Source organism: Bombina bombina, chromosome 3 (genome assembly GCF_027579735.1).
Source record: "Bombina bombina isolate aBomBom1 chromosome 3, aBomBom1.pri, whole genome shotgun sequence".
Lineage (NCBI taxonomy): Eukaryota > Metazoa > Chordata > Amphibia > Anura > Bombinatoridae > Bombina > Bombina bombina.
Genome location: NC_069501.1, coordinates 1,041,626,530 through 1,042,203,245, shown reverse-complemented (window position 1 = coordinate 1,042,203,245; position 576,716 = coordinate 1,041,626,530). Strand labels below are relative to the sequence as shown.

The 576,716-nt window shown below is 38.1% G+C and overlaps 2 protein-coding genes across 2 annotated transcripts; both read right to left on the bottom strand.

Moving 5' to 3' along the window:
* Positions 1-72,062: 72,062 nt before the first annotated feature.
* LOC128652054 (baculoviral IAP repeat-containing protein 5.1-like) lies at positions 72,063-80,333 on the bottom strand. Its single transcript, XM_053705004.1, has 4 exons — positions 80,196-80,333; positions 77,422-77,531; positions 76,744-76,861; positions 72,063-72,179 (listed from the first exon to the last, which is right to left on the bottom strand). The coding sequence occupies exons 1-4, from the start codon at positions 80,331-80,333 to the stop codon at positions 72,063-72,065; spliced, it is 483 nt and encodes a 160-aa protein (XP_053560979.1).
* Positions 80,334-126,449: 46,116 nt separating this feature from the next.
* Positions 126,450-505,920, bottom strand: RAPGEF3 (Rap guanine nucleotide exchange factor 3). Its single transcript, XM_053708263.1, has 27 exons — positions 504,694-505,920; positions 337,967-338,020; positions 275,512-275,618; positions 262,072-262,193; positions 260,551-260,728; positions 250,921-251,005; positions 249,563-249,623; positions 240,936-241,012; positions 236,642-236,788; positions 236,074-236,189; positions 234,732-234,820; positions 234,110-234,188; positions 228,485-228,635; positions 221,638-221,720; positions 189,643-189,682; positions 187,887-187,968; positions 182,809-182,955; positions 181,057-181,154; positions 179,974-180,099; positions 176,424-176,605; positions 173,104-173,194; positions 161,823-161,873; positions 154,911-154,998; positions 153,933-153,997; positions 153,275-153,329; positions 151,985-152,056; positions 126,450-127,459 (listed from the first exon to the last, which is right to left on the bottom strand). The coding sequence occupies exons 1-27, from the start codon at positions 504,865-504,867 to the stop codon at positions 127,338-127,340; spliced, it is 2,742 nt and encodes a 913-aa protein (XP_053564238.1). The 5' UTR covers positions 504,868-505,920; the 3' UTR covers positions 126,450-127,337.
* Between the last annotated feature and the right edge of the window lie 70,796 nt (positions 505,921-576,716).

The window sequence follows — 576,716 nt, the reverse complement described above, 5'->3', positions numbered from 1 at the left end:
CCTCACATATACAGTGAAGTTTGGTAAATACTTTGTGACCTCACATATACAGTGAAGTTTGGTAAATACTATGTGCCTCACATATACAGTGACGTTTGGTAAATACTATGTGCCTCACATATACAGTGACGTTTGGTAAATACTATCTGATCTCACATATACAGTGAAGTTTGGTAAATACTATGTTACCTCACATATAAAGTGAAGTTTGGTAAATACTATGTGCCTCACATATACAGTGAAGTTTAGTAAATACTATGTGCCTCACATATACAGTGAAGTTTGGTAAATACTATGTGCCTCACATATACAGTGAAGTTTGGTAAATACTATGTTACCTCACATATAAAGTGAAGTTTGGTAAATACTATGTGCCTCACATATACAGTGACGTTTGGTAAATACTATGTGCCTCACATATACAGTGACGTTTGGTAAATACTATCTGATCTCACATATACAGTGAAGTTTGGTAAATACTATGTTACCTCACATATAAAGTGAAGTTTGGTAAATACTATGTGCCTCACATATACAGTGAAGTTTAGTAAATACTATGTGCCTCACATATACAGTGAAGTTTGGTAAATACTATGTGCCTCACATATACAGTGAAGTTTGGTAAATACTATGTTACCTCACATATAAAGTGAAGTTTGGTAAATACTATGTGCCTCACATATACAGTGAAGTTTGGTAAATACTATCTGATCTCACATATACAGTGAAGTTTGGTAAATACTATGTGACCTCACATATACAGTGAAGTTTAGTAAATACTATATGCCTCACATATACAGTGACGTTTGGTAAATGCTATGTGACCTCACATATACAGTGAAGTTTATTAAATACTATGTGCCTCACATATACAGTGACGTTTGGTAAATACTATGTGCCTCACATATACAGTGAAGTTTAGTAAATACTATATGCCTCACATATACAGTGACGTTTGGTAAATGCTATGTGACCTCACATATACAGTGAAGTTTATTAAATACTATGTGCCTCACATATACAGTGAAGTTTGGTAAATACTATATGCCTCACATATACAGTGACGTTTGGTAAATGCTATGTGACCTCACATATACAGTGAAGTTTATTAAATACTATGTGCCTCACATATACAGTGAAGTTTAGTAAATACTATATGCCTCACATATACAGTGACGTTTGGTAAATGCTATGTGCCTCACATATACAGTGACGTTTGGTAAATACTATCTGATCTCACATATACAGTGAAGTTTGGTAAATACTATGTTACCTCACATATAAAGTGAAGTTTGGTAAATACTATGTGCCTCACATATACAGTGAAGTTTAGTAAATACTATGTGCCTCACATATACAGTGAAGTTTGGTAAATACTATGTGCCTCACATATACAGTGAAGTTTGGTAAATACTATGTTACCTCACATATAAAGTGAAGTTTGGTAAATACTATGTGCCTCACATATACAGTGAAGTTTGGTAAATACTATCTGATCTCACATATACAGTGAAGTTTGGTAAATACTATGTGACCTCACATATACAGTGAAGTTTAGTAAATACTATATGCCTCACATATACAGTGACGTTTGGTAAATGCTATGTGACCTCACATATACAGTGAAGTTTATTAAATACTATGTGCCTCACATATACAGTGACGTTTGGTAAATACTATGTGCCTCACATATACAGTGAAGTTTAGTAAATACTATATGCCTCACATATACAGTGACGTTTGGTAAATGCTATGTGACCTCACATATACAGTGAAGTTTATTAAATACTATGTGCCTCACATATACAGTGAAGTTTGGTAAATACTATGTGCCTCACATATACAGTGAAGTTTAGTAAATACTATATGCCTCACATATACAGTGACGTTTGGTAAATGCTATGTGACCTCACATATACAGTGAAGTTTATTAAATACTATGTGCCTCACATACACAGTGAAGAGTGGTCGTGCACTACAGCTGGGTTTTATACATAATTACAAAAGGAAAAAATAAAAGCTCCCAGCTGTTATTATGGCACAGATCCTAAATCATTGCTGGGAAGATAAAGTAGGGACCCTGTTCTTTTTTCTCATGGGGGTGACCAACGGTGCTCAGGTGTGGTCTGCATTGGGACATTTCCTGTGAGGTCTAAAGCGCTCTCCTCTAGTGCAGGCAGCAATAGGTCTGGAGTTCTCCAAAGGTTTTCAAACATTAGACAGATGGCAGAGAATAAGCTTGGTCCCACCTGACCCCTCCCTTTGCTCTTTTCCCCTATCCTGCACATTTTCACTCAAACAGACACACACATTTCTCAATTCCACATAGGCCTTGTTTTAGGTTACATTTTAATTTTGTTAACCCTTATACATTAATGTCTCACTTTTTGTTGTTATAGAATGTTAAATAAATATTGCAATTAATTAAACAGAATAATAAGAAAATGTTTCATCTCATAATCATTTAAATATATATATATATATATATATATATATATATATATATATATATATATATATATATATATATATATATATATATATATATATATATAAATCCCTGCAGTCATTTCAATATTGTAAACCCAAGATGACTTGTAGTGCACTGTAGAAGAGAGCTTTGAAAATTCATCAAGATCATTTATAACAGGTAGACTATAATTTAAAGGGACATAAAATCCAATTTTTATAATTCAGATAGAACATACAATTTTAAACAACTTTTCAATTTACTTCTATTATCACATTCTCTTTGTTTTGTTTTTTTAACCTTTGTTAAAAAGCAAGAAGGTAAGTTCAGGAGCGTGCACGTGTCTGCAACACTATATGGCAGCAGTTTTGCAACAATGTTTTACATTAGCAAGAGCACTATATGGCAGCTCTATTTCCTGTCATGTAGTGCCCCAGATATGTGAAAGCTTCATATCTAGATATCTCTTCAATCAAAAATAACATGAGAATGAAGCAAATTTGATAACAGAAAAAAATTGGAAACATTTTGAAAATTGTATTCTCTATCTAAATCATACAGTCTTTCACAAACAGAGGTTAGCGTAACAGTGTAATATGGCTAATAGTTAACAAATATGCAATCAAGTTAGCTTTGCAAAGCATATTGCGCACTTTTAATACAACCACTTAATAATCATTAGAAAGCGGGACTTTGTTTTTATTCTAAAATAATAGTGAAGCTTTTGGGAAAGAATTTCCTGTGAGTATCTTCCTTTTTTATGTACTCCTTGGGGTAAATTTATCATGGTATGGACAGACATGATCCGCTATAGCGAATCATGTTCACCGCACATCGATAAATGCCGACAGCATACGCTGTCGGCATTTATCATTGCACCAGCAGTTCTTCGCGGCCAATAGCAGGGGGTGTTAATCAACCTGATCGTATTCGAATGGGCTGATTGCTGTCTGCCACCTCAGAGGTGGCGGACGAGTTAAGGAGCAACGGTCTTAGGACTGCTGCTTCTTAAATTCCGCGTCAGGCGGAACTGAAGCGGAGTGGGTCAGAAGCAGCATCCGCTGCTTTATAAATCGTCCCCCTTGTCTGTTCATTCTGCGCCATTTTGGATTATTATTTGCAGCATTCAGGAAAATGGAAGAAGATAGCTGGACATCCCCGAGACCTGCGCTGCCATTTGTTTCAAATATCCATCTGTATCATGAAAGAAATTTTTCATGTCCCTTTAATAGGGATCTTTTTATTAAGATTTGCAGCTGGTAATATATATTATAATTGATATGAAATTTAGAGGGCTAAAATAGTAAAACAAATTCATTACAGCAAGTAATTGTAAGGCTATTGACCCTGCACTACTGTATGTTCAACCCCTGCAAAGGGTTAAACATGCATTATAAGTAATGTTTGGTATCCGCAGAGCACTGCAGCTGATACAATCTGCAGCGATGGTTACACAGCTGAGTCGTGCGAGTAGCACTACTGAGTGGATCAGCAGCAGTTTCTGCTAAAGACTTGTAGTGCTTTGAAGGATCCTGAATGGTACTTCTGTTGTGTGCGTAACCCCCTTTTCAGGGAGAGTTAAACACACAAATTAGAGCATGTAATTTGTTGACTATTATGGCCCTTTAAAAGGGAACAATTTTATCTGGCCCTTCACTTCCCCATTAATTACTATTTCTTTAAATGTTCACTTTTGCAGAAATCCAGCACACTTATATTCGTGAACATGCTTGTCAATAATAATTTACTGTATGTTTCTGAGTCATTGGGTCAATTTATCATTCTCCGTACGGAGTTTTATGCCCTGTGTTCCCAGCAAGCCTTCAGACTCACCGGAAACAGAAGTTATGAAGCAGAGGTCTAAAGACCGCTGCTCCATAACTAGAGTGACCATATTGCCGCTTTAAAAAGGGACACATGAAAAATACATATGTCAGGGTTGTTTTAAGAAATGTTTTGTATAAGAACCCTGACATATATATTTTTCATATGTGTCCCTTTTTAAAGCGGCAATATGGTCAGCCTATCCATAACCTGTCCATCTGCTCTGAGGCCGCGGAAAAAAATCAACCCGATCGAATACGATCGGGTTGATTGACTCCCCCTGCTAGCGGCCGATTGGGTGCGAATCTGCAGGGGCGGTATTGCACCAGCAGTTCACAAGAACTGCTGGTGCAATGATAAATGCTGACAGCGTATGCTGTCGTCATTTATCGATGTGCAGCGGGCACGATACGCTACATCTTATCATGTCCGCTCGCACTATAATAAATTGACCCCATTGTGTAAATGTAGATTTGTCGAACTTGTTTTACTTTAAAAAAAATAATAATAAAATAGAAGTTGAAGCATCACCAATTTAACTGAAAATTAAACAGGAGAGACGCTAAATTCCAATCTGAAAGCCAAATATGCTACGAATAGGGAGAAAAGATACTAATAAGCTGGAAAGAACTAGAGAGGCCAATGACATTTCACCAGAGTCCCATATCATGTTGGAGCAATCCATCTAGACTTACAGGGGCCATAAACAACTAGATCACCATGGCTTTTTGTATTCAAGACACAAAGCAATTTTAAGGGGTAATGAGGCCGCTCTTTAACGACAGCCTGTTGTTTCCTTTTGTTCTTCTCTTCAAGGTAAGTGGGAACTATAGGATTCCTCAGGGAAATAAAACTAAAGTCTAAAGAGTAAAGCGTCTCTGAACAAAGAAAGGCCCAAATGTTACTGAATTCCCTTGAACATCATTGTGACCTAGCTCTAAGTATATTGTACCTGTTAAATAAAGATTCTCTACTGATGGACATGTTATAAATAAAGGTAACATTGCACATACTGAAAATAAGACAGGATCTTGTACAGAATCACCGCACCAAAGACAAAAGACAGATATAATAAGCAATGCAAAAGACAAGTATTCATGTTGAATCAAGGCACCATTTTTTATACTGTGGCTGGATTGAAAGTACTGATCTAGTTTGATGAGAACGATAAATTACCTCTTGATTTATATATTATGTGATTGACATAGTAACAATAACAACAGCAGTGGTAGCTTTTCAGGATGATTTTAGTTAATCTTGTGAGAGAGATAATATGGTGGGCTATACTACCCTTAGCAATCATGGATCACAAAAAAACACAAGATGAAACAGGAAGATTATTGTTGGATACTAAAACACACTTTTTTTTTTATAAATTGGCATGAAAAGATACACATTAGAGGAAGTGTATGATGTCATTTTCTTATTCTTGAACCTAAATAGTATGACACACCTGTAGATGAAGACATTTCTTCACATAGTTCACCAGCTACTGAACAAAATGCATAGTGGCTCCAACCTATAACCATGAGATGGGTAGAGAAATCAGATGCCAGATCAGTGGAGCGATAGAGTGGCTCATCAAACTGAAGCTGAAAGCCAATAGAACAGGAGCTATGGTCATTGTACTACTTTTATTTAAGTTCTGTTTTTTATTCTTGTAAGAGCATCTTTATCTCCTTAAAGGGACATGAAACCCAAAATGTTTCTTTAATGATTCAGATAGATCATACAATTTTAAAGAACGATTCAATTTACTTCTTTTATCTAATTTGATTAATTCTCTTGGTATCCTTTGATAAATGAGCAGTAATACACTACTGGGTGGTAGCTGAAAGCCAATCACAAGCGGCATATATGTGCAGCCACCAATCAGCAGCTTTTGAGCCTACCTATGTATTCTTTTCAGCAAATGATACAAAAGAGAATTAAACAAATTAGATAATAGAAATAAACCGGAAAGGTATTTAAAATCTAAACCATGAAAGAAAAAAATGGGGGTTTATGTACCTTAAAGATAATTTTGGTGTTTACTTTTTAGTCTTAACCACTGGTTTTCAAACCTGTCCTCAGGCCTCCCTAACAGGTCAGATTTTGAGGATATCTGAACTGGAGCACAGGTGAAATAATTATCTAATTAGTAAACATGGCTATTAAAACCTTCCCTTAACCAAGGTAATCTTGAAAATCTGGCCTGTTAGGGAGGTTTGAGGATAGGTTTGAAATCCAGTGTTCTAAACCCAAGAAGGTTACACATTTTAGTCCAATTGTAAAATATTGATGGGTGTGGATATCTATTTATTGATAGGCCTCCTTACTTTGCATGACATATTAAAGAATGACTTGCTGCAATAAGCAAACAAGGTTTGGCAAGGAAGTTTTCACAGCATAGTCTGTCACGTCAGACTTTCAATAGTATGGATTATACCCACCACAAACTCTTCTGTGCATGTTTAGACACTCACTAGTGTCCTTATGCTCCTAAAACAAGATACAGAGCTACTTAAAGAACTGTTGAGTGTGTTTTTGATGTTTAACCTTTCAGTCTCATTTGAGTGGTCCCTGTTCTTGCCCCTCCTGTGTTTTTTATAGCTTCAGCCTGTATCCTGGTTCTCAGCAGCAAGCCAATCTTTTGGCTTTCCACACCAAGCTGGTGCCTCCTGGTTTTTGGCAACAAGCTTTTATATATTGGCCTCTGTGCAACAAGATGGTGTCTCTTGGCATTTTCCTCAGGAAGCCTGTGCTTTAAGGCCTCTCAGTAACTAACCAGTGATAGCTGGCTTCCTCACAACATAGCTGTGTCATCTGGCCTCTCAGCAGCAACTGCTGTCTTCTGGCCTGTCACCAGTAGGTTTGTGTCTCCTGGCCTCTGTGCAGTGAGCAGGTGTTTCCTGAGCTCTCAGCAGTAAGTCTACTGCTTCTCAACAGACCTGCCCTTTTGTCCACTCAACTGTAGCCCTGTCTACTGACAACTTATCTGTAAGCTGGTCTATTAGCCTCTCATCTATATGACTGTTTATTGGCAACTCATCCAAATGTCTGTTCTCTTGCAATCAATTGCATATTAAATTAAAGGGACAGTCTACTTGAACATTTTTATTGTTTAAAAAGATAGATATTCCCTTTATCACACATACCACCATTTTAAATAACCTTGTATCTAAGCCTCTGCAGACTGCCCCCTTATCTCAGTGCTATTTACAGACTTACATTTTAGTCAATCAGTGCTGACTAAAAAACTCCACTGGAGTGAGCACAATGTTATCTATATGACAAACATGAGCTAGAAGTGAAGTGTGAAAAACTGTCAAAATGATAAGATAAGAGGCGGCCTTTAAGGTCTTAGAAATTAGCATATGCTCCTACCTAGGTTTAGCTTTCAACAAAGAATACCTAGAGAACATAGCACATTTGATGATAAAAGTAAACCGGAAAGTTGTTAAAAATTGCATGGCCTATCTGAATCATGAAAGTCTAATTTTGACTTGAACGTCCCTTTGAAGAGACCTTGAAGAGATTCCTTGAAAACACTACATCTTTTACCCTTTGAACTTCATTTTGCTTCTATTTTAATAAATAATAAATGTTGCAGATTTGCTTTGCTTTTAATAGTTGTAATTGTATTTAAAGGGAATATTGTTTTAATATTCCTTAAAACCAATGTCTGTATGATAAAGTTGTCACAGTGATATAATTTATTAACAAAATGGCACAACTTTATTTAAAAATAAATATTTTAAACCAATTGTTAGTAAGTGTATTTAAGTAAAAAATGAAAATTAGTGTGCATATAAATTGTATGCATTAAATATGCTGCCTAAATTAATAAATGATTTAGCAATGTATGTGAAAAAGACTGGAAATTTAGTAAAACCTTTTATACTTCATATTAATTAAAGGCTGGACCCAGATAGCTGTTTTGGCAAAGAACTGGTAAACATTAGGGGCGAGATTACATATGCGGCGTAGGTTTCAGCGCAACTGCTGAAACCCACGTCGCCCGTAAGTTCACCTTGCACATCGGGTAAATCACATATACGGCACCGGCAGATCATGAAATGCCGTAAGTGACTTACGGCAGTTTATGATCTGGAGGCTCCTAAGTAAAAAAATAAATCACAAGTAAAATTCTAACCTGTCGGAAAAAAAGTATCCCGACACATCAAACCCCTATAGCACCATCCCTTCATATCGCAACTACTAACAAAAGTATTAACCCCTAAACCGCCAACCTCCCACATCGCAATCTACCTAATACAATTATTAACCACTAAACCGCCATCCACTCACATCGCAATATACCAAATTAACCTATTAACCCCTAAACCGCCAACCCCCCACAACGCAAACTACCTAATAAACATCTAAATTACAAGTTTTGCGGTACAGCTATAGCGCTGAAAAATTGTCCTTTGCGCGTGGAATGGCAGGTCACCCGTATTACAATTCACTGCGATACAGCTATACCGCAAGTGTTTTAGCCTGTACCGCAACTCTCCATTCCACACTCAAAAAATGGCTCGAGTGTGGAATTTTCAGGTCTCCCGTATTATAAGTTGTTCATTCAGGCTATTATGCTAGCGTTATAGCTTATACCGCAATGATCCATTCCATGATCAAAAATGTTACAAAGTACAACACCCATAAACTACCTATTAACCCCTAAACCGCTACCCCCCCCCCGCATCGCAAATACTATATAAAACCTATTAAGCCCTATTTTTTTTAAAGTAAAAGAGCTGTAAAACTTAAGGACTATTGGTAGTTTAGTGTTAGATTAGTGGGTGTTTTTATTTTGGGGTGGCTTTATTGTTTTTATATGGGTATTGCATTAGGTTTAATTTTTTAATTTTGGAAAAATTTTTGTAATCTTATGGCTAGATTTAGAGTTCTGTGGCCAAAGGGGTGCGTTAGCTACGCATGCTTTTTTTTCCCTGCACCTTTTAAATACCGCTGGTATTTAGAGTTCACAGAAGGGCTGCGTTAGGCTCCAAAAAGGGAGCGTAGAGCATAATTTACCGCCACTGCAACTCTAAATACCAGCGGTGCTTACGGACGCGGCCAGCTTCAAAAACGTGCTCGTGCACGATTTCCCCATAGGAAACAATGGGGCAGTTTGAGCTGAAAAAAAACCTAACACCTGCAAAAAAGCAGCGTTCAGCTCCGAACGCAGCCCCATTGTTTCCTATGGAGAAACACTTCCTAAGTCTGCACCTAACACCCTAACATGTACCATGAGTCTAAACACCCCTAACCTTACACTTATTAACCCCTAATCTGCCGCCCCCGCTATCGCTGACCCCTGCATATTATTATTAACCCCTAATCTGCCGCTCCATACACCGCCGCAACCTACATTATCCCTATGTACCCTAATCTGTTGCCCCTAACACCGCCGACCCCTATATTATATTTATTAACCCCTAATCTGCCCCCCCCCCACGTCGCTGCTACCTACCTACAATTATTAACCCCTAATCTGCCGACCGGACCTCACCGCTACTATAATAAAGTTATTAACCCCTAATCCGCCTCACTCCCGCCTCAATAACCCTATAATAAATAGTATTAACCCCTAATCTGCCCTCCCTAACATTACTGACACCTAACTTCAAGTATTAACCCCTAATCTGCTGACCGTACCTCGCCGCTACTCTATTAAAATTTATTAACCCCTAAAGCTAAATCTAACCCTAACACCCCCCTAAGTTAAATATAATTTTTAACTAACGAAATAAATTAACTCTTATTAAATAAATGAATCCTATTTAAAGCTAAATACTTACCTGTAAAATAAACCCTAATATAGCTACAATATAACGAATAATTATATTGTAGCTATTTTAGGATTAATATTTATTTTACAGGCAACTTTGTAATTATTTTAACCAGGTACAATAGCTATTAAATAGTTAATAACTATTTAATAGCTACCTAGTTAAAATAATTACAAAATTACCTGTAAAATAAATCCTAACCTAAGTTACAATTAAACCTAACACTACACTATCAATAAATTAATTACATACAAATACCTCCAATTATCTACAATTAAATAAACTAACTAAAGTACAAAAAATAAAAAAAGAACTAAGTTACAAAAAATAAAAAAATTATTTACAAACATTAGAAAAATATTACAACAATTTTAAGCTAATTACACCTACTCTAAGCCCCCTAATAAAATAACAAAGCCCCCCAAAATAAAAAAATGCCCTACCCTATTCTAAAATTAAAATAGAAAAGTTATTTTACCTTACCAGCCCTTAAAAGGGCCTTTTGCGGGGCATGCCCCAAAGAAAACAGCTCTTTTGCCTGTAAAAAAAAACATACAATACCCCCCCCCAACATTACAACCCACATACCCCTAATCTAACCCAAACCCCCCTTAAATAAACCTAACACTAAGCCCCTGAAGATCTCCCTACCTTATCTTCACCACGCCGGGTATCACCGATCGGTCCAGGCTCCGAAGTCTTCATCCAAGCCCAAGCGGGGGCTGAAGATGTCCATGATCCGGCTGAAGTCTTGGCCCAAGCGGGGGCTGAAGATGTCCATGATCCGGCTGAAGTCTTGGCCCAAGCGAGAGCTGAAGATGTCCATGATCTGGCTGAAGTCTTGGCCCAAGCGGGAGCTGAAGATGTCCATGATCCGGCTGAAGTCTTGATCCAAGCGGGAGCTGAAGAGGTCCATGATCCGGCTGAAGTCTTCTATCAAGCGGCATCTTCAATCATCTTTCTTCCGGATCCATCTTCATCCCGCCGACGCGGAACATCCATCCTGGCCGACGACTTCCAATCGGAATTAAGGTAGGAAAATTCTGATTGGCTGATTGAATCAGCCAATCAGAATTTTCCTACCTTAATTCCGATTGGCTGATAGAATCCTATCAGCCAATCGGAATTCGAGGGACGCCATCTTGGATGACGTCCCATAAAGGAACCGTCATTCGTCTGGAAGTTGTCGGCCAGGATGGATGTTCCGCGTCGGCGGGATGAAGATGGATCCGGAAGAAAGAAGATTGAACATGCCGCTTGATAGAAGACTTCAGCCGGATCATGGACCTCTTCAGCTCCCGCTTGGATCAAGACTTCAGCCGGATCATGGACATCTTCAGCTCCCGCTTGGATCAAGACTTCAGCCGGATCAAGGACATCTTCAGCTCCCGCTTGGGCCAAGACTTCAGCCAGATCATGGACATCTTCAGCCCCCGCTTGGGCTTGGATGAAGACTTCGGAGCCTGGACCGATCAGTGATACCCGGCGTGGTGAAGATAAGGTAGGGAGATCTTCAGGGGCTTAGTGTTAGGTTTATTTAAGGGGGGTTTGGGTTAGATTAGGGGTATGTGGGGGGTGGGTTGTAATGTTGGGGGGGTATTGTATGGTTTTTTTTACAGGCAAAAGAGCTGTTTTCTTTGGGGCATGCCCCGCAAAAGGCCCTTTTAAGGGCTGGTAAGGTAAAAGAGCTTTTCTATTTTAATTTTAGAATAGGGTAGGGCATTTTTTTATTTTGGGGGGCTTTATTATTTTATTAGGAGGCTTAGAGTAGGTGTAATTAGCTTAAAATTGTTGTAATATTTTTCTAATGTTTGTAAATTATTTTTTTATTTTTTGTAACTTAGTTCTTTTTTTATTTTTTGTACTTTAGTTAGTTTATTTAATTGTAGATAATTGTAGGTATCTGTATGTAATTAATTTATTGATAGTGTAGTGTTAGGTTTAATTGTAACTTAGGTTAATACATTTATTAGAGTAGCAGTGAGGTCCGGTCGGCAGATTAGGGGTTAATAATTGAAGTTAGGTGTCAGCGATGTTAGGGAGGACAGATTAGGGGTTAATACTATTTATGATAGGGTTATTGAGGCGGCAGTGAGGCGGATTAGGGGTTAATACATTTATTATAGTAGCGGTGAGGTCCGGTCGGCAGATTAGGGGTTAATAATTGTAGGTAGGTGGTGGCGACGTTGGGGGCAGCAGATTAGGGGTTAATAAATATAATATAGGGGTCGACGGTGTTAGGGGCAGCAGATTAGGGGTACATAAGTATAACGTAGGTGGCGGCGGTGTGCGGTCGGCAGATTAGGGGTTAAAAAAATGTAATGGCGGCGATGTGGGGGGACCTCGGTTTAGGGGTACATAGGTAGTTTATGGGTGTTAGTGTACTGTAGAGCACAGTAGTTAAGAGCTTTATGAACCGGCGTTAGCCCAGAAAGCTCTTAACTCCTGGCTTTTCTCTGCGGCTGGAGTCTTGTCGTTAGATTTCTAACGCTCACGTCAGCCAAGACTCTAAATACCGGCGTTAGAAAGATCCCATTTAAAAGATAGGATACGCAAATGGTGTAGGGGGATCTGCGGTATGGAAAAGTCGCGGCTGGAAAGTGAGCGTTAGACCCTTACCTACACGACTCTAAATACCAGCGGTAGCCCAAAACCAGCGTTAGGAGCCTCTAACGCTGGTTTTGACGGCTAACGCAGAACTCTAAATCTAGGCGTTAGTTTTTTTATTTTTTGTAATATTAGAATTTCTTTTTTTGTAATCTTAGGTTTCGTTTTTTAATTTTTACTGTAATGTTATTTTTTTTTATTTTAATAGGAAGTTAGGATTTTTTTATTTTGGTAATTATTTTTTTTAGGGAGATATTTTTATTTTTATTTTCGGTAATGGTAGTTTATTTGAGGTTAAGTTAGGGGGTGTTAGATTAGGGGGCTTAGTAATTAGATTGACACTTTGCATTGTGTGGGGTTGGCGGTTAAGGGGTTAATAGAGGAATTAGGTAGTTGGCATTGTGGGGGGTTGGCGGATTAGGGGTTAATACTTTAATTAGGTTATTTGTGTTGTGGGTGAATGGCAGATTAGGGGTTAATCACTTTATTAGTTAGATTGTGTTGTGGGTGAATGGCAGATTAGGGGTTAATCACTTTATTAGTTAGATTGCAATGTGGGTGAATGGCAGATTAGGGTTTAATACCTTTATTTAGTTATTGCGGTGGGGGGATGGCGGTTGAGAGGTACATATTGTGCATTTGTTAGGTGTTTGTTTAGGGCTTCCAGGGAGTTACGATGCACACATACTCAGCACAAGGCTTGCTGCGCCTGCCTATGTGTGGCAAGGTGAAAATGGAGTAACATTTCTCCATTCTGCGCGCGTAAGTCATTGCGCTGAATATGTGATACTGACTTGCGACGCCGGTTCTATTTTAGTTTATGTAACAAGAGATAGTAGTCGCACCACCAAGTTCAATGAATAGTTTTCTTTATTGAGCCAAGATCAAAAAATCAGCAACGTTTCGGACACAAGATTAAGGACTTGTGTCCGAAACGTTGCTGATTTTTTGATCTTGGCTCAATAAAGAAAACTATTCATTGAACTTGGTGGTGCGACTACTATCTCTTGTTACATTTACTGGGGGTATTGTGCAGTGCCCCTGTGTTTGCACACCTTGGATCCCAGGTGCTGGACTTTGAGAACTTTTCTCTATTTTAGTTTATGGAAGTAAAACTGTGGCTGACGGGTAAAATATATGCGGCACCATATATGTAATTGCTTCATTTGCGAAAAAATTGGCGACGCCGGCTTTTGCAGGTGACACCACATATGTAATCTTGCCCTAGGTTTTTCATTGCAGCAAAAACACTTCAGTCTCAGCTACCATACGTTCAACAACAAAAAAAGGCCTAATATTTGAAAGGAAATTGTCTCATCAAATAATATTGCCCTTGGGATTATAAAGTAAAAAAAAAAATGTATATATATATATATATATATATATATATATACATACACAGTATATATATATATATATATATATATATACATACATACATACACACAGTATATATATATATATATATATATATATATATATATATATATATATACATACACACAGTATATATATAATATATATATATATATATATGTGTGTGTGTGTGTGTGTGTGTGTGTGTGTGTGTGTGTGTGTGTGTGTGTGTGTGTGGTTTTTTTACAAATATATGTTACCTCAGCAGTTTGCAAATTACAAGTACAATTCCCTGGTTGTCATTTTTATAAATTTGAGCCGCAGGTGGCAATTTATTAAGTAGTGGGCAGTAGCAATTGCACTCAATTTGTAATTTCTGCGCAATTCAAAGTGATCGTGGAAACCCTTGCGCAAACATTTGCTCTCCACTTGTAATCTAGCCCACAGTGTTAATTGCTGATCTACGTTCATACATAATAAAACACTGTATATTGTAAAGTGTAATTAGGAATAGGTTTGTCCATCCTAAGGCACAGGAACCACAGTGCAGCATTTATTGAAAATGTATAGTTGTGCCTTCAACTCAGAAATATTTGAGAGCCCTTGTACATAGAGTACCTGCTGTAACCATGCATTACTTATATTCCTGCTGTCTTGTTCCTATCCTTTCTGTTAGCATCCAATGTATATTATCATGGCTGGAAATTTCCACTTGAAACTTAATAGTTACGTAGACATAAATTGGAGGGAATGAGAAAAAAAATAGGATTTAATGGTGAATTTTGTGAAAACACAATAAACTGATAAGTAACTTTTTTCATACACATGTACAGGGAGATTTTCTGCCTCTGTACCTTTTCCGGCATGTGTGCACATAAGTAGTTTGTGATACTTCTATAAGCATTACCTTTATTTTTCTTGTTATCTGTGCATATAGCAGGAAATACAGAGGATATTTCAGGTATGGACAAACGTATTTAAAATGTAGTAGCCAGACAGAATAGAGGAGTTAGCCATATATATATATTTTAACAGACTGTACAACGTTTTTCATACGTAGCTCTTGGAATCTGCTAATCCCTGAGATATTGTTTCTATATAGTTCAGGAAAAAAGTAAAGTAATCTCATGAAATCAGCTATGTATTTTATGTTGTGTTAGTGATTGTGTGTTAATTATATTGGTTTATTGCAAGCTCATGGTGCACCTTTATATTTATGGGCATAAAATTCATGATATATATATATATTTTTTTAAATAATATAATTTCAGGCTACGGGGGCTAAGCTAAATATTAGCTTCTGCACCTTATGCATCCCCCCCCCCCTCTTTTAGAAATGACATAGCCCGGCAGGCCTAACGGGACACACAGAACAGATGGCCTGACTGCAACAGTTTGAGGAGGGGGTGGGCTTTCTGCCATCTGTCAGGGAAGAGACACAGGTGACTGGGGGCTAGGTTCAGGGCAGAGGAAAGTTTTTGCTGAAATGCCAGAAGTTGATTTTATTTATAGAGGAGGCATGTTTAACATCTACACAACCTTTTATAACAATCTGTTCCAATTGCTTAATTTGGCCCAACTAAAAGAATGTTACAGGACCCATGTTTTTTAAAGAGTTGTATTTGTTTAAATGACACCTCATGAATTAGAAGTGAACATGACACAATATAACATTTACAGGAGTGTTCTAATAGCTGATGCCAACACAGACAGTAAAACGTACCCAAAAGAGCTTACTATCTTATATTTAAAGGGAGATTAAACGCCATTTGTATTAAAACTGTGCTTGTACCACTCCCCTTAGAGAGGCCAAAAAGCAAATTATGTTTTCAAAATGGTTCAGATTGCCTCCGCAAGTTATTTATTTTCAGCATTTTGAAGAAAACCTAGATTACTGAATTCGCTTGTAGATTTTGCTAGGTAGCACAGAAGATGCATTGGGGCCTATCTATCAATCTCCGAATGGAGCTTGATGTCTCGTGTTTCTGGCGAGCCTGCAGGCTCACCAGAAACAGCAGTTATGAAGCAGCGGTCACAAAGACCGCTGCTCCATAACCTGTCCGCCTGCTCTGAGCAGGCAGACAGACATCGCCGGAAATCAACCCGATCGAGTACGATCGGGTTGATTGACACCCCCCTGCTCGCGGCCCATTGGCCGTGAGTCTGCAGGGGGCGGCGTTGCACCAGCAGCTCTTGTGAGCTGCTGGTGCAATGCTGAATATGGCGAGCGTATTGCTCGCCGTATTCAGCGAGGTCTGGCGGACCTGATGCGCACTGTCGGATCGGGTCCGCCAGACTTTCTTAAATAGGGGCCATTGTTTTTACATAAAATCATACTGCTGAAAAAAACATTCCATTTGACATGAACTATATATTTAAACAAAAGGAATATATATATATATATATATATATATATATACACACACATAAATATACTGGTTTACATGCAATACTGATTGTTTGCAAATAAAAGGCATACATTAAAGGGACAGTATACACCCATTTTCATATAACTGCATGTAATAGACAATACTATAAAGCAAACTATGCACAGATACTGATATAAAAATCCAGTATAAGACCTTTTAAAAACTTACTTAGAATCTCAAAATGTAGAACTGTTAAGGAGGTTAGGCTGGGGAAACCACTGAAATGGGCTGAGAAAGCAGGAAAAGCAGACCCCCTCCCCTTTCTTCCCTGTATATGAAAAGACCCATTACACAAACAGGAGCAAGCTGGAGTAGGTATACATTAATATACATCTAAAACTTTGGGGCTTGGTTAGGAGTCTGAAAATCTGAAAATAAGCAAAACTATACATTGTAACAAAAACACCCCCATATGGGCTAGATAAATGGATCATCTACAAAACATGTATGCAAAGAAAAATCTACTGTACAATGTCCCTTTAATATGTAGCCAGTTCCAAAATTAATAGTTGTTACTGTCGGCCAAACAAAATTTAAAATTTGATGAAATAAAAATGTGGTTAAAAAAATGTAATTCCTTAAATTGAGTAGAATATACATTGATGGGAAGTTCTAGAGCTTGTATTATAGGGGTTGAGTTAACAGCGTACAAAAGTATTGATAGATTAAAAAAATAGCTATATAGATAAGGGATGATCACAGTGTTTATGGCAACTATTTCTGAACTTAAAGGGACAGTCAACACCAGAATTTTTGTTGTTTAAAAGAAAGATAATCCCTTTATTACCCATTCCCCAGTTTTGCATATCCAACACAGTTATAATAATACACGTTTTACCTCTGTAATTATCTTGTATCTAAGCTTCTGCTGACTGCCCCCTTATTTCAGTTCATTTGACAGACATGCAGTTTAGCCAATCAGTGCTCACTCGTAGGTCACTTTACGTGCATGAGCTCAATGTTATCTATATGAAACATGTGAACTAATGCCCTCTAGTGGTTAAAATGTATTCAGATTAGAGGCAGTTTTCAAGGTCTAAGAAATTAGCATATGAACCTCCTAGGTTTAGCTTTCAACTAAGAATACCAAGAGAACAAAGCAAAATTGGTGATAAAAGTAAATTGGGAAGTTGTTTAAAATTGCATGCCCTATTTAAATCATGAAAGTTTTTTTTTGGACTTGACTGTCCCTTTAAAGTATTGTCATTGTGTTTTTCCAGAAATCACAATACAAAAATGCTTCTACCATTACCCTTAATTTTTCTTTTCTAATTCAGATAGAGCATAACATTTTAGACAAATTTGTAATTTACTTCTATAACCAATTTATGTTCTTTTGGTGTCCTTTGTTGAAAAGCAGGATGGTAAGCTTAGGAGTGTGTACACGTTTGCAGCACTAAATGGCAGCAGTTTTTCAAGAAAGTTAAACTATGTAGTACTCGAGACAAGTGCACACTACCTACCTAGTTATCTCTTCAACAAAGAATACCATAAAAACAAAGCAAATTTGATAATTGTAGTAAATTGGAAATTTTGTTTTGAAACTGTAGGCTTTGTCTGAATCACAAAATAAAGAAATTGGTATTTCATGTTCCTTTAACATCCATGAAGCTTGAAATTTTTATTTCCCCCAAACAATACAAAATCCTATTGTTTATTGATTGATCCATTTATATAGTGTGTAGTGGTGCTAATAGGTGATGTGTGTAATTAACTTGTATTCCAAACCATACAGAGGTGAACCTTTTAAGGATATTGAACAGGGGCATTATAAGTATAGTGGGCATGTGGGGTTGTTGGGTTATTGGTTTTGTTCATTTTTATTAGTGTAAAAGTTCTCATTTATTTTTAAACTTGATCAACCAGATACTTGTCTGATTCCTAATGTGATCCAATATGGTGGTGAGTAATATCAGTGTGTTATGCACATGTGCAATGTTACATTTAAAAACCTTATGGGTAATAAGTCAAAAAGGTTTGTTCAGTATCGAGAACTTGGATTGTGCTCAGAAAAACAGGACTGGCAACAAAAAGAGAATGAAAAAAGTAACATAGTAACATAACATAGTAACATAGTAGATGAGGTTGAAAAAAGACCAAAGTCCATCAAGTTCAACCTATACAAATCTAAAATATATACAAAATGCTCCAGTTAAGCTTAAATAATCCCACTAAAAGGTGACCCATTTAATACTAGCAATCATATCCATGAAATGTGTCCAAATAATTTTTAAATGTATCTAGGGTATTGGCATTCACTACCTCCTTTGGTAATGAGTTCCACAATTTTATTGCTCTTACAGTGAAATTAAATCTCCTTTCCTCCAACCTTAAATTGTGACCTCTGGTCACAAACAATTTTCTTGGAATAAACAGAGCTTCTGCCATCTCTGTATATGAGCCTTGAATATATTTATATAAAGTAATCATGTCACCTCTTAAGCACCTTTTTTTCTAAAGAAAACAGACCCAGTTTGGCTAGCCTCTCCTCCTAGGTTAAATTCTCCAATCCCCTTATTAGCTTTGTGGCCCTTCTCTTTTTCTAGTTCTGCAATATCTTTTTTTGCAATTGGTCCCCAGAACTGCACTCCATACTCAAGGTGAGGTCTTACCAGGGCATTATATAGTGACAGAATTATGCTTTCCTCCCTTGAGTCAATGGGCTCCATGTACGAAGCAGCGAAAGCTGCTCCGGAGCCTTTGCGGGGCAGGTGCGCATATGCGAGCCTGCTTCCCGCAATGTAAGAAGAAGCGGTCATTAGACCGCTGCTTCCTACACCCTACACCACCTCTTAGGTGGAGAAGCAAAATCACAGAGAGCACGCTCGCTCTCGGTGATTGACAGCCCCTTCAGTTGCGTGATTGAAGGGGCGGGCATTACACACTCTGATGAGTGTGTAATGATACAAACGGGCAAGCGGATCAATAGATCCGCTCCCCGTGTGTAGCGAAGGCGGGCGGACAGTTTTGCGAGTTAAGAAGCTGTCCGCCCGCCATTTAGTACATGGCGCCCAATGCCTCTTTTAATACATGCTAGTATCGTATTAGCCTTTGAAGCTGCTACCCTGCATTGTGCACCCATCTTTAGCTTGTTATCTATTACTACCCCCAAATCCCTTTCCTCCTGTGTTTGGCTAAGTCTTGTTCCATTTAAATAATATGTTGTCTGCTTATTTTTACTTCCAAAATGTAGAACCTTGCATTTTCCCGTATTAAATCTCATTTTCCATTTACCTGCCCATACTTCAAATTTTTGCAGGTCCCTTTGTAACGAAAGTTCATCCTGCTCTGACCTAATGACCTTACTTAACTTAGCATCATCTGCAAAAATAGAGATGTCGCTATTTAATCCTAGCTCCAAGTAATTTATAAAAATATTAAAAGAATAGGGCCCAGCACTGATCCCTAGGGTACTCCACTGATTACCTTTGTCCAATCTGAGTATGATCCATTCACTACTACTCGTTGCTCCCTATCTTTTATCCAGTTATTTATCCACAAACTAACATTTTCAGCTATTCCCAGTCCCTTAATTTTGTGCATTAATCTCTCATGTGGCACTGTATCAAACGCCTTTGCAAAATCTAAGTATATCACATCAACTGATTCCCCTTTATCTATATTTTTACTTACTTCCTCATAGAATCTAATTAGTACAGCTGATAAACAGTGAAAATGGCTGGTTGTCATCATGCTGCCATCAAAAACTCATCACCAGCAGCTACATGCTAGTAATTATCAAACTACTGATTGTGGTCAACCCAATAGATAGATGATAGATAGATAGATGGATAAATAGATGAATAGACAGATAGAAAGTTGCTTAAAATTGCATCTTCTATCTGAATCATGAAAGAAAAAAAATGTGGGTTTCATATCCCCTTAAAGGGACATTAAACACTTTCAGGTGGTTTTATAAAATGATAAATCATATAAATAAAAACAGTTTGCAATGTATATTCATTATTTATTTTTTCCCCTTTTCCTGAAATTCCTTTCTGAAATTGTGAGCTTTTCAGTTCCTGTTAGAAATGGAAGTGCAGAACACGGTTATATTCCACACAGTCATTGGCTGCACACTCTAGTGACCTATTTATAACTGTTCCTAATTGGCCAAAGAAGAGAATGTAAACTAAGTTACAACATGGCAGCTCCCATTGTTTTGTAGACACTAAAACTTTACACTTATTTTGTCAATATTTAAACACTTAAAGTGAAAGTAAAGTATTCCTCATTGCAATATATCCTAATACTCTATATGTTCAATATATCATTTTTGCCGGGGTTTTTTTGCCTTTACTTGGATCTAATCATTTATATTTACCTTATTTATTTCCCTACCGTTATTGGCTTTACTCCTCCCACCCTCCTCTTCCTGGATTTTGTAGTCATTACGTATAGAGCGGTCCCACCCGCTCTACACGTAGTCTTCAAAGCTCGTTCACGATATTGGTAACTATTGCGCATGCGCTAATCGGCGAATGGCGTCCAAATGCGCGACGCTGAAAATCTTGGCAGCAAATAATCGTCTGGAATACGCATGCGGGAATTGTGAACGCGCGACTGACATCAATTTGCTTTTATTGGACTCCGCGCATGCGCATTCGATGCAAGCAGGCTGTGACGTAGCTTTCTGGCCGCCGATCGGCCAGAAAGTCAATTGGTAAATACAAACAACGTGACCAGGAAATAAAGTGACTCAGCAGAGACGGGCTGAATTGAAGAGGACAAAAATATGCGGTTACATGCGGCGAAAAGGGTATTTATGTGCACAATTTAAAAATATCATGAATGAAACTGCTAATGTTTTTTAATCATTTATGTAAATCTGCAGAGCTGAAGAGATAAGTTTACTTTCACTTTAATATAATTTTTAAAAATAGTTACATCTACATGTTATTCTCAGACTAATCTTATCTTTGAATGTATCATTTTATCTAGCATTTGTTTAATGTCCCTTTATGTTTCCCTCCCTTTTAATATATGCTGCGACATAAAACCAACAAAGTTTTTGAAAAAAAAAAAAACAACAAAAATTAATAACAAGGTATGAATTGATTTCACATGAAGATTTATTGACAGATAAGAATAAGGATAAGAGTCCAGTTAATGGAAGTTGAATCAGAAATGTGAGAAGACTAAGACAAGCTAATGATTTCTTCCTGTTTCCAATAGTCTTCCTTCTGCTTCAGTGAAGATCAGTGTAGATGGGAAGCAGCCTGTAAATTCAAGTATGAATGTCTTGGTTGAGGGGACGCCCCATGTAACTTCAAATATTTTATGAACTAATGCTCTAGAGTTAAGAACAACAGGAATGGTATTACTATGGGAAACATTCTTGCAAAACTGCATAGAAACGTCTCCATGATTAGAGCGATGGAGCAAGCTTAAGGACCTTCAGGAACAGCTAGAAGTTATACCAGGGTTTAGCTCACATTTTGTTATTCTATTTCATATGCCCTTAATGGTAGATACTTGGGCAAGTTAAAGTCTGCTTCATATCCTTAGGAATAGTGAAAGAATTATCATTGAAGGATGTTGCTTATGGGAGAATGAAATAACTCTTTCAATTTAAGGGACAGAAGATGTTAAGCTCTTTGCTCTGACAAGATTATCCAAGAAAATGTGTCGGTCCTGAACTCCTGAAAGCCCCCTTAAAAAAGAATTTTGGAAAGGCAAAGTTTAGCTTGAGATCATTTGTTCTTTAGCTTTACAGGGTTCTGTGTGTGAAGGATATGAATGGGAGACATATTATAAAGCTAAAAAAAATCCAAAAGATTTTGTTCATCAGGCACTAAGTCTATAAAGGACCTTAAAGGGCCACTGTAAGTAAATATTTTCTATGCCTGTTACTAACTAACTACCCCAAATACGCAATTTATCAATAGCATTTCATTAACATATCTCTACCGTATATCAGAAATCTTGTCTGCAAATTTAATTGTTTTCCAAACCCACTCTGTGGGTATCCTTTGCTCTGTACCAATCCGTTTACAATACCTAGGTTTCAAAATGGCGCTTTAAACACAAAGTTATTGGTTTAAGTATTTTGAACATGCAGTGCTGAAAATAGTGGGCAGGATAACGTGACATCATCGGCGAATAAAAGATATAACTTTTAGAACGTTATGAAACTTTGTTTTGGAGAAAATATAGGTCAGTAGGTTTTAATTCATGTTTATTAACTTTAATATGTTAGTTGTTTAGCTTAAAAATTATAACAGAAAGTAATCCTTTAAAGAGATATGAAACCCAAACATTTTCCTTTCATGATTCAAAAAAAAAAAAAAAGCAATTTTAAACAACTTTCTAATTTATTTCTCTTATCAATTTTTCTTTGTTCTCTTGGAATATTTTGTTGAAAAGCAGGGACCTATTCTTAGTTGCCAGACCATTTCTGAAGCACTATAAGGCAGCAGATTTGTAAGAGCACTATATGGCAGCACTATTCCCTGCAATGTAGGGCTCCAGATGCCTACCTAGGTATCGCTTAAACACAGAATAGCATGGGAAATAAGCAAACTAAGTAAAATTGTATGCTCTGTTTGAATCACAAAATAACAATCTCCCTTTAAAGTGAATGTCAATTTTGATGCTAAAGTGCCCGGTTTTTAAAAATTTGATTAAAAACAGGGGCACTTTAATTCATAAAAATTTACATTTCACTCCTGTTGAGAAAACCCCCCAAAAAACTTACCTTTTAATCTTCATAGCAGTTCCAGCTTCCTCCACCCGTCGCAAAGCCTCTTCCTGGGTCTAAAATGAGGAATCCGGCTTCCTCCAATCATGGCGTTGAATCAGACACGGATTTCCCCCAGTGGGGGAAGCCGTGATTGGAGGAAGACCTATCCATCATTTCTGACATCAGAAATGACTTGCAACTATCTGAGGAAGCTTGAGCTGCTGTCAAGAGTAAAAGTTTTTTTCTCAACAGGAGTGAAATGTATATTTTGATGAATTAAAGTGCCCCTGTTTTTAATCAAATTTTTAAAAACCGGGCACTTTTGCATCAAAATTGACATTCACTTTAAGCTTTTGGTGAAGATTGCCGCTCTGAATGAGGCTGCACAGATACAAAATTGCACACGATATGGTTTGATTGACACATTCTTTAACATTGATGTACATTTTAGTTGAATGTATTATCACTTCTATTTTTGTATGTACTTTACATAATTCTCCTCCCACCGTTTAAACAAAAAACAGAGAATATCAATATAAAGCTATACACAATTTAGAGAATAATATACCTTTTTTTTCTCGTTTTCAATATACTAAGACTGCCATGTAATTCTAAAAGTGAATTCTCGATAAAATAAATAATAATACACAAGGGAACAAGAATAAATCAGTCAGTGTACACATAACCTATGTAAATTTGTAAAATTCCATGGCTACATTAAAGACAAATAAGTAACCAACTTGCTTTTTAATTAATGAATCATTTTGTTTTCCAAAGAACAAAAAACTCAAGTCTTTTAGAAAAGCTCTATGAATGTTTTTTTGCAGTGTACTTCCCTGTTTTTAAGTTTGAAGCTGTTTTAGTCCCATAAAAAAAAAATTGTTTACAGACTTTCATCACAAGTAATATATCAGCCAGATCTGGCCTCTTACTTTACTATAGTTGACCTAAAAATTAAATTTAAAGTCATGGTAAACTTTAACTAATCAAATGCCAAATATGTAATCTTTGCCATTAATAACAGTATATGTGTACCTTTTTGTTTTTAAAACATCTGTGAAAGGGTTAAATTAGTTCATATAGTAATACTTCTATTGCAGTGTTATGCCGGTCCACATGGATGAACTTTTTTTTTTTTTAATGAAAATTCTAGTAAACATCCAATCAACATGTGTGTCATATGACAATCTTAAAGCCCTTATAAAGTCTATGTAGAGAGCGGGAGGAACTGCTCTATACATCATAACCAAGTCAAAAGAGGAAATGAAGAGGGGCAGAGGAACAGACAATACCAATTAAAATTAAAATATATATATATATATATATATATATATATATATATATATATATATATATATATATATATATTATACATACACATACACAAATACACTTTTAAAAATAAAAATATTATGTAGTTTTACTTACTAATATATTTTTCATTGCAACATTCTTAGTTTGAAATTTACCATCAATTTAAGTTTTGCTATAGAAAGTAATGGTATCTATGTGTTCAAGACTAGCATCATATATGGAGGTGGTGGCACACAGGTCAAAGTACAGTGGGCACTAATAGTTGCAAGCACTAAAGACCTATACTCCAGAGTCTAAAAATAACTAAGTCGGATGATCACAGCTGGGACTACACAGGAGGGGCAAGTTTCGGCTGGAGTCATCCGAACCACCCCACACGACTGTGGTGTTTAACCCCCAAAAAGAGGTTAAAGTGACATTATAGTGTAAACATTACTTTCCCTATTTTTTTTTTTTTTAGAGCATTTCATTTTAATACTAGGGGACCCTGCAATCATATGGGTTAATCTGTGTAAAGGGATTAAATACATAGTTAAAGAGACCATAAAAGTAAAAATAAAAAAAAGTTTCATGATTCAGATAGAACATTGAATTATAAACAACTTTCCAATTTATTGAAATCAGAAGCTATAGTCACATAGCTGGATTGTGCTCTGCAGCTCCTAAGTTAAAGGGACATGAAACCAAATAAGTTTTATTTGTTATACAGCTCCCAAAAGTTAATTGCTGCACGTTCAACAAAAGGATACCAAGAAAATTTGATAAATGTAAATTGAAAAGTTGCTTAACCCCTTCACACCATTAGGATGTTCCATGCCGTCCTAAGAGCCCCGGGCTTCGGAACATGGTATGGAACATCCTACCATATATGGTGTCCTGCAGCTTCTCTCTTTGACGAGGGCAAGGATTGCCTGGTTGGTGGGCCTAGGAGCATAGGCAGTCCCCATGATCTGATCCAGGCCTTGAAATTGCATTATTTCAATTTCACTAATATTGTACCGCCATGAAGGGGTTAAAATGGTATGTTCTATCTGAATAATAAAACCAAAATATTGGCTTTTATGTCCCTTTAAAAACACCACTCAGGAGCTGCAGAGCACAATCCAACTGTGCGACTACAGCTGCCGTTTGGATGGCAAGCAATTTGTTCTCAGGACCAACAGTACTCTACCTTTGTGTTTAACCCTTTTGAACAGATTAAACATACCATTGCAGGTTCACTAGTGTTAAAATTAAGTTGGCTAAACACATGCGGCTAGATTACGAGTTTTGCAGTAAGAGGGGTGCGGTGTTAACTTGCACATTATTGTCACCACTCACTTCTCTACAGCGCTGGAATTACAGGTTTTCATAAACCCGGCGTTATTAGGCAAGAAGTGAGCGTAAAGCAAAACTGTACCCCATACCACACTCTAATACTAGCACTGCTCAAAGCTGTGGTGAGCTGGTTTTACGTGCTCATGCACAATTTCCCCATAGACATCAATGGGAAGAGCCGGCTGGAAAAAAGACTAACACCTGCAAAAAAGCAGTGTAAAGCTCCATAATGCAGCCCCATTGATTCCTATGATTCTTCTTCCCGAATGAAGGTTCCTTTAAATGACGTAATCCAAGATGGCGTCCTTTTAATTCCGATTGGCTGATAGTATTCTATCAGCCAATCGGAATTCAAGGGACGCCATCTTGGATGACATCCTTTAAAGGAACCTTCATTCTGGAAGAAGACTTTGATAGAAGAGGATGCTCTGCGCCGGATATCTTGAAGATGGAGCTGCTCCTCATGGATGAAGATAGAAGACTTCTGCCCATCTGGAGGACCACTTCTGCTGGCTTGGATGATGACTTCTCATGGCTTTGTTGAGGATGGATGTCCGGTATTCAAAACTGTAAGTGGATCTTCGGGGGTTAGTGTTAGGTTTTTTTAAGGGTTTATTGGGTGGGTTTTATTTTTAGATTAGGGGTTTGGGCAGTTGAAAAAGAGCTAAATGCCCTTTTAAGGACAATGCCCATCCAAATGCCCTTTTCAGGGCAATAGGGAGCTTAGGTTTTTTTAGTTAGGATTTTATTTGGGGGGTTGGTTGTGTGGGTGGGGGGTTTTACTGTTGGGGGGTTGTTTGTATTTTTTTTAATTGAGTCCCTGCATCAAATCCTGCTAATTCCCCTGCTTTTGTGTCATTTGTACTCCAAGTCTCTCTTTCTGGTATGTGTATATGTATATTGAGCACATGAATTTAGGTTGTTAAAATTAAGTCCTGCATTCATTGTAATGTTGTTCCCAATGTCTTACTTCTAATGTTTAGCTAATTGCCATGTGATGTTCAATCCTTATCAATACTTGCTATTATTATAAAATTTATAGCTGTCTTATGCCATAGTTTTAACCTCCTCCAAATTTTATTGTCTTAACTCATCTCACCCTGATCAGACCAAAATCTAACATTCCAATTGGCCTCTCCAATTGTCTTTGATTAGCAATCAATTAAATTTAGTGGATTCAGCTGACTGCCCTGCCTGTATATATTTCACACTAGTTTGGGAGGTGCATTGCACAGGGGGGGGTGCATTGCCTGGGCAGTGTACAATTTAACAATAGCATATGTTTTTACACAAGTATTGGGCAAAGGGCAAGACACAAGGCAAATACTCTAGTAATACTCACCTAGATTACGAGTTTTACGGTAACAGGGGTGTGATACTAACGAGCAGTTTTCCCTCACCGCTCACCTACAGACAACGCTGGTATTACGGGTATTTAGAAACCCGGCGTTAGCCGCAGAAAAGTGAGCGGAGAGCAAAATTTTGCTCCACATCTCACCTCAATACCAGCGCTGCTTATGATAGTGGTGAGCTGGCAAAACGTGCTCATGCACGATTTCCCCATAGGAATCAATGGGGAGAGCCGGCTGAAAAAAAACCTAACACCTGCAAAAACGCAGCCCCATTGATTCCTATGGGGAAATACATTTTATGTCTACACCTAACACCCTAACATGAACCCCGAGTCTAAACACCCCTAATCTTACACTTATTAACCCCTAATCTGCCACCCCCGACATCGCAGACACCTGCATTATATTATTAACCCCTAATCTGCCGCTCTGGACACCGCCACCACCTACATTATACTTTCTAACCCCTAATCTGCTGCCCCCAACATCACCGACACCTACATTATATTTATTAACCCCTAATCTGCCGCCCCCAATGTTGCCGCCACTATAATAAAGTTATTAACCCCTAAACCTAAGTCTAACCCTAACACCCCCTAACTTAAATATAATTTAAATAAATCTAAATAAAATAACTACAATTAACTAAATTATACCTATTTAAAACTAAATACTTACCTATAAAATAAACCCTAAGATAGCTACAATATAACTAATAGTTACATTGTAGCTTGCTTAAGATTCATTTTTATTTTACAGATAACTTTGTATTTATTTTAACTAGGTAGAATAGTTATTAAATAGTTATTAACGATTTAGTAGCTACCTAGTTAAAATAAAGAGAAATTTACCTGTAAAATAAAACCTAACCTAAGTTACAATTACACCTAACACTACACTATAATTAAATTAATTCCCTAAACTAAATACAATTAAATAAAATTATCTAGGGGGGCGTGTCCGTGCTGTGCTCGAGAGAGGACGCATTTTCTGAGGGCTCCAAAGGAATTTTTGATAATCCGCTGATTATCTTCACTTAACAGCAAAGACAAGAATTTAATAACTGTATGCTCCAAGATCTAGCATCTGGGACTCTAAATCACCTTACTCTGCTGTTTTTATGATATTGGGGACCCAGATCGGAGAAAGGCCTAAGGCGGCGGCCTGTTATTAGGTATCCACCCTCCCCCCAGAAGAGCCGGGTTACCAGTGCGGCCAGAGTGATTTGGTTTACTGGACCTCTTCAACCCAAAAAGCAAAGTTAAGGAGTAATAGCACACTCCACAACGGAGACGTGGGCAGAAAATTTCTATATCATGTGCGACCCAATACTCATCCGTCTGGAAGCAATATTCAAACATTTAATTGATAAGGCTCTTTCGGTGCTGGAACTACAACGGCTAATGAGAAAAATACCCCAAACACCTTTGAATGCTCCGGCATCTCTAGAGCTCATAAACGCATGCAATAACCTGTCATCATGCTACAAGCAGCCAAACCGAGATCTTCATTGGCCGCCCAACAGTGCGTTGTTTCACTTTCTGCGGCCTACACAGAACGATCATGCCAAGCACCCACAGACAACACCTAATTTATTGGGAACGGAAAAGCTGATACATCACCCCACCGCTTTCCATATGTCGGCATCGGGACCGAAGCTGCATGAAAATACACTGGAAACACCAGATGCCGGTGTAACTCAAGGTACGAGAGCAGTAGCAGACATATGTGGGGGCATGGATATACTGAAAAGAGCAAACACTGATAAAACTGGGCAAAAGAGAATTCAACGAGTCAGTCCCATAACCGGCAGGTCGGTTAAGCCAAATTTACATGTAGAGGCACCCACAGAGCTGGGTGTTATCATCACAAAGGCTTCTACCAACGTTGCTATGTACCCATACCTAAAGGACCACAGCTTGAAATACACCGCAACCCACGAGGACATCGGTCCGGCATATGGGCCTACTCAGGTGGATCCGAATCTTCAGATGATCACAACCAGGAAGGATCTGGGAGAGTGCTCCTGGACAGGCGACGCCATTAAAAGTTCAGGCTTCCTACCGACCAACTGTATTTTGAGTGACACCTGCACAGAGCTGGTCTTACTCACTGGACATGACATTGATGAACACGTTCCACCACAGGTATTGGGATTAATAGGAGATCAAATTTTTAATAAACATTCGGAGCCTACATTGCAAGGGCCCATTATCCTTGAATCCATGCAAGGAGCTTGTACTGCGCTTAATGGGAAGGACATATGCTGGCAATCACAATCCGGAGGATAGAGACATAATGACATACCTGTACAGTAACTATTCCGTTATAAAAGGTTACTCATATAGTTTATGATATCTGCCAATGTTTTATGTAATGGCGGGGATTGCAGCACTATGTATTTCTTATGTTGTGCGCTGTTGCGCTAGGTTTGAAATGTTAACATGTTAGTCAAACGTTACTTTATACTGTTTTAACTACTAATCTGTTATATATGTGGTAGACAGATATGTTAGGTGGAGGATGGTTTCCCCGACACCGCACCATAGTTTAAATTTACACATTGCGGGAGATGACTCCGAACCCGTTTACTAATAACTCTATGAACTCTGATACAGTATTTTATATACCATTTGGGAAATCTACATCACCATCTTGAATAGACTTCCCAGCTTAGGGTACCCCTGCTGGGTAGATGGGGGTGACCTGGGGGTTTAACCTTCTCAGCAAAAGTATTAAATGGCGCCCATTATTTAGAAATATAGTACCCACATGTTAGATCATTTAGTTGCAAGAGTCTCGCTCACGGCCGAGGCCGTGGGGGGGACAAAAGTAAACGCAACAGGCTGGGCCGGAGATCAGACACACAGCTACTATACAAAAGCATTGTGTCTGCCTCATTAAAGAATAATATAATTAAAACTACCCTGATGGCATGCCGTGTTACACACCACCGCTTCCTTCCCTGCATTTAATACATGAAGGGGATCATCGGTAGGGACCTAAAATGTTTATCGATTCTTTATAGGTCTAAGGCAGGACTAGTCTACATACCCTATTAACTCCATAAATGTTCTCTTACATATAGGGTCGCCATAGTTGCACTGAGTTTAAAATAGCCCTTCCTTCTCCTTGACTTAGGATTTAAAATACCCCAATATCACAATTGTTATGCACTATCATTGGACCATTGAGTTTTCAATTTAGCATGTTTTAGAGATAAAAATGAGGATGCTGTTTATTTTTTCATACCAGTTGAGATGGCAAGGCATGGAATTTTGAAATTTATAAACTCATGGACTACATGTATATTTATCTCTGCTTTGCCTCTATGTTGATGTTCAATATGCTAAAGTGTGTATTTATAGACACTACATACTGGTATTATGTTTGTAAACTCTTATTTCTTTTCCTCAAAAATATTAAAATAAAAAAAAAATTATCTAAAGTACGAAAAAAACCCCCACTAAATTACAGAAAATAATAAAATAATTACAAGTTTTTAAAACTAATTACAACTAATCTAATCAACCTAATAAAATAAAAAAGCCCCCCAAAATAATAAAATTCCCTACCCTATACTAAATTACAAATAGCCCTTAAAAGGGCCTTTCGCGGGGCATTGCCCCAAAGTAATCAGCTCTTTTACATGTAAAAAAAAAAAGTACAATACCCCACCCAACATTAAAACCCATCACCCACACGCCCAACCCTACTCTAAAACCCACCCAATCCCCCCTTAATAAAACCTAACACTAACCCCTTGAAGATCACCCTACCTTAAGAAGTCTTCAACCAACCGGGCCGAAGTCATCAATGAAGCTGGGCAAAGTGATCCTCCAGACGGGCAGAAGTCTTCATCCAAGCCGGGCAGAAGAGGTCCTCCAGATGGGCAGAAGTCTTCATCCAGGCGGCATCTTCTATCTTCATCCATCCGGTGCAAGACATCCGACACGGAGCATCCTCCTCAAACGACGTCCAACTGAAGAATGAAGGTTCCTTTAAATTACGTCATCCAATATGGCGTCCCTTCAATTCTGATTGGCTGATAGAATTCTATCAGCCAATCGTAAATAAGAGGGAAAAAATCCTATTGGCTGATGCAATCAGCTAATAGGATTGAGCTCACATTCTATAGGCTGATCCAATCAGCCAATAGAATGCCAGCTCAATCCTATTGGCTGATTGGATCAGCCAATATGATTGAACTTCAATCCTATTGGCTGATTGTATCAGCCAATAGGATTTTTTCTACCTTAATTCCGATTGGCTGATAGAATTCTATCAGCCAATCAGAATTGAAGGGATGCCATATTGGATGACGTCATTTAAAGAAACCTTCATTCTTCAGTTGGACGTCGTTTGAAGAGGATGCTCCGCGTCGGATGTCTTGAAGATAGAGCCGCTCCACACCGGATGGATGAAGATAGAAGATGCCACCTATATGAAGACTTCTGCCTATCTGGAGGACCTCTTCTGCCCAGCTTGGATGACCACTTCACCCGGCTTCGTTGATGACTTCTGCCCAGTTGGGTGAAGACTTCTCAAGGTAGGGTGATCTTCAAGGGGTTAGTGTTAGGTTTTATTTGGGGGGGATTGGGTGGGTTTAAGAGTAGGGTTGGGTGTGTGGGTGGTGGGTTTTAATGTTGGGGGGGTATTGTACTTTTTTTACAGGTAAAAGAGCTGATTACTTTGGGGCAATGCCCCGCAAAAGGCCTTTTAAGGGCTATTTGTAATTTAGTATACGGTAGGGCTTTTTTTATTTTGGGGGGCTTTTTATTTTATTAGGGGGATTAGATTAGGTGTAATTAGTTTAAAAATCTTGTAATTATTTTTATTTTTTTCTGTAATTTAGAGGGGTTTTTTCATACTTTAGATAATTGTAGTTAATTTTATTTAGTTTAGGGAATTTATTTAATTGTAGTGTAGTGTTAGGTGTAATTGTAACTTAGGTTAGGTTTTATTTTACAGGTAAATTTGACATTATTTTAACTAGGTAGCTATTAAATAGTTAATAACTATTTAATAACTATTCTACCTAGTTAAAATAAATACAAAGTTGCCTGTAAAATAAAAATAAATCCTAAGCTAGCTACAATGTAACTATTAGTTATATTGTAGCTATCTTAGGGTTTATTTTATAGGTAAGTATTTAGTTTTAAAAAGGAATAATTTAGTTAATTGTAGTAATTTTATTTAAATTTATTTAAAATATATTTAAGTTAGGGGGGTTAGACGTAGATTTAGGGGTTAATACATTTAATATAGTTGTGGCGACATTGGCGGTGGCAGATAAGGGGTTAATAAATGTAGTTAGGTGGCGGCGATGTTAGGGATGGCAGACTAGGGGTTAATAAAATTAAACTAGTGTTTGTGATGCGGGAGTGCGGCAGTTTAGAGGTTAATATTTTTTTTATAGTGGTGGCAATGTCTGGTTCGGCAGATTAGGGGTTAAAAATTTTATTTTAGTGTTTGCAATGTGGGGGGGCCTCGGTTTAGGGGTTAATAGGTAGTTTCTGGGTGTTAATGTACTTTTTAACACTTTAGTTAAGAGTTTTATGCTACGGCGTAGTGTAAAACTCTTAACTACTGACTTTTAAATGCGGTACCAGGCTTGACAGGAGAGGCTGTACCGCTCACTTTTGGTCAGACTCGTAATACCGGGTCTATGCAAGTCCCATTGAAAATATAGGATAGGCAATTGACGTAAGTAGATTTGCGGTATTTCCGAGTCTGGCCAAAAAAGTGAGCGGTACACCTGACATTTCAAGACTCGTAATACCAGCGGGCGCTATAAAGCAGCGTTGGAACCTCTCAACGCTGCTTTTTAACCCTAACGCACAACTCGTAATCTAGCCGACTGTGTTTTATGTATCTCATTGTATCCTTTTGCAAATGCTGCTGTAACACTGTGTCTTATGTGTTTACTTGGTTCCCACTTTCATAATAATGCTCAATATCTTCATACTCCTTTTTGCTACCTCTTGTCTCTATAACAAACTACATTATTCATTTACTCCTTCTCCCTCTCCACCTGCACTGTTCATTAGCCCATTTCTCTTATACTCACCTTACTTTTGTACTCATGAACTTTACCTATTCCTAAACACTCTCTCTCTCTCTCTCTCCCCCCTGCACTTCAGCCCAAAAACAGTCTCACTACTGCAAATCTGCTTCAAATCTCATGTCACTCTCCCTCTTGCTCATACTAGCTGCTGGCGACATCTCCCCTAATCCTGGTCCCTCACAACCTCCTAGCCTTTCACATCCCTGTGTGCCTTTCAATAGACTTCATAAACAAAACTCTGGTAACCTTAACCGCATTCCTCTTACATCTAAAACCACCTCACCCTTCACCTGTGCACTCTGGAAATCTCACTCTGTTTGCAACAAGCTCACTTCTATCCATGATCTCTTTATCTCCCACTCTCTTAACCTCTGGCTCTTACAGAAACCTGGCTCTCTGCTTTAGACACAGCATCCACTGCTGCACATGGTGGGTCTCCATTTCAACCACACTCCTAGGTCTGGCAATAGACAAGGAGGTGGTGGTGGTACTTTACTTTCCTCTTGTTGCACCTTTCAACAAATACACCCCTTCTCTTCACTCACACTTTTTTCATTTGAAGCACACATGATTCGGTTATTCTCTCCCCTCTCTATACATGTTGCAGTCATATACCGCCCCCCTGGCTCCCCAACTCAATTTTTAGATCACTTTGCTGCCTGGCTTCCTTATTTCCTTTCCTCAGACACCCCTGCCCTCATTCTTGGCGACTTCAACATCCCTCTTGACAATCCCACTGCCTCCTCTGCAAAACAACTTCATCTCACTTCCTCTTTCGGCCTGTCACAATGGACTGACTCTCCCACTCACAAAGATGGTCATTCCCTTGATCCGATTTTCACCTATCGATGCACTCTCTCAAATTTAACAAATTCCCCTTTTCCTCTCTCTGACCATCATCTCTGAACTTGCAACATCACTTCCCTACCTACAACCCCCCCTCCATCTACCCCTCACACCAAACTTCACAGAAGCACTAAGTCATTAGATGTGCAACAGCTCGCTAGCTCTCTCAAACCTCTCCTCTCATCCATCACCTCCTTTTCCTGCCCTGACAAATCTATCTGCCAGTATAACTCCACCCTTACATTGGTCATTGACAATCTGGCCCCTCCAACCATAGCTCTGAAACCACACTCTCAACCTCAGCCCTGGCATACTCCTATGACACGGTACCTACGCAGATGTTCCTGTACTGCTGAGCGACACTGGAGGAAATCTCGGAGTTCAGCTGACTTTCTTCACTACAAGTTCATCCTGAACTCCTACTATTCTGCCCTTAATCTCTATAAGCAACAATACTTCTCTAATCTCATCTCTACTCTTTCCTCTAACCCAAACATTCAATACTCTTCTCCGCTCACCCCCACCTCCTAATACAACCTCTCTTTCAGCTCAAGATTTTGCCAGCCACTGCAAAATTTACTCCATCAGAAGTGAAATCAGCTCTCAACATACTACCAATCTCCCACCCCCTCAAAAGCTCACAATCATCCAAAACCCAAATATCCAAAAATGCAGCTCTTTTGCCCCTGTTAACGAGGATGAAGTTTCTGCCCTTATACTGTCCTCCCGCCTCACTACCTGTCCCTTCGACCCCATCCCCTCACAGCTACTCCCCTCCCTCTCTTCTACCCTCACCCCCATACTCACACACATTTTCAACCTCTCCCTCAGCACTGGTATATTTCCCTCATCTCTAAAATATGCACTGGTCACACCTATCCTCGATCCAACCTCCCCATCCAACTACCGCCCTATTTCCCTACTCCCTCTTGCCTCAAAGCTCCTCGAAAAGCTAGTATACGCATGTCTATCCCATTTCCTTACACTAAACTCTCTTCTTGCCCCACTGCAACCTGGATTTCGTCCCTATCACTCTACAGAGACTGCAATTGTCAAGGTTACCAACTACCTACTTACAGCAAAATCCAAAGGCCACTTCTCTCTGCTTATCCTCCTTGACCTGTCTGCAGTCTTTGACACTGTTGACCACCCTCTTCTGCTCCAAACCCTTTAATCCTTCGGCATCTGCAACACAGCTCTCTCGTGGTTCTCTTCGTATCTGACTATCCGTACATTTAGTTTAGCCTTCTCCGGAGCATCCTCTGCCCCGTTACCACTTTTTGTTGGGGTACCTCAAGGCTCTGTCCTCGGTCCCCTTCTCTTTTCAATCTACACGTCATTATTAGGTTCCTTAGTAAAGTCCCATGTGTTTCAATATCATTTGTATGTCGAAGACACCCAAATCTACCTCTCTGCACCAGGCCTACCTCCTTCCTTACTAACCCGTGTCACTAACTGTCTTTCTCATATCTCATCTTGGATGTCCTCTCACTACCTTAAGCTAAATCTCTCCAAAACTGAACTCCTTATTTTTCCCCCATTCTTCCAATGTCTCCACCCCCAAAATTTCTATAACTGTTGATAATTACATCATTACTCCTACCCCGCATGCCCGATGTCTTGGGGTCACACTTGGGGTCACACTTTCCTTCACTCCTCACATTCAGTCCTTGGCTAAAGCCTGTCACTTCCACCTTAAAAACATCTCTAAAATTAGACATTTCCTTACACAAGATACAACTAAGATTTTAATCCACTCTCTCATCCTTTCCTGCCTCGACTACTGCAACTCTCTGGTCTACTTAGCTGCCGCATAGCTCCTTTACAATCCATTATGAATGTCTCTGCCATGCTCACCTTCCTTACTCGTAGCTCTTCATCTGCTGCACCTCTCTGCCAATACCTTCACTGGCTTCCTCTTGCCTCTAGGATTAAACACAAAATCCTCACTCTGAAATACAAAGCTCTCAACTGCACTGCTCCCCCCTATATTTCAGAACTTGTCTCCAGATACTCTCCCTCCCGTCCCCTTCGATCAGCTCAGGATCTCCTCCTCTATTGCTACTTCCTCACATTCCCGTTTACAGGACTTCTCCAGACTGGCCCCCATCTTGTGGAATTCCCTGCCTCGCTCCACAAGACTCTCCCCTAAATTTTAACAGCTTCAAGCGCTCCCTAAAAACTTTACTATTCAGGGATGCTTACAACCAACACTAACCTTTCCTAACTCCATTGCTTTCCCCTTGAACCCCTTAGAACGTAAGCCTATGAGCCCATTTGTTTGCAGATCGCCTTCATAAGAGCCGACTACAACAGTGAAACTCTCGGCACAGCCCTCTACCCACTTGATCCCTACAAAAGCTATCCTGTATATCGACTATGTTTAAAACGCTGCGGTATCTGTTGGCGCTCTATAAATACCTGATCATAATAAAAGAGCCGATTGCTTTGGGGCAATGCCTTGCAAAAGTCCCTTTTTAAGGGCTATTGGTAGTTTAGGTTTTTTTTGTTTTTTTTTTGGGGGGGGGGCTTTTTTATTTTGATAGGGCTATTAGATTATGTGTAATAAGTTTAAATATCTTATAATTTATTTTGCGTAATTTAGTGGGGGGTTTTGTTGTAATTTAGGTAATTGTATTTCATTTATGTAATTGATTTAATTGCAGTGTAATGTTAGGTGTTAGTGTAAGACAGGTTAGGTTTTATTTTACAGGTAAATGTGTATTTATTTTAGCTTGGTAGTTAGTAAATAGTTAATAACAATTTACTAATTATTCTACCTAGTTAAAATAAATACAAACTTGCCTGTAAAATAAAAATAAACCCTAAGCTAGCTACAATGTAACTATTAGTTATATTGTAGCTAGCTTAGGGTTTATTTTACAGGCAAGTATTTAGTTTTAGTTATTAATAGTAGGTTTTATTTCGATTTATTTTAATTATATAAAAGTTAGGGTTAGACTTGGGTTTAGGGGTTAATAAATTTAGTATAGTGGGGGTGACAGATTAGGGGTTAATAAATGTAGGTAGGTGGCGACGATGTTAGGGACAGCAGATTAGGGGCTGATGTTATTTTAGTGTTTGCGATGTGGGAGGGTCTCGGTTTAGGGGTTAATAGGTAGTTTATGGTTGTTAGTGTACTTTTTAGCACTTAGGTATGAGTTTTACACTACAATGCCGTAACATAAAACTCAACTACTGACTTTAAATTGCATTACGAATCTTGCGGGATAGGCTGTACCGTGCACTTTTTGGCCTCCTGAAAAAAGCTTGTAATATCGGCGCTATGGAAGTCCCATTGAAAAAAAGACTTTACGCAAATTGCGTAAGTTAATTTGTGGTACGGCCAAAAAAGTGTGCGGTACAGCTTTTTTGACAAGACTCGTAATAGCAGCGGTAGTGAAAAAGCAGCATTATAACCCATAACGTTGCTTTTTTACTCATAATGCAAAACTTGTAATCTAGCCGATGGTAACCTAGGCTTGCTAATGCAAAAAGTATATGCGCGCAGAAGTGCACTGTGTTTACTGGCTATCTACAGAATCTGCTATACTTAACACCCCTCACCTTGCCAGACTTTTTTGATGTGCTAGATTGCCTAGTTTGTTGACCTGACTTCCAAAAACATAAGAGTATGCATCTTTTACCCTGGGCATAACTAACCATCTTATAATAAAAGGCCAAGTATGTTTGTCCAAAGCTGTCATGCGCAGTAGAGACTGTGTGAGGATAAACATACCTGGCCTTTACCCGAGGAAGAGGAGATCATTGAGGTTGGAGGGTTAGGGAATTCTACACTGCAGAAAAAGGAGAAATAGGGATAAATGGATAGGAGTTAGATACATTTCTTGCCTTAACCATTTTGTCCCATGTACACGGGCTTTATCCCTAGTATATCTAGATATCTCCATAAAATAGATCATAAATTAAAGTTTAAGGGGGCGGAGCTAACCACCTTGCTGAACAGAAGCAAGTCTGCAGAGCTCCGGGCTATAAACTATATAAAAGTGCCTTAAACCAACCAATTACATCTACAGGGAGGCTTACAGTTTACCTATTGTCCACAGATTCATCTAAGAAGTTTGAGCAACGCTACAAGGCAAGGTACCTGACTTTTATCGGCTCCTCCATCTGAACTCTCTGAGCCAGATTGCCACAAGAGCGTGAGCATCCACACTACAGAGGTAAAGTCCTCCAGGCTCCGGAGGGTCGGGGATCCACTCCGGAGCTGAAGAATAGGCCTGCCTGTGCAGCTACTCCACTCCCGGCAGGAGAGAGGCTGAGTGTGAGAATGGTGAGTCTGTGGAGACCTTTTTCCATCCTGGGGGACTGCTCCGATGCTGGCCCTTGTAGGAGATAGAGGGGACCACATTTCGCAACAAGAAGCCCTGAAGGAACAGCTGCTGACTTTGGGGGTTACCTTGGGAGCACAGGGAGTACTGCCTGTCGGAGGGAGCCATTGTGCTAGTTACCAGCTACTTTGGCATGAACCGCTGCCATTTTGAGGCCTCTCGTGGAGGCAAGAGACTTACCCAGGTGACGATTGGGTGTTTACGTGAGGGCAGAGAATCCTCCATCCTTCCACTTACCTAACTGTGTCCTGTCTGGAGCCGCCCAAGGAGGTGTCGGGTGGGAGGCTTGGGCACTTAGAGGCACCTACTACTGCTGCTTGAACGGAGCTTGTGCGGTCTGCACTGGCTATACCTACAAGAAAATCTGCTGTGCTGAGGAGGCTGAATAAGGAGTACTACTGGGTGAGACGAACCTCTTCCTTCATAAGCTAATTCTCATAATCACTCTGCATTACATTTACCAGGCATAAACTCACGTTTGCACGCCCTTATCACATCTAATTTTCCCCCCCCCCCACTGGCTTACCTCTACCCCACAGGGACTTAACCCTTCTTCCCCAGCTACATATTTTACACTGAGACCCCCAACCTAAACCGCCTGCAGGGGGGCGCTCCTAGGGGTTTATAACTTTCCTGGAGACCATTCTTGGACAACCACCTATCCTTCCCACTTAGCCACCCTTACAGCCTGTGATCCTTGCAGGCCCTCCCATAGAGTTGGGGGTCTCGACTTTCACCTGTATCTCAATATAAAAAGAGCCACAAATAAAATCAGTTCTGTCATAGCGGCCCACCCTACTCTACCTTTTGAGACTTCACCTCTACTTACCCTAAACTAACTAGCAACACACATTAAACAGGCTGGTAGCTATTGTGCCTGACTTTATACACTGCAGGGATTTGGCTCCCCCTGGATCTTTTGGAGGTGACTTGTGAAGCTGCAGGCCTCACTAAATTCTAGGTCACCCTTAAAAATACATTTGGTGATTGCTAGTCAGTGGGATCAGTGTTTCCCGGTCCTGCACCAATTCATCTTCCATTGGGTGTCCCAACAAAAACTTTCTTGCTTACATTTGAGAAGTCCTGTAGACATAAGCATAGCCTCCATTTCGACTCACCCCTTCATCACTTGGGGCATGGGTTATGGCCCTACACCCAGTTGCCTTCACCCTTATGCCTATGAGGGTGATAATTGGAGCTATTACCCACTGATAGCCTGCAGTATCCCTACAAGCCAATAAAGCTCAATAGCTGCTGTGCCAGCTTTACTGTCTCTGGGATCCCACCCAAAGTGAAGGGATATATGCCTACATTTTCTTCTATGTTTACTGTAAAGTGTATTGCTCTGTTGCATCTGTTTATTCTACTGGGACTTATAAGTACAGATTGTGAGCACCTTGTTAACATCCAATAAGGACATCTGGAACTCTCCACAATACAACAAAGCTGCTGTGTCAGCTCTGGTGTCCCTGAACTTTGCATTCAGGTTGTAGTGTCATTATCCTAACTTGTACTTTTCTCTACAGGGACCTTGCCCCTTGTGCTTTGCAAGTAATCTACCAGACTCAAAGCCCTTCTCAAGCTAATACCTGTCCCCCACCTACATTCCTAGTAATTTTCTATATTTACAGCAAGGTTTGGATAGGCAATACTAAAGGTGCACTACCTGTTTGACCACCCCTCACCTTCCCGCTCCCACCCAGCTTGTCTGGGTGGGTCACTTCCCATTCCTTCTCCCTTCCCTCGGGTCGTATCCCCACATTCCCTAAGGTGAGGGTCTGGTCTTAGGACGTCAGTACAGCCGTAATTAACCTGCTTATCTTTTCATACGCTTTACCCCAGGCATAGTGCTGTCCTTGTCTCCTCTGTCCTGCACTGACCTGCTACCACATCAGCACTCTAGTCTAATTGGCCTTTCTCTAAATTTTTTACGTCATTGCATGAGGGGGATCTTCTCCTCCCTGGTGTGGTGAGCAGGAAGGCTAGTATGGCTGGGGCGGTTGACCTATTTTAACAGTACATGTACGTAGGAGCTCGACTCATGCTCTATTTAATGTCTTAGTCTGTACCTTAAGGATTAACTGTATATTTCAAAGGTTACTAGGAGCTCTTATCTGCCTCTTCTGTATGCATTTTTTTTTTTTTTTTTTGTTTAGAGGTATCTGTATTATTAAGCCTAAAAATGCCGCACACGGCCAGGAGGCAATCTAAACCTCAAAAAATTCAAGGATGTTCAACTGCTCCAGGACCTATCTCAACACACCCTTCAACAAAGGAGATTGCTCCCCCCAATAACAGGGGTCCTAAGACGTGAAAACATAAAATACAGATGGGGCTTTCCAACTAAGATTCTCATCACAAGGAACAATCAATCACATACTGCGACCAACCTTAATCAAGGTTTTACGCTTCTCGAGTCCTGGGGCCTGTGCCCACCTGTAAGTAACCTTCAATCATCTTCCCAGTCAAGGCTCAGAGCCTCGGCTCCTGAGTGGCAAGTTAAGGAGCAGAGATCCAAAAGGCAAAAACATCTGACTCCCCCACAGGAGAATGTCCCCTGAGTGGCCATGCAGCTAGACTCTGCTACCTCAGGTACAAGAAGTTTACATAATTTATTTTATTCATGTCAATATAGTAACCAGTGTTCCCTCTAAGGCCAGTTTTGTGTGCAGCCCAGCAGTGAAACAGTTAATTAGGTAGCCACACCCTGCAATGAGCAAACACTGCACAATGCAGATGGCAAGGTATGTGTCTCTTGTTAACTGTTTTACTGCTGGGCTTAACACAAAACTGTCCTTAGATGGAACACTGATAGTAACTGTTAGCTCTGGTTGTTCAGATAATGTTCCTTCAATACTTCACAAGCTAACAAGAGTTAATTTCCTTTTTTATTATGTTTGTTATTAAGAGCCTTAAGCCCTGAGTGGCAAGCAAAAGAGCAAAGACATAATAAGCAAAAGGCCCCTGCTCCTCCACAAGAAAAACCACTAAGAGCAGCCATGCATACAAACCTTGCTACTCTCGTTGCTTAAATTCTAGAGTCTTGACGAGAGCTTCTTCCACTCAACGTTTGGTATTATTGTTTTTGTTGTCTCTGGTTCTTCAGATGGAGCACTGTATGACTATCACAAGGTTCAGAAGTAAGGTCCTTTATCATTCTGTGTAAGGTTTACATACTGTTAATTTTATTTGTTAAAGTATCAAGATTGTTCTTTATATTTATGGTTAAACCACCCCAGTCTCTCAGTGAGACGTTAGTAATCTCCCCCCCAAATGGCCCATAAGTTGGATCTACCTTAGTGGACTATTTCCACCACCACAATTTTAAATGTATTATCTAAAATGTATACACCATTTCTTATGTATCTAATCTCTTCTTCTTCCCCCCTTCCTATCTTCTTCTTTAGACTCTTCTTTCATCATTTCATATTATACCACCCCAATGGCTAATACAGACACCATAAAGTTTATCACACATAATGTGAGAGGCTTGAATTCGCCTGGTAAGAGACGTGTGTTTCTTAGATCACTTAAACATTTAAACCCTGATGTCGTCCTCTTAAAGGAGACACAATGAAAGACAGGTGATGTACTTACACTCTTCTCTAAAAATTACACTACTATAGTCTCAGCTCCGTACACCTCTAAAGCAAGAGGCATCGCTATCCTCATACATAAGCGCCTTGCTTGCAAAATAACTTTTCAGGAAATAGACCCCCAAGCTAGATACAGCCTTCTAAAATGTAAGCTCAACCAATGCATGTACACACTTGTCTCAGTGTACCTCCCTAATACAGGGCAATGCAAATGCCTACGTAAAATACTAAAGATAGTTGATAAATATAAGCAAGGCAGAGTCATAATAGGTGGTGACTTTAACCTTGTCTGGGATCCCCTTATAGACAGAAAATCTGATAAACCAATCTCTAAAGACCATCGGTTAGATACTTTATCATGTAAATTTCATTCCCTTATGCTTACATACGGATTCTACAATATGTGGAGTGCTTTTCACACCCGCGATAGAGATTATACTAATTTCTCTCCTCCGCATCTGACCTACACTAGATTAGACTACATCTTTAGTCAATCTCAGACCTTAGATCAGGTTAAGGACACTAATATTCACTCATGACCAAGTGTCACTTTCAATACATAACTCTTATCTCACCACACCCGCCAACATGGACTATGCCACATACCATTCTGTCTGATATTCCTTTCCAGGAGGAGCTAGGGAAAGACTTAAGGGAATTAATTGCAATTAACGACAATAAGGCAGTTACTGACGACACTTTATGGGGAGCTGTCAAAGCCTCAATCAGAGGCCTAGTCATACGAAAACAAGCCATCCTTAGGAAGGCTTGTGGGTTGCCCCTTTCACAAGCTTTTAGTAAGCTCAACGACCTAGAGAAACTAAATTGAATTGCCCCTTCTCTGATACATTCTACTGACATAAAGAACCTAAAGGCCCACATCTGTGCTTTGGAATTGAAAAGAAAACAACAACTACTAAAATTTAGACAGCTATTTTATTATAAAGGGAACAAGGCAGACACTTTGCTAGCAGATAAACAGACATAGAGAAAGTATTTCCCGTATACAAACCCTGAAACATAAAGGTGAATCCTCCGCTTTACCCAGCCAAAGAGGAGCTATGTTTGCTTCATATTACAAAGCATTATATAATATCCAGACCTCAGAATCCCCTACTGTTACTTCATTGCCCAATATACAGCAAGCCCTTAATAAACTTAATCTCCCCACCTTAACAGAGGAGCAAAAGGACTCTCTCAAAGCACCAATATCCTTACTTGAAATCAAACGGGTAATTTCCTCCCTTAACCCACTTAAGGGCCCCGGTCCTGATGGTTTTCCTGCATTATTTTACAAAACTTATAGAAAAGAGCTTATTCCAATACTCCACTGCTTTTTTCACTATTCTGGAACTCAGGGCTCCTTTAAGAAGGAGTTCCTTGAAGCCACTATTATCACCATTCCAAAACCCGGTAAAGACCACTCCCTATGCCCTAGTTACCGACCTATCTCTCTCATAAATACCTTGTTACCTTGTTACCTCATTTGACGAAGACCAAGTGGGTTTTATCCATAATCGCGAAGGCCCCGATAACACCAGACGTCTACTTAACATAGTTATGGAAGCCAACCGACTAGGGAAACCCTTCTCTGTGATCTCGTTAGATGCTGAGAAGGCATTTGATCCGATTCGCTGGGAATATCTATGGGAGGTTTTAGAAGTCTTTAAATTCCCCATAGAAACCCAATCCTACATACAGGCCCGGTATTCGTACCCAACGGCTAGGGTTAGAGGCATGGGTTTCTGTTCTGACGACTCCTCTCTGTCCAACGGTACACGACAGGGATGTCCCTTATCGCCCTTACTTTTCGCTCTTGCCATAGAACCACTAGCTGAGCTCACGCATCAAAACCCTCTAATATCAGGGATCACACTACATGGAACTACTCATAAAACAGCTCTTTTCGCTGATGACATCACAATATTCACACCTGCCCCTAAAACCACTATCCCTGCCCCTCTGACTTTACTGAAATCCTTCGGTGACATGTCCTTTTACAAACTTAACCCCTTAAAGACTGAATATTACTCTAGAGTATTTTTGACAGAATACACCCGTGCTCTAATGCAGACCTATAACTATAACTGGGACCAGGACAACATTAAACACTTGGGTATCTTTATATCACCTGACAAAGCACAATTAATACGGGATAACTATATCCCCCTCCTATCGGAACTACGATCTCTAATGTCTAAATGGGACTATAAGTCCATCTCTTGGATGGGCAGGGTCACAGCCCTTAAGATGTCGTTTTTGCAAAAACTAACCTACTTATTCAGGTGTCTGCCTATTGGGCTTCCGAGATGCTTGCTACTACAGTTTCAGAATGGATTCTCTAAATATATTTGGTGGGGCAAACCAGCCAGGGTTGCACATGAAACGTTACAATATCCAAAATCTTTCGGGGGCATAGCCTCCCCATCGGTCACCCGCTACTATGACGCAGCTATGCTCACACACACACACATATCTCACACTGGGGGAATAAGGAACTAACAAGTAAATGGAGCTCCCTTGAACAGGCATCCCTACCCAACCATATCTTCCTACGTGATTTAATATGGATCCTCCCACGCTGTAGACGCAATCTTAATATCAGGAACTGCATAAGGGAATGCTTACACTCCTGGGATAAACAGACACTATTCGGGGGTTGCCCCTCATCCCTCGCCCATTCACTCCCTTGCTGGCCTTCTTCATGGTCTCCCTGATTCACAACCCAATGCTTGGTCTAATTTGGGCCTCTCCCAGGTCTCTGATCTAATGACCCCTCAACCTCCAGGCGCCTTTTTACCCTTAACTCAAATTACTGGCACGCAGTTTGACTCCCCCAAATTATGTTTTGACTACACCCGGATTAAAAGCATGCTAAGATCTTGGGGTTTCACCCCATCACCTCCCCGCCCCTTGACTGTCTGGGAAACCCTTTGGAAAAAAGGCAGTAAAATCTGCAGGCCTTTATCCCATTTCTACTTGCTGGTTGAGGGGGCAACCCCTAATGACAAGGCTTCACATATTAAAAAATGGGAAGACATCCTACACTTATGTTTCCCTCAGCTCCTCTGGTCTAGGGCCTTTGACCTCACTGCAAAAGCCATTCACTGCACGACCCTTTTTGAATCATACTACAAACTACTCTCACATTGGTATTTCACACCTATGAGACTTTTTAAGCTTTACCTACTCCCCACCCCTCACTGTTGGAGGCTATGTGGAAGGTCAGACGACTCCCTCCACATTTGGTGGGACTGCCCCAAACTCAAACCGCTGTTGAACATGGTGTTCTCCTCAGCCAGATTAAATGTTCATATCCTGAAGTCCCCATAAACAGCTATTTTACATGTAGGTTTACACTCTCTTCCCAAGCACCAGAGCTACAAATGTATATACCTCTTTTCAGCCACTAGACTTGCGATCACTAGAGCTTAGAAGCAACAGAGCTCTCCCAGCTGGGCTTCTGTCCTAGACATTATGGCCTATATCAACTCCATGGAAAGAAACGTGTTCTTTATCCTGGATGTGATAGACCTCTTTGAGGCGATATGGGAAGACTGGACCAACCTATTTTGACCTAACTGGTATCCCAGGACACTTAAGTTTACCCTCCCAAGCCCACCTTCTCACTCTCTGTCCCCCTTAATCCCTTTCTCTCTCCTCCTTTTCTTCTCCCCCCCTTCTACTGTTCTTTTATCTTATCTCCTCTGAGTTTTCCATTGGCAGGACTAACACTCTCTCTGTGCCTAATGCATCTGAGACCTTTCACTTTGTCATCTTGTTCTTATAACATGCCATGAGAAACAATTGTGTTTTTATGTATTATGACTCTTCTTTGATTTGTTATTCACTTCCCACTGCGTTTGGGAAATTTAAATTACGGATAGTATTGTTTAAGAAATTATTCTAAAACACTGGAGTCATAGTATAGTAGCAGCTCAGGGGCAGAGCCACAAGTTTGCCATCCCTGGTCTGCATTGTACAGAAAACAAACATTAAAGCTTATAACACTTTGTTGACATCCCACTTAATACTGCTAACAGCTCTGTTAACAATTTTGACATTCATTTGTGCTCACACAGATTTACAAATGTCTGTCATGGTCTACCCATATGATTACCTGATGCATTCAGCTAGCTCCCAGTAGTGCATCACCGCTCCATTAACAAAGGATACCAAGAGAATTAAGCACAGTTTGAAGTAAATTTGTAATGAAGAAAAAAAAAAAAATAGAGAATGCTATATTTGAATTATGAAAGATAAAATGTTGGGTTTCATGTCACTTTAAAAACACAAATGTTTCAAATTAGGAATTAGATTTAGAGTAATGCAATGTAATTGAGCATGATGACATTTCTACAGTCAATGGGCTCCATGTACTAAAGCGTCAATTTTCTCGCCGACAACGTGTCTCCTTGACTCGTTTGAACTCACAGCTAGAGAGATGTTGCCCGCCCGCCATATGTACTAAAAACTATCCCAAAAAATGGCGCGTCTAATCCGCATCGAGCACTGGCGAATGATTCATACATATGACGCCTCACTATTTGCGAATGTACTATTAATCGCTTACAACTTGTCAGTCATGTTTGTCCCACCTGACTGTAAGGTGTCAGAAACGTCAGATTTGTCGCGGGAACATATTGCAGCACTATATAAAGTAGAATTTATAAATTTTGTCAGACTGCATAGTTCCCAAACTTGAAGCTTTACTGACTGTTATTCTCATCGATAAATTAAGTATGGCTACTTCTCGATCTGATCAATTTTTATTGGCGACAATTTTGATTATGTAAAATCTAGGCCTATTACTGCTAGATTTTTGTATAGCTTACCAAATAACGTATGTTATGTAATCGTCTGGATCACAGATGATTGTGATAGCGACCTAAGAGGTAAAACATTAATCTAATTACTATTATTTAATTTGAATGATGATCATATTGTAATTATCCAGTAGAGTCGGTTTATCAAAATATTTATTATTTAAAGATATTTTGGCAAATCAATTTTGATTGGCGACAATTTTGATTATGCAAAATCTAGGCCTATTACTGCTTTATTTTTGTATAGCTTTAAAAATAACAATTGTTATCTAATTTACTTCATTCTCTTGATATCCTTTGCTGTAAAGCATATCTAGAAATGCTTACTAGCTAATTGAAAATAGACGCCTGTAATGGAAGTATATTTGAATGTATTTTAAAATCGTATTTTTTTTTTCTGACTCCTGAACAAATATTTTGTGGTTTAATGTCCCTATTCATCAAATCAAAAGCAGCTCCAAACAATGGTATTGCTATGTGAGCTCTGTATTAAATGAACGTTTGCAGATACAGTGCTATATTTTTGTAGCCTAATTTTGGTTTTAATAATATATTATTTAAAATGATAATAAAAATGCATATACACCTGCATAGTATAAACTTACAAATGCAGAAGCACAAATTGTGACCCTATTGTTTATTATGGTGCTCGCCACCTATTAACTGGCGAGGGATTTTTAACGAGGTAGGTGCGGAGAAATTCACGAGCGTATAAATAGATAGTTTAGTAATTACTGTTTTGTGCGAGATTTATGTTGAGTATTTTCGGGCTACAAAAAAGACCAGAATTCAAGAGTTGCAGACAAGTTCGCTCAACATATGTTATTGTAAGGTTTTCAATGGATTTGTGGCATAGTACATACGGTTATTGATCCGCACGCAGAAATTTAGACGGAAATAGTCACGAAGACCTCGCAGACAGCTTAGTACATGGAGCCCAATGAGGTAAAATGCCCCCAAATGCCCTCATTTTTGATCTACCTACATATTGTAATGCAGCACAGAAATGCTGTCAGCAGCAAGTTAATGATTAAAGACAATTAGGCACACCCCTTCTATATGGGAATAAGGTTAAAATTGTTTCATTCTGCCTTTCAGCCATTACAAAACTCTAAGTTCATAATTAGACACATGCTCTACTAAAATGAAATCCCATAATATCACACTGTATTAAAAATCTCCCAGTTTGTTGAAAAACAATATAGAAAGTTATCCTATGGTTGCACTGCTTCCATATCTTACGTGTTAGAGCCACCTAGTGTGCAAACTGAGGAAGAGCAATGTCTGATTTACCCCATAAGGAATGCACACACAGCAAACCATCGGCTAGATTTAGAGTTCGGCGGTAGATGGGCTGTTAACGCCACGCGTGTTTATGTCTAACGCACGTCATTGTTTGACTCCGGTATTTAGAGTTAATATAAGACCATCTAACGATGCTCCTAACGCGTGTATGTCACACGCGTAATCCTGCCCGCGTTAGACAGTCTCCCATAGAGATCAATGGGAAAGCAAATAAATTGCCTTTTTTAACCTAACACTCGATCTCGCGAGAATACGCACAGCTCGGTCATATGACGCATACCACATCATGCACAACAATAACACGCCGCAAATGTCACAACAACAATCAATCAACAAAGCACACAAGCATTACACATTCACAAGCGGGGGAAGTTTTAATACTATTTATACGGGGAATACGCATATACTTTAAGATGCGGAAAATCGCACAATAACAACAAGGATTAAAAAATATATACATACACTAGAAACAAAATCGCATTCAATATCATTATATATTATGAAAAACATACATATACAACACTTCACGAAGAACACACCATCGCAAATTCACATTTAAAAAGAATACTTTTGGACAATGAAAGCGAAAACGAACACTATGACATCATCGCATTCTACACATTCCACAAATACCAACTCTAAATGAGCATGCGCAAATTAACACACCTAATACACATTGCAATAATATTAATTGCTAATAAAGCACACCTGAACACTAATTACAATGGAAATTGGGACATCATTAAACATTTACACAGGGTATATAAGCACCACACAAGCATGGCTTCTTTGACTGTGTTGCTGGTGGGTCTTTGGAGATTTAAGAATAGAGAGTTTGAGAATTTTTGAGAGTGAGTTAGTGTTAGCGTGAGAGAGTCAGTTGGTAGTGTTAGCGTGAGAGAGTCAGTTGGTAGTGTTAGCGTGAGATAGTCAGTTGGTAGTGTTAGCGTGAGAGAGTGAGTGAGTTAGTGGGAGTTAGTGGGAGTGGGAGAGAGTCTGTTAGTGGGAGCGTGAGTGAGTTAGTGGGAGTTATTAGTGATAGTTGTTAGTGTGAGCGTCAGTTAGTGGTAGTTAGTGAGCGTTAGTGGGAGTGTTTGTTATTGAGAATTAGAAGTAGTGTTAGTTAGCGAGCGAGTGATTTATCTGTACACTTAACACATTTACACGCAAACACATTCAATACATACATACACTTATCAATAACACTACATACACTCCATACCCCCTACCCCCTCATACTACACTCCATACCCCATTCCTTGTAGTCCCATTCCCTTTCATCCCATTTACTCTTATCCCATACCCCATACCCATCCCATACCCATCCCCTAGTTACATTTAGTTTACATATCCTCCTTTTAGTCTTATTCTTTTAGTTTATTTAAATACTCCTTACCCTCTTTGTTTTTTTTACATCCCTCACACTTTAAGCACCTTTTTTGTCTTTTTAGTTCTTTATTTTGACCCCCTTTCATTTCATCACACTCACTTTTTGTTTGATTATTTGGGGTTTAGTTTAGGGAGGAGATGGAGGCCAGGCAGGGGACAGGTAGAGGGGGGAGTAGAGGGAGGGGGAGAGGAACAGGGCAGGAAGGGGGGCAGGAAGGGGGGCAGGAAGCGGGGGTGGAAGCGGTGGGTGGACCCAGCCACTTGGTTCAAGATGACCAAGTGGCTGGGCCCAGTGGCGGTCAGAGTAGGGCTTCACAGTCCGGGAAACAGAGGGCATCGTCACAGGGGAAGGCCAAGGCGACTAGGGAGGCGAGGTTTACGATGGAGGAGAAGGAGGCCCTCGTAGAGGCCTATATGGCCAGGCATAGGATGCTGCAGCACCAGAAGACCACCCCGACTGACAGGAGGAGGCTCTGGAACGAGATTAGGAATGCAGTCAATGCAGTGGGTGGCCGGAACCGGGATATGGATTCTATCAAACATCGGTACCGGGACTGTAAACTTGAACTTAAAAAAAAGTTAAGCCTGGAGGCCCGACATGCCGCAGGGACCGGTGGCGGCCCTGCCCTTGAAATGGAGTACTGCAGATGGGAGGAAATGTTGCGGCCCAGCATCTCCGAGGTGGAAGTAGTCGGTATCGGAGGAATCGATACCGGGAACCTGCCACTCTCATCTGACGGTAAGCTCATTGAACAATAATTTCACATACGAATGTATTTCAATGGACACTATACGCAAACATTTACTTTCATGATTGAGGTAGCGAATACAATTTGACAAAACATTCAAATGTACTTATATTACCTAATTTGATTCATTCTTGAGATATATTTTAATGAAGAAATAGCCATGCACACGGTGAAACAATCACAGGAGGCAGCTATATTCAGCTAACAATCAGCATCTTATAAGCATATTTAGATATGCTTTTCATCAAAGAATATCCAGAGAATGAAGCTAATTAGATAAGAAAAGTACATTCGAAAGTTGATACTAAATGTATGCTTCTAAATCATGAAAGATAAAACATTGGGTTTCATGTGTTAAGGATCAGATTAATGCTATTACGCTGTTTACACGCATTCTATTACTTTGCGGTTACATCAGTATCTAGGCTATAGGTTAGGTGTGCATTTAAACAGACTGAAAACAAACGCAAAAACATTCACATTGACCAGATTTCACAAACACGGTTTAGAAAAAGCGGAAATCGTATTGATTGTTTGTTAGATTTCAAAGTGGATTAATGATTCTGCATTTGTAATTGTATCGTAAGCTAAGTCATTTAAACCTTGATTTGCAAATATGCTAATATATATATATATTTTTTTTTTCTTTATTTATATACAGAGTCTGGGGACGAGGCAGCACAGCCTCCTGCATCTCCCCGGGATGAGAGTGGTGGTGAGGAATTCCCACTTCGGAGGGAAGAGGCCCCCCGTGACGAACAGCGCACGGGAGATGATGAAGAGGCCCCGGAAGCACAGGAGGATCCCGCTGAACCCGCGGAACCCGAGGTCCCTCAAAGACCCGCACTCCGCCGTGCACGGGCACCCCGCCGTGCACGGGTTCAACAGGCACAACAAGAAGAAATAGCGGAGGTGCGGGTTCTACTGGAGTACATAGACCAGATGCGTACCTCCCGGATAGAAAACATAGAAGGACGACGCAGAATACTTGATGGGCAGAATCAAATAATTCAAGGCCAAAATGAAATAATCAGTATACTGAATAGAATACAAGAAGGACAAACAAGAATGTTTAATCTTCATCAGGAAATGTTCACATTTTTCCGGGAGGCGCATGCTGGTCTACCTCCTGTTGCTGGGCCTCTTGTTGCTGGGCCTCTTGCTGCTGGGCCATCTCCTCCTGCCGGCCCATCTCATCCTCCTCCTCAGCCATCTACTCCTCCTCCTCCTCAGCCATCTACTCCTCCTCCTCCTCAGCCATCTTCGCCTCCTCATCCATCTTCTCCTCCTCCTCAGCCATCTACTCCTCACCTTGGTCGTCCCAGTACTCTTCCTTCCACTCCTCCCACAACAGCTCCAAGGAGGACTCTTCGGAGTCGGCAGTTGCCTCTCCCAGAGCCTCAGCCCCGTGGGAAGAGGGGAAGGAAGAGGAAGTAAGTATTTTTTTCCATCTTCAAATTTTTTTTGTGTGTAATGGATAGGTATGTGATGATGTGGTTTTCATACACTTGTGGACCACACTCTGTATATAATCGACTTCTATGGGACCGGGTCCATGGAGGAAGATTCTTTGCAGAGTGTGGGTTATAAGTGTGTGAAAACCACATCATCACATACCTATCCTTGTTCATGATATTGATTGGTTTCTGTGATGTGATGTCCAAACTGTTTCCCGAATCGCTAACTAAATTACCATAACAATTATCCATGATGGCATATTACTGTTTGAATGCCAATAACACAGCTTAAAGGGACAGTCAGAAAATTGATTACAAAGAAAACACTGTATTACGCATTATAAAGTTTGAAACAACAAAACATGGAGAAATACATGTGTGACTTATGTGCTTACCCTTGTATCTATGACTATGAAAAATGACCACTTATTTGTTGTTCTGACATAACAACATTTTAGATATCAATGATCAATACATGGTCAATAATATGCTGTATGAGCACAAGGTTTTACATATACAAATGCTATCCAAATGCCCTCTAGTGCTCAAATTGTATAACGATTACAAGCACTCTTCAAGATTTAAGAAATGAGCACACCAACCTCATAGGTTTAGATAGCAAATTTAAATAAACCCAGACAAATGTTCAATTGTTGAGAAACATTTGATATCCTTGTTATTACAGAATTGACTTTTCGAATAATGTAAAAAAAATTTTTTTTCTAAACTGTCCCTTTAACAACATTACATATGCTAACACATATTTTAAGCTTGTTGGTATATCTACATGTACTTTGTCAAAAAATAATTTTTAAAATCACATTTATATTGACGTGTTAAATAAAGTCTATTTTCTTTAAGAGACATTATTGTGTTAATATTTTATTGTAAATATTTTTATTTTAACAATGAATATGGTTTAAAGTCCTTTTAGGAGTGGGGGGGGGGGGAAATATGCTAACAAAAATATATTTGAAGATTAAACTATGTGGATCTCATACATGATACAAAAAACAACATTTGCATTCAAGGGACAGTATCCTATATTTTTTACATAACTGTATGTAATAGACACTACTACAAACAACAAGATTAACATATACTGATATCAATATTAAAAAGCTTCAAACACTTGCAAATAAAATAGGGTTAGCTATATTGAAAATATAGATGAACCACCATTACAACCGTAAAACAACACAATACCCCATCATTAACATATGAAAAGACCCTTTACACAAACTGGACAAAGCTGGAGATGGTACTCACATGAAACTCATTGGCTTTGCGAGGAGTAAGAAAATTACTTAAATTTTCTTACAACACAAGACAAAATAAACCTATTGGTTAAACAATGGACTATCTAACTAGAGACAAAATCAAATATTTTTATTTATAATGTGAGTGTCTAATGAACCTTTCATAAAATATACAACGAAATTACATTTAGAAGAAGTCGGCATCATATATTTAGCATATGATAAATGCATATTGATTACTTTATTCAAACACAATAGCGCATATTTATTAATTAGATATGTTCAACATTAAACACAACAGTAATTTTTCAGAAAAAGGAACATTGTTGACAAACATATTAAACATGGACTGTAGAGATTTGCACTTGCCTATAAATATCCTATGCATGAAAACATTTTGCTTTCGTTCGTTGATTCAACCAGACATCCAGCAAAAGAGAATGTGTTGGTCTTTATCAGCTACGGGTCAACAATATAACATGATGCAAATAATACATATTCGCAAGCTTTTTAAAATTGCATGCAGTCACAAACGTTTTTAACGTGCACAAATATTGCGGGACTACGCAATCCAATCACACGTTTTTTTACCTTTACATGTGCCGTCTTAACATGGCGCTTCCTTGATCACGTAAGAACGCCATCCAATGAAAGGCACATTATTGATCACGTAAGAACGCCCAAAAAAAAAAGGCGCATCCTTGATCGCGTCAAAACGCAATCCAATAAAAGGCATATTCCTGATCACGTAAGAACGTCAGTCAATACAAGGAATCATTGGACAGCCTGGCAGGTGACGTCTTAAGCAACATGGCGCATCCGAGATCGCTGAAAAACCGCAGACAATACAAGGACTCAGTGACATCTTGGCATATCACTAAGAAACGTATTTATATTTTAGGAACTAGTATGTGTGTAGATTGCTATCTAGGAATGTCACCAAATCATGAATCATCTTTTCGGACTTGACTGTCCCTTGAACTATAGCTATGGTGTATATCTTTAACATTTAAAAGATACACATGAGAAATACATATGCCATTGATGTTTTAAGATATGTTTGGATTGTTGTTGAATAACAATAGTTATACATGGATTGATTAAACGTGTCATTTATTCAAGTTTAATTATTGTCAGCCTACCTATAGCCATATATGGGAGGAGATGTATTTTGTTAACATATTAGTTAACTAATATTCATCATCTACATTATTTGCATTACACACAGAGATTGATTTGGTTACACTTTGACAATAATATAGATTGGAAAATGAAATACAGGTGCTGTCAACATTACAATAAGATTGTTTATTAATAAAACTATATGTCCTTGTTCTTGTAAAAAGGACAAAAACGCTTTACAAATGGAAATACATTCATTTACAATAGTGATCAACATCACTTAAAGGGACATTATTTTGTTTTTAAAAAGAGCATACACATAGTCAATACTATTTAAATAAAATGAACACTTTACAGGGATTATATCATTGTATCAATACTCAGATCATTTGGTAAAGGTGCATCAATTCATGCAGAGTTTATAAATACACACATGGATCTGAACATTTAAATATACATATATACACAAATACAAAAATATATATACATATATAAAGAAATTACTCTGCTAATCATAATCAGGCAATGATAGAGCTAAGAGAAAATAATATAAACACAAATAATAAGATTACATTGGAGATGTTAATCTTAAAGTCATTTACTATTGTCTTACATATATGATTTCATTATAACAAATATATTTGTTAGGTCCCTTTAAGGATAAACAACATAAACTAGAGCTTGCAAAAAATAACAGGAAGAATGAGGACAAAGATTTGTGAAATAAAATGTATTTTATTAGTATGTAAGAAAACATACACAACGTTTATAAATAATCTTGTAAAAATAAGGAATATATGAGCCATATGACAAGGTAACACAGTGCATCACAGTCCATGAAGAGAGTTGCCAAGGGCCAGCATAGCCCCATTGGAGACACATGGCAAGGTAACACAGTGCATCACAGTCCATGAAGAGAGTTGCCAAGGGCCAGCATAGCCCCATTGGAGACACATGGCAAGGTAACACAGTGCATCACAGTCCATGAAGAGAGTTGCCAAGGGCCAGCATAGCCCCATTGGAGACACATGGCAAGGTAACACAGTGCATCACAGTCCATGAAGAGAGTTGCCAAGGGCCAGCATAGCCCCATTGGAGACACATGGCAAGGTAACACAGTGCATCACAGTCCATGAAGAGAGTTGCCAAGGGCCAGCATAGCCCCATTGGAGACACATGGCAAGGTAACACAGTGCATCACAGTCCATGAAGAGAGTTGACAAGGGCCAGCATAGCCCCATTGGAGACACATGACAAGGTAACACAGTGCATCACAGTCCATGAAGAGAGTTGCCAAGGGCCAACATAGCCCCATTGGAGACACATGGCAAGGTAACACAGTGCATCACAGTCCATGAAGAGAGTTGCCAAGGGCCAGCATAGCCCCATTGGAGACACATGACAAGGTAACACAGTGCATCACAGTCCATGAAGAGAGTTGCCAAGGGCCAGCATAGCCCCATTGGAGACACATGGCAAGGTAACACAGTGCATCACAGTCCATGAAGAGAGTTGCCAAGGGCCAGCATAGCCCCATTGGAGACACATGGCAAGGTAACACAGTGCATCACAGTCCATGAAGAGAGTTGCCAAGGGCCAGCATAGCCCCATTGGAGACACATGGCAAGGTAACACAGTGCATCACAGTCCATGAAGAGAGTTGCCAAGGGCCAGCATAGCCCCATTGGAGACACATGGCAAGGTAACACAGTGCATCACAGTCCATGAAGAGAGTTGCCAAGGGCCAGCATAGCCTCATTGGAGACACATGACAAGGTAAAAGAGTGCAACAGGCACAACAAAAAACTGATAAAAAGGCCAAATGGCAACAATATAAATACAAATTCAACATGTGGACGGAGGATTATTATCTGCCACCATGGAGCATATCCAGATCCTCCACTTACTGGTCATCCTCTTCATTGTCCTGTGCATGTCCAGCTCCAGATTCAGGCCTTGAACGTAATTGCATAATTTCACGCAGAGTCAAGTCCTGAATCCGGAGCTGGGCCTGCATGGTGTCGTTCATCCCTCTCAAGACAGCTGCGTTCCTCAACACGGCCTGCTCTACTCTTGCTATCCCTTCTAGCATGAGCCATGCTGAGTCACAGCCTAAAATAAAATAAAATTAAATATTAAGGATAATTACACAACAGAATAAAAGATTTTAATACATACATTGTCATCATAAAGACAAATAATTATTTACATCAATTATTTTTCATATATTCTTTACACATGAATTAGGTTATTCAGACAGACAGAAATCATTAAAGGCTCATGTTACTCAAGCATGTTGTCCCCTTTAATTGGTTTTAGATGATCCACTTATACAGCTTGAGTGTATCAAATCTTGTTAAAGGATTTACATTGTACTTACATCAGCAATTTAAAAATTCAATTTAGACTGTGGTAGGCACACCTATCCTTAAACATTTTGGCATTGAGGACAAGCTGTGTAAACATAGCAACCAGAAGAAATTACATTCCCACTGGGTTAGACAAGAGATAATGTATCCACATTTGGACATAAAATTTTGGATCCAAGTAGTGGTGTTTGGTATATGTAGTGATATCCAATTAAAGGGACACTGAACCTAAATATTTAATGGACTGATTCAGATAGAGCATGACATGACAAATCTTTAGAAATTACACATATTCATTATATGTTTTAATTGTCAAGCTATATTTTGAATGCAAGAATGTTGGTTTTTATGTAAGCCAATATTTGTTGATGAACTTTGTTTGTGCATGCTGGTTGATGGATACATTCATCCAACAATAAAGAAATGATGGCCACATTTATTTTATTGTTTAAACTAATTATAGGAATAAGTTGTTTTCCATAAATATATAAAGAGAATGACGAATAATTCATAAGAGTATTCTATTATACATTGGCTTAACATTGCATGCTGGATTTGAATCACAATTTAACCAATTTAACTTCACTGTACCTTTAAGTATCTTATAAAGTGTATTTAGAATGATACTTACAGCTGTGCCTGGGAAGGACAATCTGACACCCAGGACAATGAAGGTTTAAACAGGGGGGAGGGATGGGATTGGCTTGGGGAGGGATGGGATTGGCTTGGGGAGGGATGGGAATGGCTTGGGGAGTGGTGAGCTGCTGCTCCAGGGTAGGCCGTACAGCTGGGGAGTGGGGAGTTTGGGTCTGGGCAGCTGTACGGGCCAGAATACGGGGAGAGCGGCGAAGGGGGGTGTCTGGGCGTTTTTTGGGAGGGACAGGATATGAAATATGGGAAGGGCTGGCAGTGGTCGGGGCATGGTCATGAGTTTGGTGATGGGAAGGGCTCTGGGTGTGTGCAGAGGTGTGGCCATGGTCAGGGGTGTGTGCACGGGGAGGGGTCTGTGACTGGGCAGGGGCGGAATCCAGATGACCAGAAGTGGTGGATCCATCTGAAAATGTAAAAGAAATATATTAACATCTCATACATCCTGACATCAAATCAACGCATTTCAAATTGATTATGTTTTCAATATACTTCGAAGTGTGTTTGAATCTGTAAACTATTCTGAAATGAGGATATGGTATCTATATAGGCACTCAGATGAATCTCAATGACTGTCTGTACAATGTGAAACTTATTATTGTGTTTTGGCATGGAATATGCATGTGACATAATGATGGCATGAATTATATATTCTTAAAAAAATATATACAAGCAGATTTTCATGCTGCCTGATATAGAAAGGGGGCAGTAGTGTATTTGAACAGACAAATAATATTCCTTTTTAAAGGGAAAAAGCTGTAGACTTTGAATGTCTTCAATAAAATGATTTCAAAAAAAGAAACATGTTGGAAACATGATAGATATATTTCACATACCATCAGACTCCAAGGCAGCCTCTTCCTCCTCCATCCCACATGTGACATCAATCTCTGTAAAACATAACATGTTGTGTACACCTTAAGATCAGATATTATAACATATGTTACTGTTGCTCAAATACGCACATCAATGTTGCATTAAAGATATACACACACAAAGTTATGATTTACATCATTTTGATGGAGCATACAAATGACAATAGATTTGTTATTGTCAATAAATCAGATATTAATGTATTGTTTGTCTTAATGTTAAATTCATAAAAGCATAGTACATAGAACATTTAAGATTTCTCATGTGTGTATCACTTGATGACTGTTGTCAAAAAAACAAATTGAAAAAAACATATGTTAGACATCTTATGAATAACAAATGTGTAGAATAATAAAGTAGAAATTATTAATCGCTCAATATAAAAAATAAATATATAATCAGAAGATAAATTCTATGATTTTTTATAATGTTATGCTTCATCGGAATCATGATCATAATATTGATTAGCAATACACCTTCAATTACATATAAATGAGTCAATGGACTTACCAGGAGACCGCAAAGGCGGCTCTATGTCACTGCTGGATTCCTGTGGGCTTCCCACACCAACTCTCTCTATGAATGATATAGATATATATTATTAAACACATTTTGGATATCACTAAATCACATCTGTCTAGAATTTTAACATTAATCAACTTTAAAATGTGAAGAATAGAGCAGTCATTACACCAGAAAATGCTTGATTGAATCAAGTGGATTCTGTAAACATATCTGTATTGAACATATGTTTAATGTCAGACTACATTAGACATCAAATTCATCTCAGATGCTGCTATTGCATATCTAAATATACCCAATGATCAATGTTCTTAACCCTTTAAGGACACGGCTTTCACTTTGCTCAATTGTTTTATGACGGAATAATTCCGTCATATGTCCTTAAGAAGTTACAAGAATACACACAAACCACATATTGAGGAGCATCTGTTGACAAATCTAAACAAACATGTGTCACATCGACCCATTTTTTCAATGTACAGTAATCTTGTTTAGGACACAACACATATTTATCACAATACATAACAAACTTGATTATTACAAATATGTAATCATGGTGCTGTTAGAGTATGCAGATATCTATAAAGTAACTCCAACAGATAATTAGATTTATATATCAATAGTTTTTAATAAAAATAATGTAAAGATGAATGAATCTATTTTGTCTTAAAGGGACACTGACATGATTAATTTAAATAATTGATTTCTATGTTCAAACTGTAAAAAATGATTTAACATTGACTCCTATTATAATTAGAATGTTGTTCGATATTAATCTTAAAGGCAGATAAGGAATATTGGATTCAATAAATATTGTTTGTTGAAGGTATCCACCAATCATCAATATAAACCCAGGTTGGTCAACAAATATTTAGATGCACATAAACGTACTTTCTTTATTTTAAACTACATTTAGCAATAGAATATGTCACATATGATGATAGTATTATATGTTATGTTTATTAATATTGCATACTGTATGTGAAAGACAATATTAATAATTGTAGCTCAGTATCCCTTTAATCTAAAATTAAATAGATTCCACAATGTTGTTGTTTGTTAATGAATTATCTACTCCATATGTTGATGTAATGAATGGTATTGAGCATGCAATTAAAATCAAATATGTTATTTAAGGATATCCGAATAATTATATAATTTTCATCTATTAAATAGACATTACATATAAATATTGAACAATGTGTATTTAGTATGTAATGTTCATTCCATGTTTCTAAGACAAATGTCAATTAAAATGAGACATACCATACTGTGACAAGCCCTGGCTTGAGGATCCAGCAGCCACATCCATATCTGTAATATATTAAATGCGGATTGCATATCATTAATACTAATCATGCCATGTTTAAAATATTTACATTAATAACAAATCAATAGAAAAATATTAATCCTTTGGTAGTCCCATGAGTTAATAGTTTCCGCAATTAAATCAATGATAAATATATCCTGGACTCTTATTTTCAATCAGTTGTGTTGTTTACTGTATCTTTAAGAATATCTGCTTGTTATTACATAATCATCAATTGATGGCCATATGTTATAATTTATTAGTATTATTCGTTTTTTATTAGATATAATATTTAAAATAAGAATACTGTATTCTTCACTAATCTAAGAATTTCCATTTAATTTTTAACAACATGTATAAAGCAATGGCCACTTTCCGCAAACCCATGTTAACGTGGATGAGAAATGCCATTTTCGCGATCATTGCGCAATGATTCCAAGCGGAATTACGCATCCGTCATTTGAACAACATGTATAAAGCAATGCCACTTTCCGCAAACCCATGTTAACGTGGATGCGAAATTACATTTCCGCTCTGTGACGCATATTCTGTAGAGCGCAAGAAACATCATTCCTATTTCATGTGTCAATAATCTAAAATCAGATATCTAAACATCATATGTAGTGTATGTTGTGAGATCTGTATAGGTTTAGTATCTGACTAAATACACATTTTTGATTTTTAACATTATAAATATTATATGAAGTTGGATAATTACCTGGTTCAGATTCTCTATCGGCTCCTCCCAGGCCACCGGACGGAGAAGCATCTGCCCTGTCCCCCGCGTCAGGACTTTCAGATCCCGCAGCTGGGAGGGAAGAAGAGGAGGCCGAGGATGGCGAGGATCTAAATCTTTTGGGGACCCGGAGATTGAGGAGCTCGCATAAAGTCACCTCATAAGGGAGTAGGTACAGTTTCCGCGGGGCCTTTCTTTGGCCCCCTCTTTTACGGGCTTGTACCCAGTCCCTTATGAGGTTGACTTTTTTCGATAAACGCAACCTCATATCTCCGAATCTCCTCATGATCTGATCCTGGGTCCTCTGGACGTCACACACCAATCTAACCGCATTGGTGATAGACTCCCAGAGGGCCTTCTTAACAGGCGCATCTGTCGAGCTCCTCTTGTTCCCAAACAGCTGGGGATAAAAGTCCTTGACGGCGTGGACCAGTGCAGCGCTCTCCTCCTTGGTGAACCTGGGAACTGACATGCCTGCTGGGTTGTCCAATAAATATATTATAATAATATAAACTGCCTGCAGGCATTAGAGAACTGACAAAGATGGCAACGTGTAATGGACTTTTATATGGTGAAGTAAACATGAGATGCACCATGGGACAATTTATCTGTACATCTGATTGGATAAAAGTTTGAAATATTGTTATAATGTCTGTGAGACCATCCTGACTCAAGTTGTGTTTGTGTGATGAACTCTGATTGGCCGTTCCTTAATGTTTCATATCTTAGTAACTTCCTTACACATACCGCTTGGTGGTGCTGTAACTTCATTTTTCATGTAGACTTATTTGTAACTCATGGGCCTGTCATGCGGATATGTGTGACGCAGATTTAATATCCGGGATCCGTGAAATATTAATGATTAAATACTCTTTAAAATCTAATCCTGTCACATTATTAATGTTGTAGACATTTCTCGGTTTAATAACGGTCTGTTTCTTTAATACAAATACACATTTAATATTGTATGTCTTTATTGTTCTTTAAATAAATTGATTGTGAAGTATTGACATTGCTCTATTAAATGTATTTATAATGCACATTGATTGTGTGCTATTGCGTGACATTACACTAATGTTTAAATATGCTAATCTGGTGTTTGAAGATGCGTTTCCCACGCAATATTTATTAATGTTAAAATTCCGGTTAGAATGTCAGTAACTTGGATAATCTGTTTATAAATGTTAAACTACAGCTTTGTTATTCGCAAATAAACCTCGAGCTTGTATTTCTCTGAAGTGCTCATATATGTTATTGTGCAATGGCGTCTTTAGTTTTAAAGAGACATTACAAACAAACAATTGTATCAAATGATCTGTAGAGATAGAAGATTGTTTAGACTTTAAACTGTAAATCATTTTCTCTTAGTATTTATATATCCTCAACAGAAGAAATTTAAATGCACATGGTTGAGACAATCACATAAGGCATCTCTGTGCATCCACCAATCTTCATCTACTGAGCCTATCTCGATATGCTTTTCAAGCAAAGTATGTCAAGATAGCAAGATAAGTAAATACACTCTTTAAATCTCTTAAAGGGACACTGTCCAAACAAATTTACCATTGGTGATTGAGCATGAAATGTTAATCAACTTTATTATTTAATACGATTATCAAATGTTAAGTTATCTTGTTATGTTTCTTTGCAAATCAATAATGATATTTTATATTACGGACAATTGTTTAATAAAAACCTGGGTTGTCCTTGACGATTGTTGCATCAATTATTCCAAACAATCAAGTTCTGTCCAGAGTACTGAAGCAAATAAATTAGCTATTTACTGCCTTATTTCTAAAGTAATGATAGCAACATCACAATGAGCATTCATAATATGAGACAAGTTTTAAAGTTGATTCCAATAGAATACTCATTCAGAATGTATAAATCATTGTTTTTTTAAATGGCTACCTTTAAGTATATTTTGAGTTCATGTCCCTTTAAATAAACATTTCACAATAATGCTTAATATATCATAAACCTAGGCACCTTCCTTTTGCTAAATGAGTCTAACATATGAGTAAAGCAAATTTAGATTAACTTCTAGATTGTTTTACACACTGACTGAAATATATTTATTAAATGAGGTCTTTTTTAGCCTTCAGCGTAGAGGGACATTAAGCTATATGTTATGTATGCATTTTGTATCATAATCTTATATTTGACCAACTTAATATGTTTTGTTATTCAATCATTATATTGTAATTATATATATTCGTGGATTAAATACATCTCTACATAGGCTATTTTGATGCTGATTGTTGTTTGCATATAGATGCCTTATATCATTGACTAAGATATGTGCATTTATTTTTATTTTAACAAGTATATTTAAAGACTGAATGTAATTCTATAGTACATTCTAAATATGTTTAAATTCTTGTATGATATTTGTAACAATGTATACAAAATATACATTTTGAATGACCCCTTTAAGGACCCAAACATATTGTATTTTGATTTAACATTGACAAAATAAACTAAAGGGGAAATTACATTCTATATAGATATTTGATGTCTAACCCAAGAGGTAAGATTGTAATAAATACATAATATTACTAAGTATAGTTAAATGACTCCACTAGAAAATTACATAGATTAACCTGGCATCCAATAACTAATTTTTTAAAAATATCAAGTTAAATGACCTACCATTTATAAATGTAATAATTGTAAAATATTTTCTAATAATGTTTTGAGATACCTAAGGAAGATACATGATCTTATACAATTCTTTTTACATTCAACAACACTGTCACTTTCATGTAATTGAACCACTTCACCTTATTAAATGTTAAAACAATCATAATATTAATACAGATCCTAAATATTTTTAATATATACTTTTTCAATATAAAAGCATTGAAGAATATGACTCCCCAATTAATGTTAAAAGATATATTTTAATATTCTCTGAAGATTTTTATTTTCTACTATTAATGCATTATTTTCTCTTATGCATGTGCTTGTCAAATAGCCAACTACCAGTCATGGGAGTCCAAGTTTTATTTATTTACAGATTATATTGATATATATTAGAATCTGTTAAAAATAAACATATATTTAATAGAAAATAATTAAATATTCCAGGAAGTCATCAGATGCCAATCTGAAATGACAAATAATAAAAATGGAACAAAGTTAATACACACGTTGTAAAATATTCATAAAATACATTTAAAATCATATGGTGTCTATGCTCTAACTTTGATCAACATTTTTTAAAGATAATCATTACATTGATTTTAAATTAATGAAATACATACACCATTATATTGTTGATTAAAAATTATATTTAAATATCAGAAATTAAAATTATACATAATAATGTATATCACATGTAAACAATATATGTATGCTGAACATAAATGTAATATTTCATGTCCATTCAAATACCTCTATATCAACTATAATATGTATTCCTTTTTCTGATTGTGATCCCTAAATATCTAATTAAGAACTAAATATGACTAATGTATGTAAGCTACTAATATTCTACAGTCTTCACTAGCATGCATTGGTACACCAACCTGGACAATGCATGGTCTTTGAAAGTCAATTCAGGGGTAAACAGTTGATCTTCAATAGGTGTCTTATTCATCAGTTCATTAAATAGAGGACTGGGAAATACCATCTAAAAAAGTAAAATCATCTAAGTGTCTGATTGTGATCCCTAAATATCTAATTAAGAACTAAATATGACTAATGTATGTAAGCTACTAATATTCTACAGTCTTCACTAGCATGCATTGGTACACCAACCTGGACAATGCATGGTCTTTGAAAGTCAATTCAGGGGTAAACAGTTGATCTTCAATAGGTGTCTTATTCAACAGTTCATTAAATAGAGGACTGGGAAATACCATCTAAAAAAGTAAAATCATCTAAGTGTCTGATTGTGATCCCTAAATATCTAATTAAGAACTAAATATGACTAATGGATGTAAGCTACTAATATTCTACAGTCTTCACTAGCATGCATTGGTACACCAACCTGGACAATGCATGGTCTTTGAAAGTCAATTCAGGGGTAAACAGTTGATCTTCAATAGGTGTCTTATTCATCAGTTCATTAAATAGAGGACTGGGAAATACCATCTAAAAAAGTAAAATCATCTAAGTGTCTGATTGTGATCCCTAAATATCTAATTAAGAACTAAATATGACTAATGTATGTAAGCTACTAATATTCTACAGTCTTCACTAGCATGCATTGGTACACCAACCTGGACAATGCATGGTCTTTGAAAGTCAATTCAGGGGTAAACAGTTGATCTTCAATAGGTGTATTATTCATCAGTTCATTAAATAGAGGACTGGGAAATACCATCTACAAAATAGAAAATCATCTAAGTGTCTCCAATAGGATGTCTCCACAGCCTTATTCTATCAAATAGTTTGCACTTACCATGTGAACATGTATTTGTATGGTTTTCAAGGTCAGCAGAATTGAAATATAATGCCAGACATGATCCCATTGGTATACTTCAATTTCAATCTTGGCTTTTTCCCCACTGTCAGTCTTGGAAATCTTCACTGTCAGGCTTCAAATTGTTCCCTTTCAGTCTTTAGATTAAGTCATCTCCCTAATGTAAGAAATTATATATAAAGATTTCATACAAGTGTGTGAATCAGTTCTGTACCCCTCTCCCACCCCCCATTTCATAATAAATATCTATCACTAGCTTACTAAGCCTGTGTATGAACCTGTGTTATTTTCTATCAAGTGTGAAGATGAGTCATATTGAGCAGAACAAACCTCTGTGTGACATTGAACCATAGTCATTCTAGAGTATCCCTTTCTGATTATGTACATTTTAAGTAATGTGTAAACAAAGTTATATTTTTAAAAATGTATGCCATATGATGTATTTGTGTACAAATCATGCCAGCAACAGTCCATACATTTCTACTTACCATCTGATGTCCTCTTTAAAAACCAGGTGGCAAAGACTCGCTATAGGACCCAATGCCCAGAGCATCACCTATATTATGAGAAATAAAGATTATTCTAACATTTGATCAATACTAACATGTTTGCACAATTCTCTACTTGTCATTTCCCTAGAGTTCACATCTATTGAAAATACTCCAGTGTAACTTCTATTATTTACCGTCTAAAGTGGCGGTTGATGACGTCTGCTCTGACATCAAGTCCCTCGTCCTGGAATTCCCCCTCTAGAACAGGATCATCCTCCTCATCTCTGAGGAGGTCTCTGTCCACCGGGACGGCCTGCAGCATCCCAGCCCGCTGTGCAATATTATGCAGGACGCTACAGGCTACAACGATCTTAGCCACCTTCTTTGGGTTGTACTGGAGTGCTCCTCCAGAACGGTCCAGGCACCTGAATCTCATCTTCAGGAGCCCGAACATCCTTTCAACCACCGCCCTGGTTCTCTTATGAGCCCTATTGTAGCGCTCCTCAGACACATCAGTTGGGCTACGCAAGGGGGTAATGAGCCAAGGCCGGCTCATGTACCCAGAATCACCTATAAATTTAGAACAGAACATAATTCAAACAGAATTCTTAAACTAGTATATTGTTGTATAAATATATTTTTTAACAACCATAATCCATATTAAAAGTTGTCAGAAACATAAAAAAAAAAAAAAAAATTTTATATATAAATCTGTATCTTGCCATTTCATCTAAGACATGCTACATATGCGTATTTCTCCTAAACCAAACCTTGTGTAAAATGCTAACTACATGGTTACATTGCATTCTCTATCTGAACACTTAAGGTAAGACATGCTACATATCTGCATTTCAATAAAACTAGACATTAGCAGAAAAATACAATGACAGGGTTAAATTGCATGAGATAATATCTTGCCTTTTCATCTAAGACATGCTACATATGCGTATTTCTCCTAAACCAAACCTTGTGTAAAATGCTAACTACATGTTTACATTGCATTCTCTATCTGAACACTTAAGGTAAGACATGCTACATATCTGCATTTCAATAAAACTAGACATTAGCAGAAAAAGACAATGACAGGGTTAAATTGCATGAGATAATATCTTGCCATTTCATCTAAGACATGCTACATATGCGTATTTCTCCTAAACCAAACCTTGTGTAAAATGCTAACTACATGTTTACATTGCATTCTCTATCTGAACACTTAAGGTAAGACATGCTACATATCTGCATTTCAATAAAACTAGACATTAGCAGAAAAAGACAATGACAGGGTTAAATTGCATGAGATAATATCTTGCCATTTCATCTAAGACATGCTACATATGCGTATTTCTCCTAAACCAAACCTTGTGTAAAATGCTAACTACATGGTTACATTGCATTCTCTATCTGAACACTTAAGGTAAGACATGCTACATATCTGCATTTCTATAAAACTAGACATTAGCGGAAAAAGACAATGACAGGGTTAAATTGCATGAGATAATATCTTGCCATTTCATCTAAGACATGCTACATATGCGTATTTCTACTAAACCAAACCTTGTGTAAAATGCTAACTACATGGTTACATTGCATTCTCTATATGAACACTTAAGGTAAGACATGCTACATATCTGCTTTTCAATAAAACTAGACATTAGCGTCGGTAAATAACAAATGGTTAAATTTAATCCTATAGCTGAACATGACGCTAACAGTTAAAAAATACAGGGGCAATTGTCAAAATAATTAACCATGTTGTGCACAAATACTCACCAACGAGATAACCAGGGGGCATTTGTCTTTCCTCAAACTGTCTCCACAGGGACGACAGAGAGAGGATGCGGGCATCATGACAAGCCCCTCCAAAATTCGCATACACATGCATAATCCTCATCCGTGCGTCACAAACATACTGCACGTTGAGGCTATGAAAATGTTTGCGATTTCTGAAGGGCAAGTCATCAATTGGAGCACGCAGCGCAATGTGGGTACAATCAATGGCTCCCAAGACATTGGGCAATTGAGCAATATCAAAGAATTCCCGCTTCAGGCGCCTCCAATCACCATCATTCTGTGGGAATCCTATGTATTGCTTACTGATACGTACCATGGCGTTCAGAAAGTTATCAAACACCCCAGAGAATGTACCTTGAGCCAGGCCATGCATGTACAGTTCTCCGGATTGAAAACTCCCTGAGGCCAGGACGTATAGACAGCTTAGCATCTTACTCATGGGGGGAACAGCAGTCCTTATTTGTATACGTGGCTCCAAATGAGGTTTAAGAAGCTCGTAAAGGCCAATGAGCTGTTCGCGATCGAGCCGATACTTATCAAAAACCTCAAAGTCACTCATGTTTTCCAAGGTGGGTCTCACCCTGTAGACACGAGGACCTCGAACCAGACGACCCCTTCGTCTCGGTCTGAGCCGCCGAGGCTACCTGATTCGACCAACAGCTAGTTCGCCAATAGCACCACCAGCAGCGTCTACCATGTCATCGTCATCCATCTTTCAAAACAGCGTAACAAGGTAAGCACTTGATCTGATGTGGATCACAAGTGATGCATTGGCCATGTTGTTTGGGGGATTTATAGTACAATTAGTCCAATGGTAGTGAGTTTGTAATGATTGCTAATTGTATTCACTTGTTTGTATGTGAGCGGCGCGAATGCTTTCACAGTGGGCGTTTATTTGTTGTTTGCTGAAATGTTAGTTTCAAACAATGATTCTCAATGTGAAAGTGTCAAATATCACACATACAGTGCATGTTTGTAATGTTTGTTCATATGCGTAATCAATATTTCTTAAACGCGATCTTATAGTAACAAGCACACGTCCAGGCTAACATGAATGAAAGTGCATAGTTGTGTATAATGTGCATCGAATGTGATCGATCAATGTTGCTGCAATATTGTTTTTAAACGATAAAGTAACAGCTGCCATCTGTAGTATTGTATATATAAGTGATTGCCGAGATGTCAATATTGTACGCGTCCCTTTAAAATCGCAATAATAATTCCGAACTTTCCGTCTGCCATCTGTAGTATTGTATATATAAGTGATTGCCGAGCTGTAAATATTGTATGCGTCCCATTCAAATCTCAATAATACTGAATAACTTCCGGCTGTCATCTGTAGTATTGTATATATAAGTGATTGCCGAGCTGTCAATATTGTATGCGTCCCATTCAAATGGCACTAATACTGAAGAACTTCCCGTCTGCCATCTGTAGTATTGTATATATAAGTGATTGCAGAGCTGTCAATATTGTATGCGTCCATTTCAAATGGAACTAATGCTGAATAACTTCCGGCTGTCATCTGTAGTATTATATATATAAGTGATTGCCGAGCTGTCAATATTGTATGCGTCCCATTAAAATGGCACTAATACTGAATAACTTCCGGCTGCCATCTGTAGTATTGGATATATAAGTGATTGCCGAGATGTCAATATTGTATGCGTCCCTTTCAAATCGCAATAATAATTCCGAACTTCCCGTCTGCCAGCTGTAGTATTGTATATATAAGTGATTGCCGAGCTGTCAATATTGTATGCGTCCCTTTCAAATGGCACTAATACTGAAGAACTTCCGGCTGTCATCTGTAGTATTGTATATATAAGTGATTGCCGAGCAGTCAATATTGTATGCGTCCCTTTAAAATCGCAATAATAATTCCGAACTTCCCGTCTGCCATCTGTAGTATTGTATATATAAGTGATTGCCGAGCTGTCAATATTGTATGCGTCCCATTCAAATCGCACTAATACTGAAGCACTTCCGGCTGTCATCTGTAGTATTGTATATATAAGTGATTGCCGAGATGTCAATATTGTATGCGTCCCATTAAAATGGCACTAATACTGAATAACTTCCGGCTGTCATCTGTAGTATTGTGTATATAAGTGATTGCCGAGATGTCAATATTGTATGCGTCCCTTTCAAATCGCACTAATACTGAAGAACTTCCGGCTGTCATTTGTAGTATTGTATATATAAGTGATTGCCGAGATGTCAATATTGTATGCGTCCAATTCAAATCGCACTAATACTGAATAACTTCCCGTCTGCCATCTGTAGTATTGTATATATAAGTGATTGCCGAGCTGTCAATATTGTATGCGTCCCATTCAAATCGCACTAATACTGAAGCACTTCCGGCTGTCATCTGTAGTATTGTATATATAAGTGATTGCCGAGATGTCAATATTGTACGCGTCCCTTTAAAAATCGCAATAATAATTGCGAACTTCCCGTCCGCCATCTGTAGTATTATATATATAAGTGATTGCCGAGCTGTCAATATTGTATGCGTCCCATTAAAATGGCACTAATACTGAATAACTTCCGGCTGTCATCTGTAGTATTGTATATATAAGTGATTGCCGAGCTGTCAATATTGTATGCGTCCCTTCCAAATGGCAATAATAATTCAGAACTTCCCGTCTGCCATCTGTAGTATTGTATATATAAGTGATTTTATATCTGACAATATTGTATGCGTCCCATAAAAATTGCACGAATACTGAATAACTTCCGGCTGCCATCTGTAGTATTGTATATATAATTGATTTGCGATCTGACAATATTTCTTAATTGTCCCATTGAAATCTCCATAATAATGCTGTTCAAAAGTGTGGTTTACGTATATGTTGTATTGTAGTATTGAGTGTTAAAGTTCCTAAAGGGGCGGTACAGTGGTGAATCTGTGATGTGTATGGTTGAATCTTGTAATGACGTCATGATATTATTAACCTGCCTATGTAGTTGTGAAATCCTCATTGTGTTGTTGTATTGTGCTACATTGTTATTGTGTGCTGAATAAAATCTAAATGTGTGCTTTGTGGTTGCGTGATGGGTGATGCGTGTTATGTACATGTACGTATATATTGTGATTGTGTCCCACATATGCTGACTTCTATATAGCGGTCTGGCATTGTTGTTCCTTCCCATAAAGTGACATCTGTAATCTGGTGTAATGATGTTCGTGTTGTACGTAATTCCTAATGGTTTCTGGTGATGGAATCATGATGTTAAAAGTACAGTAAAATCCATATGTTGTGTTTTGTGATTCCTAGAGAGAATGTAATGTGTTTTTCCCCCATCATTTGAATGCACATGTATGAGTGAATGTTAAACGTAATGTATGTGCATCCATGACTGATCATGTGTTAAGCATATGTAGATATGCTGTTGCTGCAAGCATATGAGTTGAATAACTGAAATGCAATAATAAAGGTAAATGAGAGATGTTTCCCATTGTGTAGTGTTTGTGAATCCACAAATGTGTATTGAATTTTATTTTAATTGTAAATGTAATTTTATTGAAATAATAATGTGTTACTAGTGATGGGGATTTGTAGTTGATGTAATCTAAAAGTGTTAAAAAGATTTATGGTGTGGTGAATATTTAATATTAAAAAACATAAGTCCACCATAGGGAAATAGTCATTTCTTGATCTATTTATCATAGCTGGGTCTAACGCATGAAATCATGTATTTTCTAGCGCTGGTATTTGGAGTTTTTCAGTCTACGCTATTTGCGTGCGTTAGGGAAATGAGGGTTTCGCGTGCACGAGCACGTCTTCCCAATAGAAGTCAATGGAGGCTCCAAAGATTTCTATTTTTTTTTTCTAAGACTGGTTTTCCTCGTAAAGTGAGTGACGTCATGATCTTGTGTGAAAAAGTAAATAAATCGTGTTCTTTTTGTAATAAATAAATATTTTGTGTATGTCATGTAGTGTATATTGTTTGTATGCATCGATGAGTGTATGTTTGTGATAATGTTATTCGTTAGATGTAGGTATATGAGGGTCTTTTCCCGTATGTCCATGTAAGTCAATGGGAAAATGGATTTGTGTGGATTTTTTTCAAACACCAGAGATCTCGCAACTTTAATCCTTTGTATTTTAACGAAAAAATAAAAAATAAAGATAGTGTTGTGTTTGTATGAGTGTAAGTGTACTTTGTGTAATATTTGTTTTGTGATTCGTGGATGTTTTTTTTTGCGGTATATGTTTACTACTGGGTCTGAGGTGGCGGTAGAAAGGTGAGCGTTAGGTGTATTTTGAGTGGCGGTAAATAAACTCTAAATACCGGAGTGCGTAAGAAACCCGCGTTAGGAGCCTCTAACGCTGGTTTTTACGGATAACGCCGAACTCTAAATCTAGGCCCAAGTAATTTAACATGCAACCTACTTACATAACACTGGCACAGACGGACACCATACTACAAAAACGGTTTATTTCTATAGAATTACATAGCTATGTATAAAAACAGACCATCATGGTTTAACAGACTTATAAATGCCAGCTATTTCATTGAACTCACAGTTTCAATAATTTGAATTTTTATATATTATTCCTGTGAAGTATTGAGGTATCCATTTACATGATAGCAGGAATTAAGTTGTCATTTTAGTGAATCTGTCTTTGTCTAGTTAGAGATGTCTATTTACTTATATTTATTTATTAACTAAGACAAGCAAAGGCATTAAGCACATAGTCACTTTGTCAGAAGTGCTTGGCTATCATTCCTAAATTTTATTATTTCAGTCCAGAGCAAAAAAACAAAAAACAAAAAAAAGTGCTTTCTAAAGATCCAGGTCAATAGAACAATTATGTTGACTTGAAAAGTAGTCCAACAAACTTTTCGTGACAGCAGCCATTTCATCTTCGACATAGCGCAGAACGTCATTTGAAAACTTACGCTAAGGGGAAAATAAAAATAAATGAAAATGTAAAAATACTACAGTTTAAGCAAATTACTTATTTACACCAACATTCAATTTTTTTAATTTTAAATTAAAGAGAGAGTCAGAAGGAATACAATTCTACTTCTTGGATCATCATTGATTGATTCATTTGTTTTTGGGTGGGGGTTCTACACAAACAATTTTAAGAGGTATTTTTGTCACATTTCCCCACTATATGCAAAAATAGTTTGGTATTCAATTTCAGAGCACATTAAATGCAAGAGATGGAATACTTCCCTGTCATAGTTGCCAACATACGGAAATAAAAAAATCTAGACACACTCATTTAGGTTTTAAAATAGCTCTGCCTACTCTAACCCACCGCAAAACAAGCACATACAATTCTAGTAGTAAATTAACCCATACTGAGTGCAAATCACACAACTAACTAAACTTATATTATCATATTTACTTTGTTATCTTTGTATTCTTTACGGGGGGGGGGGGAAGAGAAATGTACATATATCTTAATCAGCAGAAATGCACTACTGGGATCTAGCTGGTGATTGGTGGCTACAATCATGCCTATTGTCACTGGCTCACTACCAGTAGTTCACTGCTGCTCTAGAGCCAAAATTAACCTGCAGTGTAACCTAGGTTCCAAAATGATGGCACCCATAATTCGAGGGAAGTGCATGAAAATGTATTTGTTTAATCCCTTTGCAAGGGTTAAAACAGTGTTAAGCAATAATAAAGTGTGCCAGTGTAGTGCTCTTTACACTATCAGCTTAAATCATCAAGCTCCATTGTTAACCTTTCAGCATCTGTATAGCAGGACACCACAATGCACCAGAGCGCATATAACTTTTTTTTATGGAGTTACTAAACCACTACTGAAAGTTTTACAAGTAGGTAACATTTTGATCTTTGCTGCTGCAGTGATAGACAAATACAAAGGCTGGTTGCTGGCAGTAGGTTGTTAGTATTATCCCAGTAAGTCTGGATCGTTTGTATAGTCTATGCATTCCAGTCCCAGCAGATGAAGTCTGATGTCAACCCTGCTATGAAAAGCCACAGTATATACATAGGGGTAATAATGTTCTAAACTGTGCATAATGTCTTGCTCCCTCACCCTTTGGTATGATATATCACATCTTATGGCTAGGGTTGCCAGGTGTCTGCCGCAAAAATACCAGACAGATAAACAGGAGAGAGGAGGCAAGAAAATGGGTTAATATATATACACTCTTGCTATGTAAGTGCAACTTTGCACAGTTTACCTCATGGTGGAGGGTTAACCTGACTGGCTCCTACAATCTGGCAGGCTGTAAATCTCACTCCCAGTCCCTTGCATGTTTCCGAGGCAGAGAGCCCCCGTGCTCAACTACAGCATTACATGACTGACATCTAATGTCATCCAGCAGGGTCAGAAAGTGGCTGTGCTCAGCTACTCCAGACATATGAATGTCCGATATTTTTCTAAATATAATACCGGACAGCAAATGAAAATACCGGACACCTGGCAACCCTACTTATGGCCCCCTTACCTGAAACTTGTCTACACACAAATTCAGTGTAACAGTAAACTACAGATACCTGCCATCACTAATACAGCAATAATAAACAAACCCAGCAACCTTCTGGGGTTGGAGTACGGCACTACACACATTAATAAACTACAAATACAGACGGACTAAACATGGGACAGGAAGCCCAGAATATGGCCAAGTTGGATATTATGGCTCTCAGGTCGCATCTGCCCTTGTTAGTACATAAAAAGAAAATAAATGAGTATTTATACCAAACCTTTTAAGTATGAGGAGTAGTAGAAACAGGTATAAGTTATTACAATTTTATTTTAAAGTGGTAACTTTAACATCAGTAACTGGCACTACTGCTAAAAAAAAAAAAAAAAAATATGTATCGGAGTGCCTCCGATTTAAAAAAGGGACAGTAAACACCTTGAGATTTTTAAATAAAATATGTTTATTTATGCAAAATAAAACTACTTTGCAATATACTTTCAGTATATATTTTGCCCTTGTCATGCAAGCTAACTCTGAAATGTGTGGATCTTTATGAGTGCTGAATAGGCAACCTGCAGACTTCTACTAATCTGTCCTTAACTGGTTTATGGAGAGAACGGTTAAAAAAAATTGCACTTTAGACAACAAGGCTAACCACCATCATAATGTTTGTATAAACACTCAAGCCTGGATTGGTTCTCCCAAACAAAGTAAATTGTGGGCAGTGTTCGAATATTGAAAATCAATTGCAGCAAATATGTTAATTTCTTTTAAAAATGCTTAAGCATGTCTGATGATATGTAGCAAAACAACCAATGTCTTGTATTTAAAATATGTTTTCTGTCTCTATAATTCCTTAGTGACAGATGTGGTTTATTAATGAGAATCCAGAGTAAACAACCATATTTTATTTCCACATTCTAATTTTATAACAGCAGTAGTATTTTCCCCCATGTTAAATTTCTGTACATTTTCTCTGATAAAGTGTGCCCTTTTTGCGTTAAAGGGATAGTCTAGTCAAAAATATAACTGATGATTCAGATAGAAGGTTGTTTAAAAATGCATGCTCTAATTTACTCCTATCAAATTTTCTTTATTCTCTTGGCATGTTTGAGAAAGCAAGAATATAAGCTTAGGAGCCTGCCAATTTTTGGTTCAGTAGCTGGGTAGCGCTTGCCGATTGGTGGCTACACATTTTATACGAAAAGAATAAAAACAATACCATACTTTTTTTAAAAATTTTTGCTAAAACACTATTGAAAGATTCACAAGTAGGTGATATTTTAGGGAGGTAGTGATTATTGATCTTGGCTGCTGTAGTGATTGTGGGCAGTGGGTTAAAAGACTCAGAAATACCTTAGGAAATCATGCTTTTCTTGTTCTGGGATTTGAATTCACAGAACATGCCAAAAAATAGTAAATCCAGATTTACTAAGCCCCAGCCAAGCAAGGTTGTGCTACACTATTGAAAGGCCTTGCTTCTTCACCCCTTGCCTATTACCCTTCCTGGTATTATATATCACATTTCATAGCTTTACCCAACACCTGTCTTCACACTGCTAAACTTCATTGCAACAGAAGATCACAGATAAAGAAAAATACAGAAAACATACTGTAAGCATAGAGAATGGTAAAGACAATAGAATAAAACCATAAGCCACAGTGACCTGTGTGGGGAGTACTGCACACAATCCTAATAAACTAAATACAGATTAAAATTAACATGGGGCAGACTTAAAGGGCCATGATGCCCAAATGTTGAAACACTTGAAAGTGATGCAGCATAGCAGACATCCCAACTCTTCCTGAAGTTCAGGGAGTCTCCCCGATGCCAGCAAATGGAATGCAATCTCCCTGAAACTCCAAGTACCATGATCCAATGTGGCCCAAATCCGGAAAAGTGTTTCTTTAAGGAATGCCTTTAGTTGCTGGGACGTTATAGAACCCTCAAAGCATGCATCAGTAATCAAAAAGCCCCCACTGATTTTAATAAAATAAAACACAAATACTACCTTATTTACTGCACGTAATTAAACTTTATATTCTAAAATATTTAAGCATTCAACAAGCGTACAACAATCACTGGAAAATAGGGTTTATTGTACGTGGTTGTGCTACTTTTTATTTTAATGTGACTTTAGTGGGAAGCTATTTTATCGATAAGTCTATCTTATATAGGGTTTCAAGGTGTCCAATATATCTGGGAAAGGGGGGTGGCAGTGCAGTAGCGGGTGAAGCCACCTCCCTGAAATTAGTTTTTGCAGGTTGGGATGTCTGGCATAACACCTGAACATCTCTATGTAAAAAAGAGATATTTTACCTAAAAAATTCCTCAGTAGCCACATCCCATTGTAAAGGACTTCTAAGCAGCAAATCAGTATGTCTGTCCCAGGACAGCTAAGGGAGTGAGCTTACGTGCACACTCATCTTATTTCCCAATTCAGTTTGACGTTTACTATGAAATCTCATGAGATCACAGTAAAAGAGTTCATGACCTCAGCACTGCTGATTGGCTGCTGTTCATTTCTTCATTTTTTTATTTTTTTTGTTACCTACAGTTGGGCAGCAGCTGAATTATAACTTTTTACACAGAACTTACTCTGCTGAGCTGAGGACATTGTGAGGTAAAATATCTTCCTTTTTACATAGAGATGCTCAGGTGATATTTTCCGGTCAGCTTTTTACAGTTATACTGCATCAGTTTCAAGTGATTTAGCATATGAGTATTATGTATTATGACTTAATAAAACAAAACACAGGACTGTCCCAGGAAAATATGGGGCAATTGGCAACTAGGCGTATTCACCATTACATTATTTTGGTTGGGTGAAAAGGTTTGTTAACCGTCTAGATACCCACCTGCAATGCATGAATTGGCACATTGTCTTTAGGAAGAGATTGAAAGCTCCCAATATGTCTTACTGCAAGATGTATTTACAGAACATAGGAAAAAGTGTGAATGGCATAGAAGCCGCATTTATTCATAATAAAAAAAATATAAATTAAAAAAAAACAAAAAAACAAAACAAAACAAAAAACACACAGCAACTTACATAGAAACATTTGACTCTGTCCAGTTCGAGACGCAGGCATTCTTCCATTGTTAAATCATCAAAACTCTTTGAGAGGGAGAGGAAGCCACAGTTTGCAGAACGTTTGAAATGCTCGGTCCTACAATGGTTTAAAAAAGGAGAAAGAAATGGATAGATGACAGAAATGTATTCTTGTGTTTACAGCAACGCACAAGAATCAGGATTTGCACAGATTTTAGTGAGTTGCTATTGCACAAGAATAAATGCAGCAACGAAAAATACCCGAGTGGCACAAAGCCACCTTCCGCCGCATTTGAAGGTGAACAAAACATCCAAATGCACAGATCTATTTTTAACAGTTATACACTGTAGAAGCATTGCTGCCACACAGGGCTCAAAAGCATAGTTGCAAATCTAGTGCAACACAGCTCTCCAGAAATGTGCAACACTCATATACATTCAGTATAACTCATCAGAATTTAAATGGATTCAAACTCCAATTTTGTATTGTGCAATTCAGAAAGAACATATCATTTTAATCAACTTTCCAATTCACTTGTATTATCCAATTGTCTTTGTTCTATTGGTATCCTTTGTGGAAAATCATACCTAGAGCCTTAGGAGCAGCTAAGCACCATTGGGAGCTAGCTGCAGATATATAGATCTAGATACACAAACTGCTTTTTCAGTTGTACTCACCAAGGGTCATCATCTGGTTCCCAGCCCTCTAACTCTTTTAAGCAGAAGAAACAGCAAGCTATGTCTGGCTCATTCTCAGAAGGACAGTGCACAAAACCAGCTTTAGCCATCTAAAAAAGTGCATCAAACCAGTGTTAGAAAAGCAATTACCACTAGTTATCTCAACTAATATTTAAAGAGATATAAAACCAAAACAATTTACATTTATGATTCAGATAGAGCAGAGGGGTTTTTAAAACTTGTCTTCAGGCCTCCCTAACAGGCCAGATTTTCAGGATAATTGGACTGGAGCCAGGGCCAGCTCAAGAAATTGTGCTGCCTGGATCCGAGAACGCAATGACTCCCCCTCCAGTAGTAACATTATTGATTAGTATATCAACCTACTAGCCTGGTCACTGTCCTTACCAAGGCTGCCTACCTGCATGCCACCAATACTTATGCACAATTGTGCAATAAGTGGGAAGGAAGTTGCACTTTTCCCACCTTTAATGTCACCCTTGACCGATTTTGTGTCTTTGTACATAATGGTCTGAGTCTGACAGTGGCTAAGTAACTGAAGTGCTGCCCCTTGTCAAGTGCTGCCTGGGTCCCTTGGACCCACTTGGTCCCATGGTTGAGCCGGCCCTGACTGGAGCACAATTGAAATAATCACTTGATTACTAAACAAGGATGTTAAACTGTTCTCACCCAAAGTAATCTTGAAAACCTGTTATGTTTTGGAGGCATGAGGACTGGTTTGAAAAACCTTGAGGTAGAGTATGCAATTTTAAATAAAAAAAAAAAAAAAAAAAAAAAAAAAACTTTCCCCAATTTACTTCTATTGACAAGTTTCCTTTGTTCTCTTGGTACCATTTATTGAAAAGTATACCTAGGTAGCCTAAGAAGCTGGAAGCTAGCTGCTGATTGGTGGCTGAACATACATACCTTGTCATTAGCTTATGGATGTGTTTAGCTAGCTCCCAGGAGTACATTGTTGCTCCTTCAAGAAAGGATGCCAAAAAAATAAAGCAAAATGTATAGAAGTAGTAAATTGTAAAGTTGTTTAAAAATCTATGCTCTGTCTGAATCATGAAAGAAATTTGGGGTGTTAGGTTCGTTTTTTTTACTTTCATTACTTATTTTTGTGCCCTTTTTCTTTAAATTAAATAGTTATAGTTTTTTTAAACTCCATTGAGTTTCTATAAAGTAATGGGTGCTGCCATGTCAAAACTTAGAGACAGTAAAGTCCAATTTAAAGGGGTAGTAAACCTAGAACCTATATAAAATTATATTAGTGCTAGCTTTATGTAACATGATATTGTCGCTGGAATTTTTATTTTAAAAAAAAAAAAAAAAAAAGAGGTTTTCAGACCCGCCCTCTGTGCTCTACTGAGCGGGTCTGGTTTTAAATGAGCGCATCAGGGCAGCTGTCTAGTCAAAGCCCGATCGCTCCATTACAATCAGTGTGGCTCACTCCCTCTGTCAGACAGAGCGGGAGCGAGCTACATTGAGTGTAATGGCACATTCAGGCCGGGCTGTGACTAGACAGCTGCCCAGTAGAGCACAGAGGGCGGGTCTGAAAAACCCTCTTTAATAAAAAATTCCAGCGGCATTATTATGTTACATAAAGCTAGTACTAATATAATGTTATATAATTCTGCACTATGTGCAGAATTATTTAACGTTTCCTAGGTTTACTGCCCCTTTAAACATTAATGATTCAGAAAAAGGATGCAATGTTAAACAGCTTTCTAACTTACTTTTATTATTAATTTTGCTTAATTCTCATGGTATCCTGTTTTAAAGAGTAATCCTAGAGTAAAGGGACATAAAACAAGTTGGGATAGAGACAAAATATAATATGTACTTTAATAACTTTTTCTGCAAATTTATACTGCAGTGCCTCGCCATTAACCCTTTTTTTAAGTTTCAGAATTGTACAGCTCTAACTCCCCCCACACAATTCCTTCTATGGCTGTATCTATATCCACCTTAGCTTTGGTAGAATGCACGACTTTAACACTCTGCTGGGGCATGCCTAGAAGCAAATAAGTTGCTGTGAACTCAGTTGAAGTACAATACCTGTGTTTCTAATGGTAAACACTGATAAGGGGGGGGGGAATAAATAAATATATATATATATATATATATATATATATACATATATATATACACACACACATATACACACACACACAGCTATACAGCTGACAAGAAAGAAACAAAGGGGGGGGGGGGGGAATATTAGTATCTTTATCAACCAAGGCTCCTAGATGTAAAGGTTTTCAAAATAAATCATTTAGATCACACACCAAGTGAACAATTAAAACGTATTGGCAATGGGATAATGTAGGAGCTATTTTAAAACTATAAATTTATAGCACTGAGCCAGTGTTCCCTCTAAGGCCAGTTTTGTATGCGGCACAGCAGTAAAACAGTTACTAAGAGAACTTTACCATACAGTCTGCATTGTTTAGTGTTTGCTAATTGCAGGGTGCAGTTCCCTAATTAACTGTTTCACTGCTGGGCCGTACACAAAACTGGCCTTAGAGGGAATGCAGGCACTGACCCATACAGTCTTTCGCACTATTTTTTTTTCAGACTATTTTTTTTAAATTCTCTTACATAACATTGTTATGTTCAGATGTCATATATATTTACTTTTCTGCAAATTCATAAACGCACAGCTTGTTAACCTGAAAATGTCACCTTGTCTCAGGTTAGTGCACGTTTCACTACAAAAATTGTACATTAGAACAGAAAGCTGCAAATAAACATAAGTCATAAATACTTACATTTTCAGGGGTACACTTGCAGTTTTCAGTGAATGGCCAATCTGAAAATGTTTTTAGCCGGTTGTTATAATCATACATATGGACATATTTTTGTATATGTTGGCATGCCAATGAAAACCTATCCTTAACAGACTGCATGAAGGCACAAAAAAAAGAAAGACAAAACACTTTCCCTACTATATCAAATAAAACAAAATCACTTTCCTTACAAAGCACAGACCTTTTCACCCTACAATCTGATATATAAATCTTATAGAGTGAAGCAATCAATCAAACACAGCTGACTCTACTGCTACCAATAAGGAAAGAATATTGGCCCTTCCTCTTATAAACGCTGCACCCACAGACCACTGGGAAATTGTACTCCCCCCCCTTGTCTCTCTTGATAGTAACTTTTCTTCTCTGATTAGTTAACTACAGTAATATTTCCAAACCCTCTGTGTATATTTTATATATGTATACCTATATATATCTATATATATCTAATCTATATCTTTATCTATCAATCTATAGTATATAATACAATTATCATAATCTTTTTTTGTTTTATTTATTTATGGGTTTATATTTCTGTAGAAAGCACAAATCCATATTAACCCCTTGACTGGCACACACATATAATACTAACTAAACTGATTTACAGTTTTGCACTGAATTAAATTTAATACAACCAAGTAAAAGTAATTCTCTTGTGACCCATCTAGAAATAATGCAAAAAAGAAATCAGCAGATTTAATAATTCTATTTTCTAACTGGGAAAAAGTCTATTGTTTTTAAAACACTTACACACACAATATGACTTTAAAAACTCTATCTAGGGGAGTCAAAAAGGCATAGTCTTAAAGGGACATAAAACCCAAATGTTTTTTTATAAACAACTTTCCAATTTACTTCTATCAAACTTGCTTCATTTTCATGGTGTCTTTGTTGAAGGAGCAGCAATGCACTACTGGAAGTTAGCTGAACACAGGTGAGTCAATGATAAGAGACATATATGTGCAGCTACCAATTAGCAGCTAGCTCTCAGTAGTGCATTGCTGCTCCTAAGCCTACCTAGGTATGCATTTAAACAGAGGATATCAAAAGAACAAAGTGAATCCAATGATAGGCATAAATTGGAAAGTTGTTTAAAATTGTATGCAGTATCTGAATCATGAAAGAAAAAAAAATTGGGTTTTATGTCCCTTTAAGCTCTTTTGGATATATTAAAGGGATAGAAAGGTAAAAAATGAAATAGAAATGGAAGCATTGTTGCAATATACTTCCATTAGTAAAAATGCTCCTAGCAAACATTATTACTGCTTTTCAGTAAAATACGCACGTATGCTTTGAGGGCCCGTGCACCAGTAGTCAAACGCATCCCCCTCTCAGAGAGTCAGCAATACACACCACCGCCAGCTCTCTGAACTTGAATGCTGATGCACAGGTCCTCACAGCATATGCGCATATGCAACTGGAGAACGGTAATAACCTTTATAGAAGCATTTTGGCCAAGGGAAGTACATTGCAAAAATGCTTTTACTAAAAAATGAACTGCACCCACATATATATATATTAATTGTAACCTTTCTATTATTTTAATTATAATGATGGTATAAACGTATATAAGATCTCAGCTCCATGAACAGGATTCATAAAATAACACAGAAACGTAAAGGAACAATAAACTGTTGGGCACAACTACAATTGTATAATTACTACTGTTTTTTCTCCTTTGTCTGAGGCTCTCTTCAGAACTGTTCTCTTATTTTAACCCCTTACAGTTGCTGGTTGTTCCAGATCTACTACTTCATACTGGGCACAGCCATCTTGGAGCTTAGATATTCTTTCATGGTGTGAGTGTGACAGAAGTGATGCCCATTCACAGATCAGTGTCGTTACACCGGCATTGCATACCTCCCATTTGTGCCTAGGCATTAAGGAATCAGGAGGTTCATTGAAATTTAGTGGAAGGGGTTGTGTCAGAAGGGGTGGAGTCAAAAGTGGATACTGGTTGGTATCATGGGTTTGTATAGTCAGTTGTTGGGTGTGTCTTGGTGGTTTGTGGGCTTTTCTGGCCTTCTATGGGCGGGGCTGAGGGAAATTCTGGCTCTCTCAGAGGGACAACAGGACAGAGCTCAGAATAAGGGACTGTCCTTCTTAAATAGGGACAGTTGGGAGATCTCAGGTTTGTATGCATGATACAGAGTGGAAGCTTTACATGTGGGCATTGGCTGCATTACTCATGTGGCCTTAAAGGGACATTCCAGTCAAAATTGAAATCCACATGGTTGCATTTCAGTTTTGAATAGAAACATTTTTCTAATATACATGTATATTGCAAATATGTTTCTAGTCAAAGATGTAATTCATCTATGTGCATTTATATTTTGACCAAAATGTCCCTTTAATATATAACTTTAAATCTATGTATAAAAAGTGGAAACATGTTAACATATCTCTCAGTTTTGTGTTTGGTAGCCCAAAGTATATGATACAATGGTGGAAAAGCCAGCAACATCACTGATCTGTGAATATTCACCACTTCTGTTAAAGGATGTAAGAATACAGGATCTCAAAGATGGCAGTGCTAAGTGTGAAAATGCAGAGCTTCACCAGCTGACACCTGCAAAGGATTCCAATAAGAGAATCGCTCTGAAGAGAGCTGAAGGCACAGGAGGAAAAACAGTAGCATGGTGAATGTTAATGTTGTTTAATGCCCCTTTAAGAGGATTCTCTCTGAGAAGGAAGCAATACACTTACTGAGCATTGTGGATGTTAGAATGTCTTGACCTTTAAAGTCGTCAATCCCCGGCCTAACCTTCTAACATTTATCAAATAACTTAAATATTAGATAATAAAACATTTTCAAACATTTAAACAGAACATACCTGATGTTCATAAATAACATTCCACATCAAAACATCCTGTCAATTCCCCACAGCGGTGCTAGTTCCCAAACCCACAAAAAACAAGATGGCCGTTATTCAAAAACTGGACTCAACTATATCCACGTTGAGTCCGTACCAAGCACACCTCCACTTTAATAGGGAACCCCTTGTCCCTATAAAACCAGTTGCCCGCTCACCCCATGGAGAGGCAACTACTTAAAAATCCTCCAAATCACTTGGCCATATTGCTTAAAATATTTTTCTGGGAACTAGCACCCCTGCCACCGACTGGACTGCACACCCACCAACCTTCTTACAAAAGAGCTAATTATTTTATTAACTTTTTTACGGCTCTTTTCAAGCTTATCATAATCCCACGCTGATCTCCAAACCAGGCGAGGAGTAATCTGTGACCAGATTATTTTAATTCCAGGGTAAAGATCTTTAATATTGCCCAAATCTTTTTTTATTCTTCTTACTAATTCCTTCTGAGGAATAATACCCAAATCATTCCCCCCCAAATGCAACACCAAGACATCAGGGTGATGAAAAACCTTGCTGTACTCGACAAATACTGTAAACAGAAGTTCCCAGCACAAACCCCTAATCCCAAACCATTTGACCTCCCATTGACCAACTGGACACCCGAGCTGCAGGCCGCCCATTTTCTTACTGGCCTCAGCATTGGCCCAATATATAAATGAATGCCCCATCACCCATAAGATCCTCACACCTGAAATACAAGAAATAAAAGAAAAACATTCAGGTTGTTGTTTGCTCAAGCATTCCCTCACATTCACCCCATTCTATTTTTTTTTTTTTTATATACCCTCAAATCAGGCCTAACATAAGATTTATAACGACTTGAACCCCATCTACCAATCTTTTTAACTATATCTTCCTTGAGACCTAGTATAGAAGCTTCAGTAGCAGCTCCTATACGGAATGAGTGGGACCCAAACTCTAATGGATTAAAACCCAATAAAACAATTGATCCCTTCAAAATGGCTCTAAATTGATACTGCGACAAAAAGGAACCATCTGAGTGAACCAACAATGGGCCATCCTGCAAAGGCCGTATAAACCATAATGCATCATTACCTGACAAGGACATATCGCTGACCCACTAGGGAACAGCACTATATTCTTGCCTTTTCCGTAAATGTCAGTTTTACTACTCCTCAGTAAAATTTCAACCCTGCTCTCATCCCATATTACATCTTCTTTTTGTAAACCCCCAGAAACTCTCCTACTAGGGCTTACCAATTCAGATAGCCTAAAAGCCCCCAAAAAGGCCAAGACAAAGGCCGTTCTAAACAATGTTACTTCAAATGCTGATGAACAAATGTCAGCCAATACTACCCAAATTTTTTCCAGCAAAGTAAATGTAATAGGCCTTCTCTTGTCTATACTCTTCACCTTCTTCTTTAAACCTTTAAGGATCTGACGTACCCAAAAAACCTTTGCAATGTCAAACAAATCTAATAAACGGAATCTAAAAGCTAAGGCAGACAATCTTTTTTCCAATAAGCAACCTGTGACATCATCAGACCCCTTCTTGAGTTCAGCCTGACCTAACCACATTTCCCATTCTCTCCAGACTGATACATAAGAAGACCAAGTACCTGGAGCCAAAGATTTCTTAATTAACTCAGCCAATCCTCCTCCCCAAGCTTCCATAATTGATCCGGGAACTTTGCTCCGACTACATCCGCCTGAGGAGCCAGCTCCCGAAAACGACTCCACTGTGAACGAGATAAAGCATCTGTAATCAAATTAAACTTACCAGGGATATGTTTTGCCCTGACAAAAACATTCATGCTCAAACATTTCAAAACCAGTACTCTCAATAAACGCAAAACTGGCAATGAGGACGCAGATAATGAATTGATAGCAGAAACAACACCCATATTATGTGGAATAATATAGATTTATTAACCAAATCATCCTCCCACACGTACCAGAATCGGAAATAATTAAAGAAAGACTAGATTTCGAGTTAAACCCAACCCCACCCAGTCTTGGGGCCACACCTCCGCACACCAATGACCCTGAAAATAAGCCCCGAAACCAACACCACCAGCTGCTTCTGTTATCAAATCCAAATCAACATTAGAGATCCTAGCTTCCATAAAGATTGCAGCTCCATTAAAATTTTTAAGGAACTCTAACCAAACCTTCAAATTATCTTTGTGACATTTTTTAACCCTTACAAAATGATGAGGCTTACTAACACCAGATGTAGCCAATGACATTCTTCTAGAAAAAACTCTACCAATGGGAATGATTCTGCAAGCAAAATTCAATTTTCCCAACAGAGATTGCATTTCACGCAAAGTCCCCTTACGGACACCCAGAAAGCGCTGAATCATTTCAGACAAATCCACAATCTTTTCCAAAGGCAACCTACATTCCATTTTTTCCGAATCAATTGTAATACCCAAAAAATTAAGGGCCGTAATTAGACCCTCAGACTTTTCCATCCTGACTTAAATTTAACTACCCATTCCAAAAAGGAACTAAAACACTCAAACAATGAACAAGAAATAGAACAACCCATCGGAAGGCAAAGGTCAATGTAGAAAAAACCATCAAAACAGCAACCCAAGAGATAGTGGGAAGAAGGATGAACCGGAAGCAATCGAAAGGCTGCCTCAATATCAACCTTAGCCAGTAAAGCAAATTGACCTGCCTCCCTAACCAACTTAACCACCATGTCAAACGATGTATAAGACACTGACGATAATTCTTCCGGAATGTCATCATTCACTGACCCACCCTTTGGAAAAGACAAGTGGTGAATAAGCCGAAATTTACCCGGTTCTTTCTTAGGGACCACACCCAAGGGAGAAATACTCAAATGGGGGATAGGAGAAACTTTAAAGGCCCTGCCATTCGGCCCAACGAAACCTCCTTCTCAAGTTTACTCCTAACAACATCTGGCCATTCCCTAGCTGACTTAAGATTACCTCTGTAATGAACAACTCCCCCTGAAGATGGGATTTTAAAACCGTACTCAAAACCATGGAACAATAACAAAGCTTTTTCTCTAAAGCCCTTCTGTTTAGCGTAGAGTACGAGCCACAGCTCCATCCCGCTTAACCTCACCGGAGTTAATCCCTTTTTCAGACAACTCCTGGGTTCCACCCAATTTGTTCTTTTTGAAACACTTGGAGAAAGAGTGGGAACCCCTACACCCTGAACACTCATGTCTAAATTTACAAGCTGATCCCCATTTGCAAATCTTTTCATTAAAAGCAAAACAGAAACCTTTTTTGACTGTTGCCGACGACCCACTCTGAAGTGACCCGCCGGCTCCCCCACAAAAAGGCTGCGAAGACCTTAACGGGGTCATTATTTTTAGCCAAAGGCCCATATCATCCCACTTCATCTCAGGCTTAACCGACAAACGTTGTCTAAATTGTTCATCATAAACCCACCAAGCCATACCCCCATATGTTCTCTGAGCAGCAGCTACTTCATCTAAATAACAAAAGAGAGCCGCACCTTGTTCAGGGCCCCCAGACCCTTTATTATCAACATTAGCCACTTTTGACTGGGGCAATCCAACAGCTTGAGACTGAATTGCTGACCCTACATCTTTTGCTCCCTCACCAGAACTCACTACTGACACATTATGCGGTGCAGATCCAGGAGGAACCCACAAATTGGCGACTCCCCCTGGAACTTTAACACCTTCTAACTTGGCTAACAAGTCCCTTAAACCCGCTACAACAGTTACTGATAAAGGATCAACATTCACACCAACTTTTTCAACCCCCACATTCACTTCCATGGCCCCAAATCCCTCATTACCTGACCCAAGATCCTGAGCCGCAGCAGACTGATCCACTTGAGAGTCAGCCATGACCTTCTCCCTACTCTGGAACCCAGGAGTCCTAGGTTCCATATTAGCCATCACTTGTTGACTTCTTTCAGCCTGCAAAATAGAAACATGTGACAAACCCCCCCGAAGGTGCCCAAACACCAATGCCCCTACTAGCCGTAGACATACCCAACCTACTATTAACTAAAACCCTTCTACTCCTCTTAGCAGCCGTAACCTCTAACACTTCCCCCCTTAAGTCCCCATACCTCTTGCGTTGTCTACCTCTACCTTGTATTCTCCCATTCCGAGACCTGTTTGGATGTTGAACAGAATTAACCGAACTATTAAATGTATTGTTATGACTCCGTCCCAAAATCCCCTGATGACCAAAATTAAAATTGTTGGCCGTACTCACCCCTGCTTCTTTTCCCCTTGAATTAGAACGTCCCGCCACCGGAACGCCGTCCTCTATATCAAGCCTGATATTATCCGTCCAGGATTCCTGAAGGCCATAAGCTTCCCCACTCAGGCCGTCATTTCCCACCACCAAGAAACCTGGAGAATTCACAGGCCGTGACCCAATCTCATTCCCTTTTAAAAGAAAAACATTTATTAGAAACAGGTACATTTTCAACCACTTCCACATTCCTACCCCTCAAATTTCTTATCTCACCCCTTAAAATTAAATCACTCGATGCCCTAACTGACGGTCTAAACTGGCGAAGCGGATCAACTGAACTGGGAGAAGGAGGAATAAAATCCTCCTCAGAAGAATCTAAATATAGGGCTAATTCCCCATCGCCAGTACCAACCTCCATATTATGCTGATTCTCACTTACTTCAACCCCCTTAACTCTCTCATCTAATACCCGATAAGACTGCTCCTCAAAACTGCTACTAGGCCTCAAAACCTGGGCCGTCTTTGGAACATTATGTACCTGCGCCTCAACCGCCTGCGATAAAACGGCCGAACCTGAAACCCCTGCCTCCCTATCATCCTCACCCCTCTTTCTCTCTAAAACACCTACTGACCTAACACTAATCACTTGCTCATTACCCGCTAAACTAGGCCTCAACGGACCGTCACCTTTACTAACTTTCCTCTTTCCTTTAACAGCCTCTTTCTGGCCTAAATTGGCCATCTTACCCTTAGGCAAAGAATCGCCCTTCTTTACAGAAACTTTCACTTGCTCCAGTAGAGAACCACTGCTCCTGGATAGCATAGCAGGATCCCCAATCTCAGCTCCGACCTGCCGACTCCCAGAACCGGAACCTGTTTTCTTCTTCACGGACGCCTTTAACCCCGGACTGGGGCTGGATCTCCTCCGTCCGCCGTTACTGCCTTCCGAATCTGGATCCAAACAGACCGGAGGCCTAGAACGCCTCACCGGTCTAGAAGCAGCATCCTCTTTATCGTCCCTCACTCCGATATCCGAAACGAACAGAGGACGTAACTTATCTTCGAGTCAGGTAGGGCCCATTTTAGCGGCTTCCAACTTAAGTTGATCGAAAATAGCATCAAACTGCGCCATCACAAATATCTCTAACAACGAGCACTTTCCACAGAAGTTTTCTTAACAATCTGATGACAGATTCTCCCGCTCTTTTCATTAAATGCGTAGTAGCAAGTGCTAAGCCCGCCCCCAACACATTCCTAACCAATCAAAACCCACTAGGCCTATTCCTCCAACGGTCAAGGCCCCTTCCCGTTACTTCGAACTCCCAGGGGCTCCCTTACAAGTGCACTGTCGTTTTTAAAGAACATTCAATGTCAATAGTATAATATGTATGACAAATCGTTTAATTCATTAGATATTGCTATGTGAAAATGTCACATTTGTCTCAGGTGGCTTTTCAGTCTTTTAGAGGCACAGCCTTTTACATTAGTTAAATTGATATAATTAGGCATTAATTCAATACTTTGTTGCATTAGATTATTTTGTTATTGCAGAAATAGTTTTCTGTAACTACCTGTTTCCCCCCTAGCAAAGAGGTTAAAGACACAGGGACAGATAGTCAAAAACATGCTCAAAATCGTTGGTGGCTTTTTTGAGCATTTTATTGTAATGTAGGTCTCTCTGCTTCACATCCAAAACTCTGCATAGTGAGATAAACAGCTAATAATAAACAGCTAATTCAAGACGTCTCACCAAAGCAGAGAGCTTTAGATCATTGGGCCCACAGAGTGCAAGTCCTCAAGAGGACACTGCTAGTGACTTGAGGCTTAGTGATGTCGCGAACAGTTCTGCCGCGAATAGTTCGCAGCGAACATAGCATGTTCGCGTTCGCAGCAGACGGCGAACATATGCGATGTTCGATCCGCCCCCTATTCGTCATCATTGAGTAAACTTTGACCCTGTACCTCACAGTCACAAGACACATTCCAGCCAATCAGCAGCAGAAACTCCCTCCCAGACCCTCCCACCTCCTGGACAGCATCCATTTTAGATTCATTCGGAGCCTGCATTCTTAGTGAGAGGAGGGACAGTGTAGCTGCTGCTGATTTAATAGGGAAATCGATAGCTAGGCTAGTGTATTCAGTGTCCACTACAGTCCTGAAGGACTCATCTGATCTCTGCTGTAAGGACAGCACCCCAATAAGTCCTTTTTAGGGCTAGAACATCAGTCTGCTTTTTTTTTTTTCCCTGTGTAATCTAATTGCAGTTGCCTGCCTGCCAGCTCAGACTCACAGCGTATACTGTGCCCACTTGCCCAGTGCCACCACTCATATCTGGTGTAACAGTAGTGTACATTTAAAAAAAAAAAAAAAAAAAATTAATTCGAAATAATAGCAGTCATTTTCCTTCACACGTGTGCGTTTGAGGTCCTGCCAGGCCACAGTGTGACACCAGTGCAAGTCATATCTGCTAAAAAAAAGTAGTGTACATTTAAAATAAAAAAAAACAACTTTTTTTAATTTGAAATAATAGCAGTCATTTTCCTTCACACGTGTGCGTTTCAGGTCCTGCCAGGGCACAGTGTGACACCAGTGCAAGTCATATCGGCTAAAACAGTAGTGTACATTTAAAAAAAAACAAAAAAACTTTTTTTAATTTGAAATAATAGCAGTCAGTTTCCTTCACACGTGTGCGTTTCAGGTCCTGCCAGGGCACAGTGTGACACCAGTGCAAGTCATATCTGCTAAAACAGTAGTGTACATTTAAAAAAAAACAAAAAACTTTTTTTACTGTGAAATAATAGCAGTCAGTTTCCTTCACACGTGTGCGTTCCAGGTCCTGCCAGGGAACAGTGTCACACCAGTCCAAGTCATATCTGTTAAAACAGTAGTGTACATACATTTAAAAAAAAAAAACTTTTTTATTGTGAAATAATAGCAGTCAGTTTCCCTCACACGCGTGCGCTCCAGGTCCTGCCAGGGCACAGTGTCACACCAGTTCAAGTCATATCTACTAAAACAGTAGTGTACATACATTTAAAAAAAAACAAAAACTTTTTTTACTGTGAAATAATAGCAGTCAGTTTCCCTCACACGTGTGCGTTCCAGGTCCTGCCAGGGCACAGTGTCACACCAGTGCAAGTCATATCTGCTAAAACAGTAGTGTACATACATTTAAAAAAAAACAAAACCTTTTTTTACTGTGAAATAATAGCAGTCAGTTTCCCTCACACGTGTGCGTTTCAGGTCCTGCCAGGGCACAGTGTCACACCAGTGCAAGTCATATCTGCTAAAACAGTAGTGTACATACATTTAAAAAAAAACAACCTTTTTTATTGTGAAATAATAGCAGTCAGTTTCCCTCACACGTGTGCTCTCCAGGTCCTGCCAGGGCACAGTGTCACGCCAGTGCAAGTCATTTCTACTAAAACAGTAGTGTACATACATTTAAAAAAAAACACCTTTTTTTACTGTGAAATAATAGCAGTCAGTTTCCCTCACACGTGTGCGTTCCAGGTCCTGCCAGGGCACAGTGTCACACCAGTGCAAGTCATATCTGCTAAAACAGTAATGTACATTTAAAAAAAAAAAAAACTTACACTACCTGAACGATACAACATCATACCTGATGTTTTAAAGCACGTTATTCCTAACAATTTAGGAATGTTAGGTGATTTATGCCCTTTATGGATTAAAACCAGACTCTGCATCAACTATGTAATTTTCCATGGGAGTTTGCCATGGATCCCCCTCCGGCATGCCACAGTCCAGGTGTTAGTCCCCTTGAAACAACTTTTCCATCACTTTTGTGGCCAGAAAGAGTCCCTGTGGGTTTTAAAATTTGCCTGCCTATTGAAGTCTATGGAGGTTCGCCTGGTTCGCCGGTTCGCAAAATTTTGTGGAAGTTCGTGTTCGCCAACGCAAAATTTTAGGTTCGCAACATCGCTATTGAGGCTATGGGATTGATTTATCAATGCGTCAACCTGACTACATTCGCTGTGTTAAATACGCTCCCTTTACATCGCTAATGCGAATCTCCATTCAGTGACCTTCTTGATAAAAAAAACTGTCAAACTCACGCATGTCAAGTAGACGCAAAGAGCATCGCACTGTTGATAAATATGAAGCCTTTCACCGTTTTTACTCTGTACGCCATTTTACTTACAAAATGTCTTTCTTGTCCATGAATTAGAACAGTTCATTAATGTAATATTTAGTTGGTTAACTTGTGTCCTATTATTATACAAGTACTCACAATAAATCTTACATAAATTTACTTTTGCATATATACTGTATATTTGTTTGCTTGAACGAGTATTGCAAATGTAAAGACATTAATCATGTTCATTGTTAATGACTGTATGAGAGGATAAACAGCATATAACTAAATGTTTCTGTGTTGGAAGACATGCCCTATTATAGTCTAGTAACACCCCTTTGATTTCTATGGCATTCTCATGCTCAAAAGTGGCGAATTGAGAATCAGGTTCACTGCGTCAATCGAGTCGCGAGCGTACCAGTTGAATGTTTCAAACATTTTTATTTTGTCAAATAAAGTCGTATGCAAATTCGAATTGCTAGTAGTATGCTCAAATAATGTGAGCATGGATTTGAAATGAACTAATCTCGCCCGTGCATTTGTTACAGCAAACTGGCCTACATTTTACTATGTTGACGCATTGTGTGGAGCATGGTGCAAAGGCCACTGAAGACAATACTGTAAGTTTATGAATGGATTGGAATGGGTTTGAATTTGAAAAATGTTATAAGAGTCATGAAAAGCAATTTGCAATTGAAATTAGACTTATTTGTGGACAGGGACAATTTCTATATGCCTCTAAACACATTCATACAATCATAATTTAGTGTCGTGCACTGTCAATGTGTTTGTAACCTCAAAAACAAATACTATATTTTTGTTTGTTTGTGGACACCTCTACTAATTATTGAGTGCAGGTGTTTCAGCCACTCTCTTGCCTAAAGGGTAAATCAAATCCTGCACACAGCCATGAAACTTCCATAGACAAACACTGGCAGCACAATGGATTGTATGGAATGGCTCAGTGAAATTAAAAGTGGCATTGTCATAGGACACCGCTTTTGCAATGAGTCACTTTGTGAATTTCTGCCCTACTAGATCTGCCCCAGTCAAATGTAAGTGATTTTATTGTAAAGTGGAAGTGTCTAGGGGCAAAAACAGTCCAGCCGCAAAGTGGTATTCCATGTAATCTCACAAAGTGGTAGAACACACAAACTCACAAAGTGGTAGACCACATAAACTTACAAAGTGGTATACCACACAAACTCACAAAGTGGTATACTACACAAACTCACAAAGTGGTAGAACACGCAAACTCACAAAGTGGTATACCACACAAACTCACAAAGTGGTAGACCATGCAAACTCACAAAGTGGTAGACCATGCAAACTCACAAAGTGGTAGAACACGCAAACTCACAAAGTGGTAGACCATGCAAACTCACAAAGTGGTAGACCACACAATCTCACAAAGTGGTAGACCATGCAAACTCACAAAGTGGTAGAACACGCAAACTCACAAAGTGGTAGACCATGCAAACTCACAAAGTGGTAGACCACACAAACTCACAAAGTTGTATACCACACAAACTCACAAAGTGGTAGACCATGCAAACTCACAAAGTGGTAGACCATGCAAACTCACAAAGTGGTAGAACACGCAAACTCACAAAGTGGTAGACCATGCAAACTCACAAAGTGGTAGACCACACAAACTCACAAAGTGGTAGACCATGCAAACTCACAAAGTGGTAGAACACACAAACTCACAAAGTGGTAGACCACACAAACTCACAAAGTGGTAGATCACACAAACTCACAAAGTGGTAGACCATGCAAACTCACAAAGTGGTAGATCACGCTAACTCACAAAGTGGTAGACCACGCAAACTCACAAAGTGGTAGACCACGCAAACTCACAAAGTGGTAGACCACGCAAACTCACAAAGTGGTAGACCATGCAAACTCACAAAGTGGTAGACCACACAAACTCACAAAGTGATAGACCATGCAAACTCACAAAGTGGTAGAACACGCAAACTCACAAAGTGGTAGACTACACAAACTCACAAAGTGGTAGACCACACAAACTCACAAAATGGTAGACCATGCAAACTCACAAAGTGGTAGACCATGCAAACTCACAAAGTGGAGCTGCTTAATGCTTAAGAGCATAGCATGTAAAAATCTCAAATCATCTGTTGCATCACTCATGACAGAGTTCCAAAATGCATCTGTAAGCAACATCAATACTAGGACTCTGCATCAGTAACTTCATGAAAAGGGTTTCTATGGCCTAGGAACGGAATACAAGCCTCACGTCAACATGCGCAATGCCAAGCATCAGCTAAAGTGGTGTAAAGCAGTCTGGGTGTGGATGATGCAGGAGAATGCTATGTTTTGGAATCCATAGTTCCTGCTGTAAAGTTTGGTGTAGGAGAAATAATGGTTTGTGGCTGTTTTCAGGGTTTAGGCTAGGCCATTTAGTTCTAGTGAAGTTTCATCTTAATGCTACATGATACAAATACATTTTACACATTTGGGTGCTTCCAACTTTGTGACAACAGGTGGGGGAAGGCCCTTTCTTGTTTCAGTAGAACATGATTTGACGAGTTTGGTGTGGAGGATCCTGAGTGGTCTGCAAAGAGACCCAATCTCAACCCCACAAAATACCTTTGGGATGAATTTGAAAAGCTGTTTCCGAGCCAGACCCTCTCTTCTGACATCACACACTCCAAAACCTTGTGGAAAGCCTTCCAAAAATAGCAGCAGCTGTTATTGCTTCAAAGGGAGACAACCTCATATTAATGCACATGGTTATGGAATGGGGTGTCCAACAAGCTCTTATAGGTGTTATGGTCAGGTGTCCACATACTTTTGGGCATATAGTAAAGTTTTTCCAACTGTATCCAAACAAAATATTTGGTAAAAATGTCCAGTTCCTAATATGTTAGTCTGTACAGTATGTTCACTAACATGTACCCTAATTTCTCAGAAAAGGGACATTCTACAGAAAAGTGTGTTCCCCTTTAATGTGTTTCTAATGATCAATTTTACGTGTTGGAGTGTAATAAATTGTTTAACAATAGTCCCTTTTATTTTGTCATTTTAAATAGTTGCTTTTGCCAGTTGTATCACTACATATACTGAACATTTCAGTACTGCAGTAATATCTATAGAAAAGCTATGTAAACATGAAGGTTATGAAGAAACCACAATCCCATCACTACATACACATTTATGTCTGGTAGGGTTTAAAGCCCTGTCATTATCTAAATAATTTATAAATATTTAATTATATTAAATGACAATTGAATTATATTAAATAAACACATAGATTGAAAGATAAATATACAAGTTAACATACAGACAAATAAAGAAAATGCTTAGCTTAACTAATGATTTAGTGGCTTTGATAATAAAAAAACAAAATCTACCAGTAGACCTTGAATTTCTGTCTTTAACTCTTTCACAACAGGGTTAAAGTGTCTACATTGGAACAACTGTTCCGATGTAGACAAATTGAAACCACGTGATCATGCACACGAACGCAAGATTTCAATTATTGGATCGTGTCTGGGGGGCATCCCTACAACCCTAGGAATGCCCTCCAATCCTGGAAGCACAGAAGACTTCAGGACAGCCGTTAGCTATGACGTTCTATTCCGTCATAACGGCTTTAAAGCCCAGTGTAATTATGAAGGAATAGAACGGCATAACGCCATTTAAAGGTTAAAACATGCATGTGCAGTAACAATAACATAGGCCATTTTTAACCATGGAAATGATTCAGAGTTTATAGATGTTACTGAGCACAATCTCATAATCTCTAAGAATAAGCTGTGAAAGTATCTAAATAGCAGCCCAAAATTTCAAGCTCACTCTGTAAATTCTGGAATATTAACCCTACTTCCTACAAGAGGAGCTCATACAATCATTTAGACTCAAACATAATTTCTGGTAATATTCAACATTTTAATTTTACCCCTGACACCCTCATATGTCTGTAAGTCTCCTCTACTCCTAAGTAAAGTGTAAGCTTTTAGAAAAAAGAAACTCGTTATATACTTTTTCTTTACCGGTCTATCCATGTTAAAGGGACATTAAACCCAAGTTTTTTCTTTCATTATTCAGATAGAGAAAACAATTTAAAAAAAAAAGTTTTCAGTTGAATTCTATTATCAAATTTGCTTTGTTCTCTTGTTATTCTTTGTTGAAGAGCTAGACATGCCTGAAGAACTACATAACAGGAAAATAGTGCTGCCATCTAGTGCTGTTGTTAATGTATTATATTGTTACAAAACTGCTGCCATATAGTACTGCAGGCACGTGCGCACTCTTGAACTTACCTTCCAGCTTTTCAACAAAGGACAACGAGAAAACAAAGAAAATTGAATTATAGAAGTAAATTGGACGGTTGTTTAAAATTGAATGTTCTATCTGAATCATGAAACAAATTGGGTTTATGTCCCTTTAAAGTACACTTTTACTGTTTATATTTGGATTTTAAAACTGTTAAAGTGATGGTAAACTCTCCCCTTTATAAAATCAGATCTGGAATGTAAGCGCTATTTTAGATGGGGTTTTATTCATCATGCGCAATGAAGATGCACTATAACTTAGTTATTAATATAAATATGAAATTCAAATACCCCACGTTACACCACCCACTTCAAAAGTCAATTCTCCTGTCAGCTAAATGATTGAATTACTCTCCAATCAATGCTCTAGCTACAACAAAAGTGCCATATGGGGAGAGCGCTGATTGGACAACAATTCAATCTGTTAGCTCACAGAAAAGTTTACTTTTGAAGTGGGCGGAGGAGCATGCAGTATTTGAATTTCATATCTATAATAAAAAGCATGTTATACTGCATCTTCATTACAGCAAATTAATTAAACTCCATCTAAAATAGTGCTTACATTCCAGATCTGATTTTATAAACGGGAGAGTTTACCATCACTTTAAGTGTTGTTAACATTTGGAGAACTATGCAAATAAAGATACAGACATATGGCATATAAGTGACAAATTGTATATTGCCTGAGCATCTATCTCTACCCATATAGACAGCATACATCTGGTACTATGTGGTTAAGACCTCAATAAGCTTTTGCTGTGTTGCTGAAGAGTGTAATAGAGTAACCTGACCTTAAAAGTGGCCATCTGGGCAAAAGAAAGCCCTGAGGGCTAATGACTATTTCTCCTTCCTATGCTGCCCAAAGAGCTCACATTTACTGTAATTTGAAGTGCTATACAAATAGTGAAGAATTAAATTGCTTTTAAGAGTCTTTGGACCATATGCTACCAAGACCATCAGTAAAGAGGAATAAGCAGTGATTTTACTGTAAGTCAACTAAATAGCTTGTTTTTTCTTTTCTTTAGACACCTTTATAAGAGCTGTTTACAGGCTACACACAATAGGCAGCTATAATCTGTTATTACTAGTATTGCTAGCTGACATAGTGATATGTTATTATAAGGAACAAATACAAGTCCATGAATGATATCCACCCTTGAAGCTGTAGTTGCAGAAGGGTTGTTTTGTTAGAGATTTAATGGATAAATAGACAGCTGGATTGTTGTGGTTTGTTTTGTAAAGAAGGTTAGCTGTGGCTGAAGAAAGATGCAGTTAAGAGGTAAGTGCAAGAGGAGATGAAATGTTTGAATGAGTGTAACTTTATTTATCTGAATGGGAGCAAATGAAAAAAAAATGATATATGTGAGGTGTGTGATCAGGACTGTAGAGCTGGCAATCATATCTGTAGTATTTATAGTATTCACTATATTTCTTTTGTTTACATGAATAAAAACTATGTTGCATTAGAAACATGTAAATATAATATTTTAAGGCAAATAGAATGTGTTAAGAGAAGAAGTTTGTTTTTTAATTTACTTGGGTAACATATTGTTGTGTTCTTTACACATTAACTAAAACAGGGGAGACTAAAATGTGCAAATGACAAGTCACAGTGGAATTTCTGTTTCACTTTGAGGGTTAGAGAACATATTTTATAAATACCTTTAATTAAAAAAGTGTACAATGCTATATAAACACAGACCTACAAGCATAAGCTAATCTAGGCACAGACACAATATGTGCCACTACCATTTTTCCCCACACAAAACAGTGATAGCTTTTACTAGAAGCTCCTATTCTAATACAAATGTAATTCCAAACTGAAATGTAGTCCTCTGCATTCCAATTGTGTCCTTTTCTGTGTATAGGAGCAGCTCATACAGTCAATATACACCATTTGTAATGGGTTACTAACTGAACCAGCTAAACATATTCACAAGTGTTTTCCCTGTAATATTCTGTATTTGCAAAACCCTGCACAACAAAAATGACACTATATTTAAATCATAGGTAGCTCTTCTACAATTCAGTATCTAACTGCTGATATACACTGCATTTACTTTTAAATGTCTTTAATTCATAAATAAATAACTGTGTTTTAGGCAGTGAATTATGTAGCAAGGTATAATATTTTTCCTCTTTATTAACCAAAAACTGTATATTCCAGTGTTACCTCCATACGGTAAGCAAGGGAAGTAGCTTTCAGAATAGCCCCTTACAGTTATATATATAGAAATCTGATAAAAACACAACACAACATGTTTCAGGCTCAGTCTCTATTATTAATTATTTTTGCCTGGCCATTAGCCCTTAAAATTGTTTTCTATACGAATAACTCAATCCGGATATTTACAAAGATCTCAAATTTCAATTTGTGCTCCCCAAAACTATGACATAGAGAGGCTGTTTACAGTACCCACTCACGTCTGAAGGTAGCCAATAAATAATAAGAATTATGTTGAAAACCCCATAGTTTTTCTTTCATGATTCAGGTGGAACATACTGTACACTTTTAAACAACTTTCCAGTTCACTTCTATTTCAAATTTGCTTCATGCTCTTGGTATGCTTTGTTGAAGGAGCAGCAATGCACTACTGGTTGCAAACTGAACACATGGGGTGAGCCAATGACAATAGGCATATATATGCAGCCACCAATCAGCAACTAGCAGTGAGGTGCTTTGCTGCTCCTGAGCTTACACAGATAAACCCAAATTAAATAATAGAAGTAAATTGGAAAGTTGTTTAAAATTGAATGATCTGTCTCAATCATGAATGTCTAATTAATACGTTACTGTCCCTTTAAATATATTAAATGCTGATAAAGCAATAATTCATAATTGTATCAATTTATTTTTAATGTAACTATTTTCATGCAAAAATATTTGGTCACGTTTAAATAGTGCCCTTCCATATCTTTGATATAAATAATTAATGTAAAAAAATAAGTATTACTTTGTAATTTAAAATTTCAAATATTTTTTTAAAAGTTAATTTGCTTCAACAACATGATTGAATAGCTGAATCATTTTCACGCTGGTTTACATTGGTAACATGGTTATTTCCATTAGAAGATTTTCAAAATTTAAAGTTAAAGCGTTAAAGAGACTTTGTAAATCTGCTAAATATATATTCATACATGAAAAAGTCATGTAACTGTGTACGTAAAAGCCATTTCAATTTAAGCTAAGTCTACAGCTGACACCTCTTTTAGCAATAAAGAAGCACAAGTTGGACAAGAAAAGGTTGGTAACAAATTTGAAATGCACTTTATAGGAGCATTTTTGTAAATTTGAGCATGCTGGAAAAAAAAGACTATATGTAAATTTAAATGTTCACACTTTAATCTGTCCCTTTAATCTACCAATCATCCAGATTTTTTCCTTTCAACTTCTAAGAGAATTATATAATATATATAAGATTTTAAGGAATATAATGTTTATGTTAAAGAGATAAGAAATTACATTTTTTCAGAATAGGATGCCACATTTAATTAAGGACCCTAATCCTTTTAATATTCACACACATAAAGGCTTGTTCTTGTCTACCAATAAAAATAAAGCTGTGGGAATTGTAATTGCATGCAGACACTGCAACAGCATTGTGAGTAATTTTATAATTTTAATTCACATCAACATAGTTTTCTCCATATTAACACATTTTCAACTTTTCTTTTATATACAGGCAGGCTGGGAGCTCAGCATTTGTTTTTGGACACTAATAATTTGCTATTCTAAATTTTAAAACAGTGGTTAAAAAACATAAAGGCAACATAGGCGATTAAATCTCATTTTGTCTCTATCTAGAAAGCAATTGCTTATAAAGCTGACAGAAAATCATACTGTGTCTTAACAGTTAAAAACACCTAGATAAATAAAAATAATTATTTATAGTAATTATATATTGATTAAGCAGTCAGAAAAAGGACAGTGATGCTACATAATCTCTTCTGTAGTATATATGTATCTAGATGAGCAGTTTAAATCTCACCCTGACTTTCTAAAGAAGCAAAGTTTGATTGGCTAATTATCTTCCACATGAGCTCATAAAGGGACGTGCACAGAGCCTCCTTCTGGTTTCTCAATTACAAAATCTGCTGGCAGAGGTAACAAAAGCAAAACTGATGAAATGGGGCAGGAAAAATGATTTTTTAACAAAACAGCATGAAATACAGAGTGGGGAGCTAATCAACCAATGTGTCTTAATATTGATGTCACAATGGGAAATCCCTCATAATATACAAATTGGTTGGCTATCACTTTTCTATCTGACTTTTAGTCAGTGTTTAATCTAGGGTTGTGCTATGTACCCAGCTTATTAACGTAGCGAACCAAAGGAACCAGAAACCTTGAGCTTTCAAGCCTAAAGTGTGCTGAATTAGAGAGGTAAAGTGGGCCAAATTTTGATGGGGGGAGTGATAATTAGAATCTCATATAAACTTGATAAATAGTTTGTGAACGAGGATTTGACAAATTATAAAACAGACACTATTCCTAAAATTGTACTCCTAGTTTCTACGTTTTTCTGTTGTTCTGCATGTGTTTTTAAAGGGACACTGAACCCAAATTTTATTCTTTTGTGATTCAGATAGAGAATTACATTTTAAGCAACTTTCAAATTTACTCCTATTAAATTTTCTTCATTCTCTTGGTGTCTTTATTTGAAATGCAAGAATGTAAGTTAAGATGCCGGCCCATTTTTTGGTGAACAACCTGGGTTGTCCTTGCTGATTGGTGGATAAATTCATCCTTCAAAAAAAAGTTCTGTCCAGAGGTCTGAAACAAAAAGCTTAGATGCCTTCTTTTTTCAAATAAAGATAGCAAGAGAACGAAGAAAAATTGATAATTGGAGTAAATTAGAAAGTTGCTTAAAGTTGCATGCTCTATCTGAATCACGAAAGAAAAACATTTGGGTTCAGTGTTCCTTTAAGCAAACCCCTTTGTCAGCCCCTGTCCTAACGCATGAAATGTGAGAGGAGCCCATAGTTCTATGAAAGAAAATTGCTACAAGAAATTTCAAAATTAGGTTTTGTTTTTTTTCAAATGTACATGTTTTGAATAAACCAACTTTTTTGCTAGTTATCTTTATCAGCCAGAGAGCAATATATACCAAGGTATCATTTGTACACTAAGTACAGTCCTGTTAGTTTCCCTTTAAGTTTAAACCATTTTTGTGTTAACATTTTATGCAAAAAATATATTTAACATGTTTAACTGATGCTCTTTCATATACACACAAAAACATGTGTGAACTATATCCCTTTAATTTTATATATCAGGAAAAAGTAAAATAAGAGATTAACCAAAAAACAATTTTTTTTGTAATGTGTAGTATGTGGTAAGCAGAAAAACCTACTCTTGTTTCTGGACTCATTTTTTATTTACCTTTCATATTTTTGTTGTGCAAATTACAATTTAACATTACTAAGTTTAGAGTGCTTAAAATAATCTTGATTACACCTTCATGTATTATCTTTCCCAAATTTTCTATACTTTGGCTCACAGGGATGTTGCTGAGGGGTTACGGCTGTAGCCCTGAGTCTGGGGCAGAAAATCCCCCAATGTGCTATAGGGCTTTGTCTTATATCATTTTTTACAAATATTGGCAGCCATGTTTCCAAGATAGGCACCACTATGTATAAGTGTCTTTAGGTTGCTCCTGTGAGATACCACTGTCTAATGGCAGCTGCCATCTTTGAATGGTCACCACCATATTTGCAAAGGATACAGCAACTTATTTTTTTCCAAAATGTCTTCCACCACTGAAAAATGTTCTTTCCTGCACTGCATTGTATCACTGCTTTATAGTAACCCTCTTGGAAAGATCTCCACCACTTTTTAATGGACTTTTAGAGTTCAGAGACTAGTGAGGGGGGTAAATTCTCTTACTTACAGAAAAAGCTTTGTTTTCACAAGAGGATGTACCAGTGCTATGTTACTGTTGGCAGTTCCAATGTAAAATTGTTACATTTGCTTATAAAGCAGATGTATTTTCATGAGGGCTGCTAATGTGTGTTTAGCCTTGTTTACTGCTGCATAATATGAACTAATATTAATTAATGGAAAAAATAAATTAGCAGTGTGTTTTAAGTTTCATGGAGTAATCATTTTTGCCCATGAACATTTATATAACATTTACATATATCATTTATATATACCCCAATGTCTGCAAACACAAAAAACTGTAAAACCAGAGATTCCAATATCCAACACTTTATATTTTACTCAACATAAAAAAACATAGATAATAAATATTACTATTTATAGCTGCTTCTCTGTGGTGGATATTTAATTACACAAGTTGTCTAGGTGTGTTGTCTCTCAGGGGCATTTTCTTGGCTTTGTTATACACTCCCATTTCTATTACACTCTACATTGTGTCCTGCTCAGCCAATTGGCAACTGTACCGGGTTGTGTGTGTGTGTATATATATGTATATATATATATATATATATATATATATATATATATATATATATATATATATATATATATATATATATATATATATATATATATATATATATATAGCTATATAGCTATATAGCGCACGGCCTCCATTGAGAGGTTCCGGTGAGAGCCGAAACGTTTGGCTAAGGCTTTTTGCTCGTCTATTAAAGGCTTGTTTGGATACAAATCCCTATTTATTTTGCCTCCTTTGGGAATCTCAATATGCAGTAGCCGTGCGTGGGGTTCCTGGGGACTTGCTGCATACATCACTTAGCAGTGTACCAGGGTGGTTACTGGATGGTGTGTGCCGTTTCTCCCTACGCCTGTGTATGTATGTGTGTATATATATATATATATATATATATATATATATATATATATATATATATATATATATATATATATATATATATATATATATTCATTGATTTAAAGCCAGTGCATGTTTAACCTGTGCCTAGTGTATAAATATAACCCTGGTGTTCAGGTGTATATAACTCTTTATTTTATCCTATATAACAGATGTATTCTAATCTGAATGTCTTGATGTCTTTTAATCATTTTCTTTTTGGCACCATGTAAATGTATATACTAAAGCAATTGTTTAATCTACAAAAAGGCCACCCATGGTTTATGGTGCATAATCTCTGGCCCTCAAATTATTTCCTTATTCGCAGATTTAAATTCACCTGTTGCTGACATAATGGATCCTGGTCACCATACAGCTTTCCTACTGGCCATTCTCATCTGCATTCTCTTGTTACTGCTTGCTGTATCTGCCGTGGCACTGTGCTTCTGGAGGTAATTTTTATTAGTAGTATTTATTTTTGAATAACTAACATTTACCCTGCACTATGACATTAGGCATAAAATTGCAATAATTGAAACATTTTACATGAATCAAAAGGGCAGAGGCCTATGGAGGACTTGGAGACATAGCAGAAATTTTCATATATCCCTTATGCAAATGTTCTAAACATCAATTTGAATGTATTAAATACAATACATGATCCTTTAATTTAATGTAACACAGAATATCTAATCCTTGTAGTTCCTTATCTGCCTTTAACTATCCCACAGCAAAGTACACGTGCAACGGTTTTCCATGATGCGGGTCATACCCATGTATGCTCCAGTGCTGATAGTAAAGGGACACAAGGATTATAAAGAGAGCAAGTAGACTTGATTTATTTTGTCCCCAAGTTCATGAATTACTTCAGTGTTATTCTTGTATTTTCTCAGAATTATCATGTTCAAGATTATCATGTTTGAAAGAAAGTCCAGAGTGTGTGTGTGTATATATATATATATATATGTGTATATATATATACACTGCATCACTACAAAGTGATAAAATGTGATTAAACGGTGGTGTGCATTTGTTGTAAAAAAAACAACTTTAATTTTGTAATTATACATGCCTAGATGAGTATAATTTGTAAGTTTGCATGCCTAGATAAGTGTAGCCACAGGGGATAAAGACCCACTCAAGGGCTGCAAACCTTTCAGCTCCTCAATAAGACACAGCTGGTCAGCAAATCAAAAGTGGCAGCAGGACTTTACCTATGTGTTTACCTATGTGTTAAAATAATAATGCCAAAATTACATGCTCTAGCAAATTATAACAAATAGAATGCCCCTTTAAAGGGAGAGTAAATTCCTTGGAACTGTAATATAAAATGTTTGGTTATGCATAGTAAAATAATTTGGCGGTATACTTTCAATATTTTGCCTCCTTTTATGTAATTTAGCTCTGAAAATCATCCTTCAGACTTATCAAGGTCAACCCTGCTACATACATTTTCCTAATATTTATCTAAATGGCTAGCATTGTCTGCAGACTCAAGCTCAGATTGGCTCATCCAAATAAGTCAGAGGGTGGAGTTTGGCTATTAAAAAAAACAAATGCTAACAACTTTCAAGATGTTAATGTGTTTTAAAAAATGTTTAGACTTGGCTAATATTTTATTCTATTGCAACACAACATACAAGTTTGTAATTGCAATGTGTTTACTGTTAATTTAAGTATGGTTAAAATAAAATTACTTTTAAAACATTCCACAAAAGGATTGCTTAGTTCAAAGCACAACCTCATTTATACCTGTCCCTTATTAGGGGCAACACAATGATTGCATATATATTCATAAGCCCATTTACATCATTGACCCTAACACATAGGGCTTTTCAATCAGTGTATCCCTGAAATGCTCTTGCTTTGCAATTTTATAATATTTACTGATATCTGAATATACAAAATATGGCTTTAATTTTCCATTATCATAAACTTATCACATTGTGGAAGCCATCGATATTCTCAAAAAAAGCTTCTCTAGTGGAGGTAGCTGAAGGCTTTAGCTGAGAAATTCATAAATCCACACTTAACATGGACATGAGTCCTGGCAAATAAGTATTATTAAAAGGTAATTGAACAACAGTCCTTATGTTTTATGTTGTCAACATCCAAGTCCTCATTGTATATGTAACATGTACAGTATATATGAGCTCAGGCTGTGAGTAACAGTAAAAGGTTAATGAATAGTTGTCTTTCCCCTCCCCCTAGGAACAAATGCTTCAATGTAAAAACTCAATCTTCCATGAGGCTCAAAAGACAGAGAAAAGATCAAGCTACATCCATGTCCAATATCCTCTTGAATGCAATTGAACTAAAGCCTCTCAATAATGGCTTCAGGTCTTCCACAGCAGTTATTTCTATGCCTGTAATGGTGGACCAGGCCTGCCAAAAAAGCAACCTGGATTATTCTTGTTTATCTTTAGAAAGTAATTTTTTAGGTTTGAGTGATGAAGTCTGCTCACAGACAGGACATACATCTCCAGATCTGAGTGGGTCGGAAAGGAAAAATGCATCAACCAAAAAAATGTCAACACTTGACTATATCTTATCTGGAGCCTCTGTTCTTGGTAATGTGCTGGATAAGAGTTCAAAGTTAAGCATAAAGTCAAAGAGACGAAGCTCTTCAATGAAAAGTGGATTGGATCCAGATGTCTTGCTGGCCCCTATAGAATCACCAGTAGCAGCTTCCAGTATTGGACAGTATCGAACAGCCAGTTTACCCAGGGAGCTGAGTCGGGGTATTCTTATGTATGAGAACTCAAATGATCAACAGTTTACTTGGAACACTGCAGAGTTATCAGGTCTCAACAATCATGTTGGACAGACGGAATCTTTGTCTGTTCCTGCTACCCTTGAAAGAAAGTCCCATCTTTCAGCATATGATCCTGTCAGTCAGAATGTAGTTCAGCTAAAGAAACCTGCAACATCTCCACAACTAAAAGCCTGGTTTGTATCTGTTGGGAATAGGCCACAGACTCTTGGTGCTCAGGTTGGGGAAAGAGAATTTAATAACGTAACTAGCTTGGATTCTGGGGTAGATATCATAGAGGTACCTGCAAGACAGGGATGTGATGGTTTAAAAAATGATGGCAAAAAGCAAACTTTTCAAAGCTTGACTGGAGGCTGCCACATGTTGGATAGTCCAGATGAACAAGACACGGCTGATGCAGAGTGCTTCATTCATGTAGTAGACCAACCAGCCCAAGAAGTACAGATCTCTCATCAAGAAGCTGCTAGGAAGCTAAATGGGGAGCATTATAGTAGAAGTCTTTGGCAGAAATGGGAAGATAGACCATTAATTGGAGTCAATTAAATTTGGCCAAATGTCTTTTGTTGGCCTAATAGAGAGAAAATGCTTTGCCCAATGTTCAAAATAGCCATCAATAAGACAGGTCAGGTGTATATGCATAAAACAATGTCTAAGTAGCTTTGAATGGAGAGTCTGTAAATACAGTACAAAACCTACATCTAAACATTTTGAGCATATTGTTTCATAGGACTTATGTAGCAATTGCTGGTCCAGCTACACACTTCTCCAAAGTTGTAGCGATTAGCCTTAAAATGGAGCTACTTCGAATTCTCAGATCTTATCTCCCTTACATGGATACACTATTCTGGAATTGTTTTAGTGCCTTATGAGTGCAATGGTCATAGACATAGGATGGAAAAAAACTTCTTTGATTAGTTTAAACCATTTTAATGAAGCAGAATCGAACAATTGTCCTTCAATGGATAACAAAGCCAATGGCCTATAATATTGTTAAAAATGAGAATCTACTATGAAAGATCATAAAAGGCCATACAACAAGACTCCAACCAGGCTGGCACTGGTGAAACAATATCCTATAGGCAGAAAATGTAAACAAATGTTTAAGGGAAGAGTCTAAACATAATCTTTCCACGTATATTTGTAATCAATCAGCCTTTTTAATCATGATTTATAGACCTTTTGGACTTTTCAATTTGCCAAAAGTACCTCTTGGACTAATGCAGCAGTCGTCCTGTTGGTACGAAGCTCCTTTATGAATTTCAGACTTTATCATTTTGACTTTTTATGCATAATCTATTTCCAGTTATAAAATTAATATACATTTTCTACTTTTTTACCTCTGTCTTCAGAGATGAGTGAAAGGCGTTTTACTATCCTGTCCGCTTCAGTTTCTTTGACCCACTTGAAAAACCTAATGATTTAATTTCATTTGTTAAAAGGTCTGTGTGTTTTTAATTATATCTACCTCAGCGCAGATTGTTTTATATAAATGTGTAAATGTTTGTAAAGTATTTGTCTAAATGTTTTTTTCTTACAAAGACCTCTTTGGTTTGCTATGTGTGTTTTGTTTTTTTACTTTGCAAATAAATTTATAGTTTTGCACAATCTCTTGTCTTTTTTCAGGAATAATTGCTTTCTGTTGCCTACACTCAAACTTGAAATACTAAGGGGACAGGAAATATTTATTTGGGAGTGTGTGTATGTATTTGTATGTGTGTGTATGTATTTGTATGTGTGTGTATGTATTTGTATGTGTGTGTATGTATTTGTATGTGTGTGTATGTATTTGTATGTGTGTGTATGTATTTGTATGTATGTGTATGTATTTGTATGTGTGTGTATGTATTTGTATGTGTGTGTATGTATTTGTATGTGTGTGTATGTATTTGTATGTGTGTGTATGTATTTGTGTGTGTGTGTATGTATTTGTGTGTGTGTATGTTTGTGTGTGTGTGTGTGTGTGTGTGTGTATGTATATATGTATGTATATATGTATGTATATATGTATGTATTTGTATGTATATATGTATGTATTTGTATGTATATATGTATGTATTTGTATGTGTGTGTGTGGGCGGTGTGTATACATTTAACCAATCCTGCTCTCCTGTAGAAAAGTCTGACACCTCAGAGCCAATGACAAGAATTATATGTATGTAGGTCTCAATAGTGCTTTGTTGCTCCTGAGCACTCCCTAAGTATGCTTTCAATTAAGGATTCTATGGGAGCAAAGTAAATTTGATAAAGTAAATGTAAAAGTCTCTTAATTGAATGCTATCTTGTGATAGGGATGTGCATTCAGATACTTTGTGGGGATCTGAGTGCAAAAATAAGCAGCAGCAGCTTGTGCCCTTCAGATTGATTCCTTTAAAATATCCCCACACTAAGGGGTCAATTTAACAAACCCTTTCGGCAGGCAAAGCCTGCCTACGACTGCAGGTTATCACAAGAGAACATCAGAGTGCTGCTTTCCTAACCGTTCGCCACCTCAAAATAATGCTTGTGTGCAATGCTGAATCCCGGCAGCGGAATTCAGTCTGCCAGAGGCGAACTGTGGCGGACAGGGGTGCATTCTTTTTACAAGAATCAATACAGCTACAAAAATATCCGAAGGGCAAAAGCTGCTTCTTCTGCATTCAGATCCCTGTTATGTCACATAATGAAAATGCAATATTTACTTTCATGTCCCTTTCATGTACTTTCATGTCCCTTTATATGTGCATTGTCATCTTATAAAAACACACTTTGACCTAAGAACCATTTGGACAATATAAGCAAAACACTTTCAAGCTTTATAAGGTGTATGATCATAGAAAACACAATGAGCAGATTGGGCTATTTTTACCTCTAGCACTAACTCTGCTTTGGGAGCGTGGGTTGCTTTTGACCCCTTTCTTTACAGTGGCAACCACAAACTTCTAACGTACCAGTTGCACTAATGCTCAACCACCTGCCTGGTGTGCAGCACAGAGCATGAAAGGTTATAATGGAAAAAGAGGGAGACAAACAGGTTATAGATACAGGCAAATTAAAGTTATCCTCCAGCATTCCCTTGCTCCCTATATCTTGCCTATATATAGTTTGTTTTTTTTGGGGGGCAACTGTTTCTACCCTCTTTATGGCTTAAGGCCACGCCTAGTGTGCTGGCTCTATTGATTTGTATTCACAAATGGACTGTTCTATACTTAAATGATTTGATGCCCAATAGCAATTTGAGAATCTTATTTCAGAATACCTACTGCTATAAATATAACCATAGAAAATAGAAAACAAATTAAACCTCTGGTTCATGTGCCTGAGGCTCCAGTTTCAGCAATACGTTTTGTTTTTTTTTTCCCCTGGGTTTTTAAATCAAGATGAAAAGTTCTATTATCAGTACATTAAGAATCAAATTCAGTAGAAGTGTATACTATGTATTGTACTTTAATGTCAGTTAACATTGTGCTCACTCCTGTGGATTTACCTAGGAGTCAGCACTGATTGGCTAAAATGAATGCTCATCTGTCAAAAGAACTGAAATAAGAAGCCAGTCTGCTGAGGCTTATGCAAAACTAGGGAATATATTTTTAAACAATAAAAATTATGGAGTAGACTGTCCCTTCAAGCCTTAAACTCCCAAGACCCATTACAAAATTTAAATATGTAAAAACACACTTTTTCTAATGAAAAACTTTTAATAGCCCATCAAAAAGGCCTAGAGCCCCCAAGCCCATTAGTCCCTCTTAAAGCCCATATAACTTTATAGTCAAATGATCAATGTGGTAAAAGGCCCTTATTTATCTGGGGAATGGCATAATCCCCTTTTTTTCTACAATAGAATATAGAAACCCACACTGGTTTACAAACGTGTTTATTAAAGTTTTAATGAAATACACATTTTCACAATGTTTTATATTTCTCACATTATATATACATAAAATAATGGTACATTTTGAATCTGCTGGGTCAGCTGAAAAAAAATAAAATATAAATATATATTCGCTATAATGTATGTGGGTTTCTCTCTAAAAAAATACTTACAGTAGGAATTAAATGTTATCACTTAAAGGGCCATAATAGTAAAAAAAGGCAAACTCTAATCCATTATGATTACGTGATATGAGCTGCACAGTAGGATATTTGAGTGAGTCCTAGTGGGTCATGGATATTGAAGTGTCCAAATTACCAGGGATGGATGGGCTGGCAATACAAAGCAGCCGCGGAAAAATTAAGACCAGCCCTATTTTCTGATGATTCTGTAGAATGCACAGGCACCATTTTTCTCAAGGGATTACTGGTATATTCCGTTCCCCAATATTATTTTTTCAGCTTTCAATTATATTAGTTTGTAACAAAAAATGCCAAATTGTTATACAAGCACCCTACACAGTGATTTCATCCATGACTTACTGAAATATCCATAGTGTGATCTGGAGAAGACACTTAAAGAGAAATGAAACATTTTTTTTTCTTTCAGGATTCAGATAGAACATACAATGTTTAACAACTTTTCAATTTACTAATGTTATCAAATCTGCTCCACTTCCTTGATATCCTTTGTTGAAGGAGCGGCAATGCACTACTGAGAGCTAACACATTTAGTGAGCCAATCACAAGACAAATGTGTGCAGGCACCAATCACCAGTGTAGGATATGTACCTATTCTTTTTCAACAATGGATACCAAGAGAATAAAGTATATTTCAATAGAAATGAAAGTAAGTGTCTTAAAATAACATTCTCTATCTAAATCGTGCAAGTTTAATTTTTACTTTCCAATGTGTCACTCTCACAGTGTGACTTGGACATTAGAAGGAAGGCTACTGGTACGTGGTCTAGGAAGTAAAACTTACAAAGAAACAGTTTGTGACCTTACCAAGTATAGCGAAAAGGAGAGGTGATACAGCAGCATCACTTCATCGGTACCGCCCCCTTAAATTGTATCTTGCCAGCCCCCTGGTGTCCTGGTAGGCTATTACAGCTAGTTAGAGATGAAATAAACAACTGTACAAATAAAATACTAATATACTGAAATTCTATCCTTGTAGATAAATATCATAAAAATGTTATAAGATGCAAATAGCGTCAGTCTAAGAAAATTAAGAGCATAAAGATGCGATACAGAAATCGGAAAAAACGAAGACACAAGATGGTAGCATATTTTGAGAACAAGACATGGAGACCGTGGTACTTCCAGTATGTAAATAATTTACATACATTTACATGAAGCCCACATTTGTTTCAGTTACGAGTGTAAAATACAAATATACTTTGTTCTCTTGGTATTCCTTGTTGAAAAGCAGGTAGGCTCAGGCAGATGCATGTGTCTAGATCACTATATGGCAGCAATTTTGAAGAATGCTTTGCATCATTGGTTTTCAAACCTGTCCTCAGGCCTCCCCAACAAACGGTCAAACTGCGGCCATATAGTTCATACAAGTCCACACTTCCAACCTAGCTATACTTTACAACAATGAATACCATGAAAACAGTAATTTTGGCACAAGTAAATTGAAATTGGTTTTAAAATTCTATCCTCTATCTCAGTGGTTCATAAACCTGTCCTAAGGCCTCACTAACAGGTAAGGTTGCCACCTCAGCCATGTTTTCCCGGACACGTATGAGTTACACATGCTGCAGGGTGTGCAGGGAGGAACATGTATCATGTTTCTGGACAGCACTATTCATATTCCTCCCTGCACACCCTGCAGCATGTGTAACTTATAAGTGTTCTGTAACAGGTCAGATTTTCAGGATTACCTTGGGTGAGAGCGGGTTATTAAAGGGACACTGAACCCAAATTTTTTCTTTTGCGATTCAGATAGAGCATGAAATTTTAAGCAACTTTCTAATTTACTCCTATTATCAAATTTCCTTCATTCTCTTGGTATCTTTATTTGAAATGCAAGAATGTAAGTTTAGATGCCGGCCCATTTTTGGTGAACAACCTGGGTTGTCCTTGCTGATTGGTGGATATATTCATCCACCAATAAAAAAGTGCTGTCCAGAGTTCTGAATTTAAAAAAAAAAGCTTAGATGCCTTCTTTTTTCAAATAAAGATAGAAAGAGAACGAAGAAAAATTGATAATTGGAGTAAATTAGAAAGTTGTTTAAAATTGCATGCTCTATCTGAATCGCAAAAGAAAAAATTTGGGTTCAGTGTCCCTTTAACCATGTTTACTAATCAGCTGATTATTTCACCTGTGCTCCAGTACAGATATCCTGAAAATCTGAAGGGAGCTCAACAGAGTTTTCTCCATTTTATCTTGCTTGTTTTCAGCCTTAAAGGGACAGTCTACTCCAGAATTTTTATAGTTTAAAAAGATACATAATCCCTTTATTACCCATACCCCAGTTTTGCATAACCAACAGTTATAGTAATACACTTTTTACCTCTGTGATTACCTTGTTTAAATTTTTTACCTCTGTGATTACCTTGTTTAAATAATTTTGACAGACTTGCATTTTACCCACTAAGTGACCTCTCATAAGTAACTCAACGGGTGTGTGCACAATGTTATCTATGGCACACATGAACTAACACACTAAGAGGCAGCGCCGCAGCCTTCAAGGAAAAAGCAAATTTGATGAGTAAAGTATATTGGAAAGTTGTTTAAAATTGCATGCCCTATCTGAATCATGAAAGTTTAATTTTGACTACATTTTCCCTTTAAAAGTATTTTTCACGCATGAGAACTCCCGTGTGTGAATAGTGAAGGGGAACTCGGAAGATAGAAAGCTAAGCAAAAGGCTTATGGGACTTCTGAAATTAACGCCCAAACACACAAAACACAGTGAATGAGACGGTCAAGCTCAACCACCATCCTGAGACCACACGCTAAGCACTAAAATAAACCGAACAACAGGTTATATTATTTACTGACAGCCTAAACAAAAACCAAAACAGCGAATTACACAAGAACTTTACAGTCAGTAATACAATATATTTTAGTTGCTGCGCTCACACAGGAGCTTATTTTTTTACTGGACCCATTCCTGCAAAGTTTAACACTCCACTACAGGGCTACATAAACGAATCACGCTATTAACCCTGAAACACACTCCTGAAATAGGGATACAGAACTACTGCAGCAATAGATGTAGTTATCATAAGCATACCCTGATAGAAGGCACGACTCATAGATACATCTCAGGGCTCTAGGTATAAAACCATAAAAGACAGCCGACCCCCCAAAAGAATAACACCTGAACATTTAGGAAAATAGTTGCTTGGCCTGCCAATTGACATGTGAATAATCCTTCAAATCATATTGGGGATGAAGATACTTCAGCTAACATACCACTACAGCACCTCGTGACTGCTTTTGCCATGAATATGCAATAAATTGCCTGCCCACTTGTCTCTTTTCTTAAATTATCTACTCTCATATCTACATTACAGAATATACTGGGTCCCGTTAAATACCACGAGTGTCTCCAAGAAACACTTCTTGCAAACTAGCCGATACTTTCTCTTAACTACACTCATTCATCTTCTAGATGACGTCTAAGAGAACCACAAAAGGTGAGAAAACAGTAAAATCATCAACAGTATCAACATTTTTTAAACCCTCCCAGACAAACAAACAGCATGTGGACACAGAAATTGAAGACGAATCTGACACCGAAACACATCAACTTGCACAAGATGAAAGTCCACTAACAAAAGCTGATCTCAACAATTTAGTGTCCAAAAAAGACATTGCTGACAATTTTGAAAAACTATGGGAGAAAATCGACTCCATCCATTCATCAGTGACCAATAGCTTAACTGAAATCAAATCCGATCTTTGTGAAATGGGCAACAGAATGGAGACACTAGAAGATCAAAAAGATGCTATGGTGGAACAAATGGATGAAATGGCGCAAACCATGTCCACACAACAACAATCATTCAAAGAACTCCAAGATAAAATAGAAGATTTGGAGAATAGGAGCAGGAGGAACAATATCCGCCTAAAAGGAGTTCCAGAAGAAATACTCCCCACGGATATACCAACATACCTCACCCAACTCTTCACTCATATCACAAACTCTCCTGCTGATTATGTCTTTCATGTAGAAAGAGCTCATAGGGCTCTAAAACCCAAGCCTAAACCAGGTTTGCCCCCAAGAGATATCATAGTCAAACTAACATTCTTTCCTGACAAAGACAAAATACTTCAAGTGGCAAGAAAACATCCAACTTTCAAATACCAAGGCAACATTATTCAATTTTATCAAGATCTTAGTGTGCGAACACTACAGAGAAGAGGCACCTTACGCCCCCTTACCACCTTACTCAGGAAACACCAGATACAATATAGATGGGGGTTCCCGTTTGCTTTATACATCATAAAAGACTCCAAGACGATCACACTTAAAGACCCGGAAGATATCCCTGAGATCTGTAAGATTTTGGCTCTGGAGTCTCCTAATATTCCAATTCCCACATCAAACTCAACAAGAGACAAGGACCCAGGCAGGCAACCGGATCTATTTAAATGGCAGAAGATGAATCACAAAAAACAAAAGACCAAGGAGACAGGAGGGAAGATCTCCTAGAAGGCTTGACGAAAGACCAGAACTGCAATTATACACAATCATTGTTCTTCATAAGAAAGAAGACAAAGAAGAACAACTGAAAGAACTAATGACTGAAACGTCTTTAGTCTGTATTGAGAGTATATGAAAATATAACCATCTATGATTTGGCCTTCCAATGGCACTATAAGAGTGTACCCTACTTCCAAAGAGTTTTTTTCTTTTTTTTCATTTTCTCTTCTCTTCCTCCAGGTTCTAGTTAAAAAAGGTTACATGCTGTGGTGAAGAGAAAGCTTCCCCCCAGTATGTCAGTTTCTCATTTATTTATCTCTCCAATGTTTTTTTGGTTATTCACAAAGGGTCCTAATGTTGAGGACTCTAGACTGTTATGTATTAAATGTTTGTTAATGTTTTCTCTTTTCAACTCCCCCCCCTTCTCCAGTGACGACACAACAAAGACCAATAACGACACAGCAGAACTTACTATATGCAAATCTGATCTCCTGACCACAACTCAGCTAGATGTTCAACCCAGTGATCTCAAGGTAAAACACTTCCTTTTACAACACCCACACATAGACACAACACTATGAACCCTAAAATAAAGATACTATCCCATAATGTGAGGGGGTTGAACACTAACGTTAAAAGAAGAATAGCAATGACACAATACAAATCCCTACAAGCTAACATACTGTTCCTTCAGGAAACACACTTGCTAAAAGACAACATTCCAAAATATTGGGCAAAACACTTTGACACTCATTATCACTCCACAGCTAAGTCCAAAAAAAGTGGCACATCCATTTTGATACATTCATCTCTCAATTTCACTACAGAAGCCATAATAACGGACAACGAAGGGAGATACCTGATTGTCAGAGGTAGGATACTAGACTCAGAAATCACATTATGCAATATATACGCACCAAATGAGAACCAACATAAATTTTTTCATCATATTTCACATCTCCTCACACAGTGGTCACACACTAAAATATTTTTAGCCGGTGATTTTAATATTACTATGCTACCTATTAACCCTACCCCCACCAAACTTCTGACCAATAAACAGACCAGACACAACCGGTTAGTCAAGTCAATTCGTGACACCCTACTACCCCATTCTCTGATAGAGACATGGAGTACCATGTATGGCCAGACAGATGACACAACATTCTACTCGGCAGCACACAAAACCTATGTCAGACTTGATTACATATATGTTAGTCAGATTCTACAACCTCTATTGAATTGCTCACAGATACACACCTGTGTGTGGTCTGACCACTCCATAATCACCCTACAGATTAACGGCATTAGGGATCCAGACAGACACAGAATTTGGACTTTTGACCCATCTTACGTCAAAACTCCCCAAATACATGACAAAATATTGCAACAATTAACTGAATACTGGCACATAAACACAGACAGCACAACTAACCCAGGGATTACAAAGCAGTCCTCAGAGGGATATTAATTAAAGAAAAAGCAACACAGATTCAAAAGTATAGACAGCAGCTACAACAACTCCATACAGAGATTGAGGATTTAGAAAAGCGTCACAAACACACTAAAAGTAAAGCTAACTTACAACTTCTCCAAACTAAAAGATCTGCTTTAGCTTCACTACTTCACGCGCAAGCTTCTAGAGCCATTCATAAAATTCAGGCACAATACTTTATTTTCGCGAACAAGCCCGACAAATATATGGCACACAAAATTAGAGAAAGATGTAAGGCCTCTGCGACTCCACAAATTGAGACATTTAACAACGCCACAACCTCACATCCACAAGAAATCGTAGACACCTTTGCACGGTACTATGGAGAACTATATAATGGGGAAAAAGTTACACATAACCAAGAAACAAAGACAATGTCCTCAAAATTCTTTTCCCAAACTCAATTACCGAATATAAGTATAGAACAGAGGGAAGCAATTAACGCCCCCATCTCCACATTAGAAATATTAGGAGCCATCAAAGATCTTAAAACAGGAAAAGCGGCAGGACCAGATGGCTTTCCAGCCGAATATTACAAACTATTTAAAAACTCACTAGCCCCACATCTAGTGAAATTTTGTAATCACATTATGGAAGGAGGAGATATACCCCCAGATTTATTAGCTGCTAAGATAGTGGTAATCCCAAAACCAGATAGAGACCATAAAAAATGCCAGAACTACCGCCCAATATCCCTCATAAATCAAGATATCAAGATCTTTACGAAGGTAATCGCAAACAGACTAAAACACATCATCCCCCACTTGGTCCATCCAGACCAAGTGGGATTTATCAAGGACAGGGAAGCTCCAGACAACATCCGAAAAGTTACCAACTTAATACACTTCTTGGGAGAGACACGAACGCCTTCTCTGCTCCTATCTTTGGATGCGGAGAAGGCGTTTGATAGAATAGATTGGGACTATATGTTCTTAACACTACACCATATGGGTTTTGAGGGGGCATTCATAAAAGCTTTACAAGTTATATACTCTCGTCCAGAAGCCCAGGTCTCATCAACAGGATATAAATCGAAATCCTTCCCAATCCGCAATGGTACCAGACAGGGGTGTCCCCTGTCTCCATTGCTCTTTGCACTATGTATAGAGCCACTGGCAATCACGATCCGCACAAACTCAGACATATCAGGGGTTAAGATAAATACATCAGAATACAAACTATCTCTCTTTGCTGATGATATCTTACTGACCTTGACGAATCCAATAATATCTTTACCAAACCTTTATCAAACAATAAAGAAATTCTCAACCATCTCGGGATTTAAAATCAACCCAGACAAATGTGAGGCTTTGCCCATTGCGATACCCCAACAGACTAAAACAATATTAGAAACACAATTTAATTTTAAATGGATGAAACACACACTAAAATACTTGGGCATTCAGATCCCAACCTGCCCCACTCAACTATATAAAGTAAACTACATCCCACTGTTTAGACAAATAAAAAAAGACATAACAAAATGGAAAAATTTTCACTTTTCATGGTTGGGTAGAATAGCGGCGGTAAAAATGAATGCCATGCCACGCATACTATATCTTTTCAGAACCCTTCCTATAAAAATAATAAAACCAGATTTAGAAACAATGCAGAGAGAGATATCAATATTCATTAGAGGAGATAAAACTAATAGGATAGCAAAATCCATCTTAACTAGACACAAGTCACTTGGGGGTATTGGAGCACCAAATTTAATAGATTACTACAATGCAGCCAGACTAGCTTAAGACTCACTACTCCTAAAAAGGTCGAAGGGAATTATATGGCCCAAGGTTGAAGCGAAAATGGGGGGCTGGGATGCGACAGATTCAATTATTTGGGACCCAGGGAGGGTACAGAAAGGCGGACAGGCACCTAGACCTTATACCACAAGCCTATCCATAAAGATCTGGAGGATAGCAAGGACGAAATATAAACTCTTACAGCAGTATTCCCTATCAATACCAATCAGATATATCATGCCAGAAGACCTTTGGACTCAGCTTACAAAATGGGAAAACAAAGGACTGTACAGAGTAGCAGACTACTTATTAGGAAGAAACATACTGACGTTTAACCAATTACAGACAAAGATTGACCCGCTGAAACTTCACTGGTATATGTACCTACAGATACACTCAGTTTTACAAACATACCTAAAACACCCTAGAGAAGAGTCCACCACACCAATAGAAGTCCTCTGTAAAACAGAAGAACGCAGCAAACACACTATATCTTTACTGTATGTGTCGATACAAGCCAACCAAAGCACCTCCAAAACCTCGACTATGCTGGCCTGGGAACAGGACCTTCTTATTTGTAAAGACATAAAGGAATGGGAATCAATATTTCAGAACCCAGAGAAAGGGCTAATCAGTGTAGATCTTAAAGAAAACGTTACTAAAACCATCCACCGGTGGTACTTAACCCCCACACGAACGGCCCATATGCACCCACAAGGTAGCAGATTATGTTTTAGAGGTTGTGGAGAAGTGGGGACCTACAGGCACATGTGGTGGGAATGCAGGGAAATTAAGAGGACATGGAACAGACTATCTACCTTCTTAGGGCAGATACTGGACGAAAACATCAATCTTACGATCCAACAGGCCTTACTACATGAACATATCAGTAAATACCACAAACATATCAGTAAATACCACAAACATATCAATACATTTATCAAGATCCTATGCACAATCACAAGGATATGCATAGCTAAATATTGGAAAACTGGAGCTCCAACTTGGACAGAGATACACAACAAAATCCAAAACACATACACCATGTATGAAATAGCGTCAGACACATTAGATAACAAGACAACAACCCAAGCAGTATGGTATTACTGGATAAATAATGGTTCCTAAATCCCGTGAGATCGCTGGTGATCAGAGACCTAAACGACAACTAAAATACAACCACACTAAACATATTGATATCCATATATTATATAACCAAGAAACAAGGTGTCGTCACTCCCCCCTACTCCCTCTATTCCTATAACCCCGTTTTCAATTGTTGACTCTTAAGGTAATGACTTTAAGTTACCCAACCCTATGTTTACTAGATTATGAATTTTAAGATATGGGAAATCTCTGAATACAACAGATTACTCTTAGCCACGTAAGTTTCAACTAGATACATTTATGTAAAGTTATTCAGCTATAAATAGTAAACCAAACCAAAGGCTTGAAAGCGGCAGATTATTGACAAATGTCATACACAGTTTGTATGTTGATGAACTATGGTTAGATTTATGATAGCACTACTCATGGGTAGTCGGCAACATATTGGTAAAATGTTAAAGTGACCATGCAACAATACAAAGTGTTTACACCTATACAAACTATCTGTAACCTGTATGTCATAATATGCATGCAATATTTCCCAAGTCAGAGAACTATTGAAGAAAGGATAATTCATGTTTATTTTATTTATGTACTCTTGTTCTTCGAAAACTATAAAACAATAAAAATTATTTAAACATAAAAGTATTTTTCAGTGTCAACCTTATAGTGGTATAGTAAAGTACAAAATTAAGATATGGTAGGAATAATTTAGCTCTCAGATTGAAGGAGTTTAGTATTTAGTTCAGGTGCAATTATTATATATTGTAATCCTTTAGGGAAGCAAACGTTATGGTAAATGGTGCACTGAAATATTGGTAATAATAACTTGTAACCATTTATATGTAGAAACTACCACGCTTATTTAGTTGCAAATAGCAGGCTGATACAATGGGGCCGACTTATTATGCAGCAGATGCGGCTTATTCTGAGCGAGATTTCTGGCTCACCGGAAACGAGAATTAAAAAGCAGCAGCCTCAAGACCGCTGCTCCTTAACTCGTCCGCCACCTCTGAGTTGGCGGACTGCAATCATTCCGATCAGATACAATCTGGATGATTGACACCCCCTGCTAGTGGTCGATTGGTCACGAATGTGCAGGGGGAAGCATTGCACAAGCATTTCACCAGAAATGCTTGTGCAATGATAAATGCCAACAGCGGTTGCTGTTGGCATTTATCGATGCCGGGTGGACATAATTTGCTACAGTGAATTATATCCTTCCGGCATTTGATACATTGTCCCCAATGTGTTTTTAAAAATGGTTTGAATGAACATGAGTGTGTTTATGAATGGTGCAATATAATTGCATATTTTCCTAAAATTATATTAATAAGTTAAAAGGACATAACACCTAAAAATAATTTCCCCAGGTTTACAATTTAAAACATTAGGATGTTTAATTCAATGTAATTAACTATTTATAGTTATATTGCTAAAAAATTCCTTTTTTTTTTATTATTTGCACTCCCTCCATTTGGCTCATTATGCAAAGCCAACTACATATAGCTCTACATATAGCCCTCGGGAGCGTGCGCCACTATGTCTACTTTCATGATTCTGCACTCATCTTCTAGTCATGTGACTATGCAGTTTTGAACGGGAGCGTTGGCAGAAGGAAGGAAAGATCTGTGCGAGTTAAGTAAATAGACATGCGTGGACTGTATAGCCCTATTGTGCATGCGAACGTGTACCCACTTTGACTAATAAAATTATTAATAGGAAGATTGCAACAATGCTTTTGAACACTTAATGGAAGCAGTGTTTGCCCAGTTTCTAACACTGTTAAAAGCATTCTTGCAAAACTGCTGCCATAAAGTGCTCCAAACTTGTGCATGCTTCTAACCATACCTACATGTTTTACATTGGAAAGTTGTTTTTGTAATGTAACATTCTAATAACAATTTTGGGTTTCATTTCACTATAAGATTGACTATATAGCTTAAATCTCTGCCAAGATTAGCCATCACTGCTCTATTCTCTGTATATTCATTTCTGGAAACTAACTTCACAAACCATACCGCCATTTGTTGTCCACCAGAGGCCACTCTGGGCAGTTTGTATTGTTTTCTTCCAACTAACTATTTGGTATGTATAAGATTGTGCTCTACATCATGCCTCCCTACGTTTGTGATTAGGTCCTAAGGAAGTTAGGGAGGGGTTGTCATTTTGTGGGTGGGGCCATGATGAGATTGAGTGGGGTCAATGTGGATAGTGGTGGGAAAATGGGCATTATTGGCATGCCTGTGTGGCCTATCAGAGGGACTAAGGGAAATGATGTGGACATGGCAAACTCAGAGGTACAGAGCTTAGAATTAGGGACTGTCCCTCTCAAATAAGGACAAATGGTAGGTTTATCATGTACCTGCATAAGTTTCCCTTTTATCTGATGCACTATAGTCTGCACACAGCTCCATGCATTGATTTGCCGTCCTTCCTCAATGCTTTAAAGCATGGATGTCCACAGGTGGGGCATTAGGGTGAATTCACCCCCTGTCTTAGGCACAAAAATGTACTCTAATTCAGGGCACTGGTGCAAGAATCCATGAAGGCCCCTTCGTGGCTTAGTTAGTTCATTAAAATGGATACACTGTGGGGGGCTGTGGGCAAGAAGTGGCCATACCTCTTAACCGGTGATAGTTCTGCAGGAAGTGGGACATTTGGGAGGTATGGTAATGCAATACAATTCTCTTCCCTGTCCTGAAAAGTCTCTGGGAAATGTTGAAAGGTATGTTGTTTATTTTTTGTCATGCCCTAGGCACTGGGTTATCTGCTGCCCTCCCTCTCCAAACCCCACCGCCCACAACAATTTTAGCTCATATTTGTATTCGTCACAACCTATGGAGCATTGAGTGGTCACACATACCTATTAGACAAAGAGGAACCAATTGTTATATAATTAATGCTAAAAGTATTTGGAGAGCCATGAGACTTTGGGACTACCCTTTAAAATCATGCTGCCCTAGGCACAGGGCTAGTTAGTCTTAAATGGATATATGGCTTGCAACGTTTCACTATTTTGATAAGTCAAGTATTGTATTAATTTATTTTTCCACTTTGTTCCACACTATTTTGTTAAATAATTTGCCCTAATCACTTGCATATATCTATATATCTCTTTTGCCTTTAGAATGTAGTTTAATGGTTGGATTTAGACTGCAATGGAAAGTGAGCTAGGGGTGGGGCACCTCGGACCCAGGCAGGAGATTAATCAGTGCAATTCATTGAGCTGGCCCTCTAGGGGCCTCTAGACAGATGCCTATATCATCTTATTATTAATCTGTCTCTGTGTAAAAATCTTTTTTTACAAAGTGATACTCAAACAAGATTTACCACAAATACAGTTTATGTAGTCACAAAATGTTCTGGCCAGGTTACTAACTAAACCAGAACCAACTTGTGTCACATGATTTAAATCTCTCATTCTCGGCATGTTTCAGGAAAAGCATTATTACATTTCTAGCTATTGAATAAGTCTTCAAATTGACAGATCCATTACTACTAAATGTCCCTATATTTCAATTCACTATAATTTGAATGGCAAGTCCTGTTTAGCATTTGATGTCATGGACATAAAGGAAATAAGGTATTCTATTGGTACCTGTAGCCCACTCAGCAACCAATGTCATGGAATCATTTATGTACCTTTCTCTGACCTTGGTAAAAGGGCTTGTTAGATGTTTATCCAACATCCTATTTGTAAGTGTATTAAAAGGGTAAGTATGTTTGCATATTGCTCTAGTTCTTTATAGTTATAGGAATAGGTATTAAATCATCCATACAACATACACAGATCTTGTTAGATAAGTCAGAATATTAAGTCTAAGTTACAAGACTGTCTTCCTTTCCAATTAAGCCGAAGTAACTTATCCAGACTTTGGCTTCAAAACATAAGACATTGGAAATTCTTTTTTCTAAAAGCAGTCACTTTGAAATTGGAACTCATCTACTTTTTGTAGGGTTAGAGGACCAGAGAAAAAGCAGGGGAAAGCATATTTCTCTTATAAGTCTTTATACTTTACTGACTCAGCTTGAAGAAAAAACTTCAAAGGAGACACTGCTATACAGTATAGGACACATATGGAATACACACATTTTAGAGAGTCAGTATATTATCAGCAATAGACCACAAAAGTTTCTGAGATATCTGTGCCTGTGTATATTACATCATTCTTGACCTACAAGCTAGTTACCTACCAAAATTAACATGATAAAAAAATTATCAGAATCAGATTGTCAAATGTGCATGCACACACAAGGATTTTTTTCTTGGTGAATGAGCTTCCTTGTTATACATACAATATCACTACAGATGCATAAGTAAAACGAGATAGAATGTACAATATAAAACACAACTAATAAGACAGAATAACATTTTCTGTGAGTTAGTACACTTATGTGCAAAAATGCAATATATTCAATAGACTGTTTTGTTCAATAACAAAATCGACTCCATCAGAAGTGAAATCAGCTCTCAACATAATTCCATTCTCTCACCCCCTCAAATGCTCTCAATCAACCACAACCCACATAACCTTAAACTTAGCTCATTCTCCCCTGTTACTGAGGAAGAAGTTTCGGCACTTATACTGCACACTCACATCACTACCTGTCCCCTTGACCCTATCCCCTCACAGCTACTCCCCTCCCTCTCTGCCACCCTTACCCCTATACTCACACAAACTTTCAACCTCTCCCTCAGCACCGGTATATTTCCCTCATCGCTGAAACATGCACTGGTCACACCTATCCTCAAAAAACCTTCCCTTGATCCTACCTCCCCATCCAACTACCGCCCTATTTCCCTCCTCTCTCTTGCATCAAAGCTTCTCGAAAAACTAGCTTATGCACGCCTATCCCATTTCCTTACAATAAACTCCCTCCTTGACCCATAGCATTCTGGATTTCGTCCCCATCACTCCACAGAGACAGCAATTGTTAAGGTTACCAACGACCTACTTACAGCAAAATCAAAAGGCCACTTCTCTCTGCTTATCCTCCTTGATCTGTCCGCAGCCTTTGACAATGTTGACCACCCTCTCTTGCTCCAAACCCTCCAATCCTTCAGCATATGTGACATAGCTCTCTCGTGGCTCTTTTCCTACCTGTCAAACTGTACCTTTTAGTGTAGCCTTCTCTGGGGCCTCCTCTGCCCCGTCACCACTTTCTGTCGGAGTACCGCAAGGCTCTGTCCTCGGTCCCCTTCTCTTCTCAATCTACACGTCATCACTAGGTTCCCTAATAAAGTCCCACGGTTTACAATATCATTTGTATGCCGATGACACCCAAATCTACTTCTCTGCACCAGACCTTTCTCCTTCCTTGCTAACCCGTGTCACTAACTGTCTTTCTCACATCTCCAACTGGATGCCTTCTCACTACCTCAAGCTAAATCTCTCCAAAACTGAGCTCCTTATTTTCCCCCCTTCTTCTAAACTCTCCACCCCCAATCTCTCTATAACTGTCGACAACTCCATCATTACCCCTACCCCGCATGCCCGATGTCTCTGGGTCACATTTGACTCAGATCTTTCTTTCACTCCTCACATTCAGTCATTGGCTAAAGCCTGCCGCTTCCACCTTAAAAACATTTCTAAAATTAGACATTTCCTTACACAAGACACAACTAAGATTTTAATCCATTCTCTCCCGCCTCGATTACTGCAACTCTGTCCTCTCTGGTCTCCCCACCTGCCGCCTAGTTCCTTTACAATCCATAATGAATGCCTCTGCCAGACTCATCTTCCTTACATGTCGCTCTTCATCTGCTGCACCTCTCTGCCAATCTCTTCACTGGCTTCCTCTTGCCTCTAGGATAAAACACAACATTCTCATTCTGACATACAAAGCCCTCAACTGCACTGCTCCCCCCTATATCTCAGACCTTGTCTCCAGATACTCTCCCTCCCGTCTCCTTCGCTCTGCTCACGACCTCCTACTCTCCTCCTCTCTTGTCACCTCATCACACTCCCATTTACAGGACTTCTCCAGACTGGCTCCCATCTTGTGGAACTCTCTGCCTCGCTCCACAAGACTCTCTTCTAGTTTTAAAAGCTTCAAGTGCTCCCTAAAGACTCTACTGGTCAGGGATGCATACAACCTACGCTAACCTTTCTTTATACCAGTTCTTCTCCTCCATTGCTATCCCCTGAACCCCCTTAGCATGTAAGCCTAAGAGTCCAGCTGTTTGTTGATCACCTTCTCAAGAGCTGACTACAACAGTGCAACTCTTGGCAGGGCCCTCTACCCATTTGATCCCTATAATTGTTTTCTTGTACTCCGCCTTTGTTAATAGCACTGCGGAATCTGTTGGCGCTCTACAAATAACCGATAATAATAGAGAATTGCACTAACAGTAAGAATTACACTAGCAATGGTAATGTTCCACTGAGAAGGACTATAGAGGTGAACTAATTGTTTCTAAGGTAAATGACCTGCAAAAAAAAAGCTGCTCATGTGCTTAGATGTTCTAGTACTCAGTGCTTTCAGACACCTTCCAGAAGACAAAAATTGATGTGGACAGGGTATGGACAGGGTATGGACAGGGTATGGTTGTTACTAATGATTTTGCTAGTCCTCTTTCTCATTTCGCAAGAGTACAGAGGGCAGGGGAACACCAATAATACTCTCAGCAGCCTAACCTGTTTGTGTAATTTTCTAATATCAGATTCAGTAGCCGATCCAAACCAGACAATTGGTAAAGGGTGCAGAATGGATTCAATTACAGCTGTGTAAAAGCATCTCCAGTGAAAAGTGAGCTTCTTCAGTTGGCCAAGATAATGCAGCCTCTGTTGGGCCTTTTTCAGTACAAAATCAATGTGAAACTTCCATTTTAGGTCTTGTGAGATGGTAGAGCGCAAGAACATAAAGGACCCTACAGAGGCAACATTACTTTGTCAGAGTTTAATGAGTGCACTATCCAAAAGCCTCAACTCTGTCTCCTGCAGCAGCTACTCAGAGCTACCATTCCTCCAACTAAAACATCCAAAAAAAGTAATCTAAACTTATCTAAAGTCGGCATCTGATTAGCCGGAATATCTGATATTCAGTAGTTTGTTCCTTAAAAAAGTTATTTTAAAGGATGACCAGGGCCTGTACAAACAACAATGACGAAGGGAGCTAAAAAAAAAAACGAGGCAGACAGAGCCAGTTAAACTAAATATATTTGTTTAAATAAATATATTTTTCAGATAATCTGATTGAACCTCACACATTTTTCTAGTTCTTTCTTCACGTTTCTGCAAGGTTTTTCCTTGATCTCCATAAAAGTTATGCCCTATTAATATAAAAATATGTAGGAATAATACAGACTGCGCACTATAACAAGATTCACAGCTGCACGCGCCCATAGTTGAGTAGAGTTCCGTTGAATTGTAGATGCAGGAGAGGGGGATGCTTCCTTATTTTGCTTTTATGTAAAGTGACTTTCTCAGTATATAAGCCCCCCCCCATTCTGGGCCCTCCTCACATCCTGTACTTCCCCAGCAGTGGCCAAACGCCAATCCCAGTTGCACCTGTTCCAATAGTGAATGTATATTACAAAGTTTTTTTTTTACTATGAATACAGTAACTAAACGTTTATATAAAAATTGCAAGTTTTACTGTGCCTGTAACTTAGTCCCCATGCAAAATGATATGACCTGAGCTCTTATTGGAAAGAGGGAAATCCCCTCACCTACTAGTTGTATCTCAATAAATCTGAAAATGGCATGTTTATAACCTGTAGACAGCAGGTTTTTAAACGGTGCCTCAATATCAACCAAAAACAAATCTATACTCCAGAAGAACATTTTAAAACGAAAAGGGTAGAATTTCCACTTTTGAATAGGGTCATTTATCCCTCCAGATAGCACTTGGTTAATCTAAAAACTATTCCACTAGACACCAATTTCAGAAAAATGAAACTTATTAGTGATGGAAATTGCAGTCCACTCTATATAAAAAAATACTAGAGACCTCACTATATAATAGGTAGAGTCTTTTTGAAATGATAAATCATGAGGTCGTTTTCAAAATGTTAAAAGTATATTGTATTTGTTTGTCTACACCAAGATGTGTTATTGAACTTAGCAAAGCTATGCACGCGATAGGTGAAATTATGGATCAAAAGATAGTGTGACCATTTCAAAATCAGGTATACTTAATTATCATTGCAATACAATAAACCAATTATTATGTATTGATTTATAAAGGGTTTGCTCCTTTTAAGTTGTTATAAACTGTTGAGGCTTGGGTTATAAATTAAAGATATATTTTTTTTTATTACATGACAATTAAGTTCTATGGATGACTCAATGACTTATGTTAAATGAACAATAATCACAACATTCGTTACGAGAAATACAAATATTTACATATTTTATTGTTCCGATCTGCACATCATACATAGTCATAAGCTAGCAAGACCACACCAGCCTATTACAATTGTTAAAAATATGCAACAGATGTGTAGAAGTGAGTTTGCTCTCATATCTTGCTTGATGTTTTAAACCTGTTATAGTATTTAACCCCATGTCTGCCAATCGGTTAACATAATATAGTGATTTTATGATATATTCACGTGAAAAATGTGACTGCTCAATGAATAAAATTCAATTATAATTTTAATCTGTATTTGTTCTCTCCTGGAGATAAAAATCTTTGGCTTAAGAAAAACAATCCATATTTTTCAGCAACGATCATAAAATGTTTGTTTAGCATTAGGGTGGGATTTAGGTTTATAAGGTCCATCCATCAAATTGATTAACAACGCTGTGAATGGAAGAGTTAGATTAATAAAATATAATTTAATGTTTTCTTATTACTTTCATAAATATATTTTATATTACACACAAGAAAAAATCCATTCCATCTTAATATAATTACAGTACAATGACATCATCATGTTTTTGAAGTTTTACAACTGAAAATTGTGGGAATTGATTTGACATTTTTAATCTAACAAAAACAAACGGCGCTATGTTCAGAGTCTGCTGTACAAGAACATATTTTGATATTTGATTTAACTGTAAGTATTTACAATTGTACATGGTCTCCTAATATCTAAAAAAGATTTAGAGAGTGAAAGTTAAATGTGCAAGCATGTTCATAAAGTGTAAAAGCCCAAATATTGGCCAACAATTAACTTTTAAGTTGTGCCCCTGATGCAGGAACTTTAAGAGTGCTGACTTCCCACTTCTAAAAATCAGATTTTTTTTATTTTTTTTAAATATTAAAGATTTAGGGGGGTTCCAGGTTACGAGACAACTCCATTAACCTCTTCTGATTATCAATTACTTTCATGTGTTGAATATAAGCCCATGTTGTGGCCGGACTTCTTAGAGTCATTGAGTGCTCCGAACCTAGAAATTAAAACAAGAAAGAAAATTAAATCTACTGGACAAGCTGAGAGTATTTTTATATTTATCCTTCTAGTATTGAAATGCTGAACCATCTATTACAAATCCCTTATCTATGTCAATCAGCTTGACAAAGGGGTAGGTGCCCCGAAACGTTGCTGTTCACCTAATAAAAGTTTTTTCACTTCCACACTTGAAAGTGTAACATTTTCTTTTGGATTCTACTACTCTGGAGCTAAGGGGTTTGGCTCTACATCTGTTTGCACCCACCTTGTTGTCTATTGGACATTCATATTTAAAGGTGTGCTGGTCCTACAACTTTGCTGATTCAATCAGACTCTCGTTAGAGGCTAATGTATGAATTGGGTTGTTTAGCTATTTTATAATTTGTCCTAAACTTTACTTATCAACTTTCATATTTATCCCTTTACATTACTTGACCATTACTTCTTTAGTGATCAAAGAAAATATTGTCAATACATCAGTGTAAACACAATTTATTAGCTTAAAGGGTCACTGAACCCAAATTTTTTCTTTCGTGATTCAGATAGAGCATGCAATTTTAAACAACTTTCTAATTTACTCCTATTATCAATTTTTCTTCGTTCTCTTGCTTTCTTTATTTGAAAAAGAAGGCATCTAAGCTATTTTTTTGGTTCAGAACCATGGAAAGCACTTGTTTATTGGTAGGTGAATTTACCCACCAATCAGCAAGAACAACACCGTGTTTTCACCAAAAATGGTCCGGCATCTAAACTTACATTCCTGCATTTCAAATAAAGATACCAAGAGAATGAAAATAATTTGATAATAGGAGTAAATTAGAAAGTTATTAACAAACATAACAAGAGAGTGGGTACCCCAAAATAAGTGGTTTCCAAAAGTCTAGGCTGAACCAGCACAACTGTAGATAATAAAGACTCAAGAGACATCAGTATCAAAAATTAAAACATCCTTTAATAAATCACATATATCACAATCATACCACATTCATACATGGGATCCCAAATAAGTCAATGGGCTGAGAGAGAACTTCTGGTGCACCAGGGCGAAACAAATAAGTATATATAAACCAAAGTTGTTGAATATTTGTAATCCAAAAGAGAATGAATTTTTATCTTATAAGTCCCCAAAGTGCAGCTCAGCCAAACTAGCCGGACCAACACCCACGACCCAGGAGCGTAATCAAGTCACTTAAAAGCATACCTTAGAAGCCGTGCGTTTATACGATATTCACAGGTGCAGGGACCGTTATTTCCTTTTTGGCAGAGAATGGTAAGCAATACTACCTGTGTCCATGACGCCAACGGCAAGATCTTCAATGCTTAAGTGAGACGTGGTCTTCCAGGGCAGGTCAGGGCTAGCTGGGATCCAATGTTGCGGTGAACTGAAAAGCTGCAAAGCACTGACGAGTCTGAACGCTCATTTCACTCCTTCACATAGTGCAGCATGGAGCTTCTTCCAGGTGCTGACGTCACCTAAGTTGAAGTATCCTTTTATTGGTACACAATGTTTGCCGGTCATTTCTTGATTCAATGGGAAACTTGTCAATCAGGAATCAAATGTTTACAGTGTAACAAGTCCGGACTTTTTTGCCCAATTATGCAGGCGTAGCATATCAAAGCCTGTCAGTATAACAGTTAATACAATGTTTCAAACACTTGACATTGTATCCAACTTAGAAATAGATTTGTTACGTGAGAGAGACCTAAATTAGTGCCATAAAAGAAATACACAACATTCATACACACATTCACAATAGAAACATACATCCATAGTTAAAATTCAAAATCTATATTTCAATTAATGAATATTTTAAATTCAAAAGCTTTAATTTATTGTAGTATTTTTATAAATATAAACTTGTGCATAAATGTGTGCAACTTAACAAACCACGAAAGGAGAGATATTCTCCAATTTTTAATTTTTATTAATGCTTACAGTAGACTATACAAAAAAGAGATTTATAAAACATAATTTTTTTCATAAGAAGATTCCAAAAACTTTACTGGCCAATATACATATAGAGGGATTCTTAACCTAAAAAAGAGGCAAACTCGAGCTTCTCATTAAGTCCATTGGGTGATAGTGTATTTAATCTATACATCCATCTTGTCTCTTTTTGTAATAAAATTGTATCAATGTCAGCTCCACGTGCACTTAATTTGACAGACTCTATTCCAATAAATTGAAGATCATCAGTTTTTGATCTATGGAACTGAGCAAAATGTCTTGCTACCGGGCTGTCTACATTACAATCTTTAATGTCATCTCTATGTTCAGTGATGCGAAAGCGTAGCTCTCTAAAAGTTTTTCCTACGTAAAACCTTTTACATGAACAAGAAAGGAGATATATTACTCCTTTAGTAGAGCAATTAATAAAATAGTTAATTTTATATGTAACCCCTGTGTTGGTACTGAATGTCTTAGTTTTATGCATAAATTGGCAACATACGCAATGACTGCAAGGTGAACTTCCAACCACTTTCTGAGCAGCACTTTCTAACCAATTGCATGTAGGGACTTTATTGAATTCGCTCTTCACAAGAATATCTTTTAAATTGTTAGGTCTTCTCGCAGTCATAAGCGGGTAATCACCCACATATTCATGGAGTGTATTATCATTAGTCAGTAAGTGCCAATTTTTTCTTAAGATAGATCTTACCTTGCCCCAATGTGCATTATATTTGGTAATAAATCTAATCTTAGTATCTTCCTTTTTTGTTTGTTTATTTTTGTAAAGTAGATCCTTTCTGTCCTGCTGAGATGCCCTAAATAGCGCTCTTTTTACACATCTCTTTTCAAGAAAGCGAGTCATCATCTCTTTTGCCTGTTTTTTGAAAACGTGATCTTCAGAGCAAATTCGGCGCAAGCGCAGGAATTGCCCATAAGGTATGCCTCGCTTCAAATTTTCAGGATGATGGCTTGATCCCAAGAGTAGGTTGTTAGTTGCTGTTGGTTTTCGAAAAACTTCAGTTACTATTTTCCCTTCCTTCTTGCTTATTTTTAAGTCCAGAAAATCAATTGAATTATAATCATAATTACATGTAAGAAAGATATACATGTAATTATGATTACAATTCAATTAATTTTCAGGACTTAAAAATAAGCAAGAAGGAAGGGAAAATAGTAACTGAAGTTTTTCACAAACCAACAGCAACTAAAAACCTACTCTTGGGATCAAGCCATCATCCTGAAAATTTGAAGCGAGGCATACCTTATGGGCAATTCCTGCGCTTGCGCCGAATTTGCTCTGAAGATCACGTTTTCAAAAAACAGGCAAAAGAGATGATGACTTGCTTTCTTGAGAGGGGTTACTCAAAGAGATGTGTAAAAAGAGCGCTATTTAGGGCATCTCAGCAGGACAGAAAAGATCTACTTTACCAAAATAAACAAACAAAAAAGGAAGATACTAAGATGAGATTTATTACCAAATATAATGCACATTGGGGCAAGGTAAGGGTTTTCTTTTGCAGCCTATAGCGTGCATGGTTCCAGTAACTACTGCGGCCGCCTTTTGGTTTGACGCCCTGGAAGAGTCCTTGAAGGTTGAGACACCTTTAGATGACATGTTAGACAGAATTAAGGCTCTAAAGCTTGCAAATTCTTTCATGACGGATGCTGCTTTTCAGCTTGCGAAATTAGCAGCGGAAAATGCAGGCTTTGCCATCGTAGAGCATTATGGCTAAAATCTTGGTCGGCGGACGTGTCATCTAAGTCTAAGCTTTTGTCTATTCCCTTCAAGGGTAAGATCCTATTTGGGCCTGAACTGAAGGAAATAATTTCTGACATTACTGGAGGTAAGGGTCACACCCTACCTCAGGACAAGCCCCTCAAGATGAGGGCTAAACAAAATAATTTTCGTTCCTTTCGGAATTTTAAAGGAACATCATCTGCTTCCCCTTCCTCCGCTAAGCAGGAAGGGAACCTTGTGCAATCCAAGGCGGTCTGGAGACCTAACCAGGCCTGGAATAAAGGTAAAGAAAAGAGACCCAACTGGACCATAGACTGATGCCCCACTATGGGTTAACCGGATAAGTAAATTTAAAACTACCCTCAGGAGAACAATGAATTATAAAAAATATTAACTGTACTTATATGTCCATTCCACAATGCAGCAAAAATACCGTATATGCTTCCATTCAGCCTTACACAATTAATAATACCTGATGAGCTTATCCTTAAGTAGACTGAAACCTTATAAGGTATAGTTTGTATAGAAAGATGTATATTGATATAAATATAAATGTGAAGTTGCGTCCTTTTCTTCAAATATACCCACACAGTTGCAGGACACTAATAGCCCCAAAGTCTTAAACACAGCAAGAACATAAAAGTTACGTAAGGGCCCCTTCGTGTATTCACAAACATCTAATGACACTGATGCAACTTGAAATACTTATAGGACGTTACAATATCTCACTGGCTCAAAGTGCAGTGCTCTCCCAGGCTCCAACCTGTCCACCGGTCGCGGATCGAGCGTTTTGCCAGCCTGGCGTCCTCCAAGTATACGAAAACATGTGTCCTGTGTTGACCGTCGTTCCGATAGGCCCAGGTGGAGTGACGTATCCTGCGTGTCACTCCTACCTCTGTTCCAATTGGTTCGGGTGAAAGTGACGTATCCTGCGTGTCACTCCTGCCCCTGTGCTTACGGGTATCGAGTAGGCAAATCCATAGACTGCCTTGAAATAGAGAATATGCGGCTCCACTGGACACAACTATCTGCAGACTCACAAAGCGATATCCTTTAGTGTAGAAAGGCTTCAATCGGCTCAATCAGGTATTAAGTGTAGGCGGTCCCAATGGGAAAAATCAAGGGCAATGCTCCTCTGGACTGTCACATATTCAGGGTAGCTCCGGTGGGCTATGCAGGTAGGTGCTGGCTTGCAGCAAATGATAACAGGCAAAAAAATCAGAAAAAATTGGCACTTACTGACTAATGATAATACACTCCATGAATATGTGGGTGATTACCCGCTTATGACTGCGAGAAGACCTAACAATTTAAAAGATATTCTTGTGAAGAGCGAATTCAATAAAGTCCCAACATGCAATTGGTTAGAAAGTGCTGCTCAGAAAGTGGATGGAAGTTCACCTTGCAGTCATTGCGTATGTTGCCAATTTATGCATAAAACTAAGACATTCAGTACCAACACAGGGGTTACATATAAAATTAACTTTTCTTAATTGCTCTACTAAAGGAGTAATATATCTCCTTTCTTGTTCATGTAAAAGGTTTTACGTAGGAAAAACATAATTTATGCTTACCTGATAAATTTATTTCTCTTGTAGTGTATCCAGTCCACGGATCATCCATTACTTATGGGATATTAACTCCTCCCCAACAGGAAGTGCAAGAGGATTCACCCAGCAGAGCTGCTATATAGCTCCTCCCCTAACTGCCATTACCAGTCATTTGACCGAAAACATGCAGAGAAAGGAAAACCATAGGGTGCAGTGGTGACTGTAGTTTAATGGAAAAATTACCTGCCTTAAAGTGACAGGGCGGGCCGTGGACTGGATACACTACAAGAGAATTAAATTTATCAGGTAAGCATAAATTATGTTTTCTCTTGTTAAGTGTATCCAGTCCACGGATCATCCATTACTTATGGGATACCAATACCAAAGCTAAAGTACACGGATGACGGGAGGGACAGGCAGGCTCTTTATACGGAAGGAACCACTGCCTGAAGAACCTTTCTCCCAAAAACAGCCTCCGAAGAAGCAAAAGTGTCAAATTTGTAAAATTTGGAAAAAGTATGAAGAGAAGACCAAGTTGCAGCCTTGCAAATCTGTTCAACAGAAGCCTCATTCTTAAAGGCCCAAGTGGAAGCCACAGCTCTAGTAGAATGTGCTGTAATTCTTTCAGGAGGCTGCTGTCCAGCAGTCTCATAGGCTAACCGTATTATGCTACGAAGCCAAAAGGAGAGAGAGGTAGCCGAAGCTTTTTGACCTCTCCTCTGACCAGAATAAACGACAAACAGGGAAGACGTTTGTCGAAAATCCTTAGTTGCCTGTAGATAAAATTTCAGGGCACGGACTACATCTAGATTGTGTAGCAGACGTTCCTTTTTCGAAGAAGGATTAGGACACAAAGATGGAACCACAATCTCTTGATTGATATTCCTGTTAGTGACCACCTTAGGTAGGAACCCAGGTTTAGTACGCAGAACTACCTTGTCTGAATGAAAAATCAGATAAGGAGAATCACAATGTAAGGCAGATAACTCAGAGACTCTTCGAGCCGAGGAAATCGCCATTAAAAACAGAACTTTCCAAGATAACAACTTGATATCAATGGAATGAAGGGGTTCAAACGGAACCCCCTGTAAAACATTAAGAACTAAGTTCAAACTCCATGGTGGAGCAACAGTTTTAAACACAGGCTTGATCCTAGCTAAAGCCTGACAAAAAGCTTGAACGTCCGGAACTTCTGACAGACGTTTGTGTAAAAGAATGGACAGAGCTGAAATCTGTCCCTTTTAAGGAACTAGCGGATAAACCCTTTTCTAAACCTTCTTGTAGAAAAGACAATATCCTCGGAATCCTAACCTTACTCCATGAGTAACTCTTGGATTCGCACCAATATAAGTATTTGCGCCATATCTTATGGTAAATCTTTCTGGTAACAGGCTTCCTAGCCTGTATTAAGGTATCAATAACTGACTCAGAAAAACCACGTTTTGATAAAATCAAGCGTTCAATTTCCAAGCAGTCAGCTTCAGAGAAATTAGATTTTGATGTTTGAAGGGACCCTGGATCAGAAGGTCCTGTTTCAGAGGTAGCGACCAAGGTGGACAGGATGACATGTCCACTAGATCTGCATACCAAGTCCTGCGTGGCCATGCAGGCGCTATTAGAATCACTGATGCTCTCTCCTGTTTGATTCTGGCAATCAATCGAGGAAGCATCGGGAAGGGTGGAAACACATAAGCCATCCCGAAGGTCCAAGGTGCTGTCAAAGCATCTATCAGAACCGCTCCCAGATCCCTGGATCTGGACCCGTAACGAGGAAGCTTGGCGTTCTGTCGAGAAGCCATGAAATCTATCTCTGGTTTGCCCCAACGTCGAAGTATTTGGGCAAAGACCTCCGGATGAAGTTCCCACTCCCCCGGATGAAAAGTCTGACGACTTAAGAAATCCGCCTCCCAGTTCTCCACTCCCGGGATGTGGATTGCTGACAGGTGGCAAGAGTGAGACTCTGCCCAGCGAATTATCTTTGATACTTCCATCATTGCTAGGGAGCTTCTTGTCCCTCCCTGATGGTTGATGTAAGCTACAGTCGTGATGTTGTCCGACTGAAACCTGATGAACCCCCGAGTTGTTAACTGGGGCCAAGCCAGAAGGGCATTGAGAACTGCTCTCAATTCCAGAATGTTTATTGGTAGGAGACTCTCCTCCTGATTGCATTGTCCCTGAGCCTTCAGAGAATTCCAGACAGCGCCCCAACCTAGTAGGCTGGCGTCTGTTGTTACAATTGTTCAGTCCGGCCTGCTGAATGGCATCCCCCTGGACAGATGTGGCCGAGAAAGCCACCATAGAAGAGAATTTCTGGTCTCTTGATCCAGATTCAGAGTAGGGGACAAGTCTGAGTAATCCCCATTCCACTGACTTAGCATGCACAATTGCAGCGGTCTGAGATGTAGGCGTGCAAAGGGTACTATGTCCATTGCTGCTACCATTAAACCGATCACCTCCATGCATTGAGCTACTGACGGGTGTTGAATGGAATGAAGGACACGGCATGCATTTTGAAGCTTTGTTAACCTGTCTTCTGTCAGGTAAATCTTCATTTCTACAGAATCTATAAGAGTCCCCAAGAAGGGAACTCTTGTGAGTGGAAAGAGAGAACTCTTCTTTTCGTTCACCTTCCATCCATGCGACCTTAGAAATGCCAGTACTAACTCTGTATGAGACTTGGCAGTTTGAAAGCTTGAAGCTTGTATCAGAATGTCGTCTAGGTATGGAGCTACCGCAATTCCTCGTGGTCTTAGTACCGCCAGAAGAGCACCCAGAACCTTTGTGAAGATTCTCGGAGCCGTAGCCAATCCGAATGGAAGAGCTACAAACTGGTAATGCCTGTCTAGAAAGGCAAACCTTAGATACCGGTAATGATCTTTGTGAATCGGTATGTGAAGGTAAGCATCCTTTAAATCCACTGTGGTCATGTACTGACCCTTTTGGATCATGGGTAAAATTGTCCGAATAGTTTCCATTTTGAACGATGGAACTCTTAGGAATTTGTTTAGGATCTTTAAATCCAAGATTGGCCTGAAAGTTCCCTCTTTTTTGGGAACCACAAACAGATTTGAGTAAAACCCTTGTCCTTGTTCCGACCGCGGAACCGGATGGATCACTCCCATTAATAAAAGATCTTGTACGCAGCGTAGAAACGCCTCTTTCTTTATTTGGTTTGTTGACAACCTTGACAGATGAAATCTCCCTCTTGGGGGGAGAGAATTTGAAGTCTAGAAGGTATCCCTGAGATATGATCTCTAACGCCCAGGGATCCTGGACATCTCTTGCCCAAGCCTGGGCGAAGAGAGAAAGTCTGCCCCCCACTAGATCCATTCCCGGATCGGGGGCCCTCGATTCATGCTGTCTTAGGGGCAGCAGCAGGTTTCCTGGCCTGCTTGCCCTTGTTCCAGGACTGGTTAGGTCTCCAGCCTTGTCTGTAGCGAGCAACAGCTCCTTCCTGTTTTGGTGCAGAGGAAGTTGATGCTGCTCCTGCTTTGAAATTACGAAAGGAACAAAAATTAGACTGTCTAGCCTTAGGTTTGGCTCTGTCTTGAGGTAGGGCATGGCCTTTACCTCCTGTAATGTCAGCGATAATTTCTTTAAACCCGGGCCCGAATAAGGTCTGCCCTTTGAAAGGTATATTAAGCAATTTAGATTTAGAAGTAACGTCAGCTGACCAGGATTTTAGCCACAGTGCTCTGCGTGCCTGAATGGCGAATCCGGAATTCTTAGCCGTAAGTTTAGTTAAATGTACTACGGCATCTGAAATAAATGAGTTAGCTAACTTAAGGGCTTTAAGCTTGTGTGTAATCTCATCTAATGGAGCTGATTCAAGTGTCTCTTCCAGAGACTCAAACCAAAATGCTGCTGCAGCCGTGACAGGCGCAATGCATGCAAGAGGTTGCAATATAAAACCTTGTTGAACGAACATTTTCTTAAGGTAACCCTCTAACTTTTTATCCATTGGATCTGAAAAGGCACAGCTATCCTCCACCGGGATAGTGGTACGCTTAGCTAAAGTAGAAACTGCTCCCTCCACCTTAGGGACCGTTTGCCATAAGTCCCGTGTGGTGGCGTCTATTGGAAACATCTTTCTAAATATCGGAGGGGGTGAGAACGGCACACCGGGTCTATCCCACTCCTTAGTAACAATTTCAGTAAGTCTCTTAGGTATAGGAAAAACGTCAGTACTCGCCGGTACCGCAAAATATTTATCCAACCTACACATTTTCTCTGGTATTGCAACTGTGTTACAATCATTCAGAGCCGCTAACACCTCCCCTAGTAATACACGGAGGTTTTCCAGCTTAAATTTAAAATTTGAAATATCTGAATCCAGTTTGTTTGGATCAGAACCGTCACCCGCAGAATGAAGCTCTCCGTCCTCATGTTCTGCAAATTGTGACGCAGTGTCTGACATGGCCCTAATATTATCAGCGCACTCTGTTCTCACCCCAGAGTGATCACGCTTACCTCTTAGTTCTGGTGTTACGGTTACCCTTAGTCTCGCTGAGAGATGGACCGCTTAGTAGCCTGGATTCCTATTGCTGAAGAGGGGAGAAACTGCTTTCCATAGTATTCTATATGAGTCTCGCAAATGTAGAATAATCCCCCTTAGCTGTAGTACAGCTAGGATACCCTTCTGCCCACAAAAACGAGTCAACGCTGCGATTGAGGGACAACCAAGAACTGAGGACTGGGATGCCCAGCCTGCTTTTTATTTAGGTTACATGCACACAGGGCACTCCCAGGGGGGGAAGCATAAAATCCCCCATCACACATTTAGACAAAGCCCTTGGACAGGCCACCGCAGATAACAAGTACACACAAGAAAACAATTGAGTCCTTCTTATCACCTAGCAGTGAATGCTTATCACAAACTTAATTACAGTACACAATATGCTAGGAAACCTGCCTCAGAAAATAGTTTTCTCAAAACTGAACAGAGTTAACCCTTTATGAAATGATACTTGTTACAGTTTTCTTGGAGCCCTTCTTAGGCGCTGGCTTGGCTGGTTCAGGCATTGCTGCTGGGAAATAAGTTTCTTCACAACAAAATAACTAATGCTTCTGTAACAGTGCTCCCTTTCTGTGGAACACTCTGGCAGACACGGTCTGACCCCTTTTCGGGGCAGACTAAGGCTGTCCAGACCGCTGGTTATGCGGGGCTGAGGTCGGTTTGTCTGGACAACCCGTCGGCGTTGCCATTCTGTTTCCCAGGTCTGTAAGTAATGGTGAAATTGAAGGGTTGCAACGATAAACTCCAACGTAATAGCCTGCCATTATCTCCAGAGACCCGGTTCAGCCACACCAACGGGTTATGGTCGGTGACCAGAGTGAACTCCTGCCCATATAAATAGGGAGTCAATTTCTTTAATGCCCACACCAAAGCCAAACACTCCTTTTCGACCGCTGCATAGCTGACTTCGCGGGGCAGGAGCTTCCGGCTGATGTAGGCAACTGGATGCTCCCCTCCATCTTCGCCTACTTGGCTGAGGACGGCTCCCAGCCCGAACATGGAAGCATCTGTGTGGACGATAAAACGTTTGTTAAGGGCTGGAGCCGCCAAGACAGGAGCGTTAATTAGAGCATTTTTGAGAGCCTGGAAAGCCGTTTCACAGTGGGGAGACCACAGGACCTGTCGAGGTAAGTTCTTCTTGGTCAAGTCAGTCAGGGGTTTGGCAAGTGTGCTGTAGTCTGGTACGAACCGTCTATAGTACCCTGCCGTGCCCAGGAAGGCTAGGACCTGAGTCTTAGTGATGGGGGTGGGCCAATTGGCGACAGCTTCTATCTTGGCCGGCTCTGGTCGCTGCTTTCCACACCCCACCCGGTGACCCAGGTACTGTACCTCGGCCATCCCAAAGTGGCATTTTTCTGGCTTCAGAGTCAGGCCAGCCGCCCGGATCTGATCCAGAACCATTCCTATGTGAGCTAAGTGGTCCTCCCATGACTCACTGTGGATCGCTATGTCGTCCAGGTAGGCGCAAGCAAAACTCTGGAAGCCATCCAGGAGCCTATCCACCAAGCGCTGGAATGTAGCTGGGGCATTCTTCATCCCAAACGGCATTACCCTAAACTGATATAAGCCGAATGGGGTGACGAATGCCGACTTGGGGATAGCCTCCGGGGCCAGGGGAATCTGCCAGTAACCTTTGCAGAGGTCAATAGTGGTCAGGTAATTTCCCCTGGCTATACGATCGAGTAGCTCGTCTACCCTGGGCATAGGGTAAGCGTCCGTCACGGTCTTTTCATTGAGCCTCCGATAGTCTACACAGAACCGGGTGGTCCCATCTTTCTTGGGCACCAAGACAACTGGGGAGGCCCAGGGACTATCGGAGGGCTCAATTACCCCGAGTTGGAGCATCTCATCGATCTCCTTCTTCATTCCTATCCTAACTGCTTCGGGGATTCGGTACGGAGCCTGGCGCAAGGGAGCTTGTCCCGGAGTATCTACCTGGTGGGTGGTTAAAGTAGTGTACCCTGGCTTCGGGGAGAAGGTGAGGTGTTTGGACTGTAGGAGTTGGTTGAGCTGCTCCCTTTCAGTGGGGCTAAGTCGGTCTCCTATCTGAACCTGAGCCACTATACCTGTGGGGAGACTCTTTTCTAATAGGTCTGGAATGGGTAGACTGTCGGGGCCTTCCTGAGGGGAACAACATACGGCCGTCACGTTCTCTGGTCGCTCAAAATATTCCTTGAGCATGTTTACATGGAATGTCTTTCTAAGATTGTTGTCGTGGCAGCTAGCTATCACATAAGTGGTGTCTCCCCTTTTCTCTACGATCTGGTAGGGGCCCTGCCAGGACGCCTGCAATTTGTCTGTCTTCACCGGCTTAAGTACTAACACCTTTTGTCCTATGGTAAAGATTCTCTTTCGGGCCCCCCGATCGTACCATACCCTCTGTCTTCTCTGGGCCGACTGGAGATTAGCCCGCACGGATTTGGCTAATTGCTCCATTCGGTCCCTGAGTTCCAGCACGTATGGCACAATGGGGACACCGTCAGTCTCCATCTCTCCCTCCCAGTGCTCCCGGATCAGGTTTAGGGGTCCCCGTACCTTTCTTCCGTAGAGCAACTCGAAGGGAGAGAACCCTGTCGTTTCCTGGGGCACCTCCCGATAAGCAAAAAGGAGGTGCGGCAGGAAGCGTTCCCAGTCTCGGTATTCCTGAGTGAACGTCTTGAGCATTTGCTTGAGGGTCCCATTGAACCTCTCACACAGCCCGTTCGTCTGGGGGTGGTATGGGGAGCTCAGGAGGGACTTAATTTTGCAAACCTGCCAGAGTTGTTGGGTCAATTCAGCCGTAAATTGGGTGCCTCGGTCGGATAGGATTTCTTTTGGAAATCCTACCCGGGAGAACACCTGTACTAGTGCATTCGCTACCGTATCCGCTTGTATGTTGGATAGGGCGACAGCCTCTGGGTACCTGGTAGCGTAGTCCACTACGGTAAGAATGTAGCGCTTACCGGAGGGACTAGGGGTAGCCAGTGGTCCCACTAGGTCAATAGCAACCCGGCTGAAGGGTTCCTCTACAATGGGCATATTTACTAGATGGGCTTTAGGGTGATCGCCTCGCCTTCCTACTCGTTGACACACATCGCAGGTGTTACAGTAAGTTCTAACGTCGGCGTGTACCCCTGGCCAAAAGAACGTGTGAGTAATGCGGTGTAGGGTACGGGTTACAGCTAGGTGGCCTGCTAAGGGGATGTCATGGCCTATCTTGAGGATTTCTTGACGGTATTTGTGGGGCACTACCAGCTGTCGCCTACGCTGTCCCCTTTTCTCTGTCCAGCGGTATAGTTTCCCTTTTTCCCATAAGAATGTTTCATTATCTGCCCCGCCCCCTCCGGTCTCTGCTCGTTCCCGGTACTTTTGTAAGGTCGGGTCAGTCTTAGACTCTGTCTCGAAAGCATCTGGGGTGTCCCAGGGTATGGGGCCTAACATGTCAGGCAATGTCGGGGTAGGTCTTACCTGTGTCTCCCGCACTGGTGAGAGTTCTCGCTCCGTCCGGGCTTGGGCCCGTGTAGTCACTGGGTCCGCCTCGTTGTTGCATACTGGAGCATAGGCAGAAGTCATGGGGCCCAAATCATTGCCCAGTAGTACTTCGGCAGGTAAATTATCCATTATGCCCACGTTCACAGCCCCCTTTCCCGCTCCCCAATCAAGATGCACTTTAGCTGTTGGAATTTTGTACACATCCCCCCCCGCCACTCTAACGGCCACAGTCTGTCCAGATCGCTTGTGCTCCGGCACCAAATGACTCTGTACCAGCGTGATAGTAGCCCCTGTGTCTCTCAATCCCTCGGTAGATCGCCCCTCGAGCCATACCTTCTGCCGATGGTGCTGGCGGTTATCTGAGGCAGCATATACAGGGTCCGCCTCGTGAAGCGGCCCCAAATATTCCTCCATAGGGGCCTCTTGGTTAACACAGAGGGTCCGGGCCGGACGATATGCCCCAGAGGGGTAATTGTAATTCCTGGGTGTCTGGTGCGTATTAAGGGGGCAGCTAGCCATGAAATGCCCTGGTTGCTTGCATCGGTGGCAAGTCGGTCTGGGACGCTCAGAGCTGTTATTGGGTGGTCCTGAGTGTCGGGCGGGCCCTGCGGGCACCGGGGCTCGGAATTCAGCACGAGGGGGTGCACGGTAAACCTCTCTGGGTTCGTGAAGACGGGAGTCATAATGTTCATCGGCCAATTTGGCTGCTTCTTCTAAGGTAGAAGGTCGCCTGTCTCGCAGCCATTCCTTCCCTTGCTGTTCCATGCCATTATAAAAATGTTCTAAGAGAAACAATTGTAAAATTTCCTCACCAGTCACCGCTTTACTTCCGCTCATCCAGTGATTTGCCGCTCTCCGCATTCGGTGCGCCCATTCCATATGGGTATCGTTAGGCTTCTTTTTCGTGCCCCGAAACTGTCGGCGATACGCGTCCGGAGTTACTGCGTACCGTCGCAACAGTGTCTCCTTAACTAGCTCATACTGTGTCACTTCCTCAGCACCCAGAGTACGAAAGGCTTCCAGGGCTCGCCCGGATAGTTTCCCAGACAATATCGTGGGCCACTCCCTGTTGGGAATCTGGTGCAGGGCACATTGCCTTTCGAAGTCCGCCAAATATTCATCAATCCCTGTCTCGCTCTCTAGGAAGGGTCGAAATGCCGCATAGGGTATCTTGGGCCTCCCAGCATTTTCGACAGGGATGATTACCTGCGGGGCTTCAGCATTGCGGTGTGCGTTCGCTAGGTTGAGTTCGTGGGCTCGAGTCTCTCGTATATCCTTGTCCGCTTCCGCCATCAACTGCTGTACCAATTCCATGGAGGGGTTCGGCCCGTACAGTGAGAGCCTCTCCCGAACAATCCTGGTTTTTTCGTCACTAATCGTGGTCGGTGTTTCCGCCATTGTGAAGCTCTGATCCAGTTCGGTCAATTCTGCAATCAGCTCTCTCCTCGGCCGGTTGCTGGCGTACCCCCCTCTGCTTTCAAGTAAATCCTTTAGGGTTGTACGCTTCAATTTTTCGTAAGCGCTCTCCATCCGTTCTGTACCTCTCCTAGGAAATCCAGGAAAAATCCCACCGCTGCCGCCAAATGTTACGGTTACCCTTAGTCTCGCTGAGAGATGGACCGCTTAGTAGCCTGGATTCCTATTGCTGAAGAGGGGAGAAACTGCTTTCCATAGTATTCTATATGAGTCTCGCAAATGTAGAATAATCCCCCTTAGCTGTAGTACAGCTAGGATACCCTTCTGCCCACAAAAACGAGTCAACGCTGCGATTGAGGGACAACCAAGAACTGAGGACTGGGATGCCCAGCCTGCTTTTTATTTAGGTTACATGCACACAGGGCACTCCCAGGGGGGGAAGCATAAAATCCCCCATCACACATTTAGACAAAGCCCTTGGACAGGCCACCGCAGATAACAAGTACACACAAGAAAACAATTGAGTCCTTCTTATCACCTAGCAGTGAATGCTTATCACAAACTTAATTACAGTACACAATATGCTAGGAAACCTGCCTCAGAAAATAGTTTTCTCAAAACTGAACAGAGTTAACCCTTTATGAAATGATACTTGTTACAGTTTTCTTGGAGCCCTTCTTAGGCGCTGGCTTGGCTGGTTCAGGCATTGCTGCTGGGAAATAAGTTTCTTCACAACAAAATAACTAATGCTTCTGTAACATCTGGTAATTTAGCCAAAACTTCAGTCATAACAGTAGCCATATCCTGTAATGTGATTTGTAATGGCCGCCCAGATGTACTCGGCGCTACAATATCACGCACCTCCCGAGCGGGAGATGCAGGTACTGACACTTGAGGCGAGTTAGTCGGCATAACTCTCCCCTCGTTGTTTGGTGAAATATGTTCAATTTGTACAGATTGACTTTTATTTAAAGTAGCATCAATACAGTTAGTACATAAATTTCTATTGGGCTCCACTTTGGCTTTAGCACATATAGCACAGAGATATCTTCCTCTGAATCAGACATGTTTAACACACTAGCAAATAAACTAGCAACTTGGAAATACTTTTCAAGTAATTTACTATAATATGAAAACGTACTGTGCCTATAAGAAGCACAGAAAAAGTTATGACAGTTGAAAATTAATAAACTGAAAAGTTATAGCATCAAATCTTTGTAAAAAACACAATTTTAGCAAAGGATTGCTCCCATTAGCAAAGGATAACTAACCCTGATAGCAGAAAAATAAAAATAAAAAAAAATACAGAAATAAACGTTTTTTTATCACAGTCAACTACAATCTCACAGCTCTGCTGTGAGTGATTACCTCCCTCAAAACAAGTTTTGAAGACCCCTGAGTTCTGTAGAGATGAACCGGATCATGCAGGGAAGACAATAAACTTCTGACTGAATTTTTTGATGCGTAGCAAAAGGGCCAAAAAAGGCCCCTCCCCCTCACACATAACAGTGAGAGAGATCAGTAAACTGTCATAAATTAAATAAAACGACTGCCAAGTGGAAAAAAAATAGTGCCCAAAACATTTTTTCACCCAGTACCTCAGAAAATTAAACGATTTTACATGCCAGCAAAAAACGTTTAACATTAATAAATTGAGTGTTATTAAAAAGCCTGTTGCTAGTCCCTGCAAATTAGGCTAAAGTTTTATGCACACAGTATAATTCCAGTGAAGTGCCATTCCCCAGAATACTGAAGTGTAAAATATACATACATGACAGCCTGATACCAGTTGCTGCTACTGCATTTAAGGCTGAGTTTACATTATATCGGTATGGCAGAATTTTCTCATCAATTCCATTGTCAGAAAATAATAAGCTGCTACATACCTCTTTGCAGATTAATCTGCCCGCTGTCCCCTGATCTGAAGTTTACCTCTCCTCAGATGGCCGAGAAACAGCAATATGATCTTAACTACTCCGGCTAAAATCATAGAAAAACTCAGGTAGATTCTTCTTCAAATTCTACCAGAGAAGGAATAACACACTCCGGTGCTATTATAAAATAACAAACTTTTGATTGAAGGTATGAAACTAAGTATAATCACCACAGTCCTCTCACACATCCTATCTATTCGTTGGGTGCAAGAGAATGACTGGGAATGGCAGTTAGGGGAGGAGCTATATAGCAGCTCTGCTGGGTGAATCCTCTTGCACTTCCTGTTGGGGAGGAGTTAATATCCCATAAGTAATGGATGATCCGTGGACTGGATACACTTAACAAGAGAAAACTTTTAGAGAGCTACGCTCTCACATCACTGAACATAGAGATGACATTAAAGATTGTAATGTAGACAGCCTGGTAGCAAGACATTTTGCTCAGTTCCATAGATCAAAAACTGATGATCTTCAATTTATTGGAACAGAGTCTGTCAAATTAAGTGCACGTGGAGGTGACATTCATACAATTTTATTACAAAAAGAGACAAGATGGATCTATAGATTAAATACACTATCACCCAATGGACTTAATGAGAAGCTGGAGTTTGCCTCTTTTTTAGGTTAGGAATCCCTCTATCTGTATATTGGCCAGTAAAGTTTTTGGGATCTTCTTATGAAAAAAATTGTGTTTCATAAATCTCTTTTTTGTATGGTCTACTGTAAGCATTAATAAAAATTAAAAATTGGAGAATATCTCTCCTTTCGTGGTTTGTTAAGTTGCACACATTTATGCACAAGTTTATATTTATAAAAATATTACAATAAAATAAAGCTTTTGAATTTAAAATATTCATTAATTGAAATAGATTAATTTTGAATTTTAACTATGGATGTATGTTTCTATTGTGAATGTGTGTATGAATGTTGTGTATTTCTTTTATGGCACTAATTTAGGTCTCTCTCACGTAACAAATCTATTTCTAAATTGGATACAATGTCAAGTGTTTGAAACATTGTATTAACTGTTATACTGACAGGCTTTGATATGCTACGCCTGCATAATTGGGCAAAAAAGTCTGGACTTGTTACACTGCAAACATTTGATTCCTGATTGACAAGTTTCCCATCAAATCAAGAAATGACCGGCAAACATTGTGTACCAATAAAAGGATACTTCAACTTAGGTGACGTCAGCACCTGGAAGAAGCTCCATGCTGCACTATGTGAAGGAGTGAAATGAGCGTTCAGACTCGTCAGTGCTTTGCAGCTTTTCAGTTCACCGCAACATTGGATCCCAGCTAGCCCTGACCTGCCCTGGAAGACCACGTCTCACTTAAGCATTGAAGATCTTGCCGTTGGCGTCACGGACACAGGTAGTATTGCTTACCATTCTATGCCAAAAAGGAAATAACGGTCCCTGCACCTGTGAATATTGTATAAACGCACGGCTTCTAAGGTATGCTTTTAAGTGACTTGATTACGCTCCTGGGTCGTGGGTGTTGGTGCGGCTAGTTTGGCTGAGCGGCACTTTGGGGATTTATAAGATAAAAATTCATTCTCTTTTGGATTACAAATATTCAACAACTTTGGTTTATATATACTTATTTGTTTCGCCCTGGTGCACCAGAAGTTCTCTCTCAGCCCATTGACTTTTACTTATTTGGGATCCCATGTATGAATGTGGTATGATTGTGATATATGTGATTTATTAAAGGATGTTTTAATTTTTGATACTGATGTCTCTTGAGTCTTTATTATCTACAGTTGTTCTGGTTCAGCCTAGACTTTTGGAAACCCCTTATTTTGGGGTACCCACTCTCTTGTTATGTTTGTTATAAATATTCTCTTCTAGGTAGCACATGTTTTCTTATAATAATTATTCCAGTTTGAGTGCAGCTGTTTTTCTTTTTTTCTTTGTTTACTAAATAAGAAAGTTGCTTAAAATTGCATGCTCTATCTGAATCACGATAAAATCTATTTGGGTTCAGTGTCCCTTTAAGTTTCAGGTATTTAATCGACCATATGAGATATGTTCACAAAAAATATTGTTTTATACATATGCATTTCATATTGGGAGAATTATTTAGCAATGTTCTCATTCTTTGTGCACAAGTAAAAATGCAACTGAAAAGAAATATGCTGGCAAAATAAATATATAAAAGACTTGTGGCTCTGCATACATAACCCCATGTAACAAAACAGCAGTTCTATATGATATGCAACAATTTAGGAGAGTATGCACAGTGTTTTAGTATAGAATGTTCTGTTTAGCTTCGTATTGTTATATTTATGCAATGTTTAATCTTTCCAAGAGAACTAACTATTTCATATAGGCTAAGTACAGTAGTTGTGCATTTTGCAATTTAGTCTGCGCATGCATATATATTATCTAGATTTAAGTAGGCGCTGCTTATATTATATTTACTACATGTCCCTGGAACTATATTCGGTTCTCTCTATACGGTTTATTTTTTTAATTTTAATCCTTAACCATTACATAGGCTACTTAGTCTGACACTGTTCACTACTTATGTGTTTAGGTTGTTTTACATGCCTACTTAAATTTATATGTTCAAAATTATTACTATTTCAATTCAATACCATTTTGAAATTCTGAATAGTAAACTTAATTCTCACCCTAACTGAATTGGAGCCATATCCGCTCCTTCTTGACATTCATTTCAAATTATACTTAAAGGGACAGTCAAGTCTAAAAAAAACTTTCATTTTTCAAATAGGGCATGTAATTTTAAACAACTTTCCAATTTACTTTTATCAACAATTTTGCTTTGTTCTCTTGGTATTCTAGTTGAAAGCAAACCTAGGAAGGCACATATGATAATTTCTAAGCCCTTGAAGGCCGCCTCTATTTTATTTACTTTTCACAGCAGGGGAGAGCAAGCTCATGTAGGCCATATAGATAACATTGTGATCACGCCCGTGGCTAGTGGCAGACACTGCACTAATTGGCTAAAATGCAAGTCAATAGATAATAACTAAAAGTCATGTGATTAGGGGCGGTCAGAAGATGCTTAGATGCAAGTTAGTCACAGAAGTAAAAAGTGTATTAATATAAAAGTGTTGGTTTAGCAAAACCGTGGGAATGGGTAATAAAGGGATTATCTATCTTTTTAAACAACAAAAATTCTGGTGTTGAGTGTCCCTTTAACTGTCATATAGTTTAGTGCTGCACGCCACACATTATGTTATGATAACTAATTGACCTAGTCAATTAACATTTTTATGGTCTTCCGCCCCCCCATTGCTGCTGACCATTGCTATTTACATCGTTGCTCTTGTTGTTTTCATCATATAATTTAAGTACTTAATAATATTGTTACGTAGAAGAATTATCTATATAGCGGTGCTTATCCGCTGATACTTCCCCAACTCCCCCCTTGCTCTATACTTTGTTCTTGTTATTAAGACCCTTTAATAATAAGAAGCATTCAATTCTTTGACGAACTAGATATTTAAGTTCTCATGAAGTTCATAATAAATTGGGTCTGCTTAGTAGCTACAGTGCTCCCTCAGAATGTGTTTTAGCACAATGGCCCGGAATAATAGCTACTTTCATTATGATATAAAAAACATAAAAGGAGGTTTTCAATTATATTTTGGTACTTATTATTTGTTTCCTTTCTCTGTCATATTGTTGTTGAGACAATCATTGCTATGTACTGTAATATCTATATGTCATATTTTTATGTTGTCATTATAAAAAACCCTCAATAAAAAATGATTTAAAAAAAAAAAAAAAAAAAGACTTGTGGCTCAACTATTGCCTATGAGAATCTCCAGGCATTGAGGAAGGAGTCTGTTACCCCTTATCTTGCATTTGAATGTGCCTAAGAATTAAAGGAACCTATAGTACCTGATTTTAATATGTTGGGCCATATTATTAAGTCTTAAGTGATACCTGAGCTGACAGAGGCCGGCTGCTTTAGATAAGGAGAACTGGTATTTGGGTAATAGAAAAAGAACCCTGAGTTTCTGGTGTGACTTGTTCTCAGAAATGACATATACATTTTTTTCAGATCCATCATCCTTTTTACTTAGTTTTGCATAACCAACACTGTTATATTAATACATATTTAAAAATTTTTGTTAAAGCAAATATATTATATTTTGTACATAGAATGCTTTAATGGGATAGGTAGGTCAAAATGCACATGTGCATAGTAATTTTCAAAAGAAGCATTATTATAATATATTTCCATTAGCAAAAATACTTCCAGTGAAAGTTATTCCTGTTTTTCAGCGGCATACGCACATATGCTGTGAGTGCCGTGCCATGCCTACTCAGCTGGTGGGGGGGGGTGTATTGCATCTGTGAAGACAATTTGTGTAATACAACCCACTGTTGACTCTCTTTGAAGGTTTAATGTTTGAATACTGTTGCATGGGCCCTCAGCATTTGTACGTATGTCCCTGAAATACAGTTATAACTTTTACTAGAACATTTTTGCTAATGGAAGGATATTGCAAAAGGACTTCTATTTAAAACTGAAATATACCCATGCACATTTCAATTTTAAACGTTCTGTCCCTTTGATTAATTCTTGTTCAAAATATTTCTAAAGAAAGTGTTGCTAGGTTATACAAATCTTACATATTATAAAGTAGAAAATGTTGAAAGATGTGACATCCTGAGAGGCTTGTACCACTAAAGGGGAAATGAGTGTACTTGGCAATCAGGCAGTTGGGAAAGTACAATGTTTTCTAAACATGGGTCACAGATACTATATCAGATCAAAGAGGGGGAACATAGGTATGTTAAAGGGACAGGCTCTATATCAGAGCTTTCCAAACTTTTTATGTTGGTGACACACTTTTTAGACCTACATCATTTTGCGACACAGTAATTAATTCAGTTGTACTAGCAAAAAGGAGGTTAAACTAGCTTGTTTTAAGAGATACGGACACATACATAAATTATATAATAATGAAATTTACAAGTAACAGTATGTATGTGCAAGAATTAAAAAAAAAGTTTAATAACACAATAGCTACTTACTATTTTAATGGGATGTATGAGGTTGATGGGATGAACACAATTTCTTAATATTTGGTGGAATATTAAAGACACTGACATTTCATCATCAAGCATTTTTAAGTTTCCACTTCCTATCCATATATCAAGAGCAGGAGCAGCAATGCACTATTGGGAGCTAGTTGCAAAAAAACACACTGACTTCTGACCTCAGCTCAGCGTTTAAGCTGCTGCCCTCAGAGCTCGGTGAGTCCGATTGACTACTGCCCGCTCTGCAAACACACTGCTATCCCACTCAATGACTACACATGGAGTCACGTGCCAATTAAGGAGACTACACGTGCAGTCAGGAGCCAATGTGCCGTCAAAGCCGCCAATGGGAATAGTTTCAGTTCCCACTGAGCTGCGCCAATAGGTTAAGATGATCTGTGACCCACATGGTATCAATCACGTGTCAACCATGTGATATGCATAGCAGACAGGCCGAAATTCAGAAGCCAAAAAAATAAATACATTTAAAAAAGATTTGTGCTGAAGCAGGGACACACCTACACACTCCTGCCGACACACTAGTGTGTCCCGACACACAGTTTGGAAAGCACTGCTCTATATGAATCATGAAAATAAAATGTTTTGGGTGTGATGTCCCTAAAGCATTTTCCTTTTTTTATTATGTAAAGGGTTTGACATAAATTATATATTTATATCTTGATATAAAAGGGTATTCTCATAAGATTTCATGTTTTTGTCTCTTCAAATATGGTTTATCTCATACCCGATCTGTAATAAACTCTTTCAAAATGTCTTCTCAATCTCAGACCTGAGAGACCCATTATTCAATTTTCACTACATTATCCCACCTAAAAGAGACAGTGTACTGTAAGTTTGTCTCCTCTTTAATGTGTTTTTAATAAAAGACGTTACCTTCTGGAGTTTATTAAATTGATTACACGTAGCTCCTTTACCTTTATTTAGTAACTTTAAATAGCTGTTTATGCCAGTTGAAACTGCCACCTATATGACAATTTTCAAGTTGCAGTAATAGTTGCAGAAAACCTATGTAAATAAGAGGCAGTAATCATACTCCAATAAGGGTGGGATGGATAGGTACTAAAATGTTGATTTTCGATGTTCCTAATTATTGGGCTTTGTGTATACAGAGAGATATAAATGTCTTTGTGTATATAGAGTGATATTATAAGGAGGTCTGTGCTCCCTGCAAACTTTGCTAATTAAAATTTGTTGTGTTTACCATGAGAAAAAATAGCATTTTCATATACAAAAATAAACACAAAGGAACAATTCCCCATATATTTTATCCTATCTTTTCAATGGGATCTTCCTAACGCCGGTATTTAGAGTCGTGGCTGAAGTGAGCGTTAGAAACGACAAAACTCCAGCCACAGAAAAAAGTCAGTAGTTAAGAGCTTTCTGGGCTAACGCCGGTTCATAAAGCTCTTAACTACTGTGCTCTAAAGTACACTAACACACATAAACTACCTATGTACCCCTAAACCGAGGTCCCCCCACATCGCCGCCACTCTATTAAAATTTTTTAACCCCTAATCTGCCGACCGCACACCGCTGCCACCTACGTTATCCCTATGAACCCCTAATCTGCTGCCCCAAACACCGCTGACCCCTATATTATATTTATTAACCCCTAATCTGCCGCCCCCAACGTCGCCGCCACCTACCTACACTTATTAACCCCTAATCTGCCGACCGAACCGCTACCATAATAAAGTTATTAACCCCTAATCCGCCTCACTCCCGCCTCAATAACCCTATAATAAATAGTATTAACCCCTAATCTGCCCTTCCTAACATCGCCGACACCTAACTTCAAACATAATCTGCCCACCGGAGCTCAACGCTATTCTAATAAATTTATTAACCCCTAAAGCTAAATCTAACCCTAACAGTAACACCCCCCTAAGTTAAATATATTTTTTGTACTTTAGTTAGTTTATTTAATTGTAGTTATTTGTAGGTATTTTATTTAATTAATTTATTGATAGTGTAGTGTTAGGTTTAATTGTAGGTAATTGTAGGTATTTTATTTAATTAATTTATTGATAGTGTAGTGTTAGGTTTAATTGTAACTTAGGTTAGGATTTATTTTACAGGTAATTTTGTAATTATTTTAACTAGGTAGCTATTAAATAGTTATTAACTATTTAATAGCTATTGTACCTGGTTAAAATAATTACAAAGTTGCCTGTAAAATAAATATTAATCCTAAAATAGCTACAATATAATTATAATTTATATTGTAGCTATATTAGGGTTTATTTTACAGGTAAGTATTTAGTTTTAAATAGGAATAATTTATTTAATAAGAGTTAATTTATTTCGTTAGATAAAAATTATATTTAATTTAGGGGGGTGTTAGTGTTAGGGTTAGATTTAGCTTTAGGGGTTAATACATTTATTAGAATAGCGGTGAGCTCCGGTCGGCAGATTAGGGGTTAATTATTGTAGGTAGCTGGCGGCGATGTTGTGGGGGGCAGATTAGGGGTTAATAAATATAATATAGGGGTCAGCGGTGTTAGGGGCAGCAGATTAGGGGTACATAGTTATAATGTAGGTTGCGGCGGTATACGGAGCGGCAGATTAGGGGTTAAAAAAGAAAAAAAATTGGGTTCAGTGTCCCTTTAAATACTGTTGGGCAGAAACATGAAAAATCAACATTGGTATAATTCAACATATCTACCCTTTGTTCCAATAAAAGCTAATTCATGTTTTCTCTCTGAATTATTTTGCAACTTAGATAAAGAAAATAAAGTGAAAATGGTTTTGTTGCTTCAGGGCTGCACACACATACTGGTGGCTGCATGTGGCCTGGTACCAACTGAACATGAGTTGCAGCCTGACATTTTATACTGCAACTCCACGAGCCTTCCACGTTGTAGTACAAATAATCTAAACTGCAAATATAATGTTCTTACAGGCAGATATCCGAGCAGTGTTTGTCTCTTCTAGGATGTGGATTGGACGGGACCGTAATGGTGACAGAGGAACTGTGGGAACAAATATTTCATGATTACAGCCTGTTAACAATATAGCCAAGAGAAATCCGTTACAATGTAATTACATTTTGCTTGCACCAACACAGTGAAGTTAAAGGGATGGTAAAGTCAAAATTAAACCTTCCTGATCTAGCAAGAACATGAGATTTTAATCAACTTTCCAATTTATTTCTATTGACAAATTTTCTTTGTTCTCTTAGTATCCCTTATTGAAGAGAAAATCTAGGTAGGCTCCTAGGAGCTCAAGGGTATGCCCGTGTCTTTAACACTCTATGGCAGCAGTGTATGCAACAATTTATAACTGCTACAAACACTGCTGCCATGGAGTTCTAAAGAAACGTGCACACTCCTGAGCTCTTATTAGTCTATCTAGATTTGCTCTTCAACAAGATACCAAGAGAACAAAAGCAAATTTGATAACAGAAGTAAAGTGGAAAGTTGTTTAAATCTCTATCTGAATCATGCAAATGTAATAATATCAGTGTACACAAACAAATACAATTTAAATGTATTGTTTTAACATGCAATACACGCAAGATGTAATTTTTATATCAATCATATGCTATCTAGAGGGTCACATGACCCTACATTTAAAATCAAAACAAAAAAAACACAAGAATATTTTTCAAACAGGTGGTCTCAGCTGTGTGTTTTTTCATCAACCATATGATACCTAGGTCATGTGTAAAAGAAGTGATCTTTCACTTTAAGTGGCATATTTATCAAACTCCGTATGGAGCTTGAAGCCCCGTGTTTTTGGCGAGCCTTCAGGCTCACCAGAAACACGTTATGAAGCAGCGGTCTAAAGTCTGCTGCTCCATAACCTGTCTGCCTGCTCTCAGGAGGCGGACAGAACTAGCAAGAAATCAACCCGATCCAATACAATCGGGTTTATTGATACCAACTGCTAGCGCGAATCTGCAGGGGGCGGAACTGCACCAGCAGTTCACAAGAACTGCTGGTGCAATGATAAATGCCGACAGCATACGCTGTCGGCATTTATAGGTGTGCGGCGGACATGAAACGCAATATCGGATCATGTCCGTCCGCACCTTGTTAAATAGGGCCCCTAAGGGTGTGGTAGACTCACAGATTCAGAGAATTTACAAATGTATTAGTTTCAAAAAAATCTGGTGAAAAGAAGATGATAAAAGCTGTTTCTATTCGGGCATCTTAACACAGAGAAATGATTCTGCTAAGCATACTTACTATATGCCTGGCTTCGGTAGTGATGAAACATCTGCAGGGTCTTTGAAACCATGCGCTGAGGGAATAAAAATATTTGTTTCAAGAACTGATCTATAAATATCTTCTGAATGATTCCCACTGATCCAGCAGGCTAGGTCGGCTATGTGATCATAAGTATAAAAGTCTTGTTGCAAGGTTTTATTTATCCTATGTGCACTGATCATTGTTGGAACTGTGACCAGGAAAAAAAATGTCCTCCTTTGATAGTGACCATGGTTTGTAGCTATGGATGTCATTTATTGTAAGATGCATCTTATGACAATATTTTTTATACTTTCTGAGACATATAGCACGTGTTCATACTATTAGCACACATAGCTATATTACCTGGTGTTAACTTATTTTATACAGATCTTAGCTCTGAGAAGTCTTCTTAATGATACCAAATGGGATGTTATTTAAATGAGGGCAATAAAACAGGAGTAAATATGACAGAAAATTCAGTGCATATTCAATATTTTCATTGTATTTATTTTTCTGCAAATTACTTTGGCTTATTGTAATTTCCCTTTTAGGGGTTGGTGACGTAAAGTGCTTGTAGCAGTTACCCTATGGCTGTATATAAGGCAATCTTACAGACAGTGTTATATATCACTCATGCACACCTCTTGTAACTTACCATCTTTTCAAAATTCACTAAATTCTCTAACGTGCTCCTGTTCCCTTCATGCAAGAATGTCAAGTCTACAAAAGGAGACAAAGTGAATAAAGCGGAGACCTTTTAAGCATAAAAAAAATGACTAAGTAAATCTAAAACAGAAGCTTCTTAACAGTTTCACTGCCATGTTGTTCCCTTTTGTACTATTGTATGTAGCCCAGGCACTCACCTTTCAATGTGTTTGTTTTTTTCTTTACCTTTTAGCATTTAGTTGCTATTAACAATATTCAATACAAATATTATATTTAAGCCACAAGATTTGTTACATTCTGTCTACAGAAGCCCCATGTAAGTGTCACACAGAGAGGTAAATGCATTTATAGTATTTACCTATTAAGAGCCAGAAAACCTTTATGGAATAGTTTCTATTAAGTACTTGTAACTTGCTTTTCCTGATAACCTTACTGCTATAGATTATTTCTACAGTTAACCATCTTCATTGCCTTATCTTCCCAAGTAATATAATAGACATTCAATTTAATTAAAGTGACATGAAACCCAAAAATGTATTTTTTGATTCAGACAGAGCATGTGACTTTCCCATTTACTTATTTTATCTAATTTGCTTCCTTCTCTTTGTATCCTTATTTGAAAAGTATACCTAGGTAGAGTCAGGAACAACAGTTCATTTCTGGGAGCTAGCTGCTGATTGGTGGCTGCACACAAATGCCTCTTATTATTGGTTCACTAGATGTGTTTAGCTAGCTCCCAGTAGAACATAGCTATTCCTTCAACAGAGGATACAAAAAAAAAATGAAGCAATTTTGGTTATAGAAGTAAATCGGAAAGTTGTTTATAATCACATGCTCTATCTGAATCATGAAACAAAATATGAGTCATGTTTTTTTTAAAGTATAGTTTTATGTAATTTTCCTCCATATCAGATCCTATCAAAGAACTCAAAACAACACTGTAAAAGTGAAATAAAACACCCCCTACCTTTTAGTATGAGTGGGAGAAAAGGTATAAGGGGAGGACTGAGTTTGGCCACAGCCAGTCTATAAGATCTGTGATTCCAAGAGGGATCCTGCAAAGTAGATTAATATATTAAAACACAGGAATGAAGTTTAAGGTGTTTTTGCTACATTACTATTATAATTATACAATATATATCACACATGATATTGGTTAGGTTTACTTTCCAGTCAGTAACCATTCATTCACTACACTCTAATCTAATGACAGACCCAAGAAAGGAGGATAGCAGCACCACCAAAAGTTGTAGTAAAACTATTTATTCACCAACATAATAAAAAAGACATTTTGGATCCACATCCTTAGTCATGTCTATTGATGTGGATCCAAAACGTTGTCTTTTTTATTATGTTGGTGATTAAATAGTTTTACTACAACTTTTGGTGGTGCTGCTATCCTCGTTTTTTTGGATCTACGTTGTATCTGGGACTGTGGTGCAGCTCCACATTGGGGGTTACCTTGGTGCTGGAACACATTGGACTTTCTTCTAATCTAATGATATTTAGCACAATAACCTAAGAGCAGCATAAACCAAACACAATCCTTGCCTGTCAGTCAGGTCAGTAGATTGATGCCCTATAAACTAATCTGTGTTTGTGTTGTCCTATTATGATTGTTTGGATTAATTCAATAATTTCCTTATCTAACTTCAGTATTAGTGTTTACAATGACCATGCATACTGACTACTTGTTTGCACTCCTTTGGGAATACTCCCGTCCTGTTGTGTATCAAAACCATCAAACAAATATTTTATTTAAGCAACTACACCCAACCACCATTTCTTGCTTCCTCTAAGCAGATCTTTGCTTTGACATATGAACTGGGCCTACAATCTTTAAAAGAAACAAGAACAAGGATATCCTTCTGTAAATAAACTCTTTCCATATAATAGTGTTGTCTTGCATTGCTCTTTTTGGAATCAAGCAAGTAACATTATATTAATAAAGTATTGTAGCTGTTACTGATTAAAACAGGGACAACGCCCTAATACATGGGGGCTCCATTTAAGAAGCACCGGGTGGACAAGGACGAATAACTTTGAACCTGTCTGCTCTGCATCACAGCTAGCAGACAGCAATACACTGCTTGTATTTGTCATTGCACAAACTGTTGTGCAACGCTCCCCCCTTGCTCGTAACCGGCCACACGTGCCTGAGCAGGGACTGTTAAGCACCCCGTCTGACAATTTTGGGGTTAGGAAACCTCCAGGTCAGAGCTGGCGTATAGGTTAAGAAGTAGCAGTCTGTTGCTTCTTAACTATTGGCTGCAGGCTGAAACTTGTCATATGGTGCCTTTTGTATGCAAATGCAGTAATATAGCCGATATCAAATGTAGGAAGTCCTTTGTGGCAGGGGAGGTTTTAGACATTTGGAGTGTAAGTGGACCACAAAGCTAGATTTTAAGGGTGCAGCGGGTACGGGTGCTGTTATAATTTGGGGATCTAAGTACATTAGTAAGACCTAAAAGTGCATGTCACTTAATTATCTATAACTTTTTAAATGACCTTTAAATGGACATTAAATGTGAAATAAACTCGATAGAATAGTGTGTTTAAAGCAAAGATTATTATGTGAATAATATGCAGGTGTAGTTGCGAATATTCCAAGATATTTTAAAATAATTGATATTGTTGCCCATGCATGGGTGTCCGGAGTGGGGGGCAAGGGGTGCGCTTGCCCCCCGCAAGAAATTCTGCTTTGGGTAAAAAGTCAGGCAAATTTTGAAGTGACGAGCAGCAGGAGGGGGAATCGCTGGAGCGGCATTCAAGATTAAAAGGTAAGTATTTTAACAAAACGAGTGAAATGTAAAGTTTGATGAATGAAAGTGCCCCTGATTTTAATAGGGTTTTTAAAATAACAGGCACTGATTTATCAAACTTGACATTCACTTTAAAACGAACTCTACCATCTTGCATTTAATTTAGCTGTGTTGCTTGCATGAGAGTTCCATATTTTCTATGTATTGTGTTAATATTTTTGTTTTGCAGTTTTCTCTATGGGCTTTGCTCCCAGGATGGCCAGGAGTTAACTGCCTGAGACACTAATAACACTGCAGCTGTCTGTGAGTGCTGGTGAGTGCCAAGGGCTGTGAGTTTTGCAGGGTCATGGGATGTGTACCAGGTCTGGTTTGAGAGTGCAGTCTATTTCTGTGTTTTGTATGTGTCTAGGGAAATTACAAAAGGCCTGTATCACCCTAGTTTGTATCTAAGTCTGTTTGGTTGATGGCATGCATTGTGTGGTTGTAGGTTAGGGAATCCAGGGAGGAAGAGACCTTGATATGTTCCTGGGCTATCAACATTTAGCCAAATACTGTAATTAGCTCTTCCATTTTGCTTTTAATCTAGATGTGTGTTTGCAAGAAATGGCCACAGATTACATTATAGAGATATATTTGTACACATGGCCTAGATGCATTAAACTTCACTTAATCTCTATTGTATAGTCCGTCGGCATTGGGCAGGATAGAAATTATGTATTTAATAAGTGATATCCCATACCACTAGTAAGTTCTGCAGTAAACAAGAGAAAACACACTAAATAAACACAAATCAAAAACAAATTATTGGGAGCCGATGTCAGAAAGATTGTGATAAAAGAATATATTAGTGGTAAAGTAAGAACTGAAAAAAAAAAAAAAGTAAAGTAATGGGCACTGCCATGATGCAATCTTGGCCAAACACGGATGAGGCCAATTAGAGAGAACTATCATTGGGTCATTAGAGTGCAAAAACAATAATTTTAAGTGTTAAGATTGGAGTCCGCACAATTTTTAACATGAATTGGAAAGCCCACAATTCAATTTCAAGAAAAGGGGACAAAATAAATAAAGTATATTGTAAAGTTTATTTCTTAATATAATTGAACATATGTTAGAATCTCAAGATGCTTAATGACCCTTTAAATCACCAGTAAATACAGTAGATTTGCATAATCAACAAATGCATGATAAAAAGACAATGCAATCGCACTTAGGCCTCTATTTATCAAGCTGTCAACCGCAAATACGCTGGAATTCCGCAGCGTATTTGTGGTGAGCCTGATTCGCCTTAGTTATCAAACCCTACAGACCGGCAAAAGTAGAATATAGTGACGTAGCATACGATCCGCTGGACTCAGTCCAGCACAGATTGATGCTTACGTCACTACAGATGTTCCGAACGCAAGTTCGGCACTATCTGACTACTTTTGCTAGTTATCAAATAACTAGCAGGTACGCTCGCCACTATTCCGGCCCAGCGTACCTGGTTTTCAATTCGCCGCCCTGGAAGTGGCGGATGCCATAGGAATCAATGGGAGTCTGACAGCAGCGAAAGCTCATGTTCGCTGCTGCCCGATATCCCATTGATTTCTATGGTAAATGTCTACACCTAACACCCTAACATGTCCCCCGAGTCTAAACACCACTAATCTGCCCCCCCTACACCGCTGCCACCTACATTATACTTATTAACCCCTAAACCGCCGCTCCCGGACCCCGCAGCAACTAAATAAATTGTTTAACCCCTAAACCGCCGCTCCCGGACCCCGCCGCAACTAAATACAATTATTAACCCTTAAACCGCCGCTCCCGGAGCCCACCGCCACCTACATTATACATATTAACCCCTAATATGCCGCCCCTACATTATATTTATTAACCCTTAATCTGCCCCCCCTACACCGCCGCCACTATAATAAACATATGAACCCCTAAACAAAAGTCTAACCCTAAACCTAACACCCACTAACTTAAATATAATTTAAATAAATCTAAATAAATACTCCTATCATTAACTAAATTATTACTATTTAAAACTAAATACTTACCTATAAAATAAACCCTAAGATAGCTACAATATAACTAATAGTTACATTGTAGCTAGCTTAGGGTTTATTTTTATTTTACATGCAACTTTGTATTTATTTTAACTAGGTACAATAGTTGTTAAATAGTAATTAACTATTTAATAACTACCTAGTTAAAATAAATACAAAAGTACCTGTAAAATAAAACCTAACCTAAGTTACAATTACACCTAACACTACACTATCATTAAATTAATTACCTAAATTAAAATAAATAATTACAATTAAATAAAATTAACTAAAGTACAAAAAAAACAAACACTAAATTACAGAAAATAATAAAATAATTACAAGAATTTTAAACTAATAACACCTAATCTAATCCCCCTAATAAATTAAAAAAGCCCCCTAATAAAATAAAAAAGCCCCCCAAAATAATAAAAAGCCCTACCCTATACTAAATTACAAATAGCCCTTAAAAGGACTTTTTGCGGGGCATTGCCTCAAAGTAATCAGCTCTTTTACCTGTAAAAAAAATTACAATACCCCCCCAACATTAAAATCCACCACCCACACACCCAACCCTACTCTAAAACCCACCCAATCCCCACTTAAAAAACCTAACACTAACCCCTTGAAGATCACCCTACCTTGAGACGTCTTCACTCAACCGCGCAGAAGTGGTCCTCCAGACGGGCAGAAGTCTTCATCCAAGCCGGCCAGAAGAGGTCCTCCAGACGGGCAGAAGTCTTCATCCAGGCGGCATCTTCTATTTTCATCCATCCGGAGCTGAATGGGTCCATCTTCAAGACATCCGACACGGAGCATTCTTCCAGGCCGACGACTACCCGACGAATGAATATTCCTTTAAATGACGTCATGCAAGATGGCGTCCCTTGAATTCCAATTGGCTGATAGAATTCTATCAGCCAATCGGAATTAAGGTAGGAAAAATCCTATTGGCTGATGCAATCAGCCAATAGGATTGAACTTCAATCCTATTGGCTGATACAATCAGCCAATAGGATTGAACTTCAATCCTATTGGCTGATACAATCAGCCAATAGGATTGAGCTCACATTCTATTGGCTGATTGGAACAGCCAATAGAATGCGAGCTCAATCCTATTGGCTGATTTTTCCTACCTTAATTCCGATTGGCTGATAGAATTCTATCAGTCAATCGGAATTCAAGGGACGCCATCTTGGAAGACATCATTTAAAGGAATATTCATTCGTCGGGTAGTCGTCAGCCTGGAAGGATGCTCCGCGTCGGATGTCTTGAAGATGGACCTGCTCCGCTCCGGATGGATGAAGATAGAAGATGCCACCTGGATGAAGACTTCTGCCCGTCTGGAGGACCTCTTCTGGCCGGCTTGGATGAAGACTTCTGCCCGTCTGGAGGACCACTTCTGCCCGGTTGGGTGAAGACATCTCAAGTTAGGGTGATCTTCAAGGGGTTAGTGTTAGGTTTTTTTAAGGGGGGATTGGGTGGGTTTTAGAGTAGGGTTGGGTGTGTGGGTGGTGGGTTTTAATGTTGGGGGGTATTGTAATTTTTTTACAGGTAAAAGAGCTGATTACTTTGGGGCAATGCCCCGCAAAAAGCCCTTTTAAGGGTTATTTGTAATTTAGTTTAGGGTAGGGCTTTTTATTATTTTGGGGGGCTTTTTTATTTTATATGGGGGATAAGATTAGGTGTAATTAGTTTAAAATTCTTGTAATTATTTTATTATTTTTTGTAATTTAGTTTTTGTTTTTTTTGTACTTTAGTTAATTTTATTTAATTGTAATTAATTTATTTTAATTTAGGTAATTTATTTAATTGTAGTGTAGTGTTAGGTGTTAGTGTAACTTAGGTTAGGTTTTATTTTACAGGTAAATTTGTCTTTATTTTAACTAGGTAGTTATTAAATAGTTAATAACTATTTAATAACTATTCTACCTAGTTAAAATAAATACAAACTTCCCTGTAAAATAAAAATAAACCCTAAGCTAGATACAATGTAACTATTAGTTATATTGTAGCTAGCTTAGGGTTTATTTTATAGGTAAGTATTTAGTTTTAAATAGGAATAATTTAGTTAATTATAGGAATATTTATTTAGATTTATTTAAATTATATTTAAGTTAGTGGGTGTTAGGTTTTGGGTTAGACTTCGGTTTAGGGGTTAATATGTTTATTATAGTGGCGGCAGTGTAGGGGGGGCTGATTAGGGGTTAATAAATATAATGTAGGTGGCAGTGGGCTCCGGGAGCGGCGGTTTAGGGGTTAATACATTTATTAGAGTTGCGGCGGGGTCCGGGAGTGGTGGTTTAGGGGTTAATAACTTTATTTAGTTGCGGGGGGCTCCGGGAGCGGCGGTTTAGGGGGTAAAACAGTATAGTATAGTGTGGGTGCTTAGTGACAGGGTAGCAAGAAAGCTGTAAAAAAGCCGAAGAGCAGCCGAAGCTTTTTGACAGCTTTTTTGATAATTTTGGAGAACGTATTCAGGTCCGCGGCGGCGATGTTAGGCAAACTTAGGCGAGCGTATTGGTGCCGTTGAATGCAAGAAAGTCGACGGCTTGATAAATAGAGGCCTTAGTCTGAACTTCAAAAGCGTAGTAGATTTTTTTCTGACAAATTTTAAAGTTATATCTATTTCCACTCTCCACTCCTCCTGTACCATGTGACAGTCATCAACCAATCACAAATGCATATTCTGTGAATTCTTGCACATGCTCAGTAGGAGCTGGTGACTCAAAAAGTGTAAATATAAAATGAATATGCACATTTAGTTAATGGAAAGTTTTTTAAAATTGCGTGCTTTATCTGAATCATTAAAGTTTCATTTTGACTTAAGTGTCCCCGTAAGTGCTGCTTAGAGTTTAGCAGTTCTGCCAAAGAGCACTGAAGTGATTTCATAAGTTAGTCTTAATTTATACAACTTGCCTCACGCAGCAAATACAAAACATTAGTACAGTGAATTGTGGCAACAGGTCTCCATGACAAAATACAAATACAAAACAGTGTACATTAGGAACCATTTCATGAAACAGATACATGGTAAAAAAAATATACACATGTGAGTAGTTACAATGAAAATGTACTTACCATAAGTCTCTCAAAGATGGAATAGAGCTTCCTGGTTTTATTTGGCAGCCTCTAAAAAAACAATGCAGGTTCTGATTTGTATTTGCAGCTTTAGTTAAAAAGATGCATTTAAATTCATTAAGAGAGACTGCTTAAAGGTATATGAAACCCAAGTTTTTTCTTTTATGATTCAGATAGAGCATGCAATTTTAAGCAACTTTCTATTTTACTCCTATTATCAATTTTTATTTGTTCGCTTTGTATCTTTATTTGAAAAGCAGGAATGTAAGCTTCAGAGCCGCCCATTTTTGGTTCAGCATCTGGGTAGTGCTTGCTGATTGGTGGCTAAATGTAGAAAAATTGATAATAGGAGTAAATTAGAAAGTTGCTTAAAATTGAATGCTCTATCTGAATCATGAAAGAAAAAATGTGGGTTTAATATCCCTTTAAAGGGACATGAAACCCCAACATTTTATTTAATGTGTCAGAAAGAGCATGCAATTTTAAACAACTTTCTTATTTAATTCTATTATCAAATTTGCTTTGTTTTCTTGTATACTTTGTTGAAAAGCTAACTAGGTAGGCTTGGGAGCTAGCTGCTGATTGTGGTTGCACATATTTGCCTCTTGTCATTGGCTTACAGATGTGTTCAGCTAGCTCCCAGTAGTGCATTACAGGTCCTTCAATAAAGGATGCCAAGAGAATTAAGCAAAATGGATAATAGAAGTAAATTAGAAAGTTGTTTAAAATCTATCTGAATCCTGAAATGAAATATTTAGATATAGTCCTTTTTAGGTCTTTCTAGTGGATATTTTTTAATAGGTAAATCATTACATTTAATACAAAAAGATGCAACATGAAGTGGGAAATATAGGCTTATAAAATGTGTTTTGGTGTCAGATTATTAAAAACCAAGTTTTACAGAAACTGTGAAGTATTTAATGTCCCATTGCTCAAATGTCCTTAGAACAATGTGGTTGTATAGAACAAAGGCAAAGTTGGTTATGTTTTGAGTTTTACAGTTTAAAGACATGCCCTTTAAAACGAAAACAACATTTTATCATATTCCAAGAGATGTAAAAATGTATTCTGGGCAAAGAGTTCAATTATTACCATACCTGGGGCTCCATTACATATGCGGCGTCGCCGCAAATGCCGGCGACACCGTTTTTTGCACATTTTTGGTATCCTATATACAGCGCCGCACATAAATGCCCGTCGGACGTAGTTTTTTTTACCCATAGACTAACATATAAAAGACGCGCAATTTGGTATCCAATATCCAGCGCAAGGACTTACGTAGCGAAAATGGAGAAATCTTATTCCATTTTCACCTCGCCATAAAAAACAGCCGTAGCAAGCCTTGTGCTGAGTATTGGAGCCCCGTTACACCCTAAAATGCCTGCAAAAAAAAAACCTAACGCATGCGCAATGTCTATCTACCTATCAACCGCAATCCCCCACCACAATAACTAATAAAACATTGTATTAACCCCTAAACCGCCATAGCCCACAACGCAATAAACCTATTCTAGTATTAACCCCTAAACTGCCACAGCCCACATAGCCTATAAAATGTATTTACCCCTATCCTGCCCCCCTTCACCGTCGCCACTGTAATAAAGTGATTAACCCCTAAACCTAACCCTAACACCCCCTAACTTAATTATTATTTAAATAAATCTAAATAATATTACTATTATTAACTAAAGTATTCCTATTTAAAACTAAATACTTACCTATAAAATAAACCCTAAGATAGCTACAAAATAATTAATAATTACATTGTAGCTATTTTAGGATTTATTTTTATTTTACAGGCAATTTTGTATTTATTTTAACTAGGTACAATAGCTATTAAATAGTTAATAAGTATTTAATAGCTACCTAGTTAAAATAATTACAAAATTACCTGTAAAATAAATCCTAACCTAAGTTACAAATACACCTAACACTACACTATCATTAAATTAATTAAATAAATTAACTACAATTATCTAAAATTATCTAAAATTAAATAAACTAAACTATATTACAAAATCAAACAAACACTAAATTACAAAAAAATTAAAAAAATTACAAGAAGTTTAAACTAATTACACCTAATCTAAGCCCCCTAATAAAATAAAAAAGTCCCCCAAAATAATAAAATGCCCTGCCCTATACTAAATTACAAATAGCCGTTAAAAGGGCCTTTTGCGGGGCATTGCCCCAAAGTAATCAGCTCTTTTACCTGTAAAAAAAAAAAATCCCCCCCCCAACATTACAACCCACCACCCACACACCCCTACTCTAAAACCCACCCGATCCCCCCTTAAAAAAACCTAACACTACCCCATTGAAGATCACCCTACCTTGAGCCGTCTTCACCCAGCCGGGCCGAAGTCTTCATCCGATGGGGCAGAAGAGGACATCCAGACTGGCAGAAGTCTTCATCCTATCCGGGCAGAAGAGGACATCCAGACCGGCAGAAGTCTTCATCCTATCCGGGCAGAAGAGGACATTCGGACCGGCAGATGTCTTCATCCAAGCGGCATCTTCTATCTTCATCCATCCGACGAGGAGCGGCTCCATCTTGAAAACCTCCGGCGCGGAGCATCCTTCCAGCACGACGGACTAACGACAAATGACGGTTCCTTTAAATGACATCATCCAAGATGGTGTCCCTCGAATTCCGATTGGCTGATAGGATCAGCCAATCGAAATTAAGGTAGGAAAAATCCGATTGGCTGATTTAATCAGCCAATCAGATTGAAGTTCAATCCAATTGGCTGATTGCATCAGCCAATAGAATGCGAGGTCAATTCTATTGGCTGATCCAATCAGCCAATTGGATTGAACTTCAATCCGATTGGCTGATTAAATCAGCCAATCAGATTTTTCCTACCTTAATTCTGATTAATTCTAGAATCCTATCAGCCAATCGGAATTCTAGGGACGCCATCTTGGATGACGTCATTTAAAGGAACCGTCATTCGTCGTTAGTCCGTCGTGCTGGAAGGATGCTCCGCGCCAGAGGTCTTCAAGATGGAGTCGCTCCTCGTCGGATGGATGAAGATAGAAGATGCCGCTTGGATGAAGACGTCTGCCGGTCCGGATGTCCTCTTCAGCCCGGATAGGATGAAGACTTTTGCCAATCTGGATGTCCTCTTCTGCCCCATCGGATGAAGACTTCGGCCCAGCTGGGTGAAGATGGCTCAAGGTAGGGTGATCTTCAATGGGGTAGTGTTAGTTTTTTTTTAAGGGGGGATCGGGTGGGTTTTAGAGTAGGGGTGTGTGGGTGGTGGGTTGTAATGTTGGGGGGGGATTGTTCTTTTCTTTTAAGGGCTATTTGTAATTTAGTATAGGGTAGGTCATTTTATTATTTTGGGGGGCTTTTTTATTTTATTAGGGGGCTTAGATTAGGTGTAATTAATTTAAACTTCTTGTAATTTTTTTTATTTTTCTTTCATGTAATTAGCAAGAGTCCATGAGCTAGTGACGTATGGGATATACATTCCTACCAGGAGGGGCAAAGTTTCCCAAACCTTAAAATGCCTATAAATACACCCCTCACCACACCCACAATTCAGTTTTACAAACTTTACCTCCCATGGAGGTGGTGAAGTAAGTTTGTGCTAGATTCTACGTTGATATGCGCTTCGCAGAAGGCTGGAGCCCGGTTTTCCTCTCAGAGTGCAGTGAATGTCAGAGGGATGTGAAGAGAGTATTGCCTATTTGAATTCAATGGTCTCCTACGGGATCTATTTCATAGGTTCTCTGTTATCTGTCGTAGAGATTCATCTCTTACCTCCCTTTTCAGATCGACGATATACTCTTTTATACCATTACCTCTACTGATTCTCGTTTCAGTACTGGTTTGGCTATCTACTATATGTAGATGAGTGTCTTAGGGTAAGTAAGTCTTATTTTATTATGACACTCTAAGCTATGGTTGGGCACTTTCTATGTAAAGTTCTAAATATATGTCTTTAAACTTATATTTGCCATGATTCAGGATAATCAGTATTCCTTTAATATTCAGACTGTCAGTTTCATTATTTGGGATAATGCATTTTAATTAAATTTATTTTTCTTTACCTTGAAAATTTTCAATTGATCATTTTTCCCTGTGTGCTGTTAGGCTCGCGGGGGCAGAAAATGTTTCTTTTTATTGCGTCATTCTTGGCGCAGACTTTTTTGGCGCAAAAATGTTGTCATTTCCGGCGCCGTAGTTGATGCCGGAAGTTGTATTCTGTTAATACGTCATTTTTGACGCATGTGTATTCAGACATTTTTTTGCGCCAAAAAATGTGGGCGTCGGTTCTGGCGTCAGAGGATGTGGCGTCATACTTACAAATATATGGGCGTTGTGTTTAGCGCCAATAATGTGGGCGTCATATTTGGCGCCAAAAAATGTGGGCGTATTTTTTGTTTCACTTTTTTTCCTCACATTATTTAAACCTCACTTTTTTATTGCTTCTGGTTTCTAGAAGCTTATTATTTTGTATTCTTTTCCCATTCCTGAAACTGTCATTTAAGGAATTTGATAATTTTGCTTTAAATATTGTTTTTTTCTATTACATATTGCAAGATTTCACTGTTCCTGTTTCAAAACAATTTAAGAGGATTCCTGTTGACTGAGTTCAGTCCTACCAAAGCTAAGTTCATTTATTTTAAATGTTATGAATGTTTATCTTTAGCTATGGTTTGTAATAAGTTATCATGATAAACTTTTACATGCAGAATCCATTAGTATTTATGCTTTATATATTGCCATTCTTTTTACATCTTATGTACAAGAAATATTTAGAAGATTTATAAGAAATATTTTTCTGATTCTATTTTAAAGGCTTTGTCTGACATTGTGCCTTCTAATAAAATTTTTAGGTCTTTTTCAAACTTCTTTTTTAATTATTGAAGTTTCAAATGACTAACAACATACTAATTTATCCTTCTCTGATGATGTTTTTTCTCATTCAGAATTTTCTTCATCAGATATTGACACTAACAAATCTACTTTTTTATTTTTATTTTTTATTAAAGTACATTTGTTCTTTGTTGAAAAGGTGTTGATTATTTTGGATATTAAGGTAACTAGTTCTTTTTCAAGACTAGCTAACACTATTTCTCCTTATTTATTCTTCTGTGTTTTCAGAGGTTTTTTTTCCAATTCCTCATACTAGGGAATGGAATAGGCTGAGAATTTTCTTCTTCAAAGGTTTTAAACTATATTCTTTGCCGGCAGTTAAATTCAATTTGGAGGGTTCTCCAATTTGTTGGGGCTATCTCTACTCCTACTAATTATGCTATTGTTTCTATAGCAAAATAGTATTTATTTTCCTTTAGATGGTTGTATCTTATTTATGGAAAATTATTTAGTTTCAGGTACTTTTCTTGGACCTGTGATTTATTTGGATGTTGCAATTGCTTCATTTTTTCTGTTTACTTTAAGATCAAGTATCAGATTATGATTTATTTTAGCATTGTTAAAGGGACAAAATTTACTAGACTAGGTGCTGTTGCATTTGTCTTGTTGTTTTGCATTTATTGATTATGCAAGTCCACTGTATTGACTGGTCCTTTAACTGGACTATCATGCTAATAATTTCATTTTTGTCTTCATTTTATTGAATATTTTCGCAAATGAGGTTTAATCTATGTCTTTAGCTGTTTTAGCTAGAAGAATTTTGTGATTTCTAAAAATCCATATTTCTTTTGTTCTAAGATAATCAATTATTTGTTTTATAATTGGATTCAATTCTTAACTGTTACTCTGGGCTTCAAGATTGAGTTCTAAAACTTTAAGCTTATACTAGTTTGGTTGTTCTTATTAAGGAACAAATTCCTGAATTCTTTCCCAAGTAACATGTTTTTAATTGGAAATAATTTTTCAGTTCGAAATCAGCTCCCTAAAATTGCGATGTACGTGCTGTATTCCAGCTTGGCTGGCAAGGGGCAGGTTAAGACTTTTTTGAAATGTATTTGGTTCTATTCGGTCCAAATTTCTTTGATTTTATTCCAGTAAGGCTAACACTTTCTTTAAGTGTGTTTCTGTCCTATATATTTTGGGTACTGTTGAAGCATGGCTGATCACCCGTGGGGTTCAAGCGCTGCTCAGACCTGGAATCTTCTGGGGTATTTCTTCCAGTTCCATTTTTAGGAACTGGGTTTTGGAGTTTTATTCAAACTATTCTGCCTTTTTTTTGGTCAGTGATAGCATTATTTGTTTTCATTAGATACAATAAATGCATATTTTCATTTTTCTGTTTTCATTCAGATTATTTTCTGAGGATGCGGAATCTCATATGATTCCCTTTGTTCTTACAGGACATAGTTAGAGGATCTTTTTTTCAAAAGCTCTTGATTCCTCACACAAGGGTCACCTTTTTTAGGTTTCCAGATAGTTTGTGTCACTGTCTTTGTCTCTATCAGACAAGGGACAATTTTATTGGGTTCCGTCTGTTGGTACCTTTAGTCTCTATTATTTCCTTCAGTTGCTATATATGCATAGAAGTTTTAGGTCTTATGGCCACAGCATTGGATTAAATTTCCTTTGCTCATTTTCAATAGAAAGAACCTTTCCAGTCTTTTATGCTGAATTATGGTGCAGGGATTCTAGGATTTCGCATTTTAAATCTTCGAATCCTAATATTTATCTCTCTTGATTTGGTGGTTAAGATCACCATCATTTAGTTCTACAGGTCTCTTCGTTTCTTTCAACCTGGACCATGATCTCTACAGATGTGAGTCTTTTTGGTTGGGAGGCTGTCTGAGGATCTCTGTCAGCACAAGGGGTTTGGAAATCTCAGGAGGCGAGATTACCATTTGATATTTTAGAACTCCGTGCTTTCTCAGAGTTTTTCAGTTAGTTTCTTTTTGAAGAAGAGACGTTTATTGTTTTTAAGACAATATCACAACTATGGTGTATGTCAATCATCAGGGTAGGACTATCAGTCCTTAGGCTGTGACAGAAGTGTCTCGGATATTAGCTTGGGCTAAATCCAGCTCCTATCTAAATTCTGTTTTTTTCCCAGGTATAGATATTTGGGAAGCGGATTATCTCTGTTAATCAAGCTTTACTTCCGGGAGAATGGTCTCTCTTACCCAGATATGTTTTTCAATTTTTCAGATGTCAGCATTTCTAGAAATAGATCTGTTGGCATCTCATCTGAATAAAGAACTTCCCAGGGGCCTATTCAGGTCCGGGGATCTTCAGGCGGAAGAAGTGTATGCATTGACATTTCTTTGGAATTATCTTTTTGCCTATTTCTTTCCGCCTCTAGTTCTTCTTCCAAAGTGATTTCCAAATTCTTATGGAGTATTTGTTATGCTGGTGGCTCCAGCATGGCCTCTCAGGTTTTGGTATGCGGATCTCATTCGGATGGCCAGTTGCCAATCTTGGACACTTCCGTTTAAACTAGACCTTCTTTCTCAAGGCCCATTTTTTCCATCAGGATCTCAAATCATTAAATTTGAAGGGATGGAGATTGAACGCTTGATTTTTAGTCATAGAGGTTTCTCTGACTCATTGATTAATACTATGTTTCAGGCTCGTAAATCTGTCTCTAGAAAGATTTATTATTGAGTCTGGAAGACCTACTTTTCTTGGCATTCTTTTAAAATTCATAGAATTTTATTATTTTTTCAGGTTGGTTTGGATAAGGTTTTGTCTTCAGTTCTTTGTTAGGACAAATCTCTACTCTTTCTGTTCTTTTTTCACAGAAAGATTGCTAATCATCCTGATATTCATTGTTTTGTACAGGCTTTGGTCCGTATCAATCCTGTCATTAATTCAGTCTCTCCTCTTTGGAGTCTCAATTTGGTGCTGAGGGCTTTGCAGGCTCCTCCGTTTGAAACTATGCATTTTCTGAACATTAAATTACTTTCTTGGAAAAGTATTGTTCCTTTTGGTTATTTCTTCTGCTAGAAGAATTTTTGCTCTTTTTTGTGAATATCTTTTTCTGATTTTTCATCAGGATAAGGCAGTGTTACTTCCTGATATTCATCATTTTGTTCAGGTTTTGATTTGTATCAAACCTGTCATTAAGCCAATTTATCCTCCTTGGAGTCTTAATTGGGTTCTGAAGGTTTTTCAGGCTCTTCTATTTGAGCATATGCTTCCTCTGGACATTAATTACTTTCATGGAAAGTATTGTTCTTTTTGGACATCTCTTCAGCTAGAACAGTTTTTGAATTATCTGTTCTTTCTTGTGAATCTCTTTTTTCTGATTTTTTTCATCAGGATAAGGTGGTTTTTGCTGTCCTCATTTCAATTCTTACCTAAAGTTGTAAATTCTAACAAACATTAGGGAGGAATTATTGTTTTCCTAAGACTTCTTTGGTGAGATTCTTACTTTCTTTGGATATGGTAAGAGTTGTTGTAATTCTATGTTGAAGCTATTCAGATTTCAGATAGACTTCTAGTCTATTTTTTTATCTTTTCTGGTTTTAGGAAGGTCAAAAGCTTGCTTAAACTTTTGATTCATCATGCTTATTTGGAGTCGGGTGGATTCCCGCCTCGGAGGATTACGGCTCATTCTACTAGGTAAGTTTCTACTTCCTGGGCTTTTTAAGAATGAAGCTTCTGTTGATCAGATTTGCAAATCAATGACTTGGTCTTCTTTGCATACTTTTACTATGTTCTACCATTTTGATGTTTTCTCTTCTTTAGAAGCAGTTTTGGTAGAATGGTACTTCAGGCAGCTGTCTCAGTTTGATTCTTCTGCTTATAATTTCAGTTTTTTCATTATAAAAATTGAAACTTTTTTGATTTGGGTAGTGGATTAATTTTTCAGCGGAATTGGCTGTCTTTATTTTATCCCTCCCTCTCTAGTGACTCTTGCGTGGAAGTTCCACATCTTGGGTATTTATTATCCCATACGTCACTAGCTCATGGACTCTTGCTAATTACATGAAAGAAAACATAATTTATGTAAGAACTTACCTGATAAATTCATTTCTTTCATATTAGCAAGAGTCCATGAGGCCCACCCTTTTTTGTGGTGGTTATGATTTTTTTGTATAAAGCACAATTATTCCAATTCCTTATTTTTTTTATGCTTTCGCTCCTTTCTTATCACCCAACTTCTTGGCTATTCGTTAAACTGAATTGTGGGTGTGGTGAGGGGTGTATTTATAGGCATTTTAAGGTTTGGGAAACTTTGCCCCTCCTGGTAGGAATGTATATCCCATACATCACTAGCTCATGGACTCTTGCTAATATGAAAGAAATGAATTTATCAGGTAAGTTCTTACATAAATTATGTTTTTGTAATTTAGTGGGGGGTTTTTGTACTATAGTTTAGCTTATTTAATTGTATTTAATTTGAGATAATTGTAGTTAATTTATTTAATTAATTTAATGATAGTGTAGCGTTAGGTGTATTTGTAACTTAGGTTAGGATTTATTTTACAGGTAATTTTGTAATTATTTTAACTAGGTAGCTATTAAATAGTTATTAACTATTTAATAGCTATTGTACCTAGTTAAAATAAATACAAAGTTGCCTGTAAAATAAAAATAAATCCTAAAATAGCTACAATGTAATTATTAATTATATTGTAGCTATCTTAGGGTTTATTTTATAGTTAAGTATTTAGTTTTAAATAGGAATACTTTAGTTATTAATAGTAATATTATTTAGATTTATTTATAACTTTATTATAGTGGCGGCGACGTTGACAGCGGCAGATTAGGGGTTAATAGATTTAATAGGCTATGTGGGCTATGGCAGTTTAGGGGTTAATACTAGAATAGGTTTATTGCGGTGTGGGATAGAAAACTACGCCGTATATCAGATCGCGCCCCTGGCTTTTATTTAAAAATATGAAGTAAAAAAAAAAAGTTGCAAAAAATTTACTTAACAATTTAGGGCTAAATTACAAGTGGCGTGCTAACTGTGCGTGAGCTATATCGTCTTTTTTCGTCTTTTTGCGCGGGATGGAAATACTACAAGTTGAAAGTAAAAGCGATTGTGAGAGCACAAGCGCATTTTACGCTCTTTGAGTAAATCTGACTGATTAAAAATTATTATAGATACTTTAAAAAAAATCTAAATAATCCATAGAATATATATATATATATATATCTCCAAAAGTCCACTCTACAGGTTTACCCTCCTAAGGACATCTGCCTGGGTGCATAGATAAAATGAATAATCCACAAAGCAAATGCACTCTCAAATTTGAATCTTGTTCTATCCAAAGACCTGAGAGTGCATTTGCTTTGTGGATTTTATATATATATATATATATATATATATATATATATATATATATATATATATAATTTTACAGTGTCAATAATCATTTTTAATAATTATACATTTTTTAAATATTTTATATTTAATATTTCAAGAAGCGCTTTGAGATTTGTAATTCTTCATGTGCGCTAAACTGACACTGCGTTAGACCTAAACCACAAACCACAAATCGCATTGTGCATATTTTACATTCCAATGTTCTTCACATAGAATTTTTTAAAATTGTTATTATTAAATATATATATATATATACACACACACATACATACATACAGTATGTGTATATATATCTTATAATGTTAATGTCAAATTGATATCTTTACCTATATATCTATAGGAATAGATATATAGGGATACATATATATATATATATATATATATATATATATATTTACAATAAAAAATGTTTTTCTGTATGTGAAGAACATTGGAATGTAAAATATGAATAACTCCTGACAGGTTAGCGTGAGAACGTTAACGTTAAGTGTTAGTTTTTTTCTTCTAAGCTCTCCTTTGAAGTCTATGGGGAGAATACATTAACAAGGTTGCAAGTCCTTTGGCTAGTACGTAAACCTTTTACTTTCAACTTCTAATATGAGTGCTATTTAACTTGCGCTAAAAAAATACTTCCAGCAAAGTTTATGCTCTGGCAAAGCACTAAATAGCTACATTTTATTTAAACAAATGCAAGTATTATGTTAGAACAAGGGATGTTTCACTGAAAGTTATTTGATGCTTTAATGTTTGAAATATAAAGAAAGTTCATTAAATAAAGTCATTTACATGAAGTGTTAATAACTCTAACTCAAGTTTTACAGCTGGAAAAAAATCCCCTTTTTTTAAACAGTATTTTTTTTTCTCCCATATTAAAACTTCTGTTGAGTTTTAAACGTGTTGTATATAGATAAAGATATGGAAGTGTGGATGGAGTTTTGAATATTTTTTAGAAGATAACAAGAATAAAATGTTATTCTTCACTTAAATGTTCTCACTTTAGTAAATAAGTAACGTAAGAAGGTTAGAATCTTACTTTATTTTATCTGTATACTGTTTCTCACCTGCCAGGTCCTGGACAAACGGCTGACTGCTGTATTACTGAGGCCAAACATCACAGCAAAGAACGAATTCAAATTTTTCTGTTCCTTTAGACTGAAACCAAACACCAGAGAGTATAAATCTTTAGTTTGTAAAATCTTATTGGGTGAAGTAGCAAAACATTCTAAAAACTAACCCTGTACATAAAGAATTATAGGGACGGTTGTAGGTGAGCGCTTTAGAGGGGAGGAATAGCAAAGTCCATAAGATAACAAACTGCCAATTAAGTAGAGGCATGTGCTGAGGTAAGGCTTGTGAATCCTGCCATGTGCTTTACCAAATCCACAGTTTTCAGACTTCAATTACAGGAAAGAGAGACAACATACGTAATATAAGAATATTGGGAAGTTGCTTTATTACGCATTTTATATTACCATCTCAAAGTGTTTGCTGTCCCTTTAATTTAAGTTTAGGTGTACCACGGTATTTTACAGGTAGGGCCTTTACTTTTTATTTCTTATTTTAGTTTCGTGTAACGTGTGATTTTTATATCACTGATAAAGAATATGGGATATAATCAAATCACTATTATAAGCATCAGTCTTGCTATCAAGTGTTTCAAACATAAATCAGAGAGGGATTGCCTGGTATTTCGGGGCTGGACTGTACTGTGAAGTCAGGATCAGACTGATATGCTTCAGGAACGTTCTTCTCTGTGAAAAGCACATGTTGAGCAAAAAGAGGCTGCTTCTTGGGTGGTAACTAGCCTTAGAACAAGATATTATGCTATTGTTTGTTCCCAGGTTGAGCGCTTCTCTCTTTTTATTTATGCAAATTATGACACTTGGGGAAGTCTCCCTAAGTGTGATGCGGGAATCCAGATGTGGCCCCGTTGCTCAGTGTGCCTAGAGGGATATGGCTGCACCTCACTGACGAGGCCCACAATAGGCCGAAACGAATGTTTGGGGTTTTGCTGTTTCTCTCGTTCAGAGAGGGATTGCCTGGTATTTCGGGGCTGGACTGTACTGTGAAGTCAGATCAGACTGATAAGCTTCAGGAAAGTTCTTCTCTATGAAAGGCACATCTTGAGCAAAAATAGGCTGCTTCTTGGGTGGTAACTAGCCATAGAACAAGCTGTTATGCTATTGTTCGTTATCAGGTTGAGCGTTTCTCTCTTTTTTATTTATGCAAATTATGACACTTAGGGAAGTCTTCCCTAAGTGTGATGCGGGAATCCAGATGTGGACCCGTGGCTCAGTGTGCCTAGAGGGATATGGCTGCACCTCACTGACGAGGCCCACACTAGGCTGAAACGTATGTCTGGGGTTTTGCTGTTTCTCTCGTTCAGAGAGGGATTGCCTGGTATTTCGGGACTGTACTGTACTGTGAAGTCAGGATAAGACTGATATGCTTCAGGAAAGTTCTTCTCTGTGAAAGGCACATGTTGAGCAAAAAGAGGCTGCTTCTTGGGTGGTAACTAACCATAGAACAAGCTATTATGCTATTGTTCATTCCCAGGTTGTGCACTTCTCTCTTTTTATCTATCAAGTGTTTCATACATGATTAAAAAGTTAGCTGTTAACTGTTAACATTATAGAGACCTACAGTATCTCTTTTTTCAAACTTGACTGCATAACAATTTTTTTTTTCTGTGAAGACAAAGAAAAACTTTTGTCCTTGGGGTAAAGGGTTAAAGAGACATGGGGTAGATTTACCGTTTGTCGAGCGGACATCATTCGCAATAGCATACGCTGTCTGCATTTATCATTGCACAAGTATTCCTAGTGAAATGCTTGTGCAATGCCGCCCCCTGCTCACTGGTGGCCAATCAGCCGCTAGCAGGGGGTGTCAATCATCCCGATCAGATCAGGATGATTTCAGTCCACCACCTAAAGGGTGGCGGAGAAGTTAAGGAGCGGGTGAGCCTGAAACGATGGGCGTAGAAAGCAGTATCCGCTGCTTAATAAATCTACCCCAAAAACCTTAAACATTTTCTTTCAAGATTCAGATACAGCATACAATTTTACACAACTTTCCAATTAACTTGTTATATTTGCTTTGTTCCTTTGGTATCCTTTGTTGAAAAGTGTACATAGGCTCAGGAGTAGCAATGCATTAATAAGAGCTAACTGTTGATTGGTGACTGCACATAAAAGCCTCTTGTGATTGGTTCTCCTGATGTGCTCAGTTTATATCCAATAGTGCTTTTCAGCTACTTTAACATAGGATACCAAGAGAATAAAGCAAATTAGATAATAGAAATAACTTGGAAAGTTGTTTAAAACTGTATCATGAAAGAAAAAATGTGGGTTTCATGTCCATTTAAAGTGAATGTGATATGGGCGAAAGGCACTAAATATGCTATGAAAGAATCAAGTTATTTTATAGCAGCCAGGTAGTGTTATAAGTAAGAAATTACGCATTTCTTTACTCTTAATAATTGTCACTACCTATAATGCACCATTACTAAGCAGTAAAATGCCATCACTGTTAGTGAATTTGTTATTCGAAATACAGCTGTACAAAGGGGTCAATACATAGAATAAATAAATACATTTTTTTTTTTTAAATGACTGTCACATGTATTTTAGGTAGCAGCATTTGCATGCCTTAAAGGGACAGTCAAGTCAAAATTAAATTTTCGTGATTCAGATAGGGCATGCAATTTTAAACAACTTTCCCATTTACTTTTATCATCAACTTTGCTTTGTTCTCTTGGCATTCTTTGTTGAAAACTAAACCTAGGTAGGCTCATATGATAAATTCTTAGCCCTTGAAAGCCACCTCTTATATCAGTGCATTTTGTCAGTTTTTCACAGCTGGACAGAGCTAGTTCATGTCTGCCATATAGATAACTTTAAGACATTGTGATAAGGGGGCAGTCAGCAGAGGCTTAGATACAAGGTAATCACAGAGGTAAAAAGTATATTTTTTAGGGTATGCAATACTGGGAAATGGGTAATAAAGGGATTATTTATCTTTTTAAACAATAAAAATTCTGGAGTAGACTCTCCCTTTAAATATATTAAAGTGATTGCAGTAATAACTAAACAATGTCTGACTGAACTGAGTCAAATAATCCTACTGTAGATGATGCCTTCTATATTTAGTAGTGGAATGGCTGGTGAGCTTCTAGCCCAGGCTCATATAAGCGAGATTTTGTCTTATTCTATATTGATATTATGTAAAGTTGCTACAAACTGAGGACCCTTCCCTGGAAGAGGTTGTGGTCTTACCTACTACAAAAAATAATATTTATTGCTAAGCTTTGTAGAGAAATGCAAAAAACAAACAAGGAAGGATATTCTAATATGTCAGGTACTCATATACATAGCTAACGTACTTAGCTGCTAACTTAATGAACTTCCTCAGAAGCTGGGCTCTCCGTTCATCCTGATTGCACAGGCACACTTCTGTAACTACCCAAAACTGCACTTCATTAAAATGTTTCATAAACCTTTCCAAGTTAGCAGTTGTTGTATTTCGGAACTTCTGCTTCCCAAATGTGTGATAAAGCAGTTCCACCTAAAAAAATAAATAAATAAAACATCATTGTGTGATTTGGGCAAACATAATAGAGTTGCATTCTACTAAGGGCCCATTTTGGAGGCCTTATAAAAAGAAATGTCTAGGCAGAGAGATACAGGTATGAATTGCAATGTGTCAAAACTGAGAAGTGAATGTCAGTCCAGAAACTGATCCAGGCACTGAGAGGGAAAGAATAGACTGCCAGAACCTCTAGACAGCCTCGGGATGTTACCCACCAGCAGCTTGTAGATGAAGTTTAGAGATTCTGAAGAACAGATAGTACCAGGTACAGCATACCAGAGTTGTCTAAAAGAGTTGTCAGACACCAACATCATACATGGCATTCAGAATTTAAAAGGGAGTCAGGTTATGAGGCTTATTTTGACAACATGATATCATTAAAACTGCACCCAGGATATTCAAGATGAGACCAATTCAGGGAACTGGAAAGGGGTTGTGAATTGCCTTAAATAGTGCCAGAATAGAGTGAAATGATGTGAAAATTATGATGTGGAAAATACACCAATAAAGATCCGAAATGTCATTCTCATCAAGCAATGATGAAAATGACTATCAACTAGACATGCAAATCATATACTGCATAGAAAAGCATGACACAAACAATATGACAGTGCCCATACCAAATGTGAAAGTGACCACAGCAGTAACCAATGGTACTAACACAGTGATCATGTGGGAGTGAAATCTTACAATCTGTTATGGTGTATTACAGTGAGATCTTCTGTAATAAAAAAGAATGGCAGAACTACATTATAACTTTGAATTATGGTTGATATATAATACTAATGATACAGGGAGTGCAGAATTATTAGGCAAGTTGTATTTTTGAGGATTAATTTTATTATTGAACAACAACCATGTTCTCAATGAACCCAAAAAACTCATTAATATCAAAGCTGAATAGTTTTGGAAGTAGTTTTTAGTTTGTTTTTAGTTATAGCTATTTTAGGGGGATATCTGTGTGTGTGTAGGTGACTATTACTGTGCATAATTATTAGGCAACTTAACAAAAAACAAATATATACCCATTTCAATTATTTATTTTTACCAGTGAAACCAATATAACATCTCAACATTCACAAATATACATTTCTGACATTCAAAAACAAAACAAAAACAAATCAGTGACCAATATAGCCACCTTTCTTTGCAAGGACACTCAAAAGCCTGCCATCCATGGATTCTGTCAGTGTTTTGATCTGTTCACCATCAACATTGCGTGTAGCAGCAACCACAGCCTCCCAGACACTGTTCAGAGAGGTGTACTGTTTTCACTCCTGGTAAATCTCACATTTGATGATGGAACACAGGTTCTCAATGGGGTTCAGATCAGGTGAACAAGGAGGCCATGTCATTAGATTTTCTTCTTTTATACCCTTTCTTGCCAGCCACGCTGTGGAGTACTTGGACGCGTGTGATGGAGCATTGTCCTGCATGAAAATCATGTTTTTCTTGAAGGATGCAGACTTCTTCCTGTACCACTGCTTCAAGAAGGTGTCTTCCAGAAACTGGCAGTAGGACTGGGAGTTGAGCTTGACTCCATCCTCAAACCGAAAAGGCCCCACAAGCTCATCTTTGATGATACCAGCCCAAACAAGTACTCCACCTCCACCTTGCTGCGTCTGAGTCAGACTGGAGCTCTCTGCCCTTTACCAATCCAGCCACGGGCCCATCCATCTGACCCATCAAGACTCACTCTCATTTCATCAGTCCATAACACCTTAGAAATATCAGTCTTGAGATATTTCTTGGCCCAGTCTTGACGTTTCAGCTTGTGTGTCTTGTTCAGTGGTGGTCGTCTTTCAGCCTTTCTTACCTTGGCCATGTCTCTGAGTATTGCACACCTTGTGCTTTTGGGCACTCCAGTGATGTTGCAGCTCTGAAATATGGCCAAACTGGTGGCAAGTGGCATCTTGGCAGCTGCACGCTTGACTTTTCTCAGTTCATGGGCAGTTATTTTGCGCCTTGGTTTTTCCACACGCTTCTTGCGACCCTGTTGACTATTTTGAATGAAACGCTTGATTGTTCGATGATCACGCATCAGAAGCTTTGCAATTTTAAGAGTGCTGCATCCCTCTGCAAGATATCTCACTATTTTTGACTTTTCTGAGCCTGTCAAGTCCTTCTTTTGACCCATTTTGCCAAAGGAAAGGAAGTTGCCTAATAATTATGCACACCTGATATAGGGTGTTGATGTCATTAGACCACACCCCTTCTCATTACAGAGATGCACATCACCTAATATGCTTAATTGGTAGTAGGCTTTTGAGCCTATACAGCTTGGAGTAAGACAACATGCATAAAGAGGATGATGTGGTCAAAATACTCATTTGCCTAATAATTCTGCACTCCCTGTATTTATAGTATGCCTGAATAAATATTACAATGGCAAAAAAGGGTAGCAAAACTTTTACTACAGTATTTTTTTCATAATGTATTAAAAGTAATGCAGTACTAATAAGCAAAGAGACAACTCTTACCAAAAATGTGTTGGCTTCTTCCAGTCATTGTTACATACATTTTTGGCAATCATTCTCTATTTGCTGATAGATGGTTTTAAAGAAAAGCTTTGTAAACTATAATTACAATTTCATCTCAGACAACATAACCTACTCTTGGCATGTACAAATGCTTGGGAACAAACTCATTAATAAGATTTGATACATTTTGCCACAATAGAACATTTAAAAACAATAAGACACAGTTTAGGCATATATGTCCTGGAGAGATGTACAGAAATGTGCCTCCCTTAAAGTGAATGTAAATTTTGATGATAAAGTGCCAACAGTGTCTGATTTAACGCCGTTATTGGAGGAAGCGGGAATCCTCATTTTAGACCCAGGAAGAGGCTTTGCGACGGGCAGAGGAAGCAATGCAGCGACTGTCAAGATTAATAGGTATTTTAACAGGAGTGAAATGTAAATTTTGATGAATTAAAGTGCCCTTGTTTTTAATCAAATTTTTAAAAACCGGGCACTTTATCATCAAAATTTACATTCACTTTAAAAACACTTATCCCAAAGAAGAAATTTATGGTACAATATCTGAAAAAAGGGGGGCGCAACAAATGTTGCAATTCCTGACCCTCTATACAATAACTATGATATTAAACTTGTTTAATATCATGGTTATTGCTATAGAGAGTCAGGAATGGCAACATTTGTTGTGTCCCCATTTTTCGGATATTGTGACATTTAAAAACAAGCCTGATTCTAAATTAATTGATTTTATTCACTTTTAGATCTTTTAGATGCTGCTTGGTGGGGAAGATATATATCCCCTTTCTCCAAAAATGATTTGATAAGTAACAGTGTTTATTAGGTTAGGAGATTTTTGTGTAATACCTGATGAATACTCTTAAATAAGTTCCAATCGTTGTCAGTCATCTGATTTGCAAGGTCTTTTGAGCTGATAAGATCCAGGATTTCATAGCTACTACTGTTTGGTCCCATTTGCTCAGGAAGAGGACTCTAAGCGGAGAAAGAAAGATATTCAGTCCCATAAATCTGTGGCACTGTTGCATTTCTTCTTAGGTGTATCCAGTTAAACTCATTGAACACAATTTAATACATTAAAAACCCTCTTACAATTTGTTTTGAGACTAGCGATATGGGGATTCAGAAAGGAGCTCTTGTTTTGCCAATAGTTGACCTTACTATTCATTGTGAATCAAGGCCACCAAAATATTTGTAATAGTAGGCAGATGATTATTGAAAGAAAATGTGTTTGACAGCCTAAGCCAATAAAATTGCCAGTTATGAGCTAATATCTTGTCTGTATCAAACTTGTGATGCCCATGACAGCCCCTTGTAAAAATGTTGCCTTCTCAAAGAGCTGCAAGCAACAACATGTTGGTAGCTGTGATTAGTTAATTTTAGCGATAAGGTAAATAATAGCATTAGCACTGTATATACATATATATATATATATATATATATATATATATATATATATATACATACACACACCTTTGAGTCCTTCCCAGTCTAAGACCTTGTCATATACCACATCATGTTAAAATACTTTTTAAACATTTATTTCAATAAAAAAAATATTAACTTACATATGTATATATATATATATATATATATATATGTGTGTGTGTGTGTTATACTTTATTTAAATATGTGTTACTCTATTGTTATTCTATCCCTGACTGTACTTAAAGTCTCCAGTCACACAACACAGAACTCACATAGGGCTCGCTAAAGAGTAGCAATACCAGATTGTGAGCTAACCGCTGGTCCGCTATATTGATAGCTATTAATCACACTCCACTTGTAATCTAGGCCTATGCTGGTAATCATTGCACTAGGTTATTTGCATGTAACAGACATTATATATTCTACATTACTGGTTTTCTTCTTGGAAGCTTATATTGCAAACAGTGTTTTATATCATAAGCACAGTCACAGCCCTTCACTCACCAATGTTGCCAGTTCCTGAGAATAGCATATGAAGAGTCTCTCATTCACCCCCAAAGAAGTAAAAACTCCTATGTCCTCATGTTTTAAACAAACTTGTTCTGAAAAAAACAAAACAAAAAAACATGCATTTATTTTAGACTTAGGTGTAGATTTATCATAGTGCGAGCGGACATGATACGATGTAGCATACGCTGCCGGCATTTATCATTGCACCAGCAGTTCTTGTGAGCTGCTGATGCAATGCCGCCCCCTGCAGATTCGCGGTCAATCGACCGCTAGCAGGGGGTGTCAATCGTATGTAGCTTGATGTCCCTGTTTCTGCGCAAGCCTTCAGGCTCACCGGAAACAGAAGTTAACTTGTCCGTCTGCTCTGAGTCCGCGGACAGAAATCAACCCGATCGAATACGCCTGAAGGCTCGCGCGGAAACAGGGGCCTCAATCTCCATACGGAGCTTGATAAATCAGCCCCTATTATGAGACTCTCCAGGAGTTCCTGAGAAAATAGAATCTCAACATTCTTACATTACACAAAACTAGATGCACAAAAGAAACTTTTTGGCATTACTGAAAATAAAATACTAGTATGCACTTTTATATTTCATTTTATACAGAGACAGAGCATACCATTTTAAACAACTTTGCATTTGACTTATTTCATAAAATTTGTTTTATTCTCTTGATATCCTTTGTTGAAGGAGCAGCAGCGTACTACTGGGAGCTAGCTGAACACATCTGGTAAGCCAATGACAAGCTCCCTGTAGTGCATTCCTGCTTCTAAACCTACCTAAGCATTCTTTACAATAAAGGATACCAAGAGAACAAAGCAAATTAGATAATAAAAGACAATTCCAAAGTTGTTTAAAATTTCATGCTCTATTAGAATCATGAAAGTTTAATTTAGATTTTACCGTCCCTTTAATTGCCTCTAGTCAATCAAACATTTAAATAAGACTTATCTATTAAAACCAGCTTTGATGCATTTTAAAATAAAATTAATTTATCATTTTCGTACTGTCCAGGATAATCTAGTAAGAGATTCGCTAGCTATTCAATAATTACTTGGTAAAATAAATGTCCCCATTTGCTGGTATTCTGTGGAGTTTATTTGCAAATATTTGGACATATCTTTAACATTGACTTTAAAAAAATACCTGCATTGGATATCATAGGGATTTAAGATATCACAGAAACTTCTCTGAATCTTTTGTGGATCTAGCTCAGTGTCTATTGAATAACGGGCAGATGCTAACTCTACATCTCTATCCTTCTGATTGGTATAAAGTAAATTTAAATAAATATATATTCATTGACCACTCATTTTCTGAGTCAAGTCTGACTGAAAAATGCATATTGTTGTGATATCATATAAGATAGATTGGTAGAGAGATAGATAGATAGAAAGAAATAGATACAATAAAATAAAATTAGATTATTATTTTAGATCTGTAAAAAAAAAAATAGATACAAAAAAATAAAAAATATTATTATTTTAGATCTGTAAAACTCTGTTCAAAAATAGACTTATATAATAGATTATTGAAACAAGTTATATTATATTGTTACATGTACCAGAAAGTTTAAAATACAAACTGTAAACTGATAACTCAAATTTAATGTAGTTCAAAAAAGTGAATCCATAGATATTGTGTAACAATAATTCTCTTGAAGCTCACTTTAGAAACTAGGAAAGTAACTAAATAGTGTTAACTAGTAACACTACCATGTATATAATATTTCTGATTCCATACCAACCTCCACTTGAGTTCACTTTGGCTAAAATTTGGTCAGTTTGGCATCCATAATTTGATGTTAATGAAGTGATGACTTCCTGCACAGAAGCATTCACTGGAAGCAGAATGGTGATACACGAGTGGTCTGTCCGATAGATATCATATGGAACTACAACAAAAAGCAAATATAGACATTTGCAGCACACAATACACAGGATTTATAGTACTTCCCGTAGGAGTAGTGATTATTACTCTGGAGAAAGACTTTCCCTTAGGCCAGCACCAGGTGTGTAACATAGAGAGAACAGCATACATGTTAATATTAAGGTATGCTGACAAACCTAGTAAGGGTATAAAGAACGCTAAAAAAATCACATGCTTTCAGCGCATTATCTAATTTGCTCTGTAATTATTTTATTTTATTTGGCACTACAAATACAATCATATTAACCCCATGTTATAAATTTAAAAAACATCACAATTAATAAAAAATAATCTAGGTCAGATAAGCATGGTGTTTACAGACAATTAATGTTTTACCCATTGAGTTCTGAAATAAATGATCAAAATTAAAAATTGCATTTTCCCAGGAAATGTATTATAATTTAAAACAATTTACTACTGTTTTAGACCACAAAAAGCCAAGTGTCTACATAATATAGTTCTATGGAAACACAAAAATCCAACATGAAAATATATACAAAATATCTCCCTTTTATTCAACAAAGTAACTAATATTCTACTCTTGATCTAGACCATGTGGGTCCCTTGTTTGCAGTTTAAATGGACAGTAAAGTGAAAATTAAAGGGACACTGAACCCAGATTTTTTTCTTTTATGATTCAGATAGAGCATGCAATTTTAGGCAACTTTCTAATGTACTCCTATTATCAAATTTTCTTCATTCTCTTGGTATGTTTATTTGAAAAGCAAGAATGTAAGTTTAGATGCCGGCCCATTTTGGTGAACAAACTGGGTTGTCCTTGCTGATTGGACAACACCAATAATCAAGTGCTGTCCATGGTACTGTCTCCTTAGCTTATATTCCTTCTTATTCAAATAAAGATAGCAAGAGAATGAAGAAAAATTGTTAATAAGAGTAAATTAGAAAGTTTCTTAAAATTGCAGGCTCTATCTAAACCATTAAAGAAAAAATTTGGGTTCAGTGTCCCTTTAAACACATTTTCTCTTTCATCATTTGGATAGAGCATACAGATTTAAACAAGTTTCCAATTTACTTCTATTATCACATTTTTTCCATTCTCTTGGTATCCTTTGTTGAAGAAGCGGCAATGCACTACTGGAAGCTAGCAGAACATATTTAGTGAGCTAAAGAGAAGAGGAAAATATTTGCAGCCACCAATCAGCAGCAAGCTCCCAGTAGTGCATTTCTGCTCCTGAGCCTACCTACATATGCTTTTCAACAAAGGCTACCAAAAGAACAAAGCAAATTAGAAATAGAAGAAAATTGAAAAGTTGATTAAAATGAAAGAGAAATGTAGTGTTTCACGTTCCTTTAAAAGGACTAGATAGAGCATAAAATGTTAAACAACTGATTTACTTCTGTTTTCAATTTTGCTTAGTTCTCTTGGTATCCTTCATTAAAGAGTAATCCTAGGTGAGCTCAGGAGCTTGGCTTGTACGTGTGTCTAGACATCTGGCAGCTGTGTTATATCATTGCTGTAAACAATACCTATGCCATAGACTGCTAAAGACACGTGAATGCTCCTGAGCTTCTATCAGCCTACCTAGATTTACTCTTTACAAGCTATATCAAGAGAAACAAAAATCAAATTTGATACTAGAAGTGAAATGGAAAGTTCTTTAAATCAAGTTCTACCTGAATCATGCAAGTTTGATTTTGACTTTACTGTCCCTTTAAAAATCAAAAACAGCTCTTTTCTATTCAACATCTTGTACTTATTTTCACCACTAGGTGACAGTGTTACTCTATTATTTTCCATACGAAAATTGCAGGGATAGTAAAATGGATATTGTTGAAATGTTTTGCAACTGCCATCATTTTTAGTATCATTGATGTGTTCCCTGTTTGTTGTTCAAGCCTCTCTCGTTGTTTTTCCCACACACTGTATATGGCACATTGTCTATTCCAGCAAATAAACAAACATATATCTACAGTTTGCATGTAAGTTATTGTAAACCACGCCATCCACAGTACTGAATTAATCTGTGAAATCTACAAATCGGCACGTTATACAGACTCCCTTTGCCATGTTTGATCCAGGATGCCTTACTCTTATCATCCCTCAAAACCAAATTTGGTGACAACTTTTTAGCCATTGTGTCAGGCTTCTTGGAATCAAATGTGCAATTATTGATAATTGAGGGTGTTTGAATGATGATGTCAGTCTATGATTATTGACTGGAGCAAAACATTTCAGACACTTTGTACCTTTGAGCTTTAATAGATTTTAATGTTTTGAATAAAATTATTTTTTCTTAAAGGGATACTAAACCCAACTTTTTCTTTCATGATTCAGATAGAGCATGGAATTTTAAGCAACTTTCTAACTCCTATTATGACGTTTTCTTCGTTCTCTTGGTACCTTTATTTGAAAAGCAAGAATGTAAGCTTAGGAGCCAGCCCAAAACACTGGATAGTGCTTACTGATTGGTGGCTAAATGCTGTCAAACTCTCGGCTAGATTACGAGTTGTGCGTTAGGCTTAAAAAGCAGCGTTGGCCGGTCCTAACGCCACTTTTTTACGCCCTCTGGTATTACGAGTCTTGCAGGGACAGGTGTACCGCTCACTTTTTTGGCCAGACTTGGAAATACCGCAAATCCACTTACGTAAATTGTGCATCCTCTTTTTTTCAATGGGACTTGCATAGCACCGGTATTACGAGTCTGCCAAAAAGTGAGCGGTAGACCCTCTCCTGTCAAGACTGGAACCGCATTTTAAAGTCAGTAGTTAAGAGTTTTACACTACAACGCCGTAGCATAAAACTCTTAACTAAAGTGCTAAAAAGTACAGTAACACCCATAAACTACCTATTAACCCCTAAACCGAGGCCCTCCTGCATCGCAAACGCTAAAATAATTTTTTTAACCCCTAATCTGCCGAACTGGACATCGCTGCCACTATAATAAATATATTAACCCCTAAACCGCCGCACTCCCGCCTCACAAACATTAAATATTATTAACCCCTAATCTGCCGGCCCTAACATTGCCGCCGCCTACCTACATTTATAAACCCCTAATCTGCCACCCCCAGTGTCACTGCCACTATATTAAAGTTATTATCCCCTAAACCTAAGTCTAACCCTAAACCTAACACCCCCTAACTTAAATATAATTAAAATAAATACAAATAAATATTCCTATCATTAACTAAATTATTCCTATTGAAAACTAAATACTTACCTATAAAATAAACCCTAAGCTAGATACAATATAACCAATAGTTACATTGTAACTAGCTTAGGGTTTATTTTTATTTTACAGGCAAGTTTGTATTTATTTTAACTAGGTAGAATAGTTAGTAAATAGTTATTAACTATTTACTAGCTACCTAGCTAAAATAAATATAAAAGTACCAGTAAAATAAAACCTAACTTAAGTTACAATTACACCTAACACTACACTATAATTAAATTAATTCCCCACTAAATTACAGAAAATAATAAACAAATTACAAGATTTTTAAACTAATTACACCTAATCTAATCCCCCTAACAAAATAAAAAAGCCCCCCAAAATAAAAAAAAGCCCTACCCTACACTAAATTACAAATAGCCCTTAAAATGTCCTTTTGCAGGGCATTGCCCCAAAGTAATCAGCTCTTTTACCTGTAAATAAAATTACAAATCCCCCCCAACATTAAAACCCACCACCCACACAACCAACCCTACTCTAAAACCCACCCAATAACGCCTTAAAAAAACCTAACACTAATCCCTTGAAGATCACCTTACCGGGAGAAGTCTTCATCCAACCGGGCCGAATTCCTCAACAAAGCCGGGAGAAGTCTTCATCCAAGCCAGCAGAAGTGGTCCTCCAGACGGGCAGAAGTCTTCATCCAGACGGCATCTTCTATCTTCATCCATCCGGCGCGGAGCGGGTCAATCTTCAAGACATCCGACGCGGAGCATCCTCTTCATCCGACGACTAACACAGAATGAAGGTACCTTTATGTGACGTCTTCCAAGATGGCTTCCCTTAGATTCCGATTGGCTGATAGAATTCTATCAACCAATCGGAATTAAGGTAGAAAAAATCCTATTGGCTGATGCAATCAGCTAATAGGATTGAAGTTCAATCCTATTGGCTGATCCTATCAGTCAATAGGATTGAGCTCGCATTTTATTGGCTGATTGGAACAGCCAATAGAATGCAAGCTCAATCCTATTGGCTAATTGGATTCATGTTAGGGTGTTAGGTGTAGACATAAAATGTATTTGCCCATAGGAATCAATGGGGCCGCGTTAAGGAGTTTTACGCTGCTTTTTTGCAGGTGTTAGACTTTTTTTCAGCCGGCTCTCCCCATTGATTCCTATGGGGAAATTGTGCATGAGCACGTTACACCAGCTCACCGCTAACGTAAGCAGCGCTGGTATTGGAGTGCGGTAATGAGCAAAATTTTGCTCAACTCTCACTTCTTGTCTGGTTTGTAAAAACTTGTAATACCAGCGCTGTCTGTAAGTGAGTGGTGAGCATAAACTGCTCGTTAGCACCGCACAGCCTCTAACGCAAAACATACAGTATTTATGTGTGCAATTTAGTCATTTTCATCCCAATTTGTGTACACCCATCAGTAAATTTGGAATTATTGTGTTTATATGTTGCTTTTAGTTCAGTACTAATTTCAGGAATCCAATTAATATTCTTCAGACATGGTCCTGGTAGCTTTCTAGAGTAATCTCGAAACAATGAAATATAACTCTATGTTGATTTATTTGTGGTGATGGTCCCCAATAGCAAATTTGAATGTAGCCTGTCTTTGTAGATTTATGTACATAAAATATTTATTTTGTTAAACATTATTCTCTGAAGCCAGATATTTAGCTTGAAGTATTCATGTTGTATTTGACAGAAAAAAAGCAAAATAAATCCATTAGCTTCTTATAGGAACCATTACCTTTGTCATACGCTTGAATGGTGTAGGAGTTACCAGGATGTTCATCCTCCAGACTGGAAAAAAGGTTTCCAATGCTGTGAATCTAATGACAGAGAACAGTTAACTTAAGAGGTAGCTGATGAAGAAAATATAAATCTTGTAATATAGTCTTTATCATGTTGTATACTATCGATTAAAGCGACAGTCTACACCAGAATTGTTATTGTTTAAAAAGATAGATAATTCAGTTTTGCTTAACCAACACAGTATATAATATCATTTTTACCTCTGTGATTATATTGTATCTAAGCCTCTGCACACTGCCCCCTTACTTAAGTTCTTTTGAAAGACTTGCATTTTGGCTAATCAGTGCCCTCTCATAAGAAACTCCACGGGTGTGAGCACACTGTAATCTATATAGCCCCCATGAACTAATGCCCTTTAGCTGTGAAAAACTGTGAAATGCATTGAGATAATAGCTTTGGGTTAGTACACCTTTGGGTTAGCGCACCTTTGGGTTAGCGCACCTTTGGTTTAGCTACCTTTGTTTAGTGAATCTTTGGTTAAGTGCACTTTTGGTTTAGTGCACATTCAATTTAGCATACCTTTAGTTTAGTATACCTTTTGGTTTAGCGTACCTTTAGTTTAGTGTACCTTCAGTTTAGCACACATTTGCTTTAGTACACATATGGTTTAGCATACCTTTGGTTTAGCGTACCTTTGGTTTAGCGTACCTTTTGGTTTAGCACACATATGGTTTAGCACACATATGGTTTAGCGTACCTTTGGTTTTGCGTACCTTTGGTTTAGCGTACCTTTGGGTTAGCGTACCTTTGGGTTAGCGTACCTTCGGTTAAGCACACATTTGGTTTAGCATACCTTTGATTTAATGTACCTTCAGTTTAGCGCACCTTTAGTTTAGTGTACCTTAGGTTTAGCACACATTTGTTTTAGCGCACCTTCAGTTTTAGCACACATTTAGTTTAGCGTACCTTTGGTTTAGTGTACCTTTGGCTTAGCATACCTTCGCTTTAGCACACATTGGGTTTAGAATACCTTTGGTTTAGTGTTCCTTTGGTCTAGCATACCTTTGGTTTAGCATACCTTCGGTTTAGCAGATATTTGATTTAACATACCTTCCATTTAGAAGACATTTGGTTTAGCACACATTGGATTTATCATACCTTCGCTTTAGCACACATTGGGTTTAGCATACCTACGGTTTAGCACACATTTGGTTTATTATACCTTCGGTTTAGTAGACATTTGGTTTAGCATACCTTTGATTTAGCAGACATTTGGTTTAGCATACCTTCGGTTTAGCTGACATTTGGTTTAGCATACGTTCAATTTGCACACATTTGATTTATCATACCTTCGGTTTAGCACACATTTGGTTTAGCATACCTTTGGTTTAGAGCACCCTATACTAAGCACACATTTAGCTTAGCTTTTGAGTGATAGCCAACATGTTTTTAAGCACATCCCCATTGAAGTATATTATGTGAGGGATTTAGTGCACCTTTGCTATCCGACATCCAACTGGCCCTAGACTTTCACTCAAGAGCTAAGATATTGCTTTCAACTTGTAATATAAACTCAAAAATAAAACCACTTTTGATTTAAATTGAGCAATGTTAGCTCACAATAGTGCTAATATTTTTGTGCTCTACTAGTTATCTGGGCCTATGACTTTACAACATGATTATTTCAGTCATTTCTTAATGCAAATATAAATGTATGTTTTGCTAAAACTGAACAGACTAGTTTTCATTACCTTTATTTGTGGTGAGTTGTTGCCACAGCTGGCCTCCATTCTAGATCAAGGTAATAAGGAAGAAAATATTAGTTGATACATGTCAATACAAGCAGGGCGCGTATTTGTGATACTTGCTGTATACTATGGATAAAAAAAACAGAGAAAGCAAAGTAAAATGAGGCTACACGTACTGTGGATTCAATAGTGGACCTACTCAACAGTGGGCCCTGGTGCAAAAAAATGTATGCCCCCCCCAAAGGATCTCAGTAGTAAGCAATTGTAATAATATACATGCTGTTCTGTATAATGATTTTGAGTAGATAGATAGATAGATAGATAGATAGATAGATAGATAGATAGATAGATAGATAGGACCTGCAACCTGCATTAATAAAAGGCTAATCTTCATTAGCATTGTACACATTCTGCACATGCCTATGTATAGACTAGTTGCTATTGGCCCCCAGCACTTGGGCCCTGGTGTCACTGCACCAATGGTAGTTCTGCCCCTGTGTGGATTGACAGACTAGATATAGTTTGTTAGTTTTCAACCATAAAATTAACGTTTGGATTCTTCCATTTAATTCTAGAAAGGCAACTGCAATACTAGAATATCTACAGGCTATACAAACACATAATAAAGCTTTATAACTTCATGATATAAGATTAAAAAATAACAAATGTGAGAGAGGAAAATCACAAAGTAATTATAACTATCAAAAATTCCTAAATTTTTATGCCAATTTGATAAAGAGCTAGAGGGTGTTTGATGTTTGTTTCTTGTAAGCAACAAGCAGTCACCAACAGTCTAGTATTACAGGTGATTGGTAGAAAAAATTTACCAGAGAATTTACCAGGGTGACATTGGGCTTGTTTCCATTGAGCCGTTAAAAATGGAGCCGTAAGCTACCGAAGCGGCCGACAGCTAAAAGTATATGCAGCTCCATTTTAGTACCAGGTTTCCGCTTTGCGTGCGGTCGCTCTTTTTGTGTAGGTGTAAGTTAGCATTGTGACTATTAGAGCAAGAAGGGACTTCCTCTTAATAAGAATACACTGGTTAGCTCTCAAGGTTTATAAGTTTCCAATAAAATTCATATGGAACAGCTAATAGTAATGAACTTGTGGAGCTAAAATAAAACTTAACTTTTAATAAGTATATTAGTAAAATTAGGAATTTAATTTAAAAACACACCTAAGTATCCCTTAGTAGTCAATTTAATTATGTATGATGTGACACTTAGTGTCAAAATAATGAGAACCATAAGTTGGAAATATGTGGAGTACCTTAATGATATAACTTTAATCAAGGGTCTGTATATTATACAGGTCCAATACAACTGTATACAGTGGTGGCTTTTTAAGAGCACAGTTAGAGTTTAGGCTGCTTATAAATGGTTAGAGTACTATTGTATGTATATATATATATATATATATATATATATATATATATATATATATATATATATATATATATATATATACTGTATATATATGTACATATCTGACTATGATAGTACTTTGCTCTTGATATTTATCGATCAGTAAGTAGCCTTTTAGTATTCAAAGAGCAGCTATGGTATGTATCGATTGGCACAGTGTTGCATTCTGGCTTTATTGTGCTTTACTCTTAATATTGTCAGTTAGTAAGTAGCCTTTAACATTCCAACAACAGCTAAGAGGTGTATCGTTTTGCACAATATTTCAATCTGATTGTACTGATTGGGTTATGTAAGGATGCAAATCCTAATAATGTTTCTAGACACTTAGTCTTATGTTGATATAATAAATATTTTTACAAACAACCCTTCTTTAACTGGAATATAGTGCACATGATATTAACAGAGGGGAACCTCTTATTAGTTAGCTTAAAGAGGGTATATACGAGGATTTGTAGTTTTATTAGTTCCTTCTATCGTTAAGTCTGTAGCACTAAAATAATCTTAACTGAGCCTTAATTACGGCTTGTGACGATTGTCTCTTATTTATGTGCTTTCAAGATCAGTTTAATGTATTCACTGTAGCAAATAGCATAATGATTCTTACAACCCACAGTGGTAATATTGAGGATAATCGCCTCTTAATAACTGCCAGTTATTTTCTTGCTAGCATGTTCTTATTCTGTTATATAAAGGATTTTCAAATTATGGCTCCATGCGGCTCCTTATTAGTGATCGCTACTTAGAGTATTTAATATTGGCTCTGAGTTGTACTAAGCTCAAAGGCCCCCTGAGTGCACCGTGTAACAGTAAGGTTACTTTTTATCCAACCTATATCGTGCCTGTAAGAGTGACACTGATCATATTAGTAGTAGAATATCAGCACTGACTACAGTAAGAGAGGAATAGCTAAAAACACAGGAGCTCCTAGGACTCCTCACCAAGACCCTGACCTTCCTGACATGTTTCACTGTGGACCAGCTTTATCAAAGGAATGATCGCGCCGCCGGGTCATCTGCTTTTTATAGCGTGTCCAACCACGCTCACAAGTATGATGTCAACATCTTGGGATTAATTATTGGATAGCATGTACATGTACTTGTAGGATAATGTATTTGTAGGATAATGATTGGGTATCGGTACTGACACATCTTATATTTGTCAAAAACAAAAATGTGTGTATATTGTAATTATGCCGATCTGTATGATTCATCCTTAATATGTTTATATTTGCGTTCGCAAACAGTGAAGTCTCCAAGTACCATTAGTAGTATCACGGTAGATGAAGTGTAATTCACAGTTTTTGTTAGACTGTCTAATCTGTTTTATCATTTTGTCTTTAGTTATATATGTAATCTCTATATTCGGCGTAGAAGTGATCATAATCTAATGGCTGCTAATAAAACTGGAAATAATTATTGAATAGTGTATAGACGTGATATCGTTGGCTTCTTAGGGTGAGTTCATTGCCAGTACTTATATCAGTTGAAGTTGTATGTGTGCTGTAATGGTTCGATACCTATTATATTTATCATCACATATTTGTATGTCTGCTATAGTGATGTAAATCAATTGTATCCCTAGAGTGTGTGTTAGTATTATATTAACTAGCACCGATGTTTGGAAGTCACATTTGATACCTATCATATAATCTCCAGTTTATATTCAAGCATATAGATTCTAACACCGTTATGTTTTATTCTTTAGAATTATATCTTAATAATATTTTAACATGTGTAAGTTATTCTAACATAGAATAGCCGTGACTTAGTGATTAAACAAATAAGTTCCCAGGGGGGAAGAAAGGAAAAACTCTATACAACTTTCTAAAATAATCGTATTGGACATGTATATGTGTGACAATGTGCTTCCCAACCAATGCGCAAGATCAAAGCTCATTCTATTAAAAAAATTAGTAATGTGATTGCATATATGCTGTATACATATATATATATCTTCAAATAGCATGTTCAATATATTCACTACAAAAACAACACCAGCAAAATCAAACCACACTAATTAGTGACAAAAAAAGGGAGAGGGAAAGAAGAGGGAAGAGTGGTAGGGTTAGTGTGAAAAAAGTGAGGGGATTAAATCTTCTTTACAGTGATAATATTTAGTAAGATGTTAGGATTCAGTGGTTAATTTATATTTAATAGAAATTCATAATAGTTATCATTCTTTCGTTGATTACTAGTTGTTTTTTAGTATGACACTTTTTTTATTCTCTTTCTCTTTTGAGATCGTGATTAGGGATGGGCGAATGTGTAAATTTCCGAATTCGAATGTTAGAACGAATGTTATTACCGAAATTCGAATTATAAATCAGAATGTTGATAAGAATGAATATTCTTAAAAATTCTATAATCGAATGCTATTTACAGTTTTCGAATGTCACTTTCGAATTCGAATGTTTATAATTAGATCGAATGTCCACATTCGAAATTTCGAATTTAACATTCTATTTATTTAACAAATACTATTCAGAAGTTCAATAGTTCATGTGGTAGGGAATCTAGTAAATTGATACATAACAGATACAAATATATAATTTTGAATGTTTCTATATAGAATATTATCTAATTTGAATATTACATTTAAAGAAAGCATTAGAAATACTATTACAAACATCTAAATTCAAATTTTTAGAATTTGAATATTGCATAATTCGAATATTACATTTAAAGAAAGCATTAGAAATACTATTACAAATATAAATTTGAATTTTTCTAAACTAATATTTTCGAATGTAATCGTAAAATTCAAAACCAAATCATTCGAAAATCGAATGTTAGAATGTTATGTAAATATTCGAAATTCGATTCGAACGAACGCATGTGTTAAAATTCGTTTCATTTTTTGAATGTTGCGAAACATTCGCCCATCCCAAATCGTGATACATCATTTATCTACCAGTACTAGGTTTGATGTCACTTGTAAGACAAGTGTCTTAGTGTACCATTTATTACTGCCCCTTAAAGAAAGAGAGAGACCAGATGGTTGAACTGTTCATTGAGACCAGATGGTTGAACTGTGTTTAATAGAAAAATCCACCTGCTTTCAGCTTGTAATAGTCGTTTTTCTATGTCATCACCTCTGATTCCCATCTGGATTTTTTAAATACCATAGCATTTCAGTTCAGATTGTTTAGAACTGTGTTTATTAAGAAAATGGCGGGCTACCAAAGTTAACTGTTTTCCTGCAGTAACATCTTTTGAGGCATTTTTGATGTTTCTTAAGTGTTCTTGTAATCTGGTTCGAATTTTTCTGGTCGTCATGCCCACATATATTTTTGCACATTTTACATCATACTTGTGGGCATGGTTGGACACGCTATAAAAAGCCGATGACCCAGCGGCGCGATCGTTCCTTTGATAAAGCCGGTCCACGGTGAAACAAGTCAGGAAGGTCAGGGTCTTGGTGAGGAGTCCTAGGAGCTCCTGTGTTTTTAGCTAGCCTTAAGGTATTCCTCTCTTACTGTAGTCAATGCTGATATTCTACTACTAATATGATCAGTGTCACTCTTACAGGCACGATATAGGTTGGATAAAAATTAACCTTACTGTTACACGGTGCACTCAGGGGGCCTTTGGGCTTAGTACAAGTCAGAGCCAATATTAAATAAAATATTAGTGATCACTAATAAGGAGCCGCATGGAGCCATAATTTAAAAATCCTTTATATAACAGAATAAGAACATGTTAGCAAGAAAATAACTGTCAGTTATTAAGAGGCGATTATCCTCAATATTACTATTACAGGACACCAGAGAGAGGGGATTGTAGATAATAAATGTACCATTATAGCAACTAAATATACCACTGTGGGTTGGAAGAATCATTATGCTATTTGCTACAGTGAATACATTAAACTGATCTTGAAATCACATAAATAAGAGACAATCGTCACGAGCTGTTATTAAGGCTCAGTTAAGATTATTTTAGTGCTACAGATGTAACAATAGAAGGAACTAATAAAACTACAAATCCTTGTATATACCCTCTTTAAGCTAAATAATAAGATGTTCCCCTTTAATAATATCATGTGCACTATATTCCAATTAAAGAAGGGTTGTTTGTAAAAATATTTATTATATCAACATAAGACTAAGGCTACTTACTGATCGATAAATATCAAGAGCAAAGTACTATCATAGTCAGATATATACATATCAAGAATATATACATATATGCATAGTACTCTAACCATTTATAAGCAGCCTAAACTCTGACTGTGCTCTTAAAAAGCCACCAATGTATACAGTTGTATTGGGCCTGTACAATATACAGACTGTTGATTAAAGTTATATCATTAAGGTACTCCACATATTTCCAAATTATGGTTCTCATTATTTTGACACTAAATGTCACATCATACATAATTAAATTGACTACTAAGGGATACTTAGGTTAATTAATTTCCTAATTTTACTAATATACAGTACTTGTTAAAAGTTAAGTTTTATATTAGCTCCACAAGTTCATTACTATTAGCTGTTCCATATGAATTTTATTGGAAACTTATAAACCTTGAGTGCTAACCAGTGTATTCGTAATAAAAGGAAGTCCCTTCTTGCTCTTTCTAATAGTCTCAATTGTGTTAATACACTAGCATCCATACCCCACATTATGGAGATATTTTTTAGATTAGGGATTTAATGGGCGGTAAAAGAGCTGAATGCCCTTTGAAGGGCAATGCCCATATAAATGCCCCTTTAGGGCCAATGGGTAGTTTAGGATTTTTTAGTATTAGTTTTTTTTTTTTGTGGAGGGTTTGGTGGGTGGGGGGTTTTACTGTTAGGGGGAACTTATTTTTTTTTAAAGGTAAAAAAGCTGTTTAACTTAGGGCAATGCCCTACAAAAGGTCCTTTTAAGGGCTATTGGTAGTTTAATATTAGATTAGGGGGTATTTTATTTGGGGGGGCTTTTTTATTTTCATTGCGATTAGGTTTAATTTTTTTATTTTTATAATTTGGTTTATTATTTTATGTAATGTTACACTTTTTTTATTTTTTGTAATTTTAGATTAATTTAAACTTAGTTTTTTTATTTTTAAAGTAATGTTAGGTTTTTTATTTTATTAGTTTAGAGGGTGTTACGTTAGGGGGCTTAGTGATTAGTTATTTGCGTTGTGGGGGCATGGCAGATAAGGGGTTAATAGTTTAAATAGCTAGATTACATTGTGGGGGCATGTGGATTAGGGGATAATAGTTTAAATAGCTAGATTGCATTGTGGGGGCATGCGGATTAGGGGTTAATAGTTTAAATAGCTAGATTGCATTGTGGGGGCATGCGGATTAGGGGTTAATAGTTTAAATAGCTAGATTGCGTTGTGGGGACATGGCAGATTAGGGGTTAATAGATTTATTATAAATTGTAATGTGAGGGGGTGGCGGATAGAGGGGTTTTGACGTGTTGGGTTAGATTTCAATGGGAAAAAGGTCTCAAAAAGCACCTTTTTCCTGTTTTACACCTAGTTGAGCTGGGTGTAATTTTTGTTAATGTATCGGCAGCCTCCGTCAGTTTATTAACGATTTGCACGGGCATTGGAAACCTGGTATTATTTAAAGATTAGCGGCTTCTGATACTTTGTATGTGACACAATAATGTTTTCGGCAGCTGGAGTCCGGTTGCCGAAATTGAGTTATAATGGGCCGCTGGAAGCAGTCGGTGAACGATATTGCTTTCGACAGCTTATTTAACGGTTTGCGAGTGCACGCAAACCTAATTATGGCTCAATATAAACGAGCCGATTGTGCTCTATCATTGCTCATAATACAGTGCTGAGCAATGTGTTGTGCTGGAAAATGTACTGCTCATGGAAAACTGAATCAAACTGTTAATGCTTGAATATATGAGCAACAAACACATGTATGATATAGTAAAATAAAAGTATTTTACTCATTTATATAAATATTACATGTAAAATAAAGGTTTATTATTGAAATAAATGTTTTAAAAGTGATTTAAAGGGATATAGTATAAGAAAAGGTGTTGGACTAGGAAGGGCTCAAACATTGACTGTTCTAGAACTTAATATTGGGGGGCTACTAAAGGAGGTGAAAACACAGCACACATACAATTTGGAACTCTTTACAGCTAAAAAGGGGTGCTATATGTGCCTTTGGAGGTGCATAGAACCCATATAGAACCGACACTCGGCTCAAAGGTATATATACGTGTGTACATATGTACGGTGGATATAAGAAGTCTACACACCCCTGTTAAAATGTCAGGTTTCTGTGATGTAAAAAAATGAGACAAAGATAAATAATTTCAGAACTTTTTCCACCTTTAATGTGACCTTAAAACTATACAACTCAATTGAAAAACAAACTGAAATCTTTTAGGTGGAGGGAAGTAAAAACTAAAATATTGTGGTTGCATAAGTGTGCAACTGGGGATGTAGCTGTGTTTAGAATTAAGCAATCACATTCAAAATCATGTTAAATAGGAGTCAGCATACACCTGCCATCATTTAAAGTGCCTCTGATTAACCCTGAATAAAGTTCAGATGCTCTAGTAGGTCTTTTCTGAAATTTTCTTAGTCGCTTCCTGCAGCAAAAGCCATGGTCCACAGAGAGCTTCCAAAGCATCAGAGGGATCTCATTGTTAAAAGGTATCAGTCAGGAGAAGGGTACAAAAGAATTTCCAAGGCATTAGATATACCATGGAACACAGTGAAGACAGTCATCATCAAGTGGAGAAACTATGGCATAACAGTGACATTACCAAGAACTGGACGTCCCTCCAAAATTGATGAAAAGACGAGACTGGTCTGGGAGACTGCCAAGAGGCCTACAGCAATATTAAAGGAGCTGCAGGAATATCTGGCAGTTACTGGCTGTGTGGTACATGTGGCAACAATCTTCCGTATTCTTCATATGTCTGGGCTATAGGGTAGAGTGGCAAGACGGAAGCCTTTTTTTACGAAGAAAAACATCCAAGCCAGGCTACATTTTGCAAAAACACATCTGAAGTTTCCCAAAAGCATGTTGCAAAAGGTGTTCTGGTCTGATGAAGCCAAGGTTGAACTTTTTGACCATAATTCCAAAAGATATGTTTGGTACAAAAACAACACTGCACATCGCCAAAAGAACACCATACCCACAGTGAAGCATGGCGGTGGCAGCATCATGCTTTGGGGCTTTTTTTCTTCAGCTGGAACTGGGGCCTTAGTCAAGGTAGAGGGAATTATGAACAGTTCCAAATACCAGTCAATTTTGGCACAAAACCTTCAGGCTTCTGCTAGACAGCTGAACATGAAGAGGAACTTCATCTTTCAGCATGACAACAACCAAAAGCATACATCCAAATCAGCAAAGAAATGGCTTCACCAGAAGAAGATTAAAGTTTTGGAATGGCCCAGCCAGAGCCCAGACCTGAATCCAATTGAAAATCTGTGGGGTGATCTGAAGAGGGCTGTGCACAGGAGATGCCCTCACAATCTGACAGATTTGGAGTGTTTTTGCAAAGAAGAGTGGGCAAATCTTGCCAAGTCAAGAAGTGCCATGCTGATAAACTCATACCCAAAAAGACTGAGTGCTGAAATAAAATCAAAAGTTGCTTCAACAAAGTATTAGTTTAAGGGTGTGCACACTTATGCAACCATATTATTTTATATTTATATTTTTTCTTCCCTCCACCTAAAAGATTTCAGTTTGTTTTTCAATTGAGTTGCATAGTTTTAAGGTCACATTAAAAGTAGAAAAAGTTCTGAAATGATTTATCTTTGTCTCATTTTTTTTACATCACAGAAACCTGACATTTTAACAGGGGTGTGTAGACTTTTTATATCCACTGTATGTGTAGTATGTATGTATGCACACACATTCAGATACATACACATATATACCTATACACAAATATACATACACATATACAAATACACACATACATATAGAACTTTGAGCCCTTTCCAGTCCAACACCTTGTCATATACCATATCCTCTTGTAATCTAGACCAAAATGGAATATATCTATTTTTTTCTCTTTTACCTCTAATTCTGATTTTTTTCAATTTTCTCAAGACTTCAAAAGTCCATGCTGCAATTTACAGTAGTATTGGTAGTAGCTCTAACAGTTACGCATGAGAGATATTGGGTTTACCACTGCTGTTTGCGCGAGTTTGATGTAGTGATCATGTTACAAGCTGAAAGTAAGCGCAATCGCTTGAGCACAATTGAAGGTAATGTGCATCGGGATTGCACAACCTCACAGCTCTGGTTAACTGTTTTGCAAAGCAAAAGAATTTCACAAAACACATCAAAAAATCATTTAAAAGTACATTTACAGGGGCGGAGCCTGACAGAGCTCAGAGATGGACGTGTAATCTCTGAGCTCCATGCTGAGAAAAAATAAAAAGTCAGCATTACAATTTAAAAACCTGACTGAACTAGTTTAAAATATCAGGAGAGGGTTCCGGACACTGGGGCTACAAGTTGAACAGCCGATGTGAGAAAACAGACCTGCAGTGAGGACTTCCAAACGCGCTGAGTGTTCGCGCTGAAAACAGTTGCGGCCTGGCAGTAACAATGGCGCTCTGACGAAAGCCGCATATAACCGCCTGAGAGAAGCTGCCTGGGAGGCACACGGAGAAAGAGCAGACACAACGGCTGAATGTGGGCTCGCTACCCGGACCGATCAGATCCTTCATTGCCTCACAGGTAGGCAGCAGCCATAAGTAAAACATACCGGCCTAATGAAGACTGTATTAAACTGCTAATTTATAGCTAACGGCTGGAGAGGGGGATTATCCTACTGGAACAGTTGTGCCTCTTTTTGTCTCTTCACACTGCAGGGCACTTTGAGAAAAGCAGCAATAGAGTAAGAGAATAGATATTACAGACTGGATTCTTTTATATGCTCTTAAGGGGCTATGCAAAACGCAGGGGCCATTTGGGGCACAGTAATATAAAACTGCAACAATACAGAGATGTGTTATTTTATATAATTTAGAAAATATCTGAGGTCACATCTAATCAGATGATTACTAAGAAAGGCTTGCATCTAACAGATGTGAGATTACAGTTATAAAGGGAGATCTGATAAAGGCAGCATAACCCATGCTATATATGCCCACGCAGCAATAAATAAATAAAGGACACTGGAAGTTAACTTCACTTCATTATAAACATACACACAGACAGCTTTATTTCTCCCAATTCATCTGAGACATCTTTTTCACCTGACTAGGAGAGTTGATATGCAACAATAGAATAATATCCCCAGTCTGAGGACCCCACACAATTATTTGCTAATCCTCTGTAAGATATAACTCTTACTCTTGACAGCTTGCAGCTAATATGTCAGTTAAAAAACCTGTCAAGGGTGATAAAACAAACAAACCATCAAACGTGAGCACTTTCTTTAAGCCCTCGCGCCATACCAAATCAACAGAAGCAGATCCCTCTCCCCTTAGTGAGACATCCCCAGTAACAAAAGCAGACCTCAAAGATCTGGTTTCAAAACAGGACATAACAGCAAATTTTGAAAAACTATGGGGAAAAATAGACTCGATGCACTCAGCTGTCACATCTAGCCTTACAGAAATTCGGGCTGATCTAGCGGACCTAGAAGGTAGATTAGAAGTTCTGGAGGAACACAGAGAGACAGTAGCAGACGAAATGGAAGCTTCCTCTCAGGCTTTACAGTTACAACAACAAACTATCAATGATTTGCAAGACAAGATCGATGACCTAGAAAATAGGTCGCGCAGAAATAGTATAAGACTAAAGGGCATCCCAGAAACAATTACCAACCCTGACCTCCTTCTAAATGTAAGGGGTTAAACAAATTCTGGGCGTGTTATTGTTTTTAATGACATGTTTGTTTTATCCAATGATGATGTTGCAATTATGTATAAAAAGCACACCTGTGGCTGGCACCAATATGCTATGATTACGGCCTAGCCGAAACGCGTAAGCCTGCCAGCCAGAGGTACCCCCTCTATTCGTTCTAATATGACTGTCTGTTCTATTTTTAATAACCAATAAAGGTTATGTTTTATATATAATTACTAGCGCTCCAATCTCTTTTCTTGGTTTGGTGGATCTCTTTGCCTATAGAGCGCTAGTATCCCTGCTTTGTGCTGTCCTAACTACCCCCGGAGTGCTTGGTTACCTTGGACGCTAAACCGGCATCAGCATACAATACAGAGTCGCTGACTCGTTGCTGAGGAGGTGTGGTCCATAAGAGTATATCGGATTGGTGGAATCCTGGTATGACGTCAATCGCTGCTGCTGCCTAGAGTCATCCGGTTGGAGGATTGCCTAGTCCAAGTTCGGACACGCCCCCGGGTGGGTGTAAGTATACGGCGCCTCTGCAAAAGATCCGAGTGAAGTGCGGCTAAAGCGGAGCAGAAGGAAAGTGTGGTTCCTGTCTTCTTGTGGATGTTATGGAAGTAACAGACGGCCCGGTATAAAGAATATCCTCTGGACTGTCGATTAAGGTGAGACCATATCGTAATTACACAAACTCACTTGCATCCCTTTCTTGAATGTGGTCATACCGTTGATAACCACTGAGTGATTTAAGTCAGCACACTGGGTATACTATGAGGAAATACTCCCTGTGGTATTTGTGATACGGGACTATCGGAGCACTACTGTTTGGGTGTTTGGTGCCCTCACATCTCTTTTCTGTTTTTTTGATTATTTAGGCGTGTGTGGCAGCGCCTGAGGGGCCAGCACCCGACATGCAGGGTGATAATATGGACAGTCAAATTTCAATGCAATATTTTTCATTACACCCTATAGAGACTGGGGGTGAACCGGACACTGAACTCTCCAGAATTTTCTCCACAGATAAAGCATACTGTTCATTAAGTGAACTTTTTGACGATATGGAAAAACTTAAGACCAAAGAAATAAAACTTCAATGGGACATTTGGTCAATGAATAAGTATATTGAATTATGTATTATCCCTAGGGGGTTAAGAATTAACAAGTACCCTACCTTTGACACTAATGATTCTGAATTTATAAAAGCATGGAAAATGATACTCACTGAATGTTCTGTAAGATTGATGATATTACTTTGTGATTATAAGTCAAAAATGCTATCATGTGTTAGAGATAACATCATTGAGATACAAGGTGAACTTAACTCTGGTATTATTATGGAATTATGGTAGATTTGATATACAGTAGTCTTAAGAGATACTATAGCTGAGATTAAAAAATCAGTTATAAATGTCAAACACAACAAATACATCCGAGATCAGACTGACTATGACACAGACTCAGTGTATGTTTGGAATCGTACTAGGCGGACACAGGTTCGCAGACTACAAAATCGAAGTCGAGGGAGATGAAATAGAAGAGGCAGGAGACAGTCGCAAGTGTCATTTTCTGACACAGAGGCAGACTCAGGTGACAGTACCAGTGGAGATGAGGTGACAGCACGTAGGGGTATCTTAAAACACACTCCAAGTGAAACAAAGAATACTCAGACAGCACCACACAAGAGCTCAGGAATAGTACATGATAATAGGAAGGGAGATACAGGGAGCAAACTAGTGATCCTGTAAAAACGTCAAATAAGACAAATGAGACTGATAATTAACAACAGGATAAATCTATTAATTCTGACATCGGACAGGAACACTTACAACATGTTTTTTCCTTGCCCCAGAGCAACCCAGACAGGGGGGGGGGGGGCATCAGGTCAGGAGAGAGGGGGATACAGGCTCAGAGAGACAAGGAATCAAACAAAATACAAATGACCTGTGTCATAAATCTCTCTGACACAGTGTTAACTGATACCCAAATGTGCGTACTAAGCTTTGGCTTAGAATTTGTTCCAACCACCAATTTCAATCTTTTTCGCACAGTAACTTAAGGGTTATTTTGCTAACGACAACACTATGCTACCCAATGTTGAACAAAATATCCATTGGGTTACGACCAACCTAAATATTGACCTCACATTCCCTGAATCATGTGATCTGGTTTCACTCAATAGTCTCCTAGTGGAGAGTAATAGATCTGATTCTTTAAAGGAAGTGAACAGAGTAAAGAGCTTAAAACCTCCATCAAAGTTCTATCCGGTACACAGTAGGGGCCAAGTGGTAGAAAAGTTCTACAAGAGAGTAGAGAATGATTTAAAGCTTCTAGCTGACTCTACAAAGAACACCCCAGGTAACCTTAATAGAGCGGAAATGGAGGCTTTGAATTCCCTGTCAAGTAACCACAACTTGGTTATTAAAAATGCAGATAAGGGTGGTTCAGTGGTAGTTATGAACAGGGCCCAATATATCAATGAAGCCCTTCGCCAGCTGAATGATGTAAATTGCTATTCAGTTTTATCAGCTAACCCTACACACCGTTTCAAAAGAGAACTTATGCACCTTTTGGATGAGGGAGCAGAGAATGGCTTCATAGACAATGATACCCTGTCATACTTATATGTTGAACATCCAGTCACTCCTGTGTTCCATCACCTCCTAAAGGTGCATAAGTCTCTAACTGATGTAAAGGGACGTCCGATAGTCAGCGATATAGGTTCACTATTTGAACGGTTGTCTGAATGGTTGGATATGATTCTTTATCCATTCGTTCTGGCTCTCCCCAGCTTCCTTAGAGATACGAAACATCTTATGAATCTAGTACAAGATGTCGTATGGGTGGAAGGAAAAAGTCTATGGGTTACCATAGATGTAACAGCCCTTTATTCCTCCATCCCACACTCTAAGGGGCTGGAAGCACTATCATTCTTCCTAAAGAATTGGTCCTCCTTCTCTAAGGAGTTTCAGACATATATTCAACAAGTGGCTGAGTTTCTATTAACTCATAATTTCTTTGAGTTTGAAGGGGTTTTTTACCTCCAGAGATGTGGGACGGCTATGGGGGCGAAATTTGCCCCCTCCTATGCCAACCTATTTATGGGTTGGTGGGAGCTGTCCTACATCTTTGGAGATAAAAATCCCCTGCGTGGCTCCATCACCTTTTATCAACGCTTTATCGATGATTTGATCTTGATTTGGCATGGTGATCATGATGACCTGGGGAACTTCCTAAGGGACCTCAATGCCAACGATATTGGCTTGAGGTTCACCAGTGAAGTTGAACAAACCAGGATTAATTTCCTGGATATAGTACTAAAGGGTAACCCTAATGGTACTGTTGAGACAAGTCTATACAGGAAACCCATATCGGGAAATTCTGTATTGCATGCTAGGAGCTGTCACCCTAAGCACGTGCCGTATGCAATTGCAAAGGGACAGCTCATGCGAGCCAAACGGAATTGTTCCGAAACTGGGGAGAGCATAACACAAATGATGGACGTTAAAAAACGACTATCCCAAAGAGGCTATCCAAAAAAGAATTTTGAATAGAGCATACAAAGAGGTGGACAGAGTGGATAGGTGTGAATTACTCAAAGATAAACCATCTAGAGAGAGCAAAACTCAGAAGGGTGTGACATTTGTCACTGAATATAGTGCTCAATATGAGGATGTCTGCAACATTGTTAAACAACACTTTGGAATGTTAATTGCAGATGATAGACTCATACAATGTGTCAAGGAGGGGCTTAGGTGCTCCTATAGATGAAATCGATCTTTGGGTAATATACTTTTTCCCACAGTCCTTGCAAGAGATGCTTCCCAGGGTAGTGCCTGGTTAAGCTGTAAAGGCTCCTATAGATGCGGTAGCTCTAGATGTGGGGCATGCGAATATCTGACTGTGTCAGAACAATTCACCTCAACTGTGACAAGAAAAACCTATGATATTAATTTTTGCATGAATTGTACATCTACCTACATCATCTACTGCATCACATGCACAGCGTGTGGAAAGCAGTACATAGGACTCACCACCAGAGAGATTAGAACAAGAATTATTGAGCACCTGTCCACCATCAGGGTTGGAAAAGCTACCACCCCCCTGGTACACCATTTTGCTGAAATTCATGGAAAGAACTTAACATGTTTTTCATGGCAGCCAATAGATATGGTATTGAGACCTAAGCGTGGAGGTGATCGGGAAATAGCACTATCCAAGAGAGAGATGCTATGGATTTTCAAGTTAGACACCAGGATACCAAAAGGTCTGAACTCTGAGTTCGAACTTATAAATTACTGGGAGTAAGTCACTAAACCACAGAGTCTCTAGTCTAGCTCGCTAGATAAACTACCATATATACTGATATAACTATTTGAATATTCCTCTAATTGTTGTTTTTCTCCCCTTCTCAAAATCCCAGATGTCTCCTACCCTAGATAGCTCTCTCCTCCAATACAATCTACTTTGTCTAGACTTACTACCTTGTTATTGAGTATTGTGTACCATGTTATATACATTGACCACAGTTTGTTTATCTGTGATGAGAGTAGACTTATTCAATATATAAGGTAATTTCTAAGTCCTAAAACATACACGTATATATGCCTTGAAAATATGGATTAGGAGTATGCTTGTAGCTATTAGATATATATATATATATATATTATTGCATGGAACAGAGGTATTCCTTTCTCCCTAACTGAGTTATCTGTATCCATATATCTTGAAGCATATATATATTGGGCTTTGTCACAGCCTGACTATGTCTGCTTAGGTGGTGCGTTAGAATACGTACATACATTTATTATACATATAGCATATGGTTATATAGACTGAGTCTGTTTGTTTCCTACTTCACTTTTATATAAATAAGTATATTCTTTATTTAAAGTGTAATGTTATGCTGTGTGATATATACAGTTTTAATGATAATATAAGCAGGAAATATGCTTTGACTACATGTATACCATATGTCTGTCTTCATTTATATCATGATCAGCAGTTAAGTGTTTGTGCAAAAGCATATTAATCACATTTTGCATTGTTCAACCAAAAAATCTGTATATATGCAAGTAACTATATAACATTTTGTACAACAACTTATGACACTGTTTGCCTACTAATGTATATTCTCTGAATTGTTCAAAAGAGTCCACTTTACCTTCTAAATGTAAGGGGTTAAACAAATTCTGGGCGTGTTATTGTTTTTAATGACATGTTTGTTTTATCCAATGATGATGTTGCAATTATGTATAAAAAGCACACCTGTGGCTGGCACCAATATGCTATGATTACGGCCTAGCCGAAACGCGTAAGCCTGCCAGCCAGAGGTACCCCCTCTATTCGTTCTAATATGACTGTCTGTTCTATTTTTAATAACCAATAAAGGTTATGTTTTATATATAATTACTAGCGCTCCAATCTCTTTTCTTGATTTGGTGCTCCTCACATATCTACAACACTTATTCAGAAATATCACAGGGGAGACGGAAGAATCAGAATTCGCTATTGAAAGAGCCCATAGAGCACTAAAAGCAAGACCTAAAGGAGAAGCACCCCCTAGGGACGTCATTATAAAACTATCATTCTTCCAGGATAAAGAGAAACTTATGCAGGCCTCCAGAAATAAGCCAACCTACAAATTTTAAGGAGGCGTCATTCAATTCTTCCAGGACCTCAGCCTCAGGACTCTTCAAAGAAGAAGCTCCTTACGCCCCTTAACCTCTCTTCTACGCAAAAAACAAATTAAATACAGATGGGGCTTCCCCTTCGCCCTACATATCCTCAAGGATAAAAAAACCATCACAGTCCATAATACTGAAGAAATCTCTTTGACTTGCAAGTTATTGGGGATGGAAACCCCGATGATACCATCTGAAGACAAGCCACATCCGGTGCCAGGGACCTCTGGACAAACGAGATGGACAAAAGTAAACCACAAAAGAGCAAAGAAATGATACAATTCTGATACCAGAGAAGTTGTTCCTTGCTCTCTATTCTTATGACAACACATGGGGAGGGAAACCCCCCATTTGAGTCTTCTTCTGAATGTCCACAACATCGGGTGCGCTCTAGAAGGAGCACCTATTAAAGAAAAGTTAACTTTGCACATGTTGAAACGAGACAAAGCTAATAGTTCACTTCCTTTAATACGAGGAAGAAAGTTGACAACAGTTAATTCTTGTTTAGAATTTACGTTCAGTTAGGATAGAATGGTTTATAAGCTACTGACACTCTAGCTAATCATATACCTTTTGTTATTACTCAGCTCCAATATCTAGCCCTGAACTGTTATTAGGAATAATGTACATCTACCTACTAGCTAGGTGTAAACTTTGTTATTATAGTTTCTGTTTTCAATGTTTGTTAGTACTGTTTTATTAACATTTTCTATCTTTCTCAAGGATGCCGGGAATGCTCTCCCCCCCAGGTCAGAACAACATATAACTATCCTCTTGGTGGAGCTACTCATCCCCCCAGGGCTGTATGTATCAAAGGTCTATGCTTTTAGGCTGACAAAAATCGTGCACCACAATATACTAATGACATGATCCCAAGAATACACCTCATATCTCACAATGTGAGAGGTTTAAATTCCAATGTTAAAAGGCGAATGGCCATGTCACAATATCACCACCTAGGGGCCAATATTTTATTTCTTCAGGAAACTCACTTTACTAGAGATATAATCCCAAAATATTGGGCCAGAAACTTTACACAACACTTTCACGCAACTACCGAAACTAAAAAGCGAGGGGTCTCAATCCTTATCCACGCAAATTTAGCTTTCAAACACGAATCCACTATTGCAGATAAAGAAGGACGATATCTCATAATTAAAGGCCAGTTCGAAGAGACTAACGTCATTCTATGTAACATATATGCACCAAATGACAATCAACATTCTTTTTTCAGCCATGTCTCTAACTTGCTCACTAACTGGTCCCAACATAAAGTTATATTGGTGGGAGATTTCAATATTACTATGACCAAATTTATAGAAGCCAAAACCAAACTTACAACTAAACAAATTAGACATAACAAAATAGTGAACTCTATTCATGAACACTTAGCTCCACATGCTCTATTTGACTTATGGTTAACGCTATACGGAGATACAACTGACACGACTTTCTATTCGGCAGCCCACAAACAATACACAAGACTAGACTATGTCTATATTAGCCAGATTCTACAACCACTCCTCCAGACATCGACAATTCATACATGCGTGTGGTCGGACCATTCCATACTATCCCTACACTTGACAGGATTTGTTGACACTCAGAGAGCTAGATCCTGGACTTTCGATCCATCACATTTAAAAAATCCCATACATAAAGATAAATTTGTCAAATCACTAACTGACTTTTGGAAAATCAATAAAGGTTCTACATCCAACCCAATATCCCCTTGGGCGGCGCATAAAACGTATATGCGAGGATTACTCATCCAAGACAAATCCATTAGGAACAAACAACACAAAGCACAACTAACACAACTACATAAAGAAATATCTGACCTAGAGAAACAACATAAACTTACTCAGAAGAAGGAGGTTTTATCTATCCTCACAGTTAAGAAAGACAATTTAGCTAACACATTAAATAATTATTCAATTAGAGCAATCCAGAGATTGAATACACAGTATTATATCCATGCGAATAAACCTGACAAATTCTTAGCAAATAAATTAAGAGAAAGATGCAAGGCGTCTATTATCCCCTCTATTTTACTGGCAAATGGCGCCTCCGTGTCCCATCCGCAGCGTATAGCAGACACGTTTGCAGATTTCTATGGAAGTCTGTATGACGGCAATAAAGTAACACACTCCAACACCTTAGAGCAGCAAACGATGACATTTCTGAAAGATATTCATTTACAGACACTTACAAAAGAGGACAATGACACACTAAATGCCCTAATCACGAGTGTAGAAGTCTTGTCGGTCATTAAGGACCTCAAGATGAGGAAGGCAGTAGGGCCAGATGGGTTTGCAGGAGAATACTAAAGGACTTTTAAGGAAATATTAGTTCCACATATTACAAATTTCTTTTTATTCTAGAGGGACATAGTATACCGAAAGATATGTTACAAGCAAAAATAATAGTGATCCCCAAGCCGGGCAAAAATCATATGATATGTGCAAACTACCGTCCTATATCGCTTATCAACCAGGATCTGAAAATCCTGACAAAAATTCTAGCCAATAGACTAAAACCTATTCTCCCAAAACTGATCCACCCGGATCAAGTAGGGTTTGTAAAAGACAGAGAAGCGCTGGACAACATACGACGGTTGTTGAACATCATAGATTATGCGGGGGGAATCGGATGCCTTCTCTGCTCCTTTCGTTGGATGCGGAGAAGGCATTCGATAGAGTGGACTGGGGGTACATGTCGGCTGTGCTGCGCTGTATGGGATTCGGGGGTGCCTTTGTTAAAGCTCTTGACACAATCTATTCAAACCCCTCTGCCCAAGTATCTGTCTCAGGATATAAATCTAAGATTTTCCCCATACTAAATGGCACGAGACAGGGGTGCCCGCTCTCCCCTCTCCTTTTTGCAATCTGTATAGAGCCCCTTGCAGCTAAAATTAGACTGGCAATAGACATTACAGGTGTGAAAATCAAAGATCAAGAATACAAGTTGACACTCTTTGCGGATGATATCCTTTTAACACTATCCAAACCCCTTACATCATTACCCAACTTATACAAACGCTTGGATCAATTCTTCCAAATTTCAGGGTACAAAATTAACCTCGATAAATACGAAGCACTGTATTTGGGGCTTCCACAATATACCAAGAAATCCATAGAAATTAACTTTGAAATAAAATGGGCCGCTCACTCACTTAAATACTTGGGAATATACCTAACACCACAGATCAACCAATTATATAAATATAATAATGAACCTATATACAAAGAGATTGGGAATAATATACGCAAGTGGAAGACACACACTTTCTCGTGGTTAGGCAGACTAGCATCGGTCAAAATGTCAATTCTACCCAGGTTACTAACGGCTAGATTTAGAGTTTTGTCGGTAACGACCCGAAAAGCTAACGCCGGCTTTTTTCTGGCCGCACCATAAAAATAACTCTGGTATTGAGAGTCCACATAAAGGCAGCGTTAGGCTCCAAAAAAGGAGCGTAGAGCATATTTAACGCAGCTTCAACTCTCGATACCAGAGTTGCTTACGGACGCGGCCAGCCTCAAAAACGTGCTCGTGCACGATTCCCCCATAGGAAACAATGGGGCTGTTTGAGCTGAAAAAAAACCTAACACCTGCAAAAAAGCAGCGTTCAGCTCCTAACGCAGCCCCATTGTTTGCTATGCGGAAACACTTCCTACGTCTGCACCTAACACCCTAACATGTACCCCGAGTCTAAACACCCCTAGCCTTACACTTATTAACCTCTAATCTGCCGCCCCCGCTATCTCTGACACCTGCATATTATTATTAACCCCTAATCTGCCGCTCCGTAAACCGCCGCTACTTACATTATCCCTATGTACCCCTAATCTGCTGCCCTAACATCGCCGACCCCTATATTATATTTATTAACCCCTAATCTGCCCCCCACAACGTCGCCTCCACCTACCTACACTTATTAACCCCTAATCTGCCGAGCGGACCTGAGCGCTACTATAATAAAGTTATTAACCCCTAATCCGCCTCACTAACCCTATAATAAATAGTATTAACCCCTAATCTGCCCTCCCTAACATCGCCGACACCTAACTTCAATTATTAACCCCTAATCTGCCGACTGGAGCTCACCGCTATTCTAATAAATGTATTAACCCCTAAAGCTAAGTCTAACCCTAACACTAACACCCCCCTAAGTTAAATATAATTTACATCTAACAAAATTAATTATCTCTTATTAAATAAATTATTCCTATTTAAAGCTAAATACTTACCTGTAAAATAAATCCTAATATAGCTACACTATAAATTATAATTATATTATAGCTATTTTAGGATTAATATTTATTTTACAGGTAACTTTGTAATTATTTTAACCAGGTAAAATAGCTATTAAATAGTTAAGAACTATTTAATAGTTACCTAGTTAAAATAATAACAAAATTACCTGTAAAATAAATCCTAACCTAAGTTACAATTAAACCTAACACTACACTATCATTAAATTAATTAAATAAAATATCTACAATTACCTACAATTAAACCTAACACTACACTATCAATACATTATTTAAATACAATATCTACAAATAACTACAATGAAATAAACTAACTAAAGTACAAAAAATAAATTTACAAACATAAGGAAAATTTTACAACAATTTTAAACTAATTACACCTACTCTAAGCCCCCTAATAAAATAACAAAGACCCCCAAAATAAAAAAAATGCCCTACCCTATTCTAAATTACTAAAGTTCAAAGCTCTTTTACCTTACCAGCCCTGAACAGGGCCCTTTGCGGGGCATGCCCCAAGAAGTTCAGCTCTTTTGCCTGTAAAAAAAAACATACAATACCCCCCCAACATTACAACCCACCACCCACATACCCCTAATCTAACCCAAACCCCCCTTAAATAAACCTAACACTAAGCCCCTGAAGATCATCCTACCTTGTCTTCACCTCACCGGGTATCACACCGATCCGTCCTGGCTCCGATATCTTCATCCAACCCAAGCGGGGGCTAGACATCCACTGAAGAAGTCCAGAAGAGGGTCCAAAGTCTTCATCCTATCCGGGAAGAAGAGTAGATCCGGACCGGCAACCATCATCTTCCAAGCGGCATCTTCTATCTTCATCCGATGAGGACCGGCTCCATCCTGAAGACCTCCACCGCGGACCCATCTTCATCCGGCGATGTCCAACTGAAGAATGATGGTTCCTTTAAGGGACGTCATCCAAGATGGCGTCCCTCGAATTCCGATTGGCTGATAGGATTCTATCAGCCAATCGGAATTAAGGTAGGAATATACTGATTGGCTGATGGAATCAGCCAATCAGAATCAAGTTCAATCCGATTGGCTGATCCAATCAGCCAATCAGATTGAGCTTGCATTCTATTGGCTGTTCCGATCAGCCAATAGAATGCGAGCTCAATCTGATTGGCTGATTGGATCAGCCAATCGGATTGATCTTGATTCTGATTGGCTGTTCCGATCAGCCAATAGAATGCGAGCTCAATCTGATTGGCTGATTGGATCAGTCAATCGGATTGATCTTGATTCTGATTGGCTGATTCCATCAGCCAATCAGAATATTCCTACCTTAATTCCGATTGGCTGATAGAATCCTATCAGCCAATCGGAATTCGAGGGACGCCATCTTGGATGACGTCCCTTAAAGGAACCGTCATTCTTCAGTTGGACGTCGCCGGATGAAGATGGGTCCGCGGTGGAGGTCTTCAGGATGGAGCCGGTCCTCATCGGATGAATATAGGAGATGCCGCTTGGAAGATGATGGTTGCCGGTCCAGATCTACTCTTCTTCCCGGATAGGATGAAGACTTTGGACCCTCTTCTGTACTTCTTCAGTGGATGTCTAGCCCCCGCTTGGGTTGGATGAAGATATCGGAGCCAGGACGGATCGGTGTGATACCCGGTGAGGTGAAGATAAGGTAGGATGATCTTCAGGGGCTTAGTGTTAGGTTTATTTAAGGGGGGTTTGGGTTAGATTAGGGGTATGTGGGTGGTGGGTTGTAATGTTGGGGGGGGTATTGTATGGTTTTTTTACAGGCAAAAGAGCTGAACTTCTTGGGGCATGCCCCGCAAAGGGCCCTGTTCAGGGCTGGTAAGGTAAAAGAGCTTTGAACTTTAGTAATTTAGAATAGGGTAGGGCATTTTTTTTATTTTGGGGGGCTTTGTTATTTTATTAGGGGGCTTAGAGTAGGTGTAATTAGTTTAAAATTGTTGTAATATTTTTCTTATGTTTGTAAATATTTTTTTATTTTTTGTAACTTAGTTCTTTTTTATTTTTTGTACTTTAGTTAGTTTATTTCATTGTAGTTATTTGTAGGTATTGTATTTAATTTATTTATTGATAGTGTAGTGTTAGGTTTAATTGTAAGTAATTGTAGGTATTTTATTTAATTAATTTATTGATAGTGTAGTGTTAGGTTTAATTGTAACTTAGGTTAGGATTTATTTTACAGGTAAATTTGTAATTATTTTAACTATTTTAGCTATTAAATAGTTCTTAACTATTTAATAGCTATTGTACCTGGTTAAAATAAATACAAAGTTACCTGTAAAATAAATATTAATCCTAAAATAGCTATAATATAATTATAATTTATGTTGTAGCTATATTAGGATTTATTTTACAGGTAAGTATTTAGCTTTAAATAGGAATAATTTATTTAATAAGAGTTAATTAATTTCGTTAGATTAAAATTATATTTAACTTAGGGGGGTGTTAGTGTTAGGGTTACTTCAGACACGACTCTAAATACCGGAGTTAGAAAAATCCCATTGAAAAGATAGGATACGCAATTTACGTAAGGGGATCTGCGGTATGGAAAAGTCGCGGCTGAAAAGTGAGCGTTAGACCCTTTTTTAATGACTCCAAATACCGGAGGTAGCCTAAAACCAGCGTTAGGAGCCTCTAACGCTGGTTTTCACGGCTACCGCCAAACTCCAAATCTAGGCCTACATTTATTCAGGACCCTCCCCATAAAAGTACCGATAAATGATTTAAAAAAACTACAAAGAGACTTAATAGCCTTCATTAGAGGGAGCAAAATAGCTCGAATATCAACTGCGCTCATTACAAAACGCAGTGGGTTGGGAGGAATAGGAGCCCCCAATATAATATTATAGAGCAGCAAGGCTGGCCCAGACGACAATAATGGGAGGGAGATTCGGTGGAGTCATATGGCATAACCTGGAAGCCAAGCTTAGAGACTCTGCCTATTCTGATGATAGCCTATGGAATAAACACATTACGAGGGAAGTCATAGACAAACCAGGCCTACAAGTCACAACATACACTATTCAAATGTGGTCTTTCTTGACCAAAAGACAAAACCTACTATCTAGCCAAACACTAGTTTGCCCAATCAGATACCTACTCCCCAAAGACTTACAACATACATTAGATAAATGGACCAACAAGGGCCTATATAGGGTTGCAGATTGGATGGATGGTAGGAAAACTAAGACATTCAACCAGATCCAGACCCAATTAGATACAGTGCAACTACAATGGTTCCAGTATTTGCGAGTCAATTCGGCAATTCAAGAATACATTAGAGACCTTCAGCCTAATATAATCACCGCACTAGAGAGACTGCTTAATTCCACACATAGACCGAAGGAAGCCATCTCCAAATTGTACATACAGATCCAGGCAACCAGTAACTCATTTAAATCCAAGATGCTTCTGAACTGGGAGAGAGATTTGAATATGAACAAAGATAAAGAATGGTGGGACGACATGTTTAACTCAGCTATTAAGTGCAGACATGAGAGAGAATACAATCAAGACCATGTTTAGATGGTACTTGACTACGGTTAATACTGCCCACATGTAATCTAGTCATAATATGTATTGTTATAGGGGATGCGGGGAAATAGGTTCATATTGTCATATGTGGTGGGAATGCGAGACAATACAAGAAATTTGGACTAAAACATCCAGTCTGCTTAGCTCTGTACTGGAGGAACAAGTTCAGTTAACCCCAATTCAGGCTCTGTTGCATGAATCTCTACCACAGTTCAACAAACAGATAAATACATTTATTAGAATCATTTGCACAGTCACTAGAACCTGTATTGCAAAATACTGGAAAACCTCAGCCCCTCCTTGGGAGGAAATATACAATAGAATTTCCTTAACATACCGAATGTATGAATCTGCATCTCAGGTGATGGATACACAGACACAGTTTGAGAAGGTTTGGTTTTACTGGACACTGAACAGGACATCAACCACTGAAATTTAGACCTGTTTTCTACCTAATTAATGACCTGTGGAGGGAAGTAGGGGAGAGACTCTCTGCAATCCTTTTTTACTTTTTTTTCTTCTTTCTGTAATCTTTTTCTTTGCCTAAACTGGTTATTAGAAAATCTAGAGAGATTCCAAAGAAAGCAAATTAGGTTTTATTTCCTTTCATTTTAATTAGTTAATGTTTTTAAAATTTATTGTTGAGTTACTGTTATACTCTTATGAAAACTCGTATACATAAGATATCGTATCTGGGATACTCCAGGAATCCGTAAGAAAGGAGGGTTTAACACGATTTTAGAAACTAATTGACTGGAAGACAATGTACACTAGTATAGTTCTTGATGATAAAGCAAGGTAAAACTTAAACTTTTATAAAACAGAGAACTATAAGGAACGCATGCTATATTACAAGCCTGTCTTAAGCACTTTGCCCGGATTGTTAAACCATCTGTAAACTGATTGCTCAATTGATGTGTTAATACCTGCTGTATTCTGTATTCCTTTAATAAAAAAGATTTAAACATAAAAGTACATTTACACTTATAATAACACTATCTAATAAAAAATAGTTAAAAAAAGCTCAAAGACATGAGGTTTCAGATGTTAGGGGAAAAAAAAGCATGCAAAGGGCTTTAACATAGAGATACATTCATATACATGTCTAAATATGCAAATGTATAAATAAATATATGTGTGTTTGTGTGTGTGTACATATGTATTTATATATGTATTTATTGACATAAATACATATGTACACATATATATATACGTATATATAAGTGCATTGGAGCCCTTTGCAGTCAAGTAGATGAAAACATGAAAAATATTTAATAAAGTGTTATACTGTGTATTTACTGTAAATGTTTAACATTCCAATGTTCTGCACATAGCAGAATATGTTCTATGTATTTATAAATATATATATATATATATATATATATATATATATATAACATAATTTATGTAAGAACTAACCTGATAAATTCATTTATTTCATAGTGCCAAGAGTCCATGAACTAGTGACGTATGGGATATACATTCCTACCAGGAAGGAGCAAAGTTTCCCAAACCTCAAAATGCCTATAAATACACCCCTCACCTCACTCATACCTTAGTTTAATGTATAGCCAAGAAGTGAGGTGTATAAAAGGAGTAAAAAGCATACAAAAAGAGGAACTGGAAAAAATAATGTGCTTTATACAAAGAAATCATAACCACAAAAAATAGGGTGGGTCTCATGGACTCTTGCCACTATGAAAGAAATTAATTTATCAGGTAAGTTCTTACATAAATTATGTTTTCTTTCATGTAAGTGGCAAGAGTCCATGAGCTAGTGACGTATGGGATAAAATACCCAAGATGTGGAAATCCACGAGTCACTAGAGAGGGAGGGATAAAATAAAAACAGCTATTTCCGCTGAGAAATTAAATCCCAAAAAATAATTAATTTTTCTTACAAATTTCAAAAAAATTTAAAAAAAATTTAAAATCAAAGGCATTAGAATCAAGCTGAGGCAACTGCCTGAAGAACCTTTCTACCAAAAGGCTGCTTTCAAAGAATCAAAGCCTGAACAAAACAGTAAATATCAGGAAGTTTAGCAATCTTTCTATGAAAAAAGACAGAAAGATCAGAAATGTATCCTTCAAAATATTTGCAGACAAAACCTTAATCCGAACCATCCTGAAGAAACTGTAAAATCCTAGGAATTCTAAAAGAAAGCCAAGAATAATCATGAAATATAGGTTTTCAAAACGCAAAAATAAATTCTCCTTGAACAAGCCTGTATCATAGTCAGAGAACTCTCTATGACTAAGCACTTAAGCGTTCAATTTCCATGCCTTTAAATTTAGAGATTTGAGATCCTGATGGAAAAAAGGCCCCTGAAACATAAGGTCAGGCCTTAAAGGAAGTGGCCAAGGCTGGCAACTGAACATCTTGACATACCAAAACCTGAGAGGCCAAGCTGCTGCTATCAGAAACACATAACATCGTTCCATTATGATCTTGGAGATTACCTTTGGAAAAAGAACCAGAGGCGAAAAATGTAAGCAGGTTGGTAAAAACCAAGGAACTACTCAAACATCCAACATCTCCGCCTGAGAATCCTTGGACTTGGAAAGGTATCTGGAAAGCTTCTTGTTTAGACAAGAGACCATCAGATCTATTTCTGGAAGATCCCACATCTGTACAAGATGAAAAAAACACATCTAGATGGAGAGCATTCCCCCAGATATAAAGTCTATCCAATATCCAATTTCCTCAAAATAGCAGTTTCAGGAATGGGAAAAAAAGCTTATGCTAACATACTTAAATGAAAATAAAAGCAAAAAGCAAACATCATAGCCCTCTGAAAACAAATGAGAGCAGAGAGCAAAAGAGGGAGAGACTTAATATATCAAATTTTTGGTGACAATAATGACGCAAACCAAGATGACGCAATTGCAGAGAAAAAAACTTTTGCCGCCAAAGTTAACAAGAAATGAAACGACTCCCATCAAAATATTTGCATCAACAAAGACGCAAGAAATGACGTGACTCGCGTCACAACAAACGCAACCTCCACGACAAAAATATTCTCGCCAAGAATGACGCAATAAATATAAGCATTTTTTGCCATTGCGAGCTTAATTTGCCATTGAAAATTTGAAAAAATAAGTCCGAAGATACAACTAGCTGGAACCCCAGGTAAGAAAAAAATTACTAAATTTCTCCCAAAAACATAATTTCCATCCTGAAACTGTTAGACTGCAAAGGGAAATAAACATAGACCTGACTCATGGCAAAAATATGCAATATATATTAAAACTTTAAAATATAAAGTGCCAAACAAAGCTGAGAGTATCTTAAAAAATATATACTTACCTGAAGACATCCATCCACATATAGCAGACAGCCAAACCAGTACTGAAACATATCAGCAGAGGTAATGGTAGAGGAGTATAATGTTGATCTGTAAAGGGAGGCAGCAGATGAATCCCTGTGACCAATTTACAGAGAGCCCTAGAATAGATTTCCCATAGGTGAAAACAAGGCATCATCAGGCAATACTCCCTTCACATCCCTCAGACAAACACTGTACTTTGAGAGGAATTGGGCTTCAAAATGCTTAGAAGCGCCTTTCACAGAAGAAAATCAAGCACGACTTGCTTCACCATCCTCCAACGAAGGCAAAGTTTGTAAAAACTAAGGTATAAGTAAGGTGGGAGGTGTATTTATAGGATTTTTGAGGTTTGGGAAACTTTGCCCCCTCCAGGCAGGAAATGTATATCCCATACGTCACTAGCTCATGGACTCTTGCCACTTGCATGAAAGAAATATAGATATAATATCTGTATATATATATAGATATATATAGATATATATAGATATATACTGTATATATCTATCTATACATACACTCACCGGCCACTTTATTAGGTCCACCTTGCTTGTACCGGGTTGGACCCCCCTTTTCCTTTATAACTCCCTTAATTCTTCATTGCATAGATTCAACAAGGTGCAGTTGCTGCAGATTTGTCGGCTGCACATCCATGATGTGAATCTCCCATTCCACCACATCCCAAAGGTGCACTATTGGATTGAGATCTGGTGACTGTGGATGCCATTGGAGTACAGTGAACTCATTGTCATGTTCAGTTTGAGATGATTTAAGCTTTGTGACATGGTGCATTATCCTGCTGGAAGTAGCCATCAGAAGATTCATAAAGGGATTGACATGGTCAGCAAAAATTCTCAGGTAGGCCATGGCATTTAAACAATGCTCAATTGGTACAAAGGGGCCCAAAGTGTGCCAAGAAAATATCCCCCACACCATTACACCACCAGCCTAAACCATTGATACAAGGCAGGATGGATCCATGTTTTAATGTTCAAGCCAAATTCTGACCCTACTATCTAAATGTTGCAGCTGAAATCAACTCATCAGACCAGGCAACGTTTTCCCAATCTTCTACTGTCCAATTTTGGCATGCCTATGTGAATTGTATCCTCAGTTTCCTGTTCTTAACTGACAGGAGTAGCACCCAGTGTAGTCTTCTGCTGCTGTAGCCCATCTGTTTCAAGGTTCGACGTGTTGTGCGTTCAGAGATGGTATTCTGCATACCTTGGTTGTAATGAGTGGTTATTTGAGTTACTGTTGCCTTTCTATCATCTCAAACCAGTCTGCCCATTCTCATCTAACCTCTGACATCAACAAGGCATTGTCATTCACATAACTGCCGCTTACTGGATACTATCTCTTTTTCAGACCATTCTCTGTAAACCCTAGAGATGGCTGTGCATAAAAATCCCAGTAAATCAGCAGTTTTCTAAATACTCAGACCAGCCACGTTCAAAGTCACTTAAATCACCTTTCTTTCCCATTCTGATGCTCGGTTTGAACTTCAGCAAGTCGTCTTCACCTTGTCTAGATGCCTAAATGCATTGAGTTGCTTCCATGTGATTGGCTGATTAGCAATTGAACAGGTGTACCTAATAAAGTGGCCGGTGAGTGTACATAGGTATAGATATATATTATACTAAAATACCATCATAAATATATTTAAAGTAATTGTAAAGTTTAATGAATAAGTGCCCAGTATCTAACAATAATCGGAGGATCGGCATTATGTTTACCATAACGCAAAGGTAAGTATTTTAAAAAATAAGCGTCTTTGTAAAGTTTAATGAATGAAAGTGCCCCTGTTTTTAAGATAATTTTTAGATACCGGGCACTTATTCATTAAACTTTACAATCACTTTAAATATGTATTTATGAATAAATAGAACATATTTTGCTATGTGAAGAATATTGGAATGTGAAATATTAATATTTTCATGTTGGGTTAGTGCACTTGAGAATATGCAATCAGGTTTGCCCGAGAGGATGGTGTTTTTCTCCCACATTTTTTGCTCCATTGACTTTTATGGAGGAATTCGTGAAAGAGATTACAATATTCTAACCTTGGATTTTTTACTCTCATCGGGTTGACGTGCAAGTGAAACCTTTTACTTTCAACTTGTAACACAAGTGCTACCTGACGCGCACAAAAAGCTTACTTCTAGCTGAGTTAGTGCTTGAGTGGGAGCGTTAAATACCGCTCCACTTATAATCTGGCCCACAATAAAGTAAAACGCTTTTAAAGGAGTATATTCTTGAACTGAATATCAATGGAAATGTTGCACAAAATAACAATATAAATGTTTTTTAAACATTTATTGCATGCATGTATTTTGCAAAGTAATATTAATTTGCTGTTATATGTTATACATATGTACAAAAAAGAGTTGCATGTCTCTTTAAGAATCTCCTTAAAGGGACAGTCAACACTAAAATTGTTATTGTTTAAAAAGATAGAAAATACCTTTACTACCCATTCCCCAGCTTTGCACAACCAACATTGTTATATTAATATACTTTATAACATTTAAACCTCTAAATATCTGCCTGTTTCTAAGCCACTACACACAGCCTCTTATCACATGCTTTTTAATTAGCTTTTCACAACAGGAGACTACTAGTTCATGTGGGCCATATAGATAACATTATGTTCACGGCCGTGGAGTTATTTAAGAGTCAGAACAACACAGCACTAATTGGCTAAAATGCAAGTCAATAGATAATAAATAAAAATTCATGTGACCAGGGGGCTGTCAGACGATGCTTAGATACAAGGTAATCACAGAGGTAAAACGTATATTAATATAACTGTGTTGCTTATGCAAAACTGGGGAATGGGTAATAAAGGGATTATGTATCTTTTAAAACAATACAAATTCTATTGTAGACTGTCCCTTTAACTACAGTGGAATTGGATAATTCAGTGCATAATAAAAAGACAATGTTATAACGCTCTGAATTTCAAATAAGCAGCAGTTTTTCTGACAAATGTATTTTTCCTCATTTGCCAGTACGTGTCATGTAACAGCCATCAGCTGTACTTGTGCGTATGCTCAGCTGGTGCCTCAGAAAGTGTGCATGTAAAAAAAGACTGTGCAAAATCTGATAATTGAAGAGAATTGTAAAGTCTCTTAAAACAGCATATTCTATCTGAATCATGAAAGTTTAATTTTGACTTACGAGCATTAGTAAAACAAAAACAATATACAAGTTTTACTGTTTACAGATCATTTTTTCCTAATGCATTTTAATGATGAACTCAGAAGCCCTTGAAATGTTCTAATACAATGTCTACGCTTGTTTGTTAAGCCTGTGTTCTTCAGACTATTGTCTATAATGAGCTTTCCCTCTGCTGAACTTCATATAGTCATATAGGAGCACCAACCTAGAATGAACCATCTCTGTAGATTAGAGAAGTACTTGTCTTGCTATTTATTACTAATAATATATAGGAAACGTCACTTGCTCTCACGTGTTCTGTTTGTGCTTTTGTATGACGTACACCATAAAGGAAAACATTTGATTTTCAATCCAGAGTAGTTAATATTATTCTGTTATTCATCTTTAAAGTGTAACAGATGAGAAGTTAAAATAACATTTTATTTGTTTTCTTTCTTATTTTTTTTAAGGATATTTTAATATATATATAATTGTTTGTTTTATATTTTTTTAAGGGTACATTTTTTATTAGGCTTATGATGGTATATCTAAGCCAACCAATACAAACTTGGGATTTGTCAATACTTGTTATTAAGAAACAAATACCTAAGTATGCAACATGCATTCTCTGCTTGAATTATTTTAAAATGAAACAATTTATTTGTTTATTTCATATGGTAAAAGATACATTGTTTAACCTCATTTATATTTATTATTGAAAAAGATTAAGCACAATGTCCATTTTGAGCCTGAAGAAAAAGTGTTCCTTTTATGTAGGAAAGGGAATGCAAGAAATTAAAGAAATTTTAAAACTTACGTTCTGGTCTTTCGTCTGTCCTGAACATTTTCCCGTAAGAAACCAAAGAGATGAGGATCTCTACTAACAGATTCAGAGAGTTTCTGTAAAAATGGAAGGAAACAACAAATACAATTAAATAATATATATATATATATATATATATATATATATATATATATATATATATATATATATATATATTTTTCTGTAAAAATGGAAGGAAACAACAAATACAATTAAATTATATATATATATATATATATATATATATATATATATATATATATTTTAGTCAGCAATTCCCTCTGCGTTATACGTTTTAAGGAATGGAATTTGTTACTTTATCCCTAGACAAATGCCCTACATCTGTGTCATCAATTATTGTCATTTTCTGCCTATAAATATTCAGGGGCTAACACATAAACAAAATCCTACAAATAAGAAGAATACAGTTCAAACTCTGCAGGCTCTGATTGGTCCACAGTCATTTGTGCAGCTGGCAGAAAGAGAGACAAAAATGCAGAAATGTGGCATAGGCTGCTTCCCTCCTAATAAAATACTGACTAGCTAATTAAAGAGACAGTCCACTTTATTTTTTTATATTGTTTGAAAATATAGACAACACATCTACTACCTATTCTCCAGCTTTGCATAACCAGCACTTTTATATTAATTTACTTTATAGACTATATAAGTTTGCCTATTTCTAAGCCCCATAGGCCACCCTTATCTCAGTGCTTTTTAAATCTTGAACAACAGCTAGGCAGTGCTTGTTCATGTGTGCCATATAGATAACATTTTGCTCACTCCCGTGGAGATTGATAATGGTAATGCAAGAACCAGCACTGATTGTCTATAATTCAAGATTGTAAAACCCACTGAGAAAAGGGGTAGTCTGCACTGCAGTAGCTTAAATACAGGTAATTATAGAGGTAAAAAGTTTATTAATTTATCAGTGTTGGTTATGCAAAACTGTGGAATGGGTAATAAAGGGATTGTCTATCTTTTTAAACAAAAAACATTTTGAAGTAGACTGTCCCTGTAACTAAAAAGAAGTCTATGGTCCTTTAAATGAATTAGACATGGTAAGATGGACATGCCAATCACAGGACTTTTAAAGGGTTTTTAAATAGTATTCAAAACAAAGATTAGCCTGCCAATGATATGCAGATATCTTTTTTTATTTTTTAAAGGATATTAGTTTTATTTTGCTTTAAATATTGAAGAAAAAGTGTAAAGTTTTAGTTTCTATAAAGTAATAGGCACAGTCGTGAATCCTTGATTACCCTTATTTAAAGTGAATGTTGAGCGTACTCGCTCACGTCATAGGATAGAATTAAGAAAATTAGGCAGACTTTCATTCATCAAATTTGTACTATTTATTAATATCCTCGGATTTTAACCTTTTAATGCTATAACGATAAACACCGCTATTCTGCCCGCCACATTGCTCAATTGATTGACAGATGCCGAATCTGCAATCCACTAATCCTTGTCCCCCCCCCCCCCCCCCGGGGCGTGACATTTGTGCAAAGGGGCTGAACGCACCGGGGGGGGGGGGGGGGAACAATGATACATTCACTTTATATTCTCTCTGCTGAAGACAATTACAGACAGATATAAAAGAGTCACTAAAGTGTGCAAACAACAGCTGTATGGAATATAGTAATGTTAAAAGGACTTTCAACCCTGTGAAATAGTAAATTAATCATTTATAACTGTTACTAATTGGCTTTAGCGGAGGATATGAGATAAGAACAAGTTTTTAAATCTAGGCGATTTAAGTTACAACATGGTGGCACCTACTTTACTTTATATAAATTCAATATAATTAGAAAGGCCATAATTTTCAGAGTTAAATTACAGGAAAAAGAAACAAAATACATAATAAAGGTATATTGCAAAGTTTTCTCACTATGCATGATTAAACATTTTAAATTAGAATTGGCAAGATTTATCATTGCTATTCTCCTTATTCCTCTTTTTATCATTCAAAAATTGTGCCTAAAATTGGGCAAGTTTGACTGTAAAATTCTCCTCCTCTTTTCCCATTCTCCTAGGTACAGTTCTTCTAGGTACACTTGCAGATAGTCAGGGATTTTGTAGGCAGATAGTCAGGTGCATGATTAAACAATTATACCAAATAGTGCTGATGATCATCAATTTAATATGTAGTTTGAAACACAATCATTAACTAAAACAACAGAAACAGCTGTGTAGGAGCAATAAAACTGGATGAGGAACAGCCTCAAAACATGAGGTAGTTATACTGCATCAGCAAGGTTGATGTAGTAGTCAGTGTCAGGATAGCTTTGAGTGTTATTAAATAATATATATATATATATATATATATATATATATATATATATATATATATATATATATATATATATATATATATTTTATATATTTTATATATTTTATATATATATATGTATTATTTATACATGATAAGAATAATAATTCATTTTATTTGTGAAACTGTTTGTGAGGCAGCCCCCTCTTGTTCTGAAACACAGATGTGAAGAGCAAAAGAAATAGACACTTGTAAAACTCAAGATGTCATTTTAACAGAAGATACCTCTTCTATGTAATAAAAATTATCAGGTAATGACCCCATGTGGAGATATACAGACATAATGTCTGAGATGGGCCTTTGAGGCTTAAGTGTATGCAGAGAAGAACCAATCTTACAGGGGGAAGTGACCATTCACAGTTCGATACAAATTGGTACCTGCTGAGTCAAATACACTAAGCTCAGACATACGTCTAAATGGAAAATAGCAGGAGAAAGCAGAAACACATGTTGCATTGTAAATGAAATTCATTTTTAAAGTACAACTTATGTTTAAAATTCAGTAAGATATACCTCAGTATTGTATAAAAATGTATATATCCATGGAGCTGAGAAATACATTTCAGGTTTGTAATAAATTAAATGAATAACTGCATTGGTATATATAAATGTTTAAGTTATTTCAAAATAAATACATTTTTATTTGTTTTCCAGAAATCTAGTGAACATTACAGGGAGGAATCTGATGTGAAGATGAGGTTTCCAAATAAGATACTATAAGCTAATATATAAATGCATAGATGTTGAACCCATGTCTTAAACACTGTTGAGACATGTATTAATACATAACTATAATACTCATGTATATCTATCATATAAGATGTGACTAGAAAATTAAATATGTACCAATATATTGAATAAGCTGATATACAGAATAAGTCAGATAGACATATGTATTTTATTGATTGATACTACTGGTCCCTCATAAAAATTCATCTTTAAAGACATCTTCTAAAATATAAGTAGTATACTCGTGTTTGGTATCTATGAATGCATGCTAGATTATATTAGATAAGAACAATATATTAAGATAGAATAAGGTGCTAGTATAAATAACAATGCATTATTGAATATGCAACTTATGTGTATGACAATGTTATATTACTAGAAATCAGAGATTTCCTAAAAATATAAACAAGAAAATTCCTCTTTCAATCAAGAGCAGATAAATATCTGTGTTGGCTGCCTCCTCCTCACCGACAGGTCCGGATATACTATGGAAGATAGAAAAGAACAGAGGGGTGCCTCATGTGTAGTATCATCAGGAATGTGTGAAACTTCAAATCATAAACAAGCCAAATATGTACTCACATACTCCAGAAGCACACTTATTTTAGTTGAGCACACCAGTTTGCTAGTAGGAGCAGGCTGGCAATTTTGGAGAGGTATGTCAGCTCACCCCAAGACACCCAGATCGACTGTGTATCAGCAATGTAGCAGTTCCAAAAGGTTGTCTCTCATTTGCTAGTCAAAAAGGCAGGTAAGTAAGATATATCCACGCAGTAAAAAAATATTTTTTTTTTAAAAAAAGTAAAAATATATATTTATTAAAAACCAAAGTTCATAAAACAACACAATAGTGTTGAACAAGTGGATAAGGGGTATTAACAGTGACCCCCTTAAACATGCAACACGTTTCTCGGTTCTACAACCGTTTCCTCAGGCATATAATGCATCCTACTCCTAACTCTTGCCTGATGAAACAGTTGTAACTGAGAAACGCGTCGCATGTATTCCTGATGTACCAGCTGTTTTTAACACTGTGATGAGTGGAATAACTTTTTTAATATGTTTTAAATAAATCCATTTTTTATTATGCATCCACTCTCAGTGTTATTTTGGTACCACCTTGCTATGCTACTATAGAGTTCCTGCACTCTGACACCCACGAACCAGCCTTTCCACCCGGTTACAGCCAGCTGGATTGCTGCTAAAATACAGCCTGCCTCTATAGGCACAAGTGAGTGCCTTCAATAAATGTGAGTACATTGTGTTAGAGTGGGCTATTAGCACTCATTGTACCACCATTTACCTGCACCATAGGCGCCTCTATCCTTGCTTACATTTCTACTCCTAACTCTGCCTTATAACTACTATCTGACTAACATACACCTCCCCTTAGGTGGTTAAAAATCTTGAGAGCTCACAGGTGTTCAGGATCAATTAGGGAGTTTCCCCCTCTAATTGTGTTGTTTTATGAACTTTGGTTTTTAATAAATATATATTTTTACTTTTTAAAAAATATATATTTTTTTACTGAGTGGATATATCTTACTTACCTGCCTTTTTGACTAACAAATGAGAGACAACCTTTTGGAACTGCTACATTCCTGATACACAGTCGATCCGGGTGTCTTGGGGTGAGCTGACATACCTCTCCAAAATTGCCAGCCTGCTCCTACTAGCACACTGGTGTGCTCATCTAAAATGTGAGTACCCATTTGGAAATTCAGCAGAGAAATTGCCTTTGATTGTGGGTGAGCTGTCACGCCTGTGTAAATCTGCAGCCTGCTACTACCAGCACATAAGTGTTCTTCTGGAGTATGTGAGTACACATTTGGCTTGTTTATGATTTGAAGTTTCACACATTCCTGACGATACTACACATGAGGCGCCCCTCTGTTCTTTTCTATCTTCACACCAAATATTGATTTAATTAGATTTTACTTCTGTTCGCCCACTTTGCATTTTGTTAATTGATAAAAAAATAAACTATTAGCATGTCTATTTTTACTTTGCAGCATTAATTTTAATAAAGATTCAGCTATCGCCAGACATCATTTTTCTGTACATATGAACAACAAGTTTAACATGGGGGTAAAAGTCATTGATATAGTGAGAAGACCAATCAGAGGAGGGGATAGAAATAAGCTATTATTAAAACAAGAAATGTTCTGGATTTATGAATTAAGAACCATTGCTCCTAGTGGTATCAATAAGGAATGGGACATGAGTCTATTTGTAGAATAGGATTTGCATCTACCTGTGTGGACAATATTTATAACGTTCACATTAGTTTCCAGCATAGATCTTTATTTCAGACAGAAAGATACATTTATATATTAGCTTTTATCTAAATTATCATCCCTTTCTGGTATCACTGTGTATGTCTGTTAAACATTATAGTATCCTCTTTCATTTACGTCAAATGCAATGCAACATCTTATATGTTCTTTTCATATGTACTTTTGATATTCATTAATATTATTTTTTATTTTTTACTTTTTGTAACTATGTTTTGCATAATGTTGCACTGACCTATGTTTTTACATGTTTAGAGGTGTAGGTTATAACATTCGCTATCGAACTAGGTTTCTTATGGAGTTATATTAATATAATGCAATGGTGTTCAGGACTTGATAGTTGTATTCTTTGTTCAATGATTGCCGCTGTCTCTGTTCCTTTAAACCTCTTTCTTTAAACCTCTTTTTTTCCAAATGAAGAGTCTCACCACTTGGCAATTAAATTATGAATTTTGCCACTTGCATGCAATAGCCTTTAAAGAAATAATATGTACTTAAACAAACGACACATTGAACAATAATATATGTCTATGTTCTTCTATTTTGTATATGTGCATATGCTATATATTGTATCAAATACAATCTCTTTTCTCTTTTGCTATTGATTCTGTTTAGTTTAACAACATTTGTAAGTGCCGTATTTGTGTTCTGGTAGCATACGTTTACGTTTGAATTGAATACTTTTGGGTTTCTGTCATATAGTGTTAACTTAAATAGAATTTGTACACAGATTAACTAATAGGCACTTTTCCTTCTCCAATGTATTACAATACCATGTTCTATTAGACATGTCTTTTTTTAATTGTATTATGTTTTAATTATTCTTCAGGTGTTTTGTTGAGTCACTCCTACCTTTAAGTAGGGGGTGTCTAAACGAACCACCCATTCCTATGATTAAGTGCCCATTTGCGGCATGAAACGCGTAAGGAGCCTGTTGTTGTGTGCCTGGTTTTAAATATGTTCAAATAAAATTTGTTTTGTTTTACTTTTATAAGTGCCTCCCGGGTGCTGCCTTCAATTTCTTTTTTGCAGCATTATTTCACACCTGACTAAATCTTTTGCACATTACTGTATATAAGAAAAATATTCAAAGCTATCTTTGTATCATAACAGTTTATCAGGTCAAATATAATTAGAGCATGAAATAAAATAAAAAGAATCCAGATACACTAGAAAACTATGGTGATAAAGGATATGTTATCAATGTATTGGGTGCACCATATACAGTTAAAACTATTTCATTAGGTATCCCTTAAACTTTAGACTCAACTACATCATTTATGTAATCGCTTGTCCATGTGGGTTGTCTAAATCTGACTTGGAGAATATATGATAAATTATAGATCATCTACGTAGCAGCATTTGTCCAAAAACAAATATGTGCAAACAAATGGTTAATTCTGATCCTAATGTGACTTGTTCCAACCAAAACATATTGCCATGATAACTAGGATTAGCTCATTTACATTTATAACATGTCATTTACCTCCAGAAAGCTTTTGGCACTTGGCTCAGAATCAAGTAGTCTCCCATAAAGAGTAACCCATAGACTAACGAGTCTCAGAACGTTTTGCCTCTTGTGAAGGGAGTAGTTTGCCTTTTCAGGCTCATTTACTTCAGATGGCTCCATGTGAAATCTGGGTAGCTGTTAAGGTGGTTATCATATTAACACAAAAAAGCATTAAAGGGAAAGTAAAGTAAAAATTAAAGTTTCATAGTTTAAATAGATCAAAAACATTTAAACTCACAATTTACTTCAATTATCAAATTGCTTAGATCTCTTGGTATTCTTTGTTGAAGTGTAAACTTAGAATTATAGGACCTCAGGGGTGTGCATGTGTCTTTTACATTCTGTGGCAGCAGCGTTTCCAACAATATTTGTAGTAAAACAAAGTTGCAAACACTGCTGCCATAGCGTGCTAAAAACACATACACGCCCCTGAGGGCCATTAAGCCTATCTACATTTACATTTCAACAAAGGATACCAAGAGAATAAAGCAAATTAAATAACAGAATGAAATTAGAAAGTTTAAAATTGCATACTCTGGGGGCGTGTCTAGGCAGTGGCCATGACTGGCCGCACTTTCAGGAGCTCCTGAACTTAAACAGATATACCACCGATTATCTATATACTACTGAACCATCCAGCCACAATTTTTTTTTATTCATCAACAGCGAGTTTTGAGGAACTCAATGATACCTTATCTGGTGTCTATATGAAGGTATCCCCCTGAACTTGACCGCTGAGGCCTTTGGTGGCAGACATTTTGAGGTTCTCGGCACCCCCCCAGCCTAACAAGGAGGTATACCAGTCGAGAAAAGACTGTTTATACATAACTACAACCCAGACAATACGAAGGCTTTCTTACATATGACTGGAGATGTCTACCCATTACTGCTCCGATCCTTTTCACATTGTGGCAGCGCTGGACAGGTGGGAAGCCCAGATACTCTGGATTCTGAATAACCATAAGAAGGAACTGGAAAGATCATTATATGGCTTATTAAAGGTAAAGAAACCGGTTCCAGAATGCCCTCCGGATCTGTCCGGTCACTATGAAAGCTGCCAGCCATGTGTCACAGCAGCGGGGGACTTTCTCACCACAGAATCTGCCGCAGATGATCTGGAAATTAGCATTGATGGGGAGCTCCCACATTCTCCAACTGATATAGCCACAATGCCGATATTTAGTACAATCTTACCGGAAACCTTTTCAAGCCTACTCACCTGATTGCAATAAACTTACTTCTAAGGACAGCAACCACGCGGACACGCATAACGTCTGAAGACTCCAAGATCCAGACGGAACATTTGGGCTCTCATAAGCTAACAACTATATCCCATGTATTACTATGTCACAATCCTACTTAAACGGAACATTTAGGCTCTCATAAGCTAACAACTCTTCCTAATAGCCTAGATCCCCCTGTGAGTCGTCTCATTTATGGGACTGAGCTTTATAACAAATTAGGGATAGACTAAAATCTGTTGACTTTAGAAAAGTAAGCAGTAAGAGATGTCAGCCAAGTTACTTGGTTCTAAATTTTTAAAGTGTGTTGTCTATTCTTTATCCCTCCAGTTAAAATGTTTACTATAAATACAGAGACTTATAAATGTGGACTTAATTTGATACCTTACATGTTTGGCTCGTTATGTTTTCTTTGTAATTTTGTATAGTATATTGTGCAAATAACACTCTTAAAATGGTGGGACAAGTTATATAACGGATTATGTTTGTTTATACACTGTTTTGGTTTAAACGCTATTCATATATAATGAGCCCTATAAGGGTTATAGATTTAGTCTTTTTATTGTATATTATTAGCATTTTTAAGAAAATTTACGTATAACCAGTGTTGCTATGCTGATGTATATAAGGTTCAAGTATCTTTATTACTATTACACCAGTTACACATTCACTCTCTATTTATATAAAAAGCCAATTCTCAGTCATATATTGCAGTATTATCTCACTACAATGCTCATATGACTAAGTTGCGTTCTATCATGGGAAAGACCATTTAAAGATAGATGGGGAACCTATATCCCATGTATTACTATGTCACAATCCTACTTAAACTCCAGCAATTACCTACGCATTATACACATCATGGTTATTAATTTTAAACAGAGAGGACCATGTTCTGATCCCATGCATAACTACAAGATGCTGTTTAGTGTGATTGAGGGAAACATAGATTCCTATCTACATATTGTTTATATGTGTGTTTACAAAGAGCTTTAATTAAATAACACAATTATGTGTCTCATGTGCACTGATGACAATGCTGTCACTGATACTTGTGCTGCTTTGTGGTGCCACCTACGGCCGGGGTGGTACGCTTTGCTACACTTCTTAATCCCTACACCCCTGAATGGAGACACTAGGTTTTTAGCGACATCTAAGATTTTCATATGTCCCCTGTGCCCAAGTAAGAGGGAAGCAAATTTTTACAACGGCAACTTTACTATAAGGGTTTGACGCTCCTTCAGTTTTTTTTTAATCATTAGTAAGCATTCGGTATACTAGTTCAGTGTTTTTCAACCAGTGTGCCGTGAGAGATCCTCAGGTGTGCCACGGCAGACTGACAACAGGGTGACATATTTTTTAAACTTTGCTTGTTTTTTACTCCCAGTGCAGGGGTAGTTTGTAGGAGGCATGGCATAACAGCACAATACATACAGTATGTGTGTGTTAGTGTGTATGTGTATATATATATGCTGTATTAGGCTACAATGTGTGCTTTTTTTTTAAAATTTTGGGATGGTGGTGTGCCACAGGATTTTTTAATGTAAAAAAGTGTGCCACGGCAAAAAAAAGGTTAAAAATCACTGTACTAGTTTATACAAATTTATAGAATATGTGGGTTGTACCAGCATACAGTATCTCATATGTTATTTCCTTAAACCCAAGAGCGGCTATATGTCTGACTGATATATCTCCCTTGAATTATAACAATATATATTGGTTCAATGTCACATGATTATCATACACAGGTTTTTTTTAGTTAGGATTTTATTTGGGGGGTTGGTTGTGTGGGTGGTGGGTTTTACTGTTGGGGGGTTGTTTTTATTTTTTTTACAGGTAAAAGAGCTGATTTCTTTGGGGCAATGCCCCGCAAAAGGCCCTTTTAAGGGCTATTGGTAGTTTAGTTTAGGCTAGGGTTTTTTTATTTTGGGGGGGCTTTTTTATTTTGATAGGGTTATTAGATTAGTTGTAATTAGTTTAAATATCTGATCATTTCTTTTTTTATTTTGTGTAATTTAGTGGGTTTTTTTGTTGTAATTTAGGTAATTTTATTTAATTAATTTAATTTATTTATTTGTAGTGTAATGTTAGGTGTTAGTGTAAGACAGGTTAAGTTTTATTTTACAGGTAAATTTGTATTTATTTTAACTAGGTAGTTAGTAAATAGTTAACAACTATTTAGTAACTATTCTACCTAGTTAAAATAAATACAAACTTGCCTGTAAAATAAAAATAAACTCTAAGCTAGCTACAATGTAACTATTAGTTATATTGTAGCAAGCTTAGGGTTAATTTTCTAGATAAGTATTTAGTTTTAAATAGGAATTATTTAGGTAATGATAGTAGGTTTTGTTTAGATTTATTTTAATTATATTAAAGTTAGGGGGTGTTAGAGTTAGACTTAGGTTTAGGGGTTAATAAATTTAGTATAGTGGCAGCGACGTTGGGGGCGGCAGATTAGGGGTTAATAAATGTAGGTAGGTGGCTGCAATTTTAGGGGCGGTAGATTAGGGGTTAATAATATTTAACTAGTGTTTGCGAGTCGGGAGTGCGGTGGTTTAGGGGTTAATATGTTTATTATAGTAGTGAAGTCCGGAGTGGCAGATTAGGGGTTAATAAAAATTTTTTAGTGTTTGCGATGTGGGAGGGCCTCAGTTTAGGGGTTAATAGGTAGTTTATGGGTGTTAGTGTACTTTTTAGCACTTTAGTTATGAGTTTTATGCTACAGCTTTGTAGCATAAAACACATAACTACTGACTTTAGATTGCGTTACAAATCTTGCGGGATAGGCTGTACCGCTCACTTTTTGGCCTCCCAGAAAAAGCTTGTAATACCGGCGCTATGGAAGTCCCATTGAAAAAAGACTTTACGCAAATTGCTAAGTTAATTTGCGGTATGGCCAAAAAAGTGTGCAGTGCTCCTAAATCTGCAAGACTCGTAATACCAGCAGTAGTGAAAAAGCAGCGTTATGAGCCTTAACGATGCTTTCTCACTCATACCGCAAAACTGGTAATCTAGCCGTAAGTCTGCTACATATCAAACTCAAATTAACCTCAGTAAATGTAACTTGATATGGCAAAGTGCAATGCAAGTTTTTGTCTATTCAAGTAACACGTTCTAGAAGGTACGAGTTTGTCATTGGAAAATAATTGCAGCAAGCATAGTGTCAATATATTCAGAGAGTTTTCACATATGGCTAATGTTACGTTATTACAAGACAAAGAAAAGTCTTGTAATTACAAGGTGTTATGTCCTATAGAACACATTCAGTGGGAGTTTTAAATGCCGCCTTCAAAATAAAACAGCTATAAATCTTGAAAAAGACTAGCGATGCTGGACTGTAAATACAATTATTTCCTGTACATGAACTTAGCTTTCAACAGTCCTTTAAAAGGCTTGGGCTAAACTTAAACTTAAAGCATTAACCAAGTTGGCTGGTGTAAAGTTTGTCCGGCTTTAATTTTTCACTAGGTTTATATACTTCCTACCATTTTACAAGTGCATGAAAAATGTTGTCAGGTATTAGTTGTAAACGTAAAACCAATTTGAATTAAATGTTAAGCAACTTGGTAGTTTTTTTAAGAAAATTAGCAAAATAGTCACGTAAATATATTTAAAATATGTAATAAACGTTTTATTTACATCTATGTCAGAGTCCTATGTTTAGTTAATGGATATTGTATCTGCTTATTTTTTTATAAAATGATCTAGAATAGTATAAAAATAGTACTATTTTTTTTTCTCAGTAAAAAAAAAAATCTCCATTGTGTTTGAAAATAACTGTTGTTTACACAAACTTAAAGGGACAGTCTAGTAGTCCAAAACAAACTTTCATTATTCAGATAGGGCATGTCATTTTAAACAATTTTCCAGTTTACTTCTATCACCAATTTTGTTTTGTTCTCTTGGTATTGTTAGTTAAAAGCTAAATCTAGGAGGTTCATATGCTAATTTCTAAGCCCTTGAAGGCCTCCTCTTAGCTCAGGGCATTTTAACAGTTTTTCACCACTAGAGGGTGTTAGTTCATGTGTTTCATATAGATAACACTGTGCTCACGCATGTGGAGTTCCTAGGAGCCAGCATTGATTTGCTAAAATGCAAGTCTGTCAAAAGAACTGAAATAAGGGGGCAGTTTGCAGAGGCTTAGATACAAGATAATAATGGAGGTAAAAAGTGTATTAATATAACTGTGTTGGTTATGCAAAACTAGGGAATGGGTAATAAAGGGATTATCTATCTTTTAAAACAATATATATTCTGGTGTAGACTGTCCCTTTAAGCATGCTGTAAAATTGTTGTGTGCCTCTCTTGGAAAATTTGAGATACCCAGAACCCCTGTACGTAGAGGTTAGTAGGATACTGATGAAGCAGAGCCTGGCACAGCTGAGACGTTGGCATAAAAATACTGTGTGTCAAAAGGAAATTTGCAGCAAGTGAGTCTGTGAGAAAACAGAAAAACACCAGCATTAGTTCACTGAGAGACAGTCAGTAAAATTATGTTATCAGATATTTTGCTACATTATTTCTCTTAAAGGGACATTAAACACTAAATACATTATAGGCATTATTGTGCTGTCATTTTGTAGCCTAAGTTACACTGCAGGTATCTGCAGGAGAGTTGCTGCACATGTGCAAACAGGTTAGCACTACAATGTAGTGAAACATAGGTTTCAATATGGCAGCACCCATGAGTAGAGGGAGGCAGAGAATAACCTCAATACTATGCTTATAAAATGTATTAGTTTCATTTTCTTTTAAAGGAGAAATCTAAAATATAATAATGTCTTACTGATTCCAAGTTTCTCTAATGTGATACCAAAATGTGTAATAAAGAGTAGGAACTAGGAATGCATTTCATAAACTTTATTGTTACAACATTAACATTAGAGCTAGTATGTAATCTTGCCCTAAAGTTTTATTCTATTATAGCGTAATCCATCATCAGATGAGTATATATATGTAGGTGCACAGTTTTTCCATACCTTCTAGGTTATTGGGTGTTGAATCCGACCTCATGGTTTCTAACAGATGTTCTAAGATTTTATCAGCTGTCCCAGACATGACAGTGTACCTATAAAACAGGGACTAAAAATCAGATCGCTGATTTACAGTACACAATGTTATACTAAATCAGTACTAAATAAGTGTCTCATAGTAAAACTTATAACTTAGTAATTAGTTATTTTTGCAAAATGCTTCATTTATCTTTGAAAGGCCTGGAAATATCCTAAGTATTATTATTATTATTATTATTAATAATCTCTCATTCAAAAGTCGCAATGCTTAAGTTTCCAGAATTATGTACTTAAACCTCTAATATAAGCCTGCTCAATGTAAACTGTAACCCTTTCATTGCTTACCCTTTGCACATCTCGGTGCTGAAGCCGATACTAGTTGTTTACACGAACTGAATTGAAACATCAATTTTAGTGCTTTTTCTTTGAGTCACCCACATAAATTATATGTGTGCTTTTCATCAGGCTAATCACTTTTAGAAAATACCCCAGACAGATGAAGAAACATACAAAATTGTATAATAAACTGGGATTTTTGTGTAATGTTCTTCAAATACACCTAGTCTTCAAGGAAACATTATTAACATTGCAAACGGGCAAGTTCTCAAGAAGAGCACCTGCCCACCTGTAATCGCCACTTGTGATGCAGCATCGCATAGCAACATTTATCATTGCACAAGAATTCTCTTGTGCAATCCTGGACCCCTGCTCACATACAACCAATTGCCAGAGAGCAGGGCATGTCAATCACTCTGAACAAGCGAGTATTGGAGTGATTTAACCCGACAAAGCTGAGGTGGTGAATAGAATAAAGAAGCTATTTTTGCTTCTTAAATTTGTGATTGCAGGTTCACTCATACGATCATGCACAGCAAAGCATCAAAAATTGTTAATGCAGCTTAATAAATGTGTTCCCTTTTAAAGTTTACATTCAATCCTGGTGATTTATCATGCAATAGGTTAGATCCATTTTTCATGTTTTAATATCAAAATCAGGGTAATAATAATGTTTGGTTATTAAGAGTTGCTACTGTTTTCTCTCAGTATGATAATGTGTGTAATATCTTCCTTCATTCCATAGCTGGGATATTTTTATGATCTATGAAAATAGTGTGGAACTGTATGCTACTTGGTATCCCCAAAAAAGTCTATTTGAATTAATTGTTTATGATGGCTTCTTATAAAAGGTGCAGCTTTATTATTATGATATTCTTAAATTTCCTGTATACCTTAATAACATCAGCATGTACAGTAATTCATGCTTTCTACCGCTTTATGGTTCATTTTCTTAACCACTTACAACACTTACTTGTGTTTGTTGTGCGCTGGTGTCTGCAAATTATTTCCAGAAATTTGTGGACTTTTTTCTAGCACCAACACCACCTTGCCATGTTCTTTTAGACGCACTGTATTTGCCTCAACATCCTGCAGGTAAAACAACAGTTGTAATTTAGTGTTTTGTGTTTAATGGCAAAAAAACATGAACTGTGCTGCATCTTAAAGTGATGGTAAATCCTAGCATTTGTGAAACCAGTTCCAAATAAAGGGGAAGCTCCTCAGGCAGCCCACGGCAGAAGGCTATTTTGCTGTGAGGTGACGTTTCCACCTCTTAGCCAATAGCCGTGCGGGCCAGCTGGCGCCATGCCGGATAGCAAGCACCCTATTGGCTAAGAGGTAGAAATGTCACCTCACAGCAAAATAGCTTTCTGCCGTGTGCTGCCTGAGACGCTCAGCGCTAAAACAAATAAAGGAATTTTCAGCATGAAGTATTTTATACTTCATGACTGAAAGTCCCCTTTATTTGTTCCACTGGTAAATCCTAGCGTTTCACAAATTTTTACATGTAATAATTGCTATTATCAAAGTTTTATACTGACCCGAAGGATACGATTGAAGTCATGTTTGTCAACACGTAAGAAATGGCAGTTGTCTTCTCGTAAAACAATAGTAGCAGCTCTTGGAGCGTCATTTACAAGGGCCAACTGTCCAAAATCATCCCCCTCATGAAGTGTTGCAACCAGGCCCTAATCCAGAAAATATATGTGATAGGATAAATAAATGACAAAACTTAAAACATATAAAAAACTAGAGCCCCAAACACTCAGGTCTATGTCAGTTCTTTCATTGTGATGTAATGTTTTATTCATTTAATTGTATGTCATGTGAAATAGAATTGTAAAAAGTTGGTAGAGTGTGTGTATATGTGTGTGTATATATATATATATATATATATATATATATATATATATATATATATATATATATATATATATATATATATATATCTACAGGGAGTGCAGAATTATTAGGCAAGTTGTATTTTTGAGGATTAATTTTATTATTGAACAACAACTATGTTCTCAATGAACCCAAAAAACTCATTAATATCAAAGCTGAATAGTTTTGGAAGTAGTTTTTAGTTTGTTTTTAGTTATAGCTATTTTAGGGGGATATCTGTGTGTGCAGGTGACTATTACTGTGCATAATTATTAGGCAACTTAACAAAAAACAAATATATACCCATTTCAATTATTTATTTTTACCAGTGAAACCAATATAACATCTCAACATTCACAAATATACATTTCTGACATTCAAAAACAAAACAAAAACAAATCAGTGACCAATATAGCCACCTTTCTTTGCAAGGACACTCAAAAGCCTGCCATCCATGGATTCTGTCAGTGTTTTGATCTGTTCACCATCAACATTGCGTGCAGCAGCAACCACAGCCTCCCAGACACTGTTCAGAGAGGTGTACTGTTTTCCCTCCTTGTAAATCTCACATTTGATGATGGACCACAGGTTCTCAATGGGGTTCAGATCAGGTGAACAAGGAGGCCATGTCATTAGATTTTCTTCTTTTATACCCTTTCTTTCCAGCCACGCTGTGGAGTACTTGGACGCGTGTGATGGAGCATTGTCCTGCATGAAAATCATGTTTTTCTTGAAGGATGCAGACTTCTTCCTGTACCACTGCTTGAAGAAGGTTTCTTCCAGAAACTGGCAGTAGGACTGGGAGTTGAGCTTGACTCCATCCTCAACCCGAAAAGGCCCCACAAGCTCATCTTTGATGATACCAGCCCAAACCAGTACTCCACCTCCACCTTGCTGGCGTCTGAGTCGGACTGGAGCTCTCTGCCCTTTACCAATCCAGCCACGGGCCCATCCATCTGGCCCATCAAGACTCACTCTCATTTCATCAGTCCATAAAACCTTAGAAAAAACAGTCTTGAGATATTTCTTGGCCCAGTCTTGACGTTTCAGCTTGTGTGTCTTGTTCAGTGGTGGTCGTCTTTCAGCCTTTCTTACCTTGGCCATGTCTCTGAGTATTGCACACCTTGTGCTTTTGGGCACTCCAGTGATGTTGCAGCTCTGAAATATGGCCAAACTGGTGGCAAGTGGCATCTTGGCAGCTGCACTCTTGACTTTTCTCAGTTCATGGGTAGTTATTTTGCGCCTTGGTTTTTCCACACGCTTCTTGCGACCCTGTTGACTATTTTGAATGAAACGCTTGATTGTTCGATGATCACGCTTCAGAAGCTTTGCAATTTTATGAGTGCTGCATCCCTCTGCAAGATATCTCACTATTTTTGACTTTTCTGAGCCTGTCAAGTCCTTCTTTTGACCCATTTTGCCAAAGGAAAGGAAGTTGCCTAATAATTATGCACACCTGATATAGGGTGTTGATGTCATTAGACCACACCCCTTCTCATTACAGAGATGCACATCACCTAATATGCTTAATTGGTAGTAGGCTTTCGAGCCTATACAGCTTAGAGTAAGACAACATGCATAAAGAGGATGATGTGGTCAAAATACTCATTTGCCTAATAATTCTGCTCTCCCTATATATGTGTGTGTGTGTGTATATATATTGATATATATATGATTGACAAAGGTGACCCCTCACCAACCTGTGTGAAACATACGGCATTGTTGTGCCAGAAGCAGTTCATAAGTCACAGGCTAATATCCCTTTGTTTAGGGAAGTTTCGCTCAAAGCAGAGACAAGTGGGCGTGTATGATGACGCCTGAAAACATCGCAAGATCATTGGACACTACTCCGGTGCAGATCACTCCCACATATGCAAATTAGCCATGCAGTTGCTCAACTAACAGCGCAATGAAGTATACAGCTTGTGGGTGGGAACGGAACCAGCTGATCAGATTTGCAAGTGATTATCCACAGCTGAACACAGCCTCGATGTCGGCTATGACTTGTATAAATATAACACATTCAGCCAGTAGTTTTATGCTCTCATGGGGAACACCACATAGCTGGTGTGACCACTTTGGATTTACCTTTTGGGACATTTGAAAAAGATGCCAGTAAGGCATCGAAACGTCATGTTTTTCCCAAGATTTTAACTTTTTGTATTATTAAAAGCTAAATTTTACTTACAAATGACCAGTGAGTGCTGCCTTTTTTGCATAGTACATACTGTTTTGACATTGCACCCTGGCAGCTGCTACTAAATATATGGTGTGCATTCCTACACAGGAGTTTGCTTTATATATATATATATATATATATGTGAGTGTATGTCTGCGTGTGTGTATGTGTATATATATATATATATATATATATATATATATATATATATACATACAGTGTGTATATATATATATATATATATATATATATATATATATATATACATACAGTGTATATATATATATATATATATATATATATATATATATATATATATGTGTGTGATTGTATGTCTGCGTGTGTGTATGTGTATATATATATATATATATATATATATATATATATACATACAGTGTATATATATGTATATATATATGTGTGCGTGTATGTGTATGTGTATATATATATATATATATATATATATATACATACAGTGTATATATATATATATATATATATATATATATATATATATGTGTGTGTGTATGTCTGCGTGTGTGTATGTGTGTATATATATATATATATATATATATATATATATATGTGTGTGTGTCAGGTTTATAGTAGCTAAAACAAAAATTATTGGAAAACAAATATTTTATAAATTAAAATGAAAAAGTATGTAAAGGAAAAAATTAAACAACACTAGAAATGGCCATAACTAACTGATAAAAAAACAACTATAATTACAGGGAAAAATATTGATTTTCTTTCTATTCCAAACTTTATCATGAGTATTGTTGCAGTGATTTCAGTCTAATAATATATCTGACCTGTAGATGGCGCATGAGCAAGTAAGGTTAAACTGATAGTCCTGCTACATCATTATTTTAATTATGATTGGTAGAAGACATCAGTGCCCTGTGTGGGACAACTTTGACACAGGAAAGAGCAAGTGAACCTCATATTAAATCACTTTGTGGCACAGAGATAAAGGAAAAATATACCACAGACCTCATAGCACAAAGATTTCATTGACAGGAATACAAGTTAATCATGGCTAAGCAAAGAACGAGCAGTGTCAATGTCAGCAGCAACAGTAGCGCTGGTGATCTACATGCTAAGCAGCAAATTCCAACATCAAGTTTGCTAAGGTCTGTTGATTTTAAAATAATCTAATATGTTAGAATCTTTTATTATTCCACTATTGTTGAACATATATAACTATATGTGTAACCCCTGCAACGGGAATAAACACATAGTTAATGTCATCTCCAGAGCATTACTTGCACTACTGGTAGCTAGCTGAACACATCTGGTGAATCAATGACAAGAAACAAATATATGCAGCCACCAATCACCAGCTAGCTTCCAGTAGTGCATTGTTGCTGCTGAAGATATGCACATATGCTGTTTCAATAAAGGATACAAAGAACACAATGTAAATGGGATAACAGGAGTGAAATTAAAAAAAAGGTCTTTAATTGCATTGTCTGAATAATATAAGTTTAATTTTTATTTTTGTGTCCCTTTAACTATGCATTAAACACAAAGGTAAATGCAATAATAAAATGCTCTAACACATTAGAGCATTTTCTGTTTTGAACTTTTATGTTTTATTTAAACTAACTAAATAAAAACATATTTTAAAATAAAAAACTATCATAACCAGGTGCACATGCATATATTTTGTGTAGATATTACCCATGTTTCACAGGGCTATAAGTATAACTTAGTTCCCACTCATTTTATTTATTCTTATACTTCACAGTACATAAATCTAAAAAATGTACCTTCCCATGGGTGACCACATTCACAGAGCCTTTCCATATTATATACCAGGATGTGCCTTTATCACCTTGACTAAACACTGAAAAAAAAGAAAAGGAAAAGTCAATAACATGAGACTTACAATCTTTTCACATTATGATGCGTTATATTTTCCTAACTAATATGATACATTTTTATAAACAGTGAATATAATATCATATATTATCATAGGAATATTTTAACAAAACTGTACAGTAGAAAACATTTGGACTTACATAGATGTGTAAAATATAATCTTATAAAAAGGAATGTGCGAATGTTTTGAACATTTGAAAATTGAAACGAGTTTTAACACCTTCGTTCGTTTCGATATTTTGAATGTTTGCACAACATTCTAACATTTGTTTTATGTAATAGTATTTCTAATGCTTTCTTTAAATGTAGTATTCAAATTATGCTATATTTGAATTCTGAAAATTTGAATATATATATTTGTAATATTATTTCTAAAGCTCTCTTTAAATGTAATAATTAAATAATGCAATATTCTAAATAGAAACATTCAAATTAATATTTTTGTATCTATTATGTATCAAATTACTCAATTCCCTACCATTGCTGGAATCTTTTAATTCAAGAACATTGCATATTTAGAATGACAATACTACTGTTTTGACCAAACACATAGTCACTTGCTAATGGAATGTTTGACAGAGCTCTAACAGTTAAAGTGAAAGGCCAGGAGACCAGAAAAGTTCTCACAATCCTCAGCTAAAAAATAGTAATAAAGTGTGTATTTAACTTTTTTTTGTTTGCTTTTTAATTACAGTGTGAGAGTTCTGTCTAAGCTGGCAATGAGGAGCAGAAAACATTTGCAGGCCCATTTATCAAAGGGCTTGCGGACCTGATCCGACACTGCGGATCAGCTCCGCAAGACCTCGCTAAATGCGGAGAGCAATACGCTCTCCGCATTTAACATTGCACCAGCAGCTCACAATCGGCCGCCAGCAGGGAGGTGTCAATCAACCCGATCGTATTCGATCGGGTTGATTCCCGGAGATTCCTGTCCGCCTGCTCAGAGCAGGCAGACAGGGTTATGGAGCAGCGGTCTTTGTGACCGTTGCTTCATAAGTTGTGTTTCTGGCGAGTCTGAAGACTCGCCAGCAACACGGCCCTTCAAGCTCTGTACGGAGCTTGATAAATGGGCCTGTATGACTTAAATTGATGTGTATAAAATAACATCACATATTATCATAGGAATATGTAAAGTAGAAAATAATTTGGACTTAAACAAATGTGTAAAAACAGAATTTATGTTTACCTGATAAATTACTTTCTCCAACGGTGTGTCCGGTCCACGGCGTCATCCTTACTTGTGGGATATTCTCTTCCCCAACAGGAAATGGCAAAGAGCCCAGCAAAGCTGGTCACATGATCCCTCCTAGGCTCCGCCTTCCCCAGTCATTCGACCGACGTAAAGGAGGAATATTTGCATAGGAGAAATCATATGATACCGTGGTGACTGTAGTTAAAGAAAATAAATCATCAGACCTAATTAAAAAACCAGGGCGGGCCGTGGACCGGACACACCGTTGGAGAAAGTAATTTATCAGGTAAACATAAATTCTGTTTTCTCCAACATAGGTGTGTCCGGTCCACGGCGTCATCCTTACTTGTGGGAACCAATACCAAAGCTTTAGGACACGGATGATGGGAGGGAGCAAATCAGGTCACCTAGATGGAAGGCACCACGGTTTGCAAAACCTTTCTCCCAAAAATAGCCTCAGAAGAAGCAAAAGTATCAAATTTGTAAAAGTTGGTAAAAGTGTGCAGTGAAGACCAAGTCGCTGCCTTACATATCTGATCAACAGAAGCCTCGTTCTTAAAGGCCCATGTGGAAGCCACGGCCCTAGTGGAATGAGCTGTGATTCTTTCAGGAGGCTGCCGTCCGGCAGTCTCATAAGCCAATCTGATGATGCTTTTAAGCCAAAAAGATAGAGAGGTAGAAGTTGCTTTTTGACCTCTCCTTTTACCAGAATAAACAACAAACAAGGAAGATGTTTGTCTGAAATCCTTTGTAGCATCTAAATAGAATTTTAGAGCACGGACAACATCCAAATTGTGTAACAAACGTTCCTTCTATGAAACTGGATTCGGACACAAAGAAGGTACAACTATCTCCTGGTTAATATTTTTGTTGGAAACAACCTTCGGAAGAAAACCAGGCTCAGTACGTAAAACCACCTTATCTGCATGGACCAGATAGGGCGGAGAACACTGCAGAGCAGATAACTCAGAAACTCTTCTAGCGGAAGAAATTGCAACCTAAAACAAAACTTTCCAAGATAATAACTTAATATCTACGGAATGTAAGGGTTCAAACGGAACCCCTTGAAGAACTGAAAGAACTAGATTAAGACTCCAGGGAAGAGTCAAAGGTCTGTAAACAGGCTTGATTCAAACCAGAGCCTGAACAAACGCTTAAACGTCTGGCACAGCTGCCAGCCTTTTGTGAAGTAAAACAGATAAAGCAGAGATCTGTCCCTTCAGAGAACTCGCAGAAAATCCTTTCTCCAAACCTTCTTGTAGAAAGGAAAGAATCTTAGGAATTTTTATCTTGTTCCATGGGAATCCTTTAGATTCACACCAACAGATATATTTTTTCCATATATTATGGTAAATTTTTCTAGTTACAGGCTTTCTAGCCTGAATAAGAGTATCTATTACAGAATCTGAAAACCCACGCTTTGATAAAATCAAGCGTTCAAACTCCAAGCAGTCAGTTGGAGGAAAACCAGATTCGGATGTTCGAATGGACCCTGAATAAGAAAGTCCTGTCTCAAAGGTAGCTTCCATGGTGGAGCCGATGACACATTCACCAGGTCTGCATACCAAGTCCTGCGTGGCCACACAGGAACTATCAAGGTCACGAAGCCCTCTCCAGATTGATCCTGGCTACCAGGGAATGGGAATGAGAGGAAACGGTGGGAATACATAAGCTAGGTTGAAGATCCAAGGTGCTACTATTGTATCCAATAGAGTCGCCTTGGGATCCCTGGATTTGGACCCGTAACAAGGGACCATGAAGTTCTGACGAGAGGCCATCAGAACCATGTCTGGAATGCCCCATAATTGAGTTATTTGGGCAAAGATTTCCAGATGGAGTTCCCACTCCCCCGGATGCTCCTCCATCGCCAGGGAACTCCTTGTTACCCCCTGATGGTTGATATATGTAACAGTCGTCATGATGTCTGATTGAAACCTTATGAATTTGGCCTTTGCTAGTCGAGGCCAAGCCTTGAGAGCATTGAATATCGCTCTCAGTTCCATTATGTTTATCGGGAGAAGAGAGTCTTCCCGAAACCATAGACCCTGAGTTTTCAGGGGTTCCCAGACCGCGCCCCAGCCCACCAGACTGGCGTCGGTCGTGACAATGACCTACTCTGGTCTGCGGAAGCTCATTCCCTGTGACAGGTTGTCCAGGGTCAGCCACCAATGGAGTGAATCTCTGGTTATTTGATCTACTTGTATCGTCGGAGACAAGTCTGTATAATCCCCATTCCACTGTCTGAGCATGCACAGGTGCAATGGTCTTAGATGAATTCGTGCAAAAGGAACTATGTCCATTGCCGCAACCATCAAACCTATTACTTCCATGGACTGCGCTATGGAAGGAAGAAGAACAGAATGAAGTACCTGACAAGAGCTTAGAAGTTTTGATTTTCTGGCCTCTGTCAGAAAAACCTTCATTTCTAAGGAAACTATTATTGTTCCCAAGAAGGGAACTCTTGTTGACGGGGACAGAGAACTTTTTTCTATGTTCACTTTCCACCTGTGAGATCTGAGAAAGGCTAGGACAATGTCCGTATGAGCCCTTGCTTTTGACAGAGACGACACTTGAATCAGGATGTCGTCCAAGTAAGGTACTACTGCAATGCCCCTTGGTCTTAGCACCGCTAGAAGGGACCCTAGTACCCTTGTGAAAATCCTTGGAGCAGTGGCTAATCCGAATGGAAGTGCCACAGGTAATGCTTGTCCAGAAAGGCGAACCTTAGGAACCGAAAATGTTCCTTGTGGATAGGAATACGTAGGTACGCATCCTTTAAGTCCACCGTGGTCATGAATTGGCCTTCCTGGATGGTAGGAAGGATCGTTCGAATGGTTTCCATTTTGAATGATGAAACCCTTAGAAACTTGTTTAGAATCTTGAGATCTAAAATAGGTCTGAATGTTCCCTCTTTTTTGGGAATTATGAACAGGTTGGAGTAAAAACCCATCCCTAGTTCTCCTAATGGAACAGGATGAATCACTCCCATGCTTAACAGGTCTTCTACACAGTGTAAGAATGTCTGTTCGAAGATAATTGAGACCCGTGGAACCTTCCCCTTGGGGGTAGTTCCCTGAATTCCAGGAGATAACCTTGAGAAACTATTTCTAGCGCCCAAGGATCCTGAACATCTCTTGCCCCAGCCTGAGCAAAGAGAGAAAGTCTGCCCCCCACCAGATCCTTCCCAGATCGGGGGCCAACACTTCATGCTGTTTTGGTAGCAGTGGCAGGTGACTTGGCCTGCTTACCCTTGTTCCAGCCTTGCATCGGCCTCCAGGCTGGCTTGGTTTGAGAAGTATTACCCTCTTGCTTAGAGGGTGTAGAATTTGAGGCTGGTCCGTTTCTGCGAAAGGGACGAAAATTTGGCTTCTTTTTAGCCTTAAAAGACCTATCCAGAGGAAGGGCGTGGCCCTTTCCCCCAGTGATGTCTGAAATAATCTCTGTCAAGTCAGGGCCAAACAGTGTTTTACCCTTGAAAGGGATGTTAAGCAAAAGCGCTCTGCGCGCCACGATAGCAAACCCTGAATTATTCGCCGCTAATCTAGCTAATTGCAAAGCGGCATCTAAAATAAAAAAGAGTTAGCCAATTTAAGAGCTTGAACTCTGTCCAAAACCTCCTCGTACGAAGATTCTTTATTGAGCGACTTTTCTAGTTCTTCGAACCAGAAACACGCAGCTGTAGTGACAGGAACAATGCATGAAATTGGTTGTAGAAGGTAACCTTGCTGAACAAACATCTTTTTAAGCAAACCCTCTAACCTTTAATCCATAGGATCTTGAAAGCACAACTATCTTCTATAGGAATAGAAGTGCGTTTGTTTAGAGTAGAAACCGCCCCCTCGACCTTGGGGACTGTATGCTATAAGTCCTTTCTGGGGTCGACTATAGGAACTAATTTCTTAAATATAGGGGGAGGACAAAAGGTATGCCGGGCCTTTCCCACTCCTTATTTACTATGTCCGCCACCCGCTTGGGTATAGGAAAAACATCGGGGGGCATCCATCTTACCTAATTTCTCTGGAATGACCAAATTGTCACAATCATCCAGAGTAGATAATACCTCCTTAAGTAGTGCGTGGAGATGTTGAAATTTAAATTTAAAAGTTACAATATCAGGTTCTGCTTGTTGAGAAATTTTCCCTGAATCTGAAATTTCTCCCTCAGACAAAACCTCCCTCCTGGCCCCTTCAGATAGGTGTGAGGGTATGTCAGAACAGATATCATCAGCGTCCTCTTGCTCTTCAGTGTTTAAAACAGAGCAATCACGCTTTCTCTGATAAGTAGGCATTTTGGAAAAAATGCATGCAATAGAATTATCCATTACAGCCATTAATTGTTGTATGGTAATAAGTATTGGCGCACTAGATGTACTAGGGGCCTCTTGTGTGGGCAAAACTGGTGTAGACACAGAAGGGGATGATGCAGTACCATGCTTACTCCCCTCATTAGAGGAATCATCTTGGGCAATATCATATCTATGGCATTATTATCCCTACTTTGTTTGGACATTATGACACAAATATATCACATATATTTAAATGGGGAGACACATTGGCTTTCATACATATAGAACATCGTTATCTGATGGTTCAGACATGTTAAACAGGCTTAAACTTGTCAACAAAGCACAAAAAACGTTTTACAATAAAACCGTTACTGTCCCTTTAAATTTCAAACTGAACACACTTTATTACTGAATATGTGAAAAAGTATGAAGGAATTGTTCAAATTTCACCACAGTAACTTAAAGCCTTAAAAGTATTGCACACCAAATTTGAAAGCTTTAACCCTTAAAATAACGGAACCGGAGCCGTTTTTACATTTAACCCCTATACAGTCCCAGGTATCTGCTTTGCTGAGACCCAACCAAGCCCAGAGGGGAATACGATACCAAATGATGCCTTCTATAAGCTTTTTCAGTGGTTCTTAGCTCCTCACACATGCATCTGCATGCCATGCTTTCCAAAAACAACTGCGCATTAGAGGCGCGAAAATGAGGCTCTGTCTATGACTAGAAAAGGCCCCCAGTGAAAAAGGTGTCCAATACAGTGCCTGCCGTTTTTATTAAAACAATCCCCAAGATTTAACAACTATTAAAAGTAATAATCTGCCAAATATACTTAGTAAAGTAATCGTTTTAGCCCAGAAAAATGTCTACCAGTTTTTTAAGCCCTAATGAAGCCCTTTATTCTTTTACTTAAACTTAAGAAAATGGCTTACTGGTTCCCATAGGGAAAATGACAGCTTCCAGCATTACCGAGTCTTGTTAGAAATGTGTCATACCTCAAGCAGCAAAAGTCTGCTCACTGTTTCCCCCAACTGAAGTTAATTCCTCTCAACAGTCCTGTGTGGAAACAGCCATCGATTTTAGTAACGGTTGCTAAAATCATTTTCCTCTTACAAACAGAAATCTTCATCTCTTTCCTGTTTCAGAGTAAATAGTACATACCAGCACTATTTTAAAATAACAAACTCTTGATTGAAGAATAAAAACTACATTTAAACACCAAAAAACTCTAAGCCATCTCCGTGGAGATGTTGCCTGTACAACGGCAAAGAGAATGACTGGGGAAGGCGGAGCCTAGGAGGGATCATGTGACCAGCTTTGCTGGGCTCTTTGCCATTTCCTGTTGGGGAAGAGAATATCCCACAAGTAAGGATGACGCCGTGGACCGGACACACCTATGTTGGAGAAATATAATCCTCTTTAAAGGGACACTAACGTCAAAATAAACTTTAATTATTACCAATACATGGTATCTCTCAAATCAAACGAGAATGGCTAGCAACATTAAAACAATAATACAACCACAACACTTAGGAATTAAACCTGTAAAATGGTTTATATAAATGTTTGCAATTTTAAAATATTCTCATTTATATTTGTTATGGTAAAGTAGTCTGACTGAATAGAACAAAACGTGGCCCTGAGCGTTTCCAGAGCTTTTTAGTGGTGTTATCTGAATTTTCACCTATACCTCAGCCCATCATGCAGAGTTTATAAAAACTATATTGCACCTGTAAAGTATCTCGACTTGCAGTTGTGTATCACTGTTTGAAAGCTGACAAGGCTGTATCTTTGTATTTCTCTTTAACTGTTTTCAAGTTTCCTTTGTGCATAATTTAGAGCAGACTATATTATAGACAATATTTTTTTCTGTTTTAATTTGTTTTGTCTGATTTTAACGGTATTTTTGTGATGCTCATTAATGCAGCTCCATAAATATAATGGACTTGCAGTTCACTGTTGTGAAAAGGGGCGGGTACAAATCTTTTTGAAATTTTTACATTTTTGATTTGGGACATTGTGGCAAGTTTATTAATAGGTCGAGTTATCAAAGCCTTTCACCAGCCTTTGAGCCCCTACAGCTGCAGATTCTCACACGAGAACCTGCACGCCGTATTTAACAAGCAGCTTTGCTAACTTTTTCGCCACCTCTTGTTTGGCGAAATTCAAGCTACCCGGTCTTTTCCGACCGGGGAGATTGACAGCTCTTGCCCACGCATGATTGGCATTGTGCAGGCAGTTGGTGGGATTGTGCAATGCTGAATTCCTTCAGGAGAATTCAGACCGCCAGAGGCGAGCTGCGGCAGACAGGGGCACATATATGCGTCCCTGTCCGCCTCAGCTTGATAAATCGCCCCCTAAATCTAGGATAATAACATGTATCCTCAATACTCAATATGTACAAAGTATCTAATGCATGATAGGGATTGTATCTCTTTCCTATTGATTAACAATACAAGCTTCAGTTAATTCTGTTATCCATAGGTAATGCTACACATTTTTCATAAGTCCTTTTTTGTTTACCAACAAAGTGTAGAAGACAGTAGTACAGTAAAGACTTAAAAGGGCCCTAAATAGATTTGAACTAACAAAAAAATATTTTGTGTTTATTAAACATGTGCAAAAAATGTGGTGCAGCCGAATCGTTTGGACAGAATATTCCGAAAAATTTGTTTTTTAAATATTTAGCTGCTGTATTATTCGGCATTACTGAATATACGTGAAACATTTACATTTATTTTCGTTAAACAAATGTAAATGTTCCTTTGCTATTGATATGTATTTTAATCACAAGGTAATTTAAAAGAAACTATTTTTTTGTTGTTTTTTTAAACTTGGTACATTTGTTCAGAATTTTCGTTTCGTGAAAAAAAAAAAATATCTGTGTTTCATCACGAATTGGAATTTGTGATGAAACCGAATGCACAACGTCTAGTGCTAATGAAAGATCATTATTTAAACATGTTAAAAAAAAAACACTAAACAACTAAAATTATTTCCCAAAAAAATATTTTGAAAAATATTCTGTTACTTACATACTGTTCCTGCTTTAGCATGGGATTCAAATACCAGAACAGAAGCCAATTCTCTCTTTACCTGAAAACACATAAAAATCTGTTTTTCAAATTGAAAATAAATTCTCTATGTTATGATTGTTAAAATGTTATCAGACACATTTATGAGCTTTCACATATCCCCACAAAAGAACATACATTTTAAATATTGGCTCTCATATGCAAGGGTAAAAAAAAACTAGTTTTAGACAAATATTTGACACAAACATTTTTTTATTTTATTTCCTGATATTCATTAAGATAATTATTCTGAATTGTGTTTTTTATTAAAAGTCCTTTTGTTTCCTATTTCCTATGGAAAACATATTTAAGGTAACAGAGGAGCAACTGAAGCTAGTGCTACTGCAAATGCCAGCAGCAGGACAAAACTAAACTACTTTTTGTAATGGTGTCAGAACTGGTCAAGAAAAGAAGTGAGCGGAGCCACAATCAACCGACAAGGACATTGCTAAATCCTTATTGAAGAATTGTGTAAAATGGAATTATATACAGCAGAAAAGCCTTTCCTGGTTTTTAGTAACAATTTTAAATTCACAAATAAACTAATTTTTCTCTGGTGTGCAGTCTATTCCTATACATTTTTTAAAGGTCTGTTTATTGATTATGGATGAATAAAACAATTATGGAAAAATGACTTGTGTTTTTGCATTCATATGTAAATGAATGCATTTCTCTAATTACTGGTGTCTGGAAGGAATTCAGTTTGGGAAACGTGGATTCTTCACTATTTCTTGAAAAAGCATTATGTTTTGACCTATTTAAAACATTTATATTTAAATAGACATTAGCTACTGCAGTATTTTAAAGGGACAGTCTGCTCCAGAATTGTTATTGATTAAAAATATAGATAATGCCTTTATTACCCATTCCCCAGTTTTACATAACCAACGTGGTTATATTAATATACTTTATACCTCTGTCATTACCTTGTATCTAAGCCTCTGCAGACTGCCCCCTTATTTCAGTTGTTTTGACAGACTTGCATTTTAGCCAATCAGTGCCCTCATAAGAAACTCTATTGGCATAACATAAATGTTATCTATATGGCAAACATAAACTAACACCTTCCAGCTGTGAAAAACTGTCAAATGCTTTGAGATAAGAGGTGGCCTTCAAGGGCTTAGAAATGAGCATATGAGCCTACCTAGGTTTTGCTTTCAAGAAAGAATACCAAGACAACAAAGCAAATCTGATGATAAAAGTGAATTGGAAAGTTGTTTAAAATCGCATGCCCTATCCGAATCATGAAAGTTTAATTTTGACTAGACTGTCCCTTTAAGCCTTTATTTCACTACAGTATATTTATAAGAGATACTGACCGAGTTGGATAGATGGGACACTGCTTTAATATGTAGCAATTCTTCAAATATCACTTCCAGTTCCTCTTCAGTTCTCTGATAAGGACTGAAAATAATTGGAAAAAACAATGTATTTTACATGCTTGAAAACAAAGCCATTCAATTTTATGAAAAATATCAGAATATTAAAACAGTATAATGCACAATATAAATTATTGGTGTCTTATATAGATTAGCTTTTCAGATCACTGTCGTACATCCTGTGGGATTGTCACAGGTTGGGAGGTCTGGCCTGCTTCCTGCCCGTAGTCTCTCAGCATCTCAGGTTTAAGGTACTGCCTTAGCCACAACCACGGTCCATCCAGTCATGGCTATGGTGCTCCCCAGCCCTACCCATGACTATTCCCATTCCAGCACAGCGATATCCATAAAATGCTGGTGGGCCACTGTCCATGAGCTCTTTAACCTCCACATCCAGGAAGGCCTCAAGTATGTATACTTTAAGTAGTAGCCATAAACAAATACAGGTATTAACATACTGTTATTGCTAACATTAACAATGATCTAGGTTACATAAAAAGTATGCAGTAATTATTTACTAACACCTAGATTACAAGTTTTGCGTTCATGTTTTAACGCTAAAAAAATGTTTTCAGCATTAAAACAGTAACGCAGCCATTACGAGTCGTGTTGGTATAGCTATATCGCAAGCATTTTAGCCTGTAACTGAACGTCAATCCCGAACTCAGAAAAATGACGTTTTCCTTCTTAATATAAAAAGAGCCCACAGTTGCATTCCTTGCTTGTGGGAATACTGAACCTGGCCACCAGGAGGAGGCAAAGAAACCCCAGTCAAAGGCTTAAATACCTCTCCCACTTCCTCATAACCCCAGTCATTCTTTGCCTTTCATCACAGGAGGTTGGCAGAGAAGTGTCAAAAGATTTCGGAGTAGTCTCTTATGGAGGGTAGTACTCTTCGAGATGGGACTGGAGTTTTACATAGTCCTGTCAGCCTCTCAGTGAGAGCATAGATGAAAGTTAGAGTCTGGAGATGCAGGGAGAGTCTTTCTGCGAAACCATCCCAACTCATTTAAACAGCTCCATAAGCAATCAGCGTTGACAAGTTTCACTGCCTGCTTTCTTCTCTCAAGTCCATGTCAGAAGCGACGTTACTATCTGTCACACTTGAAGGACCATGTTACTGTTCCACAGCTTAGATTCTGGTAAAATCGTTTCATTTTTTATACATTTATAATAACGCAAGAAGACAGGGTCACAGTGTGACTCCGTTTATCTGTATAGAATCAAGGGTTAATATCTCCTGAGGGGGATTATTGAACAGTGGGGAATAATATTATATGTTTATTTGATTTTATGCTGCTTTTATGTGTGAGATGTTATGGGCTCATAGGCTGTTATGGAATAAACAGGTTTCACTTTTACTTTGAGAGCTGTGCAGCTTGCAAGTTTGGCATGCTTTTTCTCATAGCAGAGACGGTCCTGCATTGCACAGTTTTCATTCCCTTTTTCCTGACCAGGTGTTTATCAGAAAGGAGTCATAAATCTATGTACTGTCTGGGTCATAGGAGGTGGCGAATGCCCCAGCCATTGGGGTATAAGAGTGCCGTTTTGGTGAATAAAATAAAATTGTTTTATTTTCTATAGTTCTCAGCTTATTGCGCTAGCGACAAAGGATTCTGTTACTTTAGAGGGTACTCCCTGTATTCTTAAAGAGTAATTCCTGTTTATTTTGTGAGGAAGCCTTAGATCTGCCCTCTCAATTATGTTCTATATGCCTTAATAATGTGATAATATCAAACATGTTTTACACCACTGAGCCGTCCACCTCTGAGGAGTTGTCGTCCAGTGAGGTGCATACCCTACATTCTTCTCTCTCTACACATGCAGTTTCCCATAGCATTGCTGATCCTTCATCTGGAGGGGGCCTTTTTTTCACCAGACGTTACTGCACAGTTCAGATGGCGATGTCTGCGGCCTTTAATGCTTTACCTCGCCCTGCCAAGCGCAAGCAAAAGGTTACATATTGCACTCCTTCCAAGAGTACATCAGATAATGTATTGGATTTAACTGATACGGTTATCCGAGGATAAAGTTCTTTCTGAGACTTCAGAGTATGAACATTCTGGGTCGGAGTCTGCTGCCTCTAAACCTCCGGCTGCGGAGGAAACAGATTTTAGTTTTAGGAATATGCGCTTTCTTCTAAAGTAAGTTTTTGCGAATTCTGAAGTTCCAGAGGTCAAACTGCCTGATGAACCTTTGATTCCTAAATTGGATAGAGTTTGAGGACAGGGTGGTACCTTATCCTTCCCTGCTCCTGTTAAATGAAGAACATTATTAGGAATGAATGGGACAGGATTGGATTCCTTTTTCCCCTCTTCTCCTTTTAACAAATTGTTTCCGGTCCTGGAATCTCTATGGAGTTCTGAGGTTCCGTCCCTAAAAGGGATGGCGCTATATTTGCCCTTGCTAAATGTACTACTATGCCGCTTGAGGATAGCTCTTCGTTTTAGGAGCCCATGGATAAAACATGGAAACTCTGTTAAGAAGATGTTTCAACATACGGGATATTTGTTTTTCAACCGGGGGAGGCTGTTGCCGCGGTTGCTGGAGCAGTTACCTATTGGTGGGACTCTTTATGGGATTTAATCGAGGTGGAGGGTCCCCTCGACGTTCTTCAGGAAAGAATTAAGGCCTTGAGGTTGCTAATTCTTTTATCTGTGATGCTAATATGCAGATTATTCGTCTGAATGCTGTGGCTTCAGCTTTTTCTGTTCAGGCCCATCGAGCTCTGGCTGAAGTCATAGTCTGCGGATACAACTTCTAAGTCTAGACTTCTTTCCCTCTCCTTTCAGGAAATGATTTGGTTTGGTCCAGGCCTGGACTCAATTATCTCCATGGTCTCAGGGGGCAAGGGTGCCCTCCTACCGCAAGAGAATATGAACTAGTCTAAGGGACAATTTTAATTCTTTTTGCTATGATAAAGCCCATGTCAGCAGTCCTTGCTAGGCCAGAGCGAAACAAGAGCTCTTGGAAGCCGGCTCAATCCTGGAATAAATCCAAGCAGAGCAAGACGCCGGTCGAGTCAAAGTCAGCATGAATGGGTAGTCCCCGGTCCTGGATCATGTAGGGGGCAGTCTGTCGCTCTTTTCAGTCACTTGGTCCAGGCATGTTCAGGATCCATGGGTCCAGGAGGTCATAGCTCAGGGTTACAAGATAGGTTTTAAGTCTTAGCCATCCAGGGCAGATTCCTCCTCTCTCTCTCCTGTCTTCCTGACCAGAAAGGAGGAGAGCCTTTCTGGGGTGCATACAGGATCTGTCCTCTTAGGAGTTATTGTCCCGGTGCCTATCGCAGGAGAGGATTGGGATACTATTCAAACCTTTTCATGGTCCCGAAGAAGGAGGGAACTTTCCGTCCAATTCTGGACCTAAAGTGTTTAAACAAGTTTTTAAATGTCCCCTCGTTTAAGATGGAGACAATAGGTCCATTCTTCCCCTCGTTCGAGAAGGGCAGTTCATGACCACGATAGATCTGAAGGATGCTCCCTTCAGCACTTCCAGTTTATTGCACTTACATTTGGTCTAGCTATGGCTCCAAGACATTTTTCAAAGAGTGGACGATTTGGAATCTCTCCTCTGTCTTCTTCGATCCCATGGAGGGAAGATAAATAGAGAGAGTTCTCTTGTATCAAGTACCAGGATAGAATCATGGGTACTATATTAGAATGGGAATATTCTAACGGACCAGAGACATTGCAAGCTAGCTTCAACATGTCTTGCTTTTCAGACCTCCTTGAGGCCATCTGGGGCTCGGTGTATGGAGGTTATTGGTCTCATGGTGTCCAGCATGGAAATCATTCCTTTGCCAGGTTTCACCTCAGACTGTTGCAACTGCGCATGCTGAAGCAGTGGAATGGCGATCATCGGATCTGTCTCAACAGATTTCTCTGGACATCCGATTGAGAGAACCACTCTCTTGGTATTTTTGTCCGGATCACTTGTCCTGAGGGACGTTTGTCTTAAGACCATCCTGGGTAATTGTGACTATGGTTGCGAGTCTGTCAGGATGGGGAGCTGTTTGGGGTGCCAGGGAGGCACAGGGCCTTTGGACTCAGGAGGAAAGCTCCCTCCCAATCTCATTTTGGATCTTCAGGCAATATACAATGCTCTGAAGGCTTGGCCTATGCTGGGTTTGTCCCAGTTTATCAAATTTGAATAAGACAATATAACCTCTGTGGCTTACATCTATCATCATGGGGGAATGAGAAGCTCCCAAGTTCTGAGGGAAGTATCTTGAATTCTGTAGTGGACTGAGACCCATGTTTGTTCGCTGACATTCCGGGTGTGGACAACTAGGAAGCGTTTTTTCTCAGCAGACAATCCTTTCATCCGGGGGAATTGTCTCTCCATCCCGGTTGTTTGCGGAGATTTACAAGAGGAGGATCTTATGAAGTCTCAATACCAAGCTACCCAAATATGGGTCGAGGTACAGGGATCCTCAGGCTGAGCTAACAGATGCATTAGCGGTGCCTTGGGGGTTCTAATTTATCTTTCAGGCCTTTACCACTACTTCCTAGTGTAGTGTCTTGAATCAAGCAGGCATCATTGATTCTGATTGCTCAGCTTGGCCTCGAAGTATATGGTTTGCGGATCTAGTGGGTATTTTATCATCTCCTCCGTGGAAGTTACATTGTCGCAGGGATCTGTTGACCAAGGTCTCGTTGTTCATCAATGTCTAGATTCTCTAAGGCTGACTGCGTGGAGATTGACCGCTTAGTCTTACCCAATAGAAAAATTTTCCGAGAGAATTATTTTTACTCTCATTCGAGCTTGTAAGTTGGTTGCTCGTCACATCTATCATAAGTTGTGGAGGAACTGCATATTCTGTTCTCCAGAATGAAATGGAGAAGGGCTTTTCTGCAAGTCCCCTAAGGGGACAGTTTTCAGCTCTGTCTGTGTTACTGCACAAGAGGTTCGCTGAGCCTCCAGATGTGCAGTCTTTTGTTAAGGCTCTGCTAGGATCAGACCTGAGTTTAGATCTAATGCTCCTCTTTGAAGTTTAAATCTTGTTCTTAAAGATTTGCTTCGGGCTCCGTTGGAGCATATGCATGAAGTAGACAATAAATTGTTGTCTTGGAAGGTAAATTTTCTACTGGCTATCCCTTCTGCGCACAGAGTATCTGTGATTGCTGCCTTGCAATGCGTCCCTACTTATCTGCCTTTCCAATGCTGATAAGGCTGTTCTACGAACCAAGTTAGTTTTTTTTCCTAAGGTTGTTTCATTCACAACTTCAATCAAGAAATTGTGGTTCCTTTCTTATGTCCTAATCCTTCTTCATCGAAGGAACGTTTATAACGTAATTCTTTTTCAGCTCTTATTTTTGCCCTGAAAAGGCCATTCAGCTCTTTTAAGAAAAAGCCCAGACCCTAATCTAAAGAAAAAACTCAGCCAAAAAAAGTGTAAAAAAACCTAAAACTAACCCCCGACGATCCACTTAAAGTTTCTGAAGTCCGGACATCCAGACGGCATCTTCTATCTTCATCCAGACGGTATCTTTTATCTTCATCCAGGCAGCATCTTCTATCTTCATCCCGGTGGCGTCTTCTATCTTCATCATGGTGGCGCAGAGCGGGTCTATCCTGAAGACATCCGGCGCGGAGTATCCTCTTCATACGGTTGACACTGTATACTGAATCTTCAATGCAAGGGAGCCTTTTTAAAATAACGCCCCTTGCGTTCCTATTGGCTGATTTGATTTTTGAAATTCAAATAAGCCAATAGGATAAGAGCTACTGAAATCCTATTGGCAGTTCAAATCAGCCAATAGGATTTCAGTAGCTCTAATCCTGTTGTCCGATTTGAATTTCAAAAATCAAATCAGCCAATATTGAAGATTCAGTATACGGCAGTGACTGTATGAAGAGGATGCTCCACACCGGATGTCTTCAGGATGGGCCCGCACCTTGCCGCCGGGATAAAGATAGAAGACGCCGCCGGGATGAAGATAGAAGACGCCGCCTGGATGAAGACTTCGCCGCCTGGATGTTCGGACTTCAGAAACTGTAAGTGGATCTTTGGGGGTTAGTGTTAGGTTTTTTTAAACTGTTTTTGGGTGGGTTTTTTTTTAGATTAGGGTTTGGGCTTTTCTTAAAAGAGCTGAATGCCCTTTCCAGGGCAAGAGAAAGATCTGAATGCCCTTTTAAGGGCAGTGCCCATACAAATGCCCTTTTCAGGGCAATGGGTAGCTTAGGTTTTTTTTTAGAGTTAGGTTTTTTTTATTTTGGGGAATTGGTTGGGTGGTGGGTTTTACTGTTGTAGGGGTCTTTGTATTTTTTTCAGGGAAAAGAGCTGATTTCTTTAGGGCAATGCCCTACAAAAGGTAGTTTATTGTAGGCTAGTTTTTTTTTATTTTGGGGGGGCTTTTTTATTTTTATAGGGCTATTAGATTAGGTGTAATTGTTTTTATTTTGGATAATTTTGTTTGTTATTTTTCGTAATTTAGTGTCTGTTATATTTTGTACTTTAGTATTTTTTTATTTTTTGTAATTTAGTATTTTTTATTTTTTAGTAGTGTTAGTTTTTTAATGTGTAATATAATTTATTTAATTAATAGTTATTTAAATTTTAGTGTAATAGTAATGTTAGTTTAATTTATAGTTTAAACTTAGGTTTTTTTAATTTCACAGGTAAGTTTTTATTTATTTTAAGATAGGGATCTTGTAATTTGAATTTAAAGTTAGGGAGTTGTTAGGTTTAGGGGTTAATAGTTTAATTTAGTTTTTGGTGATGTGGGGGGCTGGCGGTTTAGGGGTTAATAGGTTTATTTAGTGGCAGTGATGTCAGCACTTAAACAATACACAAACAGCACCTTGACTCTTGATCCTTATTAGATTTTCTTTGGTGACCGGTGGTACAGAGGAGACTGCTTTCCTCTCCGGTATTCCAATGAAACAACAGTCCACAGCACCAAATATGGTAAAAAACGTTAGAAATTTATTGAGGTACAAACAAATGCAACGTTTCGGGAGCCATTCCCTTAATCATGCATAGCATGATTAAGGGAATGGCTCCCGAAACGTTGCATTTGTTTGTACCTCAATACATTTCTAAAGTGTTTTACTATATTTGGTGCTGTGGACTGTTGTTTCATTGGAATAGTGGCAGTGATGTGGGAGGCCAGAGGTTTAGGAGTTAATAACTTTATTTAGTGGCAGCAATGTCGGGGAGCTGTGGAATTGGGGTTAATATCTTTATTATAGTGTGGGCGATGTTGGGGTGCGGGGGAATAGGGTTTAGTAACTTTATAGTGGCAGCGATATTGGGAGTGGCAGATTAGGGTTTAATAACATTATGTAGGTGTCAGCGATGTCGGGGGCAGCAGATTAGGGGTGTTTAGACGTGGGGTTTATGTTAGGGTGTTTAAACGTAACTTTTTTTTACCCCATAGACATCAATGAGACTGCGTTATGGAGCTTTTCATTCCGGGATCGCAGGTGTTAGTTTTTTTTTCTAACACTCTCTCCCCATGTCACGATCACATCAAAGAGCGCTTGGATTTTGTGAGGTATGGAGCTCATCGCCACCATATCGCACGCACAAGGCGGCTTTTCTAAAACTTGTAATGGCAGGGCTATGGAGGGTGAAATAACTCAACTTTTGTTGTGTTTGTTTCGCACCCTCTATAGCGCAAAGCTTGTAATCTAGGTGTAAATATTTAAACATGAGATTGGCTGGATAATATGCTTTATTTGTCTTACAAAGGTCCATTAAGGGTTTTTGAAGGGCTTTAGCTGCTGACACATAGTGACTGCAACAGAACAATATACATTTGGAGATACGTGATTCATAGACACTTGTGAGGTTTCTGAGGGACCTCATTGTAAGTGCAAGACTATGCTAGAAATTAATTGAGCCTCACTTAACCTATCTTTATGAGTGTATCATCAGGGCTGGACTGGGAGATCAAACTGGCACAGGACATTTTTGAAGACAGGCTAAGACCGCCTCCCAGCCCAGCCAACCATGCCCCCAAAGGCCAGCTCCCCCGCCCGTTACCTTCCACTTCCAGGATTGGAGTGGCTTGCAATAGATGTGCTATGTTGCGCACAGGGCTTGCTCCATGACCTGGCTAGGAGTTTGACCCTGCAGGATTTTATCCCGGCATAACAGTGTGCCAATCAGGCGGTGTGTATCATAAGTGGGTGTTTCTGCAATTACTTTTACTTTTTCAAAGTTTTCTTTTGTACATAAATAAGAATGATTTTAAAGAGGGTGATTTTTTTCCCCTCTCTTAACTTGTTTATTTTGTAACATAAAGGTGTTTTTGTAATGCTGGTATGCTTGACAGTGAAATTTATTCTATGCAGCTAGAACTGAACGGCTGCAAGGTAGATGTGGCTTCATGTGACAAGGGGCAAGTTGCAATGTTGCAGAACGGGTTTAATTGATTCTAGACCACTCTCTAAGCATTAAAGGCATAATGTGCAACACTTGTATATGTGGTGATGGAAAACGTTAAAAGGACATGGAAGTCAAAATGAATCTTTCATGATTCAGATAAAGCATAGAAATAAAAAAACTATAAATTCACTTCTTTCATTTAGCATCCTTTGTTAAAACTCAGCTTCTTACCATGAAACAGCATACTTAGGTAGACTCTGGAATGTGCATCTGATTTGAGAACTATATGAATAACTGTAAAAAACATTGCTGCCACACACACTCATGAGGCTACCTAAGAATGTTCTCATAAAAAGGATCTAAGTTTTAGATTAATATTTTGGCATTTTTAAGAGGAAATAAATTTGATTTTTTTATTGTATTCTTTAACTGAATCATGAAAATTAAATTAAATTCAAAGCTGATCCCATGCAATGAGATACCAAACCAGTACACTATGCAGGCAATTATATACCAAACAAAGGAGCCTGGCTAACAGAAAGGAGACTTCACAAATCTTCACCAACCTCTCGGTTCAGGGACATCCATAAAGGGAAAACACACACCGGTCAGTATACTTAAAAACAGGATCTTTATTGGAGTGGATAAAAACAAAGTAGGAGACAAGGCTCCATTAAACAGGAAAAAAGGCTACAGCGTAACTGACTGCAGACATGTTTCGCGTGTGTCTACAGTGAGCAGTGAACAAGCGTGTAGACACACGCGAAACATGTCTGCAGTCAGTTACGCTGTAGCCTTTTTTCCTGTTTAATGGAGCCTTGTCTCCTACTTTGTTTTTATCCACTCCAATAAAGATCCTGTTTTTAAGTATACTGACCGGTGTGTGTTTTCCCTTTATGGATGTCCCTGAACCGAGAGGTTGGTGAAGATTTGTGAAGTCTCCTTTCTGTTAGCCAGGCTCCTTTGTTTGGTATATACGTCACAAGTGTACGCCGGAAGCGGAGGCGTTAGGACCAGAGCTCCAGGAAGCATCACCGGACGAAGGACATGTGCCTACGCTGAAGCGAACGCAGCCTGAATGCACGGATCCCTGGAAGTGGTAAGCGCCAACCTTCTTCTTTCTTCTGTTTGCTATGCAGGCAATTACACTGCAATATTGAGAAGTTTGGAAACAGCAAGACAAGGGCTGGTTTATTTAACAAGACATAAACTCTCCCATGTAATAAACTCACGGCTTGCGAAGAATCATAGTCAGCAAAGCAGCTGGACCCAGCTGTGCTAAGAAAACAAGTGATTCATGTAGTTCGTCCTCACTATCTCGCTCACTCATTGATGACCCTAGAAACAGCTCTGCCTTGAAGAATCGATAGAATTGTGACTCTTTATCTTGAAAATTCAGTTCTTGTCGCACTACAAGAAAAAATAAATGTCATTTTTATTAACTAAACAGAAATCATCTCAGCACCAGAATTCAGTGCAAACATAGTGCAAGCCATATTGCATTTTATAAATCACCTGTCCAGCATTAAGGGTAGGAAAAAGTCTGTATTTTGACATTTGAATTGTAGACATTAGTTTTACAACAAGAGATTACAACTGGAGCACTATTTAGCGCTCCCACTTGAGCATAAACTTCGCATCAGGTTGTGAGTGTATTACAAGTTGAAAGTAAAAGTTTGCTTGAGTGAGCGAAACGTGATGCACACTAACTTCCAGACTTTGCGTTATAGTGACCACATTAACGTATTCTCCCCATAGAAATGGAAAGCGCAGAAGAAAAGAAACCAAACACCTATCGCTAGCATGTTGTTCTATGTGAAGAACATAGGAATGTAAAATGTGGGTTTGCGGGCATTTGATAAATAACCAGCCAAGTAGCTGGTTATTGCTACCATGGGCTTGCGGTAGCAGTTAGCGCTCAGAGAATTAACCAGAGATCAGATCTCTGGTTAATTTTCTAAAAGTGCCCCAATTGCCCCCCAAATTAAGTATCTTATTTTCTTTTATAAAAAAATGCACAGAACAATTTCTAGGGGTTAAAAGTGGGTGGGTGTTAGAAAAAAACAGCACTGAATAGTGCCTTTACATTGTGGCCTATGGGTACTGTGTGTTCCCTGTAAATATATATGTAAAAGCTTATATACATATATATTTATATTTGCTACCCATTGATGTGCGACTTAACCCCTTCGCTGCGCTAGTTCTCATGTCGTGTCTTACGGCATGAGAACAAGCCTCCCATTGGAGCCTATGGAAGCGCACTCTCATGAGCGGAATGCTTCCATGCAATGAGAACACGAGGTCGTGTTCGCATTGCACCTCACTTGTAATATCAGCGCACATTAGCTTGCACTGGTATTACTCAATTCAGCGCAAATATCGTTTTAGCGTAAGTGATATTTAACGCTCAACTTGTAATCTGGCCCTAAGTCTTTACTGACTCAATACACACCACTGCCACCTCTCTGAGTGGGCATTCTGTTTTTGAAGCCTGATCTTGTAGGCACACATAGCATGAGTGGGTATAATGCTGAAGCATTAATAACTTTTATTAGAAGCATTTTTGCTAATGAAAGTATAATGCAAAAATGCTCCTGTTTAAAACTGAAATGCATTTATGCACATTTCAAATCTGACCTTTCTATCCCTTTAAAACCTGTCTGGCACCTAATCTATTAATTAATTTATTTTGAAAGATATTAAGTTCTACAATCCTATTTTAACTTAAACCTAGTTTGGATGATATTGCTTACCATGCACCAGAAAACCCTCATCCACCAGCACCTGCCAAATACCCAGAGCCTGGCTTCGAGACTGGATTCCAGGGCTGATTCCGATTAACCAGTCTACAAGCTCTTTTCCCGAACAGCAATGTCTGCATGGGAAAAAGATATAAGAAAACTTATACACATCTTTGCAAGGCTTTGTGGTCATTCTGTATTATGCTTAGCTTTACACCTGACTCAGGCCCTGATATTTAAAACCTCTCTGCTCAGGTGAGATATTCTAAAATGATCCTCCAGCCCTAGTAAAATTTTCAAAAGGCAGATTTTTGCTTTACGTCTCCAAGGGGTGTTCTCTGCATTTCTGTATGTGAAGGAGAGACATGTCCAGTGCAATATTGCACTGCATTACATGACAGTTCTGCTGCATTTACACTTAGTGCTTTCTATTTTATATTACTTTACACTTCAAATTAAAGGGACAGTCAAACCAAAATGGGTTCTAACACATACATATAGACTTTCAAACGATTATTTTCCAATGTAGCCCAATTTTCCACAATATTTCATTAGCATGTAAAAAGACTTACTATTTTCGGCTGTGCTGTTTAAAAATGTCCACCTGCCCCCTCCACTATTTCGTCACCAGTCTGTGCTCGCATTAACTTTTCTATTCTACACGCTCCCGGCGTTTTGCGCATGCGCAATGCGCCGATGTTCATCAAGGGGGTGCTTTTGAATCCGGAACTGAAAGTAACCACTCAGTACACAGCTTGTACCCCTTTGACGAAAATTGGCGTGTGTAGAATAGGAAAGTTAATGCGAGCACAGACTGGTGACGAAATAGGGGAGGGGGCAGGCAGACATTTTTTAACAGCACAGACGAAAATAGTAAGTCTTTTTACATGCTAACGAAATATTGTGGAAAATTGGGCTACATTGGAAAATAATAATCGTTTGAAAGTCTATATGTATGAGTTAGAACCCATTTTGGGTTGACTGTCCCTTTAAATGCTATTACATTTAAACGTTGCACTTTCTATTTTGCATTTTATTTTGTATACAACAGTGCATTTAGGATTGTGATTTTACAAATTCTGATTATGCCATCACAGTTTCTATGTAACTTTAACAATTTAGGCTCATATATTTATGTGTATATTTTACAAATTCGACTGCATATTGCATGTCTTTTATTTAAATTAAAACCGAAAAACTGTCTGCTTTAGTTTCCCAAAGAGTGTCATTACTTTCTATGGGCCAGATAATCAAATATTCTCTAGTTTGGAGAGAGATTATAGCGCTGACTTCGAAGAGGCAGAACTCACTGAATTTTCTAAGAAAAGGAGAGGATCCTGGAAATCCCAGAGAGATGAAAGATGCCTTCCGATGAAAGTAATGAAGCTCTCTGGGTCACAAAATTTTACATGGGAGAGAGAAAGTAACTGGAGAACCCCTGGGGTTATATAAAGGCTCTGTTTGCATCAATTCCAAATTAAACTGAATTGTTTTCACTACAATTCGACTTTCTTTTGTCTATTTTTTAGTATATTACTTCTCTGTTAACTAAAATAAGTGTATTGTGAATTTTGAGCAAACTTCACCTGCATACAGCTGACAAGACAAATCAGACAAAATGCAAAATGCTTAAAAAATTTCACAAGACTTGTGAGCGAGCTTCAGAAATACCCGGTAAACTCCCCTGTTCAGAACAGGGAACTCCCCTGTCCCTCCCACTTTCTAAATCTGTCAGTTTTAGTTGCAATGCAGCAAATTCAATGGCAATGTAATTTGTAAAAGCTATACAGAAATATACAAACGTGTGATCCTAATTTGATAAAGTAACTGCTAGAGCTAACTCTAAATGTTAATTAAAATATAAATGAGAAAGTGTTAAGCTTAAATGCTATAATACTGAAAAGACCCAATCTAAAGAGTAAAGTAATATAAAATACAAAGAACAAAGTGTAACAAACCTCTCATATCACGCAGTGCTGTATTGCACTGAGCTTGTCTCTACTTCATATATAGAAATGAGAGAGATCTCGCAGTGCTGGAGAGTTACACTCTTTTTCTTTTAAATATTCAGTGAGTTCAGCCCCTGGGAAGTCTGAACTGAAATTTCTCTCCAAGCTGGAGAACCTTTGTATCTCAGGGCCTCAGGGTGAGCTTAGCCACACAAAACATCACAATAGATATTCTGTATTTATAAAACACACTTCTGTAGTATTAATTACTTTGACTATAATGCATCAAATGTCCTTGGGGATTAGGTTAAACTAACCTTTAAAGTGACATGAACCACACATTTTTTTGTTCATGATTCTAATAGAGCATACATTTTATCTAATTTGCTTCATTCTCTTAGTATCCTTTGTTTAAAAGCATACCTAGGTAGGCTCAGAAGCTGGGAGCTAGTTGCTGATTGGTGGCTATACATATATCCCCCTTGGCATTGGCTTGCCAATCTGTTCAACTAGCTCCCAGTAGTGCATTGCTGTTCCTTCTATAAAGGATAACAAGAGAATGAAGCAAAATTGATAATAAAAAAAATGGAAAGTTGTTAAAAAATGTATGCTCTATCTGAATCATGAAAGAAAAAGAGAGTGTTTTATCTCTACAAATGCACAAAACTTTTGGTGACTCACTTTTGATGCTCTTGTTCACCCTCCCCTTATAGGTAGACTGTTCAGAAGTCTCATAACAATAACTAGAGTCGTGGCCTATAGCCTCCTTTTCTTCTTATGTTAAATTAGAGCTTAAAGGGCCACTAAACCCAAAATCTTTCTTTCATGACTCAGATAGAGAATAGAAATTTAAACAACATTACGATTTACTTCCATTATTTATTTTGCTTCATTTTTTAGATATCCTTAGTTGAAGAAAAAGCAATGCACATGGTGAGCCAATCACACAAGGCTTCTATGTGCAGCAACCAATCAGCAGCTAGTGAGCATATCTAGATATGCTTTTTATCAAATAATATCAAGAGAATAAAACAAATTAGATAATATAAGTCAATTAGAAAGATGTTTAAAATTGCATTCTCTTTCTAAATCTTAAAAGAAAAAATGTGGGTGGAATGTCCCTTTAAAGCAGTGTTTCCTACACCCAGTCCTCAGGACCCTTACTCAGGCCAGATATTAATTATATCTTAACTAGAGCACAGGTGAAATAATCAGCTGATGGGTGAGCTGATTGTTTCACCTAGTTAAGATATAATAAATATCTGGCCTGAGTAAGGGTCCTGAGGACTGGGTTTGGGAAACACTGGCTTAAAGAGACACTCAAGTCAAAATAAAACTTTCATGATTCAGATAGAGCATGTCATTTTAAACAACTTTCCTATTTACTTCTATTAACAAAAGGTGGACATTATTTTATATTTAAACTTTTAGAGTCGTCAGCTCCTACTGAGCATGTGCAAGAATTAGCAGAATATACATATATGCATTTGTGATTGGCTGATGGCTGTTACATGATACAGGGGGAGTGGAAATAGACATAACTTTGAAATTTGTCAGAAAAAAAATCTACTCATTTGATGTTCAGACTAAGGGGTCAATTTATTAAAGGGACAGTCTAGGCCAAAATAAACTTTCATGATTCAGATAGGCATGTAATTTTAAACAATTCTCCAATTTAATTTTATCACCAATTTTGCTTTGTTCTCTTGGTATTCTTAGTTGAAAGCTTAACCTAGGAGGTTCATATGCTAATTTCTTAGACCTTGAAGGCCACCTCTTTTCAGAATGCATTTTAACAGTTTTTCCCCACTAAAGGGTGTTAGTTCATGTATTTCATATAGATAACACTGTGCTCGTGCACGTGAAGTTATCTGGGAGCAGGCACTGATTGGCTAAACTGCAAGTCTGTCAAAAGAACTGAAATAAAGGGGCAGTTTGCAGAGGCTTAGATACAAGATAATCACAGAGGTTAAAAGTATATTAATATAACTGTGTTGGTTATGCAAAACTGGGGAATGGGTAATAAAGGGATTATCTATCTTTTAAAACAATAACAATTCTGGTGTAGACTGTCCCTTTAATGTGCGAGCGGACATGATACAATGTAGCATATCATGTCCGCTGCACATCGATAAATGCTGACAGCATACGCTGTCGGCATTTATCATTGCATCAGCAGTTCTTGTGAACTGCTGGTGCAATACCGCCCCCTGCAGATTTGCGGCCAATCGCCGCTAGCAGGGGGTGTCAATCAACCGATCGTATTCGATCAGGTTGATTTCTGTCCGCCGCCTCAGAGCAGGCGGATAGATTATGGAGAAGTGGTCTTTAGAAACACGGGGCATCAAGCTCTATAAGGAGCTTGATAAATTGACCCCCAAGTGCTATTGCATTGTCTTTTTATCATGCATTTGTTGATTATGCAAATCTACTATATTTACTGGTCCTTTAAACTTATTTTACATATACAATTCTTTTACTATCTTTTACCATAGTGAGTAGAGAGGAAAATAGGTATTGCTTTGTATTATGCATGTATAACTATGTGTTACTGGTATATCTTATACTAATAATGTGACTTAATAAAGGGGAAGCTAAAAGCATTTTCCGCAGAAAAAGAAATACCAAAACAAGGAGTCACAGTCTTAAGATAGAGGGTAGTAGATCGAGGAGAAGCGCAAGTAAGCAGTTTTTTTACAGAAAGGGTGGTGGACTCATGGAATAAATTTCCAATAGAGGCGGTAAACAAAAAAGGACTGTAAAACAATAAAAAAAAAATGCCTGGGACATGCATAAGGCTAGCCTAAGAAAAAAGTAACGTAATATGGGTGGACTTGATGGGCCTTTTTGGTTTTTATCTACTGACAAATTCTATGTTTCTATTTAAGTATTGTACCTCATTTTATTTCTGTATTTTTTTGCTTTTTATAAATATTTGTATAATTTTTCTTTCATGAGCTAGTGACGTATTTTCTCTTACATTGTGCGTCATACTTGGCGCCAAATTTTTCATTAATTTTATACCCCATTGCTGTTTGCCTCTTGCCTTTCTCTATGTCAGAGGGCTATGCTGTTTGCATTTTTTCCAATTCCTGAAACTGTCATATAAGGAAATTGATATTTGCTTTATATGTTGTTTTTTCTTTTACATACTGCAAGATGTCTCAATCTGATCCTGCCTCAGAAGTATCTGTTGGAACTTTGCTGCCTGACATCGGTTCTACCAAAGCTAAGTGCATTTGTTGTAAGATTGTAGAAATTATATCTCTGAATGTCATTTGTAATAGTTGTCATGATAAACTTTTACATGCAGAGAATGTATCAATCAGTAATAGTACATTGCCAGTTGCAGTTCCTTCATCTTCTAATGTACATGATATACGTATGAATTTTAAAGAATTTGTTACTGATTCTATTCAGAAGGCTTTGTCTGCACTGCTGCCTTCTAATAAACGTAAAAGGTCTTTTAAAACTTCTCATAAAGTTGATGAAATTTTAAATGACCGACAACATAATGATTTATCCTCCTCTGATGAGGATCTATCTGATTCAGAAGATCCCTCCTCAGATATTGACACTGACAAATCTACTTATTTTTTTAAAATAGAGTATATGTGTTTTTTGTTAAAAGAAGTGTTAATTACTTTGGATATTGAGGAAGCTAGTCCTCTTGACATTAAGACTAGTAAACGTTTAAATGCTGTTTTTAAACCTCCTGTGGTTACTCCAGAGGTTTTTCCTATTCCTGACGCTATTTCTGATATGATTTCTAAAGGAATGGAATAAGCCAGGTACTCCTTTTATTCCTTCTTCAAGGTTTAAAAAATTGTATCCTTTACCAGCAATTTCTATAGAGTTTTGGGAAAAGATCTCCAAAGTTGATGGGGCTAGTTCTACTCTTGCTAAACGTACCACTATTCCTATGGAAGATAGTACTTCTTTTAAAGATCCTTTAGATAGGAAACTTGAATCCTATCTAAGGAAAGCCTATTTATATTCAGGTCATCTTCTCAGGCCTGCAATTTCTTTGGCTGATGTTGCGGCTGCATCAACTTTTTGGTTGGAGAATTTAGCGCAACAAGAATTGGATTCTGACATATCTAGCATTGTTCGCTTACTGCAACATGCTAATCATTTTATTTATGATGCCATTTTTTATATTATCAAAATTGATGTTAGATCCATGTCTTTAGCTATTTTAGCTAGAAGAGCTTTATGGCTTAAATCTTGGAATGCTGATATGCCATCTAAATCTAGATTATTATCTCTTTCTTTCCAAGGTAATAATTTATTTGGTTCTCAGTTGGATTCTATTATTTCAACTGTTACTGGAGGAAAGGGGCTTTTTCTGCCTCAGGATAAAATACCTAAGGGTAAATCTAAGGCTTCTAACCGTTTTCATTCCTTTCGTCAAAATAAGGAACAAAAATCTAATCCTTCCCCCAAGGAATCCGTTTCCAATTGGAAGCCTTCCTCAAATTGGAATAAATCCAAGCCTTTTAAAAAACCAAAGTCAGCCCCTAAGTCCGCATGAAGGTGCGACCCTCATTCCAGATAAATTGGATAAATTCTGTCAAAAATCAATGGATTCAGAGCATTGTCTCTCAAGGGTATTGAATAGGATTCAGAGTAAGACCTCCTGTGAGAAGATTTTTTCTCTCACGTATCCCAGCAAATCCAGTAAAAGCTCAGGCTTTCCTGAAGTGTGTTTCAGACCTGGAGTCTTCAGGGGTAATCATGCCGGTTCCTTTTCAGGAACAAGGTCTGGGGTTTTATTCAAATCTATTCATTGTCCCAAAGAAGGAAAATTCATTCAGACCAGTTCTGGATCTAAAAATGTTGAATCGTTATGTAAGAGTACCAACTTTCAAGATGGTGACTATAAGGACTATTCTGCCTTTTGTTCAGCAAGGACATTATATGTCTACAATAGACTTGCAGGATCCATACCTTCATATTCTGATTCATCCAGAACATTATTAAAGAGTTTCTTGATTCCTCAGACAAGGGTCACCATTTTAGGTTTCCAGATAGATTCAGTGTCCATGACTCTGTCTCTAACAGACAAGAGACGTTTGAAATTGGTTGCAGCCTGTCGGCACCTTCAGTCTCAGTCATTCCCTTCAGTGGCTATGTGCATGGAAGTTTTAGGCCTCATGACTGCAGCATCGGACGCGATTCCATTTGCTCGTTTTCACATGAGACTTTTCCATCTTTGTATGCTGAATCAATGGTGCAGGGATTATACAAATATATCACAGTTAATATCCTTAAATCCCAATGTTCGACACTCTCTGACGTGGTGGTTAAATCACCAGCGTTTAGTTCAAGGGGCTTCCTTTGTTCGTCCAACCTGGACTGAGATTGCTAAACTTCCTGATATTCACTGTTTTGTTCAGGCTTTATTTCGTATTAAGCCCGTCATTAAATCAATTTCTCCTCCTTGGAGTCTTAATTTGGTTTTGAAGGCGTTACAGGCTCCTCCATTTGAGCCTATGCATTCTTTGGACATTAAACTACTTTCTTGGAAAGTGTTGTTCCTTTTGGCCATCTCTTCTACTAGAATAGTTTCTGAGCTATCTGCTCTTTCTTGTGAATCTCCTTTTCTGATTTTTCATCAGGATAAGGCGGTTTTGCGGACTTCATTTAAATTTTTGCCTAAAGTTGTGAATTCTAACAACAATAGTAGAGAAATTGTTGTCCCTTCCTTGTATCCTAATCCTAAGAATTCTTTGGAAAGATCCTTACATTCTTTGGATGTAGTGAGAGCTTTGAAATATTATGTTGAAGCTACTAAATATTTCAGGAAGACTTCTAGTCTATTTGTTATATTTTCTGGTCCTAGGAAAGGTCAGAAGGCCTCTGCTATTTCCTTGGCTTCTTGGTTAAAGCTTTTGATTCTTCAAGCTTATTTGGAGTCGGGTCAGGCCCCGCCTCAGAGAATTACAGCTCATTCTACTAGATCAGTCTCCTCTTCGTGGGCTTTTAATAATGAAGCTTCAGTTGATCAGATTAGCAAAGCAGCAACTTGGTCCTCTTTGCATACATTTACTAAATTCTACCATTTTGATGTATTTGCTTCTTCAGAAGCAGTTTTTGGTAGAAAAGTTCTTCAGGCAGCTGTTTCAGTTTGATTCTTCTGCTGATGTTCTAAGTTTTTCTTTTCATTATGAGAATAACTTATATTTTGGGTTGTGGATTATTTTTTCAGTGAGAAATGGCTGTTGTTTATTTTTATCCCTCCCTCTCTAGTGACTCTTGAGTGGAGTTCCACATCTTGGGCATTTGATATCCCATACATCACTAGCTCATGGACTCTTGCCAATTACATGAAAGAAAACATAATTTATGTAAGAACTTACCTGATAAATTCATTTCTTTCATATTGGCAAGAGTCCATGAGGTCCACCCTTTTTATGGTGGTTATGATTTTTTTGTATAAAGCACAATTATTTCCAAATTCCTTTGTTGATGCTTTTTACTCCTTTCTTTATCACCCCACTTCTTGGCTATTCGTTAAACTGAATTGTGGGTGTGATGAGGGGTGTATTTATAGGCCTTTTGAGGTTTGGGAAACTTTGCCCCTCCTGGTAGGATTGTATATCCCATACGTCACTAGCTCATGGACTCTTGCCAATATGAAAGAAATGAATTTATCAGGTAAATTCTTACATAAATTATGTTTTTGTACATCCTCAATAAAAAATAAAATAATTTTTTGGGGGGTTTTATGGCCCTTTAAGTTAAAGTGATTTACTGAAATTTACATAGATTCTATTAACTGGCTATTGCACACAGGATTGTGAGTAGCAGCATTTTTAGCACTATTTAATCTCCTGACTTAAAAGGACATTAACCTAAAAAAAAGTTTTTTCATGTAATGATTAATTATGAGATAAAAGTTTTTTCACAGGTTGTATACTATGGGGTCGATTTATCAAAGAATTTCTCCAGCCTTCGCCCCCCTATGACTGCAGGCTCTCACAAGAGAACCCACAGTCCGTATTTAATAAGCAGCAAGTCATCAGCAGTAGCAAATTATACCCAAAAGTGGGACAGAAAGCTACATATTGCGCCTCATGTGAACTCTTTTGAAAGGACTGCATAATCATTTGAAACTCTGTAAGAGGCTTTTAAGTAATTTTTTGCACAAGAACCAACCATATACTAATGCATGGATAGGCAAGGTCTGCCCGTCTTACTATTGCACAAGTATTTGCTTATGCAACTCCGCCCCCTGCTCTTGCGCAACCTCTCAATCACACAGAGCAATAGAGTTCAGGGAGTTCAGGGAGATTTATCTCCGCAACCTTAGAGGAGGGGAGAAATTACAAAGCAATGGTCCTACAACTACAATTTTGCAGCTTGCGGACAGCAAGCTTGCATGAGTAACCCTGAATCTGCTGCTTAGTACATGGAACTCTTTGCACTTAAAGGAAAACATTATTTGCAGTGTGCAAACTTAAACAGATTATTGTTTTAGATGTTATCATATAAATTATAATTTTATACTCATGGTATGCATTTCAGAGCTTAAAATACAATAATACTATATTATTATGTCACTATTGAGATAAGCCCATCGATTTACATTATAAAAATAGGTTACAGATTTTACAATTATTCCTTCTAGAACAAAAATTTTGTGTAAACCTAGGGCTACTAATAACTGCATTAATAATAAACGGTTAGATTACGAGTTTTGCGGTATGAGGGTTGCGGTACTAACTTGCACATTATTGTCACCGCTCACTTTCCTACAGCGCTGGTATTACAGGTTTTTATAAACCCGGCATTAACAGGCAAGAAGTGAGCGTAGAGCAAAATTGAAAAAAAGCCTAACACCTGCAAAAAAGCAGCGTAAAGCTCCGTAATGCAGCCCCATTGATTCCTATGGGGAAACTAAATTTATGTTTACACCTAACACCCTAACATAAACCCTGAGTCTCAACACCCCTAATCTTACACTTATTAACCCCTAATCTGCCGCCCCCGACATCGCCGACACCTACATTATATTTAACCCCTAATCTGCCGCTTCGGACATTGCCGCCACTATAATAAACATATTAACCCCTAAACCGCCACACTCCCACATCACAAACACTAGTTAAATATTATTAACCCCTAATCTGCCGCCCCTAACATCGCCGCCACTATCCTAAAGTTATAAACCCCTAAACCTAAGTCTAACCCTAACCCTAACACCCCCTAACTTAAATATAATTAAAAGAAATCTAAATAAAAATTACTATCATTACCTAAATAATTCCTATTTAAAACTAAATACCTGCGAAATAAACCCTAAGCAAGCTACAATATAACTAATAGTTACATTGTATCTAGCTTAGGGTTTATTTTTATTTTACAGGCAAGTTTGTATTTATTTTAACTAGGTAGAATAGTTACTAGTTATTAACTATTTAATAACTACCTAGTTAAAATAAATACAAATTTACCTGTAAAATAAGACCTAACCTGTCTTACACTAACACCTAACATTGCACTACAATTAAATAAATTACATTAATTAAATACAATTACCTAAATTACAAAAAAACCCCACTAAATTACACAAAATGAAAAAGGAAATTATCAGATATTTAAACTAATTACACCTAATCTAATAACCCTATCAAAATAAAAAAGCCCCCCCAAAACAAAAAAAAAACCCTAGCCTTAACTAAACTGCCAATAGCCCTTAAAATAACCTTTTGTGGGGCATTGCCCCAAAGAAATCAGCTCTTTTACCTGTAAAAAAAATACAAACACCCCCCAACAGTAAAACCCACCATCCACAGAACCAACCCCCCAAATAAAAACCTAACTAAAAAAACCTAAGCTCCCCAATGCCCTGAAAAGGGCATTTGGATGGGAATTGCCCTTAAAAGGGCATTTAGCTCTTTTTCAATCGTGCAAACCCTAATCTAAAACTAAAACCCACCAAATAAACCCTTAAAAAAACCTAACACTGACCCCTGAAGTTCCACTTACAGTTTTGAAGAGCCGACATCCATCCTCAACGAAGCCGGAAGAAGTCCTCAGCGAAGCGGCAAGAAGTCCTCAACGAAGCAGGGAGAAGTCTTCATCCAAGCCGGCAGAAGTGGTCCTCCAGACAGGCAGAAGTCTTCATCCAGACGGCATCTTCTATTTTCATCCATCAGGCGCGGAGCGGCTCCATCTTCAAGACATCCGGCGCGGAGCATCCTCTTCTTCCGAAAACTAAAGACGAATGAAGGTTCCTTTAAATGACGTCATCCAAGATGGTGTCCCTTTAATTCCGGATGGCTGATAGAATTCTATCAGCCAATCGGAATTAAAGGTGAAAAAATCCTATTGAGCTTGCATTCTATTGGCTGATTGGATAGCGGTTTAGGGGTTCATATGTTTATTATAGTGGCGGCGATGACGGGAGCGGCAGATTAGGGGTTAATAATTTTATTTTAGTGTTTGCGATGCGGGAGGGCCTCAGTTTAGGGGTTTATAGGTAGTTTATGGGTGTTAGTGTACTTTTTAGCACTTTAGTTATGAGTTTTATGCTACAGCTTTGTAGTGTAAAACTCCTAACTGCTGACTTTAGAATGCGTTACGAATCTTGCGGGATAGGCTGTACCGCTCACCTTTTGGCCTCCCAGAAAAAGCTTGTAATATCGGCGCTATGGAAGTCCCATTGAAAAAAGACTTTACGCAAATTGCGTAAGTTAATTTGAGTTAAGGTCAAAAATGTTTGCGGTACAGCTGTACCTACAAGACTCGTAATACCAGCGGTAGTGAAAAAGCAGCTTTATAACCCATAACGCTGCTTTTTTACTCATAACGCAGAACTCGTAATCTAGCCGAAAGATAGATAGATAGATAGATAGATAGATAGATAGATAGATAGATAGAAAATACCACTAGATGGAGCTCAAAACATATTGTTTTAAGAATCTATGTAAAATAATGTGTATTTAATTTTGTTGTTAGTTTGTATACATTCTTAATACTTAATGATGATTTAAAATAATTATATATTTATATATATATATATATTTATATATATATATATTTATATATATATATATATATATATATATATATACAGTATATGTATTATATATATATATATATATATATATATATATATATATATATATATATATATATGCATATATATATATATTATACATATAGGGCCAGATACAAGTGGAGCGCTAATTAAAACTCCTGCTCTAGCATGTTAATTGCACTAGATGTAAGCTTTTTTGTGCTCGTCGGGTTGTTTTTGTTTAAGCGCTAACCCAATGCAAAAAGCCAAAGTTAAAATATTGTGTGCACATTCACGTATTCCCCATAGAACTTGCACTAACCCAACATGAAAATATAAATATTTAATTTTCCAATATTCTTCACATACAAGAATATCTTCAATTTATTCATAAATAAATATTTATATATATATATATATATATATATATATATATATATATATATATATATATATATATATATATATGATGTTTTTTTTGTACATGATTATATAAAGGTATAGATATATACAGGTATATATATAGGAATATCTATTTAGAAATACATATAACATATTATACTATGTGCAGAACAATGGGATTTCAGATATTTACAGTAAATATACACTATAAAACTTTATTAAATATGAATACTGCATGAATATGATTTTACCTGTTTTCATCAACTTAACAGTCTATATATGTGTACATATGTATTTGTGTGTTTCTATGTGTATATATGTCTGTAAATACATACAGCATAAGCATTTAACATTGCACAAGCAGTTCTGGTGAACTGCTTGGGCAATGCTGCCCCCTGCAGATTTGCGGCCGCTAGCAGGAGGTGTCAATCAACCTGATCGTATCTGATCGAGTTGATTGCTGTCCGCCGCTCAGAGGAGGCGGACCATTTAAGGAGCAGCGGTCTTAAGACCACTTCTTCTTAACTGCTGTTTCCGGCGAGCCTGAAGGCTTGCTCCGAAACAGATGTATTAGGCACCATACGGTGCTTAATAATTAGGCCCCTAATAATCAAATTGCAATGTTTTTAATACAATTTGTATTCGCTTTTAGTTTATTATTTTTAAAACAAATTAATCGGAATGTGTTTTGTGAAATTGGAGCAAACAATTGGCAACATATATATTTTTCTCTGTTGGATTCAGCCTAAGAATTTGATTCATAAATTACAACATCTGATCCTTAGCAATTTAACATTTTCATGATTATGAATTAAACTAATTATTATTGAGAGGTCATTTTTTCCTACAGTTAAGATGTATGTATGCAATGCCCATATAAGATAGGTGCAGGTAAATTATATTTAGACTTGTGAATCAAGTAGTGTTTTGTAATGTTTTTTTGTTTTTGTTTTAAAATAACAATACAGCCTTTTGGATAAAAAAAAATCACTTTAAAATCGCAATATATTTGGCAATAAAAAAAATCTATGAACAAAATGAAAAACACAAGTTTATTAAACATGAAGCTTCTACCTGTGGTTTCGAAAATGATGTTTTCTATCTCGCATCAAGGTAGGTGACATGCTAAGCAGGTATGTGTACAAAACCTTTGCTGCTCTCCAAACCTTATGTGATATAACCTGTAAGAGGGGGGGGAAACAAAGATGCAACTGGATGAAAAAATCATTTACATGGTCATAACTGCAGTAAGAACTTGTGCACTACATTAGGTCGCACCCTAAATGGCATTTTAATAGTTCAGGGCGCAAAAAGATATACATTTTAAATGACATTAAACTGAGAAGAAATTGGTCATGCATAAAAAAGCAGCAATTAAACATATTTGAAATATTTTGGTGCATGAAAATAAACATTGGTTTCAAACAGGTTTAACCTGCCAGGGAAGACACAAATGATTATCAACGAGCAACTGCATCTTGGCTAATAAGGATAACTACCTCAAATATATTGGTGATCCATAGCATGACCCCAGAGGCCTAAAGACAAAAATGTGTTTTATTATATGCGCAATTGTTGGGGGGAAAAATAATAATATATATATATATATATATATATATATACATATATATATATATATATATCAGGGCTCAAAATTTCCACTCTTTACTAGCCATTGGCGAGTGGAAATTTAATGGTGGCGAGTGAAAGTTAGTGAGTGAATGTTGAATCAAAATGTACATTCCTGTTCCATCATTGACAAACACAAACACATTTTGGGCTATGTGCTAAAAATATCATATATCCTAGATCAGTCTTCTAGGGCTGTAGGAACACAATTAGTGCTGAGACTGTTACTTCTGAGAGAGAGATTGTAGAGGGAAAGTAAAAGTATAGAAGAAGATAGCTTTATGAGAGAGTGGAGAAAAAAAAAGTAGAGTGTAAAAAGATATGAGGGGGGGAAAAAGAGTGTAAAGAGAAGATATGGCCTGAGCGATAAGAAAGAAGGTAAAAAGAGAGATTGAAGAGAGGAGGGAGGGGAGAAAGATAGTTAAGAGATAAAAGGAAGAGATGATTATTAAAAGAAAATCTCCAGGTCTGCTACGACCTTCCGTGACTGTCAGCACTCTCTTTCTCCAATCTTTCTTCAACAACTTTCTATTTCTATGTTAATCTATTACTGTATGTAGCATTATTTAATTTAAGGTATAAAATAAAAAAATATTCAAAATGACCACAATAATGTGTTTCACAATGACTAAACATATGCAAAGAGGGGGTGTAGTAATGGGTGTGGGAAGATAGTGGGTAGGATCAGAAGTGGCGAGTAACATTTTGGCCCGGCTAGTAGCTTACCACCTGAAATGTTGAGCCCTGTATGTATATATATATATATATATATATATATATATATATATATATATATATATATATCCTGTTTTCAGAGACATTAGCCTTTAATCCAATTTAAAAGAAAAACCCATATCTCAGACTGGCCATTAAAAAAAAAAAGATTAAGATGGAGAAAAAATACAGACACTGGACAGAGGAAGATTGGAAAAAAGTATTATGGACACTCTAAGTTTGAGGTTTTCTGTTCACAAACAAAAACATTTGTGAGACACACACCAAATGAAAAGGTGCTGGAGGAGTGCTTGATGACATCTCAAGCATGGTGGAGACAATGTAATGGTCTGGGGTGCTTTGGTGGTCATACAGTGGAAGATTTATACAGGGGAAAAGGTACCTCAAAGAAGGAAGGCTATTACTCCATTTTGCAACGGCGCTTGATTAGAGCCAAAGCCCAGCTCCAAACTATGCAATAACTATTTAGGGATGAAGCAGTCAACTGGTATTCTGTCTTTAATGGAGTGGCCAGCATAGTCACCAGATATCAACACTATTGAGCTGTTGTAGGAGAAGCTTGACCGTATGGTACGTAAGAAGTGCCCATCAAGCTAATCCAACTCATGGGAGGTGCTTCAGGAAGCATGGGCTGAAATTTTCTCAGATTACCTCAACAATTTAAAAACTAGAATGCCAAAGGTCTGCAAGGCTGTAATTGCTGCACATGGAGGATTCTTTAACGAAAGCAAAATTTTGACACAATTATTATTTCACTTAAAATTCATTATTTCTATCCTTGTCAATGGCTATATTTCCTATTCAAACTCATTTCATGTAGGTTTTCATGGCAAATAAAGAAATGTCTAAGTGACCCCTAACAGGAGACTTAGCACACTCGGCACCCATTACCTGCACTAACTTTAGTGCAGGTCCTGGGAGCCAAACTGCTAAGCTTCCTCTTATCCTGGCTAGGGCTCTGGCAAGAAGAGGTTAGGGTTAGCGCACTCTCCAGAGCACGTAAGTGTGTAGCTAATTTTCAAAATATTTACATTTGTTAAAACTAATTGAAAACTGAATAGTGCAGGTAACGAATATTCAGGGAAATCTAATTTCCCCTAATATATATACAAGCATACATACATGTGTGTGAGTGCACACTAGTCTCTTTGGTGAAGCAAGACATGCTATAGAGACCTCTTTAAAGATTTTTGCACTCTGTTTTCCAAATTCTGACCCATATACCCTTAGTGTTCCATTTTGTGTGATATGGGGTATTTAAGAGGAATTATGTAGTTCTGAAAAGCAGAAGTACATGTGTCTGTGCAGAGAGCTGATGAAGAGTTTATTAGCAGCTGGTTGGTTTCTTGGGTTAGTAATCATTCTTTTGAAGTCCTGAAAAGGCTTAATAGCTCATTTAGTTTTGGATACAGTGGAATACAATGTGAAACAGTTGACTTGAGTTCAGGAATACTTTTTGTGTGTGAAACTTGAACACTGCTTATAAATCTCTACTATAAGAAGAGATACAATAATCAGCTGTATTTCACTGTCTTCGTGGTTCTAATTTATGGTTTTTAATATGTAACTATGTACTTTATGTTTTATACTGCCAACCAGACACAAAGTTTTATTCAGAGTTGCCGCTATAGCAAATAAATGTTACATTTGCAATATGTTTACAGGGCGTGTGAATCTCTGGTTTTATTTAATAAGAGGCGTGGTTACTTGTCCATGGGTCTGGAATGACAGAGCAGCCAAGTTTCTCTTATGTGCCACCAATACTGATGACATAATAAAAAAACAGCTGGCACCTCTCACCTGACTGGCAATAATATTGGGTTCTGCAAAGATACACAGGCATATGCTTTATGTATTACATGTGCTATGATATTTAGCCAACAATAACTATTTTCCAATCCACTTTAAAAAAAATATTTTTTCTCAGTTTATTCATGTCAATAGAACTTTATGAATTGAATCAAGTTTATTTTAAAAATTGAAACAAAAATATATATTTATCCTGATTGATTCTTGTCACCAATAGATTTTTGGTAAACTTCCTTGAAACCACATGAATGCAAATCACTTTATGACATTTCTTATTTTGTTAGATGTATCTATTAGAAGCCATAGTACTTTTTATTTAACAATGAATGCTGACCACTGTGACTTATGTTTTAATGATAACTGAAGCAATTTACCTAACAGCAACAACTAAAATATCAATTTCTACTGTTTGCTCACTCTCTATCATATCTCCTAATATTTGTTTTAGCACTTTAGGGCTGGGAGACATGGAGCAGAATATCAGCAAACTGGGCAGAATCATGGTGGATAAGGGTGGAGTTCAGAGCAGAGTGGCATAATTAGATGGTAAAAGGTGCGGTCCAATATTTCTGAGCAGAGTTCAGGTGATATTAAAGGGCCACTAAACCCAAAATCTTTCTTTCATGATTCAGAAAGAGAATACAAATTTAAACAACATTACAATTTACTTATATTATTTATTTTGCTTCATTTTTTAGATATCCTTAGTTGAAGAAAAAGCAATGCACATGGGTGAGCCAATCACACAAGGCTTCTATGTGCAGCAACCAATCAGCAGCTACTGAGCATATCTAGATATGCTTTTCAGCAAATAATACAAAGAGAATAAAGCAAATGAGATAATAGAAGTAAATTAGAAATATATTTAAAATTGCATGCTCTTTCTAAATCATGAAAGAAAAAATGTGGGTTTCATGTCCCTTTAAAGGGACATGCCACCCACATTTTTTCTTTTATGATTTAGAAAGAGAATGCAATTTTAAACATCTTTCTAATTTACTTATATTATCTCATTTGTTTTATTCTCTTGATATTCTTTGATGAAAAGCATATCTAAATATGCTCACTAGCTGCTGATTGGTTGCTGCACATAGAAGCCTTGTGTGATTGGCTCACCATGTGCATTGCTTTTTCTTCAACTAAGGATATTTAAAAAATGAAGCAAAATAAATAATGGAAGTAAATTGCAATGTTGTTTAAATTTCTATTCTCTATCTGAATCGTGAAAGAAAGATTTTGGGTTTAGTGGTCCTTTAAGTATGGAGATATAAAAGGTAGGAGAAGCAGAGCTCCCAAACTGAGAAAAAAGGCATAATGTTACTTCTACACTATAGTTTCATTTTTCCAGAGAAATGTAATGCCTTAGTATATTCAACCTAATCGTAGAGACCACACGGCAGTACCTTTATTTGTTCCCCACTTCTCTATTCCATACTATTCATCTACCTCTCCCAATTTGCATCACACAGAAACATAGAAACATAGAATAGATACGAACCAAATAGGCCCATCAAGCCTACTTATATTACGTTATTTTCCCCTCCTCATTTGAATGTACTTTATTAATTTAAACCCTCTGCCTTCTATCCAATGCACTTTATTAATTGAAACCCTCTGCCTTCTATCCCTAAGCCATCATTCTACCCACTTAAAAATCTTAGCATCTACTCAAGGCAATACATCATGTGAATAAGTTTGTTGTGTGGGGCAATGTCAAATGCTTTGCTAAAGTCTAGCTATGCAACATCTATGGCTCCTCCCTGGTCTATTAATTTAGTTACATGGTCAAATAAATCAATTAGATTAGTCTGACATGATCTTCTAGCAGTGAAACCATGCTGTCCTTTGTCTTCTAAGTTGTTTATCTGAATGAAAGACTCAAGTCTTTCCTTTAAAAGAGTTTCCATTAATCTAACTGCACTTGAGGTCAAACTGACTGGCCTATAGTTAGCAGAATCTTCCCTATTAACATTTTTATGAAGAGGGACTACATTGGCAATTTTTTTTTGTTTTGGAACAACTCCTGTTAATATTAACTGATTAAATAAATCAGCTAATGGAGTAGCTATCATGGATTGAAGTTCTCTTAGAACCGTTGGAGGAAAATTACTTGGATCCACAGACTTATTTACTTTTATTTTTATAAAGCTCTTGAAACCTCTTCATCTGTAAAAAGAAAAGTACTACTCTTATCATTTAAAGTAACATCCCTAATAGAATTTCACTATCTTTACAATCTGTTGTAAAGACTAAACACAAATAATAATTTAGACAGTTTGCTTTATCTCCTTCCACTACTCTATCATCAGTCTTGAGTCTTACTATCTTTCCATTAGTTAATTTCTCTTCTCTGCAACAGGCTAGCACCAGTCGTCTCTAAATGAAATGTATATATTTTTGGGTCTACTGTATGTGTATATAAAGGCTTGTGGCACTTACCTTGTTAAAAATTGCTAATTTTTCTTTCATATAAATACAATTTCAATGAATCTGTTTGGTGCTGCCAGTGTTAAAAAATAGTCATGGTTTTTTATTGGAAAAGGGTAAACTCTCTGGTACTAGATCTGTTCTTCTCAACACCTTTATAAGACCCTGGTAATATGCCAAACAACAGCTGAGGTTGTCACACAGAATTAGTTAAAACACCCCAAATTGCCCACTGCATCTTGCTTTGACCATCAACTCTAAGGCCCATATTTATCAAACTCCGTACGGAGCTTGAAGGGCCGTGTTTCTGGCAAGTCTTCAGACTCGCTAGAAACACAAGTTATTAAGCAGCGGTCACAAAGACCGCTGCTCCATAACCTGACCATAACCAGACATAGCCGGAAATCAACCAGATTGAGTACGATCGGGATGATTGACACCCCCTGCTGGCGGCCGATTGGCCGCAAGTCTGCAGGGGGCGGCGTTGCACCAGCAGCTCTTGTGAGCTGCTGGTGCAATGCTGAATACGGAGAGCATATTGCTCTCTGTATTCAGCGAGGTCTGGCGGACCTGATCCGCACTGTCGGATCAGGTCCGCCAGACCTTGATAAATAGAGGCCTAAATCTTAGATAGTTTTTCTTACACACATTTTATAACATTCCTATATAGTTGGTTTATATTTTTACATCATTTGATTACAGTAAGAGAGTTCTTGGGATGTGACATACATATACAAATTAAATCAAGGATGTCACAAAGTAAACTAAATAGGGTCTAGATCACATTATTTAGTGAGTGTGCTATCTTCACTAAGGCACCACCATTTGGAGCTTATATTTGTTATGTAACTTTTAAAATGTGCAAAAAAACTGCAAAAATGTTTCTGCTCTCTATTATTTAAGCTAACCTGAAGTGCAAGGTACAGCTGTCAAAAAGCCAGTAACATTACTGATCTGTGAAAGTGCACTGCCTCTGTCACATAATGCAGCAATGCCGTGCTACAAGATGGTGGCACTCAGAATAAAATACAAAGCCTTACCAACAAGTTAAAATAAGAGAATGGCTTTAAAGAGAGATGCAGGTACAGGAGGGAATACAATAGTGTGGTGAGTAGTAACCAGGCTACTGTAGTTATACCCATTGTTTACTGTCCCTTTAACTCTTACAAATAAAAAATGGGAGGATAATGTTCTGCCACCAATGGAACTCATTTACCACTTCTTAAAGCAGCATAGGGACTGGATGAAGTATGACTTTGTTTTTATTGAATATAAGACAAGAATTGCAGGTGTTAGATTCTTCTTGCAGAAGGAAAAATTAGTAAAGAAAACAAAAACTGTAATTCGGGTCAGAAACCAAACAGGCACATCAAGAGACGGTTGAAACAGAGGATACATCAGTGATTCCAGGAAAATCTTCTGATCCCAATAGGAGTAAAATTCTTTGGAGAGATATGAAGTAAAACCTAAAAAATCCCAACACAAGCAGATCCTGAGCCTAATGACAGGAGGAATTTAGACACTATAATAATTTCTCTATGGAGGATTGGTCTGCCATGCAATGATTGATTAACAATAAAGATATCATTTTGAAACAGGCTGATAAGGGTCTTGCAACAGTAATGTTGAATAATTATATTGAAGAAATGTTAATGCAGTTTATATATTGCCAAAATCTAAATATATGAAAAAAGACCCCCTGGTCGTTCTATTGTGAATAGCACTTACAGCATTTTTCCAATATTTCTGCTTTTCTAGATAGGCTGTTAAGACTATTTGTAGAACTAGTTCAATCCTACATTAAGGATACATGAGATTTTCTGCAAAAAAACAGAAGATGAGTGGTTTCTTAATCATAAATATATCCTGTTTTCTTTAGATGTAATTAGCCTATATACCTCTATTACTCACACTAGCGGCATAGGAACATTAAAACAGACACTTGTATCTAGGGGTATTTATTCTGAGCTTCAATGTACTTTTCTTATTGAATTGTTAGAAATCATATTGAGATGTAGTAGCGCACCTACTCAACAGAGGGCCCTGGTGCAATTTTTTTTGGCCCCTAAAAGTAACTCAATAGTAAGCTATAGTAATAATATACATGCTGCTCTGTATAATGATTTTGAGGATTGATAGATAGATCTGCACTAATAAAAGGCTCCCCTACATGTGGATTGTACACATTCTGCAAACACCCATGTATAGAGTGGCTGATATGGGCCCCCAAGCACTTGGGCCCTGGCACTACCGCACCTGCTGCACCAATGGTAGTTCCTCCCCTGTTAAGATGTCATTATTTTCTATTCCTAGAGCAGTTTCACACAAAGTACAGTTACGAGTTTCAATGTTACCCCCAAATTATGCTAACATTTTATGAATATTTTCAAAGAACGCTTGTGACAATTTTAATTTTATAATATGGCGCCACTTGATGGCACTATATTAATATTTTTGGAACTTGGTATAGTGACACTGGAACCCTGTTAGCATTTGTTGAGGATTTAAATAGTACTTTAAATTTAAATTGACTTGGAGTGAGCATATTGTAGATTTTTTGCATACCACTATCTATAAATGAATCAAAGGTAGACCAAGAAATCAATGGATTGGAATAGCTTGTTAAGATATGACAGTGCACATGCTCTATCATTATAAAAAGCTTTACTTTTTAGTCATTGGCTGCAAGTTAAAAGGATTGTTTCAGATGAGGTCAGAGTAAAAGATAGGTTGGGAGAAATGGGTCAAGGTATCTGTCAGATTTAATAAAGGCAAGTATTGATAGAGGGATAGTGAGTAATACAAATATTAACTCAGGTCTCAAATTGGATGACACAAAAATATAAAACTTAACTTTTATTAAAGTAAAAAATAAAAAATGAATAAAGAGAATAAAACACACTTAAAGGGACACTGAACCCAATTTTTTTTCTTTTGTGATTTAGATAGAGCATGCATTTTTAAGCAACTTTCTAATTTACTCCTATTATCAAATTTTCTTCTTTCTCTTGATATCTTTATTTGAAAAGCAAGAATGTAAGTTTAGATGCCGGACCATTTTTGGTGAACAACCTGGGTTGTTCTTGCTGATTGGTGGATAAATTCACCCACCAATAAACAAGTGCTATCCAGGATTCTGAACCAAAAATTGTCTGGCTCCTTAGCTTAGATGCCGTTCTTTTCAAATAAAGATAGCAAGAGAACAAAGAAAAATTGATAATAGGAGTAAATTAGAAAGTTGCTTAAAAGTGCATGCTCTATCTGAATTACAAAATAAAAACTTTGGGTTCAGTGTCCCTTTAAAACAATTAAAAATTTATATGTACCAATGCACGTCCAGTCCATATTGCAATAATTCCTAAATAAATTCAATATAAGTCTCAACAGCTGACAGCCAAAAAACTGACCAGTACAAAATGGGTAATTATCCCCATTGGACTGGGTCACGCAAAACAAAAGGACCCTATCTACAGGCTATCACTGGCTCATAAGCCTCCCAAGGGAGCAAAATAGGTTGGTGATCTGCTGCACTCACGTGTAACTCCAGTACAATTATTTAAAAATAACTGGGTATTCTCGTACTAGTCAGAACCAATAGTAGGCAAATCAGTCACGCAACAAAAGCAAAAAAGCAAATATACATTAAGAATTCAGATACCATCAAGTACAATACCAGATATAACCTAGTGTACCCTTGGTTAGGAATGGATCATGCAAGACACGCCTGACGTACATTTTGCAATCCTGCTTTGTCAAAGGCTGTAGATAGGGGCCTTTTGTTTCGCGTGATCCAGTCCAATGGGGATAATTACCCATATTGTACTGGTTAGATTTTTAGCTGTCAGCAACTGAGACATATACTGAATTTATTTAAGAATTATTGCAATATGGACTGGATGTTCATTAGGGATGGGCGAATGTGTTTATATTCAAATTCGAATGTTAGAACGAATGTTATTGTAGAAATTCGATTTACATAATAGAATGTTAATAAGAACAAATATTCTTAAAAATTTAATTTTTGAATGTTATTTACAGTTTTCGAATGTCACAATTCTACACTAGAAATTTGAATTGGAATGTTACATTCAAATCAAATATCACATTTGAATCGAAAATCGAATTGGAATGTCACATTCAAATCAAATATCACATTTGAATCGAATATCACATTCAAATTTGAATATTACATTTATAAAACACAGTATTAGACTAGAAATACTATTTCGAATTTGAATGTGACATTCGAATTCGAATATTACATTTAAAAAACACAGTATTAGACTAGAAATACTATTTTGAATTTGAATGGGACATTCGAATTCGAATGTGACATTCAAATTCGAATATTATATTTAAAACACAGTATTAGACTAGAAACACTATTTCAAATTCGAATGTGACATTCGAATGTAGCATTCGAATTTGAATATTACATTTATTAAACACAGTTGTAGACTAGAAATATTATTTCGAATTTGAATGTCACATCCGAATTCGAATATTACATTTCAAAATTGAATAATAGAATGTTTAGCTATGTATTCATTCAAACAAATATTTTCGAATTTTATTGAAAAATTTGAAAACGAAAATTCGAAAATAGAATGTTAGAATGTTATGTAAACATTCGAAATTCGATTCGAATGAACGAATGTATCAAAATTCGTTTTAAATTTCGAATTTTTAGAAACATTCACCCATCCCTAATGTTCATTGTACATTATTAATGTTTTATTGTTTTAAGTGTGTTTTATTCTCTTTATTCATTTTTTATATCCTGCTTTAATAAAAGTTAAGTTTTATATTTTTGTGTCATTTTGAGACAAGACTTAATATTTGAATTGACTTTTTTTCTCTTGAGTGCTTAGGGGATGCTCTTTCACTGTCCTTTATTTACCTTGAATTTACCCCGCATCCAGCACCTTCTGAGAGGGTTAATAGATATATTCTTTCCTCTCAGAATATTGATAGCATTGCCCACTGTCTAATATTTCTGTGTAGATAGTGAGTAATACCTAAGAATAAAATTATAAGGCCCTCTCCATAAATTGGTACAGTAAATAATAAAGAAAAGCATGTTTTTTTGTTTCAGAATACAACAGACAAAGTCATATGATTGTGAAGATATTGAGAAAGCATTGGCATATCTTTAGGGATTGCAATCAGTGTTTTCCACATTTCATGATGTGCTAAAGCCAGCGTATTGACAAGCTCCTTCTTTATGGGATAAGTTGAATAAAACACATATTGGTATTTCTAAAAAAAGAAGTTTATGATGTGTAACTTCAGCCACTAAAGGGCGTTACCTATACCTAAGGTTGTTTTAGTTGCAGTGATCAAGATTCCAATTTTGTACACCACCACAGTGGGAATACATTTTATATCAAAGGTTATTGTTTCTGTAACACAGATTATATTTAGACAGCCAACTATTAGATTGAGCTTTATGGCAGTGGCACAGACTGTGTATACCCCATTAAGGGTTAATATTTACTGCCCCCTAATGATTTAAATTAGAGTATTGTGTGAGATTTGTGTATCCACGCGATTAAAGGAATATGAAAGTCAAAATTAAACTTTCATGACTCAGACCGAGCATGCAATTTTAAACAACTTTCCAATTTACTTCTGTTTTCTAATTTTGATTTGTTCTCTTGGTTTCCTTTGTTGAAAAGCACACCAAGGTAGGCTCAGGAGCAGCAATGTCCCAAGGGGAGCTATCTGCTGATTGGTGGCTGCACATATATGCCTCTTGTCATTGGCTCACCCAATGTGTTGTGGTATTATCTTTGGTTGCAATAAATCTAAGACATTGGTGGCACATAAAACACATTTTAATCTTGTTTTTAGAATGGGCATTATGGGGGGTGTCAAACGATTAAGCTCCACTCATAGGGAGGTAGTTATCAAGCCGTCAACCTCAAATACGCTGGAATTCCACAGCGTTTTTTTGGCGAGGCTGATTCGCCTTAATTATCAAAGGCTAGAGACCGGCAAAAGTAGAATTTAGTGACGTAACCTTCGATCCGCCGGACTCAGTCCGACACAGATCTATTCTTACGTCACTCCAGATGTTCCGCACACAAGTGCGGCACAATCTGACTACTTTTGCTAGTTATCAAAAAACTAGCAGGTACGCTCGGCACTTTTCCGGCCCAGCGTACCTGGTTTTCAATCCGCCGCCCTGGAGGTGGCGGATCCCATAGGAATCAATGGGAGTCTGACCATAGCGAAAGTTCATGTTCGCTGCTGCCCGATATCCCATTGATTCCTATGGGAAACGTCTGCACCTAACACCCTAACATGTACCCCGAGTCTAAACACCCCTAATCTGCCCTCCTACACCGCCGCAACTAAATAAATGTATTACCCCCTAAACCGCCGCTCCCGGAGCCCACCGCAAGCTATAATAAATATGTTAACCCCTAAACCGCCGCTCCCGGAGCCCACCGCCACTCTAATAAACTGTTTAACCCCTAAACCGCCGCTCCCGGAGCCCACTGCAAGCTATAATAAATATGTTAACCCCTAAACCACCGCTCCCGGTCCCCGCCGCAACTATAATATATGTATTAACCCCTAAACCGCTGCTCCCGGACCCCGCCGCCACCTACATGATACCTATTAACCCCTATTCTGCCCCCCCTATACCGCCGCCCTCTATAATAAAGTTATTAACCCCTATCCTGCCGATCCCGGACCTCGCCGCAACTAAATAAATAGTTTAACCCCTAAACCGCCGCTCCCGGACCCCGCCGCAACCTATCTTAAACTTATTAACCCCCAATCTGCCCCCCTACACCGTCACCACCTATAATAAATTTATTAACCCCTATCCTGCCCCCCCTACACCGCCGCCACTGTAATAAAATTATTAACCCCTAAACCTAAGTCTAACACCAACCCTAACACCCCCCTAACTTAAATATTAATTAAATAAATCTAAATAAATGTAACTCTTATTAACTAAGTTAATCCTATTTAAAACTAAATACTTACCTTTAAAATAAACCCTAATATAGCTACAATATAAATAATAATTATATTGTAGCTATCTTAGGATTTATTTTTATTTTACAGGCAAATTTCAATTTATTTTAACTAGGTACAATAGCTATTAAATAGTTATTAACTATTTAATAGCTACCTAGTAAAATAAAGAGAAATTTACTTGTAAAATAAAAACTAACCTAAGTTACAATTACACCTAACACTACACTATTATTAAATAAATTATTCCTATTTAAAACTAAATGCTTACCTGTAAAATAAACCCTAAGATAGCTACAATATAATTAATAATTACATTGTAGCTATTTTAGGATTTATATTTATTTTACAGGTAACTTTGTATTTATTTTAGCTAGTTAGAATAGTTATTAAATAGTTATTAACTATTTAATAACTACCTAGCTAAAAGAAATACAAAATTACCTGTAAAATAAATCCTAACCTAAGTTACAATTAAACCTAACACTACACTTTCATTAAATTAATTAAATAAATTAACTACAAATAACTACAATTAAATACAATTACATAAACTAACTAAAGTACAAAAAATAAAAAAAGCTAAGTTACAAAAAATAAAAAAATAAGTTACAAACATTTAAAAAATATTACAACAATTTTAAGCTACTTACACCTAATCTAAGCCCCCTAATAAAATAACAAAGCCCCCCAAAATAAAAAAATTCCCTACCCTATTCTAAATTAAAAAGTTCAAAGCTCTTTTACCTTACCAGCCCTTAAAAGGGCCTTTTGCGGGGCATGCCCCAAAGAAAACAGCTCTTTTGCCTGTAAAAGAAAAATACAACCCCCCCCAACATTAAAACCCACCACCCACATACCCCTAATCTAACCCAAACCCCCCTTAAATAAACCTAACACTACCCCCCTGAAGATCATCCTACCTTGAGTCGTCTTCACTCAGCCGAGCCACCGATGGAACCGAAGAGGAGATCCGGAGCAGAAGAAGTCATCATCCAAGGGGCGCTGAAGAAATCTTCCATCCGATGAAGTCATCTTCCAGGCGGCGCTGAAGAAGTCTTCCATCCCGGCGATGTCATCTTCCAAGCGGCGTCTTCAATCTTCATCCATCCGGAGTGGAGCCATCTTCAGACGAGCCGATGCTGAGCCATCCTCTTCTTCCCGATGACTACCGACGACCCAAGATGGCGTCCCTTCAATTCCGATTGGCCAATCGGAATTAAGGTAGGAAAAATCTGATTGGCTGATTGAATCAGCCAATCAGATTGAGCTTGCATTCTATTGGCTGATCGGAACAGCCAATAGAATGCGAGCTCAATCTGATTGGCTGATTGGATCAGCCAATCGGATTGAACTTCAATCTGATTGGCTGATTGAATCAGCCAATCAGATTTTTCCTACCTTAATTCCGATTGGCTGATAGAATCCTATCAGCCAATCAGAATTGAAGGGACGCCATCTTGGATGATGTCTCTTAAAGGAACCTTCATTCGTCGGTAGTCGTCGAGAAGAAGAGGAAGGCTCCGCGTCGGCTCGTCTGAAGATAGCTCCGCTCTGCTCCGGATGGATGAAGATTGAAGATGCCGCTTGGAAGATGACATTGCCGGGATGGAAGACTTCTTCAGCGCCGCCTGGATGATGACTTCATCAGATGGAAGATTTCTTCAGCGCCCCTTGGATGATGACTTCTTCCGCTCCAGATCTCCTCTTCGGTTCCATCAGTGGCTCGGCTGAGTGAAGACGACTCAAGGTAGGATGATCTTCAGGGGGGTAGTGTTAGGTTTATTTAAGGGGGGTTTGGGTTAGATTAGGGGTATGTGGGTGGTGGGTTTTAATGTTGGGGGGGTTGTATTTTTCTTTTACAGGCAAAAGAGCTGTTTTCTTTGGGGCATGCCCCGCAAAAGGCCCTTTTAAGGGCTGGTAAGGTAAAAGAGCTTTGAACTTTTTTTATTTAGAATAGGGTAGGGAATTTTTTTATTTTGGGGGGCTTTGTTATTTTATTAGGGGGCTTTGATTAGGTGTAAGTAGCTTAAAATTGTTGTAATATTTTTTAAATGTTTGTAACTTATTTTTTTTATTTTTTGTAACAGCTTTTTTTATGTTTTTTGTAACTTAGCTTTTTTATTTTTTGTACTTTAGTTAGTTTATTTAATTTAATTGTAGTTATTTGTAGGTAATTTATTGACTTAATTTAATGATAGTGTAGTGTTAGGTTTAATTGTAACTTAGGTTAGGATTTATTTTACAGGTAATTTTGTATTTCTTTTAGCTAGGTAGTTATTAAATAGTTAATAACTATTTAATAACTATTCTAACTAGCTAAAATAAATACAAAGTTACCTGTAAAATAAATATAAATCCTAAAATAGCTACAATGTAATTATTAATTATATTGTAGCTATCTTAGGGTTTATTTTACAGGTAAGTATTTAGTTTTAAATAGGATTAATTTATTTAAGTATAGTGTAGTGTTAGGTGTAATTGTAACTTAGGTTAGTTTTTATTTTACAGGTAAATTTCTCTTTATTTTACTAGGTAGCTATTAAATAGTTAATAACTGATTCAATCAGCCAATCAGATTTTTCCTACCTTAATTCCGATTGGCTGATAGAATCCTATCAACCAATCGGAATTGAAGGGACGCCATCTTGGATGACGTCCCTTAAAGGAATCTTCATTCGTCGTGTTAGGTTTATTTAAGGGGGGTTTGGGTTAGATTAGGGGTATTTGGGTGGTGGATTTTAATGTTGGGGGGGGTTGTATTTTTCTTTTACAGGCAAAAGAGCTGTTTTCTTTGGGGCATGCCCCGCAAAAGGCCCTTTTAAGGGCTGGTAAGGTAAAAAAGCTTTGAACTTTTTAATTTAGAATAGGGTAGGGAATTTTTTTTATTTTGGGGGGCTTTGTTATTTTATTAGGGGGCTTAGATTAGGTGTAAGTAGCTTAAAATTGTTGTAATATTTTTTAAATGTTTGTAACTTATTTTTTTATTTTTTGTAACAGCTTTTTTTTATTTTTTGTACTTTAGTTAGTTTATGTAATTGTATTTAATTGTAGTTATTTGTAGTTAATTTATTTAATTAATTTAATGATAGTGTAGTGTTAGGTTTAATTGTAACTTAGGTTAGGATTTATTTTACAGGTAATTTTGTATTTCTTTTAGCTAGGTAGTTATTAAATAGTTAATAACTATTTAATAACTATTCTAACTAGCTAAAATAAATACAAAGTTACCTGTAAAATAAATATAAATCCTAAAATAGCTACAATGTAATTATTAATTATATTGTAGCTATCTTAGGGTTTATTTTACAGGTAAGTATTTAGTTTTAAATAGGAATAATTTATTTAATAATAGTGTAGTGTTAGGTGTAATTGTAACTTAGGTTAGTTTTTATTTTACAGGTAAATTTCTCTTTATTTTACTAGGTAGCTATTAAATAGTTAATAACTATTTAATAGCTATTGTACCTAGTTAAAATAAATTGAAAGTTGCCTGTAAAATAAAAATAAATCCTAAGATAGCTACAACATAATTATTATTTATATTGTAGCTATATTAGGGTTTATTTTAAAGGTAAGTATTTAGTTTTAAATAGGTTTAACTTAGTTAATAAGAGTTACATTTATTTAGATTTATTTAATTAATATTTAAGTTATGGGGGTGTTAGGGTTAGTGTTAGACTTAGGTTTAGGGGTTAATAATTTTATTAGAGTTGCGGCGGTGTAGGGGGGCAGGATAGGAGTTAATAATTTTATTACAGTGGCGGCGGTGTAGGGGGGGGCAGATTAGGGGTTAATAAGTTTAAGATAGCTTGCGGCAGGGTCCGGGATCCGCAGGATAGGGGTTAATAAATTTATTATAGAGGGCGGCGGGATAGGGGGGGCAGGATAGGGGTTACTAGGTATAATGTAGGTGGCGGCGGTGTCCGGGAGCGGCGGTTTAGGGGTTAATACATTGATAAGAGTTGCGGCGGGTCTAGGAGCGGCGGTTTAGGGGTTAATACATTGATAAGAGTTGCGGCGGGGTCTAGGAGCGGCGGTTTAGGGGTTAATACATTGATAAGAGTTGCGGCGGGGTCTAGGAGCGGCGGTTTAGGGGTTAATACATTGATAAGAGTTGCAGCTGGGTCTAGGAGCGGCGGTTTAGGGTTTAATAACTTTATTTAGTTGCGGGGGGCTCCGGGGGCGCCGGTATAGGGGGTAGAACAGTGTAGTTAGTGTGGGTGCTTAGTGACAGGGGTATCAATAAAGCTTTGAAAAAGCCGAAGAGCAGCAAGATCGGATGAGTGATAACTATCACAATCCGCTTCTGTTCGCCCCGTACTTGGTGAGCGGCTTTTTGACAGCTTTTTTGATAACTTAGGCGAACGTATTCAGGTCCGCGTCGGCGATGTGAGGCGAGCTTAGGCGGGCGTATTGAACCGGCGAAGGCAGGTAAATTAGACGCGTTGATAACTACCCCCCATAATCTAGCACATAATTTGCTAGATTAATAGAGGCTTGTTAGGTTGTCAAGGGGCCTCAATTTCAAGGTGAAATCATTTTGAAAATTCATTCAGGTACTCTTAAAGGGATATGAAACCCAAATATGGTCTTTCATGATTCAGATAGAGCATGCAATTTTAAGCAACTTTCTAATTTATTCCTATTATCAATTTTACTTTGTTCTCTTTGTATGCTTTGTTGAATGAAAAGTAATGCACTACTGGTTGCGGACTGAACAAATGGGTGAGCCAATGACAATCAGTATATATATCCAGTCACCAATCAGCAGCTAGAACCTAGGTTCTTTACTGCTCCTGAGTTTTCCTAGATAAACCTTTCAGCAAAGTATAACAAGAGAATGAAGCAAATTAAATAATAGAAGAAAGTTGTTTAAAATTGTATTCTCTATCTGAATCATGAATGAAATTTTTTGGGTTTCATGTGCCTTTAACCTATCTTTTCTATCCTATCATCAGTGGGTGTTAGTGGAGTTAATGTCCCTTTACATATCTCATACATCAAATGTGAACTGCTAGCAACATGAAAATATTGTAATTGCAAAACTGGTTCTATTTGACTGTGAGTTATCCTCGTCCCTTGTTTGGTAAAAAACATTAGAAACTATGCACTTTGTGTACAAATATGGTGGAAGAATTTTCTGTACAACACTTGGAGGCCATCTTGGAAACCTGTTACCATATTTGTAAAGGTTGACCCCTGTAGTTATCCCCCTGGTTGCTGGATAGAGTGAAATTTGCCCAGGCAATCTCGTAGATAAGAATGAAGGACTGACTGTGGACATTCTGATGTGTTCTCATGGGGTGTAGTTGTCATCTAAACCATGACTCAGCATGTGGAATTCAGAAATACGCAATTTCCCCAGTGAAGTATCTCATCTCACAGTCACGTCTCACTATGTCAAAGATGACGAGGTTGTCATGTTTTCATTTTTATTTTCTTAATCTTTTCTCAGTTTTGCGCATATGTTTGTAATGCTTTAGAAGACATTTTTGTGATGCTGATAACTTTGGCCGAGGAAGTTGTTCTTATGCTCGCCCCTGAGATTAATGGAGCTAATCTCAGGGGCGAGCATAAGTTTCTTTAAATTCTGCAATTTTCAATATGTTTAACATGTTTCTATATACTTTTATTCTAGCTCTAACGCTTTACTTCAGGTCTCCAGTTGCATTTAATTTTTTTAGTGCTATTATATTGAGTGCAACACATGCCTCACCACTTGTAATTAGAATTTTTAGCACAGTCACCCTATACATTAAAAGTGTAGAGTGTGCTAAAAAATATTAGCCACACTAACATTCTCTGATAAAACTTTGTTTACAATTCACTTGCAATACCAGCTATTCTTAGTGGGGACCCGCGATATTGACAGCACATCCTGTGCTATTAACAGTGTTCCACTTGTCATCTGGGCCATTATGTTTTTTCCCGCTCTGGAAACATTTTTGCAGATGTCCATCATTGTTTTAAATGTAAGATATAGAAAAATGTTTCCACATCATTAAGACTTAGTGGTGTAGATGGATTTGTAATATAACACCTGAATTGTTTTCAAATAAATTAGAGTCCTTTCTTACATAAGTGTATTAGACTTTCAGTTCTATTACTATAAATAGAACAAAAACAATCTATACACCTTTGAGGAAGCATCTCATGTTGTTCTGAATCTAGCAGTGGGAGTTCTTGGATAAGCCCTTGCAACACCTTATTTTATGTCTAATTTTAGCATGTGGATTTTTTTTTATTTACAAGCCAATTTACATTCTTCAGCTTCACATATTGTATGATGGTTTCAATGTTTTTGTGACATAAAGATATATGACATATTTATAGCTGCTTTGTCATCATTTGTCACACAAAACCAGGGCTTTCTAGCCTTTGGAAACATTCTTCACTCAAAGGCCAATAAAAAATAAACTGACAGGTTCTACCAGTTGAACCAAAATAAATACTTAAGTTTAATCAAACTTCCATGTACAAATGTTTTTGTGAAATATCTGCCATTCTTATACAATAAATATATCTGTAAAGTGTCAGAGTATATGAATATTATGATGAATATTACATGTGTGTACATATATGTATATATATATATATATATATATATATATATATATATATATATATGTATGTATATATATGTGTATATTTTATACACTGTATATGTTAGATGAGACCTCAGGATTAATTGAACATGAGTTTGTTGAACACAGCTTCTAATACACGTCTATCAGGATTGACGATCAGTAGAGCCTTTTTGAAGCATGACCCCTGTAGTGTAAAACACACAAACATTTCTTTTCTAAAGGAAATAGCTCAGTGACCCTATTCATTTGACTATATATGCAGATTTTTATAACTTCAGAACATTTGGTGAGGTGAGAAAAGAATGTGTTCAAGGACCCCTTTGGAATTTGACACGTGTGATACAACAGTTCTATCTCACTGAATCTCTATTTGAAGAAGTACTGCAAAACCCCCTCATGGGGGAAGGTGACACAAATAAAATTAAATACACTTTGCAAGGGGAACAATGCCAGTTTTCCATGTATGTTTGGAATGATTCATGATATATATATATTAAAATTAAGCACATTGTATTAGGTGGATGATTGCTGCAGGGGATATTTATATAGGAAATAAATTCAGATATACATAGAAATGATGTATATGTTTTGAAAACACAAAAGATCTTACTTAGCCTCTGTGTGTTTAAAAACATGAATAGATGTTTATGGACCTGAAGAGAAGTGATTATTAACATTTATTTTCTTATTTCAGATCTACATAGACAGGATTCACTTGGAATACAGTACAATACTGAATTAAAAATAAGCTATTATTCACATATAAATGCCAGGATACCGATAAAATTGTAATGCATTTTAAGCTACTAATTAGCAGTATTAAATTGCCTTGATATAATAAAATGTTAATAATATAACATATTTGGTATCAGAATAATCAAAAAAAAAATAACCTAATATTAACCATCTGTAATTGGGGTTATATATGATTAATGCAGAGAGTGTAATCTGATTAAATAACCATTTTATGAAAAAAAAAAAAATTTAACTTGCTTAAAAATGTTAGAGATGTTCTTGTTGTATTTGTTTGTTTGTACGTCTGCTGCCACCTAGTGTTATGATGCGGAATTGCGACCATGAGATGATTGGTTGTTGCAAAGAATGCATTTCCTTGACAACACATTTACCAAATAAACCAATCCATGTTCAGTTGCAAAGAACTAATCCAAGACAAGGCCGTGGGCGTTTCCAATATTCACCAATGACTGATAAATAATCAAAAAGGGGAGGGGTAAGATCAGATGATTTAACCCCAGCATAGAGACTAAGAAAGGTTGTGTATTTTGATCCAGAAAGGAGTAACTGCGGCAGTTATTAATCAAAAGCACACACCTACCATATGGACTCCATATGCTTTACCCCAATTTTGAATTTCTGAGGTGAATTGGATCTTTTGCAAAACATTGGGAACCGGATTGCTGTTTATTTGGGTGATGTATATAAAAGTTTTATTATAAGATAAGTTATATGCATAGTCAATTTGTATTTAATAGATTTAAAGAAACAGTGTGTTTTAGTTAGCATTTCACAGCCTATATATATATTGTTTAAATCTGCGTCTGATTGACCAAGTAACTCATCTATGCAAGTTCTGATATTGTCAGTTAATTTTGTATTAGGATAAATTGCAGTTAAATAGCAGAATATATATATTATCCTATTGTTTTATAAACACTGTTTAGAATTGTATTGCTTGGATGTTAAAGGTTTTTAGTCCCATTGTGTTAAATAAATAAAAGGCTGAATTGTGAAGGTATATTTTTCTGGGTTTTGTAAGAAGGATAGCATATCTTAAGAGTTGGTTTTAACGCATATAAACTTTTATTTAGTTTCCTTTTACTGCAAATATAGTTCAATATGTTTATGGATATTAACTAAATAAAAGAATTCAGATATTTATATTAATTGTATGGTCTAGTAGGTGCATGGTTGATAAGGGTTTCTATTTCTTTGTATTGTGTTTATAACCCTGCCATAAACTTATATATATTATTTGGATAGCACTACTAAGATTTTCATAAATATACTGACATAATAATTGGAGGCACTTTTTCTGAGATTTATTAATATTCCATCATAATTGATATAATATATTTGTAAGTAGATAGAAATTATTATAAAAGAGAAAAAAAAAAAAAAAAAAAAAAGATTAATATTTCGATATTAATATTTTGAAGATATAATTTTTTTTTGAGAAGTTGAAATATTAATTTTCATATTTCGAGATTGACATTAATATCTTGAAATATTATTAAAGATTAATTTTGAAAAATTAATAAAAATATTAATTTTTCATATTTTAAAATTAATCAAAAATATTGATTTTTCATATTTTCAAAGTTAATCAAAAATATTAATTTTTCATATTTCGGAATATTAATTTTTCATATTTCAAAATTAATAATATTTTTTTTTTTTTTGAAATATAAAATTTTTCCTTCTCTCTTTTTATTGGCAAAAATTGTATTAGCGTTTTAGTTTAACTAAGTACTAAACCAATATAATAATGTCTGTAGCCAGAAGTGACTCATTTAATTCTATACATAGCAATGAAATTGGTCCCATAACCATACCTATTACTAAAGGTCAGGTCCTTAAGAAAGATATCTTAAGTTACCTTAAAGGGAAGTTTAATATTGCGGGTGAATTAAATGATTTTATGGATATGCTTGAAACTAGGGCTAAAAATATTACCGTTAATAATAATATGTGGAATGAAGAGAATGAATTCTTCCAGGAATTATTAATGATTAATCAATGCAAAGCTCCCATAAAGCGAGACGAACTAATACTAAAATCCTGGCCCCTTTTAATATGCATAATTGACGAAATGTCGTTTTGTGTCACAGACAAACGATTGCAAATACAGGAGCTAGAAAATAGTATTCGTTCCTCGCGCAGACGCGAAGAGGGTTTAAAAACAGCCAAAAATAAAATGGATGAATTTGCCCAAAACCTAGCCACCTTAGATAAGCACAATATGGACTTAATTGCGCAGATACAAGATTTAAATAAACAGCTTGCGCAAAGCCAGAGAGAATTAAGCGATTTAAAAAGGTCATATCGCCATAATGAAAACCCCTATATTAGCAGTGAGAATAATACAGATAATGCTAACTCCTTTAGCGAACGCGTCAGGGACGAGGTACGAAAATATATAGAACAACATAGACAAATGACCCCTAACGGGTCAGAAGTAGATTTCCCAAATAGACAATCCCCTCAGGATGTAAATCCAGAGGACAGCTGTAGCGCAGCTGATGCGGGGGAGGGAAACTCTAACAGAGAATCCCAAAATAAGTCTGATAAAGTCTATGATTCCCATAAAATAATCACCTTCGTACAACGCGCAGTACCTATATTCTCCAATAAGGGAACAACATCTGTAATTGATCATTTACAGGCTTTTGAAAATGCGTTAGCTATAATGAATGTTACAAGTGAGAAATTGAAAATTGAATTTCTGCCTTGGGTATTTGACAGTAGGCATCACAAATTCTTTGTTTCACTAAAGGATATGAATATTCATTCCTGGAATGGGGTAAAACAACAATGCAGAAAAGAATTCGGGCAATATCGCACTAAAACTGCCGCGAAAATAGCGGTATATGGTTTAAAGTGTCGTGCAAATCAGAGTCCGGTCGAATTCCTTTCTGTATTGAAAAATGCGTACAGTATGGCTGAAGATAATCCCAGATTTGATGGCTCAGAATTTGTAAATTTATTTTTTGAAGCATTGCCTACACCCATCAAAATCAACTTAGCTAGAGATTTTGATGAGGACTGCTCATTGGAATGGCTGATCAAAGAGAGTACGAAGTTATACTCTATTCAGCAGTCCAGTGAGCAGGGGGTTAAAAAGGAGTCAAAACCCAAAATTGTGGCAGAAACTAGGGTGTCACCTAGCCCCCTCAATTTGGAGTCTAACAAGAGGACTTATGCAGAGGTGGCCAGTCAAAACAGGCCATCTCCACAGAGGTTTAATTCTGCCCCTCCCCCTACACAGGTTGAGGCGCAGGGAGACTATAACCAAAGTGGGGGACATAATCAGGTGAATAATTACTCACAAAGAGAATACTCACCAAATAATTGGTATCCGCGCAAGGGTAGATACAATAGACGGCGAAGATATTCTCAGGGTAACCAGACACCCCAGGTATATAATGCTCCCCAAAGTACTAACGCTGAACAAGCTGAACCCCAGGGGCAACCACGCCAGAATAGAAATAGTGGCCCTGATTCTGAGGGAACCCAATGGTCCAGGAATCAGTACAATGGGGCACCAAGAGATAGGCCCAGGGGTAGAGGTAACTTGTACAATCAGGTAGATATGCTGTTTACCCAAATAAATCGGTTGAGCGAACAAATCGCTAATATGAGTCAAAAATCTACGGCTCAGCAACCGAACAATACTTTTTTAGGGGTACAGCCAGTGGTCAGCAGTGGACCACAGGCACAGTCATAAATACTGCAGTATCACCTGAAGGGGAGGGTAGAGATATACAAACTGTAATAATAAATATCAATGATACTAATCATGTTATCTCCCCACAGACCGGAAACGGACGATTTGGCCGTGATGACAAGCAACCTCATCCGGGAAAAGTTAACAAATCTCTTCCCTTGCAGCTCTCTCCTAACCTTATCTCCACAGATGCAGTACAAAAGAATCCAACCAACCCTGTCATAGAGGAAACAGGTAGGTATGAAGGTTCCTCTGCATCGAATGACACAGCGAATTCAGGTAAAACGTGGCGAAGCCCACAGATGTACAAGAATGCAAATTTTATGTGTGAAATGATAGAAACTGCAGGAAGATATTATGTACTAGTTGAGCTGCAAGATTCAGTCTCCAACCCTATCAGGGGATTAATTGACACTGGGTCACAGGCAACTATCTTATCCCACAGATACTACACACAGCTAAATGAGCTAACACCCCACAAACCTAAAATAAAAGAATTTGACGGTTCTCTGATAGGTGTTGGGGGTGATTCCCTAAAAGTCTACGGTATTGCCTGGTTAAAATTTAAATTGGGGAACAGGGTCATAAGACACCCTGTCATTATAGTGGATCTGCCAACTGATCGTTTAATTATTGGTAGTGATCTCCTGAAGCGATTAAGCACCATAATTGATTGCATAAATAATGTAATTTGGTCGCAAGTTAAACGGCCTATCAATTATGAAAAATCTGGTACATCTCGCACCCGACACAGCTGTCACGTGGTGGAAGAGAAACCAGATGCTGTGGAGATTCATTTCAGGAATAACTCTACACCTGAAATCACTATTCTACAAATAGATGATCAGACTCCTTTTAGTGGCTCTGATGGTAATACTTTTAAAATATCGCCTGGAAAGATAGCGAATATCTCCCTAGATGGCGATATATTAACCATATCACTCCACAAGGGGGATCCTAAAATCCCTAAAGGGGGAGACCATGCTCAATACCTCACAGGGATTGAGAGAGTTAAAGAGGATCTATTTATCCCTATACAAGTACATGACCTTGGTAAAACCAAGTATGCTAAAATAAACTTAAAACAGGAAGCTAGCTATATAAGCGAAGGTTTATTAGAGCAAATAGCTGAACCTAAAGTGATTAAATATCTTTCTCCCCAAGACCACTGTGTCAACGGCCTGGATGACAGGTCTGAAAGCTATAACATCACAGCTAAGTGCTTATTATCTATCTCTCTTGGTAATAAGTCAGTGAAGCACCTGTTTTTAGTTTTAAATACTCCCCATAATCAAATATACATTGGCAATGATATCTTACATAGATATGCCATACAAATAGATCTGATTAATTCTTGCCTCTGGAGCAGGTTAAAGGGGGACCCTGAAGTATTTCAGGATGAAAATGCAGCCCTGAAATCAAACCAGCAATTGCCATATGCTGTGAATATGCAGGTATCTAGCGATGTTATAATTCCTGCTGGGGCTGATAAATTTCTGTTACCCTTACAGGTAAAGAGAGGTCAGAAATTAAAAACTTCTGAAACACTGATTTGCCTCTCCCATAGAATACAAAATCTGGGTGTCACAGTAACCTACACTCCTATGGTGAATATTGGAACTGTTCCAATACATATTATTGTGCATAACATGACCCCACAGGATATAACATTATCCAAGGGAACTACCTTAGGATATGCACTGGAATCAAGTTATTACACTTTTGGATTCCAGAATAATGTAATTGGGCTAATACCTGAAGGATACCTAACTGAAGAACAATTAATAGAACAATCCTTTACATCTATGCCAGAGGGTCTATTTAATATTCAGTCTATTTATCCCTTCAGCTCAGAGGAAGGCATCTGTAAAATTGAAGAAGCCTCTCTAGTGTTTGATCAGCCAATCAAACAGCAAGATTACCCCAATACCCAGAGTCATGGGAGCAATGTAAATTATAATCAAGGGGATCTCACCTCTAGACTGGAAGAAGCCTATGAAATAGGACAGCCTGAAATCTTTCCAGGATTTCAGCAAATAGTCGAAGAGCAAATATCCTTAGCTAATGGCTGTTCCAGCGATGATGAACGCCAACAGCTGCGAGAACTCCTAATGGAATACAAGGATATTTTCGCTAAGGACTCTTATGACTGTGGTACCACAGACTTGCACATTGCAAGAATACAAACAGATCCTAATGCGCCACCTGTATTTGTCAAACAATACAGACTTCCCTTAGCCTCATATGATTCTCTTGCAGAGATCATAAGGAATTTGGAAGAAAGAGGTATTATCAGACAGGTGCACAGCTCTTACAATAATCCTATTCTAGGTGTCCTTAAGCCCAATGGACAATGGCGTTTGTGTGCTGACTTAAGACAGCTAAACAAACGAGTATACATGTCTGGCTGGCCTGTACCATACATTGACCAGTGCCTAGCACAAATGCAGGGATCCAAAATATTCACTGCCATTGATTGTGCACAGGGATATTGGACCATAAAGGTACATGAGGAGGACCAGTATAAGCTGGCATTCTCTTTCCAAAAGGTCCAATATGCATTCCAGAGACTTCCATTTGGATACATAAATTCTGGACATGAATTTGCTGTATTCATGCATAAGGCTATGCCTGACGCACTGGAAAGGGGGACCTTATCTTATGTTGATGATGTTTTAATCAAAAGCACCGACTTTGAAAAACACATCACAGAACTTAAACATGTCCTCAGCCAACTTAAAAGGGCAGGTGTCAAATTATCCCTGCAAAAAGCTCAATGGTGCCGCACTCGTGTAAACTTCTTGGGACATGAAGTTACCTCTGACGGATTAAATCCCCAGAAGAAAAAGGTGGAAGCTATAGTGAATTCTAAAAACCCGACTAACTTAAAGGAATTGAGATCATTCCTGGGTATGACGAATTATTCTCGCAAATTCATTGATAATTATGCGGAATTAACTAAACCACTACTACTTCTTCTGAAGAAAGATGTGAAATGGCACTGGAGTGAGTCTCAAGAGACAGCCATCAGAGAGCTGAAGAGAAAACTCACTCAAGCACCTTGCTTAGCATACCCTGAAGGTGGCAAACCTTTCTTCTTAGAGACAGGTTACACAGATATAAGCATGAGTGCTGTGTTATACCAAAAGCATGATAATTTGAACAAAGCCATTGCTTATGCGAGCAAAAATCTATCCCCAGTAGAAATAAAATTTAGCGATTGCGAAAAAGCCCTCTTATCTACTGTATGGGCTCTACAAAATTTCCGCAGCTATATACAGGGCGAGAAAATTATTGTGGAAACGGCCCACCAGCCTTTGCTATATTTGCAAAGTGAGAGAATAAGAGATGGGAATTTGTCTAATAGCCGCATAACAGCGTGGACTCTTTCCTTACAAGGCTGGCCCTTAGAAATTCGCTACAAGCAGAATAAAAAGAATCCAGTCGCACAAGGGCTTGCTGAGCTCCACGACTGTACTGCTAGAGATCCTGGGGAAGAATTATCAGAAGATGATTTTCTGGAAGAACAATTGCTTTCCCCATATAAAATGTACAATGAGGACCATTGTCAAACATTACCTTGGGTATATGTTGATGGTTGTTCTTACCATGCCACTATTGATAATGAGCGCAGATTAGTCGCTGGCATTGGTATAACGGGGGCAAATGGATTCCCAAATATATCTGTAGGTTTCAACATTGGACCAAGATCCAGTCAAGTTGCAGAACTAACTGCTGTTTTCAAAACCATTGAAATGGCTATTGAACATGGTATTCATGAATTTGTGATCATAACTGACTCAAATTATGTGCGTGACAGTTTTGTTGAATACCTGCCAACTTGGAAAAGAAATGGCATGCAGAAAAGCAATAACAAACCAGTCAAGCATGGCAAGTTGTTCTGCGAGATTGATAATCTGGTAGTATCCAATGATTTAACCATACACTGGAAAAAGACCAAGGGTCATTCCAGAGTTCTAGGTCCTGATAAGGAAGGCAATGACCTTGCGGACTCATTAGCCAAACAAGGAGCCATAACTGGAGAACTCCTTAATATTGACCACTTAATGGGTGCAGTTCAGGTAGAAGCCATTACCAGAAACCAGGCAAAACAACAGAGTGAGCCTAACTTGGTACAATGGAGTCAGGAATCTCCTAGTGAGGACCTGATCACTAGTCAAAAAGAAGACCCCATTGTAGGCATCTTCTATAAACACATAGAAGATCCTGAAAGCAACCCCATCTCAAAAGATGATTGTATTGGCAAAGAAGATCTTAGAATCTTAATAAAATCTAGATCACAATTCAAGTTACAGGATGGTTTGTTAATTAGAACCTCCAAAACTGGCATCCAGCAGTGGGTAGTACCCACCAAGTTCAGAGGTCTAATGCTTCAACATGCCCATGATGCTCCCACATCTGGTCATCGTGGTGCCAAACTCACGTATGAAATATTACGTGATTACGCTTTTTGGCCACACATGTTGAAAGATGTTCAAACCTACTGTCAAGGGTGTTTAATCTGTCCACAGTTCCAACCCACTGCACCAACGCATAGAGCGCCATTGCAGAAGAGGGGGATGGTAATGCCATGGTCAGATATACAAATTGATTTTATCGGTCCGGTAACAAGATCATCAAGAGGTAACAAGTACATGTTAACAGTGACATGCCTGTTCACTAAATGGGTAGAGTGCATTAGTGCACCTAACAATAGTGCTGAAACATGTGCAGCATTGCTCATCAACCATGTATTTTCCAGATTTGGTTTGCCCCAAAGAATCGAATCAGATCGGGGGACCCACTTCACTAACGAAGTGATGACAAAAATGTGGAAAATACTAGGGGTTAAAAGAAAGCTCCATATTGCTTATAGAGCTGCCTCAAGTGGTGGTGTAGAGCGTTACAACCAATCCATTGTTAAAATCCTCAAAAAGTTTGTGAGTGAAACAGGTAAAGACTGGGATATAAAACTACCTCTAGTCTTAATGGCATTAAGAGCAACTCCAAGTAGTGCTACCAAGATGTCACCTTTTGAGCTGATGACTGGTAGAAGAATGGTTCTACCTCAGCATCTGCTGTACCGTACATCAGACCAAAATTTGATAAACGCTGCCAATACACATCAATATGTGGAAAACTTAAGAAAGCACCTGCAATATGCCTTTGCATTTGCTCAAAGGAATTTAGAAAGAGCCGCAACTGCCACTAAAACCTATTATGATCTCAAAACATCCAAAAAGGAATATGAAATAAATGATAAAGTTTATCTTTATAACTTTGGAAGAGATCAGGTTAGGGAGAAGAAATTTCTTCCCTCATGGAAAGGTCCTTTCGTCATTACTGACAAAATATCTCCAGTGGCCTATAAAATACGGATCCCCAAAAATGAAGGTTTCATAGATAAATGGGTACATATCAATCAATTGCGGGCATGTCATCCCAGATCCCAACTACAAGTCATAGAGGGAGAATGAAGTGTCATATCCCCAAATGCACTAAAGACATACTGTAATTTAAAGATGCCTAACTGATAAACATGAAAGCTCAAAATAACAAACTTTCTTCATAAGAGACTGTCTATGAGGTATACGGTTGATCCTCATCAAATACCATTGACTTTAAGCCAATTCAAATACATGTGTCCTACATCTATTTGAAGTTGGAAGGGGGATTTATGTCAGAGTATATGAATATTATGATGAATATTACATGTGTGTACATATATGTATATATATATATATATATATATATATATATATGTATGTATATATATGTGTATATTTTATACACTGTATATGTTAGATGAGACCTCAGGATTAATTGAACATGAGTTTGTTGAACACAGCTTCTAATACACGTCTATCAGGATTGACGATCAGTAGAGCCTTTTTGAAGCATGACCCCTGTAGTGTAAAACACACAAACATTTCTTTTCTAAAGGAAATAGCTCAGTGACCCTATTCATTTGACTATATATGCAGATTTTTATAACTTCAGAACATTTGGTGAGGTGAGAAAAGAATGTGTTCAAGGACCCCTTTGGAATTTGACACGTGTGATACAACAGTTCTATCTCACTGAATCTCTATTTGAAGAAGTACTGCAAAACCCCCTCATGGGGGAAGGTGACACAAATAAAATTAAATACACTTTGCAAGGGGAACAATGCCAGTTTTCCATGTATGTTTGGAATGATTCATGATATATATATATTAAAATTAAGCACATTGTATTAGGTGGATGATTGCTGCAGGGGATATTTATATAGGAAATAAATTCAGATATACATAGAAATGATGTATATGTTTTGAAAACACAAAAGATCTTACTTAGCCTCTGTGTGTTTAAAAACATGAATAGATGTTTATGGACCTGAAGAGAAGTGATTATTAACATTTATTTTCTTATTTCAGATCTACATAGACAGGATTCACTTGGAATACAGTACAATACTGAATTAAAAATAAGCTATTATTCACATATAAATGCCAGGATACCGATAAAATTGTAATGCATTTTAAGCTACTAATTAGCAGTATTAAATTGCCTTGATATAATAAAATGTTAATAATATAACATATTTGGTATCAGAATAATCAAAAAAAAAATAACCTAATATTAACCATCTGTAATTGGGGTTATATATGATTAATGCAGAGAGTGTAATCTGATTAAATAACCATTTTATGAAAAAAAAAAAAAATTAACTTGCTTAAAAATGTTAGAGATGTTCTTGTTGTATTTGTTTGTTTGTACGTCTGCTGCCACCTAGTGTTATGATGCGGAATTGCAACCATGAGATGATTGGTTGTTGCAAAGAATGCATTTCCTTGACAACACATTTACCAAATAAACCAATCCATGTTCAGTTGCAAAGAACTAATCCAAGACAAGGCCGTGGGCGTTTCCAATATTCACCAATGACTGATAAATAATCAAAAAGGGGAGGGGTAAGATCAGATGATTTAACCCCAGCATAGAGACTAAGAAAGGTTGTGTATTTTGATCCAGAAAGGAGTAACTGCGGCAGTTATTAATCAAAAGCACACACCTACCATATGGACTCCATATGCTTTACCCCAATTTTGAATTTCTGAGGTGAATTGGATCTTTTGCAAAACATTGGGAACCGGATTGCTGTTTATTTGGGTGATGTATATAAAAGTTTTATTATAAGATAAGTTATATGCATAGTCAATTTGTATTTAATAGATTTAAAGAAACAGTGTGTTTTAGTTAGCATTTCACAGCCTATATATATATTGTTTAAATCTGCGTCTGATTGACCAAGTAACTCATCTATGCAAGTTCTGATATTGTCAGTTAATTTTGTATTAGGATAAATTGCAGTTAAATAGCAGAATATATATATTATCCTATTGTTTTATAAACACTGTTTAGAATTGTATTGCTTGGATGTTAAAGGTTTTTAGTCCCATTGTGTTAAATAAATAAAAGGCTGAATTGTGAAGGTATATTTTTCTGGGTTTTGTAAGAAGGATAGCATATCTTAAGAGTTGGTTTTAACGCATATAAACTTTTATTTAGTTTCCTTTTACTGCAAATATAGTTCAATATGTTTATGGATATTAACTAAATAAAAGAATTCAGATATTTATATTAATTGTATGGTCTAGTAGGTGCATGGTTGATAAGGGTTTCTATTTCTTTGTATTGTGTTTATAACCCTGCCATAAACTTATATATATTATTTGGATAGCACTACTAAGATTTTCATAAATATACTGACAAAAGAGATAAAACAAATATGTACTACATGTTATTCTCATACCTTCCTCCTGGACACTTTCCAGGACTGAGAGGTTAGAGGGGCTTGTGGGCAGTGACTCATGGGTGTTTATTTAGGATAAGTCACAATTGGAGGTAGGGTGAGCCATGGGGGTGGAGTTGAGGCAGTCCCTGGTTTTGCTTTGGAAATGGGACATTTGTCCTGAAGGTGAACCATGAGGCAGAACAAGATCAAATATAGGATCTAACTATAGCTGCCATCTAGTAACTATTTTCCATGGGGTGTTATGCCCCCCCCCCCACCCTTTCATTACTGTGGGCTCCTAAGCGTCAAATTTGGAGGTTGGCAGGAAATTTGCAAGGCCTTTTTAAGTGTTGCATGATCTACAGAGAGGATAACAGGAGGTAAAGGACGGAGAAGACTACAACATGCAGGAGTAGCGCTAAAAAGCAATCAAGGTCTTCCAATCAATAATCATTTTAATAATATATATATAAAAGTATCACTTTCAAGTTGATAAAGGCTTAGGTGTAGCTGAAACGTGTACCCTGATTGGCACCTGTGAATTTCAGTTGATTTGAGGTATACCACACACACAGAGGATCATTTAACTGATCAGCATTGTGAAGGACTGTGGAGGTTTTGGAAGTGCAGTATCCGGACCATGTGAGGAACCGCAGTAAGACAGCCAACCTAGCCCAGTCCGGAAGGCATAAGTACTATACAATTCACTCACAAGGAGAGACCAGATGAAATGAAAGAATAAGCAGTGAGTAATGTACTGACCGTGCAACTGCTCACTAGAAGGTATTAAACTGTTACCACACCTCTTACAGTGATACGTGTCCAATTACGCAATGGGGAGCCAAACAATCAGAGCACCTACTTTATCTATGTATTTATATTGTCACAAACTATCAAGTTTTAAATAAGTTTGGCGGAGCGTAAGGTTTTAACGCTGTGGAGCCTTACTTTTTACATTGTATGATTCTTGAATGTTTTAATACACCCAGTATTTTATTATCTATATCTAAGATATGAGTGCTATATATCTTGATATAATGCTAGCTGTATATATACCTTCAGATAGGGTTTTAACTTAAATGTGCGATTGATCTACTACTGATTCCAATAAGGATACAGCACTGGTTAGTTATATATATATATATATATAACACAGAGAAAACCCAGCACTCACTTACAAGCTCTAAGCTAAGATTTAAAAGCAAAAATGGAAAGGTTAGTCACCGCATCTGGCCAAATGGGACAAGCTCAGGTAAAACGTCAAGGTCCTCTCCAATACCTGAGACCCTAAAACACAATGCAAGCTTTCAAATCCAAACAAACTGAATACAAGGGAAGGGTGCACAGGAATATGTAACCACCCTAGACATATACAAAACACGGAAGGGAACTACACTCTCATACCGGACCGGGTACACATCCCATGACCCTGCAACATGCTCAGCCCTGGGTGCCACTGGCACTCACAGGAAGCTGTGCTATCCCCAGAGCCACAAGCAGTTAACCCCAGACAGGTCTGGGTGCAAGAACCATAGGGAAAATTACAAAACAAATTAATACAACACACAGAGAAAACCCAGCACTCACTTACAAGCTCTCAGCTAAGATTTAAAAGCAAAAATGGAAAGGTTAGTCACCGCATCTGGCCAAATGGGACAAGCTCAGGTACCACGTCAAGGTCCTCTCCAATATCTGAGACCCTAAAACAGCCACACAATGCAAGCTTTCAAATCCAAACAAACTGAATACAAGGGAAGGGTGCACAGGAATATGTAACCACCCTAGACATATACAAAACACGGAAGGGAACTACACTCTCATACCGGACCGGGTACACATCCCATGACCCTGCAACATGCTCAGCCCTGGGTGCCACTGGCACTCACAGGAAGCTGTGCTATCCCCAGAGCCACAAGCAGTTAACCCCAGACAGGTCTGGGTGCAAGAACCATAGGGAAAATTACAAAACAAATTAATACAACACACAGAGAAAACCCAGCACTCACTTACAAGCTCTCAGCTAAGATTTAAAAGCAAAAATGGAAAGGTTAGTCACCGCATCTGGCCAAATGGGACAAGCTCAGGTACCACGTCAAGGTCCTCTCCAATACCTGAGACCCTAAAACAGCCACACAATGCAAGCTTTCAAATCCAAACAAACTGAAAACAAGGGAAGGGTGCACAGGAATATGTAACCACCCTAGACATATACAAAACAAGGAAGGGAACTGCACTCTCATACCGGACCGGGTACACATCCCATGACCCTGCAATATGCTCAGCCCTGGGTGCCACTGGCACTCACAGGAAGCTGTGCTGTCCCCAGAGCCACAAGCAGTTAACCCCAGACAGGTCTGGGTGCAAGAACCATAGGGAAAATTACAAAACAAATTAATACAACACACAGAGAAAACCCAGCACTCACTTACAAGCTCTCAGCTAAGATTTAAAAGCAAAAATGGAAAGGTTAGTCACCGCATCTGGCCAAATGGGACAAGCTCAGGTACCACGTCAAGGTCCTCTCCAATACCTGAGACCCTAAAACAGCCACACAATGCAAGCTTTCAAATCCAAACAAACTGAAAACAAGGGAAGGGTGCACAGGAATATGTAACCACCCTAGACATATACAAAACACGGAAGGGAACTGCACTCTCATACCGGACCGGGTACACATACCTTGACCCTGCAACATGCTCAGCCCTGGGTGCCACTGGCACTCACAGGAAGCTGTGCTGTCCCCAGAGCCACAAGCAGTTAACCCCAGACAGGTCTGGGTGCAAGAACCATAGGGAAAATTACAAAACAAATTAATACAACACACAGAGAAAACCCAGCACTCACTTACAAGCTCTCAGCTAAGATTTAAAAGCAAAAATGGAAAGGTTAGTCACCGCATCTGGCCAAATGGGACAAGCTCAGGTACCACGTCAAGGTCCTCTCCAATACCTGAGACCCTAAAACAGCCACACAATGCAAGCTTTCAAATCCAAACAAACTGAAAACAAGGGAAGGGTGCACAGGAATATGTAACCACCCTAGACATATACAAAACACGGAAGGGAACTGCACTCTCATACCGGACCGGGTACACATCCCATGACCCTGCAACATGCTCAGCCCTGGGTGCCACTGGCACTCACAGGAAGCTGTGCTGTCCCCAGAGCCACAAGCAGTTAACCCCAGACAGGTCTGGGTGCAAGAACCATAGGGAAAATTACAAAACAAATTAATACAACACACAGAGAAAACCCAGCACTCACTTACAAGCTCTCAGCTAAGATTTAAAAGCAAAAATGGAAAGGTTAGTCACCGCATCTGGCCAAATGGGACAAGCTCAGGTACCACGTCAAGGTCCTCTCCAATACCTGAGACCCTAAAACAGCCACACAATGCAAGCTTTCAAATCCAAACAAACTGAAAACAAGGGAAGGGTGCACAGGAATATGTAACCACCCTAGACATATACAAAACACGGAAGGGAACTGCACTCTCATACCGGACCGGGTACACATCCCATGACCCTGCAACATGCTCAGCCCTGGGTGCCACTGGCACTCACAGGAAGCTGTGCTGTCCCCAGAGCCACAAGCAGTTAACCCCAGACAGGTCTGGGTGCAAGAACCATAGGGAAAATTACAAAACAAATTAATACAACACACAGAGAAAACCCAGCACTCACTTACAAGCTCTCAGCTAAGATTTAAAAGCAAAAATGGAAAGGTTAGTCACCGCATCTGGCCAAATGGGACAAGCTCAGGTACCACGTCAAGGTCCTCTCCAATACCTGAGACCCTAAAACAGCCACACAATGCAAGCTTTCAAATCCAAACAAACTGAAAACAAGGGAAGGGTGCACAGGAATATGTAACCACCCTAGACATATACAATGTGATGTGTACCCGGTCCGGTATGAGAGTGCAGTTCCCTTCCGTGTTTTGTATATGTCTAGGGTGGTTACATATTTCTGTGCACCCTTCCCTTGTTTTCAGTTTGTTATATATATGTATATTGTATATATTATATATATTTTATTAAAATTATTATTGATTGGAAGACCTTGATTGCTTTTTTAGCGCTACTCCTGCGTGTTTTAGTATTCAATTTTTAACCCTGAAGGAGTCATCGTTTTTTTTTTTTTTGGGGGGGGGGGGTTAGCTTTTTAGATATCTAGGAGTCTGCACAATAAGAATTATTCTGTATTGTTTACTCAAAAAGATGGAGAATTTAAAAATGAATAAGATGCAGGAATGATGCAATGATTCTGCTAGTATGCCACATATACCAATAGCAGAGTAAAGAAGTTCTCATAATGTAAATTAATGGTTTAATACACAAAATAGAAACTAGAACTGCTCACATAGGAAAAATCAGTAACATAAATTAGTTGAAGTGCAGCAACAATAAAGTTTACCCAGGGGTTAAGCCAGATTGAGATCACAGTCCAGGAAAGTACAATCAGATGGATGAAAGGAGCACTGGAAAGGCAAAAGGGCTAAACATAAGTCAAGGCCAAAGTCCAGGCAGAGGTCAGAATCCAAATATGCACACAGAGTTCAAGCTTAAAAGAAATGTAAATTTTCATGAATCAGTGCCCGCTTTTTAAAAATGCTATTAAAAACAGGGGCACTTTAATTCATTAAAGTCTATATTGCAGCATATTTTAGAAATACTTAGCTTTTTCTTCACCAAAGCCGGATTGGCGATCCCTCGCCCGCTTCTTTCTGCTGTACTTACACAGCAATGACGAAATCGGCTTCCTCCAATCACGGTGTGGCCTCACGAGATGGATGCTCTGGGGGGGGGGGAGCCATGATTGGAGGAAGCCGGTTTCATCATTGGTGACGTAAGGACAGAGGAATTACGGGCGGGGGATTGGCGATCCGGCTTTACTGAAGAAAAAAGATGCGGCTAGATTATGAGTTTTGCGATAACAGGGGTGAAGTATTAACTTGCACGTTACTCTCACCGCTCACTTTCATGCAACTCTGGTATTACGAGTTTTCAGAAACCCGGCGTTAAAAGACAAAAAGTGAGCGTAGAGCAAAATTTTGCTCCAAATCTCACTTCAATACCAGCGCTGCTTAAGTCAGCGGTGAGCAAGTGTAACGTGCTCGTGCACGATTTCCCCATAGGAATCAACTCGGCTGAAAAAAAGTCTAACACCTGCAAAAAAGCAGCGTAAAACTCAGTAACGCAGCCCCATTGATTCCTATGGGGAAATAAAATTTATGTTTACACCTAACACCCTAGCATGAACCCCGAGTCTAAACACCCCTAACCTTACACTTATTAACCCCTAATCTGCCGCCCCCGATATCGCCGCCACTATAATAAACATATTAACCCCTAAACCGCCGCACTCCCGCCTTGCAAACATTAGTTTATTATTATTAACCCCTAATCTGCCGTCCCTAACATCGCCGCCACCTACCTACATTTATTAACCCCTAATCTGCCTCCCCCAACGTCGCTGCCACTATATTTAATTTATTAACCACTAAACCTAAGTCTAACCCTAACCCTAACACCCCCTAATTTAAATATAATTACAATAAATCAAAATAAAATTCCTATCATTAACTACATTATTCCTATTTAAAACTAAATACTTACCTATAAAATAAACCCTAAGCTAGCTACAATATAACGAATAGTTTCATTGTATCTAGCTTAGGTTTTATTTTTATTTCACAGGTAAGTTTGTATTTATTTTAACTAGGTAGAATAGTTGCTAAATAGGTATTAACTATTTAATAACTACCTAGCTAAAATAAATACAAAAGTACCTGTAAAATAAAACCTAACCTAAGTTACACTAACACCTAACACTACAATATAATTAAATAAATTAACTAAATTAAATACTATTAAATAAATTAAATTAAATTATCTAAAGTACAAAAACCCCCCACTAAATTACAGAAAATAAAAAACAAATTACAGATATTTAAACTAATTACACCTAATCTAAGAGCCCTATCAAAATAAAAAAATGCCCACCCAAAATAAAAAAAAACCCTAGCCTAAACTAAACTATCAATAGCCCTTAAAAGGGCCTTTTGCGGGGCATTGCCCCAAAGTAATCAGCTCTTGTACCTGTAAAAAAAAATACAAACAACCCCCCCAACAGTATAACCCACCACCCACACAACCAACCCCCCAAATAAAATACTAACTAAAAAAACCTAAGCTCCCCATTGCCCTGAAAAGGGCATTGGATGGGCATTGCCCTTAAAAGGGCAGTTAGCTCTTTTGCAGCCCAAACCCTAACCTAAAAATAAAACCCACCCAATACACACTTAAAAAAACCTAACACTAACCCCCAGCTGAAGATCGACGGGCAGAAGTCTTCATCCAAGCCGGGCAGAAGTGGTCCTCCAGACGGGCAGAAGTCTTCATCCAGACGGCATCTTCTATCTTCATCCATCCGGCACGGAGCGGGTCCATCTTCAAGACATCCGACGCGGAGCATCCTCTTCAAACGACGGCTTCTTCGGAATGAATATCTCTTTAAGTTACGTCATCCAAGATGGCGTCCCTTAGATTCCAATTGGCTGATAGAATTCTTTCAGCCAATCGGAATTAAGGTAGAAAAAATCCTATTGGCTGATGCAATAAGCCAATAGGATTGAAGTTCAATCCTATTGGCTGATCCAATCAGCCAATAGGATTAAGCTTGCATTCTATTGGCTGATTGGAACGCAAAACTCGTAATCTAGGCCTAAGTATTTCTAAAATATGCTGCAATGTCCCTGTTTTTAATAGTATTTTTTAAAAACCGGGCACTGATTCATGAAAGTTTACATTCACTTTAAAGGTTTAGACAGAAGTCAAATCCAATAGCCAGGCAAACACAGAGTACAGAGGGTTAAACCAGAGGGAGAGTCAAGATGAAGGCAGAGGTCAAATGCCTAGAAAGGCAAAAAAGGAAGTGATTTGCACAGCTGTTTATGAGGCCTACACTAAAAGTGGAGCAGCATCTCTCCCTGCAGCATTACATCACATGCAGTCCTAGTTGTTTAAACAGCCTCAGGATAACAACATCTGCAGACCTGACATCCGTCAGCAACTGCGATCAGATACAGGAAGACAGGACTGAGAATCCCTAGAATTCGTTATCCAAGTGCCTTAACCTTTTACACCCTAACATACAGACCGGGCAGGCTCACATATAGAGCACTCAGCCCACTTTAACCACAAGAAAGTAAATAAACAGATATCTTAATGAGACTGCCATACATTAAGATAAGAGGTACAGCAAAAAGAGGTCAAGCCTGAGAAGCACAAGGATCTACTATACCAGTGCCCCCAATCTCACATTCTACCACATAGGCCCGATAGACTCACACGTGGGACACACAACTAACTCCTATCATAAAATACAGATTTGCCAGCACTCCTCAGTGAATGTATAACTATTAAGATATGCCAGGCCGCAAATCCAATAAACCAGATGGAGTCATGAATTCCAGAATGTTGCAAAAATATCTAAAACCAACAGACAATAACCTGGCCCCTCTCACCACTGCTTCAAACAACCATGTACAGCTAGAAGCACAGCAAAATCTGCCATTAGCATCATCCAGCTCTTCAAATCTTACAAATAAAGATCTAAAATCACTTTGTACCAAAGATGACATCAAAGAAATCATGTAAGAAGTCAAAACTTGGTATGGTGACCTAAAAAGGGACTTGACAAGAGTGACGCAAAGAGTCACAAATTAAGAAGAAAACCATAACACAACATATAATGATATTCAACATATATCCTGTCTAGTCTATGAGCAAGATGAAACCATACACCATCTTTTGGAGAAGGTGGAAGATTTGGATAATAGGGGAAGGAGGAACAATCTTCGGATACGTGGCATACCAGAGACCATTCAACCAGCGGCTCTAGAGGGTTGCCTTCAGGACTTATTTCGGACTGTTAAGGGAGATAGCTGTGCACCGTAAGTGGCCACTGAAAGAGCACCCATTTAAAGCGCCCCAGAGGGATGTTATACTCAAATTACTTCACTTCAAAGATAAAGAAAAAATCCTAAAACACTCAAGACAGTAGCACGACTTCTCACATGCCGGAAACCACATTCAAATCTTCACAGATCTGAGCCCAGCAACTCTTCAGAAGAGAAGAGAACTAAACCACATCACCACCCCCCTGCGGGAGCAGTAAATACCCTATAGATGAGGCTTTCCAGTCAGCATCATAGTGACTAGAAGAGATAATACAGCAATCTACAAGACTAAAGAGGATCTGCCCCACTTCTGTGAAGCACTACGGATCACAATACACTCATCGGACCAATCAAGGCACGGAAATACTGAACCTCAAATGTCTCAAGGCAGGCCACAGCCTCCACCAGATGGGATGACAAGGCCAAAGGGATTCTTGCCTATCTACTGATAGCTCGTGTCCACCTGCTTGAGGGGACTCTCAATAACTTACCATGGTTACAGGTCGTATACTATATATGTTTATATTTCCAATGTTTGGGTTTGGGGGCAGGGATACTGCCCTGTTTGATACATTATCTTGTTTTCATTGATACTAATTCTGTTGTTACACTGTTCACAATGTCTATTCCTGTCACATGTTAAGCTAAATTGTTAGATTATTTTGGTTCTCTGGATATTTGATATATCCTATACATCTCACCTGATAGTATATAATCAACATTCTACAGCCAAGACAACATAATTACACACAAAAGGGGACAGGGAATCAGAGCCACCTCTACAACGCTCACCATACACCCCGAGCACACCTTGCCCTCGCTCACCTTCCCTCGTACCCCATATCAGGCCCTACATCTAAATGGCAGGCCCGGAGAAAATGCAACCACATCCCCTTAAACTAATATCAACTAATGCTAAGAGACTCAATAGCCCGGAAAAGAGGTCAGTAGCTTTTATTAAGCTATACAAAGAAGCAGGCAACATTTTATACATCCAGGAGACACATTTTAAAAAAGGAAGAGAGCCCAAATTTAAAAATAACAAGTTCAGGACCACATTTTTAGCCTCATGCACTTCAAGGAAAGGGGGGTGGGTATTTTTCTCAAAAAAAAGATTAATTTACAACCAACACACATAATTAAAGACCCCAATGGATCATACTTAATAGTAATAGGACTCCTCTTCAATTCATATGTAAACCTAGTAATCGTATATATCTACCCAATCAAGGGCAACGCATAGTGTTCAAGGAAGTGGCTCAGCTATTGCTCGAGCACACAAAAAGCATCCTGTTCATGGCAGGAGACTTTAATTTACCACTAGACCCTATATGTGATACCTCAGCAGGAAAAACAAGCACCCCACAAAAAGTTATAAAGGCCCAAACTCCCAATTGCAACTTCTAAAGCTCCACAACATCTGGAGATTGGTAAACCCGAACTTGCAAGACTATACATTCTACTCACACCCACATAACACATATACCAGGATCAACTACCTCATCACAGACCAACTAGGACTCCACCATACTCCCGATTACGTGGTCCGACCACGCCCCACTGCAGTGCACAATTACATGGCCAGGTACACCCATACGTCCCTTATTGCGGAGATTGGACAAGTTTGCTCTAGATAACCCCCTGATTAAATTGAAAGTTTACACGACATTAGGACATTACTTTAGGGAAAATACATCTGACAGCATATCTCCATCCACAGTATGGGAAGCTCACAAATGTGTGGTGAGGGGGGGAGTTTATCAAACATAAGGCAAGAGAAACTAAAAACAACCGGCAGTTAGTAAATTCCACCCTCTCCCAAATAAGATACTGGGAGTCGGAACATAAAAAAGCCCCCACTTCAACAAATATACTAGATTTTCTGACTAAAACAAGGAGTGATCTTAATATCCAATTCATTAAAGAATACCAGCATAAAGATACAATATTACAACAAAAATACTTTGACGTAAATGACAAGGTGGGCTCGTCCCTGGCCAAAGCACTCAAACGGAAACAATTAAACACACATGTACACACACTATCGGATGTGGTGGGCCAAATACATAAAGATAGCAAGAAAATAGCGGAGACGTTTCAGCAATACTATGAAAAACTATACAACATCCATAATGACTGCAAACAAGATGACATAGTCAGATATTTAACTGACGTGCAATTACATGCACTGAACACTGAAGATATTGAGTCATTAGACTCGCCAATCAAACCTGAAGAAGTTAAATCAGCTATCAAAAGCATGCCTAATGGCAAAAATCCAGGTCCAGATGGTCTGGTCATAAGATATTACAAAACATATGCACATATTTGTTAACACCATTAGCATCCCTATTTAATTCACTATTAAAAGAGAAAGGATTCACAGACCAAATGTTAGAGGCGAATATTACAGTCCTCCCCAAATAGGGAAAAAGTCCAGACAAACCAGAGTATTTTTGTCCCATCTCCCTTTTGAATTCTGATATCAAGCTATATGCTAAGATTTTGGCCACCAAAATCAACAGGTTCCTACCCAAACTGATCCACCCGGATCAGATGGGCTTCGTGCCTGGGAGGGAAGCGAGAGATAACACCCTAAAAGTACTACAATTAATATCACATGCCCAACAACACCAAATACCTCTAGTCTTCATCTCGACAGATGCCCAAAAGCCTTCAATAGGGTTCATTAGCAATTCTTAAAAGCGTTCCTGTACAAGATTAAATTTAATTAAACCTTTATAGACCAAATTTTCACGCTGTACCGAAACCCTACAGCCCGGGTTAAGGTAAACAGCCTCCTGTCTGATAAATTCTCTATTAGAAACCATACAAGGCAGGGATGCCCCCTCCCACCGATTCTTTTCGCTATAACTATAGAAGCCCTGGCCCAGAAAATACGAGAGGACACACAAATTTTAGGGATACACACCAAGACAAGCGAACATAAACTAGCTTTGTATGCAGATGACATACTGCTTACATTAACTAAGGTCGACATATCTTTGGCAAGACTTTGACTACTTTCAGAGACTACGGACAGCTCTCAAACTTCCATCTCAACATAATTAAATCTGAATTACTGAATATTACATATGACCCAGAAGAACTACCTGAGATACTGCAGGATTGCCCCCTAAGAACACAACAAACTAAAATGAATTCTAGGAATGTACCTCTCCTCAGATCCACAAGTCATATTCCAAGCTAATTATAAAACATTAGAAAGCACCTTAATAGCTGACTTATCTAGCTGGAAGAACAAATTGATTTCTTGGGTGGGTCTGATTAATGTGGTTAAAATGAATGTCATTCCCAGACTGCTGTATTTACTTCAGACTACACCCATCCCATTACCAACAAACTATCTACACAAGATACAAGACGTTTTGGAACAATACATATGGGGCGATGTTAGACCTAGAGTCGCCAAAAAAACACTCTATCTTGGAGTTCCTAACATTCATATTTATAAGAAAGTGATCCCAACAAAGAGTGGATGCAATTGGACTGTGATATCCTGGACACGAGAAATACCGACCTGAAGGCCTGGATCTCAGTGATAGACCAACAGCGACTTCAACCTATCCATTATTCATACATTTTTACACAAATTGGGACAAGATCTTACATACTTCGACAAATATATCCTCAAAATATTCCCCGATGACACCCACCTGCCAAAACCCCACAGTACCATGGAAACATAAAGAGATAGAGTCAGGTGAAAAAACACCCTTTAAAGACTGGACACTCGCAGCACTAATTGAAGGGAACAAGATTAAGCCACTTAATGAGATAAAAGAAACTATGCCCGACTTAAACATGAGTTGGCTCTCGCATTCCCAACTCAATCACTTTATCGTGACACATAGGCACAAACACAACATTACAAGACAAGTGACCCCATTTGAATATATATGTCTGCAAACCACCCCCACAGCACAAGCCATATCACTAACGTACAAACTTCTTCTAGTAGAGGACACACACCTACTTCCCTCATATACTAAAGCATAGGAAAAGGAACTGCAAACTGAGATAACCAACCAAGAGTGGCAGGTAGCATTCCAGATCACAAAAAAAAGCCTCAATCTCTACAAGAGTGCAAGAATCCAGTTACAATTTTTTATCCAGGTGGTACCTCACCCCCCGTAGGTTACAGCGTACCTACAAGTCAGCCTCCGGCAAGTGTTGGAGAGACTGTGGAGGGGAACACCAACACATATAGGAACACATAAAGGAACACCAACACATATATTGTATTAAAATGTTTTGGGAACCATTTATGTAAACCTTGATTTATATGTTCTTACTATTACTGTTTGCAATACTGTATGGTTTGGAGTGCCAATACGGAAGCTGATAATTGACATTACTCTGTGAACACCAACACACATTTGGTGGGACTGCCCTAAGGTAGACACATACTGGGTGGGGATTCTTGGTCACATAGGGAAACCATTATAGAACAGTCCCAGAACATTATTGTACTTATCACTACCCAAACTGGAAAATAAACAGAACAGAGCCTTGATGTCGGTCATGTTAAATAGTGCTAAAATGATAATTCCAAAGCACTGAAAATCACGGACAGTCCCAACAGTAGAGGAATGGAAACAGCAAGTAGACACCCTGATCCACTTAGAAAGATACCACCATATCCAACAAGAAACGGCAGACATACACAAACTCATGTTAGAGCAGTGGACTGATTGCAAGCATCCCTCAGTGTAGTGTATAATTATTTAAATTAATAGCATCAAAACAGTGCAAAACAAGCACCCCTATACTACCTGTAACATCACATATGTAGAATAACGGAGATACTACGAAACTCAGTAGATAATTTGTAATGTTTATCAGGGTTAGAGGATCACACCACCTTAGTATATTGTATTAAAATGTTTTGGGAACCATTTATGTAAACCTTGATTTATATGTTCTTACTATGACTGTTTGCAATACTGTATGGGTTGGAGTGCCCATACGGAAGCTGATAATTGACATTACTCTGTGAAGACTGCATATGGACATTACACAGTTACTAAATAGAAATGTATAAGGCACTGGTGTCCAGCAGCTTAAATGTACCATGAACAGCACAGTATTTTGAATATTTTGTACAATTTGACTTTCAATAAAATTATTTTAAAAACTTAAAGGGACATGCCACCCACATTTTTTCTTTTATGATTTAGAAAGAGACTGCAATGTTAAGTATCTTTCTAATTTACTTATATTATCTAATTTGTTTTATTCTCTTGATATTCTTTGATGAAAAGCATATCTAGATATGCTCACTAGCTGCTGATTGGTTGCTGCACATAGAGGCATCATGTGATTGGCTCACCATGTGCATTGCTTTTTCTTCAAATAAGGATATTTAAAAAATGAAGCAAAATAAATTATGGAAGTAAATTGTAATGTTGTTTAAATTTCTATTCTCTATCTGAATCATGAAAGAAAGATTTTGGGTGGCCCTTTAAAAAAAAAAAAAAAAAAAAGTATATTAATATATATTAATAAGTTGGTTATGCAAAACTGGGGTATGGGTAATAAAGGCGTTATCTTTCTTTTTAAACAATAACAATTTTGGAGTTGGCTGTCCCTTTAATATTTAGCTTTGTGGTTAGCTTTCTCCACTCCAAATGTTATGGTTTTCTAGAAATACCCCAGCATCATACACTTGCAACAATGTTCAATATAAAGATCAAACTAAAAACAAATGTGCATTCAGAAATAGTATATGTAGTATTTGTCTGTGTTATCTACAGAAGGGAGGTAGATGCCACAAGAGAACCCAAATGTTTTCATAATTGATGTAATTTATTAATCAGTAACTGGTATTAGATTGATGCAAAAACACACACCAAAGCCAACTCCAAGGGAAGAAGGGCATAAACCAGTATAAAGAGTGACATGTGATGCTTTTCTCAGTTACAAGCTGCATGGATGAGTCATGTGGGTGTTACAATGGGAGCATGGTGGCACTATGTTCACTCAGAGCTAAGTGCTTCAGTATAAGGCATCATAACCATGTGTTCCACATAAACAGCTTGGGGCTACATACAGTCCATGTAAAAGCATTGCGGAATACCATCCTGATTCAGACACACAATGTATTTTATTTTGTAAACATTAAGAAGCCAGTAAAGAACGAATAATAAATGGATAGATGAAGATGCTCCCTGGACTTATTAAAGGGACAGTATACACCAATTTCCATATAACTGCACATACTAGACACCACTATAAAGAATAATATGCACAGATACTGATCTAAAAATCCAGTATAAAACCTTTTAAAAACTTACTTAGACGCTCCCAGTTTAGCACTGTTGAAAAGGTTAGGCAGGGACACCACTGAAATGGGCTGGAAAGCAAAAAGAGCAGACATTCCCCCCCTCTCCTGCATATGAAAAGACCCTTTACACAAACAGGAGCAAGCTGGAGCAAGTAGACAACAGTCTACTTCTAAAACTTTGGGGCTTGGTTAGGAGTCTGAAAATCAGCACAATCACCTAGATTAGGAGTTTTTAGCGCTATAGGGAAAGTAAAGTTGCGTTATTTAACCCCCATATAGCGCTGCCATTACAAGTTTAAAAAAACCCGGCTTGTGCAGGCAATATGGCTGCGTTGAGCTCCGTACCGCACCAAAAACAAGCAGTGTTTTGACATGCTTGTGCATGCTTTCCCCATAGATATCAATGGGGAGAGCCGGCAAAAAACAGTTTAACACCTGTGATCGCGGAAACAAAAGCTCTGTAACGCAGCCCCATTGAAGTCTATGGGGAAAAAGAAAATACAGTTTACACCTAACACCCTAACATAAACCCTGAGTCTAAACAACCCTAATTTGCTGCCCCTGACATTGCCGTCGCCTGCCTACAGTTTTTAACCCCTATTCCACCGCTCCCCAACATCGCTGCAACTAAATAAAGTTATTAACCCCTAAACCTCTGGCCTCCCACACCGCTACCACTAAATAAACCTATTAAACCCTAAACCATCAGACCCCACATCGCAACAACCTAAATTAAACTATTAACCCCTAACCCTAACGTAACCCTAACCCTAACATAATTAAAATAGAGCTAAATTAAACTTACAATTATTAACTAAATAAACTTATTAACCCCTAAACCGCCAGCCCCCCACATCACCCCCTAACTTTAACATAATGAAATTAGATCTAAATTAAATTTACAATTATTAACTAAATAATTCCTATTTAAAACTAAATACTTAACTGTGAAATAAAACCTAACGGCTAGATTTAGAGTTTTGTCGGTAAGGACCCGCGTAGTTAACGCCGGCTTTTTTCTGGCCGCACCATAAAAATAACTCTGGTATTGAGAGTCCACATAAAGGCTGTATTAGGCTCCAAAAAAGGAGCGTAGAGCATATTTAACGCAGCTTCAACTCTCGATACCAGAGTTGCTTACGGACGCGGCCAGCCTCAAAAACGTGCTCGTGCACGATTCCCCCATAGGAAACAATGGGGCTGTTTGAGCTGAAAAAAAACCTAACACCTGCAAAAAAGCCGCGTTCAGCTCCTAACGCAGCCCCATTGTTTGCTATGCGTAAACACTTCCTACGTCTGCAACTAACACCCTAACATGTACCCCGAGTCTAAACACCCCTAACCTTACACTTATTAACCCCTAATCTGCCGCCCCCGCTATCGCTGACCCCTGCATATTATTTTTAACCCCTAATCTGCCGCTCCGTAAACCGCCGCTACTTACATTATCCTTATGTACCCCTAATCTGCTGCCCCTAACACCGCCGACCCCTATGTTATATTTATTAACCCCTAATCTGCCCCCCACAACGTCGCCTCCACCTGCCTACACTTATTAACCCCTAATCTGCCGACCGCACCGCACCGCTATTATAGTAAAGTTATTAACCCCTAATCCGCCTCACTAACCCTATAATAAATAGTATTAACCCCTAATCTGCCCTCCCTAACATCGCCGACACCTAACTTCAATTATTAACCCCTAATCTGCCGACCGAAGCTCACCGCTATTCTAATAAATGTATTAACCCTTAAAGCTAAGTCTAACCCTAACACTAACACCCCCCTAAGTTAAATATAATTTTAACCTAACGAAATTAATTAACTCTTATTAAATAAATTATTCCTATTTAAAGCTAAATACTTACCTGTAAAATAAATCCTAATATAGCTACAATATAAATTATAATTACATTGTAGCTATTTTAGGATTATTATTTATTTTACAGGCAACTTTGTAATTATTTTAACCAGGTACAATAGCTATTAAATAGTTAAGAACTATTTAATAGCTACCTAGTTAAAATAATAACAAAATTACCTGTAAAATAAATCCTAACCTAAGTTACAATTAAACCTAACACTATACTATCATTAAATTAATTAAATAAAATACCTACAATTAAACCTAACACTACACTATCAATAAATTAATTAAATACAATACCTACAAATAACTACAATGAAATAAACTAACTAAAGTACAAAAAATAAAAAAGAACTAAGTTACAAAAAATAAAAAAATATTTACAAACATAAGAAAAATCTTACAACAATTTTAAACTAATTACACCTACTCTAAGCCCCCTAATAAAATAACAAAGCCCCCCAAAATAAAAAAATGCCCTACCCTATTCTAAATTGCTAAAGTTTAAAGCTCTTTTACCTTACCAGCCCTGAACAGGGCCCTTTGCGGGGCATGCCCCAAGAAGTTCAGCTCTTTTGCCTGTAAAAAAAAACATACAATACCCCCCCCCCCCAACATTACAACCCACCAACCACATACCCCTAATCTAACCCAAACCCCCCTTAAATAAACCTAACACTAAGCCCCTGAAGATCTTCCTACCTTATCTTCACCATACCAGGTTCACCGATCCGTCCTGAAGAGCTCCTCCGATGTCCTGATCCAAGCCCAAGCGGGGGGCTGAAGATGTCCATGATCCGGTCGAAGTCTTCATCCAAGCGGGGCGGAAGAGGTCTTCCATCCGATTGAAGTCTTCATCCAGGCGGCATCTTCTATCGTCATCCATCCGGAGCGAAGCGGCAGCATCCTGAAGACCTCCGACGCAGAATATCCATCCTGCCCGACGACTGAACGACGAATGACGGTTCCTTTAAATGACGTCATCCAAGATGGCGTCCCTCGAATTCCGATTGGCTGATAGGATTCTATCAGCCAATCGGAATTAAGGTAGGAATATTCTGATTGGCTGATGGAATCAGCCAATCAGAATCAAGTTCAATCCGATTGGCTGATCCAATCAGCCAATCAGATTGAGCTCGCATTCTATTGGCTGTTCCGATCAGCCAATAGAATGTGAGCTCAATCTGATTGGCTGATTGGATCAGCCAATCGGATTGAAGAGCTTTATGAACCGGCGTTAGCCCAGAAAGCTCTTAACTACTGACTTTTTTCTGCGGCTGGAGTTTTGTCGTTAGATTTCTAACGCTCACTTCAGACACGACTCTAAATACCGGAGTTAGGAAGATCCCATTGAAAAGATAGGATACGCAAATGACGTAAGGGGATCTGCGGTATGGAAAAGTCGCGGCTGAAAAGTGAGCGTTAGACCCTTTTTTGAGTGACTCCAAATACCGGAGTTAGCCTAAAACCAGCGTTAGGAGCCTCTAACGCTGGTTTTCACGGCTAACGCCAAACTCCAAATCTATCCGTAAGGTAGCTACAATATAACTAATAGTTACATTGTAGCTAGCTTAGGTTTTATTTTTATTTCACAGGTAAGTTTGTATTTATTTTAATTAGGTAGACTAGTTAGTAAATAGTTATTAATTATTTACTAACTACCTAGCTAAAATAAATACAAACTTACCTGTGAAATAAAACCTAACCTGCCTTACACTAAAACCTAAGATTACAAAAAATAAAAAAAACCTACCTATACAAAAAATAAAAAAACTACCATTACAAAAAAAAAGAAATTATCCAAAAAAAAAATAAATAGAGTTTATTCCTACTCTAATACCCTTTAAAAAAAAAAAAAAAAAAAAAAAGCCTAATTTAGAATAAACTACCAAGGGCCCTTAAAAGGGTTTTTTGGGGGCCCTTAAAAGGGCCTTTTGTAGGGCATTGCCCTGAGTTAAACAGCTCTTTTGCCCCCCAAAAAATAAATCCCCCCTAACACTATACAAAAGCCCACCCCCCAAACTACCAAGGGCCCTTAAAAGGGCCTTTTGGGTGACCCTTAAAAGGGCCTTTTGTAGGGCATTGCCCTAAGTTAAACAGCTCTTTTGCTAAAAAAAAAAAAACACCCCCTAAAAATATACATTACACAAATAACAAACAGATTATCAAAAAAAAATATATATATTCCTATTCTAATACCCATAAAAAAACTCTCCAAAATAAGAAACCTAATCTAGAATAAACTACCAATGGCCCTTAAAAACATAATTTATGCTTACCTGATAAATTCCTTTCTTCTGTTGTGTGATCAGTCCACGGGTCATCATTACTTCTGGGATATTATCTGCTCCCCTACAGGAAGTGCAAGAGGATTCACCCAGCAGAGTTGCTATATAGCTCCTCCCCTCTACGTCACCTCCAGTCATTCGACCAAAGACCAACGAGAAAGGAGAAGCCAAGGGTGTAGTGGTGACTGAATTATAATTTAAAAAATATTTACCTGCCTTAAAAAACAGGGCGGGCCGTGGACTGATCACACAACAGAAGAAAGGAATTTATCAGGTAAGCATAAATTATGTTTTCTTCTGTTATGTGTGATCAGTCCACGGGTCATCATTACTTCTGGGATACCAATACCAAAGCAAAAGTACACGGATGACGGGAGGGATAGGCAGGCTCATTATACAGAAGGAACCACTGCCTGAAGAACCTTTCTCCCAAAAATAGCCTCCGAAGAAGCAAAAGTGTCAAATTTGTAAAATTTGGAAAAAGTATGAAGCGAAGACCAAGTTGCAGCCTTGCAAATCTGTTCAACAGAGGCCTCATTCTTAAAGGCCCAAGTGGAAGCCACAGCTCTAGTGGAATGAGCTGTAATTCTTTCAGGAGGCTGCTGTCCAGCAGTCTCATAGGCTAAACGTATTATGCTACGAAGCCAAAAAGAGAGAGAGGTAGCAGAAGCTTTTTGACCTCTCCTCTGTCCAGAATAAACGACAAACAGGGAAGAAGTTTGGCGAAAATCTTTAGTTGCCTGCAAGTAGAACTTGAGGGCACGAACTACATCCAGATTGTGTAGAAGACGTTCCTTCTTTGAAGAAGGATTTGGACACAAGGATGGAACAACAATCTCTTGATTGATATTCCTGTTAGAAACAACCTTAGGTAAGAACCCAGGTTTAGTACGCAGAACTACCTTGTCTGAGTGAAAGATCAGATAAGGAGAATCACAATGTAGGGCTGATAACTCAGAGACTCTTCGAGCCGAGGAAATAGCCATTAAAAATAGAACTTTCCAAGATAACAATTTTATATCAATGGAATGAAGGGGTTCAAACGGAACACCCTGTAAAACGTTAAGAACTAAGTTTAAACTCCATGGCGGAGCAACAGTTTTAAACACAGGCTTGATCCTAGCTAAAGCCTGACAAAAGGCCTGGATGTCTGAATTTTCTGACAGACGCCTGTGTAACAAGATGGACAGAGCTGAGATCTGTCCCTTTAATGAGCTAGCCGATAAACCCTTTTCTAAACCTTCTTGTAGAAAAGACAATATCCTAGGAATCCTAACCTTACTCCAGGAGTAATCTTTGGATTCACACCAGTATAGGTATTTACGCCATATTTTATGGTAAATCTTTCTGGTAACAGGCTTCCTAGCCTGTATCAGGGTATCAATAACCGACTCAGAAAAACCACGTTTTGATAAAATCAAGCGTTCAATTTCCAAGCAGTCAGCTTCAGAGAAGTTAGACTTTGATGTTTGAATGGACCCTGAATCAGAAGGTCCTGTCTTAGAGGTAGAGACCAAGGCGGACAGGATGACATGTCCACTAGATCTGCATACCAAGTCCTGCGCGGCCATGCAGGCGCTATTAGAATCACTGATGCTCTCTCCTGTTTGATTTTGGCAATCAATCGAGGAAGCAGCGGGAAGGGTGGAAACACATAAGCCATCCTGAAGTTCCAAGGTGCTGTCAAAGCATCTATCAGAACCGCTCCCGGATCCCTGGATCTGGATCCGTAGCGAGGAAGTTTGGCGTTCTGGCGAGACGCCATGAGATCTATCTCTGGTTTGCCCCAACGTCGAAGTATTTGGGCAAAGACCTCCGGATGAAGTTCCCACTCCCCCGGATGAAGAGTCTGGCGACTCAAGAAATCCGCCTCCCAGTTCTCCACTCCCGGGATGTGGATTGCTGACAGGTGGCAAGAGTGAGACTCTGCCCAGCGAATTATCTTTGATACTTCTATCATTGCTAGGGAGCTTCTTGTCCCTCCCTGATGGTTGATGTAAGCTACAGTCGTGATGTTGTCCGACTGAAACCTGATGAACCCCCGAGTCTTTAACTGGGGCCAAGCTAGAAGGGCATTGAGAACTGCTCTCAATTCCAGAATGTTTATTGGCAGGAGACTTTCCTCCTGACTCCATTGTCCCTGAGCCTTCAGAGAATTCCAGACAGCGCCCCAACCTAGAAGGCTGGCGTCTGTTGTTACGATTGTCCAGTCCGGCCTGCTGAACGGCATCCCCCTGGACAGATGTGGCCGAGAAAGCCACCATAGAAGAGAGTTTCTGGTCTCTTGATCCAGATTCAGAGTGGGGGACAAATCTGAGTAATCCCCATTCCACTGACTCAGCATGCACAATTGCAGCGGTCTGAGATGTAGGCGTGCAAAGGGTACTATGTCCATTGCTGCTACCATTAAGCCGATCACCTCCATGCATTGAGCTACTGACGGGAGTTGAATGGAATGAAGGACACGGCATACATTTAGAAGCTTTGTTAATCTGTCTTCTGTCAGATAAATCTTCATTTCTACAGAATCTATAAGAGTCCCCAAGAATGGAACTCTTGTGAGAGGCAAGAGAGAACTCTTCTTTTCGTTCACTTTCCATCCATGCGACCTTAGAAATGCCAGAACTAACTCTGTATGAGACTTGGCAGTTTGAAAGCTTGAAGCTTGTATCAGAATGTCGTCTAGGTACGGAGCTACCGAAATTCCTCGCGGTCTCAGAACCGCTAGAAGGGCACCCAGAACCTTTGTGAAGATTCTTGGAGCCGTAGCCAATCCGAATGGAAGGGCTACAAACTGGTAATGCCTGTCTAAGAAGGCAAACCTTAGATACCGGTAATGATCTTTGTGAATCGGTATGTGAAGGTAAGCATCCTTTAAATCCACTGTGGTCATGTATTGACCCTTTTGGATCATAGGTAAGATTGTCCGAATAGTTTCCATTTTGAACGATGGAACTCTTAGGAATTTGTTTAGGATCTTTAAATCCAAGATTGGCCTGAAAGTTCCCTCTTTTTTGGGAACCACAAACAGGTTTGAGTAAAACCCTTGTCCTTGTTCCGACCGCGGAACCGGATGGATCACTCCCATTAATAATAGATCTTGTACACAGCGTAGAAACGCGTCTTTCTTTATTTGGTTTGTTGACAACCTTGACAGATGAAATCTCCCTCTTGGGGGAGATAATTTGAAGTCTAGAAGGTATCCCTGAGATATGATCTCTAGCGCCCAGGGATCCTGGACATCTCTTGCCCAAGCCTGGGCGAAGAGAGAGAGTCTGCCCCCCACTAGATCCGGTCCCGGATCGGGGGCCCTCGGTTCATGCTGTCTTAGGGGCAGCAGCAGGTTTTCTGGCCTGCTTGCCCTTATTCCAGGACTGGTTAGGTTTCCAGCCTTGTCTGTAACGAGCAACAGCTCCTTCCTGTTTTGGTGCAGTGGAAGTTGATGCTGCACCTGCTTTGAAATTCCGAAAGGGACGAAAATTAGACTGTCTAGCCTTAGCTTTGGCTTTGTCTTGAGGAAGAGCGTGGCCCTTACCTCCTGTAATGTCAGCGATAATTTCTTTCAAACCGGGCCCAAATAAAGTTTGCCCCTTGAAAGGTATATTAAGTAATTTGGACTTAGAAGTTACATCAGCCGACCAGGATTTTAGCCACAGCGCCCTACGTGCCTGAATGGCGAATCCTGAATTCTTAGCCGTAAGTTTGGTTAAATGTACTACGGCCTCCGAAATGAATGAATTAGCTAGTTTAAGGACTCTAAGCCTGTCCGTAATGTCGTCCAGCGTAGCGGAACTAAGGTTCTCTTCCAGAGACTCAATCCAAAATGCTGCCGCAGCCGTAATCGGCGCGATGCATGCAAGGGGTTGCAATATAAAACCTTGTTGAACAAACATTTTCTTAAGGTAACCCTCTAATTTTTTATCCATAGGATCTGAAAAAGCACAGCTATCCTCCACCGGGATAGTGGTGCGCTTAGCTAAAGTAGAAACTGCTCCCTCCACCTTAGGGACCGTTTGCCATAAGTCCCGTGTGGTGGCGTCTATTGGAAACATCTTTCTAAATATTGGAGGGGGTGAGAACGGCACACCGGGTCTATCCCACTCCTTAGTAACAATTTCAGTTAATCTCTTAGGTATAGGAAAAACGTCAGTACTCGCCGGTACCGCAAAGTATTTATCCAACCTACACATTTTCTCTGGTATTGCAACAGTGTTACAATCGTTAAGAGCCGCTAAGACCTCCCCTAGTAATACACGGAGGTTTTCCAATTTAAATTTAAAATTTGAAATATCTGAATCCAATCTGCTTGGATCAGAACCGTCACCTACAGAATGAAGCTCTCCGTCCTCATGCTCTGCAAGCTGTGACGCAGTATCAGACATGGCCCTAGAATTATCAGCGCACTCTGTTCTCACCCCAGAGTGATCACGCTTGCCTCTTAGTTCTGGTAACTTAGCCAAAACTTCAGTCATAACAGTAGCCATATCTTGTAATGTTATCTGTAATGGCTGCCCAGATGTACTAGGCGCCATAATATCACGCACCTCCCGGGCGGGAGACGCAGGTACTGACACGTGAGGCGAGTTAGACGGCATAACTCTCCCCTCGCTGTTTGGTGAAATTTGTTCAATTTGTACAGATTGGCTTTTATTTAAAGTAGCATCAATACAGTTAGTACATAAATTTCTATTGGGCTCCACCTTGGCATTGGAACAAATGACACAGGTATCTTCCTCTGAATCAGACATGTTTAACACACTAGCAATAAACATGCAACTTGGTTACAATCTTATTTAACAAAAACGTACTGTGCCTCAAAGAAGCACTAAACGATTAAATGACAGTTGAAATAATGAACTGAAAAACAGTTATAGCATCACTCTTTAAAAACAACATAACTTGTTAGCAAAGGTTTGTTCCCATTAGTAAAGCAACACTAATTAAATTTTAAACATAAAAATCACAGAGCAACGTTTTAAAACACAGTCACTATATAAATCTCACAGCTCTGCTGAGAGAATCTACTTCCCTTCAAAGAAGTTTGAAGACCCCTGAGTTCTGTTAGAGATGAACCGGATCATGCAGAAAATATAAGTGTAACTGACTGGAAATTTTTGATGCGTAGCAAAGAGCGCCAAAAACGGCCCCTCCCCCTCACACACAGCAGTGAGGGAGAAACGAAACTGTCATAATCAAAACAAGCAAACTGCCAAGTGGAAAAATAATGCCCAAATATTTATTCACTCAGTACCTCAGAAATGCAAACGATTCTACATTCCAGCAAAAACGTTTAACATGAATTAAATACCTATTAAAAGGTTTAATGTATTTTTACAGAGTAATTCCGGTGAAATACCATCCCCAGAACACTGAAGTGTAGAGTATACATACATGTCATTATAACGGTATAGCAGGATTTTCTCATCAATTCCATTCAGAAAATAAAAACTGCTACATACCTCAATGCAGATTCAACTGCCCGCTGTCCCCTGATCTGAAGCTTTTACCTCCCTCAGATGGCCGAGAAACAGCAATATGATCTTAACTACTCCGGTTAAAATCATAAGAAAAACTCTGGTAGATTCTTCTTCAAACTCTGCCAGAGAAGTAATAACACGCTCCGGTGCTATTGTAAAATAACAAACTTTTGATTGAAGTTATAAAAACTAAGTATAATCACCATAGTCCTCTCACACCTCCTATCTAGTCTTTGGGTGCAAGAGAATGACTGGAGGTGACGTAGAGGGGAGGAGCTATATAGCAACTCTGCTGGGTGAATCCTCTTGCACTTCCTGTAGGGGAGCAGATAATATCCCAGAAGTAATGATGACCCGTGGACTGATCACACATAACAGAAGAAATGGCCTTTTGTAAGGGCATTGCCCTAAAGATAGCAGCTCTTTTAGTGAATTTTTTTTTACAAAGACCCACTAACATTTCAAACCCCCACCCCCAAAGCCCACAAAATAAAAAAAAGTATCTAAAAAACCTAAGCTTCCCATTGCCCTGAAAAGGGCATTTGTATGGGCATTGCCCTTAAAAGGGCATTTAGCTCTTTTACTGCCCAGACCCTAAACTAAAAAATAAAACCCACCCAATAAACCCTTAAAAAGCCTAACACTAACCCCCTGACAATAGGGTTGAAGCAGCTCTTATTCTATTGGCTAATTCAAAGTAGCCAATAGAATGAGAGCTGCTTAAATCCTATTGGCTGATTAGAATAGCCAATAGGATTTTAGCAGCCCTAATTCCTATTGGCTGATTCAAATTTTTCAGCCAATAGGAATGCAAGGGACGCCATATTGAATCGCATCCCTTGCCTTGAAGATTCAGTGTACGGCGGCGACTGTATGAAGAGGATGTCTTCAGGGTGGACCTGCTCCGAGCCTCCGGGATCAAGATAGAAGATGCCGCCTTGATGAAGATTGAACAGGCCGCCTGGTTGAAGACTTCTCGCTGCTTGGATCAGGACTTCTCCGCCGGGAGGAAAATTGAAGAGGCCATCTGGATGAAGACTTCTCGCCACCTAGATTAGGACTTCAACTCCGGGATGAAGATCGTTCAAGCGGGACTTCAAAAACTGTAAGTGGATCATCAGGGGGTTAGTGTTAGGCTTTTTTAAGGGTTTATTGGGCAAGTTTTATTTTTTAGTTGAGGGTCTGAGCAGTAAAGAGCTAAATGCCCTCTTGAGGGCAATGGGTAGCTTAGGTCTCTTTAGAATTAGGTTTTTTATTTTGGGGGGTTGGTTGGGTTGTGCGTTTTACTGTTGGGGGCGTCTTTGTGTTTTTTTTTACAGGTAAAAGAGCTGATATCTTTGGGGCAATGCCCCACAAAAGGACCCTTTAAGGGCCATTGGTAGTTTATTGTAGGCTAGGGTTTTTTTTATTTTGGGTGGGCTTTTTTTATTTTGATAGGGCTATTAGATTAGGTGTAATTCTTTTTTATTTTGGATACTTTCATTTTTTATTTTTTGTAATTTAGTGTTTGTTATATTTTGTAACTTAGTATTTTTTTTTGTAATTAGATAGTTTGTAATTTATAGAGTAGTGTTAGGATTTTTTTTATGTGTAGTTTAGTTTAATTTAATTGGTAGTTAGTTTAATTTTAGCTTAATAATTATATTAGTTTAATTGTTAGTTTAAACTTAGTTTTTTAATTTGACAGGTAAGTTTTAATTTAATTTAAGATAGGTAAATTGTAATTGTAATATAAAGTTAGGGTTATGGTTAGGTTTAGGGGTTACTAGTTTAAATTAGTTTATTGCGATGTGGGGGGCTTTCGGTTTAGGGGTTTATAGTATAATTAATATATTTCATTGTGGGGGCTTTCGGTTCAGGGGTTAATAGGTTTATTATAGTGGGGGCAGTGTAGGGCTTAATAACTTTAGTATAGTGGGGGCAATGTGGGCGGACGGCGGATTAGGGGTTAATAATGTTAATAATATTTAAATAGTGTTTGTAATATAAAGTTAGGGTTATGGTTAGGTTTAGGGGTTACTAGTTTAAATTAGTTTATTGCAATGTGGGGGGCTTTCGGTTTAGGGGTTTATAGTATAATTAATATATTTCATTGTGGGGGCTTTCGGTTTAGGGGTTAGTAGGTTTATTATAGTGGGGGCTGTGTAGGGCTTAATAACTTTAGTATAGTGGGGGCGATGTGGGCGGACAGCAGATTAGGGGTTAATAATGTTAATAATATTTAAATAGTGTTTGCGATGCGGGAAGGCAGCGGTTTAGGGGTTAATAAGTTTATTATAGTGGTGACAATGTCGGGGAGAGGCGGAATATGGGTCATTTTTTTGTAGTGGCGGCGATGTCGGGAGCGGCAGATTAGGGGTTAAAAACTTTAAAATAGTGTTTGCGATGCGGGAGTGCCTCGGTTTAGGGGTTAATAGGTAGTTTATGGGTGTTAGTGTACTTTGTAGCAGTTTAGTTATGAGTTTTATGTTACAGCTTTGTAGCGTAAAACTCATAACTACTGACTTTAGATGGCATTACGGATCTTGTCATTTTAGGCTATAACGCTCGCTTTTTAGCCTGAATGCAAAACTCGTAATACCGGCGCTATGGAAATCCCATGAAAAAACGTAATTTTTAGGAGTGCAGTACTGACGTTGCATTAAAGAATAAAAGGCTTGCAGTACACCTATACCTTAACGACAAGACTTGTAATGGCTGCGTTAGGGAAAATGATGCGTTATGGGCCACAACGCTGCTATTTGACTCATAACGCAAAACTTGTAATCTAGGTGAATGTTATTTAAAAATAAGCAAAACAATGCACAGTGGTTTAATGAGTACATAGTACTTGCACACTGTTTGAGGTAGGGAATTTTCTCCTATAAAAATTATATCCATTTTCCATATTCACAGATAGGCTTTTTGGGCCTAATTTTTTATCTTATTTAAATAAAGCTTCCTGTGTGAAAACAGTGCTATATATAATAGATGGAAGAAACCTAATTAACACAACCTATGTTGATAAGCATACTTTAGACATAAACATCAAAATTAAACTTGCATAATTCAGAATGAGATTGCAAATTTATAGGTGTTAAACACAGAGCTGGAGAGAGAGTGCAAAAATTGCATTCTGCTTCTATAATGAATTAGAGCAAACACTTTTTTTTAAAGTAGAATGTCCCTTTAAATTCAGTGGAGTTTTAAGTGAACTAGCTTGTACTGTAAATAGATAGCAAAAGATGAGGCAGCAGTCGGTTCCTTGTGTGCATAAAAACCAATTCTTTATTCTTCTTGTTTAAAACATTACTTCACATCACAGCAAACAGGTAAAAGGAATGCAGGTGGTTGACTAGTTTCGGCAATGCCGTAATCATAAACCTGCAGTCACTTAAGAGGTGAACATATTTAAAGGGATTGCTTAACACAGTGATTGGTCAATGTTAATGGGAGGTTACAACCCCTCCCTTACATATTAACCTCTTACTAGTAAATTACTTGTTGCATCTAAATGCAGCATTTAACATGAAAATATTTCAACTATGGCTATAGAACATCAATTAAATCGCTTGTTTAATACAAAATACAATTTATAAATTTATACAATGCAATGATCTAGTAATCTTGAAAGCTGGCCTGCAGGTTAGAGCTCTATGCAATGAGCGGAGAAAACCTTTACTAATAGATTGTAGAACCTTTCATTTAGAGCTAAGGTGTAATCATGATAGAAATAGCAATGGTTAATTACCTTTTTGCTGCAGCACAACTACTTCCTTTTTGAGGGCACTTACTATCTGCAGAGACAGGGCACGGCAATGGGGGCAAAATTTGCCCCCTCCTATGCCAACATTTTTATGGGTTGGCTGGAAAGGTGCTTTGTCTATGCAGATAGTAATCCCTATAGGAGACATATCAGCCTGTATAGGCGCTTTATTGACGATTTACTTCTGATATGGAAATCCAGTGAGGCAGAGGCAAGTGACTTTGTGCGCTACCTTAATGAAAGTGAAAATGGTGTGAATTTCACTTTTGAGTGGAATAAATCAACCATTAACTATCTGGATGTCACCCTTAGAGGGGTTGCTGACACAGGAAAAGTCATCACCCGCCTCTATAGGAAGCCTATTTCGGGTAACACACTCCTGCATAGCAGAAGTGCTCACCCAAAGCATGTTTTCCGAGGGATAGCCAAAGGTCAGCTATTGCGGACAAGACGTATCTGTAATACTGAGACAGACTTTGAGGAAGAGAGTACACACATGGTAAATTGATTGATAGAGAGAGGGTACCAGCCCAATATGGTGGAAAATGTGGCTAAGGAGGTGAGGAAAGTGGACAGACGTGATACCTTCAGAAGTAGACCAAACAAAAAGGGTGATAATAAAATCCTTTTTGTTACTCAATACTCTTCTGAATATAATGACATTTGTAATATCATAAGAAAATATTTCCCATTGTTATATGGGGATAAGGCCTTAAAAAAGACAGTGGAAAAGGGTTTCAATTGTGTTTACTCTAGGGGTCCAACTCTAGGTAACATTTTATCTCCATCCCTTTTACCCCAAAAGGAGACATCAGCCACATGGCTAGCTGTGAATGGTACATACAAATGCAGCAGTGGCAGATGTAAGGCGTGTGACTTTATAACAGAGGGAAAGAGATTCTACTCTTATGTAACCAATGATGCATTTGATACAAAAGGATGCATCAGGTGCTCAACCCAATTCGTCGTGTACCTCATTGAATGCACTCAACATTGCCGGCAATATGTAGGTATGACTACGAGAGATGTCCGTACGAGGATACGAGAACATCTAGGATATATCAAAAATGAAAAAACTTGTTCGGCTTTGGCAAAGCATTTCATTGAGGTACACGACGGAGATGTCAGTACATTTAATTGGAGGGCAATTGAACAGATTAAGCAACCCTCAAGAGGGGGTAATAAAGATGAGATCCTAGCCAGACAGGAAGCCTTCTGGATTTTCAAACTCCGTACACAGGTGCCGGAGGGCTTCAATTCTGAGTTTGATCTCATCAATCATTGGCATTAATGAATATTTTCCACTCTGACTTTATCTGATATTTATTTTTGAGCTTATATATTAAGGGTCTTTTCAGAGGTCTGCTGAGAGTTCCATTATTACCTACACTGTTACCCTTTACATATTTATCCCATTGATTTGGACTGGTGCCCACTAGACCATATTTGTAACAATCATAATAGTTGTAATATTTGTAATACTGCCAATCTTCCACCGTGACTGATCTGGCAACAGTTTCTCTTGAAAACAAAACACAGATATATATTGTTGCAATATTGTGATTGACAAGCTGGTTTCTGCTCTATAGATTCAAACTCACGGACTGGCTATATGTATAATATATATTACTATGGGCACTTTGAATGTGTTTAAACATACTCAATAGTAACATACATGTGTTAGAAAAAATATTTTATGGCTATCATTATCAAATAGTTTTCCCATGTTTTTTCCTTAATAATAGCTCTTATGGCAAATGAATTTGTTGGCGTTATCTATCACCACACATCTGTCCAAATATTTTAAGGTTTAAAGCAATATTTGTTTATCATGAGAATGGTCCTATTATTATTGATGGCATCTATGTTTTCTAAACTAGGCGAAAAATTTAAGAGGGCCCTTACAAATTTAGTAACCATATATATATATATATATATTTTTTTGTATATCGTTGGAAATATATTCATTAACAGCCTATTGAGTGTTGAATAATTAACCATTGCTATTTCTATCATGATTACACCTTAGCTCTAAATGAAAGGTTCTACAATCTATTAGTAAAGGTTTTCTCCGCTCATTGCATAGAGCTCTAACCTGCAGGCCAGCTTTCAAGATTACTAGATCATTGCATTGTATAAATTTATAAATTGTATTTTGTATTAAACAAGCGATTTAATTGATGTTCTATAGCCATAGTTGAAATATTTTCATGTTAAATGCTGCATTTAGATGCAACAAGTAATTTACTAGTAAGAGGTTAATATGTAAGGGAGGGGTTGTAACCTCCCATTAACATTGACCAATCACTGTGTTAAGCAATCCCTTTAAATATGTTCACCTCTTAAGTGACTGCAGGTTTATGATTACGGCATTGCCGAAACTAGTCAACCACCTGCATTCCTTTTACCTGTTTGCTGTGATGTGAAGTAATGTTTTAAACAAGAAGAATAAAGAATTGGTTTTTATGCACACAAGGAACCGACTGCTGCCTCATCTTTTGCTATCTATTTATTTTGGGATGACAAGGAGTCCCTGTTCTTTGGCAGTTTGTCCCTTCGAAGATCCTCAAACTTCGGTTCTCACTGTGAAGTCAATACAGTGCAAGCACCGTGTCTCCTGGATGGTGATAGGCTGAAGGCGGCACACCCCCAACTACGCACAACCCCGATGACGTCACACGCCAAGCTGCGGAGGCCCGACATTTGAAACTAGAAGCGGTACGGAGAGGAGTTAATTCCTATAGGTGAACCGGCGGCTCTAGCCGCAGATTGTCCCCATTTAGGATTATACCTCTGAGGAATTCGCCACTTTAAGTTTCTTTTGGGCCGTTAAGAAACCTCCTATGGCAGAAGGGTGAGTCTTTTACTTTCACCCTATTCCGCATCAGTGGATGCCTTGGAGGATTGAGGTTGTTGAAGCTTCCTTGGGGGGTGTGTATGTTAAGCCTATATGCCTGTTTTTCACGGAACATTGCCTTAAAGTGACATTTTAAACCGAAGTTCAGATATCCACTAGAGTGTGTTTGTTTCGCCTGGGATAATTTTCTATTGTTGTTACTTGTACTGTAAATGTCACGCTTGTCTTTTGAGTGTTAAACGTTTACAAAATAATAATACATTGGTGTGTGCATATATAAAGGCTATAATGAATGGTTTGCATTTTCCAATAAACTTTCTAAAACAAATTTTTTTTCAGTACAAAAATTCCCAGAAGTCAGTTAAAAACAGTTAGTGTTAGTTTATAAAGGAAATATCACAAGGATTAGCTAAGCTACTTTATCCGCATTTGATTTCCTCTGAAACAAGGAGCATTGTCAATTTACCCAACTGAAAAAAAAGGCTTTATTATTTGTACAAATCTAGATATCAGCTTTTGCTCTGATCCCACTTATGATTAAATGCCTCAGACAGAACCCAATGCTGTGGGATCGGTTTGTATAAGAAAACACTCTCTGTTACCTGTTTCACAGTTTGGCTGTATTCCTCCTGAGATACAATATCAGGAAGCGGCGTCTGAAAAGAATAAGGAAAACAATATTACCTAAGGGAGAAGACTGCTCTCTGTGCTTTCAAAACACAATCACCACAAGCACATTTAATATGTTAATAAAAAAAAATGGTACAAGATCAACTAAAAGTATCAATCAAAACTTGTAGAGATGCTGCTAATCCAGAAAAAGTAAAATACTATATAAAGCAACAAGATGGGTCTCAAAGAAATGCAAGTGTAAAACTTTAGTTTTACCTAGGTAGGCTCATATGCTAATTTATTATACCTTGAATGCCTCTTATCTGAATGCATTTTGACAGTTTTTCAACACTAGAGGGCGTTAGTTCATGTGTGTCATATAGATAACCTAGGAGTCAGCACTGATTGGCTAAAATGCAAGTCTGTTAAAAGAACTGAAATAAGGGGGCAGTTTACAGAGATACAAGGTAATCACAGAGGTAAAAAGTATATAAATATAACTGTGTTAGTTATGCAAAACTAGGGAATGGGTAATAAATGGATTATCTATTTTTTAAACAATAAAAATTCTGGTGTAGACTGTCCCTTTAAATCTCTTCTATATCAAAGTAAAAGCTTAATGACACAAGAAAGAGCAATAAATCATAAACTATATTTTGAGTTATTGGATTTTTTATTATTATTATTCACCTCTCTACTACATGACTTTTAGGGGCATATTTATCAAAGTGCGAGCGGACATGATACAATGTAGCGTATCATGTCCGCTGCACATCGATAAATGCTGACAGCATATGCTGTCGGCATTTATCATTGCACAAGCAGTTCACCAGAACTGCTTGTGCAATACCGATTGGGTTGATTTCTATCCACTGCCTCAGAGCAGACGGACAAGTTATGTAATTTGTCCTCATCATGGGAAATGCCTCATTGCACTGGTCCTATTATGGCAGTTTTGGCAAATCTAAAGAGGCCCATATCATCCATTCAACATATAAATATCACAAGCCACCTCATTTGAAAAAGTGGGTCCCACCATTTAACTAGAAGCAATTGCTTGTGTTGTTAATGTCAAGGCCATAGTCTCTAAAACCGTCTTCAGCACAGTGTGAAATGACTTAGCAGCAAAGTAGTTTATGATACAGCATTAGTGATGTGTAGCCTGATATTACTAAGTGTAAAGATTATTTTATATTCACTCCAAAGTCAAAATAATTGACTATTTAAAGCGTATGAAACAGCTTAATATTATTTGTCTGGTTGCTAGGTAATATATTCCTTTGTGTGCAAGTATAATAGTGAAAGGTGCAAAATAATATGATATCAATTAACAAATATTTTACGGTCTGAAAAACAAGTGACAAATGAATCAAGCACGCACATAATAATGATGTTGAATATTTTACTATAAAAAAAGGATTTAAGGGAACAGTCAAGTTCAAAAAAAATAGGGCATGTAAATTTAAACAACTTTCCAATTTACTTTTATCACCAATTTTGCTTTGTTCTCTTGGTATTCTTAGATGAAAGCTAAACCTAGGAGGTTCACATGCTAATTTCTTAGACCTTGAAGACTGCCTTTAATCTAAATGCATTTTGACAGTTTTTTACCACTAGAGGGCATTAGTTCATGTGTTTCATTTAGATAACATTGGGCTCATGCACATGAATTTACAGAGGAATGAGCACTAACTGGCTAAAATGCAAGTCTGTCAAAATAACTGAAATAAGGGTGCAGTCTGCAGAGGCTTAGATACAAGGTAATTACAGCGGTAAAACTTGTATTATTATAACTGTGTTGGTTATGCAAAACTGGGGAATGGGTAATAAAGCGATTATCTTTCTTTTAAAACAACAAAAATGCTGGTGTTGATTGTCCCTTCAACTAAATGTTGTTTGTTTAAACTGACAGTGAATGTTTTAAGTTTTTATTATAAAATGCTTAATTATGTGTAGTAAAATAATACATAATAAATAGTATTATTTTTAGAATTATTATCATTTGGCCTTTTGCAAATCTTGAATTACTACGTGCTTACTGTCCCTTTAAATGATGAGAAAGAAACACTGTATTGGTCGTTTTCAGTGGTGGGTCTAGGGTTTTTTAGGGATGTTATGGCAATGTTATACTTACTTGTACCACCTTAAAACTCAACAGTCTTGAACTTCTCAAACAAACCTTTTTATATGTTGCAGCAACCCAAATCTTTAAGTCTAAACTTGTCAAACTGACATTTCTGTTTGCTATAGCATCGCTAGTCACTTTATTGAAGCATCCCACATCTGTTAGATGCCAACAGACCTGAATTTGCCAGAGTATTTTTTTTATTTTCTAAAGCATTCCAAACCTTTTATGGATCACACCAATTTGCCAAACAGTTTTGTTTGTCATAGCACCCAATTTTTTTTTCAGTAGACAACCGAAAGTATTTCACTGCCAAATGCGATCAAATAAAAAAAAAATTAACTTTTTCACAAACGTTTTCACAAACTTTAGGTTTCTCACAGAAATTATTTACAAACAGCTTGTGCAATTATGGCACAAATGGTTGTAAATGCTTCTCTGGGATCCCCTTTGTTCAGATATAGCATACAATTATGGGTTTGGTATTACTTTTTGGTAATTAGAAGGCCGCTAAATGCCACTGTGCACCACACTTGTATTATGTCCAGCAGTGAAGGGGTTAATTAGGTAGCTTGTAGGGAGCTTGTAGGGTTAATTTTAGCTTTAGTGTAGTGTAGTAGACAACCCAAAGTATGGATCTAGGCCCATTTTGGTATATTTCATGCCACCATTTCACCGCCAAATGCGATCAAATAAAAAAAAATCCTTAACTTTTTCACTAACTTTAGATTTCTCACTGAAATTATTTACTAACAGCTTGTGCAATTATGGCACAAATGGTTGTAAATGCTTCTCTGGGATCCCCTTTGTTCAGAAATAGCAGACATATATGGCTTTGGCGTCGCTTTTTTGTAATTAGAAGGCCGCTAAATGCTGCTGCGCAACACACTTGTATTAAGCCCAGCAGTTAAGGGGTTAATTAGGTTAATTTTAGCTTTAGTGTAGAGATCATCCTCCCACCTGACACATCCCACCCCTGATCCCTCCCTAACCCCCCTCAAACAGCTCTCTTCCCTCCCTTACCTCACAATTGTCACCGCCATCTTAAGTACTGGCAGAAAGTTTGCCAGTACTAAAATAAAAGGCTATATATATATATGCAGTGTTGGATCCTTCTTAGCCCCAAACCTCCCTCATCCACCCCCAAACAGCTCTCTAACCCTCCCCCCTCTACCTATTTGTCGAAATCTTGGGTACTGGCAGCTGTCTGCCAGTACCCAGTTTGCTAAAAAAAAAAAAAAAAATTTATTTTTTTTATTTCAAACCCAATTTTCTGTAGTGTAGCTGCCCCCCCTCAATACCCTGCCCCCTCCCAGATCCCTTTTCCAACATTTATTCCCCCCTGCCTCTTCTTCTCCCTCGCCCTCCTTCCCATACATTTGCTATTAATGTGTCTGAGTCTCATGCGCGCTACTGCCCCGCCCCGCCCCCCCCCACGTGCTCCAGCTCACTCGCATGCACTGCAGGGACAGGATCCGGAAGTCCCTCCAAGGATGGACTCCCCACCTGCCTCCCTGCTACGGCTCCCTCCCACCAACGATCAGCACCATCAATGGCCGATGCAGAGAGGGCCACAGAGTGTCTCTCTCTGCATCGGATGCTAAAAAAAGGGTATTGCAGGATGCCTCAATATCCTGATCGCTTCCACCACTTGAAACCCCTGAGGATGAGCAGGGTACACTCTTGGTCATTAAGTGTCGTTTTTTGTAGGACGTACCCTGCACGTCCTTGTTCGTTAAGGGGTTAAAATAATATTTTAAACAACTGGTAGAAAGTAGCTACATCACTGCTTGTTAATATATTGTTCACAGTCTTGTAATAAGTTATTCTGTGATTCTGTGGAAGAGGGGCAAAGAGCTGCTGGTGAACCACAACTGTCTCTCTGACACAAGGCAGGAAGAGGTGCAGACTGAAAGTTTGGTTCAGTGTTGCTTTTGGGAATCATCACAGTGCTGAACCTGCACTGTCTCTGTTCAGACTAGGCTGAACATCTTCTACACAGTGTTTGTCACCTAAAGAAATTGAGTTCCTTCTGTATGTGATGACTGCTATCTTCTTCCCTGCCAGTGTATGCCCATCTTTAGCAAGTAACAAGCCATTATTAAACAAAGCTAAGTATTGATTAGCATATGTTGTCCATAAAAGTGATTTACTTCACACGTGACCTGTGTCCTCCCTTTATTCAGTATAGCTAGCTACCATAGCACTCTCCCTGTTGAAAACAGACATGGGGGTCAATTTATCAAAGTGCGAGCTGACATGATACAATGTAGCATATCATGTCCGCCGCACATCGATAAATGCCAACAGCATACGCTGTCGGCATTTATCATTACACAAGCAGTTCTTGTGAACTGCTTGTGCAATACCGCCCCCTGCAGATTCGTGGCCAATCGGCCGCTAGCAGGGGGTGTCAATCAGCCCGATCGTATAGGATAGGGCGGATTGAAGATAGCAGCCTCAGAGACAGCAGACAAGTTATGGAGCAGCGGTCTTTAGACGGCTGCTTCATAACTACTGTTTCTGGCGAGCCTGAAGGTTCGCACGGAATCAGGGGCATCAAGCTCCATTCGGAGCTTGATAATTCGGGCCCCATGGTATTCAAATATTTTTCTTTCTCTCTCTCTCTCTCTCTCTCTCTCTCTCTACATATATTGCAAGTAAAAGCTGTTTAAATTTATTGTGAAACTAAAAATAATTGTCATTAGTTGATTTATTAGAAATGTATATGTTTCTTCCTCCAAGGATTTAAATCTAGATATAACTTTTGCCATAATAATATTTTTTAATAATTATTATCACAATTTTTGACTGAATCTCCATGTTCTACAAATGATCACTATATTTGTCTATATTTGTACCCTATCAAGCACTTATCAGATGTATATCTATTATTTATAACCAAAATGTTAGTATAAAAGCTAAAGAAAGATATTCGTCTAGATTCTATAAGACCCCATTCGTAAACTAATATCTCTAGCAAAAAAGAACTTGTAGCAACTGACAACTGAAAAATTGTTAGATTCGAAAAATATTTGTATATTTGTCACTATCCATTATAATCAATGGAGCAGACCATAGAACGAACTCCATCAGCATCACAAAACGCTTTTTAAAACATTATACAGCAAATTAATGAAAATTTAAAAAAGCATTGTCTATAAAACAGTAGATTCTAACATACATGCAAAAATTAAAAACTGAGAAAAACTTAAAGAGAAATAAAAAACATTTTTGACAGCCTATCAGCTTTGAAATAGTGATAGATGAACATGAGATGAAATACAACAGAGTATTTATGAATTCCGCATGCTGGGCCGCAGTGTAAGTGTAAAACTTCGACCACAACTCTAGAACTCCTCCTGTAATGCCCAGGGCTGCCCCTCTTCGAGATAACAGAGTCACCTTTCACTCTTACAGCAAGACACCATAATGAAAACACACATGCGAATATTGATGTTTCTGAAGTGTTGTTGTTGTAACTATTGTTTTTCTACAACGCTAGAAGTTCTTGTTTGATGTACGAGATATTAGGCATTGGGCACGTTACGGAATTAAAGATGTTAAAGGCAAGAAAGTCCACTAATTAAATGCCAGAAAAGATGGTATAAGCTTAATGAATTTTGAATATGATCTCACCTTCACAACAAATAAAACTCCACCAACATTTCAGCGTTATAGTGAGGTTTCTATTACATTCATTTTGTTATCATAAGCCCATAAATTGATACCATTTCCCAAGCGATTATAAATTACTATGCCTTTTCTAAAATTTAATATAATCAAAAATGACTTAAGACAACATATAAAAGGAAAATGTTTTATTACATTGCCCCTAGTCTAAAATTTTCAGTAAATACCTCCAAAGTTAAGACTTTACGTACAAACCAAATTATGCTAAAGTCAACTGTAACTACAAAGAAATACAAACTTTTCCATAAACTAAGGATATGGTACTGTTGCAGAGAATGAAACAAACATTACCTTCTCTCAGCCTCTGTCATCATAAGGTCACTTATGTAGTTCCTTTCATGTCCCTGACGCCTACACATCGCCTTCTGTCCCTGGTGTATTTGTTTAAAGAGCAAATATGTTGAGGGCTCAATCATAGGAAAAAGTGGCTGTTCAAACCAACTTGAATTCCTCTGCAATAGCTTCAGTATAACCGTATGGCAAACAACAGCTCTATATTTTATATGTTCAATAATGTATGCATAGAGGTTCTATTACAAGATGGAAAATATCAAAAAGTTATATATTACTGTTTAGACCTCATTTCTTATATTGCACTTGAACCCTATACAATAAGGTTTGAAACTCACTGCCAAATAGGTGATAGCTTGCACATCAAACAAGAACTGCTAAAAATGTGGACAAACAATAAATACAACCATAACATAACATAGTAATTGTAATGTATGCTTAGTTAAAGGTAAAGTAATCTCACTTGATAGAACTAATGGTGTCCCCAGGGTTGGCAGTTGGGCTTTCCAGCGCATTCTAAAGGAACTTTCACCTATACCTCAGTCCAGAATCATGAATTCTGAGCTCTGTCCCGCTGGCCTACTGAGACAGCCATATGTCCCAATTTGCAGGATTTCCCTTAGCCCAGCCTACAAAATGCCCAGACAATGCCTACAATCCTGCATACTATCCCCCCAGGATCTGGTCCCCTTCTGTCAGGGTCCCGCCCACAAAACAACAAAGTTTCCCCCAACCTCCTGAGTCCCAGATTCCAAGTCACAAATGTTGGGAGGTATGAGGTTCTTGTTGTCTCAATTTTATATTTCTTTTATTCCTCTTTAACTGTTTTCAAGTTTTCTTTTGTGCATATGTTAGATTGGACTCTGTGAAAGAAGGAGTTCTTTTTTAATTTTTCTGTTTTGTATTGTTTTGTTTTGAATATGGTTTTTGTGATACCTGTATCCTTCTCAGTGAAATCATTCTATGTGCAGAGAAGTAAACAGTTACAAAATAGACGTGGCTCCATTGATTATAATGGAGCATAACTGACAAGTGGAAAGGGGCAAGCAGAGCCGTTTAAGGGGTGGGAAAAACAAGAAGTTGCCCGGGCGCCAGCGATACCACTGCCTGAAATAACTGCACCAGAGCTGGAACACTGTTCCCTATTGTGCACAGCTTTTTTTTCCCAAGCACCCATCTTATCTGTTACTCTGCTGAACAGCCACCACCTGCCGTAGCTGCTAGCAGATTTTACCATGTGGTGGTTGTTCAGCAGAGTAAGAGGCTGATGTAAAGGAGCAAATTTGTAAGAAGTATGGTGGCAACATTGAAATTGAACAAAAACAGGTGCCAGGCTTTGTGTGAGACTAGTTAGGTAGTTAGGTCTGCATTGTATGCTGTTACAAACTATTCTAGATCCACTACTTTTAGGATGCAGGAAAACAGAATTTAATTAACCATTAAGTGCATGGATGCTGCTGGATACATACAGGCAAATTAGTAGGGATTAATATATGGCTTGGTAAAATCATGGCTCGTATGATTTATTTCAGTTTATTGCATATCTGTTCAAGCGACGTACGGTGAGGTCAGTGGCTAGTGAGGCACTGGCTAGTATCAGAGCCCGATAAACATACATATGAACCCGATAGATGTTCAGTTACTAATGCTTAAAACTCTGCAGAAACACTCAGGCACACACAAACAAAAACATTCAAAGGCACACACTGACCGAAACACAGAAACACTGTTATATATTTAGTAGCAATATTTCTAATTAACAGAATTATGAATATTGATAATCAATCATAAAATTAGCAGCAATATCTCCAATTAATGTAGTAGAATTTGTCAATACACTCCAGTGAAACGTTAAATAATCTCTATAGTGTATTCCAAAATGCTATTGAGATATCTAGAAATTATGACAACAAAATTATTATAAACATTAATATTTAATCTCAAATTAAATTAATTCTTAAATTCTGACCAGTTAATCTCTATAAACACATTGATTATATTTATGCAGAAAATGGTGTATTGATTTTGACCAAATATATATGTCTAGTTTTTACAATATCTTATATCAAGCAGGCTATAAAAATATCTATATTAATTCATATTCAATCGCCAGGTACCTCAATATTATGGGCACAATGTTTTTATGAATTAACCTTAACTCACAATGAATTAAACATCAAATATTACCATTAGGTTTTACAAGAACGATTTATAAATTATCCAATGCCAAAATATGGGTTAATGATTTAACAACACTTGATTAACTAAATATATCCCAATGTTATAATAAGAAACTTAGCTCAAATTCAATAAGTCTAATGGAATTTGCTTGAGATTATTGTTCAACAACTAGCCAAAAATAACCTTTTATTACTTCAAATAATCAACCAGAGAAATGTATATATTATCAACACAATAGCCAATTCATGTGCAATTCTAAATATATCACAGTAGCTTCAATTTAACCTAGGAACATTAAAATATTAAATACTTTCCTTTTAATAATACATTTACTTAGTACGAATAAAATTATTTATAGACTACACCGGCCTATGGAATATAAATTATAACTAAAAATTACACCTTTAAATACAGCTTCATTTGAACTACTGCAATAAAGAATATCTTTTCTTTAAAACATTAAAAATATAAAAACATCAAAACGCTTAATACATTATCAGTAACCAATATAAGAGTTCAGCTTTTTCAATCAGAGTTTTCCAAAGTCAAACGTGAAGGTATTTTTGCAAACAGGGTATCATGAACACAGAAGTATTTCTCTCTTTTCAACAGAGAGTTATTCTAAGTCAGGCCCCAAAGTGTGTTTTTGTGTATCTTCCCTTCTTTGAATAGTCTTTTTGTCTGTGTAATAAATGCTTTAGGAAGTTTAGCAAACATATTTTGATATCATGGTTTAGAAAATCTATTTTGCAATGAAATTAGTAAAAGATACTTATTAGAGTTCACACTTGTTTGAAGACAAAGATAACACTACCTTTTAAGATATGGTTGTGTCTCATAGATAGAATGTAGGTAGGTTTTAAAAACTTAAAAATCTAACTACTTCCCAGGATGAGTGAGATTTTACTATGCAGGTTGACTTATACAGGGAGTACAGAATTATTAGGCAAATGAGTATTTTGACCACATCATCCTCTTTATGCATGTTGTCTTACTCCAAGCTGTATAGGCTCGAAAGCCTACTACCAATTAAGCATATTAGGTGATGTGCATCTCTGTAATGAGAAGGGGTGTGGTCTAATGACATCAACACCCTATATCAGGTGTGCATAATTATTAGGCAACTTCCTTTCCTTTGGTAAAATGGGTCAAAAGAAGGACTTGACAGGCTCAGAAAAGTAAAAAATAGTGAGATATCTTGCAGAGGGATGCAGCACTCTTAAAATTGCAAAGCTTCTGAAGCGTGATCATCGAACAATCAAGTGTTTCATTCAAAATAGTCAACAGGGTCGCAAGAAGCGTGTGGAAAAACCAAGGCGCAAAATAACTGCCCATGAACTGAGAAAAGTCAAGCGTGCATCTGCCAAGATGCCACTTGCCACCAGTTTGGCCATATTTCAGAGCTGCAACATCACTGGAGTGCCCAAAAGCACAAGGTGTGCAATACTCAGAGACATGGCCAAGGTAAGAAAGGCTGAAAGACGACCACCACTGAACAAGACACACAAGCTGAAACGTCAAGACTGGGCCAAGAAATATCTCAAGACTGATTTTTCTAAGGTTTTATGGACTGATGAAATGAGAGTGAGTCTTGATGGGCCAGATGTATGGGCCCGTGGCTGGATTGGTAAAGGGCAGAGAGCTCCAGTCCGACTCAGACGCCAGCAAGGTGGAGGTGGAGTACAGGTTTGGGCTGGTATCATCAAAGATGAGCTTGTGGGGCCTTTTCGGGTTGAGGATGGAGTCAAGCTCAACTCCCAGTCCTACTGCCAGTTTCTGGAAGACACCTTCTTCAAGCAGTGGTACAGGAAGAAGTCTGCATCCTTCAAGAAAAACATGATTTTCATGCAGGACAATGCTCCATCACACGCGTCCAAGTACTCCACAGCTTGGCTGGCAAGAAAGGGTATAAAAGAAGAAAATCTAATGACATGGCCTCCTTGTTCACCTGATCTGAACCCCATTGGGAACCTGTGGTCCATCATCAAATGTGAGATTTACAAGGAGGGAAAACAGTACACCTCTCTGAACAGTGTCTGGGAGGCTGTGGTTGCTGCTGCACGCAATGTTGATGGTGAACAGATCAAAACACTGACAGAATCCATGGATGGCAGGCTTTTGAGTGTCCTTGCAAAGAAAGGTGGCTATATTGGTCACTGATTTGTTTTTGTTTTGTTTTTGAATGTCAGAAATGTATATTTGTGAATGTTGAGATGTTATATTGGTTTCACTGGTAAAAATAAATAATTGAAATGGGTATATATTTGTTTTTTGTTAAGTTGCCTAATAATTATGCACAGTAATAGTCACCTGCACACACCGATATCCCCCTAAAATAGCTATAACTAAAAACAAACTAAAAACTACTTCCAAAACTATTCAGCTTTGATATTAATGAGTTTTTTGGGTTCATTGAGAAGATGGTTGTTGTTCAATAATAAAATTAATCCTCAAAAATACAACTTGCCTAATAATTCTGCACTCCCTGTATATAAGGTAAGTGCAAATATTCGAGTTGGTATAACATATTTTTGCTTCCTAAGTAGATTTCTGAGGAGATTCCACAGGTGCAATTCAAGAAGCAGCTTGTCGAGGAGTGGCAGAGACGACACACCAAACAGCTGAGCGACACAGGAAGGTGACGTCAGGATCAACGGAGGCGGAACGCTCAGGAACAGATGATGCGCTTCTGAGAATGGAAGAGTCCAGCCAACAACGGAAGGATTTTATGTAAGGTCCGGTGGAATGAAGGTAGAGAATTCCTCAGGAGGTTATGCAGAGGGAAACTGGATAAGATTGTAAGATCCAAATAGTAGAAGGAGGATGTCAGCTGGAGGCACACACAGAGTCAGCACAGGGAAGAACAGCTCAGGAGAAGCTGATTACTTCAATACCAAGTGGGGAGTTGAAGTATTCAGCGCATTAAATAGGGGATAGAACAGAATGTAAATACCCCTTAAAGGAACAGTATGTCACAGTCTGTGACAAAATCCACCTTCATTTCTAAAGCACCCAATGGAAATTCTCTGGGTACGCCCTTTGAGTTGGAGCTTATCTCTCATTGGCTACTGGGAAATGTAGCTCTCCTAACAGCCAAACCTTTTGGATGTAGTACTGGTTTTTGCCCATCGGGGGGAACAATAGGAATTGAAATGAGACATTTACATTTTTAAAATATTCTGTTTCTCAATTACAGATATATATATATATATATATATATATATATATATATATATGTATTTATAAAATATCTATTTAATGCACTCGTAATTTCCTACCCTTAAAAAACTATTTGGTCATATGATGTGGGCTATCTAATTTAACTAAGTGCTTATTTCCATTACCAAATATGGGTATATTCGGATATCTCTCAAATATATATATATATATATATATGTATAATACACATAATAATAAATATACCTACCTGATGTATGCTTCCATACAATTCTACTTAATATATCTTTTAAATACATTTTTTTAAAGCTATAAGTAGAATTGTATGGAAGCATACATCAGGCAGGTATATTCATTATCACGTGTAATATACATATATATATATTTGAGAGATATCCGAATATACCCATATTTGGTATTGGAAATACGCACTCAGTTAAATTAGATAGTCCATATCATATGACCAAATAGTTTATTAAGGCTAGGAAATTATGAGTTAATTAAATATATATATATATATATATATATATATATATATATATATATATATATATATATTAGGGCTGGGTGATATGGGGGGGGATCGTGATTTTTTTTTATAAAAAGCTATAACACCTTCGTGTTACTGTAGCATGAGAGTGGCCCATCAGAATTTAGCGTCGACACGACACCGGCTTTTTCATTACAGGCGGTGCTGTGGGATGGATCATGATACTTCCTATTCTGTCGCTACAGTTCCTGTGAGCCCCACGTCTTCACATCTGAGGAAAAAAACTTGTTCTAATGTTTAAAATGCACTGAGGTCCCTGGGAGGCAGCTTAGAAAATACTATTTCAAATTAAAACACAGTGCATAATAAAGTAGCATTTTAGCCTCTCAGCTGCCTCTCAGGGACCTAAGTGCATTTTAAACATTAGAACAAGCTATTATTTTCCCTCAGATGTGAAGACGTGGGGTTCACAGGAACTGTAGTGACAGAACAGGAAGTATCATGATCCCACAGCACCGCCTGTAATGAAAAAGCCGGTGTCGTGTCGGTGCTAAATTCCGATGGGCCACTCTCATGCTACAGTAACACCTGTCCACCAATCACCTGCTAGAGACACCTCCTTCCCAGTCTATGTCCCGCCCCTCCTCCCCAGGACTATCCCAGGAACGCTGACTGCTCAGAGGGAGAGACACGTCACGGGTGCGCTCATGATCTTCTCTTCAGTCGCCGCTAAGCCTGTTCACATGGGGCGAGTGATGTCACTTCTGGGCGGGGCTAAAAATTGGGTACTCTTGTGGTTTTTAAACCACGGGGATTAATCGTGGTATAAAACCGCAACCGAGATTAATCGTGCAGTCTTAATATATTTCCCTCTAATTGAGAAACAGAATATTTTAAAAAACGTAAATGTCTCATTCCTATTCCTGTTGTCCCCCCCCACCGATGGGCGAAAACCAGTACTACAGCCTAAAGGTTTTGATGTTAGGAGAACTACATTTTCCAGAAGCCAATGAGAGATAAGCGCTGACTCAAAGTGCGTACCCAGAGAATTTCCATTGGGCGATTTAGAAATAAAGTTGGAATTTGTCACAGACAAAAAGACTATGCAAAGAAAGAGAGAAATACCTCTATGTTTGTGATACCCTGTTTGCAAAAATACCTTCACGTATGACTTTGGAAAACTCTGATTGAAAAAGTTTAACGCTTATATTGATTACTGGTAATGTATTAAGCGTTTTGATGTTTTTATATATATTTTTTTTAATTCTTTTATTGAGGTTTGTTACAGATTTCAAGAGCAAGACAAATAAAATTACAATATAGCATTTTGTTACAATATGCAATATACATCACATGTCTTACAATGGTTTTAAGCCTCACACCAGGTATTAGGGGCCTCTAACGGACCTCAGGATAGGTCAAACTGTCGCAAAAAGAGGCTTCCTAAGATAGAGAAGACCACATATGGGTCAAAGCAAAGATATTCTTTATCGCAGTAGTTAAATTGAAGCTGTATTTAAAGGTGTAATTTTTAGTTATAATTTATTTTCCATAGGCCGGTGTAGTCTATAAATAATTATATTGGTACTAAGTAATTTTATTATTAAGAGGAAAGGATTTCATATTTTAATGCTCCTAGGTTACATCAAAGCTACTGTGATATATTTAGAATTGCACATAAATTGGCTATTGTGTTGATAATATATACATTTCTCTGGTTGATTATTTGAAGTGATATAAGGCTATTTTTGGCTAGTTGTTGAACAATAATCTCCAGCAAAGTCCATAAGACTTATTGAATTTGAGCTAAAATTCTTATTATAACATTGGGTTATATTTAGTTAATCAAGTGTTGTTAAATCATTAAACCATATTGTGGCATTGGATAATTTATAAATAGTTCTTGCAAAGCCTACTGGTAATATTTAATGTTTAATTCATTGTGAGTTAAGGTTAATTCATAGAAACATTGTGCCCATAATATTGTAACAACTATAATCAATGTGTTGCATAATCCCCATTCCACTGTTTGAGCATGCATAGTTGCAGTGGTCTGAGGTGTAGGCGGGCAAAAGGAACTATGTCCATCGCCGCTACCATGAGTCCAATTAGCTCCATACACTGAGCCACTGATGGCTGAGCAATGGAATGAAGAGCTCGGCAAGTGGTTAAGAGTTTTGATTTTCTGACCTCCGTCAGAAATAGTTTCATTTCTACCGAGTCTATCAGAGTCCCTAGGAAGGAAACTCTTGTAAGAGGGAAGAGAGAACTCTTTTTTATGTTCACCTTCCACCCGTGAGATCTCAGAAATGCCAACACGATGTCCGTGTGAGACTTGGCTAGCTGGAAAGTTGACGCCTGAATCAAGATGTCGTCTAGATAAGGCGCCTCTGCTATGCCCCGTGGTCTTAGAGCCGGCAAAAGGGACCCTAGCACCCTTGTGAAAATTCTGGGAGCCGTGACCAACCCGAAGGGAAGGGCCACGAACTGGTAATGCCTGTCCAGAAAGGCGAATCTGAGGAATTGATGATGATCTCTGTGAATAGGGATGTGTAGATACGCATCCTTTAAGTCCATTGTAGTCATATATTGACCCTTCTGGATCAGAGGTAGAATAGTCTGAATAGTCTCCATCTTGAATGATGGTACTCTGAGGAACTTGTTTAGAATTTTGATATCCAAGATTGGTCTGAAAGTTCCCTCTTTTTTGGGAACCACAAACAGGTTTGAGTAAAAACCTAGCTCTTGTTCCGCTTTTGGAACTGGGCGGATCACTCCCATGGTATGTAGGTCTTCTACACAGCGTAAGAACGCCTCTCTCTTTGTCTGGTTTGCAGACAATTGAGAAACGTGAAATCTCCCCCTTGGGGGGGGGGGAGTTTTTGAAATCCAGAAGATATCCCTGGGACACAATTTTTAAAGCCCAGGAATTGTGAACATCTCTTGCCCAAGCCTGAGCAAAGAGAGAGAGTCTGCCCCCTACTAGAACCGGTCCCGGATTGGGGGCTACCCCTTTATGCTGTCTTGGAGGCAGCAGCAGGCTTCTTGGGCTGTTTACCTTTGTTCCAAGCCTAGTTAGGTCTCCAGACTGACTTGGATTGGGCAAAATTCCCCTCTTGCTTTGCAGCAGGGAAAGCTGAAGCGGGACCACCCTTGAAGTTCCGAAAGGAACGAAAATTATTTTGTTGGTCCTCATTTTATTTGTTTTATCCTGAGGGAGGGCGTGGCCTTTTCCTCCAGTGATGTCTGAAATAATTTATTTCAGTTCAGGCCCGAATAGGGTCTTTCCTTTGAAAGGAATGTTCAAAAGTTTAGATTTTGATGACACATCAGCAGACCAGGACTTAAGCCATAACGCCCTGCGTGCTAAAATGGCAAAACCTGTATTCTTTGCCGCTAATTTAGCCAGTCTGTAATGAAAGAATTAGCCAATTTAAGGGCCTTAATTCTGTCCATAATATCCCCTAATGGAGTCTCCATCTGAAGAGCCTCTTCTAGAGCCTCGAACCAGAAAGCAGCTGCAGTAGTTACAGGAACAATGCACGCAATAGGTTGGAGAAGAAAACCTTGATGAACAAAAATTTTCTTCAGGAGACCCTCTAATTTTTTTATCCATAGGATCTTTGAAAGCACAACTGTCTTCGATAGGTATAGTTGTACGCTTAGCCAGAGTAGAAATAGCTCCCTCCACCTTAGGAACTGTCTGCAACGAGTCCCGCATGGTGTCAGATATGGGAAACATTTTCTTAAAAACAGGAGGGGGAGCGAACGGAATAACTGGTCTATCCCACTCCTTAGTAACAATATTCACAATCCTCTTAGGGACTGGAAAAACATCAGTGTAAACAGGAACCTCTAAGTATTTGTCCATTTTACACAATTTCTCTGGGACCGCTATAGGGTCACAATCATCTAGAGTCGCTAATACCTCCCTGAGCAATAAGCGGAGGTGTTCAAGCTTAAATTTAAAGGCCGTCATATCAGAATCTGTCTGAGGGAGCGTCTTTCCTGAATCAGAAATTTCTCCCTCAGATAACAAATCCCTTACCCCTACTTCAGAACATTGTGAGGGTATATCGGATACGGCTACAAAACCGTCAGACGGCTCTGCATTTGTTCTTAACCCAGAGCTGTCATGCTTTCCTTGTAAACCAGGCAGTTTAGAGAAAACCTCTGTGAGGGTTTTATTCATAACTGTGGCCATGTCTTGTAAAGTAAATTAATTCGATGCACTAGAGGTACTTCGCGTCACTTGTGCGGGCGTTACTGGTTGTGACACTTGGGGAGAGCTAGATGTTAAACCCTCATTTCCTTCTGTCTAAGAATCATCTATAGCAATATTTTTAAGTGCTAAAATATGCTCTTTATAATTTATAGACATATCAGTGCAAGTGGGACACATTCTAAGAGGGGGTTTCACAATGGCTTCTAAACACATTGAACAAGGATTTTCCTTGGCGTCAGATATGTTAAACTAGCTAGTAATGTAACAAGCAAGCTTGGAAAACACTTTAATCAAAGTAAATAATACTTAGAAAAAAATGGTACTGTGCCTTTAAGAGAAAAAAAGCTGCACAAACTCTGCAAAACAGTGTAAAAAAGCAGTAAACTCAACGAAATTTTTACAGTAGCATCATAAAGCCTTAGTAACTTTGCACAACTATGCAAATAAACAATTAACCCCTTAATGTAAAAACCGGATTGACAAAACGTCAAAACCGGTAAAAAAAAGTTCAGCACCTTGCCACAGCTCTGCTGTGGCACCTACCTGCCCTTTAGGAACGATTTGTGGGGAAAAACCTTCTTTACAGCCCTCAAACACAGTAGGAACCTCTGGAGAAGTAGCTGGATGTTTCTGAGGAAAAGAAACTGTGCAACTGAGGTGCGAAAATAGGCCCCTCCCACCTCACTCGATGTTATGGGGCCTAAAAGAAACACAATAGAGTGTTTCTTAAACTAGCCATGTGGGTTAATAACCCTTAAACAAGCCACAATGACCCCTTAAAGTCCCTCAAAAAACTTTATATTTGCAATAAAACCAAAAACGTTTTTTCCTATCAGTGTCACCAGTAACTAATGAGCCCTTTATGCAAGCTGGCATTCCTTTTTTGTCTGAATACAGCTTACCCTTCCCTTATGGGGATATTGCCAGCCTATTTCTAGAAATAACACAGTCTGTCTAGAAAAAAATAGACTGAACATACCTCAATGCAGTTTAGCCTGCAAACCGTTCCCCCAACTGAAGTTTTCCTGTACTCTTCAGCTCTTGTGAGAACAGCAGTGGATCTTAGTTACAAAGTGCTAAGATCATCATCCTCCTTGCAGAAATCTTCATCCCTTTTCTGCCAGAGAGTAAATAGTACACACCGGTATCATTTAAAATAACAAACTTTTGCTTGAGAAAATTAAAACTAAAATTTTTTCACTAGACTCACTTTACCCTTCCTAGCAGTTAAGCAGGCAAAGAGAATGACTGGGGGGCGGAGCTAAGGGAGGAGCTATATAGACAGCTCTGCTGTGGGTGCTCTCTTTGCCACTTCCTGTTAGGAAGGAGAATATCCCACAAGTATGGATGAATCCGTGGACTCGATACATCTTACAAGAGAAATATGCATAATTCCGTTAATTAAAAATATTGTTACTAAATATATAGCACGGTGAAGGTTACTGCTTAGATAGAAATAAATAATATTGTAACCTAGGATATAACACAAAACGTACTAACAGACACTCAGAAATACTCACATGCGCTAAAAAAAACCCTCAAAACACACAGAAACACTACTGAGACACACACATTCACAAAAACACTCACAGACTATCACATAGAAAGACTCTGATACACACATTTACAGACAAAAAGAAACACAGACAAATAAACAAAAAGAAAAAATAGCTTTAATGTATGTATGTATATATATATATATATATATATATATATACACTGTATATATATATATACACTGTATATATATATATATATATATATATATACACAGTATCTCACAAAAGTCAGTACCCCCCCACACATTTTTGTAAATATTTCATTATATATTTTCATGTGACAACACTGAAGAAATGACACTTTGCTACAATATAAAGTAGTGAGTGTACAGCCTGTATAATAGTGTAAATTTGCTGTCCCCTCAAAATAATTCAACACACAACCATTAATGTCTAAACTGTTGGCAACAAAAGTGAGTACACCCCTAAGTGGAAACGTCCAAATTGGGCCCAATTAGCGATTTTCCCTCCCGGTGTCATGTGACTTGTTAGTGTTACAAGGTCTCAGGTGTAAATGGGGAGCAGGTGTGTTAAATATGGTGTTAATGGTCTCACACTCTCTCATACTGGTCACTGGAAGTTCAACATTGCACCTCATGGCAAAGAACTATCTTAGGATCTGAAAAAAAAAATTGTTGCTCTACATGAAGATGAGCTTTAAACTGAGCTGCAGCACGGTGGGCAAGACCATACAGCGGTTTCACAGGACAGGTTCCACTCAGAAGAGGCTTCGTCATGGTCGACCAAAGAAGTTGAGTGCACAAGCTCAGCGTCATATCCAGAGGTTGTCTTTGGGAAATAGACGTATGAGTGCTGCCAGCATTGCTGCCGAGGTTACATGGGTGGGGGTTCAGCCTGTAAGTACTCAGACCATATGCCGCACACTGCATCAAATTGGTCTGCATGGCTGTCGTCCCAGACGGAAGCACCTTCTAAAGATGATGCACAAGAAAGCCTGCAAACAGTTTTGCTGAAGACAAGCAGACTAAGGGCATGGATTACTGGAACCATGTCCTGTGGTCCAATGAAACCAAGATAAACTTATTTGGTTCAGGTGGTGTCAAGCGTGTTAGGCGGCAACCAGGTGGATTCTGGGGAGAAGAAAATTTTGATTTTTTTTTTAATTTATTTTTAAACTTCAGTGGAAAGTTTGATACTGGCTAAAGAATGTGATGTTTCATTATATGTGATTTGGATTTCAGTTAGACAAATGGATTTTTAAAGAGTAGGATTTATTTCTTGTGGAAATTGCTTTTTGAGTAAAATAATCACTTAATTAGAATAAACTGGGAGCCTTCTTTCTCTGGCACAAAATCCTTGGGGTATTAAATGGATGCTCCTCTCTTGAATAAAACTACTTTGTGTTTTCATGCTGTGGACTCATGTCCCTGATCACCATCACAGCTGTGGCAGTCGTTCTTATCAACCCCAGTGAACTATAAACCTTTAGAAATCTGTTGTACACAACCCTGCATTTCCTTTTATTCCCTGTATTAATTTAAATTGGTTTTGATGAAACCTATTAACATTTTTTAATGTGAAAAAGAAAATTCTGTACATTTGTATGCTTAACAGTACATTTTTTTTAGTTTATCATCCTTTCAGAGAAAACTAGGCCTTTAGCCAATCTATTGTCTCCATTATTAACTTCAAGGGACATGATTTACTTTATTAACAAAAAGATGGAAGCACATGTCATTTTCAATTTTTACAAATATAAATAAAGATGTTATAATTTAAAAAAGTATTGTTCCTACACGATCAGTACAAATAGTAAATAAATAGTAAATCATGTCCCTAAGGCAATTGTTAAAATATTATTAGTTACATAATTTTTAAAAAATAAGATGGTGAGAGATGGTGGCTTAAAAAGATGACACATTATATTTTTTAAATAATGCAGGCATTGTTTTAATGCTGTCATTACACTCTCTGATTTCCTACAACAATTTTCTTCCACTCAGAAATCAAAATGATAAATAAATATTGTGTTCAGTATAATTATACAACATTGTTTCTGAATGTTTTTTAACACAAATGTCATAAACAACGCAGACAAGACCGAAGTCCTCCTCCTCTGTCCCACCACATCCGATTGGAATAACTCATGGTGGCCCACAGCCCTCGGACACCCTCCAACCCCCACCGACCATGCACGAAATCTAGGCGTCATCCTGGACTCATCGCTCTCCATGGACCGGCAAATCAACGCCATCTCTTCTGCATGCTTCCACACACTTCACCTGCTGCGAAAGATCTTCAAATGGATCCCAACCGAGACCAGGAAGACTGTCACTCACGCCCTCGTCAGCAGCCGACTGGACTATGGTAACGCACTCTACGCCGGCACCACCATCAAGCTCCAAAAGAGACTACAGCGCATCCAGAACTCCTCGGCCAGACTAATCCTTGACATCCTTCGTCAATGCCACATCACCAAACACCTGCAGTATCTGTACTGGCTCCCCATCAACAAAAGAATAACCTTCAAGCTTCTCACCCACGCATTCAAGGCCCTCCACAACATCGGTCCCGAATACTTGAACCACCGCGTTACCTTCCACACCCCTACCAGACAACTTCGATCGACCGACCAAGCCCTCGCTGTCATCCCCCGCATAAGGAAAACCACAGCGGGAGGCAGATCCTTCTCTCACCTGGCAGCCAAGACTTGGAACACCCTCTCGCTGCACCTCAGACAAGCTACCACCCTAACTAAGTTCAGAAAGGACCTCAAGACCTGGCTCTTCGACGGAACTGCAACCCTCAGCGCCTTGAGACCCTTACGGGTGAATAGCCGCGCTTTACAAGAACCCAAAAGATAGAAACAACAAATACACTCTGAGCATAAGTGGTTAAATACTTTAACAAGGCTGTCCCTTTAGTACCTTCACATGAGAGCTATCACAGCAGCAGTGAGAGCTAAGAGCAGCACTTCCTAGTAATGCACTGCCGATCTGTCTAGTGGAGGGAGGAAGTGAAAGGCTGATAGTAGGGAGGGACGAATGTTTTGCAACATTTGATAAACAAAATTATTTTTTTTTTTTTTTTTAATTTTAAACAGTTTTTATTGAGGAATCATATGATACATTTGACATGTTTTTGTAGAAATAAAAGATACAATGACAGGTTGAGATTTTAAAACCATGCTTATAAATCCCAAGTGGTAGTCCTCATTTTTCATCCCTTTAAATAACAGTGCAGACCACTCATGGGTCTTCCCTATTGTGAGATAAACATAAACATAGGGATTGTGTAATAATAATGCAGGAAAATAATAAAGAAAGTAATAACAAGGAGGGGGGAAACTTCTGGTATTAAACATACACATTAAACAGCAAAATGCATCAGATCTATGTCATGATTATCTCAGCTTAGGTTAACAGCATGTTTGTCCATAATTGAGATATATTTGTCACCCCAAATGAACAGAGCAACCATAGAGAGAGTCAGACAAAAGCAAGCCATAAGTTGTCATACAATAAATTCAACAGATATGTATCATGGTTGTCTTAGTGTAAAGTATCAGTATATGTGAAAGACCATATAAAAACGAGCCATAAATTATAACCAAGAGATGGTAAGAGCTTGGTGTGATGGGAGGCTCAGAGGGGGAGAAAAGCATGGGGTCCTGTAATTCACCTGAAACACATAACCAATAGAGAACACTTTATGCTTGATGAATCCTAGCTTAAATGTACATGCGAGTCAAAGAGCCCCAGTCTTGATATCAGGTAGGCATTCATTCTCCCGGTGGAGCATTTAGATTTGGGTTAGTGATATCGTTATCTATCCCTGTTCTGTGCGTAGTAAAACAAGGTAATATACCGGACTGGGCAGATTCTCAAGTCGCTAATACCGTGTGTCATAGGTGGCTCACATACACATTTTTCATAACAGTACCAACCAGCTAATAATCATAAACTGAAAACAGTGTAACTCACCACTAAAATCAAAGTATAAATTCTGCACCCAGCAACTTAATTATGTACACTTTGCCATAAAATTATTCTGCCTGACAATTGCAATAAGCAGTAACTGTGCTGGATAATAAAATCATAGTTGTATGCTATTAACCCCCTGAGTCCAGCTGTCCATAGTAGGTGATATTAGCGTGAGTGTTTATGCGGCAGCCTCCAAGCCAGTTCGTATGGGTCTGCGGGACATAAAGCCCAGTAGTGTTTCGTGCGGCAGGTACCTCAGTCGTGATGTTGAGTGTCCCAGGGGAAAGAGCCGGCTTATAGCCGCGGTCTGTTGGGCGCGGTGGTGTATCTCTGGCTATGTGACGGGTTCCACGTAATAGTCCCATCCTGGGGGCTCTCAGTGGAATCTCCACCTTGGTGCGATCTGGCTCAAGATCCTTATATTGATGCCGTGATGCCGTACCCTCCATTAACATTTCTTGTGATATAGCACTAACGGGTAGGTTCAGAGGTTTCCAAGGATCCGCAGTCACCGGAGTTGGTTCCTGAGGTGTGTCCACTTGGTGATGATCCTCAATCAACGGCGTTTTAGCATTCTTGGTTGTAGTAGAGGTCGGCCGTAGTGTTGGCTGTGTGGTAATCCTGCAGGCTTCAGGGTATAAATCTGTTTCTGATGCGTTCGCCACGCCGGGCGGCTTCTGTATAGCTGGGGTTAGGTCAGTGGTGATAGAGCCTATCTGGACATTTTCCTGTGAGGGATCGTTAGTATGTTTTATGCTCTCTTGCTCTGCTTCTAGGTGCTGCAATAAGTATTCAAATGGGGCTCTCTCTATCAGTTGTAGCATACGTTCAGTGAATCTTGCCATGTGGGCTTCGTGGCGTAGCTGGCTAGCTTCATCCGCCATATTGGATATTCTTTGTTTGCTGTACTTAGTTTTTAAGCAAGGTTATACTTTAGTTAGTGAAACAAAGCTTCAGCCCTCTGATCCTTTAGTGCTAGGTGAGAATGAAGAAGTGGTAAGTCGGGGTGTTCCGACGGCACCAGTAACCCGTTTCTTCCCGGGGGGGAGGTGGATACCTATCAATGGGCCGCTGCCCTAGGCCATAAAGTTCCGAACTGAGTCTCCAAATTCATGTAAACGGCAAGAAGGATATTTATGACACCACAACTACCAGTAGTAGTGTCTGTATGATATTTGGTAGGTTTCTTGTCGTTTAGACACAATAATCAGCGGATTAGTGTCAATTCTGCTGGAGCCTTCAGAAGTTGCGTCTTATCCAAGACACTGCACGGACACGCCCCCCAACAAAATTAATTTTAAGTAACAAATTTGTTTGTTCATTTGGAATTTCGAATGTTGGTACAACATTCTAGCATTCATTTAATGTAATAGTATTTCTAATGCTTTCTTTTATTTTTCTAGGTCAATGCCCTACAAAATGCACTTCTAAGGGCAATTGTTAAAGTTTTAATGTTAGTATTGTTTTTTATTTTGGAGTGTTTTTTTTTTTTTAAGGGTACTTTAGTTTTAGGATAGGCATTACTGGGTTTTTTTTTATTTTTGGTTGTCTTTGTTATTTTTTTGGTAGACAGTGTTAGTTATTTTTTGTAAACTTAGGGGGTGTTAGGTAAGGGGTCTGGGTGTTAGCTGTTAGGTAGTTAAGTAGTGTAGTGGTAGTTTGCATTAGGGGGTTGTTGCAGTTTAGGAGTTAATAGGTTAGGGGGTTTCTTGTGGTGGAGGTTGTGGTGGTTTAGGGGTTAATAGGTTAGGGGTTTAGGTGGTTTAGGTGGTTTAGGGGTTAATAGTCTAGCAGGGTTAGGTTGCACTGGGGGTGAGAGCGCGTAAGGCGATAACAGTTTAGGGTAGCATTACATTTTCTATACAATGTTAAAATGATTTGCATTTTCATGTAGAATTCATATTATTTTAATCAATGTACAGAAATTAAACTGCTTTTTTGTGTTCCTTTTATGATTTAAAACAAATATATAATTGTAAATATATATTTATGTTATCAAAGTCACACAGTTTTATTTTTATACAATGATTAAAATAATATGCATTTTAGAAGAAAATGCATATCATTTAAACATTGTATATAAATGTATCAACATAACTCCTATAGGTATAATAGGAAGGGTTTGTTTTTTGTCTTTATTAGTCAGGTATAGTGAATACATGATGTAGATGTAGGAATTCTGTGGGGAGTTAGCTGGGCATTCCAGGGGAGTAACCTGCATTTTAATTGGGATAAATTGCCAGTAGTGCCGTGTATTCCAAGGGCAGCCCTGCAGCTTAGGTATAGGGTTTCAGAGATATTTGTCTCGCCACCTTTAAGTAGCGAGATTTTCCAGTGTGAGGCAGGTAGTGTAGGTTTAGATACAGTTAGGTTAGGAATGTATTATTTGAAGTGCTCCTGCATAGAAAATGTTTTTTTGTTTCAGTGAGCTTTTTTTGTCGATGTTATGTAGGCACACTTCAAATACCCCCCCCCCCCCCCCTGATGAAAGTGGCAACAAGTGGTGATGTCGGCGGAGTTAAGCAGAAGCCCCAATCCCTATTATTTCCAATAGAAGAAACATTGTCACTTTAATCTTACTTGATGAATTCCTGTGTATGACACCATGCTGCATCCAGTCTTTATATTATGAATCATGTATGATCCTCTTTTATACAGTATCATTATCAAAAACTATTACAGTTTAACCTCTCACTACCTAATTTTGAGTTTATGACCATGCTGTTCTTCTTTGTGCATTAAATACTGCTAACATTTATATCCTACTATTATAATACCTGTGTATTATTCTGCTTTGTTTGCTGAAATGTGCTCTTCACAATCTGAAACACTTTGATTCAGTCTTGTAACTCTTGCTCCAGCTACTTTATTTGCCCTATACTGGATAAGGATTGTGTGAAGACAATCTAGCAGTACCTCTTCTTCCAGTTACTCTGTTTGCTATTTACCAGACTTAACTATACATATAATTACTGCTTTGTTTGCTGTTTTTTAGTTTGGATCTACATAACCAGAAACTCCAATGTAACGATTATACAAGTGCATAGTTGAAATGTGGCAAACGCAAATTTTTTAAAGTTATCAAAATAAAGTCCTTTAGAAAAATAAACTTTCATTTGCATTCCTGCATTGGCGTCAAAGCATTTTTTTAGGAGCAATCCATTTTTTGGCAGATATGGTTTTTTGATCCTTACAACATGTCTGTTTTCTTTGCCAGTGTAAGTGACCTAAATAGCTGTTCTCATTGTGCACCTTTGAAGTCAAGAACGCCACAGGAGTAAACAGGGGACCTGCCTCACGCCCAGCAAAGCAAACATTGGACAGCATTCATAAAGCGCCCACATATATGAAACTACGTCAAATGGTGATTATACTGACCATTAAGCACTGGCTCATGAATATAGTAGATAAGATACATAGCTATCATTTCACACTTTCTTTCCTTTAAAATATTGGTGAATTTAGAATGCAACAACAGACATTGAGCTCAATTTATTTTGTGTCAACATATAAATATGTATAACAAATCTATTATATACGTTTAACCTTTTTATTGCATTGTGGTCTTGGTGGCTACTTACTTTAACAAATACAACTAATGTGAGATTGTAATGACTTGCAGCAGAATTTTTCTTGCATTTCCAAATTGTAGCTGGGGTGTCAGATTGAGTTAGCATTTACCTGAAGTAATCAGGCACATAGCAGAATTATCAGGCAAAAGCAATGCAAACATGAGCTCGGGAATTTGAGAACACACCTTGCCTTTCTGATGTAACAGACACAACACTGTGTCACCTTCAAGACTTTTCCTTTCTAAACATATTTTTTGATGTTGGTGATTTACTGCATGTGTTTAGGTACGTGTTATGAAGTTTGTCTTACTTCCAAAATGTTGTGTAGAGACTCTGTAGAATTAAAAACACATACCAAAATATGATCCAATCATTGTTTTGTAGTGTAAAGTAACATGAGATAATTTATTCTGTAACATTGAATTAACAGCTAATGGATACTCAAGGCAGAAGCTGTCTTCATAGTTTTTTTTTCTAAGTGCAAAAGCTTTGTTTTATTTTGAATGTAAATAAAATATTAAAAGATTAAAGGGACATGAAGGTAAAAATGAAAAATGTCATGATATTCTTTGATGAAAAGCAAACAGATAGGCTCAGGAGCAGCACTGAATTCCTGGGAGCTAGCTGGTAACTTCACACATATGCTTCTTGTCATTGGCTCACCTGATGTTGCTGCTATAATGCTGATTTTACTTATGCATGGGTTAAACAAACTGGCTCCATTTATCATTGGACAAACAAGGCTCTTAGCTAGGGTACTTGTCCACCTGCGTTCTAGGTGAACAGAGTCCACTGCCTGCATTTATTATTGCACAAGCAATTGCTTGTTGTGCGCCATCTTCTGCCAACATACGAGTGTGGAGTGACCTTATAACCGTGGCTTCTAAACTCTCCGGAGGCTCACATGAGCAAGACAGCATATCAAAGGCTACAAAGCTGCCCCTGCAGCTTGATAAATGGCGCCCAAAGCCATATGTAAGAATCAGGGCAAGATTACATATGCGGCGTCACCCGCAAAAGCCGGCGACGCCGGTTTTTACAAGTTTTTTGTATCACATATACAGCGACGCATATAAATGTGGCGCGTATATTTCACCCGTCGCCCGCAATTTTTACTCACATAAGCTAACATAGAACCGTGTTGCAAATCAGTATCACATATTCAGCACAAGGACTTACGCGGCGGAAATTGAAAAATTTTACTCCATTCCCACCTCGCCACAGATAGGCAGGCGCAGCAAGACTTGCGCTGAGTATGTGAGCACCGTAACCCCCTGAAAATAGTAACTTACACCTAACACATGCACAATATCTATCTACCTGTCAACCGCCAACCCCCACCGCAATAACTAATAAACTATATTAACCCCTAATCCTCCAACCCCGACATAGCAAAACATCTAATTAACCTATTAACCCCTAATCCACCAACCCCCCACAACGCAATATACCTTAAAGGGAAACTGATACCAAATGTTTCCTTTTGTGATTCAGATAGAGCATGCCATTTTAAGCAACTTTCTAATTTACTCCTATTATCAATTTTTATTTGTTCTCTTGCCATCTTTATTTGAAAAGCTTGAGGAGCCAGACAATTTTTGGTTCAGAACCCTGGATAGCACTTGTTTATTGGTGGGTGAAATTATCCACCAATCAGCAAGAACAACCCAGGTTGTTCACCAAAAATGGGCATCTAAACTTACATTTTTGCTTTTCAAATAAAGATACCAAGAGAATGAAGAACATTCGATAATAGGAGTAAATTAGAAAGTTGCTTAAAATTGCATGAAAAAATTGGGTTCAGTGTCTTTAACCGCTTAGTGACCACAGCACTTTTCCATTTTCTGACCGTTTGGGACCAAGACTATTTTTACATTTCTGCGGTGTTTGTGTTTAGCTGTAATTTTCCTTTTACTCATTTATTGTACCCACACATATTATATACCGTTTTTCTCGCCATTAAATGGACTTTCAATACCATTATTTTTATCATATCTTATAATTTACTATAATTTTTTTTTATAAAATATAAGGAAAAAATGGAAAAAAAAAACATAATTTATGTAAGAACTTACCTGATAAATTCATTTCTTTCATATTAGCAAGAGTCCATGAGCTAGTGACGTATGGGATATACATTCCTACCAGGAGGGGCAAAGTTTCCCAAACCTTAAAATGCCTATAAATACACCCCTCACCACACCCACAATTCAGTTTAACGAATAGCCAAGAAGTGGGGTGATAAGAAAGCATAAAAAAATAAGGAATTGGAATAATTGTGCTTTATACAAAAAATCATAACCACCACAAAAAAGGGTGGGCCTCATGGACTCTTGCTAATATGAAAGAAATTAATTTATCAGGTAAGTTCTTACATAAATTATGTTTTCTTTCATGTAATTAGCAAGAGTCCATGAGCTAGTGACGTATGGGATAGCAAATACCCAAGATGTGGAACTTCCACGCAAGAGTCACTAGAGAGGGAGGGATAAAATAAAGACAGCCAATTCCGCTGAAAAATTAATCCACTACCCAAATCAACAAAGTTTCAATTTTTATAATGAAAAAAACTGCTTCTAAATAAGAGAAAACATCAAAATGGTAGAACATAGTAAAAGTATGCAAAGAAGACCAAGTCATTGCTTTGCAAATCTGATCAACAGAAGCTTCATTCTTAAAAAGCCCAGGAAGTAGAAACTTACCTAGTAGAATGAGCCGTAATCCTCCGAGACGGGAATCCACCCGACTCCAAAAAGCATGGTGAAACAAAAGTTTAAGCAAGATGCCAAATAAATAGCAGAAGCCTTTTAACCTTCCTAAAACCAGAAAAGATAACAAATAGACTAGAAGTCTATCTGAAATATGAATAGCTTCAACATAGAACTTCAAAAAACTCTTACCATATCCAAAGAAAGTAAGAATCTCACCAAAGAAGTTTTAGGAAAACAATAATTCCTCCCTAATGTTGTTAGAATTTACAACTTTAGGTAAGAATTGAAATGAGGACAGCAAAAACCACCTTATCCTGATGAAAAAAATCAGAAAAAAAGAGATTCACAAGAAAGAACAGATAAAAAACTGTTCTAGCTGAAGAGATGTCCAAAAAGAACAATACTTTCCATGAAAGTAATTAATGTCCAGAGCAAGCATATGCTCAAAATAGAGAGCCTGAAAAGCCTTGAGAACCAAATTAAGACTCCAAGGAGGAGAAATTGGCTTAAATGACAGGTTTGATATGAATCAAAACCTGAACAAAATGATGAATATCAGGAAGTAACACTGCCTTATCCTGCTGAAAAATCAGAAAAGGATATTCACAAAAAAAGAGCAGATAACTAAAAAATTCTTCTAGCAGAAGAAATAACCAAAAGGAACAATACTTTTCCAAGAAAGTAATTTAATGTTCAGAAAATGCATAGGCTCAAACGGAGGAGCCTGTAAAGCCCTCAGCACCAAATTGAGACTCCAAAGAGGAGAGATTGGATTAATGACAGGCTTGATACAGACCAAAGCCTGTACAAAACAATGAATATCAGGATGATTAGCAATCTTTCTGTGAAAAAAGAACAGAAAGAGTAGAGATTTGTCCTATCAAAGAACTGAAGACAAAACCTTATCCAAACCAACCTGAATAAATTATAAAATTCTATGAATTTTAAAAGAATGCCAAGAAAAGTAGGTCTTCCAGATTCGATAATAAATCTTTCTAGAGACAGATTTACGAGCCTGAAACATAGGAATAATCAATGAGTCAGAGAAACCTCTATGACTAAAAATCAAGCGTTCAATCTTCATCCCTTCAAATTTAATGATTTGAGATCCTGATGGAAAAAATGGGCCTTGAGAAAGAAGGTCTGGATTAAACGGAAGTGTCCAAGGTTGGCAACTGGCCATCCAAATGAGATCCGCATACCAAAACCTGAGAGGCCATGCTGGAGCCACCAGCAGAACAAACAAATACTCCATAAGAATTTCGGAAATCACTTTGGAAGAAGAACTAGAGGCGGAAAGAAATAGGCAAAAAGATAATTCCAAAGAAATGTCAATGCATACACTACTTCCGCCTGAGGATCCCCGGACCTGAATAGGCCCCTGGGAAGTTCTTTATTCAGATGAGATGCCAACAGATCTATTTCTAGAAATGCTCACATCTGAAAAATTTAAAAACATATCTGGGTATGAGAGACCATTCTCCCGGATGTAAAGCTTGATTAACAGAGATAATCTGCTTCCCAAATATCTATACCTGGGTAAAAAAACACAGAATTTAGATAGGAGCTGGATTTAGCCCAAGCTAATATCAGAGACACTTCTGTCACAGCCTATGGACTGATAGTCCCACCCTGATGACTGACATATACCATAGTTGTGATATTGTCTGAAAGACAATAAACGTCTCTTCTTCAAAAAGAAACTAACTGAAAAAACTCTGAGAATGCACAGAGTTCTAAAATATCAAATGGTAATCTCGCCTCCTGAGATTTCCAAACCCCTTGTGCTGACAGAGATCCTCAGACAGCCTCCCAACCAAAAAGACTCACATCTGTAGAGATCATGGTCCAGGTTGAAAGAAACGAAGAGACCTGTAGAACTAAATGATGGTGATCTTACCCACCAAATCAAGATAGATAAATATTAGGATCCGAAGATTTAAAATGTGAAATCCTAGAATCCCTGCACCATAATTCAGCATAAAAAACTGGAAAGGTTCTTTCTATTGAAAATGAGCAAAGGGAATTGAATCCAATGCTGTGGTCATAAGACCTAAAACTTCTATGCATATATAGCAACTGAAGGAAATAATAGAGACTAAAGGTACCGACAGACGGAACCCAATAAAATTGTCCCTTGTCTGATAGAGACAAAGACAGTGACACAAACTATCTGGAAACCTAAAAAAGGTGACCCTTGTGTGAAGAATCAAGAGCTTTTGAAAAAAAAAAAACTGAAGAACAAAGTGAATCATATGAGATTCCGCATCCTAAGAAAATAATCTGAATGAAAACAGAAAATATGCATTTATTGTATCTAATGAAAACAAATAATCACTGACCGAAAAAAAAAAAAAAAAAGGCAGAATAGTTTGAATAAAACTCCAAAACCCAGATCCTAAAAATGGAACTAGAAGAAATACCCCAGAAGATTCCAGGTCTGAGCAGCGCTTGAACCCCACGGGTGATCAGCCATGCTTCAACAGTACCCAAAATATATAGGACGGAAACACACTTAAATAAAGTGTTAGCCTTACTGGAATAGCTGGAATATAATAGAGAAAAAAGACTTCTCACAGACGGTTTATTCTGAACTTATTCTGTACCCAAAATCAAAGAAATTTGGACTGAATAGAACCAAATAAATTTCAAAAAAGTCTTAACCTGCCCCTTACCAGCCGAGCTGGAATACGGCACGTACATCGCAATTTTAGGGAGCTGATTTTGAACTGAAAAATTTCCAATTAAAAACATGTTACTTGGGAAAGAATTCAGGAATTCGTTCCTTAATAAGAACAACCAAACTAATATAAGCTTAAAGTTTTAGTCTTAGAACTCAATCTTGAAGCCCAGAGTAACAGTTAAGAATTAAATCCAATTATAAACAAAAAATTGATTATCTCAGAACAAAAGAAATATGGATTTTTAGAAATCACAAAATTCTTCTATCTAAACAGCTAAAGAAATGGATTAAACCTCATTTGCGAAAATATTCAATAAAATGAAGACACAAATGAAATTATTAGCATGATAGTCCAGTTAAAGGACCAGTCAATATACTGGACTTGCATAATCAATAAATGCAAAACAACAAGACAAATGCAACAGCACCTAGTCTAGTAAATTTTGTCCCTTTAACAATGCTAAAATAAATCAAAATAATAATAAAAAAATAAAAAAGTAGATTTGTTAGTGTCAATATCTGATGAAGAAAATTCTGAATGAGAAAAAACATCATAAGAGAAGGATAAATTAGTATGTTGTTGGTCATTTAAAACTTCAATAATTAAAAAAGAAGTTTGAAAAAGACCTAAAAATTTTATTAGAAGGCACGATGTCAGACAAAGCCTTTAAAATAGAATCAGAAAAATATTCTTATAAATCTTCTAAGTAATTCTTGTACATAAGATGTAAAAAGAATAGCAAATATATAAAGCATAAATACAAACGGATTCTGCATGTAAAAGTTTATCATGATAACTTATTACAAACCATAGCTAAAGAAAAACATTCATAACATTTAAAATAAATGAACTTAGCTTTGGTAGGACTGAACTCAGTCAACAGGAATCCCTTAGAATGTTTTTGAAACAGGAACAGTGAAATCTTGCAATATGTAATAGAAAAAAACAAAATTTAAAGCAAAATTATCAAATTCCTTAAATGACAGTTTCAGGAATGGGAAAGAATGCAAAATAATAAGCTTCTAGAAACCAGAAGCAATAAAAAAGAGAGGTTTAAATAATGTGAAGAAAAAAAGTGGAACAAAAAAGATGCCCACATTTTTTGGCGCCAAATACGACGCCCACATTATTGGCGCCAAATACAACGCCCATATATTTGGCGCCAAATATGACGCCACATCCTCTGACGCCGAAACCGAAGCCCACATTTTTTGGCGCACAAAATGTCTGAATACAAATGCGTCAAAAAATGACGTTAACAGAATACAACTTCCGGTGTCAACTACGGCGCCGGAAATGACAAAATTTTGCGCCAAAAAAGTCTGCGCCAAAAATGACGCAATAAAAAGAAACATTTTCTGCCCCCGCGAGCCTAACAGCACGCAGGAAAAAATGGTCAATTGAAAATTTTTCAAGGTAAAGAAAAAAATAATTTGAAATGCATTATCCCAAATAATGAAACTGACAGTCTGAATTTAAAAGGAATACTGATTATCCTGAATCAAGGCAAATATAAGTTTATAGACATATATTTAGAACTTTACATATAAAGTGCCCAACCATAGCTTTGAGTGTCATAAATAGAAATAAGAATTACTTACCCCAAGACACTCATCTACATATAGTAGATAGCCAAACCAGTACTGAAACGAGAATCAGTAGAGGTAATGGTATATTAGAGTATATCGTCGATCTGAAAAGGGAGGTAGGAGAAGAAATCTCTACGACCGATAACAGAGAACCTATGAAATAGATCCCATAGAAGGAGACCATGGTATTCAAATAGGCAATACTCTCTTCACATCCCTCTGACATTCACTGCACTCTGAGAGGAAAACCGGGCTCCAGCCTGCTGCGAAGCGCATATCAATGAAGAATCTAGCACAAACTTACTTCACCACCTCCACGGGAGGCAAAGTTTGTAAAACTGAATTGTGGGTGTGGTGAGGGGTGTATTTATATGCATTTTAAGGTTTGGGAAACTTTGCCCCTCCTGGTAGGAATGTATATCCCATACGTCACTAGCTCATGGACTCTTGCTAATTACATGAAAGAAACACACTTTTTCTAACTTTGACCCCCAAAATCTGTTACACATCTACAACCACCAAAAAACACCCATGCTAAATAGTTACTAAATTTTGTAATTAGTTTAGAAATATCCAATGTTTACATGTTCTTTGCTTTTTTGCAAGTTATAGGGCCATAAATACAAGTAAACACTTTTTTTTCAAAATTAGCAAAGGTTACATTGGAACACTGATATCTGTCAGGAATCCCTGAATATCCCTTTACATGTTTATTTTTTTTTTAGAAGACAAACCAAAGTATTGATTTAGGCCCATTTTGGTATATTTCATGCCACCATTTCACCGCAAAATGCGATCAAATAAAAAAAAATGTTTTCACTTTTTCACAAACTTTAGGTTTCTAACTGAAATTATTTACAAACAGATTGTGCAATTATGGCACAAATGGTTGTAAATGCTTCTCTGGGATCCCCTTTGTTCAGAAATAGCAGACATACAGTATATGGCTTTGGCATTGCTTTTTGGTAATTAGAAGGCCGCTAAATGCCGCTGCGCACCACACTTGTAATATGCCCAGCAGTGACGGGGTTAATTAGGTAGCTTGTAGGGAGCTTGAAGGGTTAATTTTAGCTTTAGTGTAGAGATCAGCCTCCCACCTGACACATCCCACCCCATGATCCCTCTCAAACAGCTCTCATCCCTCCCCCACCCCACAATTGTCCCCGCCATCTTAAGTATTGGCAGAAAGTCTGCCAGTACTAAAATAAAAGCCTTTTTTTCATTTTTTTCTTTTATTTAAATTTAAATATATATTTATATATATATATTCTGCTGTGTATAATCTCTCCTTAGCCCCCAACCTCATTGATCCCCCCAAAGAGCTCTCTAACCCCCACTAACTATTTCCCACCATTTTGGGTACTGGCAGCTGTCTGCCAGTACCCACTTTGCACTTAAATGTTTTTGTTTTTTTTAAATAACCACTTTTTTCTGCAGTGTAGCTGCCCCCCTGCATACCCTACCCCCTACCCCTCCTAGATCTATTTTTAAAAATTATTTCCCCCTCCTCTCCCACCCACAACCGCCACCCTCTCCACAACTTTGAAACTGTAAATCCCAGATCGCGGGTGCGCACGTGCATGCACGCGCACATTCACGTGCACACATGCACGCGCAAGTGCACACACGCACGTGCACGCACCCGGCAATCTTTTCCGACTGCTGGCCGGAAGATTGCCAGAGATGGGCCTCTCACCTGCCTCCCTGCAGCTGCTTCCACCCACCAACGATTTGCACCATCGCTGGTCGATGCAGAGAGGGCCACAGAGTGGCGCTCTCTGCATCGGTGTGCCAAAAAAGGTATTGCAGTGATGCCTCAATATTAAAGCATCACTGCAATACCTTAGAAGCTTCTGGAAGTGATCAGGGTCGCTTCCAGAGCTTCAAACCCCAGAGGACTTGCCAGGCATGTCCTTGGTTGTTAAGGTGTTAATAAACTATTAACCCCCTATCCGCCATTCAACCATATCACAAAGTACCTATTAAAACTATTAACCCTAAACCGCCATCCTCCAACGCAATTAACTTAATCAACCTATTAACCCCTAATCTGCCATTAACCCACATCGCAACAAACCTAATAAATCTATTAACCCCTAATCCGCCAAACCCCCACAACACAAATAACTAATTCAATTAATAATTAAAAACTAAGATTACATTAATCTAAGATTACAAAAAATAAAAGATTCTAACATTACATAAAATAATAAACCAAATTATCAAAAATAAAAAAATTAAACCTAATCCCTATGAAAATACCCCCCAAAAATAAAAACACCACCTAATCTATTGTTAAACTACCAATAGCCTTTAAAAGGGCCTTTTGTAGGGTATTGCCCTAAGTTAAACAGCTCTTTAACCTTAAAAAATACTAAGTCCCCCTCTAACAGTAAAACCCCCCACCCACCAAACCCCCCAAAATAAAAAAAACTAACACTAAAAATTTCTAAACTACACATTGCTCCTAAAGGGGCATTTGTATGGGCATTGCCCTTAAAAGGGCATTCAGCTCTTTTACTGCCCTTAAAAGGGCATTTAGCTCTTTTTCAAAGGCCCATTAAATCCCTAATCTAAAACAAAACAAGCCCCCCCCCCAAAAAAAAGCCTAAGTCTAACCCCCAGATAGGTACTCACGGTTCCTAAAGTCTGGCAGTGAAGTCTTCTTCCATGCGGCGATATCTAAACCAAAGCGCTTTGAGGGCTTGCTAGATAGTCACAGCACGCCAGGTCACGCTATTGGACTAAATATAGCGTGCTCCCACTACTAGACCATAGAGGGAGCGAGCTACATTTAGTCCAATAGCGTGACCGGGCGTGCCAGCCAGCAGGCCTGCAAAGCGCTTTGGCTATCCAAGACCCGCTCAGTAGATCCTGGAGCGGAGTTCAACTTTAGACTAAACAATCTGCAAATAGTTTTAATTTTTGAAGTTACCGCTAAATTATTATTATTATTATTATTTATTTATAAAGCACCAACAGATTCCGCAGCGCTGCCCATGGGTACAAGGATTAAAAGTACAATGGAGAAATACAATACAATAAGAGACAACATTTTACAGACAAATACAGGGGGACTTGAGGGCCCTATTCCCGTGGGAACTTACAATCTTACAAGTCCCCCCTCTAACAGTAAAAACCCCCACCGCACCCACCAAACCCCCCAAAACCTAACACTAAAAAATCCTAAACTACCCATTGCCCCTAAAGGCAGAATCATATAACATTATTCTGAACGTTTACTGTCTCTTTAAACCATAACCTGGATGGCCAGATCCCTCACTAACAATTACCATAGACATGACCATCCGCTTAAACAATACAATACTACATAATCCCTTCCCTGCCAACCCCCTCATCATTTAGCTCCATTGAGAACAATATCAACCTCTTCATGTGCACTGTACACTGCTGCATCCCTTGATGTAGTAGGAACTGTTACTCAGTGTGTGACTAGCTAGCTGAATTTATTGTGTGTGAGTAAGTTCTTATTGAAAGTTGTTTTAAATAAGGTTTATTTTGAACATAGAAATATTTCAAAAACAAAACAAATGAAAAGTATGCCAAATTTAAAAATCAATTCAAGCGTAGAGAAATTACTTTACACATAAATGTGTAGCTGGTATACATCAAAATGTCATACTTAAAAACACTTAACTAACATATTTAGATTAAATTGTATTTATTTATTAGGTATTTTGGAGAAATTGATGGTGATTTTCAGACTATAAGAATGTTGCAATGAAAAATGTATTAGTTTTCAAGTAAAACAACATAAATAAGTGTATATATATTTTATAATAAAAGATTTATAATCCTAATTGGTATTGTCTGTTCCTCCACTCCCCTTCATTTCCGCTTTGACTGGGCTGTGATGTGTAAAGCAGTCACATCCACTATCTACATAGGCTTTCTAAGTGCTGGACTTCAAGATTGTCAAATAACACACCTGTTGATTGGATGTTCACTTGGAATCCATCAATGTGGGCCTGCATAACTTTGCAATAGAAGCATTACTATATGAACTAATTTAACCCTTTCACAGATAGATTAAAAACAAATAAAGGTACACATATACTTTTTTTAATGGCAAAGATTACATATATGACATTTGATTAGTTAAAGTTTACCGTCACTTTAATGTTCACTATGGTTGTTGTTCAGAAGGAAAACTACTTTTTCTTATGTTTGTTATTTTGGTACTGTCCATTTGTACACCATCAAACTAAAATACTTCAGGAGAATGAATGTTAACTGTGAAGTACAATAAAATGTTCTTTTTTTTTTTTTTACAGGCGCAGTTCTATAATTGGGGCAGGTGGGATAATGGGATACAAATGACATTTGAGAGGGGTAAGAGAATGGAATCTCATATAGGGTCCATCAGCTGAGACAACTGACTCTGGTTGATATAGATTGTGGTGGACTGAGAGTTTGTGGGACATCATCTCATTCTTGGACCCAGACAACACAAGGAGGCCTATTTATCAAGCCGTCAACTGTGCTGCATTCGCCGGCACCAATACGCTTGCCTGACATCGCCTAACATCGCAGCCGCGGACCTGAATACGCTCTCCTTATTTATTAAAAAAGCTGTCAAAAAGCCGCACACCAAGTACGGGGCGATGAGCATTGGACTGTTGTTAACTAACAGTCATCAATCTCGCTGCTATTTGGCTTTTTCCCAGCTTTATTTATATCCTGTCACTAAGCACCGCCACTATACTAAAATGTTTAACCCCTATCCCGCCGCTCCCAGACCCCGCTGCAACTAACTAAATGTATTAACCCCTAAACCCCTGGCCTCCCACATCACTAACACTTACTAAACCTATTAACCCCTAAACCGCCAGCCCCCCACATCGCCATAAACCTAACAACACGCTAACTGTACATTAAAATTACAAAGTTACAAAAAGCTAACAACTAAGTTACACAAAATAACAAACACTAAGTTACAAAAAAAATAAACACTAAGTTACACAAAATAAAAAATAAATTTTGAAATATTTAAACTAATTACACCTAATCTAAGAGCCCTATGAAAATAAAAAAGCCCCCCCAAAATAAAAATAAAAAACCTAGCCTGCAATAAACTACCAATGGCCCTTAAAAGGGCATTTTGCAGGGCATTGCCCCAAAGAAATCAGCTCTTTTACCTGTAAATAAAAATACAAATACCCTCCCAACAGTAAAACCCACCACCCACACAACCAAACCCCCCAAATAAAATTCTATCTAAAAAACCTAAGCTCCCCATTGCCCTGAAAAGGGCATTTGGATGGGCATTGCCCTTAAAAGGGCATTTAGCTCTTTTTCTGCCCAAAGTCCCTAATCTAAAATTAAAACCAACCCAATAAACCCTTTAAAAAACCTAACACTAACCCCCGAAGATCCACTTACAGTTTTTGAAGACCCGACATCCATCCTCAATGAAGCGGCAGAAGTCTTCATCCAAGCCGGCAGAAGTCTTCATCCAGACTCCATCTTCTATCTTCATCCATCCGGCGCGGAGCGGCTCCATCTTCAAGACATCTGACGCGGAGCATCCTCTTCAATCGAAGTCTTCTTCAACAATGAAGTTTCCTTTAAATGACGTCATCCAAGATGGCGTCCCTTAGATTCCGATTGGCTGATAGAATTCAGGAATTAAGGTTGAAAAAATCCTATTGGCTGTTGCAATCAGCCAATAGGATTGAGCTTGCATTCTATTGGCAATTCCAATCAGCCAATAGAATGCAAGCTCAATCCTATTGGCTGATAGGATCAGCCAATAGGATGAAAGCTCAATCCTATTGGCTGATTGCAACAGCCAATAGGATTTTTTCAATCTTAATTCCTATTGGCTGATAGAATTCTATCAGTTAACAGTTACGCACAAGTGAAAACATAATTTATGCTTACCTGATAAATTTATTTCTCTTGTGGTGTATCCAGTCCACGGATCATCCATTACTTGTGGGATATTCTCCTTCCCAACAGAAAGTTGCAAGAGGATCACCCACAGCAGAGCTGTTATATAGCTCCTCCCCTAACTGCCATATCCAGTCATTCGACCGAAACTAGCCGAGAAAGGAGAAACCATAGGGTGCAGTGGTGACTGTAGTTTAATTAAAATTTAGACCTGCCATAAAAGGACAGGGCGGGCCGTGGACTGGATACACCACAAGAAAAATACATTTATCAGGTAAGCATAAATTATGTTTTCTCTTGTTCAGTGTATCCAGTCCACGGATCATCCATTACTTGTGGGATACCAATACCAAAGCTAAAGTACACGGATGATGGGAGGGACAAGGCAGGTACTTAAACGGAAGGGACCACTGCCTGTAGAACCAAAAATAGCCTCCGAAGAAGCAAAAGTATCAAATTTGTAAAATTTTGAAAAGGTATGAAGCCGAAGACCAAGTCGCCGCATTGCAAATCTGTTCAACAGAAGCCTCATTTTTAAAGGCCCAGGTGGAAGCCACAGCTCTAGTAGAATGAGCTGTAATTCTTTCAGGGGGCTTCTGGGTCCCTGGACCTGGATACGTAACAAGGAAGCTTGGCGTTCTGGCGAGACGCCATGAGATCCAGTTCTGGTTTGCCCCAACGATGAACCAATTGAGCAAACACCTCCGGATGGAGTTCCCACTCCCCCGGATGAAAAGTCTGACGACTTAGAAAATCCGCCTCCCAGTTCTCTACACCTGGGATATGGATCGCTGATAGGTGGCAGGAGTGAGTTTCCGCCCAGTGAATTATCTTGGATACTTCTAACATCGCTAGGGAGCTTCTGGTCCCCCCTTGATGATTGATGTAAGCCACAGTCGTGATGTTGTCCGACTGAAATCTGATGAACCTCAGTGTTGCTAACTGAGGCCAAGCTAGAAGAGCATTGAATATTGCTCTTAACTCCAGAATATTTATTGGGAGGAGTTTCTCCTCCTGAGTCCACAATCCCTGAGCCTTCAGGGAATTCCACACTGCACCCCAACCTAGAAGGCTGGCATCTGTTGTTACAATTGTCCAATCTGGCCTGTGAAAGGTCATACCCTTGGACAGATGGACCCGAGATAGCCATCAGAGAAGAGAATCTCTGGTCTCTTGATCCAGATTTAGTAGAGGGGACAAATCTGTGTAATCCCCATTCCACTGACTTACCATGCATAATTGCAGCGGTCTGAGATGTAGGCGCGCAAATGGCACTATGTCCATCCCCGCTACCATTAAGCCGATCACTTCCATGCACTGAGCAACTGACGGGCGCGGAATGGAATGAAGAACACGGCAGGAATTTAGAAGCTTTGATAACCTGGACTCCGTCAGGTAAATTTTCATTTCTATAGAATCAGAGTTCCTAGGAAGGACACTCTTGTGAGGGGTGATAGAGAACTCTTTTCCTCGTTCACTTTCCACCCATGCGACCTCAGAAATGCCAATACTATGTGCGTATGAGATTTGGCAATTTGGAAATTTGATGCCTGTATCAGGATGTCGTCTAGATAAGGGGCCACTGATATGCCCCGTGGTCTTAGGACCGCCACAAGGGACCCCAGAACCTTTGTAAAAATTATTGGGGCTGTGGCTAACCCGAAGGGAAGAGCCACAAACTGGTAATGCCTGTCTAGAAAGGCAAACCTTAGGAACCGATGATGGTCTTTGTGAATCGGTATGTGAAGGTAAGCATCCTTCAAATCCACTGTGGTCATGAACTGACCCTCCTGGATCATAGGTAGGATGGTCCGAATAGTTTCCATTTTGAACGATGGAACTCTGAGGAACTTGTTTAAGATCTTTAGATCCAAAATTGGTCTGAAGGTTCCCTCTTTTTTGGGAACCACAAACAGATTTGAATAAAATCCCTGTCCCTGTTCCGTCTGTGGAACTGGATGGATCACTCCCATTACTAGGAGGTCTTGCACACAGCATAAGAATGCCTCTTTCTTTATCTGGTTTACAGATAATCTCGAAAGGTGAAATCTCCCTTGTGGGGGGGAAGCTTTGAAGTCCAGAAGATATCCCTGAGATATGATCTCCAACGCCCAGGGATCCTGAACATCTCTTGCCCACGCCTGGGTGAAGAGAGAAAGTCTGCCCCCTACTAGATCCGTTACCGGATAGGGGGCCGTTCCTTCATGCTGTTTTAGAGGCAGCAGCAGGCTTTCTGGCCTGCTTGCCTTTGTTCCAAGCCTGGTTAGATTTCCAGGCCGGCTTGGATTGAGCAAAAGTTCCCTCTTGTTTTGAAGCAGAGGAAGTTGATGCTGCACTTGCCTTGTAGTTTCGAAAGGCACAAAAATTAGACTGTTTGGCCCTTGATTTGGCCCTGTCCTGAGGAAGGGTGTGACCCTTTCCTCCAGTAATATCAGCAATAATTTCCTTCAAACCAGGCCCGAATAGGGTCTGCCCCTTGAAAGGAATGTTAAGTAATTTAGACTTTGAAGTCACGTCAGCTGACCAAGATTTAAGCCATAGCGCCCTACGCGCCTGGATAGTGAATCCAGAATTCTTAGCCGTTAGTTTAGTCAAATGAACAATGGCATCAGAAACAAAAGAATTAGCTAGCTTAAGTGTTCTAAGCTTGTCAAGTATTTCAGTCAATGGAGTAGCTGTCTGAAAGGCCTCTTCCAGAGACTCAAACCAGAACACTGCAGCAGCAGTGACAGGCGCAATGCATGCAAGGGGCTGCAGGATAAAACCTTGTTTTGAAATCACTTGAACAATTAGTCAAGGAACCAACTCGTAAGGAAGCTATATTAGATCTAATACTTACAAACAGTGATACAGTTTCAGATGTGTCTGTAGGTGAGAACTTAGGATCCAGTGATCATCAATCTGTTTGGTTTAGTATTCATGTTCAGGAACTGTCCACCCAGACTAAAACAAAAGTTTTAGACTTTAGGACGGCAGATTTTTCATTAATGGGAGAATACCTAAAAAACTATTTAAAGGGGAAAACTCTTATTACAGGGGTTCAAGAACAGTGGGAATTTGTGAAAGGTGCCATTTTAGATGCAACCGCACACTGTATTAGACATGTCTGTAAAAGTAAAAGAAAGCGGAAACCAATTTGGTTTTCCAAAGAAGTAGCACATGCTGTAAAGACAAAAAAGATAGCTTATAAAAATTACAGACACACACAAGCAGATGATGATATGAAAATATGGAGACTCCAACAAAAAAAGACTAAGCAGTTAATTAGGAAGGTTAAAGCTCATGCAGAAGAGAAGATAGCACAGTCAGTAAAACATGGGGCCAAAACATTCTTTAGATATATCAGTGAAAGAAGAAAAAATAAGGTAGGAATAGTAAAATTGAAATCAGTTGATGGTAGAATAATAGAAGGAGATAAGCAGATTGCAGACTGTCTCAATGATTACTTCTGTTCTGTTTTCACTAAAGATTGTGAATATGCAATGTCTACATTAAGGGATGCTACGCAAAATAGAAACAAGCTTAACAGTAATCTTTTTACAGAGGATGAGGTTTTGTTAGCATTATCAAAAATAAATGTTACAAAGGCAGTGGGTCCTGATAATATTCATCCAAGGGTTTTAAAAGAACTTCGATCAGTGCTAACTGTCCCATTAACTGATCTGTTTAATCAGTCACTATTAACAGGAGCTGTCCCAGATGATTGGAGAATAGCAAATGTAATACCTCTTCATAAAAAGGGCAGTAGAGAAGAATCTGGCAACTACAGGCCAGTTAGTTTAACTTCAGTGGTAGGGAAATTAATGGAAAACCTCTTAAAAGAAAGAATTATGACTTACATAAAGACAAACAATTTAGAGGACCAAAATCAGCATGGTTTTACTTCAGGGAGATCATGTCAGACTAATCTAATTGACTTCTTTGATTATGTAACAAAAGTATTAGACAAGGGAGGAGCAGTTGATGTAGCATATCTAGATTTCAGCAAAGCATTTGACACCGTCCCACACAATAAACTTATTCACAAACTATATCTCCTTGGTCTAGATTCAAAAATTGTGAACTGGGTGGAATGCTGGCTTAAGGACAGAAAACAAAGTGTCTTAGTAAATGGAGTTCATTCAGCAGAGAGGGCTGTTACTAGTGGTGTTCCTCAGGGGTCAGTTCTGGGGCCTGTTTTGTTTAGCATATTTATCTGCGATATCAGCAAAGGGCTACAGGGGAAAGTATGTCTCTTTGCAGATGATACAAAAATTTGCAACAGAGTGGATGTTCCAGGGGGGGTAGACAAAATGAGAAGTGATATACAACAATTGGAGGATTGGACAAACGACTGGGATCTAAAGTTTAACACAGCAAAGTGTAAAATAATGCATTTAGGGAAGAAAAATCCAAATGTTAATTACAGACTCAATGACACTTTACTGACTGTTACAGACGAGGAACAGGACTTGGGAATTATTATTTCAGATAATTTAAAACTTAGTAAACAATGTAGTAATGCAGCGAGTAAGGCTAGCAGAATGCTTGGATGTATTGGTAGAGGTATTTGCAGCAGAAATAGTAAGGTTCTTATGCCACTTTATAGATCATTAGTTAGGCCTCATCTTGAGTATTGTGTGCAGTTCTGGAGGCCATATCTTCAGAAGGATATTAACAAACTTGAATCTGTGCAAAGGAGGGCTACCAAAATGGTACATGGTCTAAAAAATAAAACTTACCAGGATAGGCTCAATGACCTAAATATGTATAGCTTAGAGGAGAGAAGGGAAAGAGGTGATATGATAGCAACTTTCAAGTACATTAAAGGGTTTAGTAAAACTGAGGCTGTGGGTATTTTACATAAAATGGAAAATTCAAGAACAAGGGGTCATGAGCTCAAGCTAAAGGGTAGTAGATTCAGGAGTAATTTGAGGAAGCACTTCTTTACAGAAAGAGTGATTGATTTATGGAATAAACTTCCTCAAGAGGTAGTAGCAACAAACACTGTGGGGGACTTTAAAAATGCATGGGACAAGCATAGGGCTATCCTACGAACTAGATAAGTTTATACTGTTAGGTAAGGTCGGGCAGACTTGCTGGGCCTATGGCTCTTATCTTCCGTCAATATCTATGTTTCTATGTTTCTATGTTTGTTGAATAAACATTTTCTTAAGGTAACCTTCTAATTTTTTATCCATTGGATCTGAAAAAGCACAACTGTCCTCGACAGGGATAGTAGTACGCTTTGCTAAAGTAGAAACTGCTCCCTCCATCTTAGGGACCATCTGCCATAGGTCCCGTGTGGTGGCGTCTATTGGAAACATTTTTCTAAAAATGGGAGGGGGGGAAAATGGCACACCGGGTCTGTCCCACTCCTTATTAATAATTTCTGTAAACCTTTTAGGTATAGGAAAAACGTCAGTACACACCGGCACTGCATAGTATTTATCCAGTCTACACAATTTCTCTGGCACTGCAATTGTGTCACAATCATTCAGAGCAGCTAAAACCTCTCCAAGCAACACCCGGAGGTTCTCAAGCTTAAATTTAAAAGTAGACATATCTGAATCAGGTTTCCCCGAGTCAGAGACGTCACCCACAGACTGAAGCTCTCCTTCCTCAGCTTCTGCATATTGTGACGCAGTATCAGATATGGGCCTTAAAACATCTGCGCGCTCTGTATTACGCCTAACCCCAGAGCTATCGCGCTTGCCTCTATATTCAGGCAGTCTGGCTAATACCGCTGACAGGGTATTATCCATGATCGCCGCCATGTCTTGTAAAGTAATCGCTATGGGCATCTTTGATGTACTTGGCGCCATTCTAGCGTGAGTCCCTTGAGCGGGAGTCAAAGGATCTGACACGTGGGGGGAGTTAGTCGGCATAACTTCCCCCTCGTCAGAATCTTCTGGTGATATTTCTTTTAAAGATGAAGGCTGATCTTTATTATTTAAAGTGAAATCAATACATTTAGTACACATTCTCCTATGGGGTTCCACCATGGCTTTTAAACATAATGCACAAAGAGGTTCCTCTATGTCAGACATGTTTATACAGACTAGCAATGAGACTAGCAAGCTTGGTAAACACTTTAAATCAAGTTAACAAGCAAATATAAAAAACCTTAGTGTGCCTTTAAGAGAAACAAATTTTGTCAAAATTTGAAATAACAGTGAAAAAAGGCAGTTAAACTAACGAAATTTTTACAGTGTATGTAACAAGTTAGCAGAGTATTGCACCCACTTGCAAATGGATGATTAACCCCTTAATGCAAAAAACGGATTGACAAATGAAAAAACATAATTTATGCTTACCTGATAAATTCCTTTCTCCTGTAGTGTGGTCAGTCCATGGGTCATCATTACTTCTGGGATATTAACTCCTCCCCAACAGGAAGTGCAAGAGGATCACCCAGCAGAGCTGCTATATAGCTCCTCCCCTCTACGTCACACCCAGTCATTTGACCAAGAACCAACGAGAAAGGAGAAGCTAAAGGGTGCAGTGGTGACTGGAGTATAATTTAAAAATTTAGACCTGCCATAAAAAACAGGGCGGGCCGTGGACTGACCACACTACAGGAGAAAGGAATTTATCAGGTAAGCATAAATTATGTTTTCTCCTGTTAAGTGTGGTCAGTCCACGGGTCATCATTACTTCTGGGATACCAATACCAAAGCAAAAGTACACGGATGACGGGAGGGACAGGCAGGATCTTTATACAGAAGGAACCACTGCCTGAAGAACCTTTCTCCCAAAAATAGCCTCCGAAGAAGCAAAAGTGTCAAATTTGTAAAATTTGGAAAAAGTATGAAGCGAAGACCAAGTTGCAGCCTTGCAAATCTGTTCAACAGAGGCCTCATTCTTAAAGGCCCAAGTGGAAGCCACAGCTCTAGTGGAATGAGCTGTAATTCTTTCAGGAGGCTGCTGTCCAGCAGTCTCATAAGCTAAACGTATTATGCTACGAAGCCAAAAAGAGAGAGAGGTAGCAGAAGCTTTTTGACCTCTCCTCTGACCAGAATAAACGACAAACAGGGAAGACGTTTGTCGAAAGTCTTTAGTTGCCTGTAAATAGAATTTTAGGGCACGAACTACATCCAGATTGTGCAGAAGACGTTCCTTCTTTGAAGAAGGATTTGGACACAAGGATGGAACAACAATCTCTTGATTGATATTCCTGTTAGTGACTACCTTAGGTAAGAACCCAGGTTTAGTACGCAGAACTACCTTATCCGAGTGAAAAATCAGATAAGGAGAATCACAATGTAAGGCTGATAACTCAGAGACTCTACGAGCCGAGGAAATAGCCATTAAGAACAGAACTTTCCAAGATAACAACTTTATATCAATGGAATGAAGGGGTTCAAACGGAACGCCCTGTAAAACGTTAAGAACAAGGTTTAAACTCCATGGCGGAGCAACAGTTTTAAACACAGGCTTAATCCTGGCCAAAGCCTGACAAAAAGCCTGAACGTCTGGAACTTCTGACAGACGTTTGTGTAACAGAATGGACAGAGCTGAGATCTGTCCCTTTAAGGAACTAGCGGATAAACCCTTCTTGTAGAAAAGACAATATCCTAGGAATCCTAACCTTACTCCAAGAGTAACCTTTGGATTCACACCAATATAGGTATTTACGCCATATTTTATGGTAAATCCTTCTGGTAACAGGCTTCCTAGCCTGTATTAAGGTATCAATTACTGACTCAGAAAATCCACGTTTTGATAAAATCAAGCGTTCAATTTCCAGGCAGTCAGCTTCAGAGAAATTAGATTTTGATGTTTGAAGGGACCCTGAATCAGAAGGTCCTGTCTCAGAGGCAGAGACCAAGGTGGACAGGATGACATGTCCACTAGATCTGCATACCAGGTCCTGCGTGGCCACGCAGGCGCTATTAGAATCACTGATGCTTTCTCCTGTTTGATCCTGGCAATCAATCGAGGAAGCATCGGGAAGGGTGGAAACACATAAGCCTTTCCGAAGGTCCAAGGTGCTGTCAAAGCATCCACCAGGGTCGCTCCCGGATCCCTGGATCTGGACCCGTAACGAGGAAGCTTGGTGTTCTGTCGAGACGCCATGAGATCTATTTCTGGTTTGCCCCAACGTTGAAGTATTTGGGCAAAGACTTCCGGATGAAGTTCCCACTCCCCCGGATGAAAAGTCTGACGACTTAGGAAATCCGCCTCCCAGTTCTCCACTCCCGGAATGTGGATTGCTGATAGGTGGCAAGAGTGAGACTCTGCCCAGCGAATTATCTTTGATACTTCCATCATCGCTAGGGAGCTTCTTGTCCCTCCTTGATGGTTGATGTAAGCTACAGTCGTGATGTTGTCCGACTGAAACCTGATGAACCCCCGCGTTGTTAACTGGGGCCAAGCCAGAAGGGCATTGAGAACTGCTCTCAATTCCAGAATGTTTATTGGCAGGAGACTCTCCTCCTGAGTCCAAGATCCCTGAGCCTTCAGGGAATTCCAGACAGCGCCCCAACCTAGCAGGCTGGCGTCTGTTGTTACAATCGTCCAATCTGGCCTGCTGAATGGCATCCCCCTGGACAGATGTGGTCGAGAAAGCAACCATAGAAGAGAATTTCTGGTCTCTTGATCCAGATTCAGAGTAGGGGACAAATCTGAGTAATCCCCATTCCACTGACTTAGCATGCACAATTGCAGCGGTCTGAGGTGTAGGCGTGCAAAAGGTACTATGTCCATTGCCGCTACCATTAAGCCGATCACCTCCATGCATTGAGCCACTGACGGGTGTTGAATGGAATGAAGGACACGGCAAGCGTTTTGAAGTTTTGTTAACCTGTCTTCTGTCAGGTAGATCTTCATTTCTACAGAATCTATAAGAGTCCCCAAGAAGGGAACTCTTGTGAGTGGAAAAAGAGAACTCTTCTTTTCGTTTATCTTCCACCCATGCGATCTTAGAAATGCCAGTACTAACTCTGTATGAGACTTGGCAGTTTGAAAGCTTGAAGCTTGTATCAGAATGTCGTCTAGGTATGGAGCTACCGAAATTCCTCGCAGTCTTAGCACCGCCAGAAGAGCCCCCAGAACCTTTGTGAAGATTCTTGGAGCCGTAGCCAACCCGAATGGAAGAGCTACAAACTGGTAATGCCTGTCTAGGAAGGCAAACCTTAGGTACCGGTAATGATCTCTGTGAATCGGTATGTGAAGGTAAGCATCCTTTAAATCCACTGTGGTCATGTACTGACCCTTTTGGATCATGGGTAGAATTGTCCGAATAGTTTCCATTTTGAACGATGGAACTCTTAGGAATTTGTTTAGGATCTTTAAATCCAAGATTGGTCTGAAGGTTCCTTCTTTCTTGGGAACCACAAACAGATTTGAGTAAAATCCCTGTCCGTGTTCCGACCGCGGAACCGGATGGATCACTCCCATTAGTAACAGATCTTGTACGCAGCGTAGAAACGCCTCCTTCTTTATTTGGTTTGTTGACAACCTTGACAGATGGAATCTCCCCTTTGGGGGAGAGGATTTGAAGTCCAGAAGATATCCCTGAGATATGATCTCTAACGCCCAGGGATCCTGGACATCTCTTGCCCAAGCCTGGGCGAAGAGAGAAAGTCTGCCCCCCACTAGATCCGTTCCCGGATCGGGGGCCCTCAATTCATGCTGTCTTAGGGGCAGCAGCAGGTTTTCTGGCCTGCTTGCCCTTGTTCCAGGACTGGTTAGGTCTCCAGCCTTGTCTGTAATGAGCAGCAGCTCCTTCCTGTTTTGGTGCAGAGGAAGTTGATGCTGCTCCTGCCTTGAAATTACGAAAGGAACGAAAATTAGACTGTCTAGCCCTAGGTTTGGCTCTGTCTTGAGGCAGGGCATGGCCTTTACCTCCTGTAATGTCAGCGATAATTTCTTTCAAACCGGGCCCGAATAAGGTCTGCCCTTTGAAAGGTATGTTAAGTAACTTAGATTTAGAAGTAACGTCAGCTGACCAGGATTTTAGCCACAGTGCTCTGCGTGCCTGAATGGCGAATCCGGAATTCTTAGCCGTAAGTATAGTTAAATGTACTACGGCATCTGAAACAAATGAATTAGCTAGCTTAAGTGTTTTAAGCCTGTTTGAAATCTCTTCGATAGTAATTGAGTCAAGAGTCTCTTCCAGAGACTCGGACCAAAAGGCGGCCGCAGCCGTGACAGACGCAATACATGCAAGGGGTTGCAATATAAAACCTTGTTGAACAAACATTTTCTTAAGGTAACCCTCTAATTTTTTATCCATTGGATCTGAAAAGGCACAGCTATCCTCCACCGGGATAGTGGTACGCTTAGCGAGTAGAAACCGCTCCCTCCACCTTAGGGATCGTCTGCCATAAGTCCCGTGTGGTGGCGTCTATTGGGAACATTTTTCTAAATACAGGAGGGGGGGAAAAGGGTACACCGGGCCTATCCCACTCCTTAGTAATTATCTCTGTAAGCCTCTTAGGTATAGGAAATACGTCAGTACTCGCCGGTACCGCATAGTATCTATCCAGCCTACATAATTTCTCTGGGATTGCAACGGTGTTACAATCATTCAGAGCCGCTAATACCTCCCCTAGTAGAACGCGGAGGTTTTCAAGCTTAAACTTAAAATTAGAAATGTCTGAGTCCACTCTATTGGGATCAGAACCGTCACCTGCAGATTGAAGCTCTCCGTCCTCATGTTCCGCATACTGTGACCCAGTATCTGACATGGCCCTAGTATTATCAGCACACTCTGTTCTCACCCCAGAGTGGTCACGCTTCCCTCTAAGTTCTGGTAATTTAGACAAAACTTCAGTCATAACATTAGCCATGTCCTGCAATGTGATTTGTAATGGCCGCCCTGAAGTACTCGGCGTTACCATATCACGCACCTCCCGAGCGGGAGATGCAGGTACTGACACGTGAGGGGAGTTAGTCGGCATAACTTTCCTCTCGTTGTCTGGTGAATGATGTTCAATTTGTACAGATTGACTTTTATTTAAAGTAGCATCAATGCAATTAGTACATAAATTTCTATTGGGCTCCACTTTGGCTTTAGTACATATAGCACAGAGATATTCCTCTGAGTCAGACATGTTAAACACACTAGCAATTAAACCAGCAACTTGGAAATACTTTTCAATTTAATTTTCAATAGTGTGAAAAAAACGTACTGTGCCTTTAAGAAGCACAGAAAGTTATGACAGTTGAGTAACAATAAAACGGATAAACTATAAAATCAAATTCTTTCCGGTAAAAATACAAATTTAGCAAAGGATTGCCCCCATTAGCAATGGATAACTAACCCTTAAATAGCAGAAAAAATGTACAGAATATAACGTTTTTTATCACAGTCAAAGCACTATCTCACAGGTCTGCTGTGAGTGATTACCTCCCTCAAAATAACTTTTGAAGACCCTTGAGCTCTGTAGAGACGAACCGGATCATGCAGGGAAGAAAAACAGACTTGTGACTGAATTCCTGATGCGTAGTAAAAGCGCCAAATTAAGCCCCTCCCCCTCACACACAACAGTGAGGGAGATCAGTAAACTGTCATAAATTAAATAAAATGCCCGCCAAGTGGATAATTAGTGCCCAACACAATTTTTCACCCAGTACCTCAGAAAATTAAACGATTTAACATGCCAGCAAAACGTTTAACCTCAAATAAATAAATTGTCACAGAAAACCTACTGCTAGCCGTTCTCACTGCAATATAGGCTAAGGTTTTATTCATACAGTATCATTCCAGTGAAGTGCCATTCCCCAGAATACTGAAGTGAAAATATACATACATGACAGCCTGATACCAGTTACTACTACTGCATTTAAGGCTGAACTTACTTTATATAGGTATTTGCAGTATTTTCTAGTCAATTCCATTCTCAGAAAATAATATGCTGCTACATACCTCTTTGCAGGTGAACCTGCCCGCTGTCCCCTGATCTGAAGTATACCTCACCCCTCAGATGGCCGAGAACAGCAACATGATCTTAACTACTCCGGTTAAAATCATATAGAAACTCAGGTAGATTCTTCTTCAAATTCTCCCTGAGAATGAACAACACACTCCGGTGCTGTTTTAAAATAACAAACTTTTGATTGAAGTTATAAAAACTAAGTAAAATCACCACAGTCCTCTCACACATCCTATCTATTAGTTGGGTGCAAGAGAATGACTGGGTGTGACGTAGAGGGGAGGAGCTATATAGCAGCTCTGCTGGGTGATCCTCTTGCACTTCCTGTTGGGGAGGAGTTAATATCCCAGAAGTAATGATGACCCGTGGACTGACCACACTTAACAGGAGAAACAACGTTTTTTGATAGTCACAATAAACTGCCACAGCTCAACTGTGGCTTTACCTTCCTCAATAAACGACTTTTAAAGCCTTTTGAGCCCTTCAGAGATGTCCTATACCATGCAGGGAACTGCTGAGGGAAGCTGGATGTCTCTGTCTGTAATTTTAAGTGCGCAACAAAGCGCTAAAATAGGCCCCTCCCACTCTTACTACTACAGTGGAAAGCCTCAGGAAACTGTTTCTAGGCAAAAATCAAGCCAGCCATGTGGAAAACACTAAGCCCCAATAAGTTTTATCACCAAAGCATATATAAAAACGATTAAACATGCCAGGAAACGTTTTATATTGCATAATTATAAGAGTCTATAGCTCTCACAGTAATCCTGTTACTAGTCGTTATTAAATCACTGTATTTAGACTTAACTTACATTAATCCAGTATCAGCATTTTCTAGCAATTCCATCCCTAGAAAAACCTAAAACTGCACATACCTTATTGCAGGGTAACCTGCACGCTATTCTCCCTCTGAAGTTACCTCACCCCTCAGACATACGTGAGAACAGCAGTGGATCTTAGTTACTTCTGCTAAGATAATAGAAAACGCAGGCAGATTCTTCTTCTAAATGCTGCCTGAGAGAAAATAGTACAACTCCGGTACTATTTAAAAACAATAAACTCTTGATTGAAGAAAAAACTAACTATATTACACCACTTTCCTCTTACTACCTCCTTCTATGTTGAGGGTTGCAAGAGAATAACTGGATATGGCAGTTAGGGGAGGAGCTATATAACAGCTCTGCTGTGGGTGATCCTCTTGCAACTTCCTGTTGGGAAGGAGAATATCCCACAAGTAATGGATGATCCGTGGACTGGATACACTTAACAAGAGAAAAGGGGTTTATCGTGGGTGTGCGTGCATGTCAGGTTTTTCGCTCGTATTACAAGTTGAAAGTAAACCCGATCGCTTGAGTGCAATTTAATTTAACGTGTGTCGGTTAGGGCAACCTCAGAACTCTTTCACAAAAAAATAAAGGCCTAGATTTAGAGTTCGGCGGTAGCCGTCAAAACCAGCGTTAGAGGCTCCTAACGCTGGTTTTGGGCGCCCGCTGGTATTTGGAGTCAGTGATTAAAGGGTCTAACGCTCACTTTTCAGCCGCGACTTTTCCATACCGCAGATCCCCCTACGCCATTTGCGTAGCCTATCTTTTCAATGGGATCTTTCTAACGCTGGAATTTAGAGTCGTTTCTGAAGTGAGCGTTAGAGCTCTAACGACAAGATTCCAGCCGCCTGAAAATAGCAGGAGTTAAGAGCTTTCTGGCTAACGCCGGTTTATAAAGCTCTTAACTACTGTACCCTAAAGTACACTAACACCCATAAACTACCTATGTACCCCTAAACCGAGGTCCCCCCACACCGCCGCCACTCGATTAAAATTTTTAACCCCTAATCTGCCGACCGCCACCTACGTTATATTTATGTACCCCTAATCTGCTGCCCCTAATCCCGCCGACCCCTGTATTATATTTATTCACCCCTAACCTGCCCCCCACAACGTCGCCGCCAGCTACTTACAATAATTAACCCCTAATCTTCCGACCGCAAATCGCCGCCACCTACGTTATCCCTATGTACCCCTAATCTGCTGCCCCTAACACCGCCGACCCCTATATTATATTTATTAACCCCTAATCTGCCCCCCTCAACGTCGCCGACACCTGCCTACACTTATTAACCCCTAATCTGCCGAGCGGACCTGAGCGCTACTATAATAAAGTTATTAACCCCTAATCCGCCTCACTAACCCTATCATAAATAGTATTAACCCCTAATCTGCCCTCCCTAACATCGCCGACACCTAACTTCAATTATTAACCCCTAAACTTCCGATCGGAGCTCACCGCTATTCTAATAAATGGATTAACCCCTAAAGCTAAGTCTAACCCTAACACTAACACCCCCCTAAGTTAAATATAATTTTTATCTAACTAAATAAATTAACTCTTATTAAATAACTTATTCCTATTTAAAGCTAAATACTTACCTGTAAAATAAATCCTAATATAGCTACAATATAAATTATAATTATATTATAGCTATTTTAGGATTAATATTTATTTTACAGGCAACTTTGTAATTATTTTAACCAGGTACAATAGCTATTAAATAGTTAAGAACTATTTAATAGTTACCTAGTTAAAATAATAACAAATTTACCTGTAAAATAAATCCTAACCTAAGTTATAATTAAACCTAACACTACCCTATCAATAAAATAATTAAATAAACTACCTACAATTACCTACAATTAACCTAACACTACACTATCAATAAATAAATTAAACACAATTGCTACAAATAAATACAATTAAATAAACTAGCTAAAGTACAAAAAATAAAAAAGAACTAAGTTACAGAAAATAAAAAAATATTTACAAACATAAGAAAAATATTACAACAATTTTAAACTAATTACACCTACTCTAAGCCCCCTAATAAAATAACAAAGACCCCCAAAATAAAAAATTCCCTACCCTATTCTAAATTAAAAAAGTTACAAGCTCTTTTACCTTACCAGCCCTGAACAGGGCCCTTTGCGGGGCATGCCCCAAGAATTTCAGCTCTTTTGCCTGTAAAAGAATAAATACAATACCCCCCCCCCAACATTACAACCCACCACCCACATACCCCTAATCTAACCCAAACCCCCCTTAAATAAACCTAACACTAAGCCCCTGAAGATCTTCCTACCTTGTCTTCACCATCCAGGTATCACCGATCCGTCCTGGCTCCAAGATCTTCATCCAACCCAAGCGGGGGTTGGCGATCCATAATCCGGTGCTCCAAAGTCTTCCTCCTATCCGGCAAGAAGAGGACATCCGGACCGGCAAACATCTTCTCCAAGCGGCATCTTCGATCTTCTTCCATCCGGTGCGGAGCGGGTCCATCTTGAAGCAGGCGACGCGGATCCATCCTCTTCTTCCGATGTCTCCCGACTAATGACGGTTCCTTTAAGGGACGTCATCCAAGATGGCGTCCCTCGAATTCCGATTGGCTGATAGGATTCTATCAGCTAATCGGAATTAAGGTAGGAATTTTCTGATTGGCTGATGGAATCAGCCAATCAGAATCAAGTTCAATCCGATTGGCTGATCCAATCAGCCAATCAGATTGAGCTCGCATTCTATTGGCTGTTCCGATCAGCCAATAGAATGCGAGCTCAATCTGATTGGCTGATGGGATCGGCCAATCGGATTGAACTTGATTCTGATTGGCTGATTCGGAATTCGAGGGACGCCATCTTGGATGACGTCCCTTAAAGGAACCGTCATTAGTCGGGAGACATCGGAAGAAGAGGATGGATCCGCGTCGCCTGCTTCAAGATGGACCCGCTCCGCACCGGATGGAAGAAGATCGAAGATGCCGCTTGGAGAAGATGTTTGCCGGTCCGGATGTCCTCTTCTTGCCGGATAGGAGGAAGACTTTGGAGCACCGGATTATGGATCGCCAACCCCCGCTTGGGTTGGATGAAGATCTTGGAGCCAGGAGCTGAAATTCTTGGGGCATGCCCCGCAAAGGGCCCTGTTCAGGGCTGGTAAGGTAAAAGAGCTTGTAACTTTTTTAATTTAGAATAGGGTAGGGAATTTTTTATTTTGGGGGTCTTTGTTATTTTATTAGGGGGCTTAGAGTAGGTGTAATTAGTTTAAAATTGTTGTAATATTTTTCTTATGTTTGTAAATATTTTTTTATTTTCTGTAACTTAGTTCTTTTTTATTTTTTGTACTTTAGCTAGTTTATTTAATTGTATTTATTTGTAGCAATTGTGTTTAATTTATTTATTGATAGTGTAGTGTTAGGTTAATTGTAGGTAATTGTAGGTAGTTTATTTAATTATTTTATTGATAGGGTAGTGTTAGGTTTAATTATAACTTAGGTTAGGATTTATTTTACAGGTAAATTTGTTATTATTTTAACTAGGTAACTATTAAATAGTTCTTAACTATTTAATAGCTATTGTACCTGGTTAAAATAATTACAAAGTTACCTGTAAAATAAATATTAATCCTAAAATAGCTATAATATAATTATAATTTATATTGTAGCTATATTAGGATTTATTTTACAGGTAAGTATTTAGCTTTAAATAGGAATAAGTTATTTAATAAGAGTTAATTTATTTCGTTAGATAAAAATTATATTTAACTTAGGGGGGTGTTAGTGTTAGGGTTAGACTTAGCTTTAGGGGTTAATCCATTTATTAGAATAGCGGTGAGCTCCGATCGGAAGTTTAGGGGTTAATAATTGAAGTTAGGTGTCGGCGATGTTAGGGAGGGCAGATTAGGGGTTAATACTATTTATGATAGGGTTAGTGAGGCGGATTAGGGGTTAATAACTTTATTATAGTAGCGCTCAGGTCCGCTCAGCAGATTAGGGGTTAATAAGTGTAGGTAGGTGTCGGCGACGTTGTGGGGGGCAGATTAGGGGTTAATAAATATAACATAGGGGTCGGCGATGTTAGGGCAGCAGATTAGGGGTACATAGGGATAACGTAGGTGGCGGCGTTTTACGGAGCGGCAGATTAGGGGTTAAAAGTGTAATGCAGGGGTCAGCGATAGCGTGGGCGGCAGATTAGGGGTTAATAAGTGTAAGGTTAGGGGTGTTTAGACTCGGGGTACATGTTAGAGTGTTAGGTGCAGACGTAGGAAGTGTTTCCCCATAGGAAACAATGGGGCTGCGTTAGGAGCTGAACGCTGCTTTTTTGCAGGTGTTAGGTTTTTTTTCAGCTCAAACAGCCCCATTGTTTCCTATGGGAGAATCGTGCACGAGCACGTTTTTGATGCCGGCTGCGTCCGTAAGCAGCTCTGGTATCGAGAGTTGCATTTGCGGTAAAAATGCTCTACGCTCCTTTTTTGGAGCCTAACGCAGCATTTGTTTGAACTCTCGATACCAGAGTTAAATTTATGGTGCGGCCAGAAAAAAACCCGCGGAGCGTTAACAGCCCTTTTACCGCCGAACTCCAAATCTAGGCCTATGTGTCACAAAACAAATAAAAAATGCATTACAAAGTACGCTTACACTCATAGAAAAAAACATCTAAAAAAAATTATTAAAAAAAAAATATTGGACCAAAAGTTATAAGGGATCAAAGGTATGAGGTCTCAGGTGTTTAACATAGAGATACATACATATACATGTCTAAAGATAGATATGAATGAATGTATGCATGTGTATATATATATATATATATATATATATATATATATATATATATATATATATACTGTATATATTCCTTAAAATTATGGTGGAGATAAAAGTCTGAGATTAAAATCCTCCATGTCTCAAAAGTAAATCAATAAAAATTGTTGCATAGGAAATTAGCACAGCTAGGCAAGTATCCCGGCTTGCTAGTATGAAGCAAAAAATCTGAGATGTTGGATATCTAATTTGCATATCTTACTCAGAATCCTCTTGTGCATTGGCAACAGTATATATGGAGTTTTACTGGGTGAAAGCAAGCGGGGATAATTGCCTAGATGTGCTAATTTCCTATGCAACAATTTTTATTGATTTTGAATATATATATATAACATTCAGAATGTGAATCCGCCCTCCTGGGGTTGTTTCGTGTAAATATAATAGCTCCAACAGAAACAGAGACAAACCAGGATTTTTCAAATGCAAGAGTCAAATTTATTGATGTTTCGGGGAATAAAACTCCCCTTCCTCAGAACATGTTCTGAGGAAGGGGAGTTTTATTCCCTGAAACGTCAATATATTTGACTCTTGCATTTGAAAAATCATGGTTTGTCTCTTTTTCTGTTGGAGCTATTATATATATACAGTGTATATATATATATATATATATATATATATATATATATATATACAGTATATATATATATATATATATATATATATATATATATATATATAGTTAGATGTGTATATATGTATTTACAGACAAATATACACATATAAACACTTAAATACATATGTGCACACATTTATATAGACATATTTAGAAGTGCATTGGAGTCCTTTGAAGTTAAAGTGAAACTCACTAAAGTGAAACGCTAGGATTGACTATTGAAAGAAATAAATGGGACTTTCATTCATGAAGAATAAGATACTTCATGTAGAAAGCTCCTTTATTTGTTTCAACCGATCTTCTGTTCTGAGCTGCTAAAGAAGTCCACGGCATATCGCTGTTTTGCTTGAGAGGTGACGTTTTAACCTCTTTGCCAATAGCCGTGCGGTAAATCCGGCTTCGAGCCCTTGGGTTCCGGATTACCCGCACGGCTATTTGCTAAGAGGTGAAAATGTTAACTCTTAGCAAAAAATGTTTTTGCTTCGTTAGCAGCTAAGAACGGCGATCGGTTGAAACACAGAAGTTTTCTACATGAAGTATCTTATACTTCATGAATGAAGTCCCCTTTATGTCTTTCAATAGTCAATCCTAGTGTTTTAAAAATGCTAGGATTGACTTTCACTTTAAGTAGATGAAAACATGAAAAAACATAATTTATGCTTACCTGATAAATTCCTTTCTTCTGTAGTGTGATCAGTCCACGGGTCATCATTACTTCTGGGATATTACTCCTCCCCAACAGGAAGTGCAAGAGGATTCACCCAGCAGAGCTGCATATAGCTCCTCCCCTCTACGTCACTCCCAGTCATTCGACCAAGGACCAACGAGAAAGGAGAAGCCAAGGGTGTAGTGGTGACTGGAGTATAATTTAAAAAATATTTACCTGCCTTAAAAAACAGGGCGGGCCGTGGACTGATCACACTACAGAAGAAAGGAATTTATCAGGTAAGCATAAATTATGTTTTCTTCTGTTAAGTGTGATCAGTCCACGGGTCATCATTACTTCTGGGATACCAATACCAAAGCAAAAGTACACGGATGACGGGAGGGATAGGCAGGCTCTTTATACAGAAGGAACCACTGCCTGAAGAACCTTTCTCCCAAAAATAGCCTCAGAGGAAGCAAAAGTGTCAAATTTGTAAAATTTGGAAAAAGTATGAAGCGAAGACCAAGTTGCAGCCTTGCAAATCTGTTCAACAGAGGCCTCATTCTTAAAGGCCCAAGTGGAAGCCACAGCTCTAGTAGAATGAGCTGTAATTCTTTCAGGAGGCTGCTGTCCAGCAGTCTCATAGGCTAAACGAATTATGCTACGAAGCCAAAAAGAAAGAGAGGTAGCAGAAGCCTTTTGACCTCTCCTCTGACCAGAGTAAACGACAAACAGGGAAGACGTTTGTCGAAATTCCTTAGTTGCCTGTAAGTAAAACTTTAGGGCACGAACTACATCCAGATTGTGCAGAAGACGTTCCTTCTTCGAAGAAGGATTTGGACACAAAGAAGGAACAACAATCTCTTGATTGATATTCCTGTTAGTGACTACCTTAGGTAAGAACCCAGGTTTAGTACGCAGAACTACCTTATCCGAATGAAAAATCAAATAAGGAGAATCACAATGTAAGGCTGATAACTCAGAGACTCTTCGAGCCGAGGAAATAGCCATTAAAAATAGAACTTTCCAAGATAACAACTTTATATCAATGGAATGAAGGGGTTCAAACGGAACGCCCTGTAAAACGTTAAGAACAAGGTTTAAACTCCATGGCGGAGCAACAGTTTTAAACACAGGCTTAATCCTGGCCAAAGCCTGACAAAAAGCCTGAACGTCTGGAACTTCTGACAGACGTTTGTGCAACAGAATGGACAGAGCTGAGATCTGTCCCTTTAATGAACTAGCAGATAAAACATAATTTATGCTTACCTGATAAATTCCTTTCTTCTGTAGTGTGATCAGTCCACGGGTCATCATTACTTCTGGGATATTAACTGCTCCCCTACAGGAAGTGCAAGAGGATTCACCCAGCAGAGCTGCTATATAGCTCCTCCCCTCTACGTCACCTCCAGTCATTCGACCAAGGACTAACGAGAAAGGAGAAGCCAAGGGTGTAGTGGTGACTGGAGTATAATTTAAAAAATATTTACCTGCCTTAAAAAAACAGGGCGGGCCGTGGACTGATCACACTACAGAAGAAAGGAATTTATCAGGTAAGCATAAATTATGTTTTCTTCTGTTAAGTGTGATCAGTCCACGGGTCATCATTACTTCTGGGATACCAATACCAAAGCAAAAGTACACGGATGACGGGAGGGATAGGCAGGCTCTTTATACAGAAGGAACCACTGCCTGAAGAACCTTTCTCCCAAAAATAGCCTCCGAAGAAGCAAAAGTGTCAAATTTGTAAAATTTGGAAAAAGTATGAAGCGAAGACCAAGTTGCAGCCTTGCAAATCTGTTCAACAGAGGCCTCATTCTTAAAGGCCCAAGTGGAAGCCACAGCTCTAGTGGAATGAGCTGTAATTCTTTCAGGAGGCTGCTGTCCAGCAGTCTCATAAGCTAAACGAATTATGCTACGAAGCCAAAAAGAGAGAGAGGTAGCAGAAGCTTTTTGACCTCTCCTCTGACCAGAGTAAACGACAAACAGGGAAGACGTTTGTCGAAAATCTTTAGTTGCCTGTAAATAAAATTTAAGGGCACGAACTACATCCAGATTGTGCAAAAGACGTTCCTTCCTCGAAGAAGGATTTGGGCACAAGGATGGAACAACAATCTCCTGATTGATATTCCTGTTAGTGACTACCTTAGGTAAGAACCCAGGTTTAGTACGCAGAACTACCTTATCCGAGTGAAAAATCAAATAAGGAGAATCACAATGTAAGGCTGATAACTCAGAGACTCTTCGAGCCGAGGAAATAGCCATTAAAAATAGAACTTTCCAAGATAACAACTTTATATCAATGGAATGAAGGGGTTCAAACGGAACGCCCTGTAAAACGTTAAGAACAAGGTTTAAACTCCATGGTGGAGCCACAGCTTTAAACACAGGTTTAATCCTGGCCAAAGCCTGACAAAAGGCCTGAACGTCTGGAACTTCTGACAGACGCTTGTGTAACAGAATGGACAGAACTGAGATCTGTCCCTTTAAGGAACTAGCGGATAACCCCTTTTCTAAACCTTCTTGTAGAAAAGACAATATCCTAGGAATCCTAACCTTACTCCAAGAGTAACCTTTGGATTCGCACCAATATAGGTATTTACGCCATATTTTATGGTAAATCTTTCTGGTAACAGGCTTCCTAGCCTGTATTAAGGTATCAATAACTGACTCAGAAAAACCACGCTTTGATAAGATCAAGCGTTCAATTTCCAAGCAGTCAGCTTCAGAGAAGTTAGATTTTGATGTTTGAAAGGACCCTGAATCAGAAGGTCCTGTTTCAGAGGTAACGACCAAGGTGGACAGAATGACATGTCCACCAGATCTGCATACCAAGTCCTGCGTGGCCATGCAGGCGCTATTAGAATCACTGATGCTTTCTCCTGTTTGATTCTGGCAATCAATCGAGGAAGCATCGGGAAAGGTGGAAACACATAAGCCATCCTGAAGGTCCATGGTGCTGTCAAGGCATCTATCAGGACTGCTCCCGGATCCCTGGATCTGGACCCGTAGCTCGGAAGCTTGGCGTTCTGTCGAGACGCCATGAGATCTATCTCTGGTTTGCCCCAACGTCGAAGTATTTGGGCAAAGACCTCTGGATGAAGTTCCCACTCCCCCGGATGAAAAGTCTGACGACTTAAGAAATCCGCCTCCCAGTTCTCCACTCCCGGGATGTGGATTGCAGACAGGTGGCAAGAGTGAGACTCTGCCCAGCGAATTATCTTCGATACTTCCATCATTGCTAGGGAGCTTCTTGTCCCTCCCTGATGGTTGATATAAGCTACAGTCGTGATGTTGTCCGACTGGAACCTGATGAACCCCCGAGTTGTTAACTGGGGCCAAGCCAGAAGAGCATTGAGGACTGCTCTCAATTCCAGAATGTTTATTGGAAGGAGACTCTCCTCCTGATTCCATAGTCCCTGAGCCTTCAGAGAATTCCAGACAGCGCCCCAACCTAGTAGGCTGGCGTCTGTTGTTACAATTGACCAGTCTGGCCTGCTGAATGGCATTCCCCTGGACAGATGTGGCCGATAAAGCCACCATAGAAGAGAATTTCTGGTCTCTTGATTCAGATTTAGAGTGGGGGACAAATCTGAGTAATCCCCATTCCACTGACTTAGCATGCACAGTTGCAGTGGTCTGAGATGTAGGCGTGCAAAAGGAACTATATCCATTGCTGCTACCATTAGTCCGATTACCTCCATGCATTGAGCTACTGACGGGTGTTGAATGGAATGAAGGACACGGCATGCATTTTGAAGTTTTGTTAACCTGTCCTCTGTCAGGTAAATCTTCATTTCTACAGAATCTATCAGAGTCCCCAGGAAGGGAACTCTTGTGAGTGGAAAGAGAGAACTTTTCTCTTCGTTCACTTTCCATCCATGCGACCTTAGAAATGCCAGTACTATCTCTGTATGAGATTTGGCAGTTTGAAAGCTTGAAGCTTGTATCAGTATGTCGTCTAAGTACGGAGCTACTGAAATTCCTTGCGGTCTTAGTACCGCCAGAAGAGTGCCCAGAACCTTTGTGAAGATTCTTGGAGCCGTAGCCAGTCCGAATGGAAGAGCTACAAACTGGTAATGCCTGTCTAAAAAGGCAAACCTTAGATACCGGTAATGACTTCTGTGAATCGGTATGTGAAGGTAAGCATCCTTTAAATCCACTGTGGTCATGTACTGACCCTCTTGGATCATGGGCAAAATTGTTCGAATAGTTTCCATCTTGAACGATGGAACTCTTAGGAATTTGTTTAGGATCTTTAAATCCAAGATTGGCCTGAAGGTTCCCTCTTTCTTGGGAACTACAAACAGATTTGAGTAAAACCCTTGTCCTTGTTCCGACCGCGGAACTGGATGGATCACTCCCATTAATAAAAGATCTTGTACGCAGCGTAGAAACGCTTCCTTCTTTGTTAGGTTTGTTGACAACCTTGACAGATGAAATCTCCCTCTTGGGGGAGAGGATTTGAAGTCCAGAAGGTATCCCTGAGATATGATCTCTAACGCCCAGGGATCCTGAACATCTCTTGCCCAAGCCTGGGCGAAGAGGGAAAGTCTGCCCCCCACTAGATCCGGTCCCGGATCGGGGGCCCTCAATTCATGCTGTCTTAGGGGCAGCAGCAGGTTTTCTGGCCTGTTTGCCCCTGTTCCAGGACTGGTTAGGTTTCCAGCCTTGTCTGTAGCGAGCAACAGCTCCTTCCTGTTTTGGTGAAGAGGAAGTTGATGCTGCTCCTGCTTTGAAATTACGAAAGGAACGAAAATTGGACTGTCTAGCCTTGGCTTTGGCCTTGTCCTGAGGCAGGGCATGACCTTTACCTCCTGTAATGTCAGCAATAATCTCTTTCAAGCCGGGCCCGAATAAGGTCTGCCCTTTGAAAGGAATATTAAGCAATTTAGATTTAGACGTAACATCAGCTGACCAGGATTTCAGCCACAGAGCTCTGCGTGCCTGAATGGCGAATCCTGAATTTTTAGCCGCAAGTTTAGTTAAATGTACTACGGCATCTAAAATAAATGAATTAGCTAACTTAAGGAATTTAAGTTTGTGTGTGATGTCATCTAGTGTGGATGATTGAAGTGTCTCTTCCAGAGACTCAAACCAAAATGCTGCTGCAGCCGTGACAGGCGCAATACATGCAAGAGGTTGCAATATAAACCCTTGTTGAACAAACATTTTCTTAAGGTAACCCTCTAATTTTTTATCCATTGGATCTGAAAAAGCACAGCTATCCTCCACTGGGATAGTGGTACGCTTAGCTAAAGTAGAAACTGCTCCCTCCACCTTAGGGACCATTTGCCATAAGTCCCGTGTGGCGGCGTCTATTGGAAACATCTTTCTGAATATAGGAGGGGGTGAGAAAGGCACACCGGGTCTATCCCACTCCTTAGTAACAATGTCAGTAAGTCTCTTAGGTATAGGAAAAACGTCAGTACTCGTCGGTACCGCAAAATATTTATCCAACCTACACATTTTCTCTGGGATTGCAACTGTGTTACAATCATTCAGAGCCGCTAATACCTCCCCTAGTAACACACGGAGGTTCTCACGCTTAAATTTAAAATTTGAAATGTCTGAGTCCAGTTTATTTGGATCAGAACCGTCACCCACAGAATGAAGCTCTCCGTCTTCACGTTCTGCAAACTGTGACGCAGTATCAGACATGGCCCTTGCATTATCAGCGCACTCTGTTCTCACCCCAGAGTGATCACGTTTACCTCTTAGTTCTGGTAGTTTAGCCAAAACTTCAGTCATAACAGTAGCCATATCTTGTAATGTGATTTGTAATGGCCGCCCAGATGTACTCGGCGCTACAATATCACGCACCTCCTGAGCGGGAGATGCAGGTACTGACACGTGAGGCAAGTTAGTCGGCATAACTCTCCCCTCGTTGTTTGGTGAAATATGTTCAATTTGTACAGATTGACTGTTTTTTAAAATAGCATCAATACATTTAGTACATAAATTTCTATTGGGCTCCACTTTGGCATTAACACATATAGCACAGAGATATTCCTCTGAATCAGACATGTTTAACACACTAGCAAATAAACAGCAACTTGGAAATACTTTTCAAAGTAATTTACAAATAATATGAAAACGAACTGTGCCTTTAAGAAGCACAGAAAATATTATAACAGATAAAATAATTAAGTTATAGCATCAATCTTTGTCAGAATATACAGTTTTAGCAAAGGATTGTTCCCCTCAGCAAATGATAACTAACCCAGGCAGCAGAAAAAAATACACAAATAAACGTTTTTTGTTTTTTTTATCACAGTCAATACAATCAGCACAGCTCTGCTGTGAATGATTACTTCCCTCAAAAAAGGCTTTGGAGATCCCTGAACTCTGTAGAGATGAACCGGATCATGCAGGAAGAAAATGAATCTCTGACTGAGTTTTTTCTGATGCATAGTGAAAGCACCAAAATGGCCCCTCCCCCACACACATAACAGTGAGAGGGATCAGTGAACTGCTCTAATTTAAATCAAAACTATTGCCAAGTGGAAAAATAGTGCCCAAAACATTTTTTCACCCAGTACCTCAGAGAAAAAAACGTTTTTACATGCCAGCAAAAAAACGTTTTACCTCAATAATTAATTGTCATTTAAAACCTATTGCAAGTCCCTGCAAATTAGGTTAAGTCTATGTATACAGTTTAAAAGCCAGAGAAGTACCATTTCCCAGAAAACTGAAGTGTAAAATATACATACATGACAGCCTGATATCAGCTACATCTACTGCATTCAAGGCTGAGTTTACATTATAAGGGTATGGCAGGATTTTCTCATCAATTCCATGTCAGAAAATAATAAACTGCTACATACCTCTTTGCAGATTAATCTGCCTGCTGTCCCCTGATCTGAAGTTTACCTCTCCTCAGATGGCCGAGAAACAGCAATATGATCTTAACTACTCCGGCTAAAATCATAGAAAAAACTCAGGTAGATTCTTCTTCAAATTCTACCAGAGAAGGAATAACACACTCCGGTGCTATTATAAAATAACAAACTTTTGATTGAAGATATAAAAACTAAATATATCACCATAGTCCTCTCACACATCCTATCTAGTCGTTGGGTGCAAGAGAATGACTGGAGGTGACGTAGAGGGGAGGAGCTATATAGCAGCTCTGCTGGGTGAATCCTCTTGCACTTCCTGTAGGGGAGCAGTTAATATCCCAGAAGTAATGATGACCCGTGGACTGATCACACTTAACAGAAGAAACCCTTTTCTAAACCTTCTTGTAGAAAAGACAATATCCTAGGAATCCTAACCTTACTCCAAGAGTAACCTTTGGATTCGCACCAATATAGGTATTTACGCCATATCTTATGGTAAATCCTTCTGGTAACAGGCTTCCTAGCCTGTATTAAGGTATCAATAACTGACTCAGAAAACCCACGTTTTGATAAAATCAAGCGTTCAATTTCCAAGCAGTCAGCTTCAGAGAAGTTAGATTTTGATGTTTGAAAGGACCCTGTATCAGAAGGTCCTGTTTCAGAGGTAGAGACCAAGGTGGACAGGATGACATGTCCACCAGGTCTGCATACCAAGTCCTGCGTGGCCATGCAGGTGCTATCAGAATCACTGATGCTCTCTCCTGTTTGATTCTGGCAATCAGTCGAGGAAGCATCGGGAAGGGTGGAAACACATAAGCCATCCTGAAGTCCCAAGGTGCTGTCAGGGCATCTATTAGGACTGCTCCTGGATCCCTGGATCTGGACCCGTAATGAGGAAGCTTGGCGTTCTGTCGAGACGCCATGAGATCTATCTCTGGTTTGCCCCAACGTCGAAGTATTTGGGCAAAGACCTCCGGATGAAGTTCCCACTCCCCCGGATGAAAAGTCTGACGACTTAAGAAATCCGCCTCCCAGTTCTCCACTCCCGGGATGTGGATTGCTGACAGGTGGCAAGAGTGAGACTCTGCCCAGCAAATTATCTTTGATACTTCCATCATTGCTAGGGAGCTTCTTGTCCCTCCCTGATGGTTGATGTAAGCTACAGTCGTGATGTTGTCCGACTGAAACCTGATGAACCCCCGCGTTGTCAACTGGGGCCAAGCCAGGAGGGCATTGAGAACTGCTCTCAATTCCAGAATGTTTATTGGCAGGAGACTCTCCTCCTGACTCCATTGTCCCTGAGCCTTCAGAGAATTCCAGACGGCACCCCAACCTAGAAGGCTGGCGTCTGTTGTTACAATTGTCCAGTCTGGTCTGCTGAATGGCATCCCCCTGGACAGATGTGGCCGAGAAAGCCACCATAGAAGAGAATTTCTGGTCTCTTGATCCAGATTCAGAGAAGGGGACAAGTCTGAGTAATCCCCATTCCACTGACTTAGCATGCATAATTGCAGTGGTCTGAGGTGTAAGCGAGCAAATGGCACTATGTCCATTGCCGCTACCATTAAGCCGATTACCTCCATGCATTGAGCCACCGACGGGTGTTGAATGGAATGAAGGGTGCGGCAAGCACTTTGAAGTCTTGTTAACCTGTCCTCTGTCAGGTAAATCTTCATTTCTACAGAATCTATAAGAGTCCCCAGGAAGGGAACTCTTGTGAGTGGAACGAGTGAACTTTTCTTTTCGTTCACCTTCCATCCATGTGACCTTAGAAAAGCCAGTACTAACTCTGTATGAGACTTGGCAGTTTGAAAGCTTGAAGCTTGTATCAGAATGTCGTCTAGGTACGGAGCTACCGAAATTCCCCGCGGTCTTAGTACCGCCAGAAGAGCACCTAGAACCTTTGTGAAGATTCTTGGAGCTGTAGCCAATCCGAATGGAAGAGCTACAAACTGGTAATGCCTGTCTAGAAAGGCAAACCTTAGATACCGGTAATGATCTTTGTGAATCGGTATGTGAAGGTAAGCGTCCTTTAAATCCACTGTGGTCATGTACTGACCTTCTTGGATCATGGGTAAAATTGTCCGAATAGTTTCCATTTTGAATGATGGAACTCTTAGGAATTTGTTTAGGATCTTTAAATCCAGGATTGGTCTGAAAGTTCCCTCTTTTTTGGGAACCACAAACAGATTTGAGTAAAACCCTTGTCCCTGTTCCGACCGTGGAACTGGATGGATTACTCCCATTAACAATAGTTCTTGTATGCAGCGTAGAAACGCTTCTTTCTTTGTTTGGTTTGTTGACAATCTTGACAGATGAAATCTCTCTCTTGGAGGAGAGTGTTTGAAGTCCAGAAGGTATCCCTGAGATATTATCTCTAGCGCCCAGGGATTCTGGACATCTCTTGCCCAAGCCTGGGCGAAGAGAGAAAGTCTGCCCCCCACTAGATCCGATCCCGGATAGGGGGCCCTCAATTCATGCTGTTTTAGTGGCAGCAGCAGGTTTCCTGGCCTGCTTGCCTTTGTTCCAGGACTGGTTAGGTCTCCAGCCTTGTCTGTAGCGAGCACCAGATCCTTCTTGTTTTGGAGTAGTGGAAGTTGATGCTGCTCCTGCTTTGAAATTCCGAAAGGAACGAAAATTAGACTGTCTAGCCTTAGGTTTGGCTTTGTCTTGAGGCAGGGCGTGGCCCTTACCTCCTGTAATGTCAGCGATAATTTCTTTCAAACCGGGCCCAAATAAGGTCTGTCCCTTGAAAGGTATATTAAGTAATTTGGACTTAGAAGTTACATCAGCTGACCAGGATTTTAGCCACAGCGCTCTGCGCGCCTGAATGGCGAATCCGGAATTCTTAGCCGTAAGTTTAGTTAAATGTACTACGGCTTCCGAAATGAATGAATTAGATAGCTTAAGTATTCTAAGCCTGTCCGAAATGTCATCCAGCGTAGCTGAACTAAGGTTCTCTTCTAGAGACTCAATCCAGAATGCCGCTGCAGCCGTGACCGGCGCAATGCATGCAAGGGGTTGCAATATAAAACCTTGTTGAACAAACATTTTCTTAAGGTAACCCTCTAACTTTTTATCCATTGGATCTGAAAAGGCACAGCTATCCTCTACCGGGATAGTGGTACGTTTAGCTAAAGTAGAAACTGCTCCCTCCACCTTAGGGACCTTTTGCCATAAGTCCCGTGTGGTGGTGTCTATTGGAAACATCTTTCTAAATATCGGAGGGGGTGAGAACGGCACACCGGGTCTATCCCACTCCTTAGTAATAATTTCAGTTAGTCTCTTAGGTATAGGAAAAATGTCAGTACTTGTTGGTACAGCAAAATATTTATCCAACCTACACATTTTCTCTGGTATTGCAACTGTGTTACAATCATTCAGGGCCGCTAACACCTCCCCTAGTAAAACACGGAGGTTTTCCAGCTTAAATTTAAAATTTGAAATATCTGAATCCAATCTGTTTGGATCAGAACCGTCAGCCGCAGAATGAAGCTCTCCGTCCTCATGTTCTGCAAGTTGTGACGCAGTATCTGACATGGCCCTAACATTATCAGCGCACTCTGTTCTCACCCCAGAGTGATCACGCTTGCCCCTTAGTTCTGGTAATTTAGCCAAAACCTCAGTCATAACAGTAGCCATATCTTGTAATGTTATTTGTAATGGCCGCCCAGATGTACTGGGCGCCACCATATCGCGCACCTCCCGAGCGGGAGATGCAGGTACTGTCACGTGAGGCGAGTTAGTCGGCATAACTCTCCCCTCGTTGTTTGGTGAAATTTGTTCAATTTGTACAGATTGACTTTTATTTAATGTAGCATCAATACAGTTAGTACATAAATTTCTATTGGGCTCCACTTTGGCGTTAGTACAAATAGTACAGGTCTCATCCTCTGAATCAGACATGTTTAACACACTAGCAAATAAACTTGCAACTTGGAAATATTATTCAAGTAAAATACAATGAAAAAACGAACTGTGCTTAAGAAGCACTGAAGATATATAACAGTTGAAATCAATAAACTTTGTAAAACAAAACACAATTTAGCTTCTGACTGAAATTTTTGATGCGTAGTAAAAGCGCCAAAAAAAGGTCCCACCCCCTCACACACAACAGTGAGAGAGATCAGTAAACTGTTATAATTAGATCCAGCAACTGCCAAGTGGAAAAATAGTGCCCAAACATTTTATTCACCCAGTACCTCAGAAAATGAAAACGATTTTACATTCCAGCAAAAACGTTTAACATAAATTAAGAGTTATTAAAAAGCCTATTGCTTTGCAATTAGGCTAAAGTCTTATATACACAGTGTAATTCCAGAGAAGTACCATTCCCCAGAATACTCAAATGTAAAATATACATACATGATATTATGTCGGTATGGCAGGATTTTCTCATCAATTCCATCGTCAGAAAATAAAAACTGCTACATACCTCTTTGCAGAATAAACTGCCCGCTGTCCCCTGATCTGAAGTTTACCTCTCCTCAGATGGCCGAGAAACAGCAATATGATCTTAACAACTCCGGCTAAAATCATAGTAAAAAACTCTGGTAGCTTCTTCTTCAAACTCTACCAGAGAAGGAATAACACACTCCGGTGCTATTAAAAAATAACAAACTTTTGATTGAAGAAATAAACTAAATAAAATCACCATAGTCCTCTCACACATCCTATCTAGTCGTTGGGTGCAAGAGAATGACTGGGAGTGACGTAGAGGGGAGGAGCTATATGCAGCTCTGCTGGGTGAATCCTCTTGCACTTCCTGTTGGGGAGGAGTAATATCCCAGAAGTAATGATGACCTGTGGACTGATCACACTTAACAGAAGAAAACATATTTATGCAATATTCATATTAATAATGGTTTTAGCTATGTATTTACTGTAAATATTTCCCATTTCAATGTTCTGCACATAGGGGTATATGTCCAAAGTATTTATAAATATATATATGTACGTATATAAAAATACCTATATATAATCAATATATATATATAGGTATATATATATATATATATATATATTGTTGTACCAAAATACCATAAGATATATTTAGAAAAATGTATTTATCAATAAATAGAACATATTCTGCTATGTGAAGAACATTGGAATGTGAGATATTCACATATTCATATTGGGTTAGTGCATTTAAGAATATGGGATTGGGTTTGCGTGCGAGTAGGGTGTTAGGTTTTTTTCCACTTTTTTTGCTCCATTGACTTCTATGGAGGAATACGTTATTGCACGCAATATTCTAGGTTCGGCTTTTTACACACCTTGGGTTAGCATGCAAGTGAAAACAGCGAAAACTTTCAACTTGTAATATTAGTGCAATCCAATGTGCGCAAACAGCTTACTTCTAGCGCAGTTAATACTTGATTATTTAATGCTCCTGCTCGAGTATTAACTGCGCTAGAAGTAAGCTGTAATTTTCATTTGAGGAACTCTATTGCTGGACCCTTGAGTTACTTGTAATTAGTACAGTCAGAGTAAGCTGGAGGGTTATTGCCTCCTGGGCTGTAATCCAAGGTATCAAAAGCGATGGGAGGAATCTGCTAAAGCACGAGCAGGACAACCAGCACAGCTAAAAGCATAATGCTGCACTGTCTCCTTGTACAGCACATGCATACTCGGTTAGACATATGAAGCCTTCTTAAAAGTTGGTTTGACCCCCCCCCCCCACCCCACCCACCCACAGACTACTCAATGTTACTGGAGCTTCAGTCGTGGTGACCTCTCTTATGCCATGAACTTTCAGGTAGCAGCAGTGCAATTTAATCCTTTCTTCATTTTGACTGGTTGGTTACAGTGCAGATTTTTTTGGGGGGTGGAGGGGTTGCTCCTGCCAAATTCCATAGCACTTGTGCATAGGGGTACACAATGACACTGACTCACAGTAAAATACAGATTTTAACAAAATCTATTTAAACTATAATCAATTGGTACATGAAAAACAATTTCAGATCTAGTAAAAAAATCAACACATATCCTATATCTGCGATTCGCTGTATAATCAAATGCTGACTATGGCTGTGACAAGCGACATACGGGCATTTCAGTGCCAGATTATTTCATGTGAAAGCGCAACACACAAAGATCTGGCTTTGCACAGATGTTTATATGTTACACTTTCACACAATGAAATCCGGCACAAAAAAGACCTGAATGCCACTACCCATGGCCATATGGGCTTTCATTTACATAACAACTCGCCCTATGCACATGTCTAATATGTATTATATTGTGCAAGTTTAAAGCAGCACATCAAACCTAAACACGCAATCATATGCATTTCTTAGCATGGTCCTGTAAAAGGGTAATTTCTGAGAAACTTTTTGTGTAATTAAGGAAGCTGTTGTTGATTTAAATGTGTTAATCAAACTGGAAACATTGCAGAACGCTGTCTGCCAATGATGAAGGTGGAGTTCACTTTAGGACACTGATAGAAATGTAAATACAACTATAATTAAAGGACCACTCAATGCAGCAGACTTGCATAATTAACAAGTACATAATAAAAAGACAATGCAATAACACCTATTCTGAATTTCAAATAAGCAGAAGATTTTTTTTTCTGACAAACAATTTTTTCCTCCAAATTTCCGGCCCCCTGTATCATGTGAAAGATGTCAGCCAATAACAGACTAGTATACAGTAGGATCTTGTTTCCCTGAAAGTGTAAATATAAAAAGACTGTGCAAATTTGAAAATGGAAGTCAACTCAAAAGTGTCTTAAAACTGCATGCTTTTTCTTTTTTTCTTTTGACTTGAGTGTTCCTTTAAATAATCTGTTTAAAATTAAGGCATTTGAATGAAACATTTCATTACATATGTCGAAGGAAAATGCCCCTTTTAACAAAGAAATAATACTATTAAATAGTCACATGTAAAAACAAAAAAAATAATTTGTAAATTGTGATATTATGTCAACTATATTTCATGCAATGCTAGATTGTTCAACATTTGTAAAAGATATATATATTTTTGTTCATTAATGATTCCTCAGAACCAATAATTCAAGCCTTTGGGGCCGATTTATCATTGTCTGACAAAATACGCTGTAGCGTATCATGTCCGACAGACATCGCTGAATGCCGACAGCATACGCTGTCAGCATTTAACATTGCACAAGCAGTTCTAGTGAACTGCTTGTGCAATGCTGCCCACTGCAGAATCGCGGCCAATCTAGCAGGGGTGTCAATCAACCCAATCGTATAGGCAGCGGACCAGTTATGGAACAGGGTCTTAAGACCGCTGCTTCATAACTGCTGTTTGCGGCGCTGACGGCTCGTGGGGACACAGGGGCATCAGGGGCCAGTCGGTCCTTGATAAAGCAGCCCCTTTCTCTTGAAGTATGTTGTAATATTGAAAAAATACCTTAGTTTGAATAGCGAAAAAAACTGCATATCAAGAATATGGACCCTGCCAAATATATAAGGCTAGTAGGGAGGGCAAATGTTTCGCAAAATTCCAAAATTTAAGCAAATGTTAACACATTTGTTCTTTTGATTTAAAATACTGAATGTTTGTACAACATTCGTTAAATGTAATGGTATTTCTAATGCTATGTTTAAATGTAATATTCAATTTGATTTTTTTTAATTCTAAGCAATATATTTGTAATAGTATTTCCAAGGATCTCTATAAATATAATATTCTAATTATGCAATATTCAAAATTGAAAATTTTAATCAATATATTTGAAATAGTATTTATAATGCTCTTTTTAAATGTAATATTCAACTTATGCAATATTCAAAACAGAAAAAATCTCATCAATATATTTGTATCTATTACGCCCTGGCATACTCCTCTGACAAGGTACCTATGCAGAAGTTCCCGTAGTGCTGAGCAACACTGGAGGAAATCTCAGAGTTCTGCTGACTTTCTTCACTATAAGTTCATCTTGAACTCTTACTATTCTGCCCTTAATTTATATAAGCAACATTACTTCTCTACTCTTATATCTACTCTTTCTTCAAACCCAAAAGTCTGTTCTCCACCTTCAATATTCTTCTCCGTCCACCCCCACCTCCCACCACAACTTTTCTCTCAGCTCAAGATAATGCCAGCTACTTCAACAACAAAATCGACTCCATCAAAAATTAAATCAGCTCTCAACATAATACCAGTCTCCCACCCCCTCAAAAGCTCACAATCATCCAAAACCCACATAGCCATAAATTTAGCTCTTTTGCCCCTGTTACAGAGGAAGAGGTTTCTGCCCTTATACTATCCTCTCACCTCACTACCTGTCCCCTCGACCCCATCCTCTCACAACTACTCCCCTCCCTCTCTTCTACCCTTACCCCTATACTCACACACATCTTCAACCTCTACCTCAGCACTGGTATAGTTCCCACATCTCTTAAACATCCATTAGTTACACCTATCCTCAAAAAACCTTCTCTCGATCCAACCTCCCCATCCAACTACCACCCTATTTCCCTACTCCCTCTTGCCTCAAAGCTTCTTGAAAAGCTAGTATATGCATGTCTTTCCCATTTCCTTACATTAAACTCCCTCCTTGATCCACTGCAATCTGGATTTCACCCCCTTCACTCAACAGAGACAGCAATTGTTAAGGTTACCAACGACCTACTTACAGCAAAATTAAAAGGCCACTTCTCTCTACTTATCCTCCATGATCTGTCTGCAGCCTTTGATACTGTCGACCACCCTCTTTTGCTCCATACCTTACAATCCTTCGGCATCTGCGACACATGTCTCTCTTGATTCTCTTCCTATCTGTCTAACTATACCTTTAGTGTAGCCTTCTCTGGGGCATCCTCTGCTCCATTACCTCTTTCTGTTGGGGTACCGCAAGGCTCTGTCCTTGGTCCCCTTCTCTTCTCAATCTATACATCCTCATTAGGTTCCTTAATAAAGTCCCACGGGTTTCATTATCATTTGTATGCCGACGATACCCAAATCTACCTCTCTACCAGAACTATTTCCTTCCTTGCTAACCCGTGTCACTAACTGTCTCTCTCATATCTCATCTTGGATGTCCTCTCACTACCTCAAGCTAAATCTCTCCAAAACTGAGCTCCTTATTTTCCACCCTTCTTCCAAAATCTCCACCCCCCATGTCTCTATAACTGTTGATAACCCTATCATTACCCCAACCTCACATGCCTGATGTCTTGGGGTCACACTTGACTCAGATATTTCTTTCACTCCTCACATTCAGTCCTTTGCTAAAGCCGGTCGCTTCCACCTTAAAAACATCGCTAAAATTAGACATTTCATTACACAAGAAACAACTAAGATTTCAATCCACTTTCTCATCCTTTCCAGCCTCAACTACTGCAACTCCATCCTCTCTGGTCTCCCTAGCTGCCGCCTAGCTCCTTTACAATCCATAATGAATGCCTCTGCCAGGCTCATCTTCCATACATGTCGCTCTTCATCTGCCATACCTCTCTACCAATCCCTTCACTGACTTCCTCTTGCCTCCAGGATTAAACACAAAATTCTCACTCTGACACACAAAGCCCACAATTTCATTGCTCCCCCCTACATCTCAGACCTTGTCTCCAGATACTCTCCATCCCGTCCCCTTCGCTCCGCTAATGATCTCCTACTCTCCTCCTCTCTTGTTACCTCCTCACATTCCCATTTGCAAGATTTCTCCAGACTGGCTCCCATTTTATGGAACTCTCTGCCTCACTCCACAAGACTCTCCCCTAGTTTTAAAAGCTTCAAGTGCTCCCTGAAGACTCTACTATTCAGGGATGCATACAACCTACACTAACCTTCCTATCTCCACTGCTATCCCCTTAAACCCCATAGCATGTAAGCCTATGAGCCCAGCTGTTTATAGTCCACCTTCATAAGTGCAACTCTTGGCAGGACCCTTTATCCATGTGATCCCTGTAATTGTTTTTTATATACCACCTATGTTCATAGCGCTGCAGAACCTGCTGGCACTCTACAAATACCTGATAATAATAATAAAATAATATCAATACCACATGAACTATTGAACTTCGCAATAGTATTTGCTAAATCAAATGATACATTTGAAATTTCAACTGTCAAATTATGAACATTCAAAAGCTGGAAAAAAACATTTGATTACCAGATGTTAATGGATTTACGTTCTTAACAACATCCATAAGACTATTCTTTATACCAAACGCCCATCCCTAAGGGCTAGATACAAGTGGGGTGATAACATTAGCATGCGCTAAAATGAAAGATTGCAGGCGCTTTATTTTGCTTTGGTATTAAGTAAAAACATTCGCTTGAGCGCAATCAAATTTAACACACGTGGGGTTAGCATGACTAAAGAGCTCACGTAAAGGGTTAGGAATAAAATAAAAATTGCACTAAACACAATATAAATACATTAAAATAATCTTTTACACTCTATAAAAAATCTATGTGAAGATTGGAATGTAAAATATGCATAACGCTCTTTGGGTTGCATACTTTAGGTTTAATGTGGTGTCGGGTTAGCACTCATGAAGAATTAGTTAAAAGGTGTTAGAGGGCATTATGTAAATATTAAATGTAAAATATAAAAAAATATTAATCATTATTAATAATAATTATAATTAAGGTATTATATATTTTGTTATGAATTAATTAATTAAAATTTTAAGAATATGTTTGTACATCTATAATGATTATTTACATTATTAATATTTTTCAATATTTTATATTTAATAAATACATAACGCACCTTAAGTTAAATCCTGTCGGGTTAGCAACATAAAGAATTAGTGTCCTCCTGTTGGACTTATGTGCACAAACCCGAAAGGAGTACAATAATTCTTCATGTGAGCTAACCCAACATAAATTATCTTAAGGTGCATTATGTATTTATTGAAAAATATTACTATTAATGTAAATAATTTTTTATAGATTTACTAAAATATTCTAAAAAAAATCCATATATATATATATATATATATATATATATATATATATATATATTTACAGTAACTATAAAAATATTATTAATATTTTTTAATATTTTATATTTAATATTTACATAATGTGCCTTAAGATAACTAATTCTTCATGTGTGCTAACCCAACACCATGTTCACCATGTTAGACTTAAAGCACGCAACCCGAAACACGTTACACATATTTTATATTCCAATGTTTTTCATATAGATTTTTTTTACTATATATATATATATATATATATATATATATACACACAGTATATATGTATATATATATATATATATATATATATATATATATATATATATATATATATATATATATATATATATATAATGTTAATGTAAAATATATATCTATTCCTATATATCTATATAAATATATATATATAGTTATAAGTATATATAGATATAGGTAGATATATTATATATATATATATATATATATACTGTACATATATATATATATATATATATATATATATATATATATATATGTACAAATAGAACCCGCTCAAAAGGATATTCTGGTAATTAGTAATGGGACACCTGACTTACAAAGTATTTGCAGATGAACCAGTGCATGGAACTCATAAAGCTAATAATATAGAAAAAGTAAGAAAATAGGCAGATGAGTTAATCCAGCACAAACTAAATTGCAAACCAAATCCAATAATAGAATAAGTCTATAAAGAATCACAGGAAGCTGCCAATTCAAACCAGATAGAGCAATTTTATTGGTTAATAACTACCTCTGTATATCACATCAATCAAATTATAATGTATATAGAACAAAATAAAATGTATTAAGAAATCCAAAATCCCTAGGAAAAATCAGGCCTAATATAACCTAAATATACCGGTATATATACTAAAAGAGTAACTGTATTCAAGGCCTAGACCATAGTTCACCTCTATATAAAAGCTAGTATGCAGCAAAAATATATTAGAGAGCAAGTTTACATTTGCAATTTAGTTTGTGCTGGATTAACTCATCTGCCTCTTTTCTTACTTTTTTTTGTATATATATATATTTAAAATAAAAATAAAATTTTCCTGTATGTGAAGAACACTGGAATGTGAAATATTAATAAAGGCTGTGACACACTGCAAGAGATGCAGCGTGAGACGAAGCAGCTGCTTTGCACCACGTCGCACCGCTTCTGAAGTTCAAATATTTCATTTCTGAGCGCTCAGCTATGCGACCGGAGTGCTCAGAGATGAAAAGGCAGGACACACTGAGCACGCACAGCCGCATCTACATGCTGCTCAGCTTGCAGTGTGTCACAGCCTTAACTCCTGTCGGTCAGCAGACGAGTGATAAGTGTTTTAGTTTTTTTTTCTTCTGCGCTCTCTATTAAAAACTATGGGAAGAATAGGTTACCGCGTTTGCGATATCCAAAGTCCTGAAGTTATTGTTACAAAAAATACTCAGGGATAAGTTAGATTATGAGAATGATAAAGTGTATAATTTTTCTGAGAATAGAAGGAGAAATAGATTATTCAAGAAAAGGGGATCACAAATGTCCAAAAAGGTCACTTTTGCTGATAATGACACCGAATATGACTATGATACATCTGATTTTGAAAGTTCAGGGGAACAGGTCCCTAAAGTAATGACATCAAGTGTTTATGTACTAGACAACCCCACAGATAAATCAAAAATTGACACTAGCACACAGTCAAAAAACGGGAAGGGCCCCCTGAAACAAAAAGTAAGAAAATACGTAGAGGGGGGCGCAGATTTAGTAGAACAAAATTCACAGAGTACAGAAATTCCAGTCCAAACCAAGACACACAGATATCCTCAGAGGAGGAGGGGTGGACAGGCCAGGAAGTACATTTAGTACCTACAGTGAATGATGATATCAAAAATGTTATAAATCTTTCTAAGCAAGTACTGGCTAAACATCAAGAGCAAGTCCTCTCACTGGGCCTGAATTTTGTACCTTCTGTACATTTTGATCTGTTTGATACAATTATTGACCTAAACAGATTTGTAAGGACTTTAGTCCTCAAAAAACATTTTTCAGGTTCCAGTGATTTGGACATTGAGCCACCAGCTGTTTCTGCGAGCAAAGATCATGTGACTGTCACAGATTTTAGTGAATGCGCTGAACTTGATTTATTGTCTCTGGCCAGGGATAATGTTCAGGAAAAGGATATGGATGAAGTCACCAGGGTTGACACTGGCATGCTGAAACCTAAATCCGATTTTTACCCTACAAGCACTAGATCTAGTGCCATTGATATTTTTCAAAAAACGGTAGAACTCAAACTTAAAGATTTACATGCCACTGTCAACTTTGATTCTCACAAAGGTGATAATCTGAGTAGATGTGAGTACCAAGCCTTACAGTCCCTTCAGAAAATGGAGGATATAGTGATCCGTGGATCAGACAAGGGAGGGAAAGTTGTTGTCTTGAACAAAAAGGATTATTTATTTGAAGCCTATAGACAACTCTCAGATACAGAGGTCTATACAAAATTACCTTATAATCCTACTTTCCAATATCAGAGAGATCTGAATGAGATTATTGACTGGGCAGTCTATACAGGTGTTATAACACAAAAAATGCAGAATTTTTGACAGTTAAACATCCTAGAGCAGCAATTTTTCATTATCTGCCAAAGATCCATAAAGATCTTCATAACCCACCTGGACGCCCTATTGTGGCTGGTATTGGCTCCCTGAATGAACCCCTGTCGGAAATGATTGATGCATACCTCCAGCCTCTAGTCCTAAATCTATTGAGTTATGTTAAGGACACTACAGATGTCATTAAGCAGATAGAGGTTTTAGAGTGGAAAAAAGGTTACTCTTTTTTATCTGTGGATGTTGCCTCACTCTACACTTGCATTCCCCACAATATGGGCATTAAGGCTGTAGAATATTTTTTGGATAACTACTCAGGCTACACCGTTGAATTAAAAGAATTCATTTTAAAATCAATTGATTTTCTTCTAACTCACAACTTTTTTCTTTTTGAGGGGAATTACTATCTTCAGAGACGCGGAACAGCAATGGGGGCCAAATTTGCGCCCTCATATGCCAACCTTTATTTGGGTTGGTGGGAGCTGTTCCGCGTCTTTGGAGATACTAACCCTTTCAAGGAGCACATTGCCTATTTTGGTCGCTATATTGACGACTTGCTTTTTGTTTGGAAAGGTCCCAAGGATTTGGTTCCCCTCTTTATAGCACATTTACAGGACAATGATTTGAACTTAAATTTTACATTTGAAAGTAGTGAGGAGAGGATTTTTTACCTGGATATTGAGCTTTATCCCAATTTTGATAAACAAAAGATTGATGTACAGCTATATCGTAAAGAAATTGCTGGAAACACTATATTAAATGCAAACTCCTGCCATCCTAGACACACCATCTCTGCCATACCCAGAGGACAATATATGAGGGCCAAAAGGAATTGTTCCCAACATGAGAAATATGAGGTACATGCTAAGGAATTGACAGACCGTTTTTTAGAGAGAGGCTATGATCACAAGCTGCTTTTGGATGCTAAATCCAAAGTAGATGATATTGATAGAGATTCTCTCTTTATACACAAAACCAAATTGGATAAAACTGAGAACAAGCCCAAATTCATTACTACTTACAGTCAGGAATATCACAAAATCTGTAATATTGTGAGGAGCTCTCTTCCTATCTTGGAAGTTGATGAGACACTTAGAGATCTAGTACATGAGGGGTGTCATTTTATTACACGCAAAAATAAGACCCTTGGTAATATGGTTTCACCTTCCATGCTGCCTTTAAACAAGAAGAAAAATTGGCTGTCTTTGAAGCCTGGTTTCTTTAAATGTAGCAGCATCAGGTGTAAATCATGTTCATTTGCCACTTTTGGTCTTGACTTCACCTCTCAGTCCACAGGTAAAACATACCAAATCAGACAACATTCCACATGCAATACGTCATTTGTCATATATCTTCTGACCTGCAGGGGGTGTGACAAGCAGTATGTTGGGCTCACTACACGCCCCCTGAAAGATCGTTTTTTACAACATCTCAGGTCAATTGAAGACCCCGAGTCCACTACGCCAGTGTCCTTGCATTTTAAAAGAGAACACAATTCGGATGTTTCCCTCTTGACCTTTCAGTGTATCCAAGTTGTCCCTAGACATCCCAGAGGGGGCAATAGAGAAGACATTCTCAAAAAAAGGGAAGTCTTTTGGATTTTCCAGTTGGATACCAGAGTACCAAGAGGGTTAAACTCAGAATGGGATGTTAATCTATTTATTAAATAAATGAATATTTCTCAAATGTTTCAGTTTAGGACATCCCATATGATATTTTTGTGTTTCTAATTCATACTTGTATATGCTCCTTTTTTCTGTTTTGACCCCATATATTAATTAAATAGTTAAAAAAAATGTTTTTCCTAATAGGATTTCTAATTAAGCATATTTAAATGGGGTGGAGTTACATGAGGGTATATAAGGGCCCTCTGAGCTGTGATTAAAACAATGGTCACTGAGGAAGTAACATATATGAAGCATACGAAACATGTTTGACCTGCCTTGACCACATACGTGTGTGAAATTTGTATTCAGCCGTGATTAATGGAGCAACAATAAAGTCTCTTTTTGCTTTTCACTTTGGAGAGTCCCTGGAGTTATTGTCTTTGGACATTGAGGACATTGTGGATATTATTTGGGCATACAATTTGGCGACTTTGAATCCGGAGACCGGGTGCAGTTTTCCTGTTGTTGTCTTGTCTATATATATATATATATATATATATATATATATATTTAAAATAAAAATAACATTTTCCTGTATGTGAAGAACACTGGAATGTGAAATATTAATAAAGGCTGTGACACACTGCAAGAGATGCAGCGTGAGACGAAACAGCTGCTTTGCACCACGTCGCACCGCTTCTGAAGTTCAAATATTTCATTTCTGAGCGCTCAGCTATGCGACCGGAGTGCTCAGAGATGAAAAGGCAGGACACACTGAGCACGCACAGCCGCATCTACATGCTGCTCAGCTTGCATTGTGTCACAGCCTTAACTCCTGTCGGTCAGCAGACGAGTGATAAGTGTTTTAGTTTTTTTTTCTTCTGCGCTCTCTATTAAAAACTATGGGAAGAATAGGTTACCGCGTTTGCGATATCCAAAGTCCTGAAGTTATTGTGCATCGGGTTTCTCTCACACACAAAAGTTTTACTTTAAAATTTACTAATCTGTGCGCACAAAATCTTTACTTCTGGCAGTGTTACCGCTCGAGAGAAAACGTTACATACTGTATTGGGCCTCTTGTAATGTGTCCCAAAATATTCCTATATGATTTCTGAGAACCAGTAAATTTAAGCATTTTTAATGTAAAGCTAGCTCTGGCAAACATTAGTTGTGATATTCAGCAAATAAGTTTGAATTTCAAGAACATCCACAACTATTTTGTGAGGGTTTCAAAGGATATCCTTTGTTTTAAAATATCACATTGAATTTGCAAAAGAGCTTCTATGACAGACGACAAAGACCAACTAAAATGGGATACAAATAAAAAAATACACACAACGTTATTAAGCACCTTAAACAACAAAAATGTAATGATACATTGGGGCCTATGTATCAAAGGTCTTGCGGACCTGATCCGACAGTGCAGATCAGATCCGCAAGACCTCGCTGAATGCGGAGAGCAATACACTCTCCTTATTCAGCATTGCACCAGCAGCTCACAAGAGCTGCTGGTGCAACGCCGCCCCCTGAAGACTCGCGGCCAATGGGCCACCAGCAGGGAGGTGTCAATCAACCCGATCGTACTCCATCGGGTTGAATTGTGGCGATTCCTGTCCACCTGCTCAGAGTCTTTACACCACTGCTTCATAACTGCTGTTTCTGTTGAGTCGGAAGACTCGCCAGAAACACGGGCCCACAAGCTCCATACAGAGCTTGATAAATGAACCTCATTATATTTAAATTCAGTAGTGTAAAATTATTTAAAGTTTGGTTAACACCTATTGGAGCATGGCAGAAGACATGCATTAATGCTGTACATTGTCTCATACATTCACAGTGTATACGTTTTTATTAACAGGATAAAATATAATATACTTATCCTACAATGTTGTAATCAGTGTAAGGCTGTTAAAATCCTTGGTCTCCCCCTTTTAATGTTTATTATCATATGAAGACACATTTATTAACAGATTTTAGCTTCTCATGAAGGTGTTGTATATTGACTTCATTGATCGTTTAACCCCTTAATGACCACAGCACTTTTCCATTTTCTGTCCGTTTGGGACCAAGGCTATTTTTTTTTTTTTTTTTTTTTTTTTTTTTTTTTTTTTCAAACAAGCTTTATTGAAGAATAAAAAAGTTACAATACAAATGAGCAAAGAAACACTCAGTTCAAGGTATATAAGGACAAATAAATGATATATAGTACAGGCGGTATTCAGGTGTGACTTATCATAAATCCATCATAGTCAAGTTCTCAGTGTCTCTTTGGAGTTTTTTTTTTTTTTTTTTCTTTTCAAGCTTGCGGGATTTTCTTCTGTTAATTCTTAACAAAACTTCTAACTTTAATAACATATAAACTTACAAACGTTACTACACATTGTCTGAATCTGCAAGTGTTGTTTCAAATACTAATTTCTATGCATATTGTCTTTTAAGGTGGCTGGGCATGAGGGTATCTCTAGCTCAATGATTTCTGCGTTTGCCAGAAGTTTTGTGTTAATTCAGTTATTTCCAGATGTATTTCTTAGGGGTTTGGGATTGTTAAAGGCCATAAGAGATCAGATGCCTAGGAACTACTCTTTTTTTTTTTTTTTTTTTTTTTTTTTTTTGTAGCTATATAGATTGTGTCCAGATGCTTTGGAGTAGTATGTGTGGTGGAACAAAACCCCAGAGGTGTTAGTGGTGTTAGGTTAAAGCAGAGATAGATAGGGCAAGGGATGTTTAAATGCGACTTGGGGGAATGTAGTGACCTATAGTTTCTTGATGTTTCGGTTGATTGAGTTATATGTTGGTGTCTATATGGGATTGTTAACCAGGGGTGGTTGCTGTATCAGTGTGAATGTATGCTTCCCAGTATAGGGACATTGCACAATAGAAGTCCATTCTTTCTGTTTTGAGGTAGTGATACCTCTCCAGAGACAGGAGAAATGTGACGTTTTGGGACCAATCCTGTTTGGATGGGATCCTACTCTGTTTCCAGAGTCTTGGGATTAGTTGTTTTGCACTACTGAGCATGATGTATAATAGAGTGGCTTTATATTTGCATTTAATCTTTGGAGGATTGTTAAATAACAACGTTAAAGGGTCGAAAGGAATTGTCTGTGAAAGGATTTTCTGAATTTCCCCATGTATTTCCTGCCAATATGGCAGGATTATGGGGCACTCCCACCAAATGTGATATAGTGTTCCTGTCTGTTTGCAATTTCTCCAACAGAGGGGGTCGGAGTGTTGAAAAATTTTTGCTAATCTGCTTGGGTATAAGTACCATCTCCCTAGCAACTTCATGTTTGTCTCAGTGATTCCCATTGATGAGGGTGCCTTGCCCATCTGTTGGAAGATGGTGTTCCATGTACCTGGGGGTATCGTGGTATTCATCTCCGCCTCCCAAACCCTGGTGTATGATGGCAGGTTTTTCGAATGCATGGTTGTTAAAATTTTATATGTCATGGATAGTGAACCTCTCGTTACTTGCGGTGAATGGCATAGTTGCTCGAAGGGGTTAAGGTTTCGAGTAAGGTTAGGCTTATCTTTGTGGTGTGCAAGGAAGTGTGATAGTTGGAGATATTCAAACCATCTATTAAAGTATGTTATATTTTTTCCTTCTAAAGATGTTTTTGTTAAAATAGACCCCTGGTCTAGCACTGTGCATATAGGTAGGCCTGCTGTGATAGAGTATGAGCCCTTCGCCCACAGGTGCTTAAGTGGAGGGTAGTTACTGTTGTGGCATAAGGGAGTCAAGGGCGAGGGGATTGTGGATATATTTTTCTGAGATCTGGTGAGACTGTCCCATGTAGTTAGTGTATCAAGCACCAGTGGGGAAGCGAATACAAGGCTATCTCTATGTTGTCTATGTGTCCAGCACATGGCCCCCAGGCTTCGTGAGCCCGCTAGGTTGTGCTCCAGTTTAACCCATTCCTTGTTCGGTGCGTTCTTGCACCAGTCAATCACTCTGATGAGTTGGGCCGCTTGCTGATATAGTAAGAGGTTGGGTACCCCGAGGCCTCCGTTATCTCTGTTTCTATAAAGAACCGTTTTTGCTATTCTTGGGCGTTTATGTGCCCAAATGAAGGCGTTAACTATTTTTTGTACGGTATTAATGTAATGTGGTGGAGGTTGGATGGGGACAGTCTGAAACAGGTACAAGAGCTTTGGTAGCGTACTCATTTTAAAGGCTTGTATCTTTCCCAACCATGAAAGACTTTTACCCTGCCAAGACTTTAACTCCGATCTAATAGAATCTAGAAGGTGGAAGTGATTTAGTTGGTATAAGGAATCTCTGGATTTCGTTATGTGTATCCCCAAATACTTGATCGAGATGTTTTTAGATGTGAATTGAAATTGTGACGTGATCTGGGTGTTTGCTTGGTCTTTGATCCCTATGCCTAGAAACTCGGATTTTGACATGTTTATTTTAAAGTTGGAATATGTACTATATGTCTCAATCTCCGGGAGTAGCGACGAGAGAGACTGTAGAGGGGATGTGAGCGAGAATAGGATATCATCAGCGTATAGTGTTAATTTGTATTCTGTGTTGTTTATCTGAATCCCTTGTATATCTTTATTTTCCCTAACTTTTGAGGCTAGGACCTCCATGGCTAGAATAAATAATAAGGGGGATAGGGGGCAGCCCTGTCTTGTTCCATTTGAAATCCGGAAGGGTTCTGACAGAGAATCATTTAACTTAATACGGGCAGTTGGCGTTTGATATAGAGTAAAGATTTTCTCTATAAGCTTTTCCCCCAAACCAAACCTGGCAAGAACAAGTTTAAGGAACGTCCAATCTAGTCTGTCGAACGCCTTTTCGGCGTCGACGGCCAGAAAGACTGTTGGGATATTAAGGGTTTGTGTGTATTCTAATAAATTGAGAACCTTAATGGTGTTGTCTCTCGCTTCCCTTTGGGGTACAAAGCCCACCTGGTTCAAGTGAATTAGTTGGGGAAGGAATCTATTTAACCTGATGGCTATTAGTTTCGCAAATAGTTTCACGTCCACATTCAGTAATGAAATGGGACGGAAGTTTGAAGGGGTATCCGGTGATTTCCCGGGTTTGGGGATTACTGTGACATGTGCCTCCAACATTGAGGGTAGAAATGGGTGTGTCTGGTCGACTGCATTGTAAATGGAGCACAAATGTGGTAATAAGATATGTGCATACTTTTTATAATATGAGACGGTGAAGCCGTCTGGTCCTGGGCTTTTGCCAGTGGGGAGCTGTTTAAGAGCTAAAAGTATTTCGGGTGCAGAAAAGGGGATTTCCAGTTCTGCTGCCTGTGTTTCTGTCAGTTGGGGCAATAGGGAGTCTGCTAAGTACGTGTTGATCGATTGTGGCGTGTCTACGGGATGATTGTTTTTCTTTGGGAGGTTGTAAAGTTGAGAATAATATGTTAGGAACTGGGACAGGATTTCTGGCGTGGTGTGGACTTTCACGTTTGAGGGAGTTTTTACTTCATGTATGAAGGTTTTGAGTTTTTTTAGTTTGAGGGAGCGTGCAAGGAGCTTTCCCGCTCTATTGCTTTCAAAGTAGAACTTTTGTTTAGTTTTTAAAGCCAAAGTGTTAGCCTCCTTTATTAATTGGTCGTGTACTACCTTCCTAGCTTGTACAAGTTTTGCGAGGATTTGTGGGGATGTGGGGTTCCGTTTATGTTCGTATTCTAACTTGGATAAGAGATCTGTGGATGATTTGTATAGCATTCGTGTTTTCTGTTTAATGTGTGCTTGATATTTTATGAGTTCCCCTCTTATAAAACACTTGTGGGCTTCCCAGACTATCAATGGGTCTGTTTCAGGGAGTGAGTTAAATTGAAAGTATTCTGGAAGCACTTTCTCAATTTTACTATTGAGGTCGGGGCTCTTTAATAAATTATCCTCTAGTTTCCATTGATATGTGCTTTGTGGTGCAGATGGCCAATCGAGCCTAGTAAGTACTGCGGAGTGGTCAGACCAGACAGTGTGTGAGAGCTTTGAAGATAAGACGTTAGTGAGTCCCTTTTGATTAGTAAGTTGATAGTCGATTCTGCTATATGTACGGTGTGGGGAAGAGAAGAAGGAGTAGTCCCTCTTTTCGGGGTGTTTGAATCTCCAAATGTCGAACAGAGTTTGTTCATACATCAGTCTCCATAATTGTTTAGTTACTTGTTTAGGTGTTGTGGGCTTGGGGTTAGTGGTATCTAAGTTTGGTTGAATAGGGATATTGAAGTCCCCACCCATATAGAGTGCTCCTATTGTGTGGTCTAGTACCTGTGTGAAAACCTTTCTGAAAAAGGGGAGCTGTTTAGTATTGGGAGCATATAAGTTGACCAACGTCACCGGGGTACCAAATAACAGGCCTGTGACACAAAGAAACCTGCCCTCTGTGTCTGTGTGTGTTTTTATGGGAGTGAAAGAAATGTTCTTGCCTATCAAGATGCTTACGCCATTGCGCTTATGGTCATAGGAGCTATGGAAGCATTGTGTGTATTGTCTTCCAAAATATCTAGGTTCTTTTGATTTTAGAAAGTGGGTCTCCTGTAAAAATAGGATATCACCCCCCTTCCTGTGGAGGTCTTTCATGGCTAAGGAACGCTTTTGTGCTGAATTTAGACCTCTGGTGTTTTGACTAATTAATGTGATTGTTCTATTTTTAATGGCCATGGCTAGCCTGGAAAAAGATATCTATTAGAGCAGTTATGAGTATGAAAGTAATTTCTGGCATTATAGTTTCTGTTTATGCATGGTGTTCCAGGCAAGTCCGCACACCCTCGCCTACAATGTGTAGCAATAACATACAAAATACAAAACAGTATGAGAAAAAAAATAAACAAGTAGCATAGATCAAATCTTAATAAAGAATATCTTAGATTACAAAATGTCATGTGACCTTTCAGGTTCTTGAGGGGCTATGAACCAGCTCCTTGTAACAAATATATAATTTATTGTAGAAGGATCTAAAACGTGTCTGAAATGAACTAACCCTGTCAACTGAGCGCATGGCATTATATTATAATGGGGATAGATTTAGCTCTTATTGCCACGGTGTCTCAGGTTTTTTTTATCTCTTTTTTTTTTTTTTTTCCTAGATAAATGAATAAGGGTTTAGTTTCTAGGGGGTAGTATAGTTAACTTTTTTGTATAACTAGAAACTCTATAAAACAACATATTGAAAATATTATTAATGCAGTTGTTCACAAAAAAAAAAGTCAATAAGCACCATATGTTATACTTTACCAGGGCACAGTTCACTAATGTTGTTCACAGAGTATGTAGTAGGGCCTGGATGCAGTTTCTGAAGTAGTCCAGCATGTGAACAGTTATCCTTAGGCCATAGGCTGGGATAGGGTGCTCCGGGTCTTAGTCGGTGTTTGGGTCCTGGATCTGGGGGCAACCTTTTGCCATTCTCCAGGGGCCGCTCTCGATACTTTTTTCCTGGGGGGTTCTGAATGATCATCGGTCGATAGGCCCTCTGGCGGGTCTATTTCCAATGCAGAGCAAAAATCACTGACATCTTCATGGGATCTGCAGTTCAGTTTCCTGTTGCCATGCAGAACGTATAGATGGAAAGGGAATCCCCATCTGTAAAGAATCTTCTTTTGGCGGAGAAGTGTCGTCAGTGGGGCTAAGTCCCGTCTCCTTTGGAGTGTCCGTTGCGACAGGTCCTGGTAGAATTGGAGTACAGTACCTCTGAATTTTACTGGTTGATGTTTACGAGAAAGGTTTAGCAGCTCCTCTTTCACCCCAAAGTCCTTAAACTTCATGATAATGTCTCTTGGAGGTGCTGTGTCTGGGGGTTTAGGCCTGAGGGCTCTATGCGCTCTAACCCAAGGGATATCTGTGGAAGGAGGAGTATTCTTGAGATGAGCAAAAAGTGCTGGGAGGTATGTTGGGAAATCTTTGGGTAATACAGACTCAGGGACCCCACGGATTCTAAGGTTTTTCCGTCTGCTACGGTTCTCAAGGTCCTCTATTTTGTCATATAGATCAGCTATAATTTTAGTGTGATTGGTAGTAGTGTCATGAACTTCATTAATTTCTTCCTGTAAGTGGTCAGAGAACTCCTCCAATGCCTCCACTCTGTTGTTCATGGAGTGCAGATCTTGTTTGATTTCGGCAATTTCTTCGCGAATGCATGAGCGTATGATATCGGCTATGTCTTGTTTGGACGCCAACGTGGAGAGAATATTGTTTGGTACTGAGGTACTTTCTTCTGGTTCCTCCATGTTTTTTTGTGGTGTCAATTGCTTTTGTGAAAGCGATTTTCTGTGCTCTTCGCTTGCTGAGGCCTTAGAGCTTGTGGGGGAGAAAAATTGTTCTACCAGGTTGTCTTTATGATTAGATGATTTTAACAGTTTGTGGGGTTTTGAAGAGCGTTTGGCGTACATGTTGTCTTAGTGGCCTCTGGCAGCTCTCAATTGCCTCCTCAGTAGCCCCACTGTGAGCAGTAGGGCAGTGCCCTTGTGTTAGGTTGTTGCTATATATAAAATGTCTGGCTCTGCTGCATAAAGTATCTTCTATTAGGTATATTACAGGCCGCAGCCAACTTTTCTGATATAGATAAACTGTGATACCCTGTTGTCTAGGTTGAGCTTGTTCCACTATATTGCTGCTTGTAGGGTGAGGATCAGTCTTTCACAGAGTTGTGTATAGTGGCTAGCAGAGTATGTTTAGTGGGGCTGTTCTTGAGCACGGCGTGCCTAAGCTCCAATCGCCGTGGCTTTTTGCTGTAGCCTTTTATTTCAATTAGGAAGGCCCTATAGTGAGTCTGTGAGTAAGGTCGTTATCGGCTTGCGTGTGGATTTGACCTGCGAGTGTCAGAGCTGTTATGTCTAGTCTGCGTGGCCTGCTCGTTTTGTCACCGGGACTGTCTGCCCTGTAGAGTGACAGCTCGCTATTTGTGGCGTGACATGTACCGCTCCCGCGGGTAAGTGAAAAGGTCTGTGTCTATATAAAGTTCAGGCACATAATCTCACCGCTCTCCGGTTGCTGATGGCGCGCTGACTTTCACTTTTTTCTACTGATCTCGGCTCCGGGTATATGCAGCGTGCGTCTGAGGCCTCAGTATTAGACGTAGTTAGTGGCTGTATCGGTATTTGCGCAGCGATGTCAGATCTGCTTAGTTCCCTCTGTTCCCCAGATACAGGACATCTTTTGCCTCTATGTACTTATCATTAATCTGTAGTTAGTAGGGTCTTTTCAGACAGATTAGTGGAGCTAGTTTGCAGAGCTAAGGTGTTACGCAGCCATCTTTGCTGCGGCCAGCTCCGCCCCCTCCGGGACCAAGGCTATTTTTACATTTTTGCGGTGTTTGTGTTTAGCTGTAATTTTCCTCTTACACATTTACTGTACCCACACATATTATATAACGTTTTTCTCGCCATTAAATGGACTTTCTAAAGATACCATTATTTTCATCATATCTTATAATTTACTATAAAAAAAAATATAAAATATGAGGAAAAAATGACCCCCAAAATCTGTTACACATCTACAACCACCAAAAAACACCCATGCTAAATAGTTTCCAAATTTTGTCCTGAGTTTAGAAATACCCAATGTTTACATGTTCTTTGCTTTTTTTGCAAGTTATAGGGCAATAAATACAAGTAGCACTTTGCTATTTCCAAACCACTTTTTTTTCAAAATTAGCGATAGTTAAATTGGAACACTGATATCTGTCCGGAATCCCTGAATACCCATTGACATGTATATATTTTTTTTAGAAGACATCCCAAAGTATTGATCTAGGCCCATTTTGGTATATTGCATGCCACCATTTCACCGCCAAATGCGATCAAATTAAAAAAAAAATGTTCACTTTTTCACACATTTTGTCACAAACTTTAGGTTTCTCATTGAAATTATTTACAAACAGCTTGTGCAATTATGGCATAAATGGTTGTAAATGCTTCTCTGGGAACCCCTTTTTTCATATATAGCAGACATATATGGCTTTGGTGTTGCTTTTTGGTAATTAGAAGGCCGCTAAATGCCACTGCGCACCACACGTGCATTATGCCCAGCAATGAAGGGGTTAATTAGGGAGCATGTAGGGAGCTTGTAGGGTTAATTTTAGCTTTAGTGTAGTGTAGTAGACAACCCCAAGTATTGATCTAGGCCCATTTTGGTATATTTCATGCCACCATTTCATTGCCAAATGCGATTAAATAAAAAAAAAAAATGTTCACAATTTTAGGTTTCTCACTGAAATAATTTACAAACAGCTTGTGCAATTATGGCACAAATGGTTGTAAATGCTTCTCTGGGTTCCCCTTTCTTCAGAAATAGCAGACTTATATGGCTTTGGCATTACTTTTTGGTAATTAGAAGGCTTCTAAATGCCGCTGCGCACCACACGTGTATTATGTCCAGCAGTGCAGGGGTTAATTAGGGAGCTTGTAGGGAGCTAGTAGGGTTAATTTTAGCTTTAGTGTAGTGTAGAAGACAACCCAAAGTATTGATCTAGGCCCATTTTGGTATATTTAATGCCACCATTTCAACGCCAAATGCGATCAAATAAAAAAAATTGTTCGCTTTTTCACAAACCTTTTCACAAAGTTTAGGTTTCTCACTAAAATTATTTACAAACAGCTTGTGCAATTATGGCACAAATGGTTGTAAATGCTTCTCTGGGATCCCCTTTGTTGAGAAATAGCAGACTTAGGCCTCGCTTCCATTGAGTCGTAATTCAGTTTGCGTGCACTCGCAAACCGTTAAATATGCTGTCGAAAGCAATAGCGTTTAACGACTGTTTCCAATGGCGCGTTATACCTCAATATCGGCTGCCGGACTTCGGCTGCCGAAAAGATTTTCGCGTCCCATAGAAAGTAATAGAAGCCGTTAATCGATAAATTATACCAGGTTTCCATTGAAAGCGCTAACCGTTAATACACTGTCGGAGGCTGTCGATACATTGAGACATATTACCCCCAGCTCAACTAGGTGTAAAGGAGGAAAAATAGCTTTTTTGAGGCCTGTTTCTCATTGAAATTGCAAATCCCAAAGAAATTATGAGTGTTTCAATGTACAAATAACATTATATATGCTACATTTATTGGTCCTATGTATAGGAATATTTGCACCCATGTTGTCATAGAAATATCAATATGTATGTACATATAAAAATATATGCAAGCACCACAATTATGGAGCGACCTCCTGCACACTTTCAAACCTTCCCCATGCCTAATATTCTTTAAGAGATCCCTCTCTACATATCTCAAAACAGAATGCACCTGTCATTGTTGATTATATATTTCCTACCTGTTCTATGTTAAATTTTTGGGCATATGTATTATTATTATTTTTTTATTTTATTGTACCCATTGGGGCCTAGTTATCAAGCCGTCAACCTCAAATACGCTGAGTATTCCGCAGCGTATTTGTGGCGAGGCTGATACGCCTTAGTTATCAAAGGCTCGAGACAGGCAAAAGTAGAATTTTGTGACGTAAGCTTCGATCCGCCGGACTCAGTCCGACACAGATCGATTCTTACGTCACTCCAGATGTTCCGCACACAAGTGTGGCACATTCTCACTACTTTTGCTAGCTATCAAAAAACTAGCAGGTACGCTCGGCACTTTTACGGCCCAGCGTACCTGGTTTTCAATCCGCCACCCCTGGAGGCGGCGGATCCCATAGGAATCAATGGGAGTCTGACCATAGCGAAAGTACAAGTTCGCTGCTGACAGACATCCCATTGATTTCTATGGGAGCTGTCTACACCTAACACCCTAACATGTACCCCGAGTCTAAACACCCCTAATCTGACCCCCCCTACACCGCCGCAACTAAATAAAGTTATTACCCCCTAAACCGCCCCTCCCGGAGCCCACCGCAAGCTACTCTATACATATTAACGCCTAAACCGCCGCTCCCGGAGCCCACCGCAACTATAATAAATGTATTAACCCCTAACCCGCCGCTCCCTGAACCCGCCGCAACCTATATTAAATGTATTAACCCCTATCCTGCCCCCCCTACACCGTCGCCACCTATAATACATTTATTAACCCCTAATCTGCCCCCCCTACACCGTCGCCACCTATAATAAATTTATTAACCCCTATCCTGCCCCCCACTACGCCGCCGCCACTGTAATAAAATGATTAACCCCTAAACCTAACCCTAACCCTAACGCCCCCTAACTTAAATATTAATTAAATAAATCTAAATAAATTAACTCTTATTAACTAAATGAATCCTATTTAAAACTAAATACTTACCTTTAAAATAAACCCTAATATAGCTACAATATAAATAATAATTATATTCTAGCTATCTTAGGATTTATTTTTATTTTACAGGTACCTTTCAATTTATTTTAACCATGTACAATAACTATTAAATAGTTATTAACTATTTAATAGCTTACCTAGCTAAAATAAAGAGAAATGTACCTGTGAAATAAATCCTAACCTAAGTTACAATTACACCTAACACTACACTATACTTTAATAAATTATTCCTATTTAAAAATAAATACTTACCTGTAAAATAAACCCTAAGATAGCTACAATGTAATTAATACTTATATTATAGCTATCTTAGGATTTATATTTATTTTACAGGTAACTTTGTATTTATTTTAGCTAGTTAGAATAGTTATTAAATAGTTATTAACTATTTAATAACTACCTAGCTAAAAGAAATACAAAATTACCTGTAAAATAATTCCTAACTTAAGTTACAATTAAACCTAATACTACACTATCATTAAATTAACTAAATAAACTACCTACAAAGAACTACAATTACATACAATTACATAAACTAACTAAAGTACAAAAAATAAAAAAAGCTAAGTTACAAAAAATAAAAAATTACGTTACAAACATGTTAAAAATATTACAACAATTTTAAGCTACTTACACCTAATCTAAGCCCCCTAATAAAATAACAAACCCCCCCAAAATAAAAAAAATCCCTACCCTATTCTAAATTACATAAATTTCAATGCTCTTTTACCTTACCAGCCCTTAAAAGGGCCATTTGTGGGGGCATGCCCCAAAAAGTTCAGCTCTTTTGCCTGTAAAATAAAAATACAACCCCCCCCCAACATTAAAACCCACCACCCACATACCCCTAATCTAACCCAAACCCCCCTTACAAAAACCTAACACTAATCCCCTGAAGATCATCCTACCTTGAGTCGTCTTCACTCAGCCGAGCCACCGATGGAACTGAAGAGGACATCCGGAACGGAAGAAGTTAATCCTCCAAGCGGCGCTGAAGAAATCTTCCATCCGATGAAGTCATCATCCAGGCGGCGCTGAAGAAGTCTTCGATCCGGCCGATGTCATCTTCAAAGAGGCGCTGAAGAGGTCTTCTATCCGGGCGAAGTCATCTTCCAAGCCGGGTCTTGAATCTTCCTTCCGCCGACGCGGAACCACCTTCTTCACCGACGGACTACGACGAATGACGGCTCCTTTAAGGGACGTCATCCAAGATGGCGTCCCCTCAATTCCGATTGGCTGATAGGATTCTATCAGCCAATCGGAATTAAGGTAGGAAAATCTGATTGGCTGATGGAATCAGCCAATCAGATTCAAGTTCAATCCGATTGGCTGATCCAATCAGCCAATCAGATTGAGCTCGCATTCTATTGGCTGATCGGAACAGCCAATAGAATGCGAGCTCAATCTGATTGGCTGATTGGATCAGCCAATCGGATTGAACTTGAATCTGATTGGCTGATTCCATCAGCCAATCAGATTTTCCTACCTTAATTCTGATTGGCTGATAGAATCCTATCAGCCAATCGGAATTGAGGGGACGCCATCTTGGATGACGTCCCTTAAAGGAGCCGTCATTCGTCGTAGTCCGTCGGTGAAGAAGGTGGTTCCGCGTCGGCGGAAGGAAGATTCAAGACCCGGCTTGGAAGATGACTTCGCCCGGATAGAAGACCTCTTCAGCGCCTCTTTGAAGATGACATCGGCCGGATCGAAGACTTCTTCAGCGCCGCCTGGATGATGACTTCATCGGATGGAAGATTTCTTCAGCGCCGCTTGGAGGATTAACTTCTTCCGTTCCGGATGTCCTCTTCAGTTCCATCGGTGGCTCGGCTGAGTGAAGACGACTCAAGGTAGGATGATCTTCAGGGGATTAGTGTTTGTTTTTTGTATGGGGGGTTTGGGTTAGATTAGGGGTATGTGGGTGGTGGGTTTTAATGTTGGGGGGGGGGTTGTATTTTTATTTTACAGGCAAAAGAGCTGAACTTTTTGGGGCATGCCCCCACAAATGGCCCTTTTAAGGGCTGGTAAGGTAAAAGAGCATTGAAATTTATGTAATTTAGAATAGGGTAGGGATTTTTTTTATTTTGGGGGGGTTTGTTATTTTATTAGGGGGCTTAGATTAGGTGTAAGTAGCTTAAAATTGTTGTAATATTTTTAACATGTTTGTAACGTAATTTTTTATTTTTTGTAACTTAGCTTTTTTTATTTTTTGTACTTTAGTTAGTTTATGTAATTGTATTTCATTGTAGTTCTTTGTAGGTAGTTTATTTAGTTAATTTAATGATAGTGTAGTATTAGGTTTAATTGTAACTTAAGTTAGGAATTATTTTACAGGTAATTTTGTATTTCTTTTAGCTAGGTAGTTATTAAATAGTTAATAACTATTTAATAACTATTCTAACTAGCTAAAATAAATACAAAGTTACCTGTAAAATAAATATAAATCCTAAGATAGCTATAATATAAGTATTAATTACATTGTAGCTATCTTAGGGTTTATTTTACAGGTAAGTATTTATTTTTAAATAGGAATAATTTATTAAAGTATAGTGTAGTGTTAGGTGTAATTGTAACTTAGGTTAGGATTTATTTCACAGGTACATTTCTCTTTATTTTAGCTAGGTAAGCTATTAAATAGTTAATAACTATTTAATAGTTATTGTACATGGTTAAAATAAATTGAAAGGTACCTGTAAAATAAAAATAAATCCTAAGATAGCTAGAATATAATTATTATTTATATTGTAGCTATATTAGGGTTTATTTTAAAGGTAAGTATTTAGTTTTAAATAGGATTCATTTAGTTAATAAGAGTTAATTTATTTAGATTTATTTAATTAATATTTAAGTTAGGGGGCGTTAGGGTTAGGGTTAGGTTTAGGGGTTAATCATTTTATTACAGTGGCGGCGGCGTAGTGGGGGGCAGGATAGGGGTTAATAAATTTATTATAGGTGGCGACGGTGTAGGGGGGGCAGATTAGGGGTTAATAAATGTATTATAGGTTGCGGCGGGTTCATGGAGCGGCGGTTTAGGGGTTAAACTATTTATTTAGTTGCGGAGAGGTGCGGGATCAGCAGGATAGGGGTTAATAATTTTATAATAGAGGGCGACGGTATAGGGGGGGCAGGATAGGGGTTACTAGGTATAATGTAGGTGGCAGCGGTGTCCGGGAGCGGCGGTTTAGGGGTTAATACATTTATAAGAGTTGCGGCAGGGTCTAGGAGCGGCGGTTTAGGGGTTAGTAACTTTATTTAGTTGCGGGGGGCTCCGGGGGCGCCGGTATAGGGGGCAGAACAGTGCAGTTTAGTGTGAGTGCTTAGTGACAGGCTAGCAATAAAGCTGGGAAAAAGCCGAAGGGCAGCGAGATCGGATGAGTGATAACTCTCACAGTCCGCTGCTCATCGCCCCGCGGCTTTTTGACAGCTTTATTTGATAACTTAGGCGAACGTATTCAAGGTCCGCGGCGGCGAAGGTAGGCGAGCTTAGGCGGACGTATTGGGCCGGCGAAGCCAGAAAAGTAGACGGCTTGATAACTACCCCCCATTGTATCAATACAATGTTTTGTGTACCCAGGACATACTTGAAAACTATAGAAATCTCAATGTATCTTTCCTGGTAAAATATTATAAAAATAAATAAAATATCTACCTATTCAAAATGAAACCTTTGCCCAGGGATGCTATATATAATCTCAATACATATAGAAAAATAATTCAAAGGAAATAAGTTGTTTATAATGAAGATGAGTTTTATTATTACAGATTTACCCTCATTCAAATGTAATTTTCAATGTGAAAATCATATTTATTCAATACAAAACGATAACACATTAAAGTTATAATGTGTCATAGTACTAATATTTATAAAATATATGTAATGTCATGTCTGCTAAAGCAGATAATACATTTGCAATATTTAGACTATTAACCAAAATACATACGTGCTTAATATTACATACTTCAAGAGATATGAAGTATTGTCTTTAACATGGAATTATTGAAACAATTTAAAAGTGCATTGTGCATTGGTCCCAGGGAGAGTCTGTGTCTGTTCATATGATGTCAATTAAAATGTATTAATCACCTCTATATCATGGCAATCACATATATGTTGTGTATACATCATTGCTTAAATATCATAAAGATACATTTATCTAATTATTCTAAATATTGAATAATAATCTTGACAAAAAGGAGTGCATTAGTCATGATAGGTATTAGTCATGATAGGTATATATTTCAGATATTACATTCCACATAGGACTAGAATGAATGCAAGGTGTTTGGCCATATCAACAGGAAGGAATATTTACTTTTCAACTCTTCTATAACTGTATAAGCCTTATTAGCTTCATCTGAAGGAGCAAACAACATATGCTTGTGGAATATAAATCATAACATTTACACATGTCACGTTGACCAATGTTAGATAGCATATACTGTATAAATTTCAGACACTTATCCCCAAGTATTCTTAAACGGCATAATATCCTCAATAAAAGGACACATACATTTATCAACAATGTACACCTGCATATTAATTGACATCATGTGAAATAAAAATGAATAAAGCTGTTAATGTTTTGAAAATAAACAGCTATTAAAACAATTTTGAAATATATTTTCTAATTTTGATTAGAAAAATATATGCATATTTATGAGATGGAAATCACACTTAAGAAAGTGCTTCATACAAAAAAATTAGATATTATATATCTGGAAATAATTTAAAAAGAAAAATACTTATTAATGCTTGCGGCGGGATTTGGCCTTTGGAGGAGAGGTACTTGGGATGGAAGTGTGGCGTCTTGGGCGACGCACACCAGCTGACTGGGAGGCTAAAACATGCGATTCAGGGTCCTGCAGGGAGATAACGGAGGATGCGAGTGAGGAGGGAGTTTGCGGCCTATCTGCAAGCCTCTCCACTGCCTCTGCCAGGCGGACGAGTGCGGCATTATGTATGTCCATCTGGCTCTGTAGCCTCCTGAAATCATGCTGCTGCTGGAGCCTAGTAAGTCTAAGCTCCCTGTGAATGAGCCTCAGTAGAGCATCCTGCTGGGACTGTGTGGGGATATTGGATTCCATGGGGGGTACTTGTGGCTGTATAGGTGTCTCCGGCACATATTCCTGGCTCTGTGTGAGGTTGTCGTCACTCAGTCTTGGGGACTGTGTGGGTGGCTCAATATCCAATTGAGGACAGACATTGGTGGGGGGGGGGTGATTGTTGTTGTGGTGGTAGTGGTGGCGGCATTTGTTGTGCCATGGGAGGGTGCTGAATCTGTTGTTGAGGTGGCATATAGTACATATGCTGCGGTGGAGGATGCATCTGCTGATGCTGTGGTGATGAAGGAGGCATCTGCTGATGCTGTGGTGATGAAGGAAGCATCTGCTGATGCTGTGGTGATGAAGGATGCATCTGCTGATGCTGTGGTGGTGGAGGATGCATCTGATAATGCTGTTGTGGTGGAGGATGCATCTGATAATGCTGTGGTGGTGGAGGATGCATCTGATAATGCTGTGGTGGTGGAGGATGCATCTGATAATGCTGTGGTGGTGAAGGATGCATCTGATAATGCTGTGGTGGTGGAGGCTGCATCTGATAATGCTGTGGTGGTGGAGGCTGCATCTGATGATATGTCCTCCCAGATGAATATGGGGATGGGCCAGGAACATTTTCAACCTCATAGGCCAGTGGCTGTTGCTCATCTCCTTCAAGTATGCTGAGGTAGGAGTATCCAGCTTCAATAACATCCCCCTCCTCCTCCTCACTGAATTCCAGAACATCACTGGCCTCCGGTCTTGTTGAGGACTCATACTCATGTTCCAATTCTGAAAAATAAATTGTAATTATAAATTAATCTGATGAAACATCTAACATTTGAAAATCAAATTTATAGATATAGATATAGTTTTATATATATATATATATATATATATATATATATATATATATATATATATATATTATTTCTGTATGAACTTAAACATATTTAACCAGAGGTGTATATTTAAAGATTGTGCCTCCAAGCGACTCTTTGTATTACACATAGTCCATATATATGATATAGATAGAAAGAATTTAAATCTATACCCTTGCTTGTTTGAGCAGATAGCCACTCCAGAAATCAGGATGAATATATCCACTACAACTATGTTAAGATGCCATTAAAGGGGCAATGAAGTACAAATTAAACTTTCATGATTCAGACAGAGCATGCAAATTTAGTCAACTTTTTATATTTTACTCCTATTATCATATTTTCTTCCTTCTCTTGGTATCTTTATTTGAGAAGCAAGAATGTAAAGCTTAAGAGCCAGACAATTTTTGTTTCAGAACCTGGGTTGCTGTTGCTTATTGGGTGGCTAAATGTAGCCACCAATCACGAGCGCTAGCCAGGGTTCTGAACCAAAAATGCAAAGTCTCCATAGCTTACATTCCTACTTTTTCAAATAAAGATACCAAGAGAACAAAGAAATATTGATAATAGTAGTACATTAGAGAGTTGCTTAAAATTGCTGCTCTATCTGAATCATGAAATAAAAACATTGGGTTTACTATCACTTTAAGTTACTGTGCAAATTAGACTTTGAACCATGTAAAACATTACTTGTACTAATCCTACCTAGGTATGTTTTCCCCTGATGCTTGAACACAATTGATTACTAAACATATATAATATATGAACATTCTATATTCTGTATTACACATGTGTATGATTACATTTATATTTTAAAAAACAAAGCCGATATATATTTCTGATGTTAACATATATTTGTTAGAAATAAAACATTTATTACATATGATATTTAATATTCACCTTCATGGACCTCTTCAGCTGGCATAGAGGTGTCCATTGTCCCCTTACATCCGTAAACAGATTCATCCGAGATGACATTGGACAGCATCTCCTCCCATGACCTTAGGTGTATTCTCTTGCTAGGACCACCACCTGTCCCACGTGCATATTTGGCCTGCTGTGCCAGCTTAGCTTTGGTTTCCCTCCTGCAGTCATGATAGCGGTGTTTAATGCTGGCAATAGAACGATTACGTCCTAAGCAGCTGACTGCCACTCGAATCTCCTCCCACAGCTTATTCCGGACAGCCGGCCTCAGGTTAGGGTTCTCCAGCTGAGCTGCCCTCTCCAAGTATGCCTCAACAAGAGCCTCCTTCTCCTCCTCAGAGTACCTCTCCTCTCTTAGCCTGCCCTGCACACCTGAAGGGCCAGCAGACACAGACTCTCCCTCCTGTGGCTGGGGACCAGCCCTCTCTACCTCCTCTGTCCCTGCAGGCTGTGACAGGCTACCACCAGCCCCACCCCCAGTTGCCACAGTCTGCCCCACTTTCCCTTTTCTTTTTGTGCCTAGCTGAGGCTGACTCCTCCTCACTCCTCCCACCTCCATTCCTCTTCCACCCTCTCTCCTTCCCTCCTCTGCCAGGGTTTGAGGAAGGACAAATCCTCCACCCAAACCTCGGCCCCTATTCCTGCCCATACTACTCCCTACTTCCCCCCTCCCCCTCCCTCTATCCACCCTCACCACTGCCCTCCCCCTAGCCACCCCCTTCCCAACTCCACTAGGCCTATCCATCCCTTTCTCCTTCCTCCCTAACTCTAACCTAACACTAAAGTCCCTAGCTTACCTAACTACACTAATTCACCTAACTAAACCCTAAATTAAATAGCCCCAAAACTAACTACCTAACCTATCTAGACCCTAACTATCTCTATTCTATATCCCTCAAAATAAAAATAAAATGTGGGGGTGAAAATAAACAAAGGGATGTAAATGAAAAAGGAAAAACTAAGGAGGATTAGAACAAAATTATAGAAAAATAATAAGGGATGCAAATTAAGAAAGGGGTGAGCTATATAGTCAAATGAAACAAAAAATATGGGATGTTAAAAAAAAAAAATAGGATGGGCAAAATGTATATATAAAAAAAAAGTTATATAGTGAGGAAGGGAAGGGTAGTCAAAGGGGGGATGGGAAGTGGAATAAGGGGATTAATGAAAGGAGTAATAAAGGAAGATGGGGATATGGGGGTTAATGAAAAAAAAAATGTGAATGTGTTTGTATCAAATAAAAGTGTGTATGTGTGTGTGTGTGTGTGTATTTGTGTGTATAAACTAATGTGTGTTAATTAACTAATGTATGGATGTGTGTGTGTGTTCCTAATATTATATGAGGCCTACAATAAGAATATATGAAAATCAAATATCAAACTCTCCACTAACTCTCAAACAACTCTCAAAAACCCAAAACTCCTACCAACGCAACTAGCTCCCGTGTCTTTCTCTCTAGAGGCGATCACAGGTAAAGAGCGCAGGCGCAAACCGTTATTCTTATAGACAGAGGTCGGGTTACCATGGCAATGCACTTGTTATGGCGCGCTTTTCAACAAATCCGACATCGGTTGGCAACGCAAACTTACGTACGGCCGAAAAGAGCGACTGCGCGCAACACGCTAATCTTTTCAATGGAAACCTGGTGCTAAAATGGAGCCGTAAATTACTTTTAGCTGTCGTCCGCTTCGGTAGCTTACGGCTCCATTTTTAACGACTCAATGGAAGCGAGGCCATATATGGCTTTGGCGTTGCTTTTTGGTTATTAGAAGGCCGCTAAATGCCGCTGCGCATCACACGTGTATTATGGCTAGCAGTGAAGGGGTTAATTAGGTAGCATGTAGGGAGCTTGCAGGGTTAATTTTAGCTTTAGTGTAGAGATCAGCCTCCCACCTGACACATTACCCCCCCTGATCCCTCCCAAACAGCTCTCTTCCCTTCCCCACCACACAATTGTCCCCGTCATGTTAAGTACTGGCAGCAAGTCTGCCAGTACTAAAATAAAAGCTATCTTTGATATTTAAAAAAAGAAAAAAAGGCTTATTTACATATGCTGCTCTGTAGGATCCCCCCTTAGCCCCTAACCTCCCTGATCCCCCCCCCCCAAACAGCTCTCTAACCCTCCCCCTCTTATTGGTAGCCATCTTGGGTACTGGCAGCTGTCTGCCAGTACCCAGTTTACAGTAAAATCTTTTCTTTTTTTTTTATATATTTTTCTGTAGTGTAGCTTGCCCCCCCCCCCCAAAGACCAACCTCCCACCCCCTCCCAGATCCCTTAGATCATTTTATTTTAAATATTTTTGGCCCTCACTGCCACTTATATTTTATCATTTTTCTGTAGTGTAGCGGTTCCCACCCGCTCCCTACCCGTGTACGCGCCCGCCCCCAAACCCCCATGCACGCGCGCGTCCGTGCGCGCCCCCGCTATCCCACCCACGATCCCGCCCCCCCCACATCATACGGCCAATCGATGGCCGCCCACCCGCCTCCCACCCACCAACGATACCGGCCATCGATGTCCGGTGCAGAGAGGGCCACAGAGTGGCTCTCTCTGCATTGGATGGCCAAGGAGGGTTATTGCAGGATGCCTCGATATCGAGGCATCACTGCAATAACTGGAAAGCAGCTGGAAGCGATCAGGATCGCTTCCACCGCTTTCCAAGACCAAGGACGAATGCCACACGTCCTCGGTCATTAACTGCATTTTTTTTGAGGACGTACGGCGTACGTCCTTGGTCCTTAAGGGGTTAAAAAACATCAACAATGTTTAGATCCTTGAAATTTCAATATTAACTTATTGGGGCATATTTATCAATGTACGAGCAGGCATGATAAGAAGTAGCGTATCATGTCCGCTGCACATCGATAAATGCCGACAGCATACGCTGTCAGCATTTATCATTTCACCAGCAGTTCTTGCCGCCCCCTGCAGATTAGCGGCAAATAGGGGGTGTCAATCAATCCGATCGTATTCTTTAGACCGCTGCTTTATAACTTCTGTTTCCGGCGAGCCTTCAGGAAACAAGGGGCATCAAGCTCCATATGGAGCTTGATAAATATGCCCCATTGAGTTTAGATTGCTAATCAGAATGTGTTTTCTTTAGCTTTTTAATCCTTAATAAACCATACTTTAATTATTAATTTGATTTGTGATTTCACACTCTTCATGTATGTATGTGTGTGTGTGTTTGGGTGTGTGTTTGTGTGTGAATACATGTGTGTGTGAGTGCGTGTGTGTGTGACTGTGTATGTATGTGTGTGTGTATGAGTGTGTGTGTGTGTGTGTGTGTGTGTATGAGTGTGTGTGTGTGTATGAGTGTGTGTGTGTGTGTATGAGTGTGTGTGTGTATGAGTGTGTGTGTGTGTATGAGTGTGTGTGTGTGTGTATGAGTGTGTGTGTGTTTATGAGTGTGTGTGTTTGTATGAGTGTGTGTATGAGTGTGTGTGTGAGTGCGTGTGTGTGTATGAGTGTGTGTGTGTATGAGTGTGTGTGTGAGTGCGTGTGTGTGTATGTGTGTGTGTGTGAATACATGTGTGTGTGAGTGCGTGTGTGTGTGACTGTGTATGCGTGTGTGTTTGTATGTGTGTGTATGAGTGTGTGTGTGTATGTGTGTGTGTGTGAATACATGTGTGTGTGAGTGCGTGTGTGTGTGACTGTGTATGTGTGTGTGTTTTTATGTGTGTGTGTTTGTATGTATGTGAATACATGAGTGTGTGAGTGCGTGTGTGTGTGACTGTGTATGTGTGTGTGTTTTTATGTGTGTGTGTTTGTATGTATGTGAATACATGAGTGTGTGAGTGCGTGTGTGTGTGACTGTGTATGTGTGTGTGTTTGTATGTGTGTGTGTGTATGAGTGTGTATGTTTGTATGTGTGTGTGTTTGTATGTGTGTGTGTTTGTATGTGTGTGTGTTTGTATGTGTGTGTGTGTATGAGTGTGTGTGTTTGTATGTGTGTGTGTTTGTATGTGTGTGTGTTTGTATGTGTGTGTGTTTGTATGTGTGTGTGTGTATGAGTGTGTGTGTTTGTATGAGAGAGAAGTTTAAAAAAATAAACCTGTTATAGGTAAACAGTTTTGAAACTGAGATTTACATGGGGCATTTTTATTTTTAGTTTGGGTTTCTTTAAAGAGTTAAACTGCTCAGCTGTGTTTACAATATCTAAACTCATGTTGAACTCTCAGGCAACAAAGAGATTTCCTACTGATAGCACCATTACTTGCAGCTACCAGCTGTTTAAAAAGTCCACACCTGTTTTATTAGGGTTGTTTCAGTCAAGTTGCCATTCACTTTTAAAACACTACTAATACAAAGTGTGACAATACTATTGTATTTTGTTTTCTCTTTCTTTTCATTTTAATTCATCTTTCACATTTCACAGATTCACTGATAAAGTTGGAGGATACACAGAAACTATTTTCTTGGATTAACAACATATGTTTATATCACTGACATGGACTACCAGTTCCTTTGAGGTTCTTTGAGAGCATTAGACAGACAGGTGTTGCAGGACAATGGCCTTATCAGACCATTCCTACAATTATTTACTGCTGTTCTAAATGAGACATTTTATTAAACAAACCAGGAACATGTTGTTTTATTTTAAAATCTTTTTTATATAAAGGTGAAGTAAAAGTTTTTTTTTAATAATTATTGAAACCAACAGGAATGCATATGTAAAACCAAGTATCTACTGCTCTCTGGCTCAAAAGGACACCCCCACAGAAAAAAGTTAGTTTATCCAAAACAAGAACAGACATACAAAAAGCACTGAAATACAGTTATAGATGGAGCACAGGAAAATTATGAGTAATGTGTCCCTTTAAGATATCAGAATATCTAATATACACTTTAAAGGGATAATTAAATATGACCATAAACCCTTAAAAATCGTCACATACCATTTTATATAAATATCAACAGCTATAAGAAAACAACTAGCAAATACATCAAGTATATGTAAAAAAAAATTCTGTACTATCATGCTGAAAGGTATGAATGGAGGAGAGAGTACAAGTTTACAAGAGGTAGAGGGGAGAACTTATGTGTTTCTCTTTTCTATATACTTATCCTGTTTAGGTAACAGAACATTCTTTGGCTTTGTTCCTGTTTCTTGCAATTAGAATCACTTTTCCTAGTTGAAGTGTTTGGTTCTGAGCACCTATTGTCTTTCTACCGGTTGTTTTTATCTCAGAACATTCAGCTTGTTCCAGGAACTAGGAAGACTTGGAAGCTGACTCTACCTGAAGTCACGATGTGAGAGGAAAAAATAATCAGTCTACAGTAGATGCCAGTCACTTAAAGGGATACTAAATCTAAATTTTTTTATTTTATGATTTGGATAGAGCATTCAATTTTAAGCAACTTCTAAATTATTCCTATTATAATTTTTTCTTTGTTCCCTTGGTATATTTTTTTGAAAAAGCAGGAATGAAAACTTAGGAGCCAGCCTATTTTTAGTTCAGCACTCTGGATAGCGCTTGCTAATTGGTTGCTACTTTTAGCCACCAATCAGAAAGTGCTACCCAGGTGCTGAACCTAAAATGGGTCGGCTCCTAAGCTTTCATTCCTGCTTTTTAAAGAAATATAGCAATAGAACGAACAAAAATTGATAGGAGTAAATTGCAAAGTTGCTTAAAATTGCATACTCTATCCGCACAGTGAAAGAAAAAACGTTGGCTTAGTATCCCTTTAATGCGTCATTAATACTGTTTATGTAACAGAAATTGATTGAAAGAATGGTTTCTGATTTTGGGCCAGATTAAGTGGAGTGTAAACATTTGACTGTGAGCGATAAGGGGCTTATCACATTGCGGGTGTTACGATTTAAGAGTAAATGTGATCACTTGAGTGCAATCAAGATTTACACTTAAATGATTATCTCGTCCTCAGAGCTCTGGTTAACTGTTTTGTCAAAAAAGTGTCACAAAACACATTAAAATTACATTACAAAGTACAGTTGCACTCATTATAACACCATCTAATAAAAACTATTTTAAAAAATATTACACACAAAAGTTATAAGGGCTCAAATATCAAGGGTCTTAGGTGTTATGTACAGTATCTCACAAAAGTGAGTACACCCATCACATTTTTGTAAATATTTTATTATATCTTTTCATGTGACAACACTGAAGAAATGAAACTTTGCTACAATGTAAAGAAGTGAGCGTTAAGCCTGTATAACAGTGTAAATTTGCTGTCCCCTCAAAATAACTCAACAAACAGTCATTAATCTCTAAACCATAGGCAACAAAAGTGAGTACACCCCTAAGTGGAAATGTCCAAATTGGAACCAAAGTGTCAATATTTTGTGTGGTCACCTTTATTTTCCAGCACTGCCTTAACCCTCTTGGGCATGGAGTTCACCAGAGCTTCACAGGTTGCCACTGGAGTCCTCTTCCACTCCTCCATGACAACATCATGGAGCTGGTGGATGTTAGAGACCTTGCACTCCCCCACCTTCCATTTGAGGATGCCCCACAGATGCTCAATAGGGTTTAGGTCTGGAGACATGCTTGGCCAGTCCATCACCTTTACCCTTAGCTTATTTAGCAAGGCAGTGGTCGTCTTGAAAGTGTGTTTGGGGTCGTTATCATGTTGGAATACTGCCCTGCGACCCAGTCTCCAAAGGGAGGGGATCATCCTCTGCTTCAGTATGTCACAGCACAAGTTGGCATTCATGGTTCCCTCAATGAACTGTAGCTCCCCAGTGCCGGCAGCATTCATGCAGGTCCAGACCATAACACTACCACCACCATGCTTGATTGTAGGCAAGACATACTTGCCTTTGTACTCCTCACCTGGTTGCCGCCACACACGCTTCACACCATCTGAACCAAATAAGTTTAGCTTGGTCTCATCGGACCACAGGACATCGTTCCAGTAACAGTGACGTGCAGTGACGTCAGAGGCTGGTGAGGCAGTGGCTAGGATATGCCTTCATTCTTTAGATATCCTTTGTTGAAGAAATAGCAATGCACATGGGTGAGCCAATCACATGAGGTATCTATGTGCAGCCACCAATCAGCAGCTACTGAGCATATTTAGATATGATTTTCAACAAAGGACATCAAAAGAATGAAGAAAATTAGATATTAGATGTAAATTGGAAAGTTATTTAAATTTGCATATGGGTTTCATGTCCCTTTAAATGGTGTCTTGGAAAACTGGTCAACTTAGTAAACATCTGATTTTAGTCTAAAAGGATTGTAACAGAAACTCTTGCTAGATAACACAATGCTTGCTCTGATTATGAGATCTAGAAATCCATGCCCATTAAAATATGTTTAAAAAATACTTTTTACTTTAATGCTGCAAATTATGCTTATAGATTCTTTCATTACATAAGGGATGAGAGTCAGAGGGGGAGGAAGAGAGAAAGAGAGAGAAAGAGACTCATGGGGGAGAACACATAAGGAGAGAGATTGATAGATAGAGAGAGAGACACACACACATACACAAGGGGGGGGGGGGGACACTGCATTTTAAAGTAATAAAACAGCAGAGCTACAGAGAGTTCAGAAAATGAGTCTATAATTTAGTGTGCAGTACAGAGGCAAGCTGCTAAGTTAGTGGGTGTAAAGTTTGAGTAAACAAAATACAAAAATGACCCTGCTGTAAAAGAGTAAAAAAACACTAAACCACATTCATTAAATTAACATTTTCACTAACAGAATCCCTTTCAGTAAAATCTTACTTTAATAAGATGTGGCTGAAACACTGCTCTCTGTGCCTCTGTTCCTGCTCTGTAAGGATTCAGGAAGTGACAGTAGCACATTCCACTGCACTTAGAGGAGAAGAACAGAACTCTCTTTTTCACTTTAGCAAAGCTAGCAGGTTCACAGGACAGCAACAAAATATATAAAAGTTGTTTTTTTCCGTTTTTGTTTTGTTTTATATGATTTAACATCCAGCCCCAACCCTATGTTCCACTTACTAATGCCTCTCACTGGATTGGGTCAGCCCAAATAGGACTACCTCAAATAAGCAGTTAATGGGCCATGCAATGATCTTAACCACTTTCATCCAGTAGGTGGTGCAGAATGTTGTGTAATGGTGGGCAGACCAGCTTGTGCCTCTCCATTGCACAACATATAGCTGTGAAAAAAAAAATGCTGGGGAAAAAAAAATTACATTTTTTTTTTAAAGCCAATAAAAAAAATATATATTTTTGCCCATATGAGAGGTGAAGCACTGCCTCACCTGCCTCTAGTGACTGCACATCACTGTCCAGTAATCCATGCCGTTAGTCTGCTTGTCTTCAGCAAACTGTTTGTTGGGCTTCTTGTTAATCATCTTTAGAAGAGGCTTCCTTCTGGGATGACAGCCATGCTGACCAATTTGATGCAGTGTGCAGCGTATGGTCTGAGCACTGACAGGCTGATCCCCCCCACCCCTTCAACCTCTGCAGCAATGCTGGCAGCACTCGTATGTATATTTCCCAAAGACAACATCTGGATATGACGCTGAGCATTTGCACTCAACTTATTTGGTCGACCATGGCGAGGCCTGTTCTGAGCGGAACCCTTCCTGTGAAACCGCTGCACCATTGCCGGGTGTTGGCAATCTTCTTATAGCCTAGGTCATCTTTATGTAGAGCAACAATTCTTTTTTTTCAGATCCTCAGAGAGTTCTTTGCCAAGAGGTGCCATGTTGAACTTTCAGTGACCAGTATGAGAGAATGTGAGAGCGATAACACCAAATTTAACACACCTGCTCCCCATTCACACCTGAGACCTTGTAAAACTAACGAGTCACATGACACCGGGGAGGGAAAATGGCTAATTGGGCCCAATTAGGACATTTCCACTTAGGGATGTACTCACTTTTGTTGCCATCAGTTTAGACATTAATGGCTCTATATTGAGTTATTTTGAGGGGGCAGCAAATTTACACTGTTATACAGGCTGTACACTCACTACTTTACATTGTAGCAAAGTGTAATTTCTTTAGTGTTGTCACATGAAAAGATATAATAAAATATTTACAAAAATGTGAGGGGTGTACTCACTTTTGTGATATACTGTATATGTGTACATACGTATTTAAGTATTTATATGTGTATATATGTATTTACAGGCATATATACCAATATAAGCACATAAATGCATATGTATGTATATATAAGTGCAGTGGAGCCCTTTGCAGTTAAAGGGACATGCCACCCACATTTTTTCTTTTATGATTTAGAAAGAGAATGCAATTTTAAACATCTTTCTAATTTACTTATATTATCTAATTTTTTTTATTCTCTTGATATTCTTTGATGAAAAGCATATCTAGATATGCTCACTAGCTGCTGATTGGTTGCTGCACATAGAAGCCTTGTGTGATTGGCTCACCATGTGCATTGCTTTTTCTTCAACTAAGGATATTTTAAAAATGAAGCAAAATAAATAATGGAAGTAAATTGTAATGTTGTTTGAATTTCTATTCTCTATCTGAATCATGAAAGAAAGATTTTGGGTTTAGTGGCCCTTTAAGTAGATGAAAACATTCAAAAGCATATTTATGCGATATTTATTTGTAATAAAGAGACATAGGGGCCTATCTATCAAGCTCCGAATGGAGTGTGATGCCCCGTATTTCAGAAACAGCAGTTATGAAGCAGCGGTCATAAAGACCGCTGCTCCATAGCCTGTCCGCCTGCTCTGAGCAGGCGGACAGACATCGCCGGAAATAAACCCGATTGAGTACGACCAGATTGATTGACACCTCCCTGCTGGTGGCCCATTGGCCGCGAGTCTGCAGGGGGCGGCATTGCACCAGCAGCTCTTGTGAGCTGCTGGTGCAATGCTGAATACGGAGAGCGTATTACTCTCCGTATTCAGCGAGGTCTGGCGGACCTGATCCGCACTGTCGGATCAGGTCCGCCAGACTTTGTTAAATAGGGGCCATACTGTGTTTGTACTGTAAAAATTTCACATTCCAGTGTTCTGCACATAGCAGAATATTTTCTATGTTATTCCAATATATATCTGTATATATGTATATCTGTATGTAATCATTATATTATATATATATAGATAGATAGATAGATAGATAGATAGATAGATAGATAGATAGATAGATAGATGATAGATAGATAGATATACAAATATATATTTGTGCAAAATACCATCATATATATATAGAAATATTTATTTATGAATAAATAGAACATATTCTTGTATGTGAAGAACATTGGAGTGTAAAATATTCATATTTTCATGTCAGGTTACCGCACATGAGAATATCCGATCGGGTTTGCGCGAGAGTGGGGGATGTTAGGTTTTTTTCACACTCTTTTCTCTCCATTGACTTCTATGGGGGAATACGTGAACGTGCATGTGATATTGTAATTTCAGATTTTTACACTCGTCAGGTTAGTGCGTGAAAACAGTTCACTTTTAACTCATAGTACGAGAGCAAAAAGCTAACTTCTAGCGCAGTTGACTTTCGAGCGGGAGCGTTAATGAACAAAGTTCTCTTAGTGAACTATTTATATGACAGGCATATGATTGGCATATTTCGTTCTAATTATTACATTTTATATATTGTTTGCAAAATTAGGTGATGTTCTCTTGTAGGCAGTAGCTAGGCTGCAAAAAATGTTTATTCTTAAACTAAATTTCACATGCAGTTTAAAGGGAAAGTAAAGTCAACACTAAACTTGCATGAATCAGATAGCGCATGCAATTAAAAGCATCTTTACAATTTACATCCTTTATCTCATTTGCTTTGTTCTGTCAATATCCTTTGATAAAAATCATACATTGGTATGCCCAGGAGGAGCAATGCACTACTGAGAGATAGCTGCTGATTTGTGGCTGCACAAATATGCCTCTTGTCATGCAATGTGTTTAGCAAGGTCTCAGTAGTAACAAGGGAATGAAAAAAATTGGAAAGTTGTTTTAAATTGTATGCTCTCTCTGAATGATTAAAGGGATAGTCTAGTCAAAATTAAACTTTCATGGTTCATAAAGAGCATGCAATGTTAAGCAACTTTCTAATTTACTCCTATTATCAATTTTTCTTCGTTCTCTTGGTATCTTTATTTGAATGTAAGCTTAGAAGCCAGCCCATTTTTGGTTTAGCACCTGGGTAGCACTTGCTGATTGGTGGCTACATTAAGACACCAATCAGAAAGTGCTACCCAGGTTCTGAACCAAAAATGGTTTGTCTCCTATGTTTACATTCTTGCTTTTTTTTTAAATTGAAAGACCATGAGAACGAAGAAAAAATTATAATAGGGAGTAAATTAGAAAGTTGCTTTAAATTGCCTGCTCTATCTGAATCATGACAGTTTAATTTTGACTAGACCATTCCGTTAAAGAAAAAACAGAATTTATGCTTACCTGATAAATTACTTTCTCTTGCGGTGTATCCAGTCCACAGATTCATCCTTACTTGTGGGATATTCTCATTCCCTACAGGAAGTGGCAAAGAGAGCACACAGCAGAGCTGTCCATATAGCTCCCCCTCTAGCTCCGCCCCCCAGTCATTCGACCAATGGTTAGGAGAAAAAGGAGAAACCATAGGGTGCAGTAGTGACTGTAGTTTAAACAAGAAATTTTAACCTAACTTAATTGCCAAGGCGGGCCGTGGACTGGATACACCGCAAGAGAAAGTAATTTATCAGGTAAGCATAAATTCTGTTTTCTCTTGCAAGGTGTATCCAGTCCACGGATTCATCCTTACTTGTGGGATACCAATACCAAAGCTTTAGGACACGGATGAAGGGAGGGAACAAGACAGGTAACCTAAACGGAAGGCACCACTGCTTGCAAAACCTTTCTCCCAAAAATAGCCTCCGAAGAAGCAAAAGTATCGAATTTGTAAAATTTGGCAAAAGTATGCAATGAAGACCAAGTCGCTGCCTTACAAATCTGTTCAACAGAAGCCTCATTCTTGAAAGCCCATGTGGAAGCCACAGCTCTGGTGGAATGAGCTGTAATTCGTTCAGGAGGCTGCTGCCCAGCAGTCTCATAAGCCAATCGGATGATGCTTTTCAACCAGAAGGAAAGAGAGGTAGCGGTCGCTTTCTGACCTCTCCTCTTACCGGAATAGACAACAAACAAGGATGATGTTTGTCTGAAATCCTTGGTTGCTTGTAAATAGAATTTCAAAGCACGAACCACATCAAGATTGTGTAAAAGCCGTTCCTTCTTAGAAGCTGGATTAGGACACAGGGAAGGAACAATGATTTCCTGGTTAATATTCTTATTAGAAACAACTTTAGGAAGAAAACCAGGTTTGGTATGCAAAACTACCTTATCTGCATGGAACACCAGATAGGGTGAATTACACTGCAAAGCAGACAATTCTGAAACTCTTCAAGCAGAAGATATAGCTACCAAAAACAAAACTTTCCAAGATAATAACTTAATATCTATGGAATGTAAAGGTTCAAACGGAACCCCTTGAAGAACTGAAAGAACTAAAATTAGACTCCATGGAGGAGCCACAGGTCTATAGACAGGCTTGATTCTGACTAAAGCCTGTGCAAACGCTTGAACGTCTGGTACTTCTGCCAGACGCTTGTGTAAAAGGATAGACAGAGCGGATATCTGTCCCTTTAAGGAACTAGCTGACAAACCTTTCTCCAATCCTTCTTGGAGAAAAGACAATATCCTTGGAATCCTAATCTTACTCCACTAGTAACCCTTGGATTCACACCAAAAAAGATATTTCTGCCATATCTTATGGTAAATTTTCCTGGTGACAGGCTTTCTAGCCTGGATCAGAGTATCTATGACTGATTCAGAGAACTCACGCTTGGATAGAATTAAGCGTTCAATCTCCAAGCAGTCAGCTGCAGAGAAACTAGATTTGGATGCTTGAATGGACCCTGTATTAGAAGATCCTGCCTCGTTGGCAGTGTCCATGGTGGGACAGATGACATGTCCAATAGGTCTGCATACCAAGTCCTGCGTGGCCACGCAGGCGCTATAAGAATTACCGAAGCCTTCTCCTGTTTGATTCTGGCTACCAGCCGAGGGAGAAGGGGAAACGGTGGAAAGACATAAGCTAGACTGAAGGACCAAGGCGCTACTAGAGCATCTATCAATGCCGCCTTGGGGTCCCTGGACCTGGATCCGTAAAGAGGAAGCTTCGTGTTCTGACGGGACGCCATCAGATCCAATTCTGGAATGCCCCATAGCTGGGTCAGCTGAGCAAAACCTCCGGGTGGAGTTCCCACTCCCCCGGGTGAAAAGTCTGACTACTTAGGAAATCCGCTTCCCAGTTGTCTACTCCTGGGATGTGAATTGCAGATAGATGGCAAGAGTGATCCTCTGCTCACCTGATTATTTTGGTTACTTCCTTCATCGCTAAGGAACTCTTTGTTCCTCCCTGATGATTGATGTATGCTACAGTCGTGATGTTGTCCGACTGAAATCTGATGAATTTGGCCGCCGCTAGCTGAGGCCATGCCTGGAGCATGTTGAATATCGCTCTCAGTTCCAAAATGTTTATCGGGAGAAGAGACTCTTCCCGAGACCATAGGCCCTGAGCTTTCAGGGAGTCCCAGACTACGCCCCAGCCTAACAGACTGGCATCGGTCGTTACAATGATCCACTCCGGTCTGCGGAAGCACATTCCCTGAGACAGGTGATTCTGAGACAACCACCAGAGAAGAGAATCTCTGGCTTTCTGGTCCAGTTGGATTTGAGGAGACAAATCTGCATAATCCCCATTCCACTGTTTGAGCATGCACAATTGCAGTGGTCTGAGATGAATTCGAGCAAAAGGGACTACGTCCATTGCTGCTAACATTAATCCGATTACCTCCATGCACTGAGCTACAGATGGCCGAGGAATGGAATGAAGAGCTCGGCAAGAAGTTAAAAGCTTTAACCTTCTGACCTCCTTCAGAAATATTTTCATTTCTACCGAGTCTATTAATGTTCCCAGGAAGGGAACCCTTGTGAGCGGGGACAGAGAACTTTTTTCGGTGTTCACCTTCCACCCGTGAGACCTTAGAAAGGCCAGAACAATCTTCGTATGAGCCTTGGCTCTGGGAAAAGACAACGCCTGTATTAAGATGTCATCCAGATAAGGTGCTACTGCAATGCCCCGCGGTCTTAGTACAGCTAGAAGGGACCCTAGGACTTTTGTGAAAATTCTGGGAGCGGTGGCCAACCCAAAGGGAAGGGCCACGAACTGGTAATGCTTGTCCAGAAAGGCGAACCTTAGGAACTGATGGTGATCTTTGTGGATAGGAATATGAAGGTACGCATCCTTTAGATCCACGGTAGTCATATATTGACCTTCCTGGATAGTCGGTAGGATTGTCCGAATGGTCTCCATTTTGAATGATGGAACTCTGAGGAATTTGTTTAGAATTTTTAGATCCAGGATTGGCCTGAAAGTTCCTTCCTTTTTGGGAACCACAAACAGGTTTGAGTAAAAACCCAGTCCTTGTTCTGTAATTGGAACTGGATATATCACTCCCATCTTGAGTAGATCTTCTACACAGCGTAAGAACGCCTCTTTCTTTTGTCTGGTCTGTAGACAGACGAGAAATGTGGAACCTTCCCCTTGGAGGGGAGTCCTTGAATTCTAGAAGATATCCCTGAGCAACGGGATCGGGAACATCTCTTGCCCAAGCCTGAGCAAAGAGAGAGAGTCTGCCCCCCTACCAGATCCGGTCCCGGATCGGGGGCTACCCCTTCATGCTGTCTTAGTGGCAGCCACAGGATTTTTGGCCTGTTTACCCTTGTTCCAGCCCTGCAAAGGCTTCCGGGTTGCCATGGGCTGTGAAGCGTTACCCTCTTGTTTTGCGGTTGCAGAGGTTGAAGCAGGACCGCTCCTGAAGTTGCGAAAGGAACGAAAATTAGCCTTGTTTTTAGCCTTAAAAGGCCTATCTTGCGGGAGGGCATGGCCCTTTCCCCCGGTGATATCCGAAATAATCTCTTGACATTTTCACAGTATGTGCCTAATGCTTCGATATGATTGCACAGCAAGTTTCAGCCTGATTAACCCTTTAATACCCAAACCGGAGCCGCCTAAAGCAAACAACCGGTTAATAAACTACAGCACCTTGCCACAGCAGCCTGCTGTGGCCCTACCTTCCCTTAGGGATTGGATTTGAGAAAAGCAAGCCTCTTGAAGTCCTCAAGCAGTCTCTGGACCCATGTGAAGCAGCATGCAAAGAAATCTGTCAGAATAAACTGCGCAACTGAGGCGCAAAATTAGGCCCCTCCCACTCCACTCCGGAGCTGTGGGGCCTTCAGAACCCAATTTAGGTGACTAAAAATAATGCCATGTGGAATAAAACCCTGAATAAACACACCAAAAGTGCTTTAAAAGTGTCAATAATGAGTATTTTGTTAATTAAAATAATCGATTGCCCTGCAAAAGTGATAACCAGTCTATTGAGCCCTCTTAAATAAGCCTCTAGTTCTATACTAAGTCTCAGAACATGGCTTACCTTTCCCACATGGGGATTCTTGTCAGTCTTCTAGCATTATCTTGTCTTGACTAGAAAAAAGATGACTGAAACATACTTCAAAGCAGTTAAGCCTGCAAACTGTTCCCCCCAACTGAAGTTTTCTGGTACTCCTCAGTCCTGTGTGGGAACAGCAATGGATTTTAGTTACAACATGCTAAAATCATTTTCCTCTCAGCAGAATTCTTCATCACATTTCTGCCAGAGAGTAAATAGCACAAACCGGTACTATTTAAAAATGACAAACTTTTGATTGAAGAGATAAAACTACAAATCTAACACCACATTCACTTTACTCTCCCGTGGAGATGCCCTATCTGTTAGAGCGGCAAAGAGAATGACTGGGGGGCGCAGCTAGAGGGGGAGCTATATGGACAGCTCTGCTGTGTGCTCTCTTTGCCACTTCCTGTAGGGAATGAGAATATCCCACAAGTAAGGATGAATCCGTGGACTGGATACACCTTGCAAGAGAAATGTAGTGTTTCATGTCCCTTTACTTAGAAAATTGTACTGTTTAAATATTTTACTAAGGGGCCAATTCCCAAGAACTTGCAGGTATGAAATAACACACCTATACTTTCAAAAAGACTTTTAAAACTGTTATTGAGCACTATTTTATAAAATATGTATTTTCCTTCACATACAGACATGTAGAGTATACCCCTTAGGAGAATGCAAAGCTCTCAATGTCAAATTTGCCTTTTCAGAATCCTGTGATGGTCCTCATAGCACTGAGCGATCTTTTTTAGATAATCATGTCAGTGTAGATATTTATAGAATTTGATGATTTCTCCCTAATCTATTTATCTAGGATAATTTCCTTCTTTCAAACATCCAGAAAATGACACATACTTTTTGCAATAGATGGACTATTTTCTAATGTAACTTCAATAAAGGAAGATTGCAGAATGTAGGACAAATCTCTTGTTTCTAAAATGTATACAGACAATAATATTTATAGATAGATATATTATAAACCAAAGCAAAACATGCAAATTAAAGGGACAATGTACGCAATCCAAAAACAAACAAATGCTTCTGCCATGAACATGGTAAACAACAAATAAACATAGTAAACCAGTTCTGCATATAAAACTGTCTAGTATCAAATATATACATACATTAGCACAAAAAGTGTTGCAGACTACAATATATATGCTCTTTGCTAAATTTAGCCACCAATGAGCAAGCTGAACCAAAAATGGGCAGTTCCTAAGCTTAGATTCCTGCTTTTCAAATAAAGATAGCGAGAGAACTAAGAAAATTGATAATATGAGTAAATTAGAAAGTTGCTAAAAATTGCATGCTCTATCTGATTCATGAGGGGGGGGGGATTTGGGTTTAGTGTCCCTTTAACCATTTTTCAAGTGGGTTTCTGAAGTTGTTGTGGTCGAACTTGTTTTTCCGCTTTGCAAGTTCTTATCTCATATCTGAGATTTTTTGTATTGGGCACCTAACATAACTATAGCTGTTAATCGCAGAAATGCCCACTGTCTCTACACCAATTATTTTGAAATAAAAGGAGCATAGATACATGCACACTATTCCATTCTGTAAAGCAGCGCTAGCAGACAGCATTATTTCTCCTTCAAGATGTTATCATTTAGTAATTAAACATTTTGGAAATCATTGTAATGTTTTAATCTATTTTTATTATGTATCAGTAAAGACTGGTTTTCTCTATCTATTTTTATTATGTATCACTTCTACTTTATCCTTGGGTAAATATTTAGATTTTAAAACTAAGAACAAGTAGGCTCTATTATTCTGCCTATATTTTTTTGTTTTGCAAAGTTATAGATTATTGCACTAATGTGGTGTATTCTCTTTAGGAGCTATAATTTATGCTGTTTATTCAGCAATAATTTTCTTTATTATTATTTTGTCATTTTTATATATCTTTTTTACAAATACGCCAGTATTTGACTTGTCTGTACCTTGATTAAAGAGACAGTAGGCATCTTGAGATTTGTATCTAAAATATTTTGTTATGTATAATGAAACAACTTTGTAATATACTTTCGTTATTTACTTTGCCCCCTTTTCACATAATTCAGCTCTGAAAATTGCATCTTTTTTAATCCTCAGAACTTGTAATGCAAACTGCTGATTTCTCAAGGCTTACACTGCTACATGTGTATCTAAATCAATTTAACTGATAACAACTGCAAAACAATGCATTTTGCACTAACATTATGACAGTGGCTAGACTTACTGTCTACAGACAGAAGCCCAGATTGGCTCCTACAAACAAGGCAAGTGGTGGGTGGAGTTTAGCTATCAAAAAAACTATTGCAGCAAACAAGATTTTAATTTGTTTAAAAGAAAAGTCTAGACTTAAAGGGACTGTATACACTCATTTTCATATATCTGCATGTAATAGACACTACTATAAAGAATAAGATGCACAGATTCTGCTATGAAAATCCAGTATAAAACTGTTTAAAAACTTACTTAGAAGCTGTCAGTTTGGCTCTGTTGAAAAGGTAGCTGGAAAGCCCACTGCAAGTGGCAAATAAGACACTCCCCCCTCCCCCTGCTTTTACATATGAAAAGACCCTTTACACAAACAGGAGCAAGCTGGAGAAGGTAGCTGACACTATTCACATAAAACTTTGGGGCTTGGTTAGGAGTCTGAAAATCAGAGCAATGTTATTTAAAAATAAGCAAAAACATACTTTTATTTTTTTTAAAAAAACTTTATAGGCTATATAAATAGATCATCTACAAAACATTTATGCAAAGAAAAAATGAGTGTATAATGTCCCTTTAACTGATATGTTATTTTATAACAACACAACAGAAATGTCTGTTTACTGTCCCTTTAATACAGCCTTTGCAGGTATTGGTGTAAGGATTTGCACAGGTTTGGGTTACTGAGGTTTAGAACTAATATTAAATCTGGACACTTCACAATACTATAGTTTTCCACTATTTCAGGTAATTAGAAAACAGCTTTATTCCAGAGGATAGCAATGTTTCCACTGTGTGTTAGTATAATCCCCTGTGCCTAATTGATATTGGTGTCATAATTCTGTTCTGGTGTAGGTATCAATGTTGTGATAAATTCAAAATTTAGATGCATTGTCTGTGTTGTCCCATGAGAGTTTCCTCCCTTCTCACAATAGTTGTGCACCCCTCCTTTTCCTCCTTAAAACTCATTCAGGGTTTCCTGCCTTATACCGTTAAAGAAATCCTGAATTGCAGGAGACATCCGGCAGGAGTTTGGCACATCTCCAGACTCCACGCTTGGGTCCCGAGTGTATTTGGCAGCAGTTTGGTGTTACTATGACTACACACCTTGGGCTATAGGGCACTCCGCCTTGCCCTCAGCTCTAAGGGAATGTTTGCAAATCTTTCCCATTATATATTATTACATGCTCTGACGTGATCAAATTAACCATTACCCAGGAGAATCAGAAGACATTTCAACAATGTGAATGTAAAAAAAGTACAATTTGTTCTTCTAAGATTATCATTTACAATTAGGATATTGAAAAATATACAGTTAAACTTATCCAACACGCTTAGTTTCAAGATGGTAGCATGCCTGCTGTCTGTAGGCTTCATAGTCTTGGATTGACATGGCCTGAAGTTGGGTTGAAGTTTTGTGATCCAGGCTAAATTAAAAGGATACTAAACCCATTTTTTCTTCTTTCATGATTCAGATAGAGCATGAGATTTTAAGCACCTTTCTAATTTACTCCTGTTATCAATTTTTCTTTGTTCTCATGCTATCTTGATTTGAAAAAGCAGTACTGTAAGCTTTAGAGCCAGACCATTTTTTGTTCAGCACATGGGTAGCACTTGCTGATTTGTGGCTAAATGTAGCAAACCAATCAGAAGCTCTACCAAGGTGCTGAACTAAAAAATGGGCCGGCTCCTAACCTTTTATTACTGCTTTTTCAAATCAAGATAACATTAGAACAAAGAAAAATTGATAATAGGAGTAAATAAGAAAGTTGCTTAAAATCTCATGCTCTATCTGAATCATGAAAGAAAAAATGTGGGGTTAGTATCCCTTTAAGACTGAATCCTTAAAGGTAATTGGTAGTGGTTGTTCTTACTCGGGCACTCAGCTATATTTGTAAATGCTGGTGAGCAAAAGTTGGGCAAGAATAAAGCAGCTTGTGACGCAGCAGCTGTTTTAATTAGTCAATATCATTTCTCTATGTGGAAATGTCCTGTGTGTTATTTACAAACATAAACAAGCTGAAAGCCAAGCAAGATGTTCTATTCCCAAAACAGATATAGGGAGCTGAGAGATAAGCCACGAGGATGAATTACTGCAGATCCTGGTCAAATTTCACTAAGAGGTTAACAAACTTCTCTAGTTTCACTAATCTTACCAGTTTTACAAGTTTCTAAATTATTCTACACAGCTAATATACTAATTTATGTAGAGTATAATAAGATAATAAATCAACTGCATAGACTGGCATAGGAACTGGCAAAATTGATGAGGATGTTAGGCTGGTTACGTTGGAGAGTAAGGTAGAATTGGCAGGTGTCCACTATTTTACTGAACAGACTGGTACCTCTCTGCCCATCCAGTAAAATGGCTACAGGGTCATGTGGTCTGATACTTAATGCATGGCATATTTATGGCAAAGATGTCAGGGCACTGAGTTTAATGTGTGGTTAATGTAGAAGTATAACTGACAGGAAGAGCCACAGATCTCATCTAAGATCTATGGGCATATAACTGATGAAGTCCAGTGTCCAGTCAGTGTTCTCATGAGCTACAGGGCAATAAAGTTCTGAACAGGAATGGTCTGATCCAAACTCTAACCTAATGCTTTCACCACCAGCTGGTTGACCAGTATTTTTGTTGAGAACAGTTGACTTACCCTAGAGGATAAAGTAAACTTTTGCAGACTATGTGGCTTGTGTATTACCTTGAGGATTGTATACAAATATCATACAATAATATACACCTATGATTTCTGGTTTTAAGGCAGGTATTCAGCTCTTATTGATATTGGTATTGATATTAGTTCATTGAATGAAATGTATTTGTATTTCTCTTTTTTCTATTTTCAAGATTTTTATATTTTTTTTAGTAATGTTTGGTTTATAGAATTTTTTTTTATTTACACACATATATATATATATATATATATATATATATATATATATATATATATATATATATATATATATATATATATATATATATATAATGAATCAATAACATAAATATTATAAGTAGTAGTAGTAATAAGTAGTAGATAAAATTGTGTGTCTGTTTAAGGGACAGTCAACATTAAAAATTCAACATTGTTATATTAAAATACTTTGACATTTAAAGGGACACTGAACCTATTTTTTTCTTTCTTTCGTGATTCAGATAGAGCATTCAATTTTAAGCAACTTTCTAATTTATTCCTATTATCAAATTGTCTTCATTCTCTTGGTATCTTTATTTGAAATGCAAGAATGTAAGTTTAGATGCCGGCCCATTTTTGGTGAACAACCTGGGTTGTTCTTGCTGATTGGTGGATAAATTCACCGACCAATAAACAAGTGCTTTCCATGGTTCTGAACCAAAAAAATAACTTAGATGCCTTCTTTTTCAAATAAAGAAAGCACGGTTCAGAACCATGGAAAGCACTTGTTTATTGGTGGGTGAATTTATCCACCAATCAGCAAGAACAACCCAGGTTGTTCACCAAAAATGGGCCGGCATCTAAACTTACATTCTTGCATTTCAAATAAAGATACCAAGAGAATGAAGACAATTTGATAATAGGAGTAAATTAGAAAGTTGTTAAAAATTGCATGCTCTATCTGAATCACAAAAGAAAAAATTTGGGTTCAGTGTCCCTTTAAACCTCTAAATTTCTGCCTATTTCTAAGACACTACATACAGCCTCTTATCACTTGCTTTTTTTTTTTTTTTTGCTTTTCTAGAGACTGCTAGTTCATGTGGGCCATATAGATAACATGGGGCTAGATTACGAGTTTTGCGGTAAGAGCTGCTCGGTGCTAACTTGCAAGTTATTGCCACCACTCACCTCCCTATAGCGCTGCTATTACAGGTTTGCAAAAACCTGGCGTTAACAGGCAATAAGTGAGCGTACAGCAAAATTGAGCTCCATATTGCACTCCAATACCAGCGCTGCTTTGAGCTGGTTTTAGATGCTCGTGCATGATTTCCAGATAGACACCAATGGGGAGAGCCGGCTGAAAAAAAGCCTAACACCTGCAATAAAGAAGCGTAAAGTTATGTTTACGCCTAACACCCTAACATAAACCCGAGTCTAAACACCCCTAATCTGCTGCCCCCGACATCGCCGACACCTACATTATACTTATTAACCCCTAATCTGCCGCCCCGACATCGCCGACACCTACATTACACTTATTGACCCCTAATCTGCCGCCCCCGACATCACCGCCACCTACATTATACTTATTAACCCCTAATCTGCCACCCCCAATGTCTCCACCACCCACCTACACTTATTAACCCCTAATCTGCCGCCCCCGATGTCGCCTCCACCTACATTACACTTATTAACCCCTAATCTGCCGCCCCCAACATCAGCGCCACTATACTAAAGTTATTAACCCCTAACCCTAAGTCTAACCCTAACCCTAACACCCACTAACTTTAATATAATTAAAATAAATCTAAATAAAAATGACTATTATTACCTAAATAATTTCTATTTAAAACTAAATACTTACCTATAAAATAAAACCTAAGCTGGCTATAATATAACTAATAGTTACATTGTATCTATCTTAGGTTTTATTTTTATTTCACAGGCAAGTTTATATTTATTTTAACTAGATAGAATAGTTACTAAATAGTTATTAACTATTTACTAACTACCTAGCTAAAATAATACAAATGTACCTGTAAAATAAAACCTAACCTGTCTTACACTAACACCTAACCTTACACTACAATTAAATAAATTACATTAATTAAATACAATTAACTAAATTACAAAAAAAGGAAAAACTAAATTACACAAAATAAAATAGAAATGATCAAATATTTAAACAAATTACACCTAATCTAATAGCCCTATCAAAATAAAAAAGCCCCGCCCCACAAAATAAAAAAAACCCTAGCCTAAACTAAACTACCAATAGCCCTTAAAAGGGCCTTCTGCTGGGCATTGCCCCAAAGAAATCAGCTCTTTTACCTGTAAAAAAAAATACAAACACCCACCACCCACACAACCAAACCCCCCAAATAAAAACCTAAAAAAACCTAAGCTCCCCATTGCCCTGAAAAGGGCAATTGGATGAGCATTGCCCTTAAAAGGGCATTTAGCTCTTTTTCTGCCCAAACCCTAATCTAAAAATAAAACCCACCCAATAAACCCTTAAAAAAACCTAACACTAACCCCTCAAGATCTACTTAGGCAGGGTCCATAGGTATAACAAACAAACAACGTTTCAAACCTGCAATTGGTTCTTAGTTATGTCATTGATGATGACTAAGAACCTATTGCAGGTTTGAAGCATTTTTTGTTTGTTATAATTAGGGACCCTGCATAAGAAAATAAAGGACTTTTTTTTTTAATTTTTTTATTGAGGTACTAAGGATAGGCATACAAACAGTATAAACAGACAGGAGAAATTGCAATACAGTAGATTGTCATATCATGCCAGAGGGAAAGTATGCAGCCCATCTTCGTTCTATAATGATATGTGAAGTCCTCTGCACAGCTCCCTCACAAAATAATGAACATTGAGAGATAGTCAAATTAATACACAATGCCTATAAAAGCTAGCCTTCCACAACAAACCCAAAAGGTCACTCTTGGACCTTAAACAAGGAAATAAGTCTGAAAGTAAGGGAAAGTATAATAGAATGAAGAGACCACTTTTGGATCTCCCTAGAATGACCTCAGATTTTATATTTTATCAGCTATGCAACCAAGTAACGTACTATAATTAATAAACTTTTATATTATTTAATGACTCTGTGTGCCTATCCAAGAACACACAAATAGATATTGGTCACTCTGAAGTTCTTCTATATCTATCATAATGTTTATAGTAGGCATGTAGCTTTAAAAGTTAGAAGCCAAGAAGGCAGAGTATGTTAAATTCTTATGTAAGTCCATAAATCCACATCTCCAGAAGGTCAGTGTGAATAAAAGAGGTGAGGGCAATCTTGAAGCAAATAACCAATTCACTGTACAACAGAGCTAAGCTGGAGTCATTTACCAGAATCAAAACACCAGGAGCTAGGCCAGTTTATAGTAGGAGGTCAGACTAGAAGACAACTTGTGATGTTGTTAAAAGGAGGGCTATATATGATTTTTTTTGTTTGTTTTTTTGTGTGGAGCCAATATTATGAGGCCAAATTATCAAATGTCTGTCGGACCTGATCCAACAGTGCGTATCAGGTCCGACAGACCTCGCTGAATGTGGAGAGCAATACGCTCTCTGTAGTCAGCATTGCACCAGCAGCTCACAAGAGCTGCTGGTGCAACACCGCCCCCTGCAGACTCGCGGCCAATGGGCCGCCAGCAGGGAGGTGTCAATCATCCTGATCGTACTCGATCAGGTCGAATTGTGGCGATTCCTGTCCGCCTCATCAGAGCAGGCGGACAGAGTTATGGAGCAGCGGTCTTTATGGACTGCTGCTTCATAACTGCTGTTTCTGGCGAGTCTGAAGTCCGAACGGAGCTTGATAAATGGGCCTCTATATATGAAAGGTCTTTGCCAACATCAACCCTGCAGCCATAGACCTAATAGAATACTGTGTCTGCTATGTAAAAATATCAGTTTAATCCCCTAACTTCAAGGTAATAGATGGAATGAGCATGCCTCTACTGTCTTGGCTGCTGACAGTTCGGCATTGGGAGTATGATACATAGGGGTAAGAATTGCAAATGGAGGATGGCTACAAGTTTATGGGAGATAATAGGATAATAACATAATTTATGTAAGAACTTACCTGATAAATTCATTTCTTTCATATTAGCAAGAGTCCATGAGCTAGTGACGTATGGGATATACATTCCTACCAGGAGGGGCAAAGTTTCCCAAACCTCAAAATGCCTACAAATACACCCCTCACCACACCCGCAAATCAGTTTAACGAATAGCCAAGAAGTGGGGTGATAAGAAAAAAGTGCGAAAGCATAAAAAATAAGGAATTGGAATAATTGTGCTTTATACAAAAAAATCATAACGACCACAAAAAGGGTGGGCCTCATGGACTCTTGCTAATATGAAAGAAATGAATTTATCAGGTAAGTTCTTACATAAATTATGTTTTCTTTCATGTAATTAGCAAGAGTCCATGAGCTAGTGACGTATGGGATAATGACTACCCAAGATGTGGATCTTTCCACGCAAGAGTCACTAGAGAGGGAGGGATAAAATAAAGACAGCCAATTCCGCTGAAAAATAATCCACACCCAAAATAAAGTTTAAATTTTATAATAAAAAAAAACTGAAAATATAAGCAGAAGATTCAAACTGAAACAGCTGCCTGAAGTACTTTTCTACCAAAAACAGCTTCAGAAGAAGAAAACACATCAAAATGGTAGAATTTAGTAAAAGTATGCAAAGAAGAACAAGTTGCTGCTTTGCAAATCTGATCAAATCTGATCAACCGAAGCTTCATTCCTAAACGCCCAGGAAGTAGAAACTGACCTAGTAGAATGAGCTGTAATCCTTTGAGGCGGAGTAAAGATTTCAACCAAGATGCCAAACCAAGATGCCAAAGAAATGGCAGAGGCCTTCTGACCTTTCCTAGAACCGGAAAAGATAACCAATAGACTAGAAGTCTTTCGGAAATTCTTAGTAGCTTCAACATAATATTTCAAAGCTCTAACTACATCCAAAGAATGCAATGATTTCTCCTTAGAATTCTTGGGATTAGGACATAATGAAGGAACCACAATTTCTCTACTAATGTTGTTGGAATTCACAACCTTAGGTAAAAATTCAAAAGAAGTTCGCAACACCGCCTTATCCTGATGAAAAATCAGAAAAAGGAGACTCACAAGAAAGAGCAGATAATTCAGAAACTCTTCTGGCAGAAGAGATGGCCAAAAGGAACAAAACTTTCCAATTTAATGTCCAACGAATGCATAGGTTCAAACGGAGGAGCTTGAAGAGCCCCCAGAACCAAATTCAAACTCCAAGGAGGAGAAATTGACTTAATGACAGGTTTTATACGAACCAAAGCTTGTACAAAACAATGAATATCAGGAAGATTAGCAATCTTTCTGTGAAAAAGAACAGAAAGAGCAGAGATTTGTCCTTTCAAGGAACTTGCAGACAAACCTTTCTCCAAACCATCCGGAAGAAACTGTAAAATTCTCGGAATTCTAGAAGAATGCCAGGAAAAATGATGAGAAAGACACCAAGAAACATAAGTCTTCCAGACTCTATAATATATCTCCCTAGATACAGATTTACGAGCCTGTAACATAGTATTAATCACAGAGTCAGAGAAACCTCTTTGACTAAGAATCAAGCGTTCAATCTCCATACCTTTAAATTTAAAGATTTGAGATCCTGATGGAAAAAAGGACCTTGCGACAGAAGGTCTGGTCTTAACGGAAGAGTCCACGGTTGGCAAGACAAGATCCGCATACCAAAACCTGTGAGGCCATGCTGGAGCTACTAGCAGAACAAACGAGCATTTCTTCAGAATCTTGGAGATCACTCTTGGAAGAAGAACTAGAGGTGGAAAGATATAGGCAGGATGATACTTCCAAGGAAGTGACAATGCATCCACTGCTTCCGCTTGAGGATCCCTGGATCTGGACAGATACCTGGGAAGTTTCTTGTTTAGATGAGAAGCCATCAGATCTATTTCTGGAAGTCCCCACATTTGGACAATCTGAAGAAATACCTCTGGGTGAAGAGACCATTCGCCCGGATGCAACATTTGGCGACTGAGATAATCCGCTTCCCAATTGTCTATACCTGGGATATGAACCGCAGAAACTAGACAGGAGCTGGATTCCGCCCAAACCAGAATTCGAGATACTTCTTTCATAGCCAGAGGACTGTGAGTCCCTCCTTGATGATTGATGTATGCCACAGTTGTGACATTGTCTGTCTGAAAACAAATGAACGATTCTCTCTTTAGAAGAGGCCAAGACTGAAGAGCTCTGAAACTTGCACGGAGTTCCAAAATATTGATCGGTAATCTCACCTCCTGAGATTCCCAAACCCCTTGTGCCGTCAGAGACCCCCACACAGCTCCCCAACCTGTAAGACTTGCATCTGTTGAGATTACAGTCCAGGTCGGAAGAACAAAAGAAGCCCCCTGAACTAAACGATGGTGATCTGTCCACCACGTCAGAGAGTGTCGTACAATCGGTTTTAAAGATATTAATTGAGATATCTTTGTGTAATCCCTGCACCACTGGTTCAGCATACAGAGCTGACGAGGTCGCATGTGAAAACGAGCAAAGGGGATCGCGTCCGATGCAGCAGTCATAAGACCTAGAATTTCCATGCATAAGGCTACCGAAGGGAATGATTGTGACTGAAGGTTTTGACAAGCTGATATCAATTTTAGACGTCTCTTGTCTGTCAAAGATACAGTCATGGACACTGAATCTATCTGGAAACCCAAAAAGGTTACCCTTGTCTGAGGAATCAATTAACTTTTTAGTAAATTGATCCTCCAACCATGATCTTGAAGAAACAACACAAGTCGATTCGTATGAGATTCTGCTAAATGTGAAGACTGAGCAAGTACCAAGATATCGTCCAAATAAGGAAATACCACAATACCCTGTTCTCTGATTACAGACAGAAGGGCACCGAGAACCTTTGTAAAAATTCTTGGAGCTGTTGCTAGGCCAAACGGCAGAGCCACAAACTGGTAATGCTTGTCTAGGAACGAGAATCTCAGAAACTGATAGTGATCTGGATGAATCAGAATATGCAGATATGCATCCTGTAAATGTATTGTGGACATATAATGCCCTTGCTGAACAAAAGGCAGGATAGTCCTTACAGTTACCATTTTGAATGTTGGTATCCTTACATAACGATTCAATATTTTTAGATCCAGAACTGGTCTGAAGGAATTCTCCTTCTTTGGTACAATGAAGAGATTTGAATAAAACCCCAGCCCCTGTTCCAGAACTGGAACTGGCATAATTACTCCAGCCAACTCTAGATCTGAAACACATTTCAGAAATGCTTGAGCCTTCGCTGGATTTACTGGGACACGGGAAAGAAAAAATCTCTTTGCAGGAGGCCTTATCTTGAAGCCAATTCTGTACCCTTCTGAAACAATATTCTGAATCCAAAGATTGTGAACGGAATTGATCCAAATTTCTTTGAAAAAACGTAATCTGCCCCCTACCAGCTGAGCTGGAATGAGGGCCGCACCTTCATGTGGACTTAGGAGCTGGCTTTGATTTTCTAAAAGGCTTGGATTTATTCCAGACTGGAGATGGTTTCCAAACTGATACCGCTCCTGAGGATGAAGGATCAGGGTTTTGTTCCTTGTTGTGACGAAAGGAACGAAAACGATTATTAGACCTAAATTTACCTTTAGATTTTTTATCCTGTGGTAAAAAAGTTCCTTTCCCTCCAGTAACAGTTGAGATAATAGAATCCAACTGAGAACAAAATAATTTATTACCCTGGAAAGAAAGGGAAAGTAGAGTAGACTTAGAAGACATATCAGCATTCCAAGTTTTAAGCCATAAAGCTCTTCTAGCTAAAATAGCTAGACACATATACCTGACATCAACTCTAATGATATCAAAGATGGCATCACAAATAAAATTATTAGCATGTTGAAGAAGAAGAATAATGCTATGAGAATTATGATCTGTTACTTGTTGCGCTAAAGCTTCCAACCAAAAAGTTGAAGCTGCAGCAACATCCGCCAAAGATATAGCAGGTCTAAGAAGATTACCTGAACACAAGTAAGCTTTTCTTAGAAAGGATTCAATTTTCCTATCTAAAGGATCCTTAAAGGAAGTACCATCTGCCGTAGGAATGGTAGTACGCTTAGCAAGAGTAGAGACAGCCCCATCAACCTTAGGGATTTTGTCCCAAAATTCTAATCTGTCAGATGGCACAGGATATAATTGCTTAAAACGTTTAGAAGGAGTAAATGAATTACCCAAATTATTCCATTCCCTGGAAATTACTTCAGAAATAGCACCAGGAACAGGAAAAACTTCTGGAATAACTACAGGAGTTTTAAAAACCTTATCTAAACGTTTAGATTTAGTATCAAGAGGACCAGAATCCTCAATTTCTAATGCAATTAGGACTTCTTTAAGTAAAGAACGAATAAATTCCATTTTAAATAAATATGAAGATTTATCAGCATCAACCTCTGAGACAGAATCCTCTGAACCAGAAGAACCATTATCAGAATCAGAATGATGATGTTCATTTAAAAATTCATCTGAAAAATGAGAAGTTTTACTTTTTACGTTTACTAGAAGGAGGAATAACAGACATAGCCTTCTTAATGGATTTAGAAACAAAATCTCTTATGTTATCAGGAATACTCTGAGTATTAGATGTTGATGGAACAGCAACAGGTAATGTAACTTTACTAAAGGAAATATTATCTGCATTAACAAGTTTGTCATGACATTCAATACAAACAACAGCTGAAGGAACAGCTACCAAAAGTTTACAGCAGATACACTTAGCTTTGGTAGCTCCAGCACCAGGCAGCGATTTTCCAGAAGTATCTTCTGACTCAGCTTCAACATGGGACATCTTGCAATATGTAATAGAAAAAACAACATATAAAGCAAAATTGATCAAATTCCTTAAATGACAGTTTCAGGAATGGGAAAAAATGCCAGTGAACAAGCTTCTAGCAACCAGAAGCAATAAAAAATGAGGCTTAAATAATGTGGAGACAAAAGTGACGCCCATATTTTTTTAGCGCCAAATAAGACGCCCACATTATTTGCCACCTAAATGCTTTTGGCGCCAAAAATGAGGCCACATCCGGAACGCCGACATTTTGGCGCAAAAGAACGTCAAAAATGACGCAACTTCCGGCGACACGTATGACGCCGGAAACAGAAAAAAAAATTTGCGCCAAAAAAGTCCGCGCCAAGAATGACGCAATAAAATGAAGCATTTTCAGCCCCCGCGAGACTAACAGCCCACAGGGAAAAGTCAAATTTTAAGGTAAGAAAAAAATTGTTTTATTCAAATGCATTATCCCAAATATGAAACTGACTGTCTGAAAATAAGGAATGTTGAACATCCTGAGTCAAGGCAAATAAATGTTTGAATACATATATTTAGAACTTTATAAAAAAGTGCCCAACCATAGCTTAGAGTGTCACAGAAAATAAGACTTACTTACCCCAGGACACTCATCTACATGTTGTAGAAAGCCAAACCAGTACTGAAACGAAAATCAGCAGAGGTAATGGTATATATATAAGAGTATATCGTCGATCTGAAAAGGGAGGTAAGAGATGAATCTCTACGACCGATAACAGAGAACCTATGAAATAGACCCCGTAGAAGGAGATCATTGAATTCAAATAGGCAATACTCTCCTCACATCCCTCTGACATTCACTGCACGCTGAGAGGAAAACCGGGCTCCAACCTGCTGCGGAGCGCATATCAACGTAGAATCTAGCACAAACTTACTTCACCACCTCCATAGGATGCAAAGTTTGTAAAACTGATTTGTGGGTGTGGTGAGGGGTGTATTTATAGGCATTTTGAGGTTTGGGAATCTTTGCCTCTCCTGGTAGGAATGTATATCCCATACGTCACTAGCTCATGGACTCTTGCTAATTACATGAAAGAAAATAGATATCTTCGCGCCGGATGGATGAAGATAGAAGATGCCACCTGGATGAAGACTTCTGCTGTCTGGAGGACCACTTCGCCCAGCTTGGATGAAGACTTCTCCTGGCTTCGGTGAGGACTTCGGCCCGGTTGGGTGAAGACGTCTCCCAGTAAGGTGATCTTCAGGGGGTTAGTGTTAGGTTTTTTTAAGGGTGTATTGGGTGGGTTTTATTTTTAGGTTAGGGACTTTGGGCCTGCAAAAGAGCTAACTGCCCTTTTAAGGGAAATGCCCATCCAAATGCCCTTTTCAGGGCAATGGGGAGCTTAGTTTTTTTTAGATTTGGTATAGTATTATAGTATTATAATATATTATAGTATTATAATATTTTATTTGGGGGGTTGTTGTGTGGGTGGTGGGTTTTACTGTTGTGGGGGTTGTTTGTATTTTTTCTTACAGGTAAAATAGCTGATTACTTTGGGGCAATGCCCCGCAAAAGGCCCTTTTAAGGGCTATTGGTAGTTTAGTTTAGGCTAGGGGGGTTACTTTATTTTGGGGAGGCTTTTTTATTTTAATAGGGCTATTAGATTAGGTGTAATTAGTTTAAATATCTGTAATTTGTTTATTATTTTCTGTAATTTAGTGTTTGGTTTTTTTTTGTACTTTAGCTAATTTAATTTAATTTAGGTAATTGTATTTAATTTAGTTAATTTATTTAATTATAGTGTAGTGTTAGGTGTTAGTGTAACTTTTAGGTTAGGTTTTATTTTACAGGTACTTTTGTATTTATTTTAGCTAGGTAGTTATTAAATAGTTACTATTTTACCTAGTTAAAATAAATACAAACTTGCCTGTAAAATAAAAATAAACCCTAAGCTAGCTACAATGTAACTATTAGTTATATTGTAGCTATCTTAGGGTTTATTTTACAGGTAAGTATTTAGTTTTAAATAGGAATAATTTAGTTAATGATAGTAATATTTATTTAAATTTATTGTAATTATATTTAAGTTAGGGGATGTTAGGGTTAGACTTAGGTTTAGGGTTTAATAACTTTAATATTGTGGCGGCGACATTGGGGGCGGCAGATTAGGGGTTAATAAATAGTATGTAGGTGTCAGCGATGTTGGGGGCAGCAGATTAGGGGTTAATACATATAATGTAGATGGCGGCGGTGTCCGGAGCGGCAGATTAGGGGTTAATAATTATAATGTAGGTGTCGGGGGTGGCAGATAAGGGTTAATAAGTGTAAGATTAGGGGTGTTTAGACTTGGGGTTCATGTTAGGGTGTTAGGTGTAGACATAACTTTTATTTCCCCATAGGAATCAATGGGGCTGCGTTACTGAGTTTTACGCTGCTTTTATGCAGGTGTTAGACTTTTTCTCAGCCGGCTCTCCCCGTTGATTCCCATGGGGAAATTGTGCACGAGCACGTATGACCAGCTCACCGCTGACTTAAGCAGCGCTGGTATTGGAGTGCGGTAATGAGCAAAATTTTTGCTCAACGCTCACTTCTTGCCTTTTAACGACGGGTTCTGAAAACTCATAATACCAGCGCTGCAGGTAAGTGAGCGGTGAGACAAAACTGCTTGTTAGCACCGCACAGCCTCTAACGCAAAACTCGTAATCTGGGCCTAGGTTATTGACTGATTTTTTTCTAATGCAATTATAAACTTTCCCTTTGTATATAATATTGGTTCTATAAAATCTACTAAATATTCTTTATTAATATTTTATTTATTTTTAGTAGTCTTTATCTGAATAAGAATTAACTTGTGCAAAACTTCTGTGATTTACATTAAAGGGACATGAAACTCAAACTTTCCCTTTCATGATTCACATAGAGCATACAATTTTAAACAATTTTTTAATTTACTTCTATATTATGAAATTGTCTTCATTCTCTTAAAGGGACATTCCAGTCAAAATATAAATGCACATAGATTAATTACATCTTTGAATAGAAACATATTTGCAATATATAAAAAATGCTTCTAGTAAAAGTCATCACTGTTTTAGTGTTAACATTTTTCTCTGCACATGTATGTGAAGCATAGCTAGATATTGTTACTCCACCCACATTTTAAATATTGCAGCTGCTCAGATCATTACTGGGGCTTGTATCATTTCAGCAATTAACAAATTGAGTCATTAACAGATGGTACAAGCACCTTAGGCTCTCTGAGAAAGTGCTGTAATTAAAATGCTGGTGCACGGTGCATACTTAAATACACTTTTTAAACAGCTATAGCTTCTATTAGAAGCATTTTTGCTAATACATGTATATTACAAAAATGCTTCTGTTCAATACCGAAATGCACCCATGTGGTTTCCAGTTTTGGCTAAAATATCTCTTTAATATCTTTAGTTGAGAAGCAGAGAGGTAAGCTCGGGAGCGTGTACACATCTGGAGCACTTAATGGCAGCAGTTTTGCAAGAACACTAGAGGGCAGCACTCTTTCCTGCCATGTAGTGCTTCCGATACCTACCTAGGTATTACTTCAACAAAGTTGAAGTAATGTGAGCAAAGCAATTTGATAATAGAAGTAAACTGGGAACTTGTTTAATTGTATGCTCTGTCTTAATCACAACAGAAAAGTTTTGAGTTTGATATCCCTTTAATTGTCTTTGTACTGCAGCAAGTACCTGTACAAAATATATCTGCACACTTCTGTAAACCTGAGGCAATATTATCTGTACAGAATGTCAGTATAATGGAAAAATACAGAACAATCTAGTAATCAGCCCATAGAGAACTAATGGTAGATTGTTATCTACCTTTTGTTGTATTAAACATAAGTAATGCAACAATAATTAAACTGATTAAAACTGGTCAGTATCAGTTTGTAATATAATGTGTAAGCGTACACCTACAGTAGCTTGTTTAAAATGCGTGAACACACTAAACTGGCGTGCTAGAATTGACTACAAGGGGCACGCTAACAGTAACACGCAGACAAAAAGGGATTTATTGCGGGAGTAAGCACAATTGTGACTTACGTTAGAACGATTACTGCATCCTCAGAGCTCTGGTAAAAAGTGTCACAAAAAAAACATCAAAAAAACATTACAAAGTACAATTACACTCATAATAACACTACCTAATAAAAATTATTTTTAGAAATTGCAATAAAAAGTTATAAGGGCTCAAAGATATGAGGTCTCAGGTGTTAGAAAAAAAAAAGGAGTCAAAGGGCTTGCCTTTAACATAGAGATACATACATATACATTTCTAAAGATGCATATTTATATACAGTATGTGTGAATATATATATATATATATATATACACACACACAACACACAGTTGTGTGTTTTATTAACTTGTTTTGTAAGTTTCCCTATGGGCCTTGCACCCAGACCTGTCTCAGGTTAACTGCCTGTGACTCTGGGGACAGCACAGCTTCCTGCGAGTGCCATTGAGCACCCAGGGCTGAGCATGTTGCAGGGTCATGTTATGTATACCCAGTCGAGTCTGAGAGTGCAGTCCCCTTCCGTGTTTTATATATATATATATATATATATATATATATATATATATTTATATGTGTGTACAGATGTATTTATGTATTTACAGATACGCATATAAACACATAAATACATACAGTGAGAGTGAAAAAACATTTGATCCCCTGCTGATTTTGTACATTTGCCCACTGACAAAGAAATGATCAGTCTATAATGTTAATGGTAGGTTTATTTTAACAGTAAGAGACAGAATAACAACAACAAAAAATCCAGAAAAACGCACTTCAAAAAAGTTATAAATTGATTTGCATTTTAATGTGTAAAAAAAGTATTTGATCCCCTATCAATTAGCAAGACTTCTGGCTCCCAGGTGTCTTTTATACAGGTGATGAGCTGAGATTAGGAGCACTCTCTTAAAGGGAGTGCTCCTAATCTCAGCTTGTTACCTGTATAAAAGACACCTGTCCACAGAAGCAATCAATCAATCAAACTCCTCCCCACCATGTCCAAGGATGTTAGGGACAAAATTGTAGACCTACACAAGGCTGGAATAGGCTACAAACCCATCGCCAAGCAGCTTGGTGAGAAGGTGACAACAGTTGGAGCGATTATTCGCAAATGGAAAAAACACAAAATAACTGTAAATCTCTCTCGGTCTGGGGCTCCATGCAAGATCTCACCTTGTGGAGTTTCAATGATTATTAGAACGGTGAGTAATCAGCCCAGAACTACATGGGAGGATATTGTCAATGATCTCAAAGCAGCTGGTACCATAATCACCAAGAAAAGAATTGGTAACACACTACGCCGCGAAGGACTGAAATCCTGCTCAAGAAAGCACATGTACAGGCCCGTCTGAAGTTTGCCAATGAACAACTGAATGATTCAGAGGACTACAAGTGTTGTAGTCAGATGAGACCAAAATCGAGCTGTTTGGCATCAACTCAACTCGCCGTGTTTAGAGGAGGAGGAATGCTGCCTATGACCCCAAGAACACCATCCCCACCATCAAACATGGAGGTGGAAACATTATGCTTTGGGGGTGTTTTTCTGCTAAGGGGACGACTTCACCGCATCAAAGGGACGATGGACGGGGTCATGTACTGTCAAAGGTGAGAACCTTCTTCCCTCAGCCAGAGCATTGAAAATGGGTTGTGGATGGGTATTCCAGCATGACAATGACCCAAAACACACGGCCAAGGCAACAAGAGAGTGGCTCAAGAAGAAGCACATTAAGGTCCTGGAGTGATCTAACCAGTCTCCAGACTTTAATCCCATAGAAAATCTGTGGAGGGAGCTAAAGGTTTGAGTTGCCAAATGTCAGCCTCAAAACCTTAATGACTTGGAGAGGATCTGCAAAGAGGAGTGGGACAAAATCCTTCCTGAGATGTCTGAAAACCTGGTGGCCAACTGCAGGAAACGTCTGACCTCTGTGATTGCCAACAAGGGTTTTGACACCAAGTACTAAGTCATGTTTTGCAAAGGGTTCAAATACTTATTTCACTCATTAAAATGCAAATACATTTATAACTTTTTTGAAATGTGTTTTTCTGGATTTTTTATTGTTATTCTGTCTCTCACTGTTCAAATAAACATACCATTAAAATTATAGACTGATCTTTTCTTTGTCAGTGGTCAAACATACAAAATCAGCAGGGATCAAATAATTTTGTCCATCACTGTATATACACACATCTAAAAATATATAAAGGTGCATTGGAGCCCTTTGCAGTTAAGTAGATGAAAACATGAGAAATCATATTTATGCAATATTCATATTTAATAAAGTGTTATACTGTATTTTTACTGTAAATATTTCACATTTTAATGTTCTGCACACAGTAGAATATGTTCTAAGTATTTATAAATAGATATTCCTATATATATCTGTATATATATATATATATATATATATATATATATATATATATATATATATATATATATATATATATATACCAATTTATAATCATATATCAGTGGAGGCTCCTCCATAGGGGCAGGTGGGGCAATGCCTCACTAATAATTATGCCCCACTAATTATTTTGAGGGGGGGACATAAAATAATAAAAAGCTATTACAAGGTGAGACAGGGACTGTGAGGTTACTATTTATTTCTCAGGATACTATTTTTTTCAGGAGGGGGTGGTTGGTTTAAAATAATAATAATAAAAAAGCTTATAATTATTTTTTTTTATGGAATATTAAGAATTAAGGGCGTTTTTAATATTTGCCCTGTCTGGGAGCACTTCACACATGCCTAGTCTACCCTAAGAAATGATTTCTTATGGCACCTATTTATTTTGTATATGACCGTTAAGGCACAGACGTCGTAAAAAAAATAAAATGAATCCTGACATCTAATTGGCTGAGCCTGACAGCATAGGGGTGGGGTTTGCATGCTCTGAAACACAGTCCCGCCGTGGATCTGATCATTTAGAACCTGCCACTGATGCACTAAGATAACACCTGCTCTGCTGCCACCCTTCTAAGACACTGCATGCCCCCAGTTATCCAGACCATGTCACTGGCAGCTGCATGGCTGGGAGAGAAGATTGTTACAGGTGAGGTACACCCTTTTATTTCCAGCAGCCGGTCAGTTACCTGAGCTCCCTCCAATTCACAGAGATCTTGTGCGCTGCTCATATCTTGCTGAGGCCTACCAGGGAAAGTGCCATGGAAAAAGAACATGCCATGTGGCAAGAAGCACCGGAACACTCTCTGGTAACAAGCACTTTCCCTGGCAGGCGCGCAGCAAGAAGAAGCCTGCACCCTGCAGCACTCAGGTAGGAGGAGGAGGATAATCTAGGCTGCCAGGCACAAGCCCACTATGCACCCTCCATGTTCCTGGGTGCTGAGTGACGAGCTGCAGCTGCATTCTGCTTACACTCGCCAGGCCACTTCCTCCATTGGGAGACAGGAGAGAAGCCTGTTACAGGCTGAGTTATCCAGGCCGTGCTGCTGGCAGCCTCGCTACTGGGAGTCAGGAAAAAAGCCTGTTACAGGTTGAGTTATCCAGGCCATGGTGATGGCAGCTGGGAATCAGAAGAGAAGCCTGTTACTGTGGCAAGGAAATCGGAAGCCCCGCAAACAGTGATTAATATATCTAGCACTGAATTGGACAGTAGTGAGTATGAACTTTTGGAGAAGGGTTTGTCTTTTTGCCCGTATAAAGACTTGGATTTTTTTGAATTAAACAAGGACTTATATAGGTTTTTTAGAAACATCAAATTGAAATTGTTTTTTTGAGAATCAGTTCATAACAAGTAAAGATAATGTGTTAAATAAACCTGATAAGTATATGCCTATCACACCCAAAAGGTATAATTTGCGTAAAAAAAAGTACATTTACCCCTAATGTGCATAACAGTAGTTTAGATACATTCACTAAGTTGGTTATGGCTGAGATTAACATGCTAGAAACAAAGATAACTGATGTAAGGAATAAGAAAAGGAAATGCTTTAATTTAACTAAGAAGGAATGGGCAGCCATAAAAACTATTAAACAAAAAGAGGATAATATCATCATTAAAAGAGCCGACAAGGGCGGAGCCACAATAGTACTTGATAAGGAATACTATATAAGGGAAATTAATACACAATTGCAGGATACCAACACTTATCAAAAATTAGACACTAATCCCATTTTTAAGATACAAAAAGAAATCAAGAGAGTAATTACTACTGCAATGACAGCAGGGGTAATAGATAAAAAAAAACGAGTGAATATCTATATAAAGATCACTCCAGAACACCTATTTTTTATACTATACCGAAGGTGCACAAAAATATGCAAAATCCCCCAGGGCGTCCGATAGTTTCTAATGTTGAATCTATATTTACCAACATAGCAATTTTTTTGGACAGGATATTACAACCCTATGTAGAGAGAATGTCTTCATACATAAAGGATACAGGGGATTTTATTAAAAAACTTTCAACATTGGAAGTAGATTGTACCAAATGCATATTATATACTCTTGACATGAAAAGTTTATATACCTCAATCAAGCATGAGAGTGGTATAGGTATAATTCGTCAATTACTTACATCTTCAGGTCAATATGATTTGCAACAAATTGATTTTTTTGAAGAATTATTGAGGATTGTGTTGTTTAATAATTATTTTCTCTTTGTTGATTCCTGGTACATTCAGAAGAAGGGAACAGCCATGGGGTCCAACGTCGCCCCATCATATGCCAATCTCTATATGAACTGTTTTGAAGAAAAATTTGTGTATAGTAATCAACTATTTTTGAAGTATGGCGCCACCCGGTGGCGGTTCATAGACAACATCTTTGGCATATGGTGGGGTGACGTGGACTCCCTGGTAAAATTTGTAGAAGACATTAACCAAGAAGTGGCTGGCCTAGAATTTACTCTAGTACATAGTGAAGAGAAAATGGTATTTCTTGACACTGTAGTATATAAAAGGGGTAATGACCTTAAAGTTGATATACATCATAAAGAAACAGACCGTAATACCCTTTTGAGGTATGATAGCTTTCACAACACTAAACTAAGGAACTCCTTACCAAGGAGTCAATTGATTAGAGTTGATAGAATTGTGAGTGATCAGGAAACCAAGCAGTTAAGATTTAAAGAAATGGGGGAAAAGTTCCTTGATAGAGGTTACCCGGTGGGGCTTATTGATCAAGAAATTCAGAATATATGCCATAGAAGGGATAAAGAAATAGCCAGACAGGCAAAGGATGAGAGATTGATATTTATATCCCAACATAGTGAGTATAGTGATAAGATATCCAAAATCATTAGAAAACATTGGCATATTATTGAGAATTGTAACAAAGAAATAAAGATATTACAGAATAAGCCCATTATGGCCTACAGGCGTGTCAAAAATTTGGGTGATATTTTGGTTAAGTCAGACTTGGGGTCCAATAAGAGAAATAAAGAAAGGTATATTACTGAAAAAAAATTTTGGTTGTTACCCTTGTTTGGGGTGTGGCAATTGCCACTCTGTAATTAAAGGGAAAGAATTTGTCCATCCCAGAAGTGGGCATAAATTTAAATTAAATTCCTATTATACATGTGAGTCCACTTTTGTGGTTTACATTATAAAGTGTCCGTGTGCCCGAATTTATGTAGGAGAGACCACCCAAAGTATGAGAAATAGACTTAACAAACATAAATCCAATATTAGAAAGAAAGATGACAAAGCTCCTGTAGCATGCCATTTTGTGGAATTTGGCCATCAGATCAGCCAGCTCCGTTGGCAAATCATAGATCAGGTGTGTACGCTTAGGGGAGGAGGTGATAGAGAAATGCTTCTAAAGCAGAGAGAGGCATTTTGGATCCATAAATTAGATACAATGCACCCTAAGGGGTTAAATAGGGAATGGGATCTGTCTGTCTTCCTCTAGGTGTACACACCTCATACTAGTCTCCCGTGGTTTATCCTAGTAATGCGTAGCTATGTGTATAGAATTAATGTTTACATCTGATAAAGAAATATATTCTTAAATTTGTAACTTTTTTTTTTTATACTGAAATGTACATTTGCTCCTTTATGTGTTTAACCTTGTCTTTTTTTGCAATGTAAATTTTATACATTGCAGTGTTTTTAATTTTAACCACTAGATGTCAGTATATTTGAATAGAAAAGAGCTAGCTATGAAAGGGTTATTTACCTTGTATTGACTTCATTGTGATTGGCTAGCTGCTGCTTTAAATAAGCCACAGGTGTATCACTATGTATGCATGATTAAGGGACTAAGGTCCCGAAACGTCGCATATCCAGTCTGTCTGTGATGTTGTAAGACAATAAAGAAAATTGCTTAATCCCTTGGTGCTGTGGAGTATTGAACTTTCTATTTGTATTTTATGGGTTGGAGGTCGCCAGCCTGACCACTTTGCACCAAGACCCAGTAAAGGGAATTGCCCGTCGCCGGTCTCCATGTGTTTTGCTGTTACTGGGGCCCGGCACCCTTTTATTTCCATTCCCAACATCAGGACGGACCGATCATTCTTCATCTGAGCTCCCTCCTCTTCACAGAGATCTTGTGCACTGCTCAAACCTTGCTGAGACCTGCCAGGGAAAGTGCCATGGAAAAAACATGGCAAGAAGCACAGGAAAACTTCTCTGGTAACCCTCACTTTCCCTGTCAGGCTTCAGCCAGATCTGAGGAGCGCACAAGTTCTCTGTGAATAGGAGGGAGCTCAGGTGAATGCAAGATCCGTCCGGATGCTGGGAATGAAAATAAAAGGCTTTCTCTTCTGACTCCCAGCAGTGCGGCTGCCAGCCCCATGGCCTGGATAACACAGCTTGTAACAAGTTTGACTTTTCTCCTGACTCCCAGTTGCGAGGCTGCCAGTGGCCTGGATAATTCAGCATCAGCATGTAACATACAGCCATTGTCAATGGCGACCAAGGACAGCTGAGACTGAGGTACGTGGTCATGGTGTGTTGGGTGGAACAATGTGACTGTGTAGGGATAGACTAGAGGGTGACTGAGAGCAGCGGCTATTAGATTGTTGCTATTTGACTGACACGCACCTGTTATTAGGCTTTACAAAGAAGAACAGGGATCTACACATTTTCACAAGCGCTTCAAGGCAACCTGCAACAGCATTGCTGTATACAAGAAAGAGAGCTTGAGAAATCCATCTCACTGCTGCATGCGTTACTTAAAGATGAGTCTGATAAGAGATGAGTGAAACTTTCTGTCCCCCGTTTTTGCCGGCTGAGGGTAACGCTTGCATCTTTAAGTAACGCTTGGAGCAGTGAAATGGATTTCTCAAGCTTTCTTTCTTGTGTACAGTAATGCTGGCTGCTGCTGGTTGCCGTGAAGAGCTTGTGCAGATCCGTGCAGATCCCTGTTCTCCTTTGTAAAGCCTACTAACAGGTGCGTGTCAGTCACATAGCAACAATCTAATGGCCGCTGCTCTCAGTCACACTCTAGCCTACAAAGTCACATTGCACCTCCCCACACATCATGACCACGTTCCTCTCAGCTGTCCCCTGCCGCCATTGACAATACTTGTATATCCTGGCAGCCACAGATAAAGAAGAAAATTGGGAATTCCTTGGTTTCCCCACTGCAGGTCACACAAAACAAGGGTGCATTGTGCCTGCTTTATCTTCAGTCATCAGTGTGAAATGATGTGTGTCAGATTATAGGTGCTTGGGACAATGAGTAAAATAGCCTTATGTTTATTATTTACACGTTTCAAAACATCTATTTGTCCCCAGGTTGTTTATTTTATATATATATATATATATATATATATATATATATATATATATATATATATATATATATATATATATATATATACACACACACACATACTGTGTGTAGGTGTACAGTATATATATATATATATTTTGTGTGACATATATATGTTGTGTGTGTATATATATATATATATAATAGTAGTAATGTGGGAGGAGCCAACTGAGGGCGGGTCTTTATTTCAAGGGGTGGGGTCTAGCGCCCCACCATCTTTAAAATGCACCAGCTGCTACTGTCATGTATAGATATATATTGTACAAAAATACCATCAGATACATGTAGAAATATGTACAGTATCTATGAATAAATAGAACATATTCTGCTATGTGAAGAATATTAGAATGTAAAATATACATATTTTCATGTCATGTTTAGCGCACTGAGAATATGCGATTGGGTTTGCACATGAGTAGGGTGTTTTTTCCACTTTTTTGCTCCATTAACTTCTATGGGGAATACGTTAACGCGCAAGCGTGATATTCAAAGTTCAGCTTTTTGCGTGCATCGGGTTAACACGTGAGCAAAAATGTTTTACTTTCAACTTGTATTACTAGTGCTACCTGACGCGCGCAAAATCCTTTCAACTAGCGCACAAGCGGGAGTGTAAAATACTGATCCACTTAAAATCTAGCCCTTTATTGGTTTGTGTAAATGATTTAGATGCTTGCAAGTAGAATCTCTCTGTTGATAACACATTTACTTCTTCTATTTGGACACAGGCAATGGTCTTGGAATATACAGGTAAATATCCCCAAATATGGAATACCAAAATCGAAACTTACTCTACAATCCAGACTTTTTAATTAATATTTTTTAAAGAATAAAATGATCAAAATTGACTATTTTCCCCAGCCTGTAAGTCACAAAATTCTCTGTCTGTGCCGTGTGTTTTTGTTTCTTGTTTGTTTTTTTCTTTTGCGTTCTAAAATGCAAATAATAGTCTATATTTATTTAAAACAACAAATATTACTTTTTTGATTACAGTACTATACTATCATTCTGATGGTACTATGTATACAAAAGTATTAATATATATATATATATATATATATATATATATATATATATATATATATATATATATATATATATATATATATATGCATACAAAAATAACTATAGCTTACATAAATATTGCCTTTAATGACAAACTGTCCCATTTTACAGATGCAAATATTCCAAAATCCGTACCTTTTCAGGTCCCAAGCAGTTTGGATAAAGGGTTTTCTACCTGTACTGACCAGAACCGACTCCTCTTTTATATATTTTGCAAGTCTATTTTCAGGTTGTACAGTATAAACAGTACAAACCACATACCTATATTGTAAAGTACGATCAACTGAACTGGAGATTGTGTTCATACTAGAAAGACTCGTTTATGTAGCCCCTTATTTCAATTTAAAGAAGATGCCATTCAATTTAAAGGACCAGTCAACACATTAGATTTGCATAATCAACAAATGCAAGATAACAAGACAATGCAATAGCACTTAGTCTGAACTTAAAATGAGTAGTAGATTTTTTTATAACAAATTTCAAAGTTATGTATATTTCCACTGCCCTTGTACCATGTGATAGCAATCAGCCAATCACAAATGCATATACGTATAGTCTGTGAATTCTTGCACATGCTCAGTAGGATCTGGTGACTCAAAAAGTGTAAATATAAAAGACTGTGCACATTTTTTTTAATGGAAGTAAATTGGAAAGTTGTTTAAAATTACATTCTGTATCTGAATCATGAAAATTTTATTTAACCTGAGTGTCCCTTTAAAGAAGTGTGAGCTAGAAGCAGTGTAGAAAGCAGAGATGTCATGCTTGGCCAGGTATACTTTGTAGGAGAGAGTTGTATGCTTTTCTTTTACCTGCCTTGACCCATTATGTCACGGTTCTTTTCACTATGAACGTCATAAATCCCTTAAACAAATATTTCCACTCAGCTTCTTTCTCCCATTCTCACTCACTTAAAGAAACAGAACTCACAAATGAAAAATAGGAACTGTCATTTAAATGATTTAAGTTTTATTTAAATTAAAGCTTGTGTTTGTTAAAAAGAAAATGAAACAAATGTTTTAGCATTTTTTGACTACAGTGAAGAAGAGGTAATAAGCAGCTGTGTTGCCATAGCTGTTTTCTAGAATTGCTGATAATATTTTTATTATATTATATTCTATGTTTCTATGTTTCTATGTTTCTATGTTTCTATGTTTCTATGTTTCTATGTTTCTATGTTTCTATGTTTCTATGTTTCTATCTATGTTTCTATCTATGTTTCTATGTTTCTATGTTTCTATGTTTCTATGTTTCTAGAATTGCTGATAATATTTTTGGTAGATGTCACAAACTCATACTGATTAGTTTTTACTTCTATATGTTTTGGTTCATAAATTGGGCAACAAACCATAGCAATAGTAAAGCTGATTGAAAAATATATGAATGACCATTTCTACCACATATTTAAAATAACACACACAAAATTATTTTCATGTTTGTAAAGTTTGCTATAACCCCTGAAACACGAGTCAATTATATTAGAAGAGCTTTCTGCAGGGATTTATTTTACATATGGCACTATTATGATCTATCAAAAAATCACAATTTCACAATTTCAAATTTGAATTAAAGGGACATGAAACACAATTTGTTTTCTTTCATGATTCAGAGAGAGCATATACTTTTAAACAACTTTCCAATTTACTTATATTATCTAATTTGCTTAGCTCTCTTGGTATCCTTTGTTTAAAAGCATACCTAGGTAGGCTAATGAGCTGGGAGCTAGCTGCTAATTCACTTACCAATGTGTTCAGCTAGCTCCTAGTAGTGCATTGCTGCTCCTTTAATAAAGGATACCAATAGAATGAAGCAAAATTGATAATAAAAGTAAATTGGAAACTATGCTCTATCTAATTCATGAAAGAAAGATTTTTTTTGTTTCATGTCCCTTTAAAGCTCCCTCATCATCTGTATTTCAGTCTATTAGTAAACAACATTACCAACATTTAAAAAAAACAAAAAACTTTTTTATTACTTAGTTGTTTTTTAAGGGGACACTATAGTCAAAATTAAACCTTCATGATTCAAGCAGAGCACGGAATAAACACAATTCTTCCAAATCCTTTATTAAAGAGTAAAGTTAGATAGGCTCATAGGTGCTCTGAAGCATGCACGTGTCTTAATCATTCTATAGCAGCCGTGTTTGCAATAATGTTCGCTTTAGAAAAATGGGTAGTGGAGCTGGGAAAATCTTGAGACTGCAATGGCACATGAGAGTGAAGAAGGCTCTGACTTGTGAGCGACATCCAACACCACCACCCTCAGACAGAAGGAAGCAGCTTCAATACTTTATCATTTTTCATCTTGTGAGTAAGAAATCAAAATTGTATTAAATATATTTGTAATAGATTTCTGCTCTGATTACTTTGTGAATGATTGTAACAATGTTATACATTGTTACAAGCACTACTGCTATAGAGTGCTAAAAAGACGAGCATGCTCCATGCACCAAACCAAAACTGAAATTAGAAGTAGATTTCAAAGTTTATTTTTAAAATTGCGCTCCCTATCTGAATCATGAAAGTTAACTTTTGGCTTTAGTATCCCTTTAACCAAATTGATCATTTCATAGATTAAAGGGACATTACAGTAGGAAAATAACATGATCAAATAAGAGAGAACATGTATCGGCCCTTTAATGCTATGTTTTTAACCCCTTCAAAGTACTGCTCAGGAGCTACAGAGCACAGCTAATCTGCGAGCAAAAACTGATGGTCACCCAATCAGCAGCAGCAGTGTCAAAGCTTAGTCGTGCGATTACCACTCTGATTGGGTCAACCAGGGGCCAAAAGTAGGGGTGCAGCTAGGGTTGCCACCTCAGCCATGTTTTCCTGGACACTTATGAGTTACACATGCTGCAGGGTATGCAGGGAGGCACATGTAATGTGTTTCTGGACAGCACTATTTATATGCACTATTCATATTCCTCCCTGCACACCCTGCAGCATGTGTAACTTATAAGTGTCAAGGAAAACATGGCTGAGGTGGCAACCCTAGGTGCAGCCGGTGCAGTGGCACCCGGGCCTGAGTGGAGGGGGCCCATTAAGCAGCAGGCTGAGACATTTCCTGCTTTATATTTCTGCCATTTTTAAAAAAATAATTTTTCATCAAAATATCCCCATCAGTGGAGGAATCAGGGCTGGCCACAGCAGAAAAAGTCTGCTAAAGTCCCTAAATTGTGCTCTGTTTCTCTTCAACCTGCAGTCCACACTGCTCCCAGGAAAAAAAAAGCAGAACTGAATTAAAGGACTTTAACAGACTTTGTTTAGTTTGTATTTAGGCACTTACAGGACTGGTATATTTCCCTTTCAGCCAATGGGCTGGCAGGTCATATTTTAGAGTGTCGGCACTGCAGGTTCAGCCGTGTACAATGCAGGGCACTTCCTTGAGATTCCTGATCACGAGTGAAACAGACAGAGCAGATTTAAAACGCTTGTACAGTGTCAATGTAAAATGTAAAGCTGCTCTTAATGCTTCAGCCTTGATCAGTGAAGCAGAAGACACAGATCGTCAGTCAGTCCTCTGCTAATAGGTTTAAACGGCGTCCAGCTACCAGAGATGAATCTGCTCCATGGACTGTAAATAAAAACATGGCCCTAGTGCCATTTTGTAAGTGTATTTGTAGAAAGTTAGTGGAAAGGGATTTTTTTTTTTTTTTAAATATTTTTTTTATTGAGGTGTAAATTAAAGGCATACAGAAAATTCACATTAGTTATTCCAGCTAGGTACAATATCCAATAAGCATATGGAAGTATAAAGATACAATACATATAAGTCGCGCCTAAGACAATAATAACCTTCCAGGATAAGTATGAGGCCCCTCTTGGACCTCAGATTATCATATAGAGGCCCATTTATCAAGCTCCGAATAGAGCTTGAAGGGCCGCAGCTCCATAACCCTGTCTGCGTGCTCTGATGAGGCGGACATGAATCATCGCAATTCAACCCGATGGAGTACGATCGGGTTGATTGACACCTCCCTGCTGGGGGCCCATTGGCCGCGAGTCTGCAGGGGGCAGCGTTGCACCAGCAGCTCTTGTGAGCTGCTGGTGCAATGCTGAATACGGAGAGCATATTGCTCTCCGTATTCAGTGAGGTCTTGCGGACATGATCCGCACTGTCGGATCAGGTCCGCAAGAACTTTGATAAATTGGCCTCATAGTATAAATATAGGAAGGCATTGTGAAATAGAGGAGAACACTTACGGATCTAATATGAAAAACCTCTTTTTTATTTTTAATATTATGCTTTAAACAACGCATGGACTATAGTTTTTAGGCCCATCTCATAGCCTAAGAGAGTGAACAATATCAACTGATAGTTGGGAACTAAGGATAAGTCAATGCAAAGAATAAAAGGAAATGTATGCTTACCTGATAAATTTACTTCTTTTTCGATACGATGAGTCCACGGATTTCATCATTACTTGTGGGATATCGCCTCCTGGTCAACAGGAGGAGGCAAAGAGCACCACAGCAGAGCTGTATAAATAGCTCCTCCCTTCCCTCCCAACCCAGTCATTCGACCGAAGTTAGGAAGAGAAAGGAAAAGCCAAGGTGCAGAGGTGTCTGAAGTTTAACAAAATTTTAATAACCTCTCAATAGAACAGGGCGGGCCGTGGAGTCGTGGAGTCAAAAAAGAAATAAATTTATCAGGTAAGCATAAATTTCCTTTTCTTTTTCAATATACGATGAGTCCATGGATTTCATCATTTCATCCTTACTTGTAGGATACAATACCAAAGCTATAGTACACTGATGAAAAGGGGGGGACAAGACAGGGAACCTAAACGGAAGGCACCACTGCTTGAAAAACTTTCCTCCCAAAAACAGCCTCAGCAGAGGCAAAAGTATCAAATTTGGAAAATTTGGAAAAAGTGTGAAGAGAGGACCAAGTTGCAGCTTTGCAAATCTGTTCAACAAAAGCATCATTTTTGAATGCCCATGAGGAAGCCACAGCCCCAGTGGAATGAGACGTAATTCTTTCAGGAGGCTGCTGACCAGCAGTCTCATATGCAAAACAGATGATACTCTTCAGCCAAAAAGAAAGAGAGGTAGCCATAACTTTCTGACCCCAATGATTCCCCGAAAAAACAACAAACAAGGAAGACATTGACGAAAATCCTTAGTCGCTTGTAAGTAGAACTTCAAAGCACGGACCACATCCAAATTATATTACAGATGCTCCTTTGTAGAAGAAGGATTAGGACACATGGAAGGAACAACAACTTCCTGATTAACAATTTTATTAGAAACAACCTTCGGAAGAAAACCAGGTTTGGTACGTAACACCACCTTATCCGAATGAAAAACAAGATAAGGAGAATTACATTGTAATGCCGAAAGCTCAGATACTCTGCGAGCAGAAGAAATAGCAACCAAAAATAAAACTTTCCAATATAATAACTTAATATCTATGGAATGCATAGGTTCAAACGGAACCCCTTGAAGAACCTTAAGAACTAAATTCAAACTCCAAGGAGGAACAAGTGGTCTAAATACAGGCCTGATTCTAGTCAGAGCCTGACAAAAAGATTGGACATCTGGAACAACTGCCAGATGCTTGTGTAACAAAATAGATAAAGCAGAAAACATGTCCCAATCCACGGAGAAAAGACCAAATCAGGGAATCCTAAACCTACTCCATGAGCAGCCCTTGGAATCACATCAATAAAGACATTTACGCCATATCCTATGGTAAATTTTCCTAGTAACAGGCTTACGTGCCTGAATTAAAGTATTTATGACCGAATCAGAAAAAACCTTGCTTAGATAAATTTAAGCGTTCAATCTCCAAGCAGTTAGCTGCCGAGAAGTTAGAGTCGGGTGAAGGAAAGGACCCTGAATCAGAAGTTCTTTCCACGACGGGAGACAACAAGGTAGTAGAGATGCATCTCCACCGGAACTGCATACCAAACCTGCGAGATCAGACCGGCGCTGTCAGTAACACTGAGAGCCATTCCTGTATGAACCGAGCAATAACTCGAGGAGAAAGAACAAATGGGGAAAACAGGTATGCTAGCTTGAAAGTTCAAGGGTCCTCCAGAGCATCTATCAGTTTGCCTGGGGTCCCTGGATCTCGACCCGTAGCCCGAGAGCTTGACTTTCAGCTGGATGAAAGGTCTGCCTGCTTAGAAAATCTGCCTCCCAGTAGTTCCAATTCTGGGATGTGAAACATCAACAGACAACAAGAATGAGTCTCCGCTCACAGAATTAATCTGGCAACCTCCGTCATTGCCAAGGAAGTGTCTTATATCTCCCTGATGATTGATGCAGGTCACTGACGTTATGTTGTTCATAGATTATGGACAAAACGGACTCTTACTGAACCTTTAGGAAGACCCAGACTTCTCCCCCTAGGAGGCTGGTCTCAGTCATCACAATCACCCAAGAAGGTCTGTGAAAGCATTTACTCTGAAAGAAGTGAACCGGAGACAACCAATGAATAGAGTCCCTTATCTCCTGCTTCAGAAAAAGCCTAGGGGATAAGTCCGAATAACGTCCGCTCAAATGTCTCCGCATGCTCAACTGCAGAGCCCTGAAAATAAAGCGTGCAAACAGAATGATAACTATAGCCGCCACCATAAGCCCAATTAACTCCATACCGAGTCACTGAAGGACGAGGAGTGGACTGAAGGGCCAGACAAGTATCGATAATCCTTGATTTCCTGACTCTCGTCCGAAATATCTGCATAGACAGAAAGACTATAATGGTTCCTAGGAAAATCACTCCTAAGTGTGGAACTGAGGAACTCTTTGCGAAAAGTAGTGCTCACTTTCTTCTGAGAAATTGATCTTTGTCCCTAGAAATAATAAAGTTAGCATGAATGCTGTGCGACAGCATGGCAGTCCAACAGGTTTTCAGAGGTCCTCTCCCTCCCATAGCCCTGTGGACTAAAATGTGGACATAGCCTGAGTTAAAAATGCTTAGGCTATCTCTATTAGGGCAGCAAATATATAGGAGGTGCAGTGAGAATTATGTCCCACCAGTTCCTATTGCTTTAAAGCCACCTAATGCTCTACTGTAGAGACTGATCAGGTCTAGGCTACACCCTAGAACAGGGGTCAGCAACCTTCGGCTCCCAGATGTTTTGTAACTACATTTCCCATGATGCTCAGATAGCCTAAAGAGTGTCTCAGCATCGTGGGAAATGTAGTTCCAAAACATCTGGGAGCCGAAGGTTGCTGACCCCTGCCCTAGAACAAAGTAGCACTCATTGGCACTACTTTAAAAATAATAAACTCTTGATTGAAGAATCTTTTCTAATACCTCCCTTTGCCATCTCCTATCTTACTAACACAGGCAAAGAGAATGACTGGGTTGGGAGGGAAGGGAGCAGCTATTTATACACCTCTGCTGTGGTGCTCTTTGCCTCCTCCTGCTGACCAGGAGGCGATATCCCACAAGTAAGGATGAAATCCGTGGACTCATCGTATCTTGAAAAAGAAATGGTACATACGTTACATTATGTTGTACTGTAAGAATTACTGATGAAGAATACAATGAAGGTGCGGTATAGACAAGATAAACCGCATAGTTAACCCTCTTAAGCTAGGAATGAAAAACAGTATGAAAAACAGCAAATATCACAGAAAACATGTCACCCTAGAAAAACAAGGTGAACTATTGCGTCATAACTCGGGGCAAACACATTTTTATAAAAGAAAGTGACATATCCATTTGGGAAGTCTCAAGATGGGTTACTAGTAGATGCATAAAAATGAGCTAATTGCATGCTGGACTGAAAGGATTCCTGGCATAGTAGAGCCTAAAGATTTAAGCTGATAAATTTGACGTGATGCGTGTAGCTCATTTATGGTATTATAAGTAGAGAGACCATACAGAGTAACAACAGTGCAGGTCCAGCCTACACTAAGAACATATCAAAATTTTAGAGGGGAAGCTGTGCGTCACAACGCAGAAGTGGTCACAGCCTCAGGTTACGAGTTCAACACACTTCGTCACCTACAAAAAATGGAGAATCTGGAATATGTTTACATATATGCTGTCTGTTCTTCTACCATGCTTTCAAAACAACCATGGCACCACATTGGGCTGTAATAGTACACAAATACCTTGAGCTATCTATGAAGGAATAAATGCATACCCAATATTGAATGGCAGTACTCCCTAGGAGGCTAAGAAGTCTACAATCCTTGTGTATTCTACCTATTTTATCTATCAATAGAGAAGTGGGAAGGCTCAGACATCTCAGCCGCAGACATCCAAGTCCTCAGGAACATTTAGTAATAAAAGCACCACATGAGTAGATAGCCAGATATACAAGGTCAAATATCTTTGTAGGAGACAGTGTCTATTATCCGTGTGTAGAGAGATAAATACATATAAGCACAAGTACAAGCACAAGTAGAAAGATTGTTAGGCAGTTAGCTATATCAAATGAGATACTACTATACACAATTTGGGGGGGGGGTGAAAAATATGGAGCCATATCCAGGAGGACTAATATTTTGAAGCATTGGGATGTTAAAATAGATAAGGCGAAAATAACAGAAGTAGCATTCTTTAAGGAATAAGGACGTATATATAGCAGACCTCTATAATATATATAAATTATTGAATGAGGAAAATTCAAGATAAATAATGGGCTTATGAGGGAAACAGCTAAATATAACTCGCAATGTTATATTTACGCTAGCGGTAGAGAATATATATTATATTTGTAAGTGATAGTTACCTGCTTAACCTCCCTTAGCTACTTGAATTATAATGTTAATGTCCATTGTGTAGGAAAGATAGTTTTTTGTTTTTTTTAAATTACTTTTTATTGGAACAACAATGGGTACAATTGTAGAACAAGGAAAACCTCGTATTAGTATCACATAGACAAAATTATACATAAATTTCTCTCTTATTCTAAGAACAGAATTCAAACAAAATAGAGTCAGGTACCCACGTTGTAATTTTCCAGACCTTCACAACCAACCACCTTAACCCTCATTCTGAGAGAAAAAGGGGGGTCCATTCATTCAGAGGACATATAAATTAAAAAAAGAAAGATAAACTAAGAGAGAAGAAGAGAAAAGAGAAAAAAAAAAAAAAACAATCAGACCCTACCTCTCTCCCCTATCTCTCGCCGCCCCCCCATCCCCTCCGCATGCTCCTCTCCTCCCCTCTCACCAATTGACCACATTTAATACCATTCGGTGGGAAAGACCCCCTGTATTATCAAGGTTTCAAAATACTCTGATCTACGGAGGTTATTAATAAGGGAAAACTGAATATCTCGTGGATAGGATAAAATAACTTTTAGCCATTTTACAAAAAAAGTTTTAATCTTTTGCATTTGTAGAGCCGAGATACTCAATTGTTCAAAGATTATTTGAGAATATATTACATTTATGAAACATACCAGTGAGGGGGCCTTTTTACTTTTCCAGTTCTTTAATATTAAATTGCGCCCCAACATAATCGCTGTGTTAATAAGATTAACATTATCTCTATTAGTCTCTGAGTTACAAAGAAAAAATATGTGCTTAGGTTCAATTTTTATCCTGTTGTCTAGTCTTTTGTTAAGCCAAAATTCTATTTTGGCCCAAAACTGCAGAATTTTGGGGCAATTCCAGAAACAGTGTATTATGTCTGCCATAGGATACTTACATCTAGGACACGTGTTTGGAGAATTCATGTTCCATTTAGACATTTTTTTAGGTGTAAGATAGGCTTTGTTAAGTAGCTTTAAATGCGATTCTTTCCAAGACGTAGAAATAGGAGCACACCTAACCCATTTAAGACTTAAAGTCAATATGTCTGGAGAAATCTCCGGGTCAAGAGTATTCCATTTCTCACAAAGACTGTTAACTATTAACTGACCTTGCTTAGCTAACATAATTTTATAGAGAAGGGCGATACTGTGTTTACCTGTTTTATAACATATTAGATATTTTTCAATTTGGCCCCATCCTTCGTCTTCAGGCTCTGATATTTTACTTTCTACTACAAAATGTCTAATCTGAAGGTATGCGTAAAAGTTTTTGTTTGAAAGAGAAAATTCTTTAGCAATGTCTTCAAACGTTCTCGTCTGAAGATGGTTGTTTAGGCATTGATAAACATATATTAGGCCTTTTTGCGCCCAAACATTATACACTTCATAAGATAGACCAGGAGTAAATTTTGGATTACCTTGTATTGGGAGAAATGGGGATATTTCAAACTTAAGTTTAAGTAATTTATTTAATTTTTGCCAGGCTTCTATAGTATTCCGTATTACTATCAATTTTTTGATGTCGTGTGGCAACTGTGCTACTGGGCAATGTAGCAAAGCTTTCAATGTGTATGGGGCGCACAATTGTTCTTCCATACAACAATATGTAAGATGGTTAGCTTCTGCTATCCAATCAAATGCGAAGCGCGCAAGTATGGCCATGTTATATTTTTTGATGTCGGGGAGAGATAGACCACCTTCCTCAAACTTAAGTACTAATTTTGTTATAGATAGCATATGTCTCTTGTTGTTCCATAAGAAGTTGCTACACTCACTGTTAAATCTTTTTATGTCCTGTTCTTTTATAAATAGTGGTAAATTTTGCATTATGTATATTAATTGAGGCAACAATATAGTTTTTATAATCATCACCTTGGCAGAAAGGGAGATAGGAAAAGCAGCCCACCGTTGTAATTTCTCAGAGGCTTTTTTAAAAAAGGTGGAATAGTTTAATTTGTACCATTGGTTAGGGTCAGCATGAAATTTTATCCCTAGATAGTTAATACTCACAGACTCTTGAAAGGGGTGTTCTTGAATGCTTTTTTTAGTCTTACGTAACCAGAGGATTTCAGTTTTACTGATGTTAATTTTGTACCCTGAAATAGAGCTGAATTTATCAATAATATTTAAAGCCTGTGGTATACTTCTTTTAGTGTTTCTAACAAATAGTAACAGATCATCTGCATATAGGGATAGAACTAATTTTTCTTGTCCTAACCTAATTCCTTGCAGCTCTTGTCTTAATATAATAGCTAAGGGTTCTATCGCCAGATTAAACAGCAGAGGCGAGAGTGGGCATCCCTGTCTCATTCCCCTGTATAAAGTTAGATTCGCAGTATAGCTATTATTAATTAAGATACTGGACCGTGGGTGGTCATATAGAGTTTTAATAAATTGTAGGAAGTGTCCTGAGAGACCAATGATTGTCTGTTTTCCTATCTGTTGTTTTATTCCAGAAATGATCTAATACCAAGGCTACTTTTCTACTATTTTTAATGGAAGATCTTTGGTACATAAAGCCTGTTTGATCGGCATGAATAATAGGGTCAAGGCAAGCTTTCAATCGAGAGATAGTTTTAGTTTACAAATTCACTAACTTCACAAGATAATAATTCCTATTAGATGAGAGCTAACCTATTTAACAAATTATGGGAATATGATTCTAATTTCTAACCACATTACTAAGTATCCTCTGATGTATCAGACACCACAGTCATCATATATTACTTAATTCCTGTGGAGAGATAATAATTAAAAGGCACAACAAATGATCTTACAAATAACCTGTAAGAAAACAGATATAACTTACGCATCTCAATAGTTAAAATTACAACAAATGACAAAAAATATTTGACCAACTCAGAAAATAAAGTGGAGTTTTAACACTTAGTTCCAAGGGAGAGCTAGTTTAGACCTTAGGATAGCTTATAGTTATGTAACAGTCTGTTAAAGGATACAGGCAATGTATTATCTAAGTACAAAACAATAGTGATCATATCAGTGTAGTTTCAATTTTAACAAACATGCCAATGAACAGTAGTAAAGAATATAAAGCAATACGCAATCTAGCAGAGTGGCTCATCAAATAGGTTGAAACTATTTATGTCTGAAGTCCAACTAGTGCTCTGTGTCTCTGTCTAATGCCTTCTCTGTCATAGAGTCTATAATGGCTGATATTATATTATAGGGCTGGGAGTGATGAGGATGTCTCCAGGGGTCCCACTCTCAATATGCCCCCCAGGGTCCCAACTCACGATCGCCATATTCACTCCCTGAAGTTCCCTGGGTTGCTGATTGGATGATAACCACACAGGACCAACAGCCATGTATATTCTGAGTGTCGAATATAAAAAACTTCCAGGATCTTCATCCGTTTGAGCACCATAGATTTCTGGATCGTCCCGAAAAATGGTAGGTAAGAGTAGGGATGGGCGAATGTGTTTATATCCGAATTTGAATGTTAGAACGAATGTTATTGTAGAAATTCAATTTACATAATAGAATGTTGATAAGAACGAATATTCTTAAAAATTCGATTTTCAAATGTTATTTACAATTTTCGAATGTCACATTCTAAATAGTTTCCAAATTTTGTCCTGAGTTTAGAAATACCCAATGTTTAAATGTTCCTTGCTTTTTATGCAAGTTATAGGGCAATAAGTACAAGTAGCACTTTACTATTTACAAGCCTTTTTTTTTTCAGAATTAGCGAACACTGATAGCTGTCAGGAATTCCTGAATAACCCTTCAAATGTAAATATTTTGTTTTAGTAGACAACCCAAAGTATTGATTTAGGCCTATTTTGGTATATTTCATGCCCCCATTTCACAGCCAAATGCGATCAAATAAAAAAATTGTTAACTTTTTCACAAACTTTAGGTTTCTCACTAAAAGGATTTACAAACAGCTAGTGCAATCATGGCACAAATGGTTGTAAATGCTTCTCTGGAATCTCCTTTGTTCAGAAATAGCAGACATATATGGCTTTGGCATTGCTTTTTGGTAATTAGAAGCCAGCTAAATGTAGCTGCACACCACACTTGTATTATACCCAGCAGTTAAGGATTAATTAGGTAGCTTGTAGGGTTAATTTTATTTTATAGATTACCACCTGACACATCCCACTCCTTGATCCCTACCTAATCCCTCTCAAACAGCTCTCTTCCCTCTCCCACCCCACAATTATCATCCCTGTCTTAAGTACTGGCAGAAAGTCTGCCAGTACTAAAATAAACGTTTTTATATATTTTTTTTCAGCAGTGTAGGATCCCCCCTTAGCCTCCAACCTTCCTGATCCCCCCAAACAGCTCTCTATCCCTCCCCCTCTACCTATTTGTGGCCATCTTGGGTACTGGCAGCTGTCTGCCATTACCGAGTTTGCTAGAAATTAGGTTTTTTTTAAATAAATAAATAAAAAGACCCCTGAAAGCGACTGGAAGTTATCACGATCCCTTCCAGCGCTTAAAACCCATCACAATCACTTTGAGCGCTTAAAACCTCTAAGGATGTACAAAGTACGTCCTTTGTCATTAATGACCGGTTTTTGTAGGATGTACCTTGTACGTCCTTGGTCGTTACAGCGTTAAATAACTCCACGGGCGTGAACATAATGTTATCTATATGGCCCACATGAACTAGCAGTGTCCTGCTGTAAAAAGCAAATAAAAAAGAATGTGATAGCAAGAGGCTATCTGTAGTGGCTTAGAAACAGGCAGAAATGTAGAGGTTTAAAGGGACATTCCAGTCAAAATATAAATGCACATAGATAAATGACATCTTTGAACAGATATATTTGCAATACACATGTATTAGCAAAAACGCTTCTAGTAAAAGTTATCACTGTTTTAGTGCTAACATTTTTCTTTGCACGTGCATGTGAAGCATAGCTGGATATTCTCAGTGTCCTAGCATATTAAATACTTCAGCTGGGGATTGTATCATGTCAGCAATTAACAAACTGACTCACTTACTAGGTGGTACAAGCACCTTAGGCTCTCTGAGCAAGTGCTGTGTTTAAAATGCTTGTGCACCGTGCATACTTAAATACACATTTGAAACAGCTATAGCTTTTATTAGAAGCAGTTTTGCTAATACATGTATGTTACAAAAATGCTTCTACTCAAAAGTGAAATGTATCCATGCGTATTCCAATTTAGGCTGGAATGTCCCTTTAAATGTTATAAAGTATATTAATATAACAATGTTGGTTGTGCAAAGCTGAGGAATGGGTAGTAATTATTTACTTCTTACATTTTTAAGCTTTTTATACTAATATTAATGAAACTGGAAATGCAAGTTTTTGTACAATTTAATGAATTTACCCCTAAGGACAGGGAGGGGAACCAGCAAAGATGGAAGAAAAATTGTTTTATTTGAGACAGGAACATCTATTCTTTGAAAAACAAAAACTGTTTTGTGTTAAAGGGACAATAAAGACCTTTTGCTTTTGTGCAAAAATTGTACTTGTCTCTCTATAGAGGCCATAAAACAAACTGTTTCAAATGTTTCAAATCAATTATCTGGTTTAGGCAATTTGCAGTATTTTAAAACACTAGGTTACAGAATTTGCATTATGACCTCTCTAGGGAGAGAGAGAAAAGCATAATTTTTACACATAGTCAAAACGTATTTAATTTTTTTTAAATGCAACAAAGATAAAATTTATCTTTAACCCTCCAACTGCCGAAAGAGTATTTTAAAGCATGACATGCTATTTGTAACCCTACCTGTCCCATATCAGAAAATGCTCTTTGTAACTGTTTATTAATAGTTGTGCAGGTTTGAGCCATTTTAATTCCAACTTGTTCAATCGTCAATAATCATACAGAGATTACCACACAACCAGTTGTGGTTCTAGAGTAGGCATGTCTATTTCCATGCCTCCTCGTATCATGTGACATCCATCAGCCAATTATAAATGCATATACGTATATTCTGTGAATTCTTGCCACATGCTCAGTAGGAATTGGTGAAACAAAAAGTGTAAATATAAAAAGACTGTGCACATTTTCTTAATGGAAGTAAATTGGAAAGTTGTTTAAAATTTGCATATTCTATCTGAATCAAGAAAGTTTAATTTTGACTTGGGTGTCCCTTTAAGGGCTGCTAATAGGGAAGTGGCACCTTTGAAGAGTCTTACATTGTCAACAAAGCTAAATAATAAGTGCATAGGGGGTACAGATAAAAGTCATATATATGTATATCTGCAAATGTAGTATACATGGTACATTGCGCTGCACATTTGGATGAACTTACACAGACAATCAATTAAAAATCCCTGAGAAACAAAATACTGTACTCCTGTTGGTCATCATTTCACCCAACCTGACCACTCCATCCAAAACCTCAAATTCAAGATTCTCAGTGGCAACTTCAAAAACACAATGGAAAGAAAATAATTTGAAATTAGAATGATAATGCACTTCAACTTGTTACATACCGGACTAAATGCTGGCGCTGACACATTACCAAAACTTTTTTTTGTAATATACTTTCATATAGTTAATCACATTTTATATTCCACACACGTTATGGGCACACAGATAAGCTTATGTCTACACTTATGCCTTTACTATAATTTTTTTTACAATTGTATATTCCCCCTGTTTACATAATTACACATCTTTATACATCTTGATGCCAGGTGTATACTTTATGTCAGTAAATGTTCTATGTATAATTATATTTCTCCCCTATCTGTCTTATTACAGTGGGTATTGTCAGCATCTATACAACTTTCACATCCCTCCTCCTCTCCCTGCACTCAGACCTCTGTAACACTCCCTGTCCTTTTAACCATCTTGCGCTTCAAGACATAATCTGTAAATTCTATTGAATTGGTTAGTATTGCTTCAGACTTGAGAAAGGAAGGAATATCCCAAAAGCTTGTCTACTTATAATATTTATAAATATATAGTTAGTCCAAAAAAGTAGCATTGCTCAATGCAATAGTTTTGTTATTTTGGTGTGTGTGTATGTAATATATATATATATATATATATATATATATATATATATATATATATATATATATATATATATATATATATATACATACACTAACTGGCCACTTTATTAGGTACACCTGTTCAATTGCTTGGTAACACAAATTGCTAATGAGTCAATCACATGGCAGCAACTCAATGCATTTAGGCATCTAGATGTGGTGAAGATGACTTGCTGAAGTTCAAACCGAGCATCAGAATGTGGAAAAAAGGGGATTTAAGTGACTTTGAACGTTTTATGGTTCTTGGTGTCAGGCGGCCTAGTCTAAGTATTTCAAAAACTGCTGTTCTACTGGGATTTTCACGCACAACCATCTCTAGGGTTTACAGAGAATGGTCCGAAAAATAGAAAATATCTAGTCAGCGGCAGTTGTGTGGATGACAATGCCTTGTTGATATCAGAGGTCAGCGGAGAATTGGAAGACTGGTTGGAAATGATAGAAAGGCAAGATAGTCTACAGCAGCAGAAGACCACACTGGGTGCTACGCCTGTCAGCTAAGAACAGGAAACTGAGCCTAAAATTCGCACAGGCTCACCAAAATTGGACAATAGAAGATTGGAAAAATGTTGCCTGGTCTGATGAGTCTCCACTTCTGCTGCAACATTCAGATGGCAGGGTCAGAATTTGGCGTAAACAACATGAAACCATTGATCCATCCTGCCTTGTATCAATGGTTCAGGCTGGTGGTGGTGATGTAATGGTGTGGGGGATATTTTCTTTGCCCACTTTGGGCCCCTTAGTACCAATTGAGCATCGTTTAAACACCCTGGCCTACCTGAGTATTGTTGCTGACCATGTCCATCCCTTTATGACTACAGTGTACTCATCTTCTGATGGCTGCTTCCAGCAGGATAATGCACCATGTCAAAAAGCTCAAATCATCTCAAACTGGTTTCTTGAACATGACAATGAGTTCACTGTACTCCAATGGCCTTCACTGTCACTGATCTCAATCCAATAGAGCACTTTTGGGATGTGGTGGAACGGGAGATTTGCATCATTGATGTGCAGCCGACAAATCTACAGCATCCGTGTGATGCTATCTTGTCAATATAGACCAAAATCTCTGAGGAATGTTTCCAACACCTTGTTGAATCTATTGTTCTGAAGGCAAAAGGGGATCCAACTCAGTACTAGCAAGGTAAACCTAATAAAGTGGCCGGTGTGTGTGTGTATATATATATATATATATATATATATATACACTGTACATATATATATATATATATATATATATATATATATATATATATACACACACACACACACACACACACATACATACATACCTACACACATACAAACACACACTGTACATATATATATATATATATATATATATATATATATATACACACACACACACACACACACACACACACACACATACATACATACATACATACACACATACAAACACACACTTTACATATATATATATATATATATATATATATACACACACACACACACACACATACATACATACATACACACATACAAACACACACACACACTGTACATACACACAAACACACACACAGTAATGAATTCCCAATACACCTAAAACAGCCATTGCACACAGCTTTGATTCTGCCAAATCAGAGTCTCACACATTAAATCAGCTAACTGCATCTGCTCTATTAAAGGGACAGTAAAACCAAAAATTTAACTTTTATGATTCTGATCGAGCATGAAATTTTAAACAACTTTCTAATTTAGTCTAATATATAATTTATTTTGTTCTCTTTGTATCGTTTGTTGAATAATAAACCTAGGTAAAGGAGCAGCATTGCACTACATGGAGATAGCTAGTCATTGGTTGTTGCACATAATACCTCTAGTTATTTGCTCACCAGATGCATTCAGCTAGTTCCCAGTGCTGCTCCTGAGCATACCTAGGTTTGCTTTTCAACAAAGAATACAAAGAGTACAGAACAAATTTGATAATAGAAATAAATTGGTAAGTTGTTTAAAATTGCATGCTCTATCTGAATCACAAAAGCTTAATTTCAACGTTATTGTCCCTTTAACTAGGCCATTAGAATAGATAGCCTCTCAAAAACACTACATCTAATTACACTACAGACATCTACAACATTGTGACAACACAGACACACTCATTAGCCAGAACATCTGTCTATAAACTGAGCAGGTACTGCAGACTCTAGTGCCCTAGAAATGTTCCTAGGAAAACAAAAACCAGGATGCACATGAAAAACTCCTAACACACAGACATATTTCAAGGCAAAAGTCAAAGTTTACACAAACACTACCTCCCCAGCGTTGGTATTTCAAATGGCAAAGGTCATATTTTTGTAATAATATACTCACTAACAATTTAGCTGATTTAAGGTTTTACAGCAGTATTATGTTAAATGAGCAAACTTTCCTTGTTATTCTGGAGTCTTCATTTTTCAAACTATATGATGGTTTAGACTGTTGGATGAATAGGTTCCCAAAAGCTGTCTTCATATTTAGCATGCGATAAATGAGCAATATTTGTCAACTTATCAGCTCCTTATTAACCCATAAAGATTAATAGTATTTTTATCCCAAGTGTATTACAGTTCTTCCTGCCCTAAATAAAACTGCTTTTTGTTTTCAATAATGTATATACTTTACTCTGTCCAGCTATAGAGCTGTGGGAGTAGGCTTCATCCTAATGGGACATTTATCTTAAAGGGATAGCATTGTCAAAATTAAAATGTGCATAGGTGTATTTCAGATTTAGAAGAATTTTAGCAAAATACTTTCATTAGCAAAAATTATTCTAGTAAAGATAATTTTTTAGCAGCATATGCACATATGCTGTGAGGATTCATGCACAAATATTTTCAAGAACCACACCTTCTCAAAGAGTAAGTAGTGGTTTGTATGACAGAAATAAAGTCTTCTTCACAGACACACTATACACATCACCACCAGCTAGGGTTGCAACCCGTCCCTTAAAATACAGAACACTTATAAGTTACACATGCTACAGGGTGTGCAGGGAGGAATATGAATAGTGCTGTCCAGAAACAACATACATGTTCCTCCCTGCACACCCTGCAGCATGTGTAACTCATAAGTGTCCAGGAAAACATGGCTGAGGTGGCAACCCTACCACCAGCTCTCTAAACTTGAATACTGGTGCACGAGCACACACAGAATATGTGTGTATGCCGCTAAAAAACAGTAATACGTTTTGCAAGAAGCATTTTTGCTTATGGAAGTATATTGCAAATTTGAATTTTGACCTTTCATTCCCTTTTAAATTTGAATCCCCCATAAAATGTTATTTAATGATATTTAGTAAAAAATGTAATGCACTTTTACAAAAAATGTTACCTGCTTACCTAATTAGTCACAAAGTTTTTTAACCTGCTTTCGCCTGACTCTAATTAGCCACAGCAAAGCAGATAAATTGTACAATACTAAAAAACATGTGTCTGTGGACTGCAAAACAATTACAACTTTGCTATTGAAAGGATAAATGTAAATGTTTTTAAAACTACTATTTTGGCTGCATGTCTTTTGCAAAGTGCTGCTTAATTCCTGATATGCACTGTGCATGCATTTACTTCAATGTCCCTTTAAAGTATCTGTATTAATATTTAGAATTTGAAAATAGAAGACATTTTTTTATAAAAAAAAAAAAAGGATACTTACCTTAAAAAAATGTCTGGCGTTCTGTTGATGGAAAATGCTGAAAGCACCACTACCTTTGGTGGTTTCCATTGCCCTTCAAAAGTACGCTCTTGTGAATGACTCCAAAACACATTTTAGAAGAGGCTTAGACCACCCACCAAAACACACAAAAAATGCATAAATAAGTTTGGAGGAGTGGCCTTTGTATCCAGTCTAGCTAAGCAGCATTTAGTGAGCAAGTCTGTGTGTCTGAACAATTCAGAAATGTTTTTTTTTTCTGTTCAAAATTTACTGTAAATAATTTTCAATAATAAAATTCCTTATTTTCATGTAAATAGCTCTTTATAGTATTAACACGAGTCATAATTGTTCCTGTTATTTATCAGCCAATAAGCAACTGATAATTTGTGCAGAAAAAAAAATATTGTTAACATGTTTAAATCAGCTTTTTTCGTAGTAGATGTATGTGTATTGCCCTTTTAACACTTCCCTGACTTTTGTTATTGCCATGTTAAGTGTTAAAGGGATATTATACTCATATGCTAAATCACTTGAAAGTGATGAAGCATAACTGTAAAAAGCTGACAGGAAAATATCACCTGAACATCTCTATGTAAAAAAGGAAGATATTTTACCTCACAATTTCCTCAGCTCACCAGAGTAAGTTCTGTGTAAAAAGTTATACTTCAGCTGCTGTTCAGCTGAAGGTAAAAAAAAGGAAGACATGAACAGCAGCCAATCAGCAGTGCTGAGGTCATGAACTGTTTTACTGAGATCTCATGAGATTTCACTTAACTCATAGTAAACTTCTTTAAATGGAATAGGGAAATAACATGAGTGTGCATGAGGCACACTCCCTTGCAAGTCCCAGGACAGGCATACTGATTGGCTGCTTAAAGTCCTTTACAATGGGGTGTGAATACTTAGGTAAAATAGCTTTCTTTTTTACATATAAATGTTCATGTTATATTTTCTAGTCATTTTTTTACAGCAATGCTGCATCACTTTCAAGTGTTTTAACATTTGGGTATCTTGTCCCTTTAAGTCAAAAAGAGCTATCACTAGAACAGCAGTGGAGATATTATCTTCAAATGGTCCCATGTTAATGATGAAGTATGTGATTAGCTACATGAGCCAAGACTTCACCAGTTTTTGTTGGTGGTTTAAAAGCTTAATTTACATAACTTAATTGGATTTTCAAAAATGCAATATTTGTAAAAACTGAAATAGCAAATCCAAGAGAATTCTATTATTCACACAGTAGATGCTATAATCACAACACCTATCAAGTCATCATCCAGTAGACAGAGCTGCCATGACTTGTGTCTATTGAGAAGCCTATCAACAGCCAACGTTATCAAAAAAGTGTCATCTTTACTCACTTCAAGTGTAATCTGAAGACCAGTAATTGTATGGTAACCCCAAAGGCACACATGACACCAATGTGACTCCAAAGAGATCACATTTATACTTCAGTTGTGACTTTTGCAATAAAGCCACTTTTGTACCATTTCTTACATTACAGAGGGCCAGAATAGATCTGCTGTTCAGCAGCATTCTTCTGTGCATTCTCCATCAGGCAAGTGATGCCAGGGGCTGGATCCCTTTTATTTATTTGCTCCAGGGTCTCAGTGGCACAACTGGAGCAAATACAGACACCAGTACATTAAACGGACACTCAAGTCAAAATAAACGTTTATGAATCAGACAGAGCATGCAGTTTTAAGACACTTTCCTATTTACTTCAATTATCAATTTCTGCAAAGTCTTTTTATATTCAGACTTTTTGGCGAACAAGATCCTACTAAGCATGTGCACAAGCTCACAGGGTATATGTATACGAGTCTGTGATTGGCTGATGCCAGTCACATGATACAGTGAGCTGGGTAATGGGAGAAAAAAAAAATTTGGCAGAAAAAAAAACTACTGCTTATTTGAAATTCAGAGTAGGTGTTGAATCATTGTCTTTTTATTATGCACTTGTTAATTATGTAATTCTACTGCATTGAGTTGTCCTTTAATGATTACATCTGGTCAGAAGAATCAATAAGTTAAAAAGGTACAGAAGTGTGGGTTTATTATACATTCTCACTATAGTCCCCCTGTTGTTAGGTTTGCAGATGGCATCCAGCAGTTTCCAATTACATCTACAAAAGATATTTGTGATGTGATTCAGGAATTCAGAAATTCAGAAATTATAACTTTAAAAATGGTTGCACTGGTTGATGCACATGTCCCCCATGAGTATTAGGTATCAGTGATCTACCCTGAATGACAATCACTTAAAGGGAGAGCAAACACCTTTTATGTAATCATTCATTTTAATTATTGAATAAAAAACATACGTTCGGTCTAAAACTTTTTAAAATAATTTAACATTTTGTTTGCTGTAATTTGTTTTTAAGTAGCTAAACTCCACCCACCACTTGCCTCATTTGGGTGGCTATTTTGCACTCGCATGCAATCCCGTCCCAGGGAGATTGACAGCTCCTGCCCGTGCCCGTGCGGGCAGGAGCTGTCAATCTCCTGGGGCGGGATTGCATGCGAGCGCAAAAAAGCGCTTGTGTGCAATGCTGAATTCCGAAAGCAACTGTGTTGGTTATGCAAAACTGGGGAATAGTGAATAAGGGGATTATCTATCTTTTTAAACAACAACATTTTTGGTGTTAACTAGCCCTTTAAAGGGACAGTCTACACCAGAATTTGTATTGCTTAAAATATAGATAATACTTTTATTACCCATTCCCCAGTTTTGCATAACCAACACAGTTATATTAATACACTTTTTACCTCTGTCATTACATTGCATGTAAGTCTCTGCAGACTGCCCCTTTATTTCAGTTCTTTTGACAGACTTGCATTTTGGCCAATCAGTGCTTATTCCTAGGTAACTCCACAGACATTAGCACAATGTTATCTATATGGCAAACATGAACTAACGCCCTCTAGTTGTGAAAAAGTGTTAAAATGCATTCAAATAAGAAGCGGCCTTCAAAAGCTTAGAAATTAGCAAATAAGCCTACCTAGGTTTAGCTTTCAACTAAGAATACCAATAGAACAAAGCAAAATTGATGATAAAAGTAAATTAGAAAGAAATGACATGCCCTATCTGAATCATGAAAGTTTATTTTTGATTAGACTGTCGCCTTAAATCAGTCACATAGGTGAATCAAATGAATCTATACTAATGATTAAAGGGACATTAAACACTAGATTTTTCTTTGCATAAATGTTTTGTATATGATCTATTTATATAGCCCATACAGGTTTTTTTTTTTTTTAAATGAAATGGATAGTTTTGCTTATTTTTAAATAACATTGCTCTGATTTTCAGACTCCTAACCAAGCCCCAAAGTTTTAGGAGAATACCGAAGTATACCTACTCCAGCTTGCTCCTGTTTGTTTAAAGGGTCTTTTCATATGTGAAGGAAGGGGGAGGGGGAATGTCTGCTATATCCTACTTGCAGTGGGTGTTCCAGTAACATTTTAAACAGAGTTAAACTGGATGCTTCTAAGTAAGTTTTTAAACGGTTTTATACTGGATTTTCAAATCAGTATCTGTGCATCTTATTCTTTATAGTAGTGTCTATTACATGCAGTTATATGAAAATTGGTGTATACTGTCCCTTTAAGCTCCTTCAATCCGGGAGCTGAATTTACTTTTATCTATCTGTAAACTACAACTATGTATGAGGTCCCAGGCTGTTAGACAAGCAATTTTAAACATGGAGATAAACTCCATTAGAGGCTCCCCTATAAAAAAAAATTAAAATAAATTATAATTTTGTTTGCTGTAATTTGTTTTTAAGTAGCTAAACTCCACCCACCACTTGCCTCATTTGGAGTAGCCAATCTGTGCTTTAGTCTGCAGCTAACAAGGCTAGGTATGGTCATATTGTTACTATAAGGTGAGTTGTTTTGCAGTTCTTATCAATTATAGTCAATTAGCGAAAGATGCCTTGAGTCTGCAGTTTGCTTTTTCAGTTCTGAGAAATAGAAAAGCCACAGTTTTCAGTGCGGGATTACATAAAAGGGAGCCAAAATAAATAATATTATATATAAGAAAACATATTGCAATGGTGTTTTACTATGCATAACTAAATCTTTAAGATTAAAATCTCAGGCTGGTCACTGTCACCTTAATTATGAACTTAAATGTGATAGAGACAGAACAGACGTTAACAACGTCATAAACAGTATAAAAAATCTTTATAAAAGGGGCTATCATTTAAAGTTGAAAGGCAAAAGAGGGAAGAATAATTTATTAAAAAAAGGTCTATTTTATTTAGATTCAAGAATGCTTGGTCTGTGTGTGACCACCCTAATAACTACTGAAACCTACAAGAGGAATAGAGTCGATTTAGATGTGATTACTAGTTCTCATGAGCAGTCCGAACCGATCTTTCTACAGTGTCACAAGTTATTTCTTATTGGATACATATAATATACACTAGGGCTGGTAGGGGATACAAACTGGACAAAAACTTTACTACAGGTACTGTATGATGTTACTATAGAAGTGCAGATTATTGAGCATCTTTGCTTTAAATTTACCTCTCAAATCTAAAAAAAATTCACTTGAAAAATATTCATGTTTTGATGTTCTGAGAAAGAGCTTTATGTATTTACATACAAGGAAACAAAACCATGTTGAACTGATGCTTTGGATTGAATATTCATCATATGCTTGAAGTGCTCATTCACACCCAGCATAACAACACCCTGAATAACAAGCATAAACGAAATGCCCACCTGATACCCTCAATGACAGTTCATGAAACATACTGGTCCACCTGATGCTATTGCTGATGAAATTAACTACACACCCATCTTGAAGTAATACACAGAAGTACCCATCTGCTACCCAGGACTACACACATGACTTATCACTTGCCTATCTCATGTAGTGGATAAAATATATGAGCACACTCTGTGTGCCAATCTGCAGCACAGAATGAGCCAGACATATACACTAGGTATCATTTTCTGCCCCTGAATATATACAAACTACAATACCACAGGTTGCATTTGGAATGTGAACACACAAACAACCCATACATGCTGAACAGATTTACAAGATGCTACATACTATATACCAGTTGGATGCCCCTTAGATAGTGTTAAAAACATTTAGCTACACATACAAATATTACATGGCTGCCTGATGCCCTGGGTATACATATATATTCATACAAGTAAAACTATTACATATTCATCTAATGCCCTGGGTATAAATACATATACACAAGTAAAATCATTACACACACATTACCCATCTGATGTCCTGTGTATAAATACAGACACACAAGTAAAACCATTACATACCCATCTGATGCCCTGGGTATAAATATATATACACAAGTAAAACCATTACATACCCATCTGATGCCCTATATACTGTATATACATATATATTCATGCAAGTAAAACTATTACATACTCATCTGATGCCCTAAGTATAAATACATATACACAAGTAAAACCATTGCATACCCATCTGATGCCCTGGGTATAAATACATATACACAAGTAAAACCATTACATACCCATCTGATGCCCTGGGTATAAATACATACACACAAGTAAAACTATTACCCATCTGATGCCCTGGGTATAAATACATACACACAAGTAAAACCATTACATACCCATCTGATGCCCTGGGTATAAATACATACACACAAGTAAAACCATTACATACCCATCTGATGCCCTAGGTATAAATACATACACACAAGTAAAACCATTACATACCATCTGATGCCCTGGGTATAAATACATACACACAAGTAAAACCGTTTCATACCCATCTGATGCCCTGGGTATAAATACATACACACAAGTAAAACCATTTCATACTTATCTGATGCCCTGGGTATAAATCCATACACACAAGTAAAACCGTTTCATACCCATCTGATGCACTGGGTATAAATACACACACAAGTAAAAACATTTCATATATATCTGATGCCCTGGCTATAAATACATACACACAAGTAAAACCATTACATACCCATCTGATGCCCTGGGTATAAATACATACACACAAGTAAAACCATTTCATACCCATCTGATGCCCTGGCTATAAATAAATACACACAAGTAAAACCATTACATACCCATCTGATGCCCTGGGTTTAAATACATACACACAAGTAAACCATTACATACTTATCTGATGCCCTGGGTATAAATACATACAAGTAAAACCATTACATACCCATCTGATGCCCTGGGTATAAATACATACACACAAGTAAAACCATTTCATAATTATCTGATGCCCTGGGTATAAATACATACACACAAGTAAAACAATTACATACCATCTGATGCCCTGGGTATAAATACATATACACAAGTAAAACTATTTCATACCCATCTGATGCCCTGGGTATAAATACATACACACAAGTAAAACCATTACATACCCATCTGATGCCCTGGGTATAAATACATACACACAAGTAAATCCATTACATACACATCTGATGCCCTGGGTATAAATACATACACACAATTAATACCATTACATACCCATCTGATGCCCTGGGTATAAATACATACACACAAGTAAAACCATTACATACCCATCTGATGCCCTGGTTATAAATACATACACACAAGTAAAACCATTTCATACTTATCTGATGCCCTGGGTTTAAATACATATACACAAGTAAAACCATTTCATACCCATCTGATGCCCTGGGTATAAATACATACAAACAAGTAAAACCATTAAATATCCATCTGATGCCCTGGGTATAAATACATACACAGAAGTAAAACTATTACTTACCCATCTGATGCCCTGGGTATAAATACATACACACAAGTAAATCCATTACATACCCATCTGATGCCCTGGGTATAAATACATACACAAAATTAAAACCATTACATACCATATATACACACAAGTGAAACCATTACATATCCATCTGATACCTTGGGTATAAATACATACACACAAGTAAAATCATTTCATACTTATCTGATGCCCTGGGTTTAAATACATATACACAAGTAAAACCATTTCATACCCATCTGATTCCCTGGGTATAAATACATACACACAAGTAAAACCATTACATACCCATCTGATGCCCTGGGTATAAATACATACACACAAGTAAAACCATTACATACCCATCTGATGCCCTGGGTATAAATACATATACACAAGTAAAACCATTTCATACCCATCTGATTCCCTGGGTATAAATACATACACACAAGTAAAACCATTACATACCCATCTGATGCCCTGGGTTTAAATACATATACACAAGTAAAACCATTTCATACCCATCTGATTCCCTGGGTATAAATAAATACATATACACAAGTAAAACCATTACATACCCATCTGATTCCCTGGGTATAAATACATATACACAAGTAAAACCATTACATACCCATCTGATGTCCTGGGTATGAATACATACACACAAGTAAAACCATTACATACCCATCTGATGCCCTGGATAGAGCTTGGCATGCTCTCAGTCCTGTGATCTAGCTGGATCTCGTAGGAATAGGTCTTGAAGAAATGCATCTTGTTCCTATGTCTCATGACAGGTGGATCTAATATTTGGCGCAGGAACCTCTCGCAGGGAGCCCATGTATTAGCAAACAGCAGCATTAAACCAACACTGCCATAATAGTCCCTCGGGCCCAACACTTCAATTCCAGATTATCAGACCTCTGATATCGGTCGTCTGTTCCCTGCAGTGCTATAGGGCACAAGCTGTGTGTAGCTTATCTGTAGTGCACACTGACAGTATCAGCAACCGAGCAGTCTAATAGCATTCAGCCTCCTTGTCTCTACAAATGAAACCCACCAGAGCAGGTAAAAATAGCACCACGGGCTCATTTACAAACCGCACATTACTATATTTAGTCCAAAGGTAAAAGAAAGTGATAGCAACAATAGAGACCACAGTGCCAAGTTACACGAGCAGAACAGACTTGTGATGTGTAGACAGGAAACCTAATAATGAGGCTTAGCACAACAGGCTCCTGTGCTGCTCTCTGATGATTGCGCCTTTTTCAGGAAACTTTCAGCTCCATGTAACTCTCTGCTGTAGACCCGAAAGGGAAAAAAACTCATGAGCCTTTTGTCATCCTGCAGTGTAACTTACTGCTTATAATAAGCCATATTCCTGTCAGTCAGCAAAGATAAAGTCATGTTTTAGTTCTGCAGCCTAAGCTCACTATTCTAGAAATAATGCAAAAAGAGGGACATCGTTTGCAAACTTACTTCAGCCAATGGTTTGCAGAGAGGGCCAGGAGGTTAAATGCTTCTTATAACAATGATGTGCAGCGCTTTACTAGCAGATACTTCTTGGAAAGCTGCACAAACCACAACAATGCCTGGGGCACCTGCAGAGGAGCAGCACCCTCAGAGTCAGAGCTCAATACTTTTCTTTTCAAACGTGAGGACAGCTGTCTCCTGTGTTTCCATGAAAGATTTCACAGAGTATCCGGGAAGATTTCCTAGGGTATCCAGAGAGGGCTACAATAAAGGTGCAGGCAGGAGCCCTAGTGGGAAAGTGACTGCTATCCTGCAAGCTGGGGAGGTGACTCTGACAGACACTGCCTCTATTACAGGCGCACACACACTCTTGCCAGGTGACTGAAGACGTTGTACAGAAATGAATACTCCCAACAACTGAGCAGAAGGAAGAATACACACAAGAAGGAGGAGAAAACCTCTCAGCAGAGAAATAAGTCAGAAATACAATCTGAATTACTGTAGGGGAAGTAAAAAAAAGTATTATTAGACTGGAGGTGTTTGTATATTCAGTAATATCTACAGAGGCAATGTAATAATATAACATTAGTATCCATAGGAGTCCTTGCTATTGTATCATGAATTAGACATACATTATACCATATTGTACAAAGTGTATAGAACATGACAACATGTAGCAGCTAAAAGCTTCTGTGTTTATCTATGAGGATATATTATATGTTGACATAAGGAATTCATTGCATCAGTAGCAACTTATAACTAAATGTCATGTACCTTAAATAGGCTCAGTATTTACCGTAGGAGTTAATCTCAATCTCATTAAATTAAAGTTTAAAGGAGCAGACCATACAAAAATAAAGTGCTGTATTTTGTCAGATGATCTCCTCATCACTACGAGTTTAACCTTTGCTAATGAGTTACAGTAAATGCAAAATGCAAAACTGCACACCTCTTATGCTCCCTTTCTGCCTTTGAAAATCCCATGTTCATATCCAATCTACAGCCCCAGAGGTTCCAGTTATCACATTGATTGGAGAATTTGCACTTATTCTACGGATGATATAGAGTGCTAGATGCATAACATTTTATTTATTTATTTTTGCACTTTTTTATTTTATTGCTTTTTATTAAGGACATACATGAAAAACAAATTATACAGGCATAGAAAATTAAAACTTGCAACCTGAATACAATGTAAACCTGCAAAACAAAATAAGTATTCAGTAGAACTGTCCTTATTTTTGTCCCTATAAACGTCAATTGGGGCCACACTTCGGCCCTAAGTAATAATGTAGAGAAGGCAATAATGGATTACAGATGACTAATATTATTTAATAACCTTTAACTTGTCTATATTCTAAATTACATTTCTGAGAAAATATATAAAAGTATGCTTAGGAATGATACAAATACCGTAGTAGGAAAGAAAAAGCCAGAACTGGACTATTTATTAGTATACAAAAGTATAAACAGCAGCTTGTAGGGATAGTATTCTGAAAAAGGAAATAAAGTTCTACATATATATCATAGCCAAGATTAAGAGGTTTTGTCAAAGTGATAATAATAATGTGATCATATGATTAGTTCTTTTAGTATCTTTTGTTGAAAGGCATATCTAGGTAGGCTTGGGAGCAGTAATGAACATATATGCTTTATATCACTAGCTCACCTGCTGTGTTTAGCTAGCATTGTTGCACCTTATACAAAGGACATCAAGAGAATGAAGAACATTTGATAATATAAGTAAATTGGAAAGATGCTTAAAGGGACACTCAAGTCAAAATTTAACTTTCATGCTTCAGATAGAGCATGCAATTTTAAGCAACTTTCCAATTTACTTCCATTAACAAAATGTGCATAATATTTGTATATTTACACTTTTTGAGTCATCAGCTCCTACTAAGTATGTGCAGAAATTCATACAATATACATCTATACTTTTGTGATTGGCTGATGGCTGTAACATGAGACAGGAGTAGTGGAAATAGAAAAAAAAATCTACTCTTTTTAAGTTTAGACTAAGTTCTATTACATTGCCATCCTAAAGAATGTCTGAGCATCATGGGAAATGTAGTTCTAAAACATTTGGGGTGCCAAGCCTGCTCTATCTGAATGAAAAATGTTGGGTTTTATGCCCCTTTAAACACATAAGAGGAGATGGGGCTGTAACTTGCTTTTACACATAAAATCATGTTTGCAATTAACAGTTTGATTTTAGCATTTCTAATATTTGTTGGATACTTCTGTGGAAAAGCAGAATGTCAGAGTGTCACTAAAAAATGGAAACAGAGATTAGTTTTGCTAAGCACGTCCCTTTAATGCATTGCATGATTTTGTGTGCCAGCTTATGGTATTACAAGTTAACAAGCTATGAGGAACATCTGTCATAAAGACCTGAAAAAAATCAGCAAGAGGCTCTGTGACTCAGCTTGTAAAGTATTCCTGTCCTTTAATATATATTTACATGAATGCGAATCCTGCGGAGAAGTCAGGCAGTTTATTATTTTCTATCTCTTCAGCAAACACACTGGGAAGAAATTCAATTTAAAGTACATTTATTTAAAGTGTACTGTACATTTATTTGCAATATTTATGGAGCATGTTGTAACTGTGTTTTTATAGACTCTTTGCAGTAAACATGTTTATTGGTTATTTGGACTCTGCATACAGTAAATTCCCCCCAGCCTAATAACATTATCAACATGGGCAAGGCTGGATCTTTATCTGTGGCACCAATAGGTTTTATTTACTAATAAGCCACTAAGTATTTTCTTCCCACTTCCAATGATGTATCACAATTTTTAGTGACATTAAACTCAAAATATTATGCCCAATAAATGGCTAGATTACGAATGGAACACTAACACTTACGTGCGAGTGAAAATAAGTTTATCACCGTGTAAGTACACAACCGGTTTTTCGCTTTTATTACAAGTTGAAAGTAAACGCTATAGCTTGAGCACAATTGAAGTTAACGCTCGTCGGGATAGCGCAACCTCAGAGCTCTGGTAAACTGTTTTGCGAAATAAAAAAGTGTCATAAAACACATTAAAGATACATTATAAAGTACAGTGACACTCATATTAACACTATCTAATAAAAAATATTTATAAAAAACATACTGCACAAAAAAGTTATAAGGACTCAAAGACATGAGGTCTCAGTTGTTAAATAAAAAAGATACATACATGTCTAAAGATGTATATGCATGTACATATATATGTTTATATGTGTGTACATATGTATTTGTGTATTTATATCTGTATATATGCATTTACAGACATATATACACATATAAACACATAAATACATATTTACACACATAAGACATATATATATATATATATATATATATATATATATATATATATATATATATATATATATATATATATATATATATATGTATGTATAGATATACAATCATATATATAAGTGCATTGGAGCCCTTTGCAGTTAAAGGGACATGAAACCCAACATTTTTCTTCTATTATCTTCTATTATATAATTTGTTTAATTCTTTAGATATCCTTTGTTGAAAAAATAGTAATACATATGGGTGAACCAATCACACAGGGCATCTATGTGCAGCCACCAATCAGTAGCTATTGAGCCTATTTAGATATGCTTTTCAACAAAGGTTATCAAGAGAATGAAACAAATTAAATAATAGAAGTAAATAGGAAAGTTTTTTTTAAATGTTTGCATGTTCTTTCTAAATCATGAAAGAAAAAAACATATTTATGCAGTATTTATTTTTAATAATGTGTTATATGGTGTAATTATTGTAAATATTTTCACAGCATGTGTTCTATGTATTTATAAATAGATTTCTTACAAATATCTGTATATATCTATATCTATATAATCATCTATATATATATAGGTATATATTTGGGCAAAAATAACCATCAGATATATATTGAAATATATCTGATAGAATAAACACAGAACATATTCTTCTATGTGAAGAACAATGTAATGTGAAATATTTATATTTTCATGTCAAGTTAGCGCACTTAAGAATATAAAATCTTGTTTGCGTGCGAGTAGGGTGTTTTATCACTTTTTTTGCTCCATTGACTTCCATGGGGGAATAGGTTATTACGCGTGCAATATTCTAATTTCGTCTTTTTGCACACATTGGGTTAGTGCGTGAACGAAAACAGTTTAATTCAACTTATAATACGGGCACTTCCAGAGGCGCAAAAAAAGCTTTCTTCTAGCAGAGTTAATGCTCGATCAGGAGTGTTAAATACTGCTCCACTTGTAACCTGCCCCAAAAGGTTTAATTATGCACAGTGAAAAAAACTGCAATGTTTTCTTGAGAGAGAGATAGAGTGTGTGTGTCTTGGATTCAACCTGCAAGATCCAGAACCATGACCTTAAAACATTCTACACAGTGAATGCTTAATGAGTGGGAGCTCATGTATAGCCTTCCCTAACTGGTACCTGCATAGGAGATTATTAAAAGGATAATGAAGTCAAGCATTTTTTCTCGAGAATAGGGATGAACAGCATTTATACATGTCAAAAAATAGTTTTGCCTGAAAAAAGTAAAAAAATAGTTTTGCCTGAGAAAAGTAAAAAAATAGTTTTGCCTGAGAAAAGTAAAAGGTCAAATGAATACTGGTTTTGTACGCCCTACTAATCTAAGTCGAAATCTCCAAATACGTCACTTCCGATGAGTCTCCCATTTTCACTATTTGTTTTTGCCTCTTTTAGGGGGGTGCCCCCAGGGCCGGATTTCCCATTAGGCACAGTAGGCATGTGCCTACAGGCGCCTTTCAGTGTCAGTAAAAAAAAAAAATTTTTTTTTTTTTTAGAGGGCATTTATTTTAGTAAGTACAAAGTCGAGTGTTTCATTGGGAATATGTTACAGCAGATGAGGGAGCCATGAAGGAGAGAGGGGCAAAGATTAAAACTAAACTCCTCCCATTTTCACCAGGCATGTTTAGTTTCACTTTTATTTTATGTACTTTTGTTGCCTCACACAGCCAAGCTCCATGCTGATGTGGTGCAGAAACTTTTTGTTGAGGAATGAAAGCTTCAGAACAGGTTAGGACTGTACAAGGATTCTAATGCTGCCTAGAATGAAAACATAACAAGCAGAGCACTTTAACCCCTTGGCTACCAGAGAGGGTTACAGTGTATTCACTTGTTATATGCTGTATTCCTTTTTTATAGCCAGGAGTTTAAATTCTGCTTCAGGATGAATGTTTTTGTTCTATAAAGGCCTTGGAGGTGTGGAGGTTATGTGGGACTAGCTGCTCTGCTCTTTATTACAAGCTGCCAATTGCGATTTACAGCCTTTAGGGCACTTTGACATCAAAGTTTGTAGACTGTAAGGCTGTAAAATGTGTATGTGTGTAAACCACTCACATGGCATATTTGTTTGTATGTATGTAAATGTATGTGTATATATATATATATATATATATATATATATATATATACACACACACATCACACACACACACACATATATATACACATACACACACATCACACACACACATATATATATATATATATATATATATATATATACACACACATCACATTAAAAATTGTTAATCTGTTCTTTTATCAAGTAAGTGTGGTATTTTTGTATTGTGGTAAATTGAATTTCTAAATTCTAATTTTAAACACATTTGTTGACCCCTGGATTACATATAATCTACAACATTCCATGTTTTCCATTGAGAGCAACATCATATTATACTTATATTTCAGAACAAAATAAATGTAACATCTGTGTGTATTTGTACCAAAAATATCAGAGTTTACAAGATTTTTTTCATGTAGTAAAAAAAAATACCTACATTTTATATTTTCTTCCACTGGCTGCACAGGTTGTTGATGGTGATGAGCTTGCATGCTGCTAGTTTTAATATTGCTATTGTTTACACAAAACTGTGTTTAACTCCAACAAAATGTTAAGCACATAGTCAAAGTCATCTCCAGAAAAGCAATACACTAATGGCTTGTCAATAAACATGTCCTATGAGCCCATCTGGGTCTGCACATATGTGTATTGCTGTCTCAGAACTGACATTGACTATGTGTTTAATTATTTTGCAAGAGGCTAACACACTTCTGTGCAAGCACTAGTGCAATAATAAAATGCCCATCAAACTGTCACTTTTTATGTCCCTTTAAATAGGGTTTTCTTTAGAATATTTTGCATTAAAAGTTTAACATGATTTGTTTTTGTTATACATAATAGAAATGGTATGGCCATTTGAGTCAAGTGAATATTGATTTTTGGTGTAGCTTCAATTACAACAAATATTGCAATTGGTGTGTGTATTTGTGTATCTCCATAAAAGGGAAAATGTAATTTTACATCTAATATTTATTTTTAGTTGTCCTAAATAATAATAAAAAAAAGTCCTAATTTTTCCACTTTTTTTCTGGGGGGGGGGGGGCTTCAGTTTTTTGTGCCTACAGCCACCTGAGATGTAAATCCGGCCCTGGGTGCCCCGCCGATCCTCTGGCATCCACCCCAAGTGAACCTTGGAGAATGAGGTTTACAAGGGCGGCTTTGCCCCCCTTGTACGTCCCAGGCTGAGGCAAAAATAGATAGTGAAGATAGGCGCTAATGCTGAATTACAGCACCCATCTGATTGGCCCGTGTCTCCGTTAGGGACAGGATGCACAAACAATCAGATGTGTAATTGGAGATTTTGACTTGGAGTTTTGGACTGAACACCGGCTTATAAAAACAACTGGTTTTCCTTTACACACATCTGCAGTTTTAACAAGAAAACAGTTTATTCAGGACAGAATATAATTTTAAAAATTAAAAAAAATACTAAAATACATTTTGAAATAACTTCTTTTAGATGAAGCAAAACACAAGTTGTTTACAATGTCTCTTTTAACAACAAGCTAATGTCATTGCACAACCCCATCAAATGTAGCTCTACTAGTAAACCTAGTGTATGGATACAAAATATTAAAGAGACGTTAAACTAGATATTTGGAGAGAGCGCAAAAGAGAGGAAGGAAAAAATAGGGGGTAGAGAGAGAGCAAAAGAGAGGGGGGAGTGAGAGAACAAAAGAGAGGGGAGAGAGCAAAAGAGAGGGGAGAGAGAGCAAAAGAGAGGGGAGATAGAGAGAGCAAAAGAGAGGGAGATAGCAAAAAAAAGGGTGAGAAAGGGGAGAGAGAGAGAAAAAGAGAGGGAAGAGAGAGCAAAAGAGAGGGGGGAGAGCACAAAAGAGTGGAGAGAGAGAGCATGCAAAAGAGAGGAGAAATAACAAAAGAGAGGGGAGAGAGAGAGCAAAAGAGAGGGGGAGAGCGCAAAAGAGAGAGGAAAGAGAGCGCAAAAGAGAGGATGGGAAAGAGGGGGGAGAGAGAGCAAAAGAGAGGGGGAGAGAGCATAAGAGAGGAGGGAGAGAGAGAGAGAGAGAGAGAGAGAGAGAGAGCAAAAGAGAGGGGGCAAAGAGAGCAAAATAAAGGGGAGAGAGAGAGCAAAAGAGGGGGGATAGAGAGAGCAAAAGAGGGGGATAAAGAGAGCAAAAAAGAGGAGGGAGAGAGAGAGAGAGAGAGAGCAAAAGAGAGGGGGGAGAGAGAGAGCAAAAGAGAGAGGGGAGAGAGAGAGAGAAAGCAAAAGAGAGGGAATAGAGAGAGCAAAAGAGAGGGAGATAGACAGCAAAAGAAAGGGGGAGAGAGAGAGCAAAAGAGAGGGGGAGAGAGAGCGCATAAGAGAGGGAGGGAGAGAGAGAGCAAAAGAGAGGGGGAGAGAGAGAGCAAAAGAGAGGGGGGAGAGAGAGAGCAAAAGAGAGGGGGAGAGAGAGAGCAAAATAGAGGGGGATAGAGAGAGAGCAAGGGGCGGAACCACTGTACTGCAAAAAATGGCCCGTGTACACGGGCTTTAGGACTAGTCTGTTATAATGTCTTATTCATGCTACCACCCAGCAGTGGTTTCAGTGGCTGCTGGAGTGGTGTTATGCACCCTTATGTATTACTGCAATGCCTGAAATCAAACCTGAAATCAGCTGCCCTGAATTAATAAGCCAGTGGTCTACACTGAGGAAGAAAAGATGTAAAGGGTGTGGATGGCAAATTTAAGGGAACATGAAACACTTTCATATATAAAGGACCAGATTCATATATAAAGGACCTGTGGTGTGCTAATTAATGCTCCCACTAGAGCATTAATTGCGCTAGAAGGGAGCTTTTTGCATTCACATTATGAGTTGAAAGTAAACTAACCCGTGCGCTAATCCAACAAGCGTAAAAAGCCAAACTTAGAATTTCACGTGCACATTCACGTATTCTCCCATAGAAGTCAATGAAGCAAAAAAAAGTGACAAAAAACACTCCACTCTCTCCTGCAAACCCGGACGCATACTCTGATGTGCACTAACCCGACATGAAAAGAATATTTCCATTCCAATGTTTTTCACATACAAGAATATGGTCTATTTTTTTCATAATATAATTAAAATAATAATTTTATAAATAATTAATATATAGATATAGAGAGAGATATATACATGATTATATATAAGTATAGATATATACAGATATTTATAGGAATATCTATTTATATACATAAAAACATATTTTGCTATGTGCAGAACATTGGAATGTGAAATTTTTATAGTAAATACATAGTTAAACATTGTATCAAATATGAATATTAGATACAAATGTATTATATATATATATATATATATATATATATATATATATATATATATATATATATATATATATATATGTAAAAAATACAAAAAGTCCATATAATCCAGAACAAAGGCAGCTCTCTGTCAAAGGACGGTCAAATCCTGATCCTGATAGGACTAGAAATTCCAGAAGGATCACCACCAACACCTATGTAGGGATGAAAAGCAGACAGCCATGGCCCAGTACAGTTATGACAAAAGTGAAGTTGTAAGGAAAGATTGCACTTACAAGAAGGAAAGCACCTCCAGGTGCAATACAAGCAGATTGGGACTTCACAGCTGCCCAGCAGACTGAGCTCAAATGAAAAAAACTGGATATGCTCCAAATCACTAGGAGTGAGATGACAAAGTCCACAGCAAAAGCAAGTGTATATATAAAAACAATATCTTTGTTAAAAAGCGACGCATTTCTCAGCCTCTATAGGGCTGTTTCCTCAGGCTATTCCAAAAACAATGGTACTTGAAACAAAAATTGACAATGATACTTGGAACATAACAGATATATAACAATATATAAATATAGCCCCTAAATGATGATGTATTTGTGATGTACAGTCCCAATATGTGAGATCATATTATAAAGGTCCGTTTTCATATAATCAAAATCCATATGATAGTGATACCCTTATTTCAAAGTATATGAAGCTATGCCCACATTCCTAAAGGCATATTAGTAATGATTCCAATAATCCTATGAGCTATAAGCTACAAAGATCTGATAGACGTTTTATAAAAACACGATCAACAGAATTAGCTGTGAAGAAACAATTGATAGCGGATCACATGTGTGACTCACTTACTACACATACGGGAAAACATATTCGGATCTGTAGCGGTATCACCGCCATAGAGCTTCAATCTCCCTAACTCGCATGCAAACAGGTGTGTTAGTATGCGGCCAATCAAAAAATAGAGGAGGGTTGTCTATTAGTACTTTTGCAGTTTATGCAGTAAAATTCATCAGTGTGTAAACTGTACTAGCAATTACAACATTGACAGTTTTCCACAAAAAAACAAGATTTGCCCAATTAGATTTATGTAGAGCTTGGTTTGTTTAAAACCTGTAGCTGACATTCAACCCACTATAACCCCTCCTAGACAGAGAAATATGTACAACTGTGTCATAAAAAAGTGCCGCAGATAAAGTGCCACTGTGAAATGTTATCTATAAAGTAATCAATAATGTGCAAATTACTAAAAGTTATCCAGTTTAAATGCCGGACAGAAGTGTATGAAGTAAAGTGTGACATCATGAAATGAACCAGGTTACAAATATATTTTTAAAGTTTTGAAATCAGGAAAAGTTAATGATAAAATAAATTCTTGAATGTTTAACTAAAATATATCTGACTCTCTCATTTTTGCCATGGTTCAAAGAACCAAAGCACCTCTGTGAAGATCTTTGATGTGATACAGTGTCTTATGCTTTCAACTCAATTGAATGCTTTCAAAACAACAATATTTATCTGTGTTGTGGCAATGGATATGTAGGAAAAAATACCATAACTCTAAGGGTAGCTGTTATTAAAAAAGTCAAGAAAAACTGTACTTTGAGATAATTCAACAGAACACAGCTTAATTGTGCATTTGATAATAAGCTATGAGAATGGAAATGCTACTTTCATATGATTATGAATTAAATTGCAAACATGTTAGTAAATTGGACTAAATTAATTTCTGTTTATCAATCTATTTATCTTTTTAAGCCTCTATTTATCAGTGCGTTACCCTACTGCCAGTTTGCAACTCATTCATGAAATTTAGTGAATTTATTCCTTCATCAGTGCTATATTATCAAATTCTTTACATCTAGCAACAAACAGGTTAATGTGGTGAGTGATACTAGTGATTATGCCTTGACTCACACCCTGTTATATATATTCTAATACATTGAGGTGGCACTTTGTACATAATGCCAAATCTCTTACTTCTAATTACCAGTTCACTTTTAAATGCTTCACCACTTAAGTGGGGAGTATCGATCTAAAATTAGGTTTCCTCTTGTCTGTTTTCTCTTGACTGCTAATTTACTTAGTATATGAACAGAATAAGGCTGAAACAGTGCATCCAGCTTTATCTTACTGTAAAGAAGTGATTCTCAAAGACATTGTCAGGACTGCCTGGAGTGTAAAACTCTAGATAGAAGAAAGATATTAAAGGGATGGTAAACTCCATATTAATAGATAATAGGAATAATCTTGTAGTGAAAGAGATGCGGCGGCGCTCAGTCCACGTCATACGGCTGAACAAATGAACTTTTCCAGAATCTTGAAAGCGGGTAATAGGTCAGTGTTAGAGCGGTGCCAGCACAAAAATAGGTTTGAGCAGACCAGAATATAATGTAGAAAAGGACAGGCGGCACTCCAGGATAAAAGTTAAAAATTCATTCTTTATTCAAAAATTCTTTAAAATCACAACACTGATGTTGCAAACAAAAGGTGGAGGAGGAGGAAACCTTACATGTTTCGTGCCTTGCGACACTTAATCATAGGTACAATCAGGAGCGTTTTGTGGAACGCATGCGTAGATTGTCACATGCCATGCAAAAGTAAAAAGTGAATTGTGTAGTATTCTAAAACGATTCATTGTTTACTTGGGACAATGCCAGTAAGTACATAGCTGTATTCATAGCTGCATTCAAAGCTGCATATACAACATCATTATCATTTTGTGTTTATAATAAATGAATATGTAATTTTGATTTACTAATAAATTAATAAGTTATAAACTTATTGATAATTCAGAATTGTCAAAGAATGCTTATTTTATAAGGGACCAATCTCTCGCACACTTGATCACATGCCATTTTTCATTCACACAGCCCAGTAAACATTGAATCTTCTGACTCAATGTTTACTTGGTATATGTCATTCTTACCAATGCGTATGCGTTAAAAATATCTGTGTCGGGAGCGAGCTAATTCTCTGACGTGCAGAAAGGGTGGAGACTTGATAAGCGTCCAGTTTATTCAGGGCAACAAATAAGAAGGGCGGAAAGATGCAGCACTACAACGGTTTGTGAATAAACAGTTGTATGCAAAAGTTTAGGCACCCCTGACAATTTCCATGATTTTCATTTATAAATAATTGGGTGTTTGGATCAGCAATTTCATTTTTATCTATCAAATAACTGAAAGACACAGTAATATTTCAGTAGTGAAATGAGGTTTATTGGATTAACAGAAAATGTGCAATATGCATCAAAACGAAATTAGACCGGTGCATAAATTTGGGCACCCTTATCAATGTGTTGATTTAAATACCTAGCACTGATTAATTGGAACACACAATTGGTTTGGTAAGCCTATTAAGCCTTGAACTTCATAGACAGGTGCATCCAATCATGAGAAAAGGTATTTAAGGTGGCCAATTGCAAGTTGTTGTTCTCTTTTACTCTCCTCTGAAGAGTGGCAACATGGGGGCCTCAAAGCAACTCTCAAATGACCTGAAAACAAAGATTGTTCAACATTATGGTTTAGGGGAAGGCTACAAAAAGCTATTGCAGAGATTTAAGGTCTCAGTGTCAATTGTGAGGAACATAGTGAGGAAATGGAAGACCACAGGCACAGTTTTTGTTAAGGCCAGAAGTAAAATATCAGAGAGGCAAAGGCAAAGGATGGTGAGAACGGTCAAAAACAGCCCACAGACCATCTCCAAAGACCTACAACATCATCTTGCTGCAGATGGTGTTACTGTGCATTGTTTAACAATTCAGCATATGGGAGAGTGATGCGGAAGAAGCCTTTTCTGCACACACGCCACAAACAGAGTTGCTTGAGGTGTGCAAACGCACATTTGAACAAGCCAGCTTCATTTTGGAAGAAGGTACTGTGGACTGAGGAAACAAAGATTGAGTAATTTGGTCATAACAAGGGGCATTATGCATGGCGGCAAAAGAACACAGTGTTCCAAGACAAACACTTGCTAGCCACAGTAAAATGAACCAAACACTGCTCAAAATCTACTCTGGCATTTATGCAGAGGAACAAGTACAATGTTCTGGAATGGCCATCCCAGTTCCCAGACCTGAATATCATTGAAAATCTGTGGGGTTATTTGAAAAGGGATGTCCATGCTCGGCAACCATCAAACCTAAACTGAACTGGAGATGTTTTGCAAGGAGGAATGGTCCAACATACCTTCATCCAGAATCCAGACACTCATTACAGGCTATAGGAAGCATCTAGAGGCTGTTATTTCTGCTAAAGGAGGCTCTACTAAATATTGATGCAATATTTCTGTTGGAATGCCCAAATTTATGCACCTGTCTAATTTCATTTTTATGCATATTGCACATTTTCTGTTAATCCAATAAACCTCATTTCACTACTGAAGAATTACTGTGTCCTTCAGTTATTTGATAGATCAAAATGAAATTGCTGATCCAAACACCCAATTATTTATAAATGAAAATCATGGAAATTGTCAGGGGTGCCTAAACTTTTGCATACTATTGTATATAAAATGTAATAAAAGTACATATAAAACACTTGAAATGTTAATGCGGTTTCATAGATATTGTATTAAACAATTGAAATCTGTCAGTTACCAATAACGGAGTTTACCATCACTTTAAGTTAAACATATCCATATCATATCCTATGGATACATTATAATATACAATAGTTTCTTTCCTTTTTTTTAATGAATGTTCATATAGTCAAAAATATAAACCAGGCTTTATGCAGATAAATGCCCAGTGCTTTTAGTCAGTATACTTAAGCCCCACACTTTTGCTGTTAATATGAGGGTTGATTATTGTGCAAAATAGGGCATTTATTTTCTGCTTTGTGTTTAAGGGTATGAGATAGGATGTGGGTATGTGGCTGACCGAGGGCTACAGGTCCCAGGATTCTGATATGGACCTGTGTTTTACAGAGGGACCACAGGACCAGGTGATCTCAGGTGGCACGGGGAAGGCTAGGGGCTCTGATCTGTGCAGACAGGTAACTCACAGACAGGCTGAAAGGTCAAGAAGTTCTGATGTGGCTGACATATGAGTTGCTAGCCCATTGATCTGATATTACATGCGGCTGAGAGCAGCTACATGGTGGGGGTCTGGTATATAGTCTGATGTAGACATGTGGGTCACAGAGGGGCTGCAGGGCCAGGTGTATGATGGGAATGTATTTGTGTTTTCAACAAGTAGTATGGTAGTATTATTTATGGTTCCAGTTCATCCATAGCCACCTGGTCCTATATAGGAGCAAGCTTGTACTCAGTCAGGTATTCTGTAGGCTCTAATATTATTGTATCCAGCAGCACAGTCTCCTGTAAGACTCTTTTTTAAAACATAGGTTAAACAGGCATAGGCTTATCTCTGTCGACCCTGTGTTTTAACAACAAGTCATGCAGGAGAATGTGTTGTTGTAGTAAGTTGGTAAGTACTTTGTTTGGGATTGAGCAGTAACCCAGTCTAAAATTGCACAGTATCAAGGATGGTTTGATGTGTTGCTGGATACAGGTTGTGGACAAACAAACCCATCTTATATAATGAATGAGAGGACAATATAAAAAGTATATAAAAAAACAACTACAATATAACAATATAGGAAATGTCAATACAATACAATATACAATCTAAAATATCCAATATAAAATCACAGCTTAATGGCTACAAGTTTTTGATGGCTACTTGTCTAAAAGGCCATAGATAAATGATGGGATAGTCTAGATGATGTTAACAATAATAGGGCTTACTAGACCAAAATAAAAATGGCTCCTGTGTGTCCTATAAGCTGAGAACAGGACCTTAACCCCGTTTTCCAGCAGTGAGTAAGATTGGAATCACAAATGGTCTAAATCGTGGATAAGTAAGAAATTAAAAATTAAAAAAACAGTGATTATATCAATCAAAACAATGTACAAAAATTATCACAAAAGACCCATTGATATAGAGATCAGTGAACAAAACGAAACAAAAAATGTGTACAAAACCATATAAGTGAATCTCTCCTAAATAGAACAATACCGGTATGTTCTAATATCTATTTAATGAAAAATATCTTTTAAATGGAAAATAGACAATATTGACTATGTGAATATAAGGTAACTAGTTAAACCAATATCCCCAATGGGTAATACCCTATATAAACAAAGTGTTCAAATGTACAAATACAAAAATTTGTGTTCAAATGTACAAATGTAAAAATCCCCAAACTAAATAAAAGTGAAAATGGTAAATCCTAAATAGAATGTCCTAAATTAAATAAAATAAAGTCAATATAGTCCAATTGCTGGTATCCCTCAATAGGGTCCAAGGTATGTCCGAGATGGTCGATGGTCCAAGGGGTATGATGATCCGGGATAAAACAATACAAATAATTCCTAGAAAAAGAAAAAACAAAGTGCACTAAACAAAAATCCTATGGGGTTTAGACCATTGGTAAATGAACTTACCCCAATAGGTTGTAATCCTGGAAATATGGCAAGCCTCACAAATCGTGTGTCAATTTCGTCTGCTCGTTTCGGCCCTCTAGTGGGCCTTTTTCAAGACATAGTGAGGCTAAGTGTATACTCACCTTATATACTGTGGCTTGTGGTTGTTCCTTTGAATTATTGGCGCCAAACTAACTTAGATGGAACCAGATTGTCCGCCGGATTTTTTGGCCGTTATCGCTGAGCCGGATGTGTGTATTGTGCGTACTTCCGGTAATCGCTAAACCGGATGTGTATATTGTGCATACTTCCGGTATCGCTAAACCGGATGTCTATATTGTACATACTTCCGGTTGGGGCATTTCCGGTGTTTGCGGCGCCATTTTGAAAGCGGGTTAAATATCTTATTTAAGGGCAGATCAAAAACTAATTACTCCATTCCAAAAAATTTTTTTTTCAAAATAATACAAAATATTACTCCTTTATTTGGTTAAAAATTATTTGTCAAAAAAGAAGGGTAATATTGTGGATAAAATAAGTGATTTTGACAGGTTTATTCACCTCTTCTAACTAAAAACAATTTAAATGATTTTAGGCTTCCATATTCCAGGATTCACAAATATAAATAATCATATGCAACATAATATACAACATATATACAAAGTTAAAATAATTAAAAACATGTATCAGGTCACATTTCACCATATTAGGTTTGTGCCTTCTACCTCTCAACTTGGTATTTCCATTATATCCATTTAACTATTATAATAGTATTCGTGTTAGAAGGCTCTTTCTGGCATTCAACTCAAGCCTAGCCCAAATCCTTACCCGAGTTCCTAACCTTATCCAAGATTAAAATCATTGTCCATAGAATTTCTTGCACCAGGATGCGTGCCAAGATTCTGACATACATGACATCCCCATTCTCAACATCACAGCTTAAAAATTGTGCTTTACCCATCTCACAAACACAATACTTCATCCAGATATCCTAACATTATTTATGATTTATTATTCAAACCTGCTGAAATTTTTTTTAGTCATTACAGATGCAGTGCGTGCTAATAATATACAGATGTGCCACTATTATCTGTGTGCATTGTATATTCATATCAATTTAAAGGCTAAAAGCATCTGCCTTACAAAAGCTATGGGATGTCTGGGGATAATGGCTCTTTAATTAAGGCACTAAAACAGTCAATGCTTTAAATTGTATCCTTGACACTAGGGGCTTGATTTATCAAGCAAGGGCAGACAGGGGCGTACATATTCGCCCCTGTCCCCCCCCAGCTCTCCTCTGGCGGGCAGTAATCCACTGCCCCAATTAAACATTACACGCAAGCGCAAAATAGCGTAATCCCGCCCCCTGCCCATGCACAGCCAATCACAAGCGGGCAGGAGCTGTCAATCTCCCCGGTCGGACGAGACTGGGGAGATTGAAATTCTCCACCTAAGAGTCTGATGACCATTGCTTGTTAAGGAGAAGGGCTTAATAAATCGAGCCCTATGTGATTAATTCATGCAGTGGTCTGCACCTGAAATGTATAAACATAATGTTGACACAGAAGTAGCTCAATATTGGTCTTCATAGATTATATTTAGACTCAGAGAAGCATTCAGTTGTTCAAATGGCAAGCTTCATCCCTAATTACATTAAAGGGACAGTCTACATCAAAAATAAATTTTAAAAAGATGTATAATCCCTTTATTACCCATTCCCCATTCCACTGTTATATTAATACACTTTTTACATCTATGATTACCTGTATCTAAGCCCCTGCAGACTGACCCTTATCTCAGTGCTTTTTACAATATTGCATTTTATCCAATCAATTATGGTACTTGTATAAGCATTGCCATTTTCCACAGGAGTGAGCACAATGTTATCTATATGGCACAATTGAACTATCAGGCTATCGTCAAGATTCAAAAAGCTAATAAAAAGCACTAAGATAAGAAACAGGCAACGCTAGAAGTTACAAAGTATATTAATATAACAATTTTGATTATACAAAGCTGAGGAATGGATAGTAAAGACATTGGGGCCGATTTATCAAGCTCCGTATGGCTCGCCAGAAACAGAAGTTTCCATAACTTGTCCGCCTGCTATGAGGCCGCGGACAGAAATCAACCCTGATTGAATATTATCGGGTTCATTGAAACCCCCTGCTAGTGGCCGATTGGCCGTGAATCTGCAGGGGGCGGTATTGCAGAAGCAGTTAACATGAACTGCTGGTGCAATGATAAATGTTGACAGCGTATGCTGTCAGCATTTATCGATGTGCTGCGGACATAATACGCTATATTGGATCATGTCCGCTCACACTATGATAAATATACCCCTATATCTTTGTTAACAAAAAAAATCAAGTAGACTGTCCCTTTAATATTTGATTAGTAAATATACTGCCCCAATACAAAACACAATTTCAATCTAAAAACTTTGATTTGATTTGCAAGTAAGTGCATACTACTAACTTGAGCATTTAAGATTATTATTTTTTTCATCAAATGTCTTGCAGACAACCACAACCCTTAGCCCTTTAAGAGGTTTGCAAATAATGCATTAAAACCCCACATGATGACCCTGAGTATTTTACCCTATAAGAACCCACTATGGGCTTGACTTAAATCTGCATGCTACCTTTTGTGCGCAAGCAATATCAAGTTTTTTTAGCTTTTTGCGCAAATCGGAAATAGCTTGTATATTACAAGTTGGAAGTAAACACGTTTACTCATGGGCAATCGAGATTTTCACTCATTGGGTTAGACTTAGCACGACTGAAGAATTCACATGAGGAAGGTGAGTTAAACAAGTACAGTTACACTCATCACTACCTGATAAAAATTATTTAAAAAAAAATATATAAAAAAGTTACAAGGGCTCAAAGATATATGGTATAAGGTATTTGACAAATATGTGTTATCTGTGTGTGTGTGTATATATATATATATTCCAATGTTCTTCACTTAATAGAAAATGTTCTATGTATTATTCAATAAATATTCTTTTATATATCTGTATATACCTATAACTATATATAATTGAATTTCTATATGTAGGGTGCACCCAGTCAAAATCTATGAATTTAGCTATTAATATACAGAATGTACTACAGCCCCAATATTGAAAATATATACACTTAGAAAACAGAAAGAGTAAGTGTTATACAAATATGACACACTTACTAAAGTAGGACACGGCAGCACTGTATATAAAAAATGATTGCTTTATTAAGAACAAACAACCTTAAAATCCACCTTTCCCTTCACAAAAGAACCAAGGTACAGCAAAACCTTCCCAAACAGGTAAAATACGGATGTGCACATAAAGTTAACCCCACATGTTAGCATGTCCCATAGCCGGCAATATTAACAGTCAAATAGATCACAGTCCGAGCACTTAAGTGTCAAAAAACACGCTCCAGTGACTACCAACTAGCAGCTTCTTAATAAGTATTTATCATGGGACAGATGATGTGACAGATACTAGAACAAATGTCCATATTCTCTGTTTGTAGGTGATAAATAGTGGCGTTCCTCCTCGCATCCCACAACCATGCTGCAAGACTTATGGGCCGCTCCGCTTACCTTTCACCTTGATCTCTGGTTTCAGTGCCCAATGGGCCTCCTCTTTACTGCGTGGCAGTTATCACGGTGCTTCGCTTGCAAGATCCACACTGCAAGACTTGAAGTCGCTCAACTCGCTTATTCGCCATGGTTACAGATTCCGGTATCTAATTGGCCTCCTTTTACTTACAGGCTTGTACGTGGTAGCTGACACTGAACTTCACTTGCATAACCTGTGGATAGAGAGCTTTGCAAGATCCATATGTAGAATTGCAGGGCAACAATCGTAACTTCTTACTGAAAGTAAACTTCCACCATCACATATATATAGCTGTAGATATATATTTTACCAAAAAATCATATATGTATTTATTTCTTCCATATAGGTGGCGAGAGTCCACAAGCTAGTTACTGATGGGATATACATTCCTACCAGGAGGGGGCAAAGTTTCCCAAACCTCAAATGCCTATAAATACACCTCCCACCTCACTCATACCTCAGTTTTAAAAAATGTGCCTCCTTAGCAGGTGGTGAAGCATGCTTGATTTCTTCATTGAAAGGCGCTTCTAAGCACATTGAAGCCCGGTTCCTCTCTAAGTGCAGTGTTTGTCTGAGGGATGTGAAGGGAGTATTGCTTGATGATACTATGTTTTCACCTATCGGAAAGCTTTTCATAAGGCTCTCTGTAAATCGGTCACAGAGATTCATCTGCTGCCTCCCTTTATAGATCGACAATATACTCTTGTATCATTACCTCTGCTGATATGATTCAGTACTGGTTTGGCTGTCTGCTATATGTGAATGGGTGTCTTACACGGTAAGTAAATACTTTTATTATATAAGACACTCTCAGTTATGGATTGGGCACTTTTTTAAGTAAAGTTGTTATATATTGTTTGTTTACATTGTTAAGTTATTAATTCAGTGCTCTTTTTTAGCTACTTTGGGCGCAATCCGATATAGGTCGTAGTTTTCGGCGCAAGCGAGAGAACCCGCGCCGCCCGTAATTTCACCTCGCAACTCGACCTATCCAATATACTGCGCCGTCAGATGCTAAACTGGCGTAAGTAGGAAAAACCGGCGATCAACTAAAATGTGCGCAAATACACATTTTAGTCGTCGCAAGTACTTACGCCAGTATTTTGTTCACGTAAAGTCTCAATAAAGTGTAGTTTTATGCAAATTAGGCTACAAATCGTAAAAAAACAATGGCCAGTTCTAAAAGATGCGACACGTAATTACGCCATTAAAAATTCATACATAAACCCATGTGCAGCGGCCATTTTCTTTAGTGTGTTTGGTTGGTTCTTGGAGCTACAGCACACTACAGTGAGTAGAGATTAGTGGTAAGAGCAGTGAGAGAGGAGCATTTCATTCAGTTAGTTAGGTCGGATTGTTGGATTGTTAAGCCTGTACATTTACTTACACTTTTTTTTACATATTGCACACATTTTGCATACACACATATACAAAATACACAACACTTTTTTTTTATAATAGCTCACACATTTTATTTATCTTTTACAGTGTGATAGGCTGAGTGTTTGGTTGTGATTGTGTGTGATTGAAGTGGGAGTGAGTGTGAGTGTGTGAGTGTGTGTAGTTTGAGGATGACAGGGAGAGCTAGGGCGGGGGGGAGGAGGGAAGGGGAGTTGCAGGGAGAGGATTATGGACAGGAGGAGCAGCAGGGTCCCCGTCAGGGAGTGAGTAGAGTGGGGAGAGGGAGAGTTAGAACGGAGGATGAGAGTGGGGCTGCCCCAAGGCCAGGCACACTCAGAAGAGGGATAGAGGGTGCACATGGGGATAGAAGGGGGAGGAGTGAGAGGATAGGGAGGAACCCACACCAGGGAAATCCCAGGGAGGGAGCCAGGCGGCCCAGGACGAGGAGCGCATGAGGTGCCCCAACTTCTCTTTTGCTGAAAACCTTGCACTAGTCCAGGCCGTCATGGAGAACCACACTGCCCTCTTTGGCCAAGAGAAGGGCAAAGGAGTTGCCCGAAGGCGTAAAGATGCATGGCTGAGGGTCGAGGAGGCAGTCAACAGCGTGGACCAGCAGAGGAGGAATGTGGATGGGCTCAAGAAAAGGTGGAATGACTGCAAGAGGCGGGTGAAGGAGAAAATGGGCCAAGAAGCCATGCACCAGAGGGGAACAGGTGGTGGTCCTCCCCTGGAGGCGGAATATAATGAGTGGCAGGAGATCATTCGCAGGTCCCTGAGCGTCACAGCAGTCCGTGGACTTCCAGGGGCTCGTTACTCAGGGACTGCAATATCAGCACAGCATGCTGGTGAGTAACATCCCACACACCAGTATTATATGTATTTGAGATATAACATCCTTTAATGTCACACATTCATGTACACAATGAGGAGCATGGTATTTGGCCTACTAACAAAAACATCTACAATTAGATTTCACATTAAAGGGACATTAAACCAAAGCTTTTAATGTCATTATTCAGATAGAGAATACAGTTTAAAACAACATCCCAATTTACTTCTATTATCTAATTTGCTTCATTATTTTGTTATTCTTTGTTTATTAAATATCAATGCACATGGGTGAGCCAATCACATGAGGAATTGATGTTCAGCCACCAATCAGCAGCTTCTGAGCCTATCTAGATATGCTTTTCAGCAAAGAATATCAAGAGAATGAAGCAAATTAGGTAATGGAAGTAAATTAGAAAGTTGTTTAAAATTGCATGCTCTAGCTGAATCATGAAAGAATAAAAATGGGTTTAATGTCCATTTAATGCTACTTAACACATTGAAATTCATGATATGAGGTGGAATAGTTAAATACTAACATGTCTCGGAGTAACACAGGCCACAAGCCACATGTAGAGTTTTCAGTAAATGGTCACTATAGCCATCGCTATACTTTTAGCTGAAGAAAGCACGTTATGTGCCTACATCAGGCTAAAGGAAATTGTGTGACCATAGTGGCACTTAAAGAACACATTTTATCCATCACTGACATGTACACATAACTATTGTATGAAACACATACATGTATACTTTGCATATTAAAATCCCTCATATCACAAATCACAATGTGCACATGCATGTTATAGAGTTTGACATGAGAATGAGTATAGGCCCTAGCATGTATCAATGTACATTGTATGCCCACATGGATATATATATGATTGTACTAATACCTCTCATCATTTGACTCCTCCACAGAACCTCCTGTCACCAGGGTGCAAACGGGCATGCATTCACCGCAACCACCAGGCCAGAGAATGCCTCCACCGCAACCACCAGGCCAGAGAATCCCTCAACAGTATGCTCCCAGGCATGAGGTGGGTTGGATTGCCTCTGTTGAGGACCCATACGTCATGCCACAAGTTTTGAAGAGGAGCCCTGGCAGGAGCCCTGGCCAGAGGACTATTCTTTTGGTTATGAGGGGCAGCCAAAGGCACCCCCAAAGGGTAGATGTCTTTACCCCCCCTCCCAATATCAGGCCAGTCAGGACTTTTGCCAACAGGACATACAGACTGGACAGGCTGAGTGGTCGCACACCAGTCGTCAATGGGACTACCAGTCCACGCGGAGAGCTCCACCATCCGCTTCCCTTGGAAGAGCTCCAGCATATGAAGAGGAGCATATAGCTGTGGTAGTTCCTCCTGCAGCACCAGCTGTCATTGTTCCTCCAGAAGCACCAGCAGTCATTGTTCCTCCAGAAGCACCAGCTGTCATTGTTCCTCCAGAAGCACCAGCAGTCATTGTTCCTCCAGAAGCACAAGCAGTCATTGTTCCAGATGCAACAGCAGCTAGAGGTGAACCTGCGCCTATAATCCCTGCTGGTGAACAGCCTGTAGATCCTCTGACTTCTGCCCTGGGCGACGAATACATTGCCCTCCAGAGGAGGCTCACAGCAACCTGCGAGAGAATGCAGAGAGACCAACGCAGGTTTTACAGGAGCCAACAGACTTTACTCCAGCATTCCATTGAGCTGCAACGGGACATGGCAGCATCTTTAAGTGGTATAGTCCAGAACCAATCTCAGATGATGAGAGTAATTTCAGATATGCAGATGCAGACTGACAACAAAACCAACTGTTTTGTGTGTTGGTGGAGCATTTCACACACCAGCAGGACATTGCCTCCAGCCTCTCATCTGCGGCCAGCACTCCTGCAGAATCCTCTGAATCCACTCAACCCAGGAGAGCCAGGAGAGCCACTCCAGGCACCTCAGCCCCCTCATCTAAGAAGCCTAAAAAGAAATAAATATTGTTATATTTCAGTCTAAATCTTGTCCTCTGTTATTTACCATATAATTGTCATCCACATCCATGTGAGGGGTGTTTTAGTACACTAATATTTTTGAAAAATATAATAAGGCCTGTGTGGAAATAGCCCAAAAAGGTAATATCATCATGTTTATGACATATTCATGTTCTCTAAACCACATCAGATAGTTGTGTATGAAGGGTACATATAGTGATATTCACTTTAAAGATGTAAATCAAGGTTTCTCACATCCAATAGAAATTGACCCATGTTCAGGGATAGGCACGAGCCAAGGCTGTGGCGGACATTTTCTAAGGTAAAGACTTTTAGTGAAGGACACCTTGCCTATCCCTGCACATGGGTATATATATCTATATAATAATGTTTTTACAGAAGGTGTTAACATAAGGTATACACATCCATTTTCATTCCTCGAAATGATAGTCAATAAATCATAGTGACCAAAACATGAATTAAACTAATGATATATTTTCAGTAATTAGGGTGGTTAATGGAATGGGGGTGGGATGTAGTAGTTTCACTTACATGCAGTGGAAATCCGCAGTATGTAATTCGATGACCAGCTGCAGCAGGGGCAGCACCATCACCATGGACCTCAGCAGCAACTATAGAATCAGCATGTGTAGACAGAACAACAGGGGATTGTAGGGCTTCCAGCACCCCTTGTGCCCCATGATGCACCCCTTGTGCCCCATGATGCACCCCTCGTGCCCCATGATGCACCCCTTGTGCCCCATGATGACCCCTTGTGCCCCATGATGACCCCTTGTGCCCCATGATGACCCCTTGTGCCCCATTGTAACATATCTCAGCCTAATGTCACTATCCCTTTAAGACTTCCTTCTCTGACTGCTGCATTTGGGCAGTATTCACATTCAGCTTGCTTGCCTGCCTGATTAATCATTCATGCACCTGATTACCTCAGCCTCTTTTTAAGCCTTCTCAGGTCTAATGTGCTTTGCATTAACATTGAAGTGTGATCCTGAACAACAGAGGCTTGTGTCAGTTTTCTGCTTGAACTTACCAACTATTCCAAGATACAGCATTTTCTATTACCTATGCTAAATATCATCAAACCGCAAGTATCAAAAATATGGACACAGCTACTTAACAATCTCTGAACTTTATTATAAATCAACTATGCTTTTGCTTACCATCACTTTAATTACAATAACATCATCTTACTCAGAACTTTATAACTATTTCTGTGCTTCTAGTTGTCATTGCTGAAATAAACTGCAACAAACCTAGTTTGATCAAACAGTAATTAATGCCTGAGACTTGTAACTTGTCTATCACTTGTGCTGCTCTGATTATACTGATATACAGCTTTACATAATATAATGAACTGTGAACCTGCAACAAACCTTGGTTTGCATTTATATGCACAAAACAGTAATTAATGCCTAAGACTTGCAACCTGTTTATCACTTGTGCTGCTGTGTTTAACCCTGACATACAACCTTATAAAACATTATGTACTGTGAACCTACAACAAACCTTAGTTTGCATCTAAGTATCAAACTTCTACCTGTTTACTTTGGAGCCTGAACATTGCTATATATTTCTCTCATTGAATCCTGCAGCTACTCCTGTTAACTAATTATAACTCACAGTGAAGCCAGAATAAATTGTAAACAAATATTGCACCCTCCATTAATTCTTCAATAACTTCTAGCAACTATGAATCACAGAATATCATCTATCCACGTCCAGGATACTCTTCCCCGGGTCAGGGGTCGGTGTCTTCAAATCCCTACCACTGCCCCGAGGGTCTGTTTCCTGAGCGCATGTACACCGGATCATGACACCCATGATAACCCCTTGTGCCCCATGATACACCCCTTGTGCCCCATGATGACCCCTTGTGCCCCATGATGACCCCTTGTACCCAATGATGCACCCCTTGTGCCCCATGATGACCCCTTGTGCCCCATGATGCACCCCTTGTGCCACATGATGACCCCTTGTGCCCCATGATGACCCCTTGTGCCCAATGATGCACCCCTTTGTGATTGGTTTGACACTTGCAAGGGCAGGAATAATAAATGCTTTGAAGAGGTTAACTATTTGTGATCAAGCTGCTGATATGTATGTTGTTAAGCATGCATTTGTTAGGCCTTCAGAGAGTTACGTTGGTTTCTAAGTCAGTGCAAGGGTTGCTGCACCTTCAATTTGTGGCGAGATGAGAATGGAGTAGATTTTCTGAAATCTGCGCGTGTAAGTCCTTACGCCGTATATTGGATACCAAACTGCACGTGTTTTGTATGTCAGTCTATGGGCCAAAAAACGACGGGCGAAAACTTCTAAGTTATGCCGTATATAGGATACCAAACCTGCGCAAAATTTGGCATCGCCGGCTTCTGCGGGCGATGATTTATATCGGATCGAGGCCTTTATTTGTGGCTAAATATTTCTCAAGTTTGGTAGAGTCTGTGAAACATACAGGTTTTTTTTTGGAGCTAGTAATTTATTTATAAACTAGGATGCTAAGTATTATGTTAGTCTCATTGAATGTTGATAATCACATTTTATTCAGCTATAATAGAAGTATCCATTAAGCTTTATTTAAGTAAATTTTGTTTTCTTGTAAATACAATCAAAATTCTTACCTGCTTTTTAGAGTGTTAGGTGTATTAGAAATCCACTACAGCTTTGCATGTCTTACATGTGATGATGCTATTTATGTCATCGGGTGACGCGTCATCATTTTGTACCGTTTTTTTGGCGCCAAAAATTTTTGCAGTTATAAACTCCACCACCAGCTCATTCAGTGTTCTAAGAAAACACTTAAGAGAGCTTTCATGCAGCATTTTATTAATCAGTTTTCTTTTTTTATACATTTTTGTTTCCCATTCTCTCAAGCCTGTTATATATATCATATATAGGAGCATGGATATAAATTTGCAGAATTCATTTTTTTTTTTTCAATTTTTTTTTTTGCAACTATGTCTCAAACTGAACCTGCCTCCTCTGATGTTACCATAGGATTTGAGCAACCTGAACATGTATCTATCAAAGCTAAGTGTGTTTGTTGTAATAAAGCTGATCTATATTCTTAGCTCAATTATGTGGCTCTTGTTTTGACAAATTGTTAAATGCTGATAATATATCTATGAGTACAAATACACAACTGTTATTCCATCTCAGTTTAATGTACATAGCATTACTGCAGAAATGTAAGATTTCTCTATAGCTGCAGCAATAAAATCTTACATTTCTGCAGTAATGCTATGTACATTAAACTGAGATGGAATAACAGTTGTGTATTTGTACTCATATATATATTATCAGCATTTAACAATTTGTCAAAACAAGAGCCACATAATTGAGCTGAAGAATACAGATCATCAATAACTGCTATTTTGCCTCCAAATAAAGATTAAAGGGTTTTGCAAGATTTTCCTAAACCTAGTGACTTAAGTTCTGACCTTCAGTATAGTGATATATCTTCTACTGATGAGGTTTCCTCTGTTTTAGAGGATGCTACATCAGAGACAGATTGTTAGGTCTTTTCTGCGCAGCATCTCATGAGACTATTGCCAAGAGCTCTTGAAAAGAATATATATCTTTCTCTTATCACATTCCTTCACATTCAAGCAACAGACTAAACGTTTCACCTTGAGCAAATACCATATTCACTTCATACTTGTATACACAGGACAGCACAATACACACAAATAAACATCAATCAGTGAGTACTCAGCTCCAGTGACATCCATCTATCTATATATATATATATTATGGTACAAGACTCAAACTTGCAGAGGGACTATTAACACTTTAAATACCATACAAGACTTTAACTTGCAAATTAACTATTACAGTACCAGACTCAAACTGGCAGAGGGACTATTAACCCTTTAAATACAGTGCAAGACTCAAACTTGCATAGGGACTATTACCCCTTTAAATACAGTGCAAGACTCAAACTTGCGCTATAAAATGCGCTAGGACTCAAATCTACGCTTAACGGCAGGACTCAAACCTGTCCAGGGGAGTTTAACCCCTTATTATTTCCCCTTAACGCCAGCCAGACCTTGGGTCCAAATTCACAGAGGGAAGCAAGCGATTTAAACACTTCTTCTTACTTACCCAGTGGGAATTCCATCTTCTGACACCAGAACTGTTAGGTCTCAGATCGCCAGGGTACCACTTCATAATCTTCATAATAATAATCAGTATGTTACACTTATCACTGGAATTGAGTATTTCACATTCAAGGCCTTGGAGAGCAAGAATCAGACATGCACACACGATGGAATCTAAGTCTGCTCTAATTGATTCTTAGCAGGGCTGGGTAATATATTACATTACATACATGTAACGACACAGAGGGTCTTCATACACGCCCCTTATTACAAATTAGGTAATACAACTTAACAGACAGAAAATCATTTGTATAAGACTGGAGACATTCATCCTTGAACAACAAGATAACATAGGAATGTAAAAATCCTCTTAGCTGCATGGTTACATTAGTGACAAGATAAGGATGTTACTCCCCAAAGAACAGATGTCATATAACAAAATAAAAAAAAAAACAACAGTTCAATATCAGTACAAAAGTTCATTATTAGTTCATAATGGCTTCTTAGATACAAAATTGCAGCACTATGGTTATATATTCTTACACAGATATAGACAAATCTTTTTTATGTAAGAGAATATGTTCCGTCTCTCTTAAAGGAAGTTTTGTTTACTTTGGGTATTGAGGAGTCTAAACCTCCTTATGATAAAGCTAGTAATCGTCTAAATTCTGTATTTAAGACTACTATTATTACCAAAGTATTTATTACTGACGCTCTTTCTAATGTGATTGCTATAGAATGATCTAAGCCTGGTACCTCTTTTAACCCTTCTTCTAGGTTTAAGAAATTGTATCCTTTACCTGTAGCCAATTTAGAAACTTTGGGAAACAGTTACTAAAGTTGATGGGGCAATTTCTACTCTTGCCAATCGTACTACTATTCCTATGGAAGACAATACTTCTTTTAAGGATCCTTTAGATAGGAAGCATGACAATTATCTAAGAAGGGTATGTTTACATACTGGCTATATTCTTAGACCTGTTATATCTATGGCTGATGTTGCTGCTACTTCTACTTTTTGGTTGGACAGTTAAGCACAGCAGTTGTCTTCAGATTCTGAATTATCTAACATTATTATTTTACTTCAACATACAAATCATTTTATTTGTGATGCTATATTTGATGTTATGAAGATCAATGTCAAATCCATGTCTTTAGGCGTTATGGCTTAAATCTTGGAATGCTGACATGGTGTCTAAAACTAGATTATTATCTCTCTCTCTTTCTTCAAGGTAAAAATCTTTTTGGTTCACAATTGGATTCTATTACTGTTACTATTACTGTAACTGGGGGTAAGGGAGTTTTTCTGCCCAAAGACAAGAAATTTAAGGGTAAATTTAAAGCTACAAATCAGAGCTCATCACAATATAAATATAAAAATAAAAAAGTTATATATATATATAAATATATCAATATAATATATAAATATAAGACCTAAAAAAGGAGAAGCATTAAAAAAGGGACATATAAAAAACTATAGTGTATATATAAATAAATGAACTAACCATCAGTTAATATTACCAAAATCAATCAATTTAATAACAGATATACATAAGATCTAAAGCTTAAAAGTTCATAAAGTGCTATAAGACTCTAAAATATATGACTCAAATCAAAACAAGTAAGATGTGGCCACATCAATACATCAATGAATAGACAATAAAATGTGATATACTAATACCTCTAAATAAATAACATCATAAAAATAAATTTCATCATAAAAATTGTCTAAGAGATAAGTCACAAAGACAGAGTAATTGCAGCTATATAGTGATTTCTGGTATCAAAAACGGAGAAGAGATGGCAAAGAGATGGCAATCTGCTATATCCAAATTAGTGTGTCAAAATCCGTAAAACTGTCGATATTGTAGATAAAAGTTAATGATGTAGATAAAAGTTAATAGTATTCAACCTATTGCTAAGAATGGAGGAATGTCAGTACAAATACAGACCAATTTGTCTCTTATACGGCGTACGTTTTGTAATCTCAGTGGGGTATTCTCATAAGTTCCAGTTAGTATGGTGAATCATATAAGTCGCTGACCGGTCAGTAGTAAGGTAAAAATCAAAAGGTTCAATGATGGAATAGTGAGTATGTTGTTTACGTACCTGACAGACTTAGTGGCTGCGAGCGGCTCCGATGCTGCTACAACGCTCTCGACAGAGCAATCAGCTGTGAGCACTTCACACTGAGTTTCACTTCACTCCCAAGCGTGACTCCAGCGTCAGTGGATTTACAATATAATTTCTCTGGGGTATCGAATAGGATTCAGAATAAGACTTTCTTTGGGAAGATTCTTCCTTACCCATGTACCAGTTCCACAGCAGGAACAAGGATTGGGGTTTTTATTCAAATCTATTCATTGTACCAAAGAAGGAAAAGTCTTTCAGACCAATTTTGGATCTGAAAACTTTAAATAGTCCCAACTTTCAAGATGGTGACTATAAGGACTATTCTGCCTTTTGTTCAGCAAATTATTGTTCAAGGGGCCTCCATTGTTTGTCTTACCTTGACTGTGATCACAACAGATGCAAGTCTCACAGGTTGGGGAGCTGTCTGGGGGTCTCTGACAGCACAAATAGTTTGGAATCCTCGAGAGGCAAGGTTACCAATCCATATTAGAGCTCTGTGCTATTTTCAGAGCTCTTCAGGCTTGGCCTCTATTAAAGAGAGAACCATATATTCATTTTTTTAAACAGACAATATCACAACAGTGGCATATGTCAATCATCAAGGGACAACTCACAGTCCCCTAGCAATGAAAGAAGTGTCTCTAATACTTTATTGGGTGGAATCCAACTGTTGTCCAATCCCAGTGATTCATATACCAGGTGTAGACAATTGGAAAGCTGATTATCTCAGCCGTCAGATTCTACATCCGTGGGAGTGGTCTCTCCATGCAGATGTGTTCTATCAGATTGTGCAGATGTGGGGTCTTCCAGACATAGATCTGATGGCCTCTCGTCTGAACAAGAAACTTCCCAGATACTTTTCCAGGTCCAGGGATCCTCATGCGGAATTGATGGATGCTCTAGCAGCTCCATGGTTTTACCAACCTGCTTACATTTTTTTACCTCTTGGAGTGATCTCAAAGATCATAATGGAACAATCTTATGTGTTCCGGATAGCACCAGCATGGCCTCACAGGTTCTGGTATGTGGACTATGTCCGAATGTTCAGTTGGCAAACTTGGTCACTTCCTCCAAGACCAGACCTTCTGTCTCAAGGCCTGTTTTTCCATCCGGATCTCAAATCTCTAAATTTGAAGGCATGGAAATTGAACGCTTAGTCCTTAGTCGTAGAGGTTTCTCTGACTCTGTAATTAACACTATGATACAGGCTCGTAAGCCCGTTTCAAGTAAAATATATCACAAGGTTTGGAAAACCTATATTTCATGGTGTTCCACTCATGATTATTCTTGGCATTCTTTTAGAATTCCTAGGATTCTACAGTTTCTTCAGGATTGTTTGGATAAAGGTTTGTCTGCCAATACTCTGAAAGGACAAATCTCTGCTCTTTCTATTTTATTTTACAGAAAGATTGCTAATCTTTCTGATGTTCACTGTTTTGCACAGGCTTTGACTCGTATCAAACCTGTTTTTAAATCTATCTCTCCTCCTTGGAGTCTAAATTTGGTATTAAAGACTTTGCAGACTCCTCCTTTTGAGCCTATGCATTATTTGGACATTAAACTACTTTCTTGGAAAGTGTTATTTATCTTGGCTTTCTCTTCTGCTAGAAGAGTTTCTGAATTGTCTGCTATCTCTTGCGAGTCTCCTTATCTGATTTTCCATCAAGATAAAGCTGATTTAAGGACTTTGTTTAAATTTTTGCCTAAAGTTGTGAACTCTAACAACATCAATAGGGAAATTATTGTTCCTTCCTTGTGTCCTAATCTAAGAATACTCTTGAAAGGTCTTTACATTCTTTAGATGTGGTAAGAGCTTTTAAATATTATGTTGAGGCTATTAAAGATTTCAGAATGACTTCTAGTCTATTTGTTTCTCGTTCCAGAAAAGTTAAGAAAGCCTCTGCCATTTCTTTGGCATCTTGGTTGAAACTTCTGTCTCCACCTCAGAGAATAACAGCTCATTCTACAAGATCAGTTGCCACATCTTCAAGAATGAAGCTTCAGTTGATCAAATCTGCAAAGCAGCCACTTGGTCTTCTTTGCATACATTTACTAAATTTTACAATGTTTATGTTTTTGCTTCTTCAGAACAGCTTTTGGTAGAAAGGTTCTTTAGGCAGCTGTCTCAGTTTGATTCTAGTGCCTATGATTTAAAGGGACACTGAACCCTAATTTTTTTCTTTTGTGATTCAGATAGAGCATTCAATTTTAAGCAACTTTCTAATTTACTCCTATTATCAATTTTCTTTGATTCTCTTGCTATCTTTGAAAAAGAAGGCATCTAAGCTTTTTTTTTTGTTCAGTACTCTGCACAGCACTTTTTATTGGTGAATGAATGTATCCAACAATCAGCAAGAACAACCCAGGTTGTTCCCCAACAATGGACCGGCATCTAAACTTAATTTCTTGCATTTCAAATAAAGATACCAAGAGAATGAAGAAAATTTGATAATAAGAGTAAATTAGAAAGTTGCTTAAAATGTCATGCTCTATCTGAATCACAACAGAAAAATTTGGGTTCAGTGTCCCTTTAAGTTTGAATTTTTAAGAAAATTTAATAATTTTGTTGGATTCAATTTCTCAGCGGAAATAGCTGTTTTTATTTTATCCCTCCCTCTATAGTTTTTTTCCTGGTGACGAGAGTCCACGAGAGCCACCCATTTTTTGGGGGTTATGATTTTTTTGTATAAAGCACATTATTTATCCTGTTTCTCTTTTTTTATGCTTTTATTCCTTATACACCTCACTAACTTGGCTATACGTTATACTGATGTATGAGTGAGGTGGGAAGTGTATCTATAGGCATTTGAGGTTTGAGAAATTTTGACCCCCCCCTGGTGGGAATATATATCCCATCAGTAACTAGCTCGTGGACTCTCGCCACCATGAAATAAATGAATTTATCAGGTAAGTTAACTTACATAAATTATGATTATATATATATATATATATATATATATATATATAAATAAAACAATACATATAACATATCCTTCTAAGTGAAGAACATTGTGATGTGAAATATGCATAATTTATGTCGGATTCAGCGCTCTTAGTTTAAATGTGATCAGGTTAGCGAGCAAGTATAGGTGCTAGGTTTTTTGTTTGTTTTTATTTGCACGCTCCATTGAAGTCCATGGGGAGAATACTTTAACGCAGTCGCAATATCCGAAGTACAACTGTTTGCACACATTGGGCTAGATTACAAGTGGAGTGCTAACTTATTGACCGTTTGTGGGGGTGCGATAATTAACCAGCCATTACAAGTAGTTATTGCTAAAGCGACCTTTGGTAGCAATGAGCACTCCGAAAATTAACCAGAGATCAGGCGCCCGATCCGATATGCAGCGTCGCCCGCAAAAGCCGGCAATGCCGTTTTTTTGTGCGTTTTTGGTATCCTATATACAGCTCCGCATCTAAATGTAGCACGTATATTTCACCCATTGCTCGCAATTTTTACTCCCATAGGCTAACATGGGACCGCATCGTAAGTCGGTATCCAATATCCAGCGCAAGGCCTTACGTGGCAAAAATGGAGAAATCTTACTCCATTTTCACCTCGCCATAAAATGCAGTCGTAGCAGGCCTTGCGCTGAGTATGGGAGCACCGTAACTCCCTAAAATGCCTGCAAAAAAAAAAAATAACACCTAACACATGCGCAATGTCTATCTACCCCCACCGCAATAACTAATAAAGTGTATTAACCCCTAAACCGCCATAGCCCACACCGCAATAAACCTATTCTAGTATTAACCCCTAAACCGCCATTGCCCACATAGCCTATTAAATCTATTAACCCCTAATCTGCTGCCGCCAACGTCGCCGCCACTATAATAAAGTTATTAACCCCTAAATCTAAGTCTAACCCTAACACCCCCCTAACCTAATTATTATTTAAATAAATCTAAATAATATTACTATTATTAACTAAATTACTATTTAAAACTAAATACTTACCTATAAAATAAACCCTAAGATAGCTACAATATAATTAATAATTACATTGTAGCTATTTTAGGATTTATTTTTATTTTACAGTCAACTTTGTATTTATTTTAACTAGGTACAATAGCTATTAAATAGTTAATAACTATTTAATAGCTACCTAGTTAAAATAATTACAAAATTACCTGTAAAATAAATCCTAACCTAAGTTACAAATGCACCTACACTATCATTCAATTTATTAAATAAATTAACTACAATTAGATAAAATTAAATACAATTAAATTAAATAAACTATTGTACAAAAAACAAACAAACACTAAATTACAGAAAATAAAAAAAAAATGACAAGAAGTTTAAACTAATTAAACCTATTCTAAGCCCTCTAATAAAATAAAAAAGCCCCCCAAAATAATAAAATGCCCTAACCTATACTAAATTACAAATAGCCCTTAAAAGGGCTTTTTGCGGGGCATTGCCCCAAAGTAATCAGCTCTTTTACCTGTAAAAAAAAATACAATACCCCCCCAACATTACAACCCACCACCCACACACCCCTACTCTAAAACCCACCCAATCCCCCCTTAAAAAACCTAACACTACCCCATTGAAGATAACCCTACGTTGAGCCGTCTTCACCCAGCCGGGCACAAGTGGTCATCCGATCCGGGCAGAAGTCTTCATCCGATGGGGCAGAAGAGGACATCCAGACCGGCAGAAGTCTTCATCCTATCCGGGCAGAAGAGGACATCCGGACCGGCAGAAGGCTTCATCCAAGCGGCATCTTCTATCTTCTTCCATCCGACGAGGAGCTGCTCCATCTTGAAGACATCCGGCGCGGAGCATCCTTCCAGCACGACGGACTAACGACGAATGACGGTTCCTTTAAATGACGTCATACAAGATGGCGTCCATAAAATTCCGATTGGCTGATAGAATTCTATCAGCCAATCAGAATTAAGATAGGAAAAATCCGATTGGTTGATTTAATCAGCCAATCAGCTTGAAGTTCAATCCGATTGGCTGATTGGATCAGCCAATAGAATGCGAGGTTAATAATAGAATAGGTTTATTGCGGTGTGGGCTATGGCGGTTTATGGGGTTAATACTAGGATATGTGTATTGCGGTGTGGGCTATGGCGGTTTAGGGGTTAATACTAGGATATGTTTATTGCGGTGTGGGCTATGACGGTTTAGGGGTTAATACTAGGATATGTTTATTGCGGTGTGGGCTATGGCGGTTTAGGGGTTAATAATTAGGCTTATTGCGTTGTGGGGGGTTGTCGGTCTAGGGGTTAATACATTTATTATTAGGAGTGAGAGTGGGGATTGCGGATATAGGGGTATACGTATCGGGCTTATTTTTGGGAGGCGTGTTAGACAGTTACGGGAGATTTAATATTTTAGTTAGTTTTCTTAGGCGCAGGCAGTTTCTAAAGTGCCGTAAGTCACTGGCGACTCCAGAAATTTGTAGTTCCGCTTATTTCTGGACATCGCTAGTTTATCCGATTTACGGCACTTTAGGAACTGCCGGCGGGGTATATGTAATACCCCGATGTGCGAGGTGAAATTACGGGCGGTGCGGGTTCCCTCGCTTGTGCCGAAACCTACGCCGTATATCAGATCGCGCCCCAGATCTCTAGTTCATTTTCTAAAAGTGCCCCAAATGTCTTCAAAATAGAGTGCATTATAGTTTTTTATTAAAAAAAGAAAGTACCATTTTTCTTTTAATTAAAAAAAATGCACTATGCAGTTTTGGGACTTTAAAGTTGATGGGAGTGGGGTGTTAGAAAAAAAATGGCCCTAAAAGTTGCTTTAACATTGTAAATATAAATATATATGTATATGCTTATATACACATATTAATACATAAATGTATATGTATACAGTCATATACATATACTGTATATTTAAAAATGTTGCCCAGCCTATGGAAGCACGCTCTTATGAGCGCAATGCTTCCTCACAATGACCTAGATTTGGAGTTTGGCGGTAGCCGTGAAAACCAGCGTTAGAGGCTCCTAACGCTGGTTTTAGGCTACCGCCGGTATTTAGAGTCACTCAAAATAGGGTCTAACGCTCACTTTTCAGCCGCGACTTTTCCATACCGCAGATCCCCTTACGTCAATTGCGTATCCTATCTTTTCAATGGGATCTTCCTAACTCCGGTATTTAGAGTAGTTTCTGAAGTGAGCGTTAGACATCTAACGACAAAACTCCAGCCGCAGGAAAAAAGTCAGTAGTTAAGAGCTTTCTGGGCTAACGCCGGTTTATAAAGCTCTTAACTACTGTGCTCTAAAATACACTAACACCCATAAACTACCTATGTACCCCTAAACCGAGGTCCCCCCACATCGCCGACACTCGATTAATTTTTTTTAACCCCTAATCTGCCGACCGCCACCTACGTTATACTTATGTACCCCTAATCTGCTGCCCCTAACACCGCCGACCCCTGTATTATATTTATTAACCCCTAATCTGCCCCCCACAACGTCGCCGCCAGCTACCTACACTTATTAACCCCTAATCTGCCGAGCGGACCTGAGCGCTACTATAATAAAGTTATTAACCCCTAATCCGCCTCACTAACCCTATAATAAATAGTATTAACCCCTAATCTGCCCTCCCTAACATCGCCGACACCTAACTTCAATTATTAACCCCTAATCTGCCGACCGGAGCTCACCGCTATTCTAATAAATGTATTAACCCCTAAAGCTAAGTCTAACCCTAACACTAACACCCCCCTAAATTAAATATAATTTAAATCTAACGAAATAAATTAACTCTTATTAAATAAATTATTCCTATTTAAAGCTAAATACTTACCTGTAAAATAAATCCTAATATAGCTACAATATAAATTATATTTATATTATAGCTATTTTAGGATTTATATTTATTTTACAGGTAACTTTGTATTTATTTTAACCAGGTACAATAGCTATTAAATAGTTAAGAACTATTTAATAGCTAAAATAGTTAAAATAATTAAAAATTTACCTGTAAAAGAAATCCTAAACTAAGTTACAATTAAAACTAACACTATACTATCAATAAATTAATTAAATAAACTACCTACAATTACCTACAATTAACCTAACACTACACTATCAATAAATTAATTAAATACAATTGCTACAAATAAATACGATTAAATAAACTAGCTAAAGTACAAAAAATAAAAAAGAACTAAGTTACAAAAAATAAAAAAATATCTACAAACATAAGAAAAATATTACAACAATTTTAAACTAATTACACCTACTCTAAGCCCCCTAATAAAACAACAAAGCCCCCCAAAATAAAAAATGCCCTACCCTATTCTAAATTACTAAAGTTAAAAGCTCTTTTACCTTACCAGCCCTGAACAGGGCCCTTTGCGGGGCATGCCCCAAGAAGTTAAGCTCTTTTGCCTGTAAAAAAAAAACATACAATACCCCCCCCCCAACATTACAACCCACCACCCACATACCCCTAATCTAACCCAAACTCCCCTTAAATAAACCTAACACTAAGCCCCTGAAGATCATCCTACCTTGTCTTCACCTCACCAGGTATCACCGATCCGTCCTGGCTCCAAAATCTTCATCCAACCCAAGCGGGGGTTGGCGATCCATCATCCGGTGCCTGAAGAGGTCCAGAAGAGGCTCCAAAGTCTTCATCCTATCCGGGAAGAAGAGGCGATCCGTACCGGCAACCATCTTGATCCAAGCGGCATCTTCTATCTTCATCCGATGACGACCGGCTCCATCCTGAAGACCTCCACCGCGGACCCATCTTCTTCCGGCGACGTCCAACTGCAGAATGACGGTTCCTTTAAGGGACGTCATCCAAGATGGCGTCCCTCGAATTCCGATTGGCTGATAGGATTCTATCAGCCAATCGAAATTAAGGTAGGAATATTCTGATTGGCTGATGGAATCAGCCAATCAGAATCAAGTTCAATCCGATTGGCTGATCCAATCAGCCAATCAGATTGAGCTCGCATTCTATTGGCTGTTCCGATCAGCCAATAGAATGCGAGCTCAATCTTATTGGCTTATTGGCTCAATGGAGCTGAACGCGGCTTTTTTGCAGGTGTTAGGTTTTTTTTCAGCTCAAACAGCCCCATTGTTTCCTATGGGAGAATCGTGCACGAGCACGTTTTTGAGGCTGGCCGCGTCCGTAAGCAACTTTGGTATCGAGAGTTGAAGCTGCCTTAAAAATGCTCTACGCTCCTTTTTTGGAGCCTAACGCAGCCTTTATGTGGACTCTCGATACCAGAGTTATTTTTATGGTGCGGCCAGTAAAATGCGGGCATTAGTTTTTCGGTTCGTTACCGACAAAACTCCAAATCTAGTCGATAGTGAACGCAAGCTCGCTTTTGCATTGTAATTTACTTGTAATACCAGCACCCATTATCGTGCACTGGTATTATAAAGTGGGGCGCTAATTTCACTTGCACGCAATAGATATTTAGCACTCCACTTGTAATCTAGCCCATTGGGTTTTGCTTGTTTGCTTGTGTGCAGACTTTTTACATTCAACTTGTAAAATGGGCGCTACCTGACACATTCAAGAATTTAACTTCCAGCGTACCACTTGTAATCTAGCCCTAAGAGTGTGTGTCGAAAGGTGAAGACAGTAACTAGTAAAAGGGACAGTAACTAGTAAAAGGGACAGTAACTAGTAAAAGGGACAGTATGTGAAAGAATGTATTAAATTGTGCATAACACTATCAATAAAAGCCAGCAAATTATTATGCATATATATTTTTAACTCTCTTAGATGCTATTACACTTATTTTCCTGTCTCCTCCAACTCAGTCCCAAGCTTTTTTCAATGTTTGCAAAGTGGTTTTGTTCTCAAGGTATTCTTTGTTGAAGAGTAAAACTAGGTAGGTTCATATTAGCATATGCACATATCTTTAGCAGTCTTCAACAGCAGTATATGCAACAATGTCTGTAACAATGTTATACATTATTGCAAACACTGTTTTCATGGAGTGCTAAAAACACATGCACGCTCCATAAATACATACATTCTACAAAGGTTTACTCTTGAACAAAGGATACCAAGAGAAGAATACAAATTTGGTAATAAAAGTTAAATGGAAAGTATTTTAGAACTGCATGCTCTATCTGAATCAACTTTACTGTCCCAAAAATGTATAATGCTAATATGATTTGGTAGCGTTTACTGGTAGCATTATGCATTACTAAAAACATTATTTTTATTCTTTTGCTTTCACTGTAGCTTTAAGTTAGACAAAGCTTAGTGCATTAGGGAAGTACTGATTATAAATTTGTCACTGTGATCTACATGTACAGTTCCACTATACTTGGGCCAAATCATAAAAAATGCCTGTATTCAACGTGAGTTTAGACTGACCCTAAATAATATGTTAGTGAAAATTGATTTGTTTTTAATTTGAGACCAAACAGCCAGTACTGGATGCAGGAAAACAATGAAATCACACAGCAATATGGAGATGTATTGGTCAGAATATACAAATATACCACATGATCACAATCATTCCCTTAGGCATGAGTTTGCTACAATAAATTACTTGTTTACTTTGTCCAACCCCTGCCAAAGAGACGTTTAATAAAATGAATAAGAAAATATTAAGACTTTGGAAGCTGATACACTTTTTAATGTTTGTATTACTGGTCACGGATGTGCCTGGATTTGAACCTGGGACTCTTGATTCACAGCCTGTTTCTATGGTGGCTCAGGAGAAAGTCGCTGGGATGCAACATGGGAAACCAAAGTTCAACACCCAGTAGGGGCATGACATTACAATGTATGTAAAATCTGGTAATGCTATTTATCTAAATGGAAGAGCTGAGGATCTGGGTCATTTGAGGTTTGTAAAAGAAAAAACAGGAGCTAAATATGAGAGAGGGATGGTAGGGGTGGGCTTCAAATATAGGACTGTCCTGCAATTTCTGGAAGCTATGTCAATGTTAAGATTTTGTTAGCAAGAATTGGCTATACAGTGATACATCTCTTGAGAGCCATTTTGACTGGGTCAATCAGAGGCCTGATGTAAATGAGCTCTTGGATCCATTAGATCCCTATTTCCCATTCATACAATGGTGTAATATCCAGTTCCACTTTGGGAAGGGGAATAAGTACAAAGTAAATGAGTGTAAAAGCAGTCAAAATAAAACATATATGCACTTTGTATTGTGTTTTTACTAAATATGTAATGCTTCTAAAACACAGTGTTTAAACCTTTTTTTATAGGTTTATTGTTTTGTTTCATGCTCATTGAGGCTTGTACCTTTTAATTAATAAAGCTGTGAGTTCTTCCTGTGATCAATGAATACTTACATTCTCAACATTTACGTGCAAAACTATTTTAGAATTGTTAAATATATCTCTGTAACGTGCATTTAAAAAAAAAAAAGTTTTACTTAAATGTCCGTTTAATGTAAGAACTGCTTCAAAACAGACTCTTCTTTGAATATATTGAGATGGAACAGAAAGATCAGCGAAAGAACTGGAATGATTTATTAGTTTATTAGCATTACATTTCCCAGACATTTGTAGTGGTTTCTTGTTTCTCAGACCTTCCTCAGAAAACTACGTAATATTGCCATGTTAAATATTAGTGGCAAATGTTTTAATTAGGTACCGTAGAATAGATGCGTAATTAAGATAAGAAAGAATGCAGCTGGACTTGTTGTTTAGGTAAGCAGTGCATATTACAAATAATGTTTCCACATTCCAGACTATATCAGATGATGATTATTTTCCATCAGATTACATTTTTATATTATGAGATACATTTTTATCAGCATACAAAATAACTGTACATAATTGCTACATTTTTGTCTTCGTTATCCACTACATTTTATAGTTTTCTGTGTACTTTAAATGGCCATTCCTTAAAAAGAGAATGTCTTATTGCATACATAGAGTTAAGTTTTGGAAAGAATAATGATTTAGTAGTACATTGTTTTTTTTTATTTAATCTATTCTTCACTTTGACAGAATAGTTTTAGTAACCCCAGCCAATCAGGATCCATACAGAGGTATTTTATGCATTGCAGGACGTAGTATGTTTTTTTCATTCACTTACTCAGTCTAAGTAAAGGAGATCACACACTCACTCTAACATCCTATGAATCCTTCTAATACTGCTAAATACCAAAACAATACATGTATAAGTAGGTCCTTAAAGAGATTTCATATGGACAAAGCATGCTCTTTACTCTTTGACTCTTTAACCTTTTAACGCTGTTATGACGTTCTATTCCGTCCTAAACGCAATGGACTTTAGCGCTGTTAGGACAGAATAGAACATCCTAGCCGTTTGGCTGTCCTGAAGCCAATGGCGCTTCTAGGATACGATTGTGGTCTGGAGGGCATGCCAAGAGTAATAGGGACGCCCCCCTGAACCGATCCCATCATTGAAATCTTGTGACTGCGTGCACGATCGCGGGATTTCAATTTGTTTACATCTGAACGTTAATTTAGTTAAAGGACCAGTGAACACAGTAGATTTGCATAATCAACAAATGCAAGATAACAAGACAATGCAATAGCACTTAGTCTGAACTTCAAATGAGTAGTAGATTTTTTTTCTGACAATTTTAAAAGTAATGTCGTTTTCCACTCCCCCTGTACCATGTGACAGCAATCAGCCAATCACAAATGCATACACGTACCATGTGACAGCCATCAGCCAGTCACAAATGCATACACACTTATTCTGGGAATTCTTGCACATGCTCAGTAGGAGCTGGTGACTCAAAAAGTTTCAATATAAAAAGACTGCACACATTTTGCTAATGGAAGTAAATTGGAAAGTTGTTTAAAATTGCATGCTCTATTTGAATAATGAAAGTTTAATTTTGACTTGAGTGTTCCTTTAATGAAAATAAACATATGCAAGTTATGTGCCTGTACCACAAGAGACATTATTTTGCTATGTTATAGGTGTGTAAGAGTATACAAATAAATGCATACCTAAAAAAAAAAAGTAAATTTAAAAAATAGAGCAAAAATGATTTAAATAAGACATGTTAATAACAAATTTACATAAATTGCTATGATTTATAACTTTGAACATCTTTGCAAATAACAGATTAATTTAACTTCATATGTAGTTCAAAAGTATGATTAAAAAATAACCTACCCAGTAACTACTAGGCATAGGCAAAGTTTCAGGATTCATCATTTTTTTGCAAAATAAATGCTGAATATGGCTGCAAGCAGCGGCAATTAATCACATTAGCCAATTACATCACCACAAATTCACTTGCTGCGCATAAACGCTACAGCGTCACTGCATTCCAATCACCCCTTGTTAATCAGCTGAACTATAATTCCCCCATCTTCACTATCTTTTTTGCCTCCACCTGGGAGATTGAAGGGGGGCAAAGCCCCCCCCCCCCTTGAAACCCCCCAGCCAGAGGCAAAAAAATAGTTTAAATGGGGAAATTACAGTGCAGTGTATATGTCTGGTTAAAAAGCAGTTTTGTTTTTTAGATTTGCTACCTACGGTGGAGCGCGTGCACAGTGAGTGAATTTGTGGTCAAAATTGGCTGATCTGACAGACTTACGGCGATGGGAATGCGGTGATGCTATGGACCGCATGCGCAGTGAGGGAATTTGTGGCCAGGCAGCTGATTTCAGGAAGTGATGAGATTGGCTTATCTAATAAATTGGCTGATCTGTCAGAACACCAGTTATATCAGTGTGAAAGTAAAACACCCAAAGATCTTGATTTGCTCAGATCTTTGCGTGTTACTCTTTAACACTGATATAACTGGTGTTCTGGGAAAATGGCGAACTTGTGAAAACAGCAAACTACATTACTTCCTGTGACGAGCAATAAGCTGTTTCACAAATTTTGCCTGTAATGCGTATGCATGCTAGCATCATTACATATCAGGCCACACACGCCACTGCTACAATTTTGAGAGCCATGAAATTCCTGGACCCTTTGTACATGTACAGCGCATGCGCCGACAGGAACATTTCAATGGTTAAATCATTTTTATTTCTTGTTTTTAATTTCACCCGTAAATGCTTTGTTGATTTTACATGTTCTTATGAATGCTCTTCAGATGTTATTAGTTTACAGTTTTAGGCTAAAGACAAAGCTGCTGGACGGAAGCTGAACATACTGCTTAGAATATGTGTATAATGCGGCAGATGAGGCAGAACGCCATAAAGGATTGTTCTATTTTGGCAATATAAGTTATGACCAAAAAGCAATACTGCTCATTCTTCATTCCTTTGCCCGCGGATGCGCTGTATAAAGGGTCCAGGAATTTCACGGGTGCAGTGACGTGTGCGGCGAGGTATGTAATGCCTACTAGCTACCATGAATGTTACAATCTGCAAGAGGACCAAGGAAAAGATGAGTGTTTTTAATTAAACCAAAGCATCAGCATTTCATTTTCTAACTCCTTTTAAGTGTGAAAATGCTGGCGGACATTTTGTTACCCAGACAAGTATTTGCAGAATTATTGTTGCCATAATATTACGTGAAAACCAGCATTTCAGGGAATTGCTAAATTTGTCACACTCTCAAGTTCTGTGAATCTGAGCAGGGCTTGAAGTTATTAGATTCCTTCTGGATATTTAAAAGTAAAAAAAAAGTTAAAGTACAATTAAGAAACTCAATGAGAGATTGTATAGAATGAGAGCTCAATCCTATTGGCTGATTGGAACAGCCAATAGGATGAGAGTTGCTCAAATCCTATTGGCTGATTGGAACAGCCATTAGGATTTTAGCGGCTCTAATCCTATTGGCTAATTGGAACCTTTCAGCCAATAGGAATGCAAGGGACGCGATCTTGGATGACGTCACTTGCATTCAAGATCCAGTTTACGGCGGAGACCATATTGAAGAGGAGCTCCTTGTCGGATGTCTTCGGGATGGACCCACTCCGCACCGGATGTCTTCAGGATAGACCGCTCCTCGCCGGATGGATGAAGATAGAAGAGGCCGCATGGATGAAGACTTTGCGGCTTGATGAAAGAGACCGCCTGGATGAAGACTTCTTGCCGGCTGGATGGATCCTTCAAGCGGAACTTCAAAAACTTTAAGTGGATCGGCGGGGTTAGTGTTAGGTATTTTTAAGGGTAGTAAAAGAGCTAAATGCCCTTTTAAGGGAAATGCACATACAAATGCCATTTTCAGGGCATTGGGGAGCTTAGGTTTTTATTTGGGGGGTTTGGTTGTGTGGGTGATGGGTTTTACTGTTGGGGGGTGTTTGTATATTTTTTTACAGATAAAAGAGCTGATTTCTTTGGGGCAATGCCCCACAAAAGGCCTTTTTAAGGGTCAATGGTAGTTTATTGTAGGCTAGGGTTTTATTTATTGGGGGGGGGCTTTTATATTTTGATAAGGCTATTAGATTAGGTGTAATTCTTTTTTATTTTTGATACTGTGGTTTTTAATTTTTTGTAACTTAGTGTTTTTTATTTTTTGTAATTTAGAAATTTTTAATTGTAGATTTAAATAATTTGAGTAGGGTTAGGTTTTTAAATATGTAATATAGTTAATTTAATTAGTAGTTTAATGTATTTTTGGTATATTAGTTAGGGTAGGTTAATTAATAGTTTAATATAGTTTAATTTAATTGTAGGATAATAGTTAGCGTAGGTTAATTAATAGTTTAATATAGTTTATTTTTATTCTAAAGGTAAGTTTAAATTTATTATAAGATAGGGATGTAGTAATTTTAATGTAAAGTTAGCGGGTTGTTAGGTTAAGGAGTTAATAGCTTAATTTAGTTTATGGCGATGTGGGGGGCTGGCGGTTTTGGGGTTAATAGGTTTAGTTAGTGATAGTGATGTGGGAGGCCAGGGGTTTAGGGGTTAATACTTTTATTTAGTTGCGGTGGGGTCCGGGAGCGGCGGGATAGGGGTTAATACTTTTATTTAGTTGCGGTGGCGTCCGGGAGTGGAGGGATAGGGGTTAATACTTTTATTTAGTTGCAGCAATGTAAGGGCGGTAGATTAGGGTGTTTAGACCCGGGATTTATGTTAGGTGTAAACGTTACTGGTTTTCTACCATAGAAATCAATGGGATATCTGGCAGCAGCGAACATAAGCTTTCGCTGCTTTCAGACTCCCATTGATTCTTATGGCATCTGCGGCCTCCAGGGTGGCGGATTGAAAACCAGGTACGCTGGGCCGGAATAGCCGCTTGCGTACCGGTTAACTATTTGATAACTTTGAAAAAGTGTCAAATAGTGCCGAATGTGTATTCGGAACATCTGTAATGACGTAAGCATCGATCTGTGTCGGATTGAGACCGGCGGATCGTAAGTTACATCACAGATTACAAATTTTGCCGGTCTGTAGGCTTTGATAACTAGGTTGAATCAAGTTCGCCACAATTACGCTGCAGAATTCCAGCGTATTTCAGGTTTACGGCTTGATAAATATCCCCCTTTAACTGCACTCACTTCTTGCCTGATCTGGATAAGTCAATTTGGGCTTGCTTCTGGAGAAGCCAAGGTTAGCCATGGTTATAATGTTAGTATTAACTGCGTTATTTGCAGTTATCTTTTGCTAAAGCCAATTAAAGACAGATGTGCAGCAGGGTCAGCCTTGAGAGGTCTGCAGTTTGCTTTTCATGGTCTGAGAATTAGAAAGTCCCCAATTTTTAGAGCTAAATTACATGAAGGGGGGGGGGCAGACTATATAATAAAAGTTTATTGCAAATTTGTTTTACTATGCATAATGTAACATTTTATATTAAAATGTGTTTACTGTCCCATGTTGACTGAAAAGTCTTATCTCAATAACTGTTGTTAACAATGTTATCAGATCAATTATTCTTGCCCTCTGCCTTGGGGTCATGTTTGAATGCCTTCACCATACTTATATTCCTTACTTAAACATTGCTCCTTAGCTGCTGTGCCTCTCTGCAAATCCCTCCACTGGCTTCCGTTGACATTAAAATATTGATCCTCAAATACAAGGCCTTGTATTCTTCTTCCTGCCCCCTTTGCTCTCCATAAGATTAAATGATTTCCTTCTCTTTTGTTACCTCTTTACATTGAGCCTTTAGGACTTTTCTAGAACTGAACCTAAACATACTCTGACTTACCCCAAACTTTTGGATTTTCAAGCTTTTCCTAAAATCCCAACTGATCATGGATGCAGAAGGGTATTCTATTCATATGGCTAATATATTCATATGTCCTGCACAACAACTGTAATAACAATCCATAATAAATACCTCTGCCAGGCTGATCTTCCTTACACGTTGCTCCTCATCTGCTGCACCTCTCTGACGGTCCCTTCACTGGTTTCATCTAACCTCCAGAATAAAACACAAAATATTCACTCTCAATAACACTGCTGTTCAGGGATGCATATATTATACACTAACATGTTGTTATCTCAGTTCCTCTCCTCCTTTAGTTGTCCCCTTGAACCCCCTTAGCATGTAAGCCTACAAGAACAGCGGCTTTGATGTTCATCTTCATTTATTTACAACAGTAAAACTCTTGACAGGGCCCTCTATCTCTCTGTTTCCCATAATTGTTACCTTGTATATTAGACCCATGTTTTTTAGCGCTGCTGGTGCTGTTGGCGCTCTACAAATAACTGACAATAATAATATTAGCAACTATATTCAACTAGATCAGAGTGTTTTGGTGCTCTACAAAGAAATAATAATTACAATAGGTAGCAATATTTGTGTGGCCTTAGTTTGATACATGCTATGCTTAAAGGGACAGTAAACATTTTAAAATTTTATATAAAATGTTTAGTTATGTGTAATGAATCAACTTTTCAATGTATGTTCATTATTTATTTTGCCCCCCTTTTCATGTAATTTAGATCTGAAAATGTATCTATTTCTTATTCCCAAAACATAAACTGCACTCTGCTGAATTCTCAAGGCTAACTCTTCTATACAGTATATACAGTATATGTCCCTAATAGGCTTTAACTGATAATAAATCAGTCTGAGGACTAAAGTCCAGATTGACTCCTCCAAATAAAGCAAATGATGAGTGGAGTTTGGCTATTGATAAATAATTGCAGTAAAAAGTATCTTAAAGGGACAGTCAACACCAGAATTTGTTTGTTTAAAAAGATAGAAAATCCCTTCATTACCAAGTCCCCAGTTTTGCATAACCAACACAGTTATATTAATAAACTTTTTATCTCTGTAATTACCTTTAATCTAAACCTCTGCAAATTGCCCCCTTTATTTCAGTTCTTTTAGCCAATCAGTGCTGACTTCTAGGTAACTCCACGTGCGTGAACTCAATGTTATCTATTTGACACACATGAACTAACGCCCTCTAGTGGTGGAAAAACTATAAAAATGCATTTAGATAAGAGGCTGCCTTCAAGGTCTCATAAATTAGCATATGCGCCTACCTAGGTTTAGCGTTCAACTAAGAATACCAAGAGAACAAAGCAAAATTATTGATAGAAGTAAATTGGAAAGTTGTTTTTATTTTATTTTGGACTTGACTGTCCCTTTAATTTGTTTTAAGACTTCTATAGCAACACAATACATATGTCTTACAATTACAATGTGTATACTGTCCCTTTAAAGGGACAGTAAAGTAAAAATTAAGCTTACATTGATTGGATAGAGTATTTCATTTTAAAGAACTTTTTAATTTACTTATGTTGTCAATTTTGCCTACCTAGATTTACTCTCCAACAAAGAATATCAAAGAACAAAGCAAATTTGATAAAAGAAGTAAATTTGACAATTGTTTAAAATTACATGCTCTTTCTGAATTATGAAAGTTTAATTTTGACTTTACTTTCCCTTTAATTTACAAATCATCACAGCTTTTAAATGCTGCTGTGAAATTGACTGTCTCATCTAATCCTTTCTAACCCTGCATTATGAAATGAATTGTTCCAGTAGCGCACGAGTTTAAAATTATAGAACAACCCAAACAGTTAGGAGCCACAAACACAATTTGAAGAATTATGGCTCATTGGTTATGTTGAGTTATTCATTATGTTTATAACATATAACATACAACCATCTAATGTTGAGTTATTCATTAAGTTTATAGCATATAACATACAACCATCTGATGTTGAGTTATTCATTAAGATTATAGCATATAACATAGAACCATCTAATGTTGAGTTATTCATTACGTTTATAACATATAACATACAACCATCTGATGTTGAGTTATTCATTAAGATTATAGCATATAACATACAACCATCTGATGTTGAGTTATTCATTAAGTTTATAGCATATAACATACAACCATCTGATGTTGAGTTATTCATTAAGATTATAGCATATAACATACAACCATCTGATGTTGAGTTATTCATTAAGTTTATAGCATATAACATACAACCATCTAATGTTGAGTTATTCATTACGTTTATATCATATAACATACAACCATCTAATGTTGAGTTATTCATTAAGATTATAACATATAACATACAACCATCTAATGTTGAGTTATTCATTAGGTTTATAATATATAACATACAACCATCTGATGTTGAGTTAATTATTAAGTTTATAACATATAACATACAACCATCTGATGTTGAGTTATTCATTACGTTTATATCATATAACATACAACCATCTAATGTTGAGTTATTCATTAAGATTATAACATATAACATACAACCATCTAATGTTGAGTTATTCATTAGGTTTATAATATATAACATACAACCATCTGATGTTGAGTTAATTATTAAGTTTATAACATATAACATACAACCATCTGATGTTGAGTTAATTATTAAGTTTATAACATATAACATACAACCATCTGATGTTGAGTTAATTATTAAGTTTATATCATATAACATACAACCATCTGATGTTGAGTTAATTATTAAGTTTATAACATATAACATACAACCATCTAATGTTGAGTTATTCATTAAGATTATAGCATATAACATACAACCATATAATGTTGAGTTATTCATTAAGATTATAGTATATAACATACAACCATCTAATGTTGAGTTATTCATTACGTTTATAACATATAACATACAACCATCTAATGTTGAGTTATTCATTAAGATTATAGCATATAACATACAACCATCTAATGTTGAGTTATTCATTACGTTTATAACATATAACATACAACCATCTAATGTTGAGTTATTCATTAAGTTTATAACATATAACATACAACCATCTAATGTTGAGTTATTCATTAAGATTATAACATATAACATACAATCATCTAATGTTGAGTTAATTATTAAGTTTATAACATATAACATACAACCATCTAATGTTGAGTTAATTATTAAGTTTATAACATATAACATACAACCATCTAATGTTGAGTTAATTATTAAGTTTATAACATATAACATACAACCATCTAATGTTCAGTTATTCATTAAGATTATAACATATAACATACAACCATCTAATGTTGAGTTATTCATTAAGATTATAGCATATAACATACAACCATATAATGTTGAGTTATTCATTAAGTTTATAGCATATAACATACAACCATCTAATGTTGAGTTATTCATTAAGATTATAGCATATAACATACAACCATATAATGTTGAGTTATTCATTAAGATTATAGCATATAACATACAACCATCTGACGTTGAGTTATTCATTAAGTTTATAACATAGAACATACAACCATCTAATGTTGAGTTATTCATTAAAGGGACATGAAACCCAATTTGTTTTTCTTTCATGATATAGAAAGAGCATGCAATTTTAAACAACTTTCTAATTTACTTCTATTATCTAATTTGCTTTATTCTCTTGATATTCTTAGCTGAAAAACATATCTAGATAGGCTCAGTAGCTGCTGATTGGTTGCTGCACTTAGAAGCCTTATGTGATTGGCTCACCCATGTGCATTGCTTTTTCTTTAACTAAGGATATCTAAAAAATGAAGCAAAATAAATAATAGAAGTAAATTGGATTGTTGTTTAAATTTGTATTCTCTTTCTGAATCCTGAAAGAAAAAAATTGAGTTTAGTGTCCCTTTAAGTTTATAACATATAACATACAACCATCTGACCTCTAACCTTGCATAAACATTGAGAGAGAATTATTGCCAATTTTAACTAAATAAGAGAAAATCCAAATCACTAAGGCGTTTACAGTTGTTGTCTTTAGAAGCTGGATTTCACTTGGCAATCACCTTATTGTGATACCATTCTTTCTTGTTTCCAATGGCAATCAGACAAAGTGTGTTATGTACAGTGAGAGAGAGCTTTACATTTCCTATTCTGTACAGTGAGAGACAGCTTTACATTTTCTATTCTGTACAGTGAGAGACAGCTTTACATTTCCTATTCTGTACAGTGAGAGAGAGCTTTGCATTTACTATTCTGTACAGTGTGAGAGAGCCTTGCATTTCCTATTCTGTACAGTGAGAGAGAGCTTTGCATTTCCTATTCTGTACAGTGAGAGACAGCTTTACATTTCCTATTCTGTACAGTGAGAGAGAGCTTTGCATTTACTATTCTGTACAGTGTGAGAGAGCCTTGCATTTCCTATTCTGTACAGTGAGAGAGAGCTTTGAATTTCCTATTCTGTACAGTGAGAGAGAGCTTTGCATTTCCTATTCTGTACAGTGTGAGAGAGCTTTGAATTTCCTATTCTGTACAGTGAGAGAGAGCTTTGCATTTCCTATTCTGTACAGTGAGAGAGAGCTTTGCATTTCCTATTCTGTACAGTGAGAAAGAGCTTTGCATTTCCTATTCTGTACAGTGAGAGAGAGATTTGTATTTCCTATTCTGTACAGTGAGAGAGAGCTTTGCATTTCCTATTCTGTACAGTGAGAGAGAGCTTTGCATTTCCTATTCTGTACAATGAGAGAGAGCTTTGCATTTTCAATTCTGTACAGTGAGAGAGAGCTTTGCATTTCCTATTCTGTACAGTGAGAGAGAGCTTTACATTTCATATTCTGTACAGTGAGAGAGAGCTCTACATTTCCTATTCTGTACAGTGAGAAAGAGATTTGAATTTCTTATTCTGTACAGTGAGAGAGAGCTTTACATTTCCTATTCTGTACACTGAGAGAGAGCTTTACATTTCCTATTCTGTACAGTGAGAGAGAGCTTTGCATTTCCTATTCTGTACAGTGAGAGAGAGCTTTACATTTCCTATTCTGTACAGTGAGAGAGAGATTTGTATTTACTATTCTGTACAGTGAGAGAGAGCTTTACATTTCCTATTCTGTACAGTGAGAGAGAGATTTGTATTTCCTATTCTGTACAGTGAGAGAGAGATTTGTATTTACTATTCTGTATAGTGTGAGAGAGCCTTGCATTTCCTATTCTGTACAGTGAGAGAGAGCTTTGCATTTCCTATTCTGTACAGTGAGAGAGAGCTTTGCATTTCCTATTCTGTACAGTGAGAGAGAGATTTGTATTTACTATTCTGTACAGTGTGAGAGAGCCTTGCATTTCCTATTCTGTACAGTGAGAGAGAGCTTTGCATTTCCTATTCTGTACAGTGAGAGAGAGCTTAACATTTCCTATTCTGTACAGTGAGAGAGAGATTTGTATTTCCTATTCTGTACAGTGAGAGAGAGATTTGTATTTACTATTCTGTACAGTGTGAGAGAGCCTTGCATTTCCTATTCTGTACAGTGAGAGAGAGCTTTGCATTTCCTATTCTGTACAGTGAGAGAGAGCTTTACATTTCCTATTCTGTACAGTGAGAGAGAGCTTTGCATTTACTATTCTGTACAGTGAGAGAGAGATTTGTATTTCCTATTCTGTACAGTGAGAGAGAGCTTTACATTTCCTATTCTGTACAGTGAGAAAGAGCTTTGCATTTCCTATTCTGTACAGTGAGAGAGACCTTTGAAAATCCTATTCTGTACAGTGAGAGAGAGCTTTGCATTTCTTATTCTGTATAGTGAGAGAGAGCTTTGCATTTCCTATTCTGTACAGTGAGAAAGAGCTTTGCATTTCCTATTCTGTACAGTGAGAGAGGCCTTTGTATTTCCTATTCTGTACAGTGAGAGAGAGCTTTGCATTTCCTATTCTGTACAGAGAGAGAGAGCTTTACATTTCCTATTCTGTACAGAGAGAGCTTTGCATTTCCTATTCTGTACAGTGAGAGAGAGCTTTGCATTTCCTATTCTGTACGTGAGAGAGAGCTTTGCATTTCCTATTCTGTACAATGAGAGAGAGCTTTGCATTTTCAATTCTGTACAGTGAGAGAGAGCTTTGCATTTCCTATTCTGTACAGTGAGAGAGAGCTTTACATTTCATATTCTGTACAGTGAGAGAGAGCTCTACATTTCCTATTCTGTACAGTAAGAAAGAGATTTGCATTTCTTATTCTGTACATTGAGAGAGAGCTTTGCATTTCCTATTCTGTACACCCGAGAGAGAGCTTTACATTTCCTATTCTGTACAGTGTGAGAGAGCCTTGCATTTCCTATTCTGTACAGTGAGAAAGAGCTTTGCATTTCCTATTCTGTACAGTGAGAGAGGCCTTTGTATTTCCTATTCTGTACAGTGAGAGAGAGCTTTACATTTCCTATTCTGTACAGAGAGAGCTTTGCATTTCCTATTCTGTACAGTGAGAGAGAGCTTTGCATTTCCTATTCTGTACGTGAGAGAGAGCTTTGCATTTCCTATTCTGTGCGGTGAGAAAGAGCTTTGCATTTCCTATTCTGTACAGTGAGAGAGGCCTTTGTATTTCCTATTCTGTACAGTGAGAGAGAGCTTTACATTTCCTATTCTGTACAGTGAGAGAGAGCTTTGCATTTCCTATTCTGTACAATGAGAGAGAGCTTTGTATTTCCTATTCTGTACAGTGAGAGAGAGCTTTGCATTTCCTATTCTGTACACTGAGTGAGAGCTTTACATTTCCTATTCTGTACAGTGAGAGAGAGCTTTGCATTTCCTATTCTGTACAGTGAGAGAGAGCTTTACATTTCCTATTCTGTACAGTGAGAGAGAGCTTTACATTTCCTATTCTGTACAGTGAGAGAGAGATTTGTATTTCCTATTCTGTACAGTGAGAGAGAGATTTGTATTTACTATTCTGTACAGTGTGAGAGAGCCTTGCATTTCCTATTCTGTACAGTGAGAGAGAGCTTTGCATTTCCTATTCTGTACAGTGAGAGAGAGCTTTGCATTTCCTATTCTGTACAGTGAGAGAGAGCTTTACATTTCCTATTCTGTACAATGAGAGAGATTTGTATTTCCTATTCTGTACAGTGAGAGAGAGATTTGTATTTACTATTCTGTACAGTGTGCGAGAGCCTTGCATTTCCTATTCTGTACAGTGAGAGAGAGCTTTGCATTTCCTATTCTGTACAGTGAGAGAGAGCTTAACATTTCCTATTCTGTACAGTGAGAGAGAGATTTGCATTTCCTATTCTGTACAGTGAGAGAGACCTTTGAAAATCCTATTCTGTACAGTGAGAGTGAGTTTTGCATTTCCTATTCTGTACAGTGAGAGAGAGCTTTGCATTTCCTATTCTGTACAGTGAGAAAGAGCTTTGCATTTCCTATTCTGTACAGAGAGAGCTTTGCATTTCCTATTCTGTACAGTGAGAGAGAGCTTTGCATTTCCTATTCTGTACGTGAGAGAGAGCTTTGCATTTCCTATTCTGTACAATGAGAGAGTGCTGTACATTTCATATTCTGTACAGTGAGAGAGAGCTCTACATTTCCTATTCTGTACAGTGAGAAAGAGATTTGCATTTCTTATTCTGTACATTGAGAGAGAGCTTTGCATTTCCTATTCTGTACAGTGAGAGAGAGCTTTGCATTTCCTATTCTGTACAGTGAGAGAGAGCTTTGCATTTCCTATTCTGTACAGTGAGAGAGAGCTTTGCATTTCCTATTCTGTACAGTGAGAGAGAGCTTTGCATTTCCTATTCTGTACAGTGAGAGAGAGCTTTAAATTTCCTATTCTGTACAGTGAGAGAGAGATTTGTATTTCCTATTCTGTACAGTGAGAGAGATATTTGTATTTCCTATTCTGTACAGTGAGAGAGAGCTTTGCATTTCCTATTCTGTACAGTGAGAGAGAGCTTTGCATTTCCTATTCTGTACAGTTTGAGAGAGCTTTGCATTTCCTATTCCGTACAGTGAGAAAGAGCTTTGCTTTTCCTATTCTGTACAGTGAGAGAGAGCTTTACATTTCCTATTCTGTACAGTGAGAGAGAGCTTTGCATTTACTATTCTGTACAGTGAGAGAGAGATTTGTATTTCCTATTCTGTACAGTGAGAGAGAGCTTTACATTTCCTATTCTGTACATTGAGAGCTTTGCATTTCCTATTCTGTACAGTGAGAAAGAGCTTTGCATTTCCTATTCTGTACAGTGAGAGAGACCTTTGAAAATCCTATTCTGTACAGTGAGAGAGAGCTTTGCATTTCCTATTCTGTATAGTGAGAGTGAGTTTTGCATTTCCTATTCTGTACAGTGAGAGAGAGCTTTGCATTTCCTATTCTGTGCAGTGAGAAAGAGCTTTGCATTTCCTATTCTGTACAGTGAGAGATGCCTTTGTATTTCCTATTCTGTACAGTGAGAGAGAGATTTGTATTTCCTATTCTGTACAGTGAGAGAGAGCCTTGCATTTCCTATTCTGTACAGTGTGAGAGAGCCTTGCATTTCCTATTCTGTACAGTGAGAGAGAGCTTTGCATTTCCTATTCTGTACAGTGAGAGAGAGCTTTGCATTTCCTATTCTGTACAGTGAGAGAGAGCTTTAAATGTCCGATTCTGTACAGTGAGAGAGAGATTTGTATTTCCTATTCTGTACAGTGAGAGAGAGCCTTGCATTTCCTATTCTGTACAGTGTGAGAGAGCCTTGCATTTCCGATTCTGTACACTGAGAGAGAGCTTTACATTTCCTATTCTGTACATTGAGAGAGAGCTTTGCATTTCCTGTTCTGTACACTGAGAGAGAGCTTTGCATTTCCTATTCTGTACAGTGAGAGAGAGCTTTGCATTTCCGATTCTGTACACTGAGAGAGAGCTTTACATTTCCTATTCTGAACATTGAGAGAGAGCTTTGCATTTCCTGTTCTGTACACTGAGAGAGAGCTTTGCATTTCCTATTCTGTACAGTAAGAGCTTTGCATTTTCTATTCTGTACAGTGAGAGAGAGCTTTGCATTTCCTATTCTGTACAGTGAGAGAGAGCTTTGCATTTCCTGTTCTGTACAGTGAGAGAGAGCTTTACATTTCCTATTCTGTACAGAGAGAGCTTTGCATTTCCTATTCTGTACAGAGCTTTGCATTTCCTATTCTGTACACTGAGAGAAAGCTTTGCATGTCCTATTCTGTACAGTGAGAGAGAGCTTTGCATTTCCTATTCTGTACAGTGAGAGAGAGCTTTGCATTTCCTATTCTGTACAATGAAAGAGAGCTTTGCATTTCCTATTCTGTACAGTGAGAGAGAGCTTTGCATTTCCTATTCTGTACAGTGAGAGAGATTTACATTTTCTATTCTGTACACTGAGAGAGCTTTACATTTCCTATTCTGTACAGTGAGAGAGAGCTTTGCATTTCCTATTCTGTACAGTGAGAGCTTTGCATTTCCTATTCTGTTCACTCAGAGAGAGCTTTGCATTTCCTATTCTGTACACTGAGAGAGAGCTTTGTATTTCCTATTATGTACAGTGAGAGAGATCTTTACATTTCCTATTCTGTACAGTGAGAGAGAGCTTTGCATTTCCTATTCTGTACAGTGAGAGATAGATTTACATTTCCTATTCTGTACACTGAGAGCTTTGCATTTCCTATTCTGTACAGTGAGAGAGAGCTTTGTATTTCCGATTCTGTACAGTGAGAGAGAGCTTGGCATTTCCTATTCTGTACAGTGAGAGAGAGCTTTGCATTTCCGATTCTGTACACTGAGAGAGAGCTTTGCATTTCCTTTTCTGTACAGTGAGAGAGAGCTTTGCATTTCCTATTCTGTACAGTGACAGAGAGCTTTGTATTTCCGATTCTGTACAGTGAGAGAGAGCTTGGCATTTCCTATTCTGTACAGTGAGAGAGAGCTTTGCATTTCCTATTCTGCACAGTGAGAGAGAGATTTTCATTTCCTATTCTGTACAGTGAGAGAGAGCTTTGCATTTCCGATTCTGTACACTGAGAGAGAGCTTTGCATTTCCTTTTCTGTACAGTGAGAGAGAGCTTTGCATTTCCTATTCTGTACAGTGAGAGAGAGCTTTGCATTTCCTTTTCTGTACAGTGAGAGAGAGCTTTGCATTTCCTATTCTGTACAGTGAGAGAGAGCTTTGCATTTCCTATTCTGTACAGTGAGAGAGAGCTTTGCATTTCCTATTCAGTACAGTGAGAGAGAGCTTTGCATTTCCTATTCTGTATACTGAGAGAGAGCTTTGCATTTCCTATTCTGTACAGTGAGAGAGAGCTTTGCATTTCCTATTCTGTACAGTGAGAGATAGCTTTACATTTCCTATTCTGTACAGTGAGAGAGAGATTTTAATTTCCTATTCTGTACACTTAGAGAGAGCTTTACATTTCCTATTCTGTACAGTGAGAGAGAGCTTTGCATTTCCTATTCTGTACAGTGAGAGAGAGCTTTGCATTTCCTATTCTGTACACTAAGAGAGAGCTTTGCATTTCCTAATCTGTACAGTGAGAAAGAGCTTTGCATTTCCTATTCTTTACAGTAAAAGAGAGAGCTTTGCATTTCCTATTCTTTACAGTAAAAGAGAGAGCTTTGCATTTCCTAATCTGTACAGTGAGAGAGAGCTTTACATTTCCTATTCTGTACAGTGAGAGAGAGCTTTACATTTCCTATTCTGTACACTAAGAGAGAGCTTTGTATTTCCTCTTCTGTACAGTGAGAATGAGCTTTGCATTTCCTTTTCTGTACAGTGAGAGAGAGCTTTGCATTTCCTAATATCTACAGTTAGAGAGAGAGCTTTAAATTTCCGTTTCTGTACAGTGAGATAGAGCTTTACATTTCCTATTCTGTACAGTGAGAGAGAGCTTTGCATTTCCTATTCTGTTCATTGAGAGAGAGCTTTGCATTTCCTGTTCTGTACAGTGAGAGAGAGCTTTGCATTTCCTATTCTGTACAGTGAGAGAGAGCTTTGTATTTCCTATTCTGTACAGTGAGAGAGAGCTTTGCATTTCCTGTTCTGTACAGTGAGAGAGAGCTTTACATTTCCTATTCTGTACAGAGCGAGCTTTGCATTTCCTATTCTGTACAGAGCTTTGCATTTCCTATTCTGTACACTGAGAGAAAGCTTTGCATGTCCTATTCTGTACAGTGAGAGAGAGCTTTGCATTTCCTATTCTGTACAGTGAGAGAGAGCTTTGCATTTCCTATTCTGTACAATGAAAGAGAGCTTTGCATTTCCTATTCTGTACAGTGAGAGAGAGCTTTGCATTTCCTATTCTGTTCACTCAGAGAGAGCTTTGCATTTCCTATTCTGTACACTGAGAGAGAGCTTTGTATTTCCTATTATGTACAGTGAGAGAGATCTTTACATTTCCTATTCTGTACAGTGAGAGAGAGCTTTGCATTTCCTATTCTGTACAGTGAGAGAGAGCTTTGTATTTCCTATTCTGTACAGTGAGAGAGAGCTTTGCATTTCCTATTCTGTACAGTGAGAGATAGATTTACATTTCCTATTCTGTACACTGAGAGCTTTGCATTTCCTATTCTGTACAGTGACAGAGAGAGCTTGGCATTTCCTATTCTGTACAGTGAGAGAGAGCTTGGCATTTCCTAATTTGTACAGTGAGAGAGAGCTTTGCATTTCCGATTCTGTACACTGAGAGAGAGCTTTGCATTTCCTTTTCTGTACAGTGAGAGAGAGCTTTGCATTTCCTATTCTGTACAGTGAGAGAGAGCTTTGCATTTCCTATTCTGTACAGTGAGAAAGAGCTTTGCATTTCCTTTTCTGTACAGTGAGAGAGAGCTTTGCATTTCCTATTCTGTACAGTGAGAGAGAGCTTTGCATTTCCTATTCTGTACAGTGAGAGAGAGCTTTGCATTTCCTATTCAGTACAGTGAGAGAGAGCTTTGCATTTCCTATTCTGTATACTGAGAGAGAGCTTTGCATTTCCTATTCTGTACAGTGAGAGATAGCTTTACATTTCCTATTCTGTACAGTGAGAGAGAGATTTTCATTTCCTATTCTGTACACTTAGAGAGAGCTTTACATTTCCTATTCTGTACAGTGAGAGAGAGCTTTGCATTTCCTATTCTGTACAGTGAGAGATAGCTTTACATTTCCTATTCTGTACAGTGAGAGAGAGATTTTCATTTCCTATTCTGTACACTTAGAGAGAGCTTTACATTTCCTATTCTGTACAGTGAGAGAGAGCTTTGCATTTCCTATTCTGTACAGTGAGAGAGAGCTTTGCATTTCCTATTCTGTACAGTGAGAACGAGCTTTGCATTTCCTATTCTGTACAGTGAGAGAGAGCTTTGCATTTCCTATTCTGTACAGTGAGAACGAGCTTTGCATTTCCTATTCTGTACAGTGAGAATGAGCTTTGCATTTCCTATTCTCTATAGTGAGAGAGAGCTTTGCATTTCCTATTCTGTACAGTGAGAGAGAGCTTTGCATTTCCTATTCTGTACAGTGAGAGAGAGCTTTGCATTTCCTATTCTGTACAGTGTGAGAGAGCCTTGAATTTACTATTCTGTACAGTGAGAGAGAGCTTTGCATTTCCTATTCTGTACAGTGAGAGAGAGCTTTGCATTTCCTATTCTGTACAGTGAGAGAGAGCTTTGCATTTCCTATTCTTTACAGTGAGAGAGAGCTTTGAATTTCCTATTCTGTACACTGAGAGAGAGCTTTGCATTTCCTATTCTGTACAGTGAGAGAGAGCTTTGCATTTCCTATTCAGTACAGTGAGAGAGAGCTTTGCATTTCCTATTCTGTATACTGAGAGAGAGCTTTGCATTTCCTATTCTGTACAGTGAGAGAGAGCTTTGCATTTCCTATTCTGTACAGTGAGAGAGAGCTTTGCATTTCCTATTCTGTACAGTGAGAGAGAGCTTTGCATTTCCTATTCTGTACAGAGATAGCTTTGCATTTCCTATTCTGTACAGTGTGAGAGAGCCTTGCATTTCCTATTCTGTACAGTGAGAGAGAGCTTTGCATTTCCTATTCTGTACAGTGAGAGAGAGAGCTTTACATTTCCTATTCTGTATACTGAGAGAGAGCTTTACATTTCCTATTCTGTACAGTGTGAGAGAGCCTTGCATTTCCTATTCTGTACAGTGAGAGAGAGCTTTGCATTTCCTATTCTGTACAGTGAGAGAGAGCTTTGCATTTCCTATTCTGTACAGTGAGAGAGAGCTTTGCATTTCCTATTCTGTACAGTGAGAGAGAGCTTTGCATTTCCTATTCTGTACAGTGAGAAAGAGCTTTGCATTTCCTATTCTTTACAGTAAAAGAGAGAGCTTTGCATTTCCTATTCTGTAGAGTGAGAGAGACCTTTGCATTTCCTAATCTGTACAGTGAGAGAGAGCTTTGCATTTCCTATTCTGTACAGTGAGAGAGAGCTTTACATTTCCTATTCTGTACAGTGAGAGAGAGCTTTACATTTCCTATTCTGTACAGTGAGAGAGAGCTTTGTATTTCCTCTTCTGTACAGTGAGAATGAGCTTTGCATTTCCTTTTCTGTACAGTGAGAGATAGCTTTGCATTTCCTATTCTGTACAGTGAGATAGAGCTTTACATTTCCTATTCTGTACAGTGAGAGAGAGCTATGCATTTCCTATTCTGTACAGTGAGACAGAACTTTGCATTTCCTATTCTGTACAGTGAGAGAGAGCTTTAAATTTCCGTTTCTGTACAGTGAGAGAGAGCTTTACTTTTCCTATTCAGTACAGTGAGAGAGAGCTTTGCATTTCCTATTCTGTATACTGAGAGAGAGCTTTGCATTTCCTATTCTGTACAGTGAGAGAGAGCTTTGCATTTCCTATTCTGTACAGTGAGAGATAGCTTTACATTTCCTATTCTGTACAGTGAGAGAGAGATTTTCATTTCCTATTCTGTACACTTAGAGAGAGCTTTACATTTCCTATTCTGTACAGTGAGAGAGAGCTTTGCATTTCCTATTCTGTACAGTGAGAGATAGCTTTACATTTCCTATTCTGTACAGTGAGAGAGAGATTTTCATTTCCTATTCTGTACAGTGAGAGAGAGCTTTGCATTTCCTATTCTGTACAGTGAGAGAGAGCTTTGCATTTCCTTTTCTGTACAGTGAGAGAGAGCTTTACATTTCCTATTCTGTACAGTGAGAGAGAGCTTTGCATTCCTATTCTTTACAGTAAAAGAGAGAGCTTTGCATTTCCTATTCTGTAGAGTGAGAGAGACCTTTGCATTTCCTATTCTGTACAGTGAGAGAGAGCTTTACATTTCCTATTCTGTACAGTGAGAGAGAGCTTTACATTTCCTATTCTGTACAATGAGAGAGAGCTTTGTATTTCCTATTCTGTAGAGTGAGAGAGACCTTTGCATTTCCTATTCTGTACAGTGAGAGAGAGCTTTACATTTCCTATTCTGTACAGTGAGAGAGAGCTTTACATTTCCTATTCTGTACAATGAGAGAGAGCTTTGTATTTCCTCTTCTGTACAGTGAGAATGAGCTTTGCATTTCCTTTTCGATACAGTGAGAGAGAGCTTTACATTTCCTAATATCTACAGTTAGAGAGAGAGCTTTAAATTTCCGTTTCTGTACAGTGAGAATGAGCTTTACATTTCCTATTATGTACAGTGAAAGAGAGCTTTGCATTTCCTATTCTGTACAGTGAGAGAGAGCTTTGCATTTCCTATTCTGTACAGTGAGAGAGAGCTTTGCATTTCCTATTCTGTACAGTGAGAGAGAGCTTTGCATTTCCTATTCTGTACAGTGAGAGAGAGATTTGTATTTCCTATTCTGTACAGTGAGAGAGAGCTTTGCATTTCCTATTCTGTACAGTGAGAGAGAGCTTTGCATTTCCTATTCTGTACAGTGAGAGAGAGCTTTGCATTTCCTATTCTGTACAGTGAGAACGAGCTTTGCATTTCCTATTCTGTACAGTGAGAGAGAGCTTTGCATTTCCTATTCTGTACAGTGTGAGAGAGCCTTGCATTTTCTATTCTGTACAGTGAGAGAGAGCTTTGTATTTCCTATTCTGTACACTAAGAGAGAGCTTTACAATTTTTTTGGTAACTGTAATGGATTATAACAGGGACACCTTAGTGTGCTCTAGTTAGTTTGAAGCTGCCCTCTCGCTCCATTATGTTTTCCAATGTCGGCAAAGCCTTATGTGGCGCACTTAAAGTATATATTTCAGCTACATCTGTAACATGAAATTGCCCATTTATAACTGGTATTCCTGCCGGTAGGTGTGATCTGTTTGCTCATATTTATTTGCTTGTTTTGCTGATTGCTGAACTGCTTTGCTGAGCGTGACTCAGGCTTGTCTGTGACTCTGATTACAGACACTGCTCTCTTAAATGCCTTGTTGTGTATGATCCACGTTTGCCTCTGACCATGATTAATAATAATAATAATAACTAGTATTTATATAGCGCCTTTCTCCCAGTGGGACTCAAAGTGCTTTTTCAGTGCTTGCTCTCGGAATTAACCAAATCGGAAGCTGAATAGTAAAAGTTGTTATTATTACCCAATTTAATGGTACTTATTTTATCGACCTTGGAAAGATGAAGGGCTGATGAAGGGCTGAGTCGGCCCTCACAGACATTGTCTAAAGACCGCTGCTCTAAAACTCTATCCACCTGCTCTGATGAGGCGAACAGGAATCGCCGCAATTCAACCCGATCGAATACGATCGGGTTGATTGACACCTCCCTGCTGGCGGCCGATTGGCCGCGAGTCAGCAGGGGGTAGCGTTGTACCAGCAGCTCTTGTGAGCTGCTGGTGCAATGCTGAATACAGAGAGCGTATTGCTCTCTGCATTCAGCGAGGTCTTGCGGACCTGATCCGCACTGTCGGATCAGGTCCGCAAGACCTTTCATAATTCGGTCTCATTCTCTGAACCATTATCCTGTGTATGATCCAAGCTTGCCTCTGACCCTTGCTCTCTGAACCCAGGCTTATCTTCTGAGTATTTTCCTGGCTTCATCTATCATGGGGTTCAGTATCAGGGATTATCTCTTTAAGTCATCTCAAAAAAGTCTTTAGTTTGTCTGCACTTGCTGGCATGGAGTTTGTATTCCCCTGGGTGCTACCATCTATCTGTCTATCGTCCAAATTCTATTCCTAAAAAAGCAAAAACTGCTCTATATTTTTAACATCCTATATTGTTTACTGTGGATGTGCTCCAGTTATGTTTCCAGCAGCTGATGGTCAGACTAAGATGTGTGTTACCTTCTTCATGTCCTATTGTGTACTGTGCATGATTATAATATTACAGCCAATCAGCTTTATAAACTTACTCCTCTGTTATATATTAGTTCAGGCCATGATGAGTATGAAGTATACAGCCATGCAAAGGCCCACTTTTTAGGTCATCAGGAATGTTGCACAAAAATATCATATGGCAGTTTGGGGGGTTTTTGCCATCTTTTTGCAAGCGTTTCCAATCCATGAAAAAATCTGCAATTTAAATGAGCAAAACTGCATAAAGTAATAAATATAACAGGAAAATCTGGTTCAACATATGAAAAAACAAACTAAAACTATAAGCGCTAGATTAAGAGGGGCATGCTAATTGTTGCACTCGCGCAAAAAGGGCTTTATTGCAGCTATTTGCAAACGTTAGTTTTTACGCTCGTATTGCAAGTTGAAAGTAAATGTAATCGCTTGAACGCAATTGTTAGCGCATGTCGGGTTAGCGGGACCTCAGAGCTCTGGTTAACTGTTTGGCAAGACAAAAACGTTTTACAAAACACATTAAAAATACATGTAAGAGTACAGTTACACCATCTAATAAACATTATTTTTTAAAAATTGCACACAAAAGGGCTCAAAGATATGAGGTCTCAGGTATTAGAAAAAAAAAGGCAAGCAAAGGGTTTTAACATGGAAATACAAACATATACATGTCTAATGAGGTATATATATATATATATATATATATATATATATATATATATATATATATGTAGATATCAAAATAACAAGAGTATTGCATTGAGCAATGATACTTTTTTCAAGTCAAAAGGAGGACATTCTTCCGAAAGCTTGTCATCTTATAAATGTATAGTTAGTCCAATAAAAAAGTATCATAGCTCAATGCAATACTCTTGTTATTTTGATATCTAAATTTCTAGACTAACACGACTACTCGGATCGACATATATATGTGTACTTATTTATTTATACGTGTATATATGTATTTACAGACATATATACTCATATAAACAAATAAATACATATGTACACATGTATAGGCATATATATATACTGTATATAATGAGGCATCCAGCTTCCTCCAATCACAGTGTTGAATCAGACACTGATTCCCCCGGGGGGGAAGCTGTGATTGGAGGATGACCTATAAATCATTTCTGACATCAGAAATGGCTTGTGAGACCGGAGGAAGCTGGAGCTGCTGTGAAGTTTAAAAGGTAAGTATTTTTTCACAACAGGAGTGAAATGTAAATTTTGATGAATTAAAGTGCCCCTGTTTTTAATCGAAGTTTTAAAAACCGGGCACTTTAGCATCAAAATTTACATTCACTTTAAGTAGATGAAAACATGTAAACTCATATGTATGTGATATTCATATTTAATAAAGGTTTTAAGTATGTATTTACTGTAAGTATGTCACAATCCAATGTTCTGGACATAGCAGAACATGTTATATGTATTTTTAATAGATATTCCTATATATATCTGTATATATTTATACCAATATACAATTATATATATATATATATATATATTTAGGTATAAATATATATTTTATCAAATTACCATCAGATATGTATAGAAATATGTATTTATGAATAAATAGAACATATTATTCTATGTGAATAATATTGGAATGTAAAATATTAATATTTTCATGTCAGGTTAGCGCACTTGAGAATATGCAATCGGGTTTGCGCATGAGTAGGGTGTTTTTTGTAACTTTTTTTGCTCCATTGACTTCTATAAAGGAATAGGTTATTGGGCATTCAACCCGAAGCACGCAAAAGCTTACTTCCAGCGCAGATAACGTTTGAGTGGGAGCATTAAATAATGCTCCACTTGTAATCTGGCCATAAGATAATTATTGCAAGATTTCCACATACATTCACAGAACCAAAAAATATGTAACCAAAGCAAAAAACAAACAAACAAATAAACAAACAAACAAACAAACAAACAAACAAACAGTATAATGGATCCAACATAGATTATCACAATCTAATAAGTTTGAATGCAAATTCTGTAAATGTTTAAACATTTAAAAGTCTACTTTTAGCTATATTTAACCTACAATTAAAAACATACATTTGTGGCCAGATTACAAGTAAAACGCTAATTTAGCATGCGCCCGTAAAGGAGCAAATTTGTCCATTTATATACGCCCATTAAATAGCCAACCATTATAAGTGGCTGGTCAATGCTACCGCAAGCTCACGATAGCAGTGCACTTTGTGCTAGACTTCATTAACCAGAGGTCAGATCTCTGGTTAATTAAAAATATGTCCCCTAATTTCCCTCCAAATAATGTGTACAGTTCCTTAATAGCAATAAAAAAAATATTTCTTACAACAGTAAGTGCTCTGTGAACAAATATGATGTAGCTAATGTCAGCTTGCATGTTAAAAAAACACACACACAAAAACAGCCAATTGTCTTCATCAGTGCTGATTTCACACTTTGCTTTACTGTGATCTTGTAAGATTTAATTTTAAACTTTCTTAAAATTAGAAGGGAAATAACAGGACTGCGTCGTCACATGTCAGATGCACGTTCCCTTGCAAGCCTGACACTAGCATCCTGATTGGCTGCTTAAAGTACTTTTAAAATGGGATGTGTCTTCCGAGGAAATGTTGAGGTAAAATATCTTCCTTTTTTTACATAGAGATGTTCCCGTGATATTTTCTAGTCATCTTTTACAGCTGTCCCGCATAACTTTCAAGTGCTTCAACATTTGTGTGTCATGTCACTTTAAAGAGTGAGCTCAGTGCATGAATGTGTCTAGCAGTGTTATTCAATGTTACAAATACTACTGCCATAAACTGCTAAAGATATGTGCACGTTCTTGAGTTCCTATAAGCCTACCTAGGTTTATGCTTCAACAAAGGATAACAAATTGATAATAAAAATAAATTGGAAAGTTGAGTAAAATTGTATGCTCTGTCTGAATCATGAATGTTTAGATTTGACTTCACTGTTCCATTGAGGAAAGAAAAAACTTTGTTACACTTTCAATATTAACCCCTTAACGACAAAGGACATGCAGGGTATGTCCTACAAAAAAAACATAATTTATGTAAGAACTTACCTGATAAATTCATTTCTTTCATATTAGCAAGAGTCCATGAGCTAGTGACGTATGGGATATACATTCCTACCAGGAGGGGCAAAGTTTCCCAAACCTCAAAATGCCTATAAATACACCCCTCACCACACCCACAAATCAGTTTAACGAATAGCCAAGAAGTGGGGTGATAAAAAAAGTGCGAAAGCATATAAAATAAGGAATTGGAATAGTTGTGCTTTATACAAAAAAATCATAACCACCAAAAAAGGGTGGGCCTCATGGACTCTTGCTAATATGAAAGAAATGAATTTATCAGGTAAGTTCTTACATAAATTATGTTTTCTTTCATGTAATTAGCAAGAGTCCATGAGCTAGTGACGTATGGGATAATGACTACCCAAGATGTGGATCTTTCCACGCAAGAGTCACTAGAGAGGGAGGGATAAAATAAAGACAGCCAATTCCTGCTGAAAATAATCCACACCCAAAATAAAGTTTAATGAAAACATAAGCAGAAGATTCAAACTGAAACCGCTGCCTGAAGTACTTTTCTACCAAAAACTGCTTCAGAAGAAGAAAACACATCAAAATGGTAGAATTTAGTAAAAGTATGCAAAGAGGACCAAGTTGCTGCTTTGCAAATCTGATCAACCGAAGCCTCATTCCTAAACGCCCAGGAAGTAGAAACTGACCTAGTAGAATGAGCTGTAATCCTTTGAGGCGGAGTTTTACCCGACTCGACATAAGCATGGTGAATTAAGGATTTCAACCAAGATCCCAAAGAAATGGCAGAAGCTTTCTGACCTTTTCTAGAACCGGAAAAAATGACAAATAGACTAGAAGTCTTTCGGAAAGACTTAGTAGCCTCAACATAATATTTCAAAGCTCTAACAACATCCAAAGAATGCAACGATTTCTCCTTAGAATTCTTAGGATTAGGACATAATGAAGGAACCACAATTTCTCTACTAATGTTGTTGGAATTCACAACCTTAGGTAAAAATTCAAAAGAAGTTCACAACACCGCCTTATCCTGATGAAAATTCAGAAAAGGAGACTCAAAAGAAAGAGCAGATAATTCAGAGACTCTTCTGGCAGAAGAGATGGCCAAAAGGAACAAAACTTTCCAAGAAAGTAATTTAATGTCCAATGAATGCATGGGTTCAAAAGGAGGAGCTTGAAGAGCCCTCAGAACCAAATTCAAACTCCAAGGAGGAGAAATAGACTTAATGACAGGTTTTATACGAACCAAAGCTTGTACAAAACAATGAATATCAGGAAGATTAGCAATCTTTCTGTGAAAAAGAACAGAAAGAGCAGAGATTTGTCCTTTCAAGGAACTTGCGGACAAACATTTATCTAAACCATCCTGAAGAAACTGTAAAATTCTCGGAATTCTAAAAGAATGCCAGGAAAAATGATGAGAAAGACACCAAGAAATATAAGTCTTCCAGACTCTATAATATATCTCTCTAGATACAGATTTACGAGCCTGTAACATAGTATTAATCACAGAGTCAGAGAAACCTCTTTGACCAAGAATCAAGCGTTCAATCTCCATACCTTTAAATTTAAGGATTTGAGATCCTGATGGAAGAAAGGACCTTGCGACAGAAGGTCTGGTCTTAACGGAAGAGTCCACGGCTGGCAAGAGGCCATCCGGACAAGATCCGCATACCAAAACCTGTGAGGCCATGCTGGAGCTACCAGCAGAACAAACGAGCATTCCTTCAGAATCTTGGAGATTACTCTTGGAAGAAGAACTAGAGGCGGAAAGATATAGGCAGGATGATACTTCCAAGGAAGTGATAATGCATCCACTGCCTCCGCCTGAGGATCCCGGGATCTGGACAGATACCTGGGAAGTTTCTTGTTTAGATGAGAAGCCATCAGATCTATTTCTGGGAGTTCCCACATTTGAACAATCTGAAGAAATACCTCTGGGTGAAGAGACCATTCGCCCGGATGCAACGTTTGGCGACTGAGATAATCCGCTTCCCAATTGTCTATACCTGGGATATGAACCGCAGAGATTAGACAGGAGCTGGATTCCGCCCAAACCAGAATTCGAGATACTTCTTTCATAGCCAGAGGACTGTGAGTCCCTCCTTGATGATTGATGTATGCCACAGTTGTGACATTGTCTGTCTGAAAACAAATGAACGACTCTCTCTTCAGAAGAGGCCAAGACTGAAGAGCTCTGAAAATTGCACGGAGTTCCAAAATATTGATTGGTAATCTCACCTCCTGAGATTCCCAAACCCCTTGTGCCGTCAGAGACCCCCACACAGCTCCCCAACCTGTAAGACTTGCATCTGTTGAGATTATAGTCCAGGTCGGAAGAACAAAAGAAGCCCCCTGAATTAAACGATGGTGATCTGTCCACCACGTCAGAGAATGTCGGACAATCGGTTTTAAAGATATTAATTGAGATATCTTTGTGTAATCCCTGCACCATTGGTTCAGCATACAGAGCTGAAGAGGTCGCATGTGAAAACGAGCAAAGGGGATCGCGTCCGATGCAGCAGTCATAAGACCTAGAATTTCCATGCATAAGGCTACCGAAGGGAATGATTGTGACTGAAGGTTTCGACAAGCTGAAATCAAGTTTAGACGTCTCTTGTCTGTCAAAGACAGAGTCATGGACACTGAATCTATCTGGAAACCCAAAAAGGTTACCCTTGTCTGAGGAATCAATGAACTTTTTAGTGAATTGATCCTCCAACCATGATCTTGAAGAAACAACACAAGTCGATTCGTATGAGATTCTGCTAAATGTGAAGACTGAGCAAGTACCAAGATATCGTCCAAATAAGGAAATACCACAATACCCTGTTCTCTGATTACAGACAGAAGGGCACCGAGAACCTTTGTAAAAATTCTTGGAGCTGTAGCTAGGCCAAACGGCAGAGCCACAAACTGGTAATGCTTGTCCAGGAAAGAGAATCTCAGGAACTGATAGTGAGCTGGATGAATCGGAATATGCAGATATGCATCCTGTAAATCTATTGTAGACATATAATACCCTTGCTGAACAAAAGGCAAGATAGTCCTTACAGTTACCATTTTGAATGTTGGTATCCTTACATAACGATTCAATATTTTTAGATCCAGAACTGGTCTGAAGGAACTCTCCTTCTTGGGTACAATGAAGAGATTTGAATAAAACCCCAGCCCCTGTTCCAAAACTGGAACTGGAATAATTACTCCAGCCAACTCTAGATCTGAAACACATTTCAGAAATGCTTGAGCTTTCACTGGGTTTACTGGGACACGGGAAAGAAAAAATCTCTTTGCAGGAGGTCTTATCTTGAAACCAATTCTGTACCCTTCTGAAACAATGTTCTGAATCCAAAGATTGTGAACAGAATTGATCCAAATTTCTTTGAAAAAACGTAATCTGCCCCCTACCAGCTGAGCTGGAATGAGGGCCGCACCTTCATGTGGACTTAGAAGCTGGCTTTGCTTTTCTAGAAGGCTTGGATTTATTCCAGACTGGAGATGGTTTCCAAACTGAAACTGCTCCTGAGGATGAAGGATCAGGCTTTTGTTCTTTGTTGAAACGAAAGGAACGAAAACGATTATTAGCCCTGTTTTTACCTTTAGATTTTTTATCCTGTGGTAAAAAAGTTCCTTTCCCACCAGTAACAGTTGAGATAATAGAATCCAACTGAGAACCAAATAATTTATTACCCTGGAAAGAAAGGGAAAGTAGATTGATTTAGAAGACATATCAGCATTCCAAGTTTTAAGCCATAAAGCTCTTCTAGCTAAAATAGCTAGAGACATAAACCTGACATCAACTCTGATAATATAAAAAATGGCATCACAGATAAAATTATTAGCATGTTGAAGAAGAATAATAATATTATGAGAATCATGATCTGTTACTTGTTGCGCTAAAGTTTCCAACCAAAAAGTTGAAGCTGCAGCAACATCAGCCAATGATATAGCAGGTCTAAGAAGATTACCTGAACACAGATAAGCTTTTCTTAGAAAGGATTCAATTTTCCTATCTAAAGGATCCTTAAAGGAAGTACCATCTGCCGTAGGAATAGTAGTACGTTTAGCAAGTGTAGAAATAGCCCCATCAACTTTAGGGATTTTGTCCCAAAACTCTAATCTGTCGGACGGTACAGGATATAATTGCTTAAAACGTTTAGAAGGAGTAAATGAATTACCCAAATTATTCCATTCTCTGGAAATTACTTCAGAAATAGCACCAGGAACAGGAAAGACTTCTGGAATAACCAAAGGAGATCTAAAGACCTTGTCTAAACGTTTAGATTTAGTATCAAGAGGACCAGAATCCTCAATTTCTAATGCAATTAGGACTTCTTTAAGTAAAGAACGGATAAATTCCATTTTAAATAAATATGACGACTTATCAGCATCAACCTCTGAGACAGAATCCTCTGTATCAGAAGAATCATTAGAATCAGAATGATGATGTTCATTTAAAAATTCATCTGTATAAAGAGAAGTTTTAAAAGACTTTTTATGTTTACCAGAAGGAGGAATAACAGACATAGCCTTCTTAATGGATTCAGAAACAAAATCTCTTATGTTATCAAGAACACTCTGAACATTAGATGTTGATGGAACTGCAACAGGTAATGGTACTTTACTAAAGGAAATATTTTCTGCATTAACAAGTTTGTCATGACATTTAATACAAACAACAGCTGGAGGAACAACTACCAAAAGTTTACAGCAGATACACTTAGCTTTGGTAGTTCCAGCACCGGGCAGCGATTTTCCAGTAGTATCTACTGACTCAGTTGCAACGTGGGACATCTTGCAATATGTAATAGAAAAAACAACATATAAAGCAAAATTGATCAAATTCCTTAAATGACAGTTTCAGGAATGGGAAAAAATGCCAGTGAACAAGCTTCTAGCAACCAGAAGCAACAAATAATGAGACTTAAATAAAGTGGAGACAAAATTGACGCCCACAATATTTGGCGCCTAAATGTTATTAGCGCCAAAAATGACGCCACATCCGGAACGCCGACATTTTTGGCGTGAAAAACGTCAAAAATGACGCAACTTCCGGCGACACGTATGACGCCGGAAATAGAAAAAAAATTTTGCGCCAAGAAAGTCCGCGCCAAGAATGACTCAATAAAATGAAGCCTAACAGCCCCCAGGGAAAAAGCCAAATTTTAAGGTAAGATAAAAATGATATATTCAAATGCATTATCCCAAATATGAAACTGACTGTCTGAAATAAGGAAATTTTGAACATCCTGAGTCAAGGCAAATAAATGTTTGAATACATATATTTAGAACTTTATAAAAAAGTGCCCAACCATAGCTTTAGAGTGTCACAGAAAATAAGACTTACTTACCCCAGGACACTCATCTACATGTTGTAGAAAGCCAAACCAGTACTGAAACGAAAATCAGCAGAGGTAATGGTATAAATATAAGAGTATATCGTCGATCTGAAAAGGGAGGTAAGAGATTAATCTCTACGACCGATAACAGAGAACCCATGAAATAGACCCCGTAGAAGGAGATCATTGAATTCAAACAGGCAATACTCTCCTCACATCCCTCTGACATTCACTGCACGCTGAGAGGAAAACCGGGCTCCAACCTGCTGCGGAGCGCATATCAACGTAGAATCTAGTACAAACTTACTTCACCACCTCCATAGGAGGCAAAGTTTGTAAAACTGATTTGTGGGTGTGGTGAGGGGTGTATTTATAGGCATTTTGAGGTTTGGGAAACTTTGCCCCTCCTGGTAGGAATGTATATCCCATACGTCACTAGCTCATGGACTCTTGCTAATTACATGAAAGAAATGGTATTTAATGACCAAGGACGTACCCTGCACGTCCTTAGGGTTTTCAAGCACTGGAAGCGATTGTGATGGTATTGCAGTGATGCCTCGATATTAAGGCATTGTGCAATACCCATTTTTAGCATCCGATGCAGAGAGAGCCACTCTGTGGCCTTCTCTGCATCGACCAGTGATGGTGACAATCGTTTGTGGGTGGGAGCCATAGCAGGGAGGCGGGTGGGCAGCCCATCGCTGGAGGATTTCTGGTGTGTAGTCCTGGAGTGCGCGCAATGGGGCAGAAGTGGTGGGACCACTACACTATGGAACATATTGAGTGGAGATCAGATATAAGAGGGCAATACAATTTGGGAAAGGGATCTGGGAGGGGGAGGGTATTGAGGGGGGGCAGCTACACTACAGAAAAAAATAGCCCAATTTTACTGGAAACTGGGTACTGGCAGACAGCTGCCAGTACCTAAGATGGTGCCTAACAGTTATAGGGGGAGGGTTAGAGAGCTATTTAGGGGGGGTCAGGGAGGTTGAGAGGTAAGGGGGAATACTACCCTGCATAATATATATAAATAATAAATATATATATATATATAAAACTTGTATTTTTATATTGGCAGACTTTCTGCCAGTACTTAAGATGGGGGTGACCTTTGGGGGGTGGGGAGGGAAGGTAGCTGTTTGAGGGGGGCCAGGGAGGGATCAGGGATTGGGATGTGTCAGGTGGGAGGCTGATCTCTACACTAAAGCTAAACTTAACCCTACAAGCTACCTAATTAACCCCTTCACTGCTGGACATAATACAAGTGTGGTGTGCAGCTGCATTTAGCGGCCTTCTAATTACCAAAAAGCAACGCCAAAGCCATATATGTCTGCTATTTCTGAACAAAGGGGATCCCAGAGAAGCATTTACAACAATTTGTGCCATAATTGCACAAGCTGTTTGTAAATAATTTTAGTGAGAACCTAAAGTTTGTGAAAAGTTAAAGTTTTTTTTAATTTGATCACATTTGGTGGTGAAATGGTGGTATGAAA

What these genes read in the sequence shown, in the direction of transcription:
- LOC128652054 (XM_053705004.1), bottom strand. Translation starts at nt 80,333, where the DNA reads ATGCAGTCTGTTAAGGATAGGTTTTCATTGGCATGCCAACATATACAA. An exon ending in GAACCAGATGATGACCCTTG is followed by an intron (nt 76,862 to 77,421) that starts GTGAGTACAACT and finishes AAACCATTGTAG; the next exon opens with GACCGAGCATTTCAAACGTT. An exon ending in ACAGAGTCAAATGTTTCTAT is followed by an intron (nt 72,180 to 76,743) that starts GTAAGTTGCTGT and finishes TTTTCCCCTTAG; the next exon opens with CGTAAGTTTTCAAATGACGT.
- RAPGEF3 (XM_053708263.1), bottom strand. Translation starts at nt 504,867, where the DNA reads ATGCTGCTGTTTGCTAATACATGGGCTCCCTGCGAGAGGTTCCTGCGC. An exon ending in GTGCCAAAAGCTTTCTGGAG is followed by an intron (nt 221,721 to 228,484) that starts GTAAATGACATG and finishes CCATTTTTACAG; the next exon opens with AAACTCTCTGAATCTGTTAG. An exon ending in TATTTAAGAGTATTCATCAG is followed by an intron (nt 176,606 to 179,973) that starts GTATTACACAAA and finishes TTATTTTTTTAG; the next exon opens with GTGGAACTGCTTTATCACAC.